General features: G+C 38.1%; 7 protein-coding genes and 1 long non-coding RNA gene across 25 annotated transcripts; 5 read left to right on the top strand and 3 right to left on the bottom strand.

The window, feature by feature from the left end:
• Positions 1 to 332: 332 nt before the first annotated feature.
• On the top strand, positions 333 to 113911 carry LRP2 (LDL receptor related protein 2). Its single transcript, XM_088168084.1, has 80 exons — positions 333 to 565; positions 16686 to 16793; positions 18754 to 18876; positions 20824 to 20940; positions 28355 to 28465; positions 28587 to 28700; positions 29169 to 29285; positions 30099 to 30242; positions 31641 to 31760; positions 33444 to 33572; positions 34712 to 34881; positions 37084 to 37307; positions 38085 to 38291; positions 39270 to 39472; positions 40096 to 40236; positions 41153 to 41356; positions 42225 to 42417; positions 43550 to 43675; positions 43972 to 44102; positions 44853 to 44990; positions 45881 to 46162; positions 47384 to 47623; positions 48283 to 48402; positions 48742 to 48858; positions 49975 to 50352; positions 50923 to 50937; positions 51285 to 51533; positions 53745 to 53956; positions 54411 to 54595; positions 55470 to 55698; positions 56755 to 56932; positions 58980 to 59108; positions 62719 to 62885; positions 64686 to 64829; positions 65780 to 65889; positions 66786 to 66963; positions 67254 to 67467; positions 67926 to 68165; positions 68298 to 68486; positions 69462 to 70382; positions 70927 to 71092; positions 71566 to 71724; positions 72693 to 72982; positions 73970 to 74173; positions 74549 to 74791; positions 75400 to 75525; positions 77163 to 77282; positions 78113 to 78244; positions 79120 to 79321; positions 79776 to 80071; positions 80570 to 81086; positions 82325 to 82477; positions 82920 to 83090; positions 84356 to 84579; positions 84988 to 85165; positions 86103 to 86299; positions 87841 to 88086; positions 88776 to 88904; positions 89062 to 89181; positions 89754 to 89870; positions 90035 to 90151; positions 91521 to 91658; positions 92396 to 92518; positions 93420 to 93548; positions 95641 to 95772; positions 96866 to 96997; positions 98627 to 98770; positions 99538 to 99703; positions 101643 to 101771; positions 102458 to 102678; positions 103124 to 103300; positions 103815 to 103934; positions 105781 to 105871; positions 106419 to 106486; positions 106581 to 106701; positions 109053 to 109182; positions 111136 to 111255; positions 111351 to 111458; positions 111890 to 111961; positions 112408 to 113911. Exons 1-80 carry the CDS (start codon positions 472 to 474, stop codon positions 112567 to 112569), a joined length of 14001 nt encoding a protein of 4666 aa, XP_088024210.1. The 5' UTR covers positions 333 to 471; the 3' UTR covers positions 112570 to 113911.
• DHRS9 (dehydrogenase/reductase 9) lies at positions 112432 to 133654 on the bottom strand. The gene is made up of 6 exons (XM_088168083.1): positions 133525 to 133654; positions 124684 to 124815; positions 120311 to 120641; positions 118490 to 118748; positions 117111 to 117274; positions 112432 to 116280 (listed from the first exon to the last, which is right to left on the bottom strand). The coding sequence occupies exons 2-6, from the start codon at positions 124696 to 124698 to the stop codon at positions 116030 to 116032; spliced, it is 1020 nt and encodes a 339-aa protein (XP_088024209.1). The 5' UTR covers positions 124699 to 124815; positions 133525 to 133654; the 3' UTR covers positions 112432 to 116029.
• Positions 130829 to 167892, top strand: ABCB11 (ATP binding cassette subfamily B member 11). Its single transcript, XM_088168080.1, has 29 exons — positions 130829 to 130948; positions 132987 to 133089; positions 136231 to 136252; positions 137406 to 137453; positions 137545 to 137593; positions 139444 to 139685; positions 140680 to 140767; positions 141650 to 141783; positions 142437 to 142608; positions 144349 to 144473; positions 145196 to 145370; positions 147720 to 147833; positions 149776 to 149886; positions 150809 to 150934; positions 151710 to 151913; positions 153136 to 153306; positions 153678 to 153879; positions 154587 to 154665; positions 155606 to 155741; positions 157159 to 157317; positions 159590 to 159694; positions 159799 to 159960; positions 161688 to 161891; positions 163717 to 163958; positions 164068 to 164224; positions 164975 to 165172; positions 165936 to 166142; positions 166864 to 167010; positions 167566 to 167892. Exons 2-29 carry the CDS (start codon positions 133014 to 133016, stop codon positions 167764 to 167766), a joined length of 4056 nt encoding a protein of 1351 aa, XP_088024206.1. The 5' UTR covers positions 130829 to 130948; positions 132987 to 133013; the 3' UTR covers positions 167767 to 167892.
• G6PC2 (glucose-6-phosphatase catalytic subunit 2) lies at positions 133583 to 179715 on the bottom strand. Of its 13 annotated transcripts, none has more exons than XR_015804873.1 (9): positions 179496 to 179715; positions 179058 to 179167; positions 175927 to 176038; positions 175009 to 175124; positions 173538 to 173831; positions 173196 to 173406; positions 163696 to 171802; positions 157237 to 157358; positions 151299 to 153858 (listed from the first exon to the last, which is right to left on the bottom strand). XR_015804873.1 is itself a non-coding variant. In XM_014890914.2 (5 exons), the coding sequence occupies exons 1-5, from the start codon at positions 179711 to 179713 to the stop codon at positions 173320 to 173322; spliced, it is 1068 nt and encodes a 355-aa protein (XP_014746400.1). In that variant the 5' UTR covers positions 179714 to 179715; the 3' UTR covers positions 172294 to 173319. The 13 variants fall into 13 exon arrangements, 1 of the variants encoding a protein (XP_014746400.1); XR_015804870.1 differs by having other exon boundaries at positions 151299 to 152501; positions 153479 to 153858; positions 173196 to 173831; XR_015804874.1 differs by lacking the exon at positions 173196 to 173406 and having other exon boundaries at positions 163696 to 163753; positions 173611 to 173831.
• A 6275-nt stretch (positions 179716 to 185990) lies between these two features.
• On the top strand, positions 185991 to 189902 carry SPC25 (SPC25 component of NDC80 kinetochore complex). Its single transcript, XM_014890917.2, has 7 exons — positions 185991 to 186072; positions 186366 to 186534; positions 186623 to 186688; positions 187462 to 187608; positions 187755 to 187859; positions 188163 to 188261; positions 189194 to 189902. The coding sequence occupies exons 2-7, from the start codon at positions 186381 to 186383 to the stop codon at positions 189325 to 189327; spliced, it is 705 nt and encodes a 234-aa protein (XP_014746403.1). The 5' UTR covers positions 185991 to 186072; positions 186366 to 186380; the 3' UTR covers positions 189328 to 189902.
• A 4514-nt stretch (positions 189903 to 194416) lies between these two features.
• CERS6 (ceramide synthase 6) lies at positions 194417 to 297157 on the bottom strand. 3 transcript variants are annotated; one of them, XM_088168081.1, is made up of 11 exons: positions 296872 to 297157; positions 263471 to 263576; positions 261280 to 261410; positions 246299 to 246356; positions 232012 to 232062; positions 229603 to 229695; positions 223277 to 223405; positions 219826 to 219932; positions 206404 to 206560; positions 205386 to 205409; positions 197102 to 203045 (listed from the first exon to the last, which is right to left on the bottom strand). In XM_088168081.1, the coding sequence occupies exons 1-11, from the start codon at positions 297039 to 297041 to the stop codon at positions 202884 to 202886; spliced, it is 1188 nt and encodes a 395-aa protein (XP_088024207.1). In that variant the 5' UTR covers positions 297042 to 297157; the 3' UTR covers positions 197102 to 202883. The 3 variants fall into 3 exon arrangements, with proteins under 3 accessions (XP_088024208.1, XP_088024207.1, XP_014746399.1); XM_088168082.1 differs by lacking the exons at positions 197102 to 203045; positions 205386 to 205409 and adding an exon at positions 194417 to 194549; XM_014890913.2 differs by lacking the exon at positions 205386 to 205409.
• A 3400-nt stretch (positions 297158 to 300557) lies between these two features.
• Positions 300558 to 326777, top strand: LOC148223205 (uncharacterized). Its single transcript, XR_015804879.1, has 4 exons — positions 300558 to 301029; positions 316744 to 316855; positions 318698 to 318790; positions 325234 to 326777. It is a non-coding gene; the product is annotated as an uncharacterized LOC148223205 (long non-coding RNA).
• A 274-nt stretch (positions 326778 to 327051) lies between these two features.
• Positions 327052 to 411131, top strand: STK39 (serine/threonine kinase 39). Of its 4 annotated transcripts, none has more exons than XM_088168087.1 (18): positions 327052 to 327326; positions 345853 to 345965; positions 346772 to 346892; positions 350914 to 351022; positions 352349 to 352490; positions 354444 to 354499; positions 356123 to 356232; positions 356331 to 356432; positions 356621 to 356754; positions 359995 to 360043; positions 360150 to 360215; positions 373953 to 374075; positions 374202 to 374234; positions 376189 to 376256; positions 389703 to 389755; positions 391604 to 391672; positions 405734 to 405798; positions 409638 to 411131. In XM_088168087.1, exons 4-18 carry the CDS (start codon positions 350929 to 350931, stop codon positions 409710 to 409712), a joined length of 1239 nt encoding a protein of 412 aa, XP_088024213.1. In that variant the 5' UTR covers positions 327052 to 327326; positions 345853 to 345965; positions 346772 to 346892; positions 350914 to 350928; the 3' UTR covers positions 409713 to 411131. The 4 variants fall into 4 exon arrangements, with proteins under 4 accessions (XP_088024213.1, XP_014746391.1, XP_088024214.1 ...); XM_088168088.1 differs by lacking the exon at positions 327052 to 327326 and adding an exon at positions 327790 to 327854; XM_014890905.2 differs by lacking the exons at positions 327052 to 327326; positions 346772 to 346892 and adding an exon at positions 327713 to 327854.
• The last annotated feature ends 11992 nt before the right edge of the window (positions 411132 to 423123 follow it).

Here is a 423123-nt window from a genome sequence, read left to right on the forward strand (position 1 = left end):
AGTTATCAAAAATACTTTTTTATATTTGGAGCACACCTTTGCGACACTAAAACCTGTGACATACTTCACTTGCCACCTGCGATTCCCAGAACTACCTAAAATAGATGAGCACATTAAATTCAGCGCCAATGGACTCTGATACAAAGTCAGCAAAGTGCAGGGTCTTGGAAGCATCTTGGCTATCCTGCAAAGTGTGGAAGGAGGGGCAGAGGCAGCCTGTGGCTGCAGGGCCTGGAGCAGTGCCTGATTCCCTCATGCTGGTTCCGGGGCCGCCGGGTATAAAGAGCTTTATGCAATGTCTGGAGGGTGGGAGTTTATAGAAAACGCGATGTCTCAACAGGCGAACACGCCTTTCTTCTGCAACTAGCACGATAAGAAAAAGACACCAGGCTCCTTGTGCTGCTGCTGTGCAGATCAGCACCCCGGAGTCCAGGAGCCAGCTTCTGAGGAAGCTGGAGCATCCCAGCCCAGATGGGACCTCACCATCGGATGGATGGAAGAGCAGCAACTGCTTGCAAACTGCTCATATTATTGACTGCATGCATAATGCAGGGCAGTTGCCAAGGTAAGCGCTATGCTCCAGCCTCTCCGGAGTGGGAATTGCACCGCAAGGAGCACATCCCTCCTCAGGGGATTTTTATAAGAAAAAGACCAAAGTGCCTGAAAGTAGAGGGTTAATGGGCGCTGATTCAAGGAGTTCTTTCGAATAGCTAGGGGAGACAGTTGGCTCTTTCCAGGAGTCATTTGATGGAGTCAGTTTCTGTTGTGGAAAAGTAAGAAGTGCATTAAAAGCACTGCAAACACCACCGACTCTTTAACTTCACTTTATCTTGGTTTTAAATTATCCTAGGATGCTTCCTTTGATTGTTTTTCTGATTTGTACAAGCTTTTTTTTTTCCTAGTCGTGTAAGACAGCAACACACAAACGTGGCTAGATTTTGAGGGACATCTCAGACTTTGCAACTCCACAGTCTAAACTCATGGTTTTACAGAAATGCAAGCAGGCAGGTTTTTCTGTGAGTCCTGATTACTGGTGGTGAATAAGGCCAAAAAAAAAAAAAAATCGCCCCAGACTTTTTGCATTTTTTCCTTGTGATCTTTGTGCCTTTCTTGCTACTGAAATACGGGTGGTTTTGCAGAGCAGAGTTCACCTGCATTCCAAGAGCTGGTTTGGTGACCACTAGAATTGTACCTAGGGTTGTTTTTGGTGAGAAGTGCACAGGCTGCAGCACTTGCACGTAGGCAGATGGGGCCGGGGACTGGGGGTTATGCGTGGACATGCTTGCATACGTGTGGTAGATGCAGTCATTTTCAGAAGGCTATAGGAAAGAAACAGATGCTTAGTCTGGAGCACAATAAGCTCCCCTCAGTCGGTCTCAGACGCAGATTTGAAGTTGAGAGAGGGAGAACTTTTTCTCTGGGCTTTACTGTTGCTAGGCGACATCGAGGAGCATGTGACTGGCCGAGCAGGCTGAGTGCCGCTCCTCCGGTGCTAATCTGGCTGCTAGGGATGGAGCAGCCGTGTGCCCAAGTCCTCCCGCCGGCCTGTGACTGCAGCCGGTCTTCCTGCCTTCCCCTTCTTCACGCTGTTTAATTGCCTTGCATTGAAAATCAAGCCTGGCTTGTTGGAGCAAGAGTGGCTGTGGTGCATTTCCTCCGCCCCAGTATTGACCTGCAGTCCTGCTGGTTCTGTGTGTGTGTCTGTGTATTACGTGTGTGTTCAAATTGTTAATCTGCTTTCTTTGCTCAACTCTTAGTTTAAGCTCCTTAGACAGAATCAACTAAGTAATTATACAGCAACTGCTGCTAGCAGCTCCCACTTATGAACAGGGAAATAAGAGATAGCTAATGTGCTGGAGACCTGCAAAAACTCCAGCCAAGGAGGTCACACTGGGCAGAATTAATCCTATGCACTATTATTTTACTTTGGATAGAATGGAACCTGCAGTGCAGATCAAAAATTTATTTTTTTGTTCCACAACTGATTATGGTTATCCAGAGCATACCTGATAAGTGACATGACAGAATAAACAGAGAGAGGCTTTGAACAGTATCCATAGGTAGTAGAAGTACAGAATTTTTTTTTTACTTTTATGGCGTTCCTCCTCTTCTTTCTCTCATTCTCCCCTCCCCCCTTCCTCCACGGTAGAATAACTGTGGAAATCAAACAGTATAATTTTAGTAATGGCAGACTGATACTAGTAAAGTACCTAAATATTAATTTTGCCTGCACTGTGATTATGATAGTGAAATATTTGATAACCTTAAGTTACAGTTCCTTGAATATTGAGATCATGTCAGACACTTATTTTAAAAAGAAAATTTGGAGAACCATGAAAGCAGTCTCAAGCTTTAGAAGGAAAATAGTGAAAATCTATTATCTTGCCTGATCCTCAGTATTTCCAAAGGTGCTTCACTGATTTTTTTTAGATTTTGGTTGGCAATATGTGACTGTTCCCAGTATAAGATGGATGTTTCTAGAAGAATTTCCCCTAAGCACTTGCTCAAATGACAGTACTCTTCCTCAATTTACCTAATTCTTGTTTAACTGAGAGTAAACATAGTGCTCATAAACGGGATATAAATGCTGTGTTTTGTAATTGCCAGCAGCACAGGGCCTGTTTCTCCAACCTTTACTCTATAGGTCTTGATGCCTGTGGGGCAATTGTTGTCAGACAAAAGTGTAACTGGAATCTAAAAAGTAGTTAAGTGAAGGTAGTGTCAAGCAGGAGCATCATGGGACTATTGCTCATGTTTGTTTTGAGGAATATCTAAGTGCTTCACACTTAGTTCATAAACTAGAGACAATGGATGGATGTTAGTGCACCAAATTTGATTTGTATCCTGAATCTCTGCAATGATAAATCATCAGGTTGATACATCCCAGGCAAATATGACTAAAATTTGTTACTATTATGAGGTCTCTATTAGTCTGAGAATGAAGGCTATTCTAAGAATGAAAGCATATGGTGTGATAAGATATATCAGAAATCACAATGAACATTTGCATAAAGTGTGGCAGGCCATTAAGAAACAGATATGGTAAGACCAAGTAGAGAAGAGGTACAGCAGTTCTTTCTGGAAGCCGTGGAGAAAGATGCTTTTCCATAAGGCATTGTAGTAGTTCAATCTCCAATTAATAGATATCTTCTTCACTCAAAACTATTTAATTTGTCTGTAGGATGATGTACAGTGACACTGCTGTGGGTGACAGGTCAGAGTCACTATTCAGACTTCCTTGTACAGCACTGCACACTTTTAAATGACAGAGAAGCCTGTCTGTAAGATTCCACTCCTGCCAAGACCTAGAGTTTGAAGACTTGAGTGACTGGAGACTGAGAATTTGGAAGTAATGAGAAGGGAAAAAGGATGGCAAGAAATATGAATATGCCAATGCATTCCTGACATACAATTTACGGGGTCTTGTGCATTTTGGTGCTCATAATCCTGCGCTAGTACAATTTTCTTGGTTTCTCTTGGAGATGTACTCACACGAAATCAAGAGCAAAAATTGCACTGAGTGTCCATCTACCTGTTCTAAACTGGTTTACTTCTTGAGGCCTGACAATTTAGAAGTATCTGTCAGTGAAATGTGTTATAGTCTTTTCACATTTTAATGAGTTTTTCTATGCGCTAATAGGGGTTTTAGGGTTTTTTTTTCCTTGTTCTTTTTAATGAATAGCCCACTTCTGGTACATCTCTCGAATGTTCTTAATAATTTACTCTTTTTCTGTATTCTGTTCAGTAAAGCATATCAGGTATTTGCAAAGTAATCACCTAAAGCAAAGAATGGGTCAAACCTCAGAATTTTAGTTAAATATTGAAAGCAGTTATTGGATGACACCTGGTTAGATTTAGGTTCTATGCCAAATGCTAGAATTACAGTAAATAATTAAGCTAGAAGAGTGAAGACAAACAGAGACAGAGCATCCAAGGAGATTTCAACTAAGATAAACGTGTGATGTGTGTGATGCTTCTATTTCCCTGTAAGACAAACCAAAACCTTCTTTCATAAATTGAGCTGATTGGAAATTTGAGCAATGAAATCCTACTTTAATCCAGATTTACTTGCCATGTGTTTTGCAGGAAATAGCAAAGATTCATTTAGGGGAAAGGTAGACTGCAATTTCATTGCAGCCTTCTAATTCTTTTCCTTTTGGGCTTCCTGGGTTGACATGAAATTACTTGTACTGTTTGGAGCCTTTCCCCTCCATACTCCGTGCACTCTTAACTTCTTGTTCTTTAATACTGAACCTGGAGGTTCTTCTAGATCTGAATATTCTTCTTTTTATTTGAGCAGTGAGCAGGCACATTGTAGACATAGTTTATTTTATCTATGTTACTGGATCCATTCAGTCTTGTACAATACTTATTTTTAGATCTGAGTGGTTGTGATAACTTTTAAGATAGACAAATATGTAACTTGAATCACACTGTACTATCACTTTTTTTTAAGTGGAAGTTGTATCTTTTCTTTCAGAGCTCTACTTTAAAACATACTGGAACCATATAGTACTTTGGATGTTTCAAAGGAAGTTAAGCTTTCTAGAAGTTGCCATTGTTGAAAAACAGTAAAAGTCCCTTCTCATTTAGGATCTACAGGTTGACATCTATTTAAAGAGTAGTGGATGTTTTTATTCCACTTTGACTAATTAGTGGTGATAATCATAGTTTGTCAGTTTCTTTTTAATAGCTTATACTGAATGTGGTAGATAAAAGAGCTGTTTTTTAAATTATTAAAAACGAAAGTACTTCTTTATGTAATTTGATAAGATGCGAACAGCATAAAATACCTTGAGCTTTTTCTAGATGAAAGAATAACAAGGTGTCTTCTGAATCAACCCAGTGTAATTCCTTTAATTTTAAAAATTACCCTGAGCTGTACTGATCTAAGACAGAAAAGAGATGATTCATTGAAGAGTAAACATCTCTTTAAATAGATTTTTATTGTTTGAGATCCATCTTGAAGTCTATTTTTTTATGATAATGTTAATTTTTTTAACAGCTTTTTTCTCCCTTGACTCAGTACACTTATAGGACAGTTGAAAAAAATAGTTTAATGAGTAAGCATAGAACTGTTAAATGAAATGGACAGCTTTTAGTGTATTCCTTGAGCTTTTACTGTTGATTTCAGGGGTTTTAATGTTTTCTTTGTTTTGCAATGCTTAAGGTGGATTAGAGATCAAAGGATCACTGTTGCAAGTTTTGTTTTGGATTAATGAAACGACATATAAAAGTTGACTGAAATGGTTCTATTTCTATGACCTGTTCTATTTTATTGCCTTTGTTTTACAATCAAGAAGCCAGATCTTCAGCAAAAGGGCACTGTTTACAGCAGCAGCATGTCTGCCCAATTATTTTCCTGCACAGCCAGGTCATGATACTACACCCTGCTGAGTCAAGTCAGAGAATGGGGAATTGGGATTCCCTTTTATGGGGATTGCACGGTTATGCTTTTGTGGACCAAGAAGGCTGGGGCTTTGGTTGTATTCTGTGGCATGTTTAAAATAAAAAATAAAATATAAAATAAAAAAAAAGAAGACATAGCCCACAAGAACTGACGGATTCACTGATATATTTAGAATATAGGTAATTGCTTTTATCTTCAAAAACCATGGTGCACATTATCAACTCAAATAAATATACCATAGAAAGTTCAGTTTACTTTGAGGAAGTATAAGGCCTACAGAACTGGAATACAGACATATGAATAAGTCTTCCCAGATTTGTCCCAAAGAAGGAAATCTGCTATGTAAAGTTCATGTCATTCAGTACCCATTTAGATCTGATCAAGCCCTTGTCATACCTTGTCGTCTAAGGGTACAGCTTCATGAGAATTGATGAGCCCCATGAATAGTTTGTTCACTGCTCCTGAGAGCAGGATGCTCCCACTCATCTTCTCTTTTCCAATGTCCCATGCCCATGTTGCTGACAAGCTTGAGTTGCTGGTACTTCCTTTGTGCCACTGCTCATTGGACCTTGTCTGAGATGCTTTCACTTAGAAACCTGTGAGAAAAACCAAACATATGGAATTATGGCCTAGGGATTTTAAGCAGCATGCAGAAAGAAAGGCCTGATAGTTATTGGAGTTTAGAAAAGAAAGGGAACCTTGGCATTGTGTATATGTAGAGGTGTTGGGAAGAGGATGAGAAAGAGACTCCATTTTCCTATGGTAAGTCAGGCTGGCCATGCAACCACTGTCTAATGCTACTGCTAAAAACTTTACCATGCTGGTAACAAGAGTAGTCCTATCATGGCTAGAATGAACAAGTGTGAACGCTGCTGGAAAGTTGTTTTGTAAAGTTGTCTTGAGTAAACAGATGGTTTGACTTGAATGGGGCTGCTCACATGTTCACTTTTGAGCAGGGTTGTAGGGCTGTTCTCAACCTGCAATGTAAGAAGTGAATTGGATGATAACCAAGCACATGGAGTGTTGCTGCAGTTCTTGTTGGCCTTCTAGCTTTGTTAATAAAAATTACTTTTACTGATGCAAGGTCTAACACTTTTTAAAACTGTTTCATGTGAAACAAACTCCAGTTTGTCTGAAATGAGAGACAAAATCTGTGGTATCTTCCATAAGGATATTTGAGCTATGTTAGCTCTGCAGTTATTAATTTTCTATATGAAGTCAGTCACAGAATGTGCTTTAAAGCTTCACTGAAGATGGGTGCAAAACTTTTTAATTCTTGGTCTATATAACTTTTTCTGATAGGAGTTAAGAATTCTCAGAAACTTAAATCCTTTAAGAGAGTAGAGGAAGGGAGAGCCCTAAATAAGCACCCTCTTAAAGGAAAAATCTTTTCTTTAAGGAGCCTGTGTGGAGATACTGACTCTCTGGACAGCAATATAACAGGTGTGGTTGCAATCTTCTAGCAGACATTGTGAAAGACTGATGGAGAAGTATTACTGTGAGGAGGGGATTACAAGTTAAAAGTTGCAGATCTGTAGGCAAATGCCTGCAGTCCTCTGAGCAATGTGGTTTGTATATTGTGTGTTACCATTGAGATACCTGGGAGATAGTGTATGCCTCTCCTGGAGCTTTTTGTGCTTGCTTCTGGATGCAGGGACACAGGGTGCAGTACGTGTATGCTTTTGTGTTTCCAAGAATGTAGCAAGTGTAGGGCTTATGCAGCTATAGTTTTTCCTTACTATTAACGTCTGTGTCTGGAATCTGCTTAGAGTAGCTAGCTAATACAATTTAAAGAATTATTTAAAATATTATGCCCAGCAGCTACTAATGAAGGGAAGTCAGCAGAATCAAGCATCCTTAAAAAGTCAGAATGGGTTAGTAAACCTGAGAGTTATAGAGTTTGGATGTTTAGGGAAATTATAGGTAAAATGCTTCCATTGGGGTTGACAGGAAGAATAATGTTTCAGGAGAAGATGATATTTCTTGTATTTATCTTCTGATGAATATAAGGACTGTCTTTTTAATGTGGCACACTCATTAGTATTACTATTTGTGTTAAAGGATTTCTTAAATTATTTTTTAAATCAAAAACTAGAAAGAAAATATGTTACACTTAGAAACAAAACAGCCAGAGGGAGACTTAATTATTATTGTTTGTTTTCAGGTCCTTTAAGAAAAAACTGCATTTTTTGTGAGCACATCAGTCAACATTGTTGTTTCAGTTCAGGTGATACTGGCAGGAGGTGTGGAATTAGATGATCTTTAATGTCCCTTTGAACCCAAACCATTCTATGATTCTATGATCCATCATTTACTCAAGCCTGCCTTGACATACGGAATTTTGGGAAGCTTGATAAGGAGGGACCAGCCATTAGCTGCTGAAACAGTCACTGCTGAATAAGGGGGAAATGTGATGTGTCAATGCATCCAAAAGAATGTATGTACTTCCCAAAGTTCTGGGTAGCAGTAAGCAGCATTAGAATGCCTATCTAGGCATGTGTAGCATGTGTTCTATCTATTCTGCACTGACACATCAGTTCGGCTTTTTTAACCATGTTCCCACCCGTTTAGTTTGCAGTGAGTAACTGTTGCAATTTTTGAAATTTGTGCGAAGTTGCTAGTGCCCTGTGAAGCTTTGGGGCACAGCTTTAATTGGTTTTGGTTTTTTTGTTTTTTGTTTGTGTTTTTTTAATCTAGTGTGCTACTGGTATGATGCTAAAGAATTTTGTTGTGGATATGGGTTCTGTGGTGGGAAGTAAAAAATAGCTTTCATCTTATGTACTTACTGTGTTTATTATCTGTAAGGGAAAGTGGTTCACTTTTTGCCTAGCAATTTTTTCATTTAATAACTTGTAATATAAAATTATAGTAAGATTTTATAATTTGGCAAATAGTTATACGTGGCATAGCCATTTTCATTCTAGCAATGATACAGTAAAGAAATACAACAATGACACAATTTCACTGCCATGAGCTGTGCAGGAAGGGTGTTACTGAGGTGAGTTACTAGCGCTACAATGACTCATCAACTTTCAGGAGAGCATGACTGAATTGAATGCAGGTCATCATCTCAGCATGGGGTCTAATTTTGAAAAAAAACCAAAACCCTGCACATTAGTTGGAAAATTTATTTTAAAAACTATACAGGTCTCAAAATGATAAAAGCTTCCTGAGATGATTGTTTTATAACCTGCTACTGCATCTGTCTTTCTCAGTGATATATACTATATATACTGTACATGTTCTCTCGAAGTTGTTTAAGCACTTTTTTTTTTTTTTTTTTTTTGTCCCGCTTTTGACACACTGTGCAGTTGTAAATACTTCCTAGTCTTGAAGATTTTCCTGTTTTGGTCATATTCCCCCCCACCTTCTGTTACCCAATTGTTATTCTACAGCAGCCTTGGGGCCATTATCAAGGTTCATTCTTATGAAAATGCTTGGGATGCTTCCTTCTGTGAGCAACTGAGGCTGTCTTTATTTCTATGGTGTTTGCATGTTCTTCTTCCTCTTTATGTCATATGGTCAATTAGAACAGATTTTTGCATACTTAATGTGCCATTCATGAAAAAGAAGCTACTAAGATGCAGGAGAGTTGGGATGTGTATGCTTCCCTGGAGATTCGCAGTGCTTGCCTTGCTTCCCCAGCTAACACAATCACAACTGATTTATGTGGATTAAGACACCTAGTGTCAAGACAACTGGTTGGGGTTATCCAACTGAAGGCAGAACATATTCTTCACATGTAATGTCCGAAACACATTTTTGGATTACAAGGCTAATCTTTCAGCAGCACTGCAAGTACTGGTTCTCTTGAATTTGGCCATACAGATAATAATTTTACTAAAATCCCTAAGGAGTAAAAATAGTTTTTGTTAGTGTCCTTCTGGAAAGTACTTTATATACAGTTTAGATTAAAGAAGGTGTCCAAGAAAAATTAATGGCTTACCCTCAGTTATCACTGAAGTACAAGAAATTTGTCAGTGACTTAAATGAAAGAAGGAACCTGGTCTGTTCAATATAAAGAATATTTGCTTTATCAGTAGAAAGGAGTATCACCTCCTGTCTATTAGAATTAGTCCTTTCTTAAAAGGATTATTTCTTATTCCTGCCTTGTTATAGGACTAAAGCGATTATAAAAGTTTATTTATTGCTTTAAAAAAATGAGTTGAAACAAGACTATAAAGTAACCTACTTTTTATTATTTCGCTTGTAGTACTGTATGATGGAAAAGATACATAGTATGGATAGGTACTCTTTGTGAGCATGTATGATAAATAAGCTGTCATTGCTTTAAATTTAGAAGGTTGGGTTTTTTACATTTAGGATCAACGTGAATAACTTTAAAAGATTGAATATCTTAATTATTTTTTAATTTTTCCCGGAATAATTGGTTTGAAAGCGGTAATGTAGATACTAATGTCATTTTGTTTGCAATACCAGAGCCTTAAGAAAAAAAAAATTAAAACTGAGATTTTTTTCTTGTTTTTTTCCCTAGGAGGTTCGTATGTGGTATATTAAAAAAAAAAAAAAAAAAAAAAAGAGAACTTGCTCTCTCTATTGATTCAGGCTTAAACTTGAAAAAAAAATTGAATAGATTTTTTAAGAACTAATTAATAAATAATTTCCATTTTTATCAGGCTGTTTGCATTTGCTGCTTTTTCAATTAGTAAAACTGAAGTAAAGTAGAGCAGATGAGGATTATGAATATCTTTAATGTTGCTAGGAAGCATTTACAGTGTCATTCCTTTGAAGTTGTTGTCTGCAGGAGACCTGAGCCCTTTTTTCTTTACGGAAAAGTTTCCTGCTTAGTTTCAGTGGATTAAAATCCTGAATTTCTTTACTTCTTGGATTTATGTTGTGGCATTAGCAGAAATTAATCTATAGTCCTTTTATAACTGTATTAACTGAAAACAAATAGTTTAACATTGAATACAATGATTTAAAGTATTTTTATCAAAGATTTTGCATGTGACCATTACTGAAATGATATTTGATGCTTTAGTTTTAACAATTGCTTTAGTTGACAAGTATCTGTATGTACAAGAACATGAAGACACAAAACATAGAATATAGATTTTGCTGGGTTTTTTTTCCTGCTTGGTAAGTAAAGGCAAACCATTAAATATACTGATGCTGAGGGAAAACATGGTATTTCTAAGTCCATAATAAAAGACTATATTTTCATTTTTGGTCTTGAATTTTAAAGTGCTTTTTAAAAAAAATCAGTGAGTAAAAATTTCAAATGTAGGTATTGGATCTTGCCTGTCAAGGTAGAACTTGTATATTACAGTTTCTGATACCCGTCATTGTGCTGAACACAGAATGTGATTTACTCAAAAAAAGTCCAGCTAGTACTGGTGAAGAACCAGATCTTTTGCTTCAAGTTGAGTCCTTTATCATTTCCACCACTGCCCCCTGCCTCCCACCCCCAAATAATGTGACATGTGCCTTGTTTCTTGTACTGTCTAATAAACATACCAGCAAAACAGAGTGTGCCTCTCATGTATTGTGACTTTTTGTGAGTGCTAAGAGATTAAAAATAGAATAGGAATATATGTTGGTGCAAGGAAGAACGGGCCCAATTGGCCCCCTGACATCGGAGCACCCCGGGAGTTTGAGAGCCTGTTGTCTTTATTCTGCAAACTATCCAGGGCGTGGCCCCTTTTTGTTACATGATTGGAGAGTGCAAGGCACAACGAGTTCTTGATCAGCTGCTGAGTCTGCAGATGCTATTTTACTAATAATAATCTTGTTATATGTAATTGGATGGTAATTCAATAAAAGAAATCCTACATTTCTCTTTTAACAATGTACATCTGGCACTTCAGTTTTTCTGCCTCAGATTGTCCCTTGACTAGTCCTCTGTCTACCTATCAATCTGTCTATAAAGATCTTGCAGTCATGTGAAGTGGGTGCAGATGCACATTTGTACTGTCTTTTTGTTGATATTGTCAGTAAAAATGATTTCTTTAATCTAATTTAGAGATATGTAGGTACAGAATATATTTTGTGTCTCAAGGGCTTGAAAACTGCAGATAAACCTTTTACTGCTGTGTGTAAGACCTTTAGGTGTTTGTGTGGTCTGTGGTTGTTTTTAAATCTGAATAATTTGTATTAAATGTAATGAAGTGTAAAGAGTGTAGAAAGACTGAAGATTGAATATCATGTTAAGATATATGAAAGTTAGCATAATTTGATCAGACTCTATTTTTCTTAACTATTAAATAATATTTGTTCATTCTCCTATTATAATTGCTAGCAGAAAATTGCTTTTCAGTATCATAGGGCATTATTTGAAAATAAGCTTTGAATTTTGCTTCTTTTTACATTAGTGAGGGGGAACAGATGGAATTTCCAGAGATTCAGCCTTCCCTCCTTGAGCATTCCAAAACCTCAGGCTGTTTGACACGTAATTAAGCTAGGCAAAAATCTGACATCAAAGTGTATGGAAGGTGATTCTTCAGGATTCTTTTACCTGCAAGGCCCCTAGAGTGGGCTGCTGTGTTTGGGGCCAAATGGGAGGGTACCCTCTTTTGGAAGCGAGAAGGGGGTTAAAAAAGAGCTTGTCGCTTATTTTTCTATTTGTAAATTTTGTGTGGAAAAGGTTTGCAATGCACAATCGGTTTGCATTTACTTATTGAAAACCTGAAGATGTATTACAAGTGGAACTGCTCAGTTGAAAAAATATTGCCTTGAAGAACATTACTCTTCTAAATGCAAATAAATCTGTTGAGAGTGTTGATTCCTGAAGTGTAAAGTAATTGCGGCAGTGTAAGTTTGATTTCTGAGTGGACAATTTTGAGAGTGGTACAATCTATTCTGGCCTTAATACATTCCTCATTACTTTAAATACTTCATTCAATCTACTAAAGAAACACTGCTAAAGAAGTGTTAGCAGTTCTCAAAGACATTGTGAGCAGAAGGAAGGAAGAAGGAATGAGGGGTTTTGGCCTATTCTGTGTAGTTAGAATGAACAGTCATGGCCTTTAATCTGTGGATGACAAATGTAATTCAGAAGATGTGTAGTCAGACTTAAGTGTGAGGGACTTCAAGGTTAAATAAAGGCAGCTAGAAAATGTATGAAGAGAATACAAAAGACTGGAACTGTTCAGGGAGGAAGAGCAAGGAGTCAAAAGTATTGCAGAGGGGCGAAGAGTAAGGCTGTTTTGGTTCTATTGTAAGCCAAATATAACGTTCTGGTTTTAATACAAAAGGATTGAATTTTAGCTTTAATTTTGATACTAAATATTTCTACACAAAGTGATGCCCAGTGGAGGTTGAGAGGGTGTAGTAGTGCCTTCCTGTTGAAGATGGTAGCCCTATGGGTTAAAGCATTGTGCTGTGAAATGCATGATGCTCTTAACCTCTTTCTCTTCTGCCGGAATTCCCTATGACTTAATGTGATATTGAGTAACATTGGTTAATGATGTGAATGTTGACTACCATCCTCTAGTGGCAGTGGAGTTTGTCTTTAGCAGTGGTTTACCATAGGGTACTTCATTCATTTGCAGGCAACAATTGTTGCAGAAAAATAAGGTGAATAGTGTTAAAAGATGCACTTATTTTTAATAAATTGAAAATGAAAAAGGTATTTTGTTTAGTTAGTAATGTGCTCAGTCTTTCCTCTGATAAAATCACTATGTTGTTCTATTCCAGTGGAAAATGACTACCTGACAATCTTTCTGCAAGTAGCTTTCCAGAGCTAGTGACATAAGTCTTCTTGTTTTACCTGAGCAAATTCTGAATCTGAAACATCCACTGAGAGTCTCTTACAGGAGAAACCCCAACACAGAGAAAAATATAAATTCAAGTGACCAAGTTAGCATGAAGCCCCAAGATAGTAATTATAACAAGAAGTTTATAAGTAGTGCTTTGGTCTACATTTTTCCAGTGGTGTTTCTGATCTTTGCTGTGCAATTTCAGTATTACACTGGTTTCTATTAAAGCCAATATAATATATTTATTATTTCTTTGGTGTTTTCCTGAATATCAAGTGGCTGAAACAGATTTTACCTTTCAAAATTATTTTTGTTAGTGCACAGAGATTTTTCTTTATGTTTATATGTTCTGGTGTGATTCTTAAGGTCTGCCATGCATTTTTTAGCCTGTATTTTAGTAGTGTTTTAATCACAGGAGACTAAAACTGAATTATAGTAAGCAATACCAAAAATTCAATAATTTCTGAAACTTGAATTTTCAAAAGTCACCCAAATTCTGTTTTATTAGCAAATTCTAAGCATGAAAATGAAAACTTTATTGCTTGTTTTTAAGCTCAGTGGTTATTTCCCTCCTATTTCAGTGTTTTTTCAGAGTAAATCTGAATTTCTATGGAAATTAGCTCATTACTATTATTTTTTGTAATATCTGACTGATTAATGAGCTACTTTGCCATTTATAAAAAAACCACAAAAATGTATTGAAAGGAAACCTTCCATAAAATTACTAATTACTAATTCTTCAGGGAATTGAGGCTTCAAATAATATCAATAAACAAGTGAATACCCCTTGTTTTCTGACAATCCCTGCTCTTACTGAAATCCAGATGCTGCAGGCTCACATTGCATAGAATATACCAAATCTGGTTATTGCTGACATGGTTGTTTTTCTTTCATTCTGGTTATTTCTCCTGAGTATTTGTAGCAGTAACTGTAATAATTTTTTTTCCCCTGATTACTTTCTTCTTTATCAAAGTTAGAATTGTTTTTGCTCACAGATGAAATACAAGCTTTTTAGAGCCTTTGTGGGAAGTGCCCTTGATACTGCAGATCACTTCTTTCATATTGCTGATTTTCAAAGATTGGTTTTTTAAAGTGAATTTACATAATTACCTGATGGTAATTTTCTTTTTCTAAAGATAATAAAAACCAGTGATAATTGAAGTATTAGTCTTTCATAATATTTGTAGGTGTTTCAAAGCTCTTTGCCTTCAGTTATAAGTAAGCAAAAGAGATAACACTGTAAAGCTTAATACCATAATTAAATAAATTATAACAGGTCTGCTGAAGAATTGTATAAATGGATTTTGATACAGTGGTTCCTGTATATAGGTGTGAGCATATTAAATTATAGTTCTGAAAAGCTTTGTAGAGAATAGCAGAACTGTGTGACTTGCAGGTTTTCTGTTAACATTCAGTTACCATATCTAGTACTGTACAAAGACTGCTGTGTTTATACTGCTTTTAAAAAGGTTTATCAGTGTTATCACTGCATTTTAATCACTGTAAGGGTATGTTTAACTATAAAAATTTAATACAAGATAGGCAAAATAAATTATTGTCCTACATAGTGCTTGAAATTTTTTTAGCTAGTTATTACTTAGAGATATACAAGTTGCTCATATTGCTTGTTTATAAATGGGTTTCATTAAAAATCCTAATCATGTGGATGCAGATTTGGTTCTATATTGTAAATTCTTTTTTTAAGTAAGTGACTATGAATATTTTTGAATAGCCATAAAATACTAAATCTAAAATGAGATTTAGTATTTGTTTTGCATAGTATTTGCAATTGATAAATGGTGAGTTATATGTTGTGTTTTTAGAGCTTTAACTGCTAATCTCATATGAAAATGTTGCTTTGTAGGGCAAAATTCAGGGAGAGGGCCCGGGATTCCAGAGTGAACTTGTACATTCCTTCAGGGCATTTTTGCAAGGGAGGTTGTTGTGTTTTAAAGGTAGTTGATAAGAGACCTGCACCACCAACCCCAGACCTGCACTACCAACCACCATCATGCATTAGTCTATAGAAGGTATTTGGGTGAACATACTCCTGTACCACTCCGTACCACCATTTATCCAAGTGAAATTTTTGACCATTTGCAGGATACATTATAAATCAGGGTGTCACTACCAGACAATCAGATTTGAACATTCCTTGCATAAAGTAGCTTGCCTATATCCCTGAGGAATACATCACTTAACTGTGTTTATGTGACAGTGTTGATATGCCTGGTTTTACATGAAAGTTAGGTAGTGTGTTATTTATGTCAGCATGAATTTCACAAAATAGGTGATTGTGCTTTATGTATACTGAGGTTATCTTCTCTGGACAAATCACTCAGAATAATTGAAAGATATAATTTTATTATATGGTTATTAATTAAATCAGGAAACAGGATTTTTTTTCAGAATTGGTCTTTGCTACTACCTCAAGTTTTTTCAGTGTTCCCCTCTCTGAGGTGCTGACAACAGATTAACATGAAACAGAGCTCTGTTGAACCTAATTATGTTGTAGCTCATTGTTTTGAGGATCTATAAAACTGTTCCCTCCCTTTTTATGAGGCTGTAGTCACAAGGAAAGGCCATAAACAGTGCCTTTTCTCTTTCCTACAGACTGGAGATTTCATGACTTGACTTAATAAAGGCCTGATCCAGCTGCATTTATACCTGGGAATGAATGCTTCTTTATCAGGTCTTAATCTTCAGTAGATCAAGCAGGAGCGAATGACAGCAGGATAGCTTTTGATCAGCCATAAATATCTGAAAGCTTAATTTTTAAAAAAATTATTTGCTATTCAAATCTTGACTCAAGACATGCTTTCCTGTACTTCAGAGGAAATATTTTAAGTATGAGGGCATTATTAAAAGGCAAAACAAAACTGAGATCTTTCTATACTTTCAACCAGTTACCACTAAAACAAGATTTCCACATCAGCTAAGGGGATTATTATTGTATGTTTTTAAATCCTCATACACTTCAGAGAGGACTAATGTGTAGCATGTTTGGCCCTTAGATATAATGTGGAAAATTATGCCCTACCTTTATTTGAAGTCTATACTGGGGAATTTAAAATTGATGCATTCCTGCTAAATAAGTTTTTGTAGTGTATGTACTCTGAGACTTGTTTGAGTTATTTTTTTCTTTTATGTAACTATTTTTGTTTTAATATACAATTGTTAATATATAATTTAATATATAATTCTTTATATTGTTTATATGTTAATATGTTGTTTATATAATTGTATATATTGCTTAATATATAATTGGTTTTTGTATAATATACAACTGCTAAAATTATTGGAATTTTCTAGTAATTTATTTGGAGATGTTCTGTAATACTTGAAGATGGCTCTTTGCTTTTTTTGTTGTTGTTTTTTTGACTGGGTATATAGAGCTCTTTTTTGTATATAAACTTTTTTATATTTTTGTGGCATCATTTGTATTATTTTTTGTGTTGTTTTCTCTCCATGCTGCAAGGCAGTGGATAAACTAGAGCTCTTGCTGAATTTCATGGTGTGTTTTTATGTGTTTGTTCTGTTCCTCTGTTTTACTGCAGGGTGTGAGCGGGGGCAGTTCCGCTGTGGCAATGGTCGCTGTATTCCTGCAGACTGGAGGTGTGACGGGGCCAGGGACTGCTCGGATGATACGGATGAAGCTGGATGCCGTAAGTGAAACAAATCCACAGCCACTCCTTTGTCATACAAGAAGTTAGGCGATTCCAATGTGCTCAGCTGTACCTATGGTACCAGAATAAACGTTGAATTGGGTAAAAAACTGCTAGTTGTCATGAGATACTGCAGAATCTATTTGAGTCATATTCCATGAGCTCATTTGGCTCAGTACACAGAAAATCAAGTAGTGCCCAGCTTCTAACACAACTAAACTTTTCTTAAAAATCTGACTGTCCAATAATGCGGTTTCATATTATGACTAATGTTCTAAGTAGATGTAGAGATGTATTCTAGTACTGTAGTAATACTGAATGTTGGATCTATATACAGCTACCACCAGCACTGGTGTGAAAAGTCTTTGGATTTTTCAGACCCTGGAAAACTAACTGTACCTACTGTGCCCAAAGTGGAGTCATGCTTAATTGTCTAGAGTTGATTTTGCTGTATCAGCATTTCAGGGACAGCAATTTTATTTATATGGACTGTAATAGCTGTGCACAAAGATTCTCTCAAGCTGAATGGAAAAGTTGTGAAAATGAAGAATTTCCTTCCACAGTCTGTTTTTAGGAACTTTCCTGTATTTTACCTTCTCAGTTCTAGTGTTCTTTGAGTCTTGTGGGTTGGTGCAATTATCAGCCCCCTTAAAGATTAGGCCAATTTTTGCCCTTCAGTTGATAGGGAGTGACTCTAATTTATATCTGTTATTTTTACACTGTTATTATTTCTTTGCTGCTTGACCCACCTAATAATTGGAGGCCACAGACATGGCTTGGCAGTCTGACTTGTTCCTTAGCGCTTTAACTCCAAAAAAAACCTAGTGTAGTCCTGGGTGAAGAATGCCTTTAAGCTGGCAAAACAAAATGGTGGTGTCTCACAGCAATAATGAAAATTAAACTTAATTTTAAAAATGTTTTTAAAGCAATATGTTAATGTGCTATGGGTAGTGGGGCACGTGAGTGCCTAGCAAGATTATTTGAAACTGGTCTGAGGTTAAAATCATACTAAAAGATTATTTTTGGTTCTTGAAGCGGGACTTAAAAAAGTATGCATGAAGTACATGTCTGTAGTATGTGATCAATTTTATCCTTCTAATTAGTTTACTACTGATGTTATTTTGTAATTTTCAACTCTTAATCTGCAAATTGTTTTTATTTTCTCCCTTGATGCTTTGGTTAAATCGATAGTTGTACTTGCATACCATCCCATGAGCACAAAGTGTTTCAAGTTGACCTATTTCTGCAAAAACACAGTCCTGAGAACAGAGATGGTCCAGACCAGAGTCCTGTTTACTGGACTGTGTTGTACTAGGGATTTTTCCAGGTGTATTAGCTAGGGATGGAGCAAGCTGTGACACAGTTTCAAACATTTATTTTGATCTTTCTCTTTGATGGTTCCCTGTTTGTCTATTTGAACAGTACAGAGTGGAGCTAGAACAAGATCATTCAGGTTGTTCTGATCTGACCCTCATTTTGCCTCATGAATTCACAGGAAGAATCGTGAGCTTGTTTTGGCAGATCATGTTCTTATCAGGGATAAAACAAATGAGGTGGAGTGAGAGCAGTTAAACAAGACCCCTGTGAGACAAGGGAAGTTAGTGTGACTGTACACAAAAGTAAAAAAAAGGACTCTGCCAGAGGGCAGTTCAGAACCTGAAAAGTTTTTGGGGACCCTTCTAGAGGAGCTTGTGTCTCCAGGAGAGGATACAAGGCTGAAGAGTCTATGCAGGAGTTTACTAAGCTGAATTTTGCCTTTGAGCATCTTTCTGTGGGTCCACCTTTCCCTCTCTGGTCTGTCTGTTTTCTTTGATCTGTTAAATGCTTCATGTGCATCATGGAAGTTACAATTCATTGACACTTGAACCTTAGAATTTCTTTTCCTTTATGCAATTATTTTCTATGAAAGTGCTTTTGCAGATGTCTGTGAAATGACAATATTTTTCATTGCTTACATTAGCACAACCTACCTGTGAGGGAAATCAGTTTCAGTGTCAAACTGATGGAGAATGTATTCCACAGTCATGGGTTTGTGATGATGAGGAAGATTGTGAAGATGGCTCAGATGAACATCAGCAATGTCGTAAGTATTTTAACTCCCAGTCCTCTACCAGCTTTGTGAAATAATGTAATTTACATAGCAGCACTTTGAGAACATACAGAAATAAGCCCTCTGTAAGTACAGAAGTCTCTCTAAAGTATTTCTAGAAATAAAGTAATCTGAAGTCTGAAGTAGATAAAGTACAGAAAATATGTCTAAAAAGCTATCTCCAGGTCTTGAAATCTGAAAATTACTTATTAACTTATTTATTTACTTATTTAATTAAAAAGAGCAAAATATAAAATATAAAAAATATAATATATTAAAAATATATAAAAATATTAAAAAGCCATAAGCTTTGCTCTTTTCTTAGTATTGATAGACAAATAAAACATACTCTGGCTTAGAATTTCATTACTAAGCATTTGAAGAGCTATAAGTACATGCCACAGTTACTGCACCAAATTACATTCTCTGCATTATTGCACAGGACAAGAGAACAACTGTAGTGTTCTGAAGGATGGTTTTTCTGCCATTTCTAGTATTAAAAGTTACTCTAAGTGATAAAGATAAGATTAATTAATTTTCATTTTGTTTGTGTGTATAATTTTTTGATAACTTCTTTGAACTGTACAGCTCTGGAGCTACTCACCAACCCCTGGGGAGGTTAAAATGTTTCTTTTGGAAGGATTTTGCTCCTTCCAGGCTTGTTTTTTGCTTTTATATTTTGATTCCATCTTCATCCACTGAGGATGGAAAATTTTAAATGCTCCCCTCTTCCTCTGAGAAGGTGTCAGCGCAACTGCTGGTTATGTTTTAACTAAAGAATCTGCAGATACAAAAATGCAAAATGAGCAGCAGCTCTGAGTTTGACTTTGGAACTGGGTCACTGTAACATTGTTCACCATGTACTGGTTAATCATGAGTGTCTATCTGCACAGTGGCACTGTGCTGCTGCTATTTTTTAGTCATCTCCTGGTATTTGTCCTTGTTGTTCTAAAGATACTTTTATCTCAGTGTTTGGGAAAGCTGGAGGCTTTCTTTTCCTCCTTGAAATATTAAAAGTTTTTCTTGGAAAACTGGCAGAGAGCTCTGGAAGTCATACATGCAGAAATTTGTTTTACTTTACTGCCATGCTCTTGTTTTTCCTCATGAGACTGGTATCCCAGTAGCTGGTCTTATTTTGGGAATGCTGCTGACAGAAGAAGGCGTAGAGAGCCCCTGCAGAGCAGCAGATGACAAGATACAAATGTGTAGAGTTGATGATGATGGGATGATGTTGAGATACAACATGAGTTTGAAAGAAGCAAATGTGCAGGTGGCAGAGGGAAGGAAAAGTTAGTAGTACACTTGCCCTTTAGCCATATCTTTACAGATTGCTGTTAGTTTGGCTAAGAACTGAAAATGTAATTTAGCTGTAGTGAAATCAAAGTGGAATTGAACAGTTCTATGTGGTTGCTTTTTCCTGACAGCTGTCAAGAGAGGAGACATAATCATTCTCAATCCTCTATTAGTTACATATGCAAACTATTCCTGACTGTTGAGGCCCTGGCTGTATTAGAAAGAGGTGCCTTAGCTCCAGCTCTGCTGTGTTGACATTGTGCCATTCCAGTTGACTGAGTAACTTACAGTTATTGACATATTTTGACCCAGTAAATAAAATAAGAGAAAACTTTGAATCGGTTAGAGTTGATAATTTAATATTTTAGGCAGAATAATTATAGGAAGGTACTTTTTAACCTAGAGGTCAATTCTTCAGTGGAGAAAAGCAGTGACCTTGCAGACTACAGGAGCCCTCCCAGAGCTATGCTGTCAGCTATGTGCTTGTCAAGTATTCTTTAATCCCCTTGAGTACAAGAGATACAGGGGGAGAAAATGTTACGCTGATATTTATGAGAAAGATGAAGTGGTTAAAGAGGAAGGAAGATATATTTTGCTCATGAAAAGCCTTGGTTGGTAGGGAAGACTGATTGTGTGCCTGTGTTGCAGCGGGAAGGACATGCTCGAGTCAGCAGTTCACGTGCTCCAATGGACAGTGCATCCCGGGCGCGTACCGGTGCGATCGAGTGGAGGACTGCACTGATGGAACAGACGAAAGAGCCTGCCGTGAGTCTTAATCCTAGCACGAGATCTGGTTTCAGCTCATCTCTCTGTGGCATTTTAATACATTTGTAAGATTAAAGGGCTTGTTGATAGACAGGATGACCACAATATGCTTTTTGTTACAAGAGTTTCATTTCAGATTCTTCTGTGTATTAGAGCTGATGCTCTGATACAGATCTGTTACCACAGAACTGAAGTGCAAACTGCTGCCACAGGATCAGGTCATATTATTTCTCATTGTCTGAAAGATAATTAATTATGCACTGTAGAAAGGCAACCATATTTAATTGTCTTATGTCTTTGGGACACTCGGAGCTAACTTTACTGAAGTTTTTCATGTTGTTTTTGCATACTTCGTATGAAATCAGTACTAGTTATAGCCCGTATTGAAAAGCAAAATTTGACTTCAAATGACTTATTTGAGAAGATTTGATCCCTTCAAAAGCATTTCATTCTAGACTGCAGCTTCCTGTGGAGATGATTGTTGTATTGTATTCAGATGAGTTGTTTATATTGTGCCAACAAAATGCAGATGGACAAGTAGTTTTTTTCACTCTAACTTCCCCAGAGTTGAGGCTGCCTGCTTGGTGACAGTCTCCCTAAATTCTGGCCTAGGTTGAATACTGATGGAAAGGAAAGCTGGCCACAGAATAGAGGAGATGGTTTTCAGAAATGTTTTGTCTAATACCTACGTAACAGTGTGTAACAGGCATGTCTGTTCACTGTTAGTCTTAAGGAAAAGCTTCACACATCCTGAGTGTCATCTTACATATAAACTGCTATTCCAGCATTAGAACATAGTGTGCCTTTGGGAACAAACATAACTGTAAAGTTCACTTAGAACCAGACCCAGGGCAGGAGGTAGGGAAAAAGACTGGAGTGGTAATGGAAGGACAAAGAAGCAAGAAATGAAATTTTGTTATTGGCTGTGCTTAGGGGAGAAAAGGGCATATGCTGTGTAAAGGAAGACTATATGGTCATCCAACTGCTAATGTGGTTTATCCTTGACTCACAAGTGGCTAAAATTGTCCCTATGTAGAATGAAAGGAGATTTAGGACTATATGATACTCTGGAATAAAATATTGCTAAATCGTCCAGCTCGGAATTTTTCATGTGATAGACCCACAGCCACTTCTGAAGTCACCAATAAAAATGGCTAAAAGCCAAGATTCAAAGTACCCCATCTCATTACTGGAAGAATATCTTCTGTAAATTGGCATTTTTTTCTCTTAAAGTTTAGAGTAAGAAATGAAGTTAGTAACTTAATTTAGCAAATCTGTCACACATGAAAAAAAATCCTGAACAAAAGATGTCTGTTTTAAAAATGTATTATCTGTGAATTAAAGAACTGGAACTGCTGAGCATCTCTGAGAAACCTGTGAGTAGTCACTGAATACAGTGTGTAATAGCCAGGTACCATGGTGTGATTGTTACAATGCAGTAAATCTGTGTCAGCCTGGGAGTGGACCTAAGGATGATACTTAAAACTCTTTCTTCAAACTAGAAGCTGCTGTGATGTTTGAAAATTGAAGTACACATTTTATTTAATGTTTAACATTCTCAGCTAGGTAAATTAAAAAGGCAGTGAGGAAAGGGCCCTCTAGATACATTAACAGCAGCACTCTACTGCTGTAGGGGAAAGCCAGTCATTGCTGCATCAGCAAATAGGCCCCATGACTGCTGTGGGGGCAGCATATTTAGCCCCGAGGAGAGGGACTGCCTCCTATCATTCAACAGCCTCTGCTCTGGTTTATTAGAATATGTGTTGACAGTCCCCCTGAGGCAGAAGAATGACTGTGACTTGGAACCTTGAAAGTAGGTTGGACTAGTTTAAAGAAATATGACAGTGCTGAAGACAAGAGGATACAACAAGAATGTAATGACAAGACTCTTGAGGAAGGCTGGTTAATTTTATTGCCTTTTTGTCTTTGCAAGGCTTAGAACTTTCAACAGAAGCCATAAAATAAAATTTACAATTTGATGATTTATGATTAACTGTATAGTACAGATTAGTGTAGGTGATTTTTGAGCACATTCTAAGACTTGCTTTGAATGTTCATTTTTCCCAGTGTTTAGTGTCTTTCCTTTTCCACATTATCTGATATAAACAAATGTAAGAGGAATAGTACTATTTTGGCCTTTTCCTTTTTTCACTGAATTCCCCTTATTTAATTTGAACTAAAAGTTTTCATAAATAAAAATGAAACACCCATGAACAACACAAGAATAAAGCTGTTTATAATTGATTCTGGTGTTTTACAGAGCATAACAAAATGCAAACTTAGGTCTCTTTACTTATGCTTTGCATTCAGTCCTCTGTCTGGAAACAGATTTATATTGTAAGAAAGATAAAGTTTTATTCCTGAATAAGTTACATTACTAAGAAAGTAGTCAAATGCAAAATGTCACCAATATAAAGTAAGTCTGTGATTAAACGTGTAAAAAACAGAACAAAGGAATTCAGAACCTCAGTCCATTTTATTGCTAATGGGATTAACAACAAGGGGAAACTACCCATGCAGAGGCTAAGATAAACATTAGAACAATGCTTCAGCTACAGGTCATACAATTAGTGCACTGAAGCTGTTTTGATTTCATAAATTTATGGCTTTTAATTTTTTTAAATATACCTATCAGGCTGTTTTCTAGCTTTTTTTAATAGTCAGCAGCTAGCAAATACTTTAATTTTAACACTTTAGAAACATAGAATGAAATGGCAGATTATTCGGGGTAGCAAATGCTTTTTGGGAGTAGGCAGCCAATACTGGTGAAATTTTTCTGTTACATTATTTCTTTCAGTTAAGATAAATTTCTCTCTCCTGCCTCAGCTTCATAGTTGAAAAATGAAAATCCCAGCCATGTCCATTTTGCTTTGCTGTGGCAGAATAACCTTTCTGGATGCTGCTCTGAGCACTGTGCTGAGGCTGTGAGGGAGAAAGGGGCAGTGCATTAAAGACATGCTGTTCGAAGCTAGTGGGGCCAGGTGTGGGCCAAGATACACTGGATTTTTGATTCTAATTTTGATGTTGAGTTGCTGCCATAGGTCAGCTGCCTAACTGTGGATTCCTGTCTCTTGTTTGCTATGCTAAATAGCTGTTGTGGTCAGGAAGTGGGCAGCCAGCTCTGGGATTAATTTGCAGAGTACAGGGTGAAAGTGAACAAAGATCAAGAACTGAAGAGATCATAAGGGATGTAGTCCAAGAAAGAAGAGAGTATTAGTCAGAGACTAATATTCTGGATGTTGGACAAATTACAAGTAGCAGCTATAGGACGAGGAAGAAGTTCAGGCAGAAGGAAGTATCTCCACCAGGAAGAGTTTGGGACAGGGAAGTAGCAGAACTGGGGCAATCTAAGGCAGGCAGCCAAAGGCTAGAGTTTCAGGGATCAAAATCAGGAATTAAGGCCCAGAATGAGGGTCTGGTCTATCTGTCTGCCAGCTCTGAAAGCATCTCTACTCTGAACTCTGCCTGGTATCATGTAGCTCATAGGACTCTTGGGCTCAGAGTCAGTCTCCCTCCTGGCGTCTCTGGTAGGCTGTGAGCTGTCTGGGCAATGCTTTGACCACTGTGAGGTGGTGACTCATGGCAGTGAATCAAACAGTTTAATTAACTTTATTTTGTAAAATGTTTTTGCATGTTGCAATAAAAGACACTTGTTAGTAGGAAATTGCCCTTTTTATTTTCCTTTTATTTCTACCCTTGTAACATGGGTTAGGGTTATGCAAGCTTATACTGCTGACTGTGTGACAGAAATCAGCTTGTGTTGAATCAAATACTGGTTGCAACTATTTCCTGTAGCTGTTTTTTATGGGTTTATTTCCAGTTTGCAAAACAAAAGTGTTAGGCAGAGAGCAGAATAATGTAGGTTTAGCAATTCCTGTGACATAGGTTTCAAACATCCTGTGACGTAGGTTTCAAATACGTGTCCTTTGAAAGATGCCATTTAAATATGTTTGCAACAGTTGCCCCAAAACAGTTACAGGGAGCAAGGTGCTTCATCTGTCATTTGTGCTGGTGTTTGCCAGTTATTTATATTTTGCAACTGAAGCGTTGGCATGCATCAGGGAGACAGATTGTGTAGAAGTATTTTGGCTAAGAAAATGCCTGAGGGGAGGGGAGAGAAAGAAGAGCTCCCTTTCTTCCTGAGCACTGGAATGGACATAGGTGAAGAACATTCCCCCGACTTTCACAAAGCCCATATTATCTTCTAGGAATTGTCATGACTGTGGGAACATTTATTCTTTTTAGTTTTCTGTAAAATTAGCCACAGGTTTTTGGGAGGAGAAGGTAAAGGAAACAGTATTTATGTTGGAGGCTATTGACCATTCAAAACAAGGGGAAATAAAACAGTGCTTATATTTTTTTCTGTCCCTTCACTTTTCTCTTAATGTTGTGTTCATCATATTGTCTCCTTTCACTCTCTTGTACAGCTGTATTCTCAGACCTCCTCAGGTGCAAGCTACCTACCTCGTTGTCTTTTTAACTCAGAACCTTATTCTTCCTTTTTCACTCTTTCTAGCCCATTTGTCAGCAACGTAGAAAGAACAAAAAGTTCCATTGCCTGGAAGAGAACCCCTTCAAGTCATTCACAGAGCATTGACACTTTTTCCATATACCCCCTACAACAGAGACAGTATGATCAATTTCTCTGACTGTTATCAGCTCTTGCACAGCTGTGGGATTTTATGCAAATGCAGTAATCTTGGATCAGGTGTGTACAGAGAAATCTTAGTTTAAATAAAAATTCAAATAAAAGCTAGGAAATATTTATTTTGCAAGCCCCAAATGCAGTGACTGATATAAGACCTTTCCACTTAAATTTAAAATTTTGTGATACTCACTTTCCAACTTCATTTGCTGGAGGGCTTTTTATTAATCTGGATTATACAGGTCTTCCAGTTTAAAGAAATAATCCCATTCCTCCCCTCTTGCTGCCAAGGTTCAGATTATTCTTTTCCTTTTAAGAGGTCCTCATTTGGTGATAGGAGTAGAAGAACTAAGCTCATGTCTTATGTTTTCTAAATTTTGGAGAGAAAGATAGGGAGTTTAAGTCTCAGGGTTTTTGCAATTGTAAGGACAGTCATTCCTAGATATCATTCAGATATCCTAGTATTGGCTTCCTTTGTTCTCTCAGCATTGAGCCCTCACAGAAGCCAACATTTCTTCCTTGATTCTTTTACCTTTACTTCTCCACACATAAAACTAACCCAGGTACTGAGGAGGTGTCTTGATGGCACAGATGCTCCTAAACCATGCAGTGCATTGGCTCCAGCCTTTGGTGTAGCTCACAGCCTTACCAATTTTCATGAGGCTTAGTTCTTAATGCCCCAAATAATTAAAACCAATTTATTAAAATAATATGCTTAAGGTGCAAAGAGTACCATCTGCAATGCAGAATGCCATGAAAAATATCTTTCAGATCAGTAATCAGGCTGTAATCAGAAATATAATTTACAAACCTTGGTCTTTTGATAAGGGGTTGGAAATGGGATTACCTGTAGAGTTAAAAATTAAATTAATCTCCATTAGGTTTTTCAAAGAATGTTCTTACTTTTGCAAGTACAATTAAAATAAAGAATCTGCACACAGTTTTGAAAAGAGAATAAGAAAAAAGAAGCATTTGTTCACATTCTAGTAAAACACCAGTTTAGTCAGAATGTATATTTTGAAGTATCTTCAAAACATCTTTACTTATGACTCTTCTTGGTATTTTTTTGTAGTGACTGTTTATACAATGCACTAGATTTTATAATATAATAAAGATTTTGCTATGCTGAGGATATTTCCAGGTTTGCTGCTGAAGAGAATACTTTGGTAAAGTTTCCCTTCTTGTAAGCTTGAGAAAATCTTATTACTTGGCTGGATTCTTAGTCTGCCTGGACATTCTTAAAGGAACAGGCAGTGCAAGGCAATGGGTTCAGTTGTTTATTTGCTTGTCATCAGTCCATTGGAAACAGTTTGGAACATTACTGGAGGTATTTCTGGGGGATATGAAGAAAAATGAGGAAAATTTTAAAACTATTCTTTATATATCCCATGGAAGCTTTTCTACTTCAGTGCATTTACAAGCACATACCATGTTTTCTTTCTTTTCTTCCATCAGACCTATAGTAGAGTCTACCGCCATAGCTGTTTCTGCTGGGCAGAACTCCTGATGGTTCTTCCCTCTCATGGCTTCTCTGCTTTCAGACAGGGAAGAAGCATTAATTCCATGGTGAACTTAAAACTTGGCCCCAGGTCAGGCCTTTCTTTAGTCCTTTCTGCAGGCAGAGCTAACACTTCAAAACCCCTGTTATTTCCAAAGCATTATGAATTTCCTCTAAGCCTAACTGAAGCAAGAAAAGCATGTATTAGAAAGGTGATTGGTTGAGAAGTGGGATCAGAGAATGCTTAGGGCACATGTTGGCATTGTCAGACATTCAGAATGGAAGATTGGGAGCTGTCACTGGAAGGCCACAGGCAGTAATGCTGTAGCTGGAACCCTGCTAATCTGCAACTACTCTTCTTCAATTAGGCACACATTGTTCCTATGTGCAGGTTGCTACCTTATATTAACTGCAGTGAAAACAAATGAAATGTAAATGAATCAGCTGGGGAGGTAGTCTGGCTAGACTTGTGGCTAACATGAACATTATCCTGTCATTTTAACAATTTAACAGTTAAAATCATATAAGCCAATTCCATAGGTAATTGAAGTTTTGTGGGAATGTGATAACACACAGAACAGCAGAATCAAACAAAACAGTTTGCCACTATCTGGAAAAATTGCAGGTTTCTTGGTATCTGCTTGAAGCAGTTTTATAACCCATGTTTTGGATTCCAAGGGTATGAATGAAAATGTGACTGAGAGTCTTTTCTTTTGTGAAGGGGTAAGAAAGTAATGAAAACCAGCAGTTCTATCGTTGTTCATGGAACATGGAAATTTAATATCCTTGGCTTAATTGGAACAAAACCATAAAAACCTGAGGTCTCTGAGTTTGAGAACTCAAGACACTTTAGGAGGACCTAGGAGCTGTAAATTTCAGGAAATCCATTGCTATCTAAACACTTTAATTAAGATCAGGATAGTGTAAACCTGAGGTATAAATAAAACAAATGTTCAGGACTTGCTCTCCATTTATGTTCCATTGCTTTCTATCATACTGTAAACTGTTTGGGTTGCAAATCTTTTTGGGGTGTGTGAAGGCATTTAATTTTTCTCTTGTTGCTTGCAAGGTTTTGTAGCATCCATCTAGAGGATATTCTTTAATATCTGTTGGAGAAGACAGTATACTGTAAATGGATTACTGGTGTCGGACTACCAGTAATGGAGTATTGTACTGCTTCTTCCTTTAAACCAAGATATTCTGTTAACACTAGGTGGATATGACCCATTATAGTCTAATTTCATGCTAATATAAAGAATTTTTTATTTCAGACTACCCAAGATGTGAACAGTTATCCTGTGCAAATGGAGCATGTTTTAATGCAAGCCAGCGATGTGATGGCAAAGTTGATTGCAGAGATTCTTCCGATGAAGCTAACTGCAGTAAGTCCCCTGTGCAGAGTGATCCCAAACAAATTTGCTTTCTACACCTTCTTTTAGAGTTAAACACTGGGGTTTTCTGACAGATTTTCTGTATGTGTTTCTGTGCTAAAATCTTTTTCAGCACGTGGATGTACCAGTAATCAGTTCCAGTGTGCTAACGGAGAGTGCATCCCGCGAGCCTTTATCTGTGACCACGATGATGACTGTGGAGATAGGAGTGATGAAAACTCTTGCAGTATGATGTTTCTTTTTTTCCCCCACAGTCTTTAACTGTTTACTGAGACCTGGTTCAAGCAGATGGCAGGAACCAGATTGCTTGGCTGTACAGCCATCAAAAGCTAATCACTGTTCTACAAGTATTCTTTTGTATAGGAAGGTGAAAATTGCTTTGCTACTTTGATAGACTTTGTCTTTGCCGCCAAATTCCAATGTTGTTAGTATTTGAATTTGCTGGATTGAGTGAGTCTCATTCTTAATACATATAGTTACACTTATGTTGTTGTCAAATTCTTAATTTCAGCATGAGCCAAAGGTAATTCATACCTAAATTAGAAGAAACCAGTAGTGTTTGCAATATATACAAAATATGGAATTGCCTAAATTTTTAGGAGATATAATAAATGATCATATATGAGACAATCTTATTATTCTTAACCTTTTAGCCACTTAGAGCAGTTAGATTTTCTTACGTTTCTTTCCGTAGCTTATGCAACTTGCAGAGGCAACTTCTTCACTTGCCCAAGTGGCCGTTGCATTCATCAGAGCTGGATTTGTGATGGAGACGATGATTGTGAAGACAATGAAGATGAAAGGGGATGTGGTAAGTACTATTGCTAACTTCCAATGGTATTTTCAGAGGGAGATGACACTAAGCTACATCTATGAAATTTAGACCAGTCAAGATATTCTGAAAAAATTTAATTTATTTTAAAACTTTAGAATTCCACCTTCATTTTTATTTCTTTTTTAACTTTGGCAATATTTTTGTGGTTGTGTGCATGAAAATTATTGTGACACTGAGTATGATGCAAACTAAGTTTAGCACATAGCAATATATATATTTTTTCTTTTATATATTCTCTTTTATATTTTGTTTTGGTTTTTCTGCCAGTGGAGATTTTTCAGGTCATCTGTTAAGACACATGAGATTTCTAATAACCAAAATCAATTGATTCAAAATGAAATTAACTCAGATCCTGCCAGGATTTATCATGTGAGAAATAACAGCTTTAATGAATGAAAGTGTGAATGAGATTTCTTTTTCATTGGCCTTTTCTATTATGAACATTATTCTCTTTATCCATACAGCATTTATGTGTTTTGAAACCACAAAACTATAGTTCCATTTCTGGTGCACTGGTTAGTTTAAAGCTAAATGGTGTTACTATTTCTAACAAAACAGAAAACTAAAGGGTTTCATGTGTCATCTACCCAAGTATCGTTGGCATTGCAGTTTGAATGTAAAAGAAAGCATGACAAGTAAATACATAGTGTTTCTTTATAGTCTTTCCCAGCTGTGTGCAAGAAACAGAAACTGGATATTGAATTATAGAGATGCTTTGGGAAGCTGTTAGAGAAGAAATTTTAGTATTTGAAACATACTCTTCATTATTCTTGTTTTTCTTTTCCATAGAAAGTGGTCGCCATGAATGCTACCCAGGAGAGTGGGCCTGCCCTGGATCAGGGCATTGCATTCCAATTGGGAAAGTGTGTGATGGAACTGCAGACTGCCCTGAAGGAGAAGATGAAACTAACATCACTGCAGGCAGACACTGCAGTATGTATTAGAATGAAAAACATACACAGAATAGCAGAAACATCAGCATTGACATCTTTTTACATTCACCTTTTGTCTCCTAAACAATACTGAAATTTTGGAAGCTCACTATTTTCATTGGCACTGTTTTGACTGCACGATCTGAAAGAGGCATATATATGCTGCAAAGAAACCATTTATTTTTAAAAATTTGTACATGAAATTTCACAAATAAGGACTTTAACTTGCTCTCCATACCCTAAAATATGTTCTTAAAGTCAGGGAAAGGTGTGCTATAGACCTTCTTTGTTTATATATCTGTTTGTCCCTTTGTGTACGTAAGAAGTAATGATTTGTGCTGATCAGAACACAGCACTGAATCAGTATATCCTAAGCTTTGACTAAATCACTATAAAGATTAGGATTTAAAAAAATATATTTTTACCTGGGATATCTGTTTCTCCAGTTAGTGGTACACTGCATTTTTTCTGTTGAAGGCAATGAGCATGCATAGTTCCTGTTAATTTCACTCTAATGCTACAAATACCAAATCTTCTGAAGACAAGGACTGGTATATTTTAATTTCTAGGAAAATCATGCCTTTTGGAATAGGAGGGCAGAAAAAATAGGAGGAGATAAAATCTTATTGTAAAAAACCACCTCTTTCTTTTCTGAGTGGTTTGGTAGTTATGGCAGATATGAACTGCAAAGCAAGGCATTTAACAGAAGAAATTGAGGAAAAGGAAGATGCTGACTTTCAACTCCTCCTTTGTCAAGTGTTTTGTAATCATAACTTATTCACCTGTCTGTGAATTGTTTATTAAATAGTAGTAGAAGGAAAAGGAGAAGTAGTGAAGGAAAAAAAGAGAGACAGAGAGAGAAGAAAAGGATAAAGTATGTATTTGTCCATGAACAGAATGCAAACAGTATATTCTAATACATAGGAATAATACAGATATTCTTCCTAATATAAGACAGTAGGGGTTTTTCACATACAAAAGTAAATGATGAGGTTATGTGCCAATAGATGGAGCTCAAGGATATATTGCTCACAAGTAGGTCTTGTGGAACCAGGGAAAGTTTTGGTGCATTGCAGATGGCTTCCTTGATCACCTTTTTACCCAGCACTTACCATTGGTGGTACAGATAAGATTGATGCTTATCCTTTAACACTGTTCTAAAAACCTATTAAAAACAGTAGCTTCCCTTCTGTATTCTGTGCCCTTGCTTGCAGGTATGTACATGTATGTGATTTTATGGAACTTTGTACATGATTTTCTCTGCAGATTAATTTTAAGAAGCTGTACTTGAAATTGAAGGCTCACCATAGAAAAGACTTCAGCTTTGTAACTCTTAATAAGGCAGAAAGCTGTTTTACTGGTAATAGGTGTGTTTCTGAAATACTTTCTTTGCTTTCAGACGTGTCACGCTGTGCTGCGCTGAGCTGCCAGTATCGCTGTCACTCCTCTCCATCAGGAGGGATGTGCTATTGCCCTGCAGGATATACAATAAGTGGCAATGACAGCCGTACTTGTATTGGTGAGTAAAGTCCAGGGTTCACAGATATCCAGTACCTTCTCACAACCCATTGGGAAAGTTTGGATTCCAGGAAGGCAAGTTGGTTCGATTTGGGTGGATGTACTGGCAAATAGAAAATCTCAGGAGTCAGCAAATGTGAAAATTTTAGTAGCACAATGGCAGCATGGTGACACAGAAACAAACCAGAGAGATATCATAAAGACCTCTTTCATTTTGACCTAAAGAGATAGTGACAGCATGATTAGGTTTAAAAATATGTACTGCTGGATGACTGGTTTGTTATCAAAAGTTTTTACTGGTCTTTAAGTGTTTACATAGAGTTTGTTTCTGCCTCAGTGATGTGTGTTGCATGCCTGGAAAAGCAGTCAATGATGTTGAATTGTTTGTTACTTTTGGAAAGTGGCTGTATATGAAGGCAGCAGAACAATATACTTGAAAATAAAATGGATGTTTTGTATTTGCACTATGGAAAGGTTTTGTCTTCTGTGGTGTTTCAGTATATACTTACTTTACATGAAAAAGAATATTTGCATGAAAAAGAATGCAAAGGTAACTGTAAAGCTGCTTAACCTGGTAGCACAAGTGATTTATCTCAGTAGCTGGCAATTGAGTAACTTCAGAATCATGAAAGTTAGCACTGTCTAATAAAAGAAAAGGGGTAAATATCAGCTATGAGTTTTCAACCCAAGCTATATGTTTGTGCTATTAAAAGTATTTTAGATGCTCAGTGTCTAATGAGATTTTTATATTTTTGAGAATGCTGGGTGGCCTAAGGCTGTATGAGCTGCAATGGCAGAATGGTTGCTCTTTGTAGAGACAGAGAAATAAGGCACAAAATTTCATCCAATTTTTCACGCTTTTGTGGGAAATACATGAAGGACATATTCCCAAACCTGGTGCAGTCTCAGTGAGTCTTCTGTTGTTTTTTGACTGCCCTGTAAACCTAGTTACCAGCTAGGCTTGTAAAATCTGAGTCAATGTATTTTGGTTTGCTGAAATTTAGGCATATATTTGTGGTCGGAGCAAAACCTGGCATGAAGGAATGGCTGACAGTCAGTACTGTATTGTTCCAGATCCAGTACTCTACCTATATGGTATTTTGCATGCTAAAGGAACTTTTTCTTGCTGGTTCTGGTGCACAGACAGCTTTTAATTGCATATCAGATACCTGTTAGCATGGTACTAAATCTGAGCTAATAAAAACTGCCTTCAAGTAGGACTTAAAGGCTTAAGCACTGCACTAAAATAAAGGTGGGGCTCACCTTCAGAGTGGGCTTAAATCCAACCAATTCTTTGTGTGTGCCAAGTGTAGAGATGTATAGTAGGAAAAATACTTCATAGACATATTCTGTATTGTGGAAAGTAGACAATGACATCACTTCAAATGATTTTTCCTTTCTCCTGGCAGGTGTGGTTTAGATTTTTTTGGTTGGTTGGTTGGTTGGTTAGTATTTTTTCAGGGGGGAGCAGAAGTGCAGGTAGGTCCTTGGGCAGGAAACACAGGCTTTTTGTTTTCCATAAATACAAAACAAATGCTGTGGAAAAACATGCAAACCCTCTTTCTTCATGCTGTAGTTTTGTAAATAGATATAAAGCAAGCAGAGGACAAACTTGAAGCTTCTTAATTACGACATAAATTTTATACAAAGCGTTTTTTATAAATATGCCTTATTCACTTGTTAGATTTTGATGACTGTCAGATGTGGGGTGTCTGTGACCAGCTGTGTGAAGACCGTGTGGGACATCACCAGTGCCACTGTGTGGAAGGTTATTTCCTAGAGCATCACCGGCATTGTCGGGCCAACACTTCAGGTTAGTGCACTTTAAGTGTCTTGTTGAGCAAATAGATAGAGCTAGGTAAAATGGGGTAGTTTTCATGTCTGTGCCACACAGCTTTGTTTGATTTTAACTCTGCCCTTAAGGACTTATGCTCAGGACAGCTTTCAGAATATCAGCAAATGTCAGATTTCTGTATCTGCTGGCATGTGTCGGTTGGTGTTGATTGCCTCATCACGGCTGCTTCTCCTCTAGTCAACAAATGTCTTTTAGACTCCATTGCTTTTTCAGCGTTTCTGACTTCTGCAGAGTTGGGAGGTTATTGCCAGAGCACTCCTGAACAAAAAAATTCTTGTTTCTGTGAGAGACAGTTTTCTGTCATGCTCTCTATGGAACTTAGAGTTGTCAAGAAATCATGAAACCTCATTTTTTCTAGAACTGTGCCAGAAGATGGTTTTGCTGAATGGTGAGATCAAACACTACCCTGTGAGAGAAGCCATGCTCTTGGCTTTGAATGTCCCAGAGTCTGAACTCTGAAGAAAACTTGTCTCTCAGAGCACAGTTCCTCATCAACTGTAGGCTGCTGCTCCTGACCTTCTTCTCAGTTCTGAAAGCAGGCCCCATGAAACTCGGCTTTGTGGAGATGTAATGTCCTTAACAGGCTTTTGTGTAAGGCAGGTGTTCCTGCCTGCAGAGAATCAGTGGGAATGGGAGTTCCTGCTTGGCATAGCTGATTAGCACTCTTGTTTCTTAGAAAAGCAAGAGCTGCTCAGTTCCCTCCCCCTTCTTTCTTCAGCCGCATCTGCAGACCAGTTTTCAGCTCACAGTTTTCTAAGTATTTCTCGCTTATAAGTGGGACAATTTAGTACCTGCTATAAGTCAGTTTCACTGGATTCATTTTACCTTTAATAGAAATAGTCTTTCGGTGTTTGCACAGGGATTTTATAAAAGTTGTACCTGGTAGGGCTGTTCCTGCCTCATTTGCTTGAAGTGTACAAACCAAAGGCAAATCACAGCAAGTTAGTACTCACATAGAAGCATTTCAGGTTGTAGTCTGAGCATCCATTTAAAACTTTGTGTCCAGTATGTATGAACCAGTATGTATATATTGCAAGGCCCCTTTGCAAAATATCTTGCCTGCAGAGTAATCATATCTCTGTCACTCCTGCTTTCAGCTGGTGTTGCATCGATTATTTTTTCCAATGGCCGTGATTTACTGATTGGAGATCTCTATGGAAGAAATTTGCGTACTTTGGTGCAGTCACAGAATCGTGGCATTGCAGTTGGAGTGGATTTTCACTTCTACCTGCGCAGAATCTTTTGGACAGACACAGTGCAAGATAAGGTTGGTAGAAATTTCAAGAAGAATGTATTTCTGTGTACCTGGAAGTAGAGAACTGCAAGAGGTAGAGTGTGTTGATAGGCCCTCATTTTTGAGAGCCAAAGCTGGCTGTATTTTTTGTTTTCTAACAAAAAAGCTCCTTGAAATGTTTTATGTTAATGACTGCATTTTTCCACTATACTATTACATGTGACATATTAAACAAAGAATCCTATTATATGGGAATGTCTTGAGCAACTTTTAATTTTACTTGAGACTGAGTCCAAAAAACTAATTAAGAGAAATAGTAGACATTCTTTCAAAACGGAGCAAATTTTTCTTGGTAATTTTTGAAACATGATCATTTAAAATATAAAAGCTGTGTGCCTTCCAAGATGATAAAAATCAGATTTCTTCATATACTTCAAATGGCACTGTAATTGAGCTTGAATAACAAATATTGACAGTATTTTGTGTAATGAGCCAATATTGTGTTACTTTTTTTTTTTTTTAGGAGTAATTATTTTAGCTTGAAGATACAGTAGAGCAAAGTAATTAAAAAAAACTGTCAGAAGACTCTTGTGGAAGTTGGATGGCAGCCTTCTTATTTTTTTCTGTGCATAACTTAAGGAAATCAAAGAAAGTCTTAGGTCAAATGCTGGAACTTCATAATCTTTGTTCTCACATTGATCATTATGCAGAGTGAAGGAGAATCTATGACCTGGTTCCTGCAAATACCACTGATGGATCAATTTGGTGTCACTGTCATCACTCTGAATCCACACATAAGACATGTAATAAAAACTATAGTTCTTACCACAGTTCCATGCTGGTTCTGTAGAAAGAACATTCACTGCATGGCTGTCAAGTAGGACAAGATTTGTATGCAGAGTTTTTGACTTGGTCACAGTTCTGGCATTTTTATTATGGCTGCAGTAGATTCCTATTGCTGCATTTGCTTTGTCAATGGCTGAATGTAGTCAGGGTCAAATCTGCACTTTTATGAGACAGGAGATTTATTCTGTCTTTGTAATAGGTATAAATAAAAGATAATATGGGGGGTTTTGCTGCATGCCCCAGGTGGCCAGGACTGTCTTTTTATCCGCCCAATATAGTTTAATCTAATTAATTAATTAATTAAGTCCTAGCTAGAATGTCCAGATTAAAACATTTGCATTTAGAATTTTCTTAAATGATGACTATTTCCAAAATAATGGTATTACTGGGGCATTTTTTTGTCTTTTTTTTTCTCTTTTTTTAAGAGTAAGACGTAAACTAAAGCAGAAAATTGTGGATTGTGTTTTGTGTCATCTTTATCTCATTTAGTGTACTGCCAGATAACCTAATGCCCATAAGCTCTTTCATCAACAGGGTTTCCAAAGACCAGAGTAGACAGTTCACTGGTTATCTTGATTATTGTTACTTGGAACTGAAGAATATTTCAAATGATACAACTTTTTCAACTCTTATTTTTCTTCATATTTTTCTTGCATATAAGTACTTGGTAATCTGTATTTTCATTTAAATGCATTCCAAATCTAATGCCATTGTTAAAAAAAAAATTAAAAAATTCTACCTTTTCATATTACCCAGTGTTATAATCACATGATAACTATATATGTAAAATTACTGTGTTTGGACTGTTTATTTCACGTAGCTCAGAACTTGCTTGTAAAAAACATTATTCTTCTTGAGCAGGATGATGTTAAAATTAACCTTAGATAAAGGGGACCACAAGCTGAGACCTCCTTTCTGTGAGGATGGACAGCTTTCCCTAATTTCTTCATTTTGCTATTTCCCCTTAGTGATAGCTGCAGTAAGAGCTCCCTTCTTGTTTCTGGCCACTGTTGAGAGCTTTAGCAAAGCATGAGCATTTGTTTTCAATCAATAAAAATACTGGGTTTTGCTAGATTCCATGAAAGCAAATGCACTTTCCTCTTTTTTTTTTTCAACCACTTGCTAAAGGACAAGACTATTTTAGTCTGTAATCTTGTCCATTTTGCAGAAATGCTAGGTTGCTAATTGAAGGCAACCCTCCTGCAATTTTTGCATTGTTTTTCAGAATTTTGCAAAAATCCTAACCTAAGGAATAACTTAGAGGACAAGTTGCTTGTATCTGGTGGCCAGTTGTGGGTTGGTAATCAATGTGATGATAAAAGACAAATATCATGAGTTGAGATTAGCAAAACATCATGTGGGGACTGACAATGTTTGTATTGTTTTCAGGTTTTTTCTATTAACATTGATGGCTCTGATTTCCAAGAAGTTTTAAATATTTCAGTTGACACACCTGAAAATCTAGCAGTGGATTGGGTTAACAATAAACTATATGTGGTCGAGACCAGTGTGAACAGAATAGATATGGTTAACTTGGATGGAACAAACCGTGTGACTCTTATTGCTGAAAATCTTGGAAATCCTAGAGGAATAGCACTTGATCCAACTGTTGGGTAAGTGATACTTATCAGATAATGGTAAAAGATATATCAGAAATTCCCTTATCCCCATGAAAAATGAAGATAACTAGGAAACAGCAAGAGTGATCATTTTAGAATCAGATATAAAATATTTTGAACATTTGCATTCTCTCCTAACCTATTCTGCACCTTAATTTATGAGAGGGCTCTGCAATGCATTTATTTATAATGTGTGGAATCTGTTTCATGGCTGGAGTTGTGTGTGCATGAGGAGCACTGAAAATGGGACCTGTGGAATTGCCCTGCAGAGGAGAATTATCCTTAAAGATTTCAGTTGTGATACCATCCAGATCTCCCACTCTCTGAAATAAAGAGATGGAATGAAGGCAGGAGAGTTAGTGTCTCCTAATCCATGTGCTTCAGAAATATATGTGAGCCATGGAAACATGTATCTTCAGAGAATGGGAAGAGGAATTTCATGCAACTTGTAGTCATGACTAGTGCTTTCATGATGCAACTATTTGTCACTGGTTTATTTCTGGCAGTAACCTTAAGTCTGTGATTTAATAAGGAAAGCTAGTATTTCTGAGGTCTTTTGGATGAAAGCATGCTTCTTTATGGATTTATTCTATAAAAGAAAATTAAAGTTATTTTTTGTGTAGAAAGTATAAAGTATATTTTCATAGTATGCCAGCTGAGAAACAAATTCTGTTCTGAAAGGGTGTTGGTTTTAAATTCCATGTGAAATGCTGAGATTTCTTATAAAATCTCAAGGAAACATGACCTTTTTTCTTCTTTATCTCTTTATAGTTATTTGTTTTTCTCAGACTGGGACAGTCTGTCTGGTGATCCTAAAGTGGAAAGGGCCTTCATGGATGGCACAAATCGTCAGGATTTGATAAAAACAAAATTAGGCTGGCCTGCTGGAATAACTCTGGATATTGTGTCAAAGAGACTTTACTGGGTTGACAGCCGGTTTGATTACATTGAGACTGTAACTTATGATGGACTTCAAAGGTAGGTGAAATATTATTCCTTGGAGGCTACACTGATTATTTTGTATCTAGTGCAAAAAAAGATTTCTCTAACAAAACAAGATATACAAAGGATGAAAATTACAACATAATTAATGTAATGCACCTTTGTTTCTATGGTATGATGCTACTTCTAGACATTCTTTAATTCATCAGTCTTTGCTCTTTTTTGACCTTGAATATCTCTTGCCTTTATTTTATAATGTACATTATATAGTCCACCAATACAGTACACGTTTTTAGAGCATTTGCTTTTTATTATTTTTCAATTGCATTCATTATTTTCCATCATAATCTTTTGCATTTTTTTCGTGAAAGAATTTATATGAAATATTCCACTTCAAAACACTAATTTGTGTGATAGGGATTAAATGCTTTTCTTACATTTTATAAATCTTAGCTGTCAAAAATTAAGTCATCCTTCACCCTGTTATGATGCTGGAGAGACTAAATCACAGCAAGAAAGAAGGGAGTCCTTGAGTTTTTATGGGACTGTGTCTTACAGTAGTGTTATTTAAAAGCCTGCTTATCTCTGCATCTCTGATTAGTATCAGTTACTCAGACACAAGGAAAAGTATCCCTTTTAACATACCTTCCGTGTATTGACTTCAAAATCAGTCTTCTCATTTGACAGGTATATTGTTCAATGTATTTTTTCACTTACTAAATTATAAAATTAATGTTGGTATCTTTTCTCCTCTCATCTTTACTCGCTTGTGTTTTCTTGGAATTTGCTAACACTTTTCCTGTATTTTCACTGCCTCCTCCTCCTTTAGGTTGACGAATTGTGTATGTTTAGCTTTATCTCTTCACTTAATTTGATCTTTTAAATTTATATTTTAGTAGCTTTTCTCTTGAAACAAAACACAATAAATGAATTAAAAATACTGTATCCTTTCTTCTGTTTATAATGTTACTGTCTAGGTAATATTTGGTAAATTTTAAATTGTCTTTATAACAGGAGAACAGTAGCTCATGGAGGCTCACTGGTTCCTCATCCATACGGAATCACTTTATTTGAACACAATGTTTATTTCACTGATTGGACCAAAATGGCAGTGGTGAAAGCTAACAAATTTTCAGAGTCTAACCCTCAAGTGATCTACCAGTCTTCTCTGAGACCTTATGGAGTGACAGTTTACCATGCTGCCAGGCAGCCCTTTGGTAAGACCATACGTAAATTATGAAGGGAGATCTAGGAAGTATGTTACCAAAAACTGGTAAAAATTATGAGACTTTTACTTTGCTATAAGGAACTGTAATTGTGATACATAAGTTTGTATTGCAAAACTGGGCTGATTTTTTATCACACAATTGTTTCATCCAGCTCCTGTAGTTAATGAACTGTCAAATTCAAGAGTAGGGAGAGCTTTATAAGTAGACTAATACTTGGTGGAGTCAAACCTGTGGGTTTGAGTAGAATTAGTGTTTAGGACATTTTTTCTCAACACTGCAATGAATGCAATGAAAAGGCTACCAGTATTCAATTAATTCTGTGAGCTATAATTCTGAAGTAGTTCTATGTGCAGAAGACTATAGCCCAAATTAAGGCCTCAATGCTGTGTGCTGAGTGTCTCTATATGAGCTGAATTCCATAATGATGGTTACCTCTGATGTGGTCTTGGTGCATTTCACAGTAGAACTGGTGGGGTATGTTTTCTATGTGATGAAACTTTCACATAATGCACATGATTTCTGTGGATGTTGAAGAAAATCCTGAAAAATGAACATAATGATGTCATATGGTTAACAGAGGAAGTTGTAATTCTATCTGTATTATTTTCCAGTAAGAAATCCTTGTGGAAGTAATAATGGGGGATGTGAACAGATCTGTGTTCTCAGCCACAAAACAGATAATGATGGCCTAGGTTATCGCTGTAGGTGTATCCTGGGCTTTGACCTACATGTGGATGGACGACATTGTGTTGGTAAGAAAATTCCTTACAATTGTTGGAAGTAATGCTACTCCATTAACTCTTGAGCTGTTTCTAGAACATCTTTCTTCTCTTCAGTAGCTTCAATATACTAAGGACTTTTTGTCTTTTCACCACAACTCTTTTTGACAGCTTTAAAAGTAGTCATTTCTGCTGATGTTCATTTCAAGCCACAATTAAAACTCACCTCCTTTAATGAGGATTTTGAGTTAAATATGGAATATGTGTAGACAGCTGAGCTCTTAATCCTGAAATCAAGCATGAATGCTTGCTAATATGCAGATTTTGCATTATTTTGAATATATAAGCCTGTTTTCCTGTGCAGTAGTGTGCAGATTAGGTTGGTCTTCCCCCTTTGGACACATGGCAAGAATATGAGATTCAGTTTTGGAGCTGTGTGTTTCCATCAGCAATATTCTGCTTCCTATTTGAGTGCAGAATTGTCAGTGATGCGTGTTTACTATGACTGTCTACTGACAAAGTATGTCATATATGTTGTCTGTAATTTTAATATTTGGCCATTTATTTTTCTGGCTAGCCCAGGTATTGTCTAGTTTTATGGTGGCCCTGCAAAGCCTGTGAGTTATTTTTTTATAGATTATTATAAAGACAATAGTCCAGAAAATGGTTTCTGCTTCCATAGGTTTAATGTTTGCTTTAAAAGTTTATTAGGACCACAGTAACAATGAAAGTGGAATACTTGACCACATCACCTAACATTCTGGATTGGGTTTTGTTTTCCTTCTTCAGTCTCTAGGTCTTGTCAGTATTTAAATCCCTATTTTCTCATTCTTCTTTTTTCTACTTCCAGGCTATTTTTGGTTGTCAGAATAAAACAAAGCTTTTCTTAATGCTTAGGTGTCTCCCTTTATGGATAAGTAAAGTCTGTGTCTGACTTTTCCTTTCACAGCTGTGCGGCAGTTCCTGCTGTTTTCATCCCAGATGGCAGTGCGGGGAATCCCATTCAATCTCTCCACCCAGGAAGATGTGATCATACCTGTAACAGGGAGCCCATCATACTTTGTTGGAATTGACTTCTGTGCTCAGGATGACACAATTTTTTTTTCAGACACAAGTAAAGACATGATCTATAAACAGAAAACTGATGGTTCAGGTGAGCATCATGCTTGGGAATGAAAGTAAGTATGGTAAGAAGTCTGTAATATGTATTTTTCTAAAAAAATTGTGAAAAGTCACATTGTGAGATATACAGATAAATCTCAGTGTGACCCCAATAACCTGGAAAATGTTTCTCAAAATGTTTGTACAATTCATATTAAGCTTGTTGAATTCTCTTGTTGTTTGACAAACTTGCTGAATGTATTTGGGAATGAACTATTTGTAGTACTTCTCCCAACTAGTTTTTGCCCTTACCAGTCTATTTATGCAGACAAATATGCCTTTCAGTAGGATGAAACCATATTTCTATTTTAATTTCCCTATCTGGAGAGCAGGATGTTTGCTATGATACTGTAATACAGAAAAAGAAAATTAACTCTGTGAGATTTTTGGAAATCCTATTTATGCTAGTGTAAAGAATTTTTCTCTCCAATTTATAATGATGATCAAATGTCAGCATATAGTCTGTGCTTGCTTGTTGTCTTGGGGTCAGGTTAATGGTAGACTGCAGCTGACCCAAATGCAAAGAGTAGGTAAAGTCTGGCTGTTGAGCAAGATGTCATTAGTGCAGTGACTTTACTGACCTTCATTTGTAAAACCCTCAGTGTAAACTTAGTGACAAATTTTCCTCTGACCTTTGGTTAGTCTTTATTTTCCCTCTTTTTGTAGTTGTGCTCCTGGACATACAGTACACCTTTGTCTAGAGCAAAGGACACCCCTCCCTCCCCTCGGTAACTGGTCTTTATTATATAAAGTAGCACAGAGGTACCATTTGTACCAAGAGGAGCCACTGGAATACTGCACTCATGTTATTTCCGCTGTTCCTAAACATCTGCAATCTTTATGTGTGTTGTAAATTCTAGGAAGAGAGATATTGACTGCTAATAGAGTGGAAAGTGTTGAAGATTTGGCTTTTGACTGGATCTCAAAGAACCTCTACTGGACAGATCCTCGATACAGGAGCATTAGTGTGATGAGGCTGGCAGATAAATCTAGGAGAGCTATTGTTCAGAATTTAAATAATCCTCGCTCAATAGTGGTTCATCCTGTTATTGGGTAAGTTTAGGTTCTCATTTTAAACTATATGTACAAATGTATGGTTTAAACAGAACTGGTGAGATTACATTAACATCTGATTCTGGATTTTTGTTCTTTTTAAAATACCATCTCTTTTCAGTTGTCTTGTCTTAGTTTTGTTTGTTTTATTGCAGCCTAGGATTCAGCACCCAGAGGAAAGGGCATAGTGAGACAGATTCTACATGACAGAAGCACTCAAAAGAACTCTTTTAAGAGCACCATGGTTTTTTCCTTTTACTCCTGTTCATTCATAAAAAAGCAAAAGAACTTGGTTTCTTTTTATCGTTCAGAAAGCTATTTCTCATAGTTGAAAGATGAAACTTGCTAAATTGTTTTTAATATACTTTCAATTCCCAGATTGCTAACATTGGTTCTGTAGGTTTATTTCTCTGAATTACTTTATTTGAACCACACTGGATACTACTGTCTGTATTTGATACAGACCTTACAATATGTGACTCCATACACAAAATAAAGCCCTGCTTTTCTTTGATGGAAATGCTTACTTTCAAATTCCATGCTCTATGTTCTTTCCCAGTGCCAAGACAGTGTTTCTTTGACAGCATAGTTTGGCTTTGTAACGTCGTACTACTGAATTTCTTGATTCTTGGGTATTGATTTATCATGAGTAACCAAATACACTATTTTGGAAGTAGTCTCATAAGAATAATGTTGAACCTGGATCCTTGGATATCCCAACATTTTTTGTTTGCTGCTTTATAAAATTATTTAGCATTAACTTCAACTCTTTGACTGTAAGCATAAGTCAAATGGATCAGAAAAAAAATTCTTGGTAGTATTCACGCTGGAAGATGCATTTTTGATTGATTCTATTTCTCTGTCAGTAATTACATGAGCATCTTAAAATTTTAACCAAGTTATGGATCTTTTATATCAAAAGGGCCAAAATACTTCCAAAGATCCTGGTAGTTGTATACAAGATATATATTAATTGTTGGTACCACTGCCAACTGAGGAGAGGGACAACATGAAATGGTATATTTTAAAGTTATGTGAAGGATGTGATACAAAGAAAAATGTTAATACTGTTTCAAATGTTTGCTCTGTTTAATCACATTATATAATTTTTTTCTGACATGTGTCTTTTCAGGTATATATTCTGGACAGATTGGTTCCGTCCAGCAAAAATCATGAGGGCCTGGAGCGATGGATCCCATGCCTTGCCAATTGTCAACACAACGCTAGGCTGGCCTAATGGCCTTGCCATTGACTGGAGGTAAGGGCAACACAGAACACAGAGAAGCTTTTTTTGAGCAAATATCTTTCTCCCTTTAAACTCTTAGTGAGTGAAAAGGAAAGAATTATGTCAGATTGCATGCACTGGCACTCTTTTCTTGAAGACCTTACCTTTCAATTGGTTGGAAAGCCTTAAAATGTAAGGTTTTCTCAGAATCCTTCCCTACACACCCCAATAGCTTTTTGTAGGTTTAATCTTTTTATTGAAGAAAATACTAGTGCTTCCTAATGGACATAATGTCACCTAAAAATACATGACATTTTCATTCTTTTTAGTTCTCTAAGATTGTACTGGGTGGATGCTTTTTTTGATAAAATTGAGCACAGCACCTTTGATGGGCTGGACAGACGAACTCTTGAACATATTACTCAGATGACTCACCCATTTGGCCTTACTATTTTTGGAGGTAAGTCTGGCATTGAAATATATTATCTATTACTATCAGAGATTTTTCTTTTTATATGATGATCTGTGAGTTTGTGACATAAAATGACAGATTTTTGTAACACTGATTTTCCCAGAAAAGCACTCTTGAAAGTTTCTACTAAAAATATGTATTTAGTACTTGCTTGTTTTTAGAACTGGTGTGATGCATATTTGTTTTTAAATAATTTTAGACAGGTCAGGTAATTCATGTAGTGCAACAAGTCAGATATGCTGTAGTAATTATAGCTTCCAGGGTGAGCTATTCATGCTGAACAGACAAAGTCAATCACCACTCCAGTGATGGTAAGCATTTCAGGATTTCTAATAATGATATGTAAAGTTTATTAATGGAGTTATGTTGTGTCTGAAGAAAGATGTCAGTATATGACCCTTTTTGATCATGTATAAAAATATCTTCAAAACTGCTCTAAAATTTTCTGTGAAGTATCTTAATGAATGACTTAAAATTGCCTTGGAATTTGAAATTCTAGTTGGGTTTGTTTATATGTCAATTTCAGTAAAATTTGAGAAGGTGTTCCTAAGTTATGTTTGCCTTTGACTGAAGGCTGAGTTTGACAGCATTATAAGTGGTAAAGGCGTTTTTGTCTTTTTCATGAAACAATTATGAAAAATGGTTAAATTTTCATGAAACGTCATCTAGGGTTTTTTTATGATGTTTGATCTTTTATGTCATATTTCTATATAATATGTTAAATATTTTTCAAAACAGGTTATGCCTATTTCACTGATTGGAGACTTGGTGGAATAGTTCGAGTGAGGAAGTCTGATGGAGGAGAAATGACAATTATTAGGAGGGGCATTAGTAACATTATGCATGTTAAAGCATACGACGCTCATTCCCAAATAGGTGAGCCCCTTTCTTGTACAGAGGGACGATGTGAAATAGGGAATAAGGGACAAAATGTCAGGATAGCAGATTTCCAGTTTCAATTCTATAAATGGCTGCACTGAATCATAACTAACATGCAAGGGAGGCAACACAGGTACTTGCAATCACGTGTTGTGTATTTCACTGCTTTGTGACTGGATGCAATTTCCCTCTACCCCTTCTGTTGCTGTACTTAACAACCAAGCAAAATGAAATTACTATTCCATTGTGTTTTGTGTAATTATATCACCAAACTGCAACTTCATATTTCTCCTTTTCTGGTAGAAGTTTTAGTTAAACTAAATTATTTATTTAGAGGAATTGGGTAAATATTTATTAATCAAATTACTATTCTTCAACTAATTACTATGTATAAATCGCCAATTTTTTCTTATTTTCTTAAATTCTATGCAATTCTATAATCTAAGCCAAGGATTTGGTATTGTAGTTAATTTTGTAAAACAGCCAATGCACTCATCAAACATATGATTAAACCTAGGGCTCACTGACTACTTGGTATCCAAAGATTTGATTTGCTTTCACATCCTTGGTCAGACAGAGGTTCTCATTTGTAGTAGTATAGTCATTTCCAGACAACTGCTGAAAATTGTCAACATACTATTAAATTTCACCCAATTTTTTTTCAGCTTCCATAAACATTTGTGTCAATGGAGAGTATATGGAATGCAACGCTTCTTTTACGTTACTTCTACTACCCTAACCCTCACCCTAACCCTGAACTTGACCTTTTTTTGCAGTGTATGCAAAACCAGGAGTTGCTACAGCACTTTTTTTTAGTTATGCATTTTTAATAGTTCCTAAGATGTTATCTGTAGTGTGTACATTGATTTTCTCTATCACTTTTTAAGGCTCCAACTACTGTAATAGAGGAACAAATCCCAATGGAGACTGCAGCCATTTCTGCTTCCCAGTACCAAACTTTCAGAGAGTTTGTGGGTGTCCTTATGGAATGAAGCTGGCTCCAAATCAGCTGACATGCGTTGAAGATCCATCCAATGAGCCACCCACTTTGCAATGTGGCTCTTACTCATTTTCCTGTGGAAATGGAAGATGTGTGCCTCGATACTACCAGTGTGATGGTGTTGATGATTGCCATGATAACAGTGATGAACAAAACTGTGGTTCTTTAAGTAAGTAATCTCTGTAATTTGCAGTTAGTGTTCCTCTTTTACAGTGCAGGAAATTTAATGAGTCAATATGGCTTCATAGGAATAAACTCCAATTTTTTAGGGTTGCATCTGTGAATAAATCCTGAAATCTTTCTGGGAGATTAGTTACTTTAGAAATTCCTTTGAATAATTAGTTACTTTGGAAATTATATCACAGTAATACAGGATTCAGTACCAGCCACTTAAACAATGCATGAAAATATTAATATCTCACTGTTCTCAAAATTCAATTTACAGAGTTACAAACATTTATTTTCTAACAAAAAAATTTGTCCTTATTAATTTTTTGTAAATTTTGAAAGATATTAGAGTATCAATAGCTTGCCTAATTTGGATGCATGGAGAGGAACAAGCCATCTTAGTAAAGATGAGGACACTTAAAAAAGTAGCACCATAAGAAAAATAACAAAAGCATATGCATTGTCTAACCTTCCTCTAAGATTAAAGCAGCACCTTTAATTCACTTAACATCAGAATAAAAGATTTGCTTTTCATAATATTTGGCTAATGCTGATCTATTTGTTACATCTGGATTTTAACAGTTAAGTAACTTAAAAGCACATTGGTTCATTTGGTTCACACTGGTTTTACAGTAAAGTGTCTCACAAAATATTTTGTTGTTCAAGTAAATTGAGAGAACAGTGGGATAATCATGGTTGATAAGGCATTGAAGAGAGGATAAGATACTGAAGATATTGAAGAGGCTTTTATGACATATCTTGTGCTTCTTCAGAGTTAATTTTTTAAATCCCAAACAAGAAAATAGGACACAGTAGGAAAATGTGCTCCCTAATGCATAGGACTAACTAGTATGACTGAAGTATAGACTGTTTCTTATTAATGGGCCATTTTAGAAAGCTAGAATATATTTTGGGGAAAAGTATAAAGCAAATGGTTACCAGAAGAAGTTACTTTTCTTGTTATTTAGATTGTTGTGGAGTGTCTAACTGTTTAATTTTTTTATTGCTTCCTGCAGTTTAAAAAAAGTTTGTGAGTATTCTGTTCAGTTCGGCACCATGTTGCATAACAGACATTTCAATTCTAAGCAATGTGCACTTTAGAATTTGATGTTGATTTTAGGCATTCTGTAAGTGTAATGAATATACTGATAACTGTTGCAGGAAAGGCAAGTTTTGGAGATCTTTATAAACACCTTTTGTTTTCTTTCTTTTTCTTTTTCAGACAATACCTGTGCTTCTTCAGCTTTTACTTGTGCCAGTGGACAGTGTATTCCGGGTCGCTGGCATTGTGATAAACACAATGACTGTTTTGATGGCAGTGATGAATTGCATTGTCCTACACAAGGACCCTCTTCATGCTCTGCAACTCAGTTCACCTGTGATAATAGAAGATGTATTCCAAGAATCTGGCTATGTGATACTGATAATGACTGTGGTGATGGCTCAGATGAAAAAAACTGCAGTGAGTGTCATGACTATCTGTTCTTTTTATAGTCAACTGTGCATATCTACATAGCTATATCTGTTGGTATAAGGATGATAAATGAAATTGGGAAAAAGGGACTAGTATCTAGGGGAAAAAAGGACTAGTATCTAAGTTAGACTGGTACTTTGTCCTTAAGATGTTGAAAACTTGTCCAATTTCAATTTCCAGGGCCAAGTAGAATGCAGAGAAGTAATTAAAAAAATGAAAAGGGGCAAATGTGATAATCAGAATCATGGTGCTTCATAATGTCATCCACTGTAATTAGCAAAAAGCAGTTAAGGCTGAGATGTCCTAAACACCTACTTCATGAGTGATCTCAGTGATGGCTAATGGTGTAGTCAGCTAACCTAGGCTGGAAGTCTTTCCCAGAAGTAAGATAGTAGCTTTTTCATATACTTTCTTTTGAGTTGTTTACCACTATGTGGAATATTTTATTTTATTTTCCATGAGCCCAAGCCTACATATAAATGAAAAATTGCCTGATATTAATTTATTAGTGCTTGCAATTTATATGATTGCTGGTTGCTGCACTATATGCTGCAAGTTAGGGATAATGTTCTTCTACTTTCTCAGCAATATGCTGATTTCAAAAGAGAGGAAAGAAACACATTTGCATTTATTGTCATTCTTAATAGCTTTCACAGGTACTTGTGAACCCAGGCAATTCCAGTGTCCAGACCATCGCTGTATTGACCCATTCTATGTCTGTGATGGAGACAAAGATTGTATAGATGGTGCTGATGAGCATGACTGCAGTAAGTGTAACTTTCTTTGTTGAATGCCTGTTTATTGTTTCCTCATACTTGCCCCCAAACAAGTATTTGGTGACCTCAAATTACCAACTCCAAGACAGCAGAATGCATAATAAACCTATCCATAAATTAACCCTGTTTGTGATGCTTTTGATCTCTGGGCGGATTGTGGAGGGCTGAAGTCTGTTTTCTGTCTATTACAAAGTCACTGCATTTTCTGTGTCTCAGGGAAATTACGGTCTTCAGTGGAACTGATACCATATCAGACTTAAGCAGTAGGGTGAATCTGATGCAGTCTAACTCTGTAAAATAAATAACATTCAATCTTTTTAAATTTTGTAGTATATAACTGCAGTGCCACAGAGTTTAAATGTCTAAGTGGAGACCAGTGTATCAGCACCTACTACCAGTGTGATGGTGTTTTTGACTGTAACGATCACTCAGATGAGGCTGATTGCCGTAAGTATATGGATGCTCAAAGACTTCACTTATTAAGTGATGCTTCTGGAAATTTCCTTTAATCTGCTATGTCAAATACTGTCCTTGAAATCTTAATAGTCTTTTCAGGGAAACTTGCCTTTAAATCATTTTCTGGAGCAGGAATTTCAAACATAGGTTCCAGCACAAGAATATCATAGAATCATAGAATGCCTTGGGTTAGAAGGAATCTTAAAGATGGGCAGGGATGCCTTTCACTAGACCAGGTTGCTCAAAGCCCCATCCCACCTGGTCTTGAACACTTCCAGGGATATGCCATCCACATCTTCTCTGGAAAACCTGTTCCAGTGTCTCACCATCCTGACAGTAAAGAATTTATTCCTGATATCTGATCCAAACCTATTTTCTTTCAGTTTGAAGCCATTCCTCTTTGTCCTGTAACTACATGCCCTTGTAAAAATTTTCTCCACATCTTTCAGTACCTGAAGGGAACCGATAAGAACGGCCACAATTAGGTTACCCCTAAGCTTACTCTATTCTAGGCTGAGCAATTTCAATTCTTTTAGTCTTTTCCTGTAGGAGAGGTGTTCCATCCCTCTAATAATCTTGGAGTAGACCAAGCAAATTGTGTAAGAGTTGGCAAGAGTAGATGGTTCAAGCAAAGAGAATATGCGTTCCTTTTGGCTATAACATTTTGTTTTACTTGGCATTTCAGACTCAGAATTTTAAAGTAAAATTAAATCCATTCATCTGAAAAAATTGATATTCATGAGAGTTAGACTGAAAATTTTTTTTAGTAATTTTTTACACTTAAATTAGTTAAAATGTTACAACACAGGGTGATGTAAGAGAAACTGATTTTCTGTAGCTTTGGACTGGTGCATAGGTATAAATATGTGCTTGCTCAAAGTATAACAATAGTTGAGTTGCCTTGCTGTCCACATTATCAAGTAGGAGTTAAATTGGTCACATTTTGAAATGTCATGTAGATTGACTGATTCTATGGCCTGATCTAAAAGCAATACAGTTCTCAATAGCATTGTACATAGTTATATAAGAGATGAACTGAACATAGTGGTTTTGCTTCTATGTCTAAAATTGAAACAGCTTCTGAACTGCTGAATGTCACTGTTCTAGCTACAAGACCACCAGGGATGTGCCACCAGAATGAATTCCAGTGTCAATCAGATGGCAGTTGTGTTCCTGATAACTGGGAATGTGATGGCCATCTTGATTGTGCAGATGGCTCAGATGAACATCACAGATGTCCTGCCAGAACATGTCCTCCATCGCTTTTCCGCTGTGATAATGGCAACTGTGTGTATCGAGCGTGGATCTGTGATGGGGATAACGACTGCAGGGATATGAGCGATGAGAGAGATTGTCCAACTCAACCTTTCCGGTGCCCCAGCTGGCAGTGGCAGTGCCCAGGTCACAGTATCTGTGTGAATCTCAGCAAAGTATGTGATAATTCTGCCGATTGTCCTAATGGAGCTGATGAATCCCCACTGTGCAGTAAGTTACTGTTCAGGTATCTACTATAGACTATGTGTTATATCTTCAGAAAGAAATGGAATATTCAGCATGCTCTATTTAATGTCACAGTGTTTCTAGCAGAAATGTTAATAAACACAGTGTAATTTGAGCTCAAATTTCTAAGTGGAACTTGCTTTCAGTGAAAAGAGACTACAATGATGACTGAGGAATTCATTTGTTATGTCCAATCTTGTACTCTGAATTCCAGTGTGACTTTCACTAACTTTGGAATTCATTTGCTATGTCCAGTCTTGTACTCTGAATTCCAGTGTGACTTTCACTAACTTTAGATTTTCATATAGCTACATGGGAATGACCTTTGTGTTCCTGAACATAATCACTAAAGCATAGCATGCTTTAAATTCAGATTAAATGTGATTCATTCCTTAATATTCTCTTTTAAATGTTTAGCTTTAAGAATCATTATTAAAATCAAGAAGTTCATGTGTAGCCAGAATTTGTATTTATGTTGATTATGAGTTGATTTAAACATAATCTTTTTCTTTCCTTCTTTCCTCCTTCTTCTCTTTAATCAATGCACATTCTCAGATGAACCCCAGCCAGGTATGATTATAAACTATTTTAAATTATTATTTATACAGCTTTAGGTTTGGAGTGGTAAATTTTCATATATTTCTAACTATTTTTTAAAAAGTTGTTGTATGTACTTTGACAGCCTTCTGCTTGGCATTTGTTTGATGGGATTCAGTACATGTGATGTTGTTACCTGCCTTTATGTGCACTGTGTATTTTGTGTAAGGACCACAATCCATTCTCACACTGCATAACTGATGATTCTGCAGTCAGATTAGCAGCAGTCTTAGGCTAATAATGCAATTGTAAAGACTTAAATTCATTATAGGAAGTCTTTGTTGACTATTTGCTTATCTCTTTCCCCAACCCAACTTCAGATCAGGAAAGCTGCTCTGACAATAATGCTGGCTGCACTCATGAATGTATTCAAGGACCTTTTGGAGCTCAGTGTACCTGTCCTATTGGATACCAGCTTGCAAATGACTCCAAGACCTGTGAAGATATTAATGAATGTGACCCTCCAGGCTTTTGTAGTCAGCACTGTTACAATGAGAGAGGGTCTTTTAGGTGTTACTGTGATGAAGGATACATTCTAGAAGCCAATGGGAGGTCTTGTAAAGCAGCAGGTGAGAAACATTGATGTCAGACTAAAGAATGACAACAGTGTCTGAAAACTTTGTGTCTCAGTTTGAAAGACAAGTGTCTTCCAAGGTGGGAACCTCTCCTGGAATGGAGAATATGACTCCCTTCCCTCCAAATTATAATAATTTTGAAATTAAGGGGCTTTCAGGCAAAGATATGGGAAAAAGAATAACAATTCTTTATTAATATATATACACACGTGTATGTGTCTAACAAGAGGAGCAAACCAAACCAAAGGCAGTGACGCCTTCTCGGGGCCGCGGGCTCTTCCCCTTTGGTGCCGTTCCAGGCACAGCCGGCAGGGGGCGCTGCTGGCTCCGGGCAGGGCTGGTGCTGTGATTCCCTGGAGCCGGCAGGGGGCGCTGTGGCGCGAGCGCAGCCGCGTCTCCCTCAGGGGTCATGGCGGGGGGGCTGGAGGGCAAAGTGGGCTGAGCAGGAGTCTGGAACAGCGGCTGGAACGGCGGGGACCAGCCGGCCCCAGAGTAGCAAACGAAATGTATCAGAAACTCCGCAGTTGTAGCAGGAGCCATGGGGGTTTCCTGGCAGGCAGAGGTGTGGGGTTAGAGTGAAGCGAAAAATCTGGAGCAGTGTCAGGAAAACGATGGGGCTGGGCAGTGGCAGCCCAGCTCCGGAACGCAGCCAGGAAAGGCTCCTTTGGAGGGGGCTGGGGGTCCCGGGTTTTCCCCTGAGGCACTCAGGTAAATGGTGAGGGTCCTTTCTAGTGGGTAAGCTATTAATAAGGTCCCAGTCCAACAGCTGCTCTTACAAGCAGATGCTCACCCACAGTAAGGAAGCAGCAGTACAGGGCTGGGTGGTGGCAGTGGCAGCTCGATCTACCTTCGCCTCCGATGCTGACAGTAAGAGCAAGAAGAATCGAATCCAGCCCCTAACCCCCCAGCCAAAATCTGATGGTACTGCTGCCCTTCCCAAGAGAATGCCCCTCAACTGCTAGAGCAGCCAGTTCCACTCATTCCCCTTCTCCTTGGCTATATACTTTGTCTCTCTAAAGTACCAGTCGTTATTGTCTCTTAGCAACAAATGGGAGAAAATTCCCTGAGAGAAAGCAACAAAAGGAAAAATCCTAACCCCCAACACTTTGCCATTATGATATTGTTCTCTTTTAAAAGAGCTGATGTAAACAGCCACTTAGAGCTATTCATGACAGATGACCTTGAGAATTAAAACTGTCAGCCGAGGGGTTCATTAGAAACTAATATTTCGTTGAAATAATATATTTAAATGAACACTGTTATTTTTAGCCTGCAATGGTCAAAAATAATGTTTTGAAGAAAAGCAATGTCAGAGACTTGTAAGCCATAGACCAAAATTAACTGTTCATAAAGTTCAATGCTCATGAAGTATTTAAATCCCAGCCTTTCATAAGACTTACCTGGTCCCTATGCTGCACTTTGCTCATTTGTAAGCAGCAAACATCACTGATACAGCCTGGAAGCCAGTTGTTCTCTGTCTCTTATGTAGAACACTGACAGGGCGGAGGAGCCATATATCCAGTGGAATTTGCCTCTACAGGTTTCCTGGTTTAGGGATATTCCACAACTTCCACAACTCAGCTTGTGGAAGACACTTGCATTTTTCCTGCACATAAGCTTGCAGTTACTAATAGGGAGTTTCTTTGCTGTCTTTATGGTTGCTACACTTCAGTTGTTTATCAGCATGTTATCTGTGCAACCTAATTACAGCAATCTATGGCTCTCTTGTAGTCTATTTCTTCTCTTCTGTTCTCACATGATCTAAAGGGGGAAGAAAGAGAAGGTGGGTTAAAGAGGAGGGAGACCAGACTGAGTAGAATAATTGGAGGTACCAAAAACTTTGGGAGTTGAATCAGGAGTGGGAGATGAATGAGTTTTATGGAAGAATGAGTGTTGGATGTCAGCAGCAAACTGGTTAGACCCTGGGTAGGACCAGATAGGAGGTCCAGATAGGAGCCTGGAAGGGAAGTCTCTAGAAAGAGTTATGGAGAAAAGCCAAGCTAGGTTTAAAAGTCAGGATGCACAGACTGAATAAGATATCGTATCTTGGCCTGAGAATTGATTCAAATTTGTCCTTTAAATATGTATATCTAGATACTACAGTTTTGATGCTATAAAGTCATGTTAAATTACTCAGTGTTTCTTTTTCTCTCAGTTACTGTTTAGCAGCTCATTGGTTTATCTTAATTTCTATTCCTCTGACAGAATCTGTGAATCTTCTTTTGCTGGTGGCAAGTCGTAACCAAATCGTTGTGGATAACATCACTTCTCAGTCACACAGTATCTATTCTCTGGTTCGGGATGGAACAAATATTGTGGCTATTGATTTTGATTCAATCACAGATCGTATCTTTTGGTCTGATACAACACAGGATAAAATTTGGAGTGCTTATCAAAATGGGACTGACCGAAAAATAGTAAGTTTTGCTGAGTAAGTTTTCTTGTCTTTTATGGAGAGAAAATCAAGACCCTGTGTCTTCAGTTAACAAAGGGGAAGAGGGAAGTCCAAATATAGTAAGAAGAGAGATAACAAAGTGCAAGAACTTTGTAGATGCTAAGCTAACACTTCATATAGCTGTTTGAAAAAGGAAACTGAATGCTTTCAAGAAGCCCTTTTTAAACATCAAAATATAAGCTGGTTTTCTTATTAGTAAATTCTGACTTCAGTAGACCTGCTGAAGTTAGTAGGAGTGTTTGGGTTTATGCTTTGTCATAATTTTGAGTATGTACATCATGATTCATTCTGCATAATCAGCCTAGAAGGTACTGGAAACTTGGTTCATCATTTTCCATATTTATAGAAATACAAAGGGTAAAATCTAATTTAATCTTTTCTTTCTTCCTCCCGCCTGCATTTTTGTTCTTACACAGGTGTTCGACAGTGGTGTCACTGTGACTGAAAGTATAGCAGTCGATTGGGTGGGTCGTAACCTTTACTGGACAGACTTTGTTCTGGAAACGATTGAAGTCTCCAAAATGGATGGGAGCCACAGGACTGTGCTGATTAGTGAAAATATTACAAACCCAAGAGGACTAGTGTTAGATCCCAGAATTGAGTAAGGTTTTTCAAATTATTTTAAATAAAGATGCTTATTTTATGATGTAACTATTAAAATTTGAGACGTGCCCAAATTGTTTTGGAATTGTAAATGACAAGTGGAAGAGACAACTTAAAACAATTTAGTGTGTTTGCAGAGTTGATTAATATTTCAAGTCATGAGGTAATTACTGGTGATATGTTGTTCTGTTTCAGTGTAACAATATGGCTTTTTTACCTATAAAAACTTTTTCTACATTTGCTTCCTAGTTAAGAAGTATTAATTCAAAAATATGATGTATTACTTTGATTGGTGGTATACCACAAACTTGTATGTGATTTCATGTCATATGCTTACTTTCATAGCCCCAAGTCTAAAATAATTATCTAGATAGTATTGTTACCACAAAAGCACCTTCCCATTTCAGACAGTAAGTGGTATAGAATTGTGGGAATTTGAACTGTTCATGTACAAAATTTTACTCCTTTTTGAGGTCTTCAGTGTCTTGAATTCTGTTTACTGCCAATTTCAGTGCTGTTAACATTATCAATGCATACCTGTTAGAGTGTAAGCCTGTATTAAGTTATTATGTAGCAAGTGGAGAATGAGATTATAATCAACATTAAAAACCAGTGACACCAGTAGCTTCTGTATGCTGCTATTATCAACAAATAGAAACAGCAGTAGAAGTATTAAAAGAATTTTTATAACAGAAATCACTGTAATATCTTAAGTAAGCGTATTGCTAAAACAATTTTTTTTCAGTATCATTGTGTAGGACTGTTTGTAGAAAGATTGCTTCTATGTTTTTGGCTAATGACTCTTTATGTAATGTTTCTCAACAGGCAGCTAGGTTTTTTCCCAGATTGCTAACCACAAGTTAATTTTTCAGTGCTCATGTAATGTTCTGGACGGACTGGGGCCAAAACCCTCGAATTGAAAAAGCCAGCATGGATGGTAAAATGCGCACAGTGATTATTAATAATAAAATCTACTGGCCCAATGGACTTTCTATTGATTATCCAAATAAACTTCTCTATTTTGCTGATGCTTACCTTGATTATATCGATTTCTGTGATTACAATGGAAACAACAGACGACAGGTGGTTGCAAGTGATCTGGTAAGACATTAATAAGGAACCATTGTTTTCCCATGTCCCTGCTGATAGTACTTGAAAATATATTATCGTTGTCATAGACTTGGGTGTATTTTTCTTCAAAATTAGTGGGTGAAGCAGATGTGAAGTATTTTATCTGCTTCCTATTGTTTTCCTGTTGGAAAAAGAGAAACTCTCAGGAGATCTTCAGTAGAGTCTGGAGCTGCATGTAGCCTTAGTGCTTTAGATTGTTCTCATCTGTCCTGTCTGCATGCATGAAATCTGAAGGTGACATCTGACACTACTGCTACGAGGTGGTGCATTTTCCATAGGCAAATATAGTACAAAAAGCCTGGAGAAACTTCTCCTGGTCTTTTGTGAATGATTATTACTACTACTCTTGACAGCAGTGAAGGGTTTTGTGCTACTACTTGCTGTATGCATCCCTCTTACAATCTATCTCCCAGTGAAGTGTTGCTGGCAGTTTGTAGCACTGTCCTTGTACCAAGAAATAGTGCAGATGTTCAGCTGGTACACAGAAACTGGTATCAATAACTATGTGAATGTTTTCAGTAATTGACTCCTGGGGCTTTCACTTTCAGCTGGAGAGACAATTAGTGTGAAATAGGAGCCAAGACAATCTTTCCACTCCTGGTTATCTGAAATCTAGATAAGCCACCTTCTTTGATCCTCTGGTAAATTTTAGGGGAGCTTATCAGGGATGCAGGTTCTTGACAGGTCCATAATTCTCACTAGACATTTCCTCTTGTGCTCTTGAAAATCTACAGCTGGCTCTTTATCTCTGGGTTCTGCCCAACTAGTTAGACTGCTTTGTTAATTCCTCATTGTCTTCATCTCACAGGGTCTATACAGCATTCTAGTTTTTAAAAATATATTTTTTTCTCATTATTAGTGAATTGGTTTTAGACAATGATCTTTTTCTGAAAAATGTCCTTTGAGACACAGTTGCTTCATTATTTATTTATTTTAAAATTATGCTCACCTCTGTTATTACTTCATTGCAAGCTTTGTATCTGCAAATCTCCAGAAGTAAATTGGTGATCAACCTTGCCTTTTTAGATATTGCAGCATCCACATGGTCTAACTGTCTTTGAAGATTTTGTGTACTGGAGTGACCGCTATACTAATCGAGTAATTCGGGCCAATAAATGGCATGGAGGAAACCAGACAATTATGATTTATAACATTCACCAGCCTTTGGGTCTTGTGGCAGTCCATCCTGTAAAGCAGCCTAATGGTAAGTTCATCTAAACAACTTTGGTAATTGTAGAAATAAGCATGCAGTAATATCATGCATTGGAACACCAAGAATCAGTCTTTTCAGCAAATGGGTTAGGTTAAAACAAGCAAATAATTCATACTATTGACTTACAGCTGTTCCATCTGGTGTTAGGGAAAGTAACAACCTAGACAGCATTTCAGGATGATGAGTAGCCAAAAAGAATAATGAGGAGGTAGTATGGGCCATTTTCTTTCGCTTTGTTCTGAATGTTTTTACAGGACAATTGAAGCATTTTTGGAATGCATTTTAATTTTAAAAAGTTCTCTCTGTGGCATAATAGCTTTAATTTCTTGTGCAGTAATAATTCTTTTTGAAAAAATTACTGTAATCAACCTTCTCTGAAGTACTTCTACATTATTTTAGTCAATGCAACAATAATGGGAAATAAACCCCTTCTATACATTAAATAGTCTCTCTACGATCTTGTGCAGGTGATTCCTTGAAGCTGAAAGATTGTAAAAACCCCTATATTATTTTGGTTAGGTAGAGATCTTTCATATAAGACTTTTTGTTATTTCATGGCATGACTTGAAGAGTGGGAGGCGTGTTGATATGAATATTATCTTTCAGCTTTAGTTATATTTCTTGTGTATGGAGTGTTTCCAGCTAAATTTTTTTTTTTCTTTTTTTCCTCGAAATACACCCCCATGCCAGGGAAGGTAGAGACTTGCATCTGAGTAAAGCACTAGTACTATCAGTGCTGGATTTGTTTTGGAACAAAATCTTCCTCGGACATGTTCAGAACTAAAGCCACCTATTCTCACTGCAAATTGTTCAGTTAGCAGGGCATAGCATTAATTAATTCACTGTATATTTATTTATATTTATATTTATATTTATATTTATATTTATATTTATATTTATATTTATATTTATATTTATATTTATATTTATATTTATATTTATATTTATATTTATTTATGGTTTAAGAGGTTTTATTTTACAACTCAAGGTTTAAAAAACTTTCTATGCCTGGAGAATCTTTTTTTCTTCTTTGTATTTAGTACATTTTAGAATTTTTCATTCTGAATTATTCTATTATACTTTATGTGGCCAGGCAAAAAAGGAGGGAATAGTGCACTTGCAGAATAGTAAAACATACTGATGTTGACAAATGAAGAAATAATTACATGCTGATTAAAATTCCAGATGCAGTAATAAAACTGTCATCCACTCTCCTAGTTTGTAAATAATTAGATCTGACACTAACCAGAGTTTAGATTCTTTATACTGATGACATGAACAATTTTCTTACAGTTTGATTTCTGAGTTTATGCAATTATTTTATTGTCATGTTAATTTGTTTTCAGTTCTTGTTAGTTTTTATTTTAGTAACGATTGTGTAAATTCCTGGAGCTTCCAAGCTTTTTAGGCGAAGATCGGTTGCAATTGCTAAGGATGTACTCAAAATCTGATTTTTGTTTTCTTATGAAGATTACTCATTCTTAAAAATACTCTCCAGCAGCAGGTTTATGGAAGTGTATAGTAATAATAACAGTCAGGAGAGATCTTCAATGTATTTTTTTTACATTTTACAACTTTTGATTGACTGTTTCGATGTGATCTAAGAAGTTTGGCATTGAATTCCCACTATCTTTGAACAAGACATTGCAACTATTTTCTCTTTAGTGTCCCCAAGAAGTTTCAGCAAACAATTTAAATCCCCCATCTAGAAGGGTTATTACAATCAAGGACTGCAAATCCCACGGGTTTCCCCATGCAGTTAAGAAAAGTTTGAAATGGAGTTTGAAAGATTTTTTATGATACATAAAAGTTGCAAAGACCACTATGATAATGTACTGGTTTTCCATGGGAAATTTTATCTTGTTACAAGTATATTGTATTGCTTGTGGTTCTTAGAAATAGTTTCATTATTTTAATTTTAAAGAAATAGCAAAACTGTCTTAGTTCTGGGTTGATGTTGTCAGTAGCAATGAGACAGAATATTCTCTCTAGTTGCTTATATTGTTATAGTTGTTAATAGTTCCTCTCTTATTTTCAGGTATTAATTCCTGTGCATCATCCCCCTGTAGCCACCTCTGCTTACTTTCTTCATCTGGACCACGTTTTTTCTCCTGTGCCTGCCCTTCAGGATGGATCCTTTCTCCTGATAACAGCAACTGCATGAGAGGTAGGGCAGTAATAATGAGATGATAAAAAAAACCTAATATTGCCAAATCCATCCCTCTCCCAGGCGAAATGCATACTTCTGTGGGCTGCTGCTCATGAAATCAGTTTGGGCCACTCCAGACAGACTTCATTTAGAACAAATGGAATATACTTGGCCTAAAGGTTTGGAGACTGGTTTGGGAAAGAACTGGAATCAGAGATTAAGATTTTTCATTTGGGGAAAATGAGTGAAATTAATTTTCTTACAAGCACTTTAAAGAAGCTACACTTTAAAAATTCTCACTACATGGAATGTTTGGCTGTTTGAATACATATTGAAGGAGCTTAGTATCAGTTAAAAATTGAAACATACTGTGGTAGGTTGTTGTGTTCAATGTAAGTATTCAGCTTGGAAAGAGGGGTTGTAATTGTAAAAATGTCAGGATGCTGGACTGGAAGAGACTTCCTTGGTCACTGAAGTTTGTTCTTTGTTACCCTTGACTGAGAATCATATGTCACCTTCCACCAGTCAAGCTCCAGTTTTACATTAATATGGGTTCCTGTCCCTAAAATTCACTGAACCTCACAATTTTGATATTTGGAAATCTAATTTTCTGTTCAGATGTAGTCTTTCTGTTTTTATCCTTCACAGTAAGTAGCACAAGTAGTTCTCGATTAGCACTGGTAGGTTTTGTTATATTTATATTTGAAGTGACTATCACATTCTTTCTCAGCCTGTATTTTGCTAAGGAGTAATTAATGATTTTTGGTTTCCTCTAATCAGGCAAGATGTTCTTCCTGGTACTTATCACTCTCTTCAGTCTATCTGAACTAATGTGTTTTGAAATTAAGATCAAAATTTCCCATCTTTGGCTTTTTCCCTCTCCAGTGTAAAAATGTAGTTTGCCAAATGCAGAAGGTGTGGATACACAGCCTAAAATCACATGTGATTATATGTGATGCAGCTATAACAAAACTTACCTTTGCAAGCAAAGCTTCGTATCAAAAAGGACCACTGAATTTTCTTTGGATAGTCCACACATGTCAGCGATTTGTAAAGGTCATTTAGCTAGTTAATTTAAAAAGAAGTCACAAAAAATCAAATTAATGGTAGGCAACTTGTGACTAGAAATTTGACCACATTGCTTTTTCTCAGATGAAGCATTCATTATTAATTTTTCCGTCAATTGTACAGATACTAAGTATGCTTTGGTGCCTCTCTATACAGGAAGCTTCAAACCACTGAAATTTAATTGAAATTATCTTTGGGATGAGCTAACACCAGAAATCTGTCAGTCAAAAGATCCTTTTCTTCTAAAATTTCTATCTAAATGTTAAAGGCAAATATGACATTCTTTTCCTACTTGACTTAGCAATGTGCTCTTTAAAGGGGTTATATTGCATTCACATTTTTCTTTGCCAGTAGCAAGGGAATTACCAATTTATGCAGTCTGAAGTGTGAATTTGTTTAATCTATTGCAGAAAAGCAGGATTATTTTAGAATTCTGCACTTGTTTGATTATGTGCTGGCTTATAGACAGATCATGATGAAAGACAGTGCCATCACATGCTGGTGATGAAGCACATGTATGTGTAGAGGTTGAGTCAATTCCGCCACTGAACTGAGCTATCAACATTTCTTATTTTTATTTTTCACATGTTGCAAATTTCCCTGTGTCTGCTTAGGTACAATCGTGGCCCTTTTACTGACAAATGTTCTGTAACAGAGAAATAGCAGTATCTTTTGTGAAGCACAGTTCTTTTAAACTATATGGGGTTATTTTTTTTTTCTATTTAGATTTAATTTATACAGTTAAAGCAGTATGTAGAAAATCCCTACAGATTTGGCTAATTTAAAAGAAATGTATTTGCTGAAGGTCAGTACACCAGAAAAAGTTATTAAAAATAAACTGATTCTTGTAATTGTAAAATATTTTGATCATTGCTAATGATTAATGTCCCTGCCAAAGGCAGAAAGATTGGAACTAGATGATTTTCAAGGTCCCTTCCAACCCAGGCTGTTTTATAATTATATGTTTACACACAAATAGGTATTTGTAATTTCTTTACCAATATTTACTGTTATCTTTATCCTTGCTGTCATTGTTTACTTTAATAGGCCAGCACAGTCCTTCAGAAGAAAGATTAAACTGAGCAGCATGGGTTTGATTGCCCAGTGTCTCTACAAACAGTGATATTGCTGGTCTCTGCTTACTTAGTTTACCTATTTAATACTACCAACTTCATTGATTCTAGGATTGCACCATTTTTAGCTTTATATAAGATGAAGAAAACTTGCCTTTGTTCTTACTTTATTTTAAGCCTCATTTCAGGTTGATATAAAAGATGGTAATGTAGCAAGCTGGCTTGGAAACAATGGAATTTGTGTATATTAAAATACTGTATTAACATGGTACATGTGCATATTTATTATAACAATACATTAATATTATATGGACTATAATCTTTTGTGTAAATTGTATTAGGTTTAAGAATTGCAGAAGTTATATTAATGCCAATCTGATGAAGCTACACAGGTTTTTATATCTCTATAGCTCAGCATATTTGCTCTATTTTCTATCATAAGAATGAGGAAAAATCAGATTGTATAGGTTTGCTTAGGTGTAAAACTTGAAGCAGTTAGATTTGCCAAATACTTCTAGCAGCCAGAGAGAAGTATGGAGAATAATTTTTGAGAGGTGCAGTGATGCTGTGTTTTGTGGTTTTTAATGTCAAAATTTTTATTGCAAAAATTATATAAATTTATTAAGCAGCCAGTAAAGAAAATCAAAACCAAACCAACCAACCACCCAACCAAGTCTTTAATCTATTATAAAAGAGGAAATGTGTTACTGCTAGCCCAGTTCCCTGTTAAGTGATGGCTTGTGCCTACGGGAAGAAGGGGCTAGAATTTGTTCTTCAAAGACCAAAGCACAAGGAAGAGGGGAATCTGTGTTCAGGAGATTCTCTTCCCCTTGTCCCTGGCAGATGAGAAGTGCAGTTGCTGACTCGCTCTGCAGCTCTCTGATGCGTTTTCTCAGATCACCTGATGAGTTGCCCTTTGTTATTAAGATTTAAGCATAAGGGTACAAGTTTACCTAAAAGTAAATATACCATAAGGGGTATGTCTGTTCCCTCAGGGATGAAATGAGTAAACAGTACTGCAGTTATATTTAATAGCAATGATCAGCAGTTGCTGCTGTGAGATTGTTCCACGCTTGTGAGTCCTGCTTAATAGGCATTAGAGCCCATCACAGGCAGGTCCTGCAGAATCCTCAGAGCTTTGTCTGGCTGGTTCCCCTTCTCAGAGATTTGAAAAAGCAGCTTAGAGCAGTTGCATGAATACCCTTCTTTTGTCTGGCTGTGAGTGATCCTGCCTTATTTACTTCCTTCTTCTCAGAATTTGCATTGTGATTCCACAGTGCTGAAACTTAAAATTTTACAGCACTTTCAATAACTAATAACCTCATTCATAGTGAGGGAACAAACCTCTGTGTACGTGCTTTCAAAACATTACTGGTAATATTGAGCCATTCTCAGCATCAGGGAACTTTTGGATAGGAGGGGGAAAGCATGTCATAATGCCTTTTTCTTGGCTAGAAGCAACTCTGAATTACTCTTTGTTTTCACAGTTGAACACCCTTTCCTTATTGCTGTAAGAGATAATATAATTTATGGAATTTCTCTGAACCCTGAGGAGAAGACAAATGATGCTATGGTTCCAATAGCAGGAGTTCAAAATGGTGTTGATGTTGACTTTGATGACTCTGAACAGATGATTTACTGGGCTGAAAATCCAGTAAGTTAGTATTTGTGTTCAAAATATGCACTAAATTAAGACCTTTTTTATTTTATTTTTAAAAAGTGTTTTGGACTGAAATATGTTAGTATTGCTGGTAAGAATTTTGATAAATAGAAAAGAATGAATTAGAGGGTTTTTTTAATTTCTTTTTTTATTTGGTTGGTTGTTTTCCTAGGACCAGTAAAAAAAGCTTCATCTCTTATGTAAAGTAGTTCTTATTTTTGTCAGCAGAAACATCTGATTAATGTTTTTTCTGGCTCAGAGACATGAACAAGAAATACTGGAAAGCACCAACAGATCTACACTCAGCCCTGCTGTGCCACAGTCCACTGTCTCTTGTCTCTTGGCTTAGGAGTCAATTCTGCAAACACAGCCAGAACACTTCTCCATGGGAGCAGTGCATTGGACACAGTGACACTTAACATTCACTTAACATTAGAATGAAAGTTTGTGCACTTAGCCTGAGCACTTAATGAAGTAACATCATAGAGAGGCACCTTTTTCTTTAAATAGAAAGTGGTTGCAAACTCACAATAATTTCCAGGTAGCACATATGAGGCTTATAGATTTTAAAATGAATTTGAAATAGATTTAAAATAATATAGACTTAAAAGAATTTTAATTGTTAATTATAATGAATGTTTAACCAAATGCTTTTATTGCTGGTCACAAACTAAGAAATTATATGCGTTCCACAAGGCTAACTTGTCACAAAAAAATAAAACAAAAAGCAAACAAACAAACAAAAAAAACCCCAAGATCAAAAAAACCCCAAACAAAAAAAAAAAAAAAACAAAAACAATCCCCAAAAAAGGTAATTTTTGTGGATGGACACTTCAAAAGGAAAAAAATCTATGGCAGTCTATGAGACAGATGTGATAGGAAACATTGATTCTGCAATATGTCTTCACTCTTGGAAACTTAAAACCAGTTCTTCTTGTCAAGAAAAGCCATAAGTAGGTCTTGGAGAAGTATGATGGTAGATAAGGAGATTTCTGTAATTATGTTTTAACAGAAACAATTCACACAAACTTGTTATGTTTCATCCACACAAGATTTTTGCTTTTTTTCCCCAACCTGCTTTCTTTACATTTCGCAACTCTGAAGTAAATACAATTTAAAAAATAACTAATTTTAAAGTGTGTTCTATGCCACTCAAAGAAATTACAATTTGTTTAATGATTTGTTCTTTTAAAGTTAGAATGTTTAGTTTAATGAAGTATTTAAATAGATCTATTTAAACAAACTTTTGCCCAAGAAACTTCTTAAGTACTTGGGAATCTTTTTCACCTTCCCTTGCAGTGTGAAAAAATATTCTTGACAGGTGTCAGCCAGCAGACACTGCTGACATCCACCATCGTGTAGGAGGTCAAGGGCTGATACATCCATTAACAGCAAGTTAAATTGGCAAGTGAAATGGCAGGTGCCTTTGCAGGCCAAGTGTTAGGTGTTAGCTCTGCTTTAGGTGTTAGGTGGGTCTTGACAAAGCCTGACAAATGTGTGCCTCTGGGCTGTGCCCCCAACTGTATCCCTGACCTGCAGACCTCAGGCTTCTGTTGCTCCCAGAGCTGAGACCTGTGTCAGTCATGGATCACACTCTGAAAAATATATTCTCTAGTTTCTCTGCTCCGTTTTTTATTCCTGATTCTGCTCTATCTCTGCCTCTGCCTTCTACCTCCTTGAACTGTGCTAGCATTAGAAAAGATTGTGGTATAAAAGAAGTGCTAGTGTAGTTGGAATAGAAGAGTGTTTTCTGCTCTTGACATTTTTTTAACTTTTGTTATTTTTTTTTCCAAGGGTGAAATTCACAGAGTGAGGTCAGATGGAACCAACAGGACAGTTTTTGCTCCAGCAGCTGTTATTGGTGCTCCTGTTGGTCTGGCACTAGACTGGATATCTGCAAACCTGTATTACAGTAACCCAGGGACACAGTCAATTGAGGTAATTATTTAAGAGGAACAATTGGAAAATAAGAGCCTAGATTTTTCACTGCTATGTGTATAGGTTGAAATATTTATTGAGTGAACAACTTAAATTAGATTTATTTTAAAGTACAGTCTGTCTGTAGAAAAATACTTTACAATATTGAACAGAAACTTAACTTTGACATCGTCAAAATGATTGAAAGTAGTGTATTCTGGACACTTTATGCATAGATCAATCCTGCAAACTTTATTTGTGTATAAATCTCTCTTTTTGTTTTCTCCCTATAACTCCTCAGGCTTCTAGTGTTTAATATACAACATCTCTGATGACTAGATGACTGATTACTATTGTTACTATCCTTACTTCAAATCAATAATCTCAATGCAATGCCTCTGATAGTGAAGGAGTGCTGCCATTCAATGCAGTTAGATCCATTCCCAAATGCTTTGATAACATATTATATAGCTTTCTGGAGAGAAGCAGTCTCATGATATGTGAAGGATAAAATTGTCACTCAGAGTAGGGAATGGAGGATAAGTAATATATAATATAGTAATGACTGTGACTAAACCCAGTCATTAGTGTTCGTGTTCCAAAATATAAATTCCTACTATTAAATTAAAAGGCAGCTAATTTGACCAAATGAAACGGGATGCTTCCTAAATCAGAATTTCATCAACCCATTCAGGCCTTGAAGACATGGAAATGGAGAGATTAACTACTTTTATACCTAGGATCCTTCCTTGTTATCATAGGTGGGTTCCAAGCTGCAAGCAGCTCCTTCAAGGGGTGTGTATTAGAGAAGGGAGATGGTTAGATTACAGGATAATGTGCTTTTTCTTCATGGTGTTTGAGAAAGTCTTCTGCAATTTCAACTCCGTGTTGATTTAGGCTTCATTCCTGCAATTTGAAAATGTACTGTAAATTCTATATGGCATGATCTGATAAGTTCAATGTTTGCATAGGTCCTGAAGCTGCATGGTGACATAATGTACAGAAAAACACTGATTACCAATGATGGCACCACTCTGGGAGCTGGCACACCAATTGGTTTGGCAGTTGATCCAGCAAGAGGGTAAATTTCCAAAACTGCTGTTGTATTTGCTCATGAGTGTATTCTCTGTATTTTTCTTGTTCAGGGTTTTCAGGTTCCATCCTGGATTTGACATGGTTTTGTTTCATATTTGTGCAGAATTTATTTACTCTTTTTGAGCTGTAAAAAATAAGTTCATAGCTTCCTAAATTATTACCTAGATGTTCATCCTCCTTAATTTACAATATGCTTATATACCATTTTTTAATCAAAAGGGATCTCAGAATATTATGAATGTGAAAAAAATCCCTGAAAAATGGGAACCCAGAATAAAGAGCACTCCAAAGTCCTTCTGTAAAATATCTTGTGATGTCTGACTTGAGCCTAGTAGAAAGATATATTACTGGGGAAAAAAGGCATATGTCAAAAAGCATAACACTAAATATAATTTTGCTGCTTGCTCCCAAAGAAACCAATTTACCTTTTTTCTGTTTCATCTACATTTTTTCTGACTATAGTTTTAATTGAAAATTGAAACCAAATTCACTCTGAAATGTTGCAGCCATCTGTGAAACAGAATTATTATTCTTCTCCTTTTTTGTTGTAGTCATAATACTCTAGTGCATTTACCTGCTGATGGTATCGTGGGACGATAAATGTGAGGTTATGGATTTCTAAAAATTATTTAAGAAGCATTCCTTTCTTTCATGAGAAGCTGGTGTTTCTTTTTGTTGAGAGAACAAGCATTCTTCTCTTTCTCAAATAAGCTCTTTTTCATTGTGGTTTGATTCAATGTGAGCTCTGTTCAGTGTGTGCTGAAGTATTTGACTGACAGAGGAATTCGTTTTAAGCATATGCTCAAGCATATGCTCAAGCAACTCTGGTCCACTGATTTCTCTTGCCAGTTTTGCTGATAAATCTTGTCATGTCTGTTGCAGGAAGTTGTACTGGACAGACCAGGGAACTGACAGTGGAGTCCCAGCAAAGATTGCCAGTGCAAACATGGATGGCTCAGGCATACAAACGCTCTTCACTGGCAACCTGGACCATGTAGAGTTCCTTACCATTGACATTAGGGAACAAAAGTTGTACTGGGCTGTCACAAGCACAGGAATGGTAGGAGATATTTTTTTAATAATGGCTTCTCTACCTGTCTCTGCATCTGTGGTTCACATGACTGATTCAGTTACTTCAGTTTTCTCTTATAAATCTGGATAGCTGTTGTTATTAAATGCCATCAAAAATATAAGACCAGAAGTCATATACTGCCTGCCTTTTCTTCCTTCCTTTTACCTAAAGATTTCATACACATAAGAGATTTTAGTATCATGCATTGTGTTTTAGTTTTATAACACTGAACTGTTAATATAGGAAATGTAATCTTAATCTTTAAAATTATTTCTTAGATTGAGAGAGGCAATGTGGATGGTACAAATCGTGTGACTCTGGTGGTTCATCTTTCTCATCCCTGGGGAGTTGCTGTGTATGGCACATTTCTGTACTATACTGATCGAGATTATGAAGTAATTGAACGAGTTGACAAGGCCACCGGTGCAAACAAAGTAGTACTGAGAGATAATGTCCCAAGACTGAAGAGTCTACGTGTGTATTACAGAGACAGTGAGTATTTGCTAGAGGAGTGTTTGAGGCTATTCAACTTGCTGAAACTCAAACTTTCCTTAGAGACAGAATGTTTGCTTTTTCAAGGGAAACGCTTTGATTTTTCTTTCAGGAAAAGTGTCAGAAACATTCTGCCTGGTTTTGGTAAAGACATGCTCCACCATCTATTTAAGGCATCTATTGGCTTGTATGGTTTTGCTAAAGTAGTGTTGACTAAGAAATTTTGTTACTTTAGCTTCAAATTTGTTTTCCCTGATTGTTGGCCCCATTGATCTTAGCTGACAAGAGACCAGTAAACCCATTGCTAACACAGCTGTGCTAAAATGTATTATGATTAGGATCTTTATTTTTGTCAGCTGATGTTAATACCATACAAGCGTATGTATTTGGGTGCATATCCATGGGTGTTTGTGATTATACAGTTGAGATTTTTGTTTTGCCATGTATGTCTTTTGCAGATTCTGCTGGTTCCTCAAATGGCTGCAGTAATAATATTGGAGTTTGCCAGCAGCTTTGCCTGCCTGTACCTGGTGGATTATTCTCCTGTGCCTGTGCTACTGGCTTTCAGCTGAATCCTGATAACAGAACCTGTTCCCCATACAGTTCGTTTGTAGTTGTTTCTATGCTCTCTGCAATTAAAGGATTTAGTTTAGAGACATCAGATCACTCTGAAGCCATGGTACCACTGGCAGGAAGAGGTATGTGAATATTATAATAGGAAAAAGTCTTGTCATGCCTAGTATTTTGGCATTTCTTTCTAGCATAGCACATATTTTAAATAAGTTAATCTATATAAAAGTTATTAATTAATACTTTTCAAAATATTTCAGGACGAAATGCACTTCATGTGGATGTTCACATGCCTTCTGGTTTCATTTACTGGTGTGACTTCAGTAGCACTGTTTCTTCTCAGAATGCAATACGTAAAATTAAACCTGATGGTTCTTATTTTAGAAATGTTGTTACAAATGGAATAGGACGAAATGGGATCCGTGGCATTGCAATTGACTGGGTAGCAGGTAAGCACAGCTGAATTTAGGAGAATGTTATTCTTTACATATTATAAAAATTTTAGGCTAACATAAGCAGATTCTAATGGAACTATTTTGAATGGAAGTACCATGGTTCTGACTTGTGGTTTAATGGACTCATTTTAAAATAAAAGGAAGTAATTAATGGCTCTTATGCTTATATATATATGTAAAGGTGAGAGTTTATCAGAGAAGGTGTATAAAACCTTTTCTCTCCTGATGCTTTAATATTTCTTAGGTGTCTCTTCTTGTCTGTAGATTTGTACATAGCTGTATACTACCATTGTGAAAACATGTACCAGAGAAGAATGCACAAAATGTGTCCTATGACGTTGTAAATAAGAAAGAACTTTTCATCTACCCTCAGATTGCTGTGTACACATAAGCTATAATATAAAGTAAAAAAAATCAGAAGAAATATTTTCTCTTTGAACTGTAATTTCCACATGTACACTTCCTGTTCCTATTAAAACATTTTAGAGATTAATTTAAATATTAACTCTGCAGAAAGTATTAATCAACAATTGCCATTAATACTTTAGTTTTATATATATATACACTGTATATATGTTTTGCAAAAGTTCTTCAGTTGATTGATAAGCTTGTTGGGATGAGTTTTAGGATAATAATTTGCTGTAAACACTTAATTTAGTTCCTGTACACAGTCTTGTGCCATAACGTGGATTTCATAGTTGTGTGTTTTAAAAGGCAACTGTACTACTGATACCCATGGCAATCCATGAGGATTTAGAAATTAATTGACTACTGTCAGTTTGGCTGTCTTCTTTCTACTTAATCAAATTGCAGGCAAATACCTTATGCTTCCAACTACTAACATATTTATGCTGGCTATTCATTTTGCGGTTTGGTATTTTAGCAACTTGTGTTTCTCAGGTATTGATGCTAATATTAACTTTCTCTTCTGCTTTTCTGATTTGTTTTGGTTTGGTTTTTTGTGTACAGGAAATCTTTATTTTACAAATGCATTCCTGACAGAGACTTTTATAGAAGTTTTGCGTTTAAACACAACTTATCGCCGTGTGCTTCTGAAAACTACCATTGACATGCCAAGGCACATTGTGGTTGACCCAAAAAACAGATATCTGTTCTGGGCAGATTATGGGCAAAATCCAAAGATTGAACGTGCATTTCTTGACTGCAGCAATAGAACGGTTCTTGTGTCTGAGGGCATTGTCACACCTCGTGGGTTGGCCATAGATCACAGCGATGGCCACGTTTACTGGGTGGATGATTCCTTAGATATGATTGCAAGAATTCAGCCTGATGGTGGTGATGTTGAAATTGTACGTTATGGCAGTCGCTATCCAACTCCATATGGTATCACTATCTTCGGCAATTCCATGATCTGGGTGGATCGAAACCTGAAAAAAGTCTTCCAAGCCAGCAAGCAGCCAGGCAATACTGATCAGCCCACAGTAATAAGAGATAACATTAATTGGCTAAGGGATGTTACAATTTACAACAGTAATTTCCAATCACGTTCACCCTTTGATGTCAACAATAATCCTTGTTTGGACAACAATGGAGGTTGTTCTCACCTCTGTTTCGCCCTCCCTGACATTCAGACACCAAAATGTGGTTGTGCCTTTGGAACACTAGGCAATGATGGCAAGAGATGTTCCATTTCAACGGATGATTACCTGATTTTTGCTCTTGAGAATGCCCTCAGAAGTATCCACCTGGATCCTGAAAACCACAGTCCTCCCTTCCGCACAGTCAATGTGTTAAGAACTGCTGTGGCCCTGGATTTTGACAGCATAAACAACCGAATATATTTTACACAAAGTTATCCTTCAGGAACAGGAAGAATCAGTTATATTAGTATTTACTCAGGAATTGGCTCTCCAACTGTAGTTGCATCTGGTAAGTGCACTGAAATATGGTACAAAGTAATCAGATATTTAAAAAATTACCTGCAGCACCTACCACTAGCTCAATAGGTATTTTTATGCTAAAGGTCGACCACTTAGTCAAGATGTCTAATAAAATGCTCATTTTACTTCCTCATTTTTTTCCTTTTCGGAGATTCTTATTTCATCTTGATCCCAATGAAATGGAAATATAAAACTGGATAGATATTATTTAGTATATAAAATGATACATAATAAATTAAAATGATATGTAATAAATTAATATAATGGAGTGAGAGAGGATTCCTGCTACTTGAAGAATAGCAACCAGAACTTAAATCTGTGTGAGGTAAAGGTCTTTGTAACACTATTGTGTACCCAGGTCTGCCTGATTCCCAAGTATTAGTACTCCAGATTTTTAAATTGACAGATTTGCACTGGTGCCAATGGCATTTCAAAGAAGTCTTTGGTATAGCAAAATTATAATAGATGAAGAGTGCTGCAGTATCTCAGGAAACCATGCTGAGCTTGTGTGTGTTTGCTTGCATGTGCCTAAGACCTGGGGACTCCAGATGGCATAGCCTTTGACTGGATCAACAACAGAGTTTACTACAGTGACTACCTCAATCAGACCATCAGCTCGATGGCTGTGGATGGATCAAACCGCACAGTGATCGCCCGGGTGCCGCGGCCGAGAGCCATTGTGTTAGATCCCTGCAGAGGGTATGTGTTGCACTTTGTTTTGACTGCAGGTGAAACTACAATTTAGACCTTGACAAAGACTGCCAGACACTTCCTATAACCCTAACTCTTTTTCTGTTGTATTCCTTGAATGCTTCAGAAGAATTCTTGTTTCAGTATCAAAACATTTCCTGAGATGATGGGGGCGTTACTGTATGATACTGTGCTTTTAATTTCATTACCAGTTATACTGTGTTATAATTAAGAAAGATAAGAAAGAGATTAACTTTACTGGATTCACATAGGAGCTGGAAAAAAAGTTTTCTGAAATTCGCTACAGTGTACCCCAGTGATCCCTCTAGATGACTTCCTTGTCAATGTGAGCCAAAACAGAGGAAGATCTTTTCCTGTAGTTTTGCAATGCACACTTCAGAGAAAGACACCAGGGTTGAAATAGCACTAAAAGCAGAGTTTGTGAGTTTTGTTTTATGAAAAAATAATCATGTTATTGACAGGTATATGTACTGGACTGACTGGAGTTCAAATGCAAAGATTGAAAGAGCTACACTTGGAGGAAACTTCAGAACACCTATTGTGAGCACAAACTTGGTATGGCCAAATGGACTTACCCTGGACTATGAAGAGCAGCAGCTCTACTGGGCTGATGCAAATCTGTATGTATTGATAACACATTTGTTGGTTTACATTTGGTTAATATTTTAATAGCTCTATTACTTATTTTTCCTTATTTCTTAGGTGGTTTTCAGCATTTCAGTTGAATTTGGTACTTGACATTATAGAATGTTATGAGCTACTTAATAGCGATGCAATGTCAAGTTTTAATGTTGATGTGAAACTACTGTGCAGTAAGAAGTTATATTATGTCACAGTGTGGGTTTTATTCTCTGCTTTATGCACTTGTACCCACTGTCAGTTTGTTTGTCTTACATGCAATTCAGGATTTCCATGAGTGTCTTCTTCAACAAATACAATCCCAGTACAGGGATTGTACAGTATTAATTCTCATGGTTATGCCTGTCACCTGTGGAATTTGGCCTGATATTCTTGCTGTTGCCTACCAGGCAGAGCTCTAGCCTTGAATTTATGCTACAGAATTTCTTCCATCAGCAGGAAAGTTTTTAAAATTGGTTTAGTTTCAACACATTCTTTAGTTTCAACTCATTCAACAATGTTTTCTAAACATTCAAATTGACCCATGGTCTTGGAGAAACCAGTGCAGCAATCAGACCTTTCCCCTCTGATTCCTTCAGCATAGAAGTTCTTTTTCAGACTTTGTTGTATCAGGAGAGTGTTCTCTGTAATGTAATAAATCCCATGGCCTGTGTCTCTATGGAATCTTCTTGGAAGAAGGTGGCTGTTTGGATTTATCTGCATGCAGGATACTTGTAAGGCACTTGTAATAGGATGTCTGTTTTAAGAGGAATTCAGAGTGTCAAATGAAACATGCACTTTTGTTTCAGACTCTAGTTAATGGAGGTGGGGAAGCATCGCAGCACCTAAGATATTAGTGAACACTACTGAAATGCTGGATGTCAGTTGCCAGACTAATTAGGGCATGGTTTTATACATACGTTAAAAGACTTCTTTCTTTTAAGATGTAATAATTTCTTTGTTATTGTAGGCAGAAGATTGAGAGATGCACTCTCACTGGTACAAATCGTGAGGTAATCGTTAGCACTGCTCTGCATCCATTTGCAATGACAGTGTTTGATCAGCACATATATTGGACAGACTGGAACACACGAAGCATTTATAGAGCTAATAAGTATGATGGTTCAGATCAGATTGTAATGATCATGAATCTTCCACAAAGACCAATGGATATTCATGTCTGGGCAAAAAGTAAGCAGCAGCAGTGTATGAACCCTTGCAATCAGTTCAATGGTGGCTGCAGTCACATCTGTGCACCAGGTAAGCTGTTATGCTTGATGACTGTAAGCTATTACTGTTGCCTGTATTAGAGTTTAGACTATAACAATTCTAGTCACATGGGGACAGCTGAAATATTTCTTAGTGTTCACAAAATTTTATTATCTATTTTATTTGTAAATGCAATCAAAATGATTGCCATTAAGATCATGATATTTCAGCAACACACCTAGGAGTTGTGTCTGAGAATCCTCACAAGTAAAAATTATGGGTTTTTCTAACTTGAACCAAAGCATTGTTTTCTTGGATTTAAACTTTCCTTGGATGAGACATCAAGTGAGTGCTGCAGGACCTGCTTACCTTAAGAGTATATACTCTTACTATACACTGATCAGATGTTTCCTACAAGACATTTAAAAATTTATGGTTTCTATTTCTTTATTACATAGGTGTTACAGAGCTGTTTCATATGTTGTGTATTTTGGAAGTTTTCATCCTCGACTTTGAAAAAGTCATTCAATACCTGTTTTTATTTGTAGCATCTTAAATAACATTAAAGATCTATCTGTCTTGCCTGAAAACAACTCAAACTTGTCATTAATTTTGGGAAGAGCAGTTTGTCTATTGCAAGAAATTGTGAACACCTGTTTTGATTTTGAGGGATAAAGTCTCAGTGGATATATCTGTGATATTTGACAGCATCACATGCCATCTTGCTGCCACTAAAAAGGCATTTAGACAGCAAGCAAGTACTAAGATACTCCAAATTTTGATCTGTTTCTCTAAGGAGCTCTGAAATAACTTTCATGGGTTTCAATGTGTTTGCATATGCTTAACTGAAATGAAAGTCTGGCTAAGTCACCAAACTACTATTTAAGAAAATAGATCATATAGGAATTACGAAAATTTCATTGCCTTTTCCAGTGTTACCATTATGAAAATTTTAATGGAATCCTATACAAAACATCAATGTTAAATTTGTTTCCTTTTTTGTGTGTCCTATTTTTATTTTTTTAAACATAAATTTAGGTCCAGCTGGTGCAGAATGTCAGTGCCCCTCTGAAGGTCGCTGGTATTTAGCCAATAACAACAAGCACTGTATCGTGGATAATGGTACCAGGTGTGATACTGGTTTCTTCACATGCCTTAATGGACATTGTATCTCTGAGAGGTGGAAATGTGACAATGACAATGATTGTGGTGATGGCAGTGATGAGTTGGAAAGTGTGTGTGGTAAGCATTTAAAATAACTGCTTTAGAAAGTACATTTTGTCTTGCCTGTTCTGTAGTCTCTGTTACTTTTATGGCTTTATGATCATGGATCTTATGGCTGTAGTTTGGAAACAATCCCTTGCTTGCTCACAGATTTGAGATTTGAGTGACTAGTGGTTTGCTTTAGAATCCAGAAGCACTGTAGTATTGATTTTTTGTTATGTATAGTCAGTTTCTAATTTTTTAATTCAAATATGTATTTTACTTTTCATGCAGTCCGTTTTGCAGCTGTGTTTGCCCTGGCAGGTAAAAATACTGTGATTTTACTTGTAACTCTGTCAGAGAACTTAGATTATATTTTATCCACATTTTTCTTTTCTTTTTAATTTTCTGCAGCTTTCCATACTTGTCAGCCAACAGCTTTCACCTGTAGCAATGGGCGATGTGTACCCTATCATTACCGCTGCGATCACTATAATGACTGTGGAGATAACAGTGATGAGCTTGGCTGCTTGTTCCGAACCTGTGACTCCCACACAGAATTTACTTGCAATAATGGAAGGTGTATATCCCTTCAGTATGTCTGCAATGGAGTAAACAACTGCTATGACAATGGCACATCAGATGAGAGGAATTGTCGTAAGTTGAGCCTTAGTACCTAGTGTCTATTTGAGTCTGACTGTCTAGACAAAGAAGAGGGAAATGTAGGTTTATGTGAAGAAATCTGACAAAATCAGCAAAAAGGACAAAAGTTTTTAAACTTTACATTACAGGTACTCTTTTGTGTTATTTGAAGCAAATAGAATTGCTAAATCATGTTCTGGAACACCCTAAGACATTACATAGCAAGTGTTGCTTTAAGTAGTCTGCCTTGAAGCAAAAAATGCTCATGCAGTATGCAATGCTAATTCTTGTAAGTAATTCCGTGGTTTACAAGAAGATTATTTCAGGTAACTTCGATGCAGGTTTTATATTTTTGCATAATTAGCCTGGAATTTGACAATGGCTTTTTACTTTGTGTCATGCTGTATTAATTTTACTATATTTAATAATCAGGAGTGTATATTGTGATCCCTTAACGGCACAGTTTAAAATTATATGTCTTATAAAAATTATCAGTTATGTTTGATTTCTTTAAGATGTAAACTGCTCAATATTGGCTACTTTTGCAGACCATGAAAATATACAGCATAACAGTATTTGCAATAGCTCTAAAGCACTTTTGCTTTTTTCCTCCCTCCTTAAAGCGGAGCGTACGTGCCAGTCTGGTTTTACAAAATGTCAAAGCACAAATATTTGCATTCCTCGAACGTATTTGTGTGATGGTGATAATGACTGTGGAGATATGAGTGATGAGAGTCCTACTCACTGTGGTAAGTTAAGAGGGCCTTTGTTACTTCTCTGATACTTCTGTAATTTATTCCACCACTCTTCTTTTAATATGACTCCAACTTCTCAAAACATCTACTTTTTAATACTGAAGTTATATGTGCGTGGTACTATTAGCTCCTAATTATCTAAATAATGCTTTTATAGAATAAAAAAGATTATACATTTTTGCGGAGTTTTAATATAGAATTTGAGGATTGTTCCTTTTGCTTATTTTGGTCTGTATTTTTTATTGTTTTACAAGGTGTTTGGCGCTTAAGTATTATAGAGAGCTGTCTTTTTTCATAACTTTAACATTAGAATGTATTTCCTTGTAACTGAAGGAATTTATTTTCTCAAGTTTCTTTTAGTTCTTTCATGTGGTTATGTATGCTTTAGCATATGATTAATTGTTCATTGTAGCTTCCAGTTAGGATATGGAAGTGCCTAGTTTTCAATCAACCTTAATTACAAACCAGGTTAACTTTGCTCAGACATTTTTATTAGGTAGAAGTTAAATAGTACTTTTCCTATATAAGATATTATGGATCAATTTATAATATATAATGGATATTTTCAGGTTGTGATTTAGTTTTAGTATTTCCTTAGTACTGTAGATTATTTTTGCTTTTACTATTTTTCCTAAAGGTACGGGCCTTGAACTAACTATGCTGCAGTTTTTCTAAAATATGAGTTCAATTTTTGTATCTAGAATGTGGCCACTTTTATCTATGGGCACCAGTGTGTCAAGAATATGTGGCTATAGTGAGCCTTGTTCTGCTTGTCAAAGGTGTGCTTTGTTCCTTCCACTGTTTATGTCCCTGCTGAATTAATTAAATTGAGAAGTGGTGAAGGGCAAGGAAGAGGGAGAGAGAGAATGAGAGATGAAAGAAACACGAAGATGTTAATGAACAATAGTTAACTCTCTTTGATTTCCATCATTAAAGGCACAGGGAAGAGCAAGTTAAAAGGCCAGACTGAATCCTTCTGGTGTTTTGAAACCACCAGAGGGAGCAGGAAAGTATTGGTAACTACTGAAGAAGTCGTCAAAACCCCCTATACATGCCAGGATCCAGGGGCTTGGCTGAAGTGCAGAGAGTACTTGCAGCATGCTGAGCTGTTATGGTTTGTTCTTCACTGCCATTAAGAAACGATTCCTACTAGCAAGTGAAGAAAAATTGGTAGGAGGAAAATTCTCTACCATGAGATACTACTTTCTTAGTGTACATTTTGATTTCCTGTAAAGCACTGAGTCTGTTACGCCTGGTTTGAGCACTGGAGAAATGAGTACACTGGAACATGGTCATTTTCCTGTGCATGTATCTCAAGTATAAATGTAGAACATATGTACAGTTGCTGCATGCAATCCTATTTCCAGGGCAAATTCTGTCTACTCATCAAGCTGTTACATATGCCCAGGGAGAAAAGCCCAATTTTTTGCATGCAAATATCAAGCTAGTTTGTACAATGAACTCTTTCCAGAGAGGCCGAGAAAAGACATCCCTCCTAGCATAATTTTTCTCCTTGTTTCTTGGGGACTGTATTTTTTTTTTTTTTGCATAACATGGACTCAAAAGCAACTTAAAGCAAGTTGGAATGGTAGCAGAAAAACAAGAAGTCATGCATAGGTTTTTTCTTCCAGTCTCTCTGACTTGCACAAATAGTGAGTTTCGTTGTACATCGGGACGTTGTATTCCTGCTCATTGGTTCTGTGATCAAGGAATAGACTGTGCTGATGGCTCTGATGAACCTGCCTCTTGTGGTAAGTCTGCACTCAGAAGATACAACGTGCTGGGTTGTGGAAAATCAATAGTTTGTCTTGTAGGCAGAAGCTTTAATCCAGACCAGGTGGAGAGTAAGTATCTTCTGAGTTTTATTCACTGTCTCTAATCTGAGTCACTGAGTAATTTGAGTTTTAAATACTTAAAACTGTGTATGGACGATAAAGGTTTTAGTTGCTACAACTGATTGCTTGTAATGTGATTACTCTTAATGCTTGACCTTCTGTGTCTATGAGACTATGATGGTAGTGAATCAAATGGCAAAAAAAAAATAGCAAGTATTTTGGTAAAAGCAGATGTCATGCTGTACAGAAAGTGTGCATGCAGTATTACATTTGGGGAAAAGGGGAATGTGCCATGCAGAGGGGAACAGTGTTGACACAGTATGTGGGTATAGTATTACAGTAAACAAATCCTGTATGTACAGTAGGAACTGATGGGAATAAGCAGAGGAATAGGGTAGGAGGTGAAAAAAAGGGACAGTGATCTCCAGGGAAGAAGAGAAGGAGTTAACTGAAGTAACTGACAATTGATATTATTACATAGTTATTATTCTCACTGTAAAAGTAAGAATAATACAAGGCAAGATTCTTCTGTGTTTTCAGCAGGGCTGGTAGCTCACTTTGCACATTATTGGAGTTGCACCTTTAGCTTAAGAAAATGTTTTGCATTTTATACATTAACTATATTACAATTATGCTTCAATTTTACATTTCACTATCATATGCTTCTCCCTGAAATACAGCCCTCGGTACATTTCATGGCAGTGCAGGTTAGTTTAACAAGCACAGTCATTGTGTTTATTTTTAAGTGCCCCAAATGCGGACTTGTTCGAGTGACCAGTTCAGATGTGATGATGGCAGATGTATCCCAGCAACGTGGATCTGTGATGGTGATAATGACTGTGGGGATATGAGTGATGAGGATCAAAGACATAATTGTGGTAGGTGGTTAACACAAGTAGATACTGTCCTGCATGTGTTTTTTAGAAAATAACCAACCCTGAAACTCTCACCCATTGCCAATTTTTCTACCCCATAAAGGTGCACATTAAGCATGAGGTACAATCTTCCTCTACTTTCATTTTCATTATATTGAATCAAAATAGAATATTTTACTGTTAAAAGAAACAACAAAACATTGTTCTAATTTTGCAATTATTCTTCTTTGAATTGTTGAGTTGAAATGGAGATATAATTAACCTGGGTTGTGAGTATGATCTGGGAAGTAAAGCAGTTTCAGTAGAGATGTTCCCTGATGATCATGCATTGCATCTTATGCATATTAATAACCACATGTTTGTGGCTTAATATCTTTAAAAACTAGTGACAAAGTAAGCATATCTGTTCAGAGGGTGAACAAAGGGAAGGAAGTTCACCAAGTTTGGTCCTGCTTCTTGATTCTTTTGAGAACAGCTGGTTATACTTGTAGTCCTTGCCCTTATTAATATAGTATTGCTACCTCTGCTTGCTCCCTGGAGCACAGAGTACCTTGAACAAAACAGGGAATAGAGGCTGTTCAGCTCCCAGAAAATCTGGCTGAGAAAGCTTATTTGAGAATCCAGTAAAATGCAGATTTCTGCACGTGTCAGCATTGCCTAAGGAATGCTTTGGCTCCCAGTCAGCCAGCCAGCCTTCATGAAGAGCAGTGTGCAGTTTTGTACGTGAGAAAGTACAGCGGTATCTATGTCTGCATTTGCAGCAGGGCATGGCTCTGTTGTGGATTATGGGTGGATATGCTGGCTGTTTGTGTAGGCGGTGGAGGAGGGTGTCGCATACACAGAATGTAACATGGTTAGTGAATATGCTTTTCGTTCAGCAAACCGGAACTGCACAGCAGCAGAGTTCACTTGTGCCAACAATCGACCCCCACTCAGGAGGTGCATTCCTCGGGCGTGGGTCTGTGATGGTGATGCTGACTGCAGTGATGCTCTTGATGAACACCAGAACTGCACACGAAGATCTTGCACAGGAAATGAATTTACCTGTAGTAATGGCTTGTGCATCCGTAACACATACAGGTTTGTAACTACCCAAGCAGCTATAGAAATTCTCAAAATTGCTTGTTGTGAAGGAGCTAATTCAACCTTTTTTTTCACATCATTTATTTGTAATTAGATCTACATGTTGTAATGAAACTATTTTTCTGCTCTGCATTTGTGCATTAGCTTTGACTTGAAAATGCTCTAGAATTTTCTGTTAATATTCCCATTGCTCACCATTAGCATTTAATCCTTCTTATTGTCACTAGTAACCTCTCCTGAGGTGATTCTGTCCAGCCTGTAATGCACACAGGGAATATTAGCAGGACTCACAGGATCAGACTGTATAATATGAACTCAGTTTCTGAAAGGCTCTTCTATTGGAGCCAAAAATATTGACCTTCTTTGGAAGTTGGGAGAGTGTATCTATCCTTCTGCTCTGGAGACAGTTATTGCCTCCTTATATTTGAAGAGAGTGTTCATTCTTCTTCAGATGTGATAGGCGGAATGACTGTGGTGACAGCAGTGATGAAAGAGGATGCATCTATGAACCGTGTCAACAGCACCAGTTTACTTGTCAGAATGGGCGCTGCATTTCCAGAGCCTACATCTGTGATGGGGATAATGACTGTGGTGATGAATCTGACGAGCTGGAGCACCTCTGTAGTACCCCAGAAGCGACCTGCTCTCCCCATCATTTTAAATGTGACAATGGAAACTGCATTGAGCTGGTTAAAGTCTGCAATCGGTTGGATGATTGCTTAGATAACAGCGATGAAAAAGGATGTGGTATGTATAGATTTATTTGTACTGTCTAATTTAAAAATCTTAGGCACCTTTGAAAAAATACACTCTTGAGACAATTCTTTAATTCCAATAATATCTATTCCATGGCTGTTCCTCAGAAAATAAAATTATAAGAAATGTATCTTTTAAATTTTTTTTTGCTTTAATTAAGTCATACTTATTACATGCTGTTTTAACTGTGACAATGAGCTAACGATAGAAACAAAATGTATTTCATACATTGTTATGCATTGCCCTTGCATTTCCAAAAAATGCCATGGTCCATACTTTGCACTCGGTGTTTTGTGACAGACTTCAGAGGTGGTAGAATAATTTTATTTTAGATTATGTTGTTTTCTTTTTTCCTTTATTCCAGCAGCCCATATCCACATTCAGCGTTTTCAGGGGGCAGCAAGGAGAGAGAGACAGAGTGCATTGCAAAGTGACTGCACTATTAGTCTGCTAGCTGGCTTCTTGAATAGAACTCCTTTCCTTCCCCAGGTGTAAATGAATGCAGTGACCCTTCAATCAGTGGATGTGATCATGACTGTACAGACACACAGACAAGTTTCTACTGTTCTTGTCATCCTGGATATAAACTTATGTCTGATAAACGGACTTGTGATGATATTGATGAGTGCAATGAAACTCCATCAGTATGTAGCCAGATTTGTGAGAACACAGCTGGCTCCTACATCTGTAAGTGTGCCCCAGGCTATATCCGGGAGCCTGATGGAAAAAGTTGCCGGCAAAATAGTAATATCTCCCCATACCTTATTTTTAGCAACCGTTACTATCTGAGAAATCTCACAGCAGATGGCCAGTCTTACTCTCTCATTTTGCAAGGACTGAGAAATGTGGTGGCACTGGACTTTGACAGGGTGGAAAAGAGGTTATACTGGATTGATGTGGGGAGGAATGTCATTGAACGAATGTTCCTAAATGGAACAAATAAGGAGGCAGTGATAAGTGATGATGTGCCCAACGGGGAAGGTATCGCTGTTGACTGGGTTGGCAGGTAAGAAAATACATTTTTTGTCTTTCTGGGCTACTGAAGAAATGGTGTGTGAAGGAGTTTATCTTAGGGGTTTTTCCCCACTCCATATGAAATTCCTGATGAGTACTGAAATAGTTTGGGTTGAGGATGCAGTGTTATACAACTGCTCTGAAATTATTTCTCAGTATCTAAAACATAACACTTAAATTACTCTTGTATGTAGTATACCGAGGTTCTGTCTGACTTACTCTGTCATCAATCGTTTGCTAGCAGTTGTTGGGATTGGCATGCAGGTTTCAGTCTGCATAAACAAAATATGGTAACAGGTAACTAGATCCCAGTGAAGTAAGTAAATTTTAGCTAAAGTGGTCCTGCTGCTTCACTTCTAATACAGCTTTTGAATTATTTCAATTACAATTAGTTATGTCTTCAGTCAGTTCTTGTGTAGGTGCTCCAGGCAGGCTGAAGGACAGTACAATGGTTGAATTTTTCTGCTTGTTTTCAGTGCAGAGAGATGATTAAAGGATGCCATGAGATGTAGGTTGGAGAGGACTATTTTCACCTCCTCCCTGGTGGGAATAGTTCTACTTAGGGTGGTGTAGGCAGAATTATATCTGTTAGGCTCTCTTTCTGGAATGACACTGTGGGTGCTGGAGTTGACCAACTCTGTCAAGAATTTCAAAGTATTCTGCTGTAGATCTAATTGAATTTAATGCTTTGCTTTGATGCAGGCTTTTAAAAAAATCGTCCTTTCTGCCCATATGATTTCTTTGCTTACAGCTGTATGTAATTCCCAGCAAAGTAATAGAACTGTTAGAAAATTCTAGGTGAAGTTTAAATTAGGGTGTCAATCTACTTAGGACTTTTCTACCTGTTTGATGAGAGCAGAAGTGGCACCATGGAACAGTTGAAGATTCTCTACAATGCCTTATAGCCCTGGTCACAGTCCATTGCACTGCATGTCTGTTTTCCTGCTCCTGGCTGTTGTTGGTAGGACAGAAATGGAAGAGGGGTTTAGGAATTTGTAGGCAAATGGCATATTATAACTCAACTGGACACCTGCAAGTTTGAATTTGGCACCACTGATTGTGGTAACAAGGTGAAAAGGGCAGCCTGGAGCATGGTGTAGAAGAGATGTTACTGAAGTATGTGTTCCTTTGGAGTGGATACATTGCTTCTAGGAGAAAAAAAAATAAAGATGCTGTGAAGCAAAATAAGGGGCAAAATTTATTTAATAAATTAACTTTAAAATATTCCAGAAAATTGTACTGGGTAGATGCCTACCGAGATTGTCTCTATGTCTCTGAACTTGATGGAAGATTCCGGAAAAGACTGGTGGATCGGTGTGTGGATGCCAACAATACTTTCTGCTTTCAGTATCCCAGAGCAATCGTTGTTCATCCAAAATATGGGTATGACCGTTCAAGAGTCCTTTTCCTTTCTTTTGTGAATAATTTTGCACTGCTCTGAAAATCTGAAGTAAATTTGGACTGCTTGCATTTAGGTTTCTGTGGTGTTAATTGCAGCTCAGGAAAAATAGTAGCTTGCCTGTTGTGTGTGTATATGCATGGCTGTCAGCTACCATTGAAAGTGGAATTTGGTTCTATGTGGACTAGAAAGTTCTGATTGCAAGGCTAAAAAGGTTGATAGAAGTGTGTATGGTTTGGTAGATATTTGAGTTGACTGAATTCAATAGTGATTGCACAATCATCTGCTGTAGCAGTTAAACTAAGAAATATATTAGCTTTCTTCTCCCTCAATCTCTGCTTTAGTTCTGTGGCAGGAAATACTATATTTGAGACCTAGCTTCAAATATTGACTTCAACAATCCTAACTAAGTATTTATTTGAACAGACAGATTTACTGGACAGACTGGGCAGATCGAGCCTATATTGGACGAGCTGGCATGGATGGCAAGGAGAAGACTGTGATTATCTCTACAAAGCTAGAGTGGCCCAATGGACTTACCATAGATTACACCAATGACAAGCTCTACTGGACAGATGCCCATCTAAATTATATTGAGTATGTACACAGAAAATATTAAAACAACTGAATGATCATTCATGTCAGATTGTGATGGGAGAATTTATAGGTGCTGTAAAAAGAATACATATTTCTGCCCACTGACTCTTACAAGAAAACTGGAGTCAAAATGTCTGGAGTAGTAGATGATATGGATCATTAGATGATACAGTAACTGAGTGGGTATGCTCACTGAAAATGGTCCAAAAATTACAGTGAAAAGGCTCACGCTCTGTACTAAAATATGAAACTTCTCTATATCTAGTTATACAGCCTTAACCAAAGCAAAATTGACTATAAAGTCCCTATTTTTTTATCCTCTTGTTTCTGCTTATAGATAAGAATTGAGCTGTAACTAAACTAGTTATGTGCTAATAAGTTGTATACAAACCTTCAGAAGATGTCTGAATGTCCTTAAGTATGATATGGAATTTCCTGTTGGCAAATGGGATTCTTTTTGTCAATCAAGAAAAATCTATACATTGCTTCTAGTACTAGAAAATTCCCACCTAAATAGCAGTAAAAATGAGTAATTAGTTACCTAACTGTTTCAATGATTTTGAAATACACGGTACTGAAATACTTTGAAACCAATAATTTGTATTTATATGCGTGTCCATATTTATATTCATATTCACACGCACATTTAAATTTATATTTGTATTCACTTCTATTCTTCTCTACATTAATTTTTCTGGCAGCCTTTTCTATGATAAGGTATTCAAGATGTCTTTTTGAAATGTGAGTTAATTATATGTATGTTTCTCTCTCTCTTGTATTTCATAATTTCCCCATATAGAAAGGTGATAGTAAAAATGTAAAATCTTGTTGAAGATACCTCAGCAAAGAGAGCTCTAAAGACATGTAAAATTTAGAAATATAGGAAGCCTATTATTGTCCTCAGTGTTCCATTATTAACAGTCTGAATCATCTAGGCATGCTAGTCTCTTTTGTGACAAAAATAAACTTGCTGTTAAGGCAATAAATGTGCAAAATGTCATTGTTCTAGCTAATGTGCTTCTATTAAAGTGGATGTTATTCTACTCCATTTATTTCCCTGAAATAACCTGTTTTACTTTCTTCCATATACTAAAATGAATTTGCTAAGGATGGTGATCTGTCTTTAGAAAAAAAGAAGCTGCAATTCTACATTGCATGTTTCTGGTCACCAATAATGAAGGACCATAAGTGTATATAATATGTGAAAAGACGGAAAGAAGTTTTAGCATTTATTGAATGTTTTGCACAAATTTTTCTTTGTGGAGGTACTCAGACCTGGATGGACATCATCGTCACACTGTATACGATGGGACTCTACCTCATCCATTTGCAATAACAGTTTTTGAAGACACGATATATTGGACTGACTGGAACACAAGGACAGTTGAAAAAGGAAATAAATATGATGGATCAGAAAGGACTGTTCTTGTGAATACCACACACAGACCATTTGACATTCATGTTTACCATCCATACAGACAACCATTTGGTAAGAAAACAGAATTAGATTTGTGTTTTGAGGGTCAGCTGTTGTCTGGGGACTCATTGTAAAGGACCCTGAGTATACTCAGCTTTTGCCTTTGCTGAGAGGAATAAAATGCATAGAGTAAATGTAGGCATCTACTTTGCATTTATAAATTGCCTTTTCTTTGAAAAGCAATGACTGGTATGCAAATTTTAAATTAGTTTCTAAAACATCATGGTGTAATAGCATAGATTTCACTATGAAATGACATATTTCTCTTATGAAATGCCTACTTATCTAGGTTTTGGTTTTCAACCTCTTACATTTAAGGTTTCAAAACAGTATTAGTATTAGAGAAATCTATCATAGATTGAAACCTTTGTGTTCTTGAATTTACAAAGTATGGTAATATTTATTCTTCTGTTTTACCAGTTAATAATCCTTGTGGCACCAATAATGGTGGTTGTTCCCACCTTTGCTTAATAAAAGCTGGTGGTCAGGGATTTTCCTGTGAATGTCCTGATAACTTCATGGTCATACAGTTTGGCAATACAGCCCACTGCCTTCCAATGTGCTCTAGCACCCAGTTTCTCTGTGCAGACTCTGAGAGGTAAGTCCACTGCTCACCATTGTTTTATCCATGTGTTTTTAAGGACATATTTTACAGTTTAGTCTGTTTAAAAGGGCAGGAAATTAGGGACTCCTTCTGTTCTCATTTTGAGTTTGTGACATGCTTGCAGAGAGAAAATCAGGAAAAGACAGGAAGACAGGCTTTCATTTTGGAAAAGTACTTCTATGCTGGTTCCTTATGTAGTACTGTTTTACTTCTCTTCCTGTTATTGGCATTGCTAATGGAGCCAAGTTTGGGTTGTTAGAAACATGTACCCCCAGAAACCATTTATTGTTGAATGCTCAAGCCTGGAACCCTTTTAAAAAAAAATTTAAAATATATTTGACAATGTATCTGTTTCTGCCAAATATATGCTGTCTGCCAGCATATGGCCCAGGAAAGCTATTTAGCTGATGGGAGGGCACATTTCTAACCCCTTTGACTGAGACAGCAGTGGAGGAAGAGGAATGGTGATATAAGAGTTCTTGTACTGATTTATCACCCTAGAGCCTGAGGCAGGTGTGCTTATTGGGTTGCTTTTTGAAGCAGTGTTATAGTGATAATCCCTAGTGAAATTTTTCTGCTAAAGTTTGGGTGAATTATTGAAATATTACCTCATTAAAAGTTCAGTTGGAGATGGATCTAAAAAATCAGAGAGGATTACCACAAGCAAACATAAAAAATAAATCTTTATTGTTTTCTGTGAACTTCCTTCTAGAGGTCCACCAGTATCATCTGTTTATCATCTGTTTCTGGTGACAGTATTCTGGCATATTTTATTAGCATTTGACATATGAAGTAGAATACATAAAATTCAAGATTGTGGATGTTTCAATAAATAACACTAAGACAAGACTGTCTTTTGTGCTGTAAAAGAATGGTTGTACTTCTGTAAAGCCATATCCTCAACAAAGAATGCACTGTTTTCCCTTTGTAGGTGTATTCCCATCTGGTGGAAATGTGATGGACAGAGGGACTGTCGAGACGGCTCCGATGAGCCCCCAACCTGTCCACACCGCTACTGTCCTGTGGGGCAGTTCCAGTGTAATGACGGGAACTGCACAAGTTCACATTTCTTGTGCAATACCCTGCCGGATTGCCCTGACAGATCAGATGAAGATCCTGTGCTTTGTGGTGCGTTCCAACAAATAAATGAATGTGTTTTGCCAGTATAAAACATGTGATTGACATATACATTTCATAATCATCGTCCCTTTATCAAAGATGAAAAGTTGAGATAGACAGATGCAGTCTTTTCTGCTGGAACCATTCACCTCAGTGCAAGCAGAGTCGGGAAGAGCAAAAATGTACTATATCAAAACATAAACACTTTCTATACCTTCGAGACAGATTTGCAGTGAGATAAATTACCATCTGAGGTAAAAAATATTAGAAACAGGACTCACTTTGTTTTGCTCTGAGTAAAGCCATGGTGATTATGAAGAATCTAGGGCTTCCTAATGCCCAGGTCAGTCTAAGCAACATGCTAATTTCCCCCCTATTCTACTTTGTGTGGTGGGATAAAATTACACCACCCTCTGCATTGCACAAAATCCAGTTCATGTGGGAAGGTTTGTTTTGGAGAGCTGTATGAGCTTGTGGAATAATGCTACCTCCTTAAAAAACTATGCTATTCCACATTCTTATGTCTAATTTTTAAAAGTATATCCTTAGCTCTCTTTGTAAATTATGTAGTTCTGGCAGTTGCAAGCAAGTAATATAAAGCAAAGGGGAAAGCAGTGTGGTTATATAACTGATAGTTTCAGTGCCTTCCATTCCAAAGTGGTTCTAACAATGACAGAATTAAATGAAATGTCAATTTTAACTGAGTTTCAGATAGCTAAGATCTTAAGTGTGCCACAGGGGAATTAAAAAGTAGAAATGTGGCAGCTGTGTAATGCACTGATTTTAACATACTGAATACAATAAAAGTCAGTTTAGGTCTATGTTATTACTTTGACTTACTATCTCATTGGTTCTGTTCTGGGAACAGAATCCTTTGATCTAGAACATCAGTGGAAATTATAATACACGGTTTTCTCTTGAACAGTTTGGCAGTGTATGTAAAAGAAAGTAGAGTGGAGTACAGTGAGACAGAAATTCTGGAAGTAGAGATAAGTGTTGATTCCTGTTTTCAGAGCTACCCCAGTTTGCCAGCACTACTGATACCAGCTTTCAGTGCTTTGCCTTTTGGGAATAGAGGTTATATATACATTTGTAGGCTGTGCAGCTGATACTAGCATGGCCTTCTGCTATGTTTTCTGTCATGTTCATGCATACAGAAACAAGCTCATCAGGCAATACACCCCTAAGCTGATAGCATGGCCAAAACCAAAATGCCAAAATAACTCTTCTGTGAAGTGAGTGGGAGACCCTGCCTCAATCATATTGAATGCTGAGTTTACTTCCCTCTGCTTTAGGAGAAGGTAGTATGTCTTGCTCCTAGAAAACTGTAGAGCCTTAATGAGTTTGTCTGAAGATGCCTTGGGAAAATGTGACATGTGATGTTAAAAATGTGTACCTTAACTGCTTTAACTGGGCAAGTATATGACATTTTAAGTTTTTCTGGCTTTGTTTTTAATTGTTGGTGTAAACATAAAGGCTCAAATGAAGTAACAACAGCAGATAATTTCTGTGAATTCCAGTATTCTAACAGTTGATCTGTATTCTTTCAGCTAATCACCAGTGTGAAACTCATCAGTGGCAGTGTGCCAACAAACGATGTATCCCAGAAGCCTGGCAGTGTGATAGAGAGGATGACTGTGGTGACAACTCGGATGAAGATAGTGCTCACTGTGCCAGTAGAACCTGTCCCCCAGGCCAATTTAAATGTGACAATGGCCGGTGCATTCCACAGTCCTGGAAGTGTGATGTAGATGATGATTGTGGTGATAACTCTGATGAGCCATTCCATGAATGCAGTAAGCACACACCTGTAGTAAAATGCCTACCTTGTGCACAAAAAAGTGCACCAAAAGCAGAGTGAACCACATTACTTAATCTTCCTGAGATCAAAAGTTTCTTGAAAAGGAGTATTTTCTGCAAGCTAATTGCATTTGTGTAGTAAACAGTGTTAGAAAACATAGAGACTATGTGATAATTTGCTATTTACTTTTTCTTGAAGGGGAGAAAGTTTATTTATGCTGGCTAGATTATTAGCAACTGGCAGCAGCTCGCTGACTTTCTTGATGCTAGGATTTGCCTGTATGTTCTAGCATGTCTCTTTGAGCCAATGGGCATCTTCAAGAACTTGTGACCAAGTTTTGCCACCTGAGGACAAGCTGCCTCCTCTGGCTCCCAGGTTTCGGGCTATTGCCACTGTCACCAGCTCTGAATAGTTTAGGGAAAAACACAATGAGTATGATTTGATCCTGTGATGGCATATTGATCCTGTTTGTAGCATCTGCAGAATACAAGCAGCATAGATTGAAAAGGATAGTAAAATCAGATACATTTAATGCTTTCTTTTTTACAACTCTGAAGTTAGCAGGTAGCTCTTTTCAGTTAAAATAACTGACCGTAAGTTATAAAAGGTTAGGAGAGGCAGAATAGCAAGGAGGACAGTTAATGGCTAAGTAACACAATTAATTTTGACTACTGCCTCTTTTAGTGGGACCTGCTTATCGGTGTGACAATCACACACAATTCAGCTGCAGAACCAACTACCGTTGTGTACCACTGTGGGCAGTGTGCAATGGGAACAATGACTGTAGAGACAACAGTGATGAACAAGGCTGTGGTAAGTTTGGAGAAGGTCATTTCAACATAACTTTGTGCCTAAAATATTTCTCCAATTTGCGAACACCCAGATTTTCTGAATGCCTTCAGTAATAAGGTACCTGGGCAAAGACTATACTAATGTGTGCTGTTTCCTTGATGAACTGTCCACTCTGCAGAGGAGATGACTTGCAGTCCTTTTGGAGATTTCCGTTGTGACAATCATCGATGTATCCCACTGCGCTGGAAGTGTGATGGAGATGATGACTGTGGAGATAGCTCTGATGAGCACAACTGCAGTGAGTTCTTGTTTTGTTTGTAATACATAGTCCCACTTTTGACTTGAGTATCCCTCTATTTCTACTGAGAATGAGGCAGGTAGCTCTTAAATGCAACCATTCTTCGTTTTATATGGTAGTCTGTCCTTTATTTGCTGAAATACCACACTGATATCACAAGGATGCATACTGGTCACATAAAAACACTGACCAGTCCAGTCATCACAATAACACAAATTCCTGTTTTCCACTAAGAAGTGGCATTTGAATTTTGTCCTGTGTGCAAATGTAGTATTATAGTTTCTTAATGATAGTGGATTTTTTTTTCTGATTTGAATTAAAAGCTCCTGTATAATTTTGTGTTGAAACAAAGTCTGCAATGATTTTCCTTTTTTCTGTGTTGAGAGAGACATAGAATATCTACCATATTTAAAGTGTACTTGGGGGGAATGTTGTTCTAATATAATTTAATTTTAAAGATTTTCCCTCATTATCTGCCCACATTACTTTTGTCTGGTTCAATGAGGTAGGTGTGGATGTTTAACTCTACATCTGGAAAACTTTTTGCATTTGTACATTGATTCTGAATGAAGGTCCTCGTGAGTGCACAGAAAGTGAATACCGTTGTGACAATCTGCGCTGCATTCCTTCCCGCTGGATCTGTGACCACGATGACGACTGTGAAGACAATTCAGATGAACGTGACTGTGGTGTGTATTATCTGAATGCTACCTCTTACATGTTCACACTGTTGTTTCTAATGTGATAAATTATTCTGCAAAATGATCTTTTTTAGAAGATTGTTCTCAGAGCATAAAAAGTTTATGTTTTTGAACAAGAAGACATTTCAACAGTTACTTCTGAATCTTTTCAGAGCTGAGAACCTGCCACCCAGGTTATTTCCAGTGTGATAGTGGACACTGTGTTGCAGAGCGCTTCAGATGTGATGGAAATGCAGATTGCCTTGATTTCTCTGATGAAGCAACTTGTCGTGAGTTATAAGCTTTTCAGAAAGATTTGCACTTTTCTCTATTTTTAAGTGAGATGACTCTTTAGAGATGTAGAATTCTGCAATGCTCAGTGATGTTAGTAAAAATTCAGGATAAGCATAATATTTTGAATCAACTTTTTAATATAATAATGGGTTACCATCTCTTACACTGATGTAAACACATTCTTAATGGTAGGAAATGAATGTGTTTACCAAGTCCAGGAGAAGATACACATGTGATTGAATTAAAATTTTTCACTATCCCATGAACACTGCAAGATTCAAACTGTTTCAGTTGTACCAAATTCTAACAGGGTTTTGTAATGAGATTGTTTTTTATAATAGTCCAAGTAGTGTGAAATGTCCTAAAGTATCAGTGAACACAAGGAAATAATATAGTTTTCCATTTCTCTTTTGCTTTGGTATATTGAACTACTGTGAAAAAAATAACTGTAGCTTACCTGGATCTACAGCTGCAGCTGTTTATCCAGAAACTATTGTTCCCATTTGGAATTAAAATATTCCCTCTGTGCTCTATCTGCATTGACTGACATCAGCTTTTTGGGTGATACTGATGTCTTGGTTCTGATTTACATGTTTCCATGATTTTAGGCTTCGGTACTTGGGAGAATTCCTTTCTCTTCATGTTGGTATCAGAGCAGTTCTGTACATCTTTTCATGTACATAATTTTAACACCTGAGCTTTAAGTAAGAAAGGGCATCTGCACAGTACTATCTTTATTTTTCTGATGGCAACCATATCCTGTGACATAGATCACAGCAATTGTCTTTCAGAACCTGAGTTATAAAACATTTGACTGTTCTTAAATGGAGGATTAAGTGTATGAGAAGCCATTGAAAGGGCAAGTGTATGGTTTGTTTATGTGGGTTGGTAGAATAATATTTTTGTTTTTTCTTTGGTTTACTTCAGTTCCTTTCACAGCTTTTGCAAAATATGAGTGGGGGTTTTTTGCTATATCAACATGAGTCCTTTTGGAATCTTTTGTATCTTATGTGCTTCTTCAGTCATTCATGTTTGTTGCCAGTGAGGTTAATTATCTGTTTTATTGAACTAGATTTGTCAATAAAAAATACAAGTAGCATTTGTTAAATTAATTTATTTTCAACAGCTTGTCTAATGTAAGTTGTTTCACTATTCTTTTAAACCTGAATTAATTACTTGTAGCTGCAAAGAGGTCTTCAGTCCTTGCAGCCTGTTGTTGCTGTGCATCTTTGAAGCACCTCATATAGTATCTCCTATTATGGAGAGAAGTGTTTTTAAAAATAATATGGGGTTGGACTGAATATTTTTCATGTAAACATAAATTTTCTATTGCAAATGTAAATGTCATAATTTTCTTTTTTTCAGCAACACGGTATCCTAATGGTACATACTGTCCACCCATGCTGTTTGAATGCAAAAACCATGTCTGTATTCAGCCATATTGGAAATGTGATGGGGATAATGATTGTGGAGATAACTCTGATGAAGAACTTCATCTTTGCTGTAAGAGAGAGGAATTATACTAAAATGAACAATATGCTTAATCTCTACCTATAATAGATCAATTAGAAAATAAATTGTAATTATTTGGGATGAGTGCTAAGAATGTTGCTTTATTTGCAAGTGGACTCCATTCTCTGACAATATTTCTCACTGCTTTGCAGATGTTCGTATATGTGGTTATGCAAGTAGGGAGATGCTTATCAGAGAGATAAGGTCACTATTTCCCATTTTCAAGTTGGTTATCAAAAATAAAAAAGTCAGTTTGAAATTAAAGATTAATTCAGATAATGTATATTGTCACAGGTGCTGAACTTTGAAAGCTATTAGTGTTGTCAGGACATCTTTGTAAATACGGCTGAGAAGTCCTGACTTGAGGTCTAATAATTAGGTGTTGGAAGCACTACTTAAACTGGTTTTGTCAGTTATGCACTTAAATAACATGCTGGATTTCCAGTCAATTTACTTTATAAACAAACCTAGAAACCTCAGTGTTATATGTAGTTAGAGAATTTATCTTTGGCCAAAGATGAGGTATTGTCTTCTGATAAAAAAATGTGTAAGGTCCTAACGTACTATCACTGAAATGTGCAGAAAATATTTTTTTGTCTGCATACCTCCTCATCTTTTGAAACATACAAAACATATAAATGTTCCAAGAGAAAAATGATATGAATAATTTCTGATGACCTAATGGCCTGGAGTATCAAAGTGTGACCGATTGTCCTCTGTGCTTTCAGTGGATATTGCTTGTGAATCTCCGTTCCGTTTCCGGTGTGAAAACAATCGCTGTATATACAGTCATGAGCTCTGCAACCAGGAGGATGACTGTGGAGATGGAAGTGACGAGAAAGAGGAACACTGTATGTTTGCACAAAACTGAGCATCAAATTCAGTAATTTTGATGTACTTCATGTTTAATAATACCAAATGGATGTCAAAGTTAACCATAAATAATGAAAACAAGACCTCACTATGAAATAATTTGAACTATGATTATTGGTACTCTGTATTTATAGCTCTCTGTGCAAGTAGCAAAATTCAGCAATCATTTGTCTGAAAAGTAAAGAGCACCATTTTCCTATGAGCACCAGCAACATTTGTTCATCTTATTTTGAACTCCATTGAAAAGGAGGAAGAAGAAAGAGTTTGGCTGTATAGTAAAACTGGGATGAGATGGCCAACTGAGACGTTTAAAATAAAGAAGTGAATACTTCCTGAAGTTATGGCACTGTTAAGCACATATTAACAGTCTTTATATTTATTCCCAGACCCTGCAGAAGCTCTGTTAATATTCAACAGATTTTTGCCCTCAGATATCTTACATAGTTCTCACTGACTCTGCTGAACATTTTCAAATTTAATCATATTTTTAGTTGCTTAATATTATTTGCTGGCTTTATTGTACAATACTCTAAAAGTTAATAGTTTGCTAATACCACCATAATTTCTTGAAGTTTGCAGTAGATGCATTAAGTATATCATTAAAGAATATTAATAAGTTTACACTATTGAGAAGAAAGTTTAGTCAACAATTAACACAAAGAATTTTCCTTCTGTCTTTTTTATAAAATAGCAAGGCTTCTTTCAGTCCATAGAGATGTGACTAGAAATCAGGATGTTACACCCTGGTTATTTATAGACCTCCAAAGTAGTCTTGTCACTGTTTTTCCAGATGGCATCAGCTTCTCCATTAGCAATGCTATCTGTTGGTACTTCATAGTTTGGACTGTGACAGAGGAATATTTCTCTTCTTGATTGTAGGTAGAGAGCCAACACCAAGACCTTGTAAAACTGAAGAATTCAAGTGCAGTAATGGAAATTGTATTCCCCTGCATTATGTCTGTGACAATTACGATGACTGTGGAGACCATTTTGATGAAATGGGCTGCAGTAAGTAATAATATCAGTAAAATTAAAAATTACAATGCTGTTGAAATAGAATTTTCTGAAACTGAAAGCAATGAATGTTTTTTCTTGAATAGCATACTAAGTATTGTTTTTTTAATTAGCCTCTGTGAATTAGCGAAGTTACTGAAGACAATATTTACTGTTTTCATTCCTTCATTATTTTAGTTTATTTTGTTTTAATTCTCTTCTGTTTTAATTCTTTTGTACATGTCTTCCAAAAACATAGATGTGCTACTTAGAGACATGGCTTAGTGGGTCTTGGCAGTGTTTGGTTTATATACAACCTGATGATTTTAAAGATCTTTTCCCACTTGACTGATTCCATCATTCCATGAAATTCAGTGCTCTGAATACAGTTTTTTAGGCTTAGAGTATTTACGCATCACAAGATAAAGGCTTGATCTTGGTTTTGATCTTGATTTGAAATGGGTTGCATTACAGAGGCAAGAATATCCATCTATTTCAACCATAATTGCAATAGACCAACATACAGAGTTATTCATGGGCAGACTCCGAACTGATATATGTTGCTCTAGCCCTGTTGAAAACGAAAGTATATTGAGATGCTTCTATTTTCTTTTTTATGGTCATGGCCACAGAATTCTTTAAGGACCACTAGTCCTTTGCCTGTCATCCCTCTCAGATCCTCCATATAGCTTTTATTAACTATTTATTATATATTTATTATATATTTACTAGCATTCATTTAAATGTAGAAACTTTGACATGAACTTTGAGATGAGAGGTATTCCATAGAATCTCAAAATAACCCCAAACAAAACCATAACTTTTAATGTCAATATGTAGACAGCTGCAGTGTGGTAATATGAGCATACACTTGTAATTTCAATTTGTCAGACTGTGATGGCGTCAAGTGAGAGCGTGCCAAATGCTACCCAGGTGATTTGCAATCCAGCAGACTTACAAAACACAAATAACTTGGTAGCCTGTAGTGTAGTCCATTTTGAAGCAGCTGATTTCTCTGTTTCAATTACCATCCCAATGGTCTTTAGGTAATATAGCCTAATGCAATGACTTGATAAAAATATAGAAGTATAAAAAAGGCTATGAAACTGTGAAACAGACACTTCCAGATGTCTGCTTTCTGCTCTTTGGGGATAAATGCAAATACAGATCAGATTTGGAGCCTTCCTAACATCAAATAGCTGCTTTAATAAAAGTAGAATATTTGTTTATGTACGTGTACAATCAATTTATGCTTCTACATGTATATGAAATTAAGCTGTTTAAACTTAATTTAATCGGCAAATAGCTTAATAGCTTAATGTAAAGTTTTGCCATACATCTGTATCTTTTCCTCATGATCTTCCAGTAAGCATACTATTTATCTTTTCTGCTTATATAACAGATTTGCATTTGTACTCAGGTACTTTATGCATATACAGAGTATATATGAACCAATAGAATTCTATGTGTACTTTCAGAAATGTTTAATTTTCATTATCTGTTACAGACTGACTATTATCCGTGACTTGGCTTTTCCATTATAGGAACATTTTAAAGGGCAGTGCATTCTGTGCAATGGCCTGTACTGACTGCAGTAGGCTTTAGATTAGGTTTGGCATGAACTACATGTCATCTTCTCTCTAGTTTCCAGATGTTAATAATGTAGGGCCTGTATTATGCATGATATCAATTGAGAATATTTCTTGTTCAGCTGATAAGAAAGTACTGGATAAGAAAGAGCCGTGTTGGCAAAGTTGGAGTTAGAATAAAATCTCTTTAAATTCTGCAGTTTCTGCAGATTGGTGTAGTGTAGAATGTAATTTCTGTTAAGGAAGGTGTACTTTAATGATTATGACTCTTTTCCAGACCCTCTTCACTACTTTTTAGCTGACAGCTCTCTTAACCAGTGGTTACCATTGTCTTCTAATTTTAGTTAGAAAAAAAGGAAAGGAAACTACCTTCATCTATCTGAAAATTATTTTCAATTGTAGTAATCAATTTAAGTGATTGTAGTAATCAAGTGGTCAAAATTATTATGCTTCCCCTTTATTGCTTCATTTTTGGTTATAACTGTATAGTTTACTTGCTTTCCTTTTTTTTTTTTTAGATCCTGGATCAGAGCGAACTTGTGCAGAAAATATCTGTGAACATAACTGTACCAACCTAACAGGAGGGGGCTTTATCTGTTCCTGTAGGCCAGGGTACAAGGCCAGTGAAACTAACCGCAACTCCTGTGAAGGTATTTTTAATCTTATAAATGTCTTCTCGCTGATAAGCATTCAGTGACCTGTCAACTCACTGCAGGTTATACTCTCACATTCTGTTCCTCTCTCAAACAGACCTACTGTAAGGTGTGTTGTGTCATATTTTTACCCTGGGTTTTATGTAGATAAAATGTGGTGAGGAGTTTACTCAAAGGCCATGGTTTGTGGTCAGGCGATACAATACCTTCCTAGTTGGTGTTTCAGTATGTTTTGATGAGAACCCTTCTGCTTGCTTCTCCCAGCTTTCATGAACAATTTGTGTAGTTTTAATAAACATGATCCAAGGCCACCCATCCCTTTCCTTCCTGCTGATATTGTTTCTGAGGACTATGTGTCTTGGCTTCAGCATTTAAAAAGGCTTTGCTCTTGCATCTCATTTTAGGCATGCTTCCTCTTTTGTCTTGCCTTATTGATGTAACACAAAAATATACGATCAAAAATGCATCTCTGAAAATAAATCTGTTAAGCAGGATTGCAGTAATGTAGCTATTGGTAATCTGTAGTTAAGATAAGGTAGACAGCAGATGAGTGATGAGAAGTTCTGTTTGATAACAGATGCTGATTTTAAGGATCACTTATTAGGTCACTGATCCTTTAGAGTATGTGGGGAAGGCCCAAATGTACCTCTTCATGGAGTAAAGTTGACCATCATAGAATCATCCGAGATTGGATGAGGCCTTTAAGAATATCCAGTCCAACTGTTAACCCAGCACCACCATTGTAACCCCTAAATCACTAAAACATCACTCAGCACTGGATGCAGATGCCTCTGAAACACCTCCAGGGATGGTGACTCCACCACCTCCCTGGGCAACTTACTCTGTTACCTGACCCCACCCTAAGAGTGAAAGGTTTTTTTCTAATATCTAATCTGCATTCCCCCTGTCTCATCTTAAGGTCATTTCCTCAGCTCCTCTCACTGCAGGCAGCATAAAGGAAACTGGTCCCCACCTCACTACAGCTTCCCTTCAGGGAATTGTAGAGAGCAATGAGGTAACCCCTGAGACTCCTAAAGACTAAACAAGAAAGAAATCAAGTTTTAGAAATCTTTTCTCTTCTTGTGTCTAGATGTCAATGAGTGTGAGATCTTTGGAACATGCACCCAGGACTGCAAGAATTCCAAAGGAAGCTATGAATGTTTCTGTGCAGATGGCTTCAGGTCTGTAGGTGACCAACAAGGGAAACAGTGTGCAGCTGATGGTATGTTAACTGATAGCGAGATTGATTGTCACCTGTAAAGATTGTCACCTGTGCAGTATAGTGACTTAATGAATGTAGTCCTCTCTTTTATAAGAAGAGGATAATGAAAACCAAACCTTACTCTGTAAGATAATGTTATCTGTGTATTCTACCTATTCCATAATCAGTACGAAAAGTGCTCATCTCTGCTTCCAATTGTAAACATTAGAAATAATACCTTGATTTGGATGCCTGCCTTAATTTCTCCTGAAATTTTCTGCAAACAAAAACCTGTTGTCCTGTGGTTGTCATCAGAAGGAAATTAATGTTGCCTATCCCTGAAGTTTAGATTTTTTCATCAAAATAACACATCAGGAAAAAAGTTGCATTAAACAGGCATAAATCATTGCCATTCATTGTTCATGGATTGATGCACACAAACAGGAGGACTTTGGCCTGGTTTCAGATCAGTCATTGGCTTTTTATCATACCCCAGTGCAGCGACTACCGTTTGAATAGGCAGAGTTGACTCAGAAAATAATAATAAAAATAAAGAGGTGAAGAAAATAGAAAAAAGTGATCATGAAGCAGCGTTACATAAAAGACAAAACCAGGACTGTATCTAGAAAAGTAGTTACACTTTAACAGCTTTAAGAGATTAAGGATAGAAATATGGTGTGCCTAGTCAAATAGTAAAATCTTCAGAACAGAATGCCTGTGACCAAACCTACATGCTACTTGGAAGTTTTGAAACCTAAAATTTATTTGTAATATGAAAAATGCTACAAGAAAATGAGGTCTCCAGGTTACCCATCCAGAGGCCTAGTTCGGCAAATATTTTCTGCTGAGTGTTAGGCTGGAAATGCAAAAGGACATTTACATTTCAGTTTCTCCTTGGTTGCCTCTTTGTGCCTGTGTCAGAAATCCAGTTCTTTCATACCCTTCTTCACAGGCTTTATTCAGGAAGCATCTAGGCACACAAAGTGTTGAAGGCTAAGTGATAGAAAATAATATAATTGTAGCTGGTAACAATGAAATTTGTTGTGCCTAAGTTCTATTTCTATGTATACTCAGAACTTTGCCCTACTTTGTAGATTGTACTTGTAGTACAATCCACAGCCCTCATAAATGAGGGCCTGGTGGGATGTTATTAGGCTAATCCAAAATTAAACCGTGGCCAGGTGAACATTCATCTGAATATGGAGACATTAGAATTAAAAAACTTTTAAGGTAGAACTTGGACATGTTGTGGCTTAAGGGACTGGCAATTTATTTGTACTTTCAAAATTGTTTGCTGTACTTTGATGGGGAAAGTGGAACCACATAGTGTAGAGTAGCATTCTGGTTTTGGGATGTGATGATATGCCAACAATGTAATGTTTAAGAGTTGTTAAGGAATTATATCTGCACAAGATCTATGGTGAAAGGGATAATACTATCCTCAGCAGTAAGCATTTCAATTTTTATGAATTTTGCAAAGCCATGAAGTTTGAATAGCTCTGAAGCTTTAGAAGTGGCCCTACATTCCCTCTGTTTCTTGTACAGATACAACTTGTGAAAATCCCATTTAGTTTTAATTAGAAGTTACTTTCCTCTGTTTTTTTTCTAAAATGAGAAATACATGAAAATAAATTCATGTTTGTTTGCCAGGTAATCCTCCATTGTTACTGCTGCCAGATAATGTGCGGATTCGAAGGTACAATATCTCATCAGAACAGTACTCTGACTATATTGATAACCAGGAGCGCATCCAAGCTCTGGATTATGACTGGGACCCTGAAGGGATAGGTCTGAGTGAGTATGCTAATACTCAACCATGCAATGGTTGGTTTAAAAAGATGCATTTCTGCAGCATGGGTGTTTAATTTTACTGGAAAGAAAAATCAAATTAGATCAACTGGCCAGGGTCTCCATTGAATGTGCCCCTCCCCTCTACTCATTCTCCAGCATCCCTGTGGTTTCTTTTAATGCTTTCATTTAGTTGAGCTGGATTTTGATCTAGTTTTCCTTCCATTTTAGTATGAGTAGTATTGTGACTCTTTAGGATTATGCTGCAATAGAAAATTGTTATTAATTAATCCTGTCCTTTCCCTTTTGCCTCTGCAATTCCCAAACCTGGCTCAAGTCTTGCAAGAACTAATCCTTATACTAAGCAGGAATGACCAATAGATTCCTCTGTAAACTTATATTTTTTCTTCTTCCTCGGGTTCCCTTTTTTTGCTGTTTCCATAGAGCCGCTGTCCTGGGGCATATTTTCTCCTTAGGGTCATGAGTGTCTAAATTACTCTCAAAATCATATGTAAAGGTTTCACAGCTAAGATCCTCTTGAAAAATGTAATATATATTTCTTGATAATCTAGCTCAAGATGACTTTCGATGTGTATTTTGTATATAATGGATGACTTTAGAATTTACACACTAACACAATGTAATTTAGTTGAATGGACAACACTTAACCTGATTCATAAATAAATGGGGCTGGTAGCTTTGCACAACAGCCTCAGAAAAATTAGAATTTTCAACAAATATGTAATTGACTAGATATTTCTCATTTTTTTAAGGTATTGTATACTTCAGCATTCTGGGACAGGGTTCTGAGTTTGGAGCCATCAAACGTGCTTATCTCCCCACGTTTGACAGCAGTAGAAACAATCCAACAAAAGAAGTTGACTTGAATCTCAAATACATAGTTAGTCCTGATGGGTTAGCTGTTGACTGGGTTGGAAGGTAAGTACAGTGGAAAGGTAGAAAAATGCTGTATCTTCAATGTCAATTTGTGAATTTGATCAGGCCATGCAAAATCCACTTTTTTCTTCCTTATGAGTTGTCTCTGAATGTGTCTAGTCTGAAGTCTAGTTCAGAACAATGTAGTAAGCTGCCCTTGCCCAGCCAGCACATTAATAGATGTGCATGTGGCTGGCTGCATCACATATTCTGTGCAACTGGCAGATTGGCTGTACATCAGTAAAGTGATAATACACGAGTCTTCATGTCAGATGGATTCTTCTCCAACGACTTAGGTATGCTCCAGGGAACAAACTCTTTGCTGTTGGAAGGAAAGCTCCCCAACCCACAAAGGAATTTTATCTTTTATCCTTGCTTGTTCCTTACCAATCCTGTGCTGTATGAGCAATCCCAAAGCAGAAGTAGCTCTGAAGTTTGATGAATAGATGTATTTTCTCAGAAAATTGTTAGGGTTTTGTAATTTTGTTTCAGAGGTTTTTCTCCCTTTTACTGACTGTGGATTTTTTAGACTAAAACATGGTAATTTTTTAACTTAATCATAGAAGTAATGAGATCACTCTTTATGCTTACTACCTTGGAGAAGAGCTGGGACAAAGTTGGGCCTGACTCTTGCGAGTTTGTGGTGTCTATGGTGTCATTTCATCTTGCAATGTAACTGTTAAAGGACTTGGACAGGCATAGCTGTAGTTCATGTGGTATCATGTTGAGAGGAACCTGATGTTTGTAGATGAACACTGCGAAATGGTGTTTGAAGGATTCTGTTGGAAGCTGAATGGACAGAAGTTCTAGAGATTAGTCAGCCTTCTGAATGCTATTGCCAGATTTTGGATAAAAAATTATGAGAAAGAGTGAAATATGGTATATTTTCTTCCAGCAGTTTAGAGGTAGATATATTAGGGTCTGGGCTAGCCCTCAGATTATTTTGCTGTTTGCTTCATAAACTGGAGGAACCTAGGAAACAAAATGTCTCTGAAGGCAAAAGGGAGTGTCTGAATTCTGTTCACAAATTCATATGGTCATGAGAGCAAGCATCCAGGATATATATCACAAGCATCCTGGCAAGGCTTCAGCTTCATCTTGGTGAGCAACTTCAGCACTTCATAGTGCTGCACTGATTTCAGAACAATGTTGAAATGTATTTTTAAAAACTATGTTAAATAATCTGCACATTATATAAAATGTTACACATGATTTGAGACACTTAGTCTTGTTGCTCATCTGCCAAATAGAAATTACAGTATTTTTTCACATTCCCAGGACACCTAGGAGATAATTTATTCAAGCAGAAGGCACTGTGTGATTAGCGAGTGCATAATAATGAGTCTGTCTGTTTATTATCTAAGGTAAAAAAAATTATAAAGGCATGATGATAAACAAAATTCAAGGAAGAGTAGACTGAATGTCCTGTTTATTAGGACTAAAAGCATTTTAATCTGATGTGGGAACAATTTATTCATAAGTATCTCTGTCAGAAGACAAAAGTCTAGAGAGGAGCTGTGAACTAATAAGCTTAATATCTCCAGAGCTGCTGCATAAATTACATGATAAATTAATTTTTACTTGTAATGAACCTTATAGTCTCCTGGAAAACAGAATCTTTAAAGATGCTTATTAGCCACTACTGCTGCTTAAAAGCAACAACGAAAGTTTTCAGTAGCCCTTCAATGAAGATTATTTGATAAGGACCAGAGGTAGCTGCAGAAACGTTTTCAGAGGAAAAAAATGAGTGAGCCGACAGATCACATTTGCTAAACTTACCTGTAATTAGGGTCTATATAGTCTATACAAGTTCAGTAATCAACGTAGGTTCATTATATTAATTTTGTTCAAGTTTGGTAGAGTGTTTCTTCTTAATTTTTTTATTCCTCTTCCATGTTTAAACTATTTACTTTTGGAATGTTTTGTGTTTTATGTAATTCAGACATCTTTACTGGACTGATGCAGGGACTAATCGCATAGAGGTGGCAAAATTAGATGGACGGTATAGAAAATGGCTTATTTTTTCTCAACTGGATCAACCAGCAGCTATCTCTGTCAATCCAAAACGTGGGTGAGTACTGCAGGATTTACCAGAATTATATCCTATACTGTTCGAAACCAAAAAACTGCACAGTGTTAAATTTTTCAGGAAAGACTAAAGGAATGTTTCTGGGAACTTCCCTTTACTAACATTGCAAAATTTGTGAGCATGGGAAAGCATTTTAGGATTAGATTTAGCATGGATGCATGTGTTGGTGGCAAGGCCAGATGGTTCAAATAAAAATCTCTTTTCTACATTATTATCTGCCCACTAAATTTCTCTGTTACTACTGAAACAGGGAGATAGAGGGGAAATAGAGGGGAATGTCTCTTCACCAGCTCCAAGCAAGACAGTCATAGCCTTGTCCATGGGGAAAAGTAATGTAAATCCACTTGTGTGTTCAACAACTGGGCTTGCTGCAACTTGGATTAAATGACAGATCATGAGATATTGTGATATGTGTTTTTCTCAGTTGGAGTACAGCAGCATAGCTCCCTGAAGTGACATGGATGCTACAGCTTTATTGTGATGGATGTTCTTTTGGTATTTATTGTTCAGTGAACTCTCTGTGACCTTCTAAGTCACATCTGCAAAACATAGGTTGCTGAAAAGTTTTTTTTTTCCATTACTGACCTTTTCCATGAAACTCCAAAGGATAATCACAGTGACCAAATTCTAAACCATTCTCATATCCATTTCTCATTCTGTCCTTTCAGCCTCATGTATTGGACTGACTGGGGAAGGCAGCCAAAAATTGAATGTGCCTGGATGGATGGACAGCAAAGACAAACTCTGGTCTCTGAAGACCTTGGCTGGCCAACTGGTCTTTCTATTGATTATTTGAACAATGATAGGATCTATTGGAGTGATTCTAAAGAAAATATAATTGAATCCATGAGACCTGATGGGACAGACAGAACCATTGTGCTACATGGAGGTAAGAACGTACTATGCAATTAATAGCAACCAAGATGTGTGCTAGCATGCACTTGGGTTCACAAGTGGGGCTACATTTGGGAGCTTTTCAAACATTAAGTCTTGGTAGTGTTTACTCCTTTATACAGTGATCAGTGGCACACCAGCAATGTGTGTTCAGTGTGTTCATAGTTCAGCGATGCCTGGTAACTGGACTCCCTGAGTGGAGTTTGTGACCCAAATAGGGGACAATGTGGCAAACTGGATTCTTGCTTTTTTATGTGTACTACTAATCAGTGTGGGCACTGAGACATGAAGAGGTCAGGCACATGAGGATATAAATATATGACTGCATGTGTCTTAAAATGAAAGCAATAAATAATGTATTTAAGCTGAAGAACAGCAGTTTTGTCTGTTCTACTGAAGATTTGATTGCTGATAGTCTCTTATTTGGTTCCTTTGAGAAGCAGGCAGTCCATACAGCCTTGATGTCTTTGAGGGCCATTTATACTGGATTGCTAAAGAACGAGGAGAAGTCTGGAAGAAGGATAAATTTGGAAGTGGAGAAAAAGTGAAAGTGCTGACTGTAAATCCGTGGCTTACCCAAGTGCGCATCTATCACCAGCACAGATACAATCAATCAGGTGGGTAGTCAGGATCCCACTGAGCCATTTCTTGCTATGAAACTGAAGTTGGTATTGATGTCTGCAAAGAGCTTAGTAATCTTTTGATAATGTGTCTATTAGTAAATGATAATATTAGTTTCTGAAACCTAAAAAATGGAATAGAGGCTGACAAGTACTTTCTGCATGCCCAAAATGAAATCAACAGTGGAACATCACACATTGGTCTTTCGAGTCTCTAAGTTTGCACCCTGTCATTTCTCTTTTCCCCCTCCCTCATGAGGACAGTCATAATATGTATTTATCCTGGCAAAGTGCTGATCGTTTAATACTTGGAGTAGTTTGTTCCTGGTGCTATATGGGCTCTCAGCAGCCATTGTCTCTCCCTTAAGAATGTAAGGGTGTAAGAAAAGGCAAAGAGAAGGTTTTGGTATAAATGACCACATTTGGCACAACTGAGTGTGGAATTGCCCTGCCTTGCCTCAGAAATACGCTGCATTGCTCCTTCAACTATTTATTACTTTCACTTTTTCAGTGCTTAATCCTTGTAAAGACGTCTGCAGCCACCTCTGCTTGCTGAGACCAGGAGGATACACCTGCTCATGTCCTCAAGGGACTCGGTTCCTAGAAGGCAGCAGCACAGAATGTGATGCAGGTAGAATAATTTGTCAAACTGGAAATGAAAGAAGCTTTTCTTTAGGAATACAAATGCATTACTGAATTAAAAGTATGGAGGGATAAGTAACTGATGCAATAGATATTGGTAAGTCAGAACATCTGGCTTTTATTCTCAGTCATCAGTGGTTTGTTGTCATCTCGTACATTTTCTTTAATGTCTTTGCATGTCATTCATAAAATGGATATAGATCCGTCAGTCCAACCAGAGCAGACCCAGCTACAAAACCGGTCACACTTTCTGATTTTTGTTTTGAAATTCCAAAATATTTTAAGAATGCATTGATTTCAGAACTAAGAATTTCTGAAAAATTATTGTTAACAATTTTGTTTACAATTCTGTGAAAGCTCTTACTTAATCAGTATCATAGAAACTTAAAGCTTACAGAACTCAAGAGCGTGGATAGAGATAACTTCTGGATAATGATACTCTAGAAAGCCTTTTAGGCACTTGAATTTCACTCTTCTTTATTGCATTGCAGCAAAACCCTCACAGTGCTTCCAGGAGCACAAATCAAATAGAATTTATCTGCCTTTACTGAGAACAGCAAAAATACCACTGCAGGATTTCTATTTCTCTCTAGTTGAGAGTTTGCATTCTTAGCTTACAGCGGTGTGAGTGGTAGCCAGATGTCCTTGTACTTGTCCTTGGAACATATCTTTAATGTATTGTGATTTGTAACATTTTGTCTGGCATTTTTCCTATGGCTAATCTTCTCTGAATTATATTCTTTTTGCCCTGAAAGAGAAAATGTCATCACTTTTACACTGCCTTACCTCTAAATTACCTTTTCTTAATAACTATTAGTGATTTTTCCTATTGCCATGTGGTGTGATCTTCAGAAAGAGGTTATAGTAATATGTAATAGTGAATGAATTTATGCAATATGTGTTTAAATTAGGAATCAATAACAATGTTGATTGCATTTGCTAATTGCTGCTTGTTGCTCTGGGAACACTGAATTTGATATTCTTTGCTCAAACTGCTTTACATAAAATATTTGGGAATTAAGAAAACTGTACTTGTGCAGTGACCAAATACAGCTTTTGTACATACATTTAGTTTATTTGGTCCTATTGCAGCTACTAAGAAATAGCTTGTAAAACCTCTGCCTGTCCCGTTTTTGTACTCCATTTACTTGGAGGGCATTCTACCTGTAAGAAACATTGTACCAACACACTTCTCTCCTCTGGCTGGTAACAATTTTGTGACAAAATACTATGATCTATGTCCATCCTCAATCTATAGCCTATAAAAATGGCTCAGACCCAGGGCTTTTCCTATGTTAAGTACACTTTTCTTGCAGTATATCCTGAGCTCTTACTGATGACTAGTATGATTTTTTTCCTCACTTCATTCAGCATTAGAGTAATGCTCTTCCTCTATGTGTGTTTCCATCTGTTTCTTCTCTTCATAAGTAATTGTATTCCAGTTTGGCCTTCTCTGTGCAACTTCCTGCTGGTAGAATGGTAGAGTCTGGACAAAAGAGAAAGCATTGCTGCTTTCTCAATGAAGAGGTTTAAAGGGTGGTGTTGGGCTGTATTGCATGAAAAAAAGAAAGTGAGCAGACACACAGCTTTTGAGCTGACTATGCCTACACTCTACTAAGTCGTTTTGTTCTGAGGTTTTGCTTCAATTAATTTAAGTTCATTTGGCAGAAAAAAATAGAGCAACAAGCACATTGCTATCAAAAACAAAAGTTCTGAAAAGCATCCTGTGAGTTTGCATATGCAAGATCTATAGAGACAAAGAAAATGCATAATTGGTATTATTTAGTTTGTTGAGGATGTCTTGATAATGTATATGTGGCTTCTGAATTTTGCAGCCATTGAAGCCCCTCCCACAATGCCACCAGCTTGCAGGTGCATGAATGGTGGAACATGCTATATAGATGAAAGCAGTCTTCCCAAATGCAAGTAAGTCTGTATATTGTTAGGGTAGTCCTGGCTCAGACTGTGCTGGTTTAGTCTCATGAAACAATTAGACTCTTTGAAATCTGCTGGAGACATTTCAGAAGGTGTCATACATCTGCAGTAGCATTTTAATAACAGCTATGGAAAAACACATGCATAAAAATATCAACAAATAAGCAATGTAAATGCATCAGTTTGGGGAGAAAAACCCCAAACAACCCCCAAAACAAAAAACCCAAAAAGTCAAACCTCTGAAGATTCTAATAAAATGCTATACCCCAAAATTGTAACAAAGGAAAAGTAACTCTCAATAAATGTAGCTTGGAACAGCCAGCAGGTGCCACCAGTGCTCCACTGAAACCAGACCTTCTGACTCAGCACTTTTTATTTTCACTTTTAGTTCTCATTTACATCCAGGCAGTGCAATATACAATTACTGAGCATGGAATTAAAATTTCTGGGTTGTAGATAAACATTTCAGAATATAATCATAAATCTGAGATCCCAAACTTAATAAAAGCCATTCAGTCAGCTGTCCTTATATTTACAGATGTTCTTACGGATACACTGGGAATTATTGTGAAATGGGATTGTCCAAAGGAGTCCCTCCTGGAACAAGTAAGCTTCAATAATATATTGCACTTGACATTTGAGCTAAAGAATGTGTAATACCTCTTGCTTGAATGTTTTCTTGTTCTTCTGTCTTTGACAGCAGCAGTAGCAGTGTTGCTGACAGTCATACTCATCATAATAATTGGAGTGTTAGCAGTTGGAGGCTTTTTTAACTACAGACGGACAGGCTCCCTTTTACCAGCGCTTCCCAAACTACCAAGGTATGTTTTGAAGGCTTTCAGAGCAGGAGTGTTTGTGAACTGGAAATGTATATTTGTTTCTAAATATTTCTGAAAAGTCAATTTTTTTTGCTGTGTGCCCATTCTGGTGGAATATGGGAAGTGCAGAGTTGCAGCAATTCCAGTGAATTTTTCTTTCCAAGCAGTACCATAGCTGATCATTATTGTGTAATAAAAGATGACTGTAAAACTCTTTGACATTCTAAATCAGCTTTTAAATAATGAGCAATATAGAAGACTGTTTACCAGATCTGAAGCTGCATATTCAGTTCAAAAAGATACAAAAGACCATAGTTAAATGTTTTATTTTTTTATAAAACTTTGACCTGACATGATTTGAAGAGATCTTTTAAAACTGAAAGGCTTTACTCATCTGCAATGCTGAATTCAGCTGCTTAAAAATATGGCACGTGTGTAGTGAACTTCTGTTTCCAATGCCTGAGACAATGCATACACTGCTGACAGTCATACTGTTGAGTGAAAACCAGCTTTAATTTTTTTAGCTTTAAGCAAATTGTGTTTTAAAATGCATAAAGGCACATCTTCATAGTCCTTGCACCAATTTCCCAGTTATAGCTCTTAAAATCAATCTAATTAAATCACTGTAATCAGTAATGTGGATGAAGCTAAAACTGCTTCCTCATTGGAGTACACTGAAATAATGTCATTGAGTGCACCCAGATGAAGACCACCAAGATGATTAGAGAGATGGAGCTACTCTCCTACACAGAAACGCTGAGAGAATTCAGTTTGTTCAGCCTGGAAAAGAGAAGGTTTATGAGTGACCTCAGGGCAATTTTCTAGTAGGTGAAGGGAGTCTACAAGGAAAATGGGAAGAGACTTTTTACAAGGGCACATAGTGAAAGGACAAGGGGGGGAATGGATTTAAACTGAGAGTAAGTTTAGATTAGATATTAAGAATTAATTCTTTGTGAGAGTGCACTAGATTTCCCAAAGAAGTTGTGGATGCCCCATCCCTGGCATTGTTCAATGAGTTGGAAGGAGCTCTGAGCAACTTGGTCCAGTGGAATCATTCTGATCCAATTTATTCATGTGTTGATGTAGTTCAATTGGGGCAAACTTTTTGTGCAGGTAAACGCTGAAGGGCAAAGAGGTTTTAAGAGACCTCTAAGCTACTCACTGAAATTCCCTGTTTCATGCTTTTTTGAATGGAAACTTTCTGTATTGTTAGATAGTGAACAAGCTGAAATTTTAATGCACTGACTTGATCTTTGCTATTCAGCGATGCTTCCCACATGAGTTACGAGACTGTGTGAAAAGGAGATGTCAGTTTTTTGTCTGAGTCTTGATTTGCATTTATTTCTGCCATGAATATATCTTAGTGCTGCCATTGCTCAATCCGTCTTTAAACTCTGAACTTGTACATTTGCAGAAGAGTTAACTCAAGCTATAGCTTAACTGTTGCCTGTAATATGTAATATGAGACCTATCCATGTACAGGAGTCATAGCTAAGATCTACTTTTTAAAATTCAATCAGCTGATGCCTACAGGGCCAACTGGTGACGTGTGTACACAATGCACCAGCTGTAGGAAAGAAGTTTAGCATGAGCCAGATCTGGTGAGGACGTACAATTGGAAAGATTATTCCAGTACTTCTGCCTTCCTTCATGTTCGGCAAATCTGACAAAATGAAACTAAAGTTAGCTGTGGAGCAGATTCATAATTAGATTTTGGGATGTTACATGCTCAGATTCCTGTGTGGGAATGTCCTGTATTTGGTTACTGATTTCTATCTTTCACTCCTCTTATTATTTTTTAGCCTGTGTGCTTTCAGACTATTTTCAATATTATTCATGAATACCTAGTGTGCACTTGTGGTTGTCATAAATCTGTACACAGACTGAACATTCACTAGTATGAAAACAGTGTCTTGTAAATATCTTCATGATTTACACGCATTGATCTTCAGTATAGGTGTTAGTGGAATTATATTGTCAAATTTCAGATGCATATTTAAAAAATCCGTTTCAATGAATTTGAATAACTGAGTGGATCCATGCATTTGTCTTTAAATTAACTGAAGTAAGAGTGGTCAAAATGTGGGTAAACTCTGGGAAATTGTATTTCATTGACGTAATTTAATGGCTACATGAGCACACAAATGTATTTGAGATGATTCTGAGTGGGCTAATTTAGGTTAAAAAACTCGTTAAACTAATAAAGAAATGTAACTTCTGATGCTAGGTTGCCAAGATTCAAAGTGGTAATTATGCTTAGAAGAACAAGTGAAAAAATCTGTATTATAAACACTCTTTCTGTATAATCTCTTCTAATTTTCTTTTTATTTTTGTTTATTTGGGATTTTTTATAGTTTAAGCAGTCTTGTAAAATCTAATGAAAATGGCAATGGGGTAACTTTCCGATCTGGAGCAGATGTGACTATGGACATAGGAGTCTCTGGCTTTGGAGGAGATTCTGCTATAGACAGAGCAATGCAAATGGTATGGTTTAGTTCTCAAATAATTTTTTTAATTGTGTGCTTTTAATGTAATTAGTAGCTTATAGAAGGGAGCCTTTTATCTATAAAATGATAGTGAGATAATAAATGTGTTCTAGAAAAAGAAGTGAACAATGATTGATAGTTTCCTGAAATAGCTTTCTGTAATTTGAAGGCAAGGACTTCAAAGAACATAGGATGTTCTTTAAAATAATGTGACTTTTCCCAAGATTTATATAACAGAAATTAAGTCAATTACCCTCTTTCGTCTTTCAGCATGTTCATGGAATATAAAGCAAATGAGTAGATAAGTGACAGTGTTGTAACAGGGAATTTTTTAGTACCTTTATGTTCCATAGAACAGTTTAAAGTGTGTAGTTTTCAAAACCAGATGGTGTGTTAGAATATTCAGAGGTAAAGCCTAAGCCTAATCACAGGATTCACTATTTTATGCAATACAGTACATATTTGAGAATTCTTTTATTTATGAAGTTTCAACAAATCATGTTTAACAGTTATGGGGGCATCATAAAGTGCAACTTCACTCATCTATGTTTTGTTATGCACATCTGAGAAACGGCAGATCCCTGCGCTATTCCTGTTTACCACAGGAAGTACAATGTACAAATGATTTTTACTTGTAGGAAACAGATCATGGATATATTTGAATAGTAATCACTTGCTGCTAAGTATAAGGTGGAAACTCCCTAAACTGATGGTGAATAGATGTGAAATTAGACAGCTAAAGAAGATAAGCTCCTGGTATGACCTTTGCCTAGATGAAGAAACAGTCTTTGTTAAAATTAGGCAGCTTATGTAACAAAACATCCACATGAACATTCTGGTAAACACTGGAAAAATAGCTTTAGGCTTGTATATTACCCCAAATCTTTTTCATGCACAAAGAACTTCACCATAGTTGGCATTTTCTGGCCCAATACCGACATACTGAAGTTCAAACAATGCCGTTTGTACATTGCCAATAGCAGGTCTGGATCCAGACTATCTCTGCTTACGTGGTGTTAGTTCTCCCTGTGTATCCAGAGTATAAACAAAAAATTGTTATTTTGACTGGGAACTAATTCAGAGGGTTTGGTGCATAGCAGTGGAGAACTGTGGGATGTGCCTCCTAAAATTTTAACATCATATATGCATTGAGTAGATGTTGGATATTTTTCAGTGAGGCTATTCTTAGCCAATCTCGTTTGAGGAAGCTGACAAGAGTTTACTGTGCTATAAAAAAGCCATATTCTGGTAGCAAAGAGCATGAATCCATGTGGCATGAAGCAGTAGTTTGTGAAAATGAGGCAGGTTTAAGGAACTAGCTACTGTACTATTCCTCTGCTATTCCTGTGCTATTCCTTGCTAGTTCTGTCAGGCTATGTCAAAGAGCAGGACAGGTGAGTCTGGGTAGGGTTTTGTTTTCATTAACCTCCTGCCTGATGTAATTCAACTGACATGAGTAAGGGGACACATTTATTGCTTTGTCTCAAAAAATACAGCAATCTCCTTGCTGAGAAAAAATGAATGACCCCCATTCTTTATATATCAGCTACTGCTTATTAATTTGTATGGCGTTTTGAAGTCTCCAAATTAAAATATTTATTTGGATATTATTTTTCCTTTGATATCTTTTCTTCTATCTGTTGAAGGTATGATGTGTGAAAGTTATCTTTCCTCATCATAAAATACTTTGAATCAAGTATTGAAGTGTGTTGTGGGAGTTTTTGTCCATCTAGGAAATGAGGTAATATTGCAATAATCAGTAGTCCAGGCTGCTAAGTCAGGGAGTAAAAGTAAATTGGTATTGTGATTTTAACAGATACTAGGTTTTGTCTAGGCCTATATGAAAGTAAACATGTGTTGTTCCCCAAGATGAAGAGTTTGACTACACATTAATTTCTAGGAGTATGGAGGTTTTTATTCCACTGCAGTTGTTGGGTTTTTTCCTCCATAGAATGAAAACTTTGCAGTGGAGTCGGGGAAACAACCAATCACGTTTGAAAATCCAATGTATACAACCAGAGATGGTGGAGCCAGTACAGCTGGTGCAGTTACAGTCATTCGGCCAACACTTGTAAGATAAATTTTGGCTTGACTTTCACCTTTCATTTTCCCTTATGACCACCTTTTTTTCTTTGAAGAATGTTGATTTTCTTTCTTCTCCTATAGGTAGCAGCAGCTGGAAGTGAGGAAAATGAAAATTTTGAAAATCCTGTGTATTCCTCTGTGATATCTACTAGCCCAAAGGAAACCTCTCAGAGTACAGATCCTCCTCCGGTAGGAAATAAAAATGCTCTAAGGCTTGCCTTGTTTGTTTTCTGCTCCACACCAGGAAAATGGAATTGTTAGGGAAGCTGCAGTCAACTTATTGTCGTTCCATGTTCCTCAATAATTGCCCTTGTGTTGTTTTCAAGACAGTTTTTTCCTATTTGATGTACTTGTCTGGAATTACAGGCTTACATGAAATAATTTAGTAATTTTTGTTGCCTAGCCTTTTGTGAATACTTCTTTAGGTGAAATAACTTGGTTATCTAGCAAAAAAAGAACTTTCGGTTCCATGCTTAGAATTACAACATAGTGATATAAGAACATCCATCTGAAGTCACTGAGGTAGCAATCAATGCAAGCGAAATCCAACACTGTTACTAGCAATTTCCTGAGAAGTTTTGAGAAAAATGTATAAAGTTCTAATAATTTTTATGTTTCAGGAATCAAAGTGGAGTTTCTTCAAGAGAAAAAAGAAACAAAACACTAATTTTGAAAACCCAATATATGCGGAGGTATTGTTTATATTATATACTTTTATTTTTCAGCTAATATACTGCTGGACTTTGTTCCTGCTTTCATAGAATAAAGATTATTGGTAGATTCTGCTGCTATGTGGAACAGCACAGAAATTCCAGGCTATGTTAGGGACTGAAGTGGTTGTGAGAGGTTACCAAATGCCATGCACAGTGAGGTGTTGAGCAGGCTCAGCTCAGGTGGCACAGCTGCTCCTGATGTTAAGCAATAAAATAGAAGTTCCAGTGTATGGAATAAGTTTCTAGTATTATCTGTACTATCTGAGGTGAAATTAGTATTTCATTTTGTTACAGGTAGTGTTTTGCAGAAATAATTTACACCATGAAGTTTGACTTTAGGAATATTTATTTACTGTTTCTGGAAGTTGACGTTGGATGTATGGTGTATTAGAATGTAAGGTTTGATTTTATGATTATTGTTTCAGATGGAAAAGGAGCAGCAACAGGACACAGAAAATGTCCCTACCCGTTCTCCTTCACTGCCTCCCAAGATTATTCTGAAGCGAGACCAACCACTAGCATACACAGCAACAGAGGATACATTTAAAGACACGGCCAATCTTGTTAAAGAGGACTCTGTGGTATAACTAGGTAACTCATTTAGGGAAAATTAGACACATCCATTTGCACATATATTTTTTATAAACAGAAGAGTAAGGTTCACATTCAAATGCTTTATAAAAATATACACATCTCTTAGCCAGTGACTGGAGATGTAAGTTGAAACTATGCCTTGTTTTTTTGACAAATGCCAATTTCTATTTTTTTGAACAATTATCGTGATGTACTATATGTATATCTTTGCACTGAAGCTGTCTGAAAGTAATGTTATAAATATACTGTACATTTGTAAATTTTTTTAAGATTATCTTGTTCAGTGATGTTGCTAGTAGGAATTTGTATGGAATCAGTCATATATTTAGGGCTAAATTAATTATATAAATGCTTAAAACTAGAAAAAAAAAAAAAAAAAAAGAACCAAACAAGGCAAATATGGGAACATTACTGATTTACAGGGTCTTTAGAGTGTATCTTTTATAACAGCACCTTTTAAAACTTCTGGTGCTCTGGGCATCTTTGCCACCTATTTTATATAGTACTGAGTAGAAAAATGGGTATCTCTTTATCTTGTGTTAAACAAAAGATGAAAGAGTCAATACAGCATTATTATGCTGAATTACCCGTGCAAAATATTGTTCTTACAACGTTTTAATTGCCTGTGATCATTTCCTCTCAATCTGTAAGACACATACTTTTCCTCTAGGTTCTAATTAACACAATTCCATTAATAGTATTTCTATGATGACTGGATATATTTAGATTTTAGTGCCACAACTACTTTCTCTTGCTCATCAATGGAATACCTCTGTTTTTGGCTGGAGTCTCTAGAACTAATTTGTACTATGAAGTAGCTAGCTTTCTGTAACAGCTTATTTCCAAACAGCAAAATATGAAAGATATTGGTTCATTTCAGAAATTCTTCAGGTTTTTTTAAATGTGAAAATTTAATTTTATTGACTATTTATTTCCTGAGGTGGATATTAATAGAAAGGGAAACAATTTATGCTAATGCAGTCTTTGTAGTTATCTGGTTGTTCCTATAACCCTCCATCAGAATATACTGTTGGTTTTTTTAGCTCTTCTATTAATTAGCCAAGATAATTTTCATAAAAGGAACCATTTGAGAAAACTCCAATTACAGGACCACGTTCTTCAGCATTCCCAGCTAGCTACTTATATAAAAGATTCCTGAAGTTATAATCATTTTGCTATTTGATTGTTTTATATCTAAATTCTCAAAATATATACTATTTCTAATTAGAATGCTTGTAATTACATTGTAACATACTCTGATTAGAAAAGCCAACTGGAAAATGATGCTGCTGAATAAGTCTAATAAACATATTATTTTATCACATTCCTATTCCATATTTTGTGTTGAGTCTCTATGTACTTTTTTCAGTTGTGGAGACTTCATTGCACTCTGACATGAAAATGACAATGCTTTAGATAAAGTCAAATAAAAATAGTGATTACTGCTTCACACAACTGTCTAAAGTTCCTCATGTAAGAGGTTGTCTTGATACTGACGTTGTACCTCTGAAAGTGTGAGGCTGCCCTATTACACACATTCAATAATCTGGCCCTTGAAACACAAAACTCTTACTATCGACAGACTGATAATCAAGGTAGTATGGACATAAGTGATTAAAACCTTATTTCAATTAACTTTCATATCTGACGTCAGAATTTGATGCTTTGATGTTTTTTTCTTTAAGCACATTATGTGTTTTTAAAAGCATTTTTTTCTGAGTGCATTAATGTAGAAAATTACTTGGAGTCTGCAACACAGCAGACGCATCTGTAAGGATTTCTTTGAGATGCAAGGCGCTGTGTTCTTAAGGAAAGGATTCACAAGGTTTTTTAATGGGAGAAGGCAGGGCTGACCCTTCCAAAAGACCTGCCTGCAGTTGCATACCATGAGAAAAAGGAGTGTCAGTTTTGGGAATAGTCTTTGTTGACTCAAAGATTTGGAACCAGCATTGGTGAAAACTGCTAATATGTCAGCCAAGTATCAGAAATACCTTTTTTTTTCTCTGTAATAATTTTAACTCTCCAGATATGGAAGAAAACAGTCCCTGGCTTACTCTGTAGTTAGGTAGTATGTAAGTTTACTTGTTTAGTGTATCTTAGTCTCCTAAGCTTCAGCTGGGACTCCCCCTCTCAATAGCATAGCTACTGAGTACCCTTCTGATTGTGTACAATTTAGGTTCTGGTACTTTGTGTAACAGAAGTTTTAGATTATACTCATAGCTTCATTTTTCGCTTATATTCTTTTTCCTTTATCAGGACAGTCCCTGCTTGAATTCTTACATTTTGGACTACTTCTGTTTCAAAGAAAGCTGATTTTTAGACATTTCAACAACTGTCTGTAATCTGCAACTATAGAGCTGACAAATTATACCATTAATTTTTTCATGTACATTCTCTTTAGAGCTGCCAGGCCAGAGAGAAAGATTTTTCTCTCAGCAGGTATTTATTGTGAAATTAAATAAGATAAATTTATTCTTGAAGCAATTTCCTAAAGAATAGAACTTCAATGAAATACTTAAACGTTACTAACACTTTTTACATACTGTCCCTTTTTTGCCCATTGCAAACACACACACACGACCTCTCACACACAGTGATGAAATTTTTTTCTTATGTTTGGAGTTCTGACCTGTACATGGTATTTTTTTAAGCTTAATTGAATTTCACATTAATGATTAATCACCATCACAGCACTTTAGCAAATAAAACCTTTACCCCTTCAATTTTAATATCTGTGGGAGCACTGATTTGTGAGCCTCTGCCCAACAGCTTAAGAGATAGAGTGTACAGAAGGCACGGTAACCTCAACTAACGTTTTGCCACTCTGAACACACTCTGTACAACTGAAAGAATTTGCTATAGCCTATACTAATGACCTATTTCATCTGATAAGTGAAATAATAATCCTTTTAACTTGCAAAACACACTGAGGAGGAAGGATATATGAATGCATATTGGTTTTGTATTTTCCCCATAAACTATACTAATATTAGGAAGGAAGTGAAAATATGTGTTTTGATACTCCGTTTGCATAGAATGGTGGAGATTTGATTTTCCCTAGAATTGCATATCTGTAAAATTGCTTGTGGTTTTTTTCTGCAGAATTGAATAATCAAGTGGGCAGATACTATAACTGTAATTTCTGGAATATGCTGCAATAGCTGGACTTTGTTATTATTTGACTTCATGTCTTGTGTGAATAGTATTAACTAACTTTGTAGCTGAAAATTTTATGAATGCAGATCGTACAGGGGTATAATTTCTGAAAACATGCTTCAAAAACATGCTGGATTTACAAGCCTGCTTGCGAACTCAGAATTTCAGGTAAGATGGTGTGAGGGAAGGAGAAAGTGTCTTCTGAAAAGAATTTTAACAGTCTAGTAACTGGTATAAAGGACATCTAGTTTTGATAGGGTAAATATTTATTTATGCACAGATGATACTATTTTAATACTAGACATTAATTAGAACTCCATGAACTGGTCTCCTGCTCTCTGCTGGAGCTGGAAATGTAATGCGCAACAGCATATCAGACAAACAGCTTGGGGCATAGGAGAGAAACAGCCAGAAGAACTTTGCATCCCATCCAGCTCTGTATCGTGTCCTGGGGTGCTTTGCTATCAGGGCATGTTCCATGCATTTTATGACATTAGAAATATCATAGTCACACAGTCTTTTCACTGATGATCTTTGGGCTTTTATATCTGTAAACAAAAACATAATCCTGAAAGCATTTATATGCAACATATCTGCAAGAGCGTTCTTTATGTCCAAAGGTTTGGCTACAGTTTCAGGCTTGCTTTAAACTACTGCTCGAGTTCTGAGAGCAATATATCTTCAGCAAAGCAGAGACAATAAAGGCTGAAAAACACCCAGAAGTCCAATTAGCAAAAACCTCCCTGGCCCATACGGTGAACCAGATGTTCCATATAGTATGTGCTGTGTCACACTGCACTAACTTTTCAGATATCACTAAACAACAAACGTAGCATATGATCATAACAGTTCATTCCCACTGGGCATCCCACCTGTAAGTATTGAGGGACTAAGAAATGTAGCATGACCTCATATCTCACCGGTCTCATGTGTGAACTAATAATCTCAGGCCTTATCTGACATACACGTAGTAAAGAACAGTCAGTGATGAGTCTTTAATGAGCATTAACGATGTCTAGTAAATGTTCACAGGATACAGATAGGCTGAGGTTGAAAGGGACCTCTGGCACCAAGCCCCACTACTTAAGCTGGGTCACCTAGACCAGGCTGCCCAGGACATGTTCAGATAGTTTTGAATATCTCCAAAGATGGGGACTCCACAACTGCCCTGGGCAACCTGTGCTAGTCCTCAGCACCCTCACACTGAAAGGTTCAGCAGGAACATTCTGTGTTTCAGTGTGTGCCCATTGCCTTGAGTCCTTTCCCTAGACAACACTAAAAAGGGCTTGGCTCTGTTGTCTTTACAGCTTCAATTCAGGTATTTATATATGTTGATAATATACCCCCTGAGCTTTCATACAATCCTTTTTCTACTTACATTCAACTAAGTATTTTTCTCCATAGGAGTCCTTGATCTCGGGAGTCAGTCTGGTCCAAAGTTTGAAGAGATATTTCTCAATGGTACCTGAAGTAACTTCTTCTGCCTTAAAGAAACCATGCTCTACAATGCTTACTTTCACTCCAAAATGCTGCATTTCTATCCTAGAGGGAAAAAAAGCCACAATAATCTCCCTGACCACCCAATAATGGTACAATTATGAATCATAAGTAAGTTGAAAATATGCCACATTAATATTTGAGACTTTGATTCTTATCTTCATATATCAGAATTATTTTGAAATGTTCAAATTAGCTTCATGGCAATGTATTTGTCCTGTAAAAGCAGAGCAGACAACTGAGGAAAAAAAAAAGCATTGTCAAGTAGATTCACAATTCTCTGTATTGTTTATGTTGGACTCATGCAAAGGATGTAACAGGTGCATCTTAGTTATGTGTTATCATACTAAAACTTTTGACTATTTCATATACTGTTGCATCATTTTAGTTCACAGTAACAGCAGATTATATTAAAGTGTCTGAGAAAAAGTAAAAGTGAAAAAAAAAATTCAATTAGATTAGAACTTTATTCTCTATCCTATGGCTAAATTATTAAATGTTAATGCAATAAAGGTTAGTGGGTTTCCTTGTAGTATGGTTCTCTCTATGTAATTTTGAGTTGTATTGCAAGTCCTTTGGGGTGAAAATAGCATCTTTGTCTTGCTGGGCACAAGAGACCTAGGCAGCCATATTCTACTGTGTGTAAAGGAATGAACCACATGTACATTAGCCATTAATTTCTGTTTCTTTGGGGTATACACTTTCTTTAAGTAAGTGCTCATAATGGTTTGAAACTAGCTTTCCTAGTCGTTCTGACTTATGATGACTGGGCTGCGCCTTAGCTTTCTAGAAGCAGTACAGTACAACTGGTTTCAGCAAAGGGTGCTCAGCTTAATTTTCTGAAGTTACAATTACCTTTGGTAGTGTGGTTGCTGTTTGGAATCGCCCAGCTCAGATTGTTGTGGAGAATTGGAGCAAAACATACAGGCAAGTATAACTTGCCCAAGAAACTGGATATCTGTCCAGGCTATATTGTTGATTTACTTTCAGGTATGCACTGGATTCATATACCACATCTGCATGTGAAATCTGCACACTAACAATTTGTCTAGGAAGTGAAAATTTTCCAAGTGCTGTTCCTGAGTCTGTCCATAGTATTGGAGACTTAAATTTAAAAAATATGACCAGTCCTCTTATTTTCCTTTTCCCCTTTAGGTAGGATTTCCAGAGAAGAATCAAAATGGGCAAATATACACTCACCCTTCCTCAGCATGTCAGGAACCTGTTGTTGGATTCATGCATGTGTTTCTAGCTACTCACCGTAAGGTATCAGAGAAAGCTTCCATACCGCATTTGGACAGACTGTAGCCACCCCCTACAAAAGCCATGAGGCCTTTGGCATTAATTAGATTGACAACTCTTCCCTCAGCTTTTTTCAGAAGTGGCAGAAGCTTGAGTGTGATTTCAATCAATCCCAGCAGGCTAACATCCAGGACTGAATGGAAGTCTTCAATCCTCAGCCAGTCGGTGGGTCCTACAGGTGCTGTTCCTTCAGCATTGCTCACCAAGCCAAAGAGCCCTAGGAGAAATGCAAAACTATCTATTTCAGTGTATGGCAATATCTTACCCTGGAGTATCGTCTGCATTGGGAACCAAGCACACAGTCTGCAGAAACTTCAGTGAGATGAATACAGTTATCTGGAGTTTGCTTGGATGATCTACTTTGTACACCTAGAAAAATTTGCTGAAGAACATGAGTAAAGTGTTAAAGGAAAACTATTTTGTTTGGAGATGTGGGCCATGCTGGGCTTTATTATCCAATCCACTCAAGTATGTAGGTTCCTAATACGCGCTTGTATTCTTTTGAAAATCGATTAGTCCACATAGAAGTGGAGAAACTGATTTTTCTGGTTTGGGGTCTAAAGGTCTGAACCAAATGTACAGAATTAGTCAGTGCTTCTAAAGATACTAGCTTAGCCCTGTGTATTGATAATACTACTTTACTACCTTTATAAATTACTTGAGGAACTTTAGATAAATAGTGACGTTTCCAAGAGTTTGCTGAAGACACCCTGTGCCTCAGGGGAGAGGCCGAAAGTCCAGCCCTCAGGTTCCATAAAGAGTTTCACACACTGAGGTGAAAGCATTAGCAGTGGCTATCCTAGCTGAGAACCTGTGGCTTTCTACAAGTTGGGAGCAAGAGCCTGCTGGAGGGGGTAAGTGCTAATAATTTCGTTAAACTTGCTCTCAATCTCTGCATTCAAGAATGGTCTGAAATACTCATGATGAGGCCAAAAGCCTTTTACAAGCTTTGAGGAGAAAGTCCTATGGTAGAAGATATATTTTGCTGGTTTAGGTACCTAATTTATTAATAAGCCTATTGAATAGCTGGTAAAACTATGTGTTACAACTGGTAGGTACAGTGCTGTGGCGCCCTCTGGTAGCCTTCAGTCTGAGCTCTCAGTGCTGATGAATTTGTATTGCCACAGCTGAGTATATTTACCATGCAGATCTTTTTAGCACCCTTTGCTAAATCCATCACTGAAGTCTCATAGGTATCCAAAGGTAAGCTCTTCCTCTTCTACAAGAGTGCTCAGAGGTATATGATAGGGGTAGCGAGAGCTACCTACATAACAACTCCAAGAAAGCTGGCTGAAATTGCAAGTGTTTAACTGTTAGAGTCAGTGCAATTGTTGAGTACAATGCAAATGTCAGACTAATCCAGGCATGCAAAAATATACTCTTCTGTTTACTAGAGGAGGGTTGCAGAGGCCCTGAATTAACAATTTTTAATTGAGTGGGCTAAATTTGTCAAGAAAATTTTCTGGTACATGTTAGTACTTTCCTTCCACTGACATTCTTCAACTACACCAGAAAGAGTTTAAAAAATACAGCTGGGAATGATTCTGGTTTTAACAGACTGAGCAAGTAGATTTTTAGGCATCCTGTTGGTGAAAACAATGGGCATCATTGCTGGAGACAATATCTTTGAACTGAGAAATTACAGAACTGAGGAGAGAATGTGTTTCATCATTAAGATTAAAAATGCTTCTGCAGTGAGTAGAGAGGCAACAGAACTTTTAGCAAGGTCGGATTTGGTTATATTGAGTCACCTTTCTGAGAAAATGCCATGTCACTTACCCTTGCCAGCTGTCTGTTCAGTCACAAACACCACAGCCCTGGCAATGCTGTTGGAATCTGCTAAGTTCAGACTCACTGTCTTCAGTGAGAGTGAAGAACAGGACCGTAGCTCTTGACTTCCTTTTTCTGTGGCACATGCAGCAATGACACAAAATCCCTTTTTGTCAAGCCATTTAGCCAGTGAGTTTCCAAGTCCAGTGTCACAGCCTGTTATGAAGATGTGCTTTCCATTCAGGTTTCTCACTCTGTATCTGTCTCTGATGATCCAGTAAATGGTAAGAGAAAGTATGGAAGCCAAAGCTGCTATGTGCAGCGAGTCTGAAAGTGAGAGCTACAAGCAAATAAGTTAATGATGTAGAAATGCAATGAAGCAAATGTGCTCAGCCAACCCTCCAACTTCCTGAGACACAGCTCCTGTAAGGGGCTTTGTTTCTGGTCGCAGCCCTTCCAGACCACTGTTAGAAGACAGCAGGAATAAGAGCCTTGGCACAATGTGATCAGGATCCATGAATAATGTGCGCCTTAACAAAACCTTCTGTATCTTTCTGTTCCATAGATTTCTGCTGTGTTCAAGCTTTGCTGACCAGACTTTCTAGTCAGCTCCTTTAGGACATTTCAGACTGAAAGGAATAACATTATCAGTTCTGGAAGTTCTTTCTTTGTGGACATAGGTCATTATTTATGCTGATACCAGAGAGAGAAATTCCCCAGGAAAAAGGGTGATTCTCTTTGACCACTTATAGGATGCTACCCAGGCTGCTTTTCTAATCTGTAACATGGAAGCAGAGTGACCCCATGAACAATCTAAGAGAAGTGTAAGCTGCAGTGGTGGATCTGATGACTAATTTATGTGACTTGTGTTCTGTGACTGGGAGTAATTTGCTCTCTGCCCCTTAGACAAGGCAGACTTTGGGTCAATGCCTGAATCTTCTGTCACTTGTTGCCTATTTACCAGTGATACACAGCACAGCAGAACATACTATATAGGAAGTGTATTTGTAGAAAGAAATGTGGAAATGCATGGAGGTGTTTCCATCAAAAGAAAAAAAAAAGGCACTGAGGAAACTCAAAGTTTCCTAACTGTATTGTGGAAGATACTGTTTGCTTATTACAAAATGTTTTGATAAATGTAGAATACAGTTCTTGCATCTAAATTCTCAATAATTGATTACTAGGTTTCTATTTGTATTTTGGTTTTTACAAGAACTAAACCAAATTAATTCATTAAAGCCAATATTTATAGGACCTCCAATAAGGACAGACATCGTGTTAAGAGAAACTTTTTCATAGGTTCTAAGCAGTCACCTAGGCTCTAGGTATCTACATATGTGTAGATATGCAGACATCTCACCTTTAAAATGTGACAGTTTTAAGGGCTGTCTTCTGTGTAACATTATTTATATCTCAAGACATGAATATTACAAGAAGCTCAATATATTAGGCCTATTTGCTAGAGCTTGCCTGTTGTTCTTGTTCCTACTGAGTTAATGGACTAATTTGCATTTATTCTCATCCTAGAATTCTTGGTCACCTCATCAAGTAGGTATGGAAGAAATCTCAGAATCTGATAGTGAATGAATGTTGACCTCATATTAAATAATTAAATCAGTTACAAAGCTAATAAAGTATAACAAGTGACAACATTCATTACCATTTAATGATCTTGAACTGAGTGCCTCAGTAGTCATCAATATGAACTTCTGAGCTATTGATAACGGGCTCTGATTTTAAAACGTTAAGCAAATATATACAGGGAAGAGTTTTCTTCTCTTTCCACTGCAGTTTACAGGAGGGCTTTCACTGATTTTTTGGGATGTTTGCACTGCTTATTTTAGCGGCCCATCTTACTGTTGTTTTGAGGTTAATGTAATCAGGCCTCTAGCTCAGGTTCTTTGCGTAGATGCTTGGCTTTCTTGCTGTGAATGTCCCTGTTAAATTTGACAAGGACTGCAGTGTTCCCGAGTGTGTCCACTTTGAAATAATCTTTGTAATTTTTCACTGTGTTGGTGACATTTATTTTCTGAGAGGACTCAGTGTGTGCTCTGACAAAGTACCACTACAACTATGTGAAAGCACTCAGGTTAATGAAGGCTTTTGTGATGTAAAATAAAGTTTGAAAACAGAATGTTGCAGTAGCTGATCATAAATCGCCCCAGTCCTTTGGCAATTATGTGCCAGGCAGTATTTCCTTTGATTGCCCATTTAGAATTTGGAGCAGAGCTATTCACAAAAAGAAAGAGGACTACTGTCAGCAGCCTCTGGTAACTCCGTGCCACTAAATCACAGCAAGGTATTTTGCAAGCTAAGTGCAGTGATATATATATACACATAACTTTAGGACTCAAAATTCCTTTTTTCCAATACAAAATTAAATAAAATAATTAGAGTTTTGGGCAAACAATTAACCTAACTGAAAACAGGACCTGTAAATCACATCTTCCTTTCTTGGCTCTGCTGTAGAGAGGAAGCAGTGAACAGTGAGCTTGCACTACTGGAAAGCAAATTAAATTTGAAACTGAGCTCTGTAGATAAGTCCTGGAGTGTTTGGCCAGGATGCCAACCTGCCTTCTGTAAGGAAAACACCTGGGATTGCTCTGGTTGGTGTTAGCCACTGTGTGTGTGTAGCAATAATTGGCACAGAACTCTGTAAGACCAAAGGCTCTTGGGGAGACAGCTGAGAGGGCAGCTCTCACTGTGGAGTCTCCACTGCTCTTCTTTTCCCTGTCAGCCCTGGGCCAGTGTTGCTAAGTCTGTAATTCCTAACTGCCTAGTTCTTGCCATGTGCTAGTGCTCCTTCTCCAGTAACACACTGACCTGAGCATCATGGTAGGTTTTGCTCTGCTGGAGCCTTCTGCCACTATGTATTCTGCTAGATTATGTCATTACTGCTGGAGGGAGCCTGGGGTCAGGACCAAGAGAAACAGTCTCAGTTAAAGCTTTCTTTCAAGAAAATCCTCTAATTCTGTGAATGTGCAATGTTATCCAAAATATCTCTTTTTTGATAATTGTGAAGTTCTATAAAAGCCAAAAAAAAGCCACCTGGCTTCCAAGATCATACCGATTTTGAAATAGCTGCATGGAGTGGCAAACAGTTCATTTCCAGAGGAAACGTCAGCATAGTATTTCAAGAGTATTGATGTATCTTCATAAGTATTGCATTTGGATTAATAATGTAGCCAATAAATAGCTAAAGGCAAATTCTCTTTTCCATCAAACTTTAATATTTGCCTGGCAAATTGAGAACTTGTGTGTTAGAGCTTGGCTTTTCATGCCTACACATGTGCCATTATAAAAGCAATTGATTTTAGAGAAAAGCAGCATGACTGCATTGAGAGGCCTCTAAGATCCCTAGATGACTGCAAAGTTCAGCATGCTTCTGCTTCTCTGCACTAAAAGAAACTGAAGCACATAGACCCCATATCGAAGGTGGATATTAATGATTTACTCCCACAGGAAGTTTGCTTATGCCAAAGAATTTCAGACTGGGGTGAAGTCTGGGGCCTGTGTGTGCTTCGGATTCCTTCACCCCCCACTGTGCAGGCAGTGCAAAACTCCAGAAGCCAGAGTTCTGCAATGGGTAGAATAACCTGCCAGGCATCCTGAGGAAGAACTGCCAATGGAAATTTTGGCACTGTGGTTCTTCAGAATGAGCACTCATGTAGCACACAGTGGAAGGTTTAGATGTATTAGGCAGCACACAGAAAGATCATCCAACAGCTCTCCAGAGTCACCCTTCCATAGCTACAAACCTCTAGTTTTCAGTGAATTAACAAATTGGCAGGCACAAAACATCAGATCTCTTACTCTAAGGTGAACTATTCCTGCCTATGCAGAGCCTTCCACTTCTGTTTCACGGAAAAGGAGTGCTTTTTTGTATGCTGTGTAAATATGTGATAATTTGTTTTGGTGGTCAACAGAATATTTAAGACCTTTATTTATATGTTGCCTGAAAAGAAACACACCTCCAAACTCTCCTACACAACATTTTGTAGGGAGATGAATGTTGTCTGGTACAGTGAGTTTTCAGCATGATTTTATCTTCTTTGTATGGCTTGCACTTAATATTTTTACCACAGCATCATAAGAGCCCCAGGAAAACAAAACCATTTAAAATCTTAGATCACCGACTAGTGTTTGAAAATTGAAGCAGAGAAAGATTCCACATGTTGGGAAGAGCATTTCTGAGTCAGCATTTTATTCAGACCTTGTAGGTGCTAAGATAAACAACAACTGTTAAAATTACTCTAGAAAGGAAGGGACTGCATATTTTCTTGTCCGTGCACTGGAAAACAAATGCTTAGCTCTCTTAGATATCCTGCAAATGCATATAATAGGTACCGCTCACTATAACAATAGACACAAGTTCTACTCACATTCTGGGGAGACATCGGCAAGCTCGGTCTTTACCTCCAGGTGCTCATGAGTTGCCTTCACCAGTTATTTCCAGCGTCAGAACATAGAAACAGCCCAATTTGTTCATATACTTGTGTGCCAAGACCCGCATGCTGGTTTAAAAAAAAATAAAAATCTCATAAATTCTGTGTCTAATGGTACTTTCCTAGTGATGCACACCAGCAAGGCCCCTCTCCCTGCTATTGCTAATGACTTGTACTGTGATCTCTGTCTATTTTAGAAATGTACTTGGTATTAACCTTCTGGCTATGCTCTATGCCTGCCTCACCTACCTATGTTGTATAAGCATTGCTGGCTATATATAGTGATTTAAAGAGCCTGGGGGACTGTCAAGGCGCATTAAGGAGAGCTAATCTACTGAGCTAAAAGAACTGATCTGTGCTTTGTCTTGAAATCAGCAGGAGTCCTGCTATTGATTCAATAGAGCTTGCTTCAGACCTCCCCCTTTTTTCTTTCATGTGAATGACGTTATTGTTGATGTGACTTAATCTCTTAAGATACCTCTTTAAATTACTTTTACTAGTCTAGGGGAAGTTTTTTGATACTAAGAACAAACCAATTTCAACTTTTCTCAAATAAATGCTCAAATATTACAAACCATACAAACAAAATCTCTATAGTTTGAATGGCCACAGATATTAACACATGATTGCTAATGTCTTGTTTGCTTTATCGTTGGCCCAGTGTCTGGTGGGCACTTCTGATCCATCTCTGAGTACTACTGAATAAATATGGCAGCAGAATTTCTTTTCCCTTCACGTATCTCTTCACTCACAGTGCTGTGTGGTGCCAGGTGCTGCAGTAAGAGAGGAGACTTGGGCAAAGACCATTCTCAACAGCAAAATTAATGAATAAGCTTTTTCATGAAAATTTATTTGAAACTAACTAAATGAGTAGGAAACTAAAACTGAGGAAACCAAGTAAAGTAGTAGGATGGAGCTGGAAGTGATCTTGCCCATACAGTTGAGTGGATGACGACAATGGCAGCCTGTCCCAGACTAGCTGGTGGCACGTGGTCTGGCTGGTGCCTGACAAGAGGTGAAGAGGTTTTAGCTCATCCTCTGCATGGTGGGCAGCTCTTCCCACTCAGTTTCTCTGCCTGCTCCCTTTGGCTTGGGCCTGGAAATTCTTGTTTCTTTTGCCACTCTTGAGTGCTGCAAGCTGCAGTATTGGTTGCTACTGTACTTTCAGCACTCTTGGGGCAGTCAGGTGGCACATCTTGCTGTAGACGTGGGGTTCAACAGGTGACTGGCAAAAATTTCCTCTCCAGGACAAGCCTGGCAGAAGTGCCTGCGTAGCCCTGTTTGGGCTGATTCTAATGATAGGCTCTACAGTGTGGTTGGAATGACCACAGAACAGTGCTCCACCAGCATGCAAAGCCTGTCACAGGGAAACACTGCTCAATCAGTGTCAGGTCAGGGTCCTGCTATTGTGGGTAGCAATCCTTTGCCAGGCAAGTGTAGGAGAGAAAAATACAAAATGTTTCTCTACTGCTGTTCTTTTTCCCCTCACTAAACTGCTTTTTAATTGCAGAAAGTTATTTTAGAAAGCTGAATAGAACCTTCTTAGCATCTCAGGAAACATTAAAATGGGGAATTTTCTCAGTAAGTTTTCTTCTACACAGAGTATCCTCCAGCTCTCTCAGAACATGGCATATAGGGGACCTTACTGGAAAATAAATCACAAAAAAATGTGAGCTCTATTCATAGTTTTCTGTTAGTTTGGCATGAGACAGGCTTTTCTCTGCAGAAAGCAGACCTTGACTGTGATTTCTTATTGATTCCTTAGGTGTGTTTTATAATGAAATCCTTGACTCTTAGAAAGGAAAAATTGCCATATCTGAACCATAACATTGGGGAAGGAAACTTGGTTTTCCAGGGAAAAGCAAGAAGCTAAAGTTATTCCTGCCAAACAGGTAAAGGTGGTGAAGCACACATTGTGCTGACTCTAACAAGCAACCCAAATCCAGGTTCTGTGGATGTGATCCCTCGGGACGTTCTGACCTTGTGGACATTATGGGTCTTCCCCTATGAGATGTCCCTTTTAGTCCTTAAAAACATGTCTAACTATGTTTTCACCTGCCTCCTACAGCCTTGGGAACAGATCACATTTTGCTACTCATAGCACAGCACACTGTGGTTTACTTCTTTACAGAAGTACTGGCTTCTTTTGCTGGCATTTCAGAAAATGAGGCTTCGGGTCCCAGGAGAGTAAATGTCAGCAGAATCTGGTCCTCCATACAGCGAGAAGTAATACATTAGGCAACTGATATATTTTTCTGCATTTATAATTTAAATAATCTATTTGCAGCTAGTCTGCCCTTTCTTAAATACTGTTTATATTTTCTTATAAATGTTAACATTTGCAGTCATGGTGTCTCACAGCAGCTGGTGGTCTAACAGGGACTGAATTCTACCAACTGAACTTTAATTTCTAAAGATAAAGATCAGAGTAGATGGTGTCATTTCAGTTTCTTTGTTTCCCTAATCAATCCTTTTGATTGAATAATCTAGGTGGAAAAAAGATAAAAAGCTTTAGCTTCTAGAAAGCCTCTGTGTGAAACAAGAACGTCCAAGGATTAAAAGACAAACAGTCCCTGCTCCAACCGGCTTGGCAAGTGTCTGTTTGACAGATCCTGAACAGCAGCTTCATCACTGGGGCTAGCAGAAGATAGGGACTTGATTTCTATTTGATTTCTAAATAAATAAACAAACAATAATGACATAAAATGCACACTGAGCACATTGATTACATCAGCAGATAGAAGTTTTTCTGTGTGGGAGTTCACTGAAAACTACATGCCAACATGAATAATTAATCTTTAACTGAGATTTGAATAAATCTTTCTAGACCAAATATGTAAGTCATATAGTGGTGCAGATGCATTTAAGATTAGCTTTTCATATGACAGTATTTCCAAAAAGTCAGAATAATGAGGAGATATAATGCTACTTTGCAAGGCTTTCTCAGTGAGAAATGTATTGCTTCTTTTGACAAAAATGTCTGGAAATTGCCTCACCTTTTTGAAAATACTCCTTTCCATATTGCATTTTAATATCAGGGAGAAGCTTGCTCCAAAAAGCCTCTTTCTCTTTTATAATCTTTGCTGGATTACATAATGCTGTTTTGAACAGACTGGGTTGAATGCAACAAATCTTTAGTCCAAAAACTTTCATATTTTTCCTGAAGGCAGCCCAGCGATTTAATTGCTTTAGACATTATTATTATTTATACTGTTGGATTTTTTGCTGTACTAACATTTCTATTTCCGTCTTTATATGGCATTCAGCCCACAGATACACCAAGGTTTATTCATGACTATGAACTTTCAGCTTGTTATCCATAAATGAAAGGGGCGTGAGCTATCTTATCTGCTTCCCAGAATGGGAATGTGCATGTACAGTAGCTGACAGTGTGTTTCAGATCCTAGCTCTCAATGCAGTAATCATTAGTTATATGACTTGTCTGAAGGACTGGCTGGCTGCTAAATGAGGTGTGTAGAGCCCATTTCCATATCTTAGGAAATCTCATCTTTAGAGAAGATCTCTGGCTGGTGGTAGGGTTTCTTCTGGCCCCATCTGGTATCTATCAGTCCTAGGTAAGTGTTTTGATATCCAAAATGGCACTATATGTGTTTAGACACACAAATTGCTCCTTGTCTGTGCTACAAGAAGCCACCATGGTAGTCCCCAGAATTAGTTTGCTGTGTTCTCTAGATATGTGTAACAATTCTGATAATTAAAAGACAACACTCAGAGAAGAAAGCTTAGACAGAAGTTATTATCATGCAATAACTCATGGTATGTATTTTTTTCTGGATGGGTGACTGTGAGAAATTTCTAGGTGCACTTTTCATGTTGCAAAGATATCTCAGTTTGAAATTGATTTGGATTGATTTGGAAAACATTTCTGAGCCCTTGGAAATTGGGGGGAAGAGGGAAAACATAAAAATGTAAACCAGCTTGCATCAGCTCTTAGAGTTCCATGAGTGAATATTTTTGCTGGTCTGACTTTGCTCACAATTTTTTGAGGAGAAAAAAAATCACTTTTGGCCTGAAAACAAAGATAGTTCAAATAAAAACAATTTGTCAAGTTATAAGCAATTTTATGAAGCGATCAAATGTCAGATGGAGGTTGGAATTTAGCAGTAAGTATAATTGGTACTATGGCATGTCGTAATAGACCAAATTTAAGGCTCAAATTCAGTAGAATCCACTCAGTAGGATCTTGGGCCTTTGCAAGCTCTACTGCAGTACTGCACCTGCTCAGGTTTGTTCAGTAAAGTGAAAATGCAATTTTTGCTTTTGATAGAATGAGTGATAACTTAAAAGTCATTTATTACATACATTCAAATTCTAAAACAAAACTACACTTGTTAAGTAGAATTTATTTCATTGGTTCGCTAGCTGGGTAACACAGCATGGGAGGTGCTGAGCACTTGTGCCAAAACCCAGATAAGCATGTGAGTGCAAACAGTCCCAAAGAAGATTCCAGGAACTGGATTTCTGTTCTGACAATGATGTATTGATAACCCTGACTTTTTGAGCACACTCCCAGATATTTATCTACCACTAACTAGACGTATAAAACATCCCTCTAGTGAGACCTTCTTTCATGAAAGGTAACAAATACGCACTTGTTAAATGTCAAGTAAAATAAGCTGTGAAGTCAGGTCAGAATTTATTAATCTTCAGGGTTTTTTTGTAAGATGATTTGAGAAAAGCAGAAGTTTACAAGGGAGAAGAGCCCTTCAAAAGGGTTGGGGTGGCCTATGGTCTCATCTCCAATTCTTCACTGCCTAAAATCTACTTCATTAGAAGTTTGAAACAGGCTCTATGCCAATTTCTGAATGCTTAAATGAGCAAAGTCTGTAAGTGAGAGTACTGAAGTAGATTGTGTAAAGCTAAAATTATGTTCTTTGTCAAGCCAAGTCTTGCCTGAAGATACTGGATGGCTTTGTGTGCCAGTGTGAACTTTGCTAAAGTACCTTGAAAACCAAAGGCATTGCATTGCCTTTGGCCATGTCGCTCCTGAGGAAGCTATCAGTGGGGAATGAAATAAAGCAGACTTCTGCTCATCATATAGTTTTTCTTCCAGCCTTCCCACTACCATGAAGGTAACTGTCCCTGCACTGCAAGTAACTGTTTGTTTTACTCTGGCTCTGTGCTGTGGTGGACTAAATTATTATCACTGTGAGAATAACACTATCCAATAGTGTTATTCTCAAAGCTGTGCTGTGTACAGTGGTGTAGATGGAGACTTCTTTTTGTTACAATAGTGGGAGGAGACACGAGGTTTGCACTTAGTTATGTTGTCATTGTGAACACAGTAATGATGCTAACCAAGGCAAATTGGATTTCTGCTTATCTACACTTAATTGCCACACACTTTTGGGCATGAGGCTTTATCATGGGGAGTTTGAAAGCACAGAAGACTTGAGGAGAGCTGACAGTCACTGTGATTAAGACATTGCCTTTCTATCTTGTCCTATGAGTCAGGGCCCTCTGTAGTGAGAACTGATTTCGGAGAGGAACTAAGCTCTGTTTGCCATTTCCCTCTCAGCTATGTGGTGACATTGGCTGAGGTTATAGCACTGTCCTCATCAGTATCCCTTATTGAAAAATCCATGGAGGGTTTGTATCCAATGAGAATTCACTACTACTCAGGAGCTTCCAGGCTGTAAAATCTTCATTTCAAAGGAAAAATTGGAAAAAGCTAGAAGCCGTGTGGTGAGGGGCAATCTTACATAGAAAACAAGGCTTTTGACCAAGTTTTTAATCTGAATTTAGATTAATCTCTGAACCAATTATCATGTTATTCAGTTGATGTTGCTGTGTATGGTGGGGACAAGAGTGTACATAATTATTATTTGGCAAATAAAGTTGCTGATAAAATAATGCTATAATAATTCTTCCTGTGCATTCAACTGTGAGTTGTTTTCCAGAGAAATGTCTGGTCTCCACATGTTTTCCAAGTGCCCTAACTTTGTTGTGAGATTGCATTAGTCAAATTTAAACACTCCATTAGATGTCAATGAACTGAAAACATCATGACCGCATGGTTATTGACCCAAGTGCAAATATCCAGTGCCCAATTGAAAGATTCAGTTCTGACAAATGGGTTAAAATAATGAAAATATGCTGGAAAATGGATGGGAGCTTCACTTGCTAATTGAACAGAGTCCTTGCAATTTGTTTATGATCCTATGATTTTTCACAACCACGGGTGAGTAACAATTTGTCCTGTTTATTATTTGAGAGTTAACTGATGACACTTCCTGAAATGAAAGGTATTTGTATTTTTCTTTGGGACAATTTAAGCTAAATGCTACATTTCCTCTGCACAGTTGGTGGGGGTTTTTTGGTTGGCTTTGTTTGTTTGTTTGTTTGTTTGTTTATTTTTGTGGGGTTTTAAAAGTTATTTTTAATGGGGCTGTTTAAAGCGCAAGACATTTAGGTTCTATTTTGAAGCAATATATGTCTTTTTGAATAAATGCTATCACTAATATGTGAGGAAACTAACTTTAGAGAAACATGAAGCATAGTGCTTTCAGGGCCAATTTTAATTGTTACTTTTCTCCACCCATCCATTCCCTTTTATGTTAAATAAAGATATGATCTGAATAAAGAGATGATTTGAAATAGATTTCTAAGGGTTTTGGATCTGGTCCTAATGTTACTCCATTTACAGGATGTGTTCATTTTTTAGCATTTTTCAAGTAATACTTATTTAAATCTGAATTTTGAGTTCCTCAAAGTTTTTTGTTTCTCAAAAATCCAGCAACTGCACTGTAACTGGCTAGAGTAAGATGCTATTTCATTTGCATGCAGTTTGAGTTATTCTCTGCTACTAGGCTGTATTTTGCACACACAGGGGTACTATTGCCTGCTATTTTCTCTAATTTCTATTACCTTGATTTTAAATGCAGGCATCAGCAACAGTATTTTTCAAGATGTTCTAAGTGATCCCAGTTAAACATCCAGACCCTGAGGAGGGTTATTTTAGTAATCTAATACCGCCTGTTTATCTGCTATGCTAATCCATTTAAGTAAGCTAATGAATGGTGCCCATGGAAGAGGACAATATTTGGTGTGTTGAACTTTAGAAAAAATAGGAAAAATGTTTCCTTTCAGAAATGTGGGACAGTCATAATTTTATTGGAAAATTAACATAATTCCAGAAAATTTATCCCTAGCAAATCTTTGCAACTAGAAATCTTATTCGAGTCTATCAGTCATTGGGATTTTTTCCACTTTTCCTGTTACTTAAAACTGTTTAGCATTCAGGCGTTAAAAAAGTTATGATTACAATTATCAATTATAAAATTGATAAAGGTTTGTTAAAATGAAATAAAGACAATCAAACTATGCTATCTAAATGCTTAATATGCTTTAAATGAGAGGTTGTGAGTGTTTTATACAGATGCATAATCATACAAATGTTGATACTTGAAGACTGGAAGATGGTGTAATAACTGTGCCTTGGAATACATTACATTAAACAAAGATGTGGATGAGATTACATTGGTTATGTAAGGGTGTATTTTGGGGATGATTTCTGCAGCATTTTCCCTTGGGTGCATCCTGGATGCCAGGTTTCCCTGATTTTGCCTTACAAAAGTGCTTTAACAAGAAGACATTAACTTTGTCCTCATATCTGCTCAGCCCATCAGTGTGACTATAGGAATAGAACTGTCCAGAGGAGCAGCTCTGGTAGCCAAGAGCTGTGGGAGTGCAGCTGGAGATGATGATGCAGATGTGGCCCTGGGGCTCCCACCATTCTCCCTTTTGTGCCCCAGTTGTCCCCTGCCATGGTCCTCCCAGCCATTGCCGGTTGGGACAGCACAAGGCAGGGGCAGGTTCTGCTGCTCCCTTGTAACCGAGGGATCTGTCCTGTTAGTGTCTCAGCCTCTAACCTACCCTCCCAGATGCCACCTCACTTCAGCACAGCCATCCCTGGGGACAGGGCTGTTTGCTGGAAGCTGCCAAGCCCCACAGGGTGGTCTCCACTCGAGGCAGAGGCACTGAAGCCTCAGAGGCTTTGTGCTCAGGGGTGAGCTGGGCACTCTCTGAGGTGTTTTCCTACTCTGTAGTTTCACGCAGTCCATGACATCTGTCCTGTTATAACTTGTGCTGTAATCAGTGGTATTGTCCTGGGATCATGAGGGCAAAGAGGGAGTTTAACATAATGTTGTTTTATGTTCACAGACAAATGTATGTTGATACTCTTCTTCTCCCCATCCCCACATCCCATCTCTTTTCAGGGCTTTTGGTTGAAGTAAATAGTCATCATGTCTGACCCAGTAGTTCTGCGTAGCATCAAGAGATTGGGAGAGGATAATTATGCTTTTGACTCGGATGGCAAATGTAAGAAGTTTATTCTTCAGTCATCTCCTTATGTTATAAAACATGTAAAATAAGTGGTGGGTGGCCTAAGTGAAGCAAATAGTCTACAGCATACAAAGCAAATAGTCTGTGGGGTAAAGGGTTATATGGTACCTGCTGTCATAGGTATGCTGCCTCCAAAACAACGTTTTTGTAAAAAATATAGTAATCCCTACTCATGGACAATCTTTACAGGTAAATGAACAAGTTCAAGATATCTGCATAGGTTTTTACACTCAGTACTTTGTTGTATAAGTAAAAGGCTTCTATTGAAGGAAAAAAAAGTAAAAAACGCCGTCTTCCATAGTTTCTTCCAGCAACTACTCATATTTGTAGTCATACATGTATTACGCAGAATTCTTATGAGCTAATTCTAAGATCTTATCTAATGCCAAGATCTGCATTCACTCTTCTTACCAGACTTTGTCCTTTTTTCCATTTTTCCTTTGCAATATGCATTTTTCCATTTTGGCAGTCCAAATGCAGAAAAAGTCAAGGAGAAACATGAAGAGAAACTGCTAAATATTTTGAGTTCTCTTTGTAAGACCTGAGAAAAGCCAAAAAAAGAGAGGATGTTAAATATTTATACAAATCATAAAGTACAAAGGAAAGCAAAACAGTAGCCTTAATGGAAGCTAAATTGCAATACAGGTTAAGGGGATATGGCCAACTTCTGGGACAGAAAACTGTTCATCTCTTCCAGACACTTACTTTGAACTCCCAGGTTGCTAAGACTTACCTTGCTGGTTTGAGGAGTTGTTTTTTTGTCTGCCTGTTTGTTTTACACACTTGTTGCTTTTACTTGTTATGAGATTTTGGCAAAAGGCTATCTACTGGCAAAAGACTGTTCTTGTTTTGACAATTGGGCCTATCAAGTGAACTTGCATCCAGTTTCTTGGTTTCCTTGGAAATACATTCTGTTTTCTGCTTAATGTAAGAAGAAGGTTGTTAAACTGCTAGAACACCTTTCCCAAAGCAGATAAAGCTTTAAAACCTCACTGGGATTCTGCTGATTGATCTCATCTCCAGAGAGGTTTGCTTCCATAACCACCTTCTGTACAAATTAGTTAGGATTAGCCCTCTCTGGATCAACCCTTGAATACCACACCTATAAGTGTAGTTAAGAGACAGATTTATTTGGGAATTTTTTATGTACAATTTTTCATCACTTGACTCTCACAGAACCTTTTCCTTTTGTGTTCTCACTTGAACAGTAAACACTCAAATTCTTGCCAATATTTTTCAGCTTTTCATAGAGTCTCTGCTGATTTTTTTTTTCAAATTGTAAAATTTCTTTCTTAAATGCCTTTTTTCCTCTTTCAAAATTTTTTGGGGGCATTCAAAGGTAACTAGCTTTTCTCCTTTTGGGTTAATAAATTCTTTTATCTTCCCTACATTCTTTTCTATGTACATCATGTTCTATCCTCTTTTTCTACTTTTTCAGTTCTTACAGTGTGAACTGTTACTCATCTATTTTTTTTCTTTCAAAATAACATAATTTTAAATTCTTTTCCTGCCTAAAAACTGCTGGCCCACAGGAACTGGCCTGAAATTCCTTGCACTGTTGAATAGCATTGGTATATTCTTGTTTCCCTCTTCAAAATCAGAGATTAAGGATTTTTCACATTTGAAGAGTGCTTGTTTTGCTCTCTTAATTCATGATTCAGAGAGCTTTTTCACTCAGCTCTTGTTTCTCCCATTTTCCTTCCACTGGGCATTTCCTTTATTTCTTGCAAACACTTTGCATTACCAGCCTATAGAAGAAGCTTTCTCTAAACCTTAACTTTTCTGATAAACCTTGAAGAATCTTCCAGAAATGGTTTCAAACCACTACTGTTGTTACCTGCTGCCAAAGTTCAAATAACCAGGTATATTCTTTCTTCACAAAAGAAAGTTTTTATAACACCAAAAGATCTTTTGTAATAACAGTTTTACACATTAGAACTTTTCTGGAAAATATCTGTAATTTTAGGGATCCATGTACCCTTGCTGAAATAATATCTTTTTAACCATCCCCAAGTAACAGAGAGCAAAATACAACCACTAGAGTAATTGTAAACTAAAGTCAAATAAAGTTATCTTATTAACCCCAAAAAGGAATGCATCAGCTGTTCCCTCAGTCCCAAACTCAGACTGTTTCCATCTAACTTGGGTTCTTGAGAAATGCAAAACCCTGGAGTACCATCTTCCCCTGGGTAGAAAAATGATAGGGGCAAAATTTGTGGTTGCAGTGACTTCTTTGTACGCTCTGTGAACAGCAATGCAAACGTCCTCTGTGTCTGCTCTGTGAAACAGCCCTGTGCATGCTCAGTGATGAGTCTCTAGATGTGAAGAAAGGCAGTGCTTGAAATGCAAACTATGGTTCTGAACTTAAAGTTGAACTGGCAAATGCATCATAATTGAGCAAAGTGCATATGCTCAGTGCCCTTAGGTTATCCAAACTGTGATGTAGGTATAAAATGAACTCTTTATTCATTGTCATCTCAAGTGATGTACTAAAAATATTTTCTACGTCAGACCTTCTGATGACACTTCTTTGGGGCCCCTGATAACACAAGCTGTGCTTTATTATGTCTACCACAACATCTTTTGAAAGGAGGCTAAATCCAGACCTTTACTGGGGACTAAGGAATTGTCCTACAACTTAATTGTATCTTCTGGTATGATTCTATTTCTCTAAGTTCTGGTTCCTTACACAATGTCTTAAGAGTAGACATCAGTGTGACAAGTTGATCCTACCCTCCAAGACCACAACTGCTCATCTTCCACAGGATTTGCAGTCTCTAAGTTGTGAAGGCAAGAGTGAAGAGCTACCACTCCTCCTTTCAGGGAGCATGCATAGCGTGAGCATTAGCTTAGCATCCTTAAGGAGGCAGCATCCAAGACAACTAGTTGAATATTAGCAAACAGTTGGCAATGAAAATTACTTTTGGCAAATGTCCTGAATAATGTTCTTAGTGTAAACCACATCCTGGCTATATGTATTAGTGGGAATAAGATGTTTATAACTCAGGAATGATCAGGTCGCATGGAGTTCTAGAGTTTATGTTTCACATGTCTACAGAAGGTTATGTACTTTAACAATAATCATTAACTAGACTGTGCATTTATTTTCCCTCACAGGTAACAGCTTCAAGAAAACAGAGTAAGTCATGTACATGATGGAACAATCAATATTTCTAGGAATATTCAAAGAAGTTAATGTTGGTTGAACTGCCTTATTTGATACAACTGAAACAGAAACTTTTAAAAACATAAATGCCAGCAATATGATCTTCATTCTGAAAATGTTTTTGATATTCAAATTTATCTTTCTTCAGTGTTTTTAGTTTGAGAAATCATTTTTTCAGGAATTTTAATCAAACTTGATTAATTTCTCTTAAGACTTAACTGTGAGATTTCAAAACAAAAGGAATTAGATATTAAGATTTAAATGTGGAATTCTGGATAGTTAAAAGTTGGGATGATTTAGAGAATTTTACCTTCAGTTATTATCAGAGATCTGATTGGAATTAAGAGCTTCCGCCTTCCTAGACCTTTGGACAACTCTGTAGCAGGCTGGACAATATGCTGTAATTTGAGCCAGCTCTTTCTGACATAGTGAACCCAGTCTGGGAGCTACCTCTAGAACAGGCAAACCAGAGTATCTCTTAATTTATCCCGTTGTCAGGTTGCCCATCTAAGAGAGCACCAGCCCAGTATTAGAAGTCTACCACGTCTTTCAACCTTGAAACCCAAGTTCTGTTGGACTTTCACATGTAACATACATGTGATCTGTACATACCTGAAGGAAATCTTCCTTTCGGCTTTGTAGGATCTGCTGTTTGAAAACAGTTTATGACAAATATAGCTTGAATAATTTGCATCATTAAAAACCAAACCAGAACAACCCACCACAAATAGATTAACCCTACTCATTTGTCACTGAATGTACACAGCTGATGATGATTCTTTGCTATGGGAATAGGAACTTTGTCTTAAAGGAAGCATTAACCAACAATTTGGGCAGTAGCTTTTTCTTTAGCCGACCACAAAGAATGCAGAATTCACATTATAGGGACAGTGTGTTGAGGAGCTGCTTATGGAACAAAGTATAAACTTTTAGAGAATTTTAACCTAACCTCCATTCTAGTGTCTGTCTAAAATTTCAATGAACCATCAAATCACTGGTTCCAAAGAAATGTGAAAGAAACAGCTTGTCTCTTAAAATCCTGGGCAAAATGTCAAATAAAATGCAAATTCAGAGAAGTAACCAAGAGAGTAAAAGTAATAATGCAAAATCTTATCCTTTTTGCCAGAAATTTCTATGCGTATGAAGAACCTTTTATAGAGAAGAAAAGTAAAAAGTGAGTTAAGTTCAATTCTTTATACTTTGCATAGAAAACAAAAGAAGTACTAAAATACAAGTTCATAATTTTATGTTTTCTGTTGTTGAAGGTCATCAAAGAAGGAGGAGAACAGTGTTCGTGTTGGCTTCTTTCAGCTGGTAATGAAAGCAGTGTCTATAAATATTTGATGTGTATTGTGTTGCAGAATAAGTGACAATAACCAATGAGGTTGTTTTGGGGTTTAACTGTGACTAAGCTGAACTTTTAAGGATTAAATCTTTTGGCCTGAAATTCTACCAATAAAATTCAGTGGAAATTCAATAGAACCCCTTGTAATCTTGTCAGTTTGGTGTCAAAATTGTCCATTAACACGTTATATTTAAGCTACAGGTACATATGTGGAAATGAGGTAAGATGCATAGCAGGGATCTAGGTGACCTTGGTTCATTCGTATTTCTGCCAAAAATTTGCTGTGTGATATTTGGCAGATAGTTTAGCTCCCTCATAATTGTTCCACAGCTTTTAGAAGATTTGGTTGCAATGGAAAATTGTGGATGCACAATACCATATGGTATGAGTTACATCTAGCCTTTGATGTAATTCCATTGGGTTCATCTAAATTTTAAAATTAATGTAGTCAAGAGGTATCCAACTCAGCAGATCCAGCTAAGAGGCCTTTTTGCTTCTGTTTTGCACATGGTCCATGCAGTTATTCTGTGATGTGTCCAAACCAGTATGGTCCTGACTGTAGTAGAGGGCTAGTGCAGTAACATCCTCGCAATGTACCTGGCTAAGTATCTCAGCTCCTGGTTGGGTGGAGAGAAGTCTGTCCCCACAGAGGGCAAGCAGAGAGGTTTGAATCCTGTAGCTTCTTTTGCATAGATATTTAGCTCCTAACATGCAATTGGTAAACACAATATGTTTGCTTCAGATGTGCTGAGAGATTGGATATCACGTATCTGTGCATTTTCTGTGTGCTATTTTATGTAATCAAGGGAATTCCTAGGCTTCTTATGAGCAAGGTTTGTAAAACAGTGGTAGAGTTACATATTGTATGCATGTTACATGTATGTATGTTACATGTATGTTTTCTTCTGACTTTTTTTGTTTTCTTCTTTTTTGGTAGAAGGACCTTTTATTTATTTCTCTTTTGTGTTAACTGGTTTTCCCTTTATATTGTCTTTGCCCTAATGTCCCTTTCCATACATGCTGTAAATTCCCACTCTTTCTTCTCTAAGACACATTATAGCACCTGGACAGGTTCTTCAGCAGGCTATTATTCCATTTGACACTCCTATTTTAAAATGTATAGCATTTGATATTGATATTCTATATGGACAGTTTAATCTATATATTTGCACCTGACTTCACCGAGAATCAAACTTCATACAATCATGACAAGGCAAATTTAAATCACTGTATCTTTGCCAAGCTACTTGTGTGAAAACTCTTTTCTGCATATTTCTCTCAGATTAAGAGCCAATCCACAATTGCCTGGCTCAGCCAACACATGTTAGAATTTTAACTATGAGAACTTGCTCTGAGATGTTTAGTTGGTTTTCTCCAACAGCACCTCATACTTCTGAGAAATTGGCTAACTCTATTCAGAGGCTCTACATAATGCCCTATGGCTTTTTCCTCCCTTCACTCTCTCTCTGGCCCCACTGGAAATCTGCAAAGCAGACTATATATATGAATTATAGCTATTATTCTTAATCTCTTACCTAGTTTCTGGAATTATGATAATGCAGAATGATATTGAGCTATTAATGTTATATGATAATACATTCATTCACATGTTAAAAGGAAGCTTGTAATAATTTATGAGGCTGTAATCACAAATGTAGTTAGATTAGATTTGACAGAGAGATTTGTCTTCTTTCTATATTGAAGATAATTATGAAATTTAAAGAGAATGGTTTTTTTATCTGATCCACCTAATTAATCATTACACAACCAGTATGAAGACTGTCTCTCAGCAGAGATAATTTTTTTTTCTTCCCTCTAGTTTCGATTTTCGTCATCTATGGAGATTTTAATGATGGTTGCTGGTAGTTTGTGTGCTATTGTTCATGGAGTAGCCCAACCAGCTGTGTTGCTTGTGTTTGGTGCAATGGCAGATACATTTATCGAATATGACATAGAAATGCAAGAGCTTAAAGACCCAAACAAGACATGTGTAAATAACACCATAATGTGGATTAATGGCACTATTCATCAGAATGAAAAGAATTCCACAATAAGATGTGGGTAAGTAATGGATGTATTTGTTTCTTTCCATTGTTATCATAGCTTGTCAGAGGATACATTGCTATTGAAGGTCCTGTTCAGCCTCTAAATCTTATGTTTTCTGTTCAGAAGGCAGAAAATAGGCATGGTTCTTATTACATAGTCCTGTTTCTGAGCTGGAAATATTATCTGGAGGGACAGAAGGTCTTTCAGTTATAGCTGTCAGCAAGAATATTCTTTGATTATGATTATTATGATAACACATATATATGTTACATATCTGAGTTCATTAATCTGTTTTCTCTGATTAGATATAGGTAGTAATAGCTTTTGGTCATTCTAGTCAAGACTTAATTACCTGTAGGTGCCTGCTGACTTCTGAGCAAGTTAGCTAAACTTTTGTCACTGAGAGAAATGAGGATTTCTAGAATGCAATTCATCTTACCTTATGGGGATGTCTGAGGCACAGCAATTCAGTGCTGCCCTTCAGTGATATTAGAAGTAATTTAGCACTCCTACTTGTGTAACAGAACACATTATCATTTCAGATTACCAAGCTTATGTTATAAAGTAATATTTGATTTGACTTTAGCAGCCCTCACTTTTCCCTATAAAATGCAGTTGAAATCTGAATGTTATTAGTTGCTACAATGGCCCAAAGCAAGTACATTCAACATCTAATAAAAACTTGTTGGGCAGCTCTTCTCCCTCTCACCTGTGCTGTTTTGGTGCAGGCAGTCTGGGGGTGTTTCCTGGAGACTACAGGGGTGCTCCAGGATGGTGGAGCTTTTTTTGGTACCTGCCAGCTCCCGATCCCTGTGCAAGAGGCAGAACAAGGAAAGCAGCCACTAGCAATAGCCTCAGTATTGGGAGACAATGCCTCTGATAGAAAACCAAGCTGATTTCCACTTGGTCTAAATCTAACTTGAGGAAACATGAGATTAGAAACCCGTGAAAAACTTATAACAGTATTACTCACTTCCTTTTTTGTTTCTTTTCCTTTTACTTTTTTCAGGCTGCTGGATATTGAACAAGAAATGACCAGGTTTGCAGGATACTATGCAGGAATTGGTTGTGCCATACTTGTGTTAGGATACCTCCAAGTCAGTACTTTGTTTTCTATTTTGATTTCAAAGTTTAAATCACTAAATAATCTAGTTTATCATTATTATATTGGTTTTAACTGTTTAGCTACTTATTTGAGCAAAACAGATGCACTCATTCTATCACTGAAATATGTTAGCTCTGGCAATTGAGAGCTCCTTGGATTTGCACATGCATACCGTTGTAAAAGGATGAATTTTACCCACACCACGAGCAATACTTGCTCAAGGGTGGCTACTATGGAATCCACATGACCTCCAAAAATAACAGCTGAAGGGCATGCAGATTCCCAGTAGGCATCTCAACTGTGTTGAGCCCTGTTTCTGTTACAGAGATATTACAGAGCAATATTAGTTTAAAACTAAATTTGGAGAAGAGTCATACCCTACATATTCTGTAATGATTGTTCAGCCCTTATGACTGAAGTGAGTCAAAAGCTTGGATGATTCCTGCATAGTTTGCTGAAGGGCCCATGGCTTTTGAAGCTTTTTATAATCGCAAAAGTCACTTGTCAATCTCCTTTCTGAAAACTACCCAAGAATTTTGCTGAGGTAGGATCACTGCCATCCATGTATTACTTACAGTTGTAGATGGAAAAAAAAATGTTCATATGGTATTCATGTAACAGTATTAGTCATTTAACTTGCCTCTCCTCCCATGCTATCAGAACTGAGACAAATGCTTGATCCAGAGGCTATATAAAATTGTTGGATTATTTAAGGATCAAAACAGCTATCATATCTACGTAGCCAGAATATATTTTTACCTGAATAGTAATTTTATCAATAGCCTTTCCCATTCTAGCCAAATTGCTTTTTCTGATTTGTTGAGAGTAGAAAGACTTTTTACTGCAATTATCAGCTGTTTTGTGCTTTTCCCAGATCTGCTTTTGGGTAACGTCTGCAGCTCGTCAGATACAGAAAATCAGGAAAGCTTATTTCAGGAAAATAATGCGAATGGATATAGGCTGGTTTGACTGTACATCTGTAGGAGAGCTGAACACTCGAATTTCTGAGTAAGTAATCTAAGAAACCCATATTCTACAAAAAACATTTTGCAATTCCTTCCAAACACTTCAGAGTGCAAATAATCAGGCACGTGACAAACACTGTTTAGTAGAAATACAGCTATGTTCGTGGGAGCATCAACCAGACTGATTTGCTCCCCCATCTTTGAACTAAGTACCATAACTGTTGATCCACAATTATTTCCTTTTCATGCCTTGTCAGACAGCAAATGTGTGTGTGTGTGGGTTGGATGGGTTTTGGGATGTTTTTTTTCCCAGTTTGTCCTGTCCTCTCTTCTCCTTTTGTGCCCAGTCCTTTCAGAGTGATCTATAATTTGGCTGCCAGTGCACACTCCCTGAATCAGCTGGGGCACGGTACTAAGAGCCAGCTAGTGAACAAGTCTGCTGCCAGAACAACATTTCCTGGGAAAGGACAGTATCTTCTCTGCAGTATTCATGCCTAAAAGCCTTTTCCATTGCAAAGGCATCAGGTTTTCTCACTGTACTCCAGGGTCTTTGCGTGGGGTGATGGTGAAAGGATAGGGATGAGGATGGGCCATCTCCAGTGAAAAGCAACTAAGCCAAATGTGGCCAAGACTTGCAACACAACCAAAAGTTATGCTCACCACTTGATTTTTGTTGCTGTTGTTATTGTTTTCCAGTGATGTTAACAAAATTAATGAGGCTATTGCTGATCAAGTAGCAATCTTCATCCAGCGCATAACCACCTTTGTGTGTGGATTCCTATTGGGATTTGTCAGTGGCTGGAAATTGACCTTGGTTATCATTGCAGTCAGCCCTCTGCTTGGGGTTGGAGCAGCTCTCTATGGCTTGGTAAGTGAATTGTGAAAGGTTCATGTTGAGCAATAATGAACATGACAGATCAGGCAGAAAGCTGTGAGGGTTGGTGAAGTTGATTACACCCCTTTAAAGTCAAGAGAGGCAGATTATGGTCCCAGTAGCACTGAAGGAGGGGGGAGGGATGGAGGGAGGGGTGCAGTAGAGGGGAAGTAGGCATTGCTGCCACTTTGTTTTCTGATTCCCAGAATAATAAATCCTGCTTCTAAGAGGGGAGTGTAAGCATACCTGCTTGAGCATCCTGCGGATGGGTATTAATGCTGAGATCTGAAGCTGGCCTTTACCTTTCTCAATTACTACACACCTGCTTTAGATGGCTACAAGATACAGGACTTTATTTCTCTATGTAAATTAGTGACTTTTATGGGTGATAAGTTTCAGAGACATAAAATGGTTGAAAACAACTACTCAGCTCAATCTGTCCCTACTCTCAGAAGCTGCTGCACCTCCTCCCAGTTGTTCTTGTTCTGCTTCTCCATCCACTTCCTACAAACTTCCTGTCACTGGACAGGGAAAGTACAGTGCAAAGGGAAACTGCAGGATCCTCTGCCCTCTCACCCCTCTCCCACACTCAGCAGGGCTGGGTAATTCCTGCTCATCCTCTTCATTCTTGTTGGGTTCAGCCCTCTGGCAATCTCATTTTTTTCTCATCAGGAACAGCTTGCTATCATTTTGCTATCAAACATCTAATGTAACTGTGATTAATTTATCTTTCAGCTCTCCTTTAGCACCTTGTGCTGGCTGCAAGTAGATGACATGAATAATGATTCATGTGAAGTGGGAGAGCAGAAGCTTGGCAGGGAATGAAATAAGACCCAAAATGTTTTTCCTTCATTTGTGATTTCTTTCTGATCTTATTCCCTTTATATTTGTAATTTTCTCCCTTTCCATTCTTATTTCTCTGTACCCATCTCTTTCCAGTCACATACCTACTGTTAAGTTTTTCCTCATTATGAGCCTTTCCAGCCCAAGTCTTTGTTATCAACCAGTAAGAAAATAGACCCAAGGTCAATCTGGCCTGGTTTCCTGTCTTCAAAAGGGACTAATAGATGCATGGGGTAGGGTATTTGGAAAGAGAAAGCAAAGAATGACACATTACACTTTCTAATGATATCCCATTCCCAAGTCAATGTGGTATCTCTGTGTAGAATTGTAAATAATTACATTTTCTTCCATTAATCTGAGCATTTTTTTGAACCTAAATAAGCTTTTGGCATCCAGTGAGCTCTTGGCTGCTGTGTAGGGACCTGTTTGCTATCAGCCCACAAAAGAAAGCACAGTGGTGGGCAACATCTGTCTTTATCCTTCCCCACCACTACAGTTACCTCTTCTTCCTGATGCTGGGACCTACCATGGTAGTTAAAGGGCTGCTCCTGGCACTTAAGCTCCCCTTTCCTCCCACTGTGCACAAACCCTCAGTGTGCATCTGCTCCAGCCTAGTTAGAGCAAAGAGAGAGAGGGAGGGAGGCAGGGAAAGCAGGAGTTGTCAGCTGCTCTTTCTAGCTACTTGGAACAGAGAGCTGTTGCAAAACATATGCTACAAAGGTGGATGCCCTGGCACTAGAAGACCTAAGTCTTCAAGTGGGCAGCATGCCTAATAAAAGCCTGCTTGGAGTGCAGGAGCAGCCAGCACAGAGTGATAGCCAGCATTGCTCATCACTCTCCTTTTCTGTACCTGCAGTTCAGATGTAACCAGCACTGCTTATGTTTTTGTAGGCTGTGGCAAAACTAACAGGCCGAGAATTAAAGGCTTATGCAAAAGCTGGAGCTGTGGCTGATGAAGTGCTCTCATCCATCAGAACAGTGGCTGCTTTTGGTGGAGAGAAAAAAGAAGTTGAAAGGTTTGTTTGAACAAACTACAGTCTCTGATTTCTTTTTCCTGAAGCAATGTAATGCTGTAATGCACATCACATTCATAGCAATTAATGTCTATATTCTACAATTATGATTTATTAGCTTGGAAACTTATATGCATGTATGTTTCAGAAATTTAGGTTTCAAGTAATGTATGCAGAACTAGTTTTATAATTCAGTCTATCAGTGAAATAAAGCATCAGCAATACTATCTTCATTCATGCTTACTTGTAGGAACATTCTGTCATATTTTGTCTAAAATATCTGTCTGATATATCACTTTTGCAGCACATCTAAAAACTTTGAGTACTTTCAAGCTAAGTAGGAGAATTAGTTTCATCAGGACATGCTTTTTCTGCAAATTTCTCTTAAATTCGATGAAAATATAACATGGCTGTAGGATGTGCTCTGGAGTGTTGGCCAAATTCTCAAATCCTGTGTTAATCTGCTAAAACTCCAAATCCCATGGTGAGGTATCTGCAGTGAGTGTGGTTTTTCTTGTGCTTATTACACTAGAACATACAAGGATTTCATGATCTGGGAGCATTGCTGTTTTTAGCAGTGATCTTTCACTTCAGAGTGATTCTGTATCAACCCTACGTGTGGACATTCTGCTGAGTCATCAAAGGTGACTCATTTGGTCTTTGCTCATTTTGAAATTTCTGTCAAATTGATTTAATTCCCTCTTATTTTTCCTCTATTTCTACAGATATGATAAGAACTTGGTGTTTGCTCAGCACTGGGGGATCCGAAAAGGAATAATAATGGGATTGTTCACTGGTTACATGTGGTGTATAATTTTTCTAAGTTATGCATTAGCCTTTTGGTATGGCTCTAAACTTGTCCTTGAAGAAGATGAATATTCACCTGGCACTCTTCTGCAGGTACTCATTTTAGCTTGATGCAACTTTTCTGGACTGTTCTTTAAAATAATAATTCTGGAATAATAATTCTGTTCTGGTATCTGGTGGCTCCATGGTAACAAACCTTATGTATGTCTTTTAAAGATCATTACTCACTATATGTATGAGACAACTGGATAAGATAAAAAAATCCATTTTAAGTATTTTGAATATTACCTATGGTGATCAGAATAATGCTTTCATTTGACAGCCCACTACACAATTATCAGAGACCCAAAACTAGCTTTTTCATTTTGTGGGTCAGCATGGGGCTTCTGGGATGTTGATTTCTCTGAAGAACTTTGCGATGAAAAACAGTGCGGTAAAGAGACACCTAACCAAACAATCTTGTCAGGTCTAATGAACACTTTGTGTTCCTTTGAGAAACCGTTTCCTGTTGTTTTGTTTTTACAAAGGCCATGTAAACATGTATGCAGATAAAAACACACCTGGCCGTGGCTCCTGCAGTGTGTACAAAAACTACACTAACCTGCATGGCACTCATGCATTCACTTCTGCACAGTAGGTGCTTCAGACACTGCTGGCCTCAGTGCAACAAAACCAACATCTACAGGTATTTTGGTTAATTGCTTAAGCCAGGACTGCCCAAACAGCAGACTCTAGTCCAAACCCAGAACAACTTTTCCTGAACCTTAGTGAGTTCTGGGTATTCTGATGAGACATCTGCTTTTGCTCCTTCTCTGCCTGTTGCACATCATGAGAGTTCCCAGCCACCTGCAGCACACAATGCAAAGCTTCCTGCTAAATGCAACTTGGCAAATTATCCTGAGAACATTGTAAACCTGAGTCATTCTGCTCAAGGAGGAAAATAATTCGCACCTGTTCTCAATACCTATAGTTGATATGAGGTAATTCTGTGAAAAACAAAGTGACCAATTGATTTCCTTGCCTTGCTCATATAGTCCAGTGCTTCCAAAAGACAAATGGCAAACAGTGGGGAGCGACCCTGTGGCTGAAAAACTGTAGCTGTCAATGGAGGGTCTCCCTTATGCTCCCCTTCCTCACAGCTTCCAGTCATCTTTCTTCTACTTCATATTTTCTACCATACATTTCTAGTTTGGCAGGGGGCAGGAGGGGGGATTTCTAGATACAAAACATTGAAATATGCTTTTCCTGCTCTCTCAAAAAGTCATATACCTGCCATACTGCACTGAGATGTACTAAGTATTGCCTTCCCTTCCTCTTCTGACAGGTGTACAGAACATGCTCCTTCATGTTAATGATGGACTCTGACAGGCATAGAACCCCCTTGCTTTGAGACTCATTCCTGCAAGAAAAATAGTTAGTAGTAAAGCTGAGTGTAAATGTATGGCATGATCTCTACATCCCAGAGTAGACATTTGCAGTGCACAGTATGTGTTCAGTAGATTCTTCCATTTTAGCTATAAGGATATTCCCAGTAAACATCATTATACTGCAAAGGAGAACTGAATCCTATGTGCTGTTATTTCTTTCTCAACAGCAGTGTTTCCTTATACACTTTGCCCCATTCATCATGAGTTCTGTTTGTGTTGTGTCCAAAAGCTTAGCTGGGTCCTTGATTGCTTCTTTGCAGAATTTTCAGGCAAGCTAGAGCAAACAGTTACATACCAGACATAAGGTTCCATGTCTCCTCATGTGCAGGGTGAATATTCAAACTTGCACCCACAACAAAGCAACAAAATGGACCAAAAGCCTACACCAAAGACTTTATCTAACTCTTATAACCTGTTCTGGCAAAACGCCTCTGTGACTGAAAAACAAAGTAAAACAGAGTAAAGTATCAGTGTTGGTTGGTATCAACCCTTACAGTTCATTTCTCTGTGAGATAGAGAAAAATATTCTCTATAGCTGGTACCTCCTTCAAAGGCAAGTTTTGTGAGTATTGGATGAGGCAGGAACTGCAATATATAAAGGTTGTAATGCAGTGTTTTAAGCTGCTTACTGGTAAAAGGTATACCTGAAATCATCTACTTCCCACCAATGTTTCCTTGTTTCAAGGAAAAGGCACCCAGTCAAACTGAGATGGCTTAAAAATACAATAGTGGCATCTCAGTAAATACCTAGATGCATACTTTTTTTAGGCAAAGACAAATATAAGTTGATTTACTTCAGCCTCAAGCAGAGCTGTGAAAGACAGTGCAAATACCTTCTGAAATGCATTTCTTTCCTTTCTTGTTGGCTAAATAATGCTCATATAGTGAACCACTGCAGTTCAGCAGATGCATGAGAAATCATAAAGCTACTGTATTCTGGTTTGCCTGTCTAAGCTGTAAGCTATAATAAAAAGGTGATGTCATACTTTGTTAACTTCTTTTTCCACTTCTTCAGGTTTTCTTTGGTGTTTTAGTAGGAGCATTAAATCTTGGCCAGGCATCTCCCTGTCTGGAAGCCTTTGCCACTGGTCGTGGGGCTGCAACAAACATTTTTGAGACGATAGATAAAGTAAGTAATGCATTTCTAAGCTGTGTTACTTTGTAGTACAAAAACAATCTAAACAGCCCCAAGTGGTACTAGTTTTATCTACTGTGTAAATGAGGAAAAATGAGTCTGATTAAAGAAAAACTTACTGTGCAATAGAAAAGTCTAGTGGGATGCACATGGGCTCAAAGAACAAATTGAACAGATTTCTTATTAGGAGCTCTGAAGCTTTACCTCAGCTGCTGCTGTTCCTTGTTCCATTTCTCCTTACATGCAATTACTTATCAGTGCTGGCCCACAGAAGGTGTACTGACAGGCAGTAATAGTCTGCAATCAAACTTGCAGCAACCATCCCATAGCTCCCAGCCTCCAAATTGCATAAAATGGTGTGGCTCCATTGGCATTAGTGGTGAAGGTGGCCTCTGTCACTTGTCCCAGAGCTACCCTGAGCAAAAACGGGACCAAATGAGCACAGATACAGGTCATGCAGCTGTCATAAATGTTAATCTCAATATTATCTAAACAGATACTTGAAATAAGGTTGTATGAGAGATCCTGAGGCGCCACTGAAATTTGCTGATTCCTTTCTTGGAATTCCTTTCCATAGCTTTATAAATTTAGTGGTTGGAAAAGTACTGTTGATTTCTGAAAGTATGTATTATCTCTGTTCACTGACAAGGTCTGTTGTGCTGAAAGCTGTGTAAACACATTAAAATGCTGCTTGTCTTCTACAGAGCACATAAGGCTATGGTAATGCTAACAGTTTTTAGTAACCCTTCAAACTTCTGTAATAATGATAAAACATATAGACTTCATAAGCTAAAGCTCTAAAATGAACTGAAAATAGAGATGAATTAGGGACGTGTTTTTCTGAGAAAAAAAATTAAAATTGTAAAGAGTTGCAACAGTAAGGACTGATCACAATATTCAAGATAAGGCTGAGTCACGTAACCTTAGGGTAAAAAAAGCAAACCAACGTCAGATTTCATCTGTCTAGAGAAAGGATGACAAAATTAGATCCATCTGCTTGCCACATTTGTAGATTTGTGATTAGACAGTACAAGCACAGCTCTGCCCTGGCACTAAACATAGTTATGCTAAGGTTCCCATTTGCAGGATCAGTGTAACTTCTTCACAGATTGTTATCAGAATTTAAGTTAGTTACATTCCTAAAGAGCAATCAGTCTTGTATCTGTACTTAACATCTTAGAACATAGACATTTCTCATTTTAACTGTCCTTTCAATCTGTTAGGCTATATAAATAACCATGAACATTTCAGTTATCAAATATTTGTTGCTATAGTTTTTATTTACTGTCTCTATTCCATGCTTCAGAAATCTCTCCTTAGAAAATTTTATTTCTTTGTGATTCCTCAAATTTCTCTTAGTTCTCTGCTCATGTCTAGCAGGCTGCAATACCCAAGACTTGGCCAAAAGTATGCAAGACCCAAAGCACTTCTTAGGAAAACTTCAGTATTTCAGCTCTTAGGACTGGGTGCCTAAGGATGGATGTTTTAATTGCCGAGTGGTGAGGCCTGAAGGTTTCCAGCAATGAATTGGTTGTTCAGTGCTGTGAGAGAATGTTTTCGAGTGAGGTAGTGCCATTTTATCCCTGAGGAGCTGGCTAAATTGGCTTAGTCAAAATGCCTCTGTCAGTCAGCTTCTCAGTTCCAGCAAAAACTACCTGAGTGTTTTTCTGTCGTGTTTGCACTAAGCCTGCAATGAGAAGAGGCTGCATCCTTCTTATCTGTGCTACCCACCAGTGACAACTCCCCCATCACTCTGGCCCTCAATTCCATGTCCCTTGCCTGGTATCCCTGGGACAGACCCTGCAGCTGGCTGCATGCAGCCAAGTGCTGTTCAAACAGAAGTGCCATGGCTTTGTATGGTATTGGGAATATTTATCTACTGCAGTACTGCTGATTGTTTAACAGCAAATAAATAATCCAATAAATTTCATCCTAGAAACCCACCATTGACTGCATGTCAGAAGATGGCTACAAGCTGGATAAAGTACGAGGTGAAATTGAGTTTCATAATGTAACATTCAATTATCCATCCAGACCAGATGTAAAGGTAAGTATTCATCACCAGTCCTGTGAACACAGTTATTGTAAACAAGCAAAATGTCCTGGTTCTACCAACAATTTCTAGATTTTCAGTAGATACTGTTTTCCAGAAGCCCAGACTCTTTGTTTAAAAGTAGACTGAATAATGCTTCCATTAAAGTGTTCTTCTGTTACCATTTGGCTTATTTTACCATTCTGACATATCCTTTGCCACATCCACATATTCCTTGCTGCTGAGCATAAACTCCCAGTAATTTCAGGCAAATTCACCTGTGTACAGCTTCTCTTATAATCAGTGATGCCTTTGTATCAATGCGTACAAGATAGAACACAAAGTAATAAACTGAATGGTACAAGGAGATTTTATAAAACTCTTCCATTACCCTGGGGAGGCACCATGTGACCCATTAAAATGCTAGGAAAGGGACAGGAGTGTAGGATGTATATACCACTATTTCTCTACTCCTGTGTTTGAATTGATAAATTCTCCTTGGAAAAATATTGGACGAGCATATTAGTGCCATTACTTCTAAAGATGGAAGCACATGTTGTATCAGATTTTTCTACAGAATTCCTTAATATTTATGCTTTAACACACATTCACAATACATGCACAGTGTTCTTTAAAGGAAATATCATTTACTAAGTTCTCTAGTGTCATTAACTTGACTAGTTCTTAATGATGAACAGGAACAATGAAAGGCCACAATCTGCCTGCCTGTTGTAGAAATAAGTGCTCTGCATCTACCAAGTCTGCAAACAGTGTAAAAACATGTGGCTTGCTTTATCCTCTTTCTTCATAACACTTTTCTGAATTTTGTAAAATTGCTTTGAATGCTTACTTTAAGGTACAGAATATACTTACTTGGTTGTATGACTGTGGGAGAATTAAAATAGATAGATCTGTTTGTTTTTCTTTTCCTATCCAGATTTTGGATAACCTTAATATGGTGATTAATGCAGGAGAGACAACAGCTTTTGTTGGAGCTAGTGGAGCTGGAAAAAGTACAACAATACAGCTCATCCAGCGTTTCTATGACCCCACTGATGGCATGGTGAGTGTTCCAGCCTAGAATGTGTTTCTCTGGCCCCAGAAACTGAAAGAATGGCATGGTTTCTTCTCCAAGGTGGGAAGGAAGTCTACTAACTTCCTTTTAATTTCTTTTTTTCCAATTATTTTTTAAATTAGTAAAATATCTTCCTGCACATTTCTTTTATAAGCCTGTGCTTAATAGTCTTATAAAAACAATTATGTGAAAGAGCAAACTGTTAGGAGAAAATAAAAATTCAGTGCTAAATCTGTGTAAAAATTGTACCTATAGAAGTGATAATTCAGGACTGTTTCTGGCAAACACAGTATTGAACAGTTAATCATTAACCCGTAATATCACTTGAGTATATGCAATTACCACTTAGTAATGGCTTGGCTAAGAATATGAATTAGATTTATTCAAAATCTCATTCCATTTATGTGTTCCTATATCAAATAGGAACACTTAATCACATACATGTTGACTTGTATTTGAATATATAACAAAGAAACAAATTACTGTAAATAACATAATCATCACTTTCATGATTACATTTCACCTGGTTTTCTTTCTGATGCCAAGCAGAAATGGGAGATGAAACCAAAAAGCCTAGCTCTGAGAGCCAATATTACTGCCACTGCTTTGCCACCTTCTGTATCTGAAAGCTGATTTTTATGCTGGTCATGGAAACAGAGCATCACAGGCCCTTCACTTCCACTGTGTTTTTCTTTGTCTCTGAAGTGGAGGGGGTAATGTCCCTGACTTTTTTCCTAATTTTGTGTCCATGTTCTAATTGTAGATTACCCTGGATGGCCATGACATTCGTTCCCTGAATATCCAGTGGCTGCGCTCACAGATTGGCATTGTTGAACAAGAGCCAGTGCTCTTTGCCACCACGATTGCAGAGAACATTCGCTACGGGCGGGATGATGCTACCATGGAAGACATCATCAGAGCAGCCAAACAGGCCAATGCTTACAATTTCATCATGGATTTACCACAGGTATGCTCTGCCTTGGAAAGTGTTTGGCAGAATTTGATAAGAAAAAAGAATATTTTTATCCTTTTGTTCCTCCTACCCTGCAGCAATTTGCACTCAAGTGGAAGGGCAGAAGTTTAATACAGATAGGAGGCAACAATCTTTCCTTTGACTGCAGTGATATAGGTCTTACTACATTCATGCCAGCAAAGTTACAAAAGCAAACACCCTCCCACCCCCACTCCCCCACCCCAAAATACAACCCTGAGAAGAATCAGTTCCTCAGGAATCATTTACACAACATTGAATATCATGGTAATGATCATAGCATGATTTAAAAACTTGTATTTTTCATGTTTTGGAGATCTTTTTCTCTTTGGGCCAAAAGCAATGTAGAGCCCAGCCTCTCACTAGCTAGCATTTGTTACTTCACCTGTATGTACAAATGCTCACAAACTCTCCTCCTTGTATGAGCTCTGAAGCCAGCTGCAAGTTCCTTCTTCTCCAGTTTCTTCCCTAATGATGACAGGTCTTCAGTTATTCCTCACAAAGCCCAAACTGGATAGTATCGAGCTCTCTACTTTTCTAGAACATTATTTTGCCAAGTAGCTTCTGAAAATGACATGTTACAACAGTGAATGTTATTGACATGATTCAAGTATCCTGAACTAATATTAGTACATTGTCTTTATCCTCCATCTATGCATTTCCAGGAAACTATTCACTGAAAGGTTGTTTAAAGGCCCCTATTTATTTCATGAAGATGGAGGAATAAGAGATTTAGCTCTAAGTGAATATAATTATCCTGTCTCTCAATATGCCAGGTTTTATGTGTTTATTTAATTCTCTACCTGAACCCAATGCCACCAGAGTATGGTATCCAGGAATCACAGACACAGTGCTCATGAGTCACAGGTCCTCAGCAGACAAGGCCAGCTCTGGGAAAAGTTTGCTTGAGTCATCTGATGGAGAGTGGGTGGATGATTCCTCTCCATTTCAGCTTTTGCTGATATAGCTGTTTCAAGCTGAACCAGAACATCTCACCTTTTTAACCAGTCCATACTTTTGGTGTGGGGTTGAAAATCTGCTTCAGGCAAAATGATCTTGCACATTACGAAGAAAGTTATTTCACCTCTTGCTCATTGAATCTGCTGCACTAACCATGTTTTTTACCACTACCTTCACCAGAAGTTTAACGGGCTTTTTTTTCTTATCTGTTTAATTTTCACTTTTTTCCTTCACACAGCAATTTGACACTCATGTTGGAGAGGGCGGAAGCCAGATGAGTGGAGGTCAAAAACAGAGGATAGCTATTGCTCGAGCTTTGGTGCGAAACCCCAAAATCCTGCTCCTGGATATGGCTACGTCAGCACTGGATAATGAAAGTGAAGCGATTGTCCAGGAAGCACTTCATAAGGTTTGCTACAGTATAGCAAAAATCAGACTCCAAAGGGCAGAAATTATTTCTAATGCACTTTACAGAGGGCACTACTGAATTGCAACAAATCAGTGAGAAGCGTTTCTTAATAACTGTTTCACAAGTACAAGTAGAATTTTAGTAATCTGGACTGAGAATAATTTTTTCTTACATTGGGACATCAACAGAAACCTATAGCTCCCTTTGCCCAGAAACAGATGCTTCTCTGTAGGCTGTGGATGGAGCAGAAGTCAAAGTGAGCTGAGCCCACTAGAAGGACTCGTTAATTTGATGAGCCTCTAGATTGCACAGCTCACAGCCAGCATTTCCGTGTGCTGTGCTGGAAGTGGGGCTGTTGTTGTCTCCTTCAGGCTCGCCTCGGCCGCACTGCCATCTCCATTGCTCACCGCCTGTCAGCCCTCAGAGCCGCCGACGTCATCGTCGGGTTTGAGCACGGCAGGGCTGTAGAGAGAGGAACTCATGAGGAACTCTTGCAGAGGAAAGGGGTTTATTTCATGCTGGTGACCTTACAAAGCAAAGGAGATACAGAGCCTAACAGAGAAGAAACAGAAAGTAAGTATTTTGTTTTCTTTTATAAAATCATATAAAACACCAAAGAATGCAGATTTTTTATTTCTTTTAATAAGGTCTAGTAGCTGCTTTTTCTCTGCTGCTTTTATGGCTGAATTTCCATTGAAGTAATACACTGATACCCGTGCCAAAGTGGTTTTGCTGCCTATGCGCTGAAAGACCTTCCTAATAGAAGTCTGAAACATTAGTTCTGACCTGCAATATCCATCATTTTATAGCTCCACTGAGTGCCAAAAGTCCAGTTCTGCTGCATTTGGAATTCAGGCACATTACAGACTATGCTGAAACCATCCTATTTGTTTTGCTAGAGACAGATTTGAATCAAAGCTTCTGGAAATTAAGGTCTAATAGAATGATCTGTTGTATTTTTGTGAAGCATACGTTGGATATGATTATCTTGAAATAAGAGAGCAATTGCAGAGATAAAATAGGCAAAAAGGCTTTAGCAGTCACATCTGAAGTGAGATGGTCCTTGGGCTAATATTCAGTTAACTTCATCATGTCAAATACAAATATAAAACTTGTGAAACCTGTAGGCTGAGTAGCAAGGTTATATTACACCCCTTGCCTTCCACGAAGTATTGCATTTATAACTTGGAGACTATGCACCTTTTTGTAGAGCCACAGTGTATTTAGGTTGTATTCAATTTTGGCACTAACTTCAGAGCTCTATATACTGTATTTTGCAGCAGCAGAGGATAATGTAGTTGAGCCAAATCTTGAGAATGTCCAGTCATTCAGCAGGGGAAGCTATCAGGCCAGTTTGCGGTAAGTCTTAAAAATGGTTGTAAATCTCAATGTTTCCAGACTACTCTCGATGTTTTTACTTCATCCCGCTATTCCAAAATCCCAATAGTGCTAACAAATCACTTTTCTATGTGCTGTGTAAAAGAGGGTTGAACGGCTACAAGCATTTTACTGAGATAGTCTTGGAAAGAAATAGCTTGAATAATAATGTTACTGATTGAAGTCCATGGATAAATAGCAAGGCTCTTAATTTTGGTCCTTTCTACCCATAGTACTTTCTCCAATTTTGATCTACTCTGTTAATGTTCTGATTTTGATATTACTAATATAAACCTTAGTTGTAATATCTAATGCACTTTCAGTCCAGTCATTTGAAAAATTACTTGCTCTGCACTTAGTTTAGAAATCAATGCAATCTACAAGGACATTTTTATTATGGCTTGTACTTGATGAAAGTTAAAGCATTTTAAAGCCAGACTGTCTGGTAGCTAGAAATTTATTATTTCTTCCAGGCAAGCCCATGACAGGCATATGCAAATGAATACACCTCCGACATTACAGAGTTATGTTTTGTCAGAGAGAAAGGTGTTTTGTTTCAGCATCGTATTTTACTGGACTGAATTACTGGTAGTGGTAACAGTGATTTGACTTGGTGTCTTAGTAACTCATGCAAGGGTAGTAGGACACACCACAGTTTTAGTTAACAAATACACAGTATGTGGTCCATCTAAGACAATGTCTGAGTGGTGTAAGTGGAATATGATTTTGAAAAGTCCCAGTTGGTGAGGTATTTTCCTCCCAAGAAGTTGAAAACGTAATCAAGAAAGAAAAAGTCTGTGGTATTCCTATTAATTGCTTCAATGCATTCTGATTTAGTTGATATGAAAACTGCACCTGCTTTGCAAGCAATTATTGTTTTTACTAAGCTGTAATGAACAGGCCATTTCTGTTCTCTTTGCAGAGCTTCACTTCGGCAACGCTCAAGATCCCAGCTCTCTAATGTGGTCCCTGACCATCCACTGTCTCTTGGAGGAGATCCTGCAGAGGCTACCTATCTTATGCCTTCTAATGGAGAAGATGATGGAAAAGCAAAAGAGGTCAGGTCTAATAATTTGTTATGAAATTTTCAACTGAATAGGTTATATTGTTCATTAGTGATCACCTGTAGCTATGTGCTTGTAGTTTAGAAGTTCTTGGCACACCTTGGTACACCTTGGCTTGATCCTTTTCTCTCATTAAACAAAACCACAGCTTCAATTATTATCTCTGTGTAAACCCTACGCTGCATTTTGATGGCTGTTTTGATTAGTGGTCCACATAAAACTTCTAGCAGAGAAATTTTGCTATTTGCTCTTTACCTGTTGGTAAATTGATATATGTTGTAGATTTAGTTGAAAAACATACATTAATAAAAGCTAGATTAAGTGACAAAAAGCAAACTGCTCGGTCTGTGAAATGTAATTAATGCCCACTCAGTGATACAAAAGGCAATGCTTCTTGTTCAGTAAAGAATAAATTCACTTTCATCTAAAAATCATCTGGAGACTTGAGCAGAGACCCCCTCACTGCAACCTAACCCAGAATCCTTCTGCTGTCAGTGTCCTCATGCAATCAACTGGCATAGAAAATAAAGGCCAGCATGCCTTAAAATTACACAGAATATGTAGGAATATGCACAGTGGGTTTCCAAAGTGCCTATGAAGCTCCATGCATTAATTTGCATGGCTTCAGTTGTTCAGTGCAGAGAGAAGCAGATAGAAGTTACCCTTTCTTGCTATTGCCAAGCCTGTTCTGTGGATAAATAGAGGGCTTGAGTGCTGCCACTCTGGCACGAGCTGAGAAAAAGAGAAAATACAAGACATTTTCATCCACTCCTCCCTGCATATTTCCAAAAGATAGGTCTTCACAGTGTCTCTTTTGTCTGGCTGTTTCCAGTCATATGAATTGAGGGAGATGAGCAGGGTGAGCACACTGTTACAAAAATTCTGCACAAATCAAACTGCAGGGTAAGTTATAATTTGCTGACGAATATTCTTCCCTTACTGAGCATAATTATGGGAATTCAGCATTTAGTCTGAGGATGTTTCACAGAAGAGAGGCATAATTACTATGTAAAAAGCCTGAATCCAGCAATCACTCTATAATCTCTCGTTTTAATTATATCACATACCTGTTAATTTGATGCAGTCTGATCAGCATGGTCACTCACAATCCTTAAAAATAATATTTAAGAGATTGAATGAGTGACAGAAAAAATCTCCTCTGTGAGGAGGGAATTTAAATTTTGGCATTAAGTATTTAATCACACCTTGTCTGGAGACAGCTGAAAGGGAAGTAAACATGACTTATTAAGGCCACAAAAGAGCTCTAGGTGTCTCTGGCCTCCCATCCAAAGCTAGAGCAGCTGTTTGGGCCACTAGTTTAACAAACCAGGTTAACTATTTTATCTCGCTGTCAAAGGGAGAGCATCACTGATGGAATGCATTTACTTCAGCAAGCCAACCTGTTTTTTAGGAATCTGTTCTGGAGGAAGATGCCAAGCCTGTACCATTCACCAGAATTCTGAAATATAATGCCTCTGAATGGCCATACCTGGTGCTTGGATCTCTGGCAGCAGCTGTGAATGGAGCCGTCAATCCACTCTATGCTTTGTTATTCAGTCAGATTCTTGGGGTATGTTATGGTAACATGTTATTTTAAAGTGTTTTTTAGCTCTGAAATAGAGGAGAGGGAATATATGATGCACAACTTGACATGTTTTGGCAAATCTTTAGATCTCATCAAGTAAATGGGGTTAACCTTGCTTATAAACAATTATTCAGTAGAGATATTTATATCACTGTCATCAAATTATCATTAAAGCTCTTTGAAGGGGTAAGATTATCAGTATTTGTCATGTGTTCTTCATTTTCTCTTTTGTGCATTTTCCAGGAACTGTTGGGAATAGGTTTCTACACTTGCATACAGTTTATTTTAGATGAGACAAAATATACCTCACATGCAAGTACAGTGGAGACACACATATGCAAAGGTCATTCTCTGCAGAATTTTATTGCACAGACATGGAAAGCCTTTGAGAAAGCTTTCAATCAGATCTAAAAAATACTTCGATTTTTGTTTATATATTTCAGGGAACTTTTTGCTGCAAAGTAGGCTTGCATCAACAGGCTTGGAAGCAGAAAGTAGGAATATGCTTTAAACCTTAACATTTACTAAAAGATAAAATATCTTCAAAATCCACTGCCTCTTTTGAAACTTGTCAAGTTCAGCCATGTGTGTTTATTTCTTAAAAAAACTTGTGGTGCTAGAAAAAGGTTTTACACAAAAGGGGAAGAATCCTTTCTGGGAAAATGCTTGCCAAATTGGTGGGAAACTGCAGGGCTGTCTGAAGATACTCAGTGCAGCTCTAACTGGTGCCTAGGAAAGTGTCCTAAATTTTCAAGAATTAAGCTAGAGAAAAATGTCATTGAGTTTGGGATCAAACATGAATTACTGAATGTAGGGTGGATTTCATTAAGGGGATAGGAGCAGTGGCAGATAATTTTGTTTTGTTCTTACTCTGACAGATTAAAACAGACCTGGTGATTTTTTTTTTTTTTTTAAACAAAGATTCATCTAAGACAGTAATATGCTTGCTACTGATAAGACAGTGTGGTGCTGGAACAGCTCTTAGCTTGAAACACTAAGGGCTGGTATGGTATTATTGTTTTGGAATCTGCAGGATTTATTTTGTTGACTGATGTACAAAGTTAAAATACTTGAAGTGAAATTCCCGTCAGAGAACACCTATTTCTTTTTCTTAAATTCATGCTCTAATTCCTTTCTGTTACTTTGAGGTATGGCTCATTTCAAACAAAAAAATAACATGGCTTGACATTTTAAGACTAGTAATTAAGTTTATTTTCATGTAATTTTGTAGCTGTAATGAAAATTCTTTCACGTTCTATTGCCAAATACTCATCTAGAAGAATTTAGGCTGGTTTTGTTATAGGCAGAAGTTGAAATGCCTAAGTTATTTTTAATAATAAAATCTTACAGAGAATAATAAAATAATAAGCTATCTTGCAGATAAGATTGAGAGATTAGACAATTTATAGTAATTCTAGCTATGAAATCCAGTGAGTATTAATTTAAGATTAGTGGAGAAGTACAAATGCGAGCTTTGACCTCTATCTGGAAACAGCAGAAATAGTTCAGATAAAGAACTTCAGATAGGAAATCTTCTCTGGTTGAAAGGAATCACTAAAGGATAAATTTGGACCACTTCTTCAGCAGTAGCCCACAACATTGGCAGGTGTTAAAAAAGACTAGACATTAAAAAATGAAAATACCACGGAGATTGGTACTGAATGGGGTGGAGGGGCTCCCCTTTCAGCACTAATGCTTTTTCTCAAGTGCCCAGCAGTACATTAACAGCTTGTAGCCACACTCCTTCAGGAAAACACTGGGTTCCTCTTAGGGCCTACATATTGCAACTACAGCATCTGTAATGTCATGTAGGGAGTCATACACTGGGGTATATTTATTTACAGACTTCATTTTGTACAGTCTAATAAAGTTGCAATTGGCCCAGAGCAGAGAGGAGGTAAGATGCTGCCACACTATTGCTTTGTTGCTATGCTGTTTATTACATTGCTATTCTCTGGTTATCACTGTTTACAGTGGGAGGTGAGTGGTTAATTATAACCAGGGATAGGGCACAAATAGGAGTAGTGTGTGCAGGCACCAAGTATACTGAACTTATTGGTTAACAGGAGTAAAACCCATTATGTTTTAAGCCAGGCTCAACTTAGAAAAAATAAGGAATCAAAACTTTGCAGGGGGTGAAGGACAACTCTGTGTTCTGGCTTTGGTTGCAGGATGGGTTTCTGCACTTGGCAACTGGGAGTCAAGAACAAACGTCACATACAGCAAAACTGACGTTTCTATTTATTTCTTTTCAAAGACCTTCTCCATTCTTGATGAAGAAAACCAAAAAAACCAGATCAATGGTGTCTGCGTGCTCTTTGTCTTAATTGGAGTTGTTTCATTTTTCACACAGTTTCTACAGGTAATAGCAGTCTAATTTAGCTATAATATATATTATTGGTTTTGCACCCTTTCTCAGTGGGTGTCTCTCTCTGTACAATCTTTATTTATTCTCGTGTACCCCAGGGATATACCTTTTCCAAGTCTGGTGAGCTGCTTACAAGACGGTTAAGGAAGATTGGTTTCCAGGCTATGCTTGGGCAAGACATTGGTTGGTTTGATGACCGGAAGAACAGCCCTGGTGCTTTGACTACCAGACTTGCAACAGATGCCTCGCAGGTCCAAGGGGTAAGACGTGGCACCTTATGAATCATTTTACTATAGGCTCTGATTGAAGGCCAATTTGGCATGTTGTCACAGAAATTAGCTACCATGCAACCAGTGAGATCAGTGTAAATCAGGTAAGCCAATTAAGCTATTTCTATTCATCACAGACTGCTGCCATAGAATCAATAGTAGTATATGGTATATCCTAAAAGTACAAACAAGAACTCAAAAATCAGTAAAATACCAACCAACCATGGAATGGGAAGGAACACCCAATGCAGAAGTTTGATTTTCTCTTCCTTTCTGGAGATGAATTTGCTTCTCGCCACAATGTTAAAGTGTTTATTTCAAAAACACATCAAGATAGTATGTCAGTGACAGTTATTAATAACCATGTCTTCCAGTTTTCAGCATGGTATTATGCATGTTGTGGCAGTTTTGATTTAAACTGACAACCCACTTGAAAAACCAATCTGCAGTAATGGCTGGTGCTCCAGCTGGGAATCCTGCAGCCAGTTTCAGTGTTTGGGAAAGTGAGACACTAACTGCATGCATTGCATTCCTTAGTGGCTGAGGGTCAAATCATGCAGAGCTGTATATGTTCCCTGCCATTTTGCTGGGCTGCAATGCAAGCAATTTTCTAGAAACAAGGAAGGAGATGTACAGATTTCTTTTGTTGCAAAAATTGTCATGTTTCAGTTTGACTGAAGAGTGTATGTTAGTTTTTAAAAACTGTTAACAGGGGTTTTAGAGAAGGTTTCCAAAACCCCCATCAGCAGCAATTTCTACAGAATCAGAGAAACCTGCTGCAAACCTCACAGGCACGGGGTATCTTTTAGTTGAAATAAATAAACTTGTAAACCTCTGACTGAACCATTTAACAGCTTCCTAAAGGACATCTTTGTTCGAAGCACAGCAGTGAGGCACAGCCATCCAACCCACAGCTTGCAGGGGGTGAGGGAGATCAGAGCTACCTGCGCAGCAGTGCCCTGCAGCTTTCACTGCCTTACACAGATCTTGCTGCAGGTCAGAGGAGGAGATGATAAGCATTTTGTGCTGCCAAGTTCATATCCTGCAAATGAGTTTGACTGAAAATCATCAAGGGTACCAAATGTAAATTTTTATTCTAATACATAGCAATATAGTTCCTCTTTAGGGTGCTGCTTACTGCTGTGAAAGAAAATTACTTCTTGAGTAACTAAGTCTACTAGAAAGAAGAGTGTTGTTGAAGTACATAAGGAGCAAATGCATTCAATAAAAATCATGCCAAAGCCGTATTTAATTTTTTTCCTTAATAAAGGGATAGGTAGAAATACAACTGTTTTATCCCTTTTCAGTGATGTTGCTTACTGATTTTAGCACAGCTGAGGCTTTGTTGTTAATACCTAAGTTATAAAATGGTCCTGTTGATTATTTGTATCTACATGGATAAATGTAGAGGCTAAACAATGTATTCAGATGAGCGATTCTCCAGGGAACCAAGGCAAAAGATTTCAATACTTAGATTATCTGTCTCACAATCAGTAGAAACAATCTTCTGAATTCTCAATGGAAAATCTGGTGGATCAAAGGAATATTGGACATTTGCAGTCCTCCTCTTGATCCAATTAATTTGAAACAGTATATTCCAATGCAGTCAGTGCTGTCAGTGCCTTATGTTAATTTACAGTTTTCTAAGTTTTATAGGAAGATTTGTTTAATTAGTTTTTGTAGTACAAATTGATCATGTCCATTTCTTTCTTTCAAAGGCAACCGGATCTCAGATAGGAATGATTGTCAATTCCATTACTAACATTGGGGTGGCCATGATCATTGCCTTCTACTTCAGCTGGAAACTGAGTTTGGTAATAATGTGTTTCCTGCCATTTTTGGCTTTATCTGGAGCTGTGCAGGCTAAAATGCTGACGGGATTTGCCTCGCAGGACAAGAAAGCACTGGAAGCTACTGGACGGGTAATGATGGTTAAAGACTAATTTATATTTGCAGTCATGGGTAGATAAAAAATCAGTCTTTAGGGACCATCAGTAATTCAAATGTCATGAAACCGGCAATGCTTTGTGAGTAAGTTGCAATATTTCAGCTTGTTAAACCATTGAAACAGCATTGGGAACTCCATAATTGCAAAAACACTTGCTGCACGGAATGTGACTAATCTTGCAAAAGTTATTGGACCAAAGTGGTAGACACGGATCTTGCAGCAGTCTGGTTCACCTTTGTTGGGTTTTATTTAAACACACACTGCTGATGCCCTGTGTATAAACTGTCCTCAGCAGTGATACTTGTTCACCTAGAAATGCTCACACCTGAGAATGTGGCACTGAACCACAACTCCATATGTGGATTTTAGAGAGGACAGTTTGGTCCACTTTGGTGGGTTGTATTAACTCTTAGCCCTTCCCATCTTAAGAATTAGGACATGACCAATTGCCCACACCCAGAATGGTTAATTATTTACAAAAGTCTTAAATCAAAATACTTCTTGACACGGAGAGAAACTTCACTAATTAGTCAAGGCAACAGCTCATACTCAATAGAACAATGCAGAGGCTGTGGTGAGGAAGACACTCAATGCTTCAGCAGTTTTGGTGATGATTGATTGTGTCTGGTGTTATTTTCTCATTTATTTGCCAGCACTGCATCCAAATGCCAAAAACACTGAGTTTTTCCAAAGTGATTGCTCATCAGCCATGCTAAACATGGAAAAAGTCTGCACAATCCAATTCACAGTACCTATTATCTGCTCCTTCACATTGAATGATAATGCAAGACATTGACTCTCAATTTTGTCAGGAAAACCCCCCCTGAAATTGTATTTCTGATTGTCTGCATTCAGATCTTTTCCTACATGCTCAAAACATTCATAAGCTATAATACCACACTTCCTTCCCAAAGGAATGTGTTACATTATTAATCTACTATCAAAGTCCAAGCAAACGACATCATTTTAAAACTATTTCTTAATACAATTACTTGAGACTAAAAGGGTGAAATTAGGGCAAAACAAGCCATCAATTTACTTCTGTAGATGAAATTATGGTACTCTTTTTTTTGGGACATAAACCGAAATTCTGACTGGCAATAAATTACAATATGAAGCCTACAATTAATAAAAGTTCCACACAAATTTCTGTGGGCATTATATCATAATTTCCTGTGTCGCATTTTTCTATGTGCATAGGCAAGCATTTGCTTACTCTTTGCCTATGTACAAGGTAAAAATCTTGGAAATTGTCTCACTCAAGATTTTTAAGTTCCATCTCATCAGCCTTTTGGACATCAGACAAGGAGGGAGGGTGAGCAGATGAAGAAACCTAGTAAATTTGAGTAGGTTCAATTTATGAAATGGAAGCTGGGGAGGCTATAACTTTTAACTCTTTCTCTGACTACTGCTAAAAGTAACACAAAACAATTGAAATAAACATACTTAATTAATAAATCCATGCAACCAAAGAAGTTCCTAAAGCAGTCTTTCCTTTTGTGGGCATCACATTTATTCACATTATGTGAAATAAGTCACAAGTGAGAGCACATGCCTGATTCTCTGTGAGTGCTTACAGTAACAGCTCCAGTGGAGCAGGCAGAGCATTGCTCTCAAGGAAATCAATAGGTGATTGATTGTAGGATAGGTTCTCTTTAGGCTGTCTGCATCATGTCCGAATGAATTTATATATTGCATCAGTGTCCTGAGTTCATGAAAGAATCATACACTTATGAGAACAACCTCTACTTTTCCAAGTAAAAATTAGGAGCTTTTACCCATTTTTCTTCCTCTTCCAGATTTCCAGTGAAGCTCTCTCTAACATCAGAACAGTAGCTGGGATAGGAAAACAGCAAATGTTTATCAACAATTTTGAAAAGAATCTGGATATGCCCTACAGAGCTGCAATCAAAAAAGCACATGTGTATGGACTCTGCTTTGGCTTTGCCCAGAGCATTGTGTTCATTGCCAACTCCGTCTCCTACCGATACGGGGGATTTCTCGTTGACAATGAAGGACTCCATTACAGCTTTGTGTTCAGGTGAGAGCCTGCCCAGAGCCACAAACAGATCTCTAAAAGTTCTGGACTTGGTATGGTGTTAAGTTTCCTGATGGCTTTCCAAGAATGACTGTGTCCCTCTCCCCCACAGGGTGATCTCTGCTATTGTCACCAGTGGAACTGCTTTGGGAAGAGCTTCTTCCTATACCCCAAACTATGCCAAAGCCAAGACATCTGCTGCACGCTTTTTTCAACTGGTTGATCGGATTCCCAAAATCAGTGTTTACAGTGAAAAAGGGGAAAAATGGGTAAGAGTAGAGATGTGTAATTTGTGATGTCAGCTCACTACAGGCATGGATGTTGCACTAATGATTTAGGACTCAATGAGGATCAATGCTTTACAAGAAGGTCATGCTGACTGTAAAATTTTTATTTGTCTTTGCTCTTTTGCAAGCAAGCTCTGTACTAGATAGAAAGAGTAGTATAAAGTCAGCCATTAGGAATTTGTCAGTGTAGAACTCCTGTAAATTGGAATGGAACTGATTTGGATGACTCACAGAACAGCAAGCTCTTATTTCCTGCTGTACAGTTCACGACAAACCTGACTATTGCTGTTTATAATGGAGGTTTTTCCAATCACATCAAACTGGGGGGTTGTTCATGAGGAGGCAAAGAATTGTTGAGTCAGACAAAATGAAAATGCTCCATTTCTGAAGAATTGAAAAATCAGACCCAGAAAATTGAAATTATTTATTTTATACACAGTGTCTATATTAAAATGAAAATAGTGCCCATTTGCAAGGCAATGCCATTTCCAAGTTATGCCTTTGACCAGTGCCATGCAGGGAAGCGTAAGCAGAGAAATAGTGTTATGACTAATAGCTTCACCTCTAGGACAGCTACTCCAGTATGGCTTTCCTGAGATAATTTCATTGAATGCAAATGTCATATTTTAAGCAAAAGATGCAAGAATGGATCTGAGGAAGAGTTATCTTGTACTTTACAACTCAGGGTGGAGCTCGAGTTCACTGTCACTTTCTCCTTTTTCTCTTCACCAGGATGATTTCAAGGGAAGCATTGAATTTCTTAACTGTAAATTCACATATCCTTCTCGGCCTGATATTCAGGTCCTAAAAGGACTCTCTATATCTGTTAAGCCTGGACAGACTTTGGCATTTGTTGGAAGTAGTGGCTGTGGTAAGAGTACCAGTGTCCAACTTCTGGAGCGTTTCTATGACCCTGAAAAAGGAAGTGTGGTAAGCAAAGAAAATGTGGTTTCTGTGTTCTGGCTTTCAGCAATGCTCCAAGGGCCTCTGCATGTGCCCTACTGTGCACCCTAGAAGTGGTGGCTCATATATGTGCAGCTTGGGGCTTCATCTCCTTCTCAAAAGGACAGATGTGGACTATTTGGACAGCTCCCAAGTATTATCTCAGACATACTCAGACAATATCAGAGAACTACATGCCTCAAGTGCACTCTCATGCCTTATGTAGGCCATAGGTATTTGCCTTGGTAGCTTCTGTATGAGACATACAAATGTGTATTGTACATTGTGAGAGCACAAGCAAAGTCTGAATGGAGCAACAAAGAACCTGGAACTTGTCTAGATTTAACTTCCAGTTATTCAATTACTGATAGCTTAAAAAGCTATATGTGTTCCTAACATAAATGCTTACCCATCCAGATTGATTTCTCTTTCTCCAGAAAAAATCTGTGTGGTGATCACTATGTCAAGAAGGCAATGAAGCATGTGCCTAACCTTAATCAATTAAATAGTTCACTAGGACTTCTGTTGAGCAAATCATTGGTGTATTTTGTGGTATGGCTAAAAGCCATACCACAAAATACAGATCATGCACAAATGAGTCAGAGATGAGCAATTCAACCAATTACTTTAAATCAGTTGTGTTTGTGTTTTAATGATATGGTTAAATAATTTAGTTTTATTATAAATTATTTGAGTGTTGCAAGCTGTTGTTTTGTAATGATGTTTCAAGTTTTCTCCCATTTCCTCGTAGTTAATAGATGGACATGACTCTAAGAACGTAAATGTGCAGTTTCTTAGATCAAAAATTGGAATAGTGTCACAGGAGCCTGTGCTATTTGACTGCAGCATTGCTGATAATATCAGATACGGCAGTAACACAAAAGAGGCGACGATGGAAAAAATCATAGAAGCAGCTCAGAAGGCTCAACTGCATGATTTTGTCATGTCTCTGCCTAACGTAAGTACCTGCGAGGCCCTGGTTGCTCAGTGTTCACTGCAGCAGGAGTTGCTCTGAAACCAGTTACAGTTGCTACACACATGCACCTTTTATGTCTTTTTACAGCTGTGGCAGTAGGAACAAAGATGGTGATGTGACCATTTGTTGGGCTCCTTACAGTCTAGGTGTGAGTTACTACTGAATTCTTACACAGTAGGCAAATAGGTAAATCCTGTTCCCAGCTGTGGGAGATTTGCCTTGTGAGTAGGACATGATACTAAGACAAATATATTTGAAGCTGGCTGCTTATGTACACTTAAGTAGTATTTAAATGCACTGAAAAAAATCAAGAGCATATAAAGTATGGATACAATTTAGGCACTCAAACCAAAGCACTTTTATAGAAAGCCCTTAAATCACTTTTAGCCTCTTCTCCAAAATCTAGGCAGGGAGAATTCTTTTTTGCCTCTGACAAATCAGCCGAGATTTTGCTACACATTTTGCATTTTCGTTCCAGGTTCATCATTGTGCTGCCTGGGCCTCAGGGCCATGTGCAGACAAAGCACAGCTTGGAAACCTCACCTCAAACACATTTACTGCTGTACATTGTTTCTGCATTCCCAGGTTCTGCAAGTGGACAGCAGTGGTCACCTTTCTTGCCTCTCTCCTGCTTTTCCTTTAGGCTGTGTAATGGTGTGTTAACTTACACCTGAATAAAATACTCCTTTTGTATATTTTTCAGAAATATGAAACTAATGTTGGGTCTCAGGGATCCCAGCTGTCTCGTGGGCAAAAGCAACGCATTGCCATAGCAAGGGCTATCATACGAGACCCTAAAATTTTATTACTGGATGAAGCTACATCCGCCTTAGACACGGAAAGTGAAAAGGTAAATGCACAGTGATAATCAATTAGGGAAAGGTAATACAATGGCCTATAACACACAGTACACACACAGTACCTTTTCTGTTCAATCGATATGCCAACATATGCTACTATGTGATTGCACATTATTCGAGGTTGTGAATTCAGTACTTTCACCTCTAATGATCTTTCCAAGAAGTGCAGGAGGTACAGCTGTAAGAAAAAGCAGCCAGCCCCAAGTGCTCTTGAGCTACCTTTGAGAAGCAGCACTTTTTCACAAATGTCTGAATTGTCTCGATTTCAAAGCATTCAGTTGACATTTAGAATGTCAGCAAAGGCAAAGGCCTTCATTAATTTCTACCTCTGTCTGTGTTTAGCTGTCCCTTGTTTGTAGTGCTGGTAAACCGACTTCATGACCCAGCAAAGCACATCAATGTCAGAACCTCTGATTTAGTCTCCCTGTCCCTTTTACAAGTGTTGCACAGTATGGTTAATTAATCAGAAGCAATTAGCCTCCTCCAGCTCTGAGCGCTGTTCAGTTTGCACATTTTTATTCTGACACTTTGCCTGTTGCCTTTAGACCGTGCAGGCAGCGCTGGATAAAGCCAGAGAGGGGCGCACCTGCATCGTCATCGCCCACCGCTTGTCCACCATCCAGAACGCAGACATCATCGCTGTCATGTCACAAGGACTCATCATTGAAAGGGGCACTCACGATGAACTGATGGCCATGGAAGGAGCCTACTGGAAGCTTGTTACTACTGGAGCCCCAATTAGCTGAATTACTGTGATTCTAAATTTGAAAGATTTCTGTAAGCAAATACTTTGTGGTAGGTATGTGTATGCTGATGCTCCATTGTGCTGCAGAGTGTGCTCTACAATACACTGAGATATGTGGAACCCTGAATGTATGTAGCTGTTTGCATCAAGCATGCTTGTCCAACACGTGCAAGGCACTAAGCACAGGCTGACGCATTCAGGAAGTAGATAAGGGGAAAAAAGCCTAAAACTGGGAAAGATCTTTTCTGGTGATCTGGGGAGTTGCCACTATCTGCAGTGAGACTGCACAGTACTGTTATGCCTCAACCAGCAGTCAAGGAAGACTCTGGTGTTCTGGAAACTGCCCTTTCTCTAGGTAAGCTGAATGAGTGAAAAAAAACCCTCAAATGATGCTGTATATCTGAAGGGATCAAATCTGTCCTTACGTTTGGTCTGCAGACAATTACAGCTGAGGCCCTTCCTGTGCATGCAGAAGCCCCACTTTTTCTTTGTATTGTACCACACATGTCAGTGGTGCTGTTGGGGAGGCTGGGCTTCCCTTGCGTGCACCTGCAGCACTGACGCAGCCATGCCCCTTCAACAAACCAGTCAGTACTTACAAAGAAGGCAGCCCCACAACAGTAAGGAAAGCACAAGGTAAGGAACAGAAGCTGGTGAGGATCATTTTCTAGCCCACCACTCTCCAGCTAACATTCATCACTCTAATTAGCTGTCAAAAAAGATTTTTGAATAGGAATAAATGCCGTGGTTAAATTAACGTAAAATTCTATTAATCATCAGTTATTTAAACCATTTCTATTGAAATGGTGATGGATATGTTCTTTTTTCAGAAGGTAAGACAATCATGAGTGAAGGTATTAAAAATAGGCATAATTAGCTCTTTGTATTAAATACAGTTGATAAACAGAGCAACAATATATTCAGAAATGACAAAGGTCAGGAAGGAGCTTCTTTTGGGAGAAGTTTGTATCTGTCAGAGTTCATTAAAAGATTTACCACAAGTTTCACTGAAATATGCTATTGGTTGTTGTCTGCAGCATAACAGGACTGTTTCCTTTAGTGAGTGGGATCTTGGAGAAAAGCAGATAGAAAAAAAGTATAGATTACAGTTTCAATATTTAAATACTGATTTTAAAAAACAGTATTAACTGTCATTCTCCATGTCCTAAAATATGCACCTTGGCTGGGTGGGAGAGTGGGCAGGCAGGTTTCCACTCACTTTGTAAGAAGTCACACCACTTCTTATAAAATACTGCAACAGTAGCAGTACTTAAATAGAGCTGTAAGGGCAAAAAGATTATTAGGACATATCCCGTAATTCCAGGCAGCAAAACCCAATTTCACCTTTTATACAACTCCATTAACAGAGTCACTGCCACATACCCTATTGAACTCACACAGCCAGCACTGAAATGGCTATTTCTCTAAGGAAGTCTGTATTTTAAATCTTAACTGAAAAGTAGAAGAAAAAGCTGCATTATTTGCTTTAATCTTTTTATCCTTTTTACATTTCAGATCAATAAGTAGTTTGAAGGCTCAGGACTAAAACTATTGACAGAATGACTATCAATAACCTGCAGACATAAGTATATGGTATTTAATTATTATTTAAGGCCACAGAAAAAGAATGACTCTTCATTAAAAAATACTATGACTATGGATACTTATTTCATAATTCTTTTTCCTAAAGGACAATATTTTTGTGACCCAAATTAAACCAATAAATTGTATTTTTTTACTGGCTCTTGTGTTCTAGCATTTCTTCTCTTAGGCTTCAGCTAAGCCCAAGTGTCTTGCAGCAGCCAGCAAGTATCATGTCTGTGACAAGGGTTTGCTGTTCAGAATGGAGCTGCTGAGAAGGCCAACTCAAGGACTCCAGCCCCTGCCTGCACAGGAGCCTGCTGTCTCCCTACAGAAGCATGACCCAAGCTGGGTGATAGTGCTGCTGCTCCTCAATGTAACATCATCCTCTTTTCAGGCAGCTGGGAAACACTGAGAGTTAAATTTTGGAAAGGGTGCTACTCCAACAGAGTGCACTCACTGTGTACATAAACAATTGGATGCTACCTCCTGCCACTTTGTTCCTACATGCTGTTGACAGCCAGTGGATTACAAAAACTTCTGGTACCTGGGCAAAGGGATTGGATTGCAGGTGGCAGTACATGGTGTGTCTGGGCATGAGCAGCAAGCCTTGATGGAATGCTCAGTGCAGAGCTGGACTGGTCTTGCTGTTGCAGCTGCCTCACCAGTAAAATGTTCATATTGGTGACAATATTCCCGAACCATTCCAAAGTCATTTGCTTATATCTTTCAAGCCAGACATGAGTTGTTAGTCTTGACAGTAGGTGGCGTCACTTGGTGTCGCCTGCTGTATGCTTCTCTGCATGGTCCATGGCAGCTGCATTTTCCAACACCCTATTCCTCTGGGCAGTTATAACCACGATACTGTTTTGGGATAGCACCTGAGTAACTGCTCTTGCAAATACAGCTCCTGCTCCAACTAGACTCTTCTGGGTAGGAACAGGGAGTCTGGGCCCAGAGTGCTTCTACCAGGAAGGTTAAAACAGGGAATGGGGAGGATAAAAAGAAAAGCTGTGTAGTAGCAAAAATGCAGTGAACTGAATGTAATGACAACTTGTCTGCTAGTTTGTATGAAGAGCAAGGGACAGCTTCATTTCATGTAACTCCTGGCTCATGAGAATCTTTCTGCAGAGAGGTGGAAGTACTTTTGGAATAGCATTATCCCAATGCTATTATGGGCATCTCTAAGCCAAGAATTATTTGGGCATCTCTAAGCCAATAAGAAAAGGTTAAATTTCTCCTGAGATCCTACTAGTGGGAGCAAGGGGATCAGTCATACACTTTCAACGGTCTTTAATATATAGGAAAACCTTAATTCAAAAGGTTTGTGGCCCAAACTAAGCCAAGTCCTCAGCTTCTCCTGCAAATGCATATGTGCTGCATCTGTTCAATATATTAACAATTTAAACGGCTGCAAAGGCCTGGTGAAATTACAGCTTAAATGTTTAACAATTTGAGCTCTTAGTAAGGTCACATAGTCTATTTAAATAAGGGCTAAACTGTGCTTTTCAACTGCAATAAATCTACTGAAGCCTGAGTAAGGGACATGCAGGTTTACTTCACTGCAGCAACTATATGCCTGACTCCCGATTTTCAATTCCAATTCTATCAAAATATCAAGATTATATCTTGACACTTTTCTCTTCCACCACTCTGGAAAAAGCTAACTCTGAAGATTTGGGAGGCCCCTCTGAAGATTCTTCAAGCAGTTACACAAATCTCCATACCACAACACACACAGCTGCTCAGAAAGTGTTTTATAGCCATTGTATTATCAGTCAATTAACTTCTGAAGTTACTAGTAAAATTGCACTAAATTTATTCAGGTTTCCCACCATTCTTTGATATAGTAACGTTTTAACTGTTGAAGAAAAAGTAAGAGGTGGTTCAGACAGGAAGATGTTCTGCATCCTTTTCCCTGAAGAAGTGAAATTACAGAATGAATTAATAGGACACTCCAAGAAAGCAAGAACCCACATCTTTCTATGTGTCTGTACAGAGCTTAGAAGAATAATGCAGAATGCCACCTGTCATTCTACATTTATGGTTGTGTCTACCCCAAGAGAAGTGCCAAGATTCTTTGTCACTGGTGGGAAACAAACTCTCACGTGATTAGAAGCCTAGAAATGTGATCTCTACCCGTAACTTCCAGCTTAAAATTGCCACTAAATCCAAATGCTGCTTTGAGAATAGTGGACAGCTGTGCATGAAGAATCCCCTACTGCTGGCTAGGACGAGCCAGGAACAGAACAATAACTCGATGACCTGCTACTGTTCTGCGATGCCTCTGTAGCCATCTCACTGGTAAGGAATAACAAAGCACACAGCAACTTGAACACAGCTGAAATCTTTGTCATAGCTGTCTTTGTTCTTCATTTTTTGTGTCTAGTCCCATTAACTTAATAATTTTGCTTAAGGAGTCACAATTACAGAAAAGAGTGGTTTCAGGTCAGTTGCTGTGGGAAAAAAGTTCAGAGAACCATTAGAGAAAATATCAGGAGATGCCCAAAACAGAATACTCCTCAGACTGTTAAAAGCAGATGACTAATTTACTTAAGTCATGGTCGTCTTACTAGGCTCTTAATTAAGAATGCTCTTTTCAGATCTCCATCTGTAATCTGTATCTTGTTCTTTCTCAAAGGCCAACACCCAACTAATCACCTTGTTTACCCAATTAAATAAGATTATTTCAATTATTTCCTACCTAATTGGAAGTCTAGAAACAATATCATGTTTACATCTTCTAAGTCTTATTGCTTTCAGATCATACATATGCAGCCCTCATTACCCATATTATAGCCTTGCATACTGAGGCTATATATATATATATATAGTTTATATATTGAGTATTATGGGATGGTATCAGCAAAATGTTGCTTAAAGATTGTGCACTGAAAGGGAATATACAATAGATGCCAAGTAATGAATAAAATGGAAAGTGTCCCCCTTTACCTACTTAGAACATCCATTTTATATAGGAAACATATATTCAACATATTCGTTACTTGTGTGCTTAGTTAAGTAAAGCTGACAAGAATATAAACTTGAAGTGACAATTTGCAACCAAATTTTCATGATTTACACAACTACTAACAGTGATTCAGGCTTGTGACTGTTGATCTGAGAGAATTACAGAGAATTACCTTTGCAATACAGGAGCATGAACAATATTCTTGACAATATACTGAGATAATTTAATTATTGACAACTTTTTTCATTTGTTGCTCCCTGTAGATGTACAGAACCCAAAGATTTTTTACACCATATTTATGCATTTTCCCTATCAAAGGTGTGATCTGTATCATTCATGATTCCTGTGACCACTTTCAAAAAGTAAAAATGACAAAAACCACACAGTAATGCAAAAATATATTCTACATAGTCCAATGGAAATAAACTTTTTTTTCTCATCTGACTTAATCAGAAGCTGGTTTGCTCAGGAAGCTCAATAAATTAAATCTAAAGCCTTGTTTATAACTATGCTGGCCTTTTTCACAGTGCCTGGGTACAGCCCTACAGTTGTAGGTGGTGTGACACTGTCACACCATTATGTAGAAGTTAAACACACAGTATCTATATATAAAACCCAAAATATCGAGTATCACTATGTACAACTGATGCTTGAAGCTTTATGTAGCTAGAGATGGAGAGAACTAAAAGACCACCATTTAGCTAAATAAAGATGGTTGATTATACTTTAAAACTTTGTTATGACCCAGAGTATTGGGCCATTACTAACCATACTGCAGTGTGCTTGCAATATTTCTAGGAATAAAATCAGCAACTAATATTTCTGAGCTGCCAAAGTCATTCTTAAGTGTACTGATTTTGCATGTACTGGTTACTTACCAGGAGTACATCAAAGATGCAGTGGCATCCCCTTGGTTTAAATGAATTAGCAAAACTGCCTTTGCAGAGGGATCTTGAACAGTTCACATCCATCCCCACATTGCTAACCATTTTGAAACTTTACCTAATTAAGTTTCTTTTCAGTTGTCCTCATTAATGAGTGGACACAGTACGGAACCAAGGCAACCACAGTCAGAGGCATAGCTGCGCTCTTACAAAAAGAGAGAATGTAGAACAAATACTCAGTATGAGTAGGTATCTTAACAAAATTATACAGCTGCAGTGTAGCTAAAGAAGCAACTACACACAATATGCGAAAACTTATCCTGCAGCTATTTTTACCTTTGCAGCTCATGATGAACATTTCAGAATTAATTCCAAGACCTAAACCAAAGAGTGCGCCTAAGTTCCTCACCAGTCCAGCAAATGGAGTTGTGTCAATGTTTATCCAGTCTGGGTTGGCACACCACTTCTTGGCCTTTGGAACAGACCATAGCAAGTCAATATCAAGAAGCTTGAGGGATAGATAAAAGCCAATGGCAAAGATGAAAAGAAACAAGTTTGTCTTGATGTACATTCTCAAGCTTGCTGTCTGAATAGAAGGGGTATGCTCAAATGCTTCTGCCACAAGAATGCCTGCGGATTAGAAACTCAGTGTTACAGGGAACAACACACTTGTACTTTTGAAGAAGCATTTTCTACACTGTCCCTGTAGAATTTGACTTGTGAAGACAAAATAATATATCTATGTAAAAAATACCTATGTGTGTGTCTATATCGCTATATATATATTTATACATACACATATACATACACAATTTACCACTTTTGCAGTACATTACAAAACCTTTCCTCCCACTCAAAACCGCCACTTTGGAAAAAAAACCCACCTAAATCCCAAGTACTACGTGGTTTTGAGATGAGGCATACCTTAAGGCCTGACTGCATCTCCCAGATGACAACCTAGCAAATATTAGATGTAAACCGGAACATTCCTTTTCCAAAAGAGTCCCTCACTCAAAGACTGGCTCCAGCAATGCAGAATTCAACACCAGTTCTCACACAGGCTTTGAGTATTGAAGGTAAAGACACAGAACATACTTATCTTCTCTTGTACTCATTTTTTCCTAGTTGTGAAGCGGGAAAGCTGTTAGCCAGGGCTGCCCAGGCTGCACTGCATCCATGAAAGAGAACATGGGCAGGAAGCTCCTGCTCAATGCACTGGTCACCCTCCTTAAAATCAGACAGATATCAGAGATACTGCTCATAGTTTGGACTCTGAATACCAATTTATAATATGCTTAAGTAACTCTGAAAAATGTACTTTAGCATCTTAAATCACCCAGGGGAGTTTGTCCTGCTATTTACCTTTTTTTCTATTTTGCCCAGGTCTCTGCGTTTGTTCACACTGCACCCGGACACCATTTGAAGTGACCCAAATAACTTCCTCCTGAGAGGAAAGATCACAGCCATGTAGGAGCAACTTCCTCCCTGATCTCTTCCACAAAGGCAGCACAGTTAAAGATCAGATGCAGCCAGAGCTAGTCTGAGGCAGTGTGGACACAATAGTCAGCATCAACTGGCAGGTGGATAAGGGCTCACTTCCTTCACTGTGAATTACATAAGCAGCAGTTCATTCCACCTCACAAATTTTACCTTCAGACTATTACCAAATCCTCAGTTTTCCAGAGAGTGGACAGCACCACTGGGGCTGCAAGATGAGTCCAAGTACTAAAAATCTCGTCTTCTCTAATTTTTTTTTTTTTTTTAAATTGCATATAAGTTAAAAAGAAAGAAAAAATAGCAGCATTACCAGCAAATACTCCAAGAACAACTTGATGAGGGAAATGTGTTGCTATGAATACTCTTGAGATGCACACACTGATCTGGATAATCCAAAAAATACTCCAGAGGAATGACCATGTTAGTCTAAGAGGGAAAAGGAAGATGATTAAAAATTAAGACAAGATATTTCATCCACTTATTCACCCAAAGTCGCATCATGTAAGGCTCATGCTTTTACCAGCAGAGGTTTACTAAGTAGAGAAGTTTAGAATCAAGATGATTAAAAACTAGAAGTCAGTACTAAAACATTATCAAGAGTGGTTACAGGAACAGATCTCAGAAGTTTCAGGTCCAAGACACCTATGTGGTTTAACTGATGAAAGTCAGCAATGGCAGATTAAACTAGGACTAATACCTTAATATATCTTTCATCATGAAGTCATTGCTATATGCAAAAGCTCAATTATTTCATTACAAAATTTAGTGTGAAAACAACCTTGTCAGCCTTAGAAAGAGCAACCACCAAAGCAATTGCAGGACTTTCCCACAGAGCTGAGCAACACATTATAGTGAATTTCATCAACATTATGTCCACTTGCTTTAACATGGGCAAAGAATGACCATCAAAGAAGTAAATTTATGTACTAACCAAAAAAATCCAATACATAGTGATAATCATAGAATTTCCAGCACTGAAGAGTTAAGACTGATTCAGAGATATTGTATGCAATGTCTGTGTGTTGATAAATACCAACCTATACAAACAGATAAATCCTCTTAATATACTTTTTCTTCAGCTGAAGTAGATCATAATAAAGGTTTGTTGGCTTTTTTACAAAATAGTCCAAACTGTGAATATTTGTTTGAATTAAGTCCATCAAAAACATAGCATGCATGTAAAGATATATCTGAATATAATGAGTTGGAATTATGGAAAGACACTGACCTGTGAAGGGTAACAGCTGATTTATCTTTCCATCTAACTGTGTAGCTAAGTGCTGCTGTGACCATTACATACCAGACGCAGGATGATCCCATGGCATGCCCAGATGGGCTTCCTAGTAAAAACAAAAAGGAAATATTTGACTCAAGAATGAAGACTGTGACATCTGTCATACTGGTGACAGTTACTCAGGAACCTAATAATTTAGAAGGGAAATGGCTAACAAAGGCTGAAAGAATGTGAACTGCTTCTCAAAAGTTAATTTTTGCCATAGGAATTTTTCAGAAGGTTCATCTAGAGGGAATCCATAATACTTGTCTGAAATAAGAAAAGTAACAGCTTAATCATTTGATAATGGTGTGAGGTGGAACCTTGATAGGAAAACAGTATTTTCCCATAGTATTTTCCCATTACTTGGATTTAAAAATTTAAAAAAGCATCTAGGACTGTCTTAGAGATGTAGCATGGAATGTAGAAGTTATGTATGAGGATCACATGAGAAAAGTTTTGAATGAGCCTCCCCATAATTAACGGGAGCAACAGAAATTTAACTCTTTGTAACATTCTAAACTAAAGTACCAGTATAACCTTAGATAATCCTTCCAAGCTGCCTTTTATCTGCTTCTGCAATTACCATGGTGTTAATGATTGAGAGCTGTGTCTCATTAGCAATATTACAATCCAGGTAATTAACATTTTAGGTAGTTTTGTAATAATTTTAGAAACGTACCTGAAGCACGGAAATACTGTGTCTTTATGCTTTACTTTGATTACGTTTATAAATTTTAAGGGACTGTACAATATCAACCAGATTAAAAGCAGATTGTCAATGAAACTGGCACGTGAAATGATGCTCTAGTACCCACAGGTACTGCGCACAGTAGTCTACCTACAGTATTCTATAACAGGGAACACGCTCATAAAGAGAAAACAGTGATTTCTTTTTAGTCCAGGTTATAATAATATATGTATAAAAATTTTAATTTAAAAAGTAAAATTAAAATTTTACTGGAAGAAATATGAAGCCACAGAGAAGTTCCTACAACTGAAAATCACCAAACAAGGTATGCTGGCTTGATGCAAGAGAAGTGATTCTTAAAATTATTCTGTCACTTCCTTTCTCATGTTCACCAGATTTACATTCAACAAATCAAAATAGGGAAAGAGAAAATTAGGTCATTGGAATCTGTAAATCCGGGACCTTTACATCTTGGCTTTCTGTGGAGACAAAAGAGAAGGGACAGGGTTATTTCACCACCAGAAGAAACAATTTTGGCTCAAGAATGTATTATGAACCAGCACTATCTAGTAGTGTGTAGAGTAAAAGAAAATTTCAGTAAAGTAGCAAAGCAGAAATATCTAGGCAGGACAAACACAATTATTTCTGATTCCCTGCATTCATTTTTGCTGTTCTGCTTGGCAGTACATTTAAAGTCACTCTACCAGCTCTTTTGTTAATTTCCTAGGAGATGTGCACTCCTGAACCTCACAATGGAACAAATGTCACTGATTAGGAAACAGTAACCTTGTATGCCAGCAGTGGAAAAGCTTCTCTTTGTTATCATCTGGGAAAATGTCATCGAGGAAAAATATTTCACAGCTCATCTGCAAATTACTTACTCTAAACAGAACAATTCCACCTTAAGGTTTATGCTATTCAAGTTTTACAAATACAAGAAATAAATGGCTGCAGAGCTTTATTTCAGTTAATTCCAGAAGTACAAACCAAATTCGTGTCCTAAGCAGTTTGTCACGTATCATATGAACAGTTCACTCAGTTTTCCCTTTTGCTGAGACATGGAGTTTGGGGTTCAGGCTATCCTAGCAGTATTTGGATCTGCTTTTCTCCTGTCTGTGGCTGCTTCTCTAATCTTTTAATATAAACTGTTATTTTAAAAGTGTGTGAAGTACTACGTAAGCTCACACAACGATTGGGCACATGTAACAACTGCACTGACTGCACCCCCTCTTGCTAATGAGAAACAGGTCAGTGACAGTCTTAATGGTCCAGCATAAGTCTGGAGGTGGGAAAAAATCTGGTCATTATAAGTGCAAAGAAGGAATCAATAGTATCCACTGCACAGAAATAGGAATGACCTTTCAGAAAGACAGTAACAAGAAGAAACTGACTGTGTCCTGAGCCAGGGCTCGGATCTACACAGCACTGAATGGGCTCAGTTCTGAAGGCTTTTGATAAGATCTGAAAGACTTTAATACTTTGTGTTAGGTCCCAAATGAATTAACTTGAAAGAGACTGCAGATCACATAAAGATCAGGCATTATTAAACAGTGCCTCTCAAAAGGGCTTAAGCTTCTTGGTCACAATTACGATGGGATGTAATGCAGGATATTGTTAACAAAATACAGCTATGCAACTGCTTAAAAGCTTTCAGTGGCATCGACAAGATGCAAAGCACATAATTTCCACAGTCAGTATTTTCTTGCACAACAAATCAAACTAAATTCAGTTAGCTCAAAGCAAGTCCATCTTATTGCGCATATTAGGGTTGTACAAGGTCATTTAGCTTCATCAGTGTTGCATTTGATTTCCATAGAGAAGATAATAAGACATAAAAAGTGAAAATATATTGAAAAGGTACATTTAAAAAATATTTTTTCCCCATATATTTATACACATACTCCCACACATTTAGTGCTAGTGTCTGGTTCTGTTTTTTGTCCCTTTGTGATACATTATGTCATTCATTGCTGAGACTACTGTTATTTACACTGAACCACCTACTTTGTTTCTGGCGTTTGAATATTTATTGCATCAGTGAACAAGCCCCCAAACTCAACAGCCCTGGGCTCTGTCTTGGAACACATTAAAGAATGTATTACAAAAGTTTGGTGAAAATTTCCTTCCAATACTCCAGTTCATTCTAGTAGTAGTTATTTTTAAACCAAGTCCCTCTCCTTTGCATCTTTTAAAGGCAATGAAGGAAATATTCTTGTCATACAGCAAATACCTACCTATTGTACTTCTTTTTCCTCTACTTGTTGTTTTTGCGCTATTTTATACATGAGCTCTGAGATTTGTGTATCATATAAGACCCTCCTAAATCCCATTCTCTCCCCTTGGAAGCTGCTATCCCTATCAAATGTAATCAAAGGTAATCTCCAACATTTCTTACCTGGTCCAGTTTCACATGTTATAGGAAACTGTTCAAGGCATGGGCTTGACTGATTAGGATAAATCATTGTTTCTTGCACCCACCAGTAAGGGCGATGGCCAAATAAAATCCTGACAAAAGATACAATAAAATAAAATGAAGCAGAAATTCAATTAAAAGATTTTTACATAAGAAGGCTTCAGCAAAGCATGATAAATAATCTTACAAAGAATATGAAGAGTTATATTTCCAAAGCTGTTCTGTAATAGTTCTACAGGTTCTTCTCATCTTACTGCACTATTTCAAACATATCTTAAATATTTTCATTGTGAACCCCTATTTTATAATTACCAGGGAAAATCTACTAGTACATTATTTACAGAAAGTTTTCTAAACTTGATGTACATATAGTAACTACTATCAAAAATACCAAATTTTAAAACAAATCCAACTTCTTACCATTTAAATATGAGGTTGAACCAATCACCAATGACTGCCACCCATATCATTTTAGTACCAACCACTTGGTTGAGCTGAAACCAAAGAGGAAAATAAATTGAAAATATATTCCGGGGATCACCAACATGTGACATAAAATTAAGGAAATCCTGGTAAGCCCTGTAGTCCCTCTGTAAATGCTGAATGATAAGTACTCCATTGCTGTGAAGGAGATCCATCTTAATGGATTAAACTGTGCTTGAAATATAGTAAAGTTCCTTTAATCTTAAGTTTCTAGTGACAGAGAATGAGAATCATGGAAGGGAGCTATTAAAAAAGTGAGAGAAGGTGACTGACCTTGCCTTTATATCTTACCAGCTTGGTGTACCCAGCCACTCCCGAAACACGTGGCTCCAAATCTCCAGGAAAGCATATGAGTCTGTTAGCACTGAAAGCCTTTTTGTTTGCAGATTTTAATTGTAGGAAGCTAAGTGAAATACATGCTGAGCAGCAACAAATTCTGGGGAAAAAATTGTGGAAACACAATGTGTGACTCGTGCAATCCTTTGTATGAACAGTTGGAACATGTTTGTTTAAATCTTTTCACAGTTCATTTCTCTGCAGGATGGACATTAGTAATGTGTGTACTTCATTAAGTGTTGCCTGTATAAAGGATAGAAAGAATACACAAATTACTGATCTTTGCAGAACTGCCACTGAAGCTGTACATCTCACTTTGAAACAGAAGTTGGGTGCAATTTATACTTAGCACAACACATTTTTTCAGTCAAGGAAAATGCAACCAGCATCCATATATCAACTATGCTATAGAGCTCTAGAGTTATTTTGAAAGCGACAATATTCCCAAAATACTGAAAAACAATTGTTTCCTTCCCACAAGAGGCCTGTTAATCCAGGGCCCAATGCAGATGATGCTCAGCCTTAATCATCTTTCAGTACTGCCATTCTTGGGCATTGCTCACACGATACCAGTCCTACGCCCCTCTGCCAGAAGGAGCTGCAGCCGGCCCTTCTTGCTGCCCAGCCTGACAGAAATGAGATCTGCTTTATAAGCCAGAGCAAGGCTGGAAACACATCATCAGAAGTATTTCCCTGAACTATTCCCAAGTGAAGCACAGTGGTTCTCCAGAGCAAACAGCCAAGAGCAAACAGACTCTGCCACACAGCAGGAGTTTAAAAGATAGCAGACAATATATTAGCATATCAGATTTATCAATATTAGTACTAATAATTATAGCATAAAATATTATGTTCATTTGAGGTGGCTTCATGAAAATAACATTTTCTACAAGAGATTAAATGGATACTAAAAGCCTGATGATACCAATTTCTGATATTATCAGAGGAAAACTTCAAGCTCTTTATCAGGCTCTAATATTCTAGTGTATTCATATCTTCTATCAAATAATTATCTGTGCATCTGAAGCAGTGTGAGTCAGAAGACAAAAGCAGCTCTATATATGTACTGCACACTTCCCTAATACTCTTTCCATGTGCTTCAAGCTAAAGTGCACAAACTATGGAGACAAAGATATGAACTAAACTGTTTTTGCTGAAAAGGGGCTTAATGGCTTAAGAGGGCTTCATGCTGTGTGGTCAGGAAAGTCACACGGAAACATTAAGTGGATTCAACAAATAAAGCATGACAATTAATGGATGTAGAATACTTCTCTTACTGACACCATCTCACATTTACTTTAACTACTCCCATTCACTTTAGCTATTAATAGTCTGGTTTCAGAAATTTTTTAGCAGATTTAAATCCTATATGTTTATTTCTACCAATTGCATTAAGCCATATACAAAACCTTAAAGATTTCTATGCACTGTTTCTGAATAAATACAGTATTTTTCTATATACTAACTGAATTATTTATTTCAACTAGTGTTATCTGATTTCAAGGGAAATCCTTCCAAAATTAAAATTTCAGGAGTTTTAAACAAAAAATATTTCATAGTTTTTTAGCTGAAAATATTTGAGGAGGTTTGTTTCTCGCTAGGTTGTATACCTTACTGTTTTTCAGAGTGTGCAGCAAGGCAACTCTCATAGAAATGAATGGATGGAATTAATTTCCTCTCTCCCAGTATTTCCCCAAGACCATACTTGTTTAGAAATCTCTCTCTAATAACTGTTTATACCTTATTGCTAAAGAAAATGTTCTTTTGCTACATTTTTTTACTGTAAAAATATCTTGCCTTTAAAGATAGGTAAGACTTACCGTAACAATAAAAAAATCAGTCCTTTAGACATGTCTGGGCTTAGTATGCAAAAATTTAAAAAATCTTAGGTCTTCCTCTGTTTTTCAATCTAGTTTAGCAAGAACAGTTATCTTCAAACATGAGTGCAAATGTCAAGTCAGATAGCAGCTGAATAACAGACACCTTACTTCTAGTACTTGGTTAAAAGAGCAACAACTATAATGAGGCTGAGTCTAAACAACTATTGTTCTATTAGGAAAATAATATTTTGCAGTACATAAGTTTCCATCAAAATACATGTCCTCCTTCCTACCAAGTAATAAACCAGATCATTTTACAGTCCCTCTTTAATGGCACCACTGTTAGTCAATGGCATCCAAAAAGTTGCCTCTGACGCAGGATGTGCAGAAGCATTGCAATAACTTCTAGCATGTTTGCTTTAGTTATAAATTCCAACCACCCACCCATATTATCTGTGCACTAGGACAGTGATGCATCTGCCCAGGCTGAACTCTTCTTCACAGAACTCCTCAGGCACACTTTGGCTCTACAGAAACTTTGTAAATTTAATGTTTGAAGATATGTCTTGCTAATGTTTCAATAAAGTAACCTTTTAGTATAAATGCTGAAGACCTCCTGATAATAATTTTCAGGATTTTTCTGCTGATTCTTATGCTTAAACAGAACGATAAGCACCTTAGACATAATAAAGACTAACAGCACGAGAAAAGGCTTTCATTTTCTCCTACATTCAGAGTGTTTCAGAAGCTCCTACATCCTCACCTCAGAGATATCAGAGAAGTCATGTTTATAAAGGATGTTTGAAAAACCTCAACAAATCCACAATCTACAAAACACCATGGAAGTTTTGGAACAAGTTAGCTGTTTCTGTGGGAGAGGCAGTTCTCACTGTGCCTGGAATCACTCATGATCCCGCTCCATCCAAGAGGAAATCAGTAACTGACATGCAGTAATCTCTTGTCCTGCCTGTCATTACAAAACCAATAAAAGTCTGAGACACTGAAGACTTTCCAAGCTGTAAAAACCAGCAAAGATGGTGAAACATGTCTTGAAATACTATATTTAATTACTTGTTTGACAAAGGAGAAACGTTTCCTCAATAGATCTTCCTTCACTCCTCTATGCAAAGCACTGCAAAAAGCTTCTGTAACCCCCCTAATTCGAAGTCACTTGAGATAATACATGAAATAAAATTATTTGCTGCATTCTAATATGGGGAATTGCAGGGAAACCCAATGATCTATACAAAATGGTCAGAATGTGTAGGCAATTAAGTTTTTTTAATTGAAGCTTTCTCTTGTTTTGATACTGAAGAGCCAAAGTTTGGCCTTCATATAAATTACTTCTTAGTTCAGAGCAAAAACCTTTCAAATGCTATCTGTTCATATATTAATTTATTGATAATTTCTTGATTTATTATGTTTTCCAAGACACATAGAACCATAGACTTTATATATACACATATATACACACACAAAATGTAAAAACAAGAGTCATGCTGATGATCCACTGAAGGGAGGATAAAATGTTTACAGCTGCCTTGCACCTACATATTAGAGCAAATATTACATAACAGTCAACAGATGCTGTTAAGTGTTTGCAAGGGAGGGAAAAGCCATCAAAGCAAACATTTTTTGAAATGCTGTTAATGGAGACCTATGTACCAGGCCTAACTTTCTGGAACATTATGCTTCATTAATTGAACAACAACATTAATTTCCACACCAGTATTTCCATTGACACTGGACCAACTACAGGGATTAACAAGCAATTTACTAAGTTCACCAGCAGACACTGTATACAACAGCTGGCAGGTATTTTCTCAGGTGTGAATGTTTTCCAAGTGGAACACTGAGAAGATACACCTTAATTTTTGAATTAGGAAGAGAAGAATATTTCAAGAAGCTTGCACCCTCTCTCTCTCATTTTTTACCTTCCTTCTTATCCCAAGCCCTCAAGCACTCCTCATTGGACCAGGCTTTTTTAGGGTTGGACTGACCAGTAGAAGTTTAGCAACAGTTAACATGACCCAGTCTCCTTCTCTGCATTCTGCCACCTTAATCTGATCTTTCCTAGTTAGTGCAGTCATTACTCTTTGCTATAAAGTTAACTATGCAAGCACACAAAGCCAACAAAACCAATCTGTGCACTACAACAATAACCATACCTGCCAGATCTTACTACTGCTTACATTAGTAATGCCAATTAGCAATGCAATTACATTACATTCTGTTTATAAGTGCAACTGTATAAATTATACGAACAATGCATGGAATACAATTCTGGCATGCCTATGAAAAAGTTACATCTAAGGAATTTTACTTATTTTAAATATTAAGAGCTACGTTTTAGAAATTAGAAGCAATCTAGAGAGGATAAAATTCCTTCAAGTTCCATGAACTGCAGGCAGAAATGGAACTGAACCCATAAGGGCAACAATCTCCAACCCATTTTTTCAATTCCTTTTCCAATAAGATTCCTGGGCTAGAGTTATGGTGGGCTGGCTGCCAGCATTTCTGGAGCCTCTTTAATCAGACCCAGTAGAGGACTGAAGAAGCATCTGACCTGCACTAATTTGGGCCATGAGGCCACATTCCTGTTTGTAGCAGGCAAAAACAGTCAGTTTGAACTGAAAACTAGGACTTGTTGACATGACTGTGCTTCCCTTAAACACACACTTGGTAAATTGATGGTGGACAGTAGTGGGAAAGGTTGAGGACAGGTTATAGTACAGTTCATGTCTCTCAAAACCTCTAAATCAATTGGAAAAGAAATCAATTAAGGTGTGCATTCTGCCAGTAAATGTCACAGGTTCTTTTAGTCTTTGGTGGGTTAAAGTGTAAAAGAAAGTAATAGGACTAATGAAATCTAGAAAAACTTCACTGGTGAAGAAAAGATACCTAACATTTTTGAGCTAGTGCCAACTACTGTGGGGTGAACCCATTATCTGTGTTAATGAAAGGATTCAGAAGAGACCAGCTGTAGAACCCATCAAAAGACTACAGATTAGAAAATACGATTTGTTTAGATTACTTTACCTTTTATTTACTAAACTCCAGGGCCCGAGAAAACTGCGTATTCAGAAAGTTACGAGCTCAACTAATAAAGGCTAATTATGTCAGGGGCAACACCGAAATTTATACACTAACAGCATGCACTTGGCTAGGCAAGAAATGTTCCTGAATAAAAAAAGCCAGAAGGTATAGGTCCATAGTGCCCAAATTCATACATGGCTAGGTAATCATGCTTGGACCAGCACAACCTCAGAACATTTAAGTGTAAAGCAGGTAAGAAACAGGGGTCTATTAGCTTTAGGAACAATGCTGAGGAAGCTGTGAAATCTGGAGAACAGCGTGTCCAAGTCAAACGACACAGGAATACAGTGGGGTAGAAGGGTTTATAGACGAAGTTTCTAGAAGAGTAATGGAACTAATAGATGGTGGTCCCAGCACAGACTTTGCTAAGCACCACACAAGTGGACGATATCAATTAGTACTTTTAGACAAGCAATCCTCAAAGCCAGGCTAAATATACATTAATCTGGGTTTACCTAAATAGCACTGGCACAAACAAAAATTAGGAGCAATTCATTAGCTACAGTAACAAAATTCTTAAAAGTAGCTTTCATAATAAACTGAAGGCTGCTACCCTGGATCACAAATTAGTGCTTATCAAGAGCTAAAAGGGAATATAAACAACTAGAGAAACACCAGTCACACTGTCATAAAAAGCAAACCTACTGACAGGTTTATGGCAAATGTTTGACCGGGTACAGGTTGGGCTACTGTATGGTGGTTTTGTTCACATCAAAAAAGACTGCAATTATCCCTGCAGGTCAGCCTCCCGTCAGAATGAGCTTCATCCACATTCCTGACAGAATTTAGGCCAAGCGATTTAAAAGGCAATTCAGAAACTCACAAAATTTAAGACCGGCCACCGCAAGTGTGTTCCGTGAGTAAACCAGACAAGCGGTGGCTTCAGAGGAGCGTAAGTGAGCCGAGCTGTTTGTTCAGCACGGAGCAGGCTGCTCCCGGACCACGGGCCCGGCAAGCAGCCCCGCCGCCACCCCACCAGCAGACCCCGACAAGCCACCTCGGGGGGAAAGCGGGGAGACTCACGGCTACCGCCCTCTCACGGCACCGGCCCCGCCCGGCCCGCCCCACCATGCCGGCCCGCCCCACCATGCCGGCCGCGCCCCTCACGGTGGCCACGCCCCTCACGGTGGCCACGCCTCGCGCTCGTTACCGCAGCAACGGTCCGGCGGGCGCGCGGCGGGGCTCAGCCAATCAGCGGCGCGCTTGCTGCGGGGCGGGCGGGAGCGGCCGTTGGTGGCGGGAAGCGGCGCGGCTCGGATGCGGTGGGTGCGGGCTGGGGCTGGGGCTGGGGCTGGGGCTGGGGCTCGGTGGGACCCCGGCGGCGGCCGCGGGGCTGCCGGGACGTGGCGCCTCCCCTGGTGCAGTAGCCGAGCGCTGGGAGAGTTGCGAGGGAAACGCGGCTCCCACTGAGCCAATAATAACAACAGACACAACTTGCGCGAAGAGGTTTGAACAACAATGCGTGGCGGTGAAAGCAGCGCTGGGCGTTTGTCCTGTGAGTTACCCCTGCTGCCATTGCTTCCTGTGTCCTGACGCTGCGTCTGATCTCCTGCAGGTTCGGTACAGCGCTATGGGCAATCCACAGGCGGAAGATGAAGTAGCACTCTTTGAAAAAGATATGAAAGAGTTTTGGATCCAGTTGAAAATCAGTTATGGCACTGAACAGAACAATCAGACTTCAGCGCTGAGAGATTTGTGCAAGGAGACTATAGTAGCTCTTTCAGGTAAAAAGGCTCTATGCTCCTATTAACTTTGCTTATTGTAAGTTATCATCAAACTTCCTCAGATAACTGAAGTAACTTTTCATTACAGAGAAATGGTCCAAGAAGCTGAAGGAAGAGGACCTGATGATAGACAAAATTCAGGAGTATAACAATGGTACAGTTATTTATTGTGTCTAACCTTTATAAAATTAACTTAATACAGCTGAATAGTATGTTTAACTTCACATTTTAAAGGTAAGTAATAACATCAGAATGAAGACAGAATTAAACCCAAACATAATCAGTTGTTTACAATGTAAATTTACAATGTAAATTTCAAGTCAAAAGCAATTTGATGAAAAACTCATTGATGATGCAAAAATATAAAAGTTTTCTGTATAGAGCGTAAGTATTTAAAACAATAGAGTATCAGAATTTTCTGACTGCAGTAGGCAAAGTAAATTAAATGGCTTAGTAAAGCTAAGTATTGTGATGTTATTTATGCCTTTTCCATATTAGTAAGAGAACACTGTCAGCTCATCAGTCTAGGGCTAACTTGTCTGAATTTTGTAGACTTCAGAATATCAGGTAAAAATTATTGCAGCTCTCATATCAGTCAGTGTTTCCATTCTTGGCTTTCTTCATTATCTGTGGTAGCCACCACCTTCGTGCTTTGAAGATGTGTATAGTGCTGGCACCACAAACAAATTTCATTTGATTAAAGTATCAGAGCAGCTCCACACTTTGTAGCTTCTCTTAGTAATAGCTTTCACCTTAAGCTTTCATTTGATGCTCTTGGTATAGTTAAGCTGACTTCTCTCTGCAGCTAAGGTAGCATTCATTCCACTGTGTTTTATTCATATAAATATTTTCAAACTACTTAAGTTTTAAATAGCAGAGACCTACTTAATCAACTGTATCTGTTCATATTTTCTTGCCTCCTTTCAGAGATTCTCCCGCAGAGCAAATATGTAGCAGAAAAGGAAGAGCAGTTGACAGAAATAAAATCAAAGCTAAATCAAGAAGAAGAGCAGCAGCAGAACTTAACTGACATCATCCAAGAGCTTAAAGAAGAGTTGATGAAGAAAATGGAAAGTAAGTAAGAAAGGGATAATAAGTAAATTTTCTTAACTAAAGGAGGGATTGTTTTCATCACTTGCTCTTTATGGCTTTTCTTTTTCTAAATGTTTTTTATGTGGTTGTTTTGCCTTTGATACTTACGATGGATTTTAAAATTCTAGTAAAATCCTCTAAAAGTAAAGCTGCCAAAGAGAAAGTGGAACAAGTGAGCAAGATTACAACATTGTTTAAAGAGCATCTTGGATTGGAGATGCGTAGAATACACGGTAGGTTTCTGTATCTTCCTTAGTTTCAGTGTGCACTGATACAATGTGATTCACGTTGGATTGTGCAGTGAACAGCACATAGCTTACACACCTGATCACATGGCTAAGCCCAGCTACTACAATTGTCCCCCAAATAGCAAAATATGCTAAAATGCATTTGCCTTGCAAAGAGACCAGGGTTGCTTAATTTGTCAATGTTCCAAGAATATTAATTGAAACTAACTTTGTATTGTGATTTTTAGTCATCGTGATTCTGCAGCAGAGGTTAATGATGTTGATTAATTCCATTTGTGTTTATTTTAGATGAGCAATTACAGTTTATATTCAGACACATTGACCACAAAGATCCTGACAAGCCATACATGTGTACACTTTCCATAAATGAACAAGGGGACTATGAAGGTATGTGAATTTTGAATACTTTAATAAGGGGAGTGAATCTGATACCCGTGTTTGAAAAAAGGAGAGGAGTAAAGTGCAGTTTAGTTGTAATCTTTTGTCTTCCAATTTCTGAATGAAAAGTCTTGCAATGGTAATATTGTTTATTTAACTACGTTTGTCTTGTTAACTTACATGAAAATACAACTGCTTATCTTCACTGCCCTCCATGCAAGATGCTGTTTACTTTGTACCCAACAAAACAGGAGAAGGAGAATATACAGAATAAGGATGCTTCATTTTTTAGTTTGTTTCTGCTACAGTGGGTGTGTATGCTGACAGGCATATTTCAACTTGTTCCAGAAGCCTAGAGGGCAGAAAAAGGGTGACATAGGTGAAAGAATAAAACTTGAAATCCAGAATTCCCCTTCTGTAAGGGCACAGCCTTTTGGATGTTGAAGCTGGTTTGGCTGTGTGGATCTTACTTCAGTTACGGAATTTGAGTGCTGGATAGCTTCTAAATGCTACCAGGGCTGTGCCATGCCTCTAAGTATGAACTGAACAGATTTCTGGTTTTACTAATTCAGATTTAAAGTGTTGAAGTTAAAAGTCTGTCGCATGCTGGGCTAATCAGTTCACAATCTGCTTGTCTGCAGAGCAACAAAATGGTTTAGGAATGTGTTTCAATTTTTGAGCAGGCTATGGATTCCTGGGAATTGCTGTAACAACTCAGGTAGGAGCACAGCACTGAGGGAGAGGTCAAGAAAACAAAAAACGTGTTATGTTCTTTGAGGCTTTCTTTGCTGAAAGGAAATGAGATTACTCAAAAATAATGCAGGTGGAAGCTAAAACATAAAAAAGATAACAAACTACCTTAGTATTTCATAGGTGTGGAAAAACACTGATACTGTTTTTTTAATAGTAGTCTAATCTTTTGCAAATTTGTGTCATTTTAGTGACTTCCTGTACTCCTCCTCTGGACTGTATTGCGGAGTTACAGCTCAAACTGAGAGAAACTAACAATTTTTCTGCATTTGTTGCCAACATCAGAAAAGCTTTCACTGCTTTATCATATAAACAGTCTGCATGAAACTAGTTTGTACCTCTCTTTCTGGCTGTAGAGCACTCTTATTTCCTTCCTGTTGGTGAAATGGTGTATTTATCCGTGTCTGACTTAATTTCTAAATAAAGATAATGAAAGCAGTATTTTAGTCCACTGTTATCTAGATACATTTTGGATCATTCTTCAAATAACAGTATCACCAACTACTGCCTTAACTGAATGTCTCTGGACATGTAAATTTTGATCCATTACATGCAATAATGAAGTAAAGATTTGTGTTTTGCTGTCCCAGGGAGATAATCAAAATAAAGTACCTTCTATAGTTTGTGTATCTTTTCTAAAAGCATTGATGTATCTTTCAAGTTTCTGTGTAGTTGAAATAGGCCTGAAACCTATTAAAAAAAGGTGAGCTGAAGCTTAGCACTTATTTCAGTTACTTCATTTTTACCCTAACTTGTACTATGCAGTGTTAGAATTTCTGTTTATGAATCTAAATGGTTGGTTTTTTCTCATCTCTTAAACATTGTCATTAGAAATCTTTTGAGAAGGCAAAGCCTGAAGTATAATGTATTAAAGTATGAAGTATAGTGATGACAGATAAATCATGTGTGTATTTTGCATCTTATCAAGAAGACTTATACTACTACAGTGCTCAGCTTTGATTTAAAATATTCTTTTTCTATCTTGTAAAGTGTTTTCATTTTTACAGAATATTTAAAAGGAGTGTTGTAACAAGAAAGAAGATGCTTCATGTGATAATATACCATGGTTCAAATGAAGTCTTGACTAAGTTCAAGAAGAGCTAGACATTCTAGTGAATCAAAAACTAATATAGTAAGACCATGTCATTTAGGCACGTTTAAATCTGGTGATCTGATCTTACCTGATCTGATCAGATATTCTTAGTACAATTGGGATTGTTTCCCGCTCATATGTGAAGTGTATTTTAAATCATTTAGTTTGTCTAAACTTAACTATATAGCTTGATGGATGCACCAGACTACACCCTCATCTTCTAGGAGTGCAACTTAAAAAAAAAAAAGTAAAAGAGATAATCTTCCATTTCTTCTTCCCTATATGGAATAATTTGCTGTTTTCTAAGTAGTGCATAATTTTCCTTGGTGTGCCCTATTGATTTTTTGCTTGTGTTACAGCCAGTTATACACAAAGAGCAGTAAAAAGGGTAAAGGTACCAACTGATTACACTGCAATTTTGGAATAGAACAGCAGCAGAGAATTACTAAGCACTATTATAATGACATCTCACATCAAACAAATCCTCAGTTTCTGCTTTGTCCTTTAACCCTCTGTCCTTTCTGGGAATCCTCTAACTGGGACAAAGAGGCAAGGGATGGGAACCTGACTTCAAGGATCTCATTGTTCACTGGTGGATTTGCTTCCTTTTCAATCAGATTAACAGGAATATTTAAGTTGCAGGTATTTTTTTCAACTAATTGCTTCTACCACTAAAATAATGCTGTAGGGATTTTTGTGGATGGCAGTAGACTAGCCAGGAGTTTGAAAAAATTTATTGAGCCAGCTCTGCACTTCGTACTTGTGTCATCTCTCCAAGGCATTATGGCTGCTGTTGGCATCTCTTCCTTGTACAGAAGCCCTTCCCTTCTGGCTTTTCACTGATGGCATTGCTCTTATATCCAGAATGACTATTCATTTTAAAGCACAGCCCTGCCCTACTTCACCTGTCTGTGCCAAGCACCACTGAGCTGCTCTGAAAGTAAGCTTCAGCATGCTCAACCAAATAATTTACAGCCGTTGTATGAAAGTGAAAAGACAGGCAAAACACACCCACCTCATTTCCATGATTTCAAGTGCAACTGTTTAATCACTAAGGGTGTATGTATTGCCCAAACACCCTCTGTAACACATGTGATTTGATCATCTTCACAGGAAAAAGAAATGCCTTGAGTAATGAAGATGGATGTTCAAACTTAGTGCCATTTTCTTTTCTTGTTAATCCCAGGCATGAGTAGTTGGTGACAAAATGAATTTGTCACGATTGCTGTGCACAGAACATAAAATATGTGACAACTACTTTATTGAAATCTGCATTCTTAGAAATTATTTGCTAGAGAATATGACATGCCTGGTTGTAAATGTCCTGTGCATATGCCTAAAGAAAGAAGTTGGAAATATTTATTGTGTGTAATATAAACCTTTACAACTCCTTTTGGAGCTAGAATAATGTACCTGCTTGTATTTGCCAGAAGAAATCAGAGATCTTAATTCCATTAAAACAGAGAAAGGCATTTCAAAAGTGGGTTAAAGCTAGGAAAGTGTATACAACAGATTTGCTTCTTTACTTATTCTAAAATACAAATTCTAGTGGAAGATCTGTCCTAACATTTTAAAACCTTTGTTTTAAATGTGCACATAGTGCTTATAGAATGCCACACACCTGGATAATTTGGAATTTTCTATTTGTTATGAAGCTGTACAATACAGTGATATCAAATAATAGTAAAGACAACTAGGATAACACAATAGACTGACCCAACAGATACACTTATTGGGAACCCAGTGTGCTGGATAATACACAGATACAGACTGGAATGTCCCAAAGACCAGATGGGAAAGCTCTTGAGCTCGAAAGAAGTTTGTAGCCTAGGGGCTGTGACACACAATCAGCTAATGCTGGTGCTCCTTTTATTAGCAGGATCTTAAGGCAGGCATAGATTTTAATGAAGGTCAGTAAAGGCTTTTTTCATAAATCAGTTTGCCCAATGCTGAATACAGCTTTCCCTGACCCATACTTAGCTACCAGTGGTCAAGTCTGAAATGCATGGGTCATGAGCTAATGCTGACCATACAGCAAACTGCTGATGTACTGGTGCTCAGCACCTTATCAGATTTATCTCATGTTGTAAAAATCTGAGGGGAAAGTGTTGAATTTATGTGATACTGGAAATATACTACAAATTAAAGACTGCTGGGAAGACAAAGTAATATTAATAGCATATGTATTTAATCACTATTGTTTGTGTGCTAGCTGGAGGTCAGAGCTGAAAATCAGTCAAATTACTGTGAGAGTCCTGGCTAACAGCATAGTTTTTTTTACACATCTATTCAAACAAGAGTGGAGGTGGTTACTCTTGGATATTGTTAGGTGTATTTTGAAAAGCAAACAAGTATTGGCTACACTTGTGAAACAAAAAGATATGGAAGTTATGCTGTGCTGGTGTCATGCTGTCTTCTATAATGTGTCAATAAACTGAATTTATTCAGTACCTTGAAATTGTCGAAATTAGTTTTGTCATTGTAACACTGTAACATTGCTGTGAACTCACTTGTGATTTACAACTTTTTAAAAACCCTATGGAACTTGACATAACAAACATATGCACACATAAATCAGTGCCACAGGCAGAGTAAGAGTATGTTTTTTAACTGTGAATAAGCTATACTAAATGATTGTAGCATTAGTCTTACCTTTTTAAAAGCAATAGTTGCAATTCAATTATATGAGGCATTACTGCTAAAACAGGATTGTATGCCTGAAGGGTTGGGAGGAATGGCTCTGACTGCCAGACAGTGACACTCCATTCTTTTTATGTATATTATCCCTAATCACTGACAGCTCTACACACAGAGAACCCTTTAGAGTCTTGAGCTTATAAATAAGTTGTTGCAGCAGGAGCATTGGCAAGGAAGCCTGATTTCCTACAGATCTGTGGATTTGTCCTTAAACAGTGCCATTCTCTTCACTGCAATATCTCAGCTCTTTACAGTCTAAGGATCAGAGCCACAGAACCAGTTCTCAGTTATGCCAGTTTGGCCCCTGCTTTGCTGCTGCTAAAGGTGCAGGACACCATTTGCACCCCGCCTCTACCCTTTGTCCAGTAGATTGATCTGTGGTTCTCTTTATCTGACTTCTGACTTTAAGTACATTATAAGGACAGGGATAACTGCAACACAGTATCTCCCTTTCATATTTGGACTAATCGAGCAATGCATTCAAAAGTTGTTGGGGAGACTGACAGAAGCTAAAAATAGTGTGTAGTCATGCAAGCCTGTGGTGGTTTTTCATATGATTATAATACATATAAACAGTTATGCACTGAAATGATTAATTGAAATAAGATACAATTTGCATCAGTGTGATTTTCTTCCTCTTCAATCACAGCATATTGAACAATGCTAATTGCTACTGACTCACCTGTTTTGTGACTGATGGATAACTCTACATGGAAATATTCTCTTTGAGTGATTCGCCTCAGTGGATTATTTTGCACTGGCTACTGGATCATGGGCTCAATTCTTCATTATCCATTATCTTCTACACCACAGCTTCAGCTGGAATAACTGGCTGGGCAGAGAAACAGGTCTGTTAGAACACCAGTGATGTATCATTATTTTGATTTAGAAGCATGCTACACTTCAACGTGATGGCAATTGCAATTACCATCAAGGAATCCAGGCTTTTAAGAGAAGACTGCATATATTAACCTTTTGGCTAAGTGAGGAATAGCTCAAAGTGATAGGTGACCTCGTGGGTGGTTTACTAGCTAAGTTACAGCACAATACATTAATATAAATGCTTACCTTATAGGTTAGAAACAGGTATACAACTAATACTTCCCATGCATAGCCAATGACAGAAATTTGCTTGTCTAACTCCGTGTATGACACAACCTCATAATGACAATGCAGTAATTGTATTTTTTTTTTTAGTATTGTATCAGCATGACTTACTGGCCTGTATTTTCCTACACTTATTGCAAAGGCAGATAGGCCATCTGATAAACTCATGTTTCTAAAGGAAATAGGAAAATCCTCTTCTGGCATGCAATTCTCAATGCTGTCAACTGCAACTCTGCAGCAATTACCTGTCATTTTAGGCTACAGCCTTCTCTAAGGTTAGTCTACAATTCTGAGTCTGCTTGGGACTGCAGTACACTAGGGATCACCTTTACTAAATGTTGTTAATGGCATCCCATTGAATCAAAATATGAAATTCACCCTCGATGTGAATGCAATTTATGTGAGAAGGATGGTTTACTGTTCCCAGCTGCTCTTGCTGTTTACTTTTACTGTTAGCAACCCATTCTTCTTCTCCTAAATAATACAGTTAGCAGTCTGTAACAGTTACCTGTCAAATCTTATAGAGGAGTTCTTCTAGGCTGAACAGCTCTGTTTGTGCTGGGTGCTTGGATAAGTTGCGAAAGCAGTGCAGACGATCACAGCTTAACTATACGTAATCTCAATGGTTCACACAGTCTTTAACAAAAAGCCTTTGAATAAAAGAGATTCAGTTAGTAGGAAATGGGTATTCAAGTAGAACAATTATTTAAAAAATCATGTGAAAAGGTAGCTGCTTCTAGTTTGGACAGCAGTCCTGGCTGTTATTTACATCCACCCAGGCCAGGGGGTGCCACAACTTGGGTCATCACTTCCTCAACATTGCTGAAGGACCAAATGTTAGACCTGTAAGAGAGCTAGACTATTTACATGCCAATCCTTTTCTGGAACTGAAATATGATTAGACTGCCCCATAAAGTAACAGCTATGGGCAGTGATCTCACCTGGAAGATAGTTCAGTGAGAAACCACATAGAAAAATGAGATCCAGGAACACCAAAATGCTTTGGATGAATTAAGTTTAAATTACGCTTAAATGAGAGACTAAACAAATATAACTATGAAATAGCCAGCCTTTCTGGTGGGAAGCGGGTCTTTCAAAGATACCTTAGGAGAGCAACAATAATTAAAATTACCATTACTGGGAGTTAAAAAGATGAGGTTTTCTTCATAATAAGCTCAGAAATAGGACATAAAATTGCTAATTAGATTAATGTGAGAAAGCTGATACAAGTTTAATTAAGGAAGGGTCTCATTTTGTCTTTGGATTTCAGGACTTTTTTTGTGAGGGAAGATTGCAAAAAGTTGTGTAAATATGCAAGAAATATAGCAATTGTACAGGGACTTTGCTTGGTTGTTCTGGAAAAGTGAGAAATAACCTGCACAGTATTTTATAGGGAGAGTATCTTATACTTTGAAGTCTTTAAAAAGTATAAAAAAATTCACCCACTACGGTGTTTTTCAGATGTCTTTGAAAGAGCACTAATTTGAGAATGTAAATATATGTTGCCAGCCAGTAGCTTAAAAGAGTACATTACCTTTTTATCTAATCAGTGAGCTATAGCAGTAACATTACAAGTAGGTCATGCTGCTCTTACTGACAAAACCAACAATACTCAACTTCTAATACTTAATTTTATATTGCACTTTCTAGTGACTAAAAGCTAACAGTTCTATGTCACATGTAAACAATTACCTTCGAAAGTCAGAACCTCAGGAATATGTCAGTGTTGCACACAACTCTGCATTTAAGAAATTCCTCTATAAGAATCACCATTGGTTTGGCAGACTCAGAGCTAGAGAAGGTGGGCATAAAACACAAATTGGCATCCTGTTCTGTGAAACTCACTTAAGGCACTTAAGGTTATTGGCTGACAAGAGCAGACAGGGTAAAATCTGTCTAGCTGCAGAAGAATAGATCACCAAAAAGACCAAAAACCCCAGCACAACTTAGGGAAACAAGAACCCTGTAGCCACACTAGCAGAGCTGGGACTAACATCCCTCCACATAAGCTGCCAACCTCTGTCCATCACAGCGTGATGAGCTACTGAGTCATGCAGAAATGTCCTCATCTGGCACAGGTACACATTTGGATTCATTCCCCGCACTTTCTAAATCTACAGGAAATCGTGTCACTGCCTTCTTAACTCTCCTGAAGCAGCAGACCTCCTGTTGTCCTCTGAGAGTCACTATGTTTTCTCTACAAAGGGTCCTTTACAGATTTACAGCCAGATGATAAAGCCTTGCTCTTTATCACATCCTGAGCTGTGTTCTCTACACATTGGCTCTCCTTTGTGCTACATAAGTTGAGAAGCATACGTGACATAGGGAGCAAAAGACATTAGACATGCAACTGGACAATATTCCACATAAGTAAATCTCTTCATAAATATCTTCAATAAACATGAACTGAAATGATATAATAAATGTAACACGAGTCTCTATATATTATCACAGAGATATATTAACAACTACAATTGCTAAAGATCTACAGTTCTTTAACACAATGCAAATCCCCCGGTTTACTTCTCTTCCAGTGGCAAAACTTCAACTGATGTGTGAAGATACCTATATGAATGATACTTGTGTTATGAGAACTGTTGCCTAAATTTCCTGCTGAAGTTACCAGAATTTTTTTCAGGCATCCCATTTCTAAGTACTTCCTCATCATTTTTTTTTAATGCTGCACCAGAGCCTGCCTGATAATGGTGTTGTAGGTTTTAGTTTGGTGAGCTGCAACTTTTCCTTAGAACCACTGTACAAAAGTGGCTGTTTTCTCACACTTCCACAAGAGGTTAGTAGGTGGCACTTTGCTGATTGACAGTTTCACCTAAAAGAAAACATCTGAATATGTATTTCTAAGAAACTCTCCTCACCTAGACTGAAAAAAAGACAGTTTTTCCAAAGTGGGCCTAGCTGGACATTCAGGAGTTATTACCATGCAGAACTTTGATGTTTAAATCCTAGAAAAATGTCCTTTTTTGGTAATTAAAATATTTTCATTTGTATAGAGAGAACTTGTCCTTCCAACACTTCGTGTTACAAAGAGTTTCATACAAGAAATAACATAAAATACTGCAGTGATGAACACAGCAAGGCCATGTCTAGAGAGTGCTGGAGTCTACAGTGGGGATAACAATCTTTGAGCTAAAAACAACGGAAAACATTGTCTGCATCTCATAGAAAAAAATAAGAAAACAAAAACTACATTTCTAATACTTATGTTTATTATGAAAGTGTCTCCAAATTAAAATAGCCCACAATACTGGTTGGTTCCAGAGATTTTATGAGGAATAATTATTCTCCGTATTAGAAAAAACCCCAAACCCAGTCAAATAAAAGACAAAATAACTCCCAAAGTTCCACACGATAGCTATACATGAAAGGACTTCTAGCTAGTGCATCACTGTATCCAGAACAGTGGAGTTCCTACACATCACTGCACTTCTGAAAGAGTTGCTCAAGCCCAGGATTGTCATGAAAACACAGGTGAAAATGTGTCATCTGCCTCACCCTGACTTGCAGCAGTCAACATGCACAGTATGGTATGAGAGCTTGTGTAAAGTTAAACCCCAGAACAGAAAAAAGCTGAAGCTCAGCAGAAGCTAGAAAATGTGTTTTGTTGCACCCATTTAAAGACATGTAAGACAGTATTTTTTGCCTTTTGTCTGTCATGTGTAATCATTGACACGACTCCCAAAACATCCTTCACGGTATTTCCTCCAGTTTTTTGATTGAAAGAAATTTCAAAGATTGAGAATTCTATAGAGACACACTCAAACACTGTGTTTTCATTGCAACTACAATCAGAAATCTTTACAGTTTAAAGGCTAGACATGTACACCACCTTTCCAAACCTCCACTAGAGCTTTTTAAAAGAACAGAGAAAAAAGATTTAAAAGAACAGAGAAAAAAGAATAACATTGTCTTACTGAAGTTCCCATTAGGTCTCTGTTCCAAATCAAAACCAGTCAAAACAAGTAATACAAACTGGTTTTGCTTCATGGTTTAAAGGCAACTGTAGTTTGCAGAACATTGAAGTTAGGCCTAAAAGGGTCTACATTACAGGAAGGGTAAAAAGTATTTAATACTCCTCTCCCACAAATGTCACAGGAAGTAGACAATAGGAGACATACAAAAATGAGTTGTAGCAAAGAGATTAAAAAAATACCAAAGCATCAGCTGTATAAAACCAATGGGTAGCCCATATTCCTCTGAGATACAGAAGGCTGTGATAATGAGAAAATGAATGAAATGGGCATTAGGCTTCCTACTAGAGCACTCTGTGTAAAACACAGTGTCTCAATCAACCAGCATTTGATCATCAGTGACATGTGCTGCAGGGTCACAGCTTTCACCCTTATGTCCCATTCAGAACCAGAAAGTGATTTTCACCTGAATCAGATACAGATTTAAGACAAGAATCACTTAACTGTAAGCAAAGCTTTAGTGCATGTACTTGGGTCTCAGAAAAAGCATTTGGCATTGGCAATCACATGGTCACAGAATGGTCACAGGCTGAGGCAGGAGATACGAAGCTGTGACACCTGTACCAATTCTGTTGGAATCATTAAATAACAGATAGAAAAAACTACAAAAGGGCAACAAGGAAACAGCATGGGGCACTTTGGTATTTTAAAACTAGCACTACTTAACATTGATCAAAACCCAAAAGACTCCAATGTCCACCCTTGTTGTTTGATCAGGTATTTTTACCATTTTCTGCAATGTTGTTCTTTATGAAAAACAACCAAACAAAACCACCAGCCCACCATTTTTCTTTTGATACAAAATATGCCAGTATGGGAAACAGTACATAAAGAGTAACCTGAATCTTATTTTACCATAATCTGGGCTGTCTAAGAGAGAAGACAAATTCTTACTATTTACTAATAAACTCTAATTTCCTCATTTTTCTACTTCGACATCTCAACCACTGTGTCATGTACTGTACTATAAACAAAGAGCATAGAACTCAAAGACAGAGAGGTTATAGAGTACAAACTCTTATTTCTAGAATTACTAAATGACAATTCTACGAAAGGTGTGAATATACAGAACCTTTTAAGATCTCACATTTACCATGAACCATGCGAATAATTTCAGTTAATATTCTAAGTATGTGTAATTAACCTCTAAATACTTGATGACCTCCAAATGCACCTTGCAAAGCTCTTCATCAGAAAAGCAAACAAATTCAAATGAAAAAGGAAACAATTGCATGACATTTTCTCTGCAGAATGTAAGATGAAGCCAAAATTTTTTCTCCCATTAGTTAAAATGATGAATTAAAGCACACTGCCATGTCTGATCACTGAATCACTTGGTCCTTCCCACTAGAGACAGAAAAAAGTGTGAATTAATAATTTTTATGATAAACTTCTAGCTTGAAAGATCAGTCATTGTTATAGCAAAGTGGTGAAGTTCTTAAGGCTTCCTCTTAGCCTATTTCCCCAAACTTGTCATTTGAATCTCTTACCTCATTTTCCAGCCATATCTGTACGAAGTTTATCCTAGACTGCAAAGAACAGACTTCATAAAGCCAGGATTATAAGGAATAAGTATGTCATTGGGTGTTAGCTGAACCAAGGTAACTGCATACATGCTTTAACATATCATAGATACGACTGAATTTAAACCTCAAAGGAAGAGTTTCAATCCCAGATGAACCTTTTAACAGTAGGAATCGAGGGACCTTGACAGACTTGAGAGGGGGGCTGATGGAAACCTCATGAAGTTCAAGCAAGCCAGGTGGAAAGTCCTACTGGGTTGTACCAGTCCCAGGCACTCCTACAGGTTGGGTGAAAAAGGGATTGAGAGCAACCCTGTGGAGAGACCTGGGGATAATGGTTGATGAAAAACTCAACGTGAGCCATCAGAGCCTAGAAAGCCAAATGTATTCTGGGCTGCATCCACAGGAGTGTGGGCAGCAGGGCAGGGAAGGGGATTCCATCCCTCTGCTCTCATGAGACTCCACCCAGATTACTGCAGCCAGGTCTGGTGTCCCCAGCATCAGAAGGACATGGAACTGCTGGAGCACATCAGGAGAAAGGCCATGAAATTGATAAGAGGATTGGAGCAAAGAGGAGGAAAGTTTAGGTTAGCCATTAGAAAGAAATTCTTTACTTCAGGGGTGGTAAGATACTGAACAACTTGTCCAGAGAAGCTGTGGATGCCCCAACCCTGGCAGTGTTCAAGACCAGGTTGGGTAAGGTCTTGAGCAACCTGGTCTAGTGTGAAGTGTCCCTGCTCATGCCAGGGAGGTTGGGACTAGAGGATCTTCTAAGTGCCTTCCAACCCTTAACATTCTGATTCTATGATACCCTAACAGCATATGTAATGATGGTAAGTCATGCCAAGGGTTGTTGCCTTGACCCTACATGTGAATGAACATTACAGAGCATTGCTGAAGAGGACCAACGGGGACTAAAGGCCTCTGGCACAGGGATTGTTGTTGGGGACTTCTCTATGCCCTGGTATCACCAGCATTGAAGCATGTGGTCTATGTTGTGCATGTTGACAGTTCAGAGCAACACTGTTCTCATGTAAGATAAAATATTTTGCCAGAATGCCATTTTTGTAATCATCTTTTCAGAAGGGAAATGGTTCAGTGGAGGCAGTAATCAACACCATGAAAGAGGTGTATTTAAATTGATACTCTCCATTACCATTTTAGCAGGTCAGATTTCACAAATTATTATCTTAATTTAATATATCCCAGGATGTTTTTATTTTAAATCCTGATATCATCTTTACAGTAATTACTACGCAGCTGCAAACACCATGGATAGGATACTTTCTATTGCAATCAGTGTTTTTTCACATGTATAAGCTGCCCTGCAGATAATTGTATGAAATCAAATGCACAGGAGACAGATGAAAAAAATTAGAGGCAGAGAAACTTTCTGGGGAGAAGGAGATTTAAGTAAGGCTCCCTTGCCCCCTCAGATATACTCATAGACATATAAGCTATGCAGCTGCTGGATTACAAGGTTATCTGACTTTTTGAAAAGATGTTCTGTGCGTAGTAGAACTCACAGATCTTTTGTGATTTACAATTTCTGAGTTTTCTTGCCTTTACTCTTTACTAAGTTGAGGTACTATTTCCATTGATACCATTCCAACCTTGCTTTTAGTACACTTCCTTTTTCTTAACACACAGACCTCCTTTTTCCTAACACACAGGAGTTTCTATAGGTAATAGAAGTTTCAGAAGTTTTCAAGAGTAACCAGTAGAATAGGACAAATCTCAGTTTTCAAAAGAAAGAAGTGACAACACAACTTTCTTCAATGAAGTCTTTATAAAATGGACTTTAAACATATTTTATGGCATCAGAAACTATATTTTTCTGTTTGCATAGGTGGAAGGAATCAGAAATGACCTCATGGCTCAAGTTTCCAGCTGAACACAACACTCCAATCCCTTCGTATATAAAAGACATTCTTAAGATTTTTTTTCCTGGTTTGTTCCTTCCTTTATTTTTGTAACTGATATATATATGTATGTATGTATGTATGTGTGTGTATTTATATGTATGTATATGTGTATATATACATACACACACACACATATTATATATGTATATATATTTAAGTCTTTGGTTTATAAGCACATTGGTTCTGTGTGCACACACACAATACTGTTGAATAGTAGGTTGCATAGAGTCTGTTACCCAAGAACCCTGCCAACTTTTGGCACTGCTGTTACAAATCACAGAAGAGTGTCCTACAAGAGCTGTATGATCCTTAGCATCCTACATCAAACTTTGATTGAGAGCCTGGAAGAAGTATGCATATAATGCTTAAAAAGATGTTTACTTAGGGTGTTACTTTGTCTTCTTTGGGACACTATTTGTAAATCTTGGATGAAAAAGGAATGCAAAATTATTTTACAGACACCTCGTAATTTTATTTGTAGAGGTGATGAAATACTGCTGAGCATTCAAAGGTTACTGTGAATTATGTGAAGTGAATTTTGCTCAAGTTTTTGCACATTTAAAATAAACTAATTCTAGTAATGTATGACCTTCTGCCTTCTCTCTTTTCACCCTACCAAGGAAGTGGCAATAATTTTGAGAAAAATACCTAGACTGACCTGTGTCTGAGGAAGAAATGAACTTTACATCTGCTGTTTTTTCCATTACATCCCTCCTCTCAATCAGGTGAACATGCAAGAACAATTTTGGGAGTTAAGTCTGGATTCAGAATGGTGTATTTGAAGAAACACCTTTTTACATGGCATCTCTGCGAAAAACTAAAATCTGTAGAGGTCAAAAATTGAAAGGCCAAAAAAAAGAATGAATTTATCCTAAGTGCTGACAACAATGCTTTTGGGTATTTGCACAACAAATTAAGTCTACTTCTAATGCAATTAACCACCAAATTGAATTTAAAATTACGCTAAAATAATATCCCACAATTACCACATTTTTCCCAAATTATTTTGGAGGAACAGTAACTGTGATTTGATAAGCAATTTCAAAACCAGTACTTTAAAACACAAAGATAGCAAAAATATCTGAAGCAGATCAAAAATCTATAAAGCTATGTTCTATCTTACTGTAAGTAACAAATCAAGCAACTATTACTTATAGCAGATTCAGCAAAAGCAACAGGGATGGACAGAAGAGATCTGAGCATGATGCTCTCCATTACTGAGAATCCAAGACACAAAGTTTGAGAATGGATATTCCCTTTTGTCCAGAAGTTCCCAAAAGAATAAAATATAAATAATATTTCAGACAGTACAAGTGAAAATACTGCTCCCATTGTGTCAGTTACATACACATACAGCATGCCTACGTATACAGAATGGTGTGCTGTCTTCATTCACAAACAGGAAATATGGCAGTGCACTATCAGAATGCTTTGATACTCCTAATTTTTTCTGATGCTGAAATACATGAATAAACCGCATTCACAACTTATAATTTACTTCCAGTAGCAAACAGTTCATTCTGTTCGTGTCTCATGATTGAACTGAAGGATTAATGTTCCTCTGAGGAAGTGGCAGCAGTGAGATACCCATTTGTCCCATTGGCACCGCTGGTCCCATTCGTGGTGACAGTGCTGTGCGGGGCCTTTGAGCGAGGTACTGTTTCTTCCTCATCTGAGCTTGACTCAACATCACTTCGGGAATCCTTTGCTACCTGCAGAATGTGGAAAAGAAGTAGGCAGTAGGTGACTGTAAGGAAACAACTCAGCTTTTTGGTTCAAGAGAATCAGAGAATTCACACATCTTTTCAATATGAGCTTTGAGGCAATCTCAGCTCTGGCACATTTCTCTACCTTTGCCTGCCTGCACTCACTTCAAACACAGATCTCTGCACATACATATGCCATGTGCAAGGCAGGGTGAGAGCTCAGCACTGGTGCACTAAAGGTAGTATGGACAAGTGCTCAAGGCAAAGGGTTTTGCAATAACTGAAGACAACAGTTATTGCAACAAACAATCCAAGGTCCCAAATTCAACCTAGGCTCAGTACCTCTGCCCTCCTACTAATTACAACTTTATTTCCTGTCCTTCATTTGGAGTGCTACTCTTTGACCCGGTAATACAAAACGTTCTACTCAGCTTTCTTATCTCCCAACTCACTGGAGACCACACGGCTCCAGGGAACAGTGCTGTGTGCTTGCAGGAGGAGACACCTTCAAATATTGCTTGAAGTAAAACTCACCACACCAGGTAACTCCAGTCTCTGACTTCAGACAAGTGGTGAGAATGGCACTTGCAAAATGTGGACATAGTCCAGTTCAGTCCCTAACATAGAAGTCACAGTTCAACTGTGTGCCCCATTGTGTCACTGGAAAGGTGTTTCAGAAACAGATGGACCTTAGTTGCTAGGGATTTCCTGCTAATTTTCAGCTGACTTCTTTGAAAAACCTTGAAAATCTCCAAAGCTAGCAAGAATCCACCAGATGTAGTACAAAAAACCAGCATCAACAGAAAGAGGTCTGAAGTGTAACCTGCATGCAGCTGTAAGGATGCCATTTTCATGCCTGCTTCTACTCCTGTTTGTATAACTGAGCGTCCCAATTTCTTCACGATCGATCCATGCTGTGTTAGTTGTCACAAGTGGGCAATTACAGCTGACTTTACTACAGCAAATGGACATAAAAGGGGGCAAAATGCATGGTGAGCCTTTTTCCTGAAGAACTAAAAACACTTAAAGAACAGGGCTACTGTGTGTAATTTTTTGCTTGCAGCAACCTTCCTCTCCTCTGGAAAGTCTTCATGACAATTCCACTCTCATCTCAGAAAGAGCCATTTGCCTTTGGTGCTCCCAGTGTTGCTCTTGCAATGTCACCGTACCTGAGTGACACTATTCTGCTTGGAACTAGCAAAAAAAGAAAACTCTTCCCACATCGGTCCCAATAAGTAAAGTTTCTAATGTGAATGTCCAACAAGCCCACAGTTCTGACTCCTGTGAAACTGGACTTCAGCTGAGGTCAGAAATTTGGTCCTATAATTTACAGAGCTTCAATTAATAAGTTACTTCAGTGTCTTTCATATAAAGGGACTTTTACATTGCACCTGGTGGGGGTACAGAAATACACTTAGAATTATGCCCTTATCAGACAGAAGAGAATGGTCTCAGCACACAGTACTGAGCACCTGTGATCTATGTGATGGCAGACAGATGACTCAACAATTCTGCATCAACTTAATTTCTTTCAATAGATTCACTACCAATTCTTCTGCTAGGGTCCTGCCCCAAAGACAAAAATCAAAATAAGATTCTATGCTGTAGCCAGTTCTGCTAAACATGGGATCTGCTCTCCTTATTTTTAAAATGCAGCTACAAAGCAGGGTCTTTGCACCTATAACCTGATATGAATGCAACACATCTTGCAGTAGCTAGTACTTATCTGTAGGATATCTGTAATGTGTTGTGGAAATAGTTCTTATTTTTATTGCAGAAATAGAATGGCACTGCAAGTGAGGAAGTAAGTTAAGATCTGAAGGAAGATGAATCCTCTGTATATATGTCATACATATTCATCTCTAACCTGGTCACTGTGTTACTGCAAGAGTCTAACTCTGCTCTAACTCTGTACAATCTCAATTTTCTCCTGTGCAATTGTTAGAACTACAAGGTGAAAGATTTACAGTCTCAAGCGTGTGTCCTGAATGCTGACAGAGCAGATGCTTATCCTGCTGAGATATATATAAAAGTATGTGTGTACACACACATACACACATCTATCTATCTATCTATCTATCTATCTATCTATCTATCTATCTATCTATCTATCTATCTATCTCTGTATGTAAAAAAGGTACAACATAATAGCACCCAGATACTACAGATAGAAGTGGGTTTGAATGGTTTTAGGTGATGCATAGCCAAGAAGTAAAAACATAGTCCTTACTTAAATATATAAATACAAACAATGGATAAATACCAAGCAGAACCAAACCAACCCAAACTACAAACACCAGTGTTGTCAGAATAAATCTTTTGCATAATAAATTTAAAGAAACTTACGTGCAAGGGGTTCCATTTCCCAGTCTTCCAGCACAGCACAAGGGAAAGGATAAACAAGTGGAGTAAGAGAGAGTAGGAAGCAGTCTTTGAAGTCACTTTGAAGGTATAATTCAGACAGGACAGGTGAGGCTAAAAATTGCTAAAAGCAGAGGAGACTAAAGCATGGCTTCCAAGCAAAATACAGCTCATGAGCACACTGTCTTTCACAGATTGAGTGGCAGATTCTGGGCTCTGCCAGTGCATGGCTGAGCTCTCCAGTACATTCATAGAAAGCAATTTTCTGGAGAACAATCCCCGTTCACTTTGGGGTCAGTCACACCAATGCACTCTGCTCTTTAAGGGCAAAGTGTCCTGACTTTACATGATCTGTAAGGATTAGTTCTACCATCTGCACATAAGCCCTGTGTCTGCACAGCAACTGTAATGGGGTTGGTATTTCTGGGAGTGGCATCTTCCTGTCAAATGTGCCATTGGCAGCAAGACAGTAAATTCTATCCCAAACAGTCTTGCTCTGGGAATACTAGAAATAGCTCTTTGCAATACCTCATTAATACCAAAACCCAGAAGAGGCTGTGATCTGTAACTTTGCCACTAGAAAATGCAGCAGAATTTCATTTTGTATTATTATTGCTATCACTTCCAGCTGTGAAACGAACATTTTGCTAACAACTATTATAAAGAAGAAAAACCAGAACTGGCAGCCCCAAGAAAGTAGTTTACTTGTTCGGTTTCTTTCATCTGATTTCCCTAATTTAGTTTAGTTCAGTATATCACGTTGTAAAAAAGAAGTGCAGAAGCACATATAAAGACAATCACTACACAGATTATTATTAAATTATCTGACAATCATTAGGAAGGGGAAGAAGTTTCCAGGAAAGGAAAGAAGAGTTTATTGAAAACAAGATGTGTCTTCAGTAGCATGTTATGGATTAGAAAAAATAAACCTAACCGAAACAAAAAGTGACCTCTATTGCTAATGAAAAACTTAAACTCATGAAACAGAACCGTGTTGTCTTACCTTGCCCTTTGAAATAGCTTTGTAGGCTGCCTTTATGATTAGGTAGGACCAAAAACAGTGCAGAATTTGAAGAACCATAAGCAGCACATTGAAGACCCACAAGGCAGGAAAATTGCCCAGAGCTTCATACAGTTCAAACAACGTTGTATTTAATATCCTAGGGAAAAAAAGGGACAGAAAAATAATAACGCTTTCCTTAAGGCAACAATCTCAAGTTATTTTTCAATCAAAACGACAAGTACTTGATTAGCTGGGATCCACATGGACAGTTGGTTTTCAAAGTAATAGTGACTTGGACACAGGTGTCTCCAGAGAAAAATAACACCAAAATGTTGCTTTCAATATTTAATTTGATTTGTAAACATTGCATACAGAAAACAAAGATCCTCAGTGTGCATTTCTTCTCTTCATCTATACAGCTAGCAGGTGTTGGTTGACTCAAATATCTCCTTCCCTGATTGGTAACAAAAATGACTGTATTCCATGTTTTTGAAATAAAGTTATTCCATCTCAACTGCCTCCAGTAGGGGTTTGGTGCCCCCATATTAGCCACTTTTTGCACAAAATCCCATTTGCACACCACTTATGTACAACCAAGAGAGAGGCTCAGCAGTTACATATGGGACAGGTGGACCATGGGGCAGGGAGGAATAGGAGACCTTACTGCACTTATAAAAACTTATGAAAACAGAGGGACAAACTTTCTGTAGGGCATAAAACAATGGCTAATGGTTTTAAGCTAAAAGAGGGTAGATTCAGACTAGATCTAAAGAAGAGGATTTTTACAATGAGAGTGGTGAAACACTGACACAGATTGCTCAGAGAGGTTGTAGACTCCCCATCCCTGCAAACATTCAAGGTCAGGTTGGACATGGCTCTGAGCAATCTGATCTAGTTGAAGATGTCCCTGCTCATTGCAGGGGGGTTGGGCCAAATGGCATTTAAAGATCCCTTGCAACCCAAATCATTCTATGATTCTAAGAAAATCAGGCAGTTCTAGACATTTGAACCACATTTTTGAGAATCAGAAGTTCAGATGCAGGCAGTAAACTGATGTTATAATGACTTCTGAAGCTTTGTGAATACAGCACTAACTTCCTGCCCAAATACTGTGCCACAGCGGCTGATTTCAATCTATCTTAGCAAGTAGCCGGAGAGCAGAGTGGAGAACAGACAATAGAAACAATGGCATTTTAAAAAACAAATAATTACCTGGGAATGGCTGTTAATTAGGGAAAAAAAAAAAAAAGGCAATATAAGGATTTGTCATCCTTCATCCATTTTCCCTGCTGATGCAGAAATTCATTAAAAACTCCACTGGCTTTCTGTTCCTTCCAGCTTGTTTTAAATAACCCATCCCCGCCAGGCACTAGATGGCGCGTTCAGCCCGGCCCACATCGCGGGCTCGGGCACCGGCACCGGCACCCTGCACCCCGGGAACGGGATGGCACCGGGATCCTGCACCCCGGGAACGGGATGGCACCGGCACCCTTCACGGGCTCCAGAGCAGCACACAGCTCACCGGAGAGGTTATGGACATTGGTCTCGGCTTCTAAATAAACAACCACATTTGCCACAACCCTTTCCAGCAACATAAAACCAGTTCAAGTAGTACTAACATGAAATATGTACAGACAACAAATCCACAATACAACATTTAGTGGTAATGAATTATGTGTGTAACAGCATTGGTCAAAAATCAACCTGTGATTTCTAATACACTGGCTTTAATACTGTAGGGGTATTTCATAGTACTTCTGCCTTTTTATTTTTGCCTTCTTACACGGCAGAAGTTGATGTTTTATAACCTTCCTATACAGCTCTGTTTTTACACTGTCTTCTGTTTATGGCATGAACACCAGAAAAAGAAAATGTTTTACAGTTTGCAAAACCCTCATCATACTATTGCTTCTGTCAGGTAGAACGCTTCAGTCTCAGCTTTGTGCAATTTGTTCTGCCAGTGGTAGCTCTATTTGTCACAGTAACATCCCACTTTAACAGTTCAAGGGGACACTCTCATCATACCAAAAAAGAGGTGGAGTTAGCACTGTTCTGCTTCACCAGTGCTTACTGCAGTTCTAACCATTATATCGAATTCAAACTTGAAATCAACAGCTCCTATATATAAAGTTACCATTGTTTACACACAACTGTCTCTATGTCTAAAATTTTAAATGCTACAGGAATGTAAATGAAGCTTCTGCAGGTTTCTATTTCTATTAACTGGACTAAATTAATCTCTGGGAACTTCCACAGAAGTCAAGTAAAAAAAGCAGCATTACAGATGAGCTAGTCCACTCTTGCAGAAGTCAGGAAGGAAACAAGGCCAAAAAGAGTGCTTTTGGTACCAAAAACAGTTGAATGTGAAAATTACTCATATGTTGTGTATTAGATAGGAAAATAAGCCTCAATGAAAAAGCAGACTTCTTTCTAATCTGTTCTTGTCTGGCAAACTAAGGACAGGACTGGAATTCTTCATTAAAGCTGAAAAAAGGATCTCATTAATTGCTCAGCAATGCTAAGAGGGTTCAGTGGTCTGATGTGCAGGCTAGGTGTTCACATGGAACTAAGGCTATGTCTAAGCACCTACAGAGCAGAAGCTGAGTGAAAAATACAGAAAACTACAAAAAAAACGGAGGTAAGCAAATAAACTCTGAAAATAAATAATTTCGTATTAAAAGTCTGAAATGGGGAGAAAATTCATAAGGTTATGAGTCAGAATATACAGAGAAATTCTACTGAGGAAGAAGGGGAGGGAAGACAGGTTAGACCACGTTCCATCAATTTCACTGCTACAAGTATTCAATGGAAGCATTTTAATCAGCTACACAGATAATGGGGACTGGAAATAGCAGCATGAAAATGGATTACATGGAGGAGAAGTGCCTATAACATGTATATGCAAATAAATCTTAGATTCAAATACTCAGAAAAGCACTTAAATCTGTAAACACTCTTGCTGGGACTTTTCAAAGCTCTCCAGTGGTTTAATCCCAGCTTTTCATAATGAATTGTGGAAACTTTGATTCTTGGGTATCTGACTTGAAGCAGATGGACTTGATCTCACAGGGGAAAATTACTTTAAGCTGCAAGTGCTCTACCTTTCTGAAAACTTTGTCAGCATTTCTTGGATCTTTGCAATTTGAAACTAAACACTAGCTTCTGCTTTTGAAAATAATTTCTTTTTTTCTGAGCCCCTGGAAGATTTTGATAGCTGGAGAACACAACACAATTTAATACAAGGTATTCTTCCCTCATTAAATGCATCTCGAGGAGGATTGTGCACCTGGCTGTGTAAAGAACTCAGTTTAGAATCTTGAATTAAGCACTATGGCTGATGAAAGCAAATAAAAATAATTTCACCACTTAAGATCCAATCTACTCTTACAGAAATCTGTAGTATTTTTTCAGGAACACTGTCACAATATCCGAGTCACTGGGAGAGATAATCCTGTACTTATTGTACAACCACTCTAATTAAACACTCAGAATAAAATGAACACATTTTGAACAACTACTAAACAATCACCTGCAACACATCAACAGTAACACAGGTTTGTGCTCTAGTCTCTAACTCTTTATCTAGGCAGCAAAGCAGCACTTGGGAACTAGAGGTAACAGATCCACACTGACTCATTAACATTACACTCCCTTCCCATAACTTAGTGGGCCCAAATCCAGGCTCTTGGGTATCAGCAACTAATTCTTGGCAAGTTGATCCCTTGTCTTGCACCAAGGATGAAAGGAAAACCTGGATATGAAGGGAGAGAAAGAAAGAGAGGAATGGGTGGAAGAGTAAAATCCTTATTGATTGAGAACTGACAAAAATGTGCTGTTTGCTTCTGAAAGGATCCTGGGAGGAATGAAAAGAGGTGAAAAAGAGACATGTGGAAGGAGTAGGTATTCTTCCAGACAAGCAAGAAATTAGTGATAAATTGCAGAATGATGCATAGTAGGATGATGGGCACTATCATCAAATCCAATGGGAATAGAAACTGTGCAGCTGAAATTGCTGCTACTGCAAACTGCCTTCCCTTCTGCAGCACTGTCCAGTGACCAACATATTCTGCTGCAACATGCTGAATTAAAGTCACTTTGTTAACACAGAACAATAGACAGAAGTCTCGGATATGGCCAAGGACAGCACGGTATGATACCAGCTTGTCTAAATAATTCAGAATAAATGTTTTTATCTCCCTTATGTGTATATTAGACAACAGTATTCTGTATTGCACCATAATACCTGTATTGGGACACCTTTCAATACTGCATACATTGCCAAGAAAATATGTAATTACATTTATGTAATTATGTAGTTCCATTAATTATCCCATTTAGTGCAAGTAACTCAACAGTACTCCTACCTGCAATGTTTTAAAGTTTCTGCCTTTTTTGCAATTTTTCCTTTAAAAAACCAAACAATTGCACTTACTTCTGCCCCCAAAACATAGTCGTTTATTCTTCATTATATGTGTGGTAAAAAGTGACTATGACCATAGAATAATGAGTCAGGAGTTCTAAACTGTGGATTTAGCTGTTATATTAACTTACGTGATTTAAGAAATTTTCAAATTTCTTTACACAGTTCATTTTTGTTAAAGATAGACACAAAGTATTGGCCACATAAAGATGCTGTGAGAGTTATTAGCTTGTTTATAAAACACTGTGGACTACTTCCTTAACAGATGCCATAAAACTGACAGGTAGAAAAAAATATCTCTGAGATTCATAGATAAATGAAGAGCAGTGGAGTGTGAGAGCACATGTATGTACACATGTTGATCAGCCATAGGATGATAAATCAGATACATTTTATCAGTGGTCAAGATGAATCTCTGGGATTTAGACCTTGATAGAAATCTAATAGGACTTCATATTCCAGGCTGTCCTAGTTACTTTTATTGGCAGTGCTACACAACAGACCTTACACACACATGTTTCTGCATGAGACTTCAAATGAGTTAAACAGTTTTTTACCTGAGAAATGTATGGAATCACACACAAAATAGTCATCAAATTGAGGAAACTTTGGTTTATAGCATTCCATGTACTGGAGTCCTCAAGCTGCAGTGCAGCTAAATATTTAATTATAGCAAATCCAGTACATAAAGGGCTATAACTGCCAAGATTTTCATCTGAGTTTCAGCTTGGCCAGCTGCTGTGTCTATATCACTGTTCTGCTTCTTGGTTCTTGCTGAGTGGGAGAACAAGCTTGTTTCCCTTTTCAGATCCTGCTGCCTCTTACATTTTCAGCTCTCCAGAGTATCAGTGCATGGCAAATACAAGAGGAGTAGCAGAGACCCACTGTGAACAGAGAAGAGTCAGATGAACCAGTCACCCACACAGAAGCAATGAAGCAGGGAAAGAAGGACTGGGAGAGAGAGAGAGATGATCTTTCAACAGCATCTCAGACTGATTCATCAGGTTGGTTGGCTGGTGATGCTCATTACCCTCCTTCTTTTAGAGAGCTGATGAAAGATCTCTGCAAAATTCAGTGACAGAAAGAATATAAGCTATTGAGTCACTATTCAGAGCAACACTAAATTCACACACTTCAATTTCATCAGTGAGGTCACCACCATGTGGCATTCTGCTCACCCACAGCAGCCCTGCATCAGAGGATTTCCTGACATGGTACTAATACATGCTCTGCTGCTGTGGAGATGGGTGGCTCCTGTCCTAATACTAATCAGGAACAATATATCTTTGCAGAAATTATAGCCCTGCCACTGAGACTGTGTTATTTTAAGCCCTGTATGCAGATCAATAGGATTTCCAATTACTTAACTAAAATAATGGAGCAGGCAGGAAATTATTCATGTTTGATGTATGTAAAAGAGACCTGATCAAGCTGTCACTGTCCTGGCTTCAGCTGTGCTTTTCACTCAATTCCTTCTCATCAGCAGTTACTGCCCATTAGCTGATTTTTCAGCCACTGGTATGAATGGTAGCATTTACACTCTTGAGGATAGAAAGAAACAAAGATACAAGGTCATAGACACTCACAATCCAAACTCAAACCTCAGAAGAGTCCTTCATAGACATCAGGATATGGAGAGAACTCAAATTTCCTAGCAGAATGTAATTATACTCAGCAAGATATTGTGTCAATAATGTGTTATGGCAACATGTTTGTGTAAAGGCCCATGATAATAACTCACAGATACTGAAGAAATATGTTATGCTAAGAATGACACTTCTAAATCTGAAAATCTTCAGGCACATATAAAACTTATATATGAGCAACAGAGAACACATATCAAGATCCATTTTCTGGCGTGCATGTTATTCTCCAAAGAGGAAAAGCATTTGTTGTAAACTATAGTTTCCAATCTTTGTAAACCAGAGCATTAGAGTATAAAAAAGCCATCCTTCTGCCCCTTTTTGTTGACTAAAAATAAGTGCAGTTGTGTTAAACTATATGCCACATCAATGTCTGTGAAATCATCCCTAAACAGTTTTCAGTTTAATCCAATATTCTTAATAATTATTGATACTTATCTATACTAACATGGGTCAAACTCAGTCACTGTGCAATACTGATGAAACCTACAGAACGTGCTCATTTACATGGGGGCTGGGTTTCTCCCAGGGTGTTCAGGCACAATGACCTCCTCCTAGCTGAACACGAATGAGATGCCAGCTCCATCACGGCTGTTGATCATGATGTTCAAAAGTCATTTACTATTTCAAGCTGGTAAGTTATCTTACTCTCCTGCTTTTGCAGGGCTATGATTTTTACATCCCACACATGTCAGAAGCTTGCAGTAGCATTGTTCTGCTTTTGTATTGAGTCTGTAGCACCACAAAATATGTGCCAGTAACAGCAAACCCTGGTGCTAAAGATATCTCTAAGAGAAAAGGGGCTGAGAAGAGACAGAATGTTTGCATAAGTTTAAACTACCTACCTGAACTGATTTAGAAGTGCCTAAGGGTCTGGCCACAAGAAAAACACCCATGCTGCTTCTCTTGCCCTGTGCCTCTTGCACATTTACACTTGGCAGAATAATTCTGAGCAAGAGAAGTGCCACTGCACAGGTATTTTCCCAATTGGAGCACAGGTTTTAGACAGGATGTTTTTCTTAATAAAAGGAGAAGTAAGAACACCAACTGTATAGGCTATCCTTGACAACAGAAAGCATTATTATAGCCACAGAGTACAGTCTGTAGAAACTAAAAACGAGGATAAGAATAGTTTTGGAAGTCTGATGAAATTTTTTTCATATAATTTTTTCCTGCTGTGATCACATGAAAATTTTAAGAAGAGCAACACTGAGCAAATGCCACTTTTTGTTATTTACATTGCAAGCCCATAATGGTGAATGACACCTCTAACCTTTCCATTTCTCATAGCTTCCCTGTAAATAGCTGGATCAGTATTAACCTGGTACTCCAAAGATTTCATCCTTGTTTCTTGTAAAACTCCAGAGGCCTGAGTTCACAAATGCTGTAAAAAATGTGAGGAAATAAAATAACTAGGCATTAGAAAGGATAACATCTGATAATGTTTTGTCAGAGCAGATGGGATGACAACATTATATACACTCTGCTAAAGAGCTAAGACTAGAGTTGTGAGTACATTTATAGAAATTTAGTTAATTAAACCTTCTTTTAATCCATAAATTGAAGTCTATGAGTACTATTGTTAGTTTGCCAAAATCTTATTATTAAATGCTCTTGATAAACTGATTATGTTTCCTGCTGAAACTACAAATAGACTGAAATGTAAGTATATCAGATAATTTTTGCTAGTTCTACAGCATCCACTCAATGACAGTATGAATAGCATTAGGAATCAAGTATCAAAATCATAATTTATTTTTTTGGTATCTGCTACCCACAAGCTCTGATTTAGACAATTGTCTCTGTTTTTGTGCTCTGATTTAGACAATACTCTGAACAAAATGAACTTGAGACAGTGTCAGAAGAGATTATCGTAATAAAAAAGTTATTTTACTATACTAGTTAGGCTAGAAAGGTTTACAATCCAACAAGAGTAACTAAAACCATTGCAAAACAATTGTGTTAATTCAGAGTGCAGACAAGGTCTGGGCAGCTGGATTCATCTGGCTACCTGAATTCTTACTATATGAGGTACCTGACCAGGACTCCTGCTTTACCCACTGCCTGCATATTGCTTTGACACTGTGGGGCACTTCTAAGGGTGGGCTGGAGCTTTCTGTTTTACCAGAATGCTCAGGGGTAAAGCAGGGGGACTCTGCTGGGGTCCACACGCTGTCTTCCCACAAAATACACATACTCCAAGGGCCAATCAGGAGAAAATGTGCCAGGAAAGAAAACCAGCATGAAAGACAACAGCTCAACTTCACTGCTTGTTAAGAGCTCTACAAACCCAGTCAATATCAGCTAAAGAACAAAACCAGGAAAAAGAGAGGGTGAGCAAATCTTTGTAGCAGCTGCTTCTTATGGGGTTCTGCATTGCCCTGTTTTCTCAGAGAGAAGCCGATTCCAGGATAAATGAAAGGAAAGAACGGTGCAAACTGGCAATGCTGTATCACTATTGGATTAGTGACAGGGCTATGCCCCACACTAGTGTTCAGCCAGGGGTGGAACTCGGGTCTGCCAGTCATGCAGAGGTGACTGCAGGTCTGGTAATGAGTAACTCGGGCTCATTACAGCTCACCACTGTGAACAGAAGTTAATTGTAGAATCACACCAGGCTTGTCTGCTTCATGCAGACACTCACTGCCACGTAAAGACAAATAGATAACAGCCATGAGCCAGACTGTGTACAGTCATGAACAAGCTTTAAAATTGGAAGAATAGCAAGGAACAAAGTGGCTTTTTCTGAGGATTGGCCGACCCATACTTATATAAAGCACATTGTCACCAAAATCTCATTTAGCAGCCATACACTGCAGTTGATGAGGAGACATACACCTGAAACAGCTTTGAATTTTAACAGTGAGAATTATTTTTTCCATTTTTTTCCCCCAGAATATTTCCAAACAGACTCACAAACACAAGATCCATCTAAGATGTACCTACTGGCATCAAATAAGACTAAACCAAAGACAATACAAGACTATGTGATAATCAAAGTAATTGACTGTCCATCTTCACAGCTTTTAATGTGATACAAAACTCTGGACACTGACAGTGTACAAAGAGATCAAGAACAGAAGGGCATAATATGGACTACCTGGATTATACCAAATTGCCTAAATGAGAACTTGGGGGACAGCATATGCAGAACATGACCTCTGTTCTTTGAAATCTGCTTCAATTAGCCTTTCATCTAAATCTGCACTATTAAGGCACTATTTTACATTTTTCAGTGCATTCATGTAATATGTGCATGCTGAGGCCTCACAAGTCATGAATGCCAAGGCTGTTTGCTTTTGTACTCACATTTTGACAGCAGTACTTGTCAGCAACACTTCCCTGAAACACAGATTTTTACCTCCCAGACAATATAACTCATTATAAAATTAATCAAAAGAAGAGAAAAACTCAGGAAAACTGCATGCTAGTAACTAGTCAAAGCAATTTTAAAGAGCCTTAATTTAACTGGCTTAGTGCCTTGGTAAATAAATATAAACTGAGAGCTAGAAGTAACTGTTTTACCCAGTCTGATTAGACTAGCCAAGAATTTGCATATTTTATATTAAGTTTTTGGTTGAGATTGCTTTCATTCTCCCTACAATCCTATATCACCTGAGAAGGCAACATGTTCTCCGTGACTCATGGAGAGTTGTGTTCTATGTTGTAATTTGCTAGAACGGTGATTATGTGCAAGTGGGAGAATTTCACAAGCAAAATGTCTTGTCAGTGAAAATAGCAGCTTTACTCCTACATTCACTTAGCAGCAGGAGGCAGAAAGTATCCTGGGGTTTTTGAATTATTGCTGAAATGAACTCCAGATGCCTGCAGAAAGACTGCTAAATATGTACCTAATTGCCAGTTTCTTTTGTCTTAGCCCTGCTGTTAAACACCCTTCAAACAACAGCATTTAATATATTCTGAATTCTTTATCAGCACCTTTATGCAAAATTAAATGGCACTTGTGCAGAGTGGCAGCACAACAGCACACCAGTGCTTCGGAAGTGACATCTCTGGAAGCCTGTCTTGGTATTCACCTTCCTGCATGGGGGAAGTTTTCTTATAAATTACATCCTTGCATACTGATTTTATACCTCTCAGCTTTTATGCTAGAAGAATCTGCATATTTATGTAATATTAATCAGGCACCAAATTTTGCTATTTTAAATTTTCAGCAAAGGAGAGCAAAACTATACTTCTTGGCCTGCTGCCACTCCAGTGAGTCATCTTTGCTGACATGCAAACTAATAGGGCTGAAGATTTAGAATTGCTGTTTCATAGAGGAAAAGGATTTGAGAGACACAAGCTCATGTATCCCATGGTTCATCCCTGCTAAATCTGACTCCTACATGCATTGCCTGCAACACAGCTGAGAACAATGAAACTGCCTCTGGCTCTATCTAAGGGTAGCCATTAGGAATACATACATCAAGGCTTTGGTCTGGAAATAAAATGGTCTTAAAAAATCAAAGATCATACACAACACACTGAAGTATTCGTATATTCAAATAAATAAATGTTTGGGCTGGCATAGACTTACTTTTCTTCATGGTAGGTAGTACAGGGCTATAGTCTGGATTTGTGCTGGAAACAGTGTTGGTAATTCCAGGATGTTTCTGTTCTTGCTGAGCAGTGCTCATACAGAGCAAAAGCATTTTCTGCTCCTCACACAGCCCTCAGTGAGCAGAATGGAGGTGTACAAGGAATTGGCACAGCTGGGACAGCTGCCCCCAGGGATACTCCACACTATGGTGTTTGCCAGGTCACCATTGCACACAGAGCCCTGCTATCCTAGAGATGGCTGAACACTTGCCAGCCCACAGGAAGTGGTGGATGAAAGCCTTGTTTGGCTTTGCTTGTGTGCACAGCTCTTGCCTTAACCTACTGAACTGTTTATATCTCACTCATGAGTTCTCTCACTCTACTCTCCTGATTCTCTCCCCCATCTCACTGGTGGGAAGTGAGGGAGCAGCTTCGTAGGGCTTTGTTGGCAGCTGGAGTTAAACCATGACAAGGCAGAGGGATCACCAGTCACTCTGGTTGTGACAGGGAACACACAGCACTGTCAGCTGCTGCATTCCTGTCAATGGAAAATCCCTGGCTCAGTCTTCTTTGCACTCTCCCTTCATGTATTTCTATATTGATAATACCCATTCTGAGCTTTCTCTTTTCTGTGCTAAAAAGTCCTGCCTGTCTCAGCCTTTCCTCGTGTGAGAGGTGCTCCAGTCCCCTAATCAGTCTTTGTGACTATTTGCTGGACTGTCTCCAGTAGCTTTGTGCCTCTGCATGTGGCCTCACCAGGGCTGGTAGAAAGGAAGAGTCACCTGTCTCAGCCTGCTGCCCACACCCCTCCTAATGCAGCCCAGGGTACCACCAGCCTTTGTTACCACAAGGGCACAGAACTGGCTCATGTTCACCTTGGTGTCCACTGGAATCTCCAGTTCCTCTGGTACAAGGCTGATTTCCTGGTGGTCAGCCCTCAGGAAATACTGTTGCAGGGCTCTGCACTGCTTTTGCTGAACTTCTGAGGTTCCTGTTGGCTGTATCTCATCTCCAGCCTGTTGAGATTCCTTCCCTTTGGATGGCAGCACAACCCTGTGGTGTATCAGCCATTCCTCACAGGGTGGAAACATGAACAAACCTATTGGGGGTGCACTCTGCCCAATCATCCAGTAGTTATGTAATTAAAAGCCAGTAATTTCATCATAGAAGCTTATCAGGTTGGCCAAGTGTGATTTCCCCTTTGCAAACCCCTCCAGTCCTCATCTGACTGAGCCTCCTCTTAAGCACTGCTTAAGTCATGTACTGCAGTCTCCAGTGGCAGAAATGCACGGCTGAAATTGGGTCGTCCCTCCATTCCTCAATATAAAACAGAAAGCAATGAAGAGGAGAATTCCTATGAGCAGGAATGCCACCATTTTTCCTATCTGAGATCATGGAAGTAGAAAAACTAGCTTATTTCATTTACAGAAATTCAGTGAATGGCCCAGTTGGCTTCAAGGAAGGACTGAGGAAGGGAAGCAAAACTGCTTAAGAAAGAAAAAATTGCTCCTTGAAGAAAATAATAAGTGTTTCTAAACATGCAGTTTGTGTGTCTATCCATTTTCATGTTTTGTCATGTTTGTTCACACCACAGTAGGGACCAGGCATTATGATAACATCTTGGGAGCCATCAAATGCTAAATGAGACTTCTTGTTGTAGGGTTAAGCAGAGCTGATGACACAGCTCCCTAAGGGCATCTTGGTCGTACCCTGCTTACATTAACAAAACCTCAAAGAGGTATCATTAGAGAGGTTTGAAAAGGAAACTGTGGCAGGGAGGTTGACACTGGCATCTCTAAATCCTCTGCATATCTGAATAAGGAACTCGGTGGTAATACAAATAAACTCTGCAAAGGATACAATTTCTGGCATTCTTGGTGCTTCCCAAGAACAAAACTGTCATTGTTTTCTTCTTATGCAATGAAAGACCTCTTTTACTTTCATAGAAGTACAGATATCTGTGCTAGTTCTGTATAAGAAAGGATTAAGAATAGAAAAGAGCCCAGGCAAACACCTCTCAGCCCTACTCATATATAGTGAACAGGTTGCAGAAAAACTTCAATGCATTTTTACAGTGAAGTAAATCCATGTGTTTCCTAACTAGCCATCTGCCCTCTCGATGCAGAAAATCCTAGCTAAAGAATCAAATATCTATGTTCAGTCTGTGTGCATGCATGTCTTTGTACCTACAGGACAGTGTGAGCACATGGAAGCAGCTGAGTGTCTGGGGAGACGGGAGATTTCACTAAGAGCTGTGTAACTACCTTCTAGACAGATGTGTTACACAGCTGCCCCAGGAACCCCAACCCAAAGGAGAGGGGGAAAAGGAGTAGCCTGCAGTATTGCAATCTGTAATTGCACGGCAATAACATCCTTATACAAATTTCAGCAGGCCAGACTTTACTTATTCCACTGTGTTTTTCTTTAAGCTGAAAGTGTTAGTGAAGCATGTACTGAAAGCTATTGAGAATATCCTAGCTTCAAGCTGAGCTGCTGGTTGGGTTTTTTTGTGACTAATATTTTCATTTTCCTCTTATTTCTTGCCAACACAGCCGGCCACCTGCTAGTCTGAAGCTATGCTGTCTCCAACCCACTTCTACCTTAAAACCAGCAGAAGCCCCAGATGTTTCTCATCTTTCACACAGTAAACAAAATGGCACTCTAGCAAATAGGCTATTCAGCACCTGGTTATATCTGAAACTCTTCCTGGTGCTTTGGGAAACGGAGTAATGGCAATGAATCGTGTTCAATTATAACATAGTTATTTCCAAATGTGTTTGGTCCCTAGCATTTGAGGGAAACAACGTCCTTACTCACCATAAGGGATATATGCCAAGCCTACTGACAATGAAGACAACAGCAAATGTGAGGAACAGAAGGTCACTCAGTTTTTGACACTTGCAATAGTTTGCCATTTTGGCAGCCTGCAAAAGAAAAATATGTCTTTTTACTTCCATGACGACAACTGAGTTCTCTTGTACTGTGTATAAGCTGTAAGAAAAAGAAGAAATCAAATTTTTATTACATCATTAATATTTTCACTGGGCCACCTCACAGTGATCTTGGAACTCCCTCGACCCAGCAGCTGGAAAATAGCCTCTTTGGGAAAAAAATCAAATCAGACTACATAAAACTAGAGTATGTATTTGATTTCTTTATTTCCCATTCAATTTCCTTTTTGAGATTCTACAATTTCAGATTCTCAAAACTCTTCTAAACCTTTTATTGAACCCCAGTGTGTTTACAGTGTCTTTGTCCCCAGTCTTTTTACCTGCTTATCTCTCACCTTTGCATTTTCAGCATCCATCTGCCTTCCATGTGCCCCATGCTCTCTGACCTTATAGTAGCAGCTATAGATAAACTTTGTCTCAATTCCTCCAGTACACCCCATATACTACATTCTTCTAAAGCATCTCTTCTTCCTTTTCTGCCTATACAGAATAGTTTCCACCTCAAAAATTATACTCCTCCCTTTCAAGTCTTTTTCCAAGGCTCTCTTTTCAACTTCTGCTTATATTTACATGCTTTTCTCACTTGTCTTCATGCAGTCTTCCGACTCTCCCAGTGAAGGATTCATTAATTCATTACTCTTCTCTGAAACTGCTCATTAAAACACTGATCTTCCATGAAGCTTCTTTACCCTTTTCTCCCGGAAGAAAATGGTATATAGGGAAGGAAGCTTGTTTTAAGATGTATGTGCTGCTTCCACAGTGTTAATGTGTACAAACAGTCAATTATTTTAAAATAACATCTGCTTTGAGATAGGGACAGTCTTTCTTCATGCTTTCTGTCAAATGTATCCAGAGAGTCCACTTAAATCACTGGGTACCCTTTTGTGTACAGTTAAGCCACTGGGAACCCTTTCAAAGCTCCTTTCTGAGGGGACCTGCATCCAGCTCCCAGTATCCCAGAAGGTACTTGTGCAGGCTTTCCAGAGTGCTAAGAGGGAGAAAATTACCACAACTATGGATACAGAATATGATTCTGAACGCAGAATTCAAACCAGAGAAACAGCTAATCTGGCTGCCAAAACCAAACCTGCACTTTTGGATGTTACCCAATTTCTACAATGTTCCCACTAAAAACCTGAACATGAAGAATATGTCTCACTAAAGAAACCAAGTTAGGAAGCTCCCAGAACACAAGGAAAGCCACTAGTGCTGTGAAGAAAACATAACCCTTCTGAATCAACCCTATTTTCTAGAGGACACAAATGAATTTCCCAGCAGTTCATACTCACAGCCTGGTTTCAAGGAAAAGAGGACATTTTGGTGCCAACATACAAAGCAGAAGCATTACTAACTTCCTTGCTTTTCAGATGATGGAAAATTCAGTCCAGGAATTTTGGATGTATTTCCATGGTGGCAGTCTAAAAAAACTGGTTTCATAGTGCATGAAGCTGATATTACAATAGCAGCTTGTTGTAGCATCATGTCATTTCTCAAAAACAGTACAACTACTGGGACAACAGTTCTCAAATAACAAATTATAATAATTCTACAAATTATAGTGGTAAAGAAAGACTACAAAAAAAGGGGAATGAATATGTTGTTGTTGGATGGAATTTAGCCACCTAAGACAATAGAACACATTTTTCTGAGTTTAAAAACTATGACTACAACTGAGTAACACAGTATTACATATTCCTGAAAATAGTACTATAGTTCTTCCATACTTCCCGAAACCTTAAGACCTGTGGAAAAAATCTCACGTCCAGTATTCCCACCAATGCACACCACATTTCACAATGAGAATAACAAAAAATGGTGCTTTCCAGCTTTCCAGTGGGAGTGTTTCATTATGAGATGGTAGATGGAAAGAGGCTAGTGGCCTCCAGAAATATCTTTTCATTTTTACAAATATGTAATATGTAACAGAGGTCAGGTACACAACAGACCCATCATGACAAGATATTTAACCAACTTCTTTTGCAGCTTGATAGTTTTCTTCCTCTGCACTATCTTTCCCCTCAGTAATGTCAGCAGTGTGCAAGAGTCCATCTCTTCTCATAAGGCATCAGTGTTGTGACCCACTGCCCTAGCAGAATTTCCAGTCAAACCACACTGAAAGAACTGATTAGAAAGACCACTTAAGTATGTGCCCATGATGAAGTGTATCTGGTCAATGTTTGCAACTCTGCTGAGAAAACCAGTAATTCCTCTTTGTCTTAGTGAATGGACATAGGGTAAAGTTTTAGCTAGACTAGTATAGCTGCTCTCCAGTGTTTTTATAGTTCCACAGACACTGGTCTGACCTAGAATAAACATCTTTAAGTACTTCTTTCTGGTGGTGAGAAAAGAGGAATGAAGAAAGTTTAGGTGAAGTCACAGCTAGCTATACACATTGCTAAAACAGAAAAATAAACTTGCAAAGATGTGATTATTTTTATAATGAAAAATCCACATTCTCTTTTGATTTCTATCTCAGGCAGCATGTGCCTTGTAGATTATAAAAGATTAAAAATTAAAACCATATTTACAGCACTACTGAATCAGAATGGCAGAATCTTGATTTTGCAATAGGTGACTCACTCAATGAGTCTATATTCTTGCATAACAGGTATCCTTGCAGGTACTTGAATAAAAAATGATTTCAGACAAAATAGTTATTAACTTTGGAGGAGAGTTCAGAGACAGCCAAATTTCAGATGACCCAGAGCTGTCTAGTAACTGATGATGACATCTCTAAGTTGCCACTATGGAAGTTACAGAACATCTTGACTTAAAAGAATTTCAATCATCCCTTCTTCTCCAAATACAGCTGCTTAATGCTGGTACTGGGATCCAGAGTCATGGGAAGCTGGAAAATCAGAGGTCAGCTCACTGGCCACGCCCAAATAAGCCACTAAATTGTCCAACACCTTCTGCCCAGCAAAGCAGAGCAGAAACACACTATGACACCTTGATTCTTTTGGAGACAGGGTTACTACTCCACACATCATGTCACAGTTTAAGAACCAGGTGACCCACTTTCATCACTTTCCAGATTTTGCAACTTCAGCTTTTGATTTTACCATGTTGTATTTAAAATCTGAAAGTAACCCTCCCTGGCATGCAATGCATTACCAGTCTCTGCTCTGTACAAGCAACATATTGAGGGATAAACCAGTCTGAATTCAGAAGAACGTGCTGCTACAAGCACAAGATATTTAAGCAAGGAAATTCACTGTATTAATCACCATTACCATCTTGAACTGGCTAAGGAAACACTTGTTCTGCATAGCAAAAAGATTCTACCTGCTGACAGGATGACATACAAATTATCTCACCTCTAGGACAATATCAGCCGCGTCATGGAGACATAAGATCAAGGTTCCCACTCGTGTCAAATTGGTTACATATGAGAAGGTAATCAGGGTGACTGTTACAATGTGATGTGTAAACATGATCCCAAAATCCTAGAGCAGCAAAAGCAAGGAAAAGACACAAAAACCAAAAAAAATGATGAAGCAAACAATGATATTCTGTACTCATATACAAAAATGGATGCTTGTTTCTTAAATCCAGCATTATACTTAAGTTATAAAAAGATCTATTATGTAAGTGCAGTATGCACCCTGCTCTATATTTAATTTAGACTGAATAAAATAATCATTGTATGTTAATCAAATGCAAAAACATTATTGAAAGCTGGGCAATGACCACACTTCTCAGTTCATAGTAATTTAACCTAATAAAGTAAACATTTGCAGTTGAAGTTACTTTGAAAAGGCATATGTACATGCAAATCAAATTCCGCCATACTTTTTATGCACCAAGTAACATGTAATTATAAAAATATGCATAACCAAGTGCCAAATAATGCACCATTCAGAAGAGAGAAAATGGCTACAAACAAAGGCTGAACACATTTCCTCTGCACTAGGACAACAGGCACCTGCCAGGGACAATTGAGAGAATAGAATCCCAGATCGAGGCTTTTATTTGTTTGCTTTTAATCAAGGTGCTTTGTCTTCACACTGTAACAGGGTCAGAAAAGTCTCAAATGAGTTGGTGCATCTCCTCCTAACTGGCTCTAATCCACTGCCTACCAAATGATGCAGGTTAGCTGGTCTCCACATCAGTAACTTTCAGTTATTTGGCCAGAAAATAACTTATTATTGAAAAACCTGGGAGCAGTGAAGCTCCCAGAAGTAACATCACATTCCCAGATACTTGCCATGGAGCAGATAAAGCAGAGGGAACAAACTGCCTGCCTGGACTAGGCTCCCAGACTGATTAATGAGAGAACAGGTCCTGCAGAGATGAGACTCTTCTCAGCAAGGCACCAAGTCAGTCAGAAATAAATCTTGTTGGTATTTGCTGAACTACCTGCACAGCTTTGAGAAAGTGATATAAAAACCCTTAAGAAAAGATCACAGGCAACATTTAACTGGGAAGTTTCTCTATGCACCAGATGCAAAATTTGTAGCACAGCTCCCAGCAGATATAGTGGGTCTCATGCAGAGCTGTCAAAGGAGAGAGATCCAGTCAAAAGGAGCAGTTCCTTCAGGCAGCCTGCTCACCTAGAGTATTGGGAGGTGGAATTTGGCTTTCTGATAGCTTTTGTGGGCCAGTCCTGCTGAGCTGTGGTAGTCTTCAGCTAAGTGGCCCACAACAGAGAAACTGAAACTGTGCCTTTAGAGGGGCACTACCTGGTTTGCAGAGGAACTGAAGGTACCTGTGTCAGGCAGGAGGGCCCTATGGAAAGTGCCATGAGCTCCAGCTAACACAAGGGCAGGTCTAGAAAAGCAGCAGCTCCAGCCCCTGAGTGCACGGTCTCTTCAGTAGTGAGGAGTGTAACTGCACAGTGTTCCCACAGCTCTCTTTGGGAATGTAGCAGGCATCTCTGTTTTTAAGGACATGCAGTGCCACTGCCTCTCATACAGCAGCCATGCCTTCCCTGCAACGTGTACCTGCAGTCCATGGAAAAACCTGCAGCTTGAGCAGTCTCACTAAATGAAGAGAGACAGCATCTGCTCCCAGCCTATCACTTATGTATAATGCTATCAGGTGCTACAAGATCCTATTTCCTACTCCTCAGTAGGCACCACCAGTACCTCCAACACAAAACTTAGGAAGTGTAGGAAGGCAGGGAATGTGAGAAAAGATAAAATGACTACAAGTAGAGACTCATATGCCAGTTTAGTATACACTCAGCATTTCTCAGCCAGGTTATCTGGCCCCTAGAACCATGGAACACAGTAAAATACATTCAGAAGTCATATCAAACCTTTGCTTTAAATCCATTTTCTTCAAGCAGACAGACAAAAAGACAGTTAAAGGCTGTTTCCCTTTCTAAGTGTCCTCAGGGAAAACAAGGGTATAGCATCTCAGTCATTTCAGTAACTACAAACCCACACATGGCAACCATTTCACCATTTTACAATAATAAAACCAGCAAAGCACCTACCTTATTCCATGGGATTAGATGTAAAATACTAGTATTGCCCTATGGCCATACTGCAGCCTAGCTCTTAACCTCCTTCACCTGCATGTACTATGGCACTGTTCTTAATTTTCCTTCCAAATGCAATTATGTTAGCACATAGGCAGTCCTAAGGGGGCAAAAAGTCAAGTAGAAAATCTCCTCTGCTTTCACAGCTGACACATTCATGTTCTACAAATACTGGATTTCTAGTCCCTCTTGGATATTCTTCAAGGCATTCCTGACAATATGGATTATTCCTAAGCAATCCTAATGTTCTTGGGCAGCAGCCTTCTGCATTTTTACGTGAGTCTTCTTAAAGAAAGATAGGGGAACTCCTTCTGTAATAATGTTTCTTAAAAGACACAGTTACTTGACTCTGTCACCTCTGAAACAGAAGTGTTGGAGTGACCCATGGAAAACGGATGGAAATAAGTAGCAATGATATAAATAAAACTGCTTTGTTATTGGGATTGTTTCTTTCCTGTTTGTGACATTTCCTCAGGTCATTAATTAATACTATGCTCTGAAGATGCAATCTGTTAGATTTTATTTATACACAAGGGTAATGAATACATAAATACCAAGTGGTACCTGTTTCCCAGCTTACTCCAGCACTTTCACCCATATATAGTGGAAGAGCAGCTGTACAGGAATGGGCTTTTTAATTTTGGGTTTTTTTTTAAGATAATGTCTTTCAAATCATATGTATGTTTGTGAAAGACGTATTTACTTACAGAAGATTCACAGCCTCCAGCTGTAACTGCTGGAAGATGTCATGTGCCTATGTTAAGAAAATCTGGGGCTAAGAATAGGAGAAAGAACCTGTTTTACACAACAGCAGTGGGAAGAACACAGAGCAGACAGCAGAGAAACTCCATGGGTCTCAACTTGGAGACAAGCCCTCCAGAATTAAGGCCTCTGCCGCCCACATTTGTTTAACATGTCACACTGACTGACTGAACTGCCAAGTGGCCACTGAGCATTAGTGCCACTGAAGGGCAAAATATCATATTCATGGCTTATATTACAGATAACAAGGACAGGGAAAGGTCTGGCAAATATATGCAATCTAAACAGCTTCCCCTCAAACAAAAGAAATCAATTCTGTGTCTTTCTTTACCAAGAAACGTCTCTTTGAAGAAAGAAATCTAGTATCCAAATTTAGCAAAATATGATGTAAATTTTCTAGAATCAAAACTCAGTATTCAAGAAAATTAGCAGCTACAGAACATTTTATTCTTGGAATGAGTGAACTGTCATTTAAAAAAAAAATAAAACACAGAAGCTCTAGGAGTTGCCAAATGCTTGGAAATAAAAGGTGTGAATCCACAGAAAGTTCTCCTAGACCTTCTACAGACCTGTTAAAACACTGAGTAGAAAATGTATACATTCCTTTAAATGTATCAAATGTGTCAAATATTTTTCTATTAAACAATACATCAGGTGTCCAGGAAGCATGTAAATAAGCCTTACTGCTTTTAAGGTTCATTGGGTGCTTGTGAAACCAACAAACTTCCATAATTTTTTTTTAAGTGTTTTACAAAACCGAAGCATGGGAAACTGGAAAAAGATGATAAAACACCACTGCATACTAGGTTTTAGTCTTTGAAAATTAACATCCTTAAGGGAGAATATCATTACAGTAACATAGTAGATATTTATGAACCTAAAATCATGCCATTATAAAACTGTAGAAGTTCATACACAGTTCGCTGACTTAATGCCAATAGCAGGTTTGTGCAACGTCTAATTTGCTCACACCTCCAGTCAGGCAAAGAAAATCTGGTGGAATTTGTAACACATAAATAAAGATAAACAAGTATTTGAAAGTCAAAAAACTCCTGGAAGTCATTTTTTAAGTCATCAATTTGCTAGCAGGGAAGAATAAAATGGAGATGGAAAATAACAAGTACATTCCTCTTGATCTATAGTCAGTACAAGACCAGGGCTGGAGTTAGGCCAATGCTGAGGGCTGCTGCTTCCAGCAAGGACACACTGCACCTCTCCTTCAGACAAACCCAGCTACATGAAAAAAGCACTTGGCTGAATTCCTGCAGCACACAAGACTGCCTGGGCACTTCTGACCATTCCAGAATATAACACAGCCACTGCTGCTGAATTTAAAGTATCTAAAATGATAACCAAGACTTAGATAAAAATATTCCTTTCACTGTAACATGAAAACATCAACAACTTAACTCAGCTTATGGTTGAGAACTGTAAATCTGCTCCATACAAGCCAATTGTGAAATATTACAATAGCATCTGATATTAGCTAGCAAATTTCCTGTTTCCTGTTAAACAGATCCCTATTTCATATGGGCACCATTGCACACATTGCATATTGGGTGCACTACAAGGTTTCCACTTTTTTTTTTTTTAAACTAAGCCTTCTTTTAAAAGAGAACTACTATGGTGTTGCAAGAACTGGTTTCTCTGTCAAGCTTGTACTCCTTTTTGTCAACTACTGCAAGTCTTCAGTACTAACATTTTTCAACACAGTGGGTTTCTTTGGCAGCTTGCACTCCAAACACTTTTACTGTGTGACACAGCTGCCTTTCTCCAATCTGATCTTCCTTTTTATCAATTTTGCTTACACTACCAAAAGAGCTGCCTCCACAGTCCAAACTGGTGAGTGATCTAATGGGTTATTTATAAATATGGCATCTACACTGTTCCCTGCTGGGTGCTGATAATGAAAGGCTTTTGACTTGCTCTCACTGCAGATGTTGTGTTCCTGCTCTCTGCTGGACACTGCACATTTTCAGACACAGCAGGTGCTTGGGTCATCACTTGGATCTGGTGCTCTGGGCTCAAGCATCACAAAGCTGTGGATGGGGTGTTCTTGGCTGCTAGCAATCCACTTTCCCACCTCCATGTCCCATCCTATTTCCACAGCAGCTTGCCCTAAACTTTTTCTGATAACAAGTCATTTATATATAACTAAGAAACAGACTTGGCCCCTGCAGTTTAACATATTAGTCAATATAACTCTTGATTTAAATTCATCTCCACTATCATACAGCTCCTTTGAGAATTGTTTCTCATTATCTTGGTTTGTAAAATAGGGAAGTTATACTCATTTCAAGCTCAGAATGTTTAGCATCTACAGACAATGCAAGCAAGGGATTTTTATGTATTAATCATAAACTGGTTGTTTTATTTACAATTTATCCTCTAATATGGATTTAAATTTTGTGGATGTTTTCTTGAGATTTCTACCTCTGGAATAATCTGGAAATCCAAATAGAGAAGTGTGTTTATAGATAGGTAGCTCTGGCATAGAACTCCCAGGAATATACTGTGGTTCTAAATGACTGGTAAGTTTATTCAGGTCATACTGCATCCTTCATTTACTCTTTTCAGAGTTATGCTACTGCTAAAATTCTAACAAACAGGAATTTTTCCATTAGCATAGCCTGTCATTTATTTAAATGACAGCTGAGGTAAGCCCATAAAGATATTACAAAATCCTTTCAAATTTTTAAGAAAATTGATTTTGAAACATTAAAGCCCCTGCAAAAATAGCTCAATGGACTGTTGTGCTGCTTGTCCTGCTATTGACTAGGATGCTTCTCAGAGGAGAGAACTTGGAATATGAAGCAGGTTGCAACTAGTTCTGGAAAAATATTTCTATTTGGGAAGAATTTTTTTTTCATTAACAACCCTCTAATAGCCAAGCTCACTTGCATGACTGCAAGGGTAAAAATTAAATATAACATCACTTCTTAATATTAAATGTTTTTGCTGTCCTTTTGTAGAAAAAAACTGAAAGCCCTCATAGATCTTATCTCACAAAGTGATACTGTGAATTTAAGAGGCAGTCTTTCCCTTTTCTTGGTATTTCATTGTTTAACTCTTAGAAGAAACAGTACATCTACCAGATACTACTTGTTCAATTCCATTCAAGTCACTGCATGAAAGCAGAAGGTTCTTTCGGCTTCTGCTATTTGCCCTTCAATATTTTATCAGGCTCTTCTTTCCATGTGCAGAAAACCTCACATTATAGTAACAAGGAACAGAACAAGACAATCCCAGTTTCTCAGTGATTAGTATCTGCAACAGTTGAACACTAGAAACAACTGTATATCCAGTTCACTGCACATGTAATACAGGTATTCCTCAAGTAAAGAACGATATGTTAAAGCTTAAAGCTTTTGGTGCTTTTAGTCTCATTGTTCTTACCTTTCTTTTGACGTCAATGAATTGAGAAAACATTAAGGACCAGTAGAATGACAATTCAACTATGTAGTAGTAATGAAGGTCAGGCATCAGTGGCTGAAAGATGGAGATGGGAAAAGGTTAATAGAGTCTAACTGACATTACAGGCAGCTGTAGTCTATAGAAGACATGCTTAATCACAGGGGATTATTGAATTATGCCTATGCATCCTATGTAAAAAAAAAAAGATGATGGTTGCCTCTTTCAAACTTTGATGGCTCTGGAAAAATAAAGCTCCTCAACATACTCTCTTCTAATGTTTCAGCCCTGAGAATACTGTAATCCAAAAATTATGATGATGTTCATTTGGAACCCAGAGCAAACTAAGTTATGAGTATTCTAAGTCTATTTTGAAAGTTTACTTTATCTTGCTGTATATCAGTAATGTGGGTTTAAAGCATAGCAAAAAAAACCAAAAAACAATGCTAGAGTAGACTAGAAAAAAATTAACACTAGCATATAATCTCATCAGCTCATGATGAAAACGTGGGCTTAGAGAGACTGCCAACAGACTTTCAATTATGTGTAATTAAAAAAGGGAAAGAAAATTAGAGCTTGCAATGAACTGCAACTATTATACTCATTATTGCAAGGGAACTCACTAGGGAAAATTTCTAGTAAAAAACGAAGATTGTCAGCTGCTTTATTAACAATAGCATTTCTAAAGCCATACACAGTGATAGTGTAGGGCAATTCTAAAGATGTTACTGATTCCTTTGATGCCTTAAGTTTTAGCTTTCACATTTCTCAGATTCTGTGCTGCCTTGCTGTGGGACTCTGAACTTCATATTAAGTGTTAGGAAGTTCTCTTCACAGGGTAGTTGGACAAAACAATCCTTTTCCAGCCCCAGAACCAAGGACACCATTAAAGCTTCAGGCCCAAAAAGCATAAAAAACAGCAAGTTGAGGGGAGTGAGCCAGGAGGATGGGACTTCATAACCTGAAGCTCTAACTGTACAATTGACCCCAATGTGTGGATGGACCAAAACATAAACGTGTGACCAGGATCCATCTTGTGTTTATCTTGGATCCATCTTGTGTGCAGCCACGGCCAGGATCTTGTACTGCCCAAGGTGTATCCTTTGAAGGCCTTTCTATAAATACCTACTTTATTCCCTTAATTCTGTCTAGCCTCTGTTCCAGGTCAGTCTCTAAAGGCATCACCTTCTTGGATGTTGTGTTTAACTTAGTTCAAATGTAAGGTTCCAGTTCTCCATAGACTTAACCTCAATAGGTTAACCTGTGCTTATGGCTGTGTTGCCACCTAAACGATCCATTTGACTGCATCTACAGTAAAGTCCAGCTGTATTTCTGCAGTGCATTGTTGAGTAATTTACAAAGGAGTCATAGCAAACAAAAGATTAGAAATTTGATATAGCTATGGAAAAAAACAACAGAACAAATTGAAAATCCAGTACTCAGCCCTGATTAGCACCCAGTAGACATTTTTATCTTCAAGACAATTATTTTCATAATTACTTTAATTTGACAGTTTACTTTATGTTGGATCCTTACCACTACTAGAATGATATTAATTATAGTAATTTTAGCTCCCATACTCTGAAAGTTGCAACCAACTTTCTAAATGACCTTGATCTTCGGCTAAGTCTGGTAAATGTATTTTCTTTAATCAGTAAGCTTCATGGTCTTCTGTTTTCAGTCAACCTCTTATTGCATGTAATAACACAAAAAAGAAGGAAATGGGGCTGAGAGGCACCAGTAAGTGTAGCTATATCAATCTAAGAAACAGTTCTACCTAAAGGTTCTGAGGGATTAAATTTCAGCACTTCCCCCATTCAATTTCTGCTGCCACTTTCACTCTCAGTTCACTCTCCAGTCTCTGCATGAAATTTAAGTCATTATTTCTTCTGAGGCTACATGACCAAATTCCTTCAACCTTTCTCAGATCAATATTTCTGCTGAACTGTCTCCACAGAACTATTTCCAAAAGAGAGACAACCATCAAGAACCAAAGCATCCAAACATAGTTCTATGCAGTTTCTGTTCTGTTAAGGGCTGTTGACACAAGGATTTATGTGTCTTTCAGGCAATACTCTTCTTCACACTTTCCAGTCAGACAATTTCCCCCCTCCCCTGCTCTTTAGGGGAAAAAAAAATACCCTAGACAGGTTAAATTTCTTAAACTGCAAACTCTTCCCTGGAGCTTCTGGAATTTAATGTGTGCAATTCAGGTGTGACAGCTATGTTCATCTTTCCCATCCTGAACTCAAGCAAGATGGGAAGAATCTAGCAATGTTCTAAAATGCTGAGCAGCCCATTCACACAAACCTACTGGCACAAAGCTCCACCATAATAAAAACAGAGGTCTGCAAAAGTGTCGTGCTTGTTTTTAGACAGCACTATAACTTTTACCTGATATGGATATCCGCTCCAGCACTGCCTGGTATTCCAGAGCCAGGGTGTCTGAAAGAAAGAAAAAGCAAAACAAAAGTCTGTACACACCACTTTGTGCTATGTTAAGTGTATATGTTTAATACTAATGAAGGAAAAAAATACATGAACAGCTTAGATTTCACATTTTTTGATAGAGGCTATGAAAACTGAATAGAATAAGGAGACTTCTCAGAGTTTCACAGCATGCATTAGAGCAACTCGTCTGTTTTTGTTGGTATCCCATGACCTCACTTTTGCAAGAGTGCAGGCTGAAAGCAACCAGCTCGTGCTTGGATGGTCAGATCTCACACTATATTCTCAATAGCACAGGAAATTTTGACCTCAGCCTGCTTAAATGTTTTAAAGATTCCTTGCATGTGCCATTATATATAGGCATTCTTCCATATAGGATCCATCCTTCATCTTTACAGAGCCTTATCTGTTCTACATTGCAGTATAAAGGGGACAGCACATCATTAGTAAGTCTCCTGGATTAAGGCAGTGCACAGCATACACTTACAGCACTAAATAATTTCCCCTAGATCACGTTTTTTCAAATAAATCCTCACTGCCTGAGAGAAGGCATGTTCTTGTTTCCACCATCAGGTGGAGCAGCTCAGCTCAGGCAAAGCATCATACCAAACTCATCCAAAATACAATGGGTGAGCATCAAAGCAAGAAAACGGACACTAGGCAGGATGTTGAAGCCTCAGGCTGAGAATCAGGCTAGCTAGGAATGATTTTTGAATATGCCCTTTAATGAAAAAGAAGATAAAATTAAGTTTTCACACCCATACCCCCAGTGCTCCTGTAATGCAAAGAATAATTCCTACAGTAACCTGAAAGGTATACCAACATTTGAAGTAACAGACCTCCTAGAGCTTCTGGTACACATCTCTCTCAAGGATGCTGTAAAAATGGTTAAAGTCCATCCAAACTTCTCTTTCCCTCCATTAGGAATAATTTCTTCATGGAACCAGTTAATTGGTACAAACATCTCCACAGTGTGTGCTACTACTGTGCTATACATGTTTCCCTCATTTCATGCAATTAAAAATAAGTCTTTGGAAACAGCCACAGCACCTCTGCAAAACAATATAAAGAATCTAAAATATTTCTCTCTGACAGCTGCCTAAATTAGATCCACACAAATATTCTAGGATAATTCATAGTTTTAGCCAGGTTTGAAGAGCTGTAACTGTCTTTCATATCATATTCAACAAAAGATAAGAGATGCTTCCCACCCAATTATTTTGCTGCCTAAATTACAGGTTCTAGCAAAAAATGCATATTTTTCTGTTTCAAATATTATGACATCTTAAGGCTTCTTCATAGAGATGCTTGCTGCAGCAACTACAGATACAGAGGCTTATGTGCAATTAAAATGCTGATTGCTAAATAAAATAGGCCTTACTTGATGAACCTATAACCACAAAGCCCTAAAGGGTATCACAGCTGACAAATGCAGTGTATGCATTAAGCCTCAAAGACCAACACAGCAGAACATATGCCCCTTCTGAGCCACATAAGGCTCAGAAAGCCATGCTGCCATCTCAGACAAAATGCTTCTGAGTGGCTGTTTGGAAACCTAATGGATACTCTGTGGGCAAGAGTGCTTAAAATAGCAGGGCTCCTACACCACCTTGTTACCCTTCTTTCCTCCCCACTCTCTCCTCCCCTTGATTTGCCTTGGCATCTCTGAGTGGCTCTTAACAGCTTTAGCAGCAGGGCACTGTGGTTATGCTTGTCCTGGAGGGTTTTAGGGAAGAGGTAGAGTTTGGTTTAGCACAGCCTTCTCTGACCTCCACAATGAGCCCTAGACTGCACTCAGCATGTACATGTAAACCATGGTTACAGCTAGACCAAGAAGCATCTTGTTTAGTCCTCTGTGACCCTCACAACTGTGGAATACTCTGTATAGGCTTCAGCAGGAAGCAACAATCAAAAAAAAGCTCACACAGTTGCAGTGTGAGACCTAAACGCCTCAGTGAAAGGTGGATTAATCATAAGGGACCTAAGACCAATATGCCAGGGCTCAAGTGAGTCCTGTGTGTGCTCATAGGACATGTCTGCAAACTTCCTCACAACAGGCATGTTCACCATGAGCACAGCTCTGCCTGAAAGTCCCATGATGGATGAGAAGGAGAGGTCAGTGACTTGGCTCCACAACAGATCCTTTTTTGATTAATACAAAAGCATGCTTCTCTTTTTACTGCCTGCTGAATATCCAATTTTCATTTCACTTCTTATTCTTGGTATATAATGTCTGAGGAAGGGAGAGACATGAGGGGATTGGAGAAGAGAGGAAATGAAAAGATCCTGATAACAAAAAGCCCCCCCCTTAAGCTGGAAACAGAACACTATAAACTTCAGTACAAATTATATCAGGCACAGAGCAGCGGCCCTACAATGCTGACACCTTGTCTTACAGAACATTAACGAGTTCAGAGGGAAACTGAAGTTTTACTCCACTTAGGTGCAGTACCAAATGAATGCAATATCAGTGAAAGAGGATGTAAACAGCTGTTCAATCTGTTGAGATTTACAGTATTAAGGAACAAATCATAATTCCCTTACAAGAATATCTGTTAAAAACTCCATCAAATCTCTCTCCAACCCTGTGATTAAATAGAGTAATTTAAAAGAATTCCTTCAGAAATAAAACTTCTCTTGAGACAAGGGAATGACTGAGGATTTGGGGGAAAAAAAAACCAAAAAAATTCCTTCCAAAATTATCTCTGATGTTTGCATGCTTAGCCAGAAGCCTTGGGCTGTTTTGTATCCATTGCCTCATTCACTTATCTATAGAGAAAGTATCTAATTGGCCCCTGGCTTTCTGAAAGCACCAAGAAGGGAAAATCTCCAGGTCTTGCTCAAAATGCTGCTAGTATCTAGTATGTGAAAGGTCAGTTTTGACAGTAAATGGAAGGGAGAAAAACCCAGTACAATAAAAACCTTCCCATTTATGGTATCACAAAGAGCTGTTATGCACCTGATTTAGTCACAACCATGAGGGCATGGTGTAGCTCCCAAAGGGGCTCTTCCAAAATTCTTAGGTAAGGAAGAAAAATCTTCTGACTTTTCCAACAAATAAAGAAATCTGGCTGCTGGTTTTACCAGAATCCAGCATGTAAAAATCCAGAAACATCATGACAGAATCCCCACGTTTCACAAGAGCCAATTTATGTTCAAAACACATTTCAAATCAAAATAAGACAGCCTTAGTCCAAAACCAAAAAATTTTAAGCTGCTTTTGAAATTAGAGAGCTTTTGAACCTGTAAAGCAAAACCAGCACAATACAGAGCATTCACTGTGTGTTCACTACTGTGCCAAGATTTTTATTTGGCTTGGTTAACATGTTTGAATACAATTTTGTATCATTTGTCTCTAACAGTTACAAGCAATATTAAGTGGAAGGGAAATTAGCACTATTAATTACAGTCAAGATAATACATACTTTGAGCAAAGCTCTACTGATCTCTTTTTTGGGGGGCTGATACAGGCAAAGATGTCCCATGGCATGTACATTCATCAAGTTACATCATGTACATTCATCAGCACGTCCTTGCTCCTCACAGAATCAAACGGTACAAAGTAACGCCAAATTTCCTCTTCATTAACATTCACTGAGCCCCAAAAATGCTGTGTGCAATTTGCTGTGACCCCAGGAGCAAACACGCACTGCCTGGTACACGGGTACAGTGCATGGCACAGCCATACTCAGCAGCTGCTGCCTTCTCCCTGCACAGGCAGATGAGCAGCTCCTGCTCACATGGACACACCCCTCGGTTATCCCAAGCTTCACACCTCATCTCCCCAAGAGTGCAACTGCAACAGCAGAGGAGGAGACTACTGACCTTCTGTTCACTGCAAAATACAGCAACGTTTAACACTTTTCACACATTTTTTATTATCCAGGAACTGAAACTGATAGCCTTTTAATCAACAGCACTTTTCATAACATTAGCAGAAGGACAATTATTCATAATTAGCAGGTTTTTTGGGGTGTTGGGTAGTAGGTTTTTTTGTTAGGTTATGTTTTGTTGGTTGTATTTGGTTTTGTGCAATTCTGCTTGCTCAAATTAAATAGTATCTCAATGCTAATTATGGCTAGGTATTATAGCAATTTTTTTCTTTTTCAATGTATTAATAAACATTACTCTTGAACATCACTTGGCTGAATAAGCACTTGCTTAGAGGTGAATTGAATTGCTCAATTTCTTTTTTTTTTCTGCAACACCTTAATCCCCTTGGCATAGTATGCTGGATGGCTGCTGACATTAGAAAGAAAGTTATACTACCAGACAACACAAAAAGCATCCTTCCTTACTTTCCTCTGCCAGGGGCTCTATGATCTACTATTAAAATTACTCCCATCCATGTATGGTAGACCCAAGAGATTTTTCAATAAATTAGTCTCTTAGACACAAATTCCACAATAATCCCAGGCTTCCTTCCCCATTTTCTTACTTGGCTCAACAAAGATCTGCATAACTGTATCAGCACACTGCAGCCTTTCACTCTTAAGGAGGATATATATTTACGAAAATATTTGCTTCTGCATATAATGCACATACAAATACATTATTTTTCCTCTTAACTACAGAAAAACTCCTTTGTATTAATTGTTGTAAAACAAGCCACCATTTTACAAGTTATAGAAAGTGACCTTTTTTTTTTACAATTATAAATATTTTGCAGCTTCTTTCTCTCCAGCAGAAAGAAAATGAAACACTTCCTCATTATTCTTGATTTTCAGAAAATTTGTAAAGCAAAAACCAGAACTTTCTGAGTAAGCTTTTCAAAGTTTTTATCATCTGCCACTAAGTCTGCGTGGCCTCCAAGGACTCCAGACTTAATGATGTCTTGGAAACACTCTGATTTCCCAAACATGTATGCTTTTTTCCTACTATCCTCTGAAAAATTGCCCTGAATATAGCAACATCCCTTGCTACTGTTGTATTTGTTTTCCTACTACTCAAGAATTTCTCATACTAAAGTTTCAGTGATTTAAAAAATACGTCACAGAATTTCCAGACTCTACTGGCCATGCACAACAGGCTCTGAGGCACAACCTTAGGAGCCACCATGCCGAGAGCACAGGCTGAGCTGTGCAATAAACTGACACTGCAAGCACCACTGCAGGTCACCTACACATCAGAGTCGTGTATGCTTCCCTCCAGCCACAAAATCACCAAGTTCTGACAAAACACCATGCTGGGAACAAAGAGAACTCGGCAAAACAACAAAATCCATGGCTACTGTTTTGCATCAATTTGTGCATGTTCTTCCTTCCAGTGACTGTTAATTTGGTTTAAGATGCAGTTGCTTCTCACACCAGGAACAGAATTTTCATAAATCCTTCACAGATCCAAGCAGTCATTGGTATTTCTTGGCATAGCTAGCTACAGAAGTGAAGACAATATGACACATTGTCAATGAACCTCCTGAGGTTTTTTCCATATATTGTGACTAAGCAATCTGTTTTAAGTTTTTGCAGAACTGTTTTTTGGGGTTTTTTTTCTCTAGAGTTTAGTTCTTTACGTCTGCAGAAAAAAGGGTTTAGGGGAAAAAATGCTTCTGCAATGAAGAGTGCTCAGTGTTTCCTCTGAGCAATCTGCACTGTTGACTTCCAAACATAATTAGAAATTATACTCCTACTAATGGGAAACCGTAAAACATGGAAGAACTTATAAAGGCCAAGATTAATAACAATCACTGGAAGATGCACTTGACATTCAAATGCAAATATATGTGTGCCCAAAAAAAGGTTTTAGAAAAAATATGAATCCAAGTTTTGATGTATTTACATAAAATGGTATTTGGAAAGGCAGAGTAAGCTCCATGCACACATCCACTTTTCTCTTTAAAAATATTATATACAGAGATCTGGAGTTTATGTCTTGTGTCAATAGAAATTTACTTTCAACTTACAGCTTATGTGGAAAATGAAGCTGGCAAAAGGAACTGATAATTAGAATCTGGAAGGGTCCTAATATTGATTAATGCAATGCACTGAACAGAACTGTAGAACACTCTAGACAGAGAAATTGGTGACTGTAACATCTCCTCCCCCTCTTCTCCCAGACAGCCACCAGTCCCCTTACCAAGCCCAGCCACCAAAATATTTACTCTTTTTTGCGTATCCTCTTCCTCTGACACTTGCTCTGCTAGTTGCTTTGTAGTAAACAAACTTCTAAAAACCTTTGCCTTCATGTGTAATGGCAACATTTTCAAGGACTTGGTCATGAGCAAGCTGAGTGGCCAGTGGTGCTACGACATTCTAGAGCAGCTGGAGGTCTACATAAAATATTACAGGAGTTAGGCTAAAATTCCCAGAAACACTATTCAATGTATTTTGTAGCTCCTCAGTCGACACTGTAAAAATTGTGCATAAAAAGTAGTGGACACATTCACCCGTGCACTCCAGATGCCTGATAACCCTTTGATGAAGCTAAGCAGCTGAACACCCATTAGCTTTACAGCTGCCTTCTATTTTTGATCACAATGCCAGACCACATCAATTAGCCTAGCATTTGCATCTAAGAGGATATTTATGGATTTACTTTATTTAAAAAGACAACGCATAACTGCACATCCGGAATTAGTTTGTTAAGAGAGAGTACTGAAGTTTACACTTGGAAAACCTTACCTTGGTAGGAGGGAGACCTGCATAAAATTAAACCTTTAAGAGACCAGGAGAAATCCCAAGAGCAAATCATTAAAAAAAATAAAATAGGGCACTTCAACCCTTATTGATCATTGCAGAGTCACATGATTTCAGACTACTCCTAATTTTCCTACAGGATGCAGCTTCAACAAAGCTCTGATACTATGGTTACTCAAAGGCACACAGGAAAGTGGTTAATAATTAAACTCATCATTACATATCTACTTTCTGTAATTATGTTCCTATCTGTGGCTGCTCTGCCGGAAGAGTGCATGTGTCTGATTCTGCCAGGCACTGCCTTCCAATAGCATGTGTTGATGGCAAGTGTTTACCAGATTTATTGTACTCCTGATGCTGAGTTTTGGAAATCCTTAGGCAGCTGCTTTCCTTTGCAGGATTCACTGTGGCTTGCTTCACTGACATATAATATGTTCCACCACTGCATGCAGTCCACAAAGGGAGACAGAGTCAATTTTTAATAATAAGAGCAACTCCATACCGAGGTAAGCAGCAAGTTAAAATTTCATGCCTAAACCCAGATGTTAAGATTGTGGTATTTTTGAACTTACATTGCCTACGGGAAAAATAGGGTATAAAGAAAAGCCAAACAAAACCCCCAGTTGATGTGTTTTGCTGTACTTTCATATAGGCACATTGTAGCAAGATCTCAAAATCATCCCTGACAGTCTGAATGTTAAATAGTTACTGCAACTGCATAATTTTTAATAGAAAATACAATTTTCTCTAGTTCACAGGGCCAATATTTACCCCTAGAGAGGCAAGAATGCATTTGAATCACATGTGCCATTATGGGCAGGTGGTGAAGAAGACCTTTCATTAGTGAACTCCCCATTCTCACTAAAACCCTGGCAGAAGGAGCTGACTGCTTCTTAGCACAGAGACACCAAGTCCCACCTGAAGACTGAGAGAGCAGAGCTCCTTCAGACAGGTTGCTGGATCAGGCAGGCCAAAAGCCACACCAGTGTGTGGTCACTAGCAAGAACACATTTTTAAGCACTTCAGTCACTGAGCACAGCTAAAACAAGGCAGAACCCTAAGCAACAATGGTAAGGACACAGTGAAGTAGCTTCTTCATCTTCCACTTCTGCAACCACTGCATTTTTTGAGGTGCAAATATATTGTATCAGGGCAATTCACCTACGAGGCTGCAGGTGTCATTACAACTGAAATACTTGGAATCTCAGACTCACAGACTATGCTGAGCTGGAAGGAACACATCAGGATCGTCAAGTCCAACTCCTGGCTCTGCAGAGAACACCCCAAAAATCACACTTCTTGGTGTATGAAATAATGCCACAAGTACTAAGTACTGAATGAAAAAATTCCAGTGAGAGAATCTCTCTCATATTGTATTTTTCTTTAACAGAAAGACAGAAGGGGCAAATGTTAATTACTTTAAATATAAAAACACAGTTTGCAAGGAATTCTTTTTCTGCTCAGTTCTGAGTCAGTGACCACAATAACATTTCCTTCTCTAGAGCAAACGAAGAAAGCCAAAATAATTTCCCAAAATGTCTAAATCTACATAAAATGTTACAGTCATTTTCCCTCTGTTTTTCACCTTCCCCTCCTGCTCAGGAAGTACAAAGACAAGTATTTTGTTGTTTCCATTTGTCATCTGCTGATCTATTCTGACATAACTAGCAATTCTCTGCAATTGATCTATTAAAACAATTAGCAATAAGACTGACAGGTAGGGATGGGAATAGGGGAACTATTATAAATTGCATATGATTTTGTTTCATAAATTGCAAATCTGTATGAAGTTTTAGTATAAAGCCATAAACAGTAAATTTGTGCCACAGCAAAAAATCTAAGGTAACTGGGCAAGAGGAAAGAATTTTCTCTTCTTCATCTTCTTGAGCCTACAATTCCTGGGGACTGGACAAAAATCCCTGCTGAAACTTCATAAGTTACCTGTGAGATAACAGCAGTTAAAAAAAATAGAAGCAAAACTCTGAATTAGATGCAAATTTACAGAAGTACTTTCCCATGCTAAGCTGGCATTGTTCAATAGCTGGTAGCCAAGAGCATCAGTAGGCAGAAGTGAGAAAGTGCTGAGACATGTGCAGGGTAACATTGGAAGGGAATATAGTAGGAAAAAACCCAAAAGATCATTGATAATGTATTTATTTATTGCCAAGATTTTTTCCTCTACTACTTAAAGATGAAATGAAGCAGTTTAATGGCTTTGAAGCACTTACAGCATAAAAAATACATATTTTTCTACAGGTTTTACTAATTGAATGGAGAATACAGCTATCCCCCTCCAAGTCATTCCCTCAGTAGTGAGTTCAACTGAACAAGGGCAATGTAAAGCACCAGTTACATTAGTAGTAACCTGTTCTTATAGCCAAACATGTACTCTTTGCTCAGGTTTAATTACCTGTGAAAAACAAGACTGCTACATTAATTTGAATAGAAAGCCATGAAAATCTCATGGCAATAAAGTGCTGAGCTAATACTTTGCTACAGATATGAATGAGCCACCTTAGTTTATAGATGAATTAAAACTATTTTTTTTATTATAAAAATTGCCCAAATACAACACTTCGTGAAGTATTTCTCCTAGATCTGCCATTTTTATGATACGACCCTGAAAAAATTTCAGTCTTTCAGAAAGTTGGGCTGCCAAGAAAATGAATACTGTGCTGAGGGCAAAATTAGCAACCAGTCCACAGGGGCACATGAGGTGTGGCAGCCCCTCGTTCCCTGCCTGGAACAGCAGCACAATGCACCCACAGCAGAGATGCTGGCTATGGCTCAGTACCAGCTGAACTCGCCAAATTGATGATTACATAGCATTTACTTACTACTCTGATGTTATTAAATACCCCCAGCTGGATTCAAAACAGACAAAGTGAAATTCAATTCTAGATGTATTTTTTAAATTAGTGTGTTGCTTTTCCTTCCCATGATTATGTAAAATTTGTCCCTGCTGTCTACATTTGAAAGTCCTGTTACCATCAGTGTCCCATTACTGAATTAGGATACCATTGATATTCTCCTTTTGCTTTTTCTTTCAAAAACCTTCCGTTTCCTTTCAGCCACAAATTCTGCGAGCTTGCTTAGCTTTGTACTCTTTTGCCTGATCCAGTTATAATCTTAATTTCCAAGAGCTTATACAGTTAATTACTTCCTAGGCTGACTTGCTTTCTCTTACAAAGCCTCATTGTCCAAAATGCATTCATTTTCCCTGTTGATGTACACCAAGGTGCTGTAATAATTTAAAACTAAGTTTCTCCAGTAGCTTTGATCTTTCTCACAGCATGACTCATGATTTATATCTCAAGCATCCAAAGCACTCTATTAATCTCTCCTAAATGCCCTCAACAATTTTGATGCCCTTTTGAAGATATATCTGAAACAAATTCCTTTTCCATGAAATGGCATCTAACTATGGTCTTCCTGGAAACCTTTTCCACTTGTGATGCTTATTTAAAAATGTAATGGCATTTCCCCTTTCTCACAATAGCATTCTTCAAAAAACTCTGGAGCACGGAGATTCTTTCTTGATCACTCAGTGAATTAGAAATTGTTTTATTTATCACCTAATGTTCAGCCCTGTTTTCATGGAAAGGAAAAAGACTATAATTTGATTTTAACATCCGAAATTATTTTAGCTTAAAAATTTTCAGCACTTACAGAAACTCAGCAATTGGTTTTACAAGTAAAAAATAAAAAAGGTAATAAAATCCTCCAGAGAATCCAAATCAATTTTAAAGCAAGCACAATCTGCCAAAGGCAGGCTTCATTTCCTCCCTTAGTGGCCTGTGTATCACATTATCCCTCTGTTAATAGCACAGTAAAATATCAAATATCAGCATTGTGTTAAAAGGGCTCCACAGTGGCCTCTGGCATTCTTCATTTAAATGAGAATATTTATCCAGCACTGGGCATATAAGCTCACTGAACAAAAGGAATTACAAGGCTTCAGAAACAGATAATATAACAACCTTTCGAGAAGAACATGGGAAGGAAACGTCACAACAGATGCAAACCAGGCAGAAAAAGTGCCCAACAGAACACCTGCTTCAACTGAGTCAAGAACAAAGGAGACACCAGTGGCTCTGGAGGTAAACCTCCTGCTTCTCAGCTTTTGCCATGATGTTGTTTCCTAGAGTCAGTTTTGATTTAAACCAAGGTAGTAGATATTTTCCAAATTCATGGTATTGTATCTCAGTGTTAAAACTAGAAAAAAATTAGTCTGCTTTAAGGAGTCTTATTCTAGGAATCAGATGATGAGACATAATCAAAACAGTGGTATGAATTTTTCCAAGATGCTGCATTTCTTGTATTGTTCTGTTCTGCAAAATATCCAGCAGCATTAGTTTCATGAAGAAGTAGATGCAACAGGTATGGCAAGAGAAGATGGAAACAATAAATTAAATACTGACTATTCTGATGCAGATCATTTTTTTCTGCTCCAAATGATGTAACATGCAATAGGTTCTGCAAATAGTTTTCCAATAGCTGAGAAACTTTTACGAAAAATCAAGTCTGTCCTACTGCTACCAAATATTGAAAACTGTCTAAAGCACTGGAAATTTTGAATACAGCAATTTAATTTTATTAAGTGGCTATGCATAATAATCATTATTTTCTTGGTCTAAGGTTAACAATCTCAATAATAGGTGAGGTAGGTAATAATAGGTAATACAGAAACCATGTCAATAATCTGCTACCACTTTATTGACAAGTTCTTTTTTTGTATTTCAAATGAAGGTGGTCTGACTTTAGGCTCTAAAATTTTGGAGTACAAGCAATCTGAAAGGGCATTTACAAATTTTACACTACTCTCTCTGGGCTGTAACATGTGCATGTATCACTGCTGCTATTTTATCCCAAGAAGAGACAAAGAACAAACCAACTCAGCTGAGCAGCAGAATGCAACATTCTCTCTCACAAAAAAGCATGAAGCCAGCTTGTCTCTGTGTGCACACAAAAAATGTGGGCCACTAACAAAATATCTCCTGCTGTCACAGAAACTCACTGGCTTAGTGGTAAGTGCACACATGAGGATAAGCACTTTATTTTCCTCATTTGAAACATCCCATAGTCTCAAGAAAGAGGAACCTTCGTAACAGAAGTGGAGCTCTACCTGTCAGGTTTTTTTCCTTCATACTACCCTGCCATCTTCTATTTGCCTTCCATACATTTCTGTCCCTTGAGTAGGCTTTTGGAGTTGAATTTACACTTCAACACGGCTTTCTCTGTTCTTTTGCAAGCTACATGTACCACTAGAAATTGTAACTACCCACCAGTAGACAGATCTGAGTTCTTCAGAAGGGGATGACTCATTAGGAAGGACACTCAATCAGCTGCATACATACAGAAGCTTGTTGCACCCAGCATTTTTTAAATATAGCCATAGCATACTCATATCATCTGTCTTTCTTCAACACTAAATTTGAAAAATAGCAAGATTTGTTTATCCAGGCAGATGATTCTTTTCCCAGTAGAATATGCAATCTCAGGTTTCCAAGTCTCAGTATAGACTTCAGAAGATTCACAGAAAATTCATCCTCTTCTATGAGTTTGTAATTCTTATGGGCAATTAAAGGAAGGAAATTAAATGTAAAAAGTCTATATATGTCACCTGAAAGCTTTGCTTCCATATGGTTGTAAAGATTTTTCGTTTTACAGCATTATGCAGGCACTGCTTAGCACCAAGGATGAGCGAGCAAGAAACCAGCCAATCCTGAACTCTTTGCTCTGTTTCTTTATCACCAAAGATAATGATATTTTTTTCCATTTAATTGGAGCACAGTCAGGCCATTAACTCTTAATGAGCAAAGCCACCATTTATTTAACTACAAATATTACTGAGGAAAACAAAAACATCTCATTCCTATGTTAATGATAAGCAAAGCAGTCAGTTTAATGCCACTGGAACTTAATGTTTTGTTGATGTCACTAGTGGTGTGGTGCTCCAAAAAAGTGTTTTGTAGACATGTAAATGAAACAAATGGTTGAGCTGAAAAACCTCAGTTTAAGTCAGAGAGGGAAGAATTTGCATATATATGATCAAAGTGGAAATATAATTGGTTACTTATCTTTCATGCTTCAAATATTAGTGATTTATAAGACATGAAGAATGCTGTAGTGAATGCTGGCTTTGGTCCTTCAGTGCCAAAACATCTCATTCAGAAGTCTGAATACTAAAATGGGATGGTCACATCTAGCATTTGCCCTTTTACCAAGAATGGGGGCAGTGAGGATTAGATGGAAAGGTGAATGCTTCACATGAAATGATTTTGTGGGCCACCCACTCGCTCTGCAGTCACAAATAATTTAAACCTGCTCTAGAAAACAGTGAAGACTGGAGCTGGCAGCTGGTAACAAAGAAAGCTGTATTGTCGCTTTCAAAGTTGGTACCTTGATCCATTTCCTCACACAGAATACTCCTTACCAAATCTGCTCTTGAAAATAATATTTGAGGTAGAAGGTGGACAACTTAAACTCTTAGCCTACAATTACACTGTTTCTCTCTTCTCATAAAGTATCAGAAATGACACGGGTGACTTCAAATCCTGATTATGATGACTTATTTCATCCCCTCAGTGCATTAGCCATCACACTGCAGGGCATGTTCTGAAACACACAGTGCTCTGGGATCAAGTGATCATACAGCATGTTAATGGAAAAAGTACACATAAATGTAAGAGTTCAAGGAGGCAGAGGGAGAATGCAATTGCATGCTTCCCCTGGGGCTGACTACTGACTGCAAAATAGCTGAGAACAGCTCTGGTGTGCCCTCCCTACACAGACACATCACTATCCCTGCTCACACCAAGCTGCCTTGCACCTGGGACACCTCAAGAACTACAGACATAAAAAAGATTAGTACAACCTCTTTTACTTACAAAGCACCAGAGACATTTTCTTGTGTCAAATTTTTGACCAAAACAAAGATTATGTAAACACACTGAATGCACACATTCCCCTAATTTCACCTCCTAAAATTACAGAAATATGGCCCGACTTGCACACAAGCTCTGAGAACTAGTCACACTGTAAAAACAGTTTGCCACACAAATCTGAATTACTCTCTGTTGCAGGGTTAACAGACCTGTGTCAGAGTGCTTAGAAGCTTTCAATACCCTTCTCTTTTTAAATCACCTGAAACACAGTATTGATGGGAAACTCCACAGAAACTTCCTTCCACAGTACATACAAAGAATAGGCAAAAAAGGTTTGCTTTTTTTTTCTAAAACACTTATGCATTTTGTTTGTTAGTAAAAAGTAACCTCTGTCAGAGACATTTAAACGAGGATGATGGAGAAATTTAGATTAATACTTTGGTAAACCTTACTGCCAGCTTAATGCCTATAATGAAAAGGAATCAAGTGAACTAGTGTTGCTACGCCTTCTTTTCTTTTAAAATCCCATTAAATATTGGTAAGAACTTATATTCCTTACCAATACTAGTAGCAAAGCACTTTATGAATGCATATTAAATTTTAATTTTCACTCCTCATGAACATAGGCTTTATGCCTGGGCTTTATATTATACCTCCACAAGACTTCAAGTCTGTGATACGTTATGAAAGCATAATAATATAAGTGCCTACCTTTTTCAGGAACCGTACTCCATAGGTAAATATATAAAGGTAAAATGTAAATCTCCACCTGCAAAAGGTACAAGAGATTAACTCTAGGATACCAGGTTTACATATTTTACAGTTCAACACATGATTTCTTATTTTACCACCAAACCACCATACCCTGGTTACATTAACAGAAGTTGAAGTAAAATTTTGGTCTGGTTTTCTACAGCTTTTGTTATCAAGCATTGTGCTCATTTGCCTGCTTTTCCTGGCCTTTCATTAGCTCTCTGAAAATACTTGCTAATTTTATCTAAACAGAGGGAAAAAGCCTCACACATTTTCAAGGATAATTAAGTTTTTAAAAGTTTAATGAAAACTAGCAGGACAGTGGAGGAGAGAGGACGATTTATCCATCTGTTGCAGGAAAATTAATCTCTTATTAGACACCAGGAAAAAAATAACAAGAAATTTTATTAAGACTTCAACAGGTGACTTGGGAGCACTGCATGTCAAATAGGCTCTTTAGTAAAGAAAAGCATCATTCACAATGAGCTGGAAATTCACTTGGCAGATTCCAGCACTTCACACTTGGTTTTGGGGAGTGCATTTGCATCAGACAGATATGCTGGATACAGACATATATCCATAATTTACATCCACTTCCCATGCATCCCTTGATAAAAATTATCTACATTTTCCCAAATGCATTCAGAATAATTGCTGAGTTTCTGGTTTTTCTTTTCAGATAGAGGCAAACTAGAAGCTAAGAACAGGATGCCATGGAAAATAAGAGAAACCACCAGATTTAATACAAAATCATCCTCTCCTCTGTCTTTCTCAGTCTTCAAGAAAAGAAGACCGACACAGTAACTCACTTATGAAAGAGCTACTGGAAGTCTGAGGAAATAAAATCATAACGTTGTGCACTATAAATTCTTAGAGGAATTCCTGTTGGGTATTTTTTTCCCCAAGGGTTGGACTGACTACACAGACATGCTTAATATAAACAGCAGAGAAGTAATATTCATAACATTTATAGCTGGATGAGATTTAGCTACCTTAGTGTGAAGCAATGCTGCAATGTGAATCCCATTCAATGACATATTTTACAGCGCTTACAACTTTCTCTCCACTGGCAAAACTATTAGCTTCCAGTTAATTGGCACTGGAGTGCTTTCAAACATTATTGGAATGGTTACAAAACTGAAAATATTCCTACGTAAAACAAGGTTAATCCAAACCTTTCTCTTCGAAGTTACTTTTACAAGTATTTAGAAATACAGTTGTGTCATAGATAAATAACCCTCTGACAATTCGAGGAGAGTACAAGAACATCAGTGAGATTTGAAGTGTGATACTTCAGCTGAACAGGAACTCTATTTTACACTTTAGTTTCCATAGCATGGCAGAAATTAATCTATTAAACTGATATAATAGAAATAAGATTTGGTCACTGTATTAACATGGCACTCCATTTTCGTGCTGGCACTTTCAAGATACTGTGAAAATAGAGTACTTGGAGGCAAAATGTTAGTTGTGCTGGCAGAAACCTTCAGATCATGCACATGAAAGAAACAGCAAGGATAGTATTTTGAACAAAGGATTTATTTGTGTGGAAAGCTTCTCGTTAGGCCAGTCCTAAAGCCAGTTAACTTGCCATTTAATTTCAAGCTTACATATATCATTCAGTGAAAATTTGAAGGCTATCACTGAAAATATAAATGTTAGGAGGAAAACCTGTCCAACCTATTCCCTGATGAGCACTTCCAGTGCCCTTCTTTCACTCCTAAGTGTGAGCAGCTATGATAAATTCATTGCAAAGTTTTATCACCTTTCACATTTCTCCAAGCAAAATACAGAACATACTTAAGGGCTTTTCTAGCTTGCTGTTGGGAGATGCAATATTCCACAGGGGAGTTCAAAGGCAGTCTGATGCATTTGAAATAAGTTAATAGCTGAATTTTAGCTGGTGGGTATCAGGGATTTTCCAGTCTGTGTGGATATTTGGAAAACTCTGGTTGCAGAGTTTCCTGTAGCTACCACCTCTCAAAAAATAAAAAGACCCTTTCCCAAAAGAGGCAAATTAAGAAACACCAATATCCCCATCTAACTCTCCACACACCTCCCAAAGCACTGACACTGCTGTAGGCAGACACTGCTAAAGCCATGGATTGCCCTGGAGGAGAGTTTCTGGAGCCAAGAGCCACTGGGTATTATCTGGGCATGCTGAAAACAGTCAGCTTGCTTCAACCATTCAGCTGCTACAAAGGTGACAGATGCTCACAAGGATATGTTATTTTGTTCTTCCCTCATTTGCCAAACAAGTGGACTTGGATTTAGCACCAGAAGATGAAGCAAGGCTATGAAAAAAAAAAGCTCATTCCTGTTGAACAATAAGCACAAAAACTATTCTACAAACCTCTGATTTGATCAAACTCCAATAAACAGAAACTCCAAAGAAAGCAAAGATTCTCTGCCCTATCAAAGACATACAAAGGAGGCCATAAGGTGAAGCATACATCAATTCATTCTTAACTGAAAGATGAAAACAACTGAAGCTTCTCTGTTTTGCAAGAACTTACTCTGTCCCTCAGACTTCAAACATTCCTTTGGTCAGTTGTACAGAGACAAAATTTGAATTACCCATATACACACGAAGTGCCCTACTTGAAAGACTTAAGTTAGTTTAAATCCAGCAAACCTGGATGAAAGCACTTGAGGTCAAGTGTTCTGAAAGTCCTCATCTGTCAGCTTGCAATAAATAAGGTTTATGAGGATCACTTTGGTCCTCCACTAAAAGACTTCTAAACTGAACCAGACTTGTACCTGGTCTGCTCAAGCTCTGAATAAGAGAGATCAAAATGTTTACAGATGGACCTTCTGGCAAATTCTGCTGCTTACCAGGCCAGTGCTTCAAATATGAATGTGACACACTGCAGCAAGAAAGTCAAGCTAAAAAGTGACTCTTCCATAAGAGAAAAATAAATTATTTTCTAATGTAGTCTTAAAAAGAGTGCTGTAGAGTCCCACAAAGGTGCAGCAGCAGATCTGACTGCTCTTGTTCTACATTTGAATGCATTCCCAATACAGAGCACAGTCAGTTTCTTAACGTCTCAACCCTTTTAACTTTGAGCTGCTAATGAAATTTTTAAGATGCTTCAGCACAACACAGAACACCTAAAAAGACAGAAAAGTTGGAGAGCCTCCACTAACTAACCTGATATATCCCACGGTATGCTCAATTCAGCAAGAACTATTTAAGTGCCCACTTGAGCAAGCACTTCACTGATTTCATGCATATGTCTTGTCAGGTTCCCTTCGACACACTGATGAAATTTTGTCCTTCAAATTTTCCTCTGAATTTTTGCTCTGAAATATGAAATTAAACTTCAGCTAACAAAAATATACATATATATTTTAAAATCTGAAAATTTAAAAAAAAAATTAAAATTGATCGAGCAGTGCTCAAGCAAAGCACGCCCCTACTCTGTACTTTTTGCAGAGCTCACCACGTGGGGCTCATGCTCTGTCAGGAAGATGCCATCCCCCCCACAGACCTGCTGTCCTGCTGAGTGAGCTCTGCATGGGTGCTCTCCTTGGAAAAATGGATACTTCTCCCTAGGGCAAGGGTGAAGAGGCACAAGGCCTTTCCCTTTTTTCTACTTCTTTTGCAAGAAGACCGAGTGGCCAGGCTGTGAACGCTGGCACTCCTGCAGAACTTTGCAGCATGCAAAGAGTGGTGGCTCTGATACCAAACCAGTGTCTGCTGCTCAGCAATGGTGTGCAAGGATCCAAAGATATCCAACCACTGACAACAAAACATCAAAGATAGTAAATGCAAAATCTTAGAAACATAAAAGCCATTATGCTTCCAGAATTGTAGCTGTTATTTACACAGATGCCTTTGCCATTGGTTTGCTACAGTCAAGGCCACAAACAGCAATGTAAGAATGCCACACTTCAAAACAGTTAAAATTTTAAAAAAATCATCATATTTAGCAACTAGTCATAGGCTCACCACATACCTGCAGCTGAAGAAACTGGCTCTCTGTCTCTGCAAACTATTTGCAGAGAAATCACAAATGCCTGAAGTTTTCAATGGAAATACACATCAGTGAAATGTCAGATTTGCTGCTCTCCATCATCCACTGCTCAGCTTCTGGCAGTGGCTGACAGACCTCTGGGCTCAGGCTTTGGGCTGAAAGTCAAACTGAGCCTCATGCAAACTCTGCAGTTGCAGGTCTTGGTTCTGGAGATGAGAAGGCTTAAACTACCATTACATAGCTTGTTCTCCATTTTAATCCCATAGTCTGAATGGACAGCACAAACATGTATTTGGCCTATGGAATCATTAGCTGGGACTGAAAACTACTTTTTGCTGCAATCGTTTCCTCTGGCTGTGAAAAGTATATTCACTGTGAGAGTGCTCAAAGGAGCATTTCTGAGGTTGAGTTTAAACAGTATTCAATGTTTATTTCTTTTAAATGGGAAGCATGGCTAAGTTCCACACATGTTCACTGTGACTTAGAGCAGGTTACATTTTATCCTCAAATTGCACTTTTCTGCTCCCCCAAATACAGTATGACAGCCTTCAAGTTTCTGATTCACTCAAGAGGACTTAATCCAATTAATGTTGCCTCTGACATAGCCATTGGTATAAATTCCTTCTAGATGACTACCTCTAAAGACAAATATTAAGAGGATGATACTAAAAAACAAGGGACTCTGAAATTCTGGATCAATTTTTTAATATTTGTGACATTGTCTACTGATTTATTATACTCCAACTTTAAGTTAAAACCAAAACTAAACACAAAAAACAGCAACCCTTCTCCCCTAAACCAACAAAAAATTCCCCTAAATATGCTATTTTTTTAGGCAATAAATCATGTAAAAATACAAAACGGAGCACTGAAAAATAATCCCTAATCCATCCAATAAATAGCAGCTCAAACAGTACACTTCACTAAACCTTTACTTCTATTCAATCCTGGTACCTAGTCTCATACAAAGCTGCATGTGTGATTGTATGCTTGATGGAAGTAGCTCCACTGTTCCAATTTCCTGCCTCCCCAGATTTCTGTAATGACAATTCGCTGCACTTTCACAAAGCCTGAGAAGTGCAAGCAGATATAAAAAATGTTAATTAAAACTAATACATAGGTAAATAAATAAATGAATGAATAAAATCTTCTTGCCTCTTTTGGCATGATATTGCTGTTGAGTCAGTCCGAACCATGTTATGGTGAACAGTTCAGCACTGCAGTTAAGCAGATGTTACATGAGGAAGAAAGCAGTTATGCACAACTCACAAAGATGTGCAAAACAGCAGGTATGATAAATTGAGAACACTGTATTGCTTTCCTCTTCAATCTTCTGTATTAAGACTTTACTGTTGTCTGATTTTCCTCTTGGTTGCAGTTTGAACCAGTTACTTAATATTTAGTATTAGAGTGCCACTTGAGACCGGTCCTGTCCTAAATCTGTATGCTCAAAATGCAGCTCTGCAAGTCTTAAGAGCAGAAAAGAGGAAAGAAAACACAGTACTAAATTTTGAAGTGATGCAATTTTATAAATAATGAAGTGTGTTTATATAATTAAGTCAGAAAATATGCATAATACAAAAGGTGTTTTGGTAACTCATTCTAGGTTACAGTTTCTGTTTAGTGGTTATGCAACTGTTCTTTTCTGAGTACTTTGAGGGCTACATAAAATAATGTATTGATAAGACCTCAGAGATCTATGATCATTGCCAAATCCTGCCCTACAAGGAGATACTGTCTGGAAAGCTCATGGGAAGCACACACAGAAAAACCACATGCACTGTCCCTTGTGGTCTGATCAGCAGACCTGTTTTCTCATCAGTGATGTTCAATGCAAACAGATGATGATTCTTGGAGAGAGAAACCAACTCAACAGCCTTCCTAACAGGGACCTCTACTCTCCATTCTCACTAATAATCTCACAAGTCACCTGTTTTCAGACACAACAGCTGTTCATTATCCCAGTCTTCTACAGTTCTAGAAGAATGAAAACTTGAGTCTTCCAGACTGCATTTGAATTTCACCTAGCAATGCTGTCATAGCCATGACAGCCAACATATTTGTATGCATAAGGCACCTTTGTGACAGGCAACCACCTTCTTAGACCAACTTGCATTACCTGTTTTCTTTTGTTCCCATGCTGAATGTTACTTCCCTGTAGCATTATGTGTGCTCCAGGGTGGTTTTTAGCCTTCTAAAGCAGGAGCTGAACCCTTAGGAGTATTCTCTTCGTGGAAGCAGGCTATGTATCAGTGTTGTTTCCCCATTTCCCTATGGAAAGGAGGAAGCTCCCTGGCTGTGCCTTGATCCATGCAGCACACACCAGGTTTGTGCACAGCAGCCACTCACCCTCTGATTACACAGGTAGAGATCAGTCTGCCAGGGAGGGTCTCTTCACATTCTGTACTTCCATTTCAGAAGATAAACCCCCCCAGCTTCTAAGTGGGAGTTGCAGGGCTATCATAATTAAGACTGGAGGACAAGCAACATTTTTAGCAGTGTATTCAAACCTCATCTTGTCAATTTTGTTTTCCCGTTAACATGACGAAGAAGTATATTTACTTTGTCATTTATATTACTTCCCATTCACTGCTTGTTGGATCACTGAAAACTTTAGAAAAACCTCTACAAGTTGCTTATTACAGTGAAGGCTTTTTTTGGTCCATTTTTCATTTTTTAATTTTTAAAGATTTATTATCCCTCAGTATTCCAAGCACTGTACAAAGAAACAGGGACAGGAAGTTTTTGTACTATTTTTCTTGCAAAAGTGCTTTTATCAGAGCAGCAGCAATGAAACTAAAGAAGACATCAACTCAAATTTACCAAGAAGCACCATCTAACCAAACTGTATTCATTAGTCTTTAAGTATTTAAATAACTAACCATAAGGGATAGCATTAAGAATTTCAAAGCACACTTTCTGCAGCACCTTATACTGAATTTTTCCTGTCTGATAGTCACAATTTCAGGGCCTGATCTTAGAAGATTTAACCTGCCAGTAACCGGGACTACAGGAGCTACTACATGATGCATTACTTGAATCCTCTGAAAAAATTAGTGAAAAATTTAACTCTCACATACCCCTTTTTTAATCTGCTAGTTTCTTGAACTTCAGGGAAGTGAAAAATAAGCATGGTTGTATGAGCGAATCCTGGTGACCAGTCAATACAAGCAGAAGGGCCTGTCACACTGATAGGACCAGTAAAATGTAATGAGTTTATGAATTTACATAAAAATGCAAAACAGGAGCATAGAGAAGAAGTTCCCAGAGAGGTTCCCACTGCAGCCTGGGCTCTGTGTGCTGTCACAGCAGGTCGGTGAGACACCAAAGTAGAAGACAGAAGCTGTATCAAACACGAGGTTACCATATGTCTGTAGCTACATTATCTACCACAGCATCATCCCAAAAAGCCTTCCATGAACTATAAAGTTTCTCATCTCCATCAGCATCATGTACATGTTCTCACAGAGACCACAACCACTACATCTATCCAGCTGCTGGCCACTGCAAGCCCCTTTCCACTGGCAGACAACTTACTAACACAGAAAACAGTGTAGGTTTATGCCTACTTATATGTAAGAGAAAAACGCTAAACAATGTGAAAGCTAATTCTCCTCTTAACTCTGTGTCTCCGTGAAAAGGCATAGTCCATGTATCTGTAAAATGAAAGGCAATCAAACATGAAACAAAACTGTAACAACATTAATACAAGGGAGAAGAGAGAGGTAATGATTTGCAGTGTATAAAAAAAAATTAATTGCTGTGTATAAAATAACATCTTACTGCCAACTTAACTCTTCAGTGTTTCAAGCCACTTGTCTCCAGTGTATGCCAACTTCATTTAAAGCTGAGGCTGACTGAAGACAGCAGCTTGTCTCTTCCACAATGAAGAACTGGACAATTTAAGGTGCACATAACACAAGAAAGCAGTAGCTACTGCGGTCTTTTCAGTTTTCTTTTAGTTGTCCTAAATTGTTATATTGTAACTATAATTTTGGATTTGTGTTCACATTAACTAGAACTTAGGGAGGAATTATTTAATTTCCATGATATAAGATAATGGTGAGCACATATCCACAAGAGAATGAAAACCTAGTTAATTATAACCTTGCTTAATGTACAATGATAATGTTAAGTGATGGTGTCTTTGTAGGATGAGCACATGAGTTAATTTAAATTTATTAATTATGTTAAAAATTGTGTCACAGAAGACAGTAAGGGCAGGGAATTCAGAGTTTTAAGTAATCCAATTTGAGGGAAGAGGGAATTTCATAAGATGCAAAATAGTAAGTGCTTAAAGCACTAAAGTCTAAAAATACAGTGAGCATATTATGAGGACATGGCACGGACATCTTCACCTGTCTGCTCCAGCAGGACAGCAGGGGAAGAGGGCTGGCAACTCCTGACACAACCAGTGTTGTAATTTCCCCCAGCTAATACCATGTTTGGGCAGTGAGAAGGCCTGAGGCCAAAATTAAAAAGAAAAAATGGTAATCACAGACCAGATTCATATGTGGGTATGGCAGACACAGTAGGAGAGGAATCATGAGGTAAACTGCCAGCCATGCCCAGTGCTGGGGTCTGTTTCATATGAGCCCTGAGCTAACTGGAGCCTTTTGAGCAGCATGCTATGGAGCTGCAAGAAGTCCACCTCCATCTTCCCCATCTCCAGATGATTCAACTTTTTAATGCAGCAGGACAGGAGAGCAACAAGAGCAGACCCAGACCCAGTATTTTTCTATTCCAAATTAAAAAATGAAGGAAGAATGAGATAAAGGGTATAAACAGAGCCACAGGTGCGGCTGTTCAGTAGAAAAGCATTCATTCACTCAGCCTGTGTTAATGTAAGCTCTTGTGTTAGAGCTGGCAGGAGGAAGAGATCCACTCAGAGCACCACATGGCACAACATGCCCTGCTCCACCACACAATGTCCTCCCACCCTCTCACATCAGGAGGGGCCAGGTGGCTGAAGCTGCTTCCCCCGCTTCTCTCCTCCATCACATCAAAACCGGAGCTTTCACCATGGATACAAGTACTGCCCATGCTTCCCTGGTTTCCCTTCTGTTACTTGACTGCATACACACTCTCCACAACCACAAGAAACGCAACTCCAGCAAGCTTATGACTCGTAACAGGAAAATCTGAGTGATGAGGACTCTATGTTAGCATGCAGGGTAACCTTTAACCCGGAGAATATGGTGGGTTACCCTATAAAACAGCTGTACAGCCAGCTGTCTAGCAAGCAGATTGGAGGGCAAGGATGCAGAGCTCAGGGAGGTGGCCTTTACTGCTCACTGGATCTACAATGGTAGCCTGTGCTGCTGAACTACAGCTTGAGCCAGCCTGTGCAAGTATGCCTAAAACAGATGTTCCAAGAGGTGAGGCTGAAGGCATAAACCCACAGCAAACCACACTGTAGCAGCTGGGCTTGACTGCCCAGAGTCTGCGTTGGAAGTGTGAGTGCTGGGCAAGCTCTGTGTTGGAGAGAGGTACATGGAAGATGTTTACTATTGATTTATAAAAGAACAAGTGTTAGAGAAGAATTAAAATTGCTGACAGTGGCTGCACTGTATTCTCACAACTTTAAAATTAGGAGAACTTGCTGCCACTGACTTATTTGTGTGTCCAGGGACTTAAGCTACAAATTACTATGTATTATGTAACTCAAGGCAACCAGTAGTGTCCTACTCTCTTTCTCTTGAGCAGGGAGGCCATCAGTGAACCAGTGCTGAATGACATCATACAAAAACATATTTTTACACAAAATAAAAGGCTCCATCAATACTTTTCCACACTGACTTCATATATATGGCTTAGAGAGTAGCAGACAAAGGAATCAGTAACATGCAGAACTACTGAGTGCTACTCTTTTGGAGTAACATTTCACCCTGATATAAAACAGATCAGGATTTCGGTCTTGGTTTTTACATACTCAAGCATGACTGCAGGCCTTTTTGCATTGCTCTAGTTTCCCTGACATGAGTCTCAGTATAAATGCCTCATTCACTTTTACCTTCTATAGAGATGTTGCATTCAAGCACATCTCTCTTCAGTGATGTTACTAGACATAATTCTCTTAAGTGAGTAATAGGTCCTTGAATGTATAAACTCCAGTCGAAATACAGCTCTTACAGTACTATTGTAAAACGACAGTATTTTACATGCTTACTATAGATAACAATTGCTAGACCATCTTTGTTACTCTGAACTTCAGTTACCACTTGCTAGCAATTAAGAGTCTCCTTTCTCAACTCCTCTACTGCCTGAAGCTATAATAAACACCTCTTGCACTCAGCAAAGTCACACTTCCCTGTTCTGGAACAATTTCACAGACTCCAACTCCCTTCACATTTCATTGAACATCTATGTCCTCCATGCACAAGCTCCCTCACAAATCTGACTCTATCAACACTTGAGCTCCCACTCCCTACTTGCCCTTCATGTCACAGTCCATTTATCAACACAATACCAAACATCTGATTGCCCAAGTAACAGCAATTCCTGTTCCATGGAAAACAGCAAAGGAAAACAAGGGAGATATTGCAATCCTGTGGTCACTGAAGAGTAACTATCACACTTGCCACAGAGAATGGAGTGTGACTTCATTGACCCATCCCCCCTTCGCTTTTCTGGTCATGAAACACTGGTTAGTCCCTCATTCCATGTAGCACTGGAGCATTTGACAAATCAGAATTAAATGGCCCGAAAGTACCATTTTTTTTGCTTAGATCAGAAGTGTGTTAGAAGCTGGTTTATGAGAGCCTGATGGTATTAAAAATTCACAGCTAAAAGCCTATTTATTTTCTGTTGCTTTACTTCTCAACACAAAGCACAGACTGATGAATTCTTTCATGCATTTTGTTAAGATTTGTATCAGCACGGTTCAGAATTTCAACAAACAGCTGTCTTCATTTCTTTCCCTTGCACAGTTATTTTTCCAGTACAACTTTGTAGGAGAATTATTCTGCTAGCTGAGAAAAACAGTATGCCCAAGAAGTTGCAAACAGCCCATAAAATTTTCACACAAATATGCATAACAAGCAAAAAATCTCCAATCTGTATTTCTATATATTTATGCACATATATGTGCACATACAGACATATATAAACTCAAAGATAGATAAAATCTTCCCCCAAAGCACCTGCATAAACAAAATATCAATTCCTTAGGAAAAATAATATCTAGCTACAATACAAGGCAGAGGCTCTTCTCTCCACTACATCAAAACTAAAAGACACCCTACTTATAGACACTTTAGTATCCAAGCTTCTTCCAGAGAATAAAGAGGGGGAAAAAATAGATCTCTGGCTCTTCAGCCTGTACATTTCCATGTTTTCACATGCAGAATGTTGCATAAACTCAAAACATCTCTCTTGGCCATATGTTTCTTCCAGCCACTCCTTAGAAACCATATAAATGTATCTAATAAACAGCTTGCTTAAATGTACATAGCTGTAGGATAGACAAGTCATCAGCCTGGTGACATTCCAAAATCCCAGGCTAACAACTTATGGCATCACAGGTTCTTTCCCTTTGCTCTGGACAAGGGGGGAGAATAGAATGCTGTCTCTCTATACTAAGTCTTTGAGAAAACCAGACGTGCCTACACACTGGTAGTATGAGCAGAAACAACACACTGAAACTGGGAAGACACTGGAAGTATTTTGGGAATCACTACTGCATTGGATTTCTGACACATCAAACATTAACAAAGACATTCTTAGAGTCTGTATTCTGTCTGGCCATAAGCAAAGCAACATTCTGGATGTTAGGCTGTGCCATAGGGACAGAGAGAAAAGAATAAAAAAAACCCAACAGAAATACATGGAAATAGAAAAGTCCATTTTGCACACTCAGTTGACCACTTTGTTTCCTCCTTTATGCATCTTGGATCTTTCAAGTTGAAGAAAGGAGTGCAAATGGTGTAAATTCACAAAATAGAAAAAAAAGCAATGGACAGATTATCCCTATTCAGGTAATATAGCAGGCTAAGTGCCTGAGCTTTGCAATCTGAGGTTATACTAGGTGCATACTTTTCCTGGTGACTATAAACTGTGACTTTAACTCCAGGTGTCATGCCAGAATCACCAAATCCTTGGGATACAAGGATTGATTTGCTAGTAAAATAATACTCAGTGCTGCATTTATTACTGACTGGATCATTAATCACCACCTGGTGATTATATACATTAATCACCACCTAATGAAATTATCTTTTTCATATTTCATATAAATACTTATCGCCATAACATCTGAAAGCTTAAGCAGATATGTAATACAACTGAATTCTCACCAGTAGGGTCTCTATGGCTCCAATAATCAAATTATATCTTCTCTTTTGGACTGACAGACATAACTCTATGGCATGAATACAGCTTAAGGTTCCTGAAAGAGTAATTTATTTTCACTATAATGCTGTGACACAAACAGTATCTATAAACAGGAGATTTCATTACTGCCTTTTTCTTCGTATAACCATCCTCTGCCCATGCCCCGAATTTCTGTCAAAGACTGGCAGCAAAGGAATTATTCCATTTGGGAAAAAAACCCCAAAACAACAAAACTAAAAAAAAAAATCCTCCACAAACAAACAAACAAAAAGCCAGAAAACAAAAAAAAACCAAAACAAACAAAACAAACAAAAAAAAAACAAAAGAAAAAATAACCCCACACACAGAAAAAAAACAAAGCAACAACAAAAAAACAAAAACAAAACCCCTAAAAATTACAAAACAAAACCAACCAAACAAACATACAAAACAACAACAAAAAAAAAACACACAAAAAACAAAACAAAACCCAGAAAAACCCAAGCACCTCCTCCCCCCTCAAGAAGCAGTGTAGGTTTTGGAGTTTCTCTGCACTCTATGACCAGAATTGTAATTGCTTGAAAACAAGGGAAGGGTTACAGAAAGTGCAAAATCTGTGGCAATAATGAATGTTACTGGCATAGTGTGTTTGGGGCTGGATCTTTGGCATCTTTCATCTCAGGCAAGTTTGTTTATCATTAAATTTCACTCTCGGCTTTTGTCACATTGAAGCTACTCTACCTTAGATAGTGCCCACGCTATTCATTTGCAAGAAAGATAAAGCAGTCAAAAATGGCCTACAGCCCTTCTGGCACAGCTCCTCTTCCCTTTCATCATGGAAAAGCCACTCTGGGCCCAAGGAATGCTTTGTCTAGCAGCAAATTGAATTGTCTTCATGTAAAAAGAGTTGGAGTTCTTTTTAAGCAGATCTGTGGGCTGCTGTGGGTTCTTTCACTTTTCTTCCCAAGCCACAGTCAATCAGTGCTGTTGCCAGCAAAACTGAAGCCTTCTCTGGAGGGACAACAGCAGCTCAGCAGTATGAGGGTGTAGGCAGAGATCATTGTCATTTTGTTTGCTCTCTTTTGCTTATTACATAAGGGCGCATTTTGTTCTATCGAAACTCTCCACTTGCACCTGGAGAATTGAGTGCTCCCCTTCCCATGACTGCTGTGGGAACACGTACTTTAGGTCGCTCAGAGCTTCAAAGCAACTGCCACACACAGTCACAATATCTGCAAAGCCACCCCATTAAGTCAATAGCTCTGAAAAGGCTACAGACCTCATACCAAAGGATTTCTTCAATCAAAACTTTCTGAAGTACCTCTCTTAGTGTTCTGATGGACAGATTTAACTAAACAACACTTTAACACCCATACTGAAGGGACAAAAGGGTAACCCTGGGTTCCCAGTAGAAGTCTGAATATGTGCCAACAATTTTGTCCAAGATGTGTCAGGTCAGCTGGTGGCACACAGTCCACCACTGGAAATGCTCCCAGGGCAAGGCACACACAATTGGTTGGATAACACCACCTTCCCACAGCACTACATATATGTAGAAATGGACAGGCAGCTCCCACTGAGCCTCTTGCAAACCGTGAACAGACAGAACCTGAAGTATCCACCTATTATTTATGCCATCTTGCTTCTTCTTGGACAAGTTTTGTCATTACTATTAAGTACACATATTGCAGAAATGCCAATGGCTCCTTCTAAACAAAGCTGCCACTCGCTATATTCTGTCAGCACTTTACTACCTTACCTTCCAGTCTACATTCATAGCTGCCATTTGCATTCTATTTTGATAATGTATGCCACAAAGGAGCAAATTCAGCACCCATTACTATCCCATCCACTCCAGTATTTCATGGTATTCATAAATTTTTCTACCCGAAGGTTCACCCAAATGCACTGGCATCAGTGGAAGAGAGCAAAGTATTTCAGCTCAGTTACAGAGGAAGCAAAATATATCACTCACATATGTTAGCTCTAAGGCTAGTACAGCAATCATTTTTCCCAGGATTCCACAGCCAACAAGTTAACTACTACAACCCTTGCAGAAAAAAAGGTTGCTCCTCACTGATCTCAAAAATTAGTAACTCTAAGGCCAGCAGCTGCTGGCAACAAAACGACCAGGTCTATCCATTATCTCATCATGCCTTGATTTATTAAACATTAAGGAAGGAGGATTTTAGCTGTAAATACCTAAGAAAGGACTTAAGCATTCTGACACTTAAGTTCTTCTGTTTAACAAAGGGCAATCATCTTTAGACAATTTATCTCTTGTCTTCTTTTTATTTAACTACCCAACTGTCTTTCATCTTCATTCCTCCATCTCAGATCTCCATCAGATTGTATGGCTAAAGGTAGTGCTGTAAGGACAGCACACTAACACCAGGTGATTTGTCTTAAAGGATCAAGCTGGTGCTCTGATAGTATAGAATCACAACGACATGATTTCTGAAAGCTTTTGACCACTGAAAACACAGAAAAGTACAATCTGACTTCATCAGGAGAATGAAGATAATTTTTCTCGTTAGTTTAATTCTACTAATTTGTATAATTTTCTAATTGTCTACAAAAGTTTGAAAAACAAAGGGGAAAAGTGATGAGAACAGGCTCAACAAGACTCAAGAAGAGAACATGCATCCTTACATGCTCTCACAGAACTTCCTAAGGGTGCTGGGTTTTTCCTGGTTGCGTCTTTGTCGAAACCAACGTTGAATGCTGCGTACATCCCAGTCCAGCTGCTTGGAGAGGCCTTCCAGCCTCTTCTCATCTGGATGCTACAAAACAGAGAAGCACAAAAATTCTTTTCTTGCTCAACTGCATTAACGCTTTAAATTCAGAACCACTGTAATTGACTCTTGCCTTCTTACCAAGGCTGTCTGTCAGAAACATGGATACACAGAAATACGTTCACAGAAATCTCTACTGGCAGATTCCCATCAGAATACATTTACAATGACAACTATTAATCTAGAAGGACAGATGCTTGATATGACATGCAGATCCATTACTAATAAAAACTTTAAAGGGACAAAGGGATTGAAACTTGCTTGAAATTTGGTAGTGAAGCTTAGCAGCCATAAAATGCCATGCATTTCTGAAGCAGTGGCTCTTACAAACACCCCATTGCCTACCACACACTAATACCTGTTCCACTCTCCTACATCAGAATCTTTGTCCTATCAACTGTTCCACTAAGGAAGATGGTTTGACTGACACAGAAGGAAGATAAATCCCATGTTTGTGCATGATAATGTTAAAAAACGAGGTTGTTAAACAAAGTGACAACTTCAAAAGGAAAATCACCTTGACAACAGGGAGAGAGAATTGTTTTCTGTAAAAATAAATACACACAAATATTGTCCAAAGCAGAAAATATTTGTCCTGATCACACGTTTTTTTAAACAAACAGAAAAATGGACAATCTGTTTTCTGGAACTCTAGCTTTATTTCTGCAAGCCAGTTACATATATTGAATGAAGTACCAGAGCTCTTACAACAAAGAGCTTTAAATTTTTAATTGTTGAAAGATATAAACCAGCAAAACTTCTGTTACGCTGAAGTTTTGTCTATCAGCCTCCAAGAAAACACAGGGAAGAGAGGGAAATAAAAGGGCGAGACAAGAGAAGGTTGAAGTATTTGCCATCCATCTTAACAAAGTTAACCAAAGTATCTACTAGTTTTTCAATGGAAAGTTAAGAAAAGCAATTTCTGTAACCTTAGAAAAATTAAATATTTGATGTAGCTCTTGGGAGTTTGCTGTATAGGATTCAAAATAGGCAGGTAGCTAAATTGGACAGTTTCTCTGAGAGCATCTACCAGATTCTTGCAGGAAAGCAGGTACTTTTGTTTGGAGTTCTTCACACTCACAGGTATTTCAGGCCCTGTGTCAGACTACCACATTCTATGAGGAAATACTAAAAACAAACAAACAAACAACCCCACGACAAACAAAGCCTAACCATTCTTCCTTCAGCTGAGTCTGTGTGAGAGTATATCCTGCAGCTTTCAGAAACAAGGCACATGCAATTCCCTCCTTGAAAACAGGACAAAAGTCAATAGTGTAGGGCACACGAGCAAGACAGATCCACAGCATATTTCACTGTCTGTGACACTGAACCCATTTTTTCCCTATATGATTTTAATACTCTCCGAATTTTACACTGGTGCCCAGCTGCAGCCTGGAGCCAAGGTGGGATTGGAAAGCTCTTGCAGAAAAATTTGTGATGCTTGAAAAGTATGAAGAGAATAACAAACAGGTTGAGATGTCATATGGTGAGGGATGTAGAGACACATATGTAAGTTATGGGGGAAAATCTTGCATAAAAAAGGTATGCAAACTGTAAATAAAACATTATTCAGTCGGTTTCTCCCACTTTTCTATGTTTTCTCCTGTAGCTGGGACAACAGCAAGAAAGGTCTTTCCCTAGAAGGAGTAGCTTTGAAGTTTCATGGAAAACTGAGTATCAATATTACTGGCTTACAATAAACCCTTTTTTTTTTTCTAAAAACCCCAACCATTTTTCAAAAATTGATACAAAATAGATCAGAAGCAAAAACAGATAAGAAGCAAAAAAAAAAGTAGGTGGTCATATGGCATCTACAAAGTGTTTCTGTGAGTTTTTTGGGTTTTTTTTTTGATTGAAAGCTTACTGGAGACATCACAAAGGGATACACAACTGCTCAGGCTGGCATATTAATGACATCCACAAAATTTGAGTTTCTGATTTGAGGTGTAAAAATGCAGCACTGCATTTATCTGTTAGCTTTGCTTTGTTCAGACATAGTTTACAGTGCCACACCCCACTTCATAAGGTATTTTAGTTAGACACATTACCTTTGTAATAGCTGTGAAAACCTTTTCCAGGATAGCATTAGGTTGAGCTTTCTGTGGTCCATTGGCTTGGACTTTAAGGCCTAAGGCACATGGTTTAGCAATGAACCTGTAAGAAAAGGAAAAAGGAGAAAACAGGTGAAATCCTTCAGTTATTTACTTCATTACTGTTATCAGTATATGGCATGTGGTAAATGGGCAAACATTATAACCCTGCCAACAAAAACAATATTTAGTTTTACAGCTCAAAAGCAAGCTCCATATAGGCAATTACATCATAAAGTAAGGAACATCACTTTGAAGGATGAAAGGAACTCCACAGAACACATGAAACAGGATTTTCTTTCATGTTGTGAAGAAAGAGATTAGAAAAAAAGCACGACAGGAATGCCTCCTAGAGAAGCACCAACTAAAGAAAAGAGCAGGGCAGCTTGTAAAGATGAGGAGTATATAATATTATCCTCTAAACACAGCCTTTTTAAAAATCAGTTTCCAAAGTAGTTTCTGCCTCAGGACTCCTTTGGCATAATGGAATTTCAGAATACTGAAAGGCAGCAAGCTCTTAAGCTGCCCAGTCAATACCATTTTCTAAAAGCATAAAATTTACATGGTAGAGAGACACAAGCAATAATCTTCTGCTTAAGTATGAGGCTGTCCAAAATCCTAACATCAATCCATAAGTTCTCTGAGACATTTTAGTGTTGAATGGCATAGTTTATATTACATATACACAAAGACCACCACTCTACTCACGAAAAGTTAAATTATTTGTAACTATGAGTCTAAATCTGGAATTCCCATGAAAGCTAAAAGCTCTGTATAGGAATCACATTCATATCTGAACACTATGAACTTCTGCCATCTTTGACCTATATAACTCGTGATTTCACTTAAAAGGCTTCTGTTTCCCAAAACTTCATTTGTCAACAAGGACCAAAACAACACTTGGTACAAGTAGTTCTACATTTATCCAGCTGAATGACCACATGCTATAAAAAATTCTGGAATTCCTACCCATACCCAAGCCCCATTTTGAGCATTGTTATGAACTACAACTGCTGATTCTGCCATGTTTAAGACAGCACAGCTGATTAAAGGGAATTAAGTCCTAGGCAATGTTATAGTGGTTACAGCAATAGTATTTGGTAAAGAAAGATGAGTGATGGCAGACCACCCTGTTTTCCTGGAGAAAAATTCTTGATACATTGACACTATTTCCACATGAAAGGCAATTCTATGGCCTGAAATAATGTTGGTGACTGAAAGCGGGAAGACAAATATTCAAAGACACATGCAATGTATCAGTGATCTTACTATTTGTTCCTAGCGTGTTACAGAAGAAAAAAAACCCCTTGATGCTCTATAGCATCAACCAAATTAAAGGCATTGCATCAGGTGTAAATTCCCTGCCTTAGAGTTAAGAGCTTTGATGAATCCAGTTTCACTACTAAACTCAAGAAGACAATCTAGTCTTCTGCTCATGAAAGAGAAGCATTTAAGTTCTGCACATCAGATGCAAACACAGTTTAATCGAGACACACTGGAAACTTTTATGTTAGTTAAAGTATAAGCTCACAAAAGAAGTGAGAATCATATTCTTAAGTTCAATACAGACATAACCAAACCAGTGCTGGTCATTGCTGCTAGCTGATAACCAAAATGATAGCTGAAGAAGCCAATGGAATTTGATTTCAGAAATTTACTTTATTAAGGAATTTTAAAACACTTCATCATGTAACAACAGGGCTCACATATTAGCATCTATGTCCTTGTTTTGTATCAAAAAGCTGAAAAACAGCCAGAAATTCAAGTCTTCATTATTAAAGACAATTTAAATACAATAAAAACAATTTCCTGAAGAGTAAGCCATAGAGCCAGACAAGAGTCAATTCTTTAAGAGACAATAAAGGCAATGTCAATCAGTGTTAAAGCTAATTTTACAAAGTCATAAAAGGCAACATTTAAAAGTAGAGGGGCAGGGGAAGGCTGTAGGCAGAGTAAAAGCAAATAAAAGAAACAGAAGACAACTGCAACAGCTTTATGCTTTCACAAAGGAATTCAAGCTCAGCCTCCACCATCAACAGCAAGATCAAGAAACAGTCATTAAATAAACACAAAAAACAAAATAAAAATTGTTTCAGATGGATTTTCTGTGCACTTTTTAAGTCAGTCTCCTCTGAAATAAGGCATGATTTGGGAGTTTTTTGTTTATTTGGAAGGTATGGGGAGGTTTTTGTTTGGTTGGTTGTGGGGTTTCGTTTGTTTGCTTGGGGTTTTTGCTGTTGTTTTGTTTGTCTGTTGTTATTTTAATAAAATATGTCTTTCAATTACTGTTTTGCTCTCTCCTTCTCCTGAGTGAAGGAACGTGATAGCCATGATATATCTCCAATAGAACAGCAGTTCCCTAAACAGGCTAATTTAAAAGAAAAAAAGCAGATAAAAAGTCCCAGCTGGAAAAAAATTAATCAAGAAGTAATTCCAACAAGTTTCATGCTGAGCTGATCTTCATTTAAATCTAAGCAAACCAGCTGGGCTGGCTTAAATGACACTCTTAAAATGACATGTCATGTTAATGAATAGCCTTGGTAAATCCAGGATAAAGCACAGACCCAGTGGGTTTGGGTTTTTTACCTTAAAATTGTAATATAGATGTTATACCCATTACCTAAAACAAAACACATTTTCTAAACACAAACATGAGCTTTTCTGCCTTTGCTGCTTATGTTTTTCACATGCATGGGAGGAATGGGCACGTGACTTAGAGCTGTCCACAGTGCACAGCTGCAAGACACAGGATTATCTTGGCCAGCTATATCAATGATGAAGGGACAGGGAAAGCTACAAAATACCCACAAAGGTCCTACTAGGACACTCAAGAGAAAACAGTTTTAACTGAAACATTTTATACACCTGCAATACCGAGCATACTAATCCAAGTATGCCTGAGCCAAGCTTTGTCCATGTGATTACTTTTGGTGGAACTTGTAAAATGCGAGACATTTTTTTTTGTTTTCATACAAAAACTTAACCAAATCAAACTATACTTTAAAGTACAAAAATTGTTTTTCACGGCTACAATAGCAGAGTTCAAAGTAGTTTAAAGAAGAGTTCATTTAATAGGGTCCCAAATTTCACAGGTAAGAAAAAAAAAAAACATCATTAACATGATACTCTTCTGTAATAATTTAAATTGATGCATAAGTAAAAAACCAAAATTAATGTTTGATACATGTACAAACTATGAGTGTTTTGCCAAATGCTGCACTTCTTAAAAGCACTGTTCATTTTTTCCATTTCTGCTAACACTGTGGTATTCAATTCTCTAAACAGTCTTGGTGAAACCCATGGGACTATTTATTGAATAAGGTATGCAATTAAGAGGGAGTATTGTAAAGAGTAAGGAGAGTGGAATTGAGTATACTGCAAGCTTTTCTCTTTAAAATATAGAAATCTGAACAAAAACCACACTAATATCTCTTTTTCAATGGATTTCAGTACAGCTGAATTGAAAGCTAGTATTCAGTTATGCAGAAATTCAAGGACAAACACATTTTGCTGAATATAGCCCCATCTATTCTGGATCTAGAAGGGAAAATATAAACATTAACATAAACAAGGGAATTAAAATCAAGAATCTTTTTAAAGGCAGGTTCCTCATTCACAGTTGGAAGCCACATTTGCAAACCAGCCCAGCCCAAGAAGCCCCCAGGGAGGCAGTCCATGGGAGGTATGTCACTGCAGAGCAGTGGAGTGGAAAGCAGGGAGCCTCTGCAGCCCCACACACAGCCCAGTGTGCCCAAGGGCCACCTCGGAGTGCCCTGATCCCCAAGGCGGGCACTGCTCCGTGTTCTCCATCCTGTCCTCAACTCACAACAGCACTTAGTCCTACCCCAGCCCAACCTTACAGGATCAGTTTTTCTCTACAAATGCGTCGAAAGCCTTTTGCAAAATGATCCCCCACCTTTGCCAGGATATAAAAAGAAAAAAAATATCATTTTCACCACAAATGTGTCAATTTAATCAAGTACCATTTTGGGTTTCCCAAAGCTTGCGCAATTACTTCACGAGGGAGACAACAATTCCACCTGGCCACCAATTCTGGGGGAAACAAAACCCCAAACCTGCCAGAATTAATTTGAAATGTTACCTCTCACAATCCTTGGAGGATGATGTGCATTTGGAATTGCAAAGTCTGTGTTAAATAAATGAGATTTTTTAAATATCACATGAAGGATGAGAAGTAAAATTATCTTTTTATTTTTCTTGCTATAAATCAAACAGCCCTACTTGTAACATGTAATCTTTTCCCTGAATCTGGCCAGACACAGATACATATATATATATATATATATATATATGTAACTCTTTAGTCATCGGGGGCACAGGGAACATGCCTGTAGGGCCCTCTGGTAGGAATGAATGCAGTGTTTTCACACCAGCAGGTCATCTGCCATCTCCGAGCTGACCAGAGCAGCTGCCCTGTAGCAAATTCATGTCTGACAGTTTCTCAGAAGCTCTCAAGATATTTAAACCACCACAGAGCCCACAGCAAGTAAATAGGGATTACCTATTCAGGATTTTTTAAACAGCCTTAAAAGCCTGCGAGAATTAGCAAGGCTTTCTAAAGAAGGCCAAAAAACCCAGAAAAGCCAAACAAACAAACAAAAATTAAGCTAACAGGGCTAAAGAATATTAGATTCATGCAACTCACACTCTTTTTAATGTATGGAAAGAAAATAATGGCTTCTTCAAATCCATCCATTTAAGAAACACTAGACTTAAAATAATTGACAGTGTAAGGTAAGTGATAAACGTTAACCAATTACTTTTGCAGAAAGATAAGATTACTCATTCAACAGAACCAGCATCAAAACAAGGGTAGTTGATACAAAGGAAAGAAAAAGGGTGTTTTACACTTCTGCACTTAAAACTGGCATATCTAAAATAAGTGACCATCAGAGGGAAGGATCTGCAAGAGTCTTACCACGTCCCAAACCCAGAAATAACTGGCAAAGTAAGTTTAGATTTATTCTTTTTCATTTAGGCACATTTAATCTCACAAATTAGAGAACCTTTTTTTTTTTCTTGCAGTATTTTAAGCACAGAAAGTTTCTTCCCTCATTTGAGCAACTTTATTTTGTGGCCAACTTCAATACAGAAGCCCACTCAGAAATTTTCATTAGTGCAAGTGAGAAAAGCTAAGAGCATACTTCACACTTTCCTAAAAAATCTCAGTTAATCACAGCTTAAATCAGTCCCTTTTGTCATTCATTTTTATCAAAAGTAGGTCACATTATGGACCAACAGACAAGACTAATGGCCTGTTATTACATACCATCCATCCCCTAATTAACAATCTATTTTCTGAGAAGATACCTCAGCATGGCGCAAAGGATCTACACAAAATCACCCTGGAGACTGCTCCTACCTGACCTTGGCTAACAGATGAAAAATACCATGAAGCAAACAGGCAGGACCTTGGCTATGAAGTCCCCATGTGCCCTGAGAATATGCAGGGATTTTTTAGCCTTTCATGTCCATAAAAACATTTGAGTTAATTACTTGTCAATGCACAATGAGCATTGAGTCTCCTTTTCCTCTGTAGAGTAATTAGAAAAAACTGTGGTGAATGTTAAGGTGCAGAGCCTCTCTGAGTCATCCCAAGGATACCTAGAGGATCTCCAGAGGTCCCTTCCCACCACAACCATTCTGTGGTAACAAATTCTAGTTAAGTGGTAATTACATATATACAGTATCTCTGTGAAACAGGTAAAAACTCTCAGACACCGGAATAGTTCAAGTGGTGCTTACAGAAAAGGCTGCTCGTGTTGCCAACACCAGTCAGTTGTGAGCTCCAAAAAACCCCAAAAACAAACAAACAAACTATTCCTTGCCAATCTAATATGTCCATAAAATCTCATCGTTTCCTATCAGTATACTTACAAATATCAGGGAAGGCAGTTAAACCAGCAAAAGTTCCTCTCTGTGCTAAAATCCGTTTTGAGGAGTCTGGCTCCCTTTTTGAAAGAGTGATGCAGAGCAAATTTTTCCAGCTCATCTACTTTATGCTCACTAAACACAGATTATTCCAGGGATTTATGATTACAATTGTCTAACTTGTTGGATACTACTTGCTGGTTTTAAACAGAAACAATCTAAATTTGCTCTAAGGATGAGTAAAAGCAGAAGAGGCTTGTTTCTAAGCAGATGTTCAACCCATTTACTGCCACAACACTCAAAAACAATTACAGGATTTGTTTTATTATTTTGGTACAGATGACCTACTTAACTCAGAAGTTTCACGTATAAGCACTAATTAAAATAAAACAAATAAAATCACCCAACAAACCCCAGAAAAATCTTCCTAGTCCTAGAACAAATTCAGTACATAAACAGGGTTGTCACTTCAGCATACCTATCCCAGCAGTGGTTTTGGCTTTATGTCTCACAACACCTTACATTACAGAAGAGCCAGCAGGATACAATGCCTGAAGCACAGGCAGGGGTCTTCATGGAGGAAATCTCATCCAAAATGTATGTACACAGGAAAGTTAAGTTCACTGAAACTCTTTGGATATGCTGAGAAATAGGTCAGAACTACCACAATGAAACCTTTTCAAAGGAAAGAACCCGTCTGCCCAAGCAAAAAGCCGAGCACACAACTCTGTATGTCACCAAGAGCCTTTTGCCACACAGCACCCCAAGCAGTGTCTCAGAGGGCAATGTGAAGGACAGCACAGAGCCAACCCTTCCAGGGGGACCTATTCCAAACCCTGCTGAAATGACTTCAGAAGAGCACACACATGCACCTGCCTTTCATCTGAGATGTTCAATGCTTTTCCTTCTCTCCTCTTTCTTCTCTCTTCTCATAGAGATGCATTAGCTGTTATTCCCACACCAGCATCATCATCCTATACCTCACAATAAATTATAAAAACTAAACACTATATGGTGCAATCCACATGTGTTTCCAAAAAACAAAAGCTAAGGTAAAAAGTAGCTGTGTAAAAAAATCAGATTTGGTATCTGTATTTCAGCTTTTGGACTTACTGGTTAGTACAGAGCACAACCACATAATTTTAAGTAAATTAAATAAATTATCCTTATCACTCAACAGCAGTATTAGGAAATGCTTTGTCCTGACAAAGTTATTCTTAAGAAACACAACTGATATGACTGACCCATATCTTTCTTTCAATCACTGTAAAACTGTTTCATCTTTGCAGTGGATTTCTCAGATTTATATTGTCCTGCCTTTTTGACTGAACATACACATCTAAAAGACACATTTCCGTATGGTGCAAAGTTAAAAATACTCCCATTTTCTGGAGATTTTGATCCAATAACAAAAACCATGATCAGTAGCATTTGGTTTGAGCTACCTTTGCATACCTGTTAGCTCCCATCACAACCTGCAGGCCAGACCCCACTGATCACTGACCCAATTCCAGACCCTGTTCCCACACCTTGCTAAACCTTTGTGTCTCACAGAGTGGGAAAATCTATTTAATCCTTTCTCCAAGTTAGTTCATAATGACTCATGCAGAGAGTGTTTGGCCACCAGTATGGGACCACCCCAGCCCAGTCTCTACCAGCAGTGCTCCAGCTGCTTTTCCAGTCAATATGTTACTACAAAAATGGGAAACAAATAAGGTCAGCACCTTACAAACAGAAGTAGTCCTGTTTTCCAAATATGGAAGCAATTTTTTTTAAATATATGTTTGCATAAAGTTATAAGCATTTCGATTTTTCCTTAAAGCCTAAGACTGAAGTCAGGGGGAACTACATGCTCCAGAATAGCAACAAGCACTGCACAAATGTAGACAAAGGTCACAAATAAATATTTTTGCAGCCAGCTGTCTAATGCTTTCTTTCTTTGTAATCTCTAAAAATAAAGTTTAGTCACTCTGTAACTTTCCAAGCACAGATCAGGGAGAGGGAGAAGGAACGGAAGGGGAGATGGACTCCAGTCCCCCACCTCTCACACATGGCTCCTTCTCTCAGCTGCCCTCCACCAGCATCATCAAGGCTGTAGAAGGTATAGATGATACAATTCTGAATTTTTGCACTAAAATCAGAACACACGAGCCAGGGTCAATGGTAAAATTCAGTCTCCAAAACTGTAACCCATTGCTAAAGGTCAGTGAAGACAAAAATATTCTCCCAACTTCTAGAAAGTTGTGGCTTAGGGACTTTCTAGACCAAAAAAGGCATCTTTGCACGTAGCAGTCCCCAAAGAGCTGACCCCTGCTCCTCAAGCTGCACTAGTAGCTCATTGAGCCTGTGAAAACTTTCCACAGTCTATGGCAGAGCTCTCCAGTGTAAATTCAGACTCTGTGAAGATAACCATCCCACTTCATTTTGAACTCGTTGCTGAGCAGTTTTGGTTTTGCTTCTTTATTTCTTGCACTGGGTAAAAATGAACAATCAATCCCAAAGCATCCTTTTTCACTCCTGACTCTATAGATTTTGTACTCCACTCTGCCACCTTCTAAAATACAGAGTTGATATGTCGCTTCATTTTGGCAAGTGCAGGACAACCAAAGCAAAGAACCAACCATCAAACATCTACACATGAAAAGACGTGATCCAAATGGGATTGATGCTGGACAGGGAAAAGGGCAGGAAGACAGCACAGAAATAAATGAAAGACTGACAAATTAATTTTGAAATTGCAGTAGGCTACCCTCATACAATGACACTGTTCTGCTCCTCCAGTCCCTGCAGCATTACTTTCTCTTTTACTGTGATAACATCTTTAATATGTGAGCAAAAAAAATTTAAAACTGTGACGAATCCCCATGTCTATAGTAAAGGAACAGCCCAGGCATGCCATCCATGGCCTCTTGACAGATATACAGTCTTGTAGTGCAGTTGTCCTTCATCTACCAAGACAGATTCCAAGGTGCAAAAGAAACTGCAGTTACCTCCCACTTGGGCAAGACCTGAAAGCTGCTAAGTGGCTTACAGCAACTGTTTCAAGCAAAAGTCTCAGCAATCGTTTTGATAAATAACATAGCTCTGCCCACTATAAAGTCAGTGCTACTCCTCCAGGTTCCCCCATGGTAGTTGTCAGCCTGATCAGCACATGGTAACTTGTCTCATCAATGTCCTATTGATTTCTAATGTATTTGCCTTATTCTGATCTATTTACTACCAGAAGGTCAAATAATGAAGGATGTTGTTAAAATCCCTAGTGATCACTAACAACAAATAGTTTATCTGATATTATTACTAAAGACCTTAACAAGTCACAGAACAGAATCTGAAGAGTTCAGCAACACCTTCCTGGAAAACATTAACAGATATCTGAAATGTTGGGAAATTATATTGTTCACCAAGAACAGAAACTTATTAAGCTATATCAGGTTAGAAAACATTTTTGAAAGCAGAGAAGATAAATAATGCTTTCTATTCAATGGAACATTAAAAAAATAATTTAAGTCCCTAAAATATTTCAGTGCTTGAGGGGCACAAGGATTCTACCTCCTGCCCTGCTCCATGGGTTGTGCAACCAGGCCCTGAGCAATGGCAGGTGCTGTAAGAAAAGTAAAGCCCAAACCTCAGTCTGTTTGCTCCAAGTGTGCATTTGTGTTTGAGCAAATGACCTGAAGACGTGCTTTGCTCCTGAATACTGTCATCACACTACCTGGGAGTGGCACAGACTTAAGGTCCTGAAACAAAAGCACACACAACAAAGGATTTAAATATTTGTAAGCTTTCTCTTTGTTCTTGTGTGAGTTCAGCTTCTGTACTGCTGGTGGGCTGCCATGGCATATGACAGAGAGAATTTCATTATGTGCCTCAATCTTATGGGCAAACCACTACCTCTGGTGCAAATCCTATTTCTCCCCACCTCAGGAGGTAGGACATGTTTCAGGAACTTTCCTGCTCTGAGTAGAGTGCTCACACTAAATCTTTATTCTGTTCCCTTTGAAGAGGGAATAGGTCATGGGTACCTCCCTGCAGGATGGTTTTACTTCTGTAAGTACTTGAAATAGGGATGGTTGGTTTGACTTAGAGGTTAAACTTTGATTCCAAGAGCTAGGTCACAAAATCCTCAAATCTTTTGCAGGCGCTTCAAGAGGAACCAACTTTCATTCTGGCTGGCAGGTATTAATCACAAAAAATGATCACAATAGTATTCATTCACTGTATTTCCTGTATGTATATGAACGCAAATACATATGTACACTGAAACAAACATACATATATAAAACATATGTAATGGCATATGTTTTTATATATTTGTGTATACATACATTTAATATATGTGTGTATATAGAATCAAACTTCAGCATAGTGTCTGACTACTAAAATACAAGAATTAGAGCTCCCAGACACTTTACACAAACTCAGAACAAAACCCAGTTCCTTTCTGGTACAAAAATCTACATCCTCAGTTTATTTCTAATTAGCTACCAATACAAAAAGATAAGAGATGCACCTAGATATTCAGGAAACCTACTCCTAAAGAAGCATACAATAAATTATTTTCCCTGTTTTATCCTTAAATTGGTATTACTTAAGAAAATAAGGACTGTTCAGAATTTGCAGACAGAATGGGGCAGGCTGGTCCAACCCATTCCTGCCTGCCCAGGTACTGCACCATAACCACGGGCAGCCAACTGAGGTGCTTGGGCTTCCTCTCCCTCACTTGTCCCTTTCTGCCACTTTTACTGCAGCCACAGAAGAAGCAGATTCAGGCTTCAAGAAACTGAAGACTATCACTGCACACTACCCCAGAAGAGCATGGAGTTTTCAGCTGGATCAGTGATCTGATCCAATCCACTCTATCAACACAACATCACTAAACTGAGACACTATCAAACTTGAAGGTGAACTCTTTAGATGCTCAAGCCAAGCCATCACAGGATCATATTCAGATTCTGCTTTGGAAATCTGATTTTGTATTTCTCACAAAGCATTCTCTTTTGAGAAATAGTATTAAAATTTTTTACATACATTTATATATATATATATATATTTTACATATTAGGATACCTATAATTGAATAGATTTTTTTTTCCAAAAGAAGTGCTTCAGCAAAAGATTTATTAAAATACCTATACAAGTCCTCATACCTGAAATCTCAAAAACCTCAGATAGACCCCTATTGAGAAGTAGTTTCCACCTGCATTGTATGATCATTAAATACCATATGGACTGATCAAAACATTCAACAAAGACAAAAAGCAACTAGGCCTCACCAGCTTCCAAGTCTTCCTGTACATTTTCACCTTTCTGTTCTATTACTGAATATTCTTGAAGCCTTTTTTGTTTGATTGCCAGCTCAGCAGGACACTCTTTCAGAAAGGCAGGGAAGCAATCTGGAAGGCAGCTGCAGCTCTGTCTGCAGAAGTGCAGAACATCCAGCCCTCCAAATGAGTTTACTGACCCTCTGACCCTACCTTGGGGAGCTGGGGAAACTGGTGCCCACCGGAGTGGAGGAGATACTACACTGCAATATTTGAAATGCAGAGCCTTATGTTTTCTGCCTTCTGCACTAAGGCTGTCCCAAAAGCAAAACTTGCCATCACAGGCAAACAATAAGCCTTGGACACAAAAAGCTCAAAACACAGCTGACAGGCTTCTCATTGTACTCCTAATGCATGATAAACAATTAGTGATCGGACAAAACAGTGCAAGAACAAATCCGATTAACAAATAATAGGATTTGTTAGCGGATCACCCAAACGACACTTTGGAAACAACTCCCTGGGCTGCTGCAGCCAGAAACCTCAGCCAGGGAAGGCAGCCGTGCCGCAGGATGCACTGGCGAGCTGCATGCACGGCTACCAGTCCTCTGGAGGAGCTCACTGTGCAACAACAATGCTGGCCCGCCGGTTCTCACAGCATTTGAACATGCTGCAGCATGGTTCAAGTGAAAGAAAAGAAGTAATCTCGTATCTTGGGTATTTCTGAATGATTTATACTTTGGATTCATAAGCAAGAGTATTTTCTACATCAAAACACATAAACTGTTGCAGTCATATTTTCTTTTGGCTCATTACAAGATTTTTGTCAGCAACTTTACACACTACAGTTTCAAATGACACTTGACTACAGAGCACCTGACTAAAACATGGTCCCCTAACAGTATTATAATATAGGTGCCAACCTCTACCAGCAGAAGTTGAAGGAAAAAAAATTTGGGCAGGGGAGTACTTGAGGAAGCCTGACTTGACACTGTAATATTGTCCTCCAGTAGTTGCTACTAGATGCCACAACTAAGTGATGCTAAGACAGTAACAGAAAAGGTGGCTTTCTACCATTAAGAGTTTGAAAGAAAGAAGAAGAAGGGTGCCTCATGCTGAAAACGAGACAGAACACCTGTCTGCCCTGGCTGGTACAGACTAGGTGTAAGATAATAGTTACTCAAAACCTTCAAGTGACAGCTATTTGTTACTCTTTGTATCCCTGTTTAAGGTGCCATAAGCCTTTTCATCTCCTTTGGATCATTAGAGCTGTCTTGCTTATTTGTTTTTAAACATACCACAGGAAATGCTGCTTGGGATGAAAACCAAAACTGGGAGCCCATATGAGTGATATCATTATAGAAGATTTTTACACAATTGTAGATTGTCAGTTATGTTGTTTTTAATGGCAAGAAACATAATTTCTAAGGTTAGTTATTTAATAACTCTTGTTTAAGCGTCTAACTAAAACAGAAAAAAATTGCCCTTATGACAAGCTCTGATGGCAATGTCTGGGTGCAGTTTGAGCAAAGCAGCAGTGTACATGCTTGTGAACACACAGACAAAGCTCGCCCAGCCACCAAAAATCCTCTCAGCAGAAGATAAGACACAAACATACTGCCTTTTCAGGGATCAGCTCTTCCACAGATCTTCAGAGCTCTTCCCACTGCTCTGGGTACTGCAGCAAACTGAGCATTCTGGTGTGCATGGACAATTATGAGGCAGTTCAGCCAAAAAAGCACAAAGCCTATCCAGAATGTTATCTGGTTTGTTCATCTGACAACTCAAATGGAAGCGACAGCCAGTCTCTCACCCAGCTGGGTTAGAGATTAGCCATGTGTAATATTGCTGCACTTGAACTGTGGAGTGCTGTACACTTGGCAAGAGGACAAAGAAAGCAGGAGATGGAATAGGGAGGAGAAATACCCAGGCAGGAGTTACTGCAGGACTCATTTTGAAGCCTTGCCCATGACAGTCTAATTGCACAGACAAACGCTTATGTTAAAAACTTACAGCCCCCCATATGAACTTGGCCAGCGTGCTGCCAAGACCCTCACACTCCTCTGTTGCATACACTCCAAAACACTCAGCATGCACATCAGATAAGTATCTACACAGTGCCTGAACTGCAGCAAGGCTTTGCAAGAACTGAGTACATGGTAATTACCAACTTTATAGAGAATCACAGATCAAACTCTGTCTTCCCTGGAGAAAAAAAATCAGACATGATGTCTACATCCAAGATACACGACCAAGTACCTCAGCCCAAGACCACAGTTCAGAGCAGGACTGGGAATGTCAGGCCAGCAGATATGATGCCAAAGAAGGATACTCAGAGCAGCTCCTGTGAGCAGGCACCGCCCTTCAGCTCCTGGGGCTGACAGTCACTTCCTTGACATGCATTGTCAGTCATCATCCCCTAGAGAAATCTTACTGACACAGCCTGGCTCCCAAAAAGCATGGCTGCTGACCCCATCAGCTACAGCCAGGCACACAAAGAAGTGTCTTCAGAATACACTGGACTATGGCACAATCCCAAATTTTCCTTTAGAATAGGAAACAGCGATGAAATTATTTCAGAAGAAGATCGGCTTCTACCTACAGGGATATCTTTCCAGCTTCAGAGAGAAGCACTTGCAAAACAAAGCAGGGAGGAAGAAGGAGGACTGATGAATGGTGTTTCACCAAGGTCACAGCAGCATGTATCCATTTCCAAGCCTAATGCAGGGCAATATTGCTGACTGATACACAGGCTGGCTAAGGGAGGAGTTCCCATGAAGCCTACAGAACCTCCCCTGGTCCCAGCACCACCTTTGCTTTGCTCTTTCCCCATCACTGCGGTCCCCTCCTTGCCAGCTGAGAGCTGCAAACTCTTCCCTTTTCAAGAGCCCCTCCAGCAGCATAAAGCCATATTCCAGGACCATTGCCTACAGCACAACGAAAGACAGCCTCCAGGCAGAGATAGGAAGCCAGGCTGTAACCAGCAAGGATGGGTTTATGCAATCTCCTGATACTGTTTCAGCTGTATCTCACAGCAGCTTCAGGAATAGAAGTCAGTTTCCTGATTTTCAGTTGGTTATGGTTTTCCTGTAGCAGATGCAAATGGCTCAAGAACCAAAGCAGTTATTAAGAAATGCAGAACAGGTAAAAAAATCCCTTGTTGGTCAACACCAGAGCCATATGTTCAGTTAACCAAGTGATCTAGAAGGAATTTGTGATCAGAAGGAAGAAAAACATTATACATAAACCTATTCAGCAGCTGAATAGCCCCCTTCAAATGTCTGTTATAATGTTTATTCAGAGCATCTGGAGGATCAAAGCTCTGGTCAAAGCCTGTCATGAATCCCCATACTGCTGCAGAATTTAGTACTAATCCCTGGTGCTTCACTGCTAAATAAGGGACAAAAAACAAACAAACAAGCAAAGGCCAGGGCAAGTGGTATAAATAGATTCAATAAGGTCAAATTATTAGTTTAGAGATGCTACAAAAAACTTTAAAACAAAAGTTCTTTCAGCCTCCTTTAGCTTTGTGTGCAAAGCAGTACCACATAACTCCTAGGCAAAGTAAAGAGTATATTTCCCATATGTAGCAGTACTGCAGGCAGGACAAAAAAACAAGCATGTAATGTCACACAGGAGGAGATCCAGCAGCAGGGCAAAAAGCAGCAAATCCCACAGCAATCCACCAGAAGTAGGTGCCTTACACATGCATATTTCATGATACTATATACAATGATGACAAAATTTAATGTTTTAACAAACTAAACTGGAACATTCAAAATCAATGCAGCTGTTCACACAGGGGAAAAAAAAATAAAAGCTCTTCTAAAGCAGCAGATTTATAATTGAGTCTGTCTGCACAGCCATGCAGATAGAAAAAAACTAGGTCAAATCTTTTGCTAGTCAACCTCACTGCCATTCCTCCCCAGCCCTCCTCCTCTTTAGATTTCAGCAGTTATTGAAGGAATCAATTAACAGACCTGTCATGCAGGTCTTGAGTTGCTTCTGCCTGGTACATATCAGGGGGTCACCTGACCCCCTACTACAGATGGAAGGGGGAAAAATTAAATCATTATAGTCTTTCCTATTCACAAATCCTAATCCTAGAGCACATGTGCTCAATGCTACTAGGGTCCATTAGCAATCAAATAAATGATGCATGTCAGAAAATAGATACAGAAGGGGCAAAAGACAGACAAATACAGGCTAGAAAGATGCAAAAATAGAGGAATTGCTGTGCTTTCACTTTTGCTGTGCCTGCAGCAAAACCATAATAGCATCTGCTGCTTTTAATGACATCTTGCTAGTGCATTTTGTACAGCTTCATGGTGAACAGTTTTAGAAATCCCATAAATATCTCCATTTTGACACTAGAGTTCAGAGAGAAACTATAATACTAGGTTTATATCTACTCATCATCCTCTGTATGTTTAAACAATTCTTGTCTGGAAAAAAGGACTCACACACGGGAATTCATATATTCACTCTCACAAAGGCATTAAGCAGGTTTTTAAATCTTCACAAAATATAGGGACCAAGTCCGTCCAATTTCAGCTTACTCATTTGTATTAATTTCCCTCCTGCAGCAGAGACAGAAAGGATGCCATTATCATAAAAAAAGCCATTCTGTAACAGGAAAATAGTAAAATCACTTTTGAACCCTATTTCTACCTGACAAGTTCTTGCAAGAAGGTGAAGAAATCAACTTCCTGACTTCCTGCAGTGATGGCCATCCTAACTGGTTTGGCAAGACATGCATCCCAACCTCCATACCAATGCCACAGGGCCACAGGACATGGACTGACAGCTGAAGGCTGGGGTGGGCCAGTCCCACCTCTTACTGGCCAGCACCTCCTCTCACCATGTGGTGACAGCAGCCTTGTGTGCTGCAGCTGTTGCTGCCTTCCAGGTGAGGAGGAGGGGACAGCAGCCGAGGGACTCCAGTTGTGGGAAAGCAAGTGCTGGGGCAGAGGGGAGGGGCTGCTGTTAGCCAGGAGTGCCTCACTCACTTGTTTTGATGAAAAGAATGACCATTGTGGAATGTGACGCGTGCAGATGTGGGTGGCAAAATTCACAACCAGTCTTGAGCCATTTCAGTTCAAATCAATGGAAATCATCATTTCACTTTCCACACAGGTACTATGCAGAATTTCTGTTGTGCTGCTAAAGTCTTTTTCTCTCACCAGCAAACCCAGGACTATCCCAGACCACCCAGAAAACATATACACATACATATATATGTATACAGCTGCATCCTAAATTCTACAATGTATTTGTCTTTGATTTTTTTCTTTTTTACTTTTACCATTCCTGCCTTTGGCTGAATTCCTTTGAAGCTATGGCTATGCTACACATAAGTTATCTAAACCAGCCCCATTTAGCCTTTGTTTCTGAGCAGTATCTTATCTATAGCAGTTACAGCTGAACTTTCATTGTCTTAAACAATTTTTCACCCTTAACTCAGAAAGCCATCAACAATTATTGTCTCAGTACCTTAGATAAACAACTATGGAAATCCTGAGGAAAAGGTTTGGGGCTCTCTTCTGTGGGCTGATTGATTCATGTTTGTTTCATTAGGTTTTTTGACAGTGACACATTTAGAGGGAAGAAGCTTTTTGGATCTGAACCCAGAAAGACATTAGGAATTTGAACCTTTTGTTGAATGCATGCTGGATCAGAATGTAAGCAAAGAAATGGCAGTGATGGAATTCTTGAGGTAGATATGAGGAGCTGACAAAGTAAGATAGAAAAAACAAGCATTTGTAAGATAATTGCCAAACTAAAAATATTCTGGAACCACTACATTGTCAGGTAGCAGCATTTGGCATATTTACTCAGTTTTGAAGCCTGTACTTTAATGTTCAGTATTCCTCCTTGAGCTGTGCTCATGCATGATGGTCTAAAACAGATCTTTTGCTTCTAGAAAAATGCCAAGCTCATTTTGTGTTAATTCTTTGAACAGTGGTAAGACAGTATGTTTGTATTTATACCTAAATTATACTTCCTTCATTTATCTTTCATTTTAAATATGACCCCAGAATGAGAAACACTGAGATTCAAAAAGGTGTTTTTTCACTATCCTATTCAATTGATAAATTGTAAAGTAACTTGAGAAACTTCATTTGCATTAGTACGGTTCTTGTTCCAGAAATCAATCAGAAACTGGTGCTGTTCTTTAACGATGTCTAGCACATCAACACTGTCAGCTAGGTTTGCTTCCTATATGATGACAAGTTTATTTTTACTTCTAAAATACTGGCTGAAAAATTAAGCTGGAAATTACTTTTTCCCCAATTTATTAAAAAGCTACTCAAACTGAAGTTTTAACCAATTTAACAATAGTTCTCAAGAACATTAAAACTGTTTTAAGTAAAGAAAGTGGATTTTTTTCAGTTGCTTAAATGCCTCCTGTTAGATCATTAATGTATTTTATGACTGACAGTCTACAGACAAACTTAACAGAAGATCTCCTTTATGAAATAGGTGTTTCTCAATAAAAGAAATAAAATTTGCAGATTTTTTTTTCCTTAAGCCTGTTATTGGGAAAATATCTGAGTCTTTCAGAGAACAGCTTTTGTCCTTTATTGGGTTCTTGCCATAAGAAACGTCTGCTCAGTCTATAAATTAATTGCTGAAAACATCTTGTGCTTCTAGAAGATCCAGGCAATCATAACTGTTCTGGGTAACTAGAGAACATGACCATTTTTCTCACACACACAGAGACACAATCCCCCCTTACAGCACACCATGTAACAAGAACAACTATTCAGCATTATTCCTAATGTCATAAAAGAAATTTTTAGTGCTAATAAAGTCATAAGAGAGCACACTATTAGGTTCCCCAGATGACTTAAGCAGTATTTTTGTACTGTGATAGCTTAAGAACATGAAGGATGCGTTGCCTAGCTGATGGGAAATGTTCTTTATCTTAAAATCAAGAATCCTTTTATCTATCCTGGTTTGCCAACAGAAGAGTTTGTCAGGCAGTTGCAATGGGCAAAGAAAAGTCCACTTTAGACAACTCATTGCAAACAACAATATTATTCTTTCTCACAAAGGCCCACCAGCCTCAAATTTTAACTATTTGCTCCATGCTCAAGGTCTCCCATTGTTCTTGGCTATATTGAGGTTTGTCACCTCAGCTGTAACTCCTCTCTTCTTGGAACTCTCAGCTCACCAGTCAGAAATTGTCTCCTTTTAATACTATTTTATTTTTAACCTCTGCAGATGCAAATCACTTTCCCCAATGACATTTAACATAAATGTTCTTTATTTCCTTTTGGTTGCCCTTCAGACCAGTTCCTGATCTCCCTGATCATATAGGGTTCTGCTGAATGACAAGGATCCAATCTATCACTAAGATCTTCCAGGAATAGCAGTACCTACATTTTCCAACCAAACCTAGAAGGTTATTACTGACTTAATTTGGAAAGAGAAGAAAGGGTGCTTTCCCTCCCAAATAACAGATTTCTAGATGTCATCAGAAGAGATAAATAGATACCAGACTAATCATTTTGGGCCACATGACCTGTCTGGCATCTCTTAGTTGTCATCTGTCTTCATTAAAGATTTTGCAAGAAGGTGGGGGTGGTGCCTGGGCATGCTACACCTTTCCACATGGGACAGGACTGCAATGACACAAATACTATGGCTTTCTTACTGCCAAAAAGAAAAAAAAAATTGAATTCTTCTGAAGAATTTTCAGGTCTGTTTCGTGAAAAACTTGAGGAAGACAAGACATGTATACATCAAGTCTCTTCCTTGCCTAGGATATAAGTGTCTCATATACCTTTGAATTTACAAGTGTAGCTGAAGGGAATAGTTGCAAACACATTGTTTCTGGTGACACAAACAAACAGGCATGCCCAGTTACACCACATTCCACCCAAGTGCACAGACTTACACCACAGTCATGTTTTCCCCACACACAATGCATCTTTAGTCCCACTCCCCTCTCCCACACTCCAGAAGACACCTGTGTGCTCCTTCCAATTCTACTTCTCTGCCCCATTCCTACCTCTGGTCCAGTCCTCAACCTCTGCACTCACGATTTTTACCCAGCAAGTACAGGAAGAGTTTGGTGGGTAATTAATTCTCTAAACTTTACATTCCAAGTAAGCAACAGAAGTGTCAAGATATTGAAGAGCAGCAGATTGTCACATCACAAGTCATGTGGTTGCTGCACTGCATCTCCACAAAAATTATCTACATTACTCACACTCATGAGGGGGTTGACTTGTCATGATCTGTCATCCAAGATGCAAATATTTATTGATGGCACAGAAGTATTCCAACTTCTGCTTTTATTACTCATTCTTTTAACACTGTTAATAGGCTTTGGAGTGCCAAATTCACTGAGCTTGCTCTGCAGTAGGACCAAAAGAACATACATTTTATCATTATTTTGTTTATACCACAAATAATCCAGGTGCAGAACCAAAATCTAAACCTAGAACTACAAACTGAGAGCTGAAGCACACTCCACTAGTGTGCTATTGTCATAAATAAAGCCTAAAAGTCCTTCATTAAAATTACAACAATTACAAGAGAATAACTTTGTAAGTACTTTTTATTTTGTGTCCTTAGATACCATTCAGGTGTCCAAAAGCATTATTAAAATCCATATTTTTAATAATCTACAAAATTTATTTCTTTCTAGCCAAATAAGGAGGACACATCTCTTTGGTATAGAGCACTGCCATACACAGCAGCCCTCCTCGACTCACGGGTTTTCATGCCAAGCATTATCCCATGCTTAATGCAGAACAGCATCAGCATTTCCTTCTGCTGGTTTTCACTTTTACACAGCCTTATTAGACACAGGCAGTGACACAGTCACCATATTATTGTTCATATGCATTAAGTTCACTTTATAGACCTGCATCAGAAAGCACCCTTTCAAAGCAGGCAAATAATCAACTCTACTATTACTATTGTTGCTATTACTGTGCTTAATAACAGATTACTCAAAATAATCAGGAGAAAACACAAGCACACTAAGTTTTAGTCCTCTACTTGACTATAATACTCAGATTTAGACCTCCTGAGGTCAGAAGCCTCACTCTTTCAACATCAACAGCAAAAACCAGACCAGTATACTTTTCATTACTCTCCCACAGGCCAGAAGTGTGGAGGGCCAGGAGGATGCAAGGCTCACTCCTGTGATAAAGTTTTCTGGTTGGTAACTGCTCTTCTGTAGGCAAAGTTGAGAGGGAACATTTGCCAAGCCTTCAACTGAAGAAAGCCCAGTGAATGGAAGCTGGAAGAAAATACAGGGTGGATCCAATGAATGCACTGTTCATTATGCAAGTGTGCTCATTCAGAGGCCTCTTTATGTCATTCAGTGTAAACAAATACCTGCAGCGCTACCAGGCAAAAAAAGCCTCGTTGTGAAGCAGAGAGGCAGACTTGAGACAGTCATGGAGGCCATCATTACAACCTATTCTAATATCAACATGTACACACACCCCACTGTTCTCTCTAAATCACAAAAGCATCACATGTGGAACAAACATCATCATCATAAGGATGACACTTTGCTTTTTCTGTTTGTTTGTCCTCAGAACTCCTAATAGCTGCTTATATTGTTACTCTGGAAGTGACTACAGTTTACATAGAATGCCTGGGTTCACATTAAACTACCTGTCACATGGGCTGACAGCAATGCAGTTGCAGCACACTGCCTGCTAGGGCAACACCTGAATACTACTTCCAGGCCATTCTATGCATGTAGACAGGAGCTACAACCACTGCACAGATGTATCAGACCTTCTCCTCCATACAGCAGCTTTGTGCAAGAGCAGAACTGAGGCAGGACACAGGAAAGCTGTCCACAAGGTGCATACCAGCAGCCTGTCACTGAGCAGCAGGCTCAGTCTTCAGTCACCATTAGAGATGTTTTTGTTAAAGGGACTGCAGGAAGGAGTAGCAAGTCCCTTTCACTGCTCCATCACCCTACAGCATGCAGGAGCACTCCTTACTCTGTGAAAAAAGAGCAAGTCATTCTAGTTGACATCAAATGTTAACTAACCTTTTGTATGAGGATTTTCAGACAAAAATCAATACTCCTAGTCCTGAAAAAAATGGAAGAAGGGGGGAAATGTGGCCCTTAGTCAAGGAAAGAAAAATGCAACACAAAAGTAAATTATATATTTATATATATTTATGTATATATAAGTCTAGAGATATAATTGTGTCTGCTTCCTAATTACTAAAACAGCAATCTAATTACTAGATAAGATTACTATATTACTAAAACTCCATGGCTGCACATGACCATGAATAATGTCATAAAATTTCTGGTGTTTCACAGAAGTTATATGCTGATAAAACACCAGAAATCAGCAGAACTTGATTTCTAATTTATATTGACAGAAGATCAGACTCAGGAAATCTGAGTAAATAAATTTTATTTAAGTGTAATATAGATCCTCAAATCAGTTCAACCACCCTCAAAGAAACCTCCTGCAGACCTTACCATATGCAAATAATCCAATAAGACTGTGTGACAAAACTGTCTTTATGGATTGAGCACAGTATCACAAAATTTATGTTCTTTTTACATTAAAATTCACCTAGGAAAACAAATGTTGGAAGACCAACAACTAGCCTGCTGTATAGACTCCAGGATGTTTCACAGGAAACTCTATGAAGTCACTGGGATGGGAGCATGAAAACCTCTGACCCTTATTTTTTCATGTATAACTTAGAATTTACCAGTCCATGTGCATCAGGCAGGCCTAAAGCTTTGCAAGAGATTCACAGGAGCCCCAAGTGAAGTTAATACAAGTCTGAAAAAGAAGACAAGATGTAAGTGGCAATATCTGGATTCCAAAGACTGGTTTTACATATGAAGATACACTAATCTCACTTTTTATTTAAAATTTCTACATGTGATCAAGAAGAAAAAGTAAGATGTTGGATACTACTGCCTTGACTCTTCATTCCAACAAGCCTTCCCCAAGACAGAAGCCCACCACCATAAATAAGTAAAAAAGTAAAACAAAATCCATAACAAAAGCTTCCTTTAGTGGTCAAGGTCTCCACTCAGCCACAGGTATTCAAGGGAAACAGAGGTCCTTTGCATATTGTACACAAAACATTGGGTATGCAGGACTGAAACCAAAGAATCCCTTTATGGACCACATAGCTGACAACATCCTTGCTTTAACAGATACCTCCTCTGTGTACATGGTTTCTTAATGTGCTGTGCTCTAGTCTGAGAGCTGGAAGAGGATGGCAGATTATTTAGCAGATGCTATTTTCTTAGTCAATGACCTTGGGTTATTTTCAAACCATTAAAAAAAATATTTCCTGGTATAGATACAAGAGTTTACAGAAAGAAAATGTGAAAGAAGCGATGGTTTGCTCCTGATAAACACGAGAAGAGTTTAGAGATGAGGATGACCAACACATTGTTTTTCCACCAAACTGAGACAGTCTTGATAAAATTAGAATCAGCTTGAAACCTTTGAGAACCTTTAAAAATAAGTGTAAAAGCAGATGCTTCAAGGTAAATTTGAAGTTTTCTTTCCTTTGAGGCAACTTACTTGAGAGATTTGTTATTAGTATTTAAGGCTCTAAACCACTCTGGTGTTACACCTGAATTATTCCTGTCGGGAAACAAAGCAAAACACAAGGAATACTTATGTGATGGGTACAAGTGGCTGGGTTCTCTTCAAACCTGGAGTCAGCTCTCGATGGAAGAGCAAACAAGGTGAAGTAATGTTCTATTTCTGCTAGCACACTTTTCATCTTGGCAACTGAAGGTAAATATCAGGCTAGAGATTCAAACCATTGTCATGACTCTAACAAACCATCAGCATATTTTCAAGAAAATCAACCTGTTAAGAGGTAACTTCTTCCTCCAATAAAACACGAAACAAACAGAAAAACACAATGAAACTTTCTGTGTGTCATGCACGATACAAACTGTTAACTCTGGTGAAGAATGTGTGATTCTGGAGGCTGGCAATGCTATAGAGATCTCATTTTTATCTCTATATCCTTGTCTTGTAACTAAACCCATTTATCAGTGTTGGCTCAAAGTCAGGACATCTGTTCCTGATGAAATTTTGACATTTCTAACTTTTCATTTCATTCCAAACTGGAAGAAAACCAAGTATTTTTCATGTTTCCTATAAATGCTCTAGAAAATAACAATTCCAGCTTAGCACACATGACACTACCTCTAATTAGGAGAAAAGATATGCATTTCTTGTGTCAAATACCAAACTGTTTCATTATCACCCCAAAATGTGGCATTTTGAAATATCTCATTTTCTAGAGCAGTCAATATTTTATATCCACTCCTTACAACTATTTTTTGATGTAATGATATTTTAAAAAAATAGAAAGAAGTACATTCATCAGCGTTATATGAAGCCATTGTGGTATATAAATTACTCTGTCACACACATACCCAAATATATTTTCAACAATGCATTTTATCACCAAAATAAAGAATTAGTGAATGTGAAACTGAAGACTGGCTTCTCTCTTTTTTCGCCCCTAAGTCTGATTTACTCTTATTATCCTGAACACAAAGGGAATAAAAGCTTTTCCAGTAAGGCATGTGATTTCTGCTTTCTGTCATCTAAGCACCTCTTTCCATGAATTTTTTCAAATCCAAAATAATCTTAAAGATATTGCAGTGTTGAGAAGAAACAAGTGGAACAAAACTAAAATTGTCCTCAAAATGGCCTGTTATAATCAGATTTTATGCTGTAGGAGACTCAAAGCATTGATCCTAGAAGGGAATAGAATGTGTCTATTTCAAAGCAACTCAGACTTAATTTTGGGTACCCATAAGGTAATTTCTGTCTTAGGTAGAAGAGGTCCACATCTATTTCTCAGTTTACATCTCATCTGCTCACACATCAGACTGCAATAAAATCAAAAGATCCATTCTACAAAAAATGGAAAATACATATGATCATTCAATCAAATGTTCCATGCTCTGCCCTAATTTTCTTCTATAGGTTTTCAGTGAACTTCAACTTAATCCTCTCCTATTCAGTTTTCCAACACAGTTTTCAAACTTCATCGAGACACAGAATTCAGGAGTGCCTTGGAGCCCTGCACTGGTACCATTCAGTAAGGTTTATGATTTCACACAGTCACCACAGTTGGAAGAGACCTCTGGAGATGTCCAGGTCTGCTGGATGATCAATCAGGGCAGGACTATGCCCATGCTTTTAGAGTACATCCACAACTGGAGACTCCACAGCCTCTCTGGGTAACCTGTCACAGTGTTTCACCACCAGCCCAAGGAAAAGTTTGTTTAACAGAATTTCCTGCATATCAATGGCTTGCTGCCTCTTGTCCTTTCACTGTACCCCACTACCAATCTCTGCCCACCAGCATTCCCAGGACTCCATCTACAGTTCCGTTTGTCATCAAAACAATGCAATCACTGTTAATTTAGTACAAGTGTTGTAAGACTGGGAAATGTTTGGCGCTGGAACTGTTCACATTTTCAGGCTACTCTCTTATCATATCAGTTCTCACCCTTCTCTCATACAACTGTGTGGGAAAACTTGACTGATAAGAATCAACCACTCAATTACCACTCAATTATTGCTTCAATATATACACAACACGTTTCTGCTTGTGGTCTAACCACCTGCTTTTCTTTTTCTCAGTTTCTTTCCAACATAATGCCCATAACAGGAATTAATTATACCCAGCTGGACTCAATCATCTCATCCAGCAGCCTGCTTTGGACAACCACAAGTATTGAAGCAGGAAGTTTGAGAACAGCTAATGGACAAATGCAGAAAAGCTTGTCCACAGGCATATATTCATGATTCACTCATTTCCTAGAACTTTGTTTTCAACAGAAACAACTGGTCTTACCAGTTGCAAGGGGGATTCTGGTCTTGACAAAGCACTGGTCTCATCTGCTACAGCAGAGCTCAGGAGAGTCACAACTCTGATAATCAACTGATGAGAGGCTGGAGCTCTCCAGCTCCCCAGCTGCACAGGTCTCCTCCTGGTTGAGAAGTGCTACCTGAGCTCACCCACCACCCCAAAAATTTCTGCACTCACTTTCATTTTATGTAGATTTACTTTTGTCTCTTTTGTCACACTGTAATGCCCACTGGTTTAGACTAGCATTCCACATTTATGCTGCCCACTTACAATGTTTCAACAGTTGCCATATCAAGGCTAATTTCTGTGCATCTTAAGGAACATAACCTGTTCAAGCAGTCTTCTGAATAAAAGCACACCAAGGCATCTATCTCCAGCTATGGAGGCAACTGCATCTCAGCAGAACACACATCACACAGTCACAATAGACAAAAGGAAAAGCAAGCACAAGGGATATTACAATGCACCACTCTGATCTTCCTTTCACATTACTTCTGTGATCAGGAACTGCTTTTGAGTAAGCTCTTTACTTTGAGCTATAGAGCACAGTCTTACTTCCAAATAAGCAATTCCCTGCCACTGCAGGAAAGCATCTCTCATTAGCCTAGGCAGTTTAGCTCGTTTGTACCATTTCAATGTAGACAGTATTGGTACAAAAGCAGTTTATAGCTCTGTCAAACACCATAGGAAAGTATAAACTGAGAGTAGTCTTCGCTTCCACTCCCTTCTCAGTGAAAAGACAGGAGTCCCACAGACATAGTAAAAGTACCAATGAAAGTTCAGGTATCTGAACTTTCTCTATGTCATATAGAACCGAATTCAGTCAGGAAAAGAGGTGAAAAGGGAGTGAAGAGATCCCATTCAGCATCATTTCTATTAAGCCTTTTTCTGCTTGTGGAACTAAAAATTACTAAGTTTATCTCAGAGGATGGCAATTGGGCAGTGAATAGATTTGATGACACCACGTTATGTTATTTCACTACTGATAAAAATAGAGCTACTAGCTTTTGTAAATGACAGATAAATACTACTGCAAGCACAAATACTCAAATAGCCTCAAGAATGCGAGATTTTATGCCAATAAACACATTCCAAGCTCTGACCCCTGTGCAACACAAACCATGTTCACTGTGCCAGGTAGATTTATTTCTTTTAATATAGTATTATAGGTTATTGCCCGAATCCATATAGGAGAAACCAATACAGCAAAGATATTATTAAAAGGAAGTTTCTACTGCACTTTCACTGAGAAAAAATGCAAGTGATTTAGGGATTTTGCTTTAACTATGCTAGTGTGACCTATGAGCAGAAAGAAGGCTTTTCATCACATCAGACCAAACTTTAATGTGCAACATTTATAATATTCAAATGAATTTTAGGTTAGTGAACCTGAGTGATATTTCATTAATACAAGGTGGTCTGGAGACCCTTAGCATTTCATTCCTCCCTGTGCAATACATAACTTGGATTAATGGCCAATATACATAACATGGTTAACTGAATGTTACACTCCTTCACAATTCTTAAATTTTCTTAGTAATTGTACAATTACCTTGAGAATTAAAATTTGATTGTGCTACATCAGTCATAGTTACATGAGGCTTTACAATCACTTAGAAATTTTAAATCTTAACAACAGCAGAATTTGCTATTAAGAGAGGTATTAATGATGTAGGGGAAAAAAAAATTCAGTTTACTCTCTGTTTTTTGTGCAGAAGTCACAATTTCGTGTTACAGTTCCACCTAAAAAGCATCTCTAAGATTACAACTGACTGTGCTAAATAGTCCAGTTCTCTCACCCCGGCTGCAATTTGACTACTTCAGAATACCCAGAAAGGCATTGCCAGAAACTGATGGACACCACAGGGTGTAGAGTCAGTCTTCTGTAAGGACTGTGTGCTAAAAACACTTGTTCCCAGAGGACAGAAGTTCTCAGGCCATCTGATTGTCAGAAACTTTGCTCACCTTAAAGCAAGATATTAGTGATTCCTCCTGTTTCAAATTATCAGAGACCCACATGTTTCATGAGCATAGACCCTTCCTTTCCCTTGACTGGATGTTCCCCAAAATCTGTAAGTGCCCAGTGAGTGAAGGAAGTCACTCTGGTGGGAGACACAAAACAACTCCAAGGAATTGTTGATAAACATCATATGCATATGATTGGCCATAAGCCATCAACTACAGTCTTAAGCATACAACTGGATATCATAGAAGGCTACATCACTTACAAAAGATATATAGTTTTATGCTGTAATTTTAACTTCTCAGAACTCCAAGACCATCTCGAGACAGGTACAGAAACAACAAATGCTAATAAACTGTAAACCTACTCCAGGCATGGGATATTTAACAACTTGAGAAAAAAGAACAAACTTCCCCCCAAAAATATGGTCAATAAAACACTGTTCAGCTCAGGGATCAACCGTGTTGACAGGAACAGAGATAGATTTAAGGGAACAGAATATCCCAAATGTTAATTTACTAAATATTTTGTATGGACTAGTAAGACACTGGTCTGCAGATGTGTAGAAAGAGGCAGCTACCAAAAACTTTCCAAGAATGAATCCTTGGCAAATGCCTGTTAATCAGTGACAGAGGCAGAAGTAGAAGCAGCAGAAACAGACACAGACAATTTGGATCCCATGGCGTGGTTACAGAAACCAAGGCAGGAACCAAACTGGAGTTGCTACCAGTAACTGGAACTTGCACTCAGATAAAACCCCACTAACAGTGGCTCTGCCTCAGTAATAGGCTCCCAAACCCACTAGTGACCTGGCACTGAAACCTTTCCATTGGCAGAGCTGTGGTTTACCTGTCATACTTCTCTCAAGCAGATATTTTAGGAATTACTTTTAATGGCATTCTCTTCTGGAGCTCAGCACGCACTTCCCATTTAACTCCTAATTTTAAGATCGAAGTAATGCACATCTGTACATGGAGGGCACTCAAATAATGTGCATTTTATCCACTCCGTATTCTTTTAAAGGAACACTCTAAGCCTGTGTGTGAGCACACAACTACATTACAGAGCAGCCAGCACTGGCAGGACAGGCATGCATGAGTGTACACTGCTCTGCTCTGAGCTGGTAAGGCAGGCCAAGGTAAAACAATCATTTTGTTGGGAAGTGTTAGTCTGCAAGTGTTAGTGGCAGAAGCTCAACCCTGCAACCCTAGAAAACAAAAATGGTTATATAAAGAAAAAGATAAATGACAGAAAATTAGTAACTTAAAGAAACATAGAGAAATGGATAGTACAATGAAGATATAAATGCATTTTAAAGCTATTTACTGCTAAAGCTCTATTGTTACTTTTTAAAACTAAATTAGTTTGAAGTTGAAAAGAAATTGGTTTTTTAGTTTTCTTTCCAGTGTCTGTCTTTTCATACAAGTTAGCAATTTCAATATCCTATTCAATTTCGACAAAATTAAGCACTTAATAAATAGCAATTAAGGAAAAAGAAAAAGCCCTACATGTCATCTTTTGAAAAAAAAATTAAAAAAAGAAAGAACTGAGAAAGTTATTGTCAGAACACATGCATCCACTTACATACAAATGAATTACACCTGAATGATCAGATTTCACCTAACATACAGGGAAATAAGCAAAACATCTGTAAATACTACAGCCTAGGAAAAGGTTTCAACAGAAATAACCATCAGTGCCCCACCCAATCTCTCCAGATGAGGTTTTGGGCTGCTGGAAATACAGCAAGTTTGTACACTCTCTTCCAAAATTTGTATCCTGTCTAGCCTCTTTTTTTGTTGTAAAAAAAATTAACCGATACTAGATGTCCTAGGAAGTACAAAAACCCAATTTGCATGTATGCAATACACACCAGAAACACTTGTAAGACTGTATGTATTGTCATCTAAATGAATTTTTATAGTTAGCAAATACATATATACATGCCCATACAGTCATTGCATCATGTCACCCAGATCCAGTAGGAATTCTACTGTGTTATACTAAATAAAAATCAGCTGAGGTTACCTTTGAGACTGAATTATCACTACAAAAATAAAGTTTCATATAAAAGCCATGAATTTCCATATGCTCAATGTCTACAGTCTCTTGACTGGAGTAATAGTAAATGATGTGGCTGGTTCAGTTCAAGCCAGTGCAGCTGGAGGGCTGTTGCTATATATAATCAAGCTATCTCTGACCTTACAAGCCATTCCATCAACTGCAGAATATCACCATCACCTTTGAGAACTGCTCCCCATCAAGGCCAGATTACAATAAAAGCAGTGTAAGCCTAGTTTGCTGATTCATAGAGTGATTTCATTAGATCTGAGCCCAAACTGGTGCTTACAAGATGAAGGAAATAAAATACAGTGCAACTACAGTGCAGAGATGAAATATTTTAACTTCAATAGATGAGCCAAGTGTAAAGAAAGCAGTAATATCAGACTACTTGACTCAGAAGCTTGCTGGACCACATCAGAAATCTGTTTGGTCAGGAAAATCCTTCTGGGGGATTCAGTCAACTTCTGCCTTAAGAGAAATCTCTAAAACAGAAGCGTTATCCTCTTGCTTTGTGTCCAACAAGCACACTGACTGCTGAGTGAACACTGTTTTTGTACAAGCACACACTCCTCACAGAGGACATGCTTAGGAGTTTAGCAAAGGATGCTGCTTCTGAGCAATGAGGTGTAGCACAGAGGGAGAAGAGCCATGTTATCCCATAAACAAAAGAAGACAAATTTTATTTGCCCAGAATAACAGGTGTTTCTTTATATTTTTAGGCCAATCAACATCACAACACCCTGCTATTAGTAAGACCAGTTTCAATTCATCATTAACCTGGCTTTCTCACAGTAGAACTGGAAAGGATCCAGGAAGATAGAGACTTATTACTGAGCACTTACATTACCTGAAAGCATCATATAGTACAGAAGGTGTCCTTAATTGCTTACATGTCTTTAAAAAAAGTAGTAAGACACACAAAATGTATACATTCTACAGGAAAATATGTTCCCACATTACCCACTGCACTGCTAAATTCTGCTGTCTTCCAAATTACTAGGTAACACTATCTTTGTGCTTAGTTATTATAATTTTCTAAAACGTACTTTGTGTTTAAAGAAATAGATGAAGGAGAAGGAAGGGAAAAGAGAAAAGGCTGTTAAAGTATTTTAACATCTTTTTACATCCATAACTATGATAATCTCAGCAGACACATCCACTAAATCTCATGGCTATGAGATTATACCTCAGACCAAACCTTATTTCAGGAGCACTTATCATCATCAGATTCACTTGCTGAGGCAGCTGAACATGCAAATAATGTTCTAATCTACCTTCTGCTTTCATTCAAGAGGTCTGGTCAGGGATAGGAGGAAAGGAAATCAATAAAAAGTAACTCCCTCCAAAAGAGAAAAAAAATTAAAATGTGTCTAGATTATTTTCTTGGCTTGGTTAGCTGATTCACCAAACCAGTAACAAACAATAACAACAACAACAAAAACCCCTGTAGGATTAACTCTGTAAATAATACATGTATATGTAAAGAACAAAATTTCCAAGTTCTGTCATTTCAATTCCACCTGCAAGCATGTACACACAAATACATATGTATATAGAATATAAACATATATATCAACTTGCAAGTTGTATCCCCCAAACATGTCAAGAACTTTGTAAGCAAAGACATGTGAAGTCCAACTCCCCCAAAATGTATTTCTTACTATTGTGAGGATTCATGAAGTTAGTAACCCTTCCTGTGAAGCAGAAGAATAAACTCCAGCAGCCTAGCAGTCAGCTGCTATGAAGCAGTCTGAAAATAATGGATATAAAACACATAATCAGATTCTTAACACCTTGTGTCTGCTTACCTACCAGTGTACAGAATTACAAGAGCACCTGTATGAGAGTAAAAGTATCTTACAAAAAAAATAGAGAACACATTGATGTTACAATACTACAATACAGTCATAGATCTAAAATAAACCTGCAAGTTTTTAAAATGGGTTATAGAACCTGTATTTATTTTTTCTTTAGCTGCTAGCATTGCAACTGCTAAACATCTGCAAGAGCATGTTGCAGGATGCAGCACATTCATCAGTCATTCACAACTTGAGTTAAAAAACCCCCCACGTTTTAATACAGAGAAAAAAAAAAATCAATTTTAATGATATTCCTCTCTTCCCCCTCCTAAATCTTGTATAATTGCAGACCTTTAATTGATGATGTGCATGAAGGATTTCAGTAGCTCCCAACAACCACAGCACAGAAATCTGAAAAAACCAATTAACAATAAGCAATAATAAAGCTTGATCGTTCCCCCATTCAAAGTCATACACAATCCCCCTGCCCTCATCAGTGGAAACAGGTCCAGTTGCTTTCACTCGGCCTGCTTTAATAAAATGCTCTACATGAAAAATCATTGTTGCACCATGCTGAGTGGATTAATCCCACACAAAACAGCCTGATCCTACTCTCACAGCATAGCTTTGAAATTGATTTTAATTTTAAAAGGGAAAAACATATGCCTAAGTAATTCTTAATAAAACATCTTTGGAGGTCTCTCACCTACAATCAGGTTAGCAGAACACATTTCTAGATATAAATTTCAAAATCAGCCTAATGAATACGAGACAATTAAAAAAATACTGGTTTTCTAGTATGTATAACTAACACTTAAAAATATAATGCATTGCAAAATTAAACATTATTTTAAATTAATGAAGAAAAGTAACCAGAGTAAGTGGATACAAACTACTACAAATCAGAGTAGCTTCTACAATGCTAACAACAGCCACATCAAGATTAGTAGAAATGTGAGTTAAACTTGAGGCTGGAATTATCTCTGACTAACTGCTCCTCTATCAAACACAGTCCTGCTGTGATGCATATTGCAGTTCAGATGACAAGAGATGCAATATCATGCACCACTTTCAACACTCAAAAGTATACATCATACAGATTGCAAAAAAAAATTAATTATTTGACATAATCTAAATACTTGTACTCATTACTCCAGTTGTAACTATGTTGCAGTACGTAACTCAATTGTTTCAATTAACTTTTCACAACCTCAGATTTTTCAGGCAGATGACAACTTCTGCTGTCTTGTTCAGTAAATCTGTAAAGCAACACAGAAGATAACAACAGCCCATGACAGCTTATTTTTCAAAACAAATATGATCTTCTCAACCAACCGAGGAATACAGGCAAGTTCTAACCAGGGAGAGGGAATACCTAGGAAATTTGAAGTGGTACCTGGCAGATCAGCTGTTTTATCATTTTTGAAGTATCTTTACAGCCCTTCTCTGGCATGTAGCAACTACCGGTCCTCCTGTAACTCCTTTGACTACCCTAATAGCATGCCTAAGAAGACAACGCTGAAAACACGTAGGTGTTGGCATAAGGAATCGTTCTTTTGTTCTCTGCTGTTGAGGGAGCACCACCTTTGTCATGCGGCGCAGCAGCGTGCTCCAGTGAGCACCCACTTGGCTTCAGCTGCCTCCCCGTGACAGCCGGCCCCTGCTCAGCACTCACAGAAAACACAGCCACAGCTCACCCATCGCTAGTCTGACGCCTTGTGATTCCGTATTCATATATATGTATATGTATATACGTGTGAAACGTGGTTCGTGAGTTCAGCAGCCTCGAAGAACGGTGAGTTTGGTTCAGAGGTGAACAGCGTCTGGCGCGTTTCATCACTGAGCTTCCACATCCTGGCAGCCCCAGGAGTGCTCCGATACTCGGCACGGACCGCTCACTGATACCATCTGCACTGGCCACGCCGAGCTCTGCTCAGCCCCGTGCCCCGGGCTGCCCTCTCCAAGAACTGTCCCTTCCCACCTGAGGCCCCATGCTGAGCCCGCCGCCGCTCCCGGCCGTGCAGGGACCCAGCGCGGGCATCGCTGTGACGAGCGGCCCTGCGGCGGGGGCACGGACAAACTCTCCTGCCGGGACCACGTCCCGCCGCCGCCGCTCTTCTCGCCGAGCTCCCGTGACGGGGATGGACAGGACCCCGCCGCGCCCCGATCCGCACAGGTGCCGGAGGGCCCTTCTCCCCCGCCCGCCGCGGCCGGCGCAGGTGGCAGGAGGGCTGCGCCCATTCCCGGGCAGACCTCGCCTCCTAGTGCCCGCGCCGGGCCGCGCTGCAGGCAGCGGGAACGGTGTGCCGGCTGCCTCTCGAACCCCTCCACCTTCCTGCATAGGGCCCGCTACGTGACCGGCCGAGGGGCAGGGATAGCGCAAGGGCCCGGTGAGGCCGGCAGAGAAGCAGCGGCGGGGGAAGAGGCTCGGCTGACAAGGCTCCTCGGCTGCCCTTGGGCCCGCCCAGCCCAGCCAAGCCCGGGGCGGCGCGAGGGGCTCGGCGTTACCTTTCGAAGAGCAGGCGGATCATGAAGATGCAGAAGGCCAGGGGGAAGGCGAGGTAGAGGTCCTCCGCCTGTGGGAAGGCGGCTTCCTCCGTGCTCTGCAGGTCCGCCCAGGTGACGTTGTGCGGCAGCCAGAACCGCTCGTTCCAGAACCAGGCGAGGATCCCTGCCATCTTTGCTTTGTCTGCCGCGGCGCCCCTCGCTCCGCTCCGCCCGCGGCGAGGCGCGTGTGAGCGGCTGCCGGGAGAGAGGAGGATGGAGGCGTGTGTCAGCCCCGCAGCCGCGGATGATGCTGCCAAGCGCCGCCGTGCAGGTTCCCCGCCCGGCGGGGGCAGCGGCCGCCCCGCCTGTCACACGGCCGCGCCGGCACCCATTGGCTCCCGCCCGCGCCCGCCGCCGCTCGGGGCTCCGGAGCCGCCTTCCCCCGCCCCTTTCCCCTGCCGAAAGACCGCACCGAAGCCCGAAACCGAAGTGACGCGACCCGAGCAAGAGTGACCCCGTCCCAGGGGCGCTCACCGCGGCCGAGGCTGCCGGCAGCAGCGCTGTACCCAGCGGGCTGTACCCAGGGCCCCGCCGCCCTGGCGGCTCCGCGCCGTGTCACCCACCCGCCCTTTCGCCGCCCGGCCGGGGTCCCGGCGAGCCTGGAAGGGCTGTCGGCCCGTTGAAGTGGGCACGTGGCAGCAGTGAAAAGCCCTCTATGAATTCTGCACAGCCACGAGGGCCGGGGTCGGCTTCCGCAGTCCGCTCCCCGAGAGCGACCCTGCCGGAGCGCTGCTCCCGGCCCTGTGGGCTGAGGTGTTTAACCGGGAACGGGACTGTCCCGGGTGGAAGGATTCTCAAACATTCAGTGACTTTACTCTGAACTTCACGAGTACAGCAAACAGATGTACATGTGGCATGGAAAAGCACACGACTCATCAGCAACAAGATTGAGGTTAGGACTAGTTTTGCACGCCTGGCTAAAGAAAACCTTTCTCGTTTTACGTAGATTTTTCCCTCTGATACCTTATCTCATTGCCATGTCTTGCTGGAGATACGATGTGAGAGGAAAACTACAATTGATTCCACTAAACTTTACAGCAGGCTTTAGTATAGCTGTAGCCACAGACTGTACATGTGGTGGTCCCGGCGCACACAAAATTACTTGAAATAGTAGCTCCTGTAATATCAGTTTTTCTACCCTGCTTCAGTTTATTTTAGATTACTTCTGTTTTCTTCACTGTATTATCATACTTTTTATCAGGCTATTGAATACTGTTGAAGACACAGACCTCTGCACATGCCATACCTCAGAGTTTTATCATCCTGCTTTTATGATTTATGCTAACTTGCTCTTTTCACCCCACTGGCTCTATTTGCCCTTCCTGAAAAATTAATTGTACAGCTCCTCATGTCTGTGCTGACATTTCTGTGATGAATAAAATCATAAATCAATCACAATGTTGTGGAAAATGCCATATCAATTTAAAGGAAGCAAACAACTTCTGTATATGGAGATAATTTCCATCTAGGACATTTTAGGGAAGTTTCAGGAAATGCTTTGGCAGGGTGGCTGATGAGCCATGCAGGTAAATCTGCCAGCGAATGTTTCTGTTTTATTGATGAGACAATTTCCTAAGTGTCTGTGCTTTATTCTGATTCAGTTCTTATGATTGCTTCTTGGGGAGAGAGTACAGATACCTAGTCCTTCAAATTGTCTGGAAAAAAGTGTGAGTTCTAGCACCACTGTCTGGCCCCATCTCTTCCTTCACTTTATGACAGGATTCTTCTCTGTCGTGAGCTGTCAAAATCCAGGGCTTTGCTGTAATTTCAGTTCAGAGGGAAAGCAGAACATTAGTTGACACCCCTAATGAAGCTTTCTTCACGTAAGTTTTTCTGAGCATAAGAAAACATTTCTTCACTCAAATCATCAAAACTCCTTTTATCCAGTACCAAAAAATTGCCTATTCTTCTTCCTTCCAACTTCTCTGCCTTGTTCTCACAGTCGGATTTCACCCCTCTTCCAGCTGACCTAGATCTCCCCTAGAATTTTCCTTGGGAGCATATCTTTCAGCACATTCTCACAAATTCCTGAGCTGGCTCCTGCACATACTCACACGCCTCTCAAATCATCCAGATCACTCCATTTTCTGAATGGACGTGCATAAGTGAGTTTTAAATGGAGGCATGAGGGCACATTCTCAGAATGGCCTCATAAGCATCATCTTTGAAATCTGATTAAAATTTCTTTAGATATCATTTTAATATCTATTCATACACAGATAACCATGTACTTAATTAATAATTGTGTTTAAGGCAAGGTATTTTTAATCAGAAAAATCGGTGTCATTACTCCACAGCTGAAGACAACCTGTCTCTTTGCAGCCTATTTCAATATTCCAATCAGTTTAGAAGTACATTCAATATTTATGTCTGTTCTCATTCCAATAAAGTAGTTATTTCCCAGTCAGACTCGCAGGTGCTGATGCTTAGCTTTGCTTATGTACACATAAAGGAAAGATCTTTGCAAAATGAACCTAGCTACAGGAATAATCTGATTATGCATAAGAGGTTAATTCCTGCTGAACAATTAGTGTGATTGACTTTTGTGTCAGACTAAAATTATGTTAGGACAGTAGATCTGTAGGTGTATCTGAAATCGAGTGACAGTTTGGAAATGTTTGGAAGAATGACCAATTAAAAGCTTTTAATTGAATTCAAACTGTTGCTGTAGCCAAGATATGACTATGGAATAAGAATGCCTGAATGTTGTTCTTTGAAGGGAGATATTGCCACAGTGTTTTTCTTTCCTGCCCCCTAAAACTGTAATATCACAAAATGGAGCCCAGTAGAACTTTAAAAACTGTGGTTTCATGTGTGGTCTCATATCTTGAAGGAACTTACTCCAAGATAGTGGTGCAACTTGGTTGTCCTAAAAGAAGGTGAAGGGCTGAAACTAAGACTGGTTACTCAAAATCCCAGCCTGGGTACTCTGTAATTACTAACAAGAGTTTGTAATAGCTAAACAGAAACAGACACACAGATTCCCCAAAAGTTACTGAACTTATGTTACCATTCCAAAAAGGAACAGAGAAGGCTGTTCACATTGCTAGTTCAAGACCTTGAGTCATATTGCTGGCCATCTGGAGGAGTTTGTCCACCAAAACAGGAAAAGCTGTAGAAAAACCTCTAGATTTTAAAGGATTGCTAAGACTTGAAAGCAATCAGCCAATTTTTTTAAAAAAATCTCATTTAGTCTACTGTGTTTCCAGAGTATCATCATACTTGCACATAGGCAACTGTGATAAGACTCTGGACCAGTCCCTTTAATGAACTGGGTAGTATGGGTGCCAATAACACAATCCACTGAGACTACTTGTTATTCAAATCTGAACTGCATTGTTCAAAAACAGAAGAGATGGCTACTTATAAATTGATACTTATAAAAGCATTGGTGACAGTCCCATTTCCATAGGTCAGTATCATTAGACTGCTAATGATGTGCCAAGCAGAAGGGGCAAGAATTGCTTGGGTGTTGTATGACTGCTCTGTGCCCTCCTGAGGAGGATGAAGGACCATGGGCACAGAGGAAGTGGCAGGGCAAGCCATGGCAATGAGCTGTCATTCTTCTAACATCTTCTACCTGCTGGTCCCTGCAGTCTGGTGCTCCCTTATAGCTTCTTATGCTACTAAAGTTTTGCCAGCTTTTCTAGCAATTTCACCTAAGAATCACACTAACAGGGCAGCAGTCTTTGTTACAAAAGCTATGTCACATCAGTCCTGACTCCTGTGGGGTTGTATTAGTCTGAAGAGACCAGTCTGGCTTTATTCAATTACCAAACAACATGCCCTGAATTCAAATCACTAGCAGAGCTCTGTGTAACAGCATTTAAAATACAGCAGTACAGAGGTGTCCCCAGGTTATATCAATTTGCAGCCTTCCAAATGTTTTATCTTGACAGACAAGCGAGTTTTGTCACTTGGAAAGACATGCCATGTTAATTAGTTTGGCTGCCATGGAAAGATACGTGGACAAATAGCCCTAGCTGAAAGAAAGCTTTACAAGCTTGGGATGGTTTTTGCGTTGTGCTGGGCTCCAATTAAAGTGAAGAGCTGAAGCAGAACTGCCCAGTGAGGATGGTTCAGAGGAGAGGAGGAAGCAGGGATTGCTTGCCTGAGTCAGTATGTCTCCATGCTTCATTTGTCTTCATTGTTCACGTTGATTTGGCTTCCTGCTCTAGATTTCTAAAGAAAGTGTGCCAAAATGTATGTCCTAATTATGAAACCATCATAGTTCACTTGATTGCAAGGTTGCTTAACTATCTGAACGTATTCTACACTGAACTAGGCCCACTCAAACTACAGTAAGACTAGTCAGAATCTTCCATACCAATTTTAAAGAAATCATCCTGAAAAAAAAACACCTTGTAGTGAGGTTTGCACAGCTCTGAGCAAAGACAGGCAGCTGGAAAAAGTGTCGGTTTCATCTTAAACTGGATACACTGTATCATACTGCAACTGGCTCTTCAGAAACATCTACTTCATGTGGCCAGGTTTGGGCTCTAGAGTCACATTAGAATTTACTTAGTAAAGGGACTTTTCACATCTGCATGACATCAAAATTGACTGTGTACTGCATGCATCTTGTTTCCCCAGCGTTCAGACACGCTTTGCGGGTCCGCAGACTTCCAGCGGCCAGGCCTTGTCTCCCATGCCCGGTGAAATCGGGGCTCGGACCAACAGCGCTGCTGTGCCCGACTTGCCAATGAACATGCAACGTGGAGCCTGTGCCAGCTTTGTGTCAGCTGTGAGGGAACAGACAATACCTGACTCCCCATGCAGTGAGAGCTCTAATCTAGCATAAAAAGTCAGCTACTGCAATGCTGACCTGTCATATCATGTACAGGGAATTCGCATTGTCAGTGTGAACTTGTGTGAGATCAGTACCTCCCATCTCGTGGCTGCAAGCTGTGTTCCAACCCTGGCAGCCTGGGAGTCATTTGCTGTCTTTTTAAGCCACAGTACTGAAAACTCCAGAAATTACTGTCAGAACTAAATTTTCTTATTTTCTAGTCATTTTCAAACAGCTTCCGAGGTAATTACATTCCGCCCAGAGGAATATTCACCTGGTCATCTCAGATTTTTGTTCAAAGCTCATTTGACATCACTGTCACAATGTCATCTGGTAGTTGCTTGGTAATAGTTTGTGTTCATGTCTGAATGAAGCCAATGCTACTTAGCGTTTGGTTTTAAGACCCCATCTAGATGTAAATTATATTTGCCTAGGAACTAGGGGACAGTTAACAGGATGACAATAAATCTGTATTTTCTTATCAGAGATTTAAATATCTTCCTTATGAATTTCATTATACTTATGTCACAGCTGTACAGAATTTCATTTTCACCCAAAATATACATTTGGGTTGACTGAAAATATTGCTAAATTAATGCTGAATTGATTAAATGAGCATTTTTTGTTCCACAAATTATCACATATATATTTTGACATTTTTAAACCAAAGCATCAATTTTTTATTTGATAATGATATTGCAAGAATAAGGTTATTTCATTTTTTATGTGACTTGGAAGTAAAATATAAATCAAAGGACTGGGTAAAATCAGACACATAATAATTGTTTGATACTAGTTTATCCTTAAAGCTCTAGATAGTAATTAAAGATTCCCTTAGCTACACTGATTGTGTCAAAATTCTCAAGATTACAGGTCACACTTAAATCAGTTAAGTGGAAAAGATACCAGAAAGCTGAAGGGATAACTCAATGGGCCACACTCCCTGCTGGGGTAACTACCACTGTTTATGCTCTGTAGTGAACGTGACAGCTCACCGTGTTCTGTAAATACAGCCATGACTCCCCCAATGGAAGCTGACCATTCTTATCTCCTCCCTCTGATACAGGCCACAGCTATTACAGGCACTGACACAGTAGATTAGTTAGGCATGGCTTTAAGCATTTTCTGAGCTGGAAATATAATACTCTATTTCTGTTTTCTCTGGACTTGTGCAGAGCCAAAATCAGAGAACAACACTAAGTTTTCCCAGCTTTCTTTCAACCCCAGCATGTGTTCTCTCTTTCTCAAGTTCATGGGGGATAACTAATCAACAGAAAAATGAGAGTACCTTCATCCAGGCTATGAAAAAGGGGTTTTTTTTATTCCTCCCATGAAAACAAAAAGCACCAAAAAACTTTGTCTGCTAGGTCATGTGTATAGGTACTATATTATTGCACAAAACATTATATATACACCTTGATTTAAATGTTGTATTTAGTCTTCAACCAGCGTCATCATTTTATCTCTTCCTGTGGGTAACACTCCTCCAATTAGTGGCTTGAGCCCATTTGTATTCTTCAGAGCCTTTGTCTCCCTCTTGATACCCAAAGCTGCCATCCACCCTCCAAATCAGCTGTTTAACTCAGGCTAATAGCTGCTTTGTGTCCAGGCACAGCAGCATGGACACAGAAGCAAAACGGGTTCAGGGATTTATCTCTTTTTCTATTTATTCTCATCCACAGTGCCTTTTTTGGGAAAAATAGTGGCTTAGCTGTTCAGTGTTTTTGACAAAAGTGTAAAGATTTATAAATGTCAGTTCCAGCATCCAGGAGACAAGATGAGGGGGTTGTTCGCCCTCACATGGTCTTGCTGCCTACAGAAATAGGAAGCCTGCACAGATAATGTAATATAATTATGAATAAAAATGAGAATGTTGCTTTATGCAATAGTCCAGTAGATCTTCTCATCTGGAAGGAAAGATCTAGAGGAATCCAAATGAATTTATCCTGGGATGTGCTAGTAAAAGAGGGAATAACCTCAACCATCCCCCCTGTACCCACTGACCACAACACATGTGATAACCAGAGCATCAGATCTGCCCTTACCGTTGTTTTGTTTGCTGTAAGGGAGGGAATTTATACAGAATTCAATGCAGTCAGTATAATTAATGTTGGATATGTTTAAAGAAATCCATGCAGTTGCTACTACCTCAATGTTTGATGTATAAACATGAGGAACCAAATGAGTACAAAAGGTCCTCACTGTCAGAAGTCTTGGATTGCCAGTATAATACCAGACTACAGAAGTTCACAGCAAGTAAGCTGGTATAGTCTTGCTGATACTGCACAGCATCTCAGCACTACTATTTCCAAGGGTTCAAGAATAGTGCCATAATGATGTTTGGGGGATATTTACTGGAAGGACAAGGCAAAGCTGGAGAAGTTTTTTCTAGGATTTTACATTTCATCGGGCTCCAAAGGAACCACTAAGATTGTTTTATGGCAACTTTATTAAGAATAAATTTATCAAAACCATAGGTGCAATAGGAGTACTCTGAACCAAGCAAATGAAAGTAGCTGAATAATATCTATTACAGTGGGAGACTTTCCTTAAAAAAAATTCCACAAAGTTTCAGTCAATACAATGACTTTTTCTTGAAAAGGATATTCCAACAGAAAAAAAATGGCATAACTTAATTTTAATCATAATCTTTTAACTAGGATTCTCATCACTGTCATTATTTGCTGTTGTTTATCAATAAAAGAGACTTTCATTTACTAAAACCCTAAGTAATTAAACCTCAGGAAGAAAATGCTGCTTCTAGAAATAAGAACTCGTCACAGAAACAAATGAAATAATGCAAACCACAATGCACTCATTTCTAACTGTGCACTTAGGATATCAGCAGAGGATGAAGATGAAGCTGACTTGTCACCAAAGTACTGATGGGGGGGTAGGAAAGGGAATTACAAGGACATAGTTTGAATAAGGTAAATACTATCTTTCTTTATCCTGTTGCACCTTCCAGTGGATTTGATCACCAAGTACAACTTAGTTTTGTTCTGCCCTCGGGAAGAGAAACACTCTGACATTCTTACAGCTGAACTCATATCTCTTCAATGAGGTCAGTGCTCTCCAGTCTCGCCACAGTCAGTTCAGGTTCTTCAGTCTTTTTTTCTGGAGCTCAATTTGGGCTGCTCAAGATATGCTGTGACCCTTACAAATGGGGAGCAGAGCTGCTGCCTCACTTGTGAAATAAGATGTGCCTGCACCATAGCAAATTTTTCAGGAAATGATAGAGGAAGGCAGGCAGTGTCCTGTAGCTATGTGATTTCAAACACAAAAACCCTTCATATGAAGAGCTGTCGTTAAGCAGAGTGAGACACACAGAACTGCATTGAATTCCAAAATATACCACCCCCCCATGCGCCCCCCATTTGCATGTCTTTAAATAAACGTCATTTACCTAAAGCACACTAATGCTGTGTTATGTTTTTCAAGTCCTCTAGAGGACAGCTTGAAGGGCAGGCTACTGCACAATGGGGAGAGGATGGGCACAGTTCTACCATTTTAATGAAGATATTGTGCAGTTGTCACCTTCAGTTTTCACTGAAAAGCAAAATAAAAACCCTGTAGCATGTTATTTTCGGTCATATGCTGTGCCTTTGTGCTACATGAGTTTGCTACACATCCTGTTTGAAGTCAGTCAGCAGGTACAGTCACAATACAACTGCTATAATCCTCTGCTTTTCCAATATGTATGCAAGATTTTCCATGTGCCATAACAGCATGTTTGATGTATTTTTCACTACAATAATATTCCATAAATCAGTCTGAAAGTAGAGGGTCCAGACAAAATCTTGGGATTAAACCCTCAACAAACGTCTTGTAAGGTTTATACACTATAGTATATTGACTCAAGCTCTGTAGTATTATAAAATGTAGAAAAATCCCACGTCATAACTAGAAATATTTCGTCAGCATCTATATACTTACGTTTTAATGACTTTTAAAATTAAAGGAAATACAGTAAAATAGGAAAATCTTTCCTGCTTTTCCTTTGGTAAATTTAGTTTATTATGTTGTGTTTCACCAAACCTTACATGACATGGAACAAACTGAGGAGAATCAAGGGATCATAGCACTGAGCACTAAACGAAGCACAAGCATCTGCAAGGATGAGCTGAGCTAATGACAGTGTGGAAAGTCACCATGCGAGGGAGCACTTAATGTCAATTTGTCAACTCCTTTTAACCACATTTGGCAGTTAAAATTTTCTCCTTTTATTTTCCTCCACCAATCAGTAACAGCTGCCAGTGCTTTGCAGGTGTTCTTTTGTAACAAGACATTAATTAGGTATTTAAATCTGTAATTGCTGTTTATTTCCTTGACTTTCTGTATCAACAATTTCTTAATGCTTTCTTTCTGCAGACTTTTTATTAGCTTCTAAGCCATTTGCTCTTTTTCACTTGTCTGCCTCTCTTCTGTTCTTTCCTGTTATGTGGTCATTTTCCCACTTGCTTATTATTCAAATTCAATGTTCAGTAAATTTAAGCCATGAAAATATATCTCTTTTTACTGCAGTATTATTTGAGACAATTATTGTGTTTATTAGTGCACTCACAGCATTATGATGTTCTGTTTGACTTCATGCTGATTTGATTACTAGATTATCCTAGAAACCAAAAGAAACCAGCAAAGAATATAGAGGTAGAGGCTGTTTTAAGTAGGAATTAGGAGGGTACTAAAATATACTTTTAAAATCGCTCACCCAGAAATATTGTAGATAGTTATCATGTTTACCAAAACATTCTCAGAATGTTTAGTCATCCCATAAGCAAGGCAAATACAAGCAAGGATACATCTAATACTGATTGGATGTGAAACAATATTACCAGATTTTCATTTTTAGGATGAAAAAAGGCACCAGCCATAAGGTATGCATATTGCCAATAAGATAAATGGATTTGTGTTTTTTAAAACCTCATTTTTCATTTTTTGTCTACCTCAGCATTTCCTGTCAATTCTGCAAAAAGCTGAGGTAACAGAGTAAAAGAGTGACTGAAAGGTGCATGAGAAACACCCCCAGCAGCAGAATTTTGTTGCCACTGACTTCAGAAGAGCAGAAAGCAGCACTAACAGAAACCTGAACTCTGATGGTAACTCTGCTTGACTCAAGGATCAGGTGAGGCAGATATAAAGGGAACTGCACCCGACAATAAATTATTTAAGGATGATAAGGCTCCTGTCTGCCTGGAAGGAGTAGAGAGCAGTGTCCACAGCACAGCACTTACCTTAAGGGATACCTCATGTGCTGTTTCCCAACCTAGTAGCTAAAAGCACTACAAAAATGACTTATGGAGCCATGACCCATGAATGACATTTGCTAGTAGAGCAACCATTGAGTGCCCCTCTTTGGGTTGGTCATGTCATAATATTGAGTGATAGCTGACAGTATGTCTGTGTTACCTGTATAGAAGTACTGTAAATAGAAAGCAGTTCCACCTTTTGTTAACAGTTAATTGTTCCACTGTCATTACAGAAATGACCATGAGTACCATGGTATTTTCCAGCAATCTGTTAATAGCAAGTTTCTTCTCATCTTGTCTGCTGCTGTTGGCACATATCAGGATGGATATTAAAGAAAAGATTCTTAACAATCTTTGCCTTCCCAGGCTAGCCATTAAAAGCCTTAAAAAAGAAAGTATGCATAACTTGAAGATACTTTGGTGGTTTTACAAGCAGGACAAATGCATCTCTGTACATGGCTCAAACTACATAGCTATGTCAATTAAATGCCACTATTCCTTCCCTGGTGCAGGGACTGATGCTGTGCCAAAGACCAACTGCCTAGCAGCTTTGACTTCTGAGTTTACTATTTTTTTAAGCTTAATATTCCAAATCCTTAAATCCTGCGACCTTCTACTTCTAATGTAATTCCATCTTATACATATGACTCTACAGCTGCTTCTCAGCACTGATCTAATCCTATCAATTTTGCCTGTTAAGTCACCAGATGCATTTCCTTCCATAGACCTAGTATAGGATTGAGATGGTGAATGAGATCTTTTATCACCATGACTCTTGACTTACTTCCCAACACATTGATTCATGCCTTCTCCATCATTTCATTTAGCTGTAGGTTTCTAGTTCTCCTTGATTTCAGAGCTTCTTAAACGGATATTTTATCAATTTTAAGATCCCTCCTTCTTTAAAAATGAGCTATATGTAAGGACGTGCACAAAGGAGTGTAATGTTATAAATAACCCAGCTAGTGGGACAAGATTTCTAAACCAAAACACAACTTAGTCTTCCTGCAACACTAAGCAGCATAAGCACCCTATCACTCCTGAAATTCTATTGTCTCAGTGAAGTCTTGCTACCTCCCTTAACCTTAATATTTACATTTGTAAAATAGCAGAAAGAGCATACAGCACTTTTTGTCTTCAAGGACAAACAAGGGACTGCATTCCTCTTTTTATTGAGGCTAAATCTTAACTCATTTCACAGGGGAAAAAGGAATACTGTAATGAACTTCTTTGCAATCTGAAATCTGAATTACCTAACAGCATTCACCACAGCTGGTCTCTCAGAGCCTCTGCTAGTTATGCCTCTTTTTCTGATATCCTTGAATTGTGTGGCTGATAGCCACATCAGGATTTGAGCAGTTTCAAATATTCTCCTAGTCAGCTAACCACATGCATCTACAGCTCTGCTCGTTTCCCTGGTTCCAATAATAGCTGTGTAGCTCTGAAATGCAAACCAGAAACAAAGTATGTGTGAAAATGTTTGCAATCCACAGCAACTGGAGTCAGAACAGTAAGATTTTACTTTCACCACATGCCTCTGGAAACAAGGGGGACTGCAGGGAAGCAGTAACTTCTACTTCCCATTAAGATATTTTGGTTACCCTGCTCCATGCTAATGTGACTGCAGACAAGGTCATGAGTCCTTCATTCTCAGCTTCTGCTCCAGGCCCAAAAGAATATACTCCACAGTCCTGCACTGATAGCAACAAACAAAATTTAATGTGGAAGAGCTTACACTGGGTAAAGAGGGGGCATGATGCATATTCAGAAATGTGCAAGGAAGACAAATGTGCAAGAAATAGGAGCTGGAGAGCTGTTTGGTTACATGCCTTGGCATTTTCTGCATAATTGGAAATTTCTTACACATATCCAGGATGGTTGCATCCTGTTCCCAAGCCCTCAGCTTATCAAGCCTGGCTTGGCAGCCCTTGCAAGTCTGAAGTCAAATCTGAAGAATCAAGAATCAACATATGCCATCTGTTCTAATTGCTTAAACAACAGAGATCCAGGACTGTAGAGAAGGGATTAATAAAAAGAGGAAAGGCACTTCACTGGTGAATTTATATTAATTACAGGCAAAGGAACTAAGGATACAATTTTCAGGTCATTGCATCTCTGCTATTCCGATGGCTGTAGGGACTTAATCCTCATCTATCTTGACTGCACATTGTGTGGGTTAATTGGCATTTCTGCACAAACATATATGAAGTGCGCTAGTAAATTTTAAGAATCCTTTAAAAGTATTAACTCCTTAGAAAATTAATAATATATCAACAACTTAGTTCTGAAAGTTACGCTACATTTAAAAGTTCATTTTAAATCACTTCAAATTTCAGCAATAAACACCCATAAATCACCCTTTCTGAGAATCAGCAAAAAGACAGCCTAAAGCTAAGGAAGATTAGCAGTTGGAGGAAAAAATAATTGGCTTGCCACTCCATTATGCTTCAGGCTTCTAGACTGGAATTTACTCAGAGAAAAGTCTGTTTAATTCACCTTTTGAATTCTTTGTCTTCTGATGCCATAACCTGGGGGAGAACAGGCTGTGGTTCACCAGGCAGCTGGGAGGTACAGAAATTATTGACTTGATTGTCAATAATTCTTGATTGACTTCTGCTTGTCACTGCTACAAGGGCACCTGGTGTCCCAGCACAGGGGTGGCCCTGGTGGAGTACCTGACTTTGGTGCAGTGTAGCCCATGCTGCCCTGTCCTCCCACCTAACCCTGAGCTCCCACAGGCGCTGCCTTCCTGCCTCCTGTGCCAATGGGCCAGCAGGACAAGGTGCAGGGGGTCCACTCTCTTTTGCAACTGATGATGAAAGAGGAATACACTAATTAAATGTAAACAAGTAGAGGCACACACTTCCAAAGAACACTGCACACTGCAATGCCACCTGTGTGAACATGCCAGGAGGGAAACATGCCACAGGGATGAGCAACAGCTGCAGCCCACATGCTGCCCACATGCCTCGGGTTCTGGAAGGCACAGTGGGACTGTCCCACAGTCATTCACTTTGGTGGATGCTGGTAGTGTCATTACATGTCAAAGTTATTTCCTGTGACAGATTTCCCCAGGGGAGAAGCCATTTTACTCCAATTGCTTTGCATATATTCACATAGCAAAGACACAGTCTTCTTCTGGGGTTATTCCTCCTGACTTCACAATAGCAGACAATTTACTGAAGAATGTGCAACATCTACCATATGTTAAAGCTAACCCAGGAGCTAATGTCCAGGAGAGCATTATTCAAAATTGAAGCCACAGTTTGAAAAAAGCCAAACTATCCACCCTAGGGAGTCTGGTGACCATGTTCTGGCAGGAAGGTAGGAGGCTGGTAATGATATTGTGTAACTCCCTGGAAGTCTCAGTGATGTGGCCCCACCTGTAAAGCAAACTCTGCCGTTTGGAAATCTGGCTTCCTTGTGCACATGCTGTGTGGAAACCGAGTGTTGCAAATTGTCAGCTTTCCAGTATGCAAGAGTTTCAGGTAGTGGCATTTGCTGGCAGCCACATCATATCCATCTTGCCAGGCTGGGAACAGGGAGAAAGGGATACCCCATAGTGAAAAATCCCTCCATTCACTTGGCAGCTGTTATCCTTATGTACCCTGTGGCTATGCTTACTCTACTGACACTCTGCTAGAGAAAGCTTCAGTTTAACATGCACTGTTTATTAACACCTTTTCAAACCCTAGTGTAAACCAAGCTGTGAAAAGTTTGCAGTCATGAGCTGGTTAAAATTAACACTAGCATAAGGTCCAGAGTTTAGCTTGAAAAGCTAACAGCATATAAACCACAGACTGTCATTGTACCAGAACAAAAGCAGTTACTGGGTGATTGCTCACCATTTAAATACTGTGTTAGGAATAACAATATCTGGATGAAGTGTATTAATTTTTCTATAACTGCTCTGTTTTGAAATACTAATATAAGCAGTTTGTGTTCTGATGTGTTTTAATTGGAGACCTCTGAAACACAAGTAGTTTCAAACTACTCCCTTCTACCTGCACCTAGCCTGCTCCTCACCAAAGGGACTCCTCACTTAAAGGAAGACTGTCCCAGCACCCCACCTTTGTCCCAAATACAAAGCAATTTCTCTGTGGAAAAAGAGCAAAGAAACCTCAAAAATTGAAGCAGCTGCAGCCAGAGGACACTTCCCTTTGACACTGTTTTACAGAGGCCTCTCCTGTTCAAGGCTTCAAGATCCCTACTGCACAAGAAGTCCTGCTTTGCTGGGAGAACCTCTGATAGTCCAGTGCCCTGCTCTGCCATGAGGCTGCAGGAGGCTGAGGAAAAACACATGGTGTCAGAGAGCCACGTGCTGAGAATCCAGCCCAGAGGGTTCAGGGCACATGCAGCCTTTGCAGGTGGCCTGGGAGGAGGCTCTGCAGCTCTTCTGACACTTCGTGCAGGCCATCACAAACAGGCTTAAAGGTGCATTCCAGCCTTCTAAATTAGCGTCTGAAATTCATCATCAGGCACATGCTACTTTAGCATTCTGTAACATGATGATTGTTTGTCAGTGCAGTTAAAGCAATTAATACATTTCTGAAAGGTAAGGTCAAAAACTGAATATTTTGATGTGTTCCAGAACAAATCAAGAACTTGGCAGCTGGATCAGACCAAGGATTCCTTTGGTCTGCCAGCAGTCAGAACAAGGTGTTTCAGAAGAATACCTAAGACCTCTGCAGCCAGAGTATGAGGGAAACATTGTGCCTTCTATTCCCACCCTACACATGCTTTGGATTTCTTCCAGATCTAATGGAGATTTTTTAAAATACCTAAAAATTCCTTTCACAGAGCTTTGACCATAGTTAAAACTCTGACCATTAGTTATTTAGAGAAACTCTGACTATCACTTGTCAGTCTTCATCTTTTTCCTCAAGCTGGAGGAATACAAAGATTATATTAGCTGTCCAGTGTAGAGCCTCATTACTTTTGTATGCCCTTTCTATAATATAATTGAATGTTGCCTTGTTCTTTCCTGTAAAAGTGCTGCAGACAGGAAGCTTCAAGTGAGTTTAATATTTTTACCATATTCTTATTTATCTTCACATTAAAGCAAGCATATCTTGTATTTTTAACTTGTCTCCATGTGAGACTTTTTCCATTCCCTTGATTCCATTTCCATCTTTTTTGATTCACCTTTTTTCTGGAACCACTCTACCTCTGTGATATCCTTTTTGAAATGTTGTTACAAAGACTATGCAGGTGATACTGCAGTGTCAATACAAACAATGACAGATTTTTTTTCCATCACAGTGTATTTGCTGTTCTTTTCTTCCCCTTTAGTGACTTGTTTGCTCTTTTGGCCACCAATGCCCATTGAGAAACATGCAATGATCCTTCATGAAGATATAAATTAGTTTGAACTGCTATTAGTTTGGACTCCTATGAGACACATGATTAGTTTAATTTTTCACTTTTAATCTACAGTAGATTGCATATCTCAGCACTGAAAAATCTATTCTGTCTCATCTGACAAACTTCAAAGAGACCATTTTAAAATATTCCACTCTCTTTTCATAAGCTATGCTTTCTCCTAGATAATTTTCTAGATGATGGCCTCTTTGCTAATTTCAGCATCTTTTCTGTTGTGGAAATAAACTGGAGTGATAAAAAGAACACATAATTTTTAGAAATACCTCTTTATGTACCTTTATATTACAATTTCACAATATAAAAAGTGCAAGACAATTACGAGTTTGGGGGAATTGTAAGGTAAGTTTTTAAAGCTAATTTAATACTTATACCGTCTTTTCTGGAAATTATGGAATAAGCCTGTTTGCTGTAAGATTTTTAAAGCCTTACTTAAAAATTTACTTAGGAACCTCAGTAAGTCAAGAGTATTCAATTAATTAAACATACCTGTTTTTTCAACCTTTAAAAAAATATGGCAAATAACTTCTTATTAGTTACCTAAATTAAACATAATGATGCTGTTTTAGTAATATATTAATGGGAAAATTCTCATAGTTTCAGTGATACCAGAACACATATGCTTACCCTCCTTGTTTGATGCTATCTGGCCATATCAGCCATGACAAGCCTTCAATAACACTTGTGTGAACAATCTGGCCAGAGATTTCTTTGAAGCTGAGAATTAACTGCTTTGCTCTACACAAAATGAACCATTCAGCAGCACTTCTCATCATGAGTACACTATGAAAGACTTTTGTGAAACCAGTTTAGCAGAGCTGCCTAAAACTGGCCACATAAGTACTTCTATCAGAAGAGTGAGCTCCTTCTGTGTCTTCATTTCAGCTTCCAATAATTGATTTTGGCCTTTATTTCAAGTACAATTCCACTGCTGTCTCAAAACTGAAGGCTAGCAAGTTACTTAAATGATTGCAACCATTTATCATTGTGTCAGGAGAAGTCTGTAAAAACAGAAAAATGATCACTCGATTAAGATGTAAGAATAAGAATGGGAACCAGAACTAGCTTGAGAGCCAAGGAATATTAATTCATGTTTTTATGTCTGTGAAAGGAACACAGCATGGCCTTAGACAAATCACTTCATATCACTGTAGTTCTGCTTCCTCTCCAGCTGTCGAACAGGGATAATTTTAGTCTGCAGAAGAGGAAAAGATGTAGTCTCCACAGTAAACAAGTAGCATGGTAGTGTGTGATATTACTGGCAGAGTCCTACTAGGACCCTTGGTAATTTGGATCTGATGTGCATCCAAATCTTCTTGATCTGTGCAGAATTCAGGTACCATTTCTAGCTTGATCTCTTTCATTTTCAGTGGAGGCAGGAGCTGGCAGCTCAGCTCTTCAGTGTTCTTAAATTATCCCTGGGACCTGCCTGTATGGCCCTTAGAAGTGTTTCACCGACTGGCAAGCTGCTTGATAGATGATCTCCCGTGATACTAACTGCACATCCTAACTTGTTACTTGTAACCTCAGTCATACCAGATTCCTCCCTAACTTGTTACTCACTTATAACCCTCAGTCACACCAGGTTCCTTTATCATGGGGGCTGAGGCCGTCCAGGATGCTTGTCAGAAGCACCATCACACCAAGTGAAATCTATTCAAATACAGTCCCCATGTGCTCCAGAAGCATTTACTCTGGCCAGTCTGTGCCACCCCAAAAGATTGTATTCTAAAACCAAAATGCAGACAAATGGCAAGAGAGGTTTTAGATAACCTTGGCCCAAATTACAGTAATACTGATTAAAATAAATACAGGCCTTGGAATCATAGAATTGTTAAGGGTGGAAAAGACCTTTAAGATTATGGAGTCCAACCATTAACTATGATTTTGGAAAGCGAAGTGATTTCCATTTTCTCTTCTTTCCCTCTCTCCAACACTTGAGTCATAATAATGATGATTGGAACTTAAAGGGAAGTATTCTTACTTTTAAATTTTATGATGGCCACTTCAGTTGCTATAATGGCACTGCAGAGTGTCATTATTGCCTGTTTGATTCTAAGATTCGTGGCATATGAGAACTGTTGAGGTACTTCTTACAGTAGAAGCTATAAACAGACTTAAAACATACACCACAATGAAAAACTGGGGACAGAATTCTCAGAATTAGTAATTAATTAAAAATTGCTTCTTCATTCTCAGCTCCCATTTCACTAATTTATTAGTTTAAGTAATGCATGGCCCACAATTTCTGCTTTCTGATAGAAGACTTTATAAAATCAATAATGAAATAGATATAAATTTCAGCTCCATAATCCCAATTTAATTTGGTACAATCAGAAAAAAACACAGTCCTGCTCTGTTCAGCAGTGCCAGGGTGGAAGAGCTCTCAGCTCTCAGCAGTGCCTGGTGCAGTGCAGATGCCCCTGTCTCAAGGAGACTGAACAAACTCCTCCAAGCAAGGGCATTCAGTGGAAGCAAAATGCAGCTCCCCCGTGCCCTGAGCAACTCCCACAGCCATTGGCATATCTCAGCTAGCATACCATTGCTTGGTGGTAATGGATTCGCTTTTTGTGGATCTGTTTTATATTTGTTTCACTTGCCTGTGCCTAATCTTGCCCCTTCCCCCAGAGGCAGGAGGACTGGGCTCTTCTGGGAGAACCCCGTCTCTGTTCCCTCATCCCTCTGGACTCAAGGAAGTGTTTGAAGTCCAACAGTAAGCTCTAGACTGGGGTATCTTTTGAAGGAAAAATCAAAGCATTAGAAGTAGTTTTAAAAAATTATTTAATGCCAAATACTGTATTTGAAGTGAGGTAAACGGTGTAGGGATTTATCTTTTTGGTATGCTGGCATGATAGTGGGGTGGATTTTTACCCACTTTCAAAGAGCTTTGCAAAACAACTATTTAACCCTCCAAAGAGAATGTTAGGAACAGAAGGTGGTAGGGTAATTCCAGTAGCTTGCAACTTCTCTGAGTATCCTCACATTAGCAATCCATCTAGTTTTGCAGCTCTCTTACAAAGAGCTTTGTTAACTGCAACTAAATTGTGTTGCACATTCCTTATGCATGCACCAGGGAATAAAGCTGCTGCAAAAAAATGCACTGAAAACTTTCATGAACAGTTAAACCTTCAGCAGTTCTTTCTCCCTCTATTATCTCAGTACAAACTTTTATACAACTTGTTTCAGACATGTCAATGTCCTTTCTGATTAAAGGAAAATATTGTAGATGGTAGTTCTCAGCATTCAAATTCTGCTGTTAATTTATAACTTTTATTTTTTTTCTAAAAATCAGGAAAAGATAAGGAAGGGACAAGGAAAGATGGCTTAAAAATCAGGTAACATGATGAGAATAAGATAAAGAGTGTTATTAAATAAATGAAATAGTAGTGGACTGAATGTACATTGGGAGAAACATGTTGACACACATTTTCTGACCAGTGTTAGGAAATGCTAGAAAGAGCCAGGCACAGCTGTGAACTTTCTGGATTCCCATGTGTTAATGGAATTCTGAAAAATGTAACTATAGTTACACAGATGGCCACTGAATTTTTTAGGTTTGATTATCGTTAAGCACAACAACATAACTAGTACAGAATGTTAACCTGTATCAGCTTCTCTTCAACATTACTGCACTTATGAGGTCCAAAACTTTAGAGCTCTGCTAGACACGATGGACCCAAATCACGAAGTACTGCTGCTGCTTTGACTATAGGTCCCACCTGCAGCCCCTATCCTTTGCAGACTTGAACTCCCAGTGGACAGAACTGAGTTAAAACAAAGCCATGATTGTTAAGGCCTTGAGTCCATGACCACTCAACGTTGCCTTTCAGGGATTGCACTGCCTGTGCTCGAGGTCCAGTCTGACACAGCAGGGCTTGGTGACCTGAACCAGCCCGCTGTGAAAGCTCTAAGACCTGCCCTGCTCCCCTGGCTGGGCTCCTGCCAGACTGCCCCCTGCCACCGGCCCTGCTGGCACCCAGAGCTCCCAGACTGCCCTGTCCTTGCTGCACCCGGACTGATGCAGATGTACACAGTCACCTTCCAGATTGCTTCAGGTCTGGGAATACAGCCAAGGCTAAACAAAACCAGAAAATATATTCTCCCTTGTATGCACCTAAATGCATGTGTGCTCACCCCGTGGTCTGTGATAAATTCCAGGAATAAGCCCATGGGTAAAAGTAATCAAAGTTTATAGAAGAGTAAGGAATGGTATTGTAAAACTATGGTGGGACAAATATGAGAGATTACATCTTTTATAGAGCATTGATCAACCTTCAAACCTAGAAATTGACAGTCTGCAAGTGAGGTAGCTCTGTTTGCCTCTGATTACAGTGTCCCTGTCCCTGTCACCTGGCTGAGAGAAGTTCATTCTCTCCTTGCATTTTGAGGGCACTGCTAAATGATGCTGTGTGGCAGTCTCTGCAGAGACCTTGAAGATTGATGGGGTGGTGGAGCCTGAGATTGTGTTGATTCTGCAACCATAGGAAGCCTGTCTGCCTGCCTTGCAGTATTGCTCTTCCTCCATTAAGTAAGTGGTTCTAGCATCCAGGCTAGCCAGCTTGGCAACTTTCGGGGCACAAGGTTAAAATTCTTCAAAATCTGAGTAAACATCAGCTCTTTCTGTTTTGAAACCTCTCATTTGAAAGTGGTAGTTCTTTGTGTTTGTCTGACTTGTCTCTACAAGCAATATGAAATAATTCATCAAGAGAGAGGAAATATCGCCTGAAACTTGCTGAGGAATATAAGATCAGCACTAATACAAATCAATACAGGTTACTTTCCTGATTCATAATGTGTGTTAGGTTGCAATTCCCATGGCTGAAGGCAGCCTGACTAATATATTTCAGTCTAGTACTTGAATCAATGCCCAGCTCTGCAGAATATAAGATTTTCATCTACATGTAATAGTGAGTTTTGAGGCCTGTTGAGAGACCTCACTTTGTCATTGGAGTACACAGGTTTTTAAATATGTTTGGATGTGCGCCCTAAGAAAAGTCCTACTGGTGATGGTGAATGAGCAGAACTATTTCCAGCTCGGGGTCATTGTGGTCAGCAGGGAGAGTTTCCTGAAGGGTGTCATCATTCATATGCTGCTGCATCACTTGTACTGTAGCCAGTGTGCCTTAGACAGTAGGACTGAGTTCTGCATCTCTCATCAGTCACCTTTGCATTCCCTGCAAATATAGCTGGCAAATTTTTTTCTTTTTTTTTTTTTTCAATCTGAAATATTGGCAGGTTTGGGAAAAAAAATACTTAAACTGATTTAAGACCTTCCTTCTGATTTTTGAATAGTTCATACATCAATGCTTCACAGAAGTGACATAGTTGGATAAAGATTTTACCTGAATCTCTAGGCTGCTTTGAAGAGGACTAGTATTATGTGCAGTTCAAATGTTAATTCAAGCAAACATAACCAAAACTATTTTATTCATATTGCAGGAAAATCTAGTGTAAGCCTAGAGCAGTTAATCTTTTGTTATTTTTTTACTTCACTGCCCAGAAGCTAAGACATTAATTAAAAGTGTAAGTCTTTATATTTGATTTAAGACATTTGGAGGACAAGATCTGAATCTAAAAAGTAAATATATTTTCTCAATATGCTCTTCTAATTGTTCAATATAGAATTTGTACTGCAGGGAATATCAATAAATATTCACACACTTTGTGTGAAAATAAAGATTTTGCATTGTTTATTTCAATAAAAATAGTAGCATTTTATTGCAGCAGAATAGAGAATTCTTGCAAATGTTATAACTCCTGCATATTTTGAGTTTACATACTGTACTGCTTCAAGCAGCAAAATATAACTTCAGAAGTACATCAGAGACAACATAAACTTGTCTCTTTAAGTGCGGGACAACAAAAAGCCCTTTATGTATTGTCACTTGCTGGGAGACTTGGAAGCATTGACAAAACCAAGCTCATATTTTATTCTTTGTTTTACAAGGCAGCAAAGGAAATATTAATTTCTTTTGCTATTATTAAAGGCTACCATGTTTCTGCCTATTAGAGAAAAACTATCCAATTTAAAAGCAAATACAAAACCCATTGAGCCTTCCTTAACTACAGTATTAATACATTTTTGGAATACATTCAAACATCTGCTTGCTAAAAAGCTTATGGCAGAGAAAGGAGTTTCTAGCCTTCAGCTGGGGTGGTGTAATGACCATAGGAAAGTCCTTAGCTAGTTTTAATGCTTCAAATTTCTTTCTGGCCAGATTTAAAAAAATATTAATATTTTAAAAATTTCATGTGATAAATAGAATCTACTTAGATGGCTAGCAACTTTAAAATGTCAGTGATTCTTAGCTGAAATAGCACTGCCACTAGTGATACAGAAAACTCATTTGTTCTGCTTGTTTTGTATCAGGAGATTTGGTGGTCTTGCCTCAGCTCTGCAGCAAGCCATTATTCTTACATCTCATTTTGTATGTGTGTGGTATCACACCTTTCTGGGAGCTGGGTAAGTGCCATGTGTTCCTTTTTTCCTTTGACTGTCTCTTGTTGGAGATGACCTTATCTGTCATCTCTGATACTTGTTCCCATCTCTTCTTGTGCCTCCAGCTTCCTCCATTATAAGTATTCTAGTTGGGAGTTTTCTATCAAAAATGTCTGCAGGTTACTGCCAATGAGTCATTGTTAGGACTGTCAAATTATACTTTGTGCTATTAAATAACAGGATATGGCATCAATGAAACTGAATCTGACACTGTTTCCCTACAATCCTTTTCAATAGGGATGGTATTCCTTTCAAGAGACTTCCAGCACTCTACTAAATTAAGGGATAAAGACAACCAACTTTACTGTGATCTGCCCAAACTTGTACCACACAAACTGCAACTTAGAATATTTATGTAGCTAAAAAAGGCTGACTTTGTCAATCAGCTGCTTAGCTGAGATACTGCTTTAGCATATCTGTTCCAGAAAATTCAGAATATTAAATTGCATATTTTCGCTATCAACGTAGACAGTTCTATGAAAGATTTTACCCATGCCCTTTTTTTCTTTTATTTCGTCTTCAGGAAATCCTCTTTTGTCCCTACTGAACTTGTGTTGGGCCATACCTTGTTTACTTTTTAAATCCGCTTATAGCCTACAATTTTTATTACATTTTGATCTTAAAGATCAGTCCTCACCTGTCTTAAAAAAAAAAAATTAAAATTAGCATATGAGTAAGATCTTGCTCCAGAATTGTTAAGTGGAGCTGGGCACCTCCTGTCCAAATTTGTGCTAATGGCTTTAGCTTTGTAAGGTGTGCCCTTAAGAATCTTATTTTTGACAACCATAGCCCACATTTTGTACAATCATTTTCTGGGTGTTTTGTTTGGTTTTGTGTTTTTTGTTTTGTTTTGTTTTTTAATCTAATTATTATTTCCCTGCCTGCCTTTGACTTATCTTCACTCATGGAAGCAAAGGTTTTCAGGGTTTTTGTGACGTTTAGTGTTACTGTTAGGACTACCTGCCAGTCTTCCTGGATTCAGAGCTCTGCCACCTTTCCTTCCTCAGACTGTGCTAGTTCTCAGTGCCATGTTTTCCACCCTCTGCAAATTTCTTCCTAGAGTGGATAACTTCAGTTGTGTCAGCATGTCAGCAGGCTAACCAAGACTGTGGACTATTGAAAGACTGGGAAAGATGTTTCTGTTCACACTTCCAGCTGCAACCCAGTCAAGTGTAAAAAAACAAGATAAGTTCATAAAAGCACACGGCTTAGACCGGTTTCATATTTCCTTAGAGTTTCTCTTTCCCTTGGTTAAAAGATATTACACATGTACATTTCAAATACATGTGTAATACATTGCTCAAGTGTATTTTGTAATAAAAACTCATATCAAATTTATTCTAAGTAAACAGTATCTGAGGTGCATGATGTATTGAAGAACTTTCAGCTACTGTAGGAAATGAGCTGACATGCCAAGAATTTTTTTGTTTGTTGAGGCGTTTTTTTCACACTAACAGTACAGATTCAAATGAAAGCTCTGTTTAAGTATCTTCCTGTGTCATTTGTACTGCTAGATCACAGAATCAGAGAACCACAGAACGGTTAGGGTTGGAAGAGACCTCTGAAGATCATTATCTAGATATTCAATTGTACCAGAGCTTCCAGAAACCTCATTCTTCACATCAAATACCATTCTTACCTTTTGGTTGTTTGCCCTCAGTATTCTCCCTGGACCTTACACATCCCAGAGCAGGATGTGCCTGCTGCCCTGGCTTCTAGCATCCTCTTCCCATGCAGCTCTCTCTGGTGCCACTCAAAGATCACATCTCAGAACTACACCACTCCAGCTGATGCTCTGGCTAAGTGCTATGACCTGTATCAGTGAGTACTTTCATAACAGCACTAAGCCATACGTTGGTGTAATCACTGGTTAAAAAAAGCTGTGTCTATGCTAGGGCATGTTTACTAATAGAGATAATTTGCATTTCACTGGCACCATTTCCTTGTATGTTTTTCAATATATTGACAAAATCAGGCTTTTATATCAATACAATAAGTACCCTTACATAAGCACAACAAACAAAACTAGTCAAAGTGTGGCTTCTGCAGCTGTGCTTAGTTTTGCAATTGTACTGGCCAGGATGCCAGGTCAGAGTGCAGACTTTGCTGTATTTTCAGAGGATGCATTGCAGGATGTAACAGCAAAGTCTGCTTAAACTAGAGTAGCTGATATTTGTGCACACTTGATTCTACTATTGGTAAAGCAGGAAACAAAATTAAGAGTCCTCTCTTGGCATGTTATACCTAGTTGTATATAATAAAAGTAAGGCTTTTGTGGGTACGTCATCTGTGGATAATGATGTCTGTTGAGTGTACTTTGTATATTTTAATGATATGCCAGTAAATCTTAAAAAAATGTTATGCCTAAACTGCCTAATTTCTGTTTCTCATCTATTAAAAACACAGCGTTGATTAGTTTAGATTTCTGATATTCTTGGAAAAATTAGATTTTTAAAGAAATCATAAAAATAATAAGAGATATGTTAGAAAAAATGTTATTTATAATTCTACATTTAAATTCCTTTTCTTAATGACACAAATTATGCAAGATCCAAAGCAATTGTTAAAGGTCTTTAAAAGAAGACTACCATCTAAATTTTTGAGTCAAAAAATGTGTGGGTTTTTTAATACTGTGAACATTCTAGGAGATACAGAGAGGAGAGAAAGAAGTGTTTAGGAATTTTAAAGCACCTCACTGTTTTGAGGAAGAGAATTTTTTCTTTGGTTTGAGTTCTATTTTTAATGCCTTAACTGGTATTTTAATCTTCCTAGAGTAGAGGCTACTCATTTGCTGGATTTACTCCATGTTGCTGGGGTTTTGTTTCAGACATTATCCAAAGCTTATCTTAATCCAGGAAGCTTTATGAGATTTAGCTGATACACAGGAAAAGATGATAACTTCTCTACTTTCCCCTTTGGGTAGTTTCTTGCAGTGTTTCAGCACTTTATTAAGAGTAGAGGGAATTAGAGCAATAGGCAATTTTCTGAATTAAAATCTGAAGCCACACTGACAGTACTTTTGCTCTTTCACATGGCTCTGGAAATTAATGGTGGGTATGGCAAACAGTCATAACAAGAGAAACACTCAAGAGTTATTGATGCTAAACCCATGTTGCCAGGGCTCTGAGCACAACAACTGCATTTGCAACCTCTTCACCTACACCTAGTTTACTGTCTGTACTCAAGGCCAGCTCAGACATGGTGCTGCTCTGCAATCCTGGATCAAGGTGCTGTGAAAACAACCAAGTTTTAAGACAGAGGTATGGGAAGCCTTGCCTGGGTCCTCTGCAGTGTTCAAGCTCAGACCTTTCCCTGTGGTTCTTGCCTGAGCAATGCTGCAGCTATGCTTGGTCCTTGCCTGAGCCTGCTTGCACTGTCATAGAGCTCAGTCTTGCGCCTTGATGATCCTGACCTTGCCTTGCTGACTGAGCTCTCTAGCTGCAGCTTGGACCTGCCCTGTCCCTAGACTCATCTGGCAGTCATTGGACTCTTAGCTGGCTCACTGTTCTTTGTTTCATAGTTGAGTTTCATATACAGGCATACTTACAGCCTTTAATATTAAAAAATATTTAATATTAAAAAATATTTCAACTTACATCCTCAAAATGAAAAGGAAGCCCTGTAGAAATGTTTAAATTCCAAGAACTCAAGCACATTATAAACATTGCTGCATTAAAGCTTGTAGCTTTCCAGTAAAATATGAATTGTTTCTTCTCTGATACTATAAAAAGAAAATGAACAAAGGCTAGGGTCCTTTACTCGAGTGATGAATAGCCTTTTGTAATTAAGGTGTTGTGTGATCATTCCGTGACCATCTAACAAAGCTAAAACTATGCTTCTGCTTAAATGGAAGCATTACCTATTCCCCACTACTGGCCACATTTTTCTCACATCTCCCTCGTTTATCCCATCTTTGGCTAACCAGTGACTAGCCAATATTTTCAGATGAGCTGGCTGTCAGCCAGATTGGATCCCTGATCTCACAAAGTTGTGTGAAATCTCATCCTTAGAAAATACATATCACACTCCCAGTTTTGCTACAGAGTTCTTTTCTGACCTTTAGCAAATCCCTTAAGCTTTTTCTGTTTCCACTTGTGAAATTGAGGTAATTATATTCTCCAGTCTTTTTGTATGTGAAGATTAATTTATTAATATGCATGAGATGTTCATATCCTACAGTGATGAAAGCCATAGAAGATCCTAGATCAAATCTTTTATATATTTGAATTTTATTCATTCACAGCTATGGAGAGTTTATTCCTGCTAAAAGCTTCAGTCAGCCAGACACCTCCACATCATCTTAATTACATTAAACTGTAGTTCAAAAGCAACAATTATATCTAGTTCACTGTCGTTTTCATGGTGACTGTATCCTAAATTCATCCAAATAACGAATAGTGGAAATTGTGATTCCTGCAGGTTCCAAAAAGGCTATTGTTGCCAATACATGAATGGCTAGAATGTAAATATTCTAAATGCATGCAAAATTCTGAATTTTGAAGGTTTGAAATATATAATGATTGATGTGCCATCATGATTTAGGTAATTATCCACTGGGGCTCATGGTGCTAGAATGAGCTAGTAATATTTAGTTGGTGATTTAAAGTTTTGGGTGGTTTGGCAGCAAGAGCAAGTTGTGAAGGCTGAGCTGCTGTGACAGGAGTTCCCAGCATGTAAAGCCAGCTGTGACATTGAGGAACAAGCTCTGGTAACACTGAGGCTGCTTCTGCTCCCCAGCTCTGCAGAGAAGCTCACCCAGGCTCCATTGTTCTTTTTAAGTTGTGTCTGCAGTATGCCTGTCAGGGCTCCTCACCTTCAAAGGAGTTCAGACAAAGATGTGAACATTTCCTCTACCTGTGGCCTGAAAACCAGGTTAACAAAAAATACCCAAAAAAAAGCTTTTTGCAAGGACTGGTAACAGCTTGGGGTTTGACATATAAGTAAATAATTAAAAGGCCCATTTGACTACATAGCAACAAACTCTAGCTTAATGGTTATTGGCTCAATAATCATTAATATCCATTATTAATATTAATAGATTTTTCCTCGGGTCTTAAGAGGACGAATCTGCTGAGTGGAACAGCTTGCAAAGGTTTATGGGGTAGGGTGGGGGGGAAGGAGAAGAAAAGAGATGAAGGCATCAAGGTCTTCAACCTAGGAAAAAACAGAAACGGCTTATTTTGTAAGGTCACTATGCTTTGATGAACATTAATTCCGGTAAAACTTAGTAAGAACTCAGCTGACAGTGCCGTTGGAATTGACAGCTTCTCAGTGTAAATGTTCCAGTGTTTCCATCTCAACATGAGGAAGAACTTCTCTGCAATAGGTATTGCACAGCACTGGAACACACTGCCCAGGGAGGTTGTGAAGTCTCCTTTTCTGAAGACATTTGAAACCCACCTGGACACATTCCTGTGTAACTTGCTCTAGGTGACCTGCCTTGGTTGGGACAGGGTTGGACTGGATGATCTCAAGAGATCTCTTCTAACCCAAATGATTCTGTATTAAGTACAATGCATTTTGTAATGTGAATTGCTAAGAGGGAACTCATGTATTCTCTGTGAACAGAAACTAATCCAAGGAAGCATCCTACATCCAACAATAATGGGCATGTTACCTATTTAACTGTGCACTCACTAGAGGAGAAAGGGAGGTTGAAAGCATTAAGTCTGCTCCCATCAGCACCAGCTGCTGTTGTGTCAGCCTTCATATCTCATGACATTGCTTAAAGCACAGCCATCCCTCAGTGCTACCAAATTAGAGGCTTTCAGACCTTACCTACATAATTGCAGAGAGCTGTGCTGTATGTGATAGTCATAACTGCATTTTTAGGCCATTTTTGGAAGAGAAGGTGGTTTTACTTCACTCATTTCTCTGAGGTAGTTTAAGTGACACTAGAGAGAAGAGTTCCTCCTCGCTCTGGGTTAGTCTGTGGTAGGTTATATTGCTGTTTTGGTTGCATCTTGCATGCTGCCTTTCTATTCAGAAAAAAGTAGTTTGGGTGGATGCTGTCCCTTATCTATGTTACTAGCATATATACCATTGCTTATAAACTCCAGTCCTTACGCTGGTCTGTGATTTTATATAGGTATGCTTATGTTTGAAATTAGTTAATTAGTCTGCAATGTCGTTATAAGCACCAATGTTATCTTGCCTAAATTCTGCAAACCTAGAAAAGGAGTTATTTTGCTCTGAACACTTTTTTGTCCCATCTACAGAAGGTACTGTGGGCAACTTTCAAAAGGTCTGAGCGTGGCTTAACTCTTTTGCCATAGTGGCCTATGTGGTTTTAAATATTGGCAGTTTTGATTGTAACTCTCTGTGTGAAGCCTTTGTCTATATCACTGAGTCGAGTCACCAAATGATTGATTCCAAGTGAACAATCTCATGGAATCCTACGTCTTCAGGCACTCAGAAGGACCAAATCACACTCAGACGGGACCATTCTGAACTGTCATCAATTCGGAGAACAGTGATTTTTACCTGGGTCCTATCAGTTTCTCTCCAAACCGGCAGGCTGCTATTCTCCCCAGAGTGCGGGAAGCCGTGCGAAGGGAAGGGCTCTGTCTGCGGGGCCGAGCCCGGGGCTGCAGCGGGCGAGCGGCTCCGGCCCCCGGCGCGGCAGCGAGACCTTCCCCGGAGCTGTGCCCTGAGCGCACGGAACACAGCCCACGGCTCCGGCTGCTGACTCCACTGCTACCCGGCAATTTCAGCGAATTACAGAGCGCAGGTGCCCGCTAGAAATACCCACAATTGTAGGGATTAGTCGGGCGAATTGGGGCAATAATCAGGACAGAAATAACTATAATGGTATCAGATGTTAACCAGCAGTTTAAAGAGTGATATGGCAGTAGCATCACAGAAATTCATGGCTCAGAAACTAACACCTCCAACCTCCTCCCCCCAGCAACAACTGAGTGCAGATGGAGAAGTTGGCTATTTTCCATCAATACTGAGTAACCCATTTTCTCTGCTGATTGATTTGGCCTGTGCTGTTGCTCTTTTACTATTTTTTATGCTATTCCTGGCAGAAAGGTCTTGGCATTAAACTTAATGCTGAATGACAATTTAATACTTCCTCTTCCAAGTCTTGCTGACCTTTAGTTTTGTGGCAAGTAATCGCTAATTTGTATATAGGAAAATACTCTAATCATCTATTTTTAAAAAATGAGATTGAAAGGAATCATTAGTTTAGCACAAAAATGTACAGTATTTTTATTCTACTGCTAGAAGTCTCTATACTAAGCTGAACTGTTGCTTGTGAGAAAATGGAAGTGTAGTACACAAATATTTGCAAGTTGCTGACACACCTGATGAATCATGAAGCACTGGGGGTAGGACTTCCTTCAGCTTTCTCAGCAACACAACGAAATAGAAGTAACTTGCTTTCCTTTTCGGAATAACCTTCAATTACCTCAGTCCTCACTGAGTTAACCACACACGTAAAAAATCAGTTTGTAAAAGGGCATTATCCCGAACTGATAAAAGTAGCTAACAGGCGTTAGTTGTTACATGTATCTTTTCTTGACTTTAAATCATACTTCATCATACCTCCTAATAATTTCTCAGGTTCCGTTCTTTTAGACAGTGCTATAGCTTTCCTGTTCACATACTGTATTCGTTCTAATTACCTTAAATTCATTCAGGAGCAGGAAGTAAGATTTTGAACTATATGGAAAACTTACGTCACCACTCTTCTTCTCAGAGCTCCATAAATCTTAAAATGCAAAGCATTCAAAGTAGGAGTGAGACTGTAGGCTACACAAACAACTATTTTCTAAATTACTTCATAGTAAGTAAAATCCTGATGATATTATTGAACACTTGACACTACTAAGAGTGTAGAAGAAAAAAAAATCTATACTATTATTAACAGCGGAGTTTCATTTAACCCCGGTTGGTTTTTCTTTTAACCTTTCACTGTATAAAGGGAAGAACTAGAGACGTTTAATCATGATTCTTATTTGTTTAAATAATCGAGTTCTGGTTAGCCAAGGGAAACATTTTCAACTGTCCTCAGTCCTTCTAGGTGGCATGAGCTGAGGCAGTTTCTGCACTGAAGTGACACAGTGCAGCTGTCCTACTCATCCTGGAGAGGGCTACTCGTCCTATGGTGATTTAAACACCTTGCAGGACGGCAGCACGATCACCAATGAAAGCAAATGCTTTCTTCACGTCCTCAAATTCGAATATAAGTTATCTTGCAGCAGCGGCGCTCTCAGCAGTGACACTTCTGGAGCTGTGCTCCAGAGCAGCCTGTGTGCTTATGCTATCGGCCTAGCAGGTGCTTTAGCGTCCGCCAGGAGACGTGGCTTTCCTCCCTTCCTGCAGCCCTAACCGGCTCGGCCCCGGCGGGGTCCGGCAGTCCGCCGGCAGGGCCATGGCCTGCACACGCTCAGCCCGCCGCCCTGGGCAGGACATCGCACAGAGCATCCCAGCGAGCCGCGGGATGAGCGAGGGAGAGCGATGCGAGAGCTGCCGCAGGCAGGCGGGCAGGCAGGTAGGTTACGAGGCGCTGGGGGAGGCGACGAGCATCGGGGTGCGCGGGGCCGCTCCCGCGGGGCGCCTCGGCCACAGCGCCCGCGCTTCTCCCCGGGGCGGGGGCGCGTCAAGGGGACCCCGCCCGGCTCCGCCGGCACCGACACCGGCACCGCCCGGGGCCGCCGGGCCCAGGCGCCGCGCTCGGGCTCCGTCTCTCCGCAGCGGCGCGGGGCGAGCGGCCGGGGCCGGCGGCGACGCCCGCCTCTGCCTCCTCCCCCTCGGTGCCCTGCCTCCTCCCTCCGCCGGGCGGGCGGCCGGCTGCGCGGGCAGGGCGGGCGGGAGGCACCGCGCGGCTGAAAGGTGTTGCTGGAGGGGAAGTTTGGAGAAGGTCGTCGGGTGCTTGGGCGCTCCGGCAGCATCATGGCGGAGCAGGGCGAGTCGCCGGTCCACGTCCAGCAGCCCCAGCCGGCACCGGCACCCGCGCCCGCCGCCCCGGCCGCCGGCTGGCCCATCTGCAGGGACGCCTACGAGCTGCAGGAGGTGATCGGTCAGTGGAGCGGGGGCGCGGCGGGGCGGAGGTGGGGAGGGAAGGCAGGGATGCCGCGGCCGGCTCCGGGCCTACCGGCGCTCGCACTCCCGCAGGCAGGGCTCGTTCACTGCGGCGGACGCACCCGGCACTGCAGCGGCGGCTGCTGCAAACTTTATCCGCCCGGAGCGGGCGGCCCCGGGGGGCGGCGGCTCCTGCTGGAACCCGCCGCGCCCCGCCCGGTGCGGCTCGGTGGAGGTGCCGCTGTCCTGCGGTGCATCGTCACTCCAGCCTTGACCTGCTGGTTTGCGCCGGGACCCCGGCAACTCCGCAGATGCGCTCTGTGTGCTTTGTGTGTCTAGGCTGTGTGTGTCCGTGGATGCGCACATGTGCGTGCATCCGCTCAGATTACTCTGCATTTTTTCCGGTGCTTTCATGGGGGAGGTAAATCTCACCCGTAGATCTGCTGCTCACATGACGATTCTCTCTTAATCAGTATATATACATATATACGTATATATATATTTAAACTATGTCCTCTTCTCCCTCACTGTTTTATCTTGTTTGCATCTCCTTGTGCCTCTCGGCCTTCTGCCCGTCGGTGGCACGTAAGGCCAGCAGGGGATTACAGCTTCGTTTTCACCCCAGCCAACCTGCTTTTGACCCGGTTTGCCATGTGAAGTTTAACCCGTCTACTGGCCCCCTCCAATGTCCCTGTAGGAAGGGGACTTTCTTGATTGTGTGCTTCAGCACTTTGTTCGCGTGTCCAACTACTGCTGATCAGATGTGTTCAGTCTTTATTTGGATAAAGTTATTTTGAATTTTACTTTGTGAAATGCTAACTGTTGTTGAAAGTACATGCGATGGAAAGTTTTTCATCTCTTGGCCTAGATGCTGCTTGTTGCTAATGATCTACTTTGGGAAAACCTGCTTTTATTTGTATGTAACATTTTAAACTTCTAGCAAATACTGCAGATGGCAAAGACCAGCTCTGATTGCTGTTTCCTACAAGTAAGGCCACTTCAGTGAGAAAAGTCCAGGTGATTTGCCTGCTGATGCTGTTGATTATCTTCAGTATTATACTAATTGCAATTGTTGTCGGGCTGATAACAACCAGAACTGCATGTTATTGGTCTGAAAATTGTGTATACTCAGCTTTGTCCTTAAGCTTTTTTGTTTTCCACAGGCAGAAACAAAATAGTTGAGAAAAATACTTCTTAAAATGGGATGGCTTTGCGTTGACCCGGGTGGTACCTTTGTGTTTCTGTTTGTACTTGCAGGCTGTGAGCAAGGCCTAAGGAGGGATGAGGGTTCAGGGGTTCAGTCCCTGGAGGTGGCTGACTTAGTTCGGTATTGAGCCGGTGTTGCCTGTGGAGACCCCCCAAAGTATGGGTTTACTGCATAGAGGACTTCCTCAGTCTGGGGAATGGATCAAAGTTAGCCAAGTAGGAGTGATTCTGCTAGCATAAAGATGTATCTTTGCTGAGGACTAGATCCCTCTTCTAAGGTGAAAAAGGCCTCAAAGGTGTTGGATTAATCCTTGTCTAGAGTGTAATATGAGTCATATGACTTACTTAAATAATAGTTGTTTTCTATTACAGTACTTGTAGAATGTCCGTGTGAGAATTTCCTTTAGAAACTCCTTTCCGATTCATTCTTTCCGCTTAAAAGCTTGTATCTTTTGATATGTAAACTGTAATCCTAACTGCTAATATATATATTTATATACATCCATTGAACAAGTGGATGCTAAATCGGACTAGCAGATACTAATCTGTAGAGAAACGTTTTTGCTAGTTACCTGTGGGTGCTCCTAAATGCTGATGTTATTTAACTGAATGCCTAGGGAGTAAATTGAGGCCAGGGTATATTGAATCAGATTCTTGGACACACTGAACTTGCCTGCCATAATTTCACTAAACATGACTTTCTTTGAAAGTATTTGAGATTTATGTTGTACCACTTTACTAAAAAATCTTGTGCTTAGTCAAATATGTCTTTTTTCATTAACAGGTTTTATTTGTTCTCTTAATTTACAGGAGACTCACTATGACATTAAATTTAGCCTGGATATTTTTACAAATTGTAAAAAAAACCAACTGAACACGCCTCACCCCACTTTCTAAAAAAAACCAAAACCCAACCAAAACCAAGGCCCCTGGAAATTCCATGTGTTTGACCACATTACAACATAATTTTGGAGCTGTAGGATGGATGTCATTGGTTTTAATAAATATGTAAGGGTATGGGACTCTTAAAGAGTCTTTTTTATATCTGAAGGAGGAGGGAATGACACAGTCTGAACTTGGTTCAGCAGCAACCCTTTGCATGTGCTCTGCTAGGGTTAATTGCATCGTGAACAGTAGTAGTTACCATTTGCTGAAACAGAGCTGATCACCTCTGGAAAGCACTACATGCTTGTCCCTGCGGAGCTGGGTAGTGTCAGTTCAGTTCAGCTACAACAGCCCTTTCCCAGTTAAATGAGGAAAAGAACAGTGCAGTGAAGCACCATTGTGGGCTTTGCAGGAGGAAAGGTGCACCATAATGGTTTATCACAATGTTACCTGACAGAATAGACTTTAGATTCTTTGGTAACTAAAGCAGAGATGCAGGAATGGCTGTTTTAGGAATGTTTAAAAATTTTGGTGGGGATTATGAAATGAAAGTAATTGTTAGTCTTGTGGCCCATCTCCATCCCTTGGATTTAGTAATAGAATTTGGAGAAGTTCTATTCTTCTCTGTGAGAACGTGAACTTTTCTTATTGCTCATCTGTGTCTAGCCACATGCTATGTTGAAAACCAAGGCCACATGATATGGATTTCCAATGAAAAAGCTTTTTTTTTTTTCATTTTCTCTCTGTTGTACCCTTCATGATGGCTGGGAGATTCAAGTGTCTAACGAGAAGAAAATACCAGCTTTTAAGGAGTGCTTCTTATGAGATGTTATTCCAAGTCTGCTGTATTTTTTAGGTGGCTGGCCAGTTCTCTGTAAACTCTTTGTGTGCAGTTTCATGATACGTTTAATCTGCTCTAACAGGCAGCTGCTGAAAGGATCACATTGATCTGACAGCGAACTAGTTCTTCTGCTGGGTCAGTTTTCTGCTGGATCAGATTCCCTGTTTGACTTGCTGCATGGCTTTGTGATTGATAGGTTTGGTGCAAGGAAGAGGCTCTTCCGATTAATGCCGGGGTGCTTATATTTTCTGCAGTGGGAGAAAAACATTCTGATTGCTCTCTGTAAATGTATAGCATAAAGAGGAAACTTTTAAGTTAAGTCAGATTAATACAGGCTGTCCATATATAAAAGCACTTGGGTGTTAGAAGGGGATTCCTAATTGTTAGGAAAGGAGGATCCAACCAACCTCTGGCAGTAGTTACAGAGATAAGAACTGTAATTGCTATTAAGGAAGAGCCAGATTTAATTTAGTGAGGACCTGGGAGATCTCTTTAAGATTTTAATGCATTAAAATGCTCAGTGGATTTTAATATGTGTGGAGGGGATTTTGTTGTTTTTTGTTGGGTTTTTTGGTGAAATGAATACGACTTAGATTAAAAAAACCCAGCAAATACAAGCAATACTGTGAGAGGTGTTCTTACGCAGCTTGGGTTTATAACCAACTATTCCGAGTGAAATAACTGAAATAGATATCTTGGAATTTGTCATGTACATATATACTTTTTTCCTCGGAAGCAATATAAATCTTCACAGAACAAGCATTTAAATGGTAATGAACATTAATGCTTTATTCAGTTTTCAGTTTTTTTAAAAATCAACTTTCTACTTCTCAAATTGTAATGAGCCCTACATCATCTGGATGAGACAAAGCATTACTTTTTTTTTGTATATTTTGGATGGTGTTATTGTTTTATTTTTTAATTTTTTTTTGTTCAGGTATGATTAAGTTTTGACTTTATTTTGGAAAACTACTTTGGAGTTGATACTCCTCTGTGAGATGTAACTTATTACCATCCTGCATTGATGGAAGGTGGATTCTGTTATGGTGGATTCTGATATGGATTATTTTGTGATTAGGTTGGGTACTAGTTTCCGTTATAAAATTATATTTTTCTCTCCTGCTGCAACTGACTTGGAAAATTATTTTGGCTGGGAAACAGCCAGAATTAGATTGAAATAAAGGGTTACTTTTATGAGACAGATTATCTATATTGGCTGCGAATCATTAAAAAGTTGCCTTAGTTGAACTTGTGTGTTTGTCTATTTTTTTTTTCTAACTTTGAGCTCAAAAATATCTTGTGGTTTGTTGCCTCACAAGGTGCAGTGTTGCTCGGTCAAATGTGTTAGGATTTTGAATAGAACAAGTGACCATGTGAGACTGTTCTGCTGATTTTATGGTTCTTACTGTAAGCAGCCTGTGAACTGCTCTTGGTTAATGGCTCTGGGGTGTTTGCTGCTGTTTCCTGGTATATTAGTTACTTTTTTTTCCCCCCTCCCCTGCTGCATGTATTGCTAATGGCTCTTTGTCTGACAGAGAATAGACTCTGCTATATTTGTTGTTATCAGAGATCTTTGAGTGTCAGAGCAGTCTCTGTTGATGATCCTCAGGAGCCCAAGTTCACGTTGGTAGTGCTGTATGCTGAAAAGCCTCTCTATAGTTAGAGGTAAATTTATAGTTCAATATTAGTTGTTATGTTAATCAGATGCTCATGTCTCATTCACCTTTTCTAAAATTTCTTATCTCTGTGCTGAATAAGGATTTTTTTTTTTTGAGATTTGAAGGTCTTTCTTTTGCAGTAGTTTTTATGTGTGTGTTGTAAATAAAATCACACTGTACTGAATGAAATACCACACTAACAACTAAAGCTATGGCAAAATTTCATATTTGCTCTTGCAAATAATTCTTGCATGAGAAGCTGCATACTTTGATAAGCAATGCTTAATTCTACTTCAGGTCCAAAACTTTTTGTAAAAAAAAAAAAAGTGCCTGCCTTAATTATACTCCAAAGTAAATTCTATTCCTTACCAATAAATCTTAAAAGTTACTACAGCAGCCTAAGCATATTCTACAGGCATATATTAAATGCAGTCTTTGTAATATTAATTGTAACTTAATACAACTGCAGCTTGACAGGAAGGGTTTAGTTTTGTAAATTAAATTTTACATTTTGGGAAATAATTGGTTGAGATTTTCTCTCTGCTAATACCCATCTGTAGAAACTCTGGAAATATTAAATCCTCATTTAGTATTTTAATAAGGAGTGGCTTTTAATTCAGTTGCCAGGGTAAAGGTGGTCATGGTGCAATTTAAAAACACCTTGTGGAACATTCACAGTGCTGTGCTGCTAATGAGGCTGTGCAGAGCTTGAAGTTATTAAGTTGTTAATTATTTGCTTTGTCTCCACATGGTAGTGTTGGGGAAGGGACCTCTGTCTTGGCTTTTTACTTCTTCCTTTTTTTAAAATTTTTAATGGAAATGCATTAGAAATACCCAGATTGGAGACATGGCTGTACAGAGCTGTAGTTTGCATTGGTTCAAAGAGGTTAAACTTTAAGTCATTCGATATTCAAACTTTGTTATATAATCTAGTGAATTTTAAAACAAAATCAACTCATGCAGTTGGAATTCAGACTTGTCAGGAAAAAGATTAAAAGATTAATTGTAAATTGTTAAAAAGAAAACCAAACAACCAAAAAACCCAACCAAACAAAAAAACTTCCTTTGGGTTTTTTTTTTGTTTCTCCTGATTGCAAGTAACCAGGATATTAACCTTGTTTTAAAGTTACCTTGCTAACTGGAAGGGTAAAGGAGCATACATCAACACATCAGGCAGTTGGCTGGTGCTGTGTAATGATAATTTATAGAAAATATGATTTCCTGCTCTTCCCATCCTCCTGCTTCCCTGTTGGTTGGCTCTCTTCTCCCTATGCTTTCTCTTTCCCTTCTATCCAAGTTCTTCTTACAGTCAAGGCCCAATACCTCTGGAACCTGTGAAGTCCTGGCTCCACAGGAGTTGCTTGAGTGCTAGAAGAGGAGCCACTCTACAGGTGAGCGTGTAGAAATTGGAAGGGGTTGTGTGACTTTGCCCCTTGTTAAGTGTTACAGCAGCAAGGCTTTGCATCTTCAGAGTAGAACCACTCATAAGCAGCATTGATGGCAGGGGCCAAGTTCAGACCTGGCACAGCTATTTAGATTGGGTCAGGTGTTCTGAAACAACTTAAGAACTGCTTTACTTTTTTTCTTTCAGTGAAAAATCACTTTCTCTTAGGTCATAGACCAGTTGGTTTTTTTCCAGAATCTGTCAAATGGAGCGTCTCTTTGTTAACTGGAAACAAAACCACGTCTGTTCTGATTGGCTTGAGGGGAAGAAGCAGTTAGCTCTCCATGCAAAGGGGATGTGGGTGGCTTATATAGTGGCTACTTGTCTAGGTCATATTTAATTTTTGTGTGCACTGCCTTAGTTCTGTCTTTCTTTTACCCCATGTGACCTTCCAAAATGATTTGGAACTGTAAGGCAGCAGTAGATAGAGACTTTTTTTTTTCTTCCAGCGATAATAGTAATTCTTGATGTTTAAAGAATGGGCCCTAAAATTAAAGTTAGCTAGTCTTGTTAACATCTTGGGTTTGCTGAAATCACTGGGATTCTGCTGAGCAGGGGTTGCAGAGGAGCACTATACTTGCAGCACTTTGAAAATAAATATTGTCACTAGAGCATTTCTGGTGCCCAAAATTAGAAGTGAGTTTCCTCCCACCCCCCAAAAAATAATACTTAATATATATTGATACTTCTGACCCTGTGTAAATAAAGAATGAGCTGTATTGAATGAGTGGGTTTTTTTCGTTATTTCTGCCTTTTATCACACAACTTTCCAATGGGATGAAATCCTGACAGCTCTATTAGATTTCACTGTTTCTTGCTAAGTTTGAAGATCTTTGGATGTGCACAAAGGGTTGCATGGTTGAAGCTTGGGAATGTAAGAACATTATCATGCAGCAGTGGCAGAATGAGGTGAGACTGGTATAAAAGTTTTGAGGAAATAATTCTCTCTAAAACGTTATACACATATATATCAATTAGTCTTTATAAGCACTGTTCTAGGTTCTGTGTAGTTGTGGGATCACCTCTGTAAATGAAACCAGAGTTGTTGAATGCTTGTCTCTTGCATTCTTTGATGAGGTTTGGCTGCTGTCTTTCCTTGTTCTGTGGTGGTGGTGCAGCTTCCTCCTGCACAGTGCTTCTGGCTGGACACCATGCTTTGGTAGGAGTGCTAGACTGAAAAGATGGAGGTAAAAAACTCAACCCTGCCCTGAGGCAGAAAATGTATTAATGAGAAAAAACAAGAGGAGTATACAGGGACAAAAATGCTGTCAATCGTGTGCCTAACAGTGCTGGAAGAATCAGATTTTTCCTGAAAGTGCTATTGAGTCAGAGTTACTTTGAGAATTGGTTAAATTCAGGAGATAGATACTTGGGGAATGGTAGTAAAGAGGAAGCAGCCTAATCTTCATGGAGAAATGTGCATGCTTCCTGACATTTATGCAGTCTTCAGTTGACTGGTGACTGTTCTGTAGAGAATTTATATGGCAGTGGTGAGATGCTGAGAATGCTGATGAAAACTATAGGTTTTAAAGAGTCCCTCTGAACAATTCCCAGGCACATTCTTCCAGGGTTTCTGTTTGTGACAGTCCTGTTGCCTGCTTGCAAGAGAAGCTAATTTAAAAGTTTGAACAGTATTCTCCATTCGTTAGCTGAAGTAATAAGTTTGTGGCATTAGTGGAGTTATTATTTTCAGTCCTTTGCCCTGTGGTGTTTGACTAGGTATATGGCTTTACTCAATAGTTCAGTGAAACTTCAGTATGATAAATTAGCTGTCTCCATTAATCCTTTGTCTTTACAAATAACAATTTCTGAATCATTTTATTAGCCTAATTATTCCTGTGGATGTCTAAATGCCTCTGAGGTATTTTGACTGTAAATTATAGATGAAACTATAGGCTGATGTAATGATTATGTTATATAGTTTTTGAGCTTTTGAGTTTCTGCACTTAAAGAAATTAGAATGAGAAACAGACTGAATATTTGAGGCTATTCTGTGTTCCTAATCACGCTTTCAGATGAATCGTGTACTTAAAGGTCTTGAAGGTCAAGATCCATGTTGAATGTCTATGTGCCAAGTATACCTGCTTTGGGATAGTGGTACAAAAATAGTTAATTTAACGGACCAGAAAAATACTGTGTATTTGTTAATCATTGTTAATATTACTTTTGGGAGTAATATGAACAAGAGCATAAACTTGAGCTATTGCTTTAGACTTCTGAGGAGCAACATACTTGGATTCAGAAGCATAGCCATTTAATTATGAAGTTGCTTTTTCCTTCTCCCTTTTTTGCTTTGAAGACATTTTATTACAGGGACTGAATTTAAGCTTATAATTTATTCCTCTTAGTGTCTTTTGCTTCCAGACTCTAAGTCATTTCAGGCTAATAATAGAAACTTCATTAGAATTAGATTAGAATCACCTAATGAAAATTTAATTACTGATAGTGTTTATATTGCTCCAACTCTTCCATTGTTTCATGAGAAGCAATATATAAGAAATAGGTAAGTTTTCTGCTTGTAGTGTGTGGTCACAGTAGACTCAGATTCTAGGATGCACATTTTGTTGGGGTGAGCTAGTTGAAGATTTGTAGCTCAACACTGCTGTACTAATTAGAGCTCTTTATGACTCTACAGTAGCAATAATGCCTTTGTATTCGTAGATTGCTGTTTTTCATTCTCGGAAGAGAATGATGCACTATGTGGTGACATCCGGAATACTTGGAAAATACTGCGTTCATGGTATTAGAATTGTTCCAAGTGTTTACTTTCAAACTAAATGAGAAACAATAAAATATGCCAACTAAATCAACACAAGAATTTGTTTATAGTGCTACTTCAGAAATGAATAGTAATTCTTTTTTAGGAGCTTTTTTCTAGGCAGGAGATCTACTCAGCATAGCAAATCTTCAATATGCCCTATTTTTATAAGAGAGTTCTGATGGTACCCTGGTAAGGTAATTTTTGGTTCCACAGTGAATACCAAATACCAAGTTCTCCCATAGTTATACAGAGACATTTGCAGGGGATTTTGCCTTCCAGATTTTAAGAGTTGTATGCATATTGAATAATGGTTTCTGTATTGCTGATGAAACAACAGGGAGAATGAAATTATCAGAATCCATGCTTCTTTTCATGTGAGGATGAATGGATAATAACATGGGACATAAAATCCATAAATTCTTAATCAAATTGTATCCTTTGCTCTTTTTCATGCTTTTTGTTGGAAGAATGCAGAATGAGTATGGATTTGTTGGATACATTCTTGTGGAGTACTGAATATCCACATTTGTCCCTATCCCATGGCAGCCCCAGCATGGTGTGCACATCAGGAGCTGCCTCCTGCCTGCAGCACGGCTGTGCCACAGGAGCAGTGGCAGCATGGGCAAAGAGCCTGCTGCAAGGTCTTTGGCTGATACTTCTTGTTTATTCTTCCCTAAAAATTTTGAAGTGTGAGGGAAATTGGATTCTTTTTCATTTTGAAGGAAGCCAGGGTAGATCTGATTACAAAACAACATTTTGGTAAAAAAAACCTTTCCTCAATTTCTCCAGTTTATCCACAATTGGAGAAGGCCTTGTGCCTCAGAGCTCTTCTTTCCCTTCTTTAGTTTACATAACTAGTTTACAGCTAGTTATTTTTCATTATACCCAAAGAAAAGTATTTCTTCAAATCTCTTAAAATAATGAACTGTTCCATGTAATGTTACTCATTGTTCAATGGCTTGCATATTTTCTAGTCCTTAAGTTTCATGAATTCACAAGTTATGTTTATATGCTGATATGACAATGAAGTCATTTTAGGTATTCATTAGGTGAGTACAACTAAACACCCTCTTTGCTGTCTGATGTGATAAATGTTGTTTCTCAGTGGTATTGAATTCCTGCTCTGCAACTGCTGTAAATTGTAATAAAATTAATATTGAAACAGGGCATACTTTATTTTGCCCTTACACATAACATGTTTCGCTTTTTTCTTCTTAAATGGCACCTCATATGGAAATTAATGTGATTGAGAGGAGAGATCATTCCAGGTATTGAAGTTGACTTTTCACTGCTCAGTTCAGTGTCATACCCTTTAATTCATTAAACTCTTAAAATGCTATACTTTGTTACCTCATTGTCACAACTTTGGAAACATGATAGTGAAGGGAGTGTGAGCAGACTAGGTGTATAAAGTAGTTCTAAGATACCTCAAGCAGACCTGAAAGCCATGGGAAGCTGTGCTTCTGAGGAAAGCATAAATTCTGCAAACTGGAGCAGAGATACTTTATTTGAATTTCATATTAGATGCCCGTTAATGTATTGTATGTTTTGAGTAGCATATTTTATGAGAGATTCAATGGTTTTGGGGGTCAGAACTAAATTTTTTAGCTAATTTACTTGTTTGGTTTCGGTTCAGCTGAATTTATTAAGTTATTATTTCTGTGTGTTGGTTGTTCCCCCATGCCCTTCTTTTTTAGCATATGTAAGCAGAATAATTTTGCAGTGCAAACTCTGCACCAGAAAATAAGATCTATTTTCTCCAGAGAATCTGATAATCAAGCTTACCACTAAGGTAACAGTGAGGTTCTATCAGGGATCCTTGGCAGAATGATGATGGCACCAAAATGTAATTAAAATTTAAGCTTTATTTTCTCAAAAAGATACTTTGTTTACTATAATATCACAGGAATTATGAATAGAATGGCACAGGATTTCTACAAACAGAATCAGTTTCAAACAATTTGTAACTAGCATAACAGAGAGCTTATAATATCACAACTGAAGATTTCTTATTGACTACATTCTAAGTTATGATTCTTTATCCACTAAGTAATATAGAATTTATAATACAACTTAACTTACTATTTCCAGTCACTGGAACCCTCTGCAGATCGGGTCAAAACCCAATACATTGTTTGAGGTCTCAGTAACAATCCTAATCTAGGCTGGAAGATGATATGGAAGAGATGAGTCAGTCCTCAGAGGTAGCAGATGATGATGGAAGCATCTCTGACCACAAGGGTCGTGGGTCTCACTGTCCACCAGCAGCTTGAGTCCAAGTTCCTTACTCAGGACTTGTAAGTGCTTGATGCCATGGGCAGTTCTAGTATTCCATATGCTGTTATGCTTCCCACTGATGGGTTCATCACCAGCACTGGGACCTGAGATGCTCAGTGCTGGTACAGAAGGGAGTAATCGCCCTGATTCCCAGGAATCTTGCTTCTGGTAGGGAGAGGAAGGAGAAATCTGTTTGGTTTGTCTGCTTGGTTCACAGGACTTTCAGTGCCTGAGAAAAGGGGGAAAGGAATGAATATGTGAGCCATTCAGTCACAGAGAATACCTGCTTGGCTTATAAAGCAGTATTAGTTATGCTAACCACATTACAAGGGGTCAGGAGCAGGGCCTGCGGGTCGCACCAGTCTTATCCCGACATTTCCACAAGGCAAATTCCGGTTCTGATAACTCTAAAGTCTCAAATAGTGGTGATTGGGGATTTTTTTATATAGACATTTCTCACCTATAAATAACACTTCTTATGAAGATATTTGAGACGTGGAGCAGAGAAAAAGGAATTTATTCTTGCATGTTTATAATAGGGGGTTTCCCTAGACAGTTCCCTTTCAACTTTATTTAGATGACTCACCTATTTTAAAGGACAAGCCAGGGAGAAAATAACACCTATTGGAAGTGGACTGCTTTTGTTTAGGTTTTCCTTACCAGCTGTGATGCTGACATTTCTGTGACAGGTGTACTTGAATACCCTAAACATCGTTAATGGTCATCCTTGGACTTTTCAGTCTAATCTTAGTGTGATGATGACATTGTATCAAGCTGACAAGTGCTGGACTCTGTGTGGTTCTAGGCAGAGGTCTCCTTAACAAGAAAGTGTCTGAAAGCAAAATGCCATCACTTAAGCTGATATTTCATTTTAAGGATGAAAACAATTGCTATTTAATACACCTATGTCAGATCTATATATATCTGGTTTCGCTTTCTAGCCACAGATTTCTTAAATACCTTTGTCAGTGAGAGTAGAACTCTTAAAATTTTTTTAACCATGGCTGGTGTTGATAGCTGATTATTCTTCAGATAAGAAAGATGTTTCAGAAGAGATCCTGCCATATAGTGTGTCTGAGCTCTGTGATGGAGGGAAGTAAAACTTGTATTTTCCAGATCATTGGTAGAGCTTCTCTACTTTCTTGTACGGTCCCAGTTTGTCTTATTTCCTGAATAATTAGTTTGTGATTGACACTTACTTGCTATACTCTGATGCTAGAGCCCTCTGTGTACAGGAAAGTAGTTCTGTTTTCACGTGCTTTTGGGAGAAAAATTTATTCTGTTCTACAGATTTGACAGGGAGCTATATCATAGCAAACCTCAAAATATTTTCTGTAATTTATCTAGCAAAACATCTGTTATAACCAATTCTTTTACTATTTTAGTGAGAAAATAAAGAGAATAGCTCAGAAAGCTAGGTCATTCCCTCCTGTGGCAGCTTTTCATGCATGTGGAGGTTTATTGCTGGTTGTAAATTCCCCTGCCTTTTTCCTTCTGTATGGAGAGTCTGATATCTGGTTGATGCTGAAGCTTGCTTTATCTTAGCCTTAGCACAGGTTGTCTTAACACTTGCATAGCAGTTCTCTAGAATGCGTAATAATTTTGACATCAACATTTAGCCTATTTCTGACTTCACTGCAATCACAGAAATATCTGTATAGCATATTTGGAGAGGTTTTTCTGGATTGTGTATGCGATGGGCTTTTCAAAAGTAGTATGGGGTAAGCTGCATCTCAGATTTTGTGTAAGCTAATTTCCCACAAAAATATAAATACAACAATTGAGTAACCCAGTGGTTCTGTAGCCATAATAACAATGTTTTAAATGTCCAACTGCAAAACAAATTCATTGAGGAATTAGAGATTAATTGTTGCATGTTGAAAATGCAGAAGTAGCAGTTCTATGTGAGTGCATTGATTTAATGTAACACTTAATGAATTTAAGTGAATTATGTCATAATTGCTAGGATAAGCAAAGTAGTATCCAAGTGAGCTGTAAGGAGAGAGATTTGGTCCCAGCATGAATTCAGAACAGAAAGCGGGCAGGAAGTGTTAGTAAATTGTATTTACATGATTATAGTGAGATTGTTAAGAACTCAAGTATTTGTTATGTGAAGATGTAAAGGGAAATAATGGCTCATTTTTCATCAAGAAGCTAAGTTTCAGAAAGATGTGGAGTTCGGTATGGAGGTGTAAATGAGCTTTAATCAGGTGATTTATAACTTACTTTAATCAGTAGAAGTAATATGAAAGAAAGTGAGTAATATTGAAAGTTGTCTAGAGTATTGTGGGGTAAAATCTAGAAACTGAAAGGAATGAAACATTCTTTGTTCTCTGTTTGTTAACCGAAAGTATTGCTTTGCCACCAACAGAATTAATTCTTTCGAAACTGAAGAGACTAGTTCAGCCCAGTGCTGCTATGGAATATTTGGAAGGGCTGATTGGTTGATAACACATTTAGTAATGCTGGGAATACGCTACACAATCCTGCATGCAACATACAGCGTATACAACATAGCTTCCCAAGCTTGTATATAAGTACAGGTGCTTTGCATGTTACATACATAAAAATCCACATATATTCATGAGTAGAAACCTCATCTAGATTTGTGCACAATTTTTGTGCACAAATGCATTCTGCTCCATGCAAAAGGAATCCTGCAGTTACACTGTATAGGAGTTACAATTAAGAATTACCTAGGGGACTCTTCTTCAGAACTAGGATGTCATGGGAGATTAAATAGAAATACTTCCATTGCTGCTTCATCCATTTTCATAGATTTATTGTTTACTATTGGCTTTTAACAGATAGTTACAATTTAGTCTTGGATTGGAGACTGGTTTAAAATTTGTGTCCACAAATAGGACACAAACAGGAGGTTTCTATATGATGGGGGAGCAGAAGTGTCTAAAAATGCAGTTGGTATAGATTGGTATGTAAGAATTAATAGATTCTGAGATAAGATATTTAGTCTTCTCCAATTGCAACTGCTCTTCAGATACCCTTCAGATACCTAGTCAACAAGAAAAATTACCATTATCAACAAGTTTCATCCTCCTCTTCAGAAATTAGAACCACTGTAGTATTGGGGAAGGTCTCTTTTGTTAGAGTGACCTAAACTGCAGGAATCTTTAAAAGAAGTTTGTGTTGAAATACTGTAGAGACTGACATTGAGCCAGTACAAGAGAGACTCGATGAATCATTATGGGCTAATGAGGTTACTGACTTTTGTTTTTAAGGAGAAGAAGAAAATTGAAAAGAAATGCTCGTGATCTATTTTAAATACAGGTACTGTGCCATGATAAGTGGAAGGTATCAGACCTTTATCAATAATGGAATAAATGAAGTGTCATGTTCTTGTATGAAGGATGTGGGCATATGCAATATGCTGGTAATATGGTCCAACCATCTCACCTCACTGTCTGTCTTTTTGAGACTTGACTGGTGGAGAGTAGTTAAAACTAATATGTTGATGTCATTTGTTGATCACAGTTGTTCAAATATCCTTTTTGCCAAGTCAGGTTCTGCAAGGGTTAAATTCATGGTTAAGGAAAAAAAAAAGGAGAGAGGAAAAAATACCTTTATGTCAGGTTTAGAACAACTTGAAGGAACATGTTCAGGTAAGCTTAAATCCCAGATGAGTATTTGTGGAGTTTTTATACACTCTCTGTGAAGTATGTGCAAAGTAGAATGCAGAGAATTGCTTTTAGGTTACATCCTTTTGGGAGAGGTGAAGTGTGGCCATGTGTAGTAGCACTTGAGAAGGTTTCTATTTGTGAACCCAGATGGCTAAAAGCAATTCTAATGGCTGTGTTGCATTGAGGACAGGATGGTAGGGAGTGTATGGTGTGTAGCATGAAGGGACAGGTTGGCTGTAAGGGCATGCTTACACTAGAGAGGATAGTAGCAAAAACACCAGGACAAGATGAAACTCTGACCTGTTGTCTGTTGTGAAATGGGAATAGCAGGCATCTTGATGTGGTCTGAAATCGCATTATTTCACTGCTAACTTTTGAAATTTGCAAAGAAAACTTGTCTGTAGCAGAATGACTTTTCCAGTAGTGGAAAAACCCCATTGTTCCAACAAAGCTGGGGGTTTTTTGAGTATGATGGAAGGTAATCCTTTTGTTTTGTTCTGCAGGAGACAAGGATGTCAAGGCTTCATGCTTTATGCAACCTGAGCTTTCATTATACTATAGTATCAGTTTCATTATTATATAGTATCAGTTTCCTAAACAGAGACTGAGTGTTAAACCAGTCTATGTTTTGGTTATGGTGTAGTTGGTATTCTCTGCTTTGAGGGCTTTGGAAGACTTGTAAGGCTCAAAGTGTCTGAAGAAGCCCTGCCTTCTGACAAGGAATGGTTGGCTGTAATCTACTCTGTTCAATCATTTTCTGTGAGCCTAATTTGTAATGCTAAATGGTTGCCTGTGACAATTTAGTTGCTGTGTGTATAGTGCATTACTTCTGTAGTCTGTTACCTCTCAACTGAAATATTTATCTGAGTAGTCTGGTCTCTAATAGCTGCTCCTCTAGAACACTTCACTCTTCTACTTGTTTCATAGATGAGACAAAAATCTTCTGACCAGATGTGAAAGCTGCAGGTTTTCCTTCTCTCTATCCCTGGTTGTTCACCTTGTGAGCCAGAGAAGAGAGAACATCTTCAAGAGGAAAGAGACATACAGCTGCTCAGTGTCTGGTTCCTACTTCAGTATATGAAACTGCTTTTTCAAACAGGTTTTATATGTATGTAGGTCCAACTGAGAATAAAGGATTTACTCTCAAACAAATTGACTTTAATCTCACACTAGTGTATTATGTAGAGAATTAGAAAAGCAGGACAAAGAAGAAACTAGGTATATTGGTTTCTTTTAAACCTGAAAAGCTTTTTGTATTTTCAGCACATCTTAGTAATGTGGTAAAGAATATCCCATTGCAAATCATCTCTGCCTGAGAAGACAAAGCAGACAGATATACCTTTTTTTTGTAGTTTAATTTTTCCAAAATGTTTTGAAGTGTTACTTGCTGTCATTTAACTTGAGGAAGTAGTCAAGATTTTATCCTGGCATTGGATAAAGAAATGCTCTGTGTGCTTATTTTGTTTGTCTTTTTTGAGGTCTTTGTATACAAATCTATTTTAAAAGCAAAGATCTTGGTTGTTTTGTACAAAGAGATAAAGCTACAGGCATAGATGAAAAAGATACGTAGGGAATATCTTGGTCTTTTTTCCCATATACTTTATAACTAAAAATATTCTTTCTCCTGTTTCAATGTACATTTGTGTAGTCAAAGTAATGAGAGGATTTGTGTCTTGACGCCTACTGAATGACAAATTCATTAAAGTGATGTAGATGTGTCTTAGCTTAGCTGAATTGTGCTGACTTGGCAGTTTCTTCCTTAGGATGTCTTACTTAATTTTTAAAATCTCTTAATTCTTTTATTACCTACATTATTGGAATTTTTAAAGGCTTTGTTCTGTAAGCAGACAGAACAGGACATGTCAATATTTGTCTGTGACCACATCCTGCAGAAACATGACTAGTTAGTCCTGTTGAGTTTTTTTTCAAGATGAGCTCAGAGTTTTGACATTAAATTCATACACAGTTAAAAAGCTTTGTGATTTGAGTGAAAACATCATGTGAACCAACAATACATGAAAATAACTAAGCAAATAGCATTTAAAACATGTACAATAATTTTCAGTCATGAGGTATTGTTGGTGCTGTTTTCAGATGTGCAGAGGGAAAAGCTCTCAATTGTTCTTAAGTCGGCTGGTAACAGAATCCACGTTTGTAGAGCATGACAACAAAAGGCTTTTTGTTCACAATCTGTATTCATCTAGGACATGCCAAATAAATAGCACATAGTTTATAAGAAGGCCAATATAACATGTTGCTCAAATGACTTACCAGAAATCTGTAATTTATATTGAAATACTTAGAATTACAGGTAGAAGCTTGTTGGGAGCTTTTAGATTTCTGCATGGACGAGCACAATGTAATTATTTGAGGAAGCACACATTGCTACATCTGATGTGGCAGCAAGATGTGCAACTTGAGCAAAACTCCTTCTGAATATTTCTTGCAATCATTTAATATATTTAGTAAGGCAATACTTACTGGGGCGATGCCAGTGGGTGCCTGATAAAAGAAGCAGCAATGCCTTTTACTCCTGTTGTTCACAGATAAAGCATACTAGAGAAAATGATTCCTTTGCTGCACGTGTTCAATGGGCTTTGTTATCAGCATAGTTGTGTGACCATATATGATTTGCCTGTAAACATGAGTGACTTTCTCTGCTGGGCTATTCAGTAACCTGCCTCTTCTCACTGTTGGTGCAGCATTTGTGCCTCCTGTGCTCTTCATAAGGATCATCTTGCTCCTTGTAGGGTGTTACTCCAGTCATGATGAATGAGCAGGAACAGTGGTGGAACTGTAGATTTGGCATGTACAGTTTACTGATTTTTTTTCTGTTCATTGGATAGGGGAACAAAAACCCTGGTTAAACAGGAACTGACCTAAGTAAACAGAAAGAAGTAACATTTGATAAAGCCCAGTACCCATCCCTCCATTCATGAATCGAGCAGGTCATGTTCTTGATTAAAACAGATGTATCCAAAGACAGAAATGTAACGGTTCCCAAACTATGAAATGCACTGAGGTAGTAGCTATGTCTTGATAGATGAGCACACAGTTTTAAGTCGTTGACTTTGGAATTTTTTGTGGCATATGGAAAAAAATTTCAAGGTTTTTCTTCTCGGTCTGAGAAGTGTGAAAGATGTCTTGCTAGTGAAAAGGTATGCATGTGGGGAAAGCACTGAAAAAAGATAAACAGCAGATTTGAAGTTCTTTCTCCATATGGGTTTCTCATGCTGGTCTCTGGTTTAACTCATCTGAAGAATGTTCCTTTTTTACCCTTTTTCAGGTAGTGGTGCTACAGCAGTTGTCCAGGCAGCGCTCTGCAAACCCAGGCAAGAACGTGTAGCAATAAAGAGGATCAACTTAGAAAAATGCCAAACCAGTATGGATGAATTACTTGTAAGTAAATAAGGGGGCAATATGTTACATGGAGACTTACCTTCTGTTTTGACTTTGTTTTTGGCTTGGTCCAAGAATGAGGGTAGAATTTTATGCAGGATATGAGAGAAGGATTTGAAAATAATCTGAAAGACACCATTCCCTAAAGATATAATTTTTTAATGTATATTTTCTCATGTCACAAAAATGAGATATGCAGACTTGAATCTTGGGATTATCAGCTTGGGATAATTGTGGGAAGATGCTAAATTCTTGTTTTCTGGAAGCTCAATTTTTAAGAGACTGCTGTCTGGTTGTCTGTCTTTTTTTAATCCTGAGGAAAGATGCATTTTCCTTTGGTTAAACACTGATTAAGACTATGAAGAAAAAATTTAATAGGTGTCCTTAAAATGTCTAAAGCACCAAAACATGTTGGATCATTTCATATTGATAACTGTTAAGGAGAAAAGGAGGAATGGCTACGCTGCCATCTACACAAGAAAACTCTTGTTAAAGCTAGTAGCACATTTATTGGATAGGCCATAACAGGAGTTTTTGAAGAATATTATTTGTTTAGGCCACTGATGAGAGAAGAAAGGGACCTGTGAGAAGCCATTTGTAAAGGAACTGCAAGAGTTTTTCCTCTGCACTGGTTATGGCAATCCAGACAAAGTCACAAAGAACTATTCAAACCAAAACCTATTGCTTTCTAATGCTCCTAGATAGGTGCTTATAAGACTAATGTGTGTTTATATATAGGCAGCATAACAGGATTTGAAGGACACAAAACCATTCTAAAAGTGAGAACACTCTCTTCTGTTCCACAGGTTATACTACAGCCTAGAGACTGTGGGCTTTTTCTAATGCAGAAATTCCTGCCTCTGAAGGAAATGATCTCCTCAGCAGGGAATTGCCAGTGCAAAAGATATCTTGAATTTGATACAGAGGGTATGGTCCATCCAGTTTCTTCAGATAAAATGGCTTTTTTACAGTGGAGGACCCAAAATGCTCTTCCCCTGGTGATTGATGGCATTCGCCTTCAGTTTATGTGACTGCTTGTATGCAACATTGTTGTGCTTTTTACCAGGATTGTTGTAGTGGAAGTTACTTCTGAGGTAGTGAGAATTTTATCAACTGAAAACTCAAAAGATAAACTCTGAACTATGTTTGAGCCTAAGGTGAGATGCTGTGCATGATGTATTAACAGCTACAGTCCCCAAAGAACATTTCTATAAAAAGATAAATACTAATAATTGTAAGATAAAATGGACAGAATTGGATCTTTTTGGTTAGAATTTGAAGTAATACTGGGAATTAAGAATTAAAATGTTACAAACAAACAAGCAAAACCAGACAAAATAGCCAGAAATCTGCAAGAGAAATTTTTGTGGTCTGGAGAAACGATTGCTGTTAGTTACGAGCTTGTAAAAAATTACCTTGCCAAATGCTTGAGTGTCTTTGCTGTTGACATGTCTCCACTGTCTGTCAAATGAGGCAGTAGGTCTTGAATTTTTGGTCCTATATTGCTTTCTTTTGGTACGAAGACAACTGTCCATACCATCTTTTTTATTTTATAACATAAGTCAATTTCTGCTTTTCTGTGCTCAGATTTTTTGTTTCTTTTATTTTTAGATCTGTTTTGATCTGAACATGAATTCTGGTTTTTCTGGTTAGGAGAGTTAAAGAAGTGCATACACATACATAATTAACTTTTCTTTGTGAGGTTCAGTGTGCTTACGACTCAATTCTATTAGAAAACTTTAAAATTTTGTTTGAAAAATAGAGACTTTTTCTGGAAAAAGGCGTAATTGACCTTCAAAACTATTGGTACAACTGTACTAATATTTTCATTTCAGTTGATAGTACTTAGAATGTTCTTGCATTTGTGGCAGAATCTGAGTTTAAAAATTTTGAGTCCAATCAGTTTTTAGTCACTTTTCTGATGAAACAATTTTTATTGGCACAGGGATGTTCTAAAACTGTCTGCTCTCTGAACACGCTGTTTTTAAAAATGCTGGTGCAGAGTGCTTATGAATGCTGTGCACAGGCACCCTTCACAAGCTCTCAGCTGCGTGGCCTTCGGAGAAGTGGAAATGCATCGAGCCTGGTGGCCATGTAAGCAGGCCTAGGATTTGGGCCCGTGTCAATTAAAATAGAAAGGCAGTGTGGGAGGGAGTTTAAATATTACTGAGGTTACACAAACTGCCAAACTCCTGAAATTCGATACTCTGTTTCCTGCCATGTCCCGTGTTCTCACTGTTGTAACCTAAGTGTAGCTTAACCCCCTAAGCCAAGGAAGACGTCCTGTCTTTACTGCTATCCTCACTGGGTATCTTCCCCGTTCCTTTGCCTCCAGTTTTTAAAGCAATGAAACCCTCAAGCCAGCAAGCTACAGAACGTTCCGTCGGATGGCGTGTGACGGAGCAGGTTGTGAGGCAGTTTTTGCGGAGGAGCCCTGCAGGCGCGGTCCCCGGAGCCGCCTGTGCGCTCCGGCCGCGCCGGGCCTGAGGGGGCCCCGCGCAGCGCCCCCTGCCTGGTGCCGGGAGCCGCGCCCGGCCTGCGCGCTGCGGCGGAGCGCGGCAAGGAGCCGGCAAAGGAGCTCCCGCAGTTGCTTATTAACTGTGTCACACACCTGCCCTTAGGCTGAAAGACATTTTTATGCAGCTGCTCAGTGAAACTGGATCAGGAATAACCTGGCTTAAAGAGGTTAGCTTTTAACCTGGGCATATTGCCTGGTGCAGCACACAAATGCCTGTGCTAGTGCAAGGCAGGGCGAAGAGAGGGATGAGGGAGAGGCTTCAACTGCTGTTACTTCTTTGCTGCTGTTACTTCTTTGCTGCTGTTGAATGTCTAGGGTGATACAAGTGTGAAGAAGGCTCCAGTGTGTTCTCCTGGATGTTCTGCTGCAAGCTGTTTCCCTGGCAGTGTATTTGAAGTGAATGCTTTTCTCTCTCACCTGTGCGTATCCTGGAGTACAGCCAAATAGATGAAGTCTGTGGAGGCTTACTATTCTGTTTGTGATAGGAGTTTTCTAGAACGGCAAGTCTGAAATTAATTCTTTCCTGACTAAAATTTCATCCCTTATCTCTCATGAGGTGCTTTTTGTTTGTTTGTTTTTGTTTTGCAAAGACTGAAAAAAGAGTCATGAAATCTGAGACACAAGGTGCCTTTGACAATGGTTACTGTGGTAGTTCAATTGTTGCCCGTGAGTTGATGCAGGGAGGTAAAATATTCAAAGCACTTTTCAGTTAAAGATAGTGAAGCCTATCTCAGTCAATTAGTTACATTTCTGCATTATTAATGTCTGAGAAAAATAGATGAGGTGCATTTTTGCCCTATGCTGTCAGCTGGACTTTTGGAGTCACTGTTATATTACCAGCATAGGAAAAAAATAAAACAGTGTAAGAAATGAAATAGTAACCAAGAGTGGGAGAGTTACAGTTAAGGTTTGGAATGGGTCGCTGAATTAAGAACCTGAGACAGTAATTTGACTTGTGTTTAAGATGACATGTCTTCTGGGGGAGGGAAATGTGCTCCACATGTCTGTCTTCTGTCTTCCACCTACTGTCTTCTGGGGGATGACAGGGAGCTATCTTGCAAATTGCTCTTATTATTCAGGTTCATTGATTCATTATCCACGCATTCTTCCTTCTGTGATTCAGGGTTCAGAAGTCTTCTAAGGAAGAGGACTTTGGACAGCAGAAGAAGCTGAAATATGTGTCAAACTACAGCCTGACTTTAAAAGTCACCTACAAGCACCATGAGATTAAATCCCAGTCTTTAATACATATAATTAACTTTTTATTTTAAAACAGCTGAGATTTTGAGTGCATTGTAAATAACTAAAAGCCTCTTTCAAACAATTGCTATAATGAAGTTTAAAGTTGAAAATGGCATTTGTGTCAGTTTTAATCAACCTAAGTGGGACCTGCATAGTGCCTAACTTCCACAAGCGCTGTTAAGTCAGAGAGAAACACAGTCCACTTCAAAGCAGTTGTTTTTTGGGGAGGGAGGAGAGGAGGAAGAGTTTTTTTAGCTGGATTGCCTTCCAGACTGGCTCACCCTCCAGGAGTGTGTCCTCTAGCACCAGAGATGGATCAAGGCTCTGTGGCTGGAGATAGAGAGGGAGAAGTAGGATTGTGGTAGCTTAAATTAGTGTGAGGCCAAGGCCTCTGGTACAGGAGAGACCCCATGCTCATATGTAAAGGATTGGCAGAAGAATGAGAGCGGCCAGAAAGGTGCTACAGAACAATTATGTGAAAGAATGAATAGGAAAAGAACTCTGCTTGAATTAACCAATACAAGACAGTCATTCTTAACGTGTACAGCTGTGGCGTGTCATAGATGCTGCTACTTGGTAGTGCCACTTTGTGCATCTGTTGGTGACTGTGTGTTCCTCTAGTCAATTGTTTCCTATGACTTTTGGCCTGTAATATTGCTTTTTCTCTGTTTCTGTTTGATTGTGTGGCTCTGGTGTCTACCTTTCCATCCCACAGTAGCTGAGCCAGTGGTGCTGTGTCCTTTGTTCGATGGCTTCCTTCCTCCTTTCCTACCTGTTCCTATTCTACTCTTCATATGCCTTTTGAAAAGAAAATGCAGTAGATTTTGACCTTTCCTTGCATTTTGTTGTCCAGCCTGTACCCACACCTTCAGCTCTTGGAGACTACTCATTCTTCGTTGGTTACTGTGAATTTGAGATTTTAACAGTAATTTCTTTGCTGTTCTTGGAAGAAAAGTGATGTAGCTATGCCTGTATCTCGTGTCCAAACTTCCCTCATGTTCTTAGCAATAATGTTTTTTTCTTGCATGTAGATTTTTAGGTAAATTGAGATGTTTTAATACCTTGATGCATACTCTGAGTTCTGTTGCATACTTTAGTTCTGTTACAGTATTTCACTTTGGAAATTAAACTTTTTATTAGCAAAACTGATAGCTGGCTCTGTTGTGTTGGGCTTTGTATTTCTTACAGAAAGAAATTCAAGCAATGAGTCAGTGCAATCACCCTAATGTGGTGACCTATTACACATCTTTTGTGGTGAAGGATGAACTTTGGCTGGTTATGAAGCTATTAAGTGGGGGTAAGTTACTGGTTTTACTTGTTTAGTTGCAAGGCAATTGTAGGATTCTTCTCCTAATGTACCACCTTTGATTTCATTGATCTAAACTAACTAATGAGAAAGGGGTAGACACTCTATAGGATGAACCTCGAGATGTAGGCATGTTAAGGAGGAATGTGCAAGCTTACGAAGTTTGTATATCTGTATTCATAGGACAGGCTAAGAATTACTGAAATACAGTAGTTACATAAACAGAATTTAATTTTCATTCTGAACCAATTTATCCAGGTTCTCTATTAAGGCTGTGTAGGGAAAACTGATTAGAATTAAGTCAATTCTGTCAGTGTGATCTTTTATGGAGTCTCTCTAGAATTCTCTGTATTTTTATAAAAATGCATATATTTCTGATTTCATAATATTAATCATTCCTTATTCAAGCAAGATCCATCCTAGGCCAAGTATTACACATATTGCATCTTTTTTATTCCTTAAGCTAACCAAACACTCATTGCATTTTTTTATTATAGTTACTGGTATGAAAGTCTTACTTAGTTCTGGAGGAGGAAAAAAGGGCCTGAACTTAATGTACTTGTAGTTTAGAAAAGAGATGCCCCAGAATAAGATGTAATGGTTCTGCTTGTTACACGATGTTGTTCAAGGTTGTTGTTCAAGACCTTGATGGCAGCAAGCTCCTTCACCATGGTGTTGGGAAACAAGGATAGGAAGTGCTCATAACACTTGTTGTGCTGCATTTGGTTGAATTGGTCAGTTCAAGCAAAAGCAAGCATAGAGCATGAGAGAAACCAGTGATTCATGACAGGAATTTACTGTGAGCTGTCGAATAGTGCTTGCATAAAAACAAAATGTTTCCATTAAATGCTGTGAAATGTATGCCGAAGTTCAATGTCAGACTATGTGTCACTGGGAATGTTGTCATTTGTTTGCATTTGTCTCCTTCCAATCTTGCAGCTGCATGTTTACATTGTGAACACATGAACCATAATCTAAACTGGGTAATAAACCAAGACCTTTGCAGTACATATCTGTTTAAATATGGGGTACTTCTGAATTTTTAATTAGTGGTTGCTTTGCAAGCTGTTAGCAGATCTCTCTAATGGATCATTAAGTGTTACGGTATTTTTGACAAAAAGCAGTGTTATCTATCTCGTTTGGATGGGTTAGTAGGGTGCTTTATTCTGAGAGCCAGTTACATGAAACATTTACACACAGAAGCAAAGGTTTAAATTGCAGTAGCATAGAAAGAATGAAGAAATACAGCTTTCTAAAGAATCTGATATGATAATGCTTTGTATATGGTTTTTTTTCTCTCCTGGATCTGTAATACAGGTTCAATGCTTGATATAATAAAGTATATTGTCAACAGAGGAGAGCACAAAAATGGTGTGCTTGAAGAACCCATAATAGCAACAATTCTTAAAGAAGTTTTGGAGGGCTTAGACTATCTACACAGGAATGGGCAAATTCACAGGTACGACCATATACATAGTGAAAATAATTTTCAAAATTGACTGTGGCTTGTTGATTCTGGTCAGCTGCAGTGGCTTGGCTAAGAAAGTTGTATTGCCTCTTTCACTTCTGTAAATGTGACCCATAATTATCAAGTGATAGTGCTTGTGCAGATGCTGAAATTTTCCTTGCAGTTTGTCACTAATTTTAGTATTTTCCTGGGTCTTTATCCTGTCTCTCTCTTCTAGTTTGGATAGGTGCTGTGATGAGCATGCCAGAACTGTGGTCCATAGTCCTGTGCCTACTGGTGCTCCAGATAGCTAATCTGATTTTAGTTTATGGTATATGCTTTGTGACTTGGTTGTTGCAGAGTAAACCTGTAATTTTGGGTGCTTGGACTCCTGTAAAAATGCAAAATTATCTTTTTCCTGGTAATCAGTAAATATCTATTACAATTCTACAGATCTTCTTTTATGACCACATGTGAAGGTGGGATTGGTACTGTGGAACTGCATCTTAGTGTATGTGCATCTAATGATTACTGTGTTCTTTATATTCTCTCTTCCATGTAAATTGTGCAGATCCCCTGGGACAATATATACATATCTCCTGTAGGAACCCAGAGGCTGTTCCCACTCTTTGATTGTTGGAAGTGGGTTCTAACCTTCCTATTAATGTTATTGAGGTTAATTTTTCTTTTAAGGAAGATGTCTGCAGTAGATTCTCTGTTTCAAGCATTAGCCTATGATAAGGGAGTCTTTTACCCCAAAACCAGGTTTGCTGCAAAGACTCTGAGAATGGAGGTAGTACTGATGCAGCACAGTAATTGTTCTTTATGTGTAATATGTGTTCTGTCTCATAAATGAACTGTCACTGAGGTAAATCAAGAGCTATTTCCTCCTTTTGCAGAGAGAAAATTGAGATAAACAGAGAAATAAAGAATAGCTATCTTGATTTGTGGTCTGGAATGACAAAGATCTGCCTCAGACCCTAATTCACAGTATTCTTTTAAGCTGACACTGTTGTGAAGGGCACATTCATGAGCTTTTAAGGATAACAACACTCTTTGAGGTTGGATTTGTGAATTCCCCGTCTATATTCTTAAAGTATCTTAAGATAAAAAGAGAGATCTATATGAAATCTGAGATTTCTCCTTTTTAAACTGTGCAGAAGTCCTGTTGAAGTTGAAACACTGTGCCTGCAACTTTCCATGCACATTATAGGTGAATGTTGTGGTATAGTTCAGGGAATACTACTCAATTGTTATGATAGATTCTGTATGACAGTTTTAAACTGTGCATTAAGAATGGGGTGCATGTTTCTATGAAAAAAAAAAAAAGAAACAAACCAAACCAAAACAATCACAAAGTTTTCTTCTGAACATTACATGTGAATAGTGTGTTAAATTAATATTTTTAACTCTTAAGCACATACTAAATTTTGAATATATTCAATGCCAAGTAACTTTTCACCACTGTACTCAATAGCAAAATATGTCTGCTATTCCTGAGCTTTAATAGCTTAATTGGATAGAAGTGTACAGTACATTGACCTCTTTTGAAGATATATCTCCTTTCTGAAGAGATTGAAGAGGAGAGTTTTTTCAACTTTTCTTTTTCATTAGTGATGCAGTTGGATTTGAAAAAGCCTTAATTCTTTCAATTCGTGAGACTATATTTATAAAAGGTGGTAAACCAGACTTTGAACCTAAATATCTGTCTGTAAAAATCTATCCCTGAATTCTGCTCATTTATGCTAGAGCTGAATTCTGGTCTTTTTATATGTGAACATTTGTTAGAGTTTGAGTTCTGCACTCTGTTTTAATGTTATTCAGTTACATTTTACACATCAGCTTCCTTTTTGGATTTAAATTTGAAAATGCTACCTTGTGAAACTGTTCAGTATGCAATATTTATTTGTTTGCATAAAATATGCAGTATGTGCTTTCATGCTAACCCCTGTTTGTACATTCTAGAGATTTGAAGGCTGGCAACATACTTCTGGGTGAGGATGGCTCTGTACAAATAGCAGGTAATGGTGGTGGTAGAGTAATGGATAAATAAAAGAAAAAGGTAATTGCAACTGGATCAAGGGCAACTGATACCAAAGGGAAAAGCTTTTCTGTTGGCTTTTAACTATTCCTTTTGGGGTGCTGTAGCCACAAGTTACCCAGCTTCACATTTCAAGATTCTTGATTAATGGTACTTGACTCCGAAATTATTCAGTATTTCTCTGTGTCCCATCAAATATATAAGGAAGCTTTCTAATGTCCTCTTAATGTTTCCATTTGGTTCACTCATGCACCTTAAACGGCTTGAAAATGGTAGAAACCGATATTTCTGCTAATTTCATTTTTTCTGCAAGTAGTTATAGTAATTCTTGGGGATTTAACAATCTGTGTGTACTGTCCTTCATAAGGAGACTTGCATGAGATACATCTCACTGAGAATTATTTTTGGCATATCTGCCATTTGTCTGGCAGTGGTATCTGTTGGATACAGTTTAGCATCTTAAACGTCCTCTGAGTGCATTGATGTGCTTCTTGGGCTGTAGTCATTAAGAATTAAATTATTTGGTCTCATAAGTGCAAGGCTTGTATCCCATCTCTCAGGCTAGTATCAGATTATCTGGGAAACAGTGGAAGCAGGTGGTGATACCTGCCCCTTCCCCCAGCACACTGCCAGGCCTCCCATGGTCTGTAGTGCGTGACAGAGCACTGAGAGCCCTCAGTAATAAAAATGGCTATAGACAGAAGTTGTAAATTTTATATAAATGATGCTTTCAAAGTACTATGTAAACAGGTATTTTAAGGGCTTTAATATGCTAGTGTCAAATAATGATAGAACTATATTTTTCTGTCATTACTGGAGGTGTTTTCTTTTCAGCCTTAAGATAACAATAGGAAAGCAATAGGGAATAAATTGAAGTCTGTAGTGAACTACTCTATTTCAGTATAAATGGATTGTAAACAGTTGAAAATACTCTTCATATTGCTCCACTCAAAATTGACAGTATTTCTGCATACATTGAGAACCAGCTCTTTCTTCCACATACATGCCAACCTACCTCTCCCATACAACTATCACTGATGTAATAATGGGTTAACAGAGCACTGAGCCTTTTTTTTTTTCCTTCTTCTATTGTAGAATTTGGAAAAAGCTATTCATGTCCTGGACTACTATTAAGTACATATTAGTGATGACTTTTCTGATTGTTTTTGGTTTGTGAAATTCCCACGAGAATTGAAATTACATATAGTATTCTCTCTTGTTCAAAACACATTCGTATTTAGTTGCTATGCAGAAGAAGCTCCTTGTCTTTGAACAATACCAGATGGAAACCTTGGCACAAAGTGCATCTTTGAAAACCCTAAGTGACTATGTACTGGAGTCCTTTGCAACTTTATTCAGGAAGACACATACTGGGAAGACACAGGAGGTTAAATCTGAGGATGTTTTAGTGTGGTTTCCCTGATAAAACGATACCTTCTATTCCATAGCATTTCATGAACAGTGTGTTGTGGAGCAAAGGTCAGCTCTGCAATGGAAAGTTTCTATAAGCATACCTCCAGGAACTGACTTTATTTCTAAAATGTGAAACGTTCTCTTTGTTATTGATAGTTTAACAGATTTCAACTTTTCTCCTCTTTCACAGATTTTGGTGTTAGTGCATTTTTAGCAACTGGAGGTGATGTTACTCGTAATAAAGTAAGGAAAACATTTGTTGGTACTCCCTGTTGGATGGCCCCTGAAGTAATGGAGCAGGTATTTCTAGTGCTAATCAAACATTTAAAACATTTTATTTTTTAATGTTGGAACTTGAGACATTACCACCTTGGTTTTCCCTTCTGGTTCTGTTTCAGGTGCGAGGTTATGACTTCAAGGCCGATATGTGGAGTTTTGGGATAACAGCCATTGAGTTAGCAACAGGAGCAGCACCTTATCACAAATACCCTCCTATGAAAGTAACAATCACTTTGTAATTGTTAATTCTGCTAGCTGCACTATTATTGCTACTAGATAGTACTACTTCATTTTCAATAGCAACTCAGGGTATCTAAATAGGTGTATTTTTTTGAGTATTTTTTCTCTTTTAATTTCTACATTTCAAATTGGTTTTGCTTATGACACCTCATTTTTGGTTTTATTTTAGGTGTTAATGCTAACGCTTCAAAATGACCCTCCCACTTTAGAGACAGGTGTAGAGGACAAGGAGATGATGAAAAAGTATGGCAAATCCTTTAGAAAACTAATCTCATTATGCCTTCAAAAAGATCCTTCCAAAAGGTAGGTCACTATTGCCATGTAAAACAACGGAATTATTTTTGAAAATATGTAGACTACTTTAAGCTACAGTGACATCATCCTTAAGTGTATGGTTTGAATTTTGTAAATAGCAGCTTTCAGTCACCTCCATATGGGGAGAAGAAATTGCCTTTTTACTGTTCCTTAGGTTTACTTCTTCTGATTGTTAACGTAATGCATTTATACTTAAACACAGTATTGAATTAAATGCCAATCAAACTAATGTCCTTGCTCTATATCTTACTCATCTGAAGCAATATATCAATCTTGACACAGTGCACAAGTCTAACAAGAATGTTCAGATTGAGCAGCAGAACAGTTGTTAACCAAATATATCATTCTCTTGGCCTTTAAAAGAAATTTAAAATAAATAATTTTATGTTAATTTTTCTCATTTTGTGACATAAACTTAGTGGTTTTTTTTAAACTGGGATATTACTTACTAAGACATATTTTTTTTTTTTAACTCTAAAGTTAGGAGTTCCAAGATTGTTGAATTTTCCTCATGTTTATGTAGGGAGTTGCATGTCCTGGTGTCTTTTCTGTTTGTTCTTTTTTGCTACATTTTTTAAATAGCCAAGGTGATGAAAGTATTAAACATCTATTCCAAAACCATTGTTGAGGTCCCAAGTTCCCTGAATGGTTTATTTATTCATTTTTATGCAGACCCATTTTTGCAAGCTTTTTCTGCTGAAGAATTGTAGGAAGCACATTCTAATTAGCATTATTTCCTAAGGCATTTAGTATATCACTGTTTTCTCGAGTTTCAGAGCTGCTATTTTTGGGGAAGGATTGTTCTGAGAGAGCAATCCTGACCGTATATGTCATTTATGGTGTGCACTTCCTGATGTAATGTTAGCCTAAGTCCAGGATATGGTTATAGGGAGTCAAATTGAAAAGGTGACAGCAGGAATACTAGAGAACAAGTATAATTAAGAAAAAAAGATTGTGGCCACATTTTTATTCTTGAAATAGTTGTAAAATTTTGTGTCACTCAAAGATCATTTGTGTACTGCTTTCAGATTCCCAAAAATTCCTTACCCTTGTTGGTCTTAGTGGCAAGTCCTGATGTTTTAAGCTCAGTGCTGCAGTTTGGCTGCTTACAGATAGGAATAATAATAATAGTGGATAATCAAGCTCTTGATAATCAAGCTTCTTTTAGTTTCCTGAATGTAGTCATTTTCAGGGCAAGATTAAAGTGGTGTGAAGTAATGAGAAGTAAATAAAAAATGAGTTTTCATTGTCTCTTTGAATACATAATGCTGAGTTACCTGACATGTAGTAAAGGCATCGATGTTGAAACATTGGTACTTACTTAAATATGTGCATTTATTAAAACACAAGCAATACCTTCATGGAACAATTAGACCAGCAAATAGATGTTCAGATAGAAACCGGTATAGAGCAATTGTTTTTATACTGGGGGGTCATCACTGTTTTTCATATTTCTTACAATTCAGGATGTAATTTTGTATGGAGATTCCTCAAGTAGCCATCATGTCACTTGTGGGACAAGTCCTTGCTCTCTGTGGTGAATTCTAGGGGTGGCATTGCACTGCTGTTGTCTCAGACTATGATGTTTTTCTTTTGGGGATCTCTGTGGGTGTTTGTCTCTCTCCCCAGTGCCAAGGCTGCTGCTCACAGTCCTCAGCTGCAATTCATTGCCACAGCTTGTGTGGAAAAACAGGGCCAGAAAGCATGTCCAGACCAGTTCAGACCAGTTCGTCTGGCATGATTAATGGTGGAGAAGATTAATGGAGAACACTAGTTTGGATAAAACTTTACTAAAATGTAGCTTTTAAGTGTGCGTAGCCCTGTTATGAAATGTGATGGCACTGTACTTTGGGAACTTTAAAACTTTGGCACAGAAGCTTATTTTTCTTTTAAATAGTTTTCCTTTCTGCTCATCCAAAATACTTATATGAGTTGCTCCTGAGTCTGGTGGTCTCCACAGGACCACTGATCAGAACTCCTTTATTGTAGACCTTGGTGCTTTGGAGGTGAAGAAAAATACATGCTTTATGGAACCTAATGTCTGTGTCTAAACTGAATTCTTTTTGTTAATGTCAAGAGTTGTTTCATTAATCCTTGCAAGTGTGAGCTGATATACATACAGACTATTTACTACTCTTCTTTTGCTCACTTACTTTACAGATCTGTTCTCAAAGAAATAAACTAGGTCAGATTTTTGGGGTTTCCTTGAGATTTTCCAAGTGGATGCTTTCTCGCTGTTTTACCTAGTTTGTTCTATATTCAATCTCTTGCTGGAATTCGAAGGGAAAACCAGAGCAGATGTTGCTTCTGTTTATTTAGAAATTATGAGTCTTGAAGATTTTGACTTCCCTAAATTTAGCTGTGTCAAAATTAGTCCTGCATGGTGGTATAGGCTCCTAATGGAAATGACAGAGGATTTTATCTCATCCCAAGAGATACTTCACTTTCTTTCCAGAGTCTGCTTCAGTACCAGAGTCTGGCTTTGGCTAGATAAGAGCTTTTTGGATCCCTGAAGCTAGGGAGACAAAACACCTGCTGTTGGACTCACTTTGGTAGCTGTGAGATTGTGGTTATCTCCTGGAAATGCTGAAACAGACTTAAACAGAGCTGCAAGTAAAAATGAAGTGTGCCAATTTTTACCTTACAGCTGTTGTTTTGATTCGTATTTATCTGTTTGATTGGAAGATGATCCCGATGACTCTTTGGTTTATGCATCAATTCAATAGTGTCAGTATAGTTTCTTGAGAATATCTGCTGACATCATAAGGTAAAAGAATGCTAATAGGAGGTACTGATGCTGCTATATGGAAAATGTAATTATGCTTTTATTGCTGTGGAGCAAGGTTTTAATTCTATTCATAGAGTCATTTGGGGAAGAAAGAAATACCTGCCTTTTTTGTGAGTTTTTTTTTGTTTGTTTGTTTGTCTTATTTGTTTTTTTAAAAGGTTAAATGCATTTGTGTTGAACAAAAAAGGGGGAAAATTGGCAACTTAAGAGACTGATTTTTTTCTCTCTTTTTTTGGTATTTTTGCCATAGAGAGGCTTAATTTTTTTCATGTGTGGTAAGTGAGTTTGTGTGAATTAATTCAGTAGCTATTATCATTCATTCCCCATTCATACAGTACTAATTCAAAAGTATTAGAGACGTACCATTTAACTAACGTCTTGTACTGTATTCACTGAGAGGGGTCTTTGTTTTCTGTTCTAATTTATTATTGATCTTTCAGGCCCACAGCAGCAGAACTTTTAAAATGCAAATTTTTCCAGAAAGCCAAGGTAAAACGTTTAACCCTACGAGTAAATTTTGCTCTGCCTTAAAATCTATGTGAAATTTCTTCTTTCCTTGTATTGATTTTTAACTTAACAAATGTTGGTTTTGCAGAATAGAGAATACCTGATTGAAAAGCTTCTCACTAGAACACCTAATATAGCACAAAGAGCAAAAAAGGTGAGTGCATTCACATATTTTCTTGACTGATGTGGAAGGTAAATCAGGGGCTCCTCAGTTGCCTTACATTTTTAGTTGACTTACCAAGCCATACTTTTAATGTAGTCCTTCAAAGACAGTGAGTTTTGAATGAATGTTTTCTGTAGCCTTGCTTTCTCTAGGAAGCCCTGAGGCATTTTTACTTCCTTTCTAGCCTTGTCAAAATGATACATGATGTTTGTCATACTTGATACCATTTTTTTTCTTGCTTCTTCTTAGAAAGCTACAGGTGAAGTAGTTGTGGGGGAAAAAAAAGTTAAAGTTGTGGGGAAAAAAGGTGACCTGCAAATATATAGGTTCATAAACTGCATAATTTGTATCTTCATTAGATCACCTAGGGAAAGGGTGAAGATACTTTAAATTATATTTATTGACAACTGCCTGGTTCTTTGAATTATTTCAAATGTTATTCCCAAAAAGTCAGGTTGAAAATTCTGCAAGAGTGCTGTTGAGTTTTTCAGACCAGTGAAGCCTTATTCCACAGGTGAGAGTTAAATCCACAGCTATGGGCATATGCTAGTATTTCTGTAGTGCCTTTGGCACTTGTATAAATGAGCTTACCAAGTCATGTGCAGCAAAATAAAAAAAACAGTAACTCCTAACAGGTAAATATTATAAAACCTTTGAATATGAAGCAAACTGCTGTTCTTAAGAGCTAAGAAACAGGAATGAATGTAGGCTTCTGTTTGTTGTGTGGGAAAAATTCTTGAAATTCCTTTTCCCTTTCTGTCGTGATTTACCTCATCATGTCTCTTCAGTATGAGGCACCTGCTCAGAGACTGCTGAGCCTCTGCAGGTGACACAGGAGTGTGCTGAGTGGCCTTCTAAAAGCAGGCTTGCTGGGGGGATATTTTGAGGAGGGCATTTCAGAAAAGAAGCTGTTTCAGCCTTTGTTGGCATGTCAGGCTGCAGCTACCCTGACGGGCGCTTGAATGATTTCCTTTTGTCTTTGGGAGTATTGGTTTGGTGTAATTCTACAACACTGAATGTGTTGTAGCTCTCAGCTCGTGGCTCACATTTGGAAGAGACAGCAAGACCTGAGTGCTTCAAGTTTCTTCGAATCTTCTTCGTATGGAAGCAATTTTGGGAACTCGCTGATGTGGGCTCTGAGAGGCCGGAGTAGGAAGGGCCTGTGGGAGGGATTTTGGCCGGAGCGTTGTGCTGAGCAGGTTCGCACCTGCGACAGGGGGAGGAGGAGTTCAGGGCTCGGCCGTGCGGTGGCAGCAATGCCCACATAAACCCCGAAACAGCCGGAGAAAAGCCGTGCATGGTGCTCGCTTTGCACCGCGGGAGTGATGCAGGATGTGCTGGTACCCGCCAGGCTCCTGACACAGCCTTGCCTCCCGAGGGTTTGTGTCCCGGCTGGATCCCCGGGTCACCTCTAGAGACTGCCTGTTAACTCATGCGTGCGTGCACGTGTGCTTTATATTTCTTTAGATAACATAACACTGAATTGTGAAGGGAATGCACGATAGCCTCTCGTACACCACCAGAAATAATTTTTTGAATTACTTTTTTGACAATTCTTTCTAATTTGAAAGAGGTGTGAATCTTAAGAAATCAAAGCTATACAGCAGTGGAGACAAATTAATACTTCTTTAATTACATCATAAATGGAAAAAATATTTTGGTTTTAGCTACTGAAAATGCTAAATTATTTATATTTTAAAAGGACACAATATTAAAATTCATTGGAGATTTAAAGTTTAATTCACTTGTTAGAACTGTGCATGTAACTGCTCTTTTAAGACACCATAAAATATAAATGAAATTTAATAATAAAACTCTGGGGTTTTGTTTTAAAAAGCTTGTATAAGTTGAGTTTGGTTCCTTAAACATTAACGTGTAAAATGTCTAAGAGGTTGCTCTTGGAAGAAGTAATCCCTGTAATTGAAAAACTAATATCAGTAGGGGAATAGACAGGAAGGAGCTGGTGTCATCACTGCTTAAATTATCTTCTGTAGCACTTGGTGTAAAATGCCTACGACTAATGATCTGTAGCACCACTGCTAGTACAGATGTCAGATCTGCCCTGCAGTAATCTAATTTTTCTTCCATTTACTACATGTATAATTGCTTGCCTTGTTACCCAGAACTCCAGCCTCAGTTTAGTTTTAACTTTAAATTCTTCTTTCTTGACATAGTGTTCCCATGTTTTGCTTCTGCCTTTATAGCTTATTCTTGGCATCTGTTTTTTTCTGAATATGACTTCGGGTTTGTTTGTGAAATCCTGAAAGCAGGTACACAGGTCCTGTATGTGTGAGGAAAACATGTGGTGCTGTAAAGGTGTCCCGCTTTAAATCCCAATTTGATAATTGAGCAATATCTTCACTGTATGTTTAAAATGCTTTTTAACATTAGAGTTGTAAGCTATGTGTTTGTGCACATGTTTCCCTGTTCCATTGTTTCATTTACTTTTAATTCTGCTAAATTTTAAAAGATGTCTTTCTTCCCTGCCCTAGCCTAGTAATTAAGGCTAATGCTGAACCACTTAGCCAGGAGGAGCAGCCTTTCCTCCTGCCTCTTCCTGTGCAGGACCTGGTTAGATAAATATTGGTACTGATCCACAGGAATGAGTGTTACACCATGCAACTTCTTACTGACAATTCTGAGTTTCACTAATGGGACTGCTCACCTGTGAGAGCAATGCTGATATGAAGAAGAGCTGGAGAAAAGGCTGTGAGGAATGGTCCAAGCTCAGTGTGGTTGGGTAAGCAGGGACATGCTCTGAAGCCACATTTTTGTCATTGATATAAATGTAGGAGCTCTGACACTCTGTGCCTCTGCTTGGTTAGATGGTGTGATGGTAGAGCAGCCTGTCCTGTCCTGCTTGGATGAGGGCTGTGTGCACTGCTGGCATAAAAAAGCCCACTAAGAGTTTACATTTACCATTTATAACACTTATTGAAGAAGTTGTAATTTTGAAATGAGCACTAAGTTGTTTCATTTGTGATTAAGATTGCTGTATTGAAATAGAGCAATTTGAAATTTGAAATAGCTTGTAGGGTTCCACAGTCAGTTTTCAAATCTTGTCACACTAAAAAATTAATTATAACTGTAAGTACTCTGTATGCCCAAAGGCCCTGGGTCAATTTTATGGTTTTATAATCCTTTTTTTTTAATTTTTAAAATCTCCTGCATGACTGCCACTTCTACAAAGTGAACAGGGAAAAACATGTATCTGCATTTCGTTTGGTTGCTGTCTGAAGTGCTGCTAGTGAAAAAAAAAACTGAGCAATAATTGGGCTTGAATTCTATTTTTGGAAGTGGTATTGTGTTGTGCTCTTAATAGAAGCTTTTTTTAGAGCTGAGAGTTGTACATTAGTGGGAAAAACCTGTGACAGCATGAAGAGATGATTAGTGTGAGCGATACCAGTTTTTATTATACTTCACTAAAAATGCCCTTATGGATGGGTTGGAATTCTAGCTCCTTGGTACAGTTATTTTAAGGTAGTGGTCATGTTTCATTACATAAGATATCATCAAACCCCTGCATTTAATGAGAAAAATATCATTATATGTCAGATTTCTTGGACAGCTATAACAGCATGATTGCACCTGAGCAAGACATACATGTGCAGCCCTTCCTTGCTTCAGTAATGGATTTAATCTGATAGATACATCTCACCAGTGATGTATGTTAGTACAGCTGGACTCTAGCTGAATTGAAAAGCAGAGAGCAACTGGAACCTGAGCTCAGATTGTTAATATAATTGTATATTAACTTTTCTTTGCAGTTTAGGAAAAGCTTATTTAAATAATATGGACATATAAAGTGAAGGGAAATATGCTATACTGGAACACTTTCTTTGGAAGGCAGTAGCTGAACTATAAATATGTGTTTGGCAAGGCTTTGTGTGAAGGGAGGGCCCTCCATTGCAGAGGATTAATTGTTCAGGTTATCCAGAGCGGTACAAATTAAAAGAAATGGAACTGTGTTTATATAGTTGAATATTACTAAAAAAAAGGAGAAATTGCCACTCACACCATGTTAGGTAATTTTTTTATTTTCAAGAAGTTGTTGGAAGGGAAATTTAATAAAAACACTTTTTCCAAAAATGTAAATTTGACAGCAATTCAAATAATGAGAAAGCAGTGCCTGTATTAGTGGGTAGTAGAATTGGAAAGTGTTTTAAGGGGCAGACACATGCAGTTGCACTAGCTTTGTTTTAACATTTCATATAAAGGAAGAGGAGTGCTTAGTGTTTTTGCCACCATGTAGTTGTGCCTTTAGATGCAAGGAACTTCATGCACTATATGAGTTTGTCCATCTTTACTTTCATAGGGTGTTTTTACCATCTGTGTGGTTGTTTGTGAGGTTGGATTTTGTGCCTGCTCAAATTGTTACAGAAGTGAGCTTTGAAACAAGCCATGGCTTAGTTGAGTGCCTTTGTACTTCAAATAGCCATTTGCATATCTAAAATAACTTGGATTACTTATTATGGCAGAGTTTAAAAGCTTATATATGATTAATTTTAGTTGTTGAAAAGTAGCCCTGCTCCCTATTGGAAGGTGTGTTCCAGTCCATGGGCTGTCATTATTCTACTTCAGAATTCATTTTTGCAGTGACTGAGTCCCTCCCTGTCTCTTGTGTAACTGCATTGATCTGCTCCTTAGCTATTGTGTTCGTGACCTGTTGACTTGTTCAAAAACATCTTGAACATGGACTGACAGGGGATTGGTGTGTAATGAGAACTTTTCTGATTAGACCAGTAGCTCCACGTATTTGGCATTTATAAAAGCTGTTGGAACTTGCAGAACTGGAGGAGGATTTTCTTAAAAATGCTATTGAAGGAGTCGTGATTAAAGAATCAAGACAGGATAAAGGAAGTCCAGGTGTGTATGATGCTGGTGATAGTCTTTGCTCAGGGACTAAGCCTTGTAAATAAGCAGAAGATAATCTTATTTTATTGCCCTGTTTTGTAAGGATTTGGTTTTCTGTCACTGAAAACGTGCAGGAAGGTGCTGGTTTTACCTGTTTGCCTTCTGAGAAATTAAACCTCAAACATTTCACTTGCATGACATCCAATATCAGATCACTTCTCTTGGATTTGGAATGGCTTCTTAAGTGCAAGTGTCTCAATGGAATTTGTTTTTATATAATAGTTTTCCCAGTTTATAGGCCAAATCAATATTGTGTCAGTGCAGGCAGCAACAGCTGGTTAGCTTGGATCACCTTAGTGTCATGGGGTTTCCATTCTGGAAGAGACAACCTTTCTCCTTTGTTCATAAAGGTAACAAGGAGTTTTGAGAGGATATGGAAGTGTGTATTACTTGTGACTTTGTATATTTTTGGGAAGCTTGTCAGGAAAGTCATGCAGGCAGATAAATTACAAAGAGAATTCTCTAAAAGCCAGGTGGCTCAGAAGCAGCATTCCCACCTGTTACCATTTACTTAAAGACTGATGGAATAGGTATGTTAGAATTTTTGCTTTTATATGGAGAAGTTAAATATTTAGCCCTGTAGTTAGAAAAAAAAGGGGGAAATTTAAAACAAAAAGAGCCCAGGCTCAAGAATCTGAAGAAAGCGTAAAGTAAATATGTTTTCTTGGTTAGACCCTGTAAAGCTTTTACAAGTACAGTACAAAAAAAATTGTATATCATTTATTTTGACACTCCTTTTCCCCCTGCACTTGCGCTTGATACTGGTGATATTCTTGGAAGTTCCTGGGGAGAGCTGCAAGGGAAGTAGAGGTGAAGCAGGACATCCTTGAGATGTGTTAAGCAGTGATACTAGAGGGGACTTAATTTAGCCTAAAAGTGCTCTCGTCTCAAGGATTTAAAATTTTCTCTGAATCTGAAAACTTCAAGGTTTTAGCTAGAACAAGTAGATGAAGGCCAGCAGAGCAGAAAGAAGGGCTGAAACAGTAATAGTTCGCTTCTGTTTAGTCTGAGAAACAGCTCCACAAGGTTATTGAGACAGCTGAAGGTAAAGTCAGACAGTACGGGAAGAGAAAGGAGTGTCAGGGATGCACATCCCGGCACTGCTGTGTGGGATTTCCTGGCAGCAGAGGGCACCACATCCAGTGCCGTGCAGCCGGCGAGATCCATCCTGCCAGAGCTGTGCTGCAGTCACAGGCTGGGAGTCTCGCTCCAGCTCTGGGGTTTTAAATGCTGTTAGACTGGTTGAATGCATGCTGCTTGTTGATATCAAACTAAAATAGAAACACTGGAGGGTTTAGGAAATTGGATTTTATAAAAATTGCAGATCTCTGTTAATTATTTTCATGTTAATTTATTACTTTTTTTGGAGAACTACACTCAAGTTTTAATTTGATCTCCTTAATATTTGAGAGAACCTTGAATAAATTCAAGTGTCTTTAAAATCTATGTGGAATGCAGAATGTGTGTTACAGTAATTATACTTATATATATAAGCAATTGGAAACCTTGGAGAAAATAGAAAAAGGTAGAAATTAGAATTTCACCTTGACTTGGTACTTTCAAGCCTCTGAGTTTGAAAGTATATGAAAGTCATAGTAATTTCTTCCTGGAATTCTACAGTAATAGACTGTTTCCTAAATATTCTTTACTGTGTCTCTAATACTGACAGTGAAACCCACCTTACAATGAGTTTTATACTGCTGAATAATGAAAGCTCTACATGAGGCTGTATTTGTCCTCTTTCTTTTCACCTCTAGTTATTTTAAGAAAGTAAGGTAGAAAAGCATGGTGGAATTGGAAAATGATGATTATCAAGGTGGATCTAGCGATCCTTCTAGTGGAAAGTCTCGTAGTGATTCACCATCATGATGTGCATTCATGTGAGCAGCCAGGAAAGGAAACTAAAGAACTGGTTCTGTCTTCATCTTTCAGAGTACTAAGTTACTTCACCAATTTGCTGTATCTTTGATTTGCTTTCTTTGATTCTTGCCAGGTACCCTTGGCCTTGGCACTTTAATTTGATTGGGAGGGTAGAGGGAAGCAGACAGAGAAAAGAAAGAGGATAGAAAAGAGCCTCGCTCTCATGTGAATTAGCCATCGGGTCATGCCTGACAACCATTTGGGATTCCTTGTGTTTGAGGCAAAATGACACTTTTGTGGAGCAGTCTATCTCCTCTGCACAATTAATTGAAAGCATCCTCCTGAGCACAGGTACATGTTCATGCCTGAAAGGACTATTGTTAAAATGTGAGTGAAAGAATTATTTGCTGCTAATAACATTCAGTAATGAAGTTTACATAGTGGAACTAATAAATGGAGAAATAATGCATGAAAACGAGAAATCATGCTGAGTTACTAAATTTGCACATTTCCCATGTGACTGGAATTTCAGCAAAACTGCAATTTCTCAAAGCAAAATCAGATTCCAGTTTTGTACTCAGGTTGAAAGCAGAGATGATAAGTATGTTGCAGCATTTAGGTAAAACCTTGTATTTAAGGAAAGCAGAATTAGGAGTTCAGGGAATACTTGCACTTGTAAACAAGATGTTTTGGTAACAAAATAGTGTCTTACTCTGAGCCCCTACATTTTGCTGTCTCTGAGAAGCATTATCCCAGCTGTGAAGAGTGGAAAGGGGGAGGGTGTTGGACAAGGAATCCCCCAGAGTGAGTGAGGACTTGGTACATGGATTCACTGGTACCTTTCTCATAATTTCCTCTAGAGGTGCAGGAATGTGCTCCCTCATCCCATCTCACTTCAGATAATAATGGCTTTGTTTTCCTCTCACTGATAGCTGCAATGTATTCTATTACCAAATTGGGAGTGTAGGTAAGATTTCGTGGCAGTCTTCTCAATTGATGGCCATGCCCTTGGGTGTCACACTTGTCATCATGTAACCATGATACTCTTTGGCATATAAAAACAAACCAGTTCCATAAATATTTAAAGCAGATTATCTTTTTTTTTTTTTTTTTTTTTTTTTTTAAACAGAGATCTGTTTTTTGTCGACTTCTGCCGTATTATCCCTTTAAAAGTGTGCTCTTCCAGAACCAGTAGAAAGCTGAAGAGGTCCTGTTCAATGCAGAATTATTGGTCTCCTGTATTGTTCTTTCATGAAGAAAGATATAATGATCTTATATTTCTTGACATTAAGCTTCCAGTATAATTGATTCCTCTAGGGACTATTCCAATAGTTTCTGCATATGAGCATGAAACACTGCAAATTCTAACTTTTTTTTTCCAAGTAGGAGAGAAACAAAGACTAAGGGTTTTTTTCCATTATGATATTTTCAGCATTCAGAATGGTTTAAGAGGAAGGGACACTAACACCAAATAACTGTGATATCTTAACACCTTTTGAGTTCTACAAAGCAGATTGCCAGAGTGGTTTTTTACTATGGTAGTGGTACATCCCCTGAATAACAATAGCCTGCATAAATTTTGGTGAGAAAAAACAAGGGTTTGAATTGCATAAAACACATTCGGGTTTGCAGAAGTTTTGTGGCTTCCATCAGAATAAAAATAAAACTTCACAATATAATGAATTTGGAGGAGTTTAAGAATAGTCAGCAGTGAAGGGATTAGGATGTTCATGTGGTCTGTGAGACTGGGTTGGATGGGGACCAGCCTTCTGAGGCAGTGCTTCAACTCTTCAACAAAGGGTGATGTGAACATGTGGAAATTTATGTGCTGTGTTGGACCTCTGGGTTTTTGTGGTTTGGTTATTCTTTTTTTGCAAAAATGTGATTACAGTGTAGGTGTTCTTATGCAAAAAGAACAGTGTTCTTTTGCTTTAATATATATTGTAGAAAGTTACTTCATGCCATTAACCTCAGGAACTAAGCTGTGATTAAAGCTGTAACTGTTTTAAGCAAAATGCTTGTGCCATAATTGAATACACAATGACAGACTGATTTTCTTTGTTGCATTGAAATAAAAATAAAGGGGTGAGATTGAAATTTGCTTTTTTGTCTTAGGAAATATTCAAGAAAGATTTGCAAGATGGTGAAAAGTAAAAATTATAAAATCTGCTTGCTCTATAAGCTTAAGCTGTATATGGAAGGATCTGGTCTAGGGATTTTTTTTGAGAGAAAAATACACAGAGCAAAGTGTGGTGCTAAAACCAAAACTATTCACTAATGTCCTCTTCCTCATCATTGTTCTTTCCATAAAATAACTAGCATGGAACTGGCATGGGAACTTGGCATGGGTATTTATAAAACCTCTCATGAAGTTGTATGAAAAGTGCAGCTATTGAAACTTATGATTAGAAAAAAAAAAAAAGAGAAGGGGAGCACTGGCTATGCAAAAACCCTGTCCTTATCAATTACCAAGTAAATATTCTTACTTTCAAGAGTGTATTTTTAATATAAGATCTTCTGGGATCTGTGTAACAGTGGGAGTCCAGTCTCCTGTAAGAACCAGTGTGAGGTGAAGGTATACAGTATCAGTTGACTGGTCTTTCTTCTTTTCTGCCTGAAAGTCAAATTTAGGCTTTTATGAGGATAGACTGCAGAAAATAAAAAGATGAGGTTTTTAAATAACCATCTTTTCATTACTGCTCTGTGGGGCACGTGGGATTGTATCTTCAGTACTGTACTAGCATATGTAGCTGAAGGGCATCAGTGGTAAAATAAAAGACAATTTTGTCTCCAGCTGCAGTATTTCTGGAAGAATATATGTTTAAAAACTAAAAATAAAAAAGTTTAGCTTGCCCTCTGTAGAGATACACGAATGCAAAAAACAGACAACAGCAGTGACTATTCTCTAGTTAGAAATTAAAAGGAAGCATTGTCAGGGTTCCACAAAGACTTGCAGATGGGCTTCAATGTGTGGAATCTACACATTTGCTACTCTCCAGGAATTCAGGAACAAATTAAGTTTGGGCTCTCTGTTACCTGTATGTGAGAGTGACAAGGCACCTTTTATGATACTCAATACTAATGCTTTTTACTGCCATCAGTTTTACTTACACAAATGCATCTCACTTCCCGTGCTTACAGGTCACCATATTCTTTCTGTAGAGACAAGTTTAAAAATGTTGGTTTAAATCTATCCAGGACTCCATTGCAAATATTCAGTTGCCAAACCTTCCATAGAAATACCTTAAATATTTCAGATAGTGGAAAGTTAATGTTACTAGTTCAGTCATTTTCCTGCAGAAGGGGGAAAAATACAGTAGATGCATAATATTGCTCTTACTGGCAGAATCGATTTGTAGTCTAAGATCATGTGCTATACCATGTATGAAATTCAGTGATGTATGCACTGGTATCCTACAGTGTATGCTTTTTATTTATTTATTTGTTAAATTTAGACACTGAAATAAAAGAATTAATCTGTAAGTGGGCCCAGTTCTTTGCTGTTTTGAGCAGTTGTGAATAAGGAAGTAGAAAATTCTTAGTGCTCAGAAAGCGTTCATTCTCTTCGCTGTCATTCTACAAAAATAAACTTGTAAAGAGATTGCAGCAGCTAAAGAATCAGTAATGAATTATAGATTCTTTTTTCCCCAGTCTCTAACATCTACATATAGCAAGCACATCAGTGCCTAGAAGACAACAACTAATGTTTCACTTTTCTAACTTCTGGTCTTCTTTTCATCAAGCCTTGGGAAATGTGGCAGCTTCTGCATTCTGCAGATGGAGTTCTCTCTCTGTCATGCTGATTAGCCTGACCTTCATTGGTTGGGATTTAGAGTTGCCCAGTTCAACTGTTTACACACATTCTCCTGGAAAGCTAGTGCATGGTGTTATTGGCAGGAAATGTTGAATTATCTGTATCCTACTTTAAAAAGGTGGGGAAAAATAGTTCTGCCAGCAGCTTAGTTTATATTTGAATCTTTGTGACTGCATTGTATTCTGCAGTATGCTTTAACTAGGAACAACATATACAGCAATACTACTACTACTACTATCATGCTTAATATTCTGTGGTGGTCATGGTTTTTTCACTCACTGATTTGTCCAGACATTCTCTGCTTCAACTTATGTTCATAATGTCTTTCTTCCACAGCTGTGGTCATGTTGACAGTGCCTTATTAGGCTTTTCCTCCTAGAAGCAGCTTTTGGTTGTACATTACAATGTTCTGACCTGCTTTTGTGTTGGCTGTAGTTTACCTGCCAGTCATTCAAAGTAATTTTTTATTCTCTGGTGTCTTCTGACTTATGTGAAATATGTTTTCTAATATGTGTTAATTTGTCTTCTAAAACTGAATTTTCACCGTTTTCTTTATTAGCTAAAGTTATGATTCAGTTTAGTTCCTATTTTGGAAGGATCATTTAGATTTTTAATCAGTAAAATCCAAATTAGAATTGAGCATGTTTTACTTTGTTTTCCTTTCCCTCTGAAATACTTCCTGAGAGCTACAATTCTAGCATAAGGAATGATTGATATTGTGTATTTTTGACTGAAGCTGATGGAGAAATTACATTTGTATGGCTACTGCATGCAATGTAAAATGTAAACCAACTTCTTATTTTTGTAGATACACAAGAAGTTTGTTTAGGTTCCATGCTCTGTCCTGGATTTGCTTTGTGACCTTGTTTATAAATAGCTTCAATTGTTTGCTGCTTTATTTCTGTCTGTGAAATGGAAGACCTGTATGAGGAGAAATATATAGAATATTCTTAATTGCCTTAATGCTGTTATTATTGGAGTGAAACGCAAGTATGCTGCCTGTGGTATCAGTCTGCCAGTAGTATCTCAAATGATAGCCAGAACAGAAATTTAATATGTTATATGAATTATGTATATTTCCATCCTATATCTGATACTAGAGTGAGATGTTTACGATGAACAGAGACAATTTATTTGCAGACATGATGTGCCACTCATGCTCTTTCCTTCACCTAGGCAGGGTACCAGGGTACATGCCCTCCATATGTGACTGATTCTTTGTGGCTTTAACGAGAACTGAGTGATCAAAGCCAGGCTTGTTAAAAATTGTGCAGATTAGTTCATCAAACATTGCAAGTGTTAAGCATACACACCAGTTTAAAAAATGTTCTAGACAACAACTTCACATTTTTGAAAATTGAATAGGTTGGGTACTTTGCTCTAGCTGAAATTATAATTTCTTTCCTGTGAACATGTGTGCTGGTGGGAATCAGTCTGATTGAAACAGAGTACCAGTAAACTTGTTTTGCTGCTTTCAGAAACCTCTCAAGAAAATAATTTAATTTAACATGGTATTTTTTTTTGTACTAAGTTTTTCTTTGAGCCATTTGTTTATTTTTTATTAAAAGGCAGTCTATTTAAAAACTTGAAATGTACTCCTCTCTGCAAATGATGCAAGCATCATTAAGCCCCATTAAAATCATTCTGTTTAGAATAAATCTTCAAAACAACTGAAAATGGAAGCAGAAAATATACTGATTAGTGCACGAAGCAGGGTTTGAATGTGTCTGTAAACCAATATATCCTATTGTGCTGGAAAAGATGGTTTCAGTTGTGGATGATGTTCCTCTGCTAGGTTTGTTTAGAGCCATTTGGAAGATACCTGTGCTGTTAAACAAAGCCTACCTTGGTCTCCTTGAAGGATAATAAATTACATCCACAAGCAGCAGGCAAATTGCCTGCTAGATTACCTCGTGCCTGTTCTGATCGCTGATAGTGTAGACAGTAAGAGCCCACTGATTGTACCTGGGCTGATTGCGTCAAGAATTGCTGTGCTGCTGCTTGCTTTGATGTGTGCCCGGTCCTCCCTCCCAAACACACACAAGCTGTTTCTACCGAGTTTGGAAGTAGCTAGGCTAAGATTGGTCCAATAGGAGCTTGGTGTGGGAAACAGGGAAAATTGCACAGCATTTGTCGATCAAGAGATGGAGTAGGCTATTCCCTCATTGTCCCATAAAAACTAAGACATTAGGTTTCCCCTCTACTCAGCTGCAAATGAGAACAAAATATGGAGAAACTGAATAGGGCACTCTAATTCAGTTGTACAGGGAAGAAATGTAAGGGAATAATATCATAAGGACTGAAGGAAGTGCAGAAGTGTGATGAGGTCTGAAAACTTCACCCTCTTCTCTGGTTTAATCTTTTATGTGCAAAAGGAGAGGGAGAGGGAGCAGGTGGGTGTTTGGGAAGTGAAGGAAAGGAGAGTGAGAAAGAGTCCAGACAGACATCAAGTTACCTGTTAGTGTATGGACAATGTTTTGGAAGAAGGCTCCTATCACTCATGCTCTTGTGGTGTCAATCCAGCCAGCTCCAAATTATGCTTGGCTTAAGACCAGTACAGAAATAGCAAAAGTGCCCAGCTCTCTATGAAAATCTGCTTTGGAAAAATTGTGCTAATGCCTGCATCACAGTTTCCTTGGAAGCTCACGGTCTCAGACTTGAAGTGGTCCATACTATTTTCATCTCATTCATCTTGCTAGTGTGGTACCTGATGGGATTTAGAAGCAGCTGGAATTTGTCACATGCTGCATCTCTCTGCACATTATGGTTTGCAGCAAACCATAGGGGTTTAGAGCAAGGCTAATACCAGCTTAGTCTTTTTTTTGAAGTTTAATTATGTTGAAAAGCACTGTAATTTTTTCAGTCAGATTTTTATATTTAGTTTTTTCCCCTGTTTTGTGTTTTCCATCACTGCCACCAACCAACAGAATGTAGAACCAAGTTGATCACTGGTGATACAATGCGAGACGTCGAAATACCACTGGCTTAATGAGAACAGATATTATTATTAGAATCTATTAGTTGCTCCTGCAGAAAATTAATGACAGCACATAGAATAAAAATTGCAAATAATTGCTGATTAACCAGAACACCAATAAAGACTAAAGATATCTGTGTAATGGTAAACAATATTTTGGTAGGTTAGACGAGTGCCAGGTTCCAGTGGTCACCTCCATAAAACAGAAGATGGGGACTGGGAATGGAGTGATGATGAAATGGATGAGAAGAGTGAGGAAGGCAAAGCTGCTATTTCTCAGGAAAAGGTATCTTCTGTTTCGCCAAGACATTTCTACTCTGAAAGGCATTGTCTTTTATGTTAATTGTTAATATTTCTGGATCTTTGTTGCATGAAGCTGCATAGCTCATATCTCACTGCATTTGTTTTCCAGTCACGAAGACTGAAGGAGGAGGAGAATGCAGAGGTAAAAATGTCTTCATCAATTTTTTTTCCTTCCAAGCATCTGAGTCAAGGGATTTCTTTTTCATGTCTGCTGTTAAAAATGTGAATTGAGGTGGGAGTATTGTTCTGCAGCCTTGTATGACAAGTGCTTGTGAGGATAGAGCTGTATGCCATTGTGCCTGTAACAATGAACTTCAGCACACAGTGGATAAGATGGTTAGGAATTTAAAAGTCATGTTATGTTTGTGCCCAGGAGAATTCATGAAGATAGGTAATTTAACTGTTTTTAATGAATCTTTGTAACTAGATCACACTAATTGCTGTCTGTAAGGGTAATGAAGGCTGCACTGGAGTAGCCAGAACATCTCCAAATATTTCTTTCTTCTTAGGATCTATATCATGACATGTAGTTTATAATTAAAATATTTCCTTCCATACCCAGTAAAATAGTTCAGTACTGAAGCATATTGGATTAATTCAGAAGAATAAAATACTATACAGAATTTTGTGGCCCTGTGCTAAGTGTGGGAAGCATTGCTGCTATAAACAGTTGTTTAATAAGATTATGGCTTAAAGACTAAATGGTTTTTAAAAATGTCTGTTCCTTGGGTGGGTGACCCTTGCCACTTCACCTGCAGTTTTAGATTCTCTGGTTTTCATTGGTGTCAGAGAAATCTTCTAAAAGCCTAGCAGCTTCCTGCCAGATTTAGTCCCATTAGCTCCTGTGATGACCCCAGTGTCTCCACTGCAGACCTAATTTACACAGCTCTTCAGTATCTGATATACTTTATGTAAGCTGGGTACAAAAAAAATACTTTCACCACACAGTCTTTCTGTCTTAAGTTGAGAGGTTTACTGCTTGTGACCTAGTTTATACAGGTAACTCATAATAAAAAAAGTTGCGTAGTTTATGAAAGAGAAAAAAACCTCTGCTTGAAGTCTTCTGTTGATTTTTGTTTCCTGAAATGCTCTAGAAGATGACTTGGAACTAAAACTAGTGCATCTTGGCACTGTTGGTGTATGTCTCTTGGGTCTTTGGAGTCCACATTCCTATATACTGGCATAACATGTCAGTTGAAGATGCAGAAATAATAGGAGTTTATATGAATGGAAGGAATTTAACCGAAGCAGAAAAACACCCTGCTCTCATTTTAGTGATTGTGAAAAATAATTTTCCAATAATTCAATGTGTGCTGAAAATACACAGATAATAAAATATGGATCTTGTGTAATTTTTTAAGAAGTAGATTTGATATAGAAAATTGTTAAAAAAACTGTCATATGAAATTTGTGAACGTCTTTATTTTGGGAGGGCTTCCGAACCCTTTGTAACCTTTGAACAGGCTGTTCTGTGACTGGTGACAATATGCCAAGTTGGGAATGAAATCACAGTAGGGTAGAGGAGCCCAGTGCATTCTGTATATAGGATATGCTTTTGCTTGAGACTTCATACAGATTTTAGCTGAGAGCTGGGAGGATAGCACAGTGTGAGGGAGGAGTGATAATGTGAAGGATATCAGTGTTCCTGATTTTTCTGTGGAAGACATCCTCTGAGCTGTGATACCTGCTTTGATATGCTGCTAGTTCCTTGCATATGGGTAGATGTAAGACTGACTTCCTTAACAACCAAAACTGTTACACAAAAGTAATGTGAGTAGCAGTTTGGAATTCTCACTGTGTGCATAGTATTTAATAGGTGATTGTTGCTTTCGTGCGAAGTGGATTATAAGCTCCTACACTCAGTGCCTTAATACAGGCCTTATTTATTACTTGTTTCTCTGTAATTGAAATATGGGAGTTTTACTGGTATCAGCTATATTATAGGCTGTGTACTGAAAGCATTTAAAGGGTTTCTGAGAGTTAGAGAATGTGTTAAATATTTTGTGCTAACTTCAAACTGTTAGCATGGAAAGCTTTCTGTGATTTCTTTTTCTTTTGGCATCGTTTATGAGACTTTTTGCTTTTTTCTCTAATAGTCTCAGCCTGCTGTTAGTGAGGAATACAGTGAAGTTCCATGTGCTGTGAATCTTGTCTTAAGATTAAGGTAAGAGATCCTTCTTATTATTCTTATTTAGCTGTATTGTCTTGATCTTCCTCATTACTTTCATAATATTAACATAAAATCAGTGCTGAAGTGTATAATCTTCCAGTAAGACCAGTATGAATAGTGTTTCAGTGACTAATTGCTGTCTTTTAATTGCTTACTGAATTAGTGCAAAATGAAAAGCAGAATATGAATGTGTCTTCAGGCTAAGTGTACCCTTCATTAAGTGTTTTCTTTCTTTTTTTTTCCTTATAATGCAGAATCACAGTGAGAAGTTTTTAATGACTTTCACACTTCAGCAGTCAGCCTCTGACAGAAATAAGCCATAGCTGTATTACAAGTTGCCTACCCAAAATGTTTTTTCACTGGCAAGTTAGATCAGCCACTGTGGAGAAGAAATGAGTATTTTAGAAAATGGATACAAATATGCTGTCCGACTTAAATTTTTACTTAGTTGAAATGAGTCAGATTACCTTTAAAATCAATTTATAGCTAAGACTTGAATTGCTTAGTTATGCAGTCTAGTTCTTGGATAAAACTGTTTTTTCAAAGCTTTGATAGCTTTTTATGTGCGTGATAGCTTTTTAATGTTTTTTCTTAAAAAAAACTTATTACCACTTACTTTAAAACTTGCTTACATCCAGTTTGTGTTGACAGGATATCCATGAGAGGTTATAAATTCCTAATTGTTGCTATGGAGAAAAGTTAAATGTTACAATTTTTTATGCTAACAAAAAGATAAGAAGTCAGAAATAATTAGAAAATTACAATCAGTATGTTAGAAACAAATAGCAGATTTATGCTTAAACAAATAGCTTCAAAAATTGTTGGTGTCCTGATTCCAGCTGTTTGTAATCAGAAAAAAAGCAATTACACAGAATGAGTGCCAACTTTCAAAATCTATTTTCTTCCCCTTTTTTGACTACTTCTCTAGTGACAGCTGAAAAAAATTGCGTGGCTGCCAAAGGTTGTGTACAAAAGAGAGGATTAATGAATTTTATTGTGGGGATAGGAAAGACTTAGAGATTATTTGGAATCATTTTAGTTGCCCAATTTACATAACTGCCCAGTTATGCTATCAATATTCTTTTTCATCTCTCTGCTGGCAGGTAGATGAAACCATTTACAAACAGACCAATTTGTACTGCTGTGTGGATGTACCAGTGAGGTGCCTTGGGTATCTATAAATTATCATGAAACCCAGAGAGTGATCAGCTTCTTACCCAGTTACTTGCACTGTTGGCATATTCAGAGGGCAAACATTTTAGACCTGTAGGTATAGTGAAACATAAGGGATTATGCCTTCAGTTTTCTGAAGCTTTTAAGCCAGAAGTGAAGGAGGACTGAACCTGAGAGACTTGAGTTTCTAAGCTCTTACTTGAACAGTGAACTTACGTTCCTTTTAAGGATCCTCTTTAATTCATGGCTGGAAAAAATTCCCTACCCCTACCTTCTCTAAAAGCAGGTCTCTAGTAATGAGATTAATTTCTTAGCAAGGTACCTTTGGTAGCACTTGAGTTGTGCTTCCTGTTCACTATTGACCCTCATCACTGTTGAGACTTTTTCATGGAAGTTGATGCAAACATTTAAAGCTTCTTGAGCAGAAAGAACTTAGTATGAGTGTGAACTCATAAGGTTTAAAGGGTAGTGCCTGGGGATTTGGGACAGGGCAAAGGGTAAGGAGGTGGGCAACTTTACGAAGGAGCAAGAGGTGGGGGGTGGACAGGAAGAAAATGCTCCTCTGCTTTGCTCTTTTTTCCTCTTCTACAGTGAGGTTACACTATGACAACCCATCACATTTCAGATGATAGCTTGCATTTTTTTTTCCAGCAGTATGTTCCAGAACAAGGTTAATAGTACCCATAAAAATTACTTTCATGAAGGAGGAATTCTGGCAGAAGAATCAATGGACTTAAGTAATTCTTTACCTGGATGGTCAGCTTCTATTATTTTTTTTTCCCAGTCAGAGCAGGGTCTCATTCAGTACTTCAGTAGGGTGTGCTAAATTAACGCTATCCTATGTTTACTGCAAATGCCTTGTTGTGGATCAGAAGCACAACTCACAGCCTGAAATAATCTTTAAAGAGTCTCATGGTACTCTTTATACAAGTGGTGGTATTTAACTCCCCTTACTCAAGTTGAAAGCCATCCAGACTAACTGATTTATTTGTCCTTAACTTCTATTTAATACCTTTCTGTTTTCATAGTTTTTTCAGTGTGAACTAACTTGTCAAAAAATTCTCTACTGTCAGGGTTGCTTCATTGGCTGGAGACAGCAATTTCCGATTTATTTTCTATCCATTGCAGTTTTGTGTCTTGGAGTGCATTGCCCCAAAAGGGGAATTATCAGCAATGTCTTTTAGGTAATTCTATGCAAAGCTCTTGAAAGACTCTAGTATTAAATGCTTAATACGGGCCATTAGTGTTTTAAAGCTCAAGTGTAGTTAAGAGACTGTGCTTGAATGTTGCAGTGAACTGAAAATACTGGTTCTCACTGGCTGGATCTGTTGCCACAGTGTGTAACTCTGACCCAGCCTGAGCAGTTGTCACTTTGAAATGCTGATGCTTCTGTATCTTCACCCTCAAGAGGAAGTGGTATTTGAGGGTAGGGAGGAATGAAATCTTTAATCCAAATTTTTTCCAATAAGGTTGTGAACACCACGTGTCTCAGCAGTGGACCCTGGCAGGAGCTCTGCAAAGAGGGGCTGAAGACAATTGTCCATGATTTATTCTTCCAATAGGACTGTTCACAGCACCAGGGAGAGGAAGTGGGGAAGAATTACCGCCTAGATTTGAAATTTCCAATCTAACCACCAAGCTGTTGCAGTTAGAGATTTAGGAAGATCTGTTAGAGGGTTTGACTACTTGGATTAATAACAAAGATATTTCATGTTAAAGTAGGAGACTTGTTAATGGTTAATAGTTAAGAATTGCAAATTATCTGAAGCAATCTAAGATGGTTAAATTAGCTCCTATGGCAGGAAGATAATTTATTGACAGTAATTTGGAATGTCCCAGGACCTAATTTAATACAGTTGCTGCACACTAGATGAATTAAGCCTATGGAAAAATAAAAGGAGCAAGTGGAGATATTTTACGGGCAAGTGGGATATTTGTTATTACATATCTTATTTTAAATAAAGTGTAGAGAAAATGCTGAGGCGGAATTGCCTGTAATGTCACTCTATTATTTACATGTAAATGTTTGTGTGTATATATAATAGAAAAACATTTCTTCTGCTAATGTAGCTGGAAACTGTGGCATTTGATGAGTTCTGAGAAATTTGCCTTCTGGGGATCTGGACAGACACAAGTCCAAGAAGTAGCAGGTAGTTGCCTGTTCAGTACTGCAGCAGCAGAGTTGTTAGGACTTGAGTGAAATGTGATTTCCTGTGAGTACCAGAACACAGATGATGAGGAATCACTCACTAGTCTGAGCACGAGCTGAAGTGCTGATCTTCCTGCTTTTAGGCTGGCCTGGTTTTTTTTTGACCTCTTTCTTACACAATTAATTACGTGTAAAGTCATAAGAAAAATGTTCTCAGCTGGAGGTACCTAGTAGAGCTACTCCTGTGTTGGTTAATACCCAAGTTTGAAGCTTACATTTATAGGAATAAAACCCCAAGAACTATGAAGAAGCAAATCCCAAAATCTGTTCTGGCTAGGGGCAGAATGAGTTTGATAATTGGCTTAGTACCATAAATCAAAATTCTCAATCCTCATTCTGTTTAAAATATTTTTATAGGTTTGTTTTGGTATGTTAAGCAAAAACTTCCATCATTTCAATCTCTCTTGTAAGAAGTGGGGTTGGTATGTCTTTCCCCAATAATATTGATATTGGTATTGATATTTATATCATATTTATATCATATTGATATTAATATTTGTATTTACATTTTTGCTATTCAAGTGGCTTCTGTTGTCAAGTGTATTTAATGACTAAATCCACAAGCATGCTCCCAGCTGTGGAGTAGATTTACAGCTGTAAAGTAACAGAACTGTATGGCCTGGGAATTGATCCAGTTACAAACATAAACAAAACCATTTGTATGATTCTTGAAATAAATACTTGTGATTACACCATTGAGCTTTATTTTGCCACCACCTATAAGGGTTTGTCCTGGGAATCAGGGAGGTGTGGGGATATGGCTACTGAACTGAATTTAAATTTCACAGCATGGAGATTTCATTTAAATATCCTGTATAAACATGATTAAATCATGACTGAAATCAGTAAGCAGGAATCCTTGATTAAACTATTGATTTTAATACTGCTTTTTCTTTTTCCATCTATTATTTCCGTCAAAGCTTACTCTTTAAAAATGGTAAATTATGTATTTCTTATTCACCTACTTCAGGATGTTTTTATACCTTGCTGTATTTTTATTGAAAATAAATTAAAAATTGAAAATTTTACTTTAATTATGACCTAGATAATCCTGTATGCAATTGCTATACCATCACTCATTTATAGAGAAATGGTATATTTTTTAATCGAACCAATGTAAAAATTATAATTATTGAATCAAGGAATCAATTTATTTTTTCTACATATTAAATTTAGGTTATCAAGAAGATTTGCATGTCTAAATATTTAGATGGAAAGAAATTAAGCTTTTAACCTGCACAGTTGAGGTTGTAAATTATGGAGGCAATTGCATTTGGGGATATTGCTTATACTGGAAATTTAAAATCACCAGAGATTTTTTATTCCATTTTGCCTTTTTTTTTTGGTATATTTACAAAAGAGTAAAAAAAAAGAGGAGAAATTAAAAAAAAGATACTTAAGTACCACCCTCAACCTTCTTTATGTTAAAGGAAACAATTTAAAGCTTGATTCAATCTCAGTGTTAGAAGTAATTTTATTTGTATTATTAATGGCATGTACATTACTTATCAACTATAATAGGGTTGTATTTTGATAGTTCAAAATTCAATTCTCATTACATATTTTTCTAATACTTTAAAAAAATATTTTACCTTGAGAGACCTCTTCCATCTTCATCCATCTGCTCTAGAGATGCCTGTGAGTGTGGTAGTGTTGTACATTGGGCAAGGCTGAAACCATTTGAAATAATTTTGTCTGTTCCCATTTAGTGGTGTGGTTCTCTCTCTTTCCACTGGTAGGAATATTCTGGGATGTATTGAGGCACTGTAAAACAGCCAGATTTTGGTTAGTTCGTTTTTGGCTTCTGATGTCTTTGAGGAGAAGACAAAATTTTAACTGGACTGATTTTATTTATTTTGTTTTGCCCCACATTTGTCATTTGCTCTAGTGGGGCCAGTGAATGGCCATAAGAGGTGCACACTTTTCACAAGTGTGATAAAAATTTAACATAGGAGCAGACTTTGCTGGTGGAGTTGATTTGCTGTAAAGAGAAAGTTTGGCAGGATAAACAGATGAAACCTTTGAAGATTTTAAAACAAAGCTTATACTTTTTTTCCATGCTTCCCACTCTTTTTGATAAGCTAGTCAGGATCCCTGACTTTTAGATGGAAGATATGCAGATTGTAATTTTTGTGGTGGCTCAGGTGTCTTTCTGGTTTACCTAAAAGTCTCCTTTTGTTGGACAGTAATATACTGACAAGTGATCAGGACTGTAAAACTCTGAGCCAGTGGCATTAAAAGGATGTACACGTCCATGGAGTTTTTGGTTCAACATGCTTAAAACTTTCTTTGATTTAGATAAAGTCAAAAGTTTCTCTGTGCCTTCTTCTCAAAGCCTATTTTGTGCACTGGGGAATTACAAGGTTCTATTAAAAAACTCCATATACCTGTAGAACTTGTTGTAAGTCTTTTGTCTTGATTTCATAAATAAAATCACTTTTCCAGAGCTCTGTTCTCAAACACCCCCAGCCTTCTGGCAATGATTGGCCTTTCACGCTTTCTGATTTAAGGAACTGAAATTTTGCTTCAAGCATTGTGGCTATTTTTCAATGCTGTACTTGAAGAATTTGTCACTGGAATAACAGGTTATAATCCCTCTTCCTGTGCACCAGGCATGCAGAAGCATACAAAGCAAGGCTTTGCGTGCTTAATCTCTAGGTTGCTCTGGTATTTCTTATCAGGCAGGCAGATGGTGTGTCACTGCAGTCATGCAGCTAATACAGGTTTGACTTCCTTAAAGTGTGCACTGATCAATAATATTTGGTATCAAGACATACAGACATCTTTCAGAGATCAGAGTAGATAAGTTAAATTATAGGCAAATCCAGAAAGGCAACTATAACCACAATGCACTGTAATGTTTAACAGAGTGATCAAATTATGTGCATATTTTCCTCTCTATTACTGAAAATGGTCTCTGAATACTTCCAGGAGATTTTTTAACATTACTGATGTTCTCTGTTCTAGTTCTTTCTAGGAAAAGTTGTGTTTGAGGTCATTTCTGGTTTCTACCAAACATGAAGGTTTTACCACATTAATAAATTCTAAGTATAATTGTGTATGCCCTTCCTTGTATTTCAAGTACTTGTTAAAAACTGCTTTTCAGAAGTTAAATCTTTACCACTGGTCTTAAAAAAACGAATGTACTACTTAAGAGTAATTTCAGAGGAAAAAACTTATAATCAATATTGTCATCTCTGCTGCAAAAAACCTGATAACTCTTTGCCAAAGTTATTCCCACTGCTGATGTATGAGAGCAGGTAGGAAGTGTGAACTTCAGAAAAAATGATGCAAGTGAATACTGCTTTTCACTGCCTGTGCAATGAAATGAGTCACTGATAGCTGAGGCAAAAAATATTGTTTCAGAATTTGCTGCTTGACTTAGCTGGAAATGAACATAGCAAGTCAAAAAACTGAAGGGCTTTTAATGTTCTTCTGATTTAGCTTTTGGCATCAGCAACTGCAGAAAGAGAGAAGCAGCATGTTTGGATATAGATATATTTAAAATGTCTCTAGTTCTAACACTTTGTCATAATATGTAGACTTGGGGCTGTAAACTAGTGGATTGAGAGAAAGGACTTTATATATATATATATGTCACTTGTAAAATGTATCAGTTTTCTTGTGTTTCTTCTGTCAAACATTTTCTAAGTTTCATAGCCCATCAATTTCTACTAGACTGAAAGCACTCGAGTTTCTTTTGAGTCTTAAGCAATTTGGACCTATCAGCTATGGATAGAAGTGTTGTAAAGATCTCTCCTGAGGGAGAAGCTATCAGCTGCCCTGGAGCTGCCCTGGGCACTGTTCCTAACTGATCTGATTGTGACCATAACAATTCCCTTGGTGGCTGATTTTTTAATGTGCTCTTGCCTTTTCTGCATGGTAAGTGGCATAGAGACAGTAGATCTTTAACAGGTAACTGCTGCTGTCTCATTCCAACAGCTTAACAGCCAAATGACAGTGTTTCATTTTGGCACTGGCTGTTTTCCACTCTTGAAAGCATCATTTGGCTGTGCTTTACTGTTTGTGTTGCTGCTACCTCTTGATGTGTACTGATTAACAAGTGTTTGCATTATCTGAGGCATCTGTTCTTTACCCAAGATCATGTGATGATTAAATAGTAGTGGCATTTTTTGTGTATTAAATTGTTGAGTCCTATAACTGTTTGTGAAACATCCTATACTAAACATATTTCCTTCTTCCAGTAATATATATATAGAGGGAGCTAGGTTGTAATCTCATGGAGTTTTTCCAAAACCAGTGAAGTAAATTGTAAGGTTTTAATGATCTTCAAATATCTGCTTATTTTGGGACAACATTTTATTAATATAGAGAGATTTTGATCCCATTATTCTTGGTGGCAGTCTGGAAGCAGAAGAGAATTCCAACATCTCTTTTGCTCATACCAAAAGTAAGCAGCAATGCCTTTTCATTTAATTTAGAATTGACCTGAAATAATTAAAACTAAGTTGAGAAGAACCATCTCCACAGTAATTTGTAATGGAGGAGCCTGGGTATTGATTAGTAAATGACAGCTGAGCATGAAAGTGTTAGAAAGAAAGGGGTTTACATAAGCGTGTGGCGAATCCTCAGGAGGCTAATGCTTCTTCACAAATGCTCTCTTCTGTTGTGTTTATATGATCCCACAGGAGCCTTCGAATTCTGATTCACAAAATTACATTAACAAACAGACTTCCTCTTATTCCTGCTTTGGTTCATCTGTGTACATAGTATCATGACTTCAGAAATCAAGAAATGAGGGCAGGAGAAGGAAAAAAGTGAACTGTGATTTCTGTTGAGGTAGGAGAAGATTCTCACCAGCTCTGCCCTAGATTAATAGCTAAATTCCACAGCTGAAGCATAAGAAAATTGTAAGACAGGTAACATAAATGTATAGAAGATTGAGACCTGGCTAAATCTCGAATGTGGGATGAATTAATATGTTTACTTGTTTATTCCAAGATTTTATTCCCTCATTCTCTTTATAATATTGAAAGTAAAGTGCCAATTTGTATTTCACTGTTGTGTGTATATTAACTATGTTCTGTAAATAAAGTTGAAATAAAAGTTGAGAGATAAACAGGTACTGCAGATCATCAGTGCAGGTATTTAATATGTAAAATTCTTCTGTTGATATAAAATTCAACACCTATGAAATAAGCTAACAGTATGAAAACAAGGCTACACAGGCTACATGGGGAACTGGGTTTATCTTGGGCTTTCTGCCTTAAGCACAGAAAGAGAAAAATGGGTGACATGAGAGAAGGCAGATGGCCTTTTGAAATTTGAGTGACATTTGGTGAGGCCAAACATTTATCTCTCCAGAATTTTTTCCAGCAAGAAAAAAAATGCAAGTAAAATTTCTTTTAATAAACCTGCAAACCCCACCCTTCTGTGCTTTTTTCCCCCTCAGTATATTTCTTGCATTGTATGCACTAAGATCTTGCCCCAGAGATGTAGAATGAAAATTGGATGAGTACAGCTCTAGAATGTACAACCCACCTATCACCCTGATTAGTCCAGTTCATTTTGATGTGAACTTCTGCATTCTCTGCACTCTAAATGAACAAGTCATTTGAATCCTTCTGTGGTTTTAATTACAGCAACAACTGCACTGAGATATTGCAAATGCCAGACTGCTTACCCTTGCTTCTTAGGCTATGCTGTCTTGTTTTGTCTATTCTAACTTTGCTTCCATGGTAGTTTCAGTGCAGTTCAAATTTTAGATGGTAGGAACATCTGTGGGACTGAAATTTTGTATAAGTGAGGTAATTTTTTGGGGGTGTGTTTTTTGTTAAAGCACACTGGTTTAGACTTGGCCAGTGTCATCAGTCCCTGATGGTGGGTAAGCTTCTGTCCTAGTGGGAATAGGACTTATTAGGAATATTGAGGAGAGGAAGAGCTGACTGGTGAAGGGTGCCATGTGGCACCATTGCTTTTCATAATAAAGTTTCTACAGTTTTGGTTAAAGATGAGCTTATTTCTGGTTCTAGAAAAGAATACACATTCTGCTATTGTCTCTTCCAGTCATGAGTCAGCTGTGGTGGTTACCATTCTGTGTGTACCTGCATTCTTGGACACTTAGCTCCCTACATCAGTCTTTAGAAGCCACATGTGATGACTGAGGAGCTGAAGTCTGAAAATTAGGCAAGCAATGCAGAGACAAAATGAGGATGTTCTTACACACATGCATTTCTTTTGGCTTACCTTGTCTGAGAATTTTTTTCTTACATTGGGAAGGAAGAATATACAGTTACTTAGCTATGGTAGGATGCATCTCAACCAGGAATACAGACTCCCCCTGAGGGCTGTATGGAAGATGCTGAAGCTTATGTGAAATAGAAGCTGATGTTTTAGATAACTCTGCATAAGAAATGATGGATAAATTTGTGAGGATAAAAGTGGTAGGAAAAATGAAAGAAAATCTACTGCTTGATACATAATCAAAGTATACCAGCATGATTTATTCCAAAAGTTTAATTTCCAACATATCTCATTTTCTTGAATTGCACTTACATGACAGACATTCTTCTTTTAAGGACAAAAGAAATAATGACATTTAATGTCTCTAATTTACAGTTGTATCATTACACAAACAATTTTCTATTTTAATTCAACAATGCACGTCTTTTGTCAATCATGTGGAACAGCAATAATTGACTGTAGCAGGAATTATGCTATCATTATGTAATTATTTGAAGACTTGATATTAAAATGCAAATGCCTGAAATCTCTCTCATGTCTTATGATTTTGTCAGTAAAACCATGTCAATCTGAACAGCTGTGTAATTTGTTTATCCTCTAATCCTGATTTTGGTCAATATTAGTATTGTTTTGCAAATAACTTCCTTCAAAACAGAATATCTTTCTTTTATATCCTAATGACAGGATTGCCAAAGTTTGTAGGTGAGGGGCTAAGTGGGTGGCCCTTGTGCTTTTTCTACTTCCTTGAGGAAGCATTATCCCCTTGAAAATCAGATCTAGCAATCTTGGTGTGCACATCAAGTGGTTCTGATGAAAACAAAAATATAATGAAAGTTGCAGGATGTGCTTTCACAATGCGTGAAGTTCTAGATTCTGAAATTACTTTGCCAGAAGGATGGCTGCCAAAATGCTTTAGCATGATGTGCTTTGGTGTCCCTTATTCAAAACACTTGGAATTTTTCCTGTTGGAGATGAGTGCATAATGAAAATCAACTTGCAGTGAATTAAAATGAACAAAAGTGCTTAAAATTTACTACTTTTAAAAAGAGATGAGGGGCAGGCTGGTTTTATCCATGATAATAAAGGTATGTTAGTCTGTAATGGCACAGAGCTAGAAGCACATAAGAGGTATTATAAGAGATAGTAAAAAGGTCTGAGTTGTCATTTAAAAACAGAAAAAACTTTGTCACAAATGCATTTGAGAAAATAGGAACCATTAAGAAATGATGAAGAAGATAAAATTATTAATCACAAAGATACTAAGTGCCTTTCTTCCAATCCTATTTCTATATAGCAGAAATAAAGTCTGTATGCTGCTGCATGATGAGAGTGTAATGGATGTAAGTAAAAAAAAAGGAATAAATGAAACACTACTTGGAAACTCTGCCTACAAATAAATCAACAAATCCAAGCAGTTGTCACCAAGGGAACTAGCAAACTAATTTGCAGTTATAGTTGTAAAGTTACAGTGACATTAACTACAACCAGAGAAGTGTCTAAAGGCTGGAAAAGAGCATGAGGAGCTTTTAGGGGAGAACTGAAGTGCATCTTCTATTTGGTGGATTATATAATGGAATACATAATTTATGGAAATCAATAAATGTCTGGAAGGTAATGGAACAAAGAGCAAAAGCACTTACAGACTTCTAGCAAATTAATCTTGCATAACTTCCATTGTTTTGCTTTCCTGAATAGTTGTATACCATTACAGAGAAAGCAGAAGGGTCCTAAGTTCAAAATAGTTCAGAGTGTAACAGTTCTCAATAGCAGAGTTGGATTGCTGAATACGTACCAACCTTGAGTGAATTTTCACCTTGACTAAAATGAACTGATTTGACTACTTAACTTTTTATTTGGGATATTTTGGAACTTGGAAACAAAGTAAAATATACGCCATGTGCATTTCCTGGAGGAGTCTGTATCAGAAGCAGCTGGTCTTTCACACAGCTGTGAAAAGCTGGTAATTTTCATGAGAGTTCATAATTACTTGGTGCCTTTTTATGTGGTAGATGTTCTGCTTATGGGAGTTCTGTGGAAAGATATAATTGGAGAATCTAATGTATTAGGTTTCTTGGTCATAGAATCAGAATGGTTTGCCTTGAAAGGGACCTAAAAGATCATCTAGTTCCTTACTCCTGGTTTAGCTCTGCAAAGGTGTGAAAGTTTCTGTTTGGTTGATTTGTTTCTTCCAAAGTGTGGGCAGTAAACGAGCATTTGAGTTACATCACACATTCTGTCAGAACATTTCTTATTTAAGAATAATGCTAAATTTCTGTGCATTTTCTTTTTTTTTTTTTGGAAAGAACTTTTTGTCAAAAGGAAACCTGGAGATGGGTCTTAAGCTGATGTTTTTGAAATTTTGTTGTTGTTGTTATTGTTGTTTGTTTTAGCATCCATGTTTTTTGAGGAGAGAGGAGGAAAAGCTGAGGTTCATACTAATTCTCTGTTGAATAAAAATAGACAGTGCAATTTCCATATAATGGCAGCAGACTTCTAAAGCAGAAGTAAACGAGCTTTGTAAATCTGTACCTGGCTAGCTTCATTAACTGCAGCTTTGTGTTAGTGATCTTAAACTCCTGTAGTTCTTTATTTAGAGTAGAATTTTGGGAACCTCAAACTCCTTCAGCTTTGAAGCATTTCGTTGATTCAGTAAATGAGTACTTTTCATTTTAAGCACTGCATGTGGCATACTCATTTTTCAGGGTTTGCTATCTTGCTGTTGTGTGTGTTGCCAATCATTCTGGATTTTGTGTTTCTGCATGTTGCTCGTTTTGGCTCTGTAATATTCTTAGAAGTATTTAGCATGCAATAATAGATGTAAGTCACAGCTGAATATGCCTGCCTATTGGATTTAGTTTTCCCACAGCAAGTCTTCATGGCCTGGTATGCTGAAATACGAGCTTGCTTACAGTTTCCTTGCTGAGGAGAATAAGGGACTGCAGAACACATCCTGTTGCTGTTAGCGTTTCAAGTGGATTGAGCTATTCATTAGAAAAAGAGCAGGCTACAGCAATTAGGTTCCTCCCTGTGCTCAGCTGACTTGTCATTTCCAAAAATGAGATGGCTGTCTGTTTTGCAGAGGCTAATGTTTTGTTGATGGAAGAAATTATTAACTAAACCTGAATCTGTAAATATGCATGGGATGGAGGTTTGGGGCACAGTATAAGGCTGTAAAGGAATTCTTTGAGATTGCTATTAATTCCCTTATGACTGTGTCACACACACTGAACTAGTTAAAACTCTCTTTGTGGCAAGCAGGAAGACAGGAAACCTTGGGATTTAACATTTTACTGCTCACTTTATGTGTAGGTGGAACCTCACTGCTGATACAAGGATGGTCAGTGAAATAATTTTTTCACTTTGAGTAAACAATTTACCCTTTTATAAACACTGTGCATCACCACTACTTTTCAGCATGTAACATTTGCTGGATACTTTGTCTCTTAAACATCTTTGTATAAATGTGACCTCAAATGGGGAGCTTTAAGTCCAAGTGAATCTTCTGTTCTTGGAGGATAAGGTATCTGGCTCAAACTGTGTTGAACTATTAGAGTCAATATGGCAGAGCATCTTTTGAAGATGAAAAGGAAAAATATTTATCAGAGGACTTTATTTTATCCTTTATGTTACTGAATGCATTTTCAACTTAAGCATATTTTTCTGCTAGTTTTCCCAAAATACTGCCATGAAAATGCAGTGGAGTCGTTCCAGTCTGGGTGCTTTGGGAGAGCAGTATTTTCAAGGAAATACATGCTACAAAAATGTGGTTGTGCCAGAGGTATTCTTGGGTATAGGAACTGAATAGTTGTTCTGTTCTTCATTACATTTTAATGTATGCACTGACTGTTTTTCAGGAACTCCAGGAAAGAACTTAATGACATACGGTTTGAGTTTACTCCAGGCAGAGGTAAGGCTCCTGCAACTGAATTATTCTCTTACTGCTTAAAAAGGCGTTTCAGAAATGGATTACTGCTTATGGTTAATGCAGACTGCCTCTCTGGAATGTTTCCTACTGTGCAGAGCTTTATATTGAACCTCAGTTGAGTAAGAATTGCAAATGTATGTAAATTCTAGTGGCAAGGTTGCATAATATATATATTAGAAGACTTTATTCACAGCATACTTTTATCAATTTCATGTCTTATTGAAATGATCTATATGGTATGTAAGCTCTTGCCTAGCAATATTTTTATTCTCACATTTGGAAAACATCGTAGAAAATAGAATATAGTAGCCATAAAAGTGTATGTGGTGATGGCAGTAATATTAAAGTTTCTTTCCCTTTTATAATAAAAGAAAGTCTATTAACGAGTATAAAGTGCATGCCGTTTTTCAAATGCTGCCTTCAGCTGAAAGTTGAGCTGTATCTCTATCTGTGGTATTATCAGCAGAAAGAAATTCTGGTATTGAAACTTTAAACTGTACTGCATACTTATAGAGCTGTAGGCTTTCCGGTGCTAAGAGCTGTAAGAACTTGCACAGTTGCCTCTGTTTGAAGAAAACCAAGTATTACTGGGATGAAATGCACAGAAGGCTAATATTTTGAGTAAGAAGGTATCATCCTTGTTAAACTGCAACCCTTTGAACTATGAACCTATTTTATATTCCTTAGAAATCAGTATTCACTTTATTTTGAGTAGCCTTCAAAGAGCTTTCACCTAAAAATAAATCCAGATTGGAAGAGGTATCTCTTTCACAGTAGATAATAGTATCTTTCATGTGCAGTAGTTCTGTGCATGGATATATTCTGTGTTGTTTGCCTGCTTTTCTCGTTGATTTGGGCAATGAGTGAAAACAGAAGAGGCTTGTTACTTAATTGGGCAGAGAACATCTCGGTTTGCCAAAAGAATTACTTGGGAAGCACTTACTTAAGCCGTTTGAGAATTCCTACTTGGTCAAAAATAAAGAGGATAGACCTGAACTTTTTTAATGGTCAGTCACTGAGGCAGCCAGAAGGCAGTTGTGCTTCTCATCTCCAGAAACTGCAGCTGGCTCACCTACCTTGCTTTTCACCTGTGTGTGAAGAAATGATAAAACTTTGTGTAACTGCCTCAAAGCATGAACTCCATTAGGGTGTTTGGTGTTGGGGCCACATTACACTTGAGACTTAGCTAGAATTTAGGTTTGTTCCTGCTGTTCTGCCTACTTACATCTAAGCCTTCTAAGGTCTTTATCCAGGGCAATACTAGTCATAGGACTTTGGAGTTAACCCACTCAGGTACAGCAGTTAATAGAAAATCCATCTAAAGCTTTGAATTTTCTGAGTCACAATACTTAAAAGCTATTTAAAACCTGGGTCTCAAAATAATGACTGTTCATGTAAGTCCTTTACCCCACTTGTAACAAACAAGAAAGCCTATTCACCATGTCTCTGTCTAGATATGCAGAACAATGGAGGGCATAAAGAAAACAATGAAAACCATACTAAAGTATTGTTTATTTCCTTGGTTGTGAAGATACTGAACTTGTGAAATGTGTATGAGGATGTAGTTAGATAACAGAGAAGAAATGCTGGTGGCCAGGAGAGGTCTGTGGGGGGTTTGCAATGAATCAGTCATTACCTTATGTGATTTGCTGTGCAGAGGCTGAGAAGATAATTATCTTTTTTCTCCCTAATTAAAGATAATTTTGAATTCAATCCTATCTCCATGTGTTTTGGAACTAAAATGCATATTTTGTTAACTCGCATTGGATGACTGGTACTTTTTGTTGTTTTTGTGGACTCTTACACGTATTCCTTTCACCTTTTGGACAGACACAGCAGATGGCGTTTCTCAGGAGCTGTTCTCTGCAGGCCTGGTTGATGGCCATGATGTAGTTATAGGTAAATTTCATTTTTGTTTGCAATTATACTCTTGTGACAAGTTTGTGTTAAATGGATATGAAAAAATGTTTTCTCTGATGCTGGTTTTCAGAAAATCTTTTTTGTCCTAATTTTGCTTTCATGTATGCATAGTTCAATCAACAAGGCAATTTTGATATCAGTCCAAGGATGGCTTTTGGAAGTCAGAACACTTCAGTGGTTTGAGAGGGGTGATATAATATAGTTATATATCCTGAAGGATTATTGACAATTCTATGAGAATTTTTGTGATAACGTCATTTTTTTGTTAAACAATAAAATGATTTGTTGGATATTGCAGAGTATGCTTTGGCACCTCTGAAGTTAGTAAGTCTTCTGTTTGGGTTCATAGAAGGAGGAGCAAGACAATGTTCAGGACCTGTGGAAATTGCATCTAGTGGTGTTATTTCTGTGGTAGAAAAAAAAAAAGGTAATCAGAAATGTTTTCTGATGGCTGCAAGATGTTTCTTTATTTTTCTATTCCATGCATAGTAATGCTTTAATTTAATTTTTTTTTCTTCTACTTGAAATTCAGTGCCTTACAAAGATGATTAATTTGGACGTGCTTATTTCTCTGCATCTTCTTCCTTTCTTGTGAATGCTCAAGACCAGTAGATGTATAGTCAGCAAAATCAGAGGGAGATAGTATATGCTAGATTGGGGACAACTGAATTGAGGAATACAACCAAGTCAATTTTTGTGTTGTGGTCAAGAAAATTCTTATCAGTAGGTTAAGATTTCCTTTCCAAACTCCTCAGTGGTAGGGAGAGTGTTTTACAACTCCAGAAGTTCATGACTTGCCTGGAAGATTATCTAAAATCGTTCTCACTTCATTTGCAGTTAAACTCCTTCTGAGAGAAGCCAGTACTTTTTGCTTTTGCATGATCAGAATACAGATTAATTCCAGCTGATCTAAGAACTAAAAGTCCTATCTGATCTTTTACCTTTATTTGTAAAGAAAAAGTATTTTAGGCAGGCTTGCAGATGGTACAAGCTGTAGGCACTCTTAAAGTGGCATGGTTATTTTAAGGGTTCAGGAGGAAGAGTTGCTTGGCCTTGGTTTATTGTCCCTTAAACGTCCAGTGTGAAAAATGTCATTACCATACTGCTGATAATATTTTTGGTAGAATTTTCATTTAGAAAAAGGACATTTTTTCTGACTAATAAAATAATTGTTATTTGTTGGCTATTCCACCTGCCTGGGCAATCAGGTGGCACTCTGAGTCACAGCTGGTGATGCTGCAGTGCAAGTCCTGCTGGGACACAGTGAGAAATCTTTTCCCTTCTTCGTTTTCCCTGTGATGCAAAATTCTCATTCAGTGCAACATATCAGTACTTCTGTGAAAATGGCAGCATGAATGGGATTTGTTATCATTCTGCAAGGGGCATGATAGGGGAAAGGCAAATGAAAATAGATGTCCTTCATGTGACAAATTCCCATAGCATAGTGATAGCATTTTGGTTCTTGAAGAAGCACAAATATTTAAAGATTTTCCCTAGCAGGCTTGATTAGAGACACTGTCTAGTTAGTGATCAAAGTTTACTTCTTTTCTTAGTCCCTGTTTTGAATTACATAAGACTTTGATTTTTAGGATTATGGTGGTTCCTTCTGTATTTTCATGTTTTATCTTTTATTGTGGTATTAAAAAAAACTAAGGAAATAAAATGTCTTGTATATAATGAAATGAATCAACTTATATTCAATTTCATTAATTTATTTTCAGTTTATATTAATATTTTTTATATGGTGGATTTTTTTTGTTATATAACTTACCTCAAGCTCCACAGGCTCAAATTCTTGAGTGAATTTATGTTATAATCTTGTATCTGCTTCATCTGTGAAGTTTTCAGATATGTTTGGACATTGTTACCTTCCTAGAAAATTACTTCAGATTTCACATTTTACTGAAAGAAGAGTTCTGCAAAATGTGACTTTGCTTTTAATTAAGTAAAAAATTAAATTTACACTTCATTAGAGTATTTCACTTTAACAGTGCAATCTTAAGCATTTCAGTTTAAAGCCAGAGGTCATATAAGAGAGCAGATGGTGCTTAAAATGTAAATCTGCTTACAAAACTAATTTTCTGTGTAAAATTATGTTAGCACCTTGTTCACTCAAAAGGTTTAAAATCTTTCTATATAGAAGAAGAGAATAGTATAGAAGAGCTTGGTTAACCTTCTTCACCAGAAGAACTGATTCCGTTAGTTTCCAGATTGAAAGCAGGTGATAAATTACCTTTCATGTTTCAGCTGAAGCAGGCAGAAATTCAGCCTCTGTAACCTGAATGAAAACAAGGTTCTGAGATAGTCTCATGAAAGCTGTTCCTGTAGATTCTTTTCATGGATGTTGAAGCATGTAGAGACTTGGAAAAAAGAAGGTGAAAATACTTGGTTTGATGTTGAACTCAACAATTTGTTGGCATAATGGTTGATCCTCTGAAAAGACATTTAAATAGGAGTCAGTAAAAGCCGTTGTGGAAAGTATGGCCGTGACATGTGTGAGCTGAAGTTGTTAGTGTATAGAATTTACCAGCTGGCACATTAAGTTCTATAGAATTTACTTCTAAATGTCAACACACTTCACCTTTTGAGTCTTGCTGGATTTGCTTCACTTAACACAGGCTTCCCAGGAAGGTTTCCTTTCTGATGTCCATTAAGTTCTGCACCTGTAGCTGTTCTGCAGAAAAGGAAAAATCCCAGCTTGCATGTTTGGTTTTGGCTCTGATTGGCTGGTTTCTTTTCCTTTAGCATTGTTTCACAGAAGGTCCCTAGATAATGGGAATTGGAACAGAGAATTTGTTTAAAAGCAAACTAGAGTTCATGTTTCCAGAGGGTATGAGCCTTGGAGCCAGTAGTGTCTTGCTGATGAGGTATATTTATGCAATACTGAAATATCTATGTTAGATCTGAAATACTTTCAAAATTCCTTTTGAGATAATATGTCTCTGTATGCAATACATGTATATTGGCTGGTAAATGTTCATCAGGTAATGTTTCATTATATTTTTGATACCATAAGGAAAACTCAAATCATATCGACAGTCAATTCTGTTGAAAATCACGTAGTTGCAGTCCTACTCCACTGGAATATACAATGTGCATATAATTACAATGAAGCCATAGACTACAGTTAATTTTCTGGAGTCCTTGCTTAAATTTCTGAACGTGAAGGTGTATTTATATTTATTAAATTGCAGTATATACATAACCACCACCCCCTTCCCTTCCTGAATACTTCTTAAATAAAAGCCTTGATGACCATGCCATCAAGAAATGTGCAGTTGTCCTGTACTATATTAATGCACCTTTTTAAAGATGTGTTTGACAAAAAAGTATCTCTGAATACATTGAGCATCATGGAAGATACTTCTTCACTTTTAAATGCATGTCACATAAACTACTGCTAAAAGTCTTTGATGTTGGAGATGTCCACTTAGTAACCAAAGGAAAAGTTTTTAGTCAGTTAAAAAAAAAACTTCCTGCTGAAAGGCGTAATGTGTTTAGAAGAACCACCTGAAAACCCAACAGATTGTATTTTGTAATGAGGTCATGTTTTGAAAGTAGCAAGCTTTTTCATCAGCAGCTTGAATATTTTCTTAAAAGTGTGAATACAATAGATGCCATAGTAGTTTGATACAATTACTTTGGTAAGTATACAGAATTTAAATTGGCATCTAGATTTACAAAGAAAGCTCAGCATAAGCTGGATAGGTTGTGGATAAGTTACTGGCTGTGAATTCAGAGAACATGTATCTGACCAAATCCAGAATAACATGATTTCTAGGGTTGTTAAACAGTAAGTAATATATGTAACATAGTATAGCAATAATATAAAGTTAAAATTAATCACAGTATTAAAGCATTTGAAATTGAAACAGCTGTCTTACAGTATGGTGTCTGCTGATGCTGAAGGTACTTTAATACCAACATGGAACAATGAAAAAGCACCAGCACAGTTTGTTAGTACACTTAGCTTATGGTGGCACTGATAATCCACATTCCTAGAAAAGCTATGGACTTACACAGTGAATATCCTTTTGCTTTCCTAGGTTTTGCTCTGTATTTGCTTGTTCCTCCTTTGTCTTGTTAGATTAGTCATCTTTGAAACTGAATGAAGTGATGACTTCTGTTCAACTAATTCCAACTCATCTTACTGCAGTCGGAAAATGGGATAGAGCTGCATGAGTGGAAAACATACTGCATATATTTTTGTGTTGAAAGAGCAGTATAGGTTGGGTAACTGGAATAGCACTACCATTTGAAGGCACCTTAGGTTTGTCATTTAATATCAGTAATGTTTTGGGATGCACTGGTTTTTGTAATATTTAGGAAATTTTTTTAGAAGTTGTTTTTTTTTTCTTGTGGTTCAAATTGAGTGAAATAATTGAATTTTTAGTTAAATGTATCACAGTTTTATTTATTCCAAAGCTCAGTGTACTCATAGACTTTCTAATGATAAAATGCTTTCACAGATTCTTACCAGTTAATTTCAACTAAATTAGATAGACTAAATACTTTGTGTTTACTTTTCATATGCTATCTTAGAAAGAAAACATATAGATTTAATGAAAACCTGACTATTTTAAGGCATTTTGTAGAAGCCTATGTGCCTTCAATATGTGTACATAACTCAGTACCTCTTTAGCAAGATATGCAAATGCTTACAAGTGGAAGAATATCTCTAAAATCCCCAGGGGCTTAAATAAGGACTTAAATATTTCAACACATCTGGCTCATTTAGAGCTAATGCACTGAAGGGTGACTTACACTGATAAGACTGCCGGGACTTGTGGAAGCTCGAGGTGCACCTGCAGCTAATGAGTTTTTGTGTCTAATTGCACCTAAGTTATTTTAGACTTTCTATGTTGGATTTAAAAGATGCACTGGAGGAGTGTATTGTATGAAGCTGGCAGGTTTCATGGAAGTTCCCCCCATGGTGAATTTTCGTTGTGGTGAAAACACAAAGGTTCAAGGTGAAAAAGAAAGTATGTTAGGTGAATATTCACTGTTGCTGTGGTTTATGGCAGAACTATAAATATGTGGTATAAGAAGTTCTCCAAGTGTACAAATTATTCTTCACACATGCATATGTGTGTTCATGTGTCTTAGTGAATGTGCCTGTCTTACAGCCATGATAAAGTAAGTAATCATTTTTAGTTATTTTAAAGAAAAGAAAGGTAGAATTGGCAACTGCCTTCAAAGAAAGTTCCTTTTTTCAACCTGCAGTCCACCAGTTCCTACTTAAGTGTGAAAATGAGAAATCCATATGGTTCTTAGTAGGATTTGTTTGAGTTTTGCCTGATACAATAAGTGAAAAAACCTCTGCCCCTTAAAGATCTGAATCAAAGTTTCAGGACTTTCCTTTCTAGCTAAGAAGAAAACAAAAGAAACCAATTGTGATTTTGAATCAGAAATTGCAAAAGCAACAGTGTTTATAATATTCCCGTTTTCAATAGTAATTTACTTGCTGTTCTTTATTTCCTTGGCATTAACTTCTATGCCAGGGGTTAGTATGTCAAAATAAGGATTTATTGAGGTTCTTCAAACTAGATGTATTCTATTTCAGAACCTAACTCCAGCACATTAGGGAGTCTTTTCTAAATATATTCTTCTTGTTTCAGGTTTCAGATACAAGGTATTGAAGTAGCCTGGCTGCTATTTCATCTTCTTAATAGTTTTGTCAGAACATTATTTATAATTCATAGCTGAGCTTGGGACAGGAGGACTTGTGAAGATCTGATAGAGAAAGGAGATTGCAAAGTAATAATATGCATAGTAAACTATGACCTGCCTTATTTCTGCATAGACCCTATATTTCAAATCTAATCCAGTGTGATGAAGATACTTGTTAGAGCTGTCTTCAATATCTTGATGATTATCAAACTGTTGTCAAAACCTGTGTCTGAAAACTAGCACTTGATTTCTGCATTCAGTCACAGAGAAATGATTTCTTCAAACTAGTACTCTCATTCTTTTGTATAGAGAATTTAAGAGAACAATTTACTGTAATATCTCAGGCTTGTTAAATAACCCTACTAGCAGTGTTGGGCAGCAGGTCTAAATTTTTATTTTAAATGTTCATTTGAGAATAGACTGAGGTTTAGAATGCTCAGGATCATCAAAATGAAGGGGAAGTGATGAAATATGTATATTCTCATCCCTCACCTTCCTAAATGATTACTCCATTAGGCACATGAAGAGTCAAGGTCTGAAATAGATAAGTATTTAATTATACGAATATATTCTATTTATCCTTTCAGAAAGGAAAGTAGAATATCCTTTTACTTTGTTCACTTATCCTTTTAGTTTGTTTTAAACATGCAGCGGTTTCCCTAAGCATTTTTCACATCCTCTACAGGAAGAAAAATCAATTTGAAAGATCAACCACTTTTTTTTTTTTCATGAGTTTCTGGGAAAAGGTACAATTTTTCAGTTGTATTAATATTTTAATTTATCAATAAAACCAATTGTCACAGTTATTGTATTTTTCCTTTTTTTGTTATTTTTCCTCTTATCACTGACTGTAGAATGTAAAATGTTTCCTGGGGATCAGATATCCATATCAAGTAATTGAGAATTCAGGAGCTTAATAATGTGTTATTGGAATTGATATAGGTAGATTTCTAGCACTAACTTATGTCACTTTCTATTTGGATGCAGTACTCCTGTTTCATAAAATATAATGCTTCTGTTGGGTGTGAGTTTTTCCATCAGTTACCTAAAGAAATATTACAACTTGTGTATTACTTTTCCAATTCTCAGTTTTCCAGTGTTTGCCTGTGACCCCTGGATATCAATACTCCATGTTAATTGATCTTAATGTGAAGACACTTGGGGTCTGCTGTTATTTTCTAAATGTGTTGAGATATTTTTTTTTCAGCTTGAGCAAGGGTAAACATTTAAAGTCGTTATTTGTGGGTAGAAGTCAATCAGGAATATAACACCCTGATGTCTCTGCCATTCCTTTGAATAACCTAGGGTAATTGGTTAGTTGTTAAAGTTTTGGTCCCAACCAAATCTCTCTCTGGGTTATTTTTTGTTGTTTGTGTTTGTTTGTTTGTTCATTTGGGTTTTTTGGGACAAGATAGCCTGGTGCCAAATGCTGATTAATGTCCGTAATGTCTAGAATGACATGAACCAGTCTAAACCTAGGATGTCTGTATAGAATAAAGAATTAATACAGTATTGGGGCTCAGAACTCATATGAACCACAGAGCTCAAGTGGTGTTAATAATTGCTTTAAATTGTGGGAAGTGCAGGTAGAAATTGTTCACTAGGATCCCTGTTCACTGGGATGCTGTAGGAGACCATTTTCAGTCTCCTACACAAACACAAAGCAGTGTTCTTTTCAAAGCAGAACTGCTTTGGCCTTCTGTTGTCCTGTACTGCTCTCTTTAATTTGTGTTTTCTGATGGTGAGGCTGCAAATTGATCTGTTGGAAATTATCATAGTATCAAATGTTGAAATGGAGATAATTTCCACTGTTTTTTATATCTACTGATTCAGCAACACACTTTAAGAGTTCAGACAAATCTGTGATCCTTAATCTCCCTTTGATAAATTCCTAGTGACAGCCTCTTCATAAATAATACATTTCTAAATGCTTTTAATGTCTCTGCCATATCAGTGTCCAATAGCTTCCTCGGAAGAGAAGCCAGGTTTGGTGTTGATCTTTCTGTTTTCTTTTATTTTTTACTACAAGAATCATGTCTAGGTCCTTGCAGTCCTCTAGCAATAAACACTTGCTAGTTAGCTGCCTTCAAATGCTTTAATATTTCCCTTGCTACTGAGCAACATAAACCGAAGTGATTTTTTCACGAGCATCCTGAATGGTTGGACTAATGGAATCACATTACACTTAGGTGAACTTTTTGATCTGTCTTTGAAGAGCCCTTTAATCTTTCCAGGCAGACAGTTGGTGAGCTGTTAGATAGTAAGACAGACAGAGATCTGGAGGGATTGTTACCAAAAGCTCTAAACACTGGTAGTTTTCATTGCTTGCATAGTATACTATAATCCAATACTAGCTAGGTTCTAAACCTTAGTTTTGACTTTGTTCTGAACTTGCAAATGCATGAAAAACACTGTCTAGTATGAAATATAAATGAATGCATAGATTGCAATGAACATCTTGCAATATGTGAAGTGGCCTCAAGAGCGTGCATAATACATTCAGCCTTTTGGAGGAAAACCCTACCAGCAGCTGAATTTCTAGGAGTGGTAATTCCACTTAAAGTATTCCCTGCTACTCAGGCACCCTGCATCCTAAGACCCATACAGGAGAGCACAGCATTAATCCTCAAACTCCCAAGGCAGTTAATTATGGTGAGCTCCATGTATCAGATGAAAATGGTAAAATAACTGCCTACTGTTGGGGAAGAGGTAATATTTGAAACAATCAGCAGGAAAGCCAATAAATCTGTGGAGGTTTGAGTTTATCTCCTCTAACAGCCATACTGTTGATGAAGTAGGGAGCAGTTGAAGGTAGCTATTTTTTTATAGACATAAATAATATTTCACTTTTAACTTATTAAAAATATTTTTCATTTTCTCCTAGGTTATAATTTTTCTCTTTTTTTGGTGGCAGTAATTTTGTGCCTGAATAATACTTCCCTTTCCTCATATCTGAATTTCAAGATTACAATATGCAATAGCTTTGCAAACTATTGAACCTAAGCATGAGTTCATGAGCTATTTCCGAGGTTGCCCATCCATTCTTTGCAAAATGGAAAAGCAGATGAATCATTATTCTTTTGAGAGCACCCCAGAAATATCATTTCAAGCTTTAGATTCTGCTTGTGTCTGTGTTTATGCCAGATGGCTCTGACTTAGTTGGCTGGGTGGGCATTGTACTGGAAATAGTTTAACTGTACTTCATATAGCTTTATTTACTGTCTCATTAATTTTAACTTTTCCAGAAGTTTTCCCTCTTCAGAAGCCATTAGGGTTAAATTTTGTGCCGTGTTAAGAATTTTAAGTAACCAGAGAAAGAGAGCTTTGTCACATCACAAGACCAAAACAGCTTTCTGAGACTGCCCAAAGTGTGGTTATTCTCTTATATTTGTAAGATCTTGAAGGTGGCCTTTTTTTGTTCTGTTACCTCATATCAATCACTAATTTAAAAACTGTCATTTGTGTGATTGGCCAAAATTGTAATATAGCAAAGAGTAAGTTATTTGTTTTATATACATGCCAAAGCCTCTAGTTATGTGGGGTTTTTTATTTATTCCATCTGCAATTAGCATCCTATATTCTGTATATTTATATGCTGGGTTTGACCTTTTCTCCTATTGCATGTTCTGCAAGTGCAGACACTTATTTTGTCAGAGTGGCACAACCATTTGTCACTGAGCAAAACCTGCAAAAGAACCTGGAATGATTTGTGGTGTGTAAGTTGATTACATGTCCTTCAGAAGCCTTCTGAAGAAAGCCAACAGCACCTCATTTATTGTTGTAAACAACAAAAAGCCTCTTGTTCTAACTGCTGCTAATGTTTGAAGAGAGCTTTTGCTCCAAGGCATGATCTGAAGTATACTCTATTTACCTGAGGTTACTGCTGGCAAAGATTTTTCCATCACCACTTAATTTTTTCTTGTTCATATTTCTTCTTCTGACTTTTACAGGTGCATGGCCATAACATATTGAGAAAACACTCTGTGAAATAAAAGTTGAGTATAGAATATCTAGGTCTTATAAAAACAGTGAATTCCCAACAGGATTTTAATTATCAATTAGCACTGCTTGCAGGCAAGCTGATCTATGAATTTCACAAGTACAACATCCAAGGCATGACTTCAGAGTATTTCAAAGAAAAGTGGCTCTGTCAATAGGAACTGCAGTATACTTAACTTAGAGATAAGGTGTAAAGAGACATATATTTTACAATTTTCTTCACTTTTCCAAATAATTTAAGTATCAGTGGAGAAAAAAATTCCTGCCTTTCTAGAAAGTGCTAGTGCAAAACTTCACTTTAGGGAGCGTGTTTCTGTATTAAATTGACTTTGTTCACCAACTTGCAATACAAGAATTTTTGGGACTATGGGGTGGGAAAAGGTAGTGAGAATGGGATGGTTGTTTTCCTCACTATTGTTTGCAGGTGTGATTGAGTTCATTTAGAAACTGAGCATTTAGAAACTTCAGTCTTATTTGTCATATTTAAACCAAATTAGAACTTTGCATGTGAACTGTACTAGGAAGGTTAGTGAGTCTCAGCCTTGTAAATAATTTCCCAGAATGCCTAAATCCAGTAGCTGGGGAAGGGTTTTATCAATAAAGCCTAATAGATCCACTTAAAAATAATTGTGTTTTTTACTTGCCTGAAGTCACCAGTAATTCTGCATAGGGCTGAACAGTAACAGCAACTGCTTGTAAGTGAAAGCATTCTTTACTGTCCGGAGTGTATGCCTGGCATGAATTTTTTGGTGTCTTTGGGGGAAATTTGCCTACCTAATGGTCCAAACTGTGTAGGTTTAGTAATAGTCCTAAATCTTTAGAAATGTATTTACAGCAGTGGTAAGTCAGTGATATTTACTGCAAATGATAGCTTAGTTTCATTGCGTTTAAAGTAGGAAGAGTATTCAACTGTAGAGTATGTTGTTGTATTTATAATTCTGAGGATGTCTTCACTGTATGGGATCCCCAAACCTTCTGGAGAAATAATTGGAAGGGACTGCAGGCATTCAGGAAGGACTTTCTCCTGCTTAGATGACTTCTACTGCCTGTGCTGCAGGCTCTGTTTCCAGTGGAAGTTAGCGGAACTGGGGATGCCATGGACACCTGCAGTTTGTGGGTTATGTTTTCCTTAGGTGACTTCATCAGGCTCCAAAGGATTTCAGTTACCACTTGAACCCAGATCTTAAACATTTTAGATGCAGAGGGACCCATCCAAAGCTGTGTACTTGCTGAGGTCCTAGAAGGTTTGGCTTGCATTGAGGTGAAAACAGTAATGATTGTTTCATCCCTAAAACTAAAAAAAACGTATTTTAGAGTTTCCTGAAATACTGACTTTAGGTATCCAAATTCAGACAGTTGCCTTTAATTTTTGCCCTTGTGGTCTAAATAAGGGCAAGACCTAGCAAAACAAAAGCAAGGAGTTAGAAAAATGAAAAAGATAGCAGCAGGATGGTATGGTTTTGCTACATAAGTATGTACAAATACTTGGCTCTTAGTTGGATATAATGACATATGCTTTCAGATATTGCAGAAGGAGTGGGCTTTTGGGAGGATTTGCATTTGTGGTGGCTTGATTGACTGTGATTAATGACATTGTTTTGGCTAAATTATTTCTATTGCCTTTCTGTAAAGGCCAGAAAATGTAAAACACAGTACCAAAGTCAGAGGTGAAATGCTAGTTGTACTTGAAAATGCTGAATATGTACAACTAAAATTGAAAAGATCTCTGTGTAGGAAACTGCAGGTGTGACTATTTGTACTGTAAACTTGTATTCTAATATTATGGACTCTTTATAGGTCTGCTCTCTCATTTTCAAGCATAACCTGAAAATATGTGACATTTCTCCCTTAAATCCTCCTAATCTTCTATTTGATTACACATCCCACTCTAGCTATGGTCCATCAGAAAAACAAACAAAAATAGCATATTTAATATGTAAAAGTTTCTGGCTTGAGTTCATATTAAAAGTTAAGACAAATGAATAAATAAAATTGTGTCCATGTAGCCTTTTCCTGAGCACTGTTCTCAGCTTTCTTGAGGCATGATAACCATCTAAAATACCAGTCATTTCTGATACAGTGTTTAAGTAACAACAACAACAACAAAGTAATTAACATTAACTACTTACATATATTGAAAATCTAATTTTGCTATTTTTACTCTTTGGAATTTTTAATCTCTTCCCTGGTAAAGAATCAATCAGCAGCAGGAAGGGTTTTTAAAGACTTTCATACTACCTGTGATATCTTGATGCCTCTTACCCAACTGTATGCTAGTTCATGTGTGCCAGCACATGCCGGCACTTGAAGCTCGTATTTTTGTAACATTTTATTTAGGTGAAGTTAGAAATCTTTGGATTTAGGACTCAATGCCTATCTGTTTTTTTAGCACTGTCTTCATTTCAGTGAAGCCAGCTAGAGAATGTGTTCTTTTTTTAAGATATGGTTTACAGAGATTTGGATAAATCAGAGATGCTCTTGAGTACATGATCGTATTTTATAAATTTTTAAAACATAAAAAATTGAAGCTATTCTATCCTGGCTTCAGGAGATATGAGGCTGAATGTTCCAAAGATTCTAAATATTAATTGTAATGAAAACTGTTATATGTATTTGCATGTATTTTGTCAGGCAGGAGGTACTGCAATAAAATTGACTTAAAGATTGTGGAAGTGAATTTTGTGACTAAAATAAAAACTGTTTGTAATTGCTAGAATAAAAAAGTTTATGAATAGCCAAGCTTTAAAAATGGAAAGACATCCTATTGTAGTGCCTGTAGTTGAGTTCATTTAACTGTGAAGGTTAATTCTTTTCTTTACAAAATGTACCTTATGCTTACTTTTAAGTCCTCTTTTTAGTTTAAAACATGCTTTCATTTCCAGTTAAATTTATTACACGTGTATGAATAATCCTTGATGCCATTTTAATTGTATAAAGAAAATGAGACCCACAGAAAACTGATTTGCATTTAACAGTGGTAGATTGGCCTAATTGTTTACTTCTCTAAATTCCCTTGCTAGATACTGTACTTCCCCTGTGAGGTGAATTTCTGTTATTCCACAGATGATCAGGCACAGTGGGAGTGAAAATGTTGTCATCACAATGTTAGAAGATGGAGGAAGCAGAAACCTAAGTTTGTAGCAGTAGGACACGAAACGTGCAAATGTTTGGTGTGTATCTTCCACCATATGGATTATGTGGAGAGAGTTATTTATGGGCAGCACCTGCTTTCTTGCTTCTCTGCTTTATGGTACACACCAAGTCAGTGTACTAAGAAATGTCTGCTGCTAAATACCTGTTCATTTCCTTTTTATAATCTTGTTTAAAGTGCTCTGCCAGGTGTGAAATATTTATCTGATACTCATATCCTGTTGGTGACATCTTGTGCTCATACATCAGTCTTGAACAAAGGCCCTTGATGAGTTGGTCTGATTTAGTTCAGAATCTGTGACTGTGAGAAGTTGAGGAGCCAGTTTAATAAACCTACAAAGCTGAAAGCAGACGTTGGGATTTTTTGGGTCAAGATTATTGGTAGCAATATTGTTAAAACAGACCAATTAAAAATGTAACTTTCGTGTCTTGATAGAAAAAGTCTTTATTAATTTCCTTCATTCTCCTCTGTTTTCAAAGAGTAAATTGTTTCCTTCCTGCTATTTCTGTTACAGTGTAGAGCTTCCTTTTCTGGACACTCAAGTTCTGTTCATTCAGTTAAAATGTTTATTGCTGTTACTTGACAAATCTTGATCATGTTTTCTAAGAGAGTAGTTTGAAGATCAGCTCTTTTTGTGTCACTCTCATATTTTAACTTTTTTTTTTTTTCTTTTCTTCCTAGTGAGCTGTAACATATCACCTAGAGTCTGTGTTAGTGCCAGCCCAAAAAAAGGGAGAGAAGCACATGCATAAAACCAATTAGAGGGGACAGTGAGCTCAGTGTTCTGCTAGAAGCTGATGCTGATAGTGACCCTGGCTATAGCAGAAACATGATATAAATCATGCCAGCCATCAACTTGTACTTGGCTGTGTGATTCTCTCATCTTCCTTGCACTTGCATTTGTGTGACTGTTAACTGTTTATGGAATAGACTAAACTAAAAATTAGTAGGTTTTTGGTTTTTTTCTGTCATTTGGTTTTCAGGCAGATTATCCCCCTGAATCAGTTCATAGTAACAAAGTATCAGCGACCACAAAAGAAAGGAAATAGGATTTATGGCAGCTCAACTGCCCTCTGAAACAACAGCTAGAGAGTGGTTAGATGATTCAAGTGATAATTTACAGACATGTATTTGTGTAGAATTAAGTAGAAGATTCAACAAAAGGCTTCATGTGAAGTTGAATGCAATTTTCTGTAAATCATATTTTTTGTCTTTTACAGTTGCTGCTAACTTACAGAAGATAGTAGATGATCCAAAGGCCTTGAAAACATTGACTTTTAAGTTGGTAAGTAAAAGCATCAATGGAAGAAACAAATAAATTATCACAATATTCACACAGAGTCTGGATTCTATCTCAGTTACAGCTATTTTGTTGAATAAATGTGTCGACAGATAGTGTCTGAAATTTCCATATATTAGAGAAAAAGATTAAACCCCGTTTTGAGAGGACAGCTCCATAACTGCATGGGGAAGGAGGTTCAGTAACACAAGTTCTGAGGAAGTCTGAGATTTAGGTGAGAAGCTGCAGTAAGAAATCCCCTGGGAAGAATTGCAGGAACAAGTAAAGCAGAGAAAGCTGTAATAGCTAGGTTAACACTCCTTCACCCCCACCCCCTTAGTTTTGCCCTCGCTGAAGTGTCCTCTGCTGATGGAAATATTGTTCCACTCCCATTTTTCAAACACCTGCCCCCAATTTTCTTGCATGCAGGTCACCTTCTCCACTCCTTGCTTCTCCTTAGTTCTTCTTTTCAACCTTCTTTCAGTTGACCATCCACACCTGCAAGTTGGTCTTTCTCCCACTGTATTTCATTGCTGTTTCTCCACCTCCTTCTATCTTTTGTATATATGTCATCAGACCCTGGGTTGGGGTTTGGGACTCTTTTCTGTGCTGCATTTTGTACACTGAACCATGGGTCCTTAATTTTGGTCAGTTTTGATCATAGCATGATAGATTTAATATTAATAAATTTACATTGCAAAAACTTGAGTCAGAATTGATGTGCTGTGTTTGTTTTCATTTCTTGTTAAAATTAAGTTGAAAAATGTATATACCTGAAGCTATTGAATTATTAGTTATCTAAATACTAATTAGCTTTAAGTACCTTTTGCTGAGAGTGACTCAGTCACACGAGAGACTAGACTGAATGTCTATTAGATAAGTAGGTCTCGAGAATCACAGCTTTGTTTCTAAAAGCAGCTGCTGCAGAGAGCCATTTTTAGACCTAATTGATGATGATATATTAATTCAGGACTCTTCTTCCCATGTCATTCTTTATACAGATCTGAGGATTTTAGCTGACCCGTTTGAACTCATTTTTCCTCTACAGTCTAGTAAAATCCTCATAACTTCCACATTCTTTGTGAGAAGAGGTTGGGGTAGTGGAATAAAGACATGTAACTCAAATTCTTTTTTTTCTCTGGCTTTTGCTATAAATATAGCTTAGAAGCTGATGCCTTTCTTTTTGCAGCTGATCTGTGCTCTTGCTGTCTAAACATCTGACTTGGCTTTATTGTGTAGTAAATGGCATCTCACCAAGAGTATTTAGATAACAGATACTCCAGAGGCTCTGCAGAAGCCTGGGTCTCTCATTCCCACACTTAAAATAGAGGCTTGTAATGTAATGTAATATCCCATAATATCCAGGTTATATATGTTGAAAACAAATCCATTTTAAAATTTAGGTTTGGATAGTTTTTTCTATTTTTTGGTGATTTATTGCTGGGGTTTAGTCAATGTTACATAGAATTTTGGGTTCCAGTGAGTGAATGCTGCTATCATCCTGCTCCTTACCATAATCAGAATTAATAGACAATCCAAAATCAATGTCTTTGTCCCTGCTGTAGGTAAGTTCCACTGGATAGGTAGGAATTCTGGAGGTTAGTTTTTAACCTTAGTTTCTTCCTCATACTTTTGGCCTAGGTTTCCTGCACTAGTTCCTATTTTGACAGGGAAAGACCATAACAAGAAGTATCCTAATTTTTCTCCTCGGATTAATTTAATATATGCTATGCTTCTGTCTATTTCTGTATTGTATAGTGAAGTTGCTAAGTGAATTGTTGCCTATTAGAACTCTTTCATATCTGTATGCACTACTGGGTCTTTGTTATCTCTTAGCAAGATTTCTTGCTTAAAGGTTGCTGATATATTGCTGGTATATAATATTTCCATTCAAACAGCAAGCATGTTCATCTTTGGGGCGAAAAAATAACAGTTTATGTCATAACTACTTTTGTCTTTAATTATTACCGAAATAGTAAAGAAAAATTTTAAGGTGAGATGCCTGGATGACAGGGGTTGAATTCTCCCTCTTGCATATTTTTAAACAATGTGTCTTTGCTCTTACAATGATGTCATTCTGCAGAATATATATAGCATTAAATATCCCCTAGTTATCTTGGCTAACACAGAATGAAAACTTCCGTGTAGGATCCAGCTGTCCACACTTTGAGAACGAGGCTGCTTTAATACACAAATAATCTTGGAAACGCTCAAGGAAACACAAAATTATTGCACAAAGCATAACTTGCTTTTTGTGTAAGGATCTCACTTATGAAAAAGCGTGAAAAAACCCCATTAATGAAAGAGTGTGTTCAGTCTCTACTGAATACTTCTATGTTGTAGTTTGTATATAGTATTTGTATTTATGCTAAGCACAAAGTCCAAGTTAATAGATTCCAGGTGCATTAAATAGATATAAGATAGTATTTATTGATAAGGAAGGCATTTAACAATCTATATGCATCTAGATATGTTACTTAGCATGGCTCTGAGGAGATTGATAGCTAGCTAGAGTGTAGAACAATGTTAGTAGTATTTGCACTTTTTAGCATTAAATTTTAAGTGCAAAAAATCAAACTCCATTTATTTGGTAAATTCCCAATCCAAGCACCATTCAGATATCTGAATAGTAACCAGAAATTATGATCTCAGACCTTTAACTTGTTGCTTCTGTGGAATAAGAGCTGTGAAATACTATCTAAAGAGAGACCTTCTGTTCTCTTTGTCTACTCAAAGTAAATTTGAAGCAGTAGCCTGATGTAATGCTTCCACAAGTGTCAACACAGTTTATTTCTGTTCATGAAAATTCAATGTATTGTGTCACTTAGTGCTCCTTGTATGCACAGTCTGAGAGCTCTTTACCTTATGGTGCATGTTCATGAACCAGTTCTATTAAAAGCTGCAACTGCTACTAATGCAAAAAAAAAAAAAAAAAAAAAAGCCTTTTTGTAGGGTGAATCAATTGTTCTGTTGGGGATATTTTATGATATGCAAAAGCATCTGAAGGCATCTGTCATAAGTAAGTTAGCGTCGCACACTTTTTAATCCAATTCTATTAATATTTTGACAAATCTACCATACAGATAAAAATATTTAAACCCTTTTATTTAAAACGTCACTTTTGTCCTACAGAAGCAAATTTTGTGTTTAAAAATCAAAACATAAAAATATTTTGCCTCCAGTATGTTTTTTCTAAAACAGACCTAAAGTAATAGTTTAGTCCTGAGCAAAGTGTTTTTACATTCTTACTGTTATATATGAAAAATGAAGTGATCACTTGTGCCAGGTTGTTTTGTGACAGGTTTTACTGAAGAATCTAAGCTGTAATGTTTTAAGTACTAAATTGTAGGGTCAGGAGGGAACTGTTATTTTGCAAATATTTGGATTTACCCTTTGTAGACTGTTTCAATTTCTTGTTTAAAAATTCAGCTTTTGGTATTCCAAACTAACTTGCTGGCTGGATTCAAGAGACATTTGCTGTGTACAGCACAGTGGTAAAAAGTGGATTCTACACCTGTATATTAGATGCTCTTCATGAGTGGAAACCATTTACTCCCATGAAAAAGCAAATTTGGCTCCAGTCTGGAAAGTTTGGTTTAAAGATTTTGGGTATTTCAGTGTCCATTTTCCAGTATTTTTTTCCCTAATTTTTAATATTGACTACAAGAGTTTGCTAAAATTAAGGATAAAATTGGTTGATGCTGACAGAGGCCACATGAAGCAGTCTGAAAGCTTTCCTTCAATCAAGCTGTTTGCTGACTGGGCGATATGGGGAAACTTATATCCTGGCTGTCAAATGCTCCTTTGTAGCACGATATACTAAACATTTCTGTTTGTACTTGCAGGCCTCTGGCTGTGATGGCACTGAGATTCCTGATGAAGTGAAACTCATTGGTTTTGCTCAGTTAAGTGTCAGCTGATCTCTGTCCCTTGACCCCAAGCCGAATTGTGAGATTGCGAAAAAGCCAGCTTAGATGCAAAGGAAAAATAATGCACCACACACTGAGTTCTGCTTCATTATCTAGCAATTCACAAGGTCAGAACAAGCAAAGCCCACAGCTACACCGCTGCTGTTAACGTTCAAAATGCTCCTAAATGTCTCTTAGCAGTTGATTTGGAATCCCCCTAAGTGAAAAGCCTGTGGAAATGCACTCAGGTGGCTGTATTTATTGGTTACAAAAGGAATTTTCTATCAAGCTTACTTCTTTCATAGACTTTGACTGATACTATTTTACCTGTACTTGTTGTTAATAATACTGCCTCTGTTCTGTTACATTTAGAAATTAACATACATATGAAAGTTTAGAAATATTAGCCAAACTTGAATTCTAGTTTTAAAAATGACTGTGAATTTTATTTTTCATATATTTATGCATTACACATACTAGTAATAAGAAAATTATTTGACTTGATTATGTGCTATTTGCAGTTAATCTCCCACTATTTAAAAAAGTTTCAGGTACGTCTTTGAAGTATTTGGTAACTTCTAGGGGTTTTTTGAAATAATTTGATTCAGCATTAGCAAGCTTTTGTTGGTTGTGTGTCAAAAAAACAGTCCACAAACTGATCATCAAGGGAGTTGGGAGGTGCCTTGCAGATATTAATGTTTTAAGAATGTGCCTGAGGCTGCTTATATAAATAATCTCCATTTTCTAGAAGTACCATACATATGGTACAATATATATAAATATATATAGTTATCTGAGCAAGGAGGGGATGTACAGTAGCAAAGATATTAGAGTATTTTGACTATGCTTTATTGGGGGAGTCTATCAGCTAGAGCTACTGTGAACTGTTGTTAAGGTAGAACACTTACTGTGTCCATCTCTGATCTGACTTACCCTTAATGATAGAAACCGGTTTCATACAGGTGAATAAAAACTTGAAGAATGGAACTGAAGCTTTATTTGAAGTTCTGCAAAATACCAAGGTGGAGTGAAATTAATAGGGCTTTGTGCAATGATCAAGTAAAACTCTGTTACAAAGAAAACACTTCGACCCAAGTAGTCCTCTGCTTAACCTGTGACATAGGTGTTGTGGAGCTAGGGAACCTTAGAAAGACTTCCACAATTGAAGATTTATTTCTCAGAGGTTACACTTTAAACTACTTCCTAGTTAATCCTAGATAAGTGGCAGCTCTTTAATGTACTGAAAATGGCAAATATATATTGTTAAGAGAACTTATTTATAATGCCTTGTCATAATCGTTGAGGTGTTCTAGAACTATTTGCATACGACTCAATGTAATCCCATCCCATTCTACTGTTTACATGATGATTACTCCAAGATGACTGCAAAGGTTAAAAAAATAAAATTAAAATAAAGATGTATTGCACAAACTGATTTGTATTTTGAATTTCCATGCTCTGAGCGGATTACAGAGTTATTACAAAGGGCTGCTGCCCTTACTTAGTTTGGGAGCAGCAGCTGGGCAGGAGAGGACATGCTGCCCTCGGGGTAGAGGTTTGCTTTGGCACCTTGTTCTCCAGGGCTCCATTTTTAAGGCTCCCAAGGGGTTACTTGAAGAAATCGATGGTTTTGCCGGGGCAGGCCCCATGTGCTGCTGGTTTGTGTGAGCGGAGAGCGGGAGGGCCCGGGTGGCATCGGCGGCGCAGGTGAGGCCCGCTCGGGGCGCACGGTGCCCGCACCAAACTCGTCCTGGTGGGCGAGCCCCGGGCTGGGCTGGCTCTTGGCAGGCGTGCGGCTGCCGAAGCGCAGGGTAAGTGAGCCTTTCCCCAGGGGCCCGGGCACTCTCTGGGCACGGTGCCGGCCATGGCCGGGGGTGCCGGGCAGGGCTGGTCCCGGCGGGGCTCCGGGCCCCGGGCAGCCCCGGCCGTGAAGGCTCCGAGCGCAGCGCGCCCGTGTGTGGGGCAGGCTCCGAGCTGGAGCTGGGGCTTGATTCACCTTTGTGCCGGAGCGCGAGGAAATAAACAAGGTACCTGAAACAGACACACGCCAGTGACCCAGGTGGTATAACTTGCAGCACCGCGATGGAGAGGGGCTAAATTCTGAGCATTGCTGTGGGATTATTTTTGTGTGTTTTAATGTACATTTCTCCAAGCATTGCACCGTTAGTGACCGATTCACCTGCAAAATAGTTAGCTGCTATGGTACTTTCTCAGACGAAGTGAATGTTCAAGGAAGCTTCTTGTTTTTACTGTTCCAGAAAAAGAAGTGGAATATATATAGAATATATATTTGGATGAAAATCATGTTTGCTATACATCTCTCCAGAAGCTGGGAAGAAGTGTTGGGATATGAGTAGCAACTGTCAAAAGTGCTCATCGTCTGTGCTGGTTGGGGCTGCAGGAGGTATCTAAATAAAGAATGTAATGCTTTAATTGAGGATGTCAGCAGTATTGTACCAAGATAAAGCCGTAACAGTTGTTGCTCATATGTGGTCTAATGCAGGAACATGGTGATGCTTCTGTGGTTCAGTGAGGCAGAAAATTCGTGTGGCACTGTGATCACAGCTGTGTTGGGTTTTAAAACTTTTTTTCTTGTTTTTACTGCTAAGATACTGTGTATAAATACAATGTGAGCAAATGTATTTTTAAAAAGGTAGAAAGAAACGTGATTTAAGTTTTAGTGTGTCAAAATGACACTTATAAGTAGTTTATACTTTTAGTATATACAGGTTAAAAAGAAGATGAAAATAGATAGTACATTGCAGTAGAAAGCAGTGAGCAAGCTGATAGAAGTAAATAGCAAATGTAATAGCAATTTGCTTCTTTAATATTATTATATATACATCCTGTGTTGAATAATAAGGGAGAAAACTAGCAGCTATTCATTTGTTCACGTTTACATGAAAAGTGTTTAGAAGCTGGGTGAAGTTCTTATATGTGTGACATGACTTGCCCCAAAATAGTTGTAGCGCTGGTGTTGCTGGCTACAGCACCAGTCTTGTTTGAAAGAAAAGGTCTCTAATTAATGAGGTGGAGCTGGAACAGGGGGGCTACCATGTAGCTGTCTCTAAGGCCAGGAAAATAGGGCTTAATTAGATGGTGCTAAAAATATAATTATCTGTATCATGATTATATGCTAGTGCCTGCAGCTGGGCACTTGCAGGCTCTGTGGGCTGATTAATGTCAGTGTCCGTGGAGCCAGCCATGCCAGTGTGCTGTGCTTTAGCTTGCTGAAAGCAGCTCTGTGGACTGAGATGAATGTCAGTCAAAACACAGTTCTGCATTTATTAGTTTCAAAGTGTTTGGATGAATATAAACATAGACTTTAGCGCTGCACAAAACCAGGCCTGGAGACTAACTGCATGTGTAAAGGAGTGGGAGAGAAGGGACATTTCCAGCCTTTTATCTCGTGGGATTCCAGCGTGGGCTTTAGGCCAGGAAAGCTGTTTTCTCATGCTGGCAACATATGCTTTTTGTGCCAAGAGAACGGGAGCACATCCCTTCCTTCTGACAAGTGCTGACCTCAAATCTTCCCACCAACGTGTACAGAGTTGTGCATTCAAACTGCAATTCAGCTAGCTGGTTGTGATAAGTATTGTTTTCTAAAATGTACTATCACAATTTCCTCTACTGCCCTAGAATACCCTTTGTGAGTGGGAGTGGAAGGGAAATAAGTCAGGAAACATAACTGAATTTTCTCTCACCCATGTTCTCTCCTGAGATAAAGATGCGTGCCTTTTCACAGCTTGGTCCAATGTCACATCTCCCATTTTGAGGCTTCTAGAGCAATCCTATGAAATTTGATTGTGAGGCATCTCTTCAGAATGTTTTTAAACACTGTTATTTCTCTGAGAGGGAATGCTGTGTGCAGCTTGTAAATGGTGTGCTTCCCCCTCATGCTTTTCTTTAATCAGAGATGTTTTCCTTTTTACCACCTACCTCTGCATAATGATGTTGAATGGTGAGATTGGCCTGTGCCTGAAATCAATTAAGTCTGATGAGGAATCTGACACAGACCTAAAACACTGCTAATTGAGTGCATTGAAAATGCTGATTTCTGTTTAGCAGGGAGCAGAGGATGTTGCTGCCCGTTCCCACCTTACCCTCCCACATTTTATCAAAGCAGCAAAAAAACCAAAAGAGAGACCTTGTTGATAACCAATAGCAGTTGGTGTATTTCTTCTCTGAATCAATTGTGATAGAATTTTATTGAGTCAATTGTGGGTTTTTCTGTTGCATCAAGTGGGCAGCCTTTCCACTCTCTTGCAATGTACTCATGCATGTGCATGCACAAAGAATGCTAATTATTTTGAAATGAGAAGTTGGAAAAGCATTAGGAGCTTACATCTTTGAGTTCCCTGTGCACGAGTTCTGCTAATGAACAGCTAGGTTTACTCAAACCACAAAAACTCCAGCAGTCTGGTTTCCTCACGTTGTATTGCACAGTGGCCCAGCTGATGAAATAATCCAGGCATATTAGTTGAGCATTGTGACATTCATTTTTCCTCAATGACTAAGAGTAACATTGCAATGCACATAAAAATGTGATTTTATAGCTGCTTTATGATTGTTAGATTGATGCTCATCAAGCTGCTTTCATGGTTGTGTTCATCTGTGATGTTGAATCAAACTCAGTAGTTGTGAAGTTGTCTGCTGCTAATAACATTGGGAATATGGGCAATGGTGGCTCAGTGAGCAATTACAGAGACATGGAAGAGTATGCGGTAAGAAGGAAAAATATAATTTTCCCTGCATAAACCAATCGAGAGACAATCATGTTTTTTGGGACATGCATATTTTGCTATCTAATTTTGAAGTGTGAATTTGAAAGGCTGTGCTTGTTTATTGTCTCAGTAAGGTGTAGAAAATCACTTATGCAAGTGGATGTGTTTATGTAGAGGAAGAGCTATACGAAATAGAATTGGAGTAGATGGAAAATACATGCCTTTAGTCAATTTTTCCCCATAGGTAGGCTTCTAAGAATTAATAAAAACCAGCTATATTTCGAAAAGGGAGATTTATTTATTTATTTATTCATTTGGAAAGAAACCAAATTGTTACCTGATTCTTTTTAATCCATATAATCATTCAGACTCATTAAGGAAAGACACATGACTAGGATTGCTGAGGTTCTTTAGATTTACTTTGACCAAAAAGGCATTTTGAGTTGTGTCACTTTTACTGTAGACCCCATCGATCTAGCTTTCTGTCCTTTGAGGACAATTGAGTTATGACATCTCAAAATGTGTAGGCATGTGTGGTTATTTGTTAATACAATTGTCTTTTCACATAAAAAGCAGTGTGCATAGCTGTCATCAACAGGCAATTATAAATAATGAAGCAGAAGAACCAGAGAGTGTCAAGAGGGTTTGAGTAGGCGGACTTTGTGCTACTCATGTCCTATAAAAATAAATCAATAGGCAAAAAGATTTAGCCTCACAGTAGTAAAACTGCTGTGTTTTGGAAGACAGGCTGTGTAGTACTCAATTGCTGCTTTAAGGGAGAGGCCTGCATTTCTGCCTGCATGTCTATTTTTGAAAGCTTGGAATTTGTTTTATGAAGCATTTTGGTATTGGGCAGGTGGGAAACCCACCAAACTGCTCTCCCCACCTATGCTGTACCTGTGATGGTTTATAATGTAGAGGGCAAGGAAACCATTTGAAGACTGTTACCTTAGCCTTCTGGTATTTGTATTAAGGTTGCTGAAAATTTGGTTTTTTCATTCTGGCGAATTAATATCTTTTGCCAATGCCCTGCATTGTGCTACTACTCTATTATTGACCAAGAAAAGAGCAAAGTGTAGAATCAAATGGTGAGCAAACACAAGTTTTTCAGAACAAGAGAGGCATGAGTGTTAGTGCTTCCTCTTCTCCCAGGCCTCCCTGGGGTAAATCGGCCTTGCTGCCCACGGCTCCCCTCCTGTGCTGGCAGGAGGCTCCTGTGCCATGGTGCAGCAGCAGCTCCCGGCCTGCCCATGGCTCCCCCAGGGGAGAACTGAGCTGAGCTCTCGGGCTCTGAATGTGCCCGAGCAAGAAGTTAGCAGTGCTCCATTCTGATGTGAAAAGTACCCTCCTAGAGGTAAATTTACTATGTCTTTTTTGCAGGACTTTGTACTTAGACAAAGAAATCAATTTTACGGTTTTCTAGGTTGCAGAGATCTGATCGCATAAACTGAAAGCTGAAGCTTTCTGATAGTGCAAGATGGGCAATTTGTGAAATTAAATAAAATTCCCAACCATTTTTTTCAGCTCTGTGAAAAGATTTTTGTGAAGTGTTTACAGTGAGGAAAAGTGCACTAGTTACCTGGTTGAGGTTGTTAAACCTGAAACTCATCATCTCATAGAATCAGCTAGGAATCCTGTTGCATTCAGGATGTTTTTCTCTGATTCTCTTTCTTCTCTCTCCTTGTTAGATCACCTCTGATTAAAACAAAGCACTGGAGCATTTACTCTATATTATGAGAAATAGGAAGAGGGTGGAGAAATCTGCCTCGAATTAGAACAGAGGATCCAGAGGGAAGGACCATTACTGGAATCTCGGCCCCATGAATTAATAATGCTTCACAACAGCTTCATTGGGACTAAAATTTCACTCCCAATCTGTGTCGATTATGAGCTCCTCAGTTTACTCCTGGGGCTATAAAATGGAAAAGGATACAATCGTGATTAAAGAGTAGGTGTGATTTGAGTGGAAGGTGATTACTAAAAACCTCTCTGAAGTCTTCTACTCTGCTTGTGCTGCAAGCTCTTCCTATTTATAATAGCAAAGCTATCTAAGCAGAAAATTACACCAGAGAGAAAGAGTTTTCTGATTATCTCTGATTAGGTTCAGTGCTAACCTTGTAAATTTGCCTGTCAGTTGAGGCGCTGCCAAATCACCCGTAAACCTGATGTTTTACAAAAGACAGGAAGGATGAGGAAAATCCTGCGTTTTTGTATTGTTTGATGCTCTTTTTTTTCTTCTTCAAAAGGATTTTTGCAAAGCTGACTAGACTCTTGGATGAGAGCTACTGAGCTACAATTTAGTGTTACATTAATTACTCATTTAAAAGTGCTTTGTGTTAATGGATTTCTGTGTATTTATGTGTATGGACTTACAAGGCCAACAAAGGTCTGAATCTGTGAGGTCTGTCCTATTTGAAGGTAGTGTAGCTTGGATTGGTCTGTGGAAGCCAAAGAAGGGCTATGTTTAGGTAACTGTGTGAGTGTTTCTCTTTCCCCTTTTTTATCACCTTCATATTCTGTTGTCAGTTGAGCTTTTTCATAGCGAAAGATTTTAATTTTTAATAAAGTAATTGCAGATGAAGCCTTACAGTAAGGCTATTTAAATCCAAATAGGGATTTTATGGGGGGCTGTTATATTTGCAAATGCCCAATAAAATGTTTAGGTAACATATAGAGTTCATGCTAAAAGTGACCATACTGAAGTAAATTTAATATTCCTTCCCTTTTCTGGTATAAACTGAAGGCCTAGAAATACCCTTTGGAAGAGTACCTGTCACATACCAAGTTGGTGTCAGTTTAAACTGAAGACAGTTTTTTGATACAAACAATTATGGCAAAGTGAATCAAACATTCTTTTTCAGTTCAGGAGAGTAAACAGGTTTGCTTTTCAGATTAGGATGGGTTAGATGTGTGTCCTTAGTGTTACAGAAAAGCAACAGTGTTTTAGGTGCAATGAAATTGGCATTTTGGAAATGCTTGGTACCATTTTGGTTTAGTAAGGGATATACTTGCTAATATAAGATACTGAGATATGCAGATAACATGTCCTCAAAATGAGTTGAGGTGAAGTATGTTCTTTAGCCTAAGTTTAAATTTTGGCTGGTTAATAATTGTAAAAGGCCTGTTTTATTGCATATGTGAGGTTTTGGTGGGGCTACCACTTATCAAGTATACCTTCTTACATGTTTATTTATGTTAATTACTGCCAAGGCAATGCATAAGAAGAAGAAATTATTTATACCATAATATTTTGTAACTGTAAAGTTTATTTTGTATTTCTGTGGCTTGTGCAAGTCTTGTCCAGAGCTGCTCCAGCTAGGTGTGCTCTGCTTGCTGGAGGTGGCTGAGCTCTTGCACTGCAGGTAGCCCAGGGGCCGCCCAGCAGGGCCATCTCTGGCTGTGCTGTGGGGCATTGGTCGCTGTGGATCACAGAGCTTTGTGTGCACAGAGTGCAGGTGTGGGGGCTGTGGATGCACCTCCAGAGCACGGCCTGGACACAGCCCTGCTGCTCAGCCTGTGCTCGTTATTTATTCAAAGAGGAGAGGAGAAAATTCCTTGGAGCAGGGTGGCAAGTGCAGCGTTGTCAGTAGATACAGGGAATGTTGTGACCCCCTAGCTCATATTTAGACTGTAAGTGCCTGAGAACAAATACCTGATTCTCTCACCCTGCACCAGCACATTTCTCTTGTACATTCCCTTCTTTTCACTCAGTGGTTTCAGCCCTCACTTTGTAGGGAGGTACGTGATTATAAAAACCTCAGAGTGACGACAAAGATCTCGATAAAGCATTAAATCCATCCTTGAGGTGTATGCATCTTTTTGTGCCGCTCTTGCTTGTTTATATGCTGTCCTTGCTTTCTATCTAGAAAGTACATGGCAGCAATTTCCTAAACAAACACAACTCTACTACTTCACATACCAATTTAATTAGTGGCCTTTGATTTTTCCAGAAATTACATCAGTAATTGTTCAGCTCGCCACAGTATTTCTTTTTCTCTCCCAATTTATAGATACATAAAACTGTTGCGAACCTTGAAGTTCACAAAATACTTTTTCTTTTTCCTCTGTTCTGAAATGTTATTTTTTTGTAGTAATACATGTGTGGATTTATCTTTTTGTCTGGGTTCATGCATCCCAGCACTTAACTTGACATGAGAGAAATGTGAGGCACTGGGCCTCTTGTTCTGTTTCCCTAGTGCTCCCTTGCCTTTGCTTTTCCATGGACACCTTGCTGTCTAATGAGGAAATCTCTGGGACCCACAGATGCTGTTTGTGGCTCATGCAGAGATGTATGTGCAGACCCTTTTCAGAACTTCTAACTATTGTTGCTTGGAAACTGCCCCTTCTAGGAAACCATTTCAGAGCTTGCTCACAGCTTTATATGATTTAGTTCTTGATAGTTCTTGATTTAGTTCTTCTTCAGCTCTGCAGCCCAAGGTGCAGCTGCATTAACTGTTGAGCAATTCCTAAATGTTTTGTACAACAAACTCCCCCAGGTCTGACTTACTCCAGCAGTCATATATGGGTTTTAAAGCTAGCACTGTCGCTGAAAAAAATCTAGCAGGGCTTTGATATTTGAAGAGTTGAGTGGTGTAAAAACCCAGACCTGTCCTGTAGCTGTAAACCTGAGCTTTTGGTATGTCTGTGCTGTGTTTTTCTTCGATTGTCACCTCTGAACTTGCATTTTTCTTACTAGACGTGATTTCTGTTTGTCTATTAACACAAATTAAGTTAATGGAGCATTAGTAATGCTTGGCAAAATAAATCTGTGGAATTTACAATTTGTTACTACTTTTAAAGGCATTTGAAAAAACAAATCAAAACCGTTTCAATCCTGTACATGCTCAGATCCCAATGAGATCCTTTCAGAAGCTTCTGTTGGAGGCAAGTACACTTGCATGTTAACATTAACTAATATAAGTAGGTAACAAAGTGTGAAAGTTAGGGCTTCTACTGGTTATCTAACAATGATCACAATCCTTGTCTTAGTCACAAAAGAATTCTCTTAACTCTGAAAATAATTTTTGTTTTATACTTAAATGCAAACTTACTGCCTTCTGGAGAGGATTTCAGAGCTGATTTGTTCTTGTAGAATTGACTCATATTACTCTCTGAATTTTTGGTAAGTTCCATTGTAACAATCAGGCAGGTGAGGCTAAATTATTGGTGTATGCCACTTACATTTCTGTTCCTTCTTTCTGTTGTGGATGCTTTTTCAAACTAGCGTGGAAGAAGTTTTTCCAGAAAAAAAATGAAGTAAGCTTTAGTAGTCTTACCTATTGATGACATATTATTTTGAGGAAATGTAATGTTATGGTTAAATTAGGTCTGTGTTATAATTTAAATTTTGTATATCAAACCTGTAATTTTGGCCTAAATGCAGTGATTAGAATTTATTGAAAACGATGTTAGAGTTGTGGGAAGAAGACAGAACGTGTACTACTCTTGAAAATGCTGTTTTTCATCATGGTGTGGATCCTGACAAGTATGTACTTTGAGAACTTTAAAGCTAAATCAGTTGCCAATTGTCTGATGTGTTCCATGCAGCTGAAAATCCCACAGATGATGATGTCTCACCCATTGTGAATTATTGCTTAAAGCAAATACACGTCCTGGCATTAGAGCAAACTGAGAATAAACGTACAAATTAGAAGCAGTGGTGGACATGAAATTTCAGAACATGTTTATTTTTCTGAAGCTTTGTTATCTGTAGTATATCACTTCCACTAAAATTTCTGCAGTTCACAATTTTGTTGTCTAGTCCTTGTACGTAAGGGCCCTTTGCTCCTTCTTCTGTCCAGAGGTTCTTCACCTGTGGGTGGTGATGATGTGATGTTCTCTTTGCTTCCTGTCATGGAATGGTTGGGGTGAAAGGGACTTTAAAAGGTCATCTAGTCCAACACCCTGCAAGGAGCAGTAACACAGAATTGTAGGCTAGTTTGGATTGGAAGGGACTTTTAAAGGTCTTCTAGTCCAACACTCAATCTTTGATTAGATCAGGTTTTCTTGCTCTCCAGCAACAGCACAACTAGTAACAGTTAATACCTGGGAAAGGGCCGTGCTGTTTGCCCTCGTCTCTCCTCATGAGCTGTCACCCATCCTCACAGTACTTGCTGAGGAAAAAGCAAGTGTTTCTCATTTCATTTCTGTATTACATATCCACGTTGCCAGCCAGTCATGTGCATGCAAGTACAATTTTCCAGATGCATTTTTTCTGGTTTTTCTTTTTAAAGTTTGCATTACATTAAGCTTTTTTGTTTTTTTTTTTTCATTTAAACAAAATGCAGACTTACAGAAAATTTGATGCATTAAAAAAATAGTAAGTTGTTAGGTGCTATTGAAATGAAAGGCATAGAAAATAGAATAATAAAATTATTGCTGAAAGGGGAAAGATGGCCAGGTGGTAGTATTAACACTGACAATTCATATGATTTAGTTTACTTACTGATATGTCTGTCCCAGCATTCAAATAAAATGTAATGTACTCCTTTGAAGTGGTATATCTCTGGCGTTTAGTAGCAGATAAAAGTGCAATCTTGTTTTCAATGACATTTCACACGCTTCAATTTCAAAACCATGAAAAAATAATTAAAAGCAATTAATTTTAATTGTTCTGGAAATAGATGATTTGTCACAAATGAGGTAACTTTGTCTGCTAAAGGTTCACTCTCCTTATTCTCCTTAGTTCATAGAGATCCTAAGATGTAACATTTCGGGCCACCATGATCTTTTCTCCACGTTAAAGTGTGCTCTTCCCCAGTGTGAACTTTGTCCCAAAGTGTAACCATCCTGCAGGGTTTTTGCCTGCTTATGCTAGAAGTCTTTCCTAATACTGCTGCTACAGAGTGTGATGACCATTATAGCCCATTATATACAGATTTTGTTTGGCTGTCTAATGCAGGTGTACTTTGCTCTGGTACTTAACAGGTTAGACATTTTTATACTTGTTGACTTTAGGGGATTTTGGGTATTCCTGGAGTTCAAGACAAGAAGCAATATCTGGAGCTTAAACCTTAGATTGACTGGAGTAGAGGCCTAGATATTCAAAAGCTATTACATGTGCTTGTGGACCTTCTTTCCCATGTCTCATGTTTCAGTAAATGGCTTTGTCCTAAAGAAGGACAACAGTAATCATCCCACACTAGATAAATTGCACACAACCAGTGAGGGTTTTTTTGGGAAAGTAAGGGTAACCCATTTACATTTACATAGTCTGATTATTCTTCTAGGCATATGGCTGCACGTATTGTCTGCAACATTCACCTGTCTCTGAGATACAATTTCACATCAATATCTATCATGTTAGGTGCATTATCTTTGTAAATGGTGGGCTTTTTTGATCTTGTTTATGAATTGATAAAATAAACAGCCAATAACTATTTTGTCAAATACTGACTTGCAAGGCTCAGTTTATTTTCCTATATATACTACGTGTTCAAAGTCCTTTTTAATGGAATCTGTGAACCATTATGTAATTTATTGCACCAATTAACACAAGCCAATACCTTTGCAAGTAATTAAATCAGTTTAAAAATGTTGCACAACTCACCCATCTGTTTGAAATGACAGCTAAATTGCAGTATAATACAATTTAAAAAGTATACTTCCATAACCTCCACTTCTGTGACAGCACCTGCGCTGTGTGCATGTATATTCCCCTGTTAAAAAATGTAATTTTAATTACATGCTGTATATATTCTTTATTCTAGCCCATTAGTTTTATCCCCATGTGTAGAAATGCTGAATCCAAGAAACAAGGCAGTAAATAATACAGCCTTTTAATGACCAATTAAAGCAGCCTATCATCAACCTTGGCATCAGCTGTGTTACTAATTCAGCTATGCTTAGAATAAAAGGGTACTTGGGAAGTACAGTCAGCCTCATCCTTACAGGATCCCACTCTCCAGGGCAGCAGTTCTTCATTTCACAACCCATCCTGCCAAAGTGACGCTAAACGTAACTCAAAGCCCGAGTGCACCTTGTGAAGTTTGTCCCGAATGATCCGGACCTTTTTATGGCCTTTGAGAGGGGAGATGGTGTTCCATATAGAGCTCATTACCTGCACACATGCAGACAGCTGTAGAGGAGTGCCCTGGAGCAGGTGCCGGGGCTGGAGCTGCAGATGGAGCTGTGGTGGAGAGGAGAGGCCGGGAGCTGCCAGGGCAGGAGGGCGCGGGGGCCGCGGGGATGGACACAGGGACACGGCAGGAGCCGAGGGGGCTGTCAGGGGATCAGCGCCCAGGGATGCCTTTGTTGGCAGCGCTCCTCGGAAGCAGCGGCTCCAGCTGTTGTGTGTTCCCCGGGCCCAGCTGGGCAGCTCGGGAGTGCGGCTGCCAGAGTTTCCTTACAACACCTACCATGTCCATAGCTACTGTGGCCTTGGAGACTTGGTGTCTATTCCACATGCTAGCAGAAGTTCATTCTCTGCTTTGAATGTGATAATAAGATAATGATGATGTAAGATAAGCTGTCCTGTCTGGTGAAACAAATCCAATAATGCAGTTTTTGATGCCTCAAAGACAGAGAAAAGTACTGCTGTGCTCAGCCTTCACACAAGTACTCTTGTAACAGATTCCATACCAGATGTCTGACTATTAGGAAGATATGAGGAGACTGGAGGCAACACAGAGAGCAAAGCAGATAAAAAGGTTAAAATATTGAAACTGTGGAATAATATACTTGATTTATTATTTTAACTG

The sequence above is a fragment of the Sturnus vulgaris genome, chromosome 7 (assembly GCF_052056855.1).
Source record: "Sturnus vulgaris isolate bStuVul1 chromosome 7, bStuVul1.hap1, whole genome shotgun sequence".
NCBI classification, from domain to species: Eukaryota; Metazoa; Chordata; class Aves; order Passeriformes; family Sturnidae; genus Sturnus; species Sturnus vulgaris.

Bases quoted from the DNA above. Each gene is read 5' to 3' on its own strand.
- LRP2 (XM_088168084.1), top strand. From the start codon at position 472: ATGGGACCTCACCATCGGATGGATGGAAGAGCAGCAACTGCTTGCAAA. The intron at 48,859-49,974 runs GTAAGTATATGG...TCACTGTTCTAG, and splicing joins CTCAGATGAGGCTGATTGCC to CTACAAGACCACCAGGGATG. The intron at 99,704-101,642 runs GTAAGTACAGTG...TATGTAATTCAG, and splicing joins GCTGTTGACTGGGTTGGAAG to ACATCTTTACTGGACTGATG.
- DHRS9 (XM_088168083.1), bottom strand. The intron at 118,749-120,310 runs GTAAGTGACATG...CATTTCTCCTAG, and splicing joins TGAACAGACAGCTGGCAAGG to GGCTCTTTGGCTTGGTGAGC. The intron at 116,281-117,110 runs GTAAGTAGAAAA...TTTTGTTTACAG, and splicing joins AGAAAAATACTTAGTTGAAT to ATATAAAAGCCCAAAGATCA.
- ABCB11 (XM_088168080.1), top strand. From the start codon at position 133,014: ATGTCTGACCCAGTAGTTCTGCGTAGCATCAAGAGATTGGGAGAGGAT. The intron at 153,880-154,586 runs GTAAGTATTTTG...TGTATTTTGCAG, and splicing joins TAACAGAGAAGAAACAGAAA to CAGCAGAGGATAATGTAGTT. The intron at 167,011-167,565 runs GTAAATGCACAG...TGTTGCCTTTAG, and splicing joins TAGACACGGAAAGTGAAAAG to ACCGTGCAGGCAGCGCTGGA.
- G6PC2 (XM_014890914.2), bottom strand. From the start codon at position 179,713: ATGGATCTCCTTCACAGCAATGGAGTACTTATCATTCAGCATTTACAG. The intron at 179,168-179,495 runs GTAAGAAGTTGG...ATCTTTTGTCAG, and splicing joins TTCAACCTCATATTTAAATG to GATTTTATTTGGCCATCGCC. The intron at 175,125-175,926 runs GTCAGTGTCTTT...TTTCCCTCTTAG, and splicing joins TCAGCTGTTACCCTTCACAG to ACTAACATGGTCATTCCTCT.
- SPC25 (XM_014890917.2), top strand. From the start codon at position 186,381: ATGGGCAATCCACAGGCGGAAGATGAAGTAGCACTCTTTGAAAAAGAT. The intron at 187,609-187,754 runs GTAAGTAAGAAA...TTAAAATTCTAG, and splicing joins GTTGATGAAGAAAATGGAAA to TAAAATCCTCTAAAAGTAAA. The intron at 187,860-188,162 runs GTAGGTTTCTGT...TGTTTATTTTAG, and splicing joins GGAGATGCGTAGAATACACG to ATGAGCAATTACAGTTTATA.
- CERS6 (XM_088168081.1), bottom strand. From the start codon at position 297,041: ATGGCAGGGATCCTCGCCTGGTTCTGGAACGAGCGGTTCTGGCTGCCG. The intron at 229,696-232,011 runs GTAAAAGTTATA...TCCATCTTTCAG, and splicing joins GGAGCGGATATCCATATCAG to CCACTGATGCCTGACCTTCA. The intron at 223,406-229,602 runs GTAAGAACAATG...TTGCTGCTCTAG, and splicing joins TCATTGACGTCAAAAGAAAG to GATTTTGGGATCATGTTTAC.
- STK39 (XM_014890905.2), top strand. From the start codon at position 327,728: ATGGCGGAGCAGGGCGAGTCGCCGGTCCACGTCCAGCAGCCCCAGCCG. The intron at 327,855-345,852 runs GTCAGTGGAGCG...ACCCTTTTTCAG, and splicing joins CGAGCTGCAGGAGGTGATCG to GTAGTGGTGCTACAGCAGTT. The intron at 351,023-352,348 runs GTAAGTTACTGG...TCTGTAATACAG, and splicing joins TATGAAGCTATTAAGTGGGG to GTTCAATGCTTGATATAATA.